The sequence below is a fragment of the Mauremys reevesii genome, linkage group 11 (genome assembly GCF_016161935.1).
Source record: "Mauremys reevesii isolate NIE-2019 linkage group 11, ASM1616193v1, whole genome shotgun sequence".
Lineage (NCBI taxonomy): Eukaryota > Metazoa > Chordata > Testudines > Geoemydidae > Mauremys > Mauremys reevesii.
In genome coordinates, this window is record NC_052633.1 from 34,278,057 (window position 1) to 34,700,703 (window position 422,647).

A 422,647-nucleotide genomic window follows, 5' to 3' on the forward strand; every position below is an offset into this window, starting at 1 on the left:
CAGGTGTGTATATATAAGCAAGCAAGAAGCAAGCTAGAGATAACGAGGTTTAGGACTAAACAAAGACTGTGAATGGCTTGCCAATTACAGAACCAGTTTCTCCTCCCTTGGCTTTCACACCTCAGCTGCTGGAACAGGGCCCCATCCTCCCTGATTGATCTAACCTCGTTATCTCTAGCTTGCTTCTTGCTTGCTTATATATACACACCTGTCCCTGGAAATTTCCACTGCTTGCATCCGAAGAAGTGGGTATTCACCCACGAAAGCTCATGCTGCAAAACTTCTGTTAGTCTATAAGGTGCCACAGGATTCTTTGCTGCTTCTACAGAACCAGACTAACACGGCTACCCCTCTGATACTATCACTGAATAGCTGACCTCTAGGAAGTGCTATGAGTGGAGAAGATCAGCGTAGTCTGTGTATTCTCTCCATGTTCCTATCATCATCTTTGTCATATTTCCAGGCTCCATTAAGGGTCCTGAGGTTGGTTAGTGTGGAACTTAGATTTCTCACATGGTTGTGTAATGTAGTGCAAGCATCCCAAGCCATCAGTCTGGCCAAAGATACTTGCTGTTTCATTAGAGGTCTTATGTAGATACAGATGTCATTGTAAATGTTTTCCGTTGCTTATAAATTTTTTGTCTTTCAGGCTGAAATTTGGCATGTTTGTTTTCAGTCCAGGAGAAAATATTTTGGAAAGTTTTTGAGGGGGGGAGGGAGCAGTTCAGCCATTTTCAAGGCTGAAGCTGGGGAATTACAAAAATGTTTTGGTTTGAAGAGCTCTAGTGATCAGTGGTAGAGGTTAGAAAACTAGCAACTCAACAGGAATTTATTCTCTAGGTCATGTGGGTGAAAACTGATTTTTGGCTTGTCAGTTTTATAAGAGTTTAGAAAAAACACTTTGTACATGTGCCTTGATTTGTTTAATGTGATCCAGTAACTGCTTGCTTGTCAAGGTTCTGTTGGCTCTGCAAGTGGTGTGTACGCAACCTTCTCTTTCACATTAAGAGAAGGTGTGTAAGGAAAAGAAAGGCACGTAGGGGAAGAGGTGGGGCTCTACCTCTCTCCATACACTTAGGCGGACCTACACTGAAAAGTTATACTGGGATAACTACATCTGTCAGAGATATGAAAAAAACATACCCCCGACTGACATAGCTATGTCAACAAAAACCCCAGTGTAGATCCATCTTCCATTGATGTAACTAATGTGATTCAAGGAGGTGGTGGTCCTACACCAACAGAAAAGCTCCTCTGTTGGGTGTAGGCTGTGTCCATGCTCCATGGCTCTGCTGGCATAGATATGCCAGTATAGTCTCCATATTGTAGACAAAACCTTAGTGAATGAATGTGTAGAGGGAAGGGAAGGGGAGCAGGAAAGAACACAGGGTTCCTGTCCTATCGACTGCATATATTTTGCAGTACAGTGAACTCTACTGCTGTTAAGCAAATAGCTGCATATTATTGATTTTTATTTTTTTAATAAACTAGAGAAACCCCATTTAAAAAGTACATTAAGAGCCTGTTAAAGATGTATGGTGAAGCATTCAAAAGTCAGGAAACAGTGAAGTTATGGTTCCATGCTCTTATGACTAAAAGGTTGGATCCTGTAACACTTCCACATGCAGGCCCTTGAAGTAATTGTTTCCCTTATGCACCTTCACTCGTAGTCAAAAGGACTATTTATTACTCACATACCAAAGTATTTGTAGTATCAGGCCCATAGTATTTTATTACACTAAAGATCACATTCTATTTCTGACATACTGTATATTTTGAGAAATAGTATGTGCATTGTAGTACCCATTTCTCCAAGGGCTAATGTGTCTCTAAGGGTTTTGTGGGAGGGGAAACTTTGATATATATGATATATTATGAGCCTATGTAGCTTAGTGGACAAGGCACTGGGACTTGGGAAATGTGGGTTCAAGTCCCAGCTTTGTCACTGGCCTGCTGGGTGATCTCGGACAAGTCACTTCCCTCCCTGTGCTTCAGTTTCCTCATCTGGAAAATGGGGATGAAGATACTGACCTTTTGTAAAGCGCTTTGTAATCTAAAGATGAAAAGCACTAGATAAGAGCTATCGATCATTATCTAAGAAATTGCACATCAACGGGTTTTGGTTTGGGTTTGTTTTTTTTTAAAGAGGCAGTGGGCAGATCTTCAGCAAGTGTAAATTCTCATAACTCTAAGGACAATGGAGCTAGGCCAATTTGTACTAGCAGAGGATCTGCCCCAACATCTTTACCCTGCAATGAGCTTCATGCAGGTGGAATCCCATGCCTGTTACAAACCACAATGTATATGCAAAAAAGGTTGGAGTTGGTGAATGCAGCTTTAAACATGTAATGATGTTTTGCACTTACAGAACATTTTCCATTTTTGCTTCATGTTTGTATACAAAACCATAGTTTTCTGTGATACTTCATGACTTGGTTTAAAGGAATGTTGTTACTTGTGGGATTTTAATCCCCCTTTCCCAGCAAAAATAGTAACATTTGACTTCCTAACCAAAATACACATATTGAAAAGGCAAAATGTCAGCTTTTTTGAGATTTTAAAAATGATTACTTTTACCCTATGATTTTCATGCTACACTCTTCATTTTACTCATGTCTCCATAACACCAGTGATTTTTACTTCTTTTAAAAAAAAAGAGAGAAATTTGAAGTCAATATGCTATCACGGACATGATTTTTCACCAGTTTTACCACTTGCACAACTTTGGAGAATATTTTACTGCCTCCTAATGTGATTGTTGTAAATTCCTTCCACTATGAAAAATTCGGCACTCATTTATACCCCTCATAATCCCATAGGTTTCTTTAGGATACCATACATGCTTTAGTGGAGGCCAAATGGGTCTCCCTTCATGTAAATCCTAGCTGCAGTCAAGGCCTGCCTCATGCTGTGACAGTAAGTCAATGTGGATAGACTAGCTTTTCCCTCAGACTAACCCCATCCAGACCATAGACTAATGAACGGGGTATGATACCGCTCTTCCAACACTATCAAGTGGACACTGCATCAATATGGGAGATTACAATAATTGCTGCTGCTCCTTTCCCCTTACCCTTGTGCAGAAAAAATGCCCTTACAGATGACCTGGTAAATTAAATTAAATTAAATTAAAGGTTAGATCAATCCCTTCTATGGAAACCACCCCAGGAATGGGTGAGAGGGTGTAAAACTCTGAGATTCCCCTCTCAGAGTTTTCCTCAGGTCAGTCTCCCCAGCTCCTTTCAAAACAGCACATTGCAGTGTGCTCCATCCATGGAGAGACTTTGTGTCTCAGAAGCTTCCTTTCCTTCAGCACCCTGGCAATGTGACCGTGCACTCCCAGTTATGGGGCTGCCATGGGAGGAGGAGGGGTTCTTGAGCATAAAGTGGGCTGGCATAGAAAAACTTCAGTTTGTATTTGCTCTCCTAAGTATTCCCTGTGAGGTTCATAGGGAACTTTGTTTACCTTCTCTTTCTGCGCCTCCCTCCCCCCCCCCAAGCCTCTCTTCCTCACATTTGAGTTTCTGTGCCTGCAGAAATTCTTCTGCATAGTCTAAGGAGGCGGGGACAGTACCACAGAAGAGGTTCCTGCCTGCCCCCTTTCCCCAGCCCTTTTGCAAAGGCATCTGTGCACAGATGACCTCTCTTCACTGTGTACCTTGGGGCATAAGCCAGCCCTGCACCCCCTGTCTAACAAAACACTTAAGCAGATGTAACTTTAAGACTGAGAAGTCTCAGGGAGCCAGTTAAGCATGTGCTTAAGTGGTTTGCTGGATAGGGGCTTAGTTAGGCACCATATTGTCAGAAAGGAAAATGAAGGTTGCATAAGGAGTTACTAACACCCTGACAGACAGGTGCACACAGGTATCTTAGAACAGTGGCTGGGGTTAGGAGGATAAACTATCCCAGCTGCAGAAGAGAGCACAAAGGCGACTTCTGGTTTTGAGGTAAACACAGCTGGCGATACAGCTAGCCCCACAGCCTGATAAAGCTGGGCCCAGCTCAGCCAAAGACCTCTCAGCAAGCAATATGGGAAAGGCATAGCTCATTGGCACAAGGGCTGCATGAGTCCTACACTGGCCCCTAATAAGGGCAGTCAGAAGGGAGGGCTAAAGACTGGGTTTTAAACCATTGCAAAAGTTGCTGCTGTGTATGCGCCGTCTTAACATTCATGTTTCTGCATTTCAGATATTGCTTTTGACAAGTCCTATTGAAAGAAATATCTAGTTAGCAGTAAAAAGATTTTTAACAGTAACAAAAAAGTCATATCTACCTGGTATCAAACACAAACTTTCAACTCATAATTAAAAATATACAGATATATATATATTACCAATATAAGGCTCATGCAAGAGATCAGCTTACTTATGTGACTTGATGATTGACAGATGCATTTGGTAGCTACTTAGTCATTGTAGGGGAAGAGACTGTAAGGTTGGATCTGACTGACAGGACCACTATTGATTTGGCTGTGTTCTGTGCTATTTAATAAAAATCCTTCCTCATAATTTTTTCTTAAGTTTGTGATGCACCTAATTAGCAATTGCAAATAAAATGATTGGACTTTAAATTAGAATAAACTCTGAATATACTGGTTCATTTCTTCAGTGAATCCCTTTTGTGCTGCCAAAATTAGCACTGTCAATCAGACCAACAGGTGGTGTATGATTGCATCTCCCATGATGCTTTTTTTTAGAAAACCAATCAGAAGTGGCACTGACATGATGATGCAGAACTGTCAGCAGATCAGGGTATATAAAGTAAAACAACTATGTGAGCACTTCTGAGCAGTCGTGCATTCCCAGCCTCGCCTCGGGTGTAGGGATTGCAAAGAAAAGCAAAACTACACTGTCAAGACTGTGTAGTTTTGTTTTTACTGATTAGAGGCTCAACGATTCTCATATTGGGATTGTCTAAAATCTTACTCTGGATAAGGACGTCGTTTACGAAACTTTCGCTGGGCTTAGCCCACTCCTTTTAGGCACTCTTGAGGAATCAGGTTAGTAGCATTTTTTTTATAGTATAACTACATTTCTTTGTCAGTCATTTAATCATTTTGATAGAACACATCAATATAAATGTATATTTATGGGCATATAGTGTATGCGTATGTAATAAGAATATAGTCTATAAACATTGAACATTAAAGTTCTTTATCAAGAATGATGTCTTATGTTTCTGAATGTGAGTTTTGATAAAATTCAATTAATAGTTCTTTAAGTGCATTTGATATTAAAGAACATTTTAAATTAGGATTTGAAATGTATATGGAAATGTCTGGTTAACTTAGGAACTTTTTTATGTATGCTGGGAGTGTTCAAGGTTATATTACTCACAGATAAACCGAGAAGCTCCAAGAATAGCTCTGATAAAATGCATATGGTATCAGCTAAGCACTGATGACTTTTTAAGGGAATCAACTGCGAAGGTATCAATTACACAGCAGCTCTGGAACACTTGTCTGCTGTCAGTCATAGCTGGGGAAGTTATTTTTGGAGCCTGATATTTCAGATGCATACCTTTTAATCATAATTATAAAAAAAGCCTTATAAGTTCAAAATCTCTATAATTGAAATTTGCCTATCCAATGAGAGATTTAAACTTTCAATGAATTCATCATCAATTATACTTAATTAAATAATTTCTTACATATTCTGGAGTTTGGAAATAATTTATATCATTTTTATACTGTTTATTTAAAATACTAAATTATTTCTCTCTCAAATGATTGTCAAATCATTAATCCACAATTGAAGTACATATGAAAAAATGAGCATATGTTAAAGTAATTTGTACAGTCTTCTCTTGAACATTTTTGGAAATTGGTGTCATCTGGAGATTAAATGTCAGTTATACCTAATTTGTTTAAACTATTTCACACATTGAAAAACTTCGGAAACAAAAAAATCACCCCATACACCAAGTTACAAAAAGTATCAGTACAACCCATGAAGACAATACACATAGTGCCTTTTATGTGAAGTTTCACACAACCCAATAGATCATCAGATGCTGCCCCTTTTATTCACCTTGAATAGTACATTACTGCATATGTAGTCACACTGTTTGCGATTTTCAAAGGAGCCTACAGGAGTTAGGTGCCCTTATCTCATTGAAAGCGAATGGAGTCCGGCTCCTAAAAAGTCTAGGCTCCTTTGAAGAGCCAGGCACTGATTTCAATGGGTCTGCTCTCAGTGTAAGGTATTTTTCAACCCAGTTAAGGATGGCAGGAGCTGTCCCATACTTAGAGAGATTTAAATAAAGGTTTATTGTTTCTTTATCTATAATTATGTCTGGTACTGTGGCAATGTCAGACACAGAATCAAAAGTAAATGCACAACTCACAGCATATAGGAATGTATCACTACAAAGTTCAGACACCTGAAAAAAGATTATCAAGATATGTCTTATCTGGTAAATCATGCTGATAACATTATATTCACATAGTGGTTTTTAATGAAAGAAATTATAACTTCAGTTTAAAACAGCGTGACCTTATTTTTAAGGAGACGGGTATGTAAGCATTAGAAATATTCAAACTTAATTCCTTTAAATTCAACATACAATTAAAATAATCCCTTTTAAAATAAAGTACAAAATATCACTAATATGTACTCTTTTCCATGGCTTTCAGTGTGTTTCTTTTATACAAAGAATTATTATGCATAGGAAGACAGGACACACTATTTTTCCTTCAGATTTCACACCTGCCTACAGTTGTTCAAGTCATCCATGTCAGTGGCTACCTTATACCCTAGCTCATGTTTCAAAGGTAGCTGTTTCTCAGTATTCCAGATTGCACTGAGCTACTTTCTGAGAAATAGTTGAATTTTGTCTGCATCTTTAAAGCCAATATGCTTCTGCATAAGATTAAATTATTCACTACTTACAGTATACCTTAAAAAAGGGAAGCCTCCCAGCCATCCTTTAATTATTAAAGGCCAAATAGATTGCAGACATCCACATTCCTTTTAAGCTGCTATTTAAGGCTTAATTCTGTTCCCAGTGAATCTAATGATGTTTTGCACTTACAGAACACTTTCAATTCATCCCAAAACACTTTGGACCTATATGAATAAGGATTATTTTCACTTTATGACAGATGGGGTGATTGAGGTGCAGAGGCTAAGTGACCTACACAAGGTCATACAATGAGTCATGGGCAGAATCAACAGTAGGACCCAGTCTCCTGGTGCCATGCTTAATCCACTAGACCACAGCTCGCTTCAGTGAAGTCAATAGGAGTTGTATTATTGTCTTCAGTGGGAGCAGGAGCAGGCCCTACAAGTGACATTAGTATATTCCAAAAATTCCAATATTAAAGCACAGTCAGGCCATTATGGTTTAAGGCTGAGAAGGATAAATCATTCCATGTCATGTACAAGTAAAAAGTGCCTGTACAGTAAGAAAGGAGAGGAAATGTGTACAGTAAGAACTTCAAAGAGCTTGGCATTTGACATCTAATTATGTTTTCCTTTTTCTTTCAGAGTGCCTATAAAGATGACGACAAAAGCACCAACGTTTACGCAGCCGTTACAAAGTGTTGTGGCACTGGAGGGTAGTGCCGCAACCTTTGAGGCTCGTATTAGTGGTAAGACTTACTCCTTTCTCATTACCTTCATTTCTTGGTCCTGAATTATTTATGTTGTGGAAATGTAAGGGAAACATACAATTGCTGGTGCTTTAAATAGTCATGTAATGTGATGGAGTAAAGATTGTTGGTACATGAATATATCCAAATCTGACTGTCCTGAAAAGGTCAAGTAATTCAATGGATTAGCCTACTTCAGAAAATGCTATCAGAGTCCAGCAGACACACTGTGCAGAATTATGATGGATCAAATGAAGGCCCAGTTCTGCTACCACTGAAGTCTGTGGCCAAATTCTCACTGACTTCAATAGGAGCAGACTTGGGTCCCGGTTAACAAAGCAAAGGAAGAAATAGGGATAAAAGTGAAAAGTGTGCTAGTGAGAGATCTAGCGATGTATGCACAGTCTATGGGGACATGACAGAATGAGGGGCCAAGCAGCAGAAGGTTCACTGCTGATCCAAAGCAAAAGGGGACCATTTTTTTTGTGCTAGGCACACTGGCTCATTTTCTGTTGACTTACGCCCCATTCAACCCCCTTGGCTCTATGATTTTGGTGGAGTCATATGGGTTATAAGCACAGAATTTGGGCATGTGTGCCCACTCAAAATGGTAGGAAAGTCTGTTTAGAGGTAGTATAAGATTGTCCAAACATAACTAAGATCATGGAACAACTTAAAGAAGCACCTTCATTTTTAAATGAAGTTCCATTTTATCAAATCTTATTCACTATTTTTATCATATGTTGAGTCAGCATGAACACAGAGAATGTACAAAACCCCACTCAAACCCTGTTAGTCAATCAAAATAAGTGCCAGAGCAGCCAATGCCTTGTTCCAGGAGTGGCTTTGACACATGCTCAGTACTAAGGAGAAGTGACACAGAATGGCATGGTTAAGGAAGTGTATTAGAGCGTTGGTATTAGCACTGTGACTACCACATACTATAAAACAAAGCATCCAAGATCTGCAGTTGTACAATTACCCCCTGGCAGTTATGTCGTCTGTCCAATACCATAGCCATCTTTGACATTTGCTGTGGCTGATAATCATTGCCCTATGGGTGTCTAAGATGTACTTACTCCAAAGTGTGGCTGCCAATCATGCTTTTGCACCCAGACCTATACCAACATTTTGGATCCCTTGATTAACATAGAATCATATGGGACATTTGAACACCACCATATGCCCGTTTACATCTGTGGATTATTTTGTACCCACTTTTCAGGGTTTGATCCACTACTCCAGTGTTAGCCATCCCAGCCTTCTATAACAGAGCAGACTTTTTGTTTGACGTAGGTTTCATATGAAGTTGTATAGATATGCTGAGGAAAATCACCCTTGTAATAAATCCGTTAATCATAAAAGTAAAATAGATAAATGTACCATTAAAACCAGTTCTTGATGAATGAATGATTTCAGCTATTTTCTTTTCATTTATAATATCCTGTAATATTTGTGAGTGAAACTTAATTTAATACTTATAAGAGACACATCAGTTTTATAACTGCATGTACCATTCTTTTATTTTAGGCCCAAACCTTATGTGAACCAATCTTTTCTTAGCTCTTATTCATGTTGTGGGATACTGGAACATCCCTTCCTCCCCAAAGCCACTCATCAGGTCTGACAGTTCTGGCAGTGATTCAGTATTTCGTTTTTCTAATGTACAAAAAATTGTGAACATTTTATTTCCTGGAATCTGACCTTCTAAATCACCGACAGTGTAACTTTATTTCTGTCACCTGGATTGTGGTCTCTTTTATCAATCATTGTGAATATTAAATTAAATCCTTATCTTTACCTTTGAATAAAGCCATTTTACATATAAGTCAAATATTATGTATAATTCTAGATTAAAAGGAAGAGCACAATTAATCTGAGAGCACTAAAAGTGTGCTTAATAAACACTACAGGATGCAGCCTATAACACTGGAGTAAATAAACTAAATTATACATGTGAACCATACTGTGAATTGCTTGTGTGTGTGTCTGTTTCCACAGTATTGTTTGGATTTTGCATTAATTAATAAAGAGTTAATTTGGACTTCTGTTAGTTTATTTGGGTTATTCCCTTCCAAATACTGAGCAACAACGAGCCTGCATTTACAAGCTTCACTCTTGGTATGCTCTATGCTTGTGAACCTCAGTCCCAAAGTGTCTCAAACTGGTCCCTTGAAAACTGAGCCACCCCCTAATCCTTGGTATTTGCTTAGCTACAGCTATGAAACTATAAGCACCTAAATGTAGTGTTTCTATTTTTGGTTTGAAAAGTCTCTCTCTTTCCCAGACTGGTCACATACTTTTATATATAATGTTTGAATTATTTGATTTTTATATATAAATATAAAACAAAATAACTCCAGTTTTGGCCATGAGAAACAGCAAAATCTGCAAAATTTCGAAACAAGTCTAGAATGATTGCAGACTCCTAACGAAAACTTTCTCCCTCACAGCCCGTATTCTCATACAGTCATATTCTTGGCCTCATACAGAGTTCAAATAACTGGATTCTTTAGAGGGGTTCTTTGCAAGTGCTAGGGGGCAGAATTCTGCAGCCTGTGAGCCTTTGGAACATACAAAGGTAGAGACTCTTGAGACTGTAATAGCAGCTGTAGGGCAACTCAACTAGTGCAGCCTCAGGGCCGCCTCCTGAGGCTATAAAGGGCCTTTTTCCAATGGAACTGGTCCACTTCTGCAGTTGGGCATTATTGGAAGAGGTCATGCATAACTGCACAACCTTGCCGTGCGCAGAACCCAACATTATGGGGATTTCTGCATGGCTGTGCATAAAAGGGATTCAGGGAAGTGGAGGAGTGGATGGAGAGACATGGGTGAGGATAGAGATCCATCACTTAACTGATATTTGGGTCCCTCCATCTTAGAAAAAGGGTTTCCTGAGACCACAAAGAGTCCTCTCAGCTGGAATAGCCCCCACAGAGCTGCTTGTCTCCTGCTGTGTGACATGGGTAGTAGGATTCTTCTCCCTTCACAAGGATTCCTCATGGCCATCTGAGTGCTGGAAGAGGATATTCCCTGTCATGTTTAAGTTACCATTTGAAGCTGGAAGCCAATTATGACTGTACATGAAGTCTATACTGAAAGTGGGAGTCTTGCCTGAGGGATTTGCCCCTAAGAATAATATATTTGAACAGTAAAATATCTGACCCAGTGTGGCTGCTCTCTGCTAGTTTATATGAATCCCTCATTCATTCACTTCCATGAGGCTTTGCCATCATCCTCTCCAGAAAGATATAAAGATAACTCTTGATTTTACTTTTTATTACAGTCACTTTCAGTGGTAGCTTATTTAATAAATTCATTATTATGGGGAATACTGTAATTCAGCCTGCATTTTCAATTTACCTCTTGTTGCCTAAGGCTTGGATTATATAATTTCATTTCAAGGAACCTGTACTTTATTTTTTTATACTAGTGAACAAATCAAAGGCATGAATTTCTCAATCTTTCATATAATTCTTAAATGAGACTAACGCCACCTCCCTTAACAGGGCTTTCAAATGGTGCAGGACACTGAGGAATTTCTTAATCTATCAGCCTGTGAATTACACTAAAACCCTATGTATTGTCAAGACATCAGGGAAATGCCTTGAATGTTGCGATTTTATGCTACTGGTGTAATTGCAAACCTGTGCACATGCAGCAATTCCCTCAGATGGTTGAAAGCTGCAGTACATATTTGTAATTATCAGAGGTATTTTGGGGCTCCTGGTCTATAGTGATGCTGAAATTGCTTTCTTTATCTACTGCTTTCTGTAGGTTCCCCAGTTCCTGAGGTGAGCTGGTTTCGGGATGGCCAGGTTATCTCCGCTGCAACTCTGCCCGGCGTGCAGATCTCCTTTAGCGATGGCCGCGCTAAACTCGTGATCCCCGCCGTGACAGCAGACAACAGTGGAAGATACAGCATACAAGCCACCAATAGATCTGGGCAAGCAACTAGTACCGTTGAGCTACTTGTCACAGGTACAGTATGGTTAAGGAGGGACAGCAAACTATTGGCACTTCCCCTTGTCACCAGAGATGAGGGAGCTAAAATAAAAATTATGTCTATATTCGAAACTTGGATAAAAATAACAAAAAATGTCAGATGGAAACACCATGCAAGATAGTAACAACAAATCAAATTCCTTACTCTAAAGCAAGCTAGATTTTTTTCCCCAGAAAAACTTCAGTATATGCTTAGATTCCTTATAGATGTAGATAGGATTCTTCATCACTTCATGGTGAATTTTCAAGTATTACTATTACAACAGTCTTCAGCAGTATAAACTATGAACCAGACTGTACAAACACTTACGAGTATAGTCATTCAAAATGCCTGTCCTAACACTACAAGCCTTTATTCAAGAGTAATCTTTACTCACACAAGTAGCACCACCAACTTTAATGGAATTAGTCATGTAAGTAAAGATTATTCCTGTGAATAAGGGTTTGAAGGATAGGACCCTTATTAATTTCTGTGGGATTTGACCCTGCCAGCAGGTAGGGGATCTTGGGGGACAACTACTGCACTAGTGGGGTGCAAAATAAGCTTTATTAAGAAAAATGCAAAAACAGGGAAAATTCAATAGTGAGGGGTATGGGGTTTGTTAAGGTAGACAATTGGGGAGGGGTTTCTTTTAGTAAATAGTATAGGGGGTTTCAATAGTGGGGTACAATACAGTGGGATACAATACAGTTGGTAACCAATTAACACTGAAGTATAAATGTAACAGGTAGCTAACAATTTCTATGTAAAGGGTGTGTCACAGCAGCATATAACCAACTAAGGGTAAAATGTGTTAAATAACCAGAGAAAAAGGGTAACCAATGGGGTTTTATGCTAGACTTCAGCAATACAATTGAGGTTTGGCAGCAGTAGGAGCGGGGTGAACACATGAGGGAAGGAATTAAAAGAGAGAGAGAGCACGAGGTGGAGCAGAGACCAAAGGCAGAGGCACTGCAGAAGGAGATTTAAACTCAGGGAGACACAGAGAGCAGACAGGCTGCAAGTTTAAACAGCAGAGAACAAACAGGCTGTAAGTGACTGGGGAAGCCCGGGGCAGTGAGGGGGGCTGGCAGCGGGAAGACAGACTTAACCACAATTATACAGAACACAGCAAAATCTTATCTATGATCTAACTTAACCAAGACTACACAAATTAGCAAGTAACAAAACACAATACAACAATTCTCTAAGCCTAACTTGCAGAGTACAATGCAAACAATTTTTAAACCTAACTTAACCACAGCTATGCAAAATTAAATTACAATTTATCTAGACTAAAGGCTAAACCTTGTTAGGCCTGAATAAAGATGTCGGGGACTCGAACCCCAACAGCGAAGTTCGTTGTCTGACCGCAGAGAGACAGGCAACACCAGCAAGGTCCGATAAAAAGTTCTTTATTGACAAGTGCACGTGTCAGTAAAAGAACAGCTCGTATCCGAAGAGAACCAGCCGCCTCTTTACAGCTTAGTATTAGCTTATATAGACAGTTTTATTACGTCATAGATCATTCACTAGAACAATCCACCCCCTTTGTCTAACAACTAGAAATTAGACACCTTTTAATATATACGCATGCCTAGTCTCTACAATATTGAATTGTTAATATCTCAACAAGCGCCAAAGGTTAGGAATGCGAGGGAGTTAAAACACACCGAACACTAAACCAAGAAGTTAGAGTCAGAACTGTGAGATGCTTGTATGTCTTATCAGTTCCTCAGACAGTTTGTTTCTCAATATAACACAGCTGGTCCCAGCCCCTTCACTGATCTCACTGTTTCCCAGGGCTTTGTGAGACAATGCTGCTTCTCAGTATTTTCCACTCTGAGATTACCCAGAAACCTCTAGATGCTTGACTCCAGTCAGGTTGGCACAACTGGTTTTGTGCTACATCTTTATTCAGGCCTAACAACCTGACCTAATGGGTGCACCTTATACTAGGGGTAGTTTCAGAGGGCAGAGTGGTGAGTGCCCAGGATACAGCCCCAAGGGCGGGGGGGTTAAGGTGGTGGCTGCAGCAGTGGCACAGGCTTATTTTTTAGCAGCAAAGGCGCTGCAGAGCAAGAAACAGATTACAGATACAGACCAAGGAGTTAGCTTGGGTCTGTCTGCTGGGGAAACAAGGCCAGCAGCTAGGACAGGGGGAGTTTACAAGAGGGAGTTCTTACCAATCCCCAGGACAGCAGCAAGCACAGAGACAGGAACAGCAGTAGCATCAGAGGACTCAGAGAGGACTCGATTCGCTTACAATAATCAGGAGATCTCCAGGCAAAATTCGTTGTTCGTGGGAGGGGAGTTTAAAAACGGGGGTACGCTCAAAAAGAAACGAGAGTGGGGAGAGGGCCCCCAAAGACCCCTAGCTGATCAGACCAGGTGGCAAAGCAAGGACCTTCTCCGGGGGTCTGATCAGAAAATGTCTGGTTTTAAAGGCAAACTCAGGCAGTTTCCCGCCAGTAACTCTGATTGGTTCCCCTTGTTACAAGGGAGGAGAGAAGGCAGGGAAAAACTGTAGGTGAGCACAGAACATGTCTGGGCAAGTTTTTGAGCTACAGGTATGACTCACACACTCAGTTATTTGGCCACTTTAGGTCTTGCATACCTGGGCAGAGCACCCTACACCGAGCCGGGTCTGAACAAAGAAGAAGCCCCCCTCCCTGAGCAGAGCAATGGCTCCAGTCAGTCTGCACAAGCCATTCCCATGAGCAGGGCCAGGCTGTGACTTTGGTAGCAAGCAGTTCAATGGCCGGGGGAGCGGCCACTTAGCACAAACAGAAAGGAGGGGGGTGGGAAGGAATCCAGCAGGGGGACAGCTGTAACAGACAGGACTGTATTCACATGAATATAGAATGGATCTGGCCCTTTCGTACCAATATAGGCCCTGATTCTGCAAACTCTTATGCACATGTTCAACTTTGCTCATGTGAGTAGTCCCATTGACAGCAATGGAAATATTCACATGAAGTTAAGTACATGTGTAAGTGTTTGCTGGATCAGGGCTTTACTCATGTTAGTAAAGTTAAGGACATGCATATGTGTTTGCAGGAAGGAGGCCTTAATTTATTTTAGTGTTAGACAAGGTGGCCCTCTTCTGTATCAATAGCAACTGGAGATAAATAAGGAGACTAGTTTATATATAAAGGGTATTTGTAAAGGATTTAAAGGCTGTGAATGCTTCTAGTATTGGAAATGTTTAGGCCTTATGAAGTTCTTTAAGAGTGAACTTTAATTTTTCTAATCAAATTATAGCTGAAACAGCACCACCAAACTTTACACAACGTCTACAGAGCATGACAATAAGGCAAGGAAAGCAAGTTCGACTTGATGTTAGAGTGACTGGAATCCCTACACCTGTGGTGAAGTTCTATCGGGATGGAGCAGAAATTCAAAGCTCCCTCGATTTTCAAATTTCACAAGAAGGAGACCTATACAGTTTAATAATTGCAGAAGCTTATCCTGAAGACTCCGGAACCTATTCAGTAAATGCCACAAATAGCGTGGGACGAGCTACTTCAACAGCCGAATTGCTGGTTCAAGGTAATGGAGTTGAGGTTGTAAGCCATGAAAATAAGAACATGTACATTCTTGTTGTGGTATAAAAGGCACTGCTGCAATTAATGTTGATCAGCAATTTCATTAATAACCCATTTCTCAAGAGTTTGTAACCTGGGTGTAAAAATTCTTTCCAAGTTGAAACATGTCATAAAAGGCTCCAGGCTGGTAACAAAAAGTACATTTTCAACATAAAACAGTTCCCTCAGTTGGATTTCTTTGAATTATATAAGTACAATATAGGCCTCACAGAAGGGTTTGGGGTTTTTTGTAAGAGCTTGTTTTGTTTTGCTCTTGCAGAATTTTTAAAAATTAGATTTTAAAACCAAGGTCTTTTATCTACTGCTGTTGGGCCACATTCTGCAGTTCTTAAGTGAGCAAAACTCTTGTTGACATTAGTAGGAACGGTACTGTTTTTAATTTGCTAAATGATTATTTGTTATTGCAAAAATAGATTAAGGCACAATTTGATTTTTGCGGTAAGATGGGTATATGCTAATACTGCAAGAGCAACATTAATGTGGCCCCATTTCTGTGCCCCATCAGAACTTCCTCTCACTAGAGGAATTTGTGAGACACACATAGCAAATGAATGGTAGAATGTTCATGCTGATATTGGCAAATCAGTGCTCACAACTTCAGGCCTCTGGTCTCACAATGCATCTGCAGAGTGTGAACTCCAAGAATATGGGAGCAGCCCAGAATGGGCACAGCAGAATTGCCGTTTTTGATCAGCTCATTCCTCACATACACATATGTAGAGGAGTCTGGACTTCATCTACTGTATATTTTTAAACTGAAAACTACCCAGACATTAAAGTTTAAAATTCACCTAATAAAGACACAAGGGCTTTTACTATTGCTGCTACAACAACATTATATACTTAGGGCCCTGACCAGGCTAAAATATATGAGCCCTTCTAGTGTGTGCAAGCCATACATGGCTGAAGTAAGGTCACAGACTTTAATCATGGGGAAAGGGTTAATAGAAGTTTGGTCATCTGTATAAGGTTGTAATTGGCATTATGCAGCCATTTCTTGGAAGCAATACCCCCCTCAGAAAAGAGAGTAGACTCCATGGTGAGAGTGCAGATGAGAATGAGCCCAGTAGCTATGAAGGCAGTTTCGGGTTGAATGGAGCCCTTTCAATCATACTCATAATGCCAACCTTTCTCGACTCACCAGTTAAAATACACTTTTAGACTAACTATGTGTGTATTTGGGAGACTGGAATGATTCTGAAGTATAATTAATATGCTTCTAATTTTTTTGGCCTAATTACATAGTTACACAAAAAGGCTAATCTTATTTCAACTGGTTCCACAATTATTTGCCTATAGATACTGCAAGAAAAACAGATGGCTGATTAATTCTTTCTCTGGTGTTTACACATGCTGATATACAATTGGCATTGCATGTTTAGTTCCTTCTAAAAAGCTATTCTTGTTTATTACCACATATAATTCTCCTGACTATTCATGTTTTACCTTCCGATAGGCGAGGAAGAAGTAGTACCCGCTAAAAAGACAAAGACAATTGTTTCGACTGCTCAGATTTCGCAAACAAGACAAGCCAGAATTGAAAAGGTACATTTTTTTCAAAGCTAATGGTGTTAAAAACTTTAGAAATTGATTCTTGGCATTTTGCAGTGTCTCACCATTGTTCTTTCTTTCATTATAGAAAATAGAAGCCCACTTTGATGCTAGATCACTTACAACTGTTGAAATGTCCGTAGAGAGTGCCACAGGACAGCAGCTCCCACACAAGGCACCTCCAAGAATGCCTCCTAAACCTACATCAAAATCACCAACTCCGCCAATAAGTGCAGCAAAAGTACAAATGGCACGACAGCAGTCACCATCTCCCATTAGACAGTCACTGTCACCTGTAAGACATGTTAGAGCACCAACACCATCACCAGTCAGGTAAATCATGTTAACTATCAAGGAAAGATTGAATTTTCAGTCATCCCCTCCAGTAAAATGAGAAAATGAAATGGTGATGATGCGAACGGAAAGCACAGCATAGAATGGAAGAATGTGGGCTTGTTCTGACTGCTGGTTTTGTACAGTTGTCAAAGCTTCAGGAGGAGGGTTTTGGCAGGTGTCTGCAAATGCTCCATCCTCTGAGATAGGTTTAGGAAATCCTTTAGAAAATGTGTAGGGTCAGATTCTGCACCGTGGTCCACCACACAAAGCTGGAGTAACACTTTTTTTGCTCCAGCTGTAGGTAAGTAAGTTCAATCATAATCTGGTCTTTGGTAATTACTTTATGGGAAAAGAAAAGAGCATAGGCATTTGGTGAGTTTCATGCAGAATGGAAGGATCAATAGACAAATAACTGTGAACATCTGTGGACACAGGTATATTATGGACATGTGGGAAATGATTCCAGAGTTAAGGTTGTGGAGGCAAGAAAAATTAGCATGGTTACGGGGAAATGAGGGTTTAGCTCTGATATGTGTAGAGGGCCTCAGGAGGGAAAAGGAGTGATCTGAAGTGCAGGGTCCACAGCTGTGGTGTGGCAGAGCCCAATTCATTTGCACTGAGGCACTGATGAAGAGTTCTTAGACTCTACTGGCTCCACTCTGTCTCAGCTCCCCATTGCACTGGGCGAGAAAAGTGTAATGTCTCTGAGCTGAATGAGGCCCCATTTAAACCTTTGTGCCAGCTCTGCTTTGTGGTGAATTTCACCACAGTGAGAACAGCTATTGCTGTATATACAAGAAGTAGCAATGAATTGGTACTAACCTAATAATTTACAAGCATAATTAATCCATGAGCACCCGTGTAAATACAAGGATAATACAATAGTGCCATCTAGAGGGCATAATGCACTAAAAATGTTATACTCTAGGTATCAAGTATCAGGGGGTAGCCGTGATAGTCTGTATCCACAAAAACAACAAGGAGTCCGGTGGCACCTTAAAGACTAACAGATTTATTTGGGCATAAGCTTTCGATGTGTTTTTTACCCATGAAATCTTATGCCCAAATAAATCTGTTAGTCTTTAAGGTGCCTTGTTTAAGGACTCCTTGTTGTTTTCATACTCTAGGTAGACCTGCGTGAAATACATTATTAACTCAAAAATAACATTTACATCTAAACTAGATGTGAAAATAAACATAAAAAATGTAAAGTATAATGCTGGAGACCACCACTAATACTGCAATGTTTCAGAATGTGCAGTGTTAAAACATTTGCATGGTGCTAGAAATTTGATATACAGGAACTCATCTTGGGGAAAAGATGTACAGTATTTAGTAGTGATGTTATAGCAAATTGGAAAGTGCTTTATAACTACATATTAATACTCACAATTAATTTTTAAAGTGTCAGTCTTTCTAAAAGCTCTGTTTATCGCTGTAACAGCAGATACCAATTAGTGCTGCTGTAATTGGTAAAAGGAAATGTTGCAATTAAGATAGGCCCCACTCCTGAAGTGCACTGATCAAAGGCAGACTTCTGTGCCCCTACATGATGCTTCACTGAATTCAGTGGGGCTCATTGCAGAATTGGGGCCTAATTTAGTACATAATGCCCCATATCCTTTCTCAAAACTCCCATTATCTGAGTAAAAAATATAGTCTCTGAACTTTCTGGTACTTTTATATTAAATGCATATTCTTGAGTGAAATACATTGTGGTATCCTCTCTTATGTCTTCACTGTAAAGCTAATTAAGTCATTGAAAATCCTTCAATAATTTAAGGATCTGACAAACGTACAAGATCAGGAAAGCTCCTCGTGTCCTTTCCTTCTTGCAGTGTCAAGCACATTGATGGCATTCCGTAAATAAATAATAAAACAATGAGATTTCCTCTCCTATTTATTATTTACATTGTGATAGCATCCAAAAGACCCAGTCAGGATCAGGGCCCCACTGTATTGGGAGCTGTACAAACGCATAGGAAGACTGTTTGAGGAGCATAATTTCAAACAAGAGAACAAGTGAGTGTAACAAACAATAGGAAGGAAGGAAGGAAGAGAATAGGGGAATGCTAAGCAGCTCACACAATCTAACAATTTACACAATTTGAAGGTAACAAATCAACTGGAAGTTTTGCTTTCCTTTTCTAAATAAATAAATCCAATGTTCCCAACTGCTATGCAGCCTATCACTATTAGTTGGTTGGTTTCTTGTAGCCCTGGAGTTTATAAGTAAAGTTTGGTCAAAAAAATTCAAATTTAAACATTTTCCATCTGAGGGGAGAGGGAGATGAGAGGGGACATTGGGTTTGTTTCGGTTTTTGTTGGTTTTTTATTTAGCTCAGTGTCCAGGTACTGATGGTATCCTAAACAGGAAATGAATATCAATTCTGTGTTACTTGTGTGGTTATTTTATTTTATTTTATTATATGATAAATTTAATACCAGTAATGTTATGTTTATTCATTAGGTCAGTATCTCCTGCTGGAAGACTCTCCACTTCACCTATTAGGCCTGTGAAATCTCCAGCACTGATCCGTAAAGCACAGGCAACAGTAGCCACTGCTGCTGAGGTTGTTCCTCCTTGGAAGCTGGAAGGTTATGCCTCTGCAGCTGAGGCACGGATGCAGGAAACTAGAGTAACTACAAGCGCTACCCAGATAAGGACAGAAGAAAGATGGGAAGGGAGATATGGTGTTCAAGACCAGATGACCATTAGTGGTGCTGCTGCTGGTGTCTCTGTTGCTGGTATAGCTGCTGGTGCTAAAGAGGTAAAGAGTCTTTAAATTTGGAAAGAACATTGCCTATGCTGAGAGAACTGCTAAATGTAATTTGAGAGACTGCATGTAAACACTTGCTTACCACAGCTATTTAGGGAGTTCCCCTGGAAATGTTTAAATAGACCTTTGACAGCAATATTCTGTGCATGTAATTGTCATATGCTTATTCTATGTATGCTACCTATAGAATAATATCTTCTGATGTGACTAATTTTGGTCCTACAGGACACTGATAAAACAGCAGCTGTTGCTACTGTAGTTGCTGCAGTTGACCTGGCTAGAGTGAGAGAACCAGTTCCAAGCCCTGTAGAGCAGATTTCTAAAAGGACAGCAATGACTGCGGTACACATTCAACCTGTTCAGGAGCAGGTAAAAGTAAAGCACAGCTTTTATATAATTTCCTCCTTACACCCGATCCTACATGCAAACAAAGCATGTACTTCATAGTGCAAAATTAACAAGATACTAAGTGCTTCATGTAAGCATGCATTATTGGTGCAGAAGCATCTGGACTGTAAGGGACTGCTAGTGGTCATCTCATCTATCACCTCACATCATGACTTAATTGACTTAATTATTCTTACACCATTCCTGATAAATGGGTATCATGTCTTGTTTTTAATAACTCCAGTGAAAGTGATCCCATAATGTCCCTTGGCAGCTTATTCCATTACCTAATGTTCTTATACTGACAAAAAAAATTCCTAATATTTAACTTGAATTTTTTCAGCTGATCTTAAAATAACTATTCCCCAGCATTTTCCCCTTAATTTATATCACTTTATTTTGATAACTGATCTATACTATGTGTTGAGATGTATTTTAAGGTTGTTTTTTTCCCCTTCTATAAAAATCAGATAAGAAAGGAAGCTATGGTAGTCGTTACTACTGATAAATCCAAAGAACAGGAAATAATATCAAGAACTAGAGAAGGAATTGCTACCAAACAAGAAGTACACATCACTCATGAAAAGGTGAATACAGATGTTACAGATGTAATATTCATAGTTAAACCCTACTTTACAGACAAACTATGTATTTTTCTTTCCTTTTCTTTTTGTAACTTATGAACTGAGAAGCTCAGCAATACAAAGTGTCACTATATAACTCATCTCCCTTAGTTTTCATTACTAACATAACTCGCTCACCAGGGTTTTCAGTACTAGCATTCTCATAATTCTCTCTTGATGACTGACTGTTTGTATAAGATACTTAGATACTACTGTGTCTAGTACTCTATGAATATTATAGATAGATGGTTCAAATAGAAATTTTTGAAAAAATGACTTCCAGGAAAAATTCCATTGTTTTTCTACCATTTGTTGTATAGCTAGATAATACGCCAAACATGTGTGTTTAAAAAATAATAATAATAAAAAAAAAAGCCCACACACTTCTTGGATTTTCCATTTTTCTGTGGCTGTTTCTGAGTTTATTCCATTCACGTGGCATTCTCCTGTTAGCAAATAGGAGACAAGATACATTAAGAAGAAAATCATTCTGTATTGAAAACAATGTGAAATAAAATACTGGTGACTGAATTTCAGATGACTTTCAGCATATGTTTTGTTTTTAATTTTCAGATACATTTATTTTAATTTAAGCCCTGATTCTGCAAACAAGTATGCATATGCTTAACTTTACTCAAAAGTAGCCCTATTACAGTCAGTGGGGTTATTCAAATGAGCAAAGTTAACCAAATGTGCAAGTGTTTGCGGGATCAGAGCCTGTTGGTATTTCTTCATTCTATTTCTCGATAGTCCCCAGGAGTTTCATACAAAGATAGAGTAACTTATGCCCCCCTCCCATAGAAATGGTATATTTCTGAAGTCCACCACCCTTTACAGCTTCTCCAGACCAGACTATGCCTCCAGAAAGTAGGTGGGATCAGTCAAGTACTGAGGTCAGTCTTCAAATTGAGAGGGTAAAAAGGAATTTAGTTGTGAGGGTGGGTGGGTCTAAATCTGAGTTAAGGTTGAGTCTAGTCCTGACGATGGAATCTAGAGTGAAATATCAAGTTTCAAGGTGATAAATACTCTGGGCAGGAGGAGAAGTAATTTACCTTTACGGTACTGAGGGATGGAAATCAGAAAACCACCATTATACAGGGAGGAGAGTATTCTGTATTTTCATCTAAACCTCCTGGATAAAGTGAAATTTACCAAAAAAAATATGCATTCAAAATCATGGTTTTCCCCCCATTGATTGTAATGCAGATAAGATTCTTCCTGTCTCAAATTCTTTTACTTACTGCCTTTTAGTAGGAAAATGGCAGCGTATAGAGTAAGTTATTTTATTTTATTTTCCTTCTCACTGTACATTTCATAAAAGAAATTCAGTTATCGTTGCCAGTCTAATCAATTTTTAAAATCTATATAAAACACTCGAGTTTTCCTAAGAGTTGGCATCATGTAACAATGATATTCACTTGTATACAGTTATTCCAGGGTGCAAATAGATTGACTCACAATCACTTCCTTCTACAAGGACCTCCAGTGAAATTTAACCTCCTTTCCCTTCACTAGTCCAGCCTCTTCTCCAATGTAATATAAAAGTCATATAATTTGCATTTGAGATTATATGTAATCGAGACTTTTTTACTGTAAAAATCAGGTAAGAAAGGAACCAGAGAAAGCTCCTGTACCCAAGGTAATAATTCTTGCTGATAAAGCCAAAGAACAAGAAAAAGTATCAAGAGCTAGAGAAGAAATTTCTACAAAACGAGAGCAAATTCACATCACTCATGAAAAGGTGAATACAGCTGTTACAGATGTAACTTGCCGATACACCCTTTTTCATTAACAATCTCTATCAAATGCTCCTTATGTATTTTGCCTTTGTTTTTTTATGAGCTGAAGGCTCCAACAGTAGAAACATTTATAAAGTAACTGTTCCATAAAGAGGCCAGTATTACAGTTCCAGGCAAAACTCCCACTGACTTAGGAGTTCTGACTAGTCAGGAACTGCAAGACAGCGCTCTTAACATCAGTTATTTAAGTATTGTGGTTGTCATTACTAACATGCTCATAATTCTCATTTGATTATTAGTGACCTGTACTTGTTGTATGAAGGTGAATTTTAAGAGAACCTTTTAAAGTTTTTATTCAGTTAGCCATCAGAACAGAATAATATTCACTTACATAAAGGGTTTGAGCCAGTGAAGTTTGCTAGAAGTTTTGCCTGACCACAAACTGTCTGATCAGTCTCACAGCTAATACCCGATGATTTTGGAGCCTTTACTCACATTGAGTAGCCCTTATTTACCTGAGTAGCCCCACTGACTAATGAGAGTAAATGTTAGGTCATAGTAATACTCATTTCTATGCAGCTGCTAAAAGGAGTTTATATCAGGAGGATACAATGATGGTCACTTAAATGTACCCAGTAGGGGGCCAAATTCTTCCCTGATTCTTTCTCACACAGTGTAACTCTACTGAATTTAACTGGGTTGCAAAGTGTGTAAGATGGGATGGAAGTTGGCTTACACACAACAGTCATTCCACTCTACAAGTGGCATTTCATCTTCTTTCCTTTCCTCATGTCTTAGAGGTGTAGCCCCGGGTGGGCCTGAGTGGGCCTTGGCCCCCACCCACTTAGCATCCAGGCCCGCCCAAATCTAAGCAGGGGTGTAGTGCTGCCACAGCAGCCCGGACCATCACTCAGACACCTGAAATCCAGCACACAGCTTTGTGACCGCCCTTCAGAAAGCTACGCTCCGGCAGCTCTAGCTTGCCATTTTCTGAGCCACCCCATGCACGTGCTCAGCTTAGCAGGGGGAAGCCCTGTGTCTGGGGGCACCAGGGCTAGGAAGAGGTCATGGTGTCAGGGGAGAAGCTGAGCAAGCACAGTCTGTCATTGCCCATCCACCCGAAAGTTGGGACCCGCCCAAATTTACGCTCCTAGCTGTGCCACTGCCTTTTCTACATAATATTCCATCAACTTGTCCCACTTTTCTGAAAAGCCATGTAATTTTATTTGAGAGTATATATAATTGAAACTTTTTTTGTCATAAAAAACAGATAAGAAAGGATGCTGTGAAACCTTCTGTGCCTAAGGTAGTAATTACCACTGATAAACCTAAAGCACCAGTCAGAGTATCGAGAACTAGAGATGAAGTTGCTATCAAACAAGAACAAGTACGAGTAACTGATGAAAAGGTAAATAAAACTGTTATAAATGTGATATTCATTCTCCTGTGATACTCCCTTTGCACACTAATACTTCCCCTACAAATACTAACTATATATTTCCAGTTTTTTTTTCTAAAACTTACTCCAGCTAAAAACTTATGTCAGCTATGAATTAGAATCTAGTTCTTCCCACTTTGTCCTTCACTCCTAATAGTTGGCATTAATAAGATATCTATAACTCTCTTTTGACTGACATTGATTTCTTTACATTAAAGAGCATTTTAACTTTTTTAAAATATGATATTTTATTTAAATAGGCATTAGGATGTAACAATACTCATCAACATCTAGCTAATACAGAGTCACTCGGGGGCTGCAGTGTACAGGGATCTAAAACCTTAACCCTTTCCCCCATTCCAATGCTTTTTTTTTTATGAGACCATATGTAATTGAAACTTTTTTGTTTCTACCATAATAATCAGATAAAAAAGGAAGCTGAAAAAATTACTGTAGTTCCGACAGTAATTGCCACTGATAAATCCAAAGAACCAGTAACAATACCAAGAGCCAGAGAAGGAATTACTACCAAACAAGAACAAATGCATCTAATTCGTGATCAGGTGAATACGGCTGTTACAGATGTGAAATACACTGTTCCAGTTTACTTTCTCTGCAAGCCTCCTTATGCTTCACCATCAGTTAAGAGCTACTTGTGTACACTAGAATCCACCCTTTAATGTGCCTGCTTGATTGGGGTACTTTGACAAGGAACAGATTCAGTGTAATGAATCTCAGTAATTCTAGAAAATTAACTAATGGCCTATCCATTTATAAAAAATCACTTTAAATAGCACCACCTATGATCGTCTCTGAAAGCCTGGTCTCAGTAGATAACTTTGAACTGGTGTTTGGTTATGTAAATTTCTGTCTCTGAAGTCCTTTAGTATATAGCCTATTCCCCTTTAATTTTATGGTTAATCGACCATTTGATTTCACTTTATCAAGATTTGTATTGTTTTTGTTCTTTGTACAGTGCATATGTTTAAAACAATTCAGTTCCACCCAATATATTCTTATAAGCCTCTGATAAAGGGACCATTGTTCATTTCTGTTTCCACTAGGGTCTATGCCAATTAAGAGGATTCTAATTAATAGGGCTGAGTCCTGTCATCAGTGAGAGAGTAGCATGATTGTGAACTATAGGATATGGCCCACTTTTTTCTTAATGTAATTAACTAATTGAAAACATCACTGGTATGTTTACAAAATGTTTTGATTAATTTTCAATGAAAAAAGCAAAATCAGATAAAATACACACCAAGGGTTCAGTGTACACACAGTTCACAGTTCTTTGGTGTGTGAATTTATGTCCAGATTCAACAATGCCATAAGCACGTCCTTTGAAGTTAGCACTAGCGTTGAATAATACAGCCCTTAGAGTACAAAGCCTTATCAATAGTCAGGGCTGGTGCAAGGATGTTTTGCGCCCTAGGTGAAACTTCTGCCTTGCGCCCATGCCACCGCCCTAAGGCACCCCCCACCCCGCCCCAGCTCACCCCTGCTCCACGCACGAGCACCCAGAGCATGCCGTGGCTGCTTCACTTCTCCCGCCTCCCAGGCTTGCGGCGCCAATCAGCTTAGGTGCCGCAAGCCTGGGAGGCGGGAGAAGTGAAGCAGCCACGGTGTGCTCGGGGAGGAGGCGGGGCAGGGGTAAGCTGGGGTGGGGAGTTCCCCCGTGCGCCGCCACCACCACCCTTCCTTGTTGCAGGCGGCCCTCCCTGCGCTTCTCTGCCCCAGCTCCCTCCGCCTAAATGCCGGCGGCAACCACGGCAGCCGAAGATCCAGCCGCCGCGGTCGCTGCCGAAGAAAATGGCGCCCCCCAAATCCCAGCACCCTAGGTGACTGCCTAGGGTGCCTAAATGGTTGCACTGGCCCTGTCAATAGTAAAATAAATTTTGCAGACAATCTGTCTGACCTAGCTTAGAGATATTACTTCACGTGGTGAACTGTTTTTAAAGCTGTATGTAGAATGGGTGAATGAAGGCAATTTATTATTTAAAAGTTAATTTTTTCACATGCTCATTTACTATATACTGTATCTGGGTTAATTATAATACTGAAAAAACAGCAGCAGTTGCTACTCAAATATCTGCTGCTGACCAAAACTTGATAATGGAGATATTACACTGACATCAAGTGTGAAACCAATTATGGATCAGGAAGTTAAAAACAAGTTATATCCTGGCACAAAAGCACCACTTCCCTTTTACCAAAATACTCAAAGTTATCCTTCCCTATTAGGAACTTGTAAAATACATTAGCACAACTTTTCCATGCATTGAAGTTACAGCTATATATTTCCTAAGGTTCATTGTGCATGAATGGACCATGCAGTGTTTGCACATCAAACATCATATACATACTTTGACCATTTTTCTTAGTAATGTCTGATATAGAATTATGTGCAGCTGTCAGAAATTATAGCTTTTTAAATATAATACATACCGTACCATAGTCATAAATGTGACAGCAAAGTATTTAATATACATTGTGTACAGTATATAGAAATATGCATGTGCACAGTGTGGATGTATTTCTATTCAGTATAAATATATATTTACAACTAGTGACTATGAAATGCACATGTAGATAAATACAGTCTTATATATTTTCAATACTATATAACATATGTACATTTTCTGTCTGTCTATAACATGTATGTACTGTGTATTTGCCAGATAGACAAATTTTTGTCATCACCATGCGTACTTGTATGAATTCTGTAAATGTTACCTTTAGATTGGAGCTTACAAAAAGGCTGAAGCTGTAGCTACAGTTGTTGCTGCAGTTGATCATGCACGTGTTAGAGAGCCCTGGGAGCTAGAGCGTGCTGAAGAAGGCTATGCTGAGCAGACAGCTTTGGAATATGGATATAAAGAGCGTACTATGACAGGTCACGTTGTTGAGGTGCCAACCGAACGTCATGTTGTCACCAAACCAGTACATGTTCCTTCTGAAACAAAAGTTTCCACCACTGAAAAAATGGGAATGCATATATCAACACAGGTTAGACTTGGTTTATATTGCACTCTTTCTCTGGCTGGCTGTTGTTTTTTTTTTAATGAAACTTTTTCTTTTGCAATTTGGTGACTAGCACAACATACTCACCAAACATTTTATTGGTAAATGTAGATTAAAAGAACAGAAGAAACCAGAACTGAAAAAGCAGTTCTTGTGGAACACACACGTCCCCGGACAGCAAGTCCTCATTTTACAGTTTCAAAAATTACTGTTCCTAAACCAGATCATACTTACGAGGTAAGAAGTGGAGGAAGGGTGTTGGGCAAACAGCAAGCTCAGTTAAAATAACTGATACCTCATTTCCCCCATATTGATGTCCCTCCTTCCCCCTCCCCATACAATACTGTGTTACTCCCAAGTGGGGGAAGAGGTTGTGCTATCTTTTATTTGTGTTGCCCTGTTCCCTAGTAAGTAAAATATAATAGTGCAAATAAATGAAATCCTGCCAAAAAGTGATTTTATTGGGTATTTTTTTAAAACCCCAACCATTTCATATATTCGGAATGCAGCTAGAACTTGTGGTATTTACAATAAAATGCTACATGCCTGGCATACACCTTCACCCTGTTTAAAGGGTAGGTAAAAAATCCTGATTCATGCTCAACTTCTCATATTAAAGAAATAATACTTAAATAGCAGTACTTTTTTTTTATTTTGCAGTTGTTTTACTGCATACTAAACCAGTTTAGGAATTAACATGTTCTACATCCCTAATCCAAACTATATTTTATGGCCCCATAAAGAACCATGTGATTTTGCATTAATTTCATGTTACTTTTTCCTTTCTACTGTTTGAGGAGTTTTGTCAACTCCTTTTTTTTAAAATTAGAGACACAGTCCAACTTAGTTATGCATAAAGGTTGCACTTCGAAATCTCTTGAGATATTTTAATCACTTCCTGGCATATAATTAGTTCTGTGATGCCTTAGTGAAAATCTGAGTTCAAGCCTAGAAAGCAATAGAGCACATTCCCTTTAAGAGCTATGTTGCTGTTTAAAGAACAAAATTCTAACACAATATAATAGAATACTTTCAAATGCTATACAACTTTAAGTCTGCATACAAGCATATATATTTTTAAAGCTATGTTATTTTACAGCATAGGAAGGTTGAAAGTGTCTTTATGTTGGTTATCTAATGTCAATAAATATGTGAATAAGAAAGTAACAGTCGTATGTAATATTTCATACTGACTTGCTTGGGAAATACATAGTGCATCTTTTGAAAATAAGAGTAACACAACTGTAACTTTCTTTCTCTTGGACTGGTTAGGTTTCAATAGCAGGATCTGCTATGGCTACTCTGGAAAAAGAGTTATCAGCAACTTCTGTTCAAAAGATCACCAGACCTGTGAAATCACCACAAGTAAAACCACCTGAAACCAAAATGATGGCAGAGAAGGTTGTCTCTCCACAATTTCCCTTTGGAGAGGCAGCTGACGCCTATAAGAGTCGTTATGATGTTGAGACCAAAAGAGACATAAGTGTGAGCATTACAGGTGGTGTGGTACGGGAAGAACACATTGAATTAATGCAAGAAGGTGAAGCAAAGGTTTGTCATTAAGTGAATTCCAAAATCATCTTGACTGACTTGCATCTTAGAAACAATAGAGTAATCCAGTGTGTTTAGAGCTTCCCTCGTTACAAGCTTATTCTTTTAAAATATCCCTACTGAGCTTTGTCTATCGTAAGTTGTGATACTTGTTTTGCGCAAGCATTTCTAAGATCCTAACATCACTTTGTCACAGCAAGCAGCAGATACTCTCTGCAAGGAAACCTTTTCCTACATCAATTCTGGTGTGTCTACCATTTATTTCTGTCTCTTTGTGGCATGTTTAGTAACTCTGCTTTAAATGTCCTAGGTAACTGAAATGGCTAGAGTTCCTGAGCCAGCAGAAGTCCCTGCTTCCCCACCAACCTTAGTCTCAGTAAGTAGTGAAAATTTAGATAAGAGTTACTTTGTTTTGCCTTTCATTCCTTTTAAGATATGCTTTGTTTCACCTCCCTTTTGTCATGTATTCATTACATTCAGTTGCTCTCTGGAGCTCTGACACCATCTCTCAGGTCTGTAGTTGGTTGCCAGTCTCTGTAGCCATGTGACCTATCAGAATGATCTTTGCTGAACAAGTGAATTCTCACAAGTATCTCACAAAGATCAAGTTCCCTTTAGATTTTCCCTGTGAAGAGTAACATATTCAGACAGCCCAACTCCAGCTTCAAAAGCTGTAGTTTGAAAATGTCTCTTCTCTCTGATTTATTTGGGGCACTGCACATCAGTGCCTCATTTTGATATAGATGCTGAATTGTAAGTTTCAGGACTGTTTTATCATACAGTTGAAATGATTTATTTACTAGTGAAGAGTCATATTCATTGTATAAATACTTTTGTGTGATACAGGGTCTGAAAAACATTACTGTTATTGAAGGCGAATCTGTCACTTTGGAGTGCTACATCTCTGGCCATCCAGCCCCGACTGTGTCATGGTACAGAGAAGACTATCAGATTGAGAGTTCCATAGACTTCCAGATTACCTTCAAAGCAGGAGTTGCTCGCCTTGTGATTCGTGAAGCCTTTGCAGAAGACAGTGGAAGATTTACTTGCACTGCTACCAATGCAGCTGGAACTGTCAGCAGTTCATGCCACTTACATGTGCAGGGCAAGTAGATTTCTCACAACAAGAATACAAACAGTTTGCTCAGTCAAAATGGCTTCATTACAACTTCTCTATACCCAAGAGCTAGTATTTCTGGCAGCTGCAGGTGTCTTGATTTGCCCATGGCAGCGTCCAGGGCTGCTAAACCTGCCAGCAACTCCCACCTAGTCTCTTCACCTAATAAAAGATTTTGTGTTGCCTAGGGCAAAAACCAAGGACTATCCATTAGTATTGTACACTACTGGCAGCATCCCCATCCCTGTTTTCACTCAGAGATACGTGGGCCTGCCACCTTCACATTAGTCCCATCACTACAGATAATGGCTGGGTTGATGCCTATTTTGAGGAAGAGATAGACATATTCCCCATCTCCCAACTATTCTGGGGTCCTCCTACTCCCAACCATCAGTGACAAATATTTCAGCCTCTAGTGTCAAGACCATCTCGCACTAGTAAGGGTCCTAAAAATGCAATCCTACATGGAAGGAATAAATGGTAAGGGCCCCTGTACGCATACTCAAGGATCATCACAAGTATATGAGAGGAGGAGAGAGAGTTTGCTTTGTTACTGAGCTATATTCAAGACAATCCAAAACCCACATACCAAAGGAACATTACAGCACACCCATGTCCCATGCCCCACTATATTGGCCATATAGGTCATATCAGATTGGAAAATACCACAGAAACAACAACGGCACAGCCCAATAATATGCAAGAGAGAAAAACATTAAGGGTGAAGGGTACTAAATAGCTCAGGAATGTTGATTATGACTGTTACAGCCAGTCTGGGTTTAAGGGGCCAGGAGTGAGGCTCCCCATGTCACCTGGGTGCCAGTTATGAGCAAGCTAAGATTCCTGATTCACTGTCCCAGTGCAAGTACCTGAGCCTTAAAGTCAGCCAGCAAAACTACCCTCCTTCCTAGCTGTTTTGTCCACTTCTAAAATATTATCAACATTAACATATTTTGGCATCAACATTATCATATTTTTCTTACAGTTTCTGACGAGATCGAGAGCCGAGAAGCAGTTTCTGTGAAGGCTGTCACAGAAGAGAAACGGTAAAGTTACTTTTCTAAGCAGACTGCTCCTATTGTGATTATTAGTTACTTCCATTTTATTTATTTATGATTTCCTTCTGCATCAGCTCATTTGCCTTCTTTGAAATCTTCTTCCAGCTATATGGAGTCAAAAGATGTGGTAATGGAAGATACCACTATTGCAGAACAAGAAGTGTTTGGAGAAGCTGCGGCTCCTTATTTTATAACCAAACCTGTAATTCGGAAATTAGTTGAAGGTGGAAGTGTCATTTTTGAGTGCCAAATTGGCGGCAACCCAAAGCCACACATCTACTGGAAAAAAGCCGGGGTACCTCTTACTACTGGTTACAGGTATATAAGCTACTTAAACATTGTTCTTTCTCTGATATGCAAAAGATACTTCTGTAGATTTGACACATATTAGAATTCAGTTATCTGCTGGGAACTAATTCTATTCCTAGTGTAACCCCACTGATTTCAGTGTGGTGTCATCAGGAATTAATATGGCCCTAAGTTTCTGAACATATAAGTATATGAAACCCATCAGGCCATTCTTCTCCGTTATGGGATGCAATGTTTCCTCTGGTGGGTTATAAAGCATATATTTAAAAAAGCTAGAAAAACAATTATAAATACAAGGTTGAGCTAAAAATCAACATACACATTAATTTATAGAAAAGAGAGAAACACTTTGGTTTGAATTTTCTCTGCAGTATTCTATAGAATTGAGGAAATATTTAGTGAAGGAGCCATCTGAGTACATTTTCTGGCACTCTTGAAATGTATCATGATATAATCACCTACAGAAAATGATGGGAATGATGTTGCCAAAAATAAAGCTCCCTGTATATAAAAATTCTGATATTGGGAAGGCTATATTGTGTGTATATATAATGGAATCCTCAAGACTTCAGTACTGCCTTTTGTCTCTGAGTTCAATTATTATTATAGGTATAGGGTATAATTGAGCTCTGGTCACAGTATTGTTATTTCTTTTATGTTGTTCTACTATTCCACTGAGTTGATATTGGCCTAAAAATTTATCAAAACATTGGCTTTTTCGAGGAGTAATAGTCATAGATCTTTCAAAAAGTAAATATGCTAAGAGTTCTGCTAATCAGAATTATGGAGAATTTGTGTTTTCTATGTTCCTAAAGACACAAAGTGAGTTACAAAAAAGAGACTGGGGAATGCAGACTTGAAATTTCGATGACCTTTGCTGATGATGCCGGAGAATACACTATTGTTATTCGCAATAAGCATGGAGAAGCTTCTGCATCAGCCTCTTTACTGGAAGAAGGTATATGTATGTGCATGGATAGTGGGGGAGGAAGGATTAACAAAAAAGTTAGTGATAAAAAGATGGAAGAATAAGACTGGAGTTTCTTAAGCTTGCTTTAAGATTAGCAAGTTGGTGCCATTCAGTTTGATATAATAAAAACAGACTGGTCACAATGGTCGATGAGGTATTGCAGTAGCTTCTTTTTCTTTCTGAGCCATTAAATAGTTTCAAAATGGAGGCATTCTTATTTTAAGTGAGTCTCCTAAAGGAGGTCCTGAATCTATGGGCACTTTCATAGCAGTTGTCAAACCACAATGATGTACAGAACCACTTGCAGGGCACAGGGTGAAATCTTGGCTTCCCTTTGATTCCAGTGGGGCCAGGATTTCACCCAAAGTGTTCACTTCTGTAGAAGCAGATGGTAAGGAATGGCACATGGGCCTAGCTCTCTTCCACACTCCTCTCCTTACCCCAGAGAAAGAGAAGGTACTGGGAGCTCTGCAGGAGGAAGAGTGCCTACAGCTACTTTTCTGTGGCACTGAGGATTTCTGCAGGAGGGAGAGAATATTTAACCTTAGGCTCATGCAGAGTTTTAGACTCTCCTATTCAGCATAGCTGCAGGAGCCTCTCCTCTTGCAGAGCTCTTAATATTCTGCACAGTATATGGGGCTTTGAAGGTTGGCATTGGGGTTCTGAGGAAAGGAAACTAACTAAGGAGCTGGGAGATGTGCTTTAGAAAAATAAACTAATTTAGACTATTTAGATATCTGCATAGATATTCATCAAGTACCGTAGTTCCCAGAGGGAAGGTGTAAGGTATGGTTAGGAGGCTGAGAGCTGATGAGCTCTCTCTTTAGAAGTGGTCTGTAATTAAGAACACCTGTCTTAGAACATATAAATTATGACGTTTTAATCAAGACTGAATAGAGCATCTATCTGTTGTAATGATTCTCACAGAGCATCAGGATGTGCACTTGTTCCACCACCCCCTGAAACTGTTTAAAATAATACATACTAATTGATAACTTCTGCAGCTTGTTTCTACATTTATGCCAGTAAAATGGACAGTGGCTTACCAGAATTAATGTGTAATTAACTCCTAGCTGATTATGAGGTCTACATAAAATCGCAACAAGAAATGATGTACCAAACTCAGGTGACTGCATATATACAAGAACCTAAAGTGGCTGAGATAGCCCCAGCTATTTTATATGCTGACTATGAAAAAGAATATGAAAAAGAACAAGCTCTAATTAGGAAGAAAATGGCAAAAGACACTGTGCAGATCCGGACTTTTGTAGATGAACAGGTAAGTATTTCAGTCATTTTAAATTGAGATTGGAGCAGTTCAAGTCTTTTTATTTAGTTTCACAAATGTAAGAAATCAGTTATTGTACAAACTGTAAAGTCTGTTCTACAAAATCTATCACAAAACTGTTTTCTTTTTGCATAGGAATTCCACATTTCTTCCTTTGAAGAAAGACTTATCAAAGAAATTGAATACAGAATTATTAAGACCACCCTAGAAGAACTCCTGGAGGAAGACAGAGAAGAGATGGTGGTTGATATTCCTGAATCTGAAACAGTTGAAGCAGGATTTGATTTAAGATTAAAGAATTATAGAATATTTGAGGGAATGGCTGTTACTTTCCATTGTAAGATGACTGGATATCCATTACCCAAGGTATACCAATGTGTATAAATGTACAATATAAATCACACAGATATTGTTTTTAATTATATCTACCTATGAAACAGGCCTGCTTTTATATGTAGAAACTTACTGAATGTGGTAGCTCACTGTCAGAGAACCCCTCCTTTATCCTACTCAGCTAGAAAACCACAAATTCCAAAAACAATGTACATTTTTTTAGTCCTTTGTTCTCCCATCAAGCTGAGTTTCCCTTTTGTAGATTTGTGCAATAGTTCTGGATAAGGAAATGTGCTAGATTCACCAGTATGCTATGGCAAAGTATTGCGCTACTCAGGCATCACAGAGTGTCACAGAGAAGTGGTCACTTAGTAGTGAATCTGGCTTGTTTCTGTTTATGTATCACAATGCTGTATTTTATATTGGATACTGATTTTCATATCATGGGTCACTGCAAAAAGCTGTTCTTTACTCTTACTTATTTCAAGTAAAATTGTTTGCCAACTACATGTTGGTTACGGTTGTGCAATAGTTGAAAAGTAGTGGGAAAGACCTAGCAGAGTCCTAAGTAACCTACATGGGTACACATTACTGTATTCTAATCTCCATGAGGATTTACTCCGATTTTTACTATTTGTGCAGATTGCGTGGTACAAGGATGGTAAACGCATTAAGCATGGAGAGCGCTACTACATGGAAGTTCTGCAAGATGGCAGCGCTAGTCTACATTTACCTGTTGTGTTGCCTGAAGATGAAGGAATTTATACAGTCTTTGCTAGCAATGTTAAAGGAAATGCCATTTGCTCTGCAAAGCTGTACATTGAACCTGTTGCACCAGTTGGAGCTCCAGGTTATATGCCAGCACCAGATGTTATGAAAAGATATCGGTAAGTACAGGGTAATATGCAAGTCTCATGTTCATTCCAGTCCACTACAAATAAACAGTGTCTAGTGATCCTATCATGTAGTCCAAGCTAAACAAGTTTAGACTGTCAGCCCTCCATGCTGTTGGAAATACTGATGTTGATTCAATAAGTGGCACTTTGTTCTGTGGGTCAATATGAACCAAATCCCCGTTGCTATAGGGCAATGTGATTCTGGAGGTACCATCTTCCAGATAATAGGTCTAAGCAAGGTATTGGTTTTATAACCTTAGTAACCACACCCTGTCTACTTAAAGCCTCTCAATTTAAATAATATATTGCTCCTCACTTGGGATTTTACCTATTGTGCACTGCACTGTTAAACAGCTCTTGCCTTCCACCACAGAGATTGCTACATTTCAGTGGTCAGAGAACTCATCCAGTTATAGATAAATACTCTGTGTGTTTCTGTATACTGCACACCGTGTGTGCGTTTGTGTATGTGAAAAATAAATATTGCTGTAAGTATAGAATTGTAATATTATTTGACATTGCACAGATTCTTCATATTGATTAGACAAAAGGAAACAAACTACAAATAATAATTTTACCTCACCTTTTGCCCTAGGTAAATTGATTTTAACATGTTTTAATATACTAGGCACAGAAGATGAATTATATATTGCTTTAGCTTGGTTCTAGGCATCATTGCTATAGCACAGCTTTTTTGTTCCTTCCTCAGGTCTCTTTCTCCCCGTTCCCCGAGCCGTTCTCCAGCCCGTAGTTCTCCATCTCGTTCTCCTGCCCGCAGACTAGATGAAACTGATGAAGGACAACTGGAGAGATTGTATAAGCCAGTTTTTGTGTTGAAACCTAGTTCCTTTAAATGTGCAGAGGGGCAGACGGCGAGATTTGACCTAAAAGTAGTTGGCAGACCCATGCCAGAAACATACTGGTTTCATAATGGTATCTCAATTTATTTTCATAGTATAATTATCTAGAAAAAATATAGTATTTTCCATGTTGGGAAACAGTACTGGGTGTAAAAAAAATTGTCTCTTTCTGCAGGTCAACAAGTTGTTAATGACTATACTCATAAAATAGTAGTTAAAGAAGATGGCACACAGTCAATGATCATTGTCCATACTAGTCCTGATGATTCTGGTGAATGGACTGTCATTGCTCAGAACAGGGCAGGCAAAGCTACGATCTCTATGACCTTGACAGTGGAAGGTATTTATTCTGCACATTTTGGAAAGAACTCTATAATTGTTATGTATAGAAACCTCTATTTCAATTTCTGTGTCGGATCACTTCTTTATTGCTCTTTCAGCTCAAGAACATCTAGTGAAACCACATTTTGTAGAAAGGCTGAAGAATGTTAGTGTCAAAGAAGGTACTAAACTGAAAATGTCAGTGAAAGCTACTGGTAACCCTAATCCTGACATTGTATGGTTGAAGAACAGCGATATCATTGTACCTCATAAATACCCAAAGATCAAGTAAGTGCTTCCTAAAAAGATGATATGTAAAGATATCAATAAGCCTGGTCCTGCAAGGTACTAAGTGCCTCCTAGCTTTGGCTGAGTGTCTCCAACTCCCAAAGAATGTAGTAGATGGGAATTGAGAGTTCCCATTGTGAGTACTAAGGGCCTGATCCGATGGCCTTTGAAGACTATGGGAGTCTTTCCACTGACTTCAATGAAGTTGAATCTGGCCCTAAATGTGTGCAATAACTTACAGGCTCAGGCCTGCCTTTTGCATGTTTCTGTACATTTATATTATGTAAGTTTCAATAAAACTTAAAACCGAATAGAAAAAGAGCCTCCACTAGCTTTCTGTATCTACAGTCCTCTAATAGATTAAACTTGTACTGATTTCAAAATCACTAAAGATTACTACTTTATGTTTATACAGTGCCTAGCATAATGAGGCCACATTCTTGGCTGGTCATTAGGCACTACCATGATTAAGTATTATTTTTGATTCCACCAGAATTTTGCCTGCTTAAGGGTTTTGGGATGGAACCTAATTGTGAAGGAAATATGTGAGAAAATCATGTATATTTTTTTAATATTTCAGAATTGAGGGAACTAAAGGAGAAGCTGCACTTAAAATTGAGTCCACTGTCAAGCATGATGCTGCATGGTATACCGCCACTGCTATCAATAAAGCGGGGCGCGACACTACACGGTGCAAGGTAAATGTCGAAGTGGAATTTGCAGAACCTGAACCAGAAAGGAAATTAATCATTCCAAGGGGAACATACAGAGCAAAGGAGATTGCAGCACCTGAGCTTGAGCCTCTCCATTTGCGTTATGGTCAAGAACAATGGGAGGAGGGAGACCTTTATGACAAAGAGAAACAACAAAAGCCATTCTTTAAGAAGAAACTCACTTCACTGAGGCTCAGATGCTTTGGACCAGCTCATTTTGACTGCAGACTGACACCAATTGGTGACCCCACTATGGTGGTCGAGTGGCTACATGATGGCAAGCCACTAGAGGCAGCCAATAGACTCCGCATGATTAATGAATTTGGATACTGCAGTCTGGATTATGGAGTAGCCTATCCTAGAGACAGTGGAGTGATCACTTGCAGGGCAAGTAACAAATATGGTACTGACCACACATCGGCTACTCTTATCGTTAAAGATGAGAAAAGCCTTGTGGAAGAAACTCAGTTGCCGGAAGGCAGGAAGGGACTGCAGCGAATTGAAGAGATGGAAAGAATGGCCCATGAAGGGGCCCTTGCTGGAGTGACAGATGACCAAAAAGAGAAGCAAACGCCAGAAATAGTTTTGGTCCCTGAGCCTGCAAGAGTTCTGGAGGGTGAAACTGCGCGATTCCGCTGCCGTGTCACAGGCTATCCACAGCCCAAAGTCAATTGGTATCTCAATGGGCAGCTAATTCGTAAAAGCAAAAGGTTTAGACTCCGCTATGATGGTATCTATTACCTGGATATCGTGGACTGTAAATCATACGATACAGGTGAAGTGAAGGTTACAGCAGAAAATCCAGAGGGGGTAACGGAACATAAAGTGAAACTTGAAATCCAACAGAGGGAAGATTTCAGATCTGTCCTTCGCCGGGCACCTGAACCCAGGCATGAGCCAGCAGTAACAGAGCCTGGCAAACTTCTCTTTGAAGTACAAAAGGTAGACAAGCCTGCTGAGGCAACTACCAAAGAGGTGGTGAAGCTAAAAAGGGCTGAGAGAATCACTCATGAGAAGCTAACAGAAGAGACTGAAGAGCTGCGCAGTAAATTCAAGCGTAGGACAGAGGAGGGCTATTATGAAGCCATTACTGCTGTGGAGCTTAAGTCTCGCAAAAAAGATGAATCATATGAAGAAATGCTTAAAAAGACAAAAGAGGAACTTCTTCACTGGACCAAAGACTTAACCGAGGAAGAGAAGAAAATACTTCTTGCTGAAGGCGAACTCACCATTCCAGCTATCAAACCAGAGAGGCTTGAGCTTAGTCCAAGTATGGAGGCTCCTAAGATACTTGAACGAATTCAAAGCCAGACAGTAGCCCAAGATAGCGATGCACATTTCCGTGTTAGAGTAGTAGGGAAACCAGACCCTGAATGCCAGTGGTTCAGAAATGGTGTACAGATTGAGCGGTCTGATCGGATATATTGGTACTGGCCTGAAGATAATGTTTGTGAATTGGTCATCAGAGATGTAACAGCTGAGGACTCTGCCAGCATCATGGTGAAAGCAATCAATATAGCTGGTGAAACTTCAAGCCATGCTTTCTTGCTAGTACAAGGTAATGTGTAAATCCCTTTAATGTACCCTGTTCATTAACAAAATGTGTTTGTCTTTGTAGTCCACAGGTTATCAACTCTCAATATTTTTTTATTTTGCAGCCAAACAGTTGATACGTTTCACGCAAAATTTACAAGATGTTGTTGCTAAAGAGAGAGATTCCATGGCAACCTTTGAATGTGAAACCTCAGAACCCTTTATCAAAGTGAAATGGTATAAAAATGGAATAGAAATTTTTTCTGGAGACAAATACAGGATGCACTCTGACAGAAAAGGTCACTTTCTTTCTGTACTAATGATTGACATGTTAGATGCTGAGGACTACAGCTGTGCATTGGTAGAAGATGAAACTGTAAAAACAACTGCTAAGCTTATTGTTGAAGGTAGGAATGAAAGTTTTATTATCACTCAATGTTTTTATAGTGAAATCTTCCAGGAAGAAATCAGCTATCTCTAATTAACATAGCAGCATGCATTTTGCTGCATAGAACATTGAAGAAATGTTTACACTATGTTTATATTTTTAATGCAACATGAAAGCCTGAATATTATTTTATGTTCAGGGTTTAAAAATAATATTTGATTTAAATGCAAGTTTGCATCTTTAAAACCAAATGTTTTTATAAGAAATGTTTCATAAAACTCTTTAAAAAAATAATTTGTGAATGTGTTTATGTTCTAATGCAGGTGCCGTTGTTGAGTTTGTTAAAGAACTTGAGGATATTGAAGTCCCAGAGTCCTTCTCAGGCGAGCTTGAATGCGAGATTTCTCCTGAAGATGTGGAGGGGAAATGGTATTGTGGCGATGTGGAGCTCACATCCAATAGTAAATACATTATTACATCCCGGCGTGGTCGTCAAATTCTCACTGTTAAAGATGTTAGTAAGGAAGACCAAGGAGAGTACAGCTTTGTTGTAGATGGCAAAAAGACCAGTTGCAAACTGAAGATGAAGCGTAAGCCTTTCTAATCACATACCCCTTCTTTCCTACAGATTTAAGAGTAATTATTTTGCTTATCTGTCATGAGGATTAATTTATTTTTCTTTCATATTTCATAGCTCGTCCTGTAACTATTCTTCAAGGACTTACTGATCAGAAAGTCTGTGAGGGTGATATTGTGCAACTTGAAGTTAAAGTCTCCCTAGAAAATGTTGAAGGTGTCTGGATGAAGGACGGTATTGAAATTCAGCCAAATGACCGTGTGCACGTTGTGCTAGACAAGCAGTCACATATGTTGTTAGTTGAAGATGTAACAAAGGAAGATAGTGGAAATTACTCCTTTAATATTCCCAGTCTTCTTCTTTCAACCACTGGACGAGTCTCTGTTTATAGTAAGTGACTATTGTTAGCCAGTCCAATGCTTTTTCAAAGGCATGGGTGGTAATTTGTTTGCTTTATTTCTTGTTAATTTAAGGGGGGGGTTACATTAATATTTTTGTGACTTGCCAGGTGTGGACATAGTGGTGCCACTAAAAGATGTTCACACTGTTGAAGGAACAAAAGCTGTCTTTGAATGCAAAGTTTCAGTCCCTGATGTGTCTTCATCCAAATGGTACCTAAACGATCAACAGATAAAGCCTGATGACCGTCTACAAGCTGTCTGCAAAGGCACTAAACAAAGGCTAGTGCTTACCAGGACCTATGCATCAGATGAAGGACAATACAAACTGATGGTTGGCAAAGTTGAAACCAGTTGCAATCTTACAGTAGAAAGTAGGTATTTATTAAGATGCACAGTAGTTCTTAAAATATTGCTTGCTAATATAATAAAGTGGTCGTGACTAATATTTCTAATGAACTTGTTTTACAGAAATTCAGATTATTAGAGGCCTTCATGACATCACATGCACTGAAACTCAGAATGTATCCTTTGAGGTTGAGCTATCTCATGCAAGTATTGATGTTTTATGGCACTTCAAAGACCAAGAGCTCAAGCCTAGTCCTAAATACAAAATCGAAGCACGTGGCAAAATATATAAATTGACAGTCGTCAACATGATGAAAGATGATGAAGGTGAATACACATTTTACGCTGGAGAAAAGAAAACGTCTGGGAAGCTTATAGTAGCAGGTTAGTAGGCTTAAATCCCAAAAAGTGTTACACTTTGATTTTTAAAAAATGTGCCCAATGTAATAAGCAATTTACATATTTTGAAACAGCACCTAGCAATTTTGCTCTTGCTATACCTTTCTCTACTCTTTTTTTCTTTTCTCCTTTTTTCTGAGGTTTGTCTCTCTTTCTCTATCTTATTTTTTCTGTTCTCTTTTTGGCTTTGATTCAGCAGCTCTTAGGTGGGTGTTTAAATGCTTTGTTAAATCGGGACCATAATGTAGAATGATGCACAAATGAAGGCAGTATGTTGTCCTCAGAATCTGTGTAGCCAGTGGAATTCAGCAAAGCTGCATTTCAGTATAGGGGGGGAAATAATCTAATGAGACAGCCGAAACACTGAACAAATAATTCATGCTTCTGCTTCCCAACAGGTGGTGCCATTGCAAAGCCTCTCACCGATCTAACAGTGGCTGAATCCCAAGAAGCTGTTTTTGAATGTGAGGTGGCAAATCCTGATTCTGATGGCCAGTGGTTGAAGGATGGTAAACCATTATCTATGACCGATCACCTCCGAAGTGAATCAGATGGCTTAAAGAGGAGACTTAATATTCCAGTCACCAAGCTAGATGATATGGGTGAATATACCTACAAAGTGGCATCTTCAAAAACATCTGCCAAATTGAAGGTTGAAGGTCAGTAATTCTATCCTGATTTGATACTTTTAAGGGCTTAATTCAAAGATCATTGAGGTCAATGTCCTTTGGCTCAGGCCCTAAGATACAAAATAAAACTAAGTATGATATACACAGGGCCGGCGCAACCCATTAGGTGACCTAGGCGGTCACCTAGGGCACTAACATTTGGGGGGCAGTGACTGTGGCAGCCGGATCTTCAGCCACCCCGGTCGTCAGCGGTATTTCGGGGGCGGGACCTTCCGCTGCCTACGGCGCCAAAAAAGCTGTTGGCGCTCCTGGATATACATCATCATCATTACAAACTGTCTTTTGTATTTAAAATGCATGATGTTTGAGGCAATAAATGGATAAAATTTTTGGATGTTCCATGTTAGAATTTAACATAATATTTTGATAAAAACATATTCGGTATATGCTGTAAGCCATTAAAATGTCAACATTTGCTAATTGTATAGTAGCATTTTAAATACAGAAAAACTATGTTAATCTTAGATGCCTATAGGTGCTGGGAAATCTGTTTTGTTTTGGGGTTTTTGGGAGGGGGGCAGGGGTTGGTGACCATGATATGCATGTGAAGTGTGTCTTTGGATCTTAAAATAAAAGTGGATCAGAACATGTTTTGTAAAATGACAATATTTAACTGTCTTTGAGTTTCAGTTTGCTTTTTCAGCTTTATTGGTAATTGTTTTTCTAGCTGTTAAAATAAAGAAGACACTAAAGAACCTAACTGTAACAGAAACACAAGATGCAGTTTTTTCTGTGGAACTCACCCATCCTGATGTTAAAGTTCAGTGGATCAAAAATGGCATTGAACTTAAATCAGATGATAAATATGAGATTACAGTGAAAGGAACTGTTTACACACTGCAAGTGAAAAATTGTGTTATCACTGATGAGTCCATTTACAATTTTAAGCTTGGAAGGTTAGGTGCCAATGCCAGACTCCACGTTGAAAGTAAGTCAATTTGTGAGCATTTCAGCAATTAGTCTAATGACTGATTTAAAATTGAAATCACAAGTATGAATAAACTGTTGTAATTCTCTTCCTTAAGCTGTTAAAATAATCAAAAAGCCAAAGGATGTGACTGCTCTGGAAAATGCCACTGTTTCCTTTGAATTGAGTGTTTCCCATGATACCATACCAATCAAATGGTTCCACAAAAATGTTGAGATTAAGTCAAGTGACAAGTACAGAATGATCTCTCAAAGGAAAGTTCACAAGCTGATGTTGCAGAATATATCTCCCTCTGATGCTGGAGAATACACAGCTGTAGTAGGACAATTGGAGTGCAAAGCAAAGCTGTTTGTGGAAAGTAAGTATTTCACACCACACTAGCTCATGTATTATAACTAGTCCTTACACAGGATGATCTGTTACTCTTTGCATTTCTAATTTTATAAACAGAATTTAAAAGACAATACTATCTGATTTTTTTTTCATTCTCTTATTTTTTCATAGCCGTACATATTACAAAGACCATGAAAAGTATTGAGGTTCCTGAGACCAAAACTGCCTCCTTTCAGTGTGAAGTATCTCATTTCAATATACCTGCTGTATGGCTAAAAAACGGTGTGGAAATTGAAATGAGTCAAAAGTTTAAAATAGTGGTTCAGGGGAAACTCCATCAGCTCAATATCATTAACACAAGCAGTGAAGATTCTGCAGAATATACATTTGTCTGTGGGAATGACAGAGTCAGTGCAACTCTGACAGTGAACCGTAAGTGAAAATAAAAATTAACCAAAGTGTTTTCTATTACCAAAATAGTTATGATATTAATATATGATTAAAGCTTCTTTGTGTTCAATATAAACTGAAACACACCCCATCTAGTGGTTGGAGCGGGAATATGGGAATCAGGAGACAGTGGGGTAAAATTCTCAAAAGAAGTACCTAAGGAGCCTAAATTCCATTTTCAAAAGAGATTTAGGCACTTATGAGCTCAAAGTCCCTTTGACTTTTATTAAGGATTTGGCTTTTAAGTGGCTAGATCACATTTTGAAATTGGGACTTAGGTTCCTAAATCATTTAGAAACTTTTGAAAATATTATTCCTAGATTCAATTCTCAAATCTTGACTCTGACACAGAATGTCTCTTTGACATTGCACAAGTCATTTAGCTGCACTGTGCCTCACTTTCACCATCTATAAAATGGGAATATTCCCTTTTCTAAATTATTTTGAGGTCCTTGAATGAAAGGCGCTATACAACTACAGAGTGATATGGTTTGTTTTTGGCATTTGTTTGGGTTTTGAGTTTAAAACTATTTTTGTTCCAGAAAATAAGATTATTCAAGTCACTATGAGCTTTCCATTGGTTTTATATTTTTCCTTACTGATTTTACAACAATATGTGATAAAAAAAACCAAATACACTTATTAAAAAGTAGTAACTTCCAAATAAAATGCTGGAAAAGGGCACTCTCTTTTTGGTAATTTTTGTGCTAAATGCAAGAAGCCCAGTTTTCAATTAATGGCTTATTTTATAATATTTTGCAAAACCAATGAGGGAAGGACCTTAGTCTTAATACAACCTGATTAAAGGATTGTAAAGCAATTCAGGTTCCTGTTAAGACACATTCTTAAACCATATGGCTATTTCTTTTCTTTTAGCTATATTGATTACATCCATGCTGAAAGACATCAATGCTGAAGAGAAAGATACAATAACATTTGAAGTAACTGTCAACTATGAAGGCATCACATACAAGTGGTTAAAGAATGGGGTGGAGATAAAATCAACTGACAGATGCCAGATAAGAACTAAAAAGCTTACACATTCTCTTGCCATAAGGAATGTCCACTTTGGTGATGCTGCAGAATACAGTTTTGTTGCTGGGAAAGCTGTTTCATCAGCCACTTTATATGTGGAAGGTATTTGTTTTCATAGTCTGTATATTTAAGGAATGTAATGGCCCTCCTGATATATGTTTACAGCGCTCATCGTTTATCCATGGTATTTCCCTAGCTCGACACATTGAATTTAGGAAGCATATTAAAGACATTAAGGTTGTAGAGAAGAAACGAGCCATTTTTGAATGTGAAATCTCAGAACCTGACATTTCAGTGCAGTGGATGAAGGATGGCCAGGAACTCCAGCTTGGTGACAGGTAATCTTTTTCTTCAGAACAAGACCCTAGTATTCCTTATATTTTTTCAGAAAAATAGCTCTGTTCATTGTCTTTCTGTTGTCTTTAGAGTGAAAGTTCAGAGGGAGAGATTTGTCCATCGCCTCCTCATTTCTTCCACAAAGATGTCTGATGCTGGACAGTACACTGTAGTAGCAGGAGGAAACATGTCCAGTGCTAACTTAGTTGTGGAAGGTCGTGATATTCGTATCAGAAGTGTCCATAAAAATGTTCAGGTACAGTATATACAAAGGGAATACATTCTTGATAGTTCTGTTGTTTTACCACTGAAGGAGCAATAACTAATGAATGGGCTATATTGAGCCAGGGGTAAGAGCGTACCTAAACTATTTGAGATAATCACTCCCTCCCCCCCCCCAAAAAAAACCAGCAATAGTTGTGCAGTCGGGGCCTCCCACCATGTTGTGATGGGCCACCCTCATCACCACGATGTAGGCCTTAGGGATTCTAAAGACACATACTTCTCACCAGACAGGTAACTTTCTTCTCATTGATCCAAATAGGACATTAATAAGTGGGTGGAGGAGAGCACATCTGCAGCTCTCAGGCCTATATAGTTACTTTGAGTTGGTGCACTAAGCAGTAGGACATCTTGTGTCCTGATGCAGAGACAGAATTCAGAGCCTCCTGAGTTTTCCCCCGTAAGGTTTAGTGAAGCAGGAGGGCAGCTGTAAAAGCAGGTGCTATTTGTAATATTTATTCTATTTGATAAAAGGTCATTGAAAGACAACGAGCTGTAGTTGAATTTGAAGTCAATGAAGATGATGTTGATGCTCGCTGGTATAAGGATGGCATTGAGATCAATTTCCAGATTGAGGAAAGATATCGATATGTTGTGGAAAGACGAATCCACCAGATGAGCATCACTGAAACAAGATACAGCGATGCTGGGGAATACACCTTTGTTGCAGGAAGAAACAGAAGCTCTATTATTCTTTATGTTAATGGTATGTATGTTTGCAATATTGTTGTAGCCATGTTTGGTCCCAAGATATTAGAGAGAGACGGTAGGACCAAATTCTGTTGGTGAGACAGACAAAAATATTACTTCACCCACATTGTGTCTCTAATAGTATGCATGGACATTCATTTTGCTCATCATTGCATTTCCTATCCGTTTTCTGTATCTCTGTGAAAACTTGTTGGTGTTATAATACTGTAAAATTGGGATAACTTCAGAGAGAGAACCCCGGAACAGTTGGGGCTGCTTGTGCTATGTCACTGCTTCCTGTCCACTCTTTCCATTGAAATGGATAACTGATTAAAATATTATAGCACTTTTTATCTCTGCATCTACCTAAGCCAGTCAATCCTCTTACTTCCAAGTAAAGTAAATAAAGCAGTAGTCCCTTAACTTTAATATCTCAAATATTTAGTATTGGAGGGATCAACCTAACAGTTTTGAGAGGGTTTTTTTTTTACAATTTCATCTTTCAAAAAATCTTATACACTAAAACAGCTATTTGTTTTAAAACATTTTTTCTTGAGTCGTCTTTATTCCAGCCCCAGTTCAGTATCCCTTGACCAAGAAAATCCCCCAATCAAGTGAAGGGAAGACTTTGTTGTGTGAGAAATACTAAACTGGATCCTCAGTCACTGGGAACTTTGCATGAATAAAGACTGTGGATTCTGACCACTTGACAATAGTATTTTTGTTTGGCAGAGTAAGAGATCTTACTAAATTTTTAATAATTTCAATAAGCAACACATGTTTAGATCCTCCTTTTTTTTAATCTGCAGCTCCAGAGCCACCCCATATTATTCAGGAGCTTCAGCCCACCACCGTGGAATCTGGTAAACCTGCCCGCTTTTGTGCTATAATATCAGGTAGACCACAGCCCAAAATTTCCTGGTATAAAGATGAGCAGCAGCTATCTGCAGGCTTTAAATGCAAGTTTCTTCATGACGCACAAGAATACACTCTATTGTTGATTGAGACTTTCCCTGAAGATGCAGCAGTTTATACATGTGAAGCAAAGAATGACTATGGAGTTGCCACTACTTCAGCTTCACTTTCAGTGGAAGGTAAGTTTCCCACATTCCTTAGAGTGTATTTGAAATGGTATTGTCAATATTTTGTGATGTCTGCTCTTCTATACGGTCTAAACTTTTGGTCTCTTCCTTTAGTCCCAGAAGTTGTTTCTCCTGATCTAGAAGTGCCAGTTTATCCACCTACTCTTATAACACCACTTCGAGATGTTGTTACTTCTGAGGGACAATCTGCTTGTTTTCAGTGCAGAGTTACAGGGACAGGTTAGTTTAATGAAATCGTATACAATTTTTGTTATATCAGAATTGTTCAGCTTATCTCAAAGTAAATCTAATAGCATACGAGCTGAAATCAGCCTTTATGAGGATTGTGTAACTATCAGATATATTTATGAAGTAGTGTTGGCTGTATAATTGACTGGCAACTAGCTGCCAACAGACATGAAATTTAAGAGTCCCCTAAAGCTAAGCAGTGTTTTAATGGGTGGTCATGGGCTCAGTAGTTCTGACATTTTTAATCAGATGTGAACATTTATAATGCTTTTCAGAGTACTGACTGCTACATGACATTTAAAACGGTCAGTGCAGTGATATGGCAGAGCTTTAAAGCCCTAACTGCAATGCTGAGGAAAGCATTGTCCTATAAATGAGCATGAACAATGAGCAAAGCTTCTGGTGCCACCTACTGACATTTTTAAAAAGAAACAGGTCAAAAATCTGCCCTGACTTTCACCCCGAAACCCTTAATATCCCCAGGATGTACCATTTTCAGTACCATTCATGGAAACATTAAACTAAGAATATTATATGAAAATTAGCATTTTTGTTTTATCCCAGCATCCGAGTTTGTTTGTTTTTAATTTACACTTATTCAAAATAGACTTTCCTTATATAAATTTACCATGTTTTAATTAAATAAATACCATCTGATAACTAACATTTTTGCCCATGATACCGTAGTAGCTAGTTTGATAAATTAAACTGCAGTACTATTATTATTATTATTATTACTCCACACAGTCTTGGAAACTATTATTATTATTATTAATAACAATAATAATAAAACATTCACATATTACTGTAGAGATACCTAGTGCCTAGCATAAAACAGTATAAGATTCAGTCCCTGTCCCAAAGAGTTTAAAGTAGATTATAGCAGGAGTTCTCAACCAGCGGTCCAAGGCCTTTTGGGGGGCCATAAGCAGGTTTCAGGGGAGCCTCCAAGCATGGAAGTGTTAGACTTGCTGGGGCCCAGGGCACAAAGCTGAAGCCCCATTGGGTAGGTGTCAAGCACGGGGCTCCCAGCCCTGCCACCTGCGGCTGAAGCCAAAGCCTGAGCAACTTAGCTTTGCAGGGACCCCTGTGGCATGGGCCCCCATACAACTGCCCTGCTTGCTACCCCCAAATGCCGGCCCTGGCTTTGATATGCAGAAAACCAGTTATTGTAGCACTAGTGGGCCGTGGAGTTTTTATAGCATGTTGGGGGCTCAGAAAGAAAAAGGTTGAGAACCCCTGGACCAAAGCCCAGATTTAAATCATTTTTTAGTTATAAAAATGTGCATGAAATGAGTAGCATCTACTCTTTTTGCATTCCTGTCACTTAAAAGTGCAATTCTTGAGTTGGAAAAAGATTAGAAAACAAATCTGCTTCCATGATAAAAATTGTGGTAAGACTCAGAAAATACACATGGGAGTTTATACTGGAACTGACATCTTAATTACAGCTATGCAAAGCACGCCACAATTGTGTGTGTATCTTTATGTGCATGTTGATGACTGAGAGGTACATTTGCAGCACAGCACATGGGGCGTTGTCCTTGCAGTTCCTGTTCTTTTTGTATTGTACATGAATGAATTTGGATATTTCTCAAATACAGCATGAAAATATTTTATATTAGCTTAACTAATATACTAGCATTGAAAATATATTTTCAAATTGTGTACGCTACAGTACTGTTTCCTGCAAACGTTTCTTTATTACAATGACAGCAGTAAAAACAATTAAAATACTTTGTATATGCCAGATCAGTGTGGTTAGTGATGTAGTTCACTGCCAGATTTGATGACTGGTGCTGGCCTCTTCTTCCCCAAGCTGGCAAGGTCTATAAGATCTGGGAAGAACAACAGGCTTCATGCATGAGACAAGAAGGTATCTCACTGGACTCAACGGTGACCTTTCTTGTCAGTTAAGGACTGGCATTAAAAAGCTTCACACAGGCCAGTACAACTAAAACAGATCCTCAGCTACAATGATTACCACCAGCTGAAGATCTGGCCCTAAGGTCTAGAGGGTTAGGGATATGAAAAACTGGAGGTTTCTCAGAACTCAGATAGAAAAATAAGCCATGCACTCCCCTCCTCAGAGAACAGATGACTATTGTCATTTGTTTGAATTGTTTGGATCAGCTCAGTCATTTTGTAGCCTACTAGATGATCAGTTTTAAATGAGAATTTGAGATTTAAGATAAATATAAAATAAAATCAGTTCTCCAGTAATAATAATAATAATTAATAGCTGCAGCACTTTAAAAAAAACCAAAATACAGGGAAATTGTCTGAGATACTGTGGATGCAGCCCTAAAGAGCCATCTATATTCATGTGTCTTAGCATGCATCGGATTCTGCAAAATGGAGCATGATTGGAAATGAAAGGGAAATCGACTCCCTACAACTTCCTCTGCTCCTTTCCTATGCCAGTATCCAACTCCTCCCCTTCTCAGTCACTTCCAGCAGCCACCAGACCTCTTTGCCTGGCTCACAGGCACAAACTCCATGCTACCCTCCTCCCACGTACAGCACCTCTGCTCTCCCTCATGCTCCTACAGCCATCAGCTGAGCTCCTGCATCTGAGCTGATTCTTCCATATTTCTTCACCTACCCTCACAGATGAATTCTCAATGGAGAGTTCTACTTAAAATATGATGCCAAGATATAGTCACTGGGATCTTTCATTTTTCATGCTCACTGGCAACATTTAAAGCCTACTCTGCCTCTGCTATTTCAAAGATATCCAGAAGGAGAAAGAGAGAGCCAGATTTCCAGTTAATCACTGAATGTAGCAGTAACAAAATAAGTTTTCCCTCCTACATACTACCAAGCTGGAAATATAAAATAACCAATAAGCTACATGTCTTTAAACAAGTCTTATTGTACATTATATAGTCAACTTCAAAAAGCTGTGATATAAGTGATTTCTACTTTGTGTATTTTTAAAGCATTTACCTACAGACACTGTATCTTAATCTTGCATTTCTTTTTTTATTTTACTTGATCAGATCTGAAAATATCTTGGTATTGCAAAGATAAGGAGATCAAGCCATCCCGTTTCTTTAGAATGACTCATTTTGAAGACACTTGCCAGCTGGAGATTTCAGAAGCCTATCCAGAAGATGAAGGAATTTATACCTTTGTTGCTAGTAATTCTATAGGCCAAGTGACAAGTACTGCTAACTTGAAGTTGGAAGGTACAATGTGCAATTGAAAAAGAAATAATGTTTTAAAATCAGTTGTGTGCCTATACTAATATTCATTAATAAATATATGTGAGTCATTGTCATGTCATGTCATGTCTTTTAATTCAATTAATCAGTATCATCTTACAATGTCCACAACATCCACTTGCATCTCCAAGACATAGGTCATGCACAGTGTAGTTTGTTTCACAGTTTTGCAACATTCCATGCACTTCACCTTTCAATTCTTTTCATTAGCAGCATCCAGCATGCCTCAAATAAGGTAGAATTCTTGTCCCTAACCTAAGTCTATTAAACAGTTTTTTATTCCGTTAACAAGCCTTTGCCTTGTAAAGATCTCTAAAGAGTTTTGGTATTGATAAAATGTTTTCATGTAAGAAACATTAGAAAATCTTAAACAAGGGCATGCACCAGATTTGTGCAAATGAGAAAATAAATTTGCACTATTATGCATTCTGAAAATATTGATCACAAATTTCAGAACAGAAAATGGTCTAGAGGGTTTGTTATTTTAAACTTGTGGTTCTTAATGTTATTTAACCAGAAATATATTTATTTTTATTTTTGTAATATAATTTATAAACTATGGAATTAGTGATTCATATTGTAAAAATGCCAGGCCAAAAAGAAAAAAAAATTACGAGAGAGAGAACTTTGATTGTAGCGTAGGGTAAGAAATTAAAAGTTGGCATGCTTCTTTTCAGGATTTAAAAAGGTTGAAGAAGTTACATCAAAGTCCCAATGGCATGTTTCTTCATCAGTTTCACTTAAGAAGGAGCCTGTTGGCCAAAAGCCCACCTTTATCCAGCCTATTTCAAGCTGCAGGGTATGCAGCGGGGAATCAGTCAGATTTCAAGCCAGGGTCTCTGGCATGCCAAAACCAGAAATCCAATGGTTTCATAACCAACAGCCAATGTTGCCATCAAAAGATATAGTTTTCCATTTTGATGAGTCTACAGGCACAGCTATGCTGATAATAGTAGATGCTTTTTTAGAGCACGCTGGCCAATACTCTTGCAAAGCAGGAAATAGTGCTGGAGAAGCAACTTGCACAGCTACACTTACGGTGACTGCCGAAGGTAAAGCCCCATTTTTGTTCAAAGGGATTCAGTTTGTTGTATACCACTGTTACTAATTACCTCCTTTCCTCTTTTCACACCTTTTAGTTAGCAGCTAGTTCACTAATGTTGGTAGTATTAGCTGTAACCAATAAACCACTGTCATTTCCTCAACTTTAAAATGTCATATAATTTAAAATCTCACAAAACTGTGTCCTATATATAGAAAATATAGACCTTTTACTAAACTACGCAAGTACACACTTTAAACCAGAGAGCTGGTGATAGTCACACCATTGTCTCATATGCTCTACACTGGGCTGTAAAAGCTAACAGAAAATACATCCTTAAAGAGTATCTTAACAGATTATTTGATATTGGAATGGACAGCTTCAGTGAAAAGAAGAGACGAACATCAGATGCATGAATACAAGTTATTTTCCATTCATCTACGTGAATGAATTTTCTTTTGTGTCAAGAGCATAATGCATCTGGCATGCTGAGTTTTCCCATGAAGATATCTTTCATTTTCATTATCCATACCATTTTATTTTGTTCTTAAGTTGGCCCATTAAAGTACATTAGTTGTTAATATTGTTATTTTTTGTTACTTGATTACACAGTGCAAGCCATAGATAGGCAAAGTTCTGGGAAAGATGTAAAAGAGTCTGTCCAGTCACAGGCAATATCAGAAGTTCATGTTGCTTCCCCTTTTGCAAAGAAGGAGACCCAGACTTATAAAAAAGAAATTAAAACAGTACAAGAACCATCGTACCAACTGGGTGTGCAGGTTTTGGAAACCCTATCAGAAAGTTTAACCATGAAAGCTACATCAGTGAAAGAAACAGAAACCTTCCACTCAACAGTCCTTTCACAAACATCGCAAAGTATAATGAAAGGATGCGCTGCTGCTGTCCAGGAAATGAGAGAGGCTTCCCTAAATATTCTCCTGAAACTCCATGACCAAACTGTGAAATGTGGCGATACCGCGCAGTTCATTTGTGCTTTAGAAAGCGAACACTTTTTAGAGGTTCTGTGGACCCATGAAGGTGAAAGGATAAAAGAGTCCGAACGAATGAAGCTATCACAAAATGGAACTGTCCTATTACTCACAATTATAAATGTCCAACTGTTAGATCAAGGACTGTACAGATGTACTGTGCATAATGATCATGGAGAGACAACAACAGCTGCTGTACTAACAGTAGAAGGTGGATATTTGATTTTTAACATTATGACTTACCTCATTTCAACCTAATCATCTCTGCATATAGCTCACTCACATTTCCTAACACTAGTATTTAATTTAGAAAGCTATATTTTATGTTCTTTTTCACATTTAGGACTCTATTCGTAAATGTCTTTTGCAGCACCAGGCAGAGAGTTTTACAACTTGCTTGAGAAGTGCATCATGGCTGTTCCCAGCAAGTTGTAGCCAAATGGAATTTCTACTCATCAATTTATCAGTTTAAGCCACTGATATGCAATGAGACATTGACTTGGTGGGAAGTGTCCACCTGGAACAAAATGAAGAACAGGACAGAAGGAACCAATTTAATTTTGCAACTTATGCAGATTTCTGAAGTTGGAATTTGAGAGAGAAATTCCTTTTTAAATAAAGGAAAGGGGGGAACGTTAGATGAGCAAATTAACCCAGACTCTAGGCCATTCCAGCTTGCACATCTTGAGTGGCACAGAAGGTGCTACATATTTGCAAGGATTAATATTTTAAGCAGCTTATTTGCATGTTTTCTTCAAACACCCTAAATACAGGTCTGTTTTTTACTCCTGAACGTGTCTATTAATTGTGTTCAGTGCTATAAAATCCTCGCTTGTCTACTGGATTTAGGAGCCTCTCTTTCCCAAGACTATATTAATGACCTACACAGTCTTCCTCCACACCTGTGGGGTTTTATTTGTAGGATTCCTTTCCCCCTTGCCTTTACTCCGGTGCATTAAAATATCAGCAGTTTCTGCACATGTAATAACATCTTTGGAGTATAGACATTGATTTCCTTGACTCCTGTAGACCCAAAATGGGCCTCTTGTTCCTTTGGCACTGTTCCCCTTAGATAATGTTGGCACTGCTCACCTTAGAGAATGTGATAGCTGCTTTTATGAACTCAGATGCTGCAGGAGCAACTGCAGCATGAACATGAGAATAAAACTGTGTCATGCTCTTCCATTAAGTCATTTGCCATGCACCATTTATCTGGCTCTTACACACCAGTTAAGTCCTTTCTTTTCTGTCAATCTACATAAAGTGTTGTCTCTACATGATCTTCTGCAGTTACCTTCAATATTCAAAGGAAATACCTTTGATTTAAATTAGGGCTGTCAATCACAAGCAATTAATGCAAAAATAAATTAACTAGATTAAAAAAGGCACGATTAATCGCAGTTTCAATTGCACTGTTAAATAATAGAATACCAATTTAAACTTATTATAAATATTTTTGTTTTTTCTACATTTTCAAATATATTGATTTCAGTTACAACACAGAATACAAAGTGTACAGTGTTCACTTTATATGATTATTTTATTACCAATATTTGCACTGTGAAAAAGAAACAAAATTAATAGTATTTTTCAATTCACCTCATACAAGTAGTGTAGTGCAATCTCTTTATCGTGAAAGTGCAACTTACAAATGTAGAATTATTTTTTTCATATAACCGAGCTCAAAAACAAAACAATGTAAAACTTTAGAGTCTACAAGTCCACTCAGTCCTACATCTTAGCCAATTGCTAAGACAGAAGGTTAACATTTATGGGAGATAATGCTGCCCACTTCTTATTTACAATGTCACCTGAAAGTGAAAATAGGTGTTTTCATGGCAACGTTTATAGATGGTGTTGCAAGGTATTTGTACCAGATATGCTAAACATTCATATGCCCTTTCATGCTTAGATTTGTAGATTATCTTTTTACAGGGCAAATATTTATAATCAAACATAATATAAAGTGAGCACTGTACTCTTTGTATTCTGTGTTGCAATTTAAATCAATATATTTGAAAATGTAGAAAAACATCCAAAATATTTACAATAAATTTAAATGGGTATTCTATTGTTTAGCAGTGCAATTAAAACTGTGATTAATCGCAACTACTTTTTAATCTTGCGATTAATTGTGATTATTTTATTAGTTTGACAGCCCTAGTTAAAATTAAAGATGTGCTTGCTTGTATTAGTCATTAGTCGTAGTCCCTCTTAAGTCAATGGTAGACATCCTACTGACTTAATTGGGACCTTCCTTTAGCCTAGCATGAATAGAGCCCTTAAATGTGTCTTAACTCATATATTTCATAGTTTATTTTTAGTTTGAGCACTAACATGCTGAACATTTCTTTTCCATACTAACCCCTTTATTTTTATTTCTCTAAGTATAAGGGTGTTTTATTCCTGCCAACCATCTAATCTAATGCTTTTCCTAACTTTATTCTTACCTAGCTAAAGAAGCACACGCCAAAGCAGTAACAAAAATTACGCTTGACTCAGATACTAAAAGCACTAAAACAGTCAAAGAGTCTCAGATTCAAACAACCTCCGAAGTTAAGGAAGAGTCTTCAAAGGAAACATCAAGCATGTTAATCACTTCAGCTCAAAGATCACAAGGAACTGAAAAACAAAGGAACGGAGACTACTACCCTGATGTTGTACCATGCGAAGAGATCATAGAAACTGGTGCCAAAGTACCAGTATTTCTTGAAACTCTGCTCCCAGAAACTATTGTAAAAGAAGGAGATGATGTGTCACTCTTTTGTGTAATAAAGGGTGTGCCTACTCCTTGTGTGATTTGGCTGTACAATCAGCTAATAGTTGAGGAGTCTGCATTATGTTCCTTAAAACACGATGGGCCACTGTGCAGTTTAAAATTACTGAAAGTTGTTCAGAATCAGAGGGGTATATACAAGTGCAGAATAGTTAACTCTGCAGGACAAGCCGAGTGCAGCACTCATCTGAGAGTGACAGGTTGGCAACTGCATGTTCTTTCCAAACATAAATTCCTCTTGCATACCATCATTGCATTCAAATACATTCAGCCCATGGGAAACAGTAAAGAAAGAAAAATATGACTTATCTGTGGATTGTTGAATGTTTGCCTCCTGGTGTTTAAGGCATGTTAAAGGCATGGTAAATTACAGGCAAAAATCATAAAAAGTTGTAGACAAGTATACAGTACAAATATGTTTTGAAGCATCTGATCACTGTTCTGTCAAATTTATCAGGTGTTTGAGTTGTTTTGGCATGTACTCATGTATGTGTGTGTGGATTTTTTGTATCATTGCAACAGATATTCATAGTTTCAACCTCACAGCTCATTAATTGGTGCGTTAATTGATCACAATAATCTCTATTTTATTCTAGCTCCAGAAAAGGTTCTTCAAGAGAAGATAGAAAAACAGATTGAAATGGAAGTGAAAGGTACAGTCACAAATGGATGTCACGCTGAAGCACTGATTTAGCGTAAAAAAATTAGTAAATCGTTAGAAACTTTTATTTGCTTACATACAGCGTATGACAGGAAAAGTAAAATACACTTTGGAGCATATTTGAATATGCTGCATGTTTTTGTTTTAATATGCTAAGGGTTACCCACATTAAAAGATTAAGTTTTAAAATCAGTTTAAAACTTTACATTTATAATTATGCAGCTGTACTTTTAACTTCTACTTCATGCTATGCAGCTGTTTACTGCTTAAGCTTTTATTTGTTAAACTCTCTTGTTAGTGCATGGGATGGTTTAAATCAAAACGAAGGTATAAAAATCTTAATGAAATGATTTTTAAACAAGTAAGCAACCTAAAATCATTCAAAGGATAGAGTATAATAGAAAATGAATGTTACTTAGGACATGTGAAAGCTACACTTTCCCATTGTATCCTCACACTTCATGCACATACATTAATTCGTCACTATACATTTCTTACACTGGCTTGCAGATAGCATATGTGGTCCATGTTGCTTGCTTTTTTTGCATAACGTTGTGAAATTAGTGGCTGTATTAGTTCGAATAAACGCCTTCTCATTTCATTTTAGCTAATTACTTACAGCTACATTTTTATATATCTTTCAAAATATTTTTTCTCAATTGTTTGAACATTTTACCATAATCAAAGGGATCAGAAAGGGCGTTTATTCTACTGTCTGCAAGTCAGGTAAGATTTTCTTCTTTGCCAACAAAAGACACAAAGCTTTTCGGGCAGCAAAACCATACACCCCTAGGAACATGTTATTTTGAAATTCATTTTTGCTTGTTCAAGAAGAAATGTCCACAGTTTGAAGAAAGAACAGACAACGAACGATTTTCGTGTCAGAATCTTTAAAACAGAGCAAGCCATTGCGTTTATTCGAACAAATATGGTGAGTGAATTTTTTTCTGGATTTGTGATGAAATCTGTAGCATGCCCCCAATTTAATTTAATATCTTGCCATTTCATTTCTTTTCATTTTTCAAATGTAAGAGAGAAGCAACAGAGTATGCTGTAATGTAATGTTGTTCTCTTACAGAACTGTTCTTCAGAGAAGAGCCTGGATGTCCTGAAAAGCGAAGCGAGATGCGAGACGCTTTCTCCAATTCTGAAGACTACTTAGACCATGGAATTGTGTCTGTGCAGAGATGTGCAAGTAGAACCTCGTCTATAAGTTCTTGGTCTGAGACTTTTAAACCTTCTTTCACTCAAAAGCTGAAGTTTAGATCTGTTTTAGAGGGGGATCCCGCAGTTTTCCAATGTAAACTCGTTGCCTGTCCAACCCCCGCAATTACATGGTTTCATAATAATAGGCCTATCCCTAAAGATCTGCGTAGAATAATAAAGATGGAGAGTGATATGCATATTCACAGCTCCAGCCTAGAGGTTAGAGATGTTCGGGAGAGGGATTCTGGGAGCTACAAAGTGTTTGCCATTAACAGTGAGGGTTCAGCTGAGTCAACCGCTTCGCTGCTAGTTGCACAGAGAGAGGAGCAAAATGCAAAATATTTAGATTTCCTGAGAAAGTCCAAACAAACCCATGAGAGTATTGAATGTCTGGTTCAGAAGAGGAAAGAGGGTAGGCTGAAGGTTTACCTGCGGTGCATTGGCTCTCCTTTTGATAAAAGGCAAGAGACTGAAAAGATGTTAAGCGACTTGCTTCCTGCAAAGGGGATGGTGCGAACCATAAGCTTTCCAAAACTCTCCGTGTTAAGGGGACAGGAGTTGGTGTACAATAAAGAACAGGTAGGTAGCAAACGCACTGCAAGGCACAGGGATCATGGAAGTGATGCTCTGCTTGATGAGGAAATAAAAAGTAAGTTGCAACGACTGCGGGAGGCCAAAAGAACCATGCTGGAAAAGAAGAAACTGCGCCTGTCAGAGAGAGAAACCGAGACAGAGTCATGCCTTGAATCAGTGCGAACCACAGACTTTAGAGATGGTAAAGACCGAGGGACCCCTCCAGTCCATTGGGCCATTGAGAGTGAGGTGATACGCTCTGACTTCCAGACAATAAAACCAATCCATACATGCACCTCTTCACCCAAAATGCCAAGCGGTGAGGAGGGTGCCGTGCACCATCCTAAACCACAGTCTGTTAAGATGCCGGAGGACTTTCACCTGAGAATGGAACGAATACTGGGGCTTTCCAAACCCTCCCAGAGTCCTCGGGACTTTCCTGAAGGAAGCATTAAGGCAGAAACATTCCAAACAAAATCACTAATAACACTGAAAGAACCAACGAGAGAGCAGTTTCGGAGAGACCCACCATTAGAGCAACCAGAGCCAATTGCCCAAGTTACCTCCATCGACTATAGTTATACACACAAGGAGCCACAGGACTCAAGAATAGATACCAAGCCAAAAGAACATCTGGAGGAGTTCCAAGCAATGACAGCCAAGAAGAAAAGCCCTGAATCTATAATCTATGTGCTTCTCTGTGATGGATTAAGCGAAACTACAAAACTGGAGAATGTGATGTCCGAGACAATCACAATAAACATCAATGAGCCAGTTGATACTTTTGAAAGCATCCAAACAGAAAAGAATGAAGAAAATGCAATGTTAGTACTGGAAGACTCAGCAGAAATCAGAGAGTCTGCATTGGTAGAAGTCTGTGAAATAAAGGAAAAGCCTGCCAGGTCAGAGAGCCCTATTCTAAAGCTTCTGGAATCTGGCCCCCCTTTGTTTGTTCATGAAATTGAATCTCAGGAAGCAAAGGAAGGAGAGAGTTGCATATTTGGCTGTCATTTCTTTGGCCGTCCGCAACCTATTGTCACTTGGTATAACAATGACAAACCCATATCACGTAACCAGGACTATGCCATTCACACAACAGGGAGCCGGTCTACCTTGACTTTCCAGTCTGTTCTCCCTCAGCATGAAGGATCCATCACCTGCGTGATATTTAATGAATACGGAACTGCCACAACATCAGGCATGCTCAAAGTGAAGATTAAAGAGAGGATTGAGGCTGAACCATTCACCACCGATGAAGTTGAACTATTAAAGGATTACACAGAAGAGGAAGAAGAACTTAGTTTTCTGTTCGACAAAATGAAAGAAAATCAACGAGCTTTCAGCAGTGAAAGTAAAGCCACCCTTTACGTTCCTCAGGGTAACCTGCCCATACCTTGTGTTTCTGACTCAGACCTGCTTTCATTTCCTGTGGAAATCAAAATAATTGCTCCTACTCCGACTCCAGAACAAGATGAAGAACTGAAGGAAATAGTTCATCCTGTTGAATTTGTACCTGAACCATCACCTCGGGACCAAGTTTCTCAGACAATAAAACATAAATTTAAATTTTCCTTTGATGTGGTAAATGAACCACCAAAAATTGTGAAAGAAACACAAAAATATATTAATTGTAGAGAAGGGGATTCAGTCGTACTGGAGTGCTCAATATCTGGTGAACCTCAACCGATTGTAACTTGGTTTCGAAATGGCAAAATATTAACTCCTACTGAGAAGTTTCAGTTTGAGGAAGAGGATGGTAGTTACAGGTTACGTATTGGTGAAGTTTCTGTGTCAGATGTTGGCACATACAAATGTGTTGCTGAGAACACAGCAGGAGTAATAGAAACTGTTTCCAATCTTACAGTAGAGTCTGGTGTGCAGAGCTTTTATAGTCATGTAGAACAAATTAGTAGTGATGAAGAAGAAACTGTTCCAGATCAGAGTGTACAAATCCAGGAAGAGGTTGCAAAGGAACTTTTGCACAATCTTTATGAATCCTCAGTTGGATATATTGCTGACAAGTTTAATGATAGAGAGTATTCCGTAAGTCAATATTTTCATAACCTCAGTACACCGAGGCAGGTAGAGCTCATGGAAAAGGAACAAAATACATCATCCAAAGAAACAGAATCCAAACTCCCGAGATTTATGTGTGACGTTAGAAAGTCTATACTTACTGAGGATCAGCCAATAACTGAAACCCCAGGCTTCCAGCAGCAGATTGAAAAAGAAGAGACGGTAAATGTTAGTGAACAAGTAGAGTCGAAGATAGAAGAAGCCAAGACATTCACTTTTGTTGGCGATTTAAGCCAGGTTTCACACCCTGAAGAACCATCAATATCTGAAAACCCAGATTTCCAGCTCTCGATTCTAAAAGAAGAGAAAATAAATGTGAGTGAACAAGTGAAGTCAACAATAGAAGAAGCTAATGTACCTGCTTCTGCTGATGATTTAAGCCAGGTTCCACTACCTGAAGAACCGTTAGTATCGGAAAGCCCAGATTTTCAGCACCAGATTGAGAAAGAAGAGATGATAAAAGTGAATGAACAAGTAGAGTCAAATATAGAAGCCAAAATATTTGCTTTTGTTGGCAGTTTAAACCAGGTTCCACCCACTGAGGATGAGCCAATAATTGAAAGCCCAGATTTCCAGCTCCCGAGTGAACTAGAAGAGAAAATAAACGTGGATGAACAAGTGAAGTCAAAGATAAAAGAAGCTGAAGTAGTCGCTTCTCTTGGATATTTCAACCGGGTTCCACTCTCTGAAGAGCTAAGAGATCAGCCTGATAAAACAGACGAAATAAAAATGGAAATTACAACCATAGAGTTTACATCTAAGAACAAACTTCAAAAGATCATTGAAAGCCATACAGAGAAAGCTACATATAGTAATATAGAAATTCCTGCAAGTCAGGATACAGATGGTGAAGTAAAGAGTGTGAAGCGTAAAGATGCTGCTTTTGAGAAGAAGCAGTGCTTGGAAAAAACAGTTCCCGAAGAATACAACTTTAGCAATGGTGTTACTGATCTGCCCCATCTTGATAACGGAAACACGCCAAGTAAATCTTTTAGTAACAGTAATGAAATGGAAGTCAAGGGCGCAGGGCATTTTTCAGAGAAATTAGAGCCCGAGCAAGAGAGTTCTCCTCATGAGCGAACTCTCAGTACACCTCCTGTGGCACGTTCTTTCAGTGACAATTTAGATGCACCATTTACAAATGATCAAATCCATGTCTTTGAGCAGGAGCTGAGTGCAAAGAGGAATGAATTTGAGGATCATAGTTTTTTCAGTCCTATATCCAAGATGGTACAAGAAGATAGAGATCTGTATGAAAAGGACACATGTGACAGCAACTTAAATAGGACATTTCAAGATTCAACTATCATAGAAGAGAAAGATGCACCCTATTCGCATGCGATAAGTGATGAATTCAAAGGTACACCCGAATTAGAACAACTTGGTTTTTATGATCCAAATAAAGTAATTCAGCACGAAGAACACATGGGGCAAGAAGAAAGAACCATGGAAGGAAAAGAACAAGATTACAGAAGCTTTGCGCATGGCATAGAGGAAAATGTCTTTCTTCATGATAAAAAATTATCTGACATTGGAGAGACAGAACAGAAGGAAACCTATCACAAGGAACAAACATTAGAAAAAATAGAACCTGAAACATACAACATTGTTTTTGATTTAAAACAAGCTCCTTCAGTTATAGAAAATGTAGATCAGAATTTTCAAGAACAAATTAGGAGGCAACAAGAAGAAACACATTTAAAAGGTCAATACCCAGTCTCTGAACCTGATACAGTCAATATTGTATTTGATTTGAAACAAGTTTACTCTGCTATAGAAAATCTTGGTCAAGAACAAAAGAGGCTGCTGCAGAATGAAATATATTTCAAAGATCAGCATTCTGCTTCTGAACGAATGGAACCCGATACACACCACATGGAAGAAAATGTACAGAAAACCACATCACCTACAGGACAAGGAATTGATTCCTGTCAAGAGTTTTCCAAAGAGAGTGAAGCTATAAGCAAAAAAGATAATTCTCAAGAAGACACCTTATCTCTAGAAAAAGTAGAACCCCAAATCCAGGGATTAGCATTTAATCTAAAACAGCATGCAGTGATTTTCTCAGAAGAATTCGTTTCCAAAGAGACTGGCAGCATATCACCGGAAGAAATGTGTTCCTTAAACCAAGTGTCATCTCCCGAGATCGTGGAAAGAGAAACCGAAAGTTTCATAAACCATCTACAAATAAATGACACACTTGTAGAAGAAATGTCTTTAACTGAACAACTTCGTCATAATTACAAGATGCAACTGGAGGGAGTTTACGTCCAAGAACGGACTCTCTCAACAGAAACTGGAGTGCCTGAAATGCAAATATTTAAAAGTGACCTAGCTGACATTCCTCTTTCTACTGAACAGGGATCACCTGCAAAAGGAGTTGATGAATCTGAGAATGTTTGTGTGGAAGAATCATTTAAGGAACAAATTAAAGACTTGATATTGGAGCAGACTGAGCCTAGGCCTTCAGCAGAATCCAAAATGTCGGTAAATCAATATTTCCAAAATTTAGTGCAAGAAACAGATGTTTCTGAGGGTGTGGAATCACTAGAGAGAATAGACCCCAAAGCAGACAACTTCATAACTGACTTGAAAAAAGCTGCAAAGGAGAAAGAACCCACTGCATGTAAAGTGGAGCAAGAACAAACACATGTTCTTCAGGTAGAGCAAGCCACAATGAAAGAAATAAGCAGGTCTACTTTTAATGGAAGTAAAACTGAAACTGGGTGTTATACCAAAGTAATTCCCGAAGACCATCATGGCATTCAGCAGGAATCAGATATACAGGACAGGGACATTTCTTTTGCACAGTTCCTTCGTTCGTTAAGAAATGAAGAATCCATAGTCCAGGAAAGGCAATCAAGAGAAGAATTAATTGCCTCAGAGAGACAAGAGTGTAATTTAGAAGATCAGCTTGAAAATGAAATTTCATTTCAGACTAAAGACATTGTAAATGCTGCTGAAGGAAATCTGGATGAAAGGAGCCTATCACAAAATGTTTTGCAATGTCAAGAGCTGTACGCTGCTCAAGTTTCAGAACCTGAGCCACGTGTGTCTCTCTCAAATTATTTACTTTCAGCTGGACAGCAGGAGAGTCCAGATTTCAAAGATACCATTTTCCAGGCCTTTGACCAGAAGGAGTGTATCACTTCTTTGGAAGTTGAAGACGTCACTTTCAGCACCGTTTACAACTATTATAATCAGCAGCAGGAGCTGACCCGTCCACTCTCTCCTGAATCAGAAATGTCAATAGAAATTGCTAACACAAGCGGGGATGAACTGACAGAATCTGAGCGATTCTATACACCACCATCATCAGTTGAGAATTTTGAATCTCCCATGTCTTTTGAATCTTATCACACTCCAGCTGGCACACCTGAACGGTACTCAACACCTTCCGAGGAACCATCCTTCAACAGAAAGTCCCCTTCAGATTTGGTAAGGAACGGCACACCACGAGAGTGCTACACAACCCCCACCAGTGAATATCCTGAACCCAGAGCATTACGTTCTCCTTTCCAAGAAGAGCAGCACTCAGAGATGTTTGGCACACCTTGTGAAGCAGTGGAACCAAAGGGAAATGAAATGCCTCCAACATTTATCAAACCCTTGCCCAAGAGGAAGGTCTATGAAAACAGTTTATTGGGTTTTATTGCTGAAGTTATAGGCTTTCCTGTTCCTGATGTGAAATGGTATCGAAATAAGTCATTGCTTGAACCAGATCAAAGGGTCAGAATAGAAAAGGAGGGTGATATGTGTATTTTGGAAATTCATAATGTTCAGAAATCGGAAGAAGGAGAATATATATGCCATGCAGTAAACATCATAGGGGAAGCTAAAAGTATCACCCAAGTAGAAGTTTTGCCTCAAGATGGAAGGTCCTTGGCCTTACCTCCTCCAGTAACACATCAGCATGTTATAGAGTTTGACTTGGAACAAAATAAATCTTCAAGGTCACCTTCTCCTCAGGAAATACTTCTGGAAGTAGAGTTGGACGAAAATGAGGTTATGGAATTCGAGAAGCAGGTCAAAATAGTCACAATTCCTGAATTTACACCTGACAACAAAAGTATGATTATTTTTCTTGATGTCCTCCCTTTTGCTCTGGTGAAGCAAACCACTGGCTTGATTGCAAAAGGAGATGAAGAGGTGAAAATTGACTTTGAAGTCACTGAAATGCCCCCGCGCTTTACCACTCCCCTTTTTGATTTGGAAATTCTAGAAAATTCAGAGGCAGTGTTTGAATGTACAGTGACAGGTTCCCCTACTCCCCAAGTACAGTGGTTTAAAGAAAATACCTGCATTACCACAGACGGCAGGAGCTACCTTGTGACTGATGAGAAAGGAAGTCATTGTCTTAAAATTCAGAATGTAGGTCATTCTGATAGTGGCACATATCGGTGCAAAGCAGTGAATAGTGTAGGAGAAGCTATATGCAAAAGCTCTCTAGTTGTGCTAGATTCACAGAGAGCCCTTGCTGGCAGGAGTGGAGATGGAATGACTGATATAGTTTTAGGCAACGCTATGGGTAGGCCACAGACTTTTGATTTGCTTGTAGACAGTACTCTTCCAAATGGCAACCAGACTGAGATAGAGCTGGAGTTTGAATTTGAGCGTGACACTGATGATTCTCAGAAAGCTGTCAAGTTGGTAGCTGTCACAGAACAAGAGTGTGAAGAGGAAGGGGAGAAATGTGTCAATATTAATTTTGATGTATTCGCTGAGCCATCCAAAGAAGAGAAGATAGAATTTAAAGCGGAGAGCTCAGGTAGTTGTTCCTTTGAATTCCAAGTCACAGAAGCCCCTCCAAAGTTTATCAAACATATTTTTGACTGCACTTCATCAGTAGGAGCCTCTGCGTGTTTCCAGTGCTTTGTAGTTGGCGCTCCAAAGCCAAGTATCAGTTGGTACAAAGATGGGATACTGCTTGAAGGGAATAGATACTGTATGGAGGAAAGGCAGATGGGCTATCATAACCTAATTATTGGAAATGTGATCCAAAATGATGAAGGGGAATACAGATGTGTAGCTGCAAACAGGGCAGGAACTGCTGATACAAGTGCTGTGTTAAACATATGCTGAATTTCCAAGTTTGATTTCAAAATAAATGTTTGGATTAAGCACACAATAGGTTTGCATTGTCCCTAAATTCTGTTTGTAAATGTGTAGCATTCACTTTAGGTGCTTCCTATATTTTAATGCTCATTGAAAAGTGAAATTCACAACTGGTCGGCACCCCTCAAGTCCCACATGCCCTATTTTAGGAACGTGAGAGAGTTAAGCGGTGCAGAAGGCTTGTGCAGGCATTCTGCACAGGAATTAATTTAATTCCTTGCACATTCTGCTAAAGGTACCCTTTTTATCGTTGTTATTCACGTATGTAGAACTCTTTTGTCTGTTTCCTATACGTGTATATATACTTGTGTTATTTAAAAGTGCAATCATCTCTGTGTTAAAAGGGCCTAGCAACCATCTTGAAATATGAAATCCGCTGTGTTCTTGTAACTTAAGTGTATGGAATACTACTTTAGACATACGTTTCAGACTAAACACAGTACACCTTTCAGTCAAATCCTGAAGTGCTTACAAATGTTTAGCCTTTCCACCTTTCCTAGACCTGAAGAAGAGATCTGTGTAGATGGAAAGCTTGTTTCTTTCACCAACAGAAGTTGGTCCAGTAAAAGATATTACCTCACCCACCTAATCTCTATTTTATACAGGCCTTATTCTGGCAAAATGGCCATTGAAGACAATGTGCCTGATTCTGATCTTGATTGTAAACTAATAACTTCACTGAAGTCGATGGGGTTACTCTGTTGCAAAAGCAATGCAAGTGAGATCAGAATCAAACCCAGTTGAAGTTTTGCTGCAGTAAAGACTGAGTAGGGACTTCAGGATTTGTAATAAGCATAGATATAAATATATTGTGTACTGTACCTTTAAGAGTTAGAGGCAAAGATGAGGCATTTACTAAATCAACAGACAGAATGTAATTATAAAATGATAAGAATAAAATCTCTCTTTCTCTGTACTCCTGCACTGTGAATAAAAAAATACACAGCAGTAAGAAAGCAGGAGACTTTCACTGAACATTTTCATTTTAAGATTAGAACTAAGTCTCCAGGGATTTGTTTTTCTTCTGTCAGTCATCGTTCTACCAGCAACATATAATGTTAAATACTGGACTGACAGAAACAAAATGGATTCAGACTCTATATGAAGCTTTTTTTTTTCAGTATAAGCACAGCTATTGTCCTTTAGATTAATTGTTTTCTTATGCAATCAAATATTTTAGGGTATGAACTAAGAAAGATTTAAAAAAATGAGATGGAAGAGTCAATTCAGGGTGAAGTGATCAGTTCAGACCTAAGCTTATCTAGCTTACACAAAAATGTATGCACTGATAAAACAATTATTTTTAAATTTTAAAATATTTAATAATTCATTTATAGAAAAAGAGGGAAAAACCTACAATGTATATGACTGCTTTCTGGTTACACAAACATATACATGTGAATTTAGATGAAACCCTAAATTCAGCAACCCTGGACTGTTGCTTTAAATATGAGTAATTATTGTTTTTCTTCCACTTTACACAATGCTAAGGCTACTTATTAATTTTTGTCAGTCGACTTTCAAAATGTTTTAAGAGGCATGATGATTTTAAACTTAAAAGAAATAATGCTTTTGTGCAGTCAATTGTTTTCAAGCATGTTCTTATTTCTGTATTTGACATGTATTCATATATGGGTTCTGTATGTCTCAAAGTGTTGTTGTAGGCACCACAGAAGTTATTCTGCATTAGTAGGGATTCATTCTGAACTCAGCATTCTCATAGAATCCTAAAGTACCCGAGAAAATTGGGTCCAGTGGTACTCGTCTTTAAAAAGCCATAGCGCACATGTGAAAACTTAAAAATCATTTTTTATTAAATCTCCGTTAAATCAATCAGCAGTATTTGCTCTGCAAATGTTATTGAAGACACAAGGATGTTTCAGTAGACACGTCCTAATAGGTGGTGATGCTTCGACTGCAATCCTTCAATATTTTGGTGTTGCCCCCAAAGATGATAAAGAAAATCTGCAGAGTGCCACACATGAGGATTTATTGAAGTGTTTATAAAATATTTCCATTTTGAAAGCTTGCCTGTTTGTGGCAGTGGTTCTGTGTGGCTCTTCTCTCACAGAGAGACAAGGAAAATCATCCTTGGAAAGTTCTCCCATGAGCACTGCCATTAATGCAGATTTTAAATGGGGATAAGACAAAGGACTTGGATTTAAAGAAAAAAAATCAGTGTTTTTTGCGGTTTGGAAAATTTTGGTTCACTTTTTTTTTAATTCCTTATTGCATCAACCACTGCTCTTCCTTATTCTGTTTAGACCAGGAATAGAAGTGCCAAAATACTTGAAGAGCGAGATTCCTTGTTCTCGTGGTATCTCCTATCCAACACGAAACAGGAAATATTGGAAATCTCACAAGTCAAACTATTTTTGTGATCTTTCCAAACTCATTTTGTAGACTCAGTTTGTTTAGATGGTGTCCATAAGGGAATCAGACCTTTTGGTGCTCGGCTGAACCTAATTTACAAGCCTTTTGAGAGTCACACATTACAAATTCGGAATATATTCAATAAAATAGCTGGCATTATTATTGAAAAATTATATTGCCTAACTGTGCTGCAATGTTTGGAAAGCCTTACTTACCATTACACAGTGCAGGTGCCAAGTAGTGATGAGTTGGCACCTTCAGAAATGAAACTGAGTCGATGAAGTCCATTGCAGTGTCACTTTTCTTAGCTAAACCCTGCTAAATACTACGGAAGACAGATTATTTTAATACCACTGATGACCACAAAATAAATATTAGTACACATTAACGTACATATGTACTTAAGTAGCTAAGGTTATTACAATTGTCATTATCACTAAACCAGTTTATGTTGAAAATGCTGGAGGATAAGAGAAATGAGTGTGTTTGTTCCAACATTGAACTGGGTAAGCATGGTTTTGTGTTGTGCCCATATTCATTCCCTGTACAGATGCATAGCATTTACTGATTTATTTAACAGCAGAGGTCCCTAGAGGAGTTTGCATGAAATGTATTGATTAAATAGGATGTTAAAAGCCTGATCCAAAGCCCATTGAAAGGAATGGGCCCCGTTGACTTTAATAAACTTTGAATAGGAACCTAAACAATTATCCTAGATGTTAAATATGTGAATCTGGCATACGTTTTTGGTAGAAATTGGCTCAAATTGAAACCTTAGATCCAAACCATCCAAAATCTGGGAAAGTTCAAATCCATATCTGAACTTAATAGCTCAGAGTCTCTCTCTACTTTTACTGCTTATACTGTATATATAAGCAGTAAAATAAATAAATAAAAGGTGTTATTTAAAATGTCAGTTTCATGCACTGTATGACTTTGGCCAGGGACACTAAAATAAAAATATAATGTGTCAGGGTCTGACTTAAGTTACACTAACATAAATCCAGAGCTATTCTTGATTTCAGTACAGTTATTCAGGAATTACTGGTGTAACTATGATCAATATTTGACCCTATATCTTTTAAAGGTAGTGCTTAAGTAGAAATTTAAGAAAAAGAGTAATTTCATTGTCAAGTGAAATGTCTTTTTTCATTCTTAAAGACAGAGTATTTTAAAAAGAGGGTAGTTGATGTTTATTTGTAATCAATATTATATTTTAAATATTAATGTAGATGATATTTGTGAAATAAATATGTAAATATTTACATTTGTTTCTAGTAATTTATTTGTGTGTTGGTAAAGTAGTCAAAACACAGTTTTTGTGAATTTACTATCCTGAAACACATAAAACCGCATGAATTCTACTGTATTCCTTTATGCAAAGCCAGAAGTGCTGGAACTAGGAGTGTGAGGGTGTGGCAGCACCCACTGGCTTGAAGTTTCCATCATATGCAGGGTTTACTGTTTTGTTCAGTGGTTTTCAGCACACAAATTATGTGAACACCACGGTGCAAAGCCTTTTCAGATATTTATAATGTAACTTTTCCTTTTTCCCAAAGGAATACACTTTGGAAGTAAGCAGACAAAATATGTTTGTAGCTTTCCTGTCATTATCCCTGTAGCTGATCCTGTGGATTGAAATTCTACTGTACAGTCTTCACAGAGTCTAAGGGCCACCTTTACTCACATTGACTAGTACCTTACTAGGGGAGCAGTCCCTTTGATTTCTATGGGATTTAAGGTAATTTTCAATGACAGTAAAGGTGGCAACGTTGGCCCCCTTCACGTTACTGGCCATAGCAGTTTATGGTACATCAGAACTATAGCACCCTTCTTACAGAAAAACTCATAAATTGTAGGTATAAGCTCCTTTTTAAAAGATGAAAATATTTAAATAACTGCATGAATATTTTTCTAATGCTTGTAATACTTTTTTAGTCTACCCATTTCTGCGATTTTCAAAATGTTATTTCATTTTTTATTTGGGAGAAGATTAGTAACTTCTAGAGAGATGAATGAATCTGAAGGAGCATTTTATTGCTGCTTTTTTGCTTTGTGGTTGGAATGCAGTATTTTCTCAGATTTTTTACTTAACTCATATAACTGTGAACATGTAATTAATTATTAGACAACCAGGAGATATTTTTCTACTAACTGCTTTTGATTTTGTTGAAACGTCCCAAGTTTTTCTAGGGCCAAATACTGCAGACCTTACTTGGAATTCAATGGAAGTTTTGCCTGGTAAGGACTGCAGGATTTGGTTTCCAAACTCTATAGGTGTTTCTGGATAGCTTTAAAATTCTGCTGGGGAAAAAAAAGGAAATATTCCAGATAAACAATGTGGCTGTAACAAAGGTTCCATTACTGCCTTTTGTGTCTACAAAGAGCAACAGGGGTGTCTCTCAAGATCTTCTTCCTCTCGTCTTTTAAACTACCACTAAAACAAAGTACAACAACATAACATAGACATTAAATTAAAATGAGGGATCTTCTTTAATCCACAAAACCCAGGAAACAGAGTTAGCCTTCTGTCTAGATATTGAAGGAATTGTGACACTTAGCATCATAGCTTTATTGTATCCCCGGAAGTATCTAGACATAACAGGAAACAATCAAAGGCAGTGTCCCATATGGCTCCCAGTTAAGCCAATGCAATTGAGACCAGAGTATAAGGTTTCTTAGTGTGGTGGATTAATTAGACCCTTTTCATAAATTTTACATAATTGTTTATTAATCTGTACATATAAAATATGCATATAAATGCACAACTTTGATTGTACTTGTTAAAATGAATAAATAACTGAAATATTAATATTTTCTAAATTAAATGAATTGTACAAAAATATTTGGGCCATATGGTTCCATCAGCTTTTTAACAGTTCTTCCCATTGATCCAAACAGAGAATTGTTTATAAAAAATGATAGAATGATATGGCTCTCAGTTTAGTGGAATCCTATAGTTTGAGTTATGACAGAAAAAGGAGTTCAGGTTCATTATTAAGCTGTTTCATGGTATTGAGAATGCTACAAGGTAAACAAAAAAAAATAACTACACTAACAGACCTGTTTTATTCATGTTCTCTAGTGATTACTAAATAGAAGTTTTCAGCAAAACGTTTTAGTAAAACTAAATAATTTTTTCCCATACAGACTTTTCTAGTTCTGTTCTTGTGTCTACTGAGGAAGAAAGAACCGAAAGTTACAGCAGCGGCCTTCAATTGTCTGATAGAGATAAAACACTTGAATTTATGCCTGAAAATTCAGTTTACTCCAGTAAATTAGAGATGAAAACGGAGGAGGGCAGCGTCCCGGTTTTCCTCAAACACGTTTCTAATGTTGAAACAAGTCTAGGAGATGTAGCTAGACTCTCAGTTACTGTTACTGGCAGTCCAAAACCTAAAATCCAATGGTTCTTTAATGGAGTGAAGTTAACCTCTTCCACGGATCACAAATTTGTATTTGATGGTAGTGATTATAGTCTTATCATTCTCTATACAAAATCTGAAGATGAGGGTGAGTACACTTGCATTGCCAGTAATAAGTATGGAGAAACTGCATGCAGTGCCTATCTAAAGGTGAAACCAAAAGAGATTGGAGAAGTCTACAAAAAATCGGTGGTAGAACTAGAGGTGAAGAAACCCTTAGAAAAGAAAACAAATCCCTCCCCCCCTTGCTTTGTGAAGAAAGTGGAACCTGTTCAGTGTGTTCAAAGTCTCCCTGTTGTATTTGAGTATACAGTGCTTGGAGAACCTGTACCCGAGGTGCAATGGTTTAAGGGAAATCACCAGATTTTCTCTAATGTATACTACACTGTGGTTCACAATCCTGACGGCTCGGGTTCATTAACGGTCCATCAGTGTCAGAGAGATGATGGTGGGTTATACACCTGTAAAGCCATAAATCCCCTTGGGGAAGCCACTTGCTCTGCAGAACTGCTTGTACTGGACACCGCTGCTGTGTTTCAGTGTAAGGAACAGAAAGTCGTTCAGAAACATCTTACGAAATCGTACAAAGAAACCGTAAGTGAGCTGACTACCGAGTCTCGTTTATATGCTGTTAAATTGCCAGGTGAGGGTGGACAGCGGGACCAGCAAGTGTTGTATACAATCGGGACAGAGGGCAGGCCCTCGGTACATAGCGAAGAGGTGGACTCGTTGCTTGAGGTTTCTCACTCCGCCGCTAGCATGCAGCAGGAGACGGTTCTTGCTCAGCAAGCTGCCGTGCTGGAGTCTCCTGAGGCTGCCGAGAGCCTCGATGTATCTCCTCAGGCGGCAGAAACGGGGGTTCCAACGGCAAAGCGGCTTCCTCCAGCAGCTTTCACTACGAATGCGGTTCTGGAGCACCCGAGCGTGCTGGAGCCATGTCTGGAGCCAATTAAAAGCCCCCCGGTAGCTGAGCTGCCTGGTTCTGAACTCCACGTGGGCCCCGCTATTTGTTTGCCAGTAGTAGAGGAAAGCGGCCAGCAGGACAAAGAAAAGGAACTGCAGAGTCACCCCCCGGAGAGGGTTGCGCTGCAGGCGGCCCGAGAGGAGAAATCGACCTTTCTCTCTGCCGTAGCTGAAGAGCAGCGTGCAGTGACCGCGAGCACCGCGGTGCCTCTCCCGAGCGCAGGGGCGCAGGCCGGGACCTCAGCCCGCGAACCCCGGCAGCTGTTACACACCGCCAGAGTTGAAGACATCCAGGAGCTGCCTAAAGAAACTTCCTTCGCGCTAGAAACGCCTACGCGCCAGAAGGGTCTCCTGGTGCTGGAAGGCGAGAAGAAGGAATTTCAACTGGCCTTAGCTGCGGAACAGCAGCGAATAGGCGACGCTCACGCCCCGGAGCTCGGCGCCCTGGATTTACCTGCGGAAGCGAAACCAGTACAGGAATCGCCAGCGGAGTTACACGTGCCTATGACTGATTCCCAAAGGATGTTTCTAAAAGAGGACGCCTTGGCTGTCCCGTCAGCAGCTCAGCAGAAGGGGGCGTTGGTGCAGGAGCGGGTTGTAAAAGCTGCTCTCGTTACAGAAGAGAAGCAGCAGCTCGCGGGTGAGCAAGCGCAGCAAGTCCCCGGACTTGACGGGACAGTAACTGTAGAAACCCGAAAGGAAGGCGCAAAGCTGTTGAATTTGCCGGTGGTACATGGGCAAACAACACTCCCTAGAGAAGGGCGTTTTAGTTTTGTGGCGCTGCCCGAGGATCAAGCAGTCGCTAGGAAAACCCCAATGTTGTTGCACGCGTTAGTCTCAGAAGAACAAACCCCCCTCCCTTATGAAAGCACTAGTCAGTTTCCTGCCCCGGATCGGGCGGTTAGCATTCAGCCTGTCAAAGAGCCCCCTTCCGCCCTCCGTCTCCAGACAACCCAGTCAGAGCACGTGTTGCCTAAGGAAGACATACTGGCTTTTCAAAAACCTGTATCCCACGTGGCTTTCCAGAGAGAAGAAAAAATGTTTAATCGGGCAGCAACAACAGAAGAGAAGAGCGGGTTATCTGCGGAACAACTGGAAGCTTTTCAGAGCAGTGCCGAAGGATTACACCCCACAGCTACAGTTGAACCTCAGCTACTGACCTGCCTTACCACAGTGGCTGAGGATATACCTTTGCCAAAAGAACAAATCATCAGCGCGGCAGAAAAGGAGCAGAAAGCTGCCCTGAGAAAAGAAGACTCTCAAACAGTTATGCAGCTATCGAGCGTGACTGAGAGCAGGGCCTTGGACCTGGGTCATGTTGAAACACTTGAGGAGATTCAGACCTTGAGCGGTGAGGTGAAATCTGAACCCGGATTCCTTTCAGAATCTGCCTGCACCGAGGAAGGAAGTGTTCCGCTAGAGAGTGCAAATATGCTAGAAGCCGCAGAACACGATTTTGCTGCAAGAATTCAAGAAGGACAGTCAGTGAGGCTACCATTAATACTAGAAGAAAAGCAGCCTCTCAAGGAAGAACATGCAGTCGACCTAACGAGGTCAGAAACTGGAACTGTAAAGGTAGAGAAGCAACCAAAGGAGACCCTGAGCGTACATGAAATACAAGAAAGAGAAGTCCTTTCCAAAGAAAACCACTTTGTTGTTCAAGTTCCCAAGGGTTGTAGCTTAGACATAAAGACTCAGATCAGAAGTGCCCTGAAAGCTGCAATGACTAGTGAACAACATCTCTTGTTTTCCGAATGGTTGGGTGATATACAAAATATTGAAGTAAAGACAGTGAAAGTCAACAAGGAACCTAAATATACAATGTGCACCTACCTTATAACCACAGGGAGTTCCAGTCCCATAGAAATAACAGTATCTCTAGAAGAAATATATCCTCAGATAGTTGGCTTGAAAACTGAACTAAAGGCTGCTTTGTATTCGATTATTTACGAAGAAAAACATATTTTGATCGCAGAACAGCCCAGAGCTATGTCAGTAACTGGGCCTCAGAAGTTGTTTATCACGCATGCACCTTTCTCAGAAATCTCATCTGCTACTGTTGCTGATAAGCCAGTGCAGCAGGAATCCGCGAGCCCTATTTCTGATGCGCTGGATCCCCAGCAGGCTGAAATAACCACGGAATCTGAAGCTCAGCTGCAACAGCTTTTGTCTGCTCGAGCAGTCAGCACCGTTGCTGTCAAAAGTCAGATCAGAGATGTCGGTTCAACCGCAGTCACTGCCGACGTTGCTTTAGCAGCTGTGCCTTTGGAGAAACCAGTGCAGATACTGACAGTGAAACAGAAAAAGGAAGAAATATCCGAGGAAGATGGTGGAGAGGTTCTCATAACTCAGGCAGGGAAGCCAGAGGACAAGCTAGTTAGAGAAGATTATCCCGTCATTCACCGAAATCTTGTAGACACTGTTGTAGAGGAAGGTGATAGCTTAAGTCTTATATCAATTATAACAAACGTCAAAAAGGTGAATTGGTATTTTGAGGGTAAACTGGTGTCTTCAGGCAAACAGTTCAAGTGTTTACAAGATCATGACACATACACACTAGTAATCAACAAAGTACACAAGGAAGTGCATCAAGGAGAGTATGCCTGTGAGGCACTGAATGAAGGTGGAAAAACAACAACATCAGCGAAACTCACAGTTGTAAAAAGAGGTTGGATTATGGGGATAAAATATTGCCTCCTAATATTCACTAATTTTCTAATTAAATAGAACATATATATCTGTATCTCCATATCGATATGGATATGAAAAGTAATTAGACTTCATTAATGTAATCACAGAACTAACCATAGTTTTCCCCTATTCTTTCTCCACTTCCCGTGTCCTTTTTGACATTCTGTCAATTATTCGTTTTTCCTTCCCACTTTTTTTCCTAAAGTAATTCGCACTTTTTCACTTTTCTGTAATACAGTTAGTTGCCTTTTTGCTTTCGTCCCATAAATGATAAAAACCCAACCCCGTGTAATAGTATCGTCTATACTTCTGCTTGCATCAGAATTTCTCAACAGCGCATGCATCAACACTTTCATCCCATTATCCACAAAGCGGCGATCGGTTTTCTTGTTTTTATCCTTCTCATCATTGCAACAGGTCTTTAAATCATTGCACCATTTTTAGCAAAGTTTCATACACTTCTTCGTTTTCCACTGTTCCAGTACAACGTGGTATATTTCTATATCACATTGTTACGCATGTGTCTAGTAGTATCACCTCTTAGTCCTTTTTCTGATTTCATTACGCATTGCAACGTAGTCCATTCACTAGGTTTAGCACTGCTTATAGTCTGCTTTCATCGTTGACAGTCATTTTGTTTTCTTTACAGTCACTTTCCTTGGATTGCTAGTAAATCACCCATCTAATTTCAGTTGGTCACTTCATTAACAGTTATTTGGGGTACAAATACCGATGAGCGGGTATTCGAATTAATTTGTACTTCCAATTCTTAGTTGCACCCATACTGAGGAGGAGACTCGAGTCGCAGGAAGTAGCCGTGAACCACCTGGCCAAGTTTAGCTGTGAGATTGAGACTGCTCCTAATGTCCGATTCCAGTGGTATAGAGCTGGCCGAGAAATATATGACGGCGACAAGTATTCCATACATACCACGAAATACGTGTCCACGCTGGAAATCCCAAGACCTCAAGTAGTTGACTGTGGAGAATACAGCTGCAAAGCTGCCAATCAGTATGGCAGTGTAAGCTCTACAGCTATTTTAACGGTGACTGGTAAGTACGGCATCTTAATGCTAATTTTATTTTTGCATTAACATCCTCCGATTGTTTCATTGCTTTATAATTTTAAAACACTTATTTTAGGATTATGAGTTATTATATTGCACACAGGCCCAGATAGCTAGTCTTTTTATCTGGCAGCTGTGAAGACAGAAAATAATTGAATTTTGTCAACACCAGTGTCGGGTATTTTTGTTTCTTTGTTTTTTCTTTTCTTGTTTTCTGCATCCAGAGAAGGAAAAACCATCTCGCAGTTGATAATCGATTCAAAGGATTTCGAGACGTCATGTGGTGGGGAAGGGGGAAAATCCACTTTAAACTGAGAATATGATTATTTTATAAAGACATAATTTAACCTCCAGATGATAATTATAGCTGGAGATACATTTTAAAAAATGCCAGTTAATTTGTTTAGTCACTGTGGTCTCTGAACTATCGAGCAAGAATTCAATGTCTTCAGCTCTGGGAGAATAATTTCAAATTATTTTTAATATCTGACATCAGTCGTCTTGAAGATTTGTATCGAATCCAGTTTCTTCGATGTAGTGCTCAGTATATACTTACCTTAAGTCTTTTTCTAGTTTTACTTTGCTTTATTTAACATTCAGGCGCCGTGCTTGGGCAGTAATTACTGAATGGTTGGGTAGAGTGATCTTGCAATGAATAACATATGTTTACAGGCATATCTCAATTTACGGGATTTTATGAACATCTCAAAAACAACACATTTATAATATCTTCTAGGTTTCCCCCTGTATTTTGCTGCGGTCTAAATGTACGGGGGTTTTGGTTTTCAGTTTCCTTTCCTTATTGGATCAGTCATTACTTGCTAAATTATGAAAGCAGCATAAATTAATAACAGAATCACAAGCATTTGGCATTTTGGCCAGTCTTGCTAAATGAAATACTGGCTTTTGGATCTACACTCGTCATTGCTATATATCGGTCCAGACGGTGAAAATGTTTTTCATTCTTTTTCCCACTTTTCAGTTTCTTTATTGTCCAACCCTTAATTTAAACAAATTTGAAACGTGTCTCCGAAGACAAACTATTCTCCTCCTTTTCTCTGCCCTTGGCATACATAAAGACAATAGTGGCTTTGGTGCCAGCCCAGTATAACCATGAAACCATTTCTTTTTGCAGAAGCGTTCCCTCCAACCTTTCTAACCAGACCCGAATCGATTACTACTTTTGTGGGTAAAAGTGCCAGGTTCCTGTGTACCGTGTCAGGTACTCCAGTGATCGACACGGTGTGGCAGAGAGACGGCGCTGCCATCTCTTCTTCAGAACATCACAAGATTTCAACCGTTGATAATAAGCATATTTTAGAGATTAAACATGTTACAGTAAACGATAGAGGAATTTACACTTGCAAAGCCTCAAACAAGTTTGGAGCTGACATCTGCCAGGGGGAAATGGTAATTATTGATAAGCCACATTTCATTAAGGAGTTACAGTCGGTGCAGTCTGCTGTCAATAAGAAGATACGTCTGGAGTGCCAAGTAGATGAAGATAGGAAAGTAACAGTAGCGTGGAATAAAGATGGGAACAAAATACCCCCAGGCAAAGATTATAAAATTTATTTTGAAGACAAAATAGCATCACTTGAAATCCCCCTGGCTAAACTTAAAGATTCAGGGAATTATGTATGCACGGCTTCGAATGAGGCTGGAAGTAGTTCCTCTTCTGCAACTGTCACAATTAGAGGTAAGAAAGTTGTTCCTCTACTTTGAACATTATATTTCTTGAAATAGCTATTAAATCTACGCGGGCTAGAAATACAGGCTATAGAATGCATAGGATGGTGTCTAATTCCACTGAGAGGTAAACTGTTCTTAGTCAGTCTTGCTCTCAGGATTCTGTGTTTAGAGAACACTGTATGTACTCCGTGTTCCTGTCTTTATTGAACCTATTTTGTCTGTTATTAATGAATGTTCCTTTTTAAGCTCTCAGTGTATTCCGTGTCGCCTAATATTTCTTTTTACCAAGAAATTCTTTAATTTATTCTTGGGTTTTTAATCTTTCTTTCTTTGTTTAAATAAACATGTATTTTCACCAAGAAGTTATTTAGTTTATTCCGGGGTGAGGAGGATGTAGTCTCTCTTTGTTTACGGTGTTGGTTTTTTTAACAGAAATCACTAGAACTGTGGCTTGGTTGAGATTCCTGTTAGCACCTCTAAATGTTAATGTGTTTAATCAGTCTTTCAGAGCTTCACATTTCAGGTTTCTTTTTTTCTGAAATCTTCCTTTAGAGCCACCATCATTTTTGAAGAAGGTGGATCCATCTTATTTATTGACACCGGGCGAGTCAGCACACCTTCAGTGCAAAATCAAAGGGTCTCCTGAAATCCAAGTTACGTGGTTCAAGAATAACAAAGAAATTAGAGAGAGTAACACGTACAGAATGTCATTTGTCAACTCTGTAGCTGTCCTAGATATTTCCGACGTGAAAGTTGAAGATAGTGGAAGTTACTCTTGTGAAGCAGTTAATGATGCTGGCAGTGATAGCTGTAGCACTGAAATAGTTGTCAAAGGTTTGTTCTTACAATCACTGGCAATTTTATTTGAGAAATGACTTTCTGTATTGGTGTCAGTAACTAATTCTTTATTGATGCTTTAATACTTTTATAGAGCCCCCTTCTTTCATCAAAACGCTTGAACCGGCAGAGATAGTGAAAGGAACAAACGCTACACTTCAGTGTGAGGTTGCTGGTACTGGACCATTCGAAATTAGCTGGTTTAAAGACAAGAAGCAGATTCGCAGTAGTAAAAAATACAGATTGATCTCTCAGAAATCTCTTGTTTTTCTGGAGATCTCTTCCTTTAATAGTGCAGATGTTGGTGAATATGAGTGCGTTGTAGCTAACGAAGTTGGTAAATGCTTCTGCGGTGCAACGTTCATACTGAAAGGTCAGTGCGCAAAGGAAAGCTCTTTTAACATACTGTAGAGGTAGAAAAAATCTTGTCTCTTAAAAACGTGTTTCTTAATTGTTTTCCCCCTATTTTCTTATTCTCTTTAATGTACCATTATATCTTGTGTGTATCTGCCATCATGCTTCTGAATTTGGAAGGGAAAGCAGAAGGCAAATTTTACTAGAATTGCTATCAGTGCAAAATCTTATGCTAGGCTGCAAGAAGTGACAGCAATGCAGTTACCATTCACCCCCACCCACGTGGTGGCTGAACACGTTATGTCAAGTGATGTGTTCAACCCTTCGCTTATCCAGCTTGGAAATGCAATTCTCCTCCCCCCCCCCCCATCCCAAAATTTCCCTCCTGATGTAGCTAATTAACCAGTGCATTGATGCTATATAATGGGCAAGTTGATTTTTTAAAATAACCATTAATATGCTGCATCTAGGGCTTCGGAAAGATGTAGTAATAAGTAAGTTTTTTTCTTTCGAAATAGAACCACCATCTTTTATTAAGAAAGTCGAAAATGTTACTGCACTTGCTGGAGACACAGTTACTTTACAGTCCGTTGTGAAGGGGTCCGCTCCTATTTCTGTAACGTGGATGAAGGGGAAAGACATTATTAAAGAAGATAAAGTCAAAGTGACCTTTGAAAATGGTCTTGCAACGCTGCAGATCACGGGTGTCCAGATTAGTTCTGGTGGCAAGTATACATGTGTGGCGGAGAATGATGCAGGAAGTCAAACGTGTTTTGGAGAATTAGCAGTGAAAGGTCCGTGTAGGAATACTTAAACTTCGCAGCATTCTACATATAATGGAAAGCGATTCCATTTTGACCCTAATAACGACTGTTTAATTCTGTTATAGAACCTGCCCAAATTACTGAGAAACCTGAGTTGATTGAGGTGACTGCAGGAGACCCAGCAATTTTGGAATATACTGTTGCAGGCACTCCAGAGTTAAAAACGAAATGGTTCAAAGATGGCAAACCGCTGGCTTCCAGCAAAAAGTATAGAATCAGTTTTAAAAATAACGTTGCCCAGCTAAAGTTTTATACCGCCGAAATGCAGGACAGTGGCGAGTACACGTTCGAGATTGCGAACGATGTTGGACGCAGCTCGTGCACCACCACGTTCACTGTGTTAGGTTGGTATCTTGCTCTTTGCAAAGGACAACACCGTTCAGATTTAAAGCCCAGATAGGGCAGAAATCAGGTTACACCTTGAAATGCTCATTGCACGTATTGTTTTTTCTTTGTTGTGTACTGAACAGACCGAGCCATTGCTCCGTTCTTTGTTAAACCATTGAGGAATGTTGACAGCGTAGTCAGCGCCTCCTGCCGCATGGACTGCAAAATCTCTGGCTCCCTTCCAATGAGTGTTTCGTGGTTTAAGCATGACGACGAGCTAACTACCAGTGCCAAATACGCAGTAGTGTTTGCGGAAGGTTCTGCGTCTTTGGAAATAAAACATCTAGACACGAACGATTCTGGCATTTACACTTGCAGGGCCACAAACTCTGCGGGCAGTAAAGACAGCAGTAGCACTTTGGTTGTAAAAGGTTTGGCAGATCGTTTTATATTTTCTTCTTGATGTGTCATTTAATGATTCATTCTTCCCCACCACACAGGTTACACTTCTTACTCTTTGCAATTATTTCTTTTAAACGCCCGTTTAGAGCCACCCAGCTTCGTTGTAGAACCAGAGACCCAAGAAGTAGCACCCGGATCGACGGTGCGTTTGAAGAGTTCCTTAAAAGGAACACCGCCACTCACAATACAGTGGTTTAAGGGTGCCCGTGAGCTGGAAACCGGCGGAGCCTGCTATATTATGACTGAAGCTTTAGCGAGTTACTTGGAACTCTACGCTGTAAAGCCGTCTGACTCTGGGGACTACACCTGCAAAGTCAGCAACGTGGCTGGTTCAGTTGCGTGCAGTGCAAACTTGTTTGTGAAAGGTTTGCATTCCCTTTCTTATTGACTTGTTGGGCTGCTCTCAGTCACACCGGCACAGCCGTCAAGGGGCCGGTGAACTGAGAAGTCCCCATTGTCGCCTTTTACACTCTTCACCTCTTTCTGTATTTAATGCCTATCTTAAATCCATAGAACCTGCTACCTTCGTCGAGAAGCCAGAGCCATCACAGCTGTTAAAGACAGGCGATTACGCGCAATTAGATTGTCAAGTAACTGGCACCCCTCAGATAAAAATCACCTGGTTCAAAGGTGACCGGGAAATTCAGGAAAGTGCCAAATACAAGATGTCCTTCGTGGGCTCCAAGGCGACTCTCAAACTTATAGGTGTGGTGATTGAAGACAGTGGGGAATATATCTGTGAGGCCAAAAATGATGCCGGCAAAGATATTTGCAGTAGTGTTGTCACAGTCCAAGGTTTGTGTCAAATTTCCCCGGCCCCAATTCCCGCTCCAAATTCGTTGCATCATTAAAATTTCCAATGCTTAATTAATACAAACCACAATCTCTCTCTTGCGCTATAGAGTCACCTTATTTTAGCAAGGAGTTTGAACCCATGGAAGTATTGAAGGATTCTGATGTTGCTTTGGAGTGCGAAGTGTTGGGTACGCCTCCATTTGAAGTATTTTGGTTGAAGGACAACAAGCCTGTCAGAAGCAGTAGGAGGCACAGAATAAGCATTGAGGATTCATTGATTAGCCTCCACGTTTTCAGGTTTGATGCCTCCGATGTTGGAGAATACCAGTGCAGAGTAACTAACGCGGTAGGAAGCTGCGTCTGCAGCGCTGGGGTGACCCTGAAAGGTTGGTATCAGTCGGGGAAATAGAGCTGAAGTATGTTCTTCTACCTTACACCGTTCTGCCATTCCAGCTGAAATTTACCAAGAGTCTGTTTTTTCTCCCGATAGAACCCCCGCAATTTGTGAAGAAGATTGAAAACATTAGCTCTCTGAGAGGAGGCTCCGCTGTGTTTCAGGCCGCCTTGAAGGGCTCTTTGCCCATCACAGTGTCGTGGTTGAAAGACAACGATGACGTCATTGAAGATAACAATATCAAAATGACGTTTGTGAACAACATGGCCACTCTCCTTGTTAGGTCTATTGAAGTGAAGCACGACGGGAAATATTTCTGCCAGGCTAAAAATGATGCGGGAATTCAAAGATGCTCGGCTTTACTAACAGTGAAAGGTTGGTTCAGCACTGAATGTTTTCAAAGAATTAAAACTATCGCACATTAATGCAGGGCCGCCCAGAGGGGGGGGCAAGAGGGGCAATTTGCCCCAGGCCCCGAGCCCCACGGGGGCCCCCACCAGAGTTTTTCGGGGCCCCTGGAGCGGGGTCCCTCACTCTCTCCGGGGTGCCCGGCAAACTCTTGTGCGGCCGGGCGCAGGAGCTTCTGCCGCTCCCGGTCTTCCCCGGCGGGGGTCCTTCCGCTCCTGGGCGGAAGGACCCCCGCTGGCGAATTACCGCCGAAGACCGAGCGGGACCCGCGGCCGAAGTTCAGCTCGGTCTTCGGCTGTAATTCGGCGGCGGGGGGCCCTTCCGTTCCGGGACCGCCGCCGAATTACCGCCGAAGACCGGGCTGCGCTCGGCGGCGGGTCCCGCTTCGGTGGTAATTCGGCAGCGGGGGGCCCCCGCCGCGGGTCTTCGGGGCACTTCGGTGGCGGGTCAGGAACGGAAGGGCCCTCCGCCGCCGAAGACCCCGGGCCCGGAATCCGCTGGGCGGCCCTGCATTAATGTGTAAGGTGAATATTAAAAAATACTATTAACATATACGTATATATCCCTTTATTTGTCATAGAACCCGCAACAATAACTGACAAGGCCGTGTCAATTGACGTCACTGAGGGAGACCCAGCAACCTTGCAGTGTAGATTTTCAGGCACTAAAGACATTGCAGCCAAATGGTTCAAAGATGGAAAAGAGTTGACCTTGGGCCCGAAATATAAAATCAGTGTTACAGATCAAGTGTCCGCCTTAAAGATAGTTCATACGGAAAAGAAAGATAGTGGAGAATACACTTTTGAGGTTCAAAATGATGTTGGAAGCAGCAGCTGTACCGGTAGCATTAATGTGCTAGGTTTGTATCACGTCTCTCTTCCGCGGGGAGGGGGGGGGTGTAAAATATTTTATTGTGCTTTACTTTTTTGATACAGAACTAGCACTATGGCCAAATGAGCTAACACTTTGCTTTTACTTTGTTGGATAGATCTTATCATACCGCCCAAGTTCACAAAAAAGCTAAAGAAAATGGACAGCATTAAGGGTTCTTTCATTCACTTAGAGTGCATAGTGTCTGGTTCACATCCTATAAGTATCCAGTGGTACAAGGATGACGAAGAGATAACGGCTAGTGAAAAATACAAATATTCTTTCCATGATAACACTGCATTCCTGGAAATCAACCAGCTGGAAGGTTCAGACAGTGGATCTTATACTTGTGAGGCAACAAATAAAGCAGGAAGTAACCAGTGCAGTGGATATTTAACAGTCAAAGGTTTGAGCTTCTTATTCTTTCTCAAGCATAAGACCTTCAATTTATTATTTTTGACTTTTTGATCATAAAATGATTCTTCTCCTACTCTTCTCTATCCTCCCTCTTTTATTTGTTGTAGAACCCCCGTATTTTGTTGAAAAACCACAGTCACAAGATGTTATACCCAATGCTAGAGTTCTGTTCAAAGCTCTTGTGAATGGTACCACTCCTATGCAGATAAAGTGGTTTAAAGATAGCAAAGAACTTCTCTCAGGAGCCACTCGCTCTGTCTGGAAGGATGACACGTCAAGTGTGTTAGAGCTCTTTTCAGCAAAGACTTCTGATTCAGGGAACTATACCTGTCAAATAAGCAATGATGTTGGGACAGCAACTTGCAAAGCAGCCCTGTTTGTGAAAGGTGTGCATTTTTATGCCCTTTTAATCTCATGGGTTCTGTTTCTTTTTTATTAGAAAAGAAATATTTCTCGAATGTAAATTGAGTAAATAAAGTCTTGCCTTTTTGTTCATATTTAGAACCACCTAGGTTTATTCAGAAGCCTAGTCCCGTAATAGTTTTGAGAAAAGGACAATCCACCAGTTTCGAATGCCAAGTAGCAGGCACGCCCGCAATCCACGTTACTTGGTTTATGGATGGGAATGAAGTAACTGACCCTGCTAAGTATGGCATTGCATTCGTAGACGGTTTTGCCACTTTCAAAGTAGCCAGTGCGAAAATAGAGGATAGTGGGATTTATGTTTGTGAAGCTCACAACGACGCAGGTAGTGAGAGCTGCAGCATTGAACTGAAAGTGAAAGGTTAGTTATTAGCCTTCCTACCCACCCACCTCTTTTTTTTTTCAGTCATGCGTGTTTTTTTTTCTTTTCGTGTTTTCCTAAGCTGCTATGTGTTTTCCTCCTGATTTTTTTATAGAACCTCCCACATTCATAAGGGAGTTGAAACCTGCTGAGGTAGTGAAGGGTTTTGATGCCATGCTGGAATGTGAAGTCTCCGGTACTCCTCCATTTGAAGTGACATGGCTGAAGAATAACAAGGAGATTCGCAGCAGCAAAAAATACGCCATGAGCGACAAGGAATCGGTATTCACCCTTGTGGTAACCAACTGCGATTTTTCAGATGCTGGGGAATACCAGTGCATTATATCCAATGATGGGGGTAGTTGTTCTTGCAGCACAAGAGTCAATTTGAAAGGTCAGTTCAGTTACCACGATAGGGGGAAAACTCCAACATTCAGTTTCTTACCTACTTTTTAGTATCTTAACAAGGATTAAACAATATCTTTTATCGTGGCTTCTTTTTGTAAAACACAGAACCACCTTCCTTCATAAAGAAGATAGAAAACGTCGCTACCGTCTTGAAGGGTTCCGCAGTTTTTCAATGCACGGTAGCGGGTGCTTATCCTTTATCAGTGTCATGGATAAAAGATGAAAAAATTATCGAGGAAGATGAGAACTTCCATATTACGTTCGAGGACAATGTGGCCACACTGAAAATAAAACATATTGATATTGGTCACAGGGGGAGGTACACCTGCCAGGCAAAGAATGAGTCAGGAGTTGAAAAATGCTTTGCCTTGCTCTTAGTACAAGGTTTGTGAGCTATGTACTTTCAGGCCTATTTTGTAGAAGTAATTTAAAAGATACGTGCTCACCAGTAGATAGAACTATAACGAATCTGCACTTTAATTCTTACTGCAGAACCCGCTCAGATCATAGAAAAGACTAAATCAGTTAAAGTGACTGAAAAAGACCCAGTGACCTTGGAATGTACTGTGGCTGGAACACCAGAGCTCAAACTGAAATGGTATAAAGATGGCAAACAGCTTCTGCCCAGTAGATATTATACCATGAGCTATGACAGTAACGTGGCCAGTTTCAGGATTGAATCGGTAATGAAGGAGGACAGTGGTACATACGCTTTTAAGGTTGAAAATGATTTTGGAAGCAGCACCTGTGAAGCTGTTTTGACAGTTTTAGGTTTGTATTTTGCTCCATTGCATTTTGCTTTCTTTGTGGAAAAAATATAATAGCTTCGCAAATACCGGAAGGTAATTTGAGGTGCAGGGCGTTAACTGTTGTTTTTGCCATTTTCTTGGGCAGATCAAACAATCCCTCCATCATTTACCAAAAAGTTAACGAAAATAGATCAAGTTCTGGGATCGTCTATTCATATGGAGTGTAAGGTTTCTGGCTCACTCCCCATTACTGCTAAATGGTATAAGGATGGAAAAGAAATACATGATAGTGCAAAATACAGGAGCCTATGCCATGAGAATACCGTATCAATGGAGGTTTCTAAACTAGAGTTGGCAGATACTGCAAATTACACGTGTAGCGTGACTAATATTGCTGGGAGTGACTCTTGCAGCGCCGTCTTAACAGTGAAAGGTTTGGAACTCTTTACGTCTTCTCTTAACTATAATAGATATTGAAATACACCTTTTAAAAAATAATTGCCATCTTACATCTTTAAATAATATTGCGAAAAGTTACCGTATAATTTTTGCTCTTTATGTGATGCTTCATTTTCTTTAAGGAGTACTTAGAATTCTTAGTGTTCTTGATTGTTCACTTTGTTTGGTTTTCAAACATTCCTTCTGCCGAGGATTTAAACAAACATTTCTTTCCCTTGAAAACTGTAGAGCCAGCAAGCTTCCTAGTAAAACCTGAAAACCAGCAAGCCGTCCCGAATTCTATGGTGGAGTTTAAAACTGTGTTGAAAGGAACACCTCCGTTTGCAATAAAGTGGTTTAAAGAAGATTTGGAACTTGTATCTGGAGCTAATTGTTTTATTGGGATAGAAGGGTCAACAGGTTTCTTAACTCTCTATTCGGTGGATATTTCAAAGAGTGGACACTATACTTGCCAAGTTTCCAATGACGTTGGTAGCGATTCTTGTACTGCAACTTTGCTGGTAACAGGTGTGCACGTTTACTTGTTTTGTGTTGTTCTCGTCTTGTCTGTCTTTTGTCGAGCCCAGTATCGTTCTTATAAATCGTTCCAAGCTAATTCTTTTTGTGCATTCTTGAATTTAGAAACTCTTAACTCATGTTTAGTATCGGATTTCTTTCATTTGTTCTTCTTCTTCTCTCTCTCTTTTTAATTTTAATTCTGAAATCACTCTTTTTTCTCCCCTATTTATTCCACTTTCTTTTTTTGGTTTCATAGAACCTCCAAAGTTTGTTAAGAAGCTAGAAGCGTCAAAAGTAGTAAAACACGGTGACTCCGCACGATTTGAATGTAAAATAAGTGGATCTCCAGAAATCCGAGTGGTATGGTACAGAAATGACAATGAGATCATTGCCAGTGAAAAATTCAGGATGTCTTTCAGTGATTCTGTGGCAGTGATTGAAATGAACCATCTCAGTACTGAAGACAGTGGGGATTACATATGTGAAGCTCACAATCCTGCTGGCAGGGCGAGCTGCAGTACTAAGGTTATAGTGAAAGGTTAGAAATCATTCTTCCTCATATTAGTTCGTACTTATTTTTCGGTGATTCTCCACTCAGACATTCACAAGTGAATGTTGCTTATTTCTTTTTCTGGGGCAGCCTTTTTCTTCCTGTCCAGTTTTCGCCACGTTCTGCTATATTTCATCGGGGCATGGGCAAGACTTTTTAAAGATATTACCCTTACTCCATCCTTCACGGATGTGGAGGCTATTCCGAAATTACTCCTTCAGTTGCACCATGACTCTCAGAATCCTAAAATTGGCTGCCTCATGGCGCTGAAATTTTCAGAATCAGAAACAGGAACCTAATTAATTTAATTGTACACAACGGTATTGGTTGTTATTGCGTTCAGCCATATGGGAGTAGCTCCTATTCTGTAACACTGTTGTTTTCTTTGTATTCATTCGCTAAAAGAGTTGCTACAAAAGCACGTATCTGTCTGCTTGTCAGCCTCCAAAATAGACAGAGCTCATTACAGTATATGCCCAGAAAATCCGGAGAATACAAATCCATTCCACGGATTTTCCCCATAAAACATAATCTTGCTGCTACTGTGGTAACTTTGTAAGAATCTTTTTAACGTTCGTTACATATAGCCAAATAACGTTATAACAATGCCAACTGCTTTTCTTTTTGTAGAACCTCCTGTTTTCAGCAGGAAGCCTTCCCCGGTAGACATGCTCAAAGGTACTGATGTGAGTCTTGAATGTGAAATTTCTGGAACGCCTCCATTCGAAGTCATGTGGTATAAAGATAAGCGACAAATCCGCAGCAGTAAAAAGTATAAGGTTACATCCAAAAATTACCACGCGAGTATTCACATTCTTAATGTCGATGCCTCAGACATTGGCGAATACCAATGCAAAGCACAGAACGAGGTCGGGAGTGACTCTTGCATTTGCGCTGTACAACTGAAAGGTGAGTTTATTTGCACAGAATCTGTGTCAGGACCCGCGTAGAAGACGCTTATTGATAGTTTCTTACGCGAATGCTGGAGATCTTCACTATAATCATATGTTTCTTGTTCAGAACCACCAAAATTCGTGTCGAAAATAAACAGTATCTCAGTTGTGGTTGGTGAACCAGTAGAATTACAAGCAACAGTGGAAGGCTCTCAGCCAATTTCTGTCCAGTGGCTTAAAGACAAGGAAGACGTCCTTAGAGAAAGTGAAAACACTAGGATTGCATTTGCGGACAACGTTGCAACTCTACAGCTGGCAAATGCAGAACCAGGCAGCGCGGGAAAGTATATCTGTCAGATCAGCAATGATGCTGGAACTCGGGAGTGTATGGCTACCTTAACAGTTCTAGGTTGGTAACAAAGGTGATGGTGGGGCACAGGGGTTGGGGGAATACCTGCATCCAAAAGACCACAAGAACGGCCATATTGGGTCAGACCAAAGGTCCATCTAGCCCAGTATCCTGTCTCCAGACAATGGCCAATGCCAAATGCTTCAGAGGGAATGACCAGGTAAAGTAAGCACCAAGCTTTGCATTCCCTACCCATCTTTATAAAGTTCAGGAGGCTGGTGACATATGGGGTCAACACACCTTTTTGAGTGTGATTTTAAAACTGAAATGAAACTGACCGCCTCTTTGTCCCCAACTATTATTGGTCAGGAAACCACTTCATAATTTGGCACCATTCATAACTTTTATCCTCTGCTCAGTCGAGGTCCGGGAGAAAGAGCCAGATGAAACCGAGTGGAGAAAATGTCACCTCTTTGTCTTACACACATGGTCAGATGTGGAGTCCATACTAGTCTTTTCCTCTGTATTTATTTATTTTATTTATATTAGGACAGTGCCTCAAGTCCCCAACTAAGATCCTCATTGTGCTGGGCGCTGCACAAATACATAGTAAGAAATAGTCCTTGCCCCCAAACTACTTACAGTGTAAGATAAACAGACAAACGATGGGCGAAAGGAAGTTTCATAAACTCCCCTAACTCGACAGGTTGCAATGCAATTTGTATTAAATACAGTCAAAACAGTTATTTGTACTAATGCGGTGGTACAAAGTATAGACAGCTAGCGAGTAAGAGGAGTTGTTTACAGTGACTGTTGCTCACATCTCCTTCCAGAGCCGGCAATCATTGTAGAGAAGGCAGAACCAATGAGAGTGACGGTGGGAGATGTTTGCACTTTAGAGTGCAAAGTGGCGGGCACACCCGAACTTTCAGTTGGCTGGTTTAAGGATGGGAAAGAACTGACAAGCAGCCACAAATTCAAAATTACCTTCCACAACAAAGTATCTACCCTTAAAATTCTCGAGTCGGAAAAGGGAGACAGCGGATTGTACACCTTTGCCGTGCAGAACGACGTTGGGAAGAGCAGCTGCACAGCCTCAGTTGATGTTTTAGGTTGGTTCGGTAGTTTTTCTTCCGCGTTTCGCCAAGCTTTTCTTTGGGAAATGTTCCTGCCTTTTAAACCGCTGTGGATTTGTTACGTTTTCTTACACAGATCGAATCATTCCGCCTTCTTTCACAAGAAAATTAAAAGAAACAAATGGTGTGCTGGGTTCTTCGGTGTTTCTGGAGTGTAAAGTATCTGGGTCGCTACCTATTTCAATCGCTTGGTTTCAAGATGGAAAAAAGATAGTTAGTGGAGAAAAACATCAAACCACGTTTTCAGATAACCTGTGTGTTTTGCAACTGAATTCACTGACCTCATCAGATACGGGAAGTTACACCTGTAAAGCTACTAATGTAGCCGGGTCTGACGAATGCAGAGCTGTATTAAACGTACAAGGTCAGTATCTGACGGCCAATTAGCTCTTTGCCGTAAATCCTCTTCTATATAACAGTCTGTCTTTCTTGGAAGAAATTATTTTCTGGGCATATTTGGGGGAAACTGTTCATTCGAACATAAAATGTTTTGCTCTTCATCTTCAAATTGTACATGTAAATATCAGGTTTATTTGATATTGACTTTTTTAAAAAAAAAATGTTTAGAACCACCCTCTTTTGTGAAGAAGCCCGAACCCTCGGATGTTTTACCAGGCACAAGTGTAACTTTCACAAGCGTTATCAGAGGAACCCCTCCATTCAAGGTGAACTGGTTTAGAGGGGTCAATGAACTGGTGCCAGGGGATAAATGTAACGTCTATTTGGAGGATTCGGTTGCAGAACTGGAGTTGTTTGATGTTGGTCCGCTTCAGAGCGGAGATTATACTTGCCTAGTGACTAACGATGCTGGAAAAGCATCCTGTACTGCACATCTTTCTGTAAAAGGTTTGTACAGATTGAAATTTCTCTTTTTTTCTCTAAAATATATACATCTCCGTACAGTTGCACTCAATATTTTCGACTTCTTATTGCTCATTAGAACCAGCGGTGTTTGTGAAGAAATTGAGTGATCACTGTGTTGAGCCAGGAAAACCCATAGTTCTGGAAAGCACATACACTGGTAGCCTCCCAATCTCGGTTGTATGGAAGAAGAATGGCAAAACTATAACTCAGTCTGAAAAATGCAGCATCATCACAACGGAAAAATCTTGCATTCTGGAAATTCTCAATAGTACAAAAGATGACGAAGGAGAATACACTTGCCATGTTGAGAACGAGGCGGGAGGGGATGTTTGTGAAGCACTAGTGTCTACATTAGGTGGGTTACCATGTTGTTTAATTTTTCTTCATCATTCTTATCAGAGCGTCGCTCCTAAGGCATAAATATTCCTTACTCATTCTGACTATTTGTTTTTTTTTTAGAACCTCCTTATTTTGTTACACACTTGAGACCTCTGGAAGTATCAGTAGGAGATTATACAACTTTACATTGCCAAGTTGCTGGAACACCAGAAATTACAGTGTCTTGGTACAAAGGAGATACAAAACTAAGATCTAGTCCTGAGTATAAAATGTTCTTTAGAGACAATGTTGCTACTCTAGTTTTTAACAAAGCGGATAACAATGACAGCGGAGAATATATCTGCAAAGCAGAAAACAGTGTAGGAACTGCAACTACAAAGGCTCTCTTAACAGTTCAAGGTGATGATTATTATGTTTGCTTGTTCAAAACTACTCTTGTTAGCTCTTTCTTGCAAAACTTTCAATATAGAAAAATTCCACACAAAACATTTATTACATACTTGGTTGTTTTTTTTTTCAGCGCGCAAACTCCCGCCTTCATTTGCAAGGAAATTAAAGGACATTGAACAAACAGTTGGCTTACCAGTTAAATTTACCTGTCGTCTAAATGGCTCAGAGCCTATTAGCGTGACTTGGTATAAAAACGGTGTACCTTTAAGAGATGACCATAATGTGCAAACCTCATTCGTAGATAATGTAGCGATTTTCCAGCTGTCTCAAACTGAGATGAGTCACACTGCACAATACTCTTGCACAGCTACCAATGCTGTTGGAACTGCTACCTCTAGCGCTAGGCTCACAGTCTCAGGTTCGTTTGCTCTTGAATCTTTTTATATTGAAAGCAAGGTCTAATGTTTTGTTCTTTGTACGTGAACTGCTCTCCACGACGTTTGATGACTCTTTCACTGAGAATACAAAGCAATCAGTATTCTACTGTTACTTTTAATTTCTAGAACCCAAGCAACCTCCCTTCTTTGATATAACACCTGCATCCATGGAAGTTCCTACTGGAGAAAGTGCTGATTTTGAATGTCATGTTACTGGAGCCCAACCAATACATGTCACCTGGGCAAAAGATGGCAGAGAAATCCGAACTGGAGGAAACTATAATATTACCTTTATAGCAAACACAGCTCACCTGAGAATTCTGAGAGCAGGCAAAGGAGACTCTGGCCAGTATACCTGCCAAGCTAGCAACGAAGTTGGAAGAAACTTTTGCTCGGCCCAACTTAATGTCAAAGGTACTGGTATTAAGTAGGCCTTATTAGTGTGGTTTTCTTGGGAGAAAAGTAGGGGGGGTATTATTATTTTTATGCCCTCTGTGTCTTCAAATGCTGGAGGTAAAGGAGAAGACCTTTTCAAACTACAAACGATAAACTGTGGCTATCATAGATTTTAAGTCTTCATCTTGTTCTTCATGCTGCAATGTTTGAGAGCGTAAATTTTGTGTACTGTATATGCAAATGCGTTAATTTCTCCCTTAATTCCTCTTGACATTATACATGTTATATGTAGTTTTACCAATTATCTTCCATGTCTTTTTCCAAGTTTGATGGACTTCTTTGAGTATTGATTTAAGTTTTAAGCTAGAATATGGTGACACTTTTATGTAGAGACGTTTGGAAGATTTTTGTAGATAAAATAGCAAACTGATAAAACTTAGAAATTGGAAAAAGGTAGTGTATTTTTATGGTATGTTTTAGGGCAGTAAACGGTCGTCAATTAAGCCTTCAACTTTAATGCATATTTCACTTACCTTTTATGGATGGGTGAACTACAGTGGAGTATGAACCATCCTTGGTCTTCACCCCAAAACCTGCCTGAATTTTTTTTAGGTTTAAAATTGTGTAGATGTGTATACAGAGGGAGAGCCTGCACACTTATATATACATACATTTTGGCACCGATGAAGCCAATGACAAAATTCCCATTGACTTCATTGGGACCTGAATTTTCACCACAGATGTCGTTCATGCTTTGGAGCAACTCCTTTGGGCTCAGTGGAATGTTTCTGCATTTCCACCTGTGTAGCTGGGAACATAATTTAGCTTTAGCTATTGTTTTCATCTTCTTCTCCCTTCTTTTCCTCATTCGAAGGCAAGCCTAATTTACTTTTGTCCCTGTGATATTCTAGCAAGTTACAAAATTCTTATCCTCTCGAGGGCGCTTATTCTGCACAATCATTTTGACAAATGAGAAAAACTGAATGTTGTTGTTTATTTATATTTATTTATTTCGTTTATAGAAGCGCCAAAGTTTGTTAAGAAACTAGAAGCTTCAAGATTCGTGAAACAGGGAGATTCAGTTCAACTTGAATGTAAAATAAGTGGCTCCCCCGAAATCAAAGTTGTGTGGTACAGGAACGACACTGAGATCCATGCTAGTGAAAAATACAGGCTCTCATTCATGGACTCTGTGGCAGTTCTCACCGTTACTGATGCTAACATTGAAGACAGTGGAGATTACATTTGTGAAGCCCACAATTCTGCTGGTACTGCAAGCTGCAGCACTGTTGTCACAGTAAAAGGTTAGAAGCCTTTATGTCACGTTTCTTTTGTTTCCTTCCGTTCTTACGCAGTGTCTTTACCTAAGCGACTGCGCACTCTCAGAATAGCCAAATCAATCTAAAGAGCTGCTTCAAAAGGTTGCTCCATCCTGCTTCCATCGACTTGGAGCAAGATCCCATCCCAACCCAAATGACGGTGTGTCTCACACACTAGTGGCATTAGTAGCTGCAGTATTTAGAGAACCCAGTTGGGGACCCATAGTGCAAGTAAGGAGGCAGTCCCTTCCATTAAGACCTTCGATCCTTGGCTAATGACAAGATGCAACAGGTGAATGGAACGAACAGATCGATGATAGGACGAGGGAGGAGAAAGAAACAGGAGTAGGACCACCACGTCGTTTTGGTGTCAAGTAGTTGGGTATTCATTGTAGCCAGCTGTCTACCTACTCTCTATCAGCGGTCAGAGCGCTGTGCGTATCGTTGCAGAAGGGGAATGTGAGAAGGCATTCACAGGTCGCGGATTTATCAGTTTTGGGGAGCTGTGTCATGCAGAAGGGCAGCGTGGGAAAGAACGTAGGCGTGGCTGGGAGAGGCGGACTGGCAGTAAAGCCTAGAAATTTGAGAAGAGAGGAAGTTCCAGTGGACAAAGTTAATAGATCCGATCGTAGGGCGGGCTAAAGTGAAGTGTCTTGAAGGTCAAGCCAAGAGAAACCCATCCTTATTAACATCCTCTGTTTGGGAAACTGAATGGGATTTCTGAATTAAAAGTATTTGCATAGGTATCAAATTTCTATGCTAGGAATTTATAGATGTAGAAATAAGTATGAACTCAATGTGAACTGTTAGCTGCTCAGCACTTTCGAAAGCCAGGTCACATTTGGAGGTCTAAATATGACTTTACGAGCATAACTTTTTAGGCTCCTATTTCTGAGTATCTTGGCCCCTGTTGTTAACGAGAAACCTATCCAAGCACATTTATAGGCTCTGATGTTATTCTTTTTTATAGAACCTCCCGTTTTTAGCAAGAAACCTACCCCGGTAGACACACTTAAAGGTTCGGATGTTGTCATTCAGTGTGAAATTTCGGGAACCCCACCATTTGAAGTAGCCTGGTTCAAAGACAGGAGGCAAGTCAGAAGCAGTAAGAAGTTCAAAGTTACATCTAAAGACTTCACAGCCAGCGTTCACATTCTTAACCTTGAAGCTTCGGACACTGGGGAGTACCAGTGCAAAGCCATGAATGAAGTGGGAAGTGACACTTGTGTTTGCGCTGTGAAATTCAAAGGTTTGTATAAAGGAGCAGACGCAGCATTCACGTTTTCTTTTCTTGGCATTATGGCTATTTCTCTAAAGCTGACTGACATTTTTACCATGACTCTTCCCATCATTAGAACCTCCGAGATTTGTTCAGAAGTTAAGTGACACTGTAGCCTTTGTGGGGGAACCGACCGCTCTGCAGGCTGTGGTGGAAGGCTCTCAACCTATTTCGGTTCTGTGGCTTAAGGATAAAGGCGAAATCATCAGAGAAAGCGAAAATGTCCAGATTTCCTTTATGGATAATATTGCTACTCTCGAACTCGCAACCACAGAGGGAGCCAATGTTGGAAAGTACATCTGCCAGATAAAAAATGACGCAGGGATGAGGGAGTGCTCGGCATTTTTACAAGTATTAGGTTGGTAAAAGCTTCTAGCTCACAATAAAAAATAAAATTGTGTGCTCCGTGTAATCATACTTCCGGGACACAAAAGCAGCTTTCTATAATTTGCTATTTCGTTATGAATGTTCGGCTTTACAATAAGATTTTACCGATTAGACGGCTTTTTCTTCTTTCAGAACCAGCAGTCATTTTAGAGAAGCCAGAACCAATGTCAGTTACGGCTGGGAATTCTTTTACATTAGAGTGCACAGTGGGTGGAACACCAGAACTTATTACAACGTGGTTTAAGGATGGAAGAGAACTACAGAGTGGCCGCAAATATCAAATCACCTTTTTCAACAAAGTAGCTACGCTGAAAGTTCTTTCTGCGGAGGCAGGAGACAGGGGACTGTATACATTTGAAGTGAAAAACGAAGTTGGTGAAAGTAGCTGTACATCCTCGGTTGATGTTTCAGGTTAGCCGGCTACTGCCGTTGTCATTTAATGCTGTCTTTTCTTTTAACAGATCTTTCCCTTTTTATTTTTTTAAACGTGGTTTTGTCACCTTTTTCTATGCAGATCGGATAGTCCCTCCTTTTTTCACAAGGAAGTTAAAGGAAACATACGGGGTACTGGGTTCCTCTGCGCTGCTGGAATGCAAAGTTTCTGGATCACAACCCATTTCAGTTGCCTGGTTCCAAGATGGAAATGAGATTGTTAGTGGAGAGAAATATGAAGTCTCATTTTCAGACGACATCTGTGGTTTGAAACTGAATGCACTGGACTCATCAGATACCGGACCTTACACCTGTGCTGCCACAAATGCCGCTGGATCTGATGAATGCAGTGCCTTTTTGATTGTGCAAGGTCAGTAAAAGAAGGCCAAGGTGCCTTAGGCAAAATGCCTCCTCCATTTGCTGCTATTTCTTCCTTGGCAATTTTCAGGGCACCTACAAATCTTCAGCCAAACTCTGATTTGGTTTTCATCTTCAAACGTAACAATCACACTAATTTGTGTATGTGTCTTAACTTCTTTATGTATGTCTAGAACCACCCTCATTTGCGAAGACACCCGATCCTGTGGAAGTTCTCCCTGGGATGAGTGTAACATTCACGAGTCTCATAAGAGGAACGGCTCCGTTCAAAGTTAACTGGTTTAGAGGCATCAGGGAACTTGTGTCAGATAGTACCTGCAACATTTCTTTGGAGGATACAGTTGCAGAATTGGAATTATATGAAGTAGAACCACTCCACAGTGGAGATTACACCTGTCGAGTCACTAATGACGCTGGCAGTGTGTCCTGTACCACTCATCTTTTTGTAAAAGGTTTGTCTCGATTGCTGCTATTGTTCTTATTCTTATTTATTATTTATTAATGTGTGTGTGCGCGCGCAAAGCTTTGTGAATATCTTGGTCTTTCCCCCCTCTTCTATTTGACTTTTTGCCTTCCATTTTGTTACTATAGAGCCAGCAACATTTGTGAAGAAATTAAGTGACTCCAGTGTAGAGCAAGGGAAATCCATCCTTCTGGAAAGCACATACAAAGGAACTCCTCCTATTTCAGTAACATGGAAGAAGAATGGCTTCCACATAACACAGTCCCCGAGATGTAGTATAACAACTACCGAAAAATCAGGCATACTGGAAATTCCTAACAGTACAAAAGATGATGAAGGGGAATACACTTGCGAGGTTGCCAATGATGCCGGAGCAGATATTTGCCAAGGCCAAATATCAATCCTAGGTGTGTTGCTATCTCAGATTCCTTAACCACTCTTGTATTAATAATGGTCAGTATAGGATTTGCTCTTTTTTCTGTGACGCTGATTGCGATCATTTGTGCTTTAGAACCGCCTTATTTTGTGACACACTTGGAACGTGTAGAGGTGACAGTCGGGGAGTCCGCATCTTTTCAGTGCCAAATTGCTGGGACGCCGGAAATCAAAGTCTCCTGGTACAAAGAAGATACAAAATTAAGATCTACCCCTGCTTATAAAATGTACTTCAAAAATAATGTGGCCGCGCTAGTTTTCAACCAGGTGGAGAGCAGTGACCTTGGAGAATACGTCTGCAAAGCAGAAAACAGTGTTGGCTTTGCTTCTTCCACTGCTCTGCTCACTGTTAAAGGTGATCGTTTCATTTCAAATATTCCAGTAATGACTCTTTATAGTAACAGGCTTATCATAAATGCAAATTGTCTGCAGGTTGGCAGGATGCCTTATTTCCTACTTATTTTCTTGCAGACCGTAAGTTTCCACCGACCTTTGCAAGAAAACTAAAAGACATTCAGGAGACTGTTGGTTCCCCCGTTACCTTTGATTGTCGAATAAATGGCTCGGAACCTATTCAGGTGTCATGGCATAAGGATGGGGTGCTATTACACGATGATGATAACATGCAAACAACATTCTTAAATAATGTAGCAACTCTTCAGATCTTGGAGACCGACATGGCTCACTGTGGCCAATACTCGTGCTCAGCTCACAATGCTCTTGGGACTGCTTCTTCCAGTGCCAAGCTCCTCCTCACAGGTTGGTAGCTGCTAAATCTTGTCCTGGCCATTGGCTTTCAACAAACAGAAGGCACTGCGTTGTAGTGGAATGCCAAATGGTGAAGCAGCAGCTGTGAAAGTTATGTTGTTTCTTTCCGTTTTTAGAGCATCTGAGACCTCCTGTCTTTGATGTGAAACCAGAACCCATTGAGGTGGCTCTTGGAGCAAGTGGTTCCTTTAAATGCCACATCACCGGATCGGCGCCACTAAAAGTCACTTGGGCAAAAGATAACAGAGATATCCGTCCTGGGGGCAACTACAAGATCACCCTGGTGGAAAACACAGCCAGCTTGACAGTTCTAAAAGTAGGCAAAGGAGACTCCGGACTATACACTTGTTCTGCGAGCAACAATGCTGGAAAGGATTCTTGCGCAGCTCAGCTAAGTGTGAAAGGTATTTAAGAACGCAATGCTTTGTCGTCTTCTTGCCAAGCGTTTTACCTTGTTAGAGACACAAAACAATGCCGAGCTTCTTCCTTTATCTTGAAACGGTGCAAAACCGAAAGCGTTCAATCAACTTAAAACGAGACCCTTTGTTTTCCCATTGTGCTGAGGTGTAGAGCAAACACATTGGCCAGGATTTTGACAGCAGTAATTTTCACCTTGATGGTTTTTTAGGATTGAATCATAATGCACCTTGATCCTTGACGCAATTGCTGAGTAAAACCCTTTAACCTCCTAGAGGCAAATTCTCCTCACACACACTAAGGGCTTGGCTACACTTGAGAGTTGCAGCACTGGGAGTTACAGTGCTGGTTGTACAGCTGTGTAGGGAAAGCACTGGTGTGTGGCCACACTCACAGCTACCAGCGCTGCAGTGTGGCCACATTTGCAGCATTTGCAGCGCTGTTGGGAGTGAAGCATTATGGGCAGCTATCCCAGTGTTCAAGTGGCAGCAACATGCTTTTCAAAAGAGTGGGGTGGGGTGTAGTGTGACAGGGAGTGGGGGAGAGAGAGGTAGAGAGAGCGAGAGAGCGTGGATTTTTGGAGCCGACACTGTGTATCAGTTCCCTGCCTTGCAAAATCAGAAAATTTTCCCGACCCCTTAGTCTTAACTGCAAACAGCCTGCAGACCAGATAAGCAGCACAGACTTCCTTTCTCCCCCTCCTGCACCTCCCCATTTCTTTCCTCAAGCAAACACTCAACCCCTGTGAATGAGGCAGGCAGGGGGATATCTCATTTGATTGTTCACAGTCAGTTACAGATTGATCACAGCAAACAGGAGCTGTGTTTGTTTTTTAGATAAGCAGCTCCTGGAGCCCCGGAGCCCCGAGTTCACAACAAAACAAAAAGAGGCTGCATAACAAAACAAAGAGAGTAATTTAGTTAAAAGCATTCTGGGATATCTCCTAATACCCTGGAGGCCAATAACAGTGCTGGTGTGTGGCCACACCTGACGAGCAGCGCTGCATCACCAGCTCTGCACTCGTTATTCCCCAAGCAGACCAGGTGTTCAGCCAGCACTGCAGCCAGGTAGTTGCAGCGCTGGATGTGCCTTGCAGGTGTGGACAGTTACTAAGTTGCAGCGCTGGTGGAGGCTTTCAACTCTCAAGTGTAGCCAAGCCCAAAGAGTCTCAATATGAACATTTGAGCAGCTGACAGTATCCTGGGGTAGAAACATTTTTTCTCCACCAGTACTCTGCTCACCTGTATAGTATATGGATTCTTAAACCTACTTATCTCTACATTTGTGATCCGACTAATCTACTCTGGTGTAAACTACACTGGTATGTTAAGAAAAAGAACAGGAGTACTTGTGGCACCTTAGAGACTAACACATTTGTTTGAGCATAAGCTTTCATGGGCTACAGCCCACTTCATCAGATGCATAGAATGGAACATACAGTAAGAATATATATATACATACAGAGAACATGAAAAAGTGGAAGTAGCCATACCAACTGTAAGTGGCTAATTAATTAAGATGAGCTATTATCATCAGGAGGAAAAAAAACTTTTGTAGTGATAATCAAGATGGCCCATTTTAGACAGTTGACAAGAAGGTGTGAGGATACTTAACATGGGGAAATAGAGTATATTAGGGATTTTCACCATTGTGATTTCCTTCATGTGGGCAGGGCCTTTGGGTTTATGTTCTGGATCTGTAATTCCCATTGATCCTTAGACAGGATGAGTGTAGGACTCTTTAAAGGATGTGTCTCTGTAAGGACGTTGTATTTTTTTCCTTAAAGATAATTTTAAATACTATTAACAAGTATTTATTTCTAATCTGCTGCCTTAAAAATGTGCATCTGAAAGGCACTTAAATGAATTTACATCTGGTTGCAGATTGAGTAACCGAAACTCCTCTGTGATCAAAACTAGCACAAAATGACATTATTTTTATTTATAATTTTCAAGGAATGAATAACAATCATACTGGAAAATGTATTATTATGTGGCAAATATAGGCCTCAGTTCAGCCATGGGCTCAAGGAAATGTCTAAATTTAAACACGCGCGTTCAATGAAACTCACATTCTTGGCCTTTGCTAGAGCATAATTACCTTGTTGACTCAGGTCCTTAATATTGATAATGTTCTTCTTTTACATCAAGTGTTAAACACTCTGCAGATAAAACACATTATTTATTTCCATTCACTGAGACAGCTACCATGAACAGAAGCATTGCCACCCTCTAAATTTTGCAATAAAAATTGGTTAAATACATGTATTGTTTAAATGTATTTATATTATTAGACACGGCTTTGATATATATACTGAATTCCCTACACAAAATAGTGATGGCATCAGAATTAATAAGATATAAATATCTTGGTCAATTGCCATTTAGTGCAAACACCTGTCTTAGTAATACATGTTAGTTTAGTTGTTTCGAACATGTTGCTTCTGTTGCATGTTTTTTTTCTTACCCTCATAGCGCTAATCATTACTTAAAAATCAGTTCTGTACAAAAGCAGCAGAAAGAGACCTATAGCAGAAAAGTAAAATAAGATAAACTAAATGTAAAAGCTTAAATAAAGGCTTTATACGTAATTAATGTACTTTTGCCCAAAAGGCAGATCAAGAAACAGACTTTAGCCATGTACATATACATACACACCAGGTATCTATACACTAAATGATATAGCAGAAACTGATATAGAATTCCCTTCCATACATATAACATGGACAGAATTCAATATAAATTTCTGTCATGGTCAAAGTTACCCATCAGCTGAAATCTAATATGGAACTTCTAACAAGCAGACATCAGCTGAAAATTTGGCATTTTAAGATGCTGTCACCCACAGTAAGAGTTGAATATTTCAGTGAATCATGTCAACATATATCTAGTTTTCATGCAGTAGCTGTTTGAATGTCTGGTTATATGATATATAACCTATTGTAAGTTACATATATGGCAATTCAGTAAACAATATTTTTGTGTATAATAAATATGTCCAAATCTTTGCAAGGAACTTGGGAAATCATTCTACATATACAAACCATTGGAAAATATGCACAAAGAAACTCCCCTGCTTTTGTTTGTTATGTATGCTGTGTGTTCGTTTCTGTCATGCTGCTACCAGATATATCACTGGCAAGTGTAAATTCACATTTTGTAGCTATTTCTACTCTTCCCCCACAACCCAAATAAGTTTGCACTTTCGGTTAGATATTTCATTGAGGGAATATTTTAATGGATCAGTGCAGTTTAGTGAATCATCTTGTTTACTCTTGTCCTTTGGTTTCATAGAACCACCAAGGTTTATTAAGAAGCTAGACTCCTCTAGAGTTGTGAAACAGCATGATTCCACTACATTTGAATGCAAAATAGGCGGTTCTCCAGAAATCAAAGTCACCTGGTACAAAGACGAAGCTGAAATCCACGACAGCGAAAAATACAGAATGTCCTTTGTTGACACCGTGGCAGTCATTGAAATGCACAGTCTCAGTGTGGAAGACAGTGGAGACTACACTTGTGAAGCTCGCAATGCAGCGGGCACTGCAAACACCAGTACTTCATTGAAAGTGAAAGGTCAGAACTCCACTCCTCCCTTTTTTGTCAGTTCCTTCCTCTAATCTGCTGTGGAAGGCTAATAAATCTTCTCTTCAGTCAGATAGGCGAGTGCTGCCTTCTGAGAATGCAGGGTATGGATTTTACCAGGGTTCTATAACATGGGAGCCATCTCTTATTGAGACTCATGTCTTTACTCTTCCATATCAGTCCAACATAGTGATACAATTTACTGTTTAAATGTTTTTTTCTCTGTTATGTCCCCAACTGAATTAACAGAAACTCAAACTTCTTCTTTCCATAGAACCCCCTGTTTTCAGCAAGAAACCTCATCCGGTTGAGACTTTGAAAGGTTCAGATGTCCATCTTGAGTGTGAGCTTCGGGGCACTCCTCCTTTCCAGATTTCATGGTATAAGGACAAAAGAGAAATTAAAAGTAGCAAGAAGTACAAAATCATGTCTGAGAACTACCTTGCTAGTATTCACATCCTTAGTCTGGGTGACGCAGACGTCGGTGAATATCACTGTAAGGCCGTAAATGATGTAGGAAGTGACACTTGCATTTCCTCTATAACGCTAAGAGGTTTGTTTAATGATTTACACATCAGTTATATTACTAGCATCATGTCATTCTCGTCACTCTCTTCCTGCACTCTCCTTGCGGTTTTAACATGAAGTATCTTCTCTTCACCAGCACCACCAATTTTTGTGAAGAAGCTCAGTGATTTCACTGCTGTAGTTGGGGACCCAGTTGAGCTGCAGGCCACAGTAGAAGGATCCCAGCCCATTTCTGTTCTGTGGCTGAAAGACAAAGGGGAAATCGTTAGAGAAAGCGAAAATCTTTGGATTTCCTATTCAGAAAACGTTGCAACTCTACAGATTGGAAATGCGGAACCAGCCAGTGCTGGAAAGTACATCTGTCAGATCAAAAATGATGCAGGAGTTCAGGAGTGCTTTGCCACTCTGTCAGTTCTAGGTTGGTAACAAGGAAACAAAACAATATAGAATGATATTTTAACCTCACTTAACAAACTGATTGCACCTCCCATCCTGTCATCAAATATGGCTGTGATTTGTATCTCATTTCAGAACCTGCAGTCATTGTAGAGAAGCCCGGCCCAATGAAAGTTACCTCTGGAGACTCTTGTACTCTAGAATGCACAGTGGACGGCACACCGGAGCTCACTACTAGGTGGTTTAAGGATGGGAATGAGCTGTCTACTGATCACAAATACAAAATAAGCTTCTTCAACAAAGTGTCTGGGCTTAAAATCCACAATGCAGTAGTAGAAGACAGTGGGGAGTATACTTTTGAGGTGAAAAACAGTGTTGGTCAAAGCAGATGCACAGCTTCAGTGCGTGTTTCAGGTTAGTTGATTAACTTGTGAATTATCTTTGAATCTTACAATTTCTTTAAAAGGTGTGTCAAGGCTGATTCCCCACTCTGGCACTTTGAGTGCAAAAGGTGGGGGCCCACAAGGATTTTAAAAATTAATACTGGCCACTCCAGGCTTGTATTAAACTCCCAAGGTTATAGCTTCTCTCTGACCTTGGATGGGTAGATGCTGCCACCACCCAAGTGCAAAAAAACCCCTTTGGGACCCAGGAAAGCGCACTTGGGAATTCCTCCCTGTGGGTACCCTCAAGCCCTTTCACTCCCCCTCCAGGAAGAGCTGAGAAAGAAAACAAAGGAAATCAGCTGTTGCCATGAGCTAATTAAACAATCTATGCACACCTCTTAGGACACAAAAAGTCAATTCTGTTTTTAAAAAGTTAAATATATTTGGAACTTAGACTCTTTGCTAGATTTAAAAAGAACCACTTTTAAGGATTAACCATCAAAATAACTTTATTGAGGTTCAGCTTAAAGTTTACAAGCAAAACAAAAGCACCTGGGGTTAGCACAGAGGAGCCCACAAGCCTAACAAAATAAAAGAAATAACCCTAATCACGTTTTCCTAAAATTTCATTATCTACTTACATATCTGGGGTTTCAAATAAGTAGTTCTAGATATGATCTGATGATTTTTCATACCTGGCTTAAAACTTTTTATAGCATTGCTACTATGTGTCTCCTCTCTCTGGAGAACAACCACAGATAGACAAAGGGATTCTTTTTATAAAAGGGTCTAGCCCTCCCATTCGCTCTTTTGGTCACGGTGTCCACTCTCTTCCTTTCACCTGTGGACTTGTTAATCCTTTACAGGTAAAGCAAGTAGAGAATAGCTACTAACAGGGATTTTATAGCTAAGTGGCTGGGTGGGTGTCCATAAAAGGGAGCTCCCCCCGCTTTCATTTATCACAAGGCGTTACACAACATGCTGCTTCCTTTGGTGTCATGTCAGGCTGCTGCCACTCTGGGAAGACTCACTACTAATGTGATCTTAGGCACCCTATGTGCGCCCACTAGTGTTGTAGAGATCACAGAGGGAGGGAGTAGGTTGAAGCATTTTTCACCCAACATGACGATGAGGCTGTTGCTTGGGGTCAGTCTCATCAACTGAGTCTGCACGTCCCAAATGGTGCAATACTGTTCTTCTCCTTATGAGAAAGTATTGAAAAAATAAAAGGAGAAAGGTGACCCTCAGAAGGGGTGAGTGACAGCATAAGAGAGTATACTGCAACCTGTTCTTATCTTCTCTCAGTACCTCAGGCCTCAATGGGTTGAATTGTAGGACTGCTTTGGATTCTCCCAAGCCAACGTAGGTGTGCCAAAGGAAAGTGTGGTGTTTCTGCTAGATGACTGGAAACCATCAACCTTTTAAGTTATACTGTTGTAATATAGCTGTGTTTTATCCTATACAGATCGCATTATACCTCCTTCTTTCACAAGAAAACTGAAAGAAACCAATGGTCTGTTGGGTTCCTCTGTTGTTCTGGAGTGCAAAGTGTATGGGTCACCACCTATTTCTGTTTCCTGGTTCCATGATGGATATGAGGTCACTAGTGGAGACAAGTATCAGACGACCCTTACAGACAATGCTTGCTCTTTGAAAGTGAACACACTAAAGGAATCTGATATGGGAACTTACTCATGCACAGCTACTAATGTAGCTGGATCTGATGAATGCAGTGCATATTTGACTGTTAGAGGTTAGTATCTAGAAAAAGGCAGAGCTTCCAGATATAAACTCCTTTCTTTGTGGGTTGCTTACTTTTTTGGGTGTGTTTATATGAGTCTATTCACCTGTGTTTCATATGGGAATATTTTACTCTTCATCAAAGTTCACTTCTCTTTTCTTTGTGTCTTTAGAACCTCCTTCTTTTGTGAAGAAACCTGATTCCCTGCAAGTTTTATCTGGGGCAAATATAACTTTTACTAGTATCCTAAAAGGCACCCCTCCACTGGATGTTAAATGGTTCAAAGGAAGTGTCGAGCTAGTACTGGGACATCGATGCAACATCTCCTTAGAAAATTCAGTTGCACAACTGGAGCTGTTTGACATACAGCCACTCCAAAGTGGAGACTACACCTGTCTGGTCACTAATGAGGCTGGCAAAGTTTCTTGCACAACACAGCTCTTTGTAAAAGGTTTGTCTGGCTTGCAATTACATACATTTCTTTAAAAAAATATCTCTTGGTGTCAATTTTTAACTTTTATCTTCATAATGTTCACTGTAGAACCAGCAAAATTTGTGAAAAAACTGAATAATCTCAGTGTAGAGAAAGGAAAACCATTAATTCTGGAATGCACATACTCTGGTACCCCTCCGATTTCAGTCTTGTGGAAGAAAAATGGATTCGAAGTAGCTCATTCTGAAAAATGCAGCATCACTACCACAGAAACCTCTGCCATACTGGAAGTTCCAAGTAGTAAAGTAGAAGATCAGGGACAATACACTTGCCACATTGAGAATGATTCTGGACGAGATCTTTGTCAAGCTGACATCTCAGTATTAGGTGTGTTCTCATTCCACAGGGGATCTTTTTTTATAGTAATAGTCATTTTGATATTTAAATTGTGGAATTAATCATGTGTCTTTGTTCTTTAGAACCACCTTACTTTGTTACACGCTTGGAACCTGCTCAGGTGACAGTTGGAGATTCTGCGTCATTACAATGCCAAGTTGCTGGCACACCAGAAATTGTTGTATCATGGTACAAAGGAGATACAAAACTAAGAGCAACACCTACCTCTAAAATGCACTTTAAGAACAACGTTGCCACTTTGGTTTTCGGCCAGGTGGATAGTGGGGATAGTGGGGAGTATATCTGCAAAGCAGAAAACAGTGTTGGAGAAGCTTCTTCATCAGCTTTGCTTTCTGTTCAAGGTGAATAATTCATGTTAACACATTTAAAAGTTTCTTAGGAACACTCTGTGACTCTACCTGACCAGCTAGAGACTACCCCTGTCTAGAACTCCCTGAGCATTGATTACCTTCTACTAGTGAAAGTCTGGCTGGAAAGTCATTCTCAATGTCAATCTTTAGTTAACCAGCTTTAACCAGCGCTCTCGCTAACGGATACTGACTTCTGATTCTTCCCCTTCAGAATACGGCATTCTTCCAGCTCTTTCCAATGTAGAAAATGTGAGACTATTAATCAAAACTTTAAAACCACATTGACCGATTGTCCAGAGCTCTCTCTTGACACCAACCCGCAAGCTAAATGATCTAACAAATAATCTCCTTGATTCTTTGTGGGCCTTTTACTGTTTTACTGTTTGATATTTGGCAAGTTGGTTGAAAACAATGACTGGATCTTCCATTATCTTCCTGTAAATCTGCCCAATCTATACTACAATTCAGAGTCTTCTTAGGCAGTGCTTACTGGAGAATTCACCAAAGCTGGATAACTTCCCAAAACTTTTATTGTGCTATGCTTCTTTGCTTGCAGAACGTAAACTTCCTCCTTCATTCACACGAACTTTGAGAGACATTCATGAAACTGTTGGCTTACCAGTTACATTTGATTGTGGCATAACCGGCTCAGAACCTATTGAAGTATCCTGGTCTAAAGATGGCGTACATATCCAAGATGGCTACAATGTGCAAACCTCCTTCTTAAATAACGTAGCAACTCTCCAGTTTTTGCAGACTGACAAGAGCCTTGCTGGGCAATACACTTGTACAGCTTCCAACGCTATTGGAACTGCTTCTTCCAGTGCCAGCCTTGTGCTTACAGGTTGGTTGGTTATTAAATAATTTCCCTTCAACATCAACAGGTCATTTTAAATTTTCCATTCTCAACTTAAAACAATAGGTGCAACATTTATTTAACAATATGCTTTAAACTAATTGAGCTTTTAAAAGCTATACGTGTTTTTCTGTTTCTTTCACCCTGTAGAAGGCAAGAATCCTCCATTGTTTGACATCCCAATTGCACCCGTGGATGCTTTTGCTGGGGATAGTGCTGACTTTGAATGTCACATATCAGGAACACAACCAATTAAGGTCACTTGGGCAAAAAATAACCAAGAGATACGGACTGGAGGAAAATACCAGATCAGTTATGTAGAAAACATAGCCCATTTGACAATTCTGAATGCTGACAATGCAGACTCTGGAATGTATACATGCCATGCTAGCAATGAAGTTGGAAAGGACTCTTGTGCAGCTCAGCTTAGTATTAAAGGTATTGCCTGATTCATGTGTATGATGTGCACACTGAATTCCTTATATCTGAAAGAAAGAAGTCATCTTGTTATGATATAAATTGGAGACCATCTTCTGAATCTGTGGATTAGGAATGTGTATTTTAAAGGATTTATCAGGAGGGACCGAAAGATTTTTGAAGGAAGGTTTAGGGGGAATTGAGCAGCAGAGATGATGTTTCCTTCAATCTTATTTTCTTTGCAATGTTGCAGACTTTGCCATCCTAAATGATTTATACAAAATTCTGGTTTGTTTCTTGTTGCTTATACCTACAGTCCAGATTTCTTTAAAAAAAAAGAATTTTTTCATAACTAATAAAACTCCACATCCATTTACACAGTGTGGTGTTTTGCTGTTCTAAGAGTGGTGTCCTCTGTGTTCTTTTTGTAAATAATAGAGCCCCTTTTAAAATGTAAGCAGTTTTTTAAACAACATAGTGTCATAAATGTATTTCTTGAAGTCTTTTTTTATTTTAACATTTATTTTTAGAATTTAAAGAGTATGTTTATTCTTGCAGAACGAAAAATTCCACCTAGTTTTACAAAGAAACTATCTGAAATGGTAGAAGAAACGGAAGGGAACACCCTTAAACTTGAGGGCCGTGTTTCCGGTTCTCAGCCTCTGACCGTTGCTTGGTATAAAAACAATCAAGAGATCTATCAGAGTCCCAATTGTGAAATATCTTTCCTGAACAACACCATACTTCTGCAAATTAAGGGTGCAGGACAGGCTGATTCTGGCTTATATACCTGCAAAGTGTCCAATGAAGCAGGAAGTGTATTGTGTACTGCTTCCGTTGTTATTAAAGGTTAGTTAATTTCATGTTTTGCTTCTCTTTTTTTTTTGTCGGCATGTTAGCTGTCAACATATGCCTTCCATAGCTAATCAAATATTTCTTACTGAGTCTTATTTTTAGGCCATATATAATTGTTTCTGAACAATATTAAATTCAGTACAGCATACACAATGAGATAACGGCAGCTACTTCTCCTTTAGATACTGAGGAAGAACTCATGAACTTCAATGTGAGCTCTGTATCTCAGGAGAGAATTGAGCACAATATGTCTATTACTTTCTACTAATTAGAATGCCATACTAATATTTCCTGCAAATTTCTACATTTTGTTTATCAAATGGTTTTATACAAAGCTTGCTGCTTTCAATACGTATTCATAGCAAATAACCCGATGTGGTGAATGTTATAAGTTATAATGTTATAAGTGGCTAGATCTCAACAATAAGCCTTTAATTTTCCTGCCAATTTCACAAGTTCAGGACCGTACCAGTAATATTTGCTCACTAAAGTGTGACAGATTTTTCCAGGACAATGTCAGCATTTTTCAAAAACAGCTCAAAACTCTTTAGCTACTAATGCAAGAGTCACATAATCTATTTTTTATTTTATTTTATGTTATTTTATTTTATTACTTTTTGCATACTATCCTTTGGGATCTATTCTTGCTTATATTGCATACATTATTCTGATTAACCATATGTCTGTGGAAGTCGATACCCTTAATAGGCATTCTTAGCCTATTACATAATATGCTTAGAACGTATTTTGTTAATTATTTATCATAATCTAGCTCTTAGTAAGCCTAGTGCAAACACCTTTGGCTACTTCATTGCATATCTTTCTCTTTCTTTAGCATGGTAATGCTAAAGGCAGGGAGGGATAGCTCAGTCGTTTGAGCATTGGCCTGCTAAATCCAGGGCTGTGAGTTCAATCCTTGAGGGGGCCACTTAGGGATCTGGGGCAAAAATTGGTCCTGCTAGTGAAGGCAGGGGGCTAGACTCAATGACCTTTCAAGGTCCCTTCCAGTTCTAGGAAATTGGTATATCTCCAATTATTATTATTATTTTTATTTGTTTTTCTCTTTTCTTTCACCTACTGTAATGTGACATGTGTCATACATTATAGTAATAGTAAAGACTACATTATTTGTAAAAATGGATTGAGCCATTATGCTCCCCGTTATTTTATCTTTTATATTATGCCTATAGTGTTCTCCTCTTGACCCAAGACTTGCATTTAACACACAGCAGAGATTTGAAGCATTTGTTTCTTTTTACCTACATTAATGTCAATACATTTGCTCTTTTGCCTTTTCCACAAATCACATTGTCTCTGTCCCTCACTCTTGCTGTCATGGGCAACCAGGATGGGATCGAGACTCGATTTGAAACCCAAAAGCAAGAAATTAATTTAATGTTATGAGTTCAAGTCAGACTAAATGTTGCTTTAAGATTTGTGATGATGTAAACAGTGGCATCTTGTGTGAACTATGAATTAAGATTGTAAAAACAGAACCGGTTGAATCTTTAGAGATATAAAAAATGTGACGTCCCATAATATCCATCAAATCTCTACTCAATTCTTTTCATGAAGTCGCAGTTTTGCTATGCAAGATGTGCAGCTTTTCCTTCACTGTTGGAAGGCTCAGAACAAAACTATCTCTGTCTAAATTTGCACAGCTGGGGCAGTGTGCTGTGGTAACATAGGGTTTAGCGGTAATTGCTTTGGTAGTATATTGCGTATTAGATCTTTTAAAAGCTGTTTAAACAATTTTTGCAGAATGGCAGTTGTGCTTTAATTTTAAGTATCTTTAAGAAGGAGTGCAAATATAACTACTGCATTGAGAGAAGATAGCGTACTTATAGATTTCTTTGTGCATGCTTGTGAAAAAGTACTTTTTTAGTACTATTTTTATTTTCCCAAACTGTGTACAATTAGTATTCCTGGGAACCAGACTTGTACGTATCAACATGTATTGCTGATCAGTTTGCTTATAGATTTAACATTATTGTTAGAGTTAAGAATTTATTAATCTATTGCCTTTCTCCCTTATAATCATGATACATGTTTCTTTACTAAATATTTTCCTGTTCTGTTCTCTCAACTTTACAATTAGATATAACCGATTAGACGGTTTTTCTTTTCTTTCAGAACCAGCAGTCATTTTAGAGAAGCCAGAACCAATGTCAGTTACGGCTGGGGATTCTTTTACATTAGAGTGCACAGTGGGTGGAACACCAGAACTTATTACAAAGTGGTTTAAGGATGGAAGAGAACTACAGAGTGGCCGCAAATATCAAATCACCTTTTCTAACAAAGTAGCTACGCTGAAAGTTCTTTCTGCGGAGGCAGGAGACAGGGGACTGTATACATTTGAAGTGAAAAACGAAGCTGGTGAAAGTAGCTGTACATCCTCAGTTGATGTTTCAGGTTAGCCGGCTACTACCGTTGTCATTTAATGCTGTCTTTTCTTTTAACAGATCTTTCCCTTTTTATTTTTTTTAAACATGGTTTTGTCACCTTTTTCTATGCAGATCGCATTGTCCCTCCTTTTTTCACAAGGAAGTTAAAGGAAACATGTGGGGTGCTGGGTTCCTCAGCACTGCTGGAATGTAAAGTTTCTGGATCACCACCCATTTCAGTTGCCTGGTTCCAAGATGGAAATGAGATTGTTAGTGGAGACAAATATGAAGTCTCATTTTCAGACGACATCTGTGGTTTGAAACTGAATGCACTGGACTCATCAGATACCGGACCTTACACCTGTGCCGCCACAAATGCCGCTGGATCTGATGAATGCAGTGCCTTTTTGATTGTGCAAGGTCAGTAAAAGAAGGCCAAGGTGCCTTAGGCAAAGTGCTTCCTCTATTTGCTGCTATTTCTTCCTTGGCAATTTTCAAGGCGCCTATAAATCTTCAGCCAAACTCTGATTTGGTTTTCATCTTCAAACATAACGATCACACTAATTTGTGTATGTGTCTTAACTTCTTTATGTATGTCTAGAACCACCCTCATTTGCGAAGACACCCGATCCCGTGGAAGTTCTCCCTGGGATGAGTGTAACATTCACGAGTCTCATAAGAGGAACGGCTCCATTCAAAGTTAACTGGTTTAGAGGCATCAGGGAACTTGTGTCAGATAGTACCTGCAACATTTCTTTGGAGGATACAGTTGCAGAACTGGAATTGTATGAAGTAGAACCACTCCACAGTGGAGATTACACCTGTAGAGTCACTAATGACGCTGGGAGTGTGTCCTGTACCACTCATCTTTTTGTAAAAGGTGTGTTTTGACTTTTGTTGTTGTTGTTGATAGTAGTGTTTATTTATTTGTGTCTGTGTTTGTGTGTACGCACACATATTCGTGAACATATTGTTACTTCCACCTTCTTCTGTTTCACTTTTGGCCTTCCTATTTGTTGCTATAGAGCCAGCAACATTTGTGAAGAAATTAAGTGATTCCAGTGTAGAGCAAGGGAAATCCATCCTTCTGGAAAGCACATACAAAGGAACTCCTCCTATTTCAGTAACATGGAAGAAGAATGGCTTCCACATAACACAGTCCCCAAGATGTAGAATAACAACTACCGAAAAATCGGGCATACTGGAAATTGCTAACAGTACAAAAGATGATGAAGGGGAATACACTTGCGAGGTTGCCAATGATGCTGGAGCAGATATTTGCCAAGGCCAAATATCAATCCTAGGTGTGTTGCTATCTCAGATTCCTTAACCACTCTTGTATTAATAATGGTCAGTATAAGATTTGCTCTCTTTTCGGTGACACTGATTGCAATCATTTGTGCTTTAGAACCGCCTTATTTTGTGACACACTTGGAACGTGTAGAAGTGACAATTGGGAAGTCCGCATCTTTTCAGTGCCAAATTGCTGGGACGCCGGAAATCAAAGTCTCCTGGTACAAAGAAGATACAAAACTAAAATCAACTCCTACTTATAAAATGTACTTCAAAAATAATGTGGCCACGCTAACTTTCAGCCGGGTGGAGAGCAGTGACCTTGGAGAATACGTCTGCAAAGCAGAAAACAGTGTTGGCTTTGCTTCTTCCACTGCTCTGCTCACTGTTAAAGGTGATGGTTTCATTTCAAATATTTCAGTAACAGGCTTCTCGTAAATGCAAATTGTCTGCAGGTTGGCAAGATGCCTTATTTCCTACTTATTTTCTTGCAGACCGTAAGTTTCCACCGACCTTTGCAAGAAAACTAAAAGACGTTCAGGAGACTGTTGGTTCCCCCGTTACCTTTGATTGTCGCATAAATGGCTCGGAACCTATTCAGGTGTCATGGCATAAGGATGGGGTGCTATTACATGATGATGATAACATGCAAACAACATTCTTAAATAATGTAGCAACTCTTCAGATCTTGCAGACTGACATGGCTCACTGTGGCCAATACTCATGCTCAGCTCACAATGCTCTTGGGACTGCTTCTTCCAGTGCCAAGCTCCTTCTTACAGGTTGGTAACTGCTAAATCTTGTCCTGGCCATTGGCTTTCAACAAAGATAAGGCACTGCATTGTTGTGGAATGCCAGATGATCCGCTTGTGTGGCGGTGAAGCAGCAGCTGTGAAAGTTATGTTGTTTCTTTCCATTTTAGAGCGTCTGAGACCTCCTGTCTTTGATGTGAAACCAGAACCCATTGAGGTGGCTCTTGGAGCAAGTGGTTCCTTTAAATGCCACATCACCGGATCAGCGCCACTAAAAGTCACTTGGGCAAAAGATAACAGAGATATCCGTCCTGGGGGCAACTACAAGATCACCCTGGTGGAAAACACAGCCTGCTTGACAGTTCTAAAAGTAGGCAAAGGAGACTCCGGACTATACACTTGTTCTGCGAGCAACAATGCTGGAAAGGATTCTTGCACAGCTCAGCTAAGTGTGAAAGGTATTTAAGAACGCAATGCTTTGTCGTCTTCTTGCCAAGCGTTTTACCTTGTTAGAGACACAAAACAATGCAGAGCTTCTTCTTTTATCTTTGAAATGGCGGAAAACTGAAAGCGTTCAATCAACTTAAAACGAGACCCTTTGTTTTCCCATTGTGCTGAGGTAGAGTAAACACATTGGCCAGGTTTTTGACAGCAGTAATTTTCACCTTGTTGGTTATTTTAGGATCGAATCATAATGCACCTTGGTCGCTGACGTGATTGCTGAGCAAAACCCTTTAACCTCCTAAATGCAAATTCTCCTCACCCATACCAAGTGTCTATTAGCATATGAACATTTGAGAAGCTGACAGTAGTCTGGGGGACAAACATTTTTTTCCCACCAGCACGCTGCTCATAGTATAGTATGTGGATTCTTCAACCTACGTATCTTTCCATTATGATCAGACTAATCTACCCTGGTGTAAACTACACCGGTATATTAGGGATTTTCACCGTTGCAATTTCCTTCATGTGGGCAGGGCCTTTAGGTTTATAATAGTTGTTCTGGCTCTGTAATTCCCATTGATCCTTAAACAGGATGAGTGTAGGCGAAGTCTCTTAAAAAAGTGTGCCATTTTTTCCTTAAAGATAATTGTAGATAGCATTAACATGTACTTATTTGTAGGGTTGTTAATTAATTGTAGTTAAGTGATTAACACATAAGAAATTAATTCGTTTTTTAAAAAATAGCCCTGATTAATCGCAGTTTTAGCCGCACTGCTAAACAATAATAGAATACCAATTTAAATTTATTATAAATATTTTGCATTTTTCTACATTTTCAAATATACTGATTTCAATTACAACACAGAATGCAAAGTGTGCAGTGCTCACTTTATATTATATTACAAATATTTGCACTGTAAAAACACAAAAGAAATAGTATTTTTCAATTCACCTATTAGAACAGGGATTCTCAAACTGGGAGTTGGGACCCCTCAGGGTGCATGAAATTATTACATGGTGGGTCATGACTTGTCAGCCTCCATTCCCAAACCCCACGATGCCTCCAGCATTTATATCTGTTAAATAAATAAAAAAGTGTTTTTAATTTATAAAGGGGGTTGCACTCATAGGTTTGCTGTGTGAAAGGGGTCACCAATACAAAAGTTTGAGAAACACTGTCTTAGAAGTAATGTAGTGCTATCTCTTTATTGTGAAAGTCCACCTCTACAAATGTAGAATTATTTTTTTCACATAACTGCACTCAAAAACAAAACAATGTAAAACTTCAGAGCCTACAAGTCCACTCAGTCCTACGTCTTGTTTGGCCAATCACTAAGACAAACAAGTTTGTTTACAGTTAAGAGAGATAATGCTGCCTGCTTCTTATTTACAATGTCACATGAAAGTGAGAACAGGTGTACACATGGCCCTGTTGTAGCCGGCATTGCAAGGTATTTACATGCTGCATGTGCTAAACTTTGGTAACTGTAAAAAGCTTAAACTTTATACATAACAAACGTACTTTTGCCCAAAAGGTCGATCAGGAAACAGACTTTAGCCATATACATATACTCTAGGACTAAGCCACACAGCATACACATACACATATATATAAAATTCTCTTCCATACATATAACATGCACAGAATTCAGTATACATTTCTTTCATGGTCAAGGTCACAAATGAGCTGAAATTTAGTATGGAACTTCCAAAGAGGAAATTTCAGCTGTAAGTTTGGCATTTTAAGATGCTGCCACCCACAGTAAGAGTTGAATATGTCAATGAATCATGTCAATTATATATATAGTTTTGTGTGCAGTAGCTATATGAAAATCTGGGCACATGATATATAAACTATTGAATTCTAGCTGAGGGTAATTCTTATATCTAAATGCTCTTGTAAGTTATATATATGCCAATTTAGTAAACAATAACCTTTCTGCAAAATAAATATGTCCGAATCTTTGCAAGGAACTTGGGAAATCATTCTACATATAATGCAGACCATTGGCAAAGATGTACAAAGAAACGCCCCTGCATTTGTTTGTAATGTATGCTATGTGTTCGCTTTTGTCATGCTGCTACCAGATATATCATCGGCTAGTGTAAATTCACGTTCTGTGGATATTTGTACTCTTCCCCCACCACCCAAAAAAGTGTACACTGTTGGTTAGATTTTCATTTTAAAGAATCTGCAGTTTAGTGAATCATCTTGTTTACTCTTGTCCTTTGGTTTCATAGAACCACCAAGGTTTATTAAGAAGCTAGACTCCTCTAGAGTTGTGAAACAGCATGATTCCACTACATTTGAATGCAAAATAGGCGGTTCTCCAGAAATCAAAGTCACCTGGTACAAAGACGAAGCTGAAATCCACGACAGCGAAAAATACAGAATGTCCTTTGTTGACACCGTGGCAGTCATTGAAATGCACAGTCTCAGTGTGGAAGACAGTGGAGACTACACTTGTGAAGCTCGCAATGCAGCGGGCACTGCAAACACCAGTACTTCATTGAAAGTGAAAGGTCAGAACCCCACTCCTCCCTTTTTTGTCGGTTCCTTCCTTTAATCTGCTGTGGAAGGTTAATAAATCTTCTCTTCAGTCAGATAGGCGAGTGCTGCCTTCTGAGAATGCAGGGTATGGATTTTACCAGGGTTCTATAACATGGAGGCCATCTCTTATTGAGACTCATGTCTTTACTCTTCCATATCAGACCAACATAGTGATACAATTTACTGTTTAAATGTTCTTTTCTCTGTTATGTCCCCAACTGAATTAACAGAAACTCAAATTTCTTCTTTCCATAGAACCCCCTGTTTTCAGCAAGAAACCTCATCCGGTTGAGACTTTGAAAGGTTCAGATGTCCATCTTGAGTGTGAGCTTCGGGGCACTCCTCCTTTCCAAATTTCATGGTATAAGGACAAAAGAGAAATTAAAAGTAGCAAGAAGTACAAAATCATGTCCGAGAACTACCTTGCTAGTATTCACATCCTTAGTCTGGGTGACGCAGACGTCGGTGAATATCACTGTAAGGCTGTAAATGATGTAGGAAGTGACACTTGCATTTCCTCTATAACACTAAGAGGTTTGTTTAATGATTTACACATCAGTTATATTCCTATCATCATGTCATTCTCGTCACTCTCTTCCTGCACTCTCCTTGCGGTTTTAACATGAAGTATCTTCTCTTCACCAGCACCACCAATTTTTGTGAAGAAGCTCAGTGATATCACTGCTGTAGTTGGGGACCCAGTTGAGCTGCAGGCCACAGTAGAAGGATCCCAGCCCATTTCTGTTCTGTGGTTGAAAGACAAAGGGGAAATCGTTAGAGAAAGCGAAAATCTTTGGATTTCCTATTCAGAAAACGTTGCAACTCTACGGATTGGAAAAGCAGAACCAGCCAGTGCTGGAAAATACATCTGTCAGATCAAAAATGACGCAGGAGTTCAGGAGTGCTTTGCCACTCTGTCAGTTCTAGGTTGGTAACAGGGAAACAAAAAAATATGGAATGATATTTTAACCTCAGTTAACAAACTGATTGCATCTCCCGTCCTGTTATCAACTATGGCTGTGATTTGTATCTCATTTCAGAACCTGCAGTCATTGTAGAGAAGCCCGGGCCAATGAAAGTCACTTCTGGAGACTCTTGTTCTCTAGAATGCACAGTGGATGGCACACCGGAGCTCACTACTAGATGGTTTAAGAATGGGAAAGAGCTGTCTACTAATCAGAAATACAAAATTAGCTTCTTCAACAAAGTGTCTGGGCTTAAGATCCTCAATGCAAAAGTAGAAGACAGTGGGGAGTATACTTTTGAGGTGAAAAACAGTGTTGGCCAAAGCAGGTGCACAGCTTCAGTGCGTGTTTCAGGTTAGTTGATTAACTTGTGAATTATCTTTGATTCTTACAATTTCTTTAAAAGGCGTTACACAACAAGCTGCTTCCTTCGGTGTCACGTCAGGCTGCTGCCACTTTGGGAAGACTCGCTGCTAATGTGACTTAAGGCACCCTATGTGGGTCCGCTAGTGTTGTGGAGATCATGGAGGGAGGGAGTAGGTTGAAGCCTTCTTCACATTTTTCACCTGTCACAAAGATGAGGCTGTTGCTTGGGGTCAGTCTCATCAAATGAGTCTGCACGTCTCAGATGGTGCAATACTGTTCTTCTCCTTATAAGAAATTATTGAAAAAATAAAAGGAGAACAGTGATCCTCAGAAGGGGTGAGTTGACAGATTTCAAGAGTATCCTACAACTCTTTCTTATCTTCTCTCACTACCTCAGGCCTCGTGGGATGGACATTATGCTTCTTAGTATTCCCTGACACCAATTCAGATGTGCCAAAGGAAAGTGTGATGTTTCTGCTAGATGACTGGAAACCATCTCCCTTTTAAGTTATACTGTTGTAATATTTATAACTGTGTTTTATCCTATACAGATCGCATTTTACCTCCTTCTTTCACAAGAAAACTGAAAGAAGCCAGTGGTCTCTTGGGTTTGCATGTTGTGCTGGATTGCAAAGTGTCAGGTTCACCACCTATTTCTGTTTCCTGGTTCCATGATGGACATGAGATCACTAGTGGAGACAAATATCAGATGACTCTCACAGACAATACTTGCTCTTTGAAAGTGAACACACTAAAGGAATCTGATATGGGAACTTACACATGCACAGCTACTAACGTAGCTGGATCTGATGAATGCAGTGCATATTTGACTGTTAGAGGTTAGTATCTAGAACAAGGCAGAGCTTTCGGATATAAACTCCTTTCTTTGTGGGTTGCTTACTTTTTTGGGTGTGTTTATATGAGTCTATCGCCTGTGTTACATATGGGAATATTTTACTCTTCATCAAAGTGCACTTGTCTTTTCTGTGTGTCTTTAGAACCTCCTTCTTTCATGAAGAAACCTGATCCCCTGCAAGTTTTATCTGGGGAAAATATAACCTTTACCAGTATCCTAAAAGGCACCCCTCCGCTGGATGTTAAATGGTTTAGAGGTAGCGTTGAACTAGTACCAGGACATAGATGCAACATCTCCTTGGAAAATTCAGTTGCAGAGCTGGAGTTGTTTGATGTACAGCCACTCCAAAGTGGAGACTACACCTGTCTGGTCACTAATGAGGCTGGCAAAGTTTCTTGCACAACACAGCTCTTTGTAAAAGGTTTGTCAGGCTTGACATTTCACACATTTCTTTAAAAAAATCTCTTGGTGTCAACTTTTAACTTTTATCTTCATATTGTTCACTATAGAACCAGCCAAATTTGTGAAAAAACTGAATAATCTCAATGTGGAGAAAGGAAAACCATTAATTCTGGAATGCACATACTCTGGTACCCCTCCGATTGCAGTCTTGTGGAAGAAAAATGGTGTTGAAGTAGCTCATTCTGCCAAATGCAGCATCACCACCACAGAAACCTCTGCCATACTGGAAGTTCCCAGTAGTAAAGTAGAAGATCAGGGACAATACACTTGCCACATTGAGAATGATTCTGGACAAGATAATTGTCACTCTACAGTCTCAGTATTAGGTGTGTCCTCATTCCACAAGGGATTTTTTTTATAGTAATAGTCATTGTGATATTTAAATTGTGGAATTAATCATGTGTCTTTGTTCTTTAGAACCACCTTATTTTGTTACACACTTGGAAGCTGTTCAGGTGACAGTTGGGGATTCTGCGTCATTACAATGCCAAGTTGCTGGCACACCAGAAATTGTTGTATCATGGTACAAAGGAGATACAAAACTAAGAGCAACTCCTACCTCTAAAATGTACTTTAAGAACAATGTTGCCACTTTGGTTTTCAGCCAGGTGGATAGTGGTGATAGTGGGGAGTATATCTGCAAAGCAGAAAACAGTGTCGGAAAGGCTTCTTCATCAGCTTTGCTCTCTGCTCAAGGTGAATAATTCATGTTAACACATTTAAAAAGTTGCGTAACTAAAGGGTTGTTTTCTTCAGTAATGAAAAGTCTTTTCTTAGTAACATTCTCTTCCTCTAACTGACCAGTTAGAGACCACCCCTGTCTAGTCTCCCCTCCGCATTGATTACCTTCCACCAGTGAAAGTCTGGCTGGAAATTCATTCCTAATGCCAATCTTTAGTTAACCAGTGCTCTCTCTAAGAATAGGGCATTCATGAATGTAGTTATTCTTCCAGCTCTTCCCAATGCAGGAAGTGTGAAATTATAAATGAAATGTTATGGCAAATTCTATCCTCATGTATAATTTTGTAACCACATTGACTGGTAGTCCACGTCCTGGCAGAGCTCTCCCTTCACACTAGCCCCCAAGCTATATGATATAACAAATAATCTCCTTGATTCTTTGTGGGCTTCTTAGTGTTTTTTATTATGTAAGTTGGTTGAAAATAATGACTGGATCTTCCAGTGTATCTTTTTGTAAATCTACCCAATCTATACCACAATACAGTGTCTTCTTAGGCATTGCTTATTGGAGAATTCCACCAATGGTAGATAACTTCCCCAAATTTTTGTTGTTCAATACTTTCTTTGCAGAGCGTAAACTTCCTCCTTCATTCACACGAACTTTGAGAGACATTCATGAAACTGTTGGCTTAACAGTTACATTTGATTGTGGCATAACTGGCTCAGAACCTATTGAAGTATCCTGGTCTAAAGACGGCGTACATATCCGAGATAGCTACAATGTGAAAACCTCCTTCTTGAATAACGTAGCAACTCTCCAGTTTTTGCAGACTGACAAGAGCCTTGCTGGGCAATACACTTGTACAGCTTCCAATGCTATTGGAACTGTTTCTGCCAGTGCCAGGCTTGTGCTTACAGGTTGGTTGGTTATTAAATAATTTCCCTTCAACATCACCAGGTCATTTTAAAATTTCCATCTTAACTTAAAACAGTTGATCTTTTAAAAGCTATAAATTTTGTTGTTTCTTTCATCCTGTAGAAGGGAAGAATCCTCCATTGTTTGACATCCCAATTGCACCCGTGGATGCTTTTGCTGGGGATAGTGCTGATTTTGAATGTCACATATCAGGAACACAACCAATTAAGGTCACTTGGGCAAAAAATAACCAAGAGATACGGACTGGAGGAAAATACCAGATCAGTTATGTAGAAAACATAGCCCATTTGACAATTCTGAATGCTGGCAATGCAGACTCTGGAATGTATACATGCCATGCTAGCAATGAAGTTGGAAAGGACTCTTGCGCAGCTCAACTTAGTATTAAAGGTATTGCCTGATTCATGTGTATGATGTGCACATTGAATTCCTTTATATCTGAAAGAAACAAGTCTTTTTGCTATATAATTTGGAGAGCATTTTTTCAATATATGGATTAGAAAATGTGTATTGAAATTGCTGTCAGAAGAGATCTACAGGTATTAGAAGGAATGTGAGCATTGAATTGAGGAGTGGAGATAATGTTTTCTTCAGTCTTCTTTTCTTTAAAACTTTACGGATTTTGTCATATTTTTTGTCATAGTTTATAGAAAATTCTAGTTTGTTCCTTGTTTATACATAAATTGTTCATTTATTAAAGGATTTTTTCTTAAAAGCAGTATAAGATAAGTGATATTTTAATTATGGTGTAACTAGTAGAACTCTACATCCATTTAAACAGTGTCCTGTTTTGCTGTTCTAATTGTGCTACTCTCTGTGTACTTTCTGTAAAAAAATAGAATCTTGTTTAAAGGTATGCAAACAGTTTTATAACAACATATAGTCATAAAAGGTATTTCTTGAAAAGTCTTCCACTGAATATTTGATCTTAAAATTTAATTTTAGAATTTAAGGAGTAAATAATCAAGTCTTTTCTTTCAGAACGAAAAATCCCACCTAGTTTTACAAAGAAACTATCTGAAACAGTAGAAGAAACAGAAGGGAACATCCTTAAACTTGAAGGCCGGGTTTCTGGTTCTCAGCCTCTGACTGTTGCTTGGTATAAAAACAATCAAGAGATCTATCAGAGTCCTAATTGTGAAATATCATTCCTAAACAACAACATACTTCTGCAAATTAAGAGCGCAGGGCAAGCTGATGCTGGTTTATATACCTGCAAAGTGTCCAATGAAGCAGGAAGTGTATTGTGTACTTCTTCCGTTGTTATTAAAGGTTAGCTAATTTCATTATTTTGCCTCTCTGTGGTGTTAGTTTTCTTTATCAACGTGTTAGCTGGCAAGATATGTCTTCCAGAGCTAATTGAATAATTCTTTCTAGGAGTCTTATATTTAGGCCATGTGTAATTGTTTTTAAACCATATTAAATTCAGTACAGCATAACAATGAGATAATGACAGCTACTTCTCCTTTAGATACTCAGGCAGAACTCTCATGAGCTTCAATGTGAGTTCTGTATCTCAGGATAGAATTGAGCACAATATATGTCTATTTCTTTTGACTTAAAATGTGGTACTAATAATATAATACAAAAGAGTGATGATTTCCTGCAAACTTCTTCATTTCCTCTATTGAACAGTATTACACAAAACTTGCTGCTATCAATACATATTAGTAGCAAATAATAACCCGAGGCTGTGCATGCTATGAATGGTGAGATCTTTACAGTAATCCAAAATTTTTTCTGGCAATTATATAAATTCAAGACCATACTCAGAATATTTGTTTACTAAAGTGTGACAGATTTTTCCAGGACAATGTCAGCATTTTTAAAAAATAGCTGAAAACATTTAGCTACTAATGCAAGAGTTAGTCTTTTTTTTCTCTATACTGTCCTTTGGGATCTAGTCTTGTATGCATAATTCCACTTAATTATATGTCTGTGGAAGTCCATATCCTTAATATGCATTCCTAGCATTTTACTTCATGTGCTTAGACTGTATTTTTTTAATAATTTATGTAGCTTTTAGCAAACCTAGTGCAAATACATTACCTACTCCATTGCACATCTTTCGCTGTGTTGAGCATTTGTTTTTCTTTTATCTTTTCCATACTTAATTTGATGTGTGTCCTATGTTAAAGTAATAATAATGACTAGATTACTCTCAAAAATGAGAATTAAAGTTTTTAACAATGAAAAAGAGTTCTGGCCAAATCTTTAGTGGTATAAATATATGATGTCCCATTATATCCATCAAATATCTACTTGTCTTTTCATGTAGTGTCAGTTTTGCTATGCAAGGAGTGCAGCTTTTCCTTTTATTGTTGGAAGGATCAGAACAAATCTATCTATATCTAAATTTGTACAGTGAGAGAAGTTTGCTGTGGTAGCTTGGGATTGAGCAGTAATTTTTGTTGCAGTATAGAATCATAGAAATTTAGGGCTGGAAGGGACCTTGAGAAGTCATCAATTCTAGCACCCTGTGCTGTGGCAGGGACAGGTAAATCTTGACCATCCCTGACAGGTATTTGTTCAATCTGTTCTTAAAAATCTCCAATGATGGAGATTCCACAACCTCCCTTAGAAGCCTATTCCAGAGCTTACCTACCCTTATAGTTAGAAAGTTTCTCCTAATATCTACCCTAAATATTGATTGCTGCAGATTAAGCCCATTACTTCTTGTTCTAGGGACCCTCAGTGGATGTGGAGAACAATTAATCACTGTCCCCTTTATAACAACTCTGAGCATATTTGAAGACTACTATCAGGGTCTTCCTCAGTCTTCTTTTTCAATACTAAACTTGCCCATTTTAAGAAAAAATTTTCCTCATAGGTCAAATTTTCTAAACCTTTTTTTGTTGTTGTTGTTGCTCTCATCCCACTCTCTCCAATTTGCCCACATCTTTCATAAAATGTGATGCCCAGAACTGGACACAGTACTCTAGCTGTGGCCTCACCAGTGCCCCATTGAATGGGACAATTAGGTCCCAGGTTTTACATAGGACACTCCTGTTAATAAACCCCAGAATATTAGTCTTTTGTGCAGCTGCATCAGATTGTTGACTCATATTTAATTTGTGATTCCCCAATAATCCTCAGATCCCTTTTAGCAGTAGTATCACCTATCCAGTTAATTCCCATTTTGTAGTTGCACTTGTCTTTATTGAATGTCACCTTGTTGAATTCAGACCATGTCTCCAGATTGTCAAGGTTGTTTTGTATTCTTATCCTGTCCTTCAAAGTGTTTGCAACTCCTCTCCAGCTTGGTGTCATCTGCAAATTTTATAAACATACTGTCCACTCCTTTATCCAAGTCATTAATGAAAACATTTAATAGTACTGGACTCAAGACTGACCCCTGCCGGCCCCACTAGATACATCTTCCCCATTTGACAGCGAACCATTCATAACTACTTCTTGAGTATGGTCTTGAGTAAGGTGTGCTCCCACCTTATAATAAGTGCATCTAGACCACATTTCCCTGGTTTGCTTAAGAGAATATCATGTGTGACTGTATCAAAAGACTTATTAAAATCAAGATGGGTATATCTCCAATTATTACCTATCTCCTAGAACTGGAAGGGACCTTGAAAGGTCATTGAGTCCAGCCCCCTGCCTCCACTAGCAGGACCAATTTTTGCCCTAGATCCCTAAGTGGCTCCATCAAGGATTGAACTCACAACCCTGGGTTTAGCAGACCAATGCTCAAACCGCTGAGCTATCCCTCCCACACAAGTATCACATCTACTGCTTCTCCCTATCCACTAGCCCAGTAACTCTGTTAAAGAAGGAAATTAGGCTGGTATTGGCATGATTTGTTCTTGAAAAAGTCCATGCTGGCTGTTCCTTATAACCCTATTATTTTCCTGGTGCTTACAAATTGATTGTTTAATAATTGTTCCATTATCTTTCCACATATCAAAGTTAGGCTGACAGGTCTATAATACCCCAGGTTCTCATTGTTCCCTTTTTAAAGATAAGTAGTATGTTTGCCTTTCTCTAGTATTCTAGGACCTCACAAGTCCTCCAGGAGTTCACAAAGACTGACACTTTCCTTCATCTTTCTCTTGATCCTAACTTATTAACGATCCTCCTCTTATTGAACTGATATCTCCTCCTAGGTGTAACTCATTTTGTGACTTAGCCTTTCTGATTTTGTTTCTACATGTTTGTGCTATTCTTTTAGCAATTTGCCTGGGTTTCTACTTTTTATATGATTCCTTTTTGATCTTTAGATCATTAACCAGCTCAGAATGGAGCCATATTGGCCTCTTACTATTCTTCCTATATTTTCTTCGCATCAGGATACTTCGCAGTTGTGCCTTTAATGTTATCTCCCTGAGAAACTGCCATTTCTCCTCAACTCTTTTTTCGCTTGGCTATTCTTCCCATCGGACAATACTGTCCAGTACTCTAAGTTTTGTTGAAGTCTGCTTTTTTTGAAGTCTTAGCTCCTGTGCTTTAGTTATTTTAATAGTCTTCAAGAATGAGTGCCAAATAATTACTGCATTGATAGAAGATGGAATACATAAAGCTCTCTTCTTGCATGCTTGTGAAAAAGTACTTTCTTCATACTATTTTATTTTCTAATACTATGTAGCATTTATTCTCAGAAACCAGACCTGTATGTATCAACACACATTGCTTATCATTCTCTTACTTGTAGATACGACTGACTTGTTAGAGTCAAGATTTCATTTATTTCCTGTGTTTCTCTCTCATGTTCATAACACACATTTCTTTCTTGATTATTTACTAAAATATTTTCCTATTCCAGAACCAAAAAAGCCACCAGTGTTTGACCACCCTCTTAGACCAGTGACAATAGCAGAAGGAGATATTTTGCAGCTCAGCTGCCACGTCCAGGGCTCACAGCCAATCAGGATTCAGTGGCTGAAGGCTGGGAGAGAAATAAAAGCTTCAGATAAATGCAACTTTAGCTTTGCTAATGGAACAGCTCTTTTGGAACTCACCGCAGTTACTAAAACCGATGCAGGCGAATATGTGTGCAAAGCTATAAATGTGGCTGGAAGTGACTCTTGCAAGTCAAAAGTGACAGTGAAAGGTATAGTAAAAGAGAAAAACCATGTCTTGTGATGGCAGTTTAAACCAAAACTACAATGCTCACATCTTTGTTTTCTGCGAATTAAGTGGTTCATAACCAAACAGAAAATAACCATTGTCTTTGTTAGATCATAAAATATTATGTAATCTGAAATACTGGCCTTATTGTAGCATTATATTTAATGATAATTAATATAACACCATAAATATACAATATATACATTAGGAGGTCTGTATCAAATGAACATTAGATCCCCACCCTGAGGGTTTAGAATTTAACCTTGCAGACAAAACAAAGGGTTTGAGGCAAGACCAAGCTGACAGAGTGGGCTTCAGTCTCCAGAGCATGCATGCTCCATGGGGAAGATGAGGGTTTAGGCATGTCTTGTAGGACATTACTAAGGGAATTTGGTATATTGTCAGGGAGAGTGCTCCATGCCTATGTGGCACCATGAGACACAGCACAGTCTGGAGCGAGCCAGCCAGACAGATAGTAGAGTAAGGAAGAAGCCTGGGGAGCACATAAGAAAGAATTCTTTGCCCAGCTCAGAGGCAGTAGTGCAATTAATTGGGCCGAGCTATCTCAGCCTCGACCCAGACAGCACCCTCACTAAATTGAAGTTAATACAGTTTGGGGATGAGACTCACTCTCTCTCAAATCTTTATCCCACCATCACTATTGCATCTGAGCTCTTCACAGTCATTAACATATTAAGGTAGCACCACCCCTAGAACAGAGGCAGCAGTGGGCCTAGAAGTCACTCAGACACTTTAATCTTCTAGCTGTAGGCTGATGATAAAACTAAGACACCTTGTAGGCCAGGTCTTTAAGAAATGAGCACCGAAGAGAAGCCCCTTGGTAACGTCCTGTGTGGAAGCTGCTGGGTAATAGCTGATGAGAACTTTTGAAAATCAGGCCATTTATTTATGTGCCAAGCTGTTGATTTAAGAGTCTAAATTAAAGTCATCCATTTTTGAAAATCTTAAAATCTGATTCTGATGACGTTTATTTCTATGTAAATTTTACACGGTGTGACAGAAATAAGAATAAGCCCTACAGTGTCTGCTTCCATCTTAGGAAATCAGATGACAACTTATTGAAAGTCATTGGAAAGTACTTGGCATTTTTTCTTTCATACATGCACTGCATATGCTTCTTTAGTAAGTGGATTCAGCTACAATAAAAGATATTCCCATTCAGGGGATTGAAAAAAGTTGTTATGCTTGAAAGTGAGCTGTTCTATAAAACCCTCCAATTTAATTCCTAAAACCTATTTTCCAGAAAAACCAGCCGCTGCACCAGCAGCTAAGAAAGCACCAGTGGATGGAAAGCTGTACTTTATCTCAGAGCCTCGGAATCTCAAAGTTATGGAAAGTAAGCTCGTTCTTCCAAAAATATGTCATCTTCTCTATTTGTTGTATTAGGTGTATGATGATATCTCCTGCTGTCTTAGACATGTGAAAGATGAGCTTCGTGATTTTGTATTTTTCTATAGAGAGTGTTGCAACGTTTATTGCTAAAGTTGGAGGTGATCCAATCCCAAATGTTAAATGGACTAAGGGAAAGTGGAGACAACTCAACCAGGGAGGTCGCATTATCATCCAGCAGAGAGAAGATGAAGCCAAATTAGAAATAAAGGATGCAACAAAAACTGATTCTGGAATGTACAGATGTGTAGCTTTTAATGAACATGGTGAAATTGAGAGCAGTGCCAACCTACAAGTTGAAGAACGAAGGCAAGAAGTAATTGAAGGAGATCTGAGAGCAAAACTGAAGAGGTAGGCATAAGAATCTTGTCTAGATTTGTCTATAATCTCTACAGTGGGGGATACTTTAATTGTATCTCTGATCCAGATGTAATTATTAGTATTCACACTGTATTGAACAGGTTGACACCAATTATAGATTGGCCTTGATCCCATCAAGACGTACTCATATCAACAGTCTTTCAGTTAGCTAAGAATCCCCTTGAAGTCATGAGTAGCGAGCACTTATGTGCCTAATAGTTTGTAGGATAAGGCCCCTCCAGCACTAACCTGTAGGCTCGCTCTATACCAAACAATTTTAAGCAGACTTGGTTTCCCAAAGGATTCTCTTAGAAAGGAGAAATATTGTGCATGTTTTCTAATTAATCCCCTTGCTTAAATAGTACTCCAACCAAAAAGAAGGAAGAAGAGGAAGAGAAGCCCATTGATATCATGGAACTTCTCAAAAATGTTGATCCTAAAGAATATGAGAAGTATGCTCGCATGTATGGAATTACTGATTTCCGTGGCCTCCTCCAAGCCTTTGAGCTGCTAAAGCAAAGCCAAGAGGAAGAAAGTCATAGATTGGTAAGACCTAGTCAGATTGTGGCATTAGGAATGTTAAGAGTAACATGGTTTCTGGCAGCAGACTTGATGTCCTAGCTGTGACATTGCTGTATGTATTAGAGATTCAGATTCCAGTCATGACCTTCTTGTCTCACTCTGAGAACTCCCAGCATGCTCAAGCACTGGGTGATGCAGTGCTGCTACCAACAGTGACCCTTCTGTCCAAGTAAGTCCTGTCCCCATGTCTTTGTCCAGAGGATCTTGGTGACACGGAACCTGTAAGATGGGCTGGTGAGGAGGCTAAAGTGAGCTATGGGTTTGCAGAAAGTTCAGTTAGAGAGATACACGACTCTCCAGATTTGTTGTGGGGAAAACACATATAAAGACATGGATCCTAGCTATTTCCCAATAGTGTTACTTGATGTTAAACCACGTCATGTCTTTCTCCAGGAAATTGAAGTAACAGAGAGAGCTCGCAAAGAAGAACAGGAATTTGACGAACTTGTATCATTTATTCAGCAAAGACTCACACAGACAGAGGTGACATGATGGCTTTGACTTGATAGTAAAATATTTAATCACATAATAGGAAGTGTGATCTTGGAATGAAGACTGAATCTTTTAAAATCATATTTTTCAGCCTATTACTCTCATCAGGGATATTGAAAACCAGACCATTTTAGCAGATGAAGACGCTATATTTGAATGTGAAATTAAGATTAATTATCCAGAAATCAAACTCTCCTGGTACAAAGGAACTCAAAAATTGGATTCTAGTAACAAGTATGAAATAAAAATTAAAGGCGATCGGCACATACTCAGAATCAGGAACTGCCAACCAGCAGATCAGGGGAATTTCAGAGTTGTCTGTGGTCCACATATTGCTAGTGCAAAGCTAACTGTGATTGGTAAGTGTACGTTTAAAGTTTCTATTTGAAAGTAATTTACACTCTTAATTTAATACTGATGCCTACTAATACATATATATATATATATATATATATATATATATTAACCTGCTAATAGCCCCTGCAGTTGAACAGAATCTTTGTGATTCTGCTTTTAAGGAAGGATGCATTTGTACCCTGATTTGTCAGTTCTCTATCCCAAATGCCAAATCTCAGTGGTGTAGAAATGGAAAAGCCATTAAGACAGGAGGGAGATATTCAATACAAGTCTCAGATTTCTTGTCTTTTTGTTTGCATTTACAACACAATTTTCTTTCTTGTTTTCTAAAATACTCTTCTTTTCAAGCTATGTGTTCATTCTTGTCATGCTGCCACCATGTATATCACTAGCTAGTGTAAATTCACATTTTGTAGATATTTCTACCACTCACCACACTCCAAAGTCTGTGCTTTTGATTAGATAGTTCATTAATTTAAGCATTTAATGGATCAGTGCAATTTAGTGTATCATCATGTTTACCCTTTTCTTTGATTTTATAGAACCACCAACGATTATAACAAAGCTAGACTCCTCTAGAGTTGTAAAACAGCATGATTTTACTAGATATGAATGCAAAATAGGCGGCTCTCCAGAAATCAAAGTCACCTGGTACAAAGATGAAACTGAAATCCATGATGGTGAAAAATACAGAATGTCCTTCATTGATTCCATGGCAGTCATTGAAATGCACAATCTCCGTGTGGAAGACAGTGGAGACTACATTTGTGAAGCTCGCAATGCAGCGGGTAGTGCAAGCACCAGTACCTCATTAAAAGTGAAAGGTCAGAACTTCTGTATGTGTGTCTTTCTGTCTATGATTTCTCCACTGTACTTGCAGTTAAAGAGTAAAAATATTATCTTTAGTCAGATAGGTGAATAGAAACTTCTCCGAATGCAGGATACATATATTACCAGTTTGCCATGGCATGAAAGCCATCTCTTATTGTGACGCGTATCTTTACTCTTCCATATCAGTCCGACATAGCGATACAATTATTGTTTAAATGTTCTTTTCTCTGTTATGTCCTGAACAGAATTAACAGAAACCCAAATTTCTGTCTGTTTTCATAGCACCCCCTGTTTTCAGCAAGAAACCCCATCCGGTTGAGACTTTGAAAGGTTCAGATGTCCATCTTGAGTGTGAGCTTCAGGGCACTCCTCCATTCCAAATTTCATGGTATAAGGACAAAAGAGAAATTAAAAGTAGCAAGAAGTACAAAATCATGTCTGAGAACTATCTTGCTAGTATTCACATCCTTAGTCTGGGTGACGCAGATGTCGGTGAATATCATTGTAAAGCCGTAAATGATGTAGGAAGTGACACTTGCGTTGGCTTTATAACTCTAAAAGGTTTGTATAATGATTTACACATCAATTATATTCATAGCATCATATCATTCTTGTCACTCTCTTCCTGCACTCTCCTTGCGGTTTTAACATGACGTATCTTCTCTTCACCAGCACCACCAATTTTTGTGAAGAAGCTCAGTGATTTCACTGCTGTAGTTGGGGACACAGTTGAGCTGCAGGCAACAGTAGAAGGATCCCAGCCCATTTCTGTTCTGTGGCTGAAAGACAAAGGGGAAATCGTTAGAGAAAGTGAAAATCTTTGGATTTCCTATTCAGAAAACGTTGCAACTCTACGGATTGGAAAAGCAGAACCAGCCAGTGCTGGAAAATACACCTGTCAGATCAAAAATGACGCAGGAGTTCAGGAGTGCTTTGCCACTCTGTCAGTTCTAGGTTGGTAACAGGGAAACAAAAAAATATGGAATGATATTTTAACCCCACTTAACAAACTGATTGCATCTCCCGTCCTGTTATCAACTATGGCTGTGATTTGCATCTCATTTCAGAACCTGCAGTCATTGTAGAGAAGCCCGGCCCAATGAAAGTCACCTCTGGAGACTCTTGTACTCTAGAATGCACAGTGGATGGCACACCGGAGCTCACTACTAGATGGTTTAAGAATGGGAAAGAGCTGTCTACTAATCAGAAATACAAAATTAGCTTCTTCAACAAAGTGTCTGGACTTAAGATCCTCAATGCAAAAGTAGAAGACAGTGGGGAGTATACTTTTGAGGTGAAAAACAGTGTTGGCCAAAGCAGGTGCACAGCTTCAGTGCGTGTTTCAGGTTAGTTGATTAACTTGTGAATTATCTTTGATTCTTACAATTTCTTTAAAAGGCGTTACACAACAAGCTGCTTCCTTCGGTGTCACGTCAGGCTGCTGCCACTTTGGGAAGACTCGCTGCTAATGTGACTTAAGGCACCCTATGTGGGTCCGCTAGTGTTGTGGAGATCATGGAGGGAGGGAGTAGGTTGAAGCCTTCTTCACATTTTTCACCTGTCACAAAGATGAGGCTGTTGCTTGGGGTCAGTCTCATCAATTGAATCTGCACGTCCCAGATGGTGCAATACTGTTCTTCTCCTTATAAGGAATTATTGAAAAAATAAAAGGAGAACGGTGATCCTCAGAAGGGGTGAGTTGACAGATTTCAAGAGTATCCTACAACTCTTTCTTATCTTCTCTCACTACCTCATGCCTCGTGGGGTGGACATTATGCTTCTTAGTATTCCCTGACACCAATTCAGATGTGCCAAAGGAAAGTGTGGTGTTTCTGCTAGATGACTGGAAACCATCTCCCTTTTAAATTATACTGTTGTAATATTTATAGCTGTGTTTTATCCTATACAGATCGCATTATACCTCCTTCTTTCACAAGAAAACTGAAAGAAGTCAATGGTCTCTCTGGTTCTTCTGTTGTGCTGGATTGCAAAGTGTCTGGGTCACCACCTATTTCTGTTTCCTGGTTCCATGATGGACATGAGATCACTAGTGGAGACAAATATCAGACGACTCTCACAGACAATACTTGCTCTTTGAAAGTGAACACACTAAAGGAATCTGATATGGGAACTTACTCATGTACAGCTACTAACGTAGCTGGATCTGATGAATGCAGTGCATATTTGACTGTTAGAGGTTAGTATCCAGGACAAGGTGGAGCTTTAAGATATAAAATACTTTATTTGCTGGCAATTCACGTTTTTGGCCCTGTCACATGATTCTAACCACCCATATTTTGTAAGGGAATATTTTACTCTTTATTAAAGTGCACTTGTCTTTTCTGTGTGTCTTTAGAACCTCCTTCTTTCGTGAAGAAACCTGATTCCCTGCAAGTTTTATCTGGTGAAAATATAACTTTTACCAGTATCCTAAAAGGCACCCCTCCACTGGATGTTAAATGGTTCAAAGGTAGCGTTGAACTAGTACCGGAACATAGATGCAACATCTCCTTGGAAAATTCAGTTGCAGAACTGGAGCTGTTTGATGTACAGCCACTCCAAAGTGGAGACTACACCTGTCTGGTCACTAATGAGGCTGGCAAAATTTCTTGCACAACACAGCTCTTTGTAAAAGGTTTGTCAGGCTTGACATTTCACACATTTCTTTAAAAAAATCTCTTGGTGTCAACTTTTAACGTTTATCTTCATAATGTTCACTATAGAACCAGCCAAATTTGTGAAAAAACTGAATAATCTCAATGTGGAGAAAGGAAAACCATTAATTCTGGAATGCACATACTCTGGTACCCCTCCGATTGCAGTCTTATGGAAGAAAAATGGATACAAAGTAGTTCATTCTGCAAAATGCAGCATCACCACCACAGAAACATCTGCCATACTGGAAGTTCCCAGTAGTAAAATAGAAGATCAGGGACAATACACTTGCCACATTGAGAATGATTCTGGACAAGATAATTGTCACTCTGCAGTCTCAGTATTAGGTGTGTCCTCATTCCAGAAAGAATCTTTTTTATACTAATGGTCATTGTGGTATTTAAATTCTGGTATTAATGATTTGTCTTTGTTCTTTAGAACAACCTTATTTTGTTACACGCTTGGAACCTGTTCAGGTGACAGTTGGGGATTCTGCATCATTACAATGCCAAGTTGCTGGCACACCAGAAATTATTGTATCATGGTACAAAGGAGATACAAAACTAAGAGCAACTCCTACCTCTAAAATGTACTTTAAGAACAACGTTGCCACTTTGGTTTTCAGCCAGGTGGATAGTGGTGATAGTGGAAAGTATACCTGCAAAGCAGAAAACAGTGTTGGAGAAGCTTCTTCATCAGCTTTGCTTTCTGTTCAAGGTGAATATTTCATGTTACCAAGAATAAAAATTTACTTTCTTCAGGTGTGGTGTTTCAGGAAAGAAAAGTATTTTTTCAGAAACACCCAGTGTCTTTACATGACCAGTTAGAAACTACCCATGCAGCATTCATTACCTTTCAGTAGCAAAGAACTGGCTGGGAAGAAATTCCCAGGAAATTGTCCTGTGCTCTCTCTAAGACATAGAGGCTTCTGTGTCTTACCCTTCAGTTTGGGGCATGTTCCCAGTTATTCTTCTTGCTCTTTCCACTGTAGAAAATATGAGACCATTGATTAAACATTAAGGCTAAGTTCTGCCTTCATTTACAACTTTGGAACATGGACTTCAATGAGACAGGAAGGGTTCAACTGGTTGTACTCTTCCTAGCATCCCTGGGCAGAGCCCTCTCTTCACACCAATCCCCAAACTAAATGGTTTAACATATAATCTCTTTGATCTTTTGTGGGCTTCTTACTGTTTTATATTAGGCATGTTGGTTAAAAACGATAACTGGATCGTCCAGTATCTTCTTGTAAATCTACCCAATCTATACCACAATAGGGTATCTTTTTAGGCAGTGCTTACTGGAGAGTTCACCAAAGCTGGATAACTTCCCAAAGTTTTCATTGTGCAATACTTCTTTCCTTGCAGAGCGTAAATTTCCTCCTTCATTCACACGAACATTGAGAGACATTCATGAAACTATTGGCTTACCAGTTACGTTTGATTGTGGCATAACTGGCTCAGAACCTATTGAAGTATCCTGGTCTAAAGACGGCGTACATATCCGAGATAGCTACAATGTGCAAACCTCCTTCTTGAATAACGTAGCAACTCTCCAGTTTTTGCAGACTGACAAGAGCCTTGCTGGGCAATACACTTGTACAGCTTCCAATGCTATTGGAACTGTTTCTTCCAGTGCCAAGCTCGTGCTTACAGGTTAGTTGGTTATTAAATAATTTCCCTTCAACATCACCAGGTCATTTTAAAATTTCCATCTTAACTTAAAACAATAAGTGCAACATTTGTTTAACAATATGGTTTAAGCAAATTGATCTTTTAAAAGCTATACATTTTGTTGTTTCTTTCATCCTGTAGAAGGGAAGAATCCTCCATTGTTTGACATCCCAATTGCACCTGTAGATGCTTTTGCTGGGGATAGTGCTGACTTTGAATGTCACATATCAGGAACACAACCAATTAAGGTCACTTGGGCAAAAAATAACCAAGAGATACGGACTGGACGAAAGTACCAGATTAGTTATGTAGACAACATAGCTTATTTGACAGTTCTGAACATTGACAATGCAGACTCTGGTACCTATACATGCCATGCTAGCAATGAAGTTGGAAAGGACTCTTGTGCAGCTCAACTTAGTATTAAAGGTATTGACTGATTCATGTGTATGAATTCCTTTATATCTAAAATAAATAAATCATCTTGTTGCTAGATAAGTTTGATATCATCTTTTCAATATATGGATTAGAAGAAAATGTGTATTGAAGTATGTATTAGGAGGAACTGAAAGGTCTTTGAAGGAAAGTGTGGGGAGAATTGTGAGGAGGAGATAATGTTTTCTTTAGTCTACTTTCTTTGAAAGTTTACAGACTTTTTCATTTTAAGTGATTTGTACAAAATCTGGTTTGTTCCTTGTAGTTTATACATAGGGTCTTGATTTTGTTTAAAGAAGGCATTTTTCTTAAAAGCAGTGTAAGTAATTTTTTATTACTTTTTAAATAGCAAAACTCCATATCCATTTATACAGTGTGGTATTTTCCTGTTCCAAGAATGGTGTTCTCTGCATACTTTTTGTTTAAAAAAATGTGTATACAAACTGTTTTTTAACAACATATAGTAATTAGAGGTATTTCTTGAAAAGTCTTCTACTGAATATATGATCTTAAAATTTATTTGTAGAATTTAAGGACTATGTTCATTTCTTGCAGAACGAAAAATTCCACCTAGTTTTACAAAGAAACTATCTGAAACAGTAGAAGAAACAGAAGGGAACATCCTTAAACTTGAAGGCCGGGTTTCTGGTTCTCAGCCTCTGACCGTTGCTTGGTATAAAAACAATCAAGAGATCTATCAGAGTCCTAATTGTGAAATATCATTCCTAAACAACAATATACTTCTGCAAATTAAGAGTGCAGCGCAGGCTGATGCTGGTTTATATACCTGCAAAGTGTCCAATGAAGCAGGAAGTGTATTGTGTACTTCTTCCGTTGTTATTAAAGGTTAGTTAATTTCATATTTTGCCTCACTGTGGTGTTAGTTTTCTTTATCAACATGTTAGCTGTCAATATACGCCTTCCATAGCTAATCAAATAATTCTCTCTAGGAGTCTTATCTTTAGGCCATATATAATTGTGTTCGAACAATATTAAATTCAATACAGTTTACACAATGAAATAATGGCCCCAATTCCTGCTTTAGATACACAGGCACAACTCTCATGAACTTCAATGCGAGCTCTGTATTTCAGGATAGACTTTGGGCACAGTATTTCTATTCCTTTCACCTTAGAATATGATACAAATAGTATACAACAAAATAGTGACTGCTTTCCTGTAGCTTTCTATATTTTATTTATAGAACGGTATTACACAAACCTTGCTGCTATCAATACATATTAGTAGCAAATAATAACCCGACACTGTGCATGCTATGAATGGCTAGAGGTTTACAATATGCCATAATTATTCCTGGTAATGAAACAAATTCCTGACCACACCTGGAATATTTGTTTGTTGTTTTTGTTTTTGTTTTTTACTTTTTGCATACTGTCCTTTGGGATCTATCATGCATACATAATCCCAATTTATCATATATCTTTGGAAGTCCATACCCTTAATATGCATTCCGAGCATAGTACATAATGTATTTAGAAAGTATTTTGTGAATTATTTATCTAGCTCTTAACAAGTGTAGTGCAAACGCACTATCTACTCCATTGCATGTCTTTTTCTTGTACATTTGTTTTTTTCCACTTTTCCCTACTGCAATATGATGTGTGTCATACTTTAAACAGTAACGTCTAGATTACTCATAAAAATGAGCCTATGCTGACACTTCATTTGAACCTCCATTGGGGTTTTGCAGGGGAACTGCATCGAATGAGCAAAGTAAAATGTGCATGAGATGGTTTTATTTTGGCCTATATTTACACCTGTGCAACTTTCACATAAACTAACTAGTTTGGTCATGCATACCTGAGGGTAGAGTTGTGACATACCTGCTCTGCAAATGCATGATTGCCAACCCCAAACAAATAAATATTTTAATGGGTCCAACACCCTGGCCTGGTTTTCAAGCACCTGCATTGCCAGGTGATTTCATATGGAACAGTAGTGCTCATCTCCTCCACACATCAAGAGTCATAAGATAAATCTTTTGTCCCTGCCAAATAGGACAACCAAACTGAGGAGTAGCCAAGTTACATGTGGCTAATCTCCACGTGGTGCCAAAAATACATCAGGCCATTTTATCTTCCTGTATTTGCAATCGTGATTTTTCCAAATTCATCTGCTAATGCATAAGTTCAGGATGGATTGAACCTCTGCTCTTCCCATTACTTTGCCTTTTATATTATGTCGAATAATATTGTGAGATATTATGTGATGTCACCCAAGACATACATTTAACACAGTAAAAATTTAAAACCTGTAATACTGGTTTCTTTTTGCCTATATTAATGTCAATAAATTTGCTCGCGTATCTTTCCCACCAATTGCATTGTCACTGTTCCTCACTCTTGCTGTTGAGGGCATCCAGGATGGGATTGAGTTAAACCACAAAAGCAAGCAATTAATTTGACTTTCTAGGTTAAAGTCAGATTAATGTTGCTTGAAAATTTATGACAATGATGATGAGGTAACCAGTTATATCTGGTGTGAACTATGAATTAAGATTGTAAAAACAGATCAGCCTGAACATTTAGTGATCTAAAAACTTGAGGTCCCATAATATCCATCAAATCTCTACTAATTTTCTTTTCAGGTAATGACAGTTTTGCTGTGCAAGATGTGCAGCTTTTCCTTCATTGTTGGAAGGTTCAGAACAAATGCATATATGTCTAAATTTTGTACAGCCAGAGCAGTTTGCTGTGGTAAAATGGAGTTCAGCAATAATTGCTTTTGTAATATATTGCATTATTTGGTCTTATAAAAAGTGCTTAAGCAATATTTGAAGAATAGCAGTGGTGCTTTAGTTTTAATATTCTTTAAGAATGAGTGCAAATTTATACTACTGCACTGAAAGAAGATGGAATACATAAAGCTCTCTTCTTGCATGCTTGTGAAAAAGTACATTTTCCATATTATTTTTTCTAATACTATGTAGCATTAGTATTCTCAGAAACCAGACTTGTATATATCAATACACATTGCTTATCAATCTCTTACTTGTAGATACAACTGACTTGTTAGAGTCAAGATTTCATTTATTTCCTGTGTTTCTCTCTCATGTTCATAACACACATTTCTTTCTTGATTATTTACTAAAATATTTTCCAATTCCAGAACCAAAAAAGCCACCAGTGTTTGACCAACCTCTTAGACCAGTGACAATAGCAGAAGGAGATATTTTGCAGCTCAGCTGCCACGTCCAGGGCTCACAGCCAATCAGGATTCAGTGGCTGAAGGCTGGGAGAGAAATAAAAGCTTCAGATAAATGCAACTTTAGCTTTGCTAATGGAACAGCTCTTTTGGAACTCACCACAGTTACTAAAACCGATGCAGGCGAATATGTGTGCAAAGCTATAAATGTGGCTGGAAGTGACTCTTGCAAGTCAAAAGTGACAGTGAAAGGTATAGTAAAAGAGAAAAACCATGTCTTGTGATGGCAGTTTAAACCAAAACTACAATGCTCACATCTTTGTTTTCTGTGAATTAAGTGGTTCATAACCAAACAGAAAATAACCATTGTCTTTGTAAGTTCATAAAATATTACGTAATCTGAAATACTGGCCTTATTGTAGCATTATATTTAATGATAATTAATATAACAACATAAGTATACAATATATACATTAGGAGGTCTGTGTCAAATGAACATTAGATCCCCACCCTGAGGGTTTAGAATTTAACCTTGCAGACAAAACAAAGGGTTTGAGGCAAGACCAAGCCGACAGAGTGGGCTTCAGTCTCCAGAGCATGCATGCTCCATGGGGAAGATGGGGGTTTAGGCATGTCTTGTAGGACATTACTAAGGGAATTTGGTATATTGTCAGGGAGAGTGCTCCATGCCTATGTGGCACCATGAGACACAGCACAGTCTGGAGCGAGCCAGCCAGACAGATAGTAGAGTAAGGAAGAAGCCTGGGAAGCACATAAGAAAGAATTCTTTGCCCTGCTCAGAGGCAGCAGTGCAATTAATTGGGCTGGGCTATCTCAGCTTCAACCCACATGGCCCCCTCACTCAATTGAAGTTAATACAGTTTGGGGATGAGACTCTCTCTCTCTCTCTCTCTCAAAGATACTTTATTTTGTTTCCCATCCTATAGCATCTGAGCTCTTCAGTCATGAACATATTAAGGTAGCACCACCCAAGCATGGAGGCAGCAGTGGCCTACAGCAGTTTAGTCACTTTAAACTTCTAGCTGTAGGTTGACAATAACTCTAAGGAACCTTGTAGGCCAGGTTTTTAAGAAAGGAGTACTAAAGAGAAGCCCTTTGTTACTGTCCTGACCTGGGAGTTGCTGGGTAACCAACTAATCAGCACTTTTGAAAATCAGGCCACTTATTTATGTGACCAGCTATGCATTTAAGAATCTAAATTAAAGTGATCCATTTTAAAAAAAATCAGAACCCGAGTCTGATGTCATTTACATTAATGTAAATTAAAATTTACATGCTGTAACAGAGATCAGAATCAGGCCACAGTGTCTGCTTCCATTTTAGGAATCAAATGACAACTTATTGAAAGTCATTGGAAAGTACTTGGCATTTTTTCTTTCACACATGGACTGCATATACTGATTTAGTAAATGGATTTAGCTACAATAAAAATATCCCAATAGTACATCCCTTCCCTTCAGCGGAGCAAAAAGAGTTGTTATGCCTGAGCTGTTCTATTAAACCCTCCATCTTAATTCCTTAAACCTATTTTCCAGAAAAACCAGCAGCTGCACCAGCAGCTAAGAAAGCACCAGTGGATGGAAAGTTGTACTTTATCTCGGAGCCTCAGAGTATCAAAATTGTGGAAAGTAAGTTCATTCCCCAAAAATGTCATCTTCTCTATTTGTTGTATTTGCAATATGATATTATCTCCTGCTGTCTTAGACATGTGAAAGATAAGCTTTTTGATTTTGTATTTTTCTATAGAGAGTGTTGCAACATTTCTTGCTAAAGTTGGAGGTGATCCAATCCCAAATGTTAAATGGACTAAGGGAAAGTGGAGACAACTCAACCAGGGAGGTCGCATTTTCATCCAACAGAGAGGAGATGAAGCCAAACTAGAAATAAAAGATGCAACAAAAACTGATTCTGGAACATACAGATGTGTAGCTTTTAATGAACATGGTGAAATTGAGACCAGCGTCGAACTTCAAGTTGAAGAACGAAGAAAAGAAGAAGTAATTGAAGGAGATCTGAGAGCAAAACTGAAGAGGTAGGCATAAGAATCTTTTCTAGATCACTCTGTAGTCTATACAATGGGGGATGCAATTGTATCTGTGGTCCAGAGGCAATTAATTAGTATTCACAACATATTGAACAGACTGACACCAATTAGATATAGGCCTTGATCCCACCAAGACTAATTCATATCAATAGTCTTTCAGTCACTAAGAATCCCCTTGAAGTCATGAGTAGTGAGCACTTATATGCCTAATAGTTTGTAGGATAAGGCCCCTCCAGCACTAACCTATAGGCTCACTCTATACCAAACAATTTTAAGCAGACTTGGTTTCCCGAAGGATTCTCTTAGAAAGGAGAAATATTGTGCATGTTTTCTAATTAATCCCCTTGCTTAAATAGTACTCCAACCAAAAAGAAGGAAGAAGAGGAAGAGAAGCCCATTGATATCATGGAACTTCTCAAAAATGTTGATCCTAAAGAATATGAGAAGTATGCTCGCATGTATGGAATTACAGATTTCCGTGGCCTCCTCCAAGCCTTTGAGCTGCTAAAGCAAAGCCAAGAGGAAGAAAGTCATGGATTGGTAAGACCTAGTCAGACTGTGGCATTGGGAATGTTAAGAGTAACATGGTTTCTGGCACCAGGCTTGATGTCCTAGCTGTGACATTGCTGTATGCATAAGAGATTCAGATTCCAATCATGACCTTCTTGTCTCACTCTGCAATCTCCCAGTATGCTCAAGCACTGGGTGATGCAGTACTGCTACCAACAGTGACCTTTCTGTCCAAGTAAGTCCTGTCCCCATGTTTTTGTCCAGAGGATCTTGGTGAAATGGAATCTGTAAGATTGGCTGGTGAGGAGGTTAAAGTGAGCTATGGGTTTGCAGAAGGTTCATTTAGAGAGATACACGACTCTCCAGACTTGTTGGGGGGAGGAAGGGACAGATATAAACACGTGGATCCTAGCTATTTCCCAGTAGTGTTACTTCATGTTAAACCATGTCATGTCTTTCTCCAGGAAATTGAAGTCACAGAGAGAGTTCGCAAAGGAGAACAGGGATTTGAGGAACTTGTATCGTTTATTCATCGTAGAGTCACACAGACAGAGGTGACATGATGGCTTTGACTTGATAGTAAAATATTTAATCACATAATAGGAAGTGTGATCTTGGAATGAAGACTGAACCTTTTAAAATCATATTTTTCAGCCTATTACTCTCATCAGGGATATTGAAAACCAGACCGTTTTAGCAGATGAAGACGCTATATTTGAATGTGAAATTAAGATTAATTATCCAGAAATCAAACTCTCCTGGTACAAAGGAACTCAAAAATTGGATTCTAGTAACAAGTATGAAATAAAAATTAAAGGTGATCAGCACATACTCAGAATCAGGAACTGCCAACCAGCAGATCAGGGGAATTTCAGAGTTGTCTGTGGTCCACATATTGCTAATGCAAAGCTAACTGTGATTGGTAAGTGTACATTTAAAGTTTCTATTTGAAAGTATTTTATACTCTTTAATTTAACACTCAGATATCTACTAAAATATGTATTTTAACATGCTAACAGCACCTGCAGTTGAACGGAATCTTCATGATACTGCTTTCAAGGAAGGACGCACTTGTACCCTGATTTGTCAGTTCTCTGTCCCAAATGCCAAATCTCAGTGGTATAGAAATGGAAAAGCCATTAAGATAGGAGGAAGATACTCAACACAAGTCTCAGAGAAAATACACAAACTAATCATCAAAGATGTTAGAACAGAAGACCAGGGACAGTATACCTGCAAGCTTCACAATCTAGAAACAACTGCAGATCTAACCATTGAAGGTTTGTAAACAGATGGAAATCTCTTTGTTATGGTTTCTTGAAAGAGTTTCTTGATGCTCAGTTAACAGAAGTTGGACCTGATAGGAAATCCTGCTGAACCATTCCTTTTAAGGAGATACCACTGCCAGGATAACCTAATAATATTTTATTTGTGTAATTAATATGACCCATTACTCTGAAACACTTTGATCTGAAAAAAGAATGAGGAGTACTTGTGGCACCTTAGAGAATAACAAATTTCAGATGCATGCAGGGGAAAATACAGTAGGAAGATATATATAAATACACAGAGAACATGAAAAAATGGGTGTTGCCATACCACTCTGAAACTTTGATCTGAGTTATGTTTATCCTGTTTAGTCTCCTTTTTCTGAGATGTTTATATTTTCCTGAGGCTTCAAACTTCTAAAGTGCCTATACACCAAGCATTCTTTATCTTTTCTTAATTGCTTTAATGACTTCTCTTGAATACTTCTCACAATACTCTTGTTGTGGCAATACTCTTGTGTCTTCTTAACTTCACTCCTAAATGAAGCACTTCACAGGAGATAGAATGATGAATACACATTTCTTTGTATTTCTTTTTTCTTCATTTCCTTTTTCAGTATCCTAGTAGGTGTCTGTTGTTTGTTTATGGAATTAGAATAAATTATGTACAGTAACTCCTCACTTAAAGTCGTCCCGGTTAATGTTGTTTCGTTGTTACGTTGCTGATCAATTAGAGAACATGCTCATTTAAAGTTGTGCAATGCTCCCTTATAAGGTTGTTTGGCAGCTGACTGCTTTGTCCACTGCTTGCAGAAAGAGCAGCCCATTGGAGCTAGTGGGTGGGAGCTTGGAACCAGGGTGGACTGGTATCCCCCTCATCAGCTCCCTGCTCCCCTAAGTTACCTGTGCAGCAGCCACCCAGCAGGCTATCAATTGCCGGGCAGTTCAGTGGCCCCTCCCCCCACTGCCATGTGCTGCTCCTGCCCTCTGCCTTGGAGCTGCTCCCGGGAGCCACCTGCTTGCTGTGCAGGGGGAGGAGAAGAGGGGACTAATATCAGAGTGTCCCCTTCCCACCTGCTCCCGTCCCTCGCTTACCCCATCTCCACAGAGCGGGGGGTAGGCGGGGGACGGACACAAAGGACTCAGGACAGAGGGAGCTTGCTAGCAGCAGCAGCTGTCTCAACTTGCTGATCTACTTAAAAAGGCAATGTACTTAGAGTGCAGTCAGTTTACTTAAAGGGGCAATGCGCATCTCTCTCCCACACACAGGGTATGTGTCTCTGTCTCTGTCTGCCATGCTGTCTCCTCTCCCTCCATTTGTGCTGCCTTGTAGAGTGTGAGGCTACATTAACAACAATGTGTTAATCCTTAAGGGCTTAGCTGAGTGCTTGTTCATCATTTAGCAGTAAGGCATTCCCTGGGAAATATCTGACCCTGTTCCACCCTCTGACTTCACCACCTCAACCAGGCTTCACAATTATCATAGCTGTGTACAGTATTAAATGGTTTGTTTAAAACTTATACTCTCTGTGTGTGTGTGTGTGTGTGTATATATATTTTTTTTCTGGTGAAAAAAAATTCCCTGGAACCTAACCCTCCTATTTACATTAATACTTATTGGGAAATTGGATTCGCTTAACATCGTTTCACTTAAAGTCACATTTTTCAGGAACATAACTACAGCGTTAAGTGAGGAGTTACCGTACAAACCAACAAAGGTCTATTGCAACAAGGATAACTAATATATTTTTATTTTGTTTCCAAACCAGCTGAGCCCATTCAGTTCACAAAGAGCATACAGAATATAGTGGTGAGTGAACACCAATCTGCAACCTTTGAGTGTGAGGTCTCTTTTGATGACGCAGTTGTGACATGGTACAAAGGCTCCACTGAACTGCGGGAGAGTCGTAAATACAGCTTTAGAAGTGAAGGTCGCTGTCATTATATGACTATCCACAATGTCACTGCGCAAGATGAAGGTAACCTTAATGGGATGTTTCCATTGTCACTGTTTTTTCTCATTGTTTGTGTTTTTTAACAATCAACATGAGGTATATACCAAAATGCTTTCATATTCCAGGTGTGTATTCTGTAATTGCTCGTCTTGAACCAAGGGGTGAAGCAAGAAGCACTGCAGAGCTCTATCTGACAACCAAAGGTTAGTGCATGTAGTAAACAGGTTTGAGAGTGTAGCTACATACAAGATCTGAAATTGTGTGCTGGAGAGCAAAAACATTTTAAATATAAATCTGTTGTTCTTTTGCAGAAATGAAACTAGAAGTGAAGCCACCAGGTAAAGAAAAAATTGAGAACATGCCTATGAATCATTTGGCACTGATTTAATTTTGTGTCCTCCTTTATTTTTTGTTTTTGGAACCCTTATTTCTGGATTTGGTTTTAGTTCACCAACGCTAATATGCTGAGAAGGAATTTCCAGATCTATAAAGGAGGATTTTTCCCATAGGTAGCAATTGTGAATGTTGTGATGACTCCACAATTATTGAGGAATTTATGGGCCTGGGGTCCTCTTGCATATTATGGGAAGCCAACTTCCCCCCTTTCCTTGGGGCTGAGAGTAGACAGTTAATTGGGCATGGACTTACAATGCAATATAGTGAAGGTTAGGGAAGGGGTAAAAAAGCAACCAAATAGATGAATAATATATCATAGACAAGGAAAGTGATCATTCTAATTATACATAATAATCTTCCTTTCTGTGTGTGGGGGGCGGTATGAGAAAGAGAGAGAACCATCTAAAATACTAGAATCTAATTTAAAAAAACAACCAGAATATAAGGATTTAGGGTGTGATGCAATTAAAATGATAATAAAATTAGGTGTGTGTAACTTGGCTAAACTATGACTGAGGAAGAGGACATGATAATGATCCATATGCATTAAATGATCCATATGCATATGTTAAATCAAAAGAGAAGGAAAAATTGCACAAGGTGGTCCAAGAGGATATAAACAGGTGTAATGGATGAAACTGAAGAGAGGAGATATAGTCTGAATGTTTCCTAATGCTGAGGAGTAACAGCCTGTAGAACAGTTTCCTATGGGAAGAGGAGGAGGTCCCATCTCTTGAGTTGTTTAAAATTAATCCTTAGAAAATACTGTGACCCAGTCCTAGGGATTGGACAAGTTCATCAGAATCTCTACTTTATACATTCCTATATATTTTGACTTTCCAGATGTTCCTGATGCCAGAGTTGCAGTTCCAATTGAAGCACCAGCTGAAGGTAAAATGAATAACCAGATTTTTATAATGGGATTTCTCTTTAGAATCTAGGCAAAGGTGCAGTGGGCAGTTTGGAGATTCAGGGAGCTCAGAGAAAATCTAGGATTGAGCAGTGTTCAAATTCACCCCTCTCTGTACAAAGCTTGAATGATCAGGGTTTGCTGGGGGAGACAGTGGCACTGTTGCTTCTGGTGCTGGGTGTGCAATAGTACCCATTGACTTAAATAATTGTCAGAGTAGACTGGTCAAGTAAGTATGAGCGGGGGAATGGTCCCACTATCATGGGGAACTTTCCTGGCTTCTGTACTACCCTGGGGGAACCAGACAGTGAAAAGATGTGTCCTTGCTCCAACTCCCTTTGCCCAGACGCCTGCCTGACCTTGAGGACTCCTCTTTCACTCTCCCATGTGGCAACCCTTGTAACCCCAATAAGGCAGGGTAACTTAGGACAGGGGTCATGGTGTCCCCTCTCCAGGGTACTCTCTCTACACTGGCCACTTCCCTTACCCACTGATCATTACATTAAGTTTAAATCAAATACAACTTATTAAACAGCAACTGTAAACAAAATAAGGGGAAAATGGAAAAGGTTAAAGGGGCTGCGGATGGGGAATAACACAGAAAATAGTTTCAGCTACTGAATAAAAGTTCACAGCCTATTCTTCACATGCCCCAGGCCTCCCTCCCAGGATCTGGCTGTGCTATGGTGATGCAGTGGGTAAAACACCTACTCAGATGGAAGCTACACGCTCTCTGACTCTAGGTGGCAGGACCCTTCTCCCCAGCATTGGCCCTCCTGTGGTTCAGGGCCCCATTTTCCTCCCCCCTTGAGTCCGGCCTTCAAGGCCCTCTTGCCTGGTGATGTCTCCCTCCACTGGGCCCTCTCCCCAGCTGCTCACCACTCTTGGCTCCAGTATTACTTGTGGCACAGAAGATATCCACTGCCCAGCTCTGGCCCTGCAGCTCCCTGAAGTAGCTCAGCCCTGGCTCACCGTCAGCATGGCTGGTCTCCACTGCTCCAGCTCCCCGGCTCTGGGCTGCTCCAGTTCCCCAAGTCTGGCTACTCTGGCTCAGTGCTGCTGCTGCTCTACCTCCCAGACCAGCTCTGGCTGCTGCTGCTCCTCTTCCAGCTTAGCTCTGCCTTCTCTGTCTCTGTACTCCTGCTCTTTCCCCAGCTCCACTCTGGCTGCTGCTTTCTTCTTAGCTCTGCCACTGCCCTACTTTCGCTCAGGCAGCTCCAGCTCACATGAAAGATGGGCCCCAGGCTCTAGACTCCCTCATTGATCTGCCTACCCTGTCAATCCACAGACTTGGAGCACTGGCCCTGGGGACTGTCAGTCTCAGGATTCTGATTTCTCTTTGGCCCTTCCCCCTTTTCCTGGTATTGGGAGAAGGCCAACAAAAAACCCTGCATTAAGTTTCAGTAGGAGGCCAACAGCCCCCTTTCATTAGGGTAGATTTTCAGTTCCCACCAGGGCCACCCAGAGGATTCAGGGGGCCTGGGGCAAAGCGGGGGAGCTGTGGCACTTGTACTCACCCGGCGGTGGTCCGGGTCTTCGGCGGCATTTCGGCAGCGGGGGGCCCTTCAGTCGCTCCGCGTCTTTGGCAGCATGGAAGGGCCCCCACCTCTGAAATGCCGCTGAAGACCCAGACCGCCGCCGGGCCAGGGTTCGTGGGGCCCCTGCAGGGCCCAGGGCCTGGGGCAAATTGCCCCACTTGCCCCCCCCCCCGGGCGGCCCTGGTTCCCACCCATGGAAAGTACTTTGACTGTTCCAACACACACACAAGTTACTTGTGATTTTTTAATTGTAATACAGTCATTCTGTATGTATGCATGGAAAGTATATTAGGGATTTTTTTCGCATATTATTAAGAATGTAGCATTGATATAAAATATATTCTTTATTTTTCTAAGATATCCCTATTCCTGTTTTGCTGCCTTTTGCTGTTCCACCACCAGAAGAGAAGAAAGGTAAAAGCTTATAGGTTTAAAACTGGAAATGTCAAACAGAATGTACTATGTTAAATCCAACTTTTTCCTGTAGCTGTTAAATGCAAATATATATATATATATTTTTTCTTTTCTTTTAGAAACCAAGAAAGTTCTTGTAAAGAAAGTCTCCAAAAAAGTGGTTTCAAAAGCTCCTGAAGAAATTGCTCCACCTAAAGGTAAAATGGATTTTTACATTATTTTTTAAAAAGGTATTTTTAAGAAAGTGATTGTATTTAATGTGGAATAATGAAAGGTTATTGTGTTTGACTTTTTTATTTTTAAGTTATAAAGATGCATATTTAAAGCCCAAATTCTCATTCATTAGGATATTTCAAATATATGTTCTGGAACAGTGATTATCAAGGTAGAAGTAATTTCTCACGTGATCCTAGTTAAAGGTTGTAACCGGGTGATGCAAGATAAAGACTGAAAAAAATGAGCATGAATTAGCATACTAGAACCTAAGCTCTGAAAATAAAAATAATAAAAGCTTAGTAAAAAGACAAGCAAAACAAAGACAAAAGATACTCTGTAAACATGTGACTGTTCTCTTATAGTGTCATTTTATGAAATTGAGGGATGCAGCTGCCTATTTAAAAAGATGTAGAGAACATTGTAGCTTCTTGCTTAGTCAACCCAAAGGCCTTGATCTTGTAGATTATATCAGTTAGACTCAATAGTCTTTTCAGTGTTTTTCTCATCATGCTAGCATAAATCTACAAAACATTGCTATCAGCAGCTTTGATTAGGCATATGTAAAAACCTCTCTTCAAATTATTTTTTTATTTATGTGAATATTATTATTATTTTATTTTATTTCATTTTATTTTATTTAGTTAAACTTTGTCAGGAATAAAAACATTTTGGGTAAAATAACGTATTCTCAAGATGCTAGTTATTTATTTTTATCTAGAAAAAGTGAGTATGTAGACAGTATGCAACCTGTAAAAAAACTCCCAATGGGATTCCATCCTTTGACTTCAGTGGGCTTACGACAATGCACTAGGGACTTGATTCAGTGCCATTAAAATCAGTGGGAGCCTTTCCATCAACTTCAGTGGAGGTTGGATTGGGCCGTAAATGCAGAATTTAGGAAAGGTGCTAATTTCTTCATGCTCCATTTCTATTTAATCTGAGAGTAATATTAGAACTGATCTTTTGACGTTTTAAATTAATGGGAGTTTTGCAGTTGACTTCAATGGGTGAGAAAATCTGGGACAGTGTGCCTGTCACCTAGAGGTTGCTAAAGGATGTATGAGACAAAGCAAGTTTGGACAATATCAGGAGTAGCAAAAGACAATAAAACAGCAATATAATACTTAGACTATTGTGTAAAAATGTTTAATATGCTACTTGAATTCCATAAATAGATATATTTCTTAAATTAAATACACACATTATGCCTTGCAAACTCCATATTTTAAAATGAGCAATCTTTTAAAGTTCCCAAAGTGCCAAGGAAGCCACAAGAGATCGAAGTGACTTCTGTAGCTAGAAGGGAAGAAGTTCATGAAAAGGAGGAAATATATGAAGAAAGAGAAGAGGTTTATGAACAAAAAGAAGAAATTTATGAAGAACAAAAAGAACCTTATGAAGAATGGGAAGAAGATTATGGAGAACAGGAATATTATGAAAGGGAAGAAGGTTATGAAGAAGGGGAAGAGGAATGGGAAACTTATGAAGAAAAACGAGTTTATCATGAAGAAGGTATATTCAAATTTCTTAATTGTATTAATCTTTTTTCCCTTCACTTTCCCCATCTTTCTATTCTCTTGGCCCTGCTCACTATAATTCATTTGTTTTGGGATGTATAAAAATGTTACTGCTGAATACAATGGAACATAAATATTGAAATTACTATTAGTATTTTGTGCCATTTTCTTGACTTGTTATCTTCTAATTAACTATTAAAGAGGCCGTGACCTACAAGACCTAACATTTCAGCAGCTACCAGGATTTTTAAAGGACAAACAGAACTTTTTTTTTTCCATTTTGGGACCCTTTCATAACAAGGATACATGGGGTTTCCAGTGTGTATACATGTGTATACAGTGTATACAGCTTCACATGCTGCGGTGGGGTGGTGCAGGTCTTTTTCACTCCCCCCTCTACTCTCTGTGGAACTGAACCTGAACGGTTGATTTAATGGAAGTTTTGCCATTAACTTCAATGAAAACAAGATCAGGCACCAAGCAGCTTGTGGCTACCTGTATAAAAGGAGAAATGAGCATATAGAGAAGGAAGACTCAAGCCCACCTACTATACATCCACATTTATCTTTGTCGGGGATCTAAAGCCAGCTGTAATGTATTTCCATTTATCCAGGTGTGTTACAGCTGCAGTCCGTGAAGCCTATCCCATCCAGTCTTGTAGAGTAAGGTTTAGAGTAGCTTTCCAGGATTTTGAGTTTGACAGTAGCAGTTATTCCTTATTTAATCCATATTGTTTCTTTATGTATTTTTCCCCTGTGTTCAGAAGTAAGCCCTGATCTCTCTGTATTTCCTCCCCAATTGGTAAATTTTGAGATTTTCTGTTGCTGTACTTTGGGGCATATTGTGCTATCAATCTGTACGTAGAACTTCCCAAATAACGTACAGGGGAGTTATGATTGCAAATCAGTGGTAAATCGTGGCCCATCATCGAGCAGGGCTAGGATGATATGAACATAGCTCAAGGTGACACATTATAGTGTGATATTAATTTGTGGACTTTGAAGTTTGGGAGCTTTTCAAATGCACTATGAACTAGCCATAGTTTTGACACTTACATGTTTTTAATTATTTGAGAAGATTTTCCCCCAGACAAAGCCAATTTGGGTGGAATCTTCCACAAATCTTTTCTGGAGCATTAAGAGCCATATATGTCAACAGCATGCCTCCCAATTATTCCAGTGGGAGAAGTATGTATGTAGCTGAGACAGAATTGGGTCCTAAAGTCAATGGGTTAGCAACAAAGCCAGAAATGAACAGAATCCCCCATGACAACTGTTGGATGTTCACGATTGTGTGTTTTATTTGTAAAATATTATATCAGCACCTAATGTTGGCCTGTCCCACCCTGAGGTAAGGTGTACTTCTTCAGGGTGTGTATTTCCTCTTCATTAACTGTGATGCTGTTTTTATTAAAGTGATTGGAGTTCCTCAGAAGCCCATGCCTGAGCATATAACACCAGCAATTACAGCTGAAAAGAAAGAAAAGAAAGAAGTGACCATACATAAAGGTACAGGATTGCGACATATCTGTGTTACTAGGGTTATAGTCACTCTGAGCAAGTTTCAGATCTTTCTTATGCTGATGTAAATCTAGGCAGTGGGATCCTCCCCCAGATTCCTGCATGCCTATCTCCCCCCTCTGGCAGAATGCATAGAGGCACAGTGCTCAGGAAGACTTGGGTCTTCCCTGTGCATTAAAATAGAGACTGGGAGGGTTGTGGGATGCTGCAGAGATTCTTGGGCAAACATCATTCAGGCAAAGGTTTTGTTATCTTCCTTTCCCACCATTCATCAGTCCTCAAGCAGCTGTGGCCAGGTGGAGTCCTTGGCAGAGCAATGGAGCTGCACTACTAGGAAGTGGTAGTCACCAGGTCCTTCCTAAGGATCCCCCTGGCCCTCACTGGGTCCCTGGAGAGCCACCAGGTTTGTGGGAAAGCTGTATGGCCCATTCCACAGGGGTCACCATCACGAGTGAACCATGTGAGTGGATGTGCAAGAGGGAATACTGGCAAAGATGAAAACATATCAACGTCGCATTAAATGCTTCAGATCCCAGCTCTGACTGATTTTTATCTGAGTGATCATTTGCCAGGTTGTCTAAATGTTGTGATATGTCTTTAAATTGCCTGCAGTTGTTAGGAAACCTGTAGCTGAAGAAGTTGAGGTAACCACTCAAAGGCTTGAGGAGGAAGAACTCAGACTGCCTAAAGGTACTGGTGCCTACTGCATGAGTTTAACGCCACTGTGACATGAAAGTAGTTGGAATATTGCCCCTTTATGTGTTTGCAGAAACAAATGTTCTTCATTTAACATAGATCTGACCGATTTTCAATCTTTGAGACAATGATGGTAACAACCCTTGCCCAGCTGTAGTGAAAGGAAGATAAATGCAGCAGTTTATGAGAAACATATGAGCCTGTAGAGCTAACACCTAATACTTGAGGGCAGGGAGTGCTGATAAACTACATCTGGAAGGGAGTATCTTCTTCACCCTTACCCACCCATGTCTGACCTCCAATTCTCCATACTGGTTCATCAACCAGGGTATCTTCACCCATTGTTTGGGCATATGGATAAATATGCATCCCAGCTCATTGCTGATTGGGCCCCCAAAACTCAACCGAATGAGGAGGCCATGAACATCTATCAGCAGTGGTCACAAATTTTATAACCCCCTAATGAGATATGGACTGTGGTAGGGGATCAAAAGAAACAACCACTATCCTTATATCATTTTGTGCTGTTCCATGCAAGCCTAGCATAGCTGCAGGGCTGGATCAGATTACATTTGTCTTGTTCGTTACATTTTCAAAGTGTGCTGCAAACATTAACTAACTGTAATATTAATTTGGTATCCTCACTACATATGGGACTAACAATTCATATTTCTAAAGTGCCAGCAGTTCCCAAGAAGGTTCCGCCACCAAAACCTACCCGGGTGCCGGTCGAGGAGGAGGAAGTTATGAGAAAGAAAGGTACAGATCTTGACCTCTCAATTACCTATTCCATTCTTTCCAGCATTACATGTATCATTATGCTGCATGTGGCTATATATGTGTCTATTAGTATTTGTGTCAATTTCACATTGCCCTGCAGTGACCACTCTCATTGTTTAATTAGTAGTATGTAACATGCATACTTTCATGTTTAATTTGTTCTGTTACATAGCAGCATAGAATTTGTTTTTGTGTTGAATGGTTTCTGTGGGTAGCTTTCAAGTGTTTAAATTCTGTACATGGTATTGCAGAGTGATGTGGCTTTTCCTTCATGTATTCCGCTTGCTGGCTTATATCTAAAGATGAATGGTCTTAGCATCCTACAATTTCTTTGGAAAAGCAACTTCTATGTGCTCCTTTTGTATAATATTTACAAAAGGCTACATGCTCTTTTAAGAAGCTTTTTGTACTATCAATCTCGTTGACCTCTAACAGATACTAAATTCATGTTTATTACTTTCATGTTTACTATTTTAGCGCATACATACTAAGTCTCTAATTCTGCGCTTTAAGACTTAAATGTACAATAGACTTACTGATTTGATAAAGACTGATACATTGTCTTCCACAAATGTGGGTTCAGAAAAACACTACTAAAATGAAATCCTATTTTTAAAGTACCGACAGTAGAAATGTGGACTATTTCAGAAGAAAAGATGTCTGTTTCTGTTCACGCAGAAGAAGAATATTCTTATGTTTCAGGTATGTACGAAATGAAAAAGTTGTAAACCCAAATGAAAACAACATTTCAATCTTACTAGTTTCTTTTTATAGACTTTTTTGTGACAAATTATGTATTTTAAACACATTGTACATTTATGTTTCATATTACATTGCTTCTTTGTCATTGTTGTGTTCCATTGCTTTGATATTCTTTGAGAGAAAAACTTTGAATACATCTCAACATTATTAAAATGATTTTATTTAAAGAGCCAAAAGTACACGAGAGAACTGTCAGAGAAGAAAAAGTACATGTTGAAATTCCTGAGGCTCCCCCTGCTAAAGGTAGATTTTTAAAATCTTATATATTTATTAACCTTTAATTCTTAATTATTAAAAATATAATACTATTAATTGTAAGTACTCTTCACCTCTTCAGATTATGCTCCAAATTTCTGAATGTGCTGACATATGTATTTTAGACAGTTTGCATACACATACAGTATTCTTAAAAGAACTTCAGAACTACTATGGACATTACCATTTAATATCCTTACATTTAATATCTTTAAAGTTCCTGAGGCACGTAAGAAAAAAGAAGAGAAAATACCTGTTGCTGTTCCCAAAAAGGTGGAGGCTCCTCCAGTTAAAGGTAAATAAAATCTGTGCATCTGCATTCAGGTGTCTATCCTCTAACCACAGGTTAGAATGCCAGACTTGCTCAGATTTCTCCCACTAATGGCTACATCTTCAGAAGTTACCTGCTCTTATACAAGTACACAAACATGAGTCTCTCTCAAGCTAAGCCATATTCTTAACTATTTAAATGATCAGCAGTTAGTATGTTCTTTGGTATGCACAAAATATATAATGTATGTTTAATAACATAGGTAAACTTTTTTGATTCCTTAGTATTTGTATATATACACGTTGAAAGTCGTCTTCAGTATTTTACTAAATAATTTAGTAACTTCCTAAATGTTCACACCTCCGTATCTTTAAAGTGCCTGAGGTGCCAAAGAAAACTGTCCCAGAAAAGAAGGAACCTGTTCCTGTCCCTAAAAAAGTAGAAGCTCCACCAGCTAAAGGTACTCCAGCTCTCATGAGAAAAGCAAGATCTTTTTGTTTTTTGTTACCTTATTTTTGTTGTTGTCTTAAATACATTTGTGGATTAACTATACAGCTTTGTTTTTGTGTTATCTTTATCTGCTATATATTATGTTGATTTATTCAAGGATCATTTGTGCTGTAACACAGCCCATAATCACTTCATTTGTTTTAAACTTTGTCCTTCCTTTTCTTAGCCTTTCCTTTGTCTGTTATCTGTGTTTAAATTGTATGCTCTTTGGCCAAGGGGCTGGCCTTTTTTTTTTTTTTTAAACTTCTGTGAAGCACCATGGAAATGTATAGTGCTATATTAATAATATATCAATGCACTGTGCCTATATTTCAGTAATTTATAAATAGCTGTCTACATATCTTAATATTATATAGCTACATGTTGTGACACGTGCTGCAATGCTCACATCCTTAGCTGGATAACTGTATGGGTTCTATAAAGGACTCTTTGAGCACTGTACTCTTAATAAGTGTTCCAAAAACTAAAACACCACCATTTTGACAATGATGTCTTTAAAGTGCCTGAAGTGCCTAAGAAACCTGTGCCAGAGAAGAAAGTACCCGATGCTGTTCCCAAGAAAGAAGTAGCTCCTCCAGCTAAAGGTACATCACCTTTTGAGTGTGAGCATTAGCAATATGTTTGTCTTAATAATTATTGATTACTTCTAAATCTAACTATATGTAATATATACTTTTATATGCAGTCTATTGCTTGTCTGTTCTTTGTCTATGTAGTTCTCAAAATCTTTTTAGAAAGATTATTTAAATCTGTTTTTAATATCTTTAAAGTGCCTAGAAAACCTATTCAAGTTCCCATTCCCAATAAAATAGTACTCCACCTGCTAAAAGTATACCAAATAGTAGATTGCATTCTATATGCACCGCTTTAATGTTGCTGTTTTAAATGTCTTTCATACAGTGTATATGTAAATAGATTTGTTTCAATCACAATGATTATTTGTGCATCATAACTGTATGTTTTATATAACACCACTTAAGGCTAACTAGCAACAATTCTAGTTTCTTGACTTAAAGAATGCAGTCTTAAAATACTTGTGTGCATAGTCCAAATATCAGAGTTTGGATCTGATTTCTTCAAAGACACGTTTTCTTTTGGTAACCCATCTCTGTACATTACAGTGTACAGTTTGTGTGTTAAATGGCTTATCTTCCTCAGACGAATGGATGAATGCACTTCTATAGTAATGTACCCCCAGTAATCCTTTTTAAAACTAGCATTCAGTATTCTAAATTTGATATTTTTGAAGTGCCTGAGGTGCCTAAGAGACCTGTCCCAGAAGAAAAAGTTGCTGTTCCTAAAAGAGAAGAGGTTCCACCAGCAAAAGGTACATTACCTTGTAGTTTACTGTGTTAAAGACTGTTCTTTAGTGTTTTGGTAGTGTTGTGGCAATGTGTGTCTGGATGTAATCTCCTCTTTAAAGTCTTCATTTGTGTTATGTGTTGCTTTTTCCATTTTGTAAGTCCTAAAACTAAATAATATCTTCAAAGTGCCTGCAGTGCCTAAGAGAGTTGATGAAGAAAAATTACCTGTTGCTGTTCCTAAAAGAGTGGAGGCTCCCGCAGCTAAAGGTATGCTTCCCGATGGAGTCTCAGAACATGTTGATTCTTAAATAGCACCTGTTCTTATCTTCTGTTTTGTTATTGACCTCTTACTGTATTTGTGATACTCTTGGAAGTTATACGTTAGCGTACTGTGTTATTGACAGAGGATCATGAGTTTATTTTGTGTATATTGTATAGTACTGTGCCATATACTATTTGTGCTCTTGTTATATAGTATCAGTGTTCTTAAATCTTCAAAAACCTAGTCATAGCAATCTGGGATATTATTTAGTCATTAGAATTAGAAATTCATAAATTTAATATTAGTACCTTACAAAGTGCCTGAGGTACATCAGAAAACAGTTTTAGAAGAAAAAGTATATATTACAGAAGAAAGAGTATCTGTCATAATCTCTAAAGGAGTGATGTCCCAACACCTGAAGGTATATTGCAAGCTGTGATCCATGTGAGAAACATCAATTCTGTAGATTGTTCTTGTTGTCTTAGAGTGCAGATTTGTTATTTAAAGGCATGATTCCTAATACAGAAACATGCCTTGGTTGTTATATGTGAGTTTTTGTTACTACGTTTTACATGTGGAGCCCATAACTTCCCAATTGCTCAGAGCTTCCTGTGGGGTGTCCAGCCCTTGTACTTTTAGTCCCTGATACAAAATCCATTGAACTGGATGGAAAGATTCTCATTGATTGCAGTGGGCTTTGGATCAGACTCTTAGTAAAGACACAATGGAAGTTAAGGATAATTGGATAGTAGGCACCTTGTGGGATCTGGCCATGAGACATGGGTACACACATGAGGGTTGTATTCATCATTTCCTTTCCCCCATACAGAAGCACTATTCATTGTGCTACATATGAGAAATACTGACTGCTTTTGCACTATAACTCATTATCATTCCGGGGCAGATTCTCAGCTTGAAGAGAGACTGACTTCAATGGAGTTATGACAATTTACGCCAGTTAAGGATCTCCCCCATAGTGTCCCAAGCCAAGATTCCCCAATTGTATAATCCATTAATGAATAGTAATTAAGACTGGTAAGTAATTAACACATTTTTATTAAGAAAACAAGAAAAGGGCCAAAATTCCTAAAGTCAACATCCAAGATACCCCTATGAAATATGAATATGCAGAAAGGTATTTGTTCATGTAAACATTTTCCTTTCTGCTTGCATCTAGGCAAATTGGCCTCTTGCCTCATCACAAGTTGAGTTTTTCCCTGATACAGTTCTAAAGAATATGCTGGTTTCTCAGTTTATTTGTCCAGCACATCACCTGCCCTCTTATTTTGTACTAGTCTTTCTTTACCACCTACAAAAAGAGTAAGAAGAATTATTTAACTACTTTACTGCTGGTCCTTCATTGTAGCTGCTGTGATGGGACATTTGGGAAGCTGTGGCACTCCACTGAAAACACAGTTGAATGCTGAGAGTTACTGGAGATGTAGTTTTGCCCCGTGTCTCTAGCATATGGGCAAGGAACAGAATTTAGTGCAAAGCAAACATACACGTGCAAAGCATTTCATGTTTCCTGTCTATGGCTGTAGTTGTCGCATTGATTTTATCAGAATTGTTATACCTCTGCCACAACCATTGATCCACAAAAAAACATTAAAACTGAACCTGTCTTTAAAGAACCAACATTGGAAGAATGGATAGAAGAAGAGGAAGAGGAAGCAATCATTTCTGTTCACAGAGAAGAGAAGATTTCAGCAGTTACAGGTACAACCACAATTCAAGGAGTATAGGCTAAAATGAAAACGATATCAGAATCTTGCTATTTTTTTAAATATTTTTTTGTTTTTTACCAAAAAAATCAAGTTTTCCCTCACTGTGTAGGTCAGGGGTAGGCAACCTATGACACAAGTTCCGAAGGCGGCACGCGAGCTGATTTTCAGTGGCACTCACACTGCCTGGGTCCTGGCCACCAGTCCGGGGGGGCTCCACATTTTCATTCAATTTTAAATGAAGCTTTTTAAACATTTTAAAAACCTTATTTACTTTACATACAACAATAGTTTAGTTATATATTATAGACTTATAGAAAGAGACCTTCTACAAACGTTAAAATGTATTACTGGCATGCAAAACCTTAAATTAGTGTGAATAAATGAAGACTCGGTACACCACTTCTGAAAGGTTGACGACCCCTGGTGTAGGTGAACATTTTTCATTACACCATGTGTTTAAATGCAGGTAAAGTTTCATATATTATGACATTTTGCCATTACTAAACATCTCTGCCACTTCTTATGATCAGTCTTCAGCCCAACCCACTACAAAACAGTATAGTTGGTTGCTTACAGAAAATAGGTGAAAAACATCAATCTAATCTTAAATATCAAGAGGATCCTCTGTCCTCAGTCTTTATGAAGATTTTGTCTCTGAGGGAATTATTCCTCCTTTCTTGTTGTTGTTTGACTGACCAACTGAGAGATATATAATGACGTTCCATGGACTTCCTTAGACAATTCCATTACGTATGAGAATGAGCAAACCCACAGAAACACCTATCTATTGTCAGTGAATTCATAGTGAGATTTGTGTGTTGCTTTTTCTTTTGGTTTCTCTGGTATTGAAATCATTCCAATTTTCTAAAATTACACAATATTTTTAAAGTACTTAAGAAAAAACCACCAGAAGAATGGATACCTCCTGTTGCTATTGAAATAGAACCTCAATTCACCAAAGGTAAACTAATGAAAATGATATTCTCTAGATGTCTTTATCTGTTCCTGTTTATCTCACACATTTTGTTTGTTTGTTGTGTTTGTTTCAAATGTTTTTCATGTAGATATTTTGTGTTTTAGTGACAGTAACCTCTGTCTGATACTTCACTGTATAGACTATCACTTGTGTCCTTTGTACTGTTTTTGTAAATTGTTCCTTCTTCTTTTACTCTCTCATTTTTGTATTCAGTGAAATTTCATGTATATTTTCTTTCAACAAAAATCAGTCAAGATTAAAAAGATTATTTCTAGCTGCTTACTATTAAAGTTCATTCCACATATTACAATTAACTATTCCTACATTTAATACTTTTAAAGTGACTGAAGTGCACAGGAAAATTATCACCCAAGAAAAAGTGGCTATCTCTGAAAAGGAGGAGGCTCCACCAAAAAGAGGTACATTGCCTTTTGAAGCCATGCAACAGATGTTTATCTCTTAATATTGTCTTATATCTCTAACTGTCTAATTATGTTCCATAAAATATAGACTCTGGTGTGTGCTTTCATTTCCTTATTTGACTTATACAAATGTCAGGCTTCTGTACTTGTATTTTTGTTGCCTATTATTTTTGCTGTTTGTGAGTAATTCAAAACTCCTAAAAATAAACAATATATTTAAAGTGCCAGAAGTGCCCCCAAAAGCTGTGCTGGAGCAGAAAGTGCCTGTTCCAGTCCACAAAAAATTGGTGATTCCACTGGCTAAAATTACTTCAGCTCTTTCTGGGATACAGGAGGCTTCTGCATATCAGAAATCAGTGGAACGCAGCAGGCCTTGAACCTGTGAATTATCTGATTTAAAAAAAAACAGTTTATACTCAATTGGTTATGAATTACAAGGAATTTTGATTTCTGTCCTGTAAAAAATGCAGAAAATCTTGTAAAACGGTCATACTCCTGCATTTCTTGTGCCTTCAAAACTGCTATGAATTGCATATTAGTTTTGGGTGCACACTAATTTTCATAAACTGAGTAACACTCATATGCAGAAGCTCACTGTCTCTTCTTAAAAATGAAAAGGATCAATGTCTTTTCAGATCATCAGCATTTTTTTCAAAGATGTCTTTGTGTCCTTAACATCTGTCATTTTCTTGTGTGTTTAATATGCTATCTTTTATGTTTTTTCTGTGTGTGAAATTTTGTAGTGAAATTACATGTAATGCAAAGTGCCAGCAGTGCTGAAGAATCTTACATTCAAATTGTATTACTGTGTCATGTATATATGCATTAGTCATTCTTTTTAATGTACATATGTCTCTTTCTATTCTTACAATTGCTATTTTTAAAGTACCGGAAGTTCCAAAGACAGTTATCACAGAAGAAAGAGTGTCCATTGCTGTTCCAAAAAGAAAAGCAGCTCCACGAGGAAAAGGTACCCACATCCATGGATTAAATTATAAAAGAAATATTCTCACTGCCTGGCTGTTGGTCATCCAATCTGACTGCCATATTGCCACAGTAAATTCTCTTGAATTCTGACATTCCACCAAAATCCCAGGAACCTTCAGGGGTACAGGGGCAGTAGTAGGGATGTATTTCCCTCAAATTTATCTGGTGTCGGAGGTGGCAGAAAAGCAATTAAAATGTCATATTTCTGTAACAACCACATTGAGTGGATAGGGAATATATATCCTCTCCCCCACATATTGTTTCAGAGAAACAATACTAAAACTAGGCTTTATCTTTAATGTAGCAACAGTGGAAGAGCATTGGGCTTTGTCAGAGGAAACATCCATCTCTCTTCACACAGAGGAGGAGGTTTCATACACAGGTATGAACTAAACTAAAAGAGTTTTAGGCCTGAATGAAATCTTTTAGTTTTGCCGCCATCTTTTTTTTAATCTATTTTGTTTTGCAAGCAAAACTCAGGATTTAAAGCTGAGTGTAGATTAAAGCTTTGTATTACACCTGGGGCAGGCCAATGTTTTTCCTGAAAGCGAAGCTCTTTGAATTTCTCTGCTCTCAAGAGGCTTAAATCTTCTATCCTGAGATTCCTGACTTTCTTTTATTTTCCTGGGGAATGGTTAGGCCACGTCTACACTACCAGGTTAAGTCGACCTAAGTTACGCTAGTCCAGCTACGTCAGTAACGTACCTGGAGTCAACATCGCTTAGGGCAGCTTACCCCGGTGTCTACACCGCACTGCATCGATGGGAGACACTTTCCCGTCAACTTACCTTACTCTTCTTGGGGAGCTGGAGTACTGGAGTTGACCAGAGAGTACTCTGCTGTCGATTTAATGGGTCTTCAGTAGATCCGCTAAATTAAACACCACTGCATTGATCGCAGCAGTATAGATTCTCGGTAAGTGTAGACATGGCCTCAGTCATTTAATTAGCTCCTATCTTGGATGCAACCAGTGTGCTGCCTGTCTCTCTCTGCCCTGTGAGGGGAAGCTGCCTGGCCAAGTCCCTACTAAATATGCAGGTGCTCTCCTCTTCTGGGTGGTCTGTCCTCCTTTCCCCCTCTCCTAAGGAAAGGCAGCGCATCCCAAAGTAGTGATAAAGGAAAGGCTCCTCTGACCCTTCCTCTGCTGCCCTGTCAGCACTTCAACTCACTCTGGGGCTGAGACAACCCAGAGTGCTCCAAGCTATTGAGAAACCCCATTGTTGAGCATTCTGGGTGTTTCAGCCCTGGGGTGATTTAAAAGGTTTGTAGAGCCACAGCAGTAAGACTTGGTCTCACTGCAGCAGTATAAGTGGTAGGATGGGCAGACACCAGCACTGGGAGTTGTGAGAAGAGGAGAATTGCAGGAGAAGGCACCTTGCTGGCCTCCCAAATAACAGGATGGGGGAGAAGACCAGCCCAACAGCCTGGAGAAGAGCCTGTGAAGGGAGAGTTAGCCAGCTGTCCCCAGAGAGAGAAGAAGTCAAGGTCTGCAAAAGGCAAAATAGAAGTGCAGCGAGTGGCACAGAGCTTTCTTGGGCAGCAGAGTCTCCTGGCCAGGACAATTTGGTCTGAATGTGTCTTCTTTTGTAACCAAGCCAATGAAAGTTGCCAGGCTCAATCAATTTCATCTTGAGTTTATGAGTTCAGACTTACATGACACTTAAGATTAAACTTTGGGGCTCTGGAAATTTATGCACCAGCTCTGCCAGAAAGTTATAAAGAAACTGGGCATATTTCACACAGCCCTAAAAAAATACCCAGTACTGTGTCAAAAAGAGAAGAAGGTCCACCAACAAAGTGTCTACTTTCTCCTGGATGAATCTGCAAAACTGAACATAACCTACATAATAAGCTTTTTGGAGTCTTTACAGTTAAAATCATGTTATTTTCCAGATGTGGACATGGGTTGCTTCTAATTTACTCAAGCACAGGATCACTGCCTACTTCCATCTGTGCAAGTGGCTTCTTTGTACCCACTCTCCCATCTTATGCTAGGACGATGGGGTTGGAATGTTTATCTGTTCTGTACAAATTCTTGTCTCAAGTGGCTGTCAGAGGGCTCTTGCTGTATTTACTGGAGAATCTCAAAGAGAGCCACAGAGCCACATTTGTGTGAAGGACTCTGCTCTCCTCATATGGAAAGGGACAGTCACTGAGGTCACAGAGGGGCTCAATTTTCTCAGAATTTGATTGGAATGTGTAGAAATGCACTGTTAGCAGAAGTGGGTACAGCAAAGAGCATCGGCTCATATGTATATGCTGAGATATGTTAAGTCTTTTTGTTGTTGTTGTTATTAAATTATGATTTAATGCTTCCATAATACCTCATCAATCTTCAGTTGCCTTGGTGATCTGTGAGCCACATATAAGTTAGATAGCCTTTTTTATATATCTTTCTTCTGTATTGTTGAATTATGCCATTGTGTATTAGTGTTCTACTTCTTGCTTCTAGTATTTAAGCTTCTGTACATTGTTTTTTAAAGTTTTTAAATGTAAATATTCTGTATCTTTAAAGTGCCTGATGTTCCCAAGAGAGTAGTCATAGAAGAAATATTACCAATTTCTATTACTAAAAAAGTGAAGAAGCCACCAGCTAAAGGTACATTGGATATAGCATTAGATACAACATATAATGTTCTTTGTATGTCTGTGCTGTAAATGTGCCATGAATTCTGCCTTGTGTTTTTACTGAACATTCTTGATTTCATGTTGCTGTTACTAAACCTACACAATAATTTAAAATGTCTGAAGTGCCTAGGGAGCTTACCCAAAAGAAAAGGAAACATGCTACTACTGTCCAAAAGTATAAATTCTGCAAAACAAATATGCACCAGCTATTGGTGCATTTAAGTTTAAGTTGCTCTGCTGTCTCTGTTAACTTAAATTCATGTTTTCTTGTTGTTTTGTGAGAATGAGCAAACTTACGGAGACACCTGTAACCTTTAAAAATATACTGGTGGATCTGTAACACAAGTAACTTAACACTGCAGAGGGCAGTGAGCACAAAGCCATTGCCTTAATTCCCTCTGAATGTGACATGTTGAATCTGCCTGTATCCACATGAATTCTCAAGATGACAAATTCCAATGAGATTTAAGTGTTCCTAGGGTCTCACTGAGGTCAATGGGAAACTTTCAATTGACTTGGGTGGGCATTAGATCTAGTCCTGCAAAGAGCTGAGCAACTCCTGGACGTGCTGAGTGTTCTGGACTGACCCAGCTCCCAAATAAGTCATTGAGATTGACATTGGGGAAGTTAAATCAGTTTCTGAGGGCCCTTCATACCTACAGTAGCTCAGCACCTTGCAAGATCATGTCCAGAGGCAGGATGCACCTTAAAAAAAAGTATCTAACATTATTGTGATGTAATTTCCTTCCCAGTCTTTTTGTTAAGAGTTCACAGAAAATAGTAGCACTAATTTTTTAATTATATGACAAATGAAAATTATATTTTGAAATCTGAGCTAAAACCTTCCTGTAAATTAGACACCTTTCCTTTGTCCAGCCACTATTTCTCTAAAACAAATTCAGCAGAGGCTGTAATAAAAGAAAGGACTTGGCTGAGCACAAATGTTTCTGCTTGAACTAAATGCATACATCCCCAACCTAACTCTACCAGATGGTCTGCCCATTTCCCTGTTCCAACTAGAAACTATCTCACCATACATCAAAAGGTTTGTGAGGTCAGGGTCAGTTACAAAAAAAAAACACACAGTAATAGACATTCTGCAGGTTCTTTTCATTTAATATCTTTATCTTTAAAAAAGAAGAAGAAGATTCTACATAGGAGGGAGAAGTCCTGTCCCCACTCCAAAAAAAGAAAAGCCCCACCCCACCAAGGTATATCATTTCCTGTTCCAACTAAAAAACTATCTCACCATACATCAAAAAAAAAAACAAACTGAAGCAGTAAGTAAGTGGTCTGTCAACTTTGACATTTGACATCATTTTTTTAAGTTTAAAGTTAGTTCTCAAGTGAAATTTGGAAACAACAAAGCAAAAAATATATGTGTTGGTGTGTTGTGGTGTTGTTGTTGTTTGTTTTTTTTTTTTTTTTCATTACTTGAGAAGATGAAGATAATAATAAAAAAAATAAACCAAAATTCCTCAGTCAGTTTATTCTCTTTACATTAATATCTTTAAAAGTAAAAGAAGAGAAGGCCTTTCGTAGTGGGAGAGGAACCTGTCCCCACTCCTAAAAAAGTGGAAGCCCCACCAGCTAAAGGTATATCATTTCCCTGTTCCAACTAGAAACTATCTCACCATACATCAAAAAAACCCAACACCCTGAAGCAGTAAGTTTCAAAGTCTGGGTCAACTGACTAAGGTTTGTGAGGGTCAGGTTACAGCACTAAAAATACCAGTGTAGACATTCTGCTCAGGTTGGAACCCAGGCTTTGAGACCCACTCCCATTGCTGGTTTCTGAGCCTGGGCTCCCTCCCAAGCAGGAACATCTACACTGCTATTTTAAAGCCCTGTAGTTAAAACCCACGTACATTGACCCTGACTCTGAGACTCCTTCCTATGGGTTTTGTTTGTTTGGGTTATTTGGGTATATACACTGGTTCTCAGATATCAGTAAATTACTACACAGTTTGGATCTTGCTACTCTTTTGGGGATCGGCAGTACTCCTAGTGCAGGTGAATACTGGGTGAATTAGATTTCCTAAATCAAGCATTCCATAGCTACACTAACCAAGGGCTCCATTTGTCTTTTTCACATCATAGTTTTTCTGAAAGTTTACAAGTGTTCTCAAGGAAACAATTTGGAAACGAAGCAGCAAATATATGTGTTGTGGGTGTCAGTACTGTTTGTTGGTTATTCTTTTTTAATCATTTCATTACTTGTGAAGATAGTATGTGAAATAATAGACCAAATATTCCAAATTGGTCAGTTCTGTATTCTTAACATTAATATCTTTAAAGTGGGTGAAGAAGAGCCTTTCTACGTAGTGGAGGAAGTACCTGTCCCCACTCCTAAAAAAGTGGAAGCCCCACCAGCTAAAGGTATATCATTTGTTTGCTTCCTATAACATGGAAAATGTCTTTCTTTCAATTTCAATCTTTAACTTCTTACCTTGATCAGTAAAATATAGCTAGATACTTTTAATTTTTTTAGCATTAAACAAGTACATGTGCCTGTTTGTATCAATTGCCAGTGTATTCATAGTGAGATTTGTGTGTTGCTTTTTCTTTTGGTTTCTTTGGTATTGAAATCATTCTAATTTTCTAAAAATACACAATATTTTTAAAGTGCTTAAGAAAAAAACACCAGAAGAATGGATACCCCCTGTTGCTATTGAAATAGAAGAACCTCAATTCACCAAAGGTAAACTAATGAAAATAATATTCTCTAGATGTCTTTATCTGTTGCTTTATCTTGTGTTTAACATTGTGTTTGTTTATTTGTTTCAAATGTTTATCCTGTAGATATTTTGTGTTTTAGTGACAGTAACTTCTGTCTGGATCTTCACTATGTATAGACTATCACTTGTGTCCTTTGTACTGTTTTTGTAAATTGTTCCTTCTTCTTTTACTCTCTCATTTTTTTATTCAGTGAAATTTCATGTATATTTTCTTTTAACAAAAATCGATTAAGATTAAAAAGATTTATTTCTAGCTGCTTATTATTAAAGTTCATTCCACATATTACAATTAACTATTCCTACATTTAATGCTTTTAAAGTAACTGAAGTGCAAAGGAAAATTATCACCCAAGAAAAAGTGGCTCTCACTGAAAAGGAGGAAGCTCCACCAAAAAGAGGTACATTGCCTTTTGAAGCCATGCAACAGATGTCTGTCTGTTACTAATGTCTTGTGTCCTGAACTGTCTAATTATGTTCCATAAAATATAGATTCTGGTGTGTGCTTTCATTTCCATATTTGACTTACGCTAATGTCAGAACTCTGTGTTTGTATTTTTGTTGCCTGATTATTTTTGCCACTTGAGAGCAATTCAAAACTCCTAAAAATAAACAATATCTTTAAAGTGCCAGAAGTTCCCAAGAAAGCTGTGCCAGAAGAGAAAGTGCCCATTCCGGTCCACAAAAAAGTGGTGGCTCCACCAGCTAAAGGTACATCAGCTCTTTCTGGTGAAACAAGAGGCTTCTACATATCAGAAATCAGTGAGAATCAGCAGGTCTTGAACGTGTGAATTGTTTGATTTTAAAAAAAAAAAAAAAGCTTAGACTTTCTTAAATTAAATAGAATTTTGGTTTCTGCCCTCCAAAAAAATGCAGAAAAAAATCATGGAAAATGGTCAGACTCCTGCATTTCTTGTGCCTTCAAAACTGCTATGAATGCGTAGTTGTTTGGATGCACACTAGTTTTCATAAAGTGAGCATCAGTCATATGCAGAAGCTCATTGTCTCTTCTTTAAAAAAAAGTATCAATGTCTTTTCAGATCATCAGCATTTTTTTGCAAAGATGACCTTGTGTCCTTAACGTCTGTCATTTTCTTGTGTGTTTAAAATGCTATATTTTATGTTATTTCTGTGTGTGAAATTTTGTAATTAAATTACATGTAATGGAAAATGCCAGCAATGCTGAAAAATCTTACGTTCAAATTCTAGAGTCCTTACTGTGTTGTGTATATATGCTTTAGACATTCTTTTTTGTGTGTATATGTCTCTTTCTGTTTTTCTTTTCATGCTTTTATAAATATCTTTGCTGTTACTAAAACTGCTCAATAATATAAAGTGAAGAGCCTAGGGAGCTTACCCAAAAGAAAAGAAAACATGCTACTATTCTCCAAAAGTATAAATTCTGCAAGCCAAATATACATCCGATTATTGGTGCATTAAAGTTTAAGTTGCTCTGTTGTCTCTGTTAACTTAAATTCTTGTTTGCTTGTTGTTTTTTGAGAATGAGCAAACTTACAGAGACACCTGTAATCTTTAAAGATATACTAGTGGATGTGTAACACAGGTAACTTAGCACTGCAAAGAGCACCGAGCACAAAGCCATTGCCTGAATTCCCTCTGCACGTGACATGTTGAATCTGCCTGTATCCAGGTGAATTCTCAAGATGACAAATTCCAGTGAGATTTATGTGTTCCTAGTGTCTCACTGAGTTCAATTGGAGACTTTCAACTAGCTTGAGTGGGCATTAGATCTAGCCCTGCAAAGCACTGAGCATCTCATAGGGGTATTGCGTGTTCAGGCCTGAGCCATCTCCCCCTGAAGTCACTCACAGTGACTCCACTGACTTCAGGGGGAGTTGGATCAGTCTTTGAGGGCACTTCATACCTACAGTAGCTCAGCACTGTGCAGGATTGTGTCCAAAAGGAGGAGGCATCATAAAAAAGAAGCTAATGTTAGCCTGTTGTGATTTTCTTCCCAATCTTTTTGTTCAGAGTTCCTAGAAAATGACAGCACTAATTTTAAAATATATGACAAATGAAAACCATGTTCTTAAATCTGAGCCAAACCTTCCAGTAAATTAGCCATTTTTCCTTCATCCACCTAATATTTCTCTAAAACAAATTCAACAGAGACTATAATATAAGAAAGGACTTGGCTCACCACAAAAGATTACTGCTTGACATAAATGTCTATATCCCAAACCCAAGTCTACCAACTGGTCTCTCCATCTAAGACTCCACTTGACACTCACACAGTGACACCCCCCCCCCCCCCGTGTTTATTGTATGCCCTGGTTCTCAGATATCAGTAAATTACTACACAGTTTGGATCTTGCTACTCTTTTGGGGATAGGCAGTACTCCTAGTGCAGGTGAGACTGGGTGAATTAGACTTCCTAAATCAAGCATTCCATAGCTACACTAACCAAGGACGTTTAAATGTGCCAAATACATCAATTCTGTATCTTTACTATTAATATCTTTAAAGTGACTGAAGAAGAGCCTGTCCCTGTTCCCAAAAAAGTGGAAGTCCCACCTGCTAAAGGTACATCAACTCTTAAATATCAAATGTCAATTGTTCTGCATCTCAGTGTTTCTGATTTTGTTGTTTTTGACGTATGTCCCCATTACATGTGTGTTACAGACGTCTCTTTTGACTAACCAAGTGTTTCCTTATTGTTTTGATACCTTTCCTATTTCTTAAACTACACACTGTAATATTTTTTAAGTGCCTGAGAAGCCTAAGAAAGTTGTCCCACCACCAGAAGTTCCTGCTGCTCCTAAAACAGAGGAAGCTCCACCAGCAAAAGGTATAAAACACTTACTAATTAAAATGATACTTCCTTACCTTGAAAGACATGACACGGGTCTTCTCTTCTCAAGTTCTTGGTTTTAGTGTCTGTTAATAAAGATAGGAGTTTCTTATAAATCATAGTCTGATTGTTTGCATTACAACTGTGTGTTCTATATACTATTATTTGTTTTTCCTTACATAAACACTTTGGTTATTATTAAACAAAGGAAGTACTGTGATGTTACATCCAACATATATTCAGAATACTAGAGACCAATATTTTTAAAACTCTTCTTTCTAAAGTGCCTGAAGTTCGTAAGAAAGCTGTTCCTGAGGAGAAAGTACCTGTCCCTGTTCCTAAAAAGGCAGAGGCCCCGCCACCCAAAGGTACATCAGTTATTTGCTTCCTATAACTTGGAAAAATGTCTTTCTTTCAATTTCAATCTTTAACTTCTTATCTTGTTGAATAAAATGTAGTTTATATGCTTTTAATTTTTTAGCATTACACATGTACATGTGCCTGTTTGTGTCCATTGCCAGTTGTATTCATAGTGAGATTTCTGTGTTGCTTTTTTCTCTTAGTCTGTTTAGTTCTGAAATCATTCCAATTTTCTAAAATTACACAATATTTTTAAAGTACTTAAGAAAAAACCACCAGAAGAATGGATACCTCCTGTTGCTATTGAAATAGAAGAACCTCAATTCACCAAAGGTAAACTAATGAAAATAATATTCTCTAGATGTCTTTATCTGTTGCTTTATCTTACACGTTATGTTTGTTTGTTTGCTCGTTTACATGTTTTTCATGTAGATATTTTGTGTTTTAGTGACAGTAACATCTGTCTGGATCTTCACTATGTATAGACTATCACTTGTGTCCTTTGTACTTTTTTTGTAAATTGTTACTTCTTCTTTTACTCTCTCATTTTTGTATTCAGTGAAATTTCATGTATATTTTCTTTCAACAAAAATCGATTAAGATTAAAAAGATTTATTTCTAGCTGCTTATTATTAAAATTCATTCCAAATATTACAATTAAAAATTCCTACATTTAATATTTTTAAAGTGACCGAAGTACACAGGAAAATTATCACCCAAGAAAAAGTAGCTATCTCTGAAAAGGAGGAGGCTCCACCAAAAAGAGGTACATTGCCTTTTGAAACTATGCAACAGATGTTTGTCTGTTACTAATGTCTTGTATCTATAACTGTTTAACTACATAGCATAAAATGTAGATTTTGGTGCATGTTTCCTTATTTAACTTACAAAAATGTCAGGTCTCCGTACTTGTATTTTTGTTGCCTGGTTGTTTTTACTGTTTGAGTGTAATTCAAATCTCCAAAAAGTAAAAAATCTCTTTAAAGTGCCAGAAGTTCCCAAGAAAGCTGTGCCAGAAGAGAAAGTACCCGTTCCAGTCCACAAAAAAGTGGTGGCTCCACCGGCTAAAGGTAAATCAGCTCTTTTCTGGTGATACAGGAGACTTCTACATATCAGAAATCAGTGGGAACCAGCAGGCCTTGAACCTGTGAATGGTCTGATTAAAATAAAATAAACAGTTTATACTGATTTGGTTATAAATTAAAAGGAATTTTGGTTTTTGCTCTGCAAAAAATGTAGAAAATTATGTAAAACAGTTTCTCCCCTGCATTTCTTGTATATTCAAAACTGTTATTAGTTGCAGTAGTTGTTTTGGAGACACACTAATTTTGATAAACTGAGCACCATTCATATGCAGAAGCTCACTGTCTCTTCTCTTAAAAAAAGTGTCAATGACTTTTCACATCACCAGCATTTTTATTTAAAAGATGCCTTTGTGTCCTTAACTTCTGTCATTTTCTGATGGTCTTAAAAAACTCTCTTTTATCTTTTTTCTGTGTGTGAAATTTTGTAGTTAAATTACATGTGCTGGAAGGTGCCAGCAACACTGAACAACCTTGCAATTAAATTCTAAAGCCTTTAATGTGTCATGTAAATATCTTTTAGTCATTCTTTTTATGTGTAAATGTCTCTTTTTCTGTTTTTTTTCATGCTTTTATTAATATTATTGCTGTTACTCAAACAGCACAATAATTTAAAATGTCTGAAATTCATAGGGAGCTTACAAGCAGAAAAAAAACTGATATTATTCTTCAGAAAGTATAAGCAGCAAAGAGTCCTGTGGCACCTTATAGACTAACAGACGTATTGGAGCATGAGCTTTCATGGGTGAATACCCACTTCGTCGGATGCATGTCAACGAAGTGGGTATTCACCCACAAAAGCTCATGCTCCAATGCGTCTGTTAGTCTATAAGGTGCCACAGGACTCTTTGCTGCTTTTACAGATCCAGACTAACACGGCTACCCCTCTGATTCAGAAAGTATAAATTCCACAAGCCAAATGCACATCCAGCTATTTGTGCACTAAAATTTAAGTTAACCTGTTGTCTTTGTTAACTTAAATTCATGTTTGCTTGTTGTTTGGTTTGAAGTCCATGTCTATTTTTAAACACAAAAGCTTACTTTGTAAATGTGCATTTCTTTTGTACTTGTTCATCCATAATTCTTTAACATGAGCATCAAATTAATAGAGAACGTCTGAATTTTGCAATTTAGTATTCTTACAATTGCTATTTTTAAAGTACCGGAAGTTCCAAAGACAGTTGTCACAGAAGAAAGAGTATCCATTGCAGTTCCAAAAAGAAAAGCAGCTCCACGAGCAAAAGGTACCCACATCCATGGATTAGATTATAAAAGAAATATTCTCACTGCCTGGCTGTTGGTCATCCAATCTGACTGCCATATTGCCACAGTAAATTCTCTTGAATTCTGACATTCCACCAAAATCCCAGGAACCTTCAGGGGTACAGGGGCAGTAGTAGGGATGTATTTCCCTCAAATTTATCTGGTGTCGGAGGTGGCAGAAAAGCAATTAAAATGTCATATTTCTGTAACAACCACATTGAGTGGATAGGGAATATATATCCTCTCCCCCAAATATTGTTTCAGAGAAACAATACTAAAACTAGGCTTTATCTTTAATATAGCAACAGTGGAAGAGCATTGGGCTTTGTCAGAGGAAACATCCATCTCTCTTCACACAGAAGAGGAGGTTTCATACACAGGTATGAACTAAACTAAAAGAGTTTTAGGCCTGAATGAAATCTTTTAGTTTTGCCGCCATCTTTTTTTTAATCTATTTTTTTTCAAGCAAAACTCAGGATTTAAAGCTGAGTATAGATTAAAGCTTTGTATTACACCTGGGGCAGGCCAATGTTTTTACTGAAAGTGAAGCTCTTTGAATTTCTCTGCTCTCAAAAGCCTTAAATCTTCCATCATGACTTCTTTTTGTTTTCCTGGGGGAAGCTTAATAATTTAATTAGCTCCTGTCTTGGATGCAACCAGTGTGCTGCCTGTCTCTCTCTGCCCTGTGAGGGGAAGCTGCCTGGCCAAGTCCCTACTAAATATGCAAGTGCTCTCCTCTTCTGGGTGGTCTGTCCTCCTTTCCCCCTCTCCTAAGGAAAGGCAGCACATCCCAAAGTAGTGATAAAGGAAAGGCTCCTCTGACCCTTCCTCTGCTGCCCTGTCAGCACTTCAACTCACTCTGGGGCTGAGACAACCCAGAGTGCTCCAAGCTATTGAGAAACCCCATTGTTGAGCATTCTGGGTGTTTCAGCCCTGGGGTGATTTAAAAGGTTTGTAGAGCCACAGCAGTAAGACTTGGTCTCACAGCAGCAGTATAAGTGGTAGGATGGGCAGGACACCAGCACTGGGAGTTGTGAGAAGAGGAGAATTGCAGGAGAAGGCACCTTGCTGGCCTCCCAAATAACAGGATGGGGGAGAAGACCAGCCCAACAGGCTGGAGAAGAGCCTGTGAAGGGAGAGTGAGCCAGCTGTCCCCAGAGAAAGAAGAAGTCAAGGTCTGCAAAAGGCAAAATAGAAGTGCAGCGAGTGGCACAGAGCTTTCTTGGGCAGCAGAGTCTCCTGGCCAGGACAATTTGGTCTGAATGTGTCTTCTTTTGTAACCAAGCCAATGAAAGTTGCCAGGCTCAATCAATTTCATCTTGAGTTTATGAGTTCAGACTTACATGATACTTAAGATTAAACTTTGGGGCTCTGGAAATTTATGCACCAGCTCTGCCAGAAAGTTATAAAGAAACTGGGCATATTTCACACAGCCCTAAAAAAATACCCAGTACTGTGTCAAAAAGAGAAGAAGGTCCACCAACAAAGTGTCTACTTTCTCCTGGATGAATCTGCAAAACTGAACATAACCTACATAATAAGCTTTTTGGAGTCTTTACAGTTAAAATCATGTCATTTTCCAGATGTGGACATGGGTTGCTTCTAATTTACTCAAGCACAGGATCACTGCCTACTTCCATCTGTGCAAGTGGCTTCTTTGTACCCACTCTCCCATCTTATGCTAGGATGATGGGGTTGGAATGTTTATCTGTTCTGTACAAATTCTTGTCTCAAGTTGCAGTCAGAGGGCTCTTGCTGTATTTACTGGAGAATCTCAAAGAGAGCCACAGAGCCACATTTGTGTGAAGGACTCTGCTCTCCTCATATGGAAAGGGACAGTCACTGAGGTCACAGAGGGGCTCAATTTTCTCAGAATTTGATTGGAATGTGTAGAAATGCACTGTTGGCAGAAATGGGTACAACATATGTATATGTTGAGATATGTTATGTCTTTTTGTTGTTGTAGTATAAAACTGTTGTTTAATGTTTCCATAGTACCTTGTCAGTCTGCACAGTTGCCTTGGCAATATGTGAGCCACGTATATGTTAGATGCCCTTTTTTATATATCTTTCTTCTTGCCTCTAGTGTTTGTGCTTCTGTATGTTGTTTTTTAAAGTTCTTAAGTGTAAATATTCTGTATCTTTAAAGTGCCTGACGTTCCTGAGAAAGTAGTCATAGAAGAAAAATTACCGATTTCTATTACTAAAAAAGTGAAGAAGCCACCAGCTAAAGGTACATTGTATATAGTATTAGATTCTATAATATAGTTCTAAAGTATTAGAACATATGTTCTTTGTATGTCAGTGCTGTAAATGTGCTGTGAATTCTGCCTTGTGTTTTTACGGAACATTCTTGATTTGATTTAGATTTTACATTACAATGCTTCATAGCTTTATAGTTCTGTTCATGAGTATTTTTATGATGACTTTTAAAATTCTTTAAATTGATATCTTTTTTAAGTGCCTGAAGAACGTAAGACAGTTGTCCAAAAAGAAAAAGTATATGTTGAAGTTCCCCAGTATGAAGAGGAAGAAGAAGAGGTCACCCACTATGAAGAAGAGGTCACCCACTATGAGGAGGAAGAGGAAGTTATCCACTATGAAGAGGAAGTCACCCACTATGAGGAGGAGGATGTTACCCAATATGAAGAGGAAGTTCCTCAATACGAGGAGGAGGAGGAGGAGGAGGAAGAAGTTCCCCAGTATGAAGAAGAGGCTCCCCCACCAGTGAAAGGTATAATGAAATTTTGGGATATAATCATACAGAACTCTTCTGTTTTGCAAATATGATTTTCTTTTAATTACTCCAGTACCTTATTTTAACTTTGTTATGATAATTAATTATTCGTGTGTGTTTCAAAGTATGTTGCATGTTTGAATGCTTACTGTTCATTACAATTTTTGTAACTATAATCAGCGTTCCATGTTGTAAATAAGCAATTGGTAGCATAAGGGAGTCTGTGTAATCAGATAAGCAATTAATGTTACAGTCAGTTTTATCTCATGCTGGTTTGGGACCTTATCTTGTTATCAGTCCATATTTTAAATTCCCGTTGACTTAGTTCAAGTTCCATAATCACAAGAAAAGGCATTTGTAGCCCAATGATGGGAGGGCTAAGTGGACAAAAGCGCCTAAGTGATTTAGGAACACAAATCCCATTCACTTTCACTGTGGTGCTTTGGAAAATCCTAAATCATCAGTGGGATTTTTTTTTAACATCACAGAAGCCAGAAATGGAAAGGGCTGATTAGATTATCCAGTCCATCTCTCAGAGTTTTTAAATATTTTCATAGGGAGAACAGTTGGTGAGTATGCTTAGAAGTCTCCATCACCCTTGCATATTAATCTCCACTGATAGGGTAATCAGGTCAACCTTCAAACGAGAGGGAACTCTTCAACAAAACGTTGTATTGTAAGAATATGTCTATTTGTTGATTCTGAAACAGTTCTCAGGAAATGTTAGGCTTCAACTAATCTCCCAATCCTAATATTAAAAAAAAAAGTTTCAAACTGTCCTGTTTTGACACTTTCAAAACAAAAAAATTTCAATGTTTGGTTTGAAACAACTTTTTAAAAGATGTTAGTTAATTTATACTAAACATTTTATTTTTAAAATGTTGAAATTGACACTAAGCATTGTAATCAACCTAATCCATCTGTTTAAAATTGTTGGTTCATCAACATTTTTGAGATTTCAACTTTTTTCCCTAATTTGGGGATGGGATATTTTTAAAAATCTCAAAATTCCTTGTAGGACAGAAAAACCTTTCCCCATCCAGCTCTATGTCCAACACCTCACATCATAACACAAAGACAAAGGGTAAAATCTAGAACTGCCTGTGTGATTTAGGAGAAGTCCAAATTTCAAAAGGAAGTTAAGGGCTTATCAAAATTTTTGTTTTATATTTTCCCACCCTAGAGGTGAATTTAGAATTTACTTTGATCAGCTAATACAGAGTTTCTCAAACAGGGGTCGCCACTTGTGTAGGGAAAGTCCCTGGCGGGCCAGGCCACTGTGTTTACCTGCCCCATCTGCAGGTCTGGCCGATCGCGGCTCCCACTGGCCGCGGATCGCTGCTCCGGGCCAATGGGACATTAAGATAAATTTGCCTTGTCAGATCAATGGCCCAGTAAGAACTGCAGGATTTGGCTCATTACAAATAAACACATCCCTTTATAGTGCTGTTTCCTGTCTTTTAATATTAAATTGATGTTGAGTGGTACCTGTTTGTGCTGGAGTAACTTTCTTGCACTACAATTGAGTTCTTGTACTTTATGTTCCTGTTGTTTTGTAAGTAAATTCCTAAAACAAAAATGGTATTTTTAAAGTGCCTGAGGTGCCCAAGAGACCTATCCCAGAGGAAAAAGTACCTGTTCCCAAGAGAAAAGAAGCTCCTCCAGTGAAAGGTACATCACCTCTTCTCTGAAGTTATCAAACTTTGTTTAGTATTTAATAAACTTTACTATTATTTGAATATTTGCTGCATAGTTTAGCCATGTTGGTTCTAGGATATTAGAGAGATGAGGTGGGTGAGGTAATATCTTTTACTCGACCAACTTCTGTTGGTGAAAGAGACAAGCTTTTTTGCTTACACGAGCTCTTCTTCAAGTCTGGGAAAGGTACTTAGTGTGTCACAGCTAAATATAAGGTAGAACATAAGGCGTTGAGCATAAGGAGTTAACACATGTTGCAAGACACCATTCAAGGTTATATGGGCAGTTAGCATCTCTGCAGTCATAGGACAAAGGAGGGTTAGCAGGTTACAAATTGTTGTAATGAGCCATAAATCAAGTGTCTTTATCGAGTCCATGATTTTTAGTGTCTAGTAAAGTTATGAATTTAATCTCCCAAGCTCATGTCTTGAAGATGTTGCACAGGTTTACTTTGAGGATGAGGACTGAGAGGTCAGATATGAAGTGATTTGAAAAGTGTTTACCCAGGGGTGATAGGGTGTTTTTGTTGTATGTTTGATATAAACATTTATTACCTTGTTCTTTGGGAGGCATATCTTCATTTGAAATCTTTGTGAACATGTCTTTTTGCTTTTCTGTTTGGAATGGTATGTGTGAGGTATTCTCAATCAAAATAATGTTTTAAAGTGCCAGAGATGCCAAAGAAACCTGTGCCAGAAGAAAAAGTACCAGTTCCTGTGCCGAAAAGAAAGGAAGCTCCACCAGCCAAAGGTACAACAGTGTATGATTCAATGTGTACATCACAATCTTTCATTCTTTACTCACCTTTTCATCATTCCATGCATCATGATGAGAAAGATATTTCTGTTCTTGAGAATTGTTATTCTGTGGTCTTATGTTTCATGTCACTGTTCTGTATCTTATGGTTCAAAAATGAAATTCTCAAAGTACAATAATATCTTTAAAGTGCCTGAAGTGCCACAGAAAGCTGTTCCAGAAGAGAAAGTGCCTGTTCCAGTGCCTAAAAAAGTGGAGGCTCCGCCAGCGAAAGGTACATCAGTTTGTGATGCATCCAAGCAATTCTTTCATTGGTTGCTCACATATGGAACATTACAAGTAAGGGGTCTGATCCTGTTCCAAAAGAACTCAATAGCAAATCTGCTCATTGATTTCAGTGGGTTCAGGATCAAGCCCACACTGTGAATGTTTCTATAATGGAGTGTTTAGAAAACTGGTTTTTGCTTTACACATTTGTACCCTGTTTTATGTTGTCTTTCTATTTTGGAGCATTGGAAACTATAACAATGATTCATAAATCAAAATAATATTTCTTAAAGTGCCTGCTGTCCCAAAAAAAGCTGTTCCTGAAGAGAAAGTTCCTGTTGCTGTGCCTAAAAAACCAGAACCCATCCCTGTACCTAAAAAACCAGAACCCGTCCCTGCACCTAAAAAACCAGAACCTCCACCACCTAAAGGTATATCACCTTCTAACGGAGACTATTTATATATATTCAACGTTTGTGTGTGTATAGACTTACTGTATATGTGTGTATATATATATGTGTGTTTGTATAATATAAAACTTTTTGTTCCATTGAATCTTTCACATCCAAATAAATTTAAGGCACATTTGTGTAATTCCCTCCTTATATGTTGTTTTAAGTGTTTGCTGTCTTCTGTTTTCTGTTTCTGATGTTGTACTAACAATTACATTTGTTAAAACAAAATATCTTTAAAGTGTCTGAGGTGCCCAAGAAAGATGTCTTAGAAGAAAAAGTACCTGTTGCTGTTCCTAAAGTAAAGAAAGCTCCACCAGCTAAAGGTACATAATTTTGGGGTATATGGAAGTGAGTGTTCTGTCATTTGGACATTGACATTTCAGTGGAATTTGGTTATCACTATTTAGATCCTTATTTCCATACCCCAGTGTTAATTGTTAAGGAATAGTAGGGCTCACACAGGGCTTGATTCTGCAGCATTGAAATCAAAGGGAGCTTTGGCACTGACTTCAATTGGCTCAGAATCAGACTTTTAATGATCAGCTGGTTTCCAATGATAATGATCTGCCAAGAACAAAACTAAGAGCCTTGTTGTATGCTAATCAAAGCAGCAGTGCCCTGCACATAGTGTCTGTGTGGCATAATGTGTCTTTTAAACAAAATATCTGGTAGAATTCTCTTAGATTTTCCCTTGGGCAAGGATGTGATATGATCTCTGTGTCCTGAAGAATCTCCCATACTCAGCCTGAGAGATCTGCAGTATATTCTAAAATCTCACAGCATGCACAGCCAAATCTGCTACAGAAAAAGGGTACAAACACATCTGACTGGGTAACAAGAACTCAAATCCTAACTGTGCAAAAGCAGAAATGAAGACAACTGAGATAGACAGCATCCAATGATGTTGAACAATTTATGCCCGTTCAGCAGAGTGGTTTAAAACTAAACTAGAAAGCAAACACACTGGTAGCTCTTGGTATGCAAAATAAGATGCCAAAGGGGTTTCTATGTCCTCCCTTTTTGTAATATGTGTTGCTAATAGTGTTTGATTGGTAATGATGTGTCGTAGATAACTATCAGCAGGAAACTTGCCCAAGCTGTTCCTTACAACCCAATTCCACTGTAACATTACTATGAAATACACATACAGAATATTCTTTGTATCAGTGATTATTATTGTGCAAGTTTGTATCCTTGTGTTTTATGTTGTTTTTCTTTCTGATGTTGTTTGAAAATGAAATTCTTAAAATGAAATAATATCTTTAAGTGCCCGAGGTGCCAAAGAAACCTGTCCCAGAAGAAAAAATATCTGTAGCCATTCCTAAAAAAATGGAGCCTCCGCCAGCAGAAGGTACATATATTAATTGCAAGGCAAATAAGCAGTGTTATTATTCCCTTACATTTTCAATAACCGCATTAACATCCAATCTGAGGCTGAGCCTGCATCCACTGAAGTTTTGAAATTGACTTCACTGGGATAAGGCTTTACAAGATACAGTTGTAATTTTGTCCCATGCATTTGTATTCTTGTGTCTGTGTTGTTCTTCTGTTTCTGATGTATACAATTTCTCAAATTGCTAACGTAAGAAAACATCTTCAAAGCGTTTGAGTTGCCTGAAAAATCTGTCCCTATAGAGAAAGGGTCTGTTGTTTGTAACCTGATTCCACCTTAAAAACACTCACAGTATGTTCTTTAGCTCAGTTCTTGCTTTCTTTGTGTCCTGGCATTTTATGTCCTCTTTCTTTTTCTGGTGTTGCTTGAAAATGAAATTTTAAAAATCAAATGTCTTTTAAAGTGCCAGAGGTGCCTAAGAAACCTGTCCCTGAAGAGAAAGTGCCTGTTCCTAAAAAGGTTGAGGCTCCAACAGTTAAAGGTACAGTAGCTTAAAAATGAAAATATAAACAGTGGCACTAATTAATGTGTATTATTCAACTTCTTATACAAAGCATTTTATAATATGTGCCTTGTGTTACTTCTGTGTTTTGGTATTTGTTTGTAGATTTATATTTCTGTTGTTTGTAAATTTATGTGCTTGGACATTGTTTTTGATATTGTGTAACAAGAATACTAAAACCAGATAATGTCTTTAAAGTGCCTAAGGTGTCTAAGAAAGTTATTCCTGAAGAGAAGATACCTGTTGCTCCTCCTAAAAAAGTGGAGCCTCCAGCTGTGAAAGGTACATGCACCCTTGACAGCTATCATATGTGTTAAAATTGTTGATCTTATTCTAACACCAGCATTTTCTGAATGTTCTGTCAAATTTCTGTGTATTCTTGTCTCAAAGATTAATTGTTGCGCTACAAAATCGTGAGACTGTTTTGTGTTGCTTTCTTATTTGTATTGCTTTGTTAAACCATTTAAAATTTCTAAAAGAAAATCATATCTTTAAAGTCCCTGAGGTACGTAAGAGATCTGTTCCTGAAGAAAAAGTGCCAGCTGCTGTTCCTAAACCAAAGGAAGTTCCTCCAGCCAAAGGTAGAGACACGCCTTACTGAATTTCTTCAAAAGATCTATTGCTCTTACTTGTTTCTAAAATATTTTGGAATGTAATCACTTTTCATAGAATCTCTCTTCCTTTTTACAAAAACTTCTTGTTGTATTTATAAGATGTGTTTTTTTGTTGACTCTTTTTGTCTTACTCTGTATAAGTCATTTCCAATACTTTAAAGGTAGTAACAGTAATAATACTATCTCCAAAGTTCCTGCGGTACCTAAGAAACCCACCCAGGAAGAGAGAGTGCCTGTTCCTGCTGCTCCCCCTGTTCCTGCAGGGAAGGAGTACAAATATGAGTATGAGGAGTATGAGAAGTATGAGACCTATGAGGCTATAGAAGAGTTTGAGGTTCCGGAGCCTGAAGAGATCTATGAGGAGGTTCCGGAGCCTGAAGAGATCTATGAGGAGGTTCTGGAGCCTGAAGAGATTGAGGAGTATGAGGAGATTCCTGAGCCTGAAGAGGTCTATGAGAAATATGAGGAGGTTCAGGTGATTGAAGAAGTCTATGAGAAGCATGAGGAAGTTAAGAAGGCTGAAGAGGCGTACGAGGCCACACCAGCTATAGGTACACCAAATCATGATTTTTCATTGTTAACTCTGTATGTCAAGTTTCCCCCTCATGCTCAGTCCTCCTTTCAGTGCTCAAGTCTGTGTTTTTTGTCTTCAGTCCTCCTTTCCGTGTCTGTAGTTAGTGGTGATAATCAACTTGAGGGCCATTTCCCCTCCCGCACCTCAGAAAACCTATTTGGGGGTAGGATGAGAAGACTCCCACTGAGCCTTCAAAAGCAAAGACAACTTCATTTCACTGTGACTAGAGCAATTTGCACATTGCATAAATGGCTGCCTTATGATGCAATTCAACTATGGTCTACATCCAGTATAATTATGGGTGGCAGCCCTATTTCCTTTTAAGAAACATTTTGCCCCACAATAATTTTCAACCATAGAGCAGCTAAAACTTAGTTAGGACCTTTCTTCCCATCATTATAATTTGAAATTCCCCATACCAACCAGATGGTGCTTTGACAATGATCATTCCCCACCCTGCTGAAAAAGGATCTTCCTCAGTTTTCAGTTGCTCACATAATGTTGAGCACAGTAATTGTTCTCATCTATATTTGTGTGTGTGATAAGGATGTGGTTCTACAAATATGTGATCTTTGCTCTTCATGTCTTACATTGATCCTACATCTTTGCAAGTAACTTAAAAAAATCCCTAATAAAATGTCTTTAAAGTGCCTGAAGTGCCTAAGAGAGCTGTGCCAGAAGAAAAAGTACCTGTTGCTGTTCCTAAAAAAGAAGCTCCGCCAGCTAAAGGTACATCAGCTACTGGATAAATTTAAAACGGAACCCTCTGTCTCCCCAGAATCCCAACTTCCAGTAATGAAGGTCCCTCCTATTATTTGACCATTAAGACTGGAGTTTTTATTTGCCAATTGAGTCAAAATTAGGATTAAGATACAAAATCAACAATATTTCTTTTAAAACACAAAGTCCTGCAGATCCTTTCTCAGAAGGCAATTTTCCTCTGGATCCTTGTATGACATATAAGGAATGGAAAGGTAGGGAATTTATTCAAAGAAGGGCCCACCCCTCTATTCCTTGCTGATGAATAACCTCAAATCTTTTAAGCCTTTTTTTCACCCTCCCCTCCTCATGTCAAATGAATGAACAGTTTCTACCCATATCTTCAAAAACAGTGAGGATCTTTCTCAATTATAGCTATAATTCTAGGGGGGAAGCCTGGCCCCACTGAAGTCAATGGGAACAGGATTTCACTCCTAGTCTGTTCCCTATATCATGCTCTACTAATACAGTAGAAGGCCATGGATAGTACTGCCATTGGCAAGGTAGCATACTTTCTGATGTAGGCCAGAGCTCTATATTGTTCTCACTATAGGGCCATATTTGCACAAAACACCCTTTGTGCCAAATATGCTAGTCCTTACTCATACAAATTATCCTACTGAAAGTCAGTGAGAGGAATTTTTGGATAAGGATTTAGGCCTTGATCCAGCTTTCACTGAAGTCACTGAGAATCTCTCAATTAACTTTAATGGGGCCAAATTGAGGCCAAAACTAGAGTGTAGGATTTACCTCCTAAAGTTGAATGGGAGTTTTGCTTGCATATCAATAGCAGGATACGGCTTCTTAGTTCATGCAATATTTCATAATCTGTCTAAAAGGACTATTTAAAAGTCCATCTGAAATTAATCCAATAAGGAGTTAGTCATGTGTATTTAAAGGAGATTGAACACACCAAGAATCAGGAAGCACAGACATGGCCAGCTAGCTCACAAGTTAATAAAAGTGATGTAGGATGCTGTGTGCTCGTGTTCTTTTAATTTCTGTGATATTTTCTGTTGAATTAAAGTTTTATGTTTGGTTTCTTGTGTCACTTTTATTCTTAAATAATATAAATATTGCAAAATTCCTAAAAGAAAGCAATGTCTTTAAAGTTCCTGCACTGCGTAAGAAACCAGTCCCAGAAGAAAAAGTACCTGTCGCTGTTCCTAAAAAAGAAGTGGCTCCCCCAGCTAAAGGTACCTTTATTCTTTGTTGCCATTACGATACAATGAACTCTTACTTAAGTCTTTGATCTTCATTGTTTGTTGCGTAAGACAGGAATATACTCTGTCTCAGTGATTATTTGTTTGTCCTAATTAAGTATGATCCTGTGTCTTACGTTGTCTTTCTGTTCGTAATGACTTATTAAGTTGTATATGTAAGATTCCTAAAAAAAATACTATATCTTTAAAGTGCCTGAAGTACATAAGAGAGCTGTACAGGAAGAGAAAGTAACTTTGGCTGTTCCTAAAAGGAAGGAGCCTCCACCAGCTAAAGGTACATGAAAACTATAGTTAGACCTATTCTTCTCTGATATCTTCATCAGCATGAATGTCCTGCAAGAAGCATTTAATTCTTGCTTGTTTGACAAGCGTGTCTTTCTGGGCTTTGCTCTTCTTTTTTCTGACTTCCTCTAAGTAACTTTAAAAGTTCTAAAAGTTAAAAAATGTCTTTAAAGTGCCTGCCGTACCCAAGAGAGCTGTCCTTGAAGAAAAACTACCCACTCCTATTCCTGAAATACAAGTTCCACCACTGAAAGGTAGAGGAACCTTTGACTGGAATTTTATGGAAAGACTTCATCTTTATCTCACTCCTAACTAACAGCCGTTAAAGTGTAATTGATGTTCTTTGCGATATAGCCAAGGTCCCTAGTATCCTGCAGCACCTTTGATTCTGTAAGAGGAGTAAGAAATTCTGAGTCAAACACTTCACTTGCGTCACACAAGTGAACTGGAAAGTAACTGCACTTTACTCTCTTGAAATTAAGGGGAAAGGAGTCCCCAACTTTTTAGTTCTAGAATTATATTAGGCCCTGAACTTTTTAGTGCTAGAAGTATATAAGTGAATTTTGTTTAAATTTGTTTAAATTGAAAATGTTAGAGAATAACTTATACACATTATTTGTAAAGAAGGCTTTTAAATATGTATTTAAAACTGGTTGTGCCACAGATATCAAGTTGAAATAATTCAAGGTAGTCCCTTGTATCTTGGGAAGAAAGGAGGGCAAATACAAATGGAAAAGAGTGAATGGAATCTATTCCATGTTGGACCACACTTCAAATCATTCAAATCTGTGGTATTAACTCTGTAATTGAATAATGACCGCTCCTACAGAACTGCAGAGTACTGGAGACTTTGGCAGTACTTTTTTATTAGTTGTTCTTTGTTGTCTTTATCTTTAATAAATAATAATAAATAAATAATATCTTTAAAGTGCCTGAGGTTCCTGAAAGAGTTGTCCCTGAAGAAAAAGTACCAACTATTATTCCTAGAAAAGAGGAAGTTCCTCCATATGAAGGTACATCAACTCTTCACTGGAGTTACAAAGCAACAAACTGCAGAGAATTAGTCAATCAGCTTCATGGTGCAGTCTGTTTTCAATATAATTAGAGGGACACCGTAAAATTTAAATTTAAAGAAAAATTATTTACAGTTAGTTTCAGATACATCCCCATCACCGTTCTTGAGTCTCTATGCCTTTTTGTTTCCAATCATATTTTTCTATTTTTAAAATATTTTTCTCTCCCATGTTACTTTCTGGGAAAGACCCACAAATAAATAGGTTCGGGTTCTGATTCAGGAAAACATTTATGCAATGCTTAACTTTGATGGGACTTGAGTAGGTGCATCTTAAATGCTGTCTTGAGTAATGCTTTGTGCTTTCCTGGGCATAACTGATTACCCAGGAGAAACTGTGAAATTGATTATAAAAAGAGTGCAGTCCAATATAAAAATTAAACTAACTGGAAAAACAAAGGAAAAATATATATCCTATAATCCTATACACACACACACAATCTTTTTTAGTCATCTTAATTGGTATTGCAGCAACAGTAGGTAAAAAAAAATCAGATAAAAGCAAGTGTGGTATTTAAATTGATGATGTCTCCTTAATTTATACATGTGTTCAGGTAGTTATGTTGCTTTATGTGTCTGCATGTTTGCATTATACATTGTCTTTCTAATCTTTGTTTTGCAAATATTTTTGAAATGTCTAAAATGAACTAATATCTTTAAAGAGCCTGAAGTTTATGAAGACATTCTCCCTGAAGAAAAAGTTCCTGTTGCTCCTACAAAACAGGACGTTCCACCAACTAAAGGTATATCACATGTTCAAGCAATTCATAAAGCAAAGAGCTCCAGTACCTTACAGTTATTCATCCTCATGATCCATATTCAGTTCCATGCAAATAATTCATGTGTTCATTCTAACTACTCCTTGATAGTCTTGTCCATCTGTGTCTTCCATTACCCTTCTGTTCTTTACATTTTGTATTTTATAAATTCTTAAAAGAAACTAATATCTTTAAAGTGCCTGCAGTGCCCAAGAAAGCTGTTCAGCAAAAGAAAATACCTGCTGCCATACCTAAAAAAGAAGCTCCACCAATTACAGGTACATGAGCTCAGACTGGAATTTTCATGAAAGAAAAGATATCTTCACCATATTCTGTTTTAGCCTCTTTTAAAGTTGATTTAATGTTCTGTGTGAGATATCCAAGGCCCTCAGTTTACTGCATTGGCTTAGAGGTAGACTCTACAGTAATACAATTCTGAGGCACAAGCTACTGCAACAAGTTCATTCTGTGGTATAATTGATTTTTGCCACAAAGCCTTAAACTTTGTATGAATAATTAACACAGGATCAGACCTAAAAAACATATTTCAAGGTGGGTGCATAACTGGTTGGAAAACTGTTCCTAGAAGTAGTTATCAGTAGGTCACAGTCAAGCTGGAAGGGCATATCAAGTGGGATCCTGGGATCTGTGCTGGGTCTGACTCTATTCAATACCTTCATCAATTACTTGAATAATGGCAGAGAGTGTAAGTACACTTTTAAAGTTTGCGGACGATACCAAGCTGGGAGGGGTTGCAAATGCTTTGGAGAATAGGATTATAATTTTCCAGGAATTGGTCCTGCTTTGAGCAGGGGGTTGGACTAGATGACCTCCTGAGGTCCCTTCCAACCCTGATATTCTATGATTCTATGATAATTCAAAATGATGTGGACAAACTAGAGAAATGGTCTGAAAAAAAAAAGAATGAAATTCAATAAGGACAAATGCAAAGTACTCCACTTAGGAAGGAACAATCAGTTGCACACATACAAAATAGGAAATGACTGCCTAGGAAGGAGTACTGCAGAAAGGGATCTGAGGGTCATAGATGAGTCAACAGTGTAACACTGCTGAAAAAAAAAATCATCATTCTGGGATGTATTAGTAGGAGTGTTCTAAGCAAAACACAAGAAGTAATTCTTCCACTCTACTCCATGCTGATTAGACCTCAGTGGGAGTACTGTGTCCAGTTCTGGGTGCCACATTTCAGGAAAGATGCGGACAAATTGGAGAAAGTCCAGAGAAGAGCAATAAAAATGATTAAAGGTCTAGAAAACATGAGGAAAAATTGAAAAAACTGGGTTTGTTTAGTCTGGAGAAGAGAAGACTGAGAGGGGATATGATAACAGTTTTCAAATACATATAAGGTTGTAACAAGGAGGAGGGAGAAAAATTGTTCTTAATGTCAGAGGATGGGACAAGAAGCAATGGGCTTAAATTGCAGCAAGAATGGTTTAGGTTGGACATTAGGGAAAACTTCCTAACTGTCATGGTGATTAAGCACTGGAATAAATTGCCTAGGGAGATTGTGGAATCTCCATCATTGGAGATTTTTAAGATCAGGTTAGACAAACATCTGTCAGGGATGGTCTAGATAATACTTAGTCCTGCCATGAGTGCAGAGGACTGGACTAGATGACCTCTCGAGGTCCCTTCCTGTCCTATGGTTCTATGATTCTGCAACAATAAAAATCCAGTATTGCAGAATGCTAGGGACCTTGGATAATATTGTGTGTTGTTAGTATCCTTTGTTTCTGTTCATAGTTTGTGTTTGGCTTTTGTCTTAGGCTTTTGTAAGAATTTTGAATTGTCTAAAGAAAAACTAATATCTTTAAGTGCCTGAGGTTCCTGAGAGAACTGTCCCCCAAGAAAAAGTACCTACAGTTGTCCCTAGGAAAGAAGAAGCTCTGCCAGCTAAGGGTACATCAACTCTTCACTGGAATTACAAAGCAGTGAATTCCAGAAAATTTGAGTCACTAGTCTTCATAGTTTAATATCATTAATTTAGGTTTTTGTTATTTTATAAAAGCTTTGTATTTTGTTTCTTAATTCTCTATATTGATATTTTTAAAATTCCTAAACAAACTAATATCTTTAAAGTGCCTGAGATGCCAAAGAAAGCTGTCCCCAAAATGAAAGTACCTATTGTTGCACCCAAAGAAGAAGCTCCACCTTTTAAAGGTACATGAACCTTTGACTGGAATTTCAAGGGCAGAAAAATCTCTTCATTTATTGTTTTCTAACCTCTTTTAATGTGTAATTAATGTTCTGTCTGATATAAACCCTGATGTGGCCATTGTGTTAGTCACTCCTTTTTAGGGGGTGGGAGAAGGAATTTTTTCCCTCACCACCATGTTGCCTGTGGTGGAAGGAGGTTTTTTTTACCTTTCGCACAGTGAGGTCAATGAGGACCTTTTCTGGTGGGGAGAAAAGGTGGTAAGCTATATGTTGCCACTTATTTTGTAAGTGTGATGTCCAGTGCAGGTACTCCATAAAGAAGGCATCCAGTAACCAAATAAATGGCCTAGTAAAGGACTTAAAAGGAGGTGCTGGATAAAGGAACAGAACAGAGAAGGGAAGTTGGGGACTGTTATGATTGGTACGGCAGGGAGCCAACCCCTCTTTCTTATAGCCCACCTTAGCCCTCCTACAGAGGAGGGTGGATGCTAAGGTGCAAGCCAGGAGTTGGTTGGGGGACCTGGATGGAAAATGAAGGGGGGGCTGGTGGAATCCCAGGTAGTTATTTGAATAAACACGGATTTGCCTGCACTGTTCACTTTATCTGCCGGGTAGTCCCAGAAATCTATATAGTAAAGTTGCAGCCTGATTAAATCCATATCAAGTGTCTCCTGTCCTTCTTTTGGTATAGCCAGACAATAGATTTTGTTTTCATGGGGTTTGTTTCATGTTTACTGGCAATTGGCCTACTTCTGAGAAGTAGTAAAGAGCAGCTTTGTGTATCCCACTGCAAGATAGGGCCCTACATTTGTTGTTTGTCATGTTGTCTTTTTGTTCTAAGATGTTGTAAGTAAATGAAATTTCTAAAAGAAAACTAATATCTTTAAAGTACCTGAGGTTTATGAGGAAATTCCCCCAGAAGAAAAAGTTTCTGCTGCTATTCCTAGAAAAGAGGAATCTCCACCAGCTAAAGGTACATCACCTTTTCAAGGAATTTACAAAGCAAAGAATTCCAGAAAAATACAATTATTCATATGCATGGTTTAATTCATGTTCAATATGTTCAGTCAGTGTGTTGGTTCTAATTGATCCTTGCCTGTTTTACCAATTTGTCTATCTTTGTTTTATGTTGTATCTCTGTTTCTTATATGTTATAAATTCTTAAAACCAACTAATATCTTTAAAGTGCCTGAGGTGTCCAAGAAAGCTGTCCCAGAAGAAAAAGTGCAAATTGCTGTGCCTAAAAAACTGGAACCTACTGCTGTACCTAAAAAACCAGAACCCCGTGCTGTGCCTAAAAAACCAGAACTTCCACCAGCCAAAGGTATATGTTAACTGATAAAATTGCAGATAAAATAAAGAGTCTTGTGCTGAGAGAAAAAAATCTTCTTTGTCTAGGACTTTATTCATAAATTGTAATCATTTGGTAATTTGTAAATTCTGTGTGTCAAACTGTCATCAGGATTTGGCATCATTCATGTTATGTATGTCCCTTTCTTATGTTTCTTTACTATTTTTAATTGTTTGCATATGCCTTTGGAATTTCCAAATTCCTAAATTAACATAAATGAATATCTTTAAAGTGCCTGAGGTGCCCAAGAAAGCTGTCCCAGAAGAGAAAGTACCTGTTGCTGTACCTAAAAAGCCAGAAGCTCCACCAGCTAAAGGTATAAAGCATCATAAATGAAATCATGATACAAAATATCTTTCTTTTTCTCTGGTAATCATTATATTTCTTGAGGTTCATCCTGTCTTCTTCTTTTCTTTCTTTTTTTTTTTTTTGGGTGAGGGGTGTCATCATCAAATAGTCGGTAAAGTCTTTTTATTTGCCAGTTTCTTCTCCCCGAGATGTGCAAGCGTAACTCCCATTCCCAAGGCATATAAAAGGATGTCAGACAACTGGCTGAAAGAGAAAGGAATGAAATTGTATTAAGTATTATAATCAATAAAAATAATATATCTAAGCCCACATACAGGCAATCCTTACTCCCACCATATGAATATCACAGCTGCTGGGCTTAAAGAGGGAAACTGAGTCACAAGTCAACCCAATTTAGGCTTAATCAATTTTTGCCTTTATTTATACAATTTTAGACAGAATTATTTTCACTTATAATGTCTGAACATATGTTTATGCCAGACAATAACAGACAAGATGGAATTAGTAGGAGCCCAAGTTACCACATTCCGGAGCACTAGGAAGTCTTTCCACCTTCCATGATGGTTGTCACCTCCTCTGATCTCCTGGTCTCATCATGCATTCCTGTTCTTCAGTTTCTGGTCCAGTGTTTCTCCTATTAGAGGCTTGTTCCCTTGAGGGTTTTTTATACCTTTCCACATTCCAGATTATTTAACCTTTATCCAATTGGCTTTTACCACATAAACCCTTTATTTTTTATGTAACTCATACATTACGCATGACCAAGCTTCAGTAACCCAACTTCTGCATTTTTCTGCTGGTTTTGCAGTTTCTAGGTCATGTTATTCTGTGTCATCCTGTTCCTAGCATTCCCAGAAAAAGGATGTTTTTATTTATCATTACATGTTTATGTACCTCTGATTTACATCTTCCAGCAAAACATATTACTTATTGTGCCATCAAAAATATCATTTAAAACAAATCAGAAATTCTATGCAAAACAGTAATTTGCAAAACCACATTTATGCCAAGCAAGGTGTTGTGCTGAGTGTTTGTCATCTTATCTATACTCATTCACTATCCTTAATTACAATTCATTCAAATATAGCAAATAAAGATCTTACTCTTACCATTTAACAATTCTTCATTTTTATATTTCAATATCATAAATCAGAATATGTATCTTACCATTCCCTACTTAATCTAATAAGTCGGGGGAGTTATGGAAAACACAATGATTCTTTAATGTTAGCATTTCTTATCCTTTTTTAAACGTGTTTTCAAAAGCCTTTTTCATTTAGAATCCAGTTTTGTTTGTGACTCATAACAAAAAAAACTTCATTAGAAATTTTCCTGTGTTGTATTTCGAGGGGTGCCTCAAACAATGGTACCCCAATAACAGTCGTTGTAAATACCGTCACAAGATTCATCAAATCCATCCACAGCCAGCAGATCATAATATTGCAAAGTTCCCATTTGATAAAGCTCACTTTGATATTAGTGGATATTTGGTTATTGATTTGCGTGGGAGCAACAGAAGACCCTTGGGCCAGTTTCTATGATTCCTTCAGTCAATTAAAAGTCTCTAGAGTTGCCAATTTGGATGGTGTGCCACCAATTGGCTAAATAAGAACAACTGAAGTTCCTGTGAATAGCTCTGGCAACCATGCTGTGGCTAGAAGAATGATGGGCCAATGGAAATTTTGTGATGAAAATATCTCTTTGTAATTTGTACAGAATGTTTGTGTTAACAACTGGTATTTATATTTAGCATCTTTAATGTTCTTTCATGTCCACTTGTTTTTTGTTACTTTTCTGTTCATAATATTTTATATGTATCTTTGGAATTCGTAAAAGTAAAAGACACTAATATCTTTAAGTGCCTGAGGTGCCCAAGAAAGCTGTCCCAGAAGAGAAAATACCAGTTGCTAAAAAGCCAGAACCTCCACCAGCTAAAGGTACATATTAACAGTGGGAATGTTATAAAGAAAAAATATCTTTTTCTCTTGGAAATTAATGGTTGTGTTTTGTTTTGTATTTTTATTCTCATTTAAAGATTTCTTAAATAGAAGTAACACACTGAGTTATGTGTATAACAAAGCACTCTTTGACATTACTAATGTTCCTGATATGCTTTTATGATTGCTCTTTTTATTCTTAATAATTTGCATACCCTGGAAATTCTGAAATGTAACAGAAAGTAATGCTGTTTCTTTAAAGTGCCTGAGGTGCCCAAGGAAGTCCCAGAAGAGAAAGTACCCATTGCTGTGCCTAAAAAACCAGAAGTCCCACCAGCCAAAGGTACAGCTCACCACAGCTAAAACAACAGGGGGTGGGGAAGAAATGATCTTTGCCATGTTCTTGCAAATGTTGTATGTTAAGTAAGCATCACCCTGCCTTATTTATTTTTTATTGTGAGAAACCTATTCATTTGATGGCTATAATCTCTTTGTTGTTTAACCATAACTCTCATCAGTGTTAATGGTTGTTAAGGATATTTGCCTAACAAAATAGGCAAGAGGGTGGTCCTTGAGGCAAACATTAGCAGGTCAGATCAAAAGGGGATTAAAGAGTCTCAAGGCACATACTGAATGACCCAGGCCCAAGTGGCTTCAGTCGGGGTAGGATGAGGCCCACAATGTGTGGATGGAAAGAAGTTGTAGAGATGAGAAATGTTAGGGGGAAAGGGAAGATATGTGGAATGGACAATGTCAGCCATAGCCAAATGGCAATCTAAAATGACAGAATAATTTAACCACGAAAGAGAAAAAAATCCAGCAAGTACTGAAGAGTGCAGGGTATAACAGTGAAATATGCTTATATTAGTGGAAGGGAGGATAAGACCAATATATGTGTGTCAAACTAATGGCTTCATTGATGATCTCCATAATTTGTGTTTTCTTCTTATTCTTAACATTTTATATGTATCTGTAAAATTTCTTATAATAACCAAAACAAATATTCTTTCTTTAAAGTGCCTGAGGTGCCCAAGAAAGCTGCCCCAGAAGAGAAAAAAGTACCGGTTGCTGTGCCTAAAAAGCCAGAAGCTCCACCAGCTAAAGGTACACATTATCATTGATAAAATCATGACAGGAATTTATCTTGTTCCTTCTGTTGTAACTTTTTTAATAGTAATTTTGAGCTATCTTTTTCCCCACTGTAATCTGCAATTTTATATATTTTGTTTTGTGGGATTCTCTTCTCCTCTTTATACTTAAATCATTCTCATTCAACAGTGGAGTAAAATAGTGTAATATGTAAGATCAGACTTTGAAGCCAGACATCATTGATGCTGTTTCATGTTCTTATTGCAGCTTTTCTGTTCTTAACTCTTTGTATGTATACTTCTTAACATAAAAATAAATTAATATTTTTAAAGTGCCTGAGGTACCAAAGAAAGTGGTCCCAGAAGAGAAAATACCAGTTGCTGTGCCTAAAAAACCAGAACCTCCGCCAGCTAAAGGTACATGTCATTATTGGGGGAAAATAAAGCAATGGCAGGAAATCATAGTCTTTTTCTTCTGAACATTATTTAAAGACAACAGCAAAGACCTTTCTCTGGTCTCTTGCTGTTGGCTGAGATTTGTAAAACCTACTTATTACATGTAAGTGAGACAAACTGATTGTGGAATATGATAGGCTCTTTAACATTGTTGATCTCTCTGTGTTTTATGTTGGTTTTTCTGTTCTTAATACTTTGAACGTATTTGTGAAATTTCTCATAGTGAAAGGTATTAATATTAATATTTTTAAAGTGCCTGAGGTGCCAAAGAAGGTTGTTATTGAAGAAAAAGTACCAGTTGAAGAGCCTGAGAAACCAGAACCTCCACCAGCTAAAGGTACATGTCATCACTGATGAAATCATAAATAATCTTTGTCTTATTTTCTGGAGTACTGTTTGAACATACACTTCTTTTTCTGCTGTGAGATTTGTAAATTGTTCTTGTGTACGCTGTGGTACATGTGTGGGGGTGGGAATAGAAAGAGACGATGAAATTCAGCCATGCACAGAGCTCCAGAAGAAGACCAATGCACAGGGGAAATTTCATGGAGAGAGAATGAAAGAGGAATTGATGTTTATATCTGACATCATCAATGTTTTTGATGTCCCTGAGTTTTATGTTTCCTTAATGTTCTTAAAATTTCAAACATATCTTTAAAATTCATACAAATAATAGACACTAATATCTTTAAAGTGCCTGAGGTGCCCAAGAAAGTGGTCCCAGAAAAGAAAGTACCAGTTGACGTACCTAAAAAAACAGAACCTCCACCAGCTAAAGGTACAAGTGCTCAGCGATATCATCATAAGGAAGAGCCTTAGTCTTGTCCTTTTAAACCTAATTTTTAGCTGAATTTGTCCAGTCCATTTTCTGATATCTGAGATTTGTTGATTCTACTCAGTGTGTGAGATGTAATCCAGGGGTGTCAAACATCTGGTCCACTGAATATATCTAGCCATTCTATATTTTTTGTCATGGTTGTTTAACATATTCAAAACACTCAAAGCCTGATATTTTTAAAAGAGCTTATGATTGTGCAGAAAACTTTCTCAGTGTGAACCCAATGTAAGCTAATGCAATGCTGTCTTTCTGAGTCTGCACACAGTCTAAAGTAATGGATCAGAGAGGTGTAAACAACTCTGTCCTCCCCATCCCCCATTTACTTGAGCATTAACACCAAAATCCAATGGTAGCTATTTAATAAAATCATTAATTATTTAATCTGGGGTCATTGTAGCAGATGAAATGAGGAATGGGGTGAGAGGGAAGCCCAATGAGTAGGGAAGGCAATGCAGAAAAGGAATTACAGGTGGAAGAAAAGAGGAGTCTCACTAAAACAATAGTAGAGGAAGATGAACAGAATAGAAACAAAGGGTAGAAATAGTGATAATCCTAACAGGGAGTTTATTTCCTCCCATGTGATGGTGAATGTAAATACAGACTACTGAAAAAAATCTGAATAATTATAATTAAGATTTTAGTTACTACATAAAGGTCAGATTCCATGACTGATCTGTGTTCATCCTCCCTTTGGGAGTTACCCATTGTGTAGAGAGAGGCATAAATTCTTACATTTGTACTCTGACATAGGGATCAGAAATAAAAATGGAATTCAGCTTTCTCACACAATGTGTTTGACACCCTCGCTATACTCTATGTGCATGTGTGTGTATGCGAGAGAGAGAGAGAGAGAGACTAAGTGTTGTTTGACTATGAACTCGTTAATGTCTTGAATATGTCCTTGTTTTGTTTCATTGTTCATCTTATTGTTTTATAAACAACTTTGACATTCATAAAAATAAAAGATACTAATATCTTTAAAGTGCCTGAGGTGCCCAAGAAAGCTGTCCCAGAAGAGAAAGTACCCGTTGCTGTACCAAAAATATCAGAACCTCCACCAGCTAGAGGTACATGTTATCATGGATATCATCTTAAAGAAGAATCTTTGTCCTATTTTCTTTAACATTATCTTAACATTTTTGTCTAGTTCACTTTTTCCTAGCTGAGATCTGTAAAGTGTACTCACTGAGCAAACAGTGCTGAGTAAAAGAATGTGAATGAGTAATCAAAGCCTGACTATGGCATCATCAATGTTTTTAATATCTCTGTCTTCTATGTTTCATTCTTCTTAACGTTTTGAACACATTTTGATAACTGTAAAATGAAACAAACTCATATCTTTAAAGTACCTGAGATGCCTGAGACAACTGTCCCAGAAGAAGAAGTCCCTCTGGCTGTGCCTAAAAAAACAGAACTTCCACCAGCAAAAGGTGCATGTCTTGAAAAATCTTTGTCTCATTTTCTTGACCATCATCACTTTTCACATACTTTGTCCTGTCCATTGTCTGCTACCTGAGATTTAAAAATTCCACTTGTTGTTTGAATTGTACTTCCTGGTGTCAAATACTTGACTCATTTATTGTATCCGGTCACAGGAAGTATTTTCCTGGTCTGCTTTACATATTCAGATTGCTCAGAATCTAAGATTTTGTGTTTTTTAAAAAGTGAAACTATTGTTATGAGAAAAACTTGCCAAATCTGAACTCAATTTAAGCATGTGTCTACACTGCCCCACAGTTCAAACCAGGGGATGAGAGTAGAAGTATATACCAAAGTTCTGAGCTGTAACTCCCCTGTATTGAAGCTGTGGGCACAAACTTAAAGGTCCTGAGTTTGCACTATGTGAACTCAAGACTCAAGTCTCTAAGGTGCTACAAGGACTTCTCGTTGTTTTTGCTGATACAGACTAACATGGCTACCACTCTGAAACCTGTCAAGACTTTTAAGTTCACGTTCGCAGTGTCCACATGGGGGAGTTACAGTGCAGCACTTTGGTCGTCACTGTTACCCACTCCCCCTAGTCCAAACTGCAGGGAAATGTAGACATGCCCTTAACGTCTGCAGCGCCCTCTTCCTGAGTCTGCTGGTAGCCTGAAGCAATGTATGTGAGAGGTATTAACTCCTTCTCCTCTCCTGCTCCCTCTACACACACACTTACACATTTAAATTCACTGAGCATTAATTCCAAAGCATAATGATGACATATTAATGTAGCATTTTTCATTTTAATGGATGTAATGAGGAAAGGGTGGTAGTGAAGCCTAGCAGATAGCAGTGAAACTGGAAGTTTATACAGGGAAGGAAATGCAGTGAGAAGAAAAAAGGAGACACAAAGACAAGAAAAGAGTGAGACAGAGGTAGATATAGAAGGAATAGAAAGAAAGGACAGAAATAAGGGAGTGTTGAATGTTCCTCTCTACTCCCCCATTCCCATATGGAATGTGTAGACAGATTACTGAGCAAACAGTGAATGCTGATAACAAATAAAAGTTTATTTACAACATAAAGGTCAGATTTCACTATTGATATTTGAGCAGTCCCTTCCATTGTGAGTACTGCTCTGCATAGACTGGGTAGATGTACCTGAATTCATACCCAGACAGAGGGATCATAATTAAAAATGCAGTTCATCTTTTTCACAAAAAGCATTTGACGCCCTTGTTGTACTGCGTGTGTGAGACAGAGAGACTCCTTGTTTGAACATGACCTCATTAATGTCTTGGATATGTCCATGTTTTATGTTTCGTTGTTTGTCTTCTCTGCAAAATACACAACTTTGACATTCATAAAAGTAAAAGATCTTAATATCGTTAAAGTGCCTGAGGTGCCCAAGAAAGCTGTCCCAGAAGAGAAAATACCTATTGCTGTGCCTAAAAAACCAGAACCTCCCCCAGCTAAAGGTATATGTCATCCTCAATGTCATCATGAAGAAAATCTTTGTCTTATTTTCTTGAGCATTATGTTAACATCATCTTTATTGTTGTTCATTTTTTCCTATCTCAGATTTGTAAATTGTACTAATTGAGTAGATTGTACTGTCAGAGTGTGAGTGACTAATCAAAATTTGAATATTGAATCTCTAATGTTTTTGCTATCTCATCTTCTATGTTTCATTGTTCTTAATGTTTTGTACATCTGTTGAGTACTATAATATAAAGCAAACTAATATCTTTAAAGTACCTGAGATACCTGAAAGAGCTGTCCCTGAAGAGAAAAAACAAATTACTGTGCCTAATATAACAGAACCTCCACCAGCTAAAAATTCAGATAGATCAGTATTACTACTTTTTTCTTCCTGAACAGTATTTTAACATACTGTTTCCTGTCTGTTATCAGCTATCTAAGATATGTAAAGTGTATTCATCATGTGAACTGGACTGTGTAAGTGTGTGTTATGTTAAGTGACTAATCAGTATTTGAATGTTGCTTCATAAATACATTTTGATATTCATGACTTTTGTTTATTTGTTCTTCTTACTGTTTTGTACATATCTTTAACAATCATAAAAGTAAACAGAAATATTGTCTTTAAAGTACCTGAGGTGCCCAGGAAAACTGTCCCAGAAGAAAAAGTGCCTGTGCCTAAAAAAACAGAACCTACTCCTGTGCCTAAGAAACCAGAACCTCCACCAGCTAAAGGTATATGTCGTCATCTACAATATCATGAGGAAGAATCTTTGTCCTCTTTTCTTGAACATTCTTTAATATATTGCATCCTGTCCTTTTTTCAGTTATGGAATTAGTACTCATTGTGTAACTGATAGTTTGTGTGTGTGTGTGTGTGTGTGTGTGTGTGTGTGTGTGTGTGTGTGTGTGTGTGTGTGTGAGAGAGAGAGAAATAGAGAGAGAAAGAGAGAGAGAGAGAGAGGCTCTATAATACCTGAATAGGGATGGCATCTTTAATGGTTTTAATATCCCAGTATCTTCTGTTTCATCATTCTCTTTAATGTTTTGTACAATTCTTGATATTCATGTAAGTAAATAGAACAAATATCTTTAAAGTGCCTGAGGTCCCCAAGAAAACTGTCCCAGAAGAAAAAGTGCCTGTGCCTAAAAAACCAGAACCTACTGCTGTGCCTAAGAAACCAGAACCTCCACCAGCTAAAGGTATATGTCGTCATCTACAACATCATGAGGAAGAATCTTTGTCCTCTTTTCTTGAACATTCTTTCGTATATTGTGTCCTGTCCTTTTTTCAGTTATTGAATTAGTACTCATTGTGTAATTGATACAGGAGGGGAGAGAGAGAGAAAGGCTCTACAAATCTTAATATTGAAGCCGTCATTAATGTCTCAATGTCCTCTGTTTCATCATTCTCTTTAATGTTTTGTACATATTCTTGACATTCATGTAAGTAAACAGAACCAATATCTTTAAAGTGCCTGAGGTGCCCAAGAAAACTGTCCCAGAAGAAAAAGTACCTGTGCCTAAAAAAACAGAACCTACTGCTGTGCCTAAGAAACCAGAACCTCTACCAGGAAAAGGTACAGATCAGTAATAGAACCTTTTCTTTTTCTTCTTCTTGAACAGTATTTTAACATACTTTTTCCAGTCTGTTATGTAAAGTGTCTTCAACATGTGAACTGTTGTGTGTACAACAGTTTGTTGTGTAAGTGGCTAATCTGTGTTTGAATGTTGCATCGTAAATGCATTTTGATATCTATGACTTTTGTGTAATGTTTCTCCTTAATATTTCACACACATCTTTAACAATCATAAAAGTAAACAGAACTAATATCTTTAAAGTGCCTGAAGTGCCCAAGAAAGCTGTCCCAGAAGAGAAAGTGCCTAAAAAACCAGAACTTGCACCTGCTAAAGGTACATGTCATCATTGACGTAATCATAAAGAAGAAACGTTGTCATGTAAATTATACTCGTGTGTGTGTTTTTGTTAGTTACAGAGAGAGACTATATAATATCTGAATGTTTGCTATCCCAGTGTCCTATGTTTCATTGTTCTTTTTAATGTTTGTTCATATCCTTAATATTCATGCAAGTAAAAGATACTAATACGTTTAAAGTGCCTGAGGTGCTAAAGGAATCTGCCTCAGAAGAGAAAATATCTGTTGCTGTACCTAAAATGCCAGAACCTCCACCATCTACAGATATCATTGACATCATCATAAAGAGGAATTTGTCTTGTTCTCTAAAGCACTGTGTTTAACAGAAAAAGGATAGGACAAAATATGTTATGAGATTTGTAAATTTTACTCTGTGCAATTTGAAGTAAACATGTCCTGTGCATTTTCTGTATCAGCTGTGATAGTTGCATTTGTCACAGTGGAATATCAGTCATACTAAAAATTACATAATATTTTTAAAGGGGCAAATATATCTAAGGAAGTTGTTATTGAAGAAAAAGCATTCTTAATGATGGCTAAAAAAGAAGATCCCCCAATAAAGATGCAATCTATCCATTCATAAAAGCTGTTATTAACAACATTGTATGCTGGCAGCATTCCAATTCTCATTTTTGTTATTGCTTTGTCTTGCAAACATTAAATTATTTCTTGCACTAGAGTCCTATCTAGTTCAGTATTCTTCATTTTTTTCAATGACTACAACAACAAATCACCTGCCAATGTAATGTTATATAAAACTGTCACTATGCAGAAGCAGCAATGTGCACCAAAATTCTCCTGAGAGCCATAACTAATCCAAGATTATTTAGAGATCAAAAAATCTGCCCTCCCACACAGATCACTCACTAAGACGTGAATGCATCAGTAATTTTTTTTAAAATGTGTAAACAGCCAAATTAACCAGGAAACAAATATTGTACATTTACTTTGCTTGAAGTGTGTTTGTCTTTGTCTCTGTGAATGTGTATGTTGATGTAGTTTTCCTGCCGTATGTATCTTCATGTGATATTTGTATAATTCTTCGTGTGACCCAGTCTTAAACGGCAGTCTTATACGAGTTGTCAATATTCTCTAAAGTCCCTGAAGTCACCATGAAGATTGAGCCTGAAGAACCAGAACCTGCTCCTACTTCAGAAATAGAAGAGATTTATCCATCAGAAGAAGAGCTCTCTCCATCAGAAGAAGAGCTCTCTCCAGCAGAAGAGGAGATCTCTCCAGCAGAAGAAGAGATCTCTGTAGTAAAAGAGGTTTTACCAGTAGAAGGTATATACAGTAACCATAGTCAAATGCACACCTTCATTTCAAAATTGTACACATCTTGCTTCGTAGTTCTCCGCAACTGTGTTGTATTTGTATTAAGTCCCAGTTTTTCTCCTAGTGTTATTGTATGTGTAAATATGTTCTAAATTCTCAGTTCATTGTAATTTAATTATAATAGTCTTCCCGATATTCAGTTTTCCTCTTGTATTTTTGTCCTTGTGTTAGTAGTGTGCTTTCATAATTCATACTGGACATTCATGTTATGTGCAAGCAACAAAACATTTATTTAGAGCTATTTATGCTTCCATTTAAATCAATGAGAGTTCTGCCATTGACTTCACTGGAAACAGAATGGAGATTTTGGTACATTATATGTTCTTCATCTGACTTTATGATAGTAGATATATTCTAAATATGCCATATTATTATTTAAAGAGCCAGAACCTGAAAAGAAGATTCTTGAAAAACCAAAGCCGCGGGTACCTATTCCACCAAAAGAGGAATTTAAGATGGAAAAAGTTCAGCTGAAAGGTATAAGAAGCTACTGAAATCAGTATTAACAGCTTTACTGAACACTTCAGTATAACACATTTTAATTATAATTTGCTCCTCTTGAAAAGTGGGCTTTTTAATATACTACTTTTAGCCTAACTCAGGGCTTGTTTCTGTTGTTTTCAGTCTAATGATGCCCTTACTAATTGTTTATCTGTTATGAGCTTTCAGAAATATCTGTCCAGTCAGTTTGTGTGGTTTTCAATTAAAATGAAGAAATTTATGAAAAAGTTGATATATTTTAAATTTTTCTAATCTTTGAAAAAGATTTTAGCATAATATGATAACATATTTGTACATACTTTCACACTGAAAAAAAGAGTCACCAAGTGAAATTAATAGGCAGCAGGTTTAAAACAAAAGGAGGTATTTCTTCACACAACGCACAGTCAACCTATGGCACTCTTTGCCAGAGGATGTTCTGAAGGCCAAGACTATAACAGGGTTCAAAAAAGAACTAGATAAATCCATGGAGGATAGGTCCATCCATGGCTGTTAGCCAGGATGGGCAGGGATGGTGTCCCTAGCCTCTGTTTGCCAGAAGTTGGGAATGGGTGACAAGGGAATGGATTACTTGATGATTACCTGTTCTGTTCTTTCTCTATGGGGCACCTGACACTGGCCACTGTCAGAAGACAGGATACTGGGCTAGATGGACCTCTGGTCTGACCCAGTATGGCCATTCTTATGTTCTGATGCCAGCATGATTCTCAAGGGTAGAATGTTGCTGGGGCTGTTATACAAATGTGGTCATTAAAGATCCCATTACACCTTTGCAACAGCTACTTAGAAAGAACTCTGTAGTTTGTGTCCATTGTTTTCTTTTGTTATGTTGCTAGTGTAATCAGTTATTTGTTGGTGGGGTGTTTGGTGGGTTTTAGCACAAGGATTTTTTCTTTTTTTCATTTTAAAATAGTTTCATTCTAAGGATGTAGGTAGTAAAAATCAAACTGTCTTCTTTAAAGCTCCCACACCAAGGAAGAAAGCTGTTCCTGAAAAACCTGTTGAGGCTCCAGAGAAAGTGGAGCTTACCCCTGCTAAAGGTATCTAGTATACGGCTCAGAGGGGGAGGGGAATCGTATTTTCTCATTCCTGTCTCTGTTGGGCACTAGATTATAGTTCTTGACATTCATCTTCTGCAGTATGCTCCTATGTACTTCTCTTTTAAAAGTTTGGAAGATGTTGTCCAGATGTCATCTGTCATTGTTGTTCTGTGTTTTACATCTTTCATTTTTCTAGATTTAATCGCACCTTCCTTTCCCACTGTGTAATTCAGGAGCTGGTGGATGTGCTAGTGAGCTGTGTTAGGGAAGGACATTAAAGTGGGATCAATTATGGGGATCTACACTACTCTATTTGGGGTATAAAGCCCTACTGCAGTTCAAATAAATAAGAAACATAGATAGCTGGGTTTGCGATGACCAGGAGAACCACATGGTGACTTGCCTGCCTGGTGCGAAGATTGCAGATCTCTTGAGATTTCTAGAAATATTTATGTATAGTGCTGGGGAGGAGCCAGTGGTCATGGTACAATGACATAGGGAAAGGTAAGAAAGAGGTCCTGGAGGCCAAATTTAGGCTGCTATGTAAGAGATTGAAGTCCAGGACCTCCATGGTAGCATTCTCTGAAATGCTTCCAGTTCCACATGCAGGACCAGTTAGACAGTCAGGACTGCAGAGTCTCAATGCATAGATGAGACAAAGGTAGGGAGGAGGGGTCTGGATTTATTAGGAACTGCAGAAACTTTTGGGAAAGGGGGAGCCTATACAGGAAGGATGGATTCCACCTAAACCAAAATGGAACCAGATTGCTGGTGTTTTGGACAGAGACATCCCTTAGGGGAGGATCTGTTAATAAAGATTCTCTATGTCCTAGTAAGGAGGAGAGGATGGAAGATGATAAAATATGGGTAGGCTCTGATGAGAAACAGTCAAATGAAAAAGTGCCCCATTCGATTACATCACATAATGGCAGACAGCTAAAAAGTGACAAGTTTTTAAAGTGCTTGCTTATATACAAATGCTAGAAGTCTAAATAATAAGATGGGTGAACTAGAGTGCCTCATATTAAATGAGGATATTGATATAATAACAAACTTGGTGAAATGAGGATAATCAATGGGACACAGTAATACCAGGGTACAAATATATCGGAAGGACCAAACACATTGTGCTGTTGGGGGAGTGGCATTATATGGGAAAGAAAGAATGAAATGAAGTACAAATCTTAAATGAACCAAATTGTACCATAGAATCTCTATGGATAGTAATTCCATGCTCTAGTAATAAGAATATAGCAGTAGTGATATATTACTGACCACCTGACCAGGATGGTGATAATGACTGTGAAATGCTCAAGGAGATTAGAGAGGCTATAAAAATAAAAAACTCAATAATAATGTGGGACTTCAACTATCCCCATATTGACTGGGTACATGTCACCTCAGGATGGGATGCAGAGATAAAGCTTCTTGACACCTTAAATGACTGCTTCTTGGAGCAGCCAGTCCTGTAACCCACAAGAGGAGAGGCAATTCTTGACTTAGTCCTAAGTGGAGCACAGGATCTGGTCCACGATGTGACTATAGCTGGACCACTTGGTAATAGTGACCATAATATAATTAAATTTAACATCCTTATGGCAGGGAAAACACTACAGCTGCCCAACACTGTAGCATTTAATTTCAGGAAGTGAGACTACACAAAATGAGGAAGTTAGTGAAACAAATTAAAAGGTACCGTGCCAAAAGTGAAATCCCTGCAAGAGAGTGAGAGAAAAAAAATTCTGGGATCTTTTTCTTCTTCCTAAGTTTATTTGGATCTTAGCAATTAAGGTGGCAGGTATCTTATAAATACCATAGACCAACAATCCAGGTAGATAGGTAAGTAGGGCCTGCAACTGTAGGTAGAGTAGAACATCAGGGATGAGATCCATTATATTGACAGAGAGAAGAATTTTACCTTTAACCCTTAACTTTGAATTTTTTAGCTTTTGTGGGTTCCTCAAACTCATATATTTATTTTGTTATCTTTGTGAAAATCTCTTACTAGTTCTAGATCCATAAAACAAGCATATACAGATACTACAGGGGGAAAAAAGATTAAGTAAAACAATCTGCATCCATTTCAGTTGTTTTAATTTTCTGTTTTGAATGTTCTATTGTAAATCAGCATTTGGTTTGTGTATTTGGATGGCTGCTATTACTGCTATGAACTTATTTTGAAATTTGAAATGATGTTTTAAGTGCTCGGAGTTGAAAAGAGAGGCCGCAGAATACTTCCTGAAGTTACCCCTCCACCAAAGGAAGAAGTTGTTCTTAAAAAAGGTACAGTGATTTGGCCATGATATAAAGGTGAAAGCACACAAATCCATTCCCTGAGTATTCCAAAGTAACACTGCGCTAGGACTGCATTATGCCCTCCCAGAGAAAGTTATGTGGGAAATTACATGAGCTAAATGCTGCCTGAGGCTCATTTCCTGTTGAAGGAGTTTGTGGCTGCTTGCAGGAGGAAAAGGTTGAAAATCCAGTAGATCCAAAGGATCTAAAAAGAAAGCAGAGCAGAACACTGAGAATATCAGGACATCCCCTAGGAAAGTCTTCCTTTTCATGCTGTTCTCTGGACCCCATTCCCTCTACCCTGGCAGTAGCACTAATTCAGGAGCCAAGTTATCAGTGGCTACCTAGCAACCAATGATTGATTCCAGTCCTAGAATCTAGGAATCTATGATTGCCTCTTCCCCTATGGGTAGGGTGACCAGATGTCCCACTTTTATAGGGACAGTCCTGATTTTTGGGTCTTTTTCTTATATAGGCTCCTATTACCCCCCACCCCCACCCTCCGTCTCGATTTTTCACACTTGCTGTCTGGTCACCCTACCTATGGGGCTTCTGCTTGGATATCCACTGTGTTAGAGGGAAGCTGGCCTGATCGATTATTCCAATCTAGCACTCTTCTCCAGTCCTGTGAAGATCTGACCATGCAGAGTTCATATTGGGGTCATTCCATGGGCTCAGTAGAGCAGATAGCACTGCCAACTCCTTTCCCAATGCACTCATGCTCATTTGCTTTTTGGCATGCTATACAGAGGGGAACCAATAGCTCCCATTCTTTGCACTGAATTATCTTTCCTGCTATTTCATATTAACTAAAATCAAAGTGGAATTTCACATGTATAATTCTTTTTAAAAAGTCTCTAGTTCTTTAGATAATGATTATAAGAGATATTTTTACTTATTGTAGACTAAAAAAAGATTTATAAGATATACAATTTACCTTGCAAAAGGTAACAACAAAATAGAGGGCTTAAACCTGCTCTTTTTGAAGTCAATTGGAGTTTAATCCAGAATCAACGATTTTGGCCCTGAAATTCGTTTGTAATTTCAGATGTTAGTGCAGAATTATCCACTCTAATTCATCATTTAAAAGTAACTCATAATACATTATTTTTGTGCTCACGAGAAATGTTGGCATTAATACAGTAATTCAAATTATCAAGTACAGTAAGCATTTACGGGTAGTTTAGGTACTTCATCAAAAAATTCTGAAAATTTACTGGTAGTGTGGCTTTCGGTTGCTGAATCTATTATTTATTCAAAATACCAGAAATGTCATGAAGGATTCCTAAAAGCTTCTCTCTTATGTCTCCAAAAATAAATTTAACAAATTTTAAGCAGTATTATTGGTTTCATCTGTTACTGATAAAACATTTGTGATCAAATATGTCATTGTTATGGGCAAGAGTAAAATTAACTTGATATGTAATTTCATTCTTAACAGATGTTTTACTTGATGTATAGATATATTCAAACTGAAGATCTTACAAGTCTTCAATATTATATTGAGTTCTAAAATATCCTGGGATTATAGTTCTATGTAAATTCAGTGGCTTTTTCATTCAGATGATCTAATAACTAACTTTATTCTAAGTCTGAATGTTAAAATATACATTTTCCAGCAGATGGACCACTCTAAATTAAAACATTTTTTTGCTCCAGGTGATTGAATGTAAAATTGCCATTATGATAATAACCATAATAATTACATAAAAGCTATATTCCTGACACTATGCTGGTTGTTTCATATTTCTTCTCTGTTCAGATAATTTTTAAATCTTTATCTTAATTACCATCTTCTTCATTCATATAGGGCCTTAAAAACTGAAATTCTTTCTCTTTCAAAGTTCCTAGAAAAACACCTGAAGAGGAAAAACCGAAACCAGAGAAAGAACCCAAAGTAGAAACTAAACCAGAACCTAAACCAGTAGAAAAGATAAAGAAACCTGAAGGTACAAGTCAAGATCACATTCATATGCTTCTGATTATGGAGAGACCCAAACCAAAATCCTATTTCTGATTAGCAATTTATTGGGCTTAGTGTCTAAACCTGTATTCAGATCAGAATTGTGCAAATGTCCTCCATGCCTGTAATATGCTGAGTTTAAGTTTTTACAAAATATATACCCAAACTTTGAGAAAATCTAGGTCCAGATTGGAATTGTGAACCTTGGTGGCTATTTCTCTTTCTGTCTTCATTTTATATAAAAGAAAACTTTAAAAATGTTTTATAATGTAAACTAAAATGTAAGACAGCATAAACCACAGTTGATCCAATTATCCTTTCAGTTATGGTCTTTTAACTGCATATCCTACTGTCTGTTTTCTGTTTCTAGTTTTATCTAAGTCTGATTGTTAATATATATGTACCTTAAACATAAGGTCAACTGAACATCTTAATCACATATATAGAACTTGACTAAATGTCTAATGTCATATTAAACCACTCTAGTTATATTAAAATTACTTCAGTTAAGGTATCTGGGTAGTCAATGAATTTAAACATATCTTTCAAAATAAAAATAATATTTTAAAGAGCCAGAAGTTCCCAAGAAGAAAATTGAGATACCACCTGTCACAAAAAAAGAGGAGAAACCTCCTGAACCAGAGAAAGGTACCAAATGTGTGGTGCTCTTTTCCTTATTCCTGCAACTAAACTGCATCCATCAGTGAACACCATTTTATATAAGCTAAACTAATCATTAATATCATTCAGCCATAAAAATTGTCCTTTTTAGCCTCTTTGCATTCTTCTGGGTCTTATTTCCTCTTTAGTTTTTCAGTGCTTAAAGAATTCAATTCTCTTCCAATGAGATCTCTGCATCTTGCTGTATATGTATTTGCCCTTCTGTCTTTCATCAGTGGATTTTGCAAGTTAAAACAATAAAATAAAAAAGTCTGTCTTCTATTAATTGTCTGTGTTTTAAAGTTTCACTAACATTTTGCACTTCTCTGTTATGATTTTTCTGTATTTTGAAATAAGGTTATAAAATATTTATACTAACCTATTGGTTGTTGTGTGTTTAAAGTGCCAGAACCTAAGCCAGCAGCTATCCCACTTCCTGAACCAAAACCCGCAGTAGGTAAGAGTCCTTTCAGTATGAATAATTGTACACACATTTCCCTGTACATCTTGCCTTTTACCATTGAGTTGGTTTCAGTTAAAAGTGTGTTAAGCAAATATCTTAGCTAACTGTTTGTGCTACCAGGAGTGAAGGATATTTCCTGAGTATTTGTTGTGAGCAAGGATCTAGTCAATCCATGCTTTATAGGGCACTTGAGAAAGTGTAACGTAATAAGTTTTAACAAACATATACATTAAAATCAATTAATTAATACATTTTAATTCTTTCTACAGCTCTAAAATCTCCCAAACCACTAGCCGAGCCAGTCCCTGTTGCTGCTCCAGTGACAACTCCAGTGGTTGGAAAGAAAGCAGGTATTAACATGGATTTTGTAGAGTGTTTGCTAATTTGCAGCCATTTATCACATGACTATACACGCTGAAGACAACATGACACCTAAGGACTGTGGGATCTGATCATTTATTATTTCCAATATACTTAAAGCCTCTCCCCCTCACCCGTGTGGGGGATCAGGCTCCCATTGTACTAGGCACTGACACACACACATAATAAGAAAGATAGTTCCTGCCCCAAAGCTATACAATTGGGGTTTAGTCTATGCTCTTCAGTGTGGATGATGAGACATACTTAATTTGTCTAATGAAATGTATATATTCTGTTAATTTCTTGATATTTGTTCTGTATGTTCAGGCATTCATCTGTATGTGTTCAATGCCTGTTATTTTATGTGTACAGTAAAAATACATTTATGTTGTACGTATTGGGCAAGGATGACTGTGTTGTCTTGTTTGCTGTTTTGGGGGGTTATTTTCTATTTCATGAGTGCTGGCAAAGGTGCCAACAGCACTGAAGCTCTCTAGCACTACTATTGTTGTTTAGTATTCATATAGCAACTTTAGCCAGGGTCAGGGACCCATTGTGTACAACCACATCTGAATAGTCCGTCCCTCTCTGACATGCTTACAGTTTAGGAGCTTCATCCATGGAACTGCTGTAGCACATGCAACAACAGCACAATCTTCCCCATCACTATATGACCCAACCATGAACCAGAGGGGACCCATTCTAAAATGAGAGTGCAGTTAATTCTCTTTATTTGGTCCTTGACAACTTGTGAAGCATGCAATTAGTGTCCATTTTGATATTGGTTTGGTGATGTGGCTAGCTATTCAAAAACTCCATGTAGGTTGCCAGCCATCATCACAGAATAACAATTTTCAGCCTCTGCTAGTGTGATCTGGATTTGAACTGGCAACCTAAAGATGAAAGGCTCCATAGCCCATCACCAACTCCTGAGATAACTAGGCTCCTGTGTTGTAAAGGTAAAATGCCACCTGTGGAAAAAGGCAAGATTAAATCCCCTGTGTTGAAAGTGTCTGCTACTGATGAGAAACACATTCACGTAAAAGGCAGCTGCAGGGATATTTGAGCAGAAGAAGCATTTGAGCTGAACATCTCAAATGAAAGAGTTGATAGAATATTAAAACCAGAGGAAGATAAACAAGAGACAGAGGTTCTTAAACAATTTGTAATGGTTGCCCAAGAAACTGAATCAAAAGTAATACAGTAATAACTGTAGTTTCAAGGAAGAATCCTACGGTTAAAGATGAGGAGAGAGAGCCTGCAATAGGTCAGGTTGCCTTTGAAAAGGCTAAAATAAGAACACTCCATGAGGAACCAAAGCCCATTTATATAGCATCTGAACACATTGAAAGAAGTGCCAGAGAAGAAAAGAGGAATTAAATTAAATTACAGGTTCATAGGAAGGATGAAAATGAGAGATTCCCTGAAGAGTCTAGCATTCCATCCAAAGAAAGGGGAAAGATTCCTACATATGAAAAAGAAAAGGGAAATGCATTAATTTCCCTCCTTGAAGATGCCCCCAGAATATCTGATATCTTGATTCAGAAGAAGAGAGATGTTCCAAAAAGAGAGAAAAAAGATAAAATAAGTTTGCAACCTGAAGAAATTGCCATAAAAGATTATGTGACGGATACTACAGAAGCCACTGAAGAAGTAGTACCTAAAATACCTCTAATAACAAGTGAGGGAGAGAAGAAAGATGTCACTCTGAAGAGGTTTAAAAAAGTCCCTTTGGGTAAGTTCATGAAGCATCATTACATAAACAAGAAAACTCAGAAAGTGGGGAAATGTATTTTCAAGAACGCTGATGTTTCTACAGCTGAAGAAATCATGGTTCCCACCAAACAAGTAAAGAAAATAGATATATTTCAAAAAGAAGAGATTGACAAAAATCTTGACTGTAAAATGGCAGAATAAGGTTCCCTGGAATCCTCTGAGGATACTGGGATAGTACTGAGAAATGATGGGGGCACTGGGAAATTCATTGAAGATGAGGTGATTCCCAGCAAAAAGGCTGACAGAATCTTTACAGATTCAGTTCTCAAGCCACAGGATGCAGAAATGAAAACAGAAGGAAAAATGTTTGCAGACCAAAGAGAGTCCACTGAAACCCACATGAGGAGAGAGATTCAGAAGCATCAATGATTGAACAGGTAGCTTTACATGGCAAGCAGGAAAAGGGTTTATGCCAGTTAAGAAAGTTAAAACTCCTTCTAGGACCTTCTTAGATAAGGACAAAGATACACAGTCTAAAACCCCGGAAAAGCTGTCTGTAGGGAAAGAAGAATTTGAAACAGTGATTCTGGGAGATTGCAGAGACATTGAGATTTCCTTAGGAGACCTTGGCTTGGTCTACACTGAGGGAGTGGGGGGATCCATCTAAGATATGCAACTTCAGCTACGAGAATAGTGTAGCTGAAATCAACGTATCTTAGTATCTTAGTTCGACTTAGAATCACTTACTTTGCATCCTCGCGGCACGGGATCGACGGCCGCCGCTCCCCCATTGACTTTGCTTCTGCCTCTCGCCGAGCTGGAGTTCAGCAGTCAACGGGAAAGCGATCGGGGATAGATTTATCGCATCTACACTACATGCGATAACTCAATCCCCGATAGATCGATCACTACCCGCCAATCCGGCGAGTAGTGTAGACATACCCCTTGATAAAATAGACCAATTTGAAAAAAGTGATGGAACTGAATCAGTAAAGGAAAGTCCTATTAGATGTCAAAGGATGAGGGCGAAAAATAATATTAAAAAGGTATCTCCCAAAAGAGAAACCCCAGCCAGGGCTGCTCGTGGGGGTGGGGGGGGCGCAAATGGGGCAATTTGCCCTGGATCCTGCAGGGGCCCCCACAAGAATGTTGGAGGCTGCCTCCGCCTCCGCCTTCCCCCATCCCCCAGCGCCTCAGCGTGCCGCATCCAGGAGCAGCCCTGGACAGAGCCAAAGCAGCATGGCCCCACTGGGGCCTAAGCTCCTCCCACTCGGAGCTGTGTGGTAAGGGGGCGGGGCTGTGAGCTGCGGCTGAGTGGCGGGAGCTCAAGTCCCGTGGAGCCACGCCGCTTTAACTCTGTCAAGGGCCACTTCTGGACGCGGCGCGCTGAGGCTGCGGGAGAGGGGGAAGGCGGGAGTAAGCAGCATGGTAAGCCCCTCTGAGACGGACACCCCCCGACCTCTCCCAGCCCTGACCCCCAGCTCCGAGCCCAGCCCTCTGAGCCAGACACCTCCCTGACCCCACCCCCCCACAGCCCTGATCCCCAGCTCTGAGCCCAGCCCCCTGTGAACTGGGCACCCCCCAACCCAGAGCTCAGCTCCTCACCTAGCCCTGGGCAACAGCAGCACCACCCCCAGGCAGTGACAGCCCATTGGCACCAACCATCACCATCACCCAGCGACAGCCCATTATGTAATAGCAAATGTATACATACCATTAAAGCATTTAATGTTTTTAAATAATGTACTTTGTGTAGTTTCAAATTATTAAAAAATAATTTTTGAAGGTATTTCACTGGTTAGTATCATGTATTTGGAAATGTAAAAAATATAGTACTGCAACTTTTTTTTATGGAAGGGGCCCCCGAAATTGCTTTGCCCCAGGCCCCCTGAATCCTCTGGGCGGCCCTGACCCCAGCTCTTAAAAATAGTGAGCAAATCTTAAACTGAAAGACACAAATCTTTAAATATAGAGGAACTCAAGCTTTCTGGAAGAGAATTCTCTGCTGCAGAAGACATGTCAGATAAAATAGCAGCATAACGTGGCAGTAAAAATAGTACTTCTGTCACCAAGAAAACAGAGAAGAAAACAAAGCCTTTGGACCAAAAGCTGTCTTGTAATAGAATGCCCAACAAAGAAGATGTCCCAGTCTCCAAAAGCCTAGATAAAGTTATCACTCCATTAAAGAAGAGAGAGAAGACTGGGGACTGGATCTCACCAAGCATGGTAGAGTTTCAGAAGACGACTGGCAATTGGATTAATCTGAGGAGCTGAAAGAAGCTGTGGAATGTTTGGTGGAAAGCTGGGTGAGAAGGCTGCTTCCAGACTCCTCCACAGAGAGCTCATCGTATAAGCTTTGGAAGAAAACACCATTTCTCATCATTATCTGCTTGTGTTTATTTGTCAGTCTGCTTGTATCCTTCAGTACCTTTTGTATCTCTATCTAATGCATCAGTTCTCAGAACAGGCATTCAAACATCTGTCACTAGTTTGTCTCCTAGTGTGTATCATCTGAACATACATCTGTATCTTTTGTGTTCATTGTATTATTTGTACATTATTTTTAAATGTTAGTTTAAATCACCTATATATTGTTACTGTAAAATTGCAGAGCGGTTCACACAATTTTTTCACACTTACACCTCTTTTTTTATCATTTCTTGCATTCTGTGTCCTGCATTTCAGATCACTCAAACGTTTAAAACAATCATTCTATACACATATACAGAATGCGGGATAATAGGAAGTGTGATGTGGAAAATATTTTCAAAAGTGAGGGATGACCTGTCATAATTTATGAATGAGACAAGGTGGGGGAGACCAACTTCTGTCTAATAAAAGATATTACCTCAGCAGCCTTGTCTCTCTCATATCCTGGGACCAGCATGTATTCAACAACACTGCAAACAATAGTTCATGAATGGCAGAGTGAAGCAGAAACACATATGAACTATGATAAATCATCCCTAAAACTCTTGAGCATAGCCCTCTGCCTTTGAACACGTATTTCATGAATAAATGAATATATTTCTTGGCTTGGTTTTTACAATATTTTACAATTTTACAATTTTAGCTTTTAAAAGCTGTCAAAACAGGTTGAAAAAGAGATCTGAGCTACCTCAATTTACTGGTGGGTGGGTCATACATGGCTTTTTATTATTGGTACTCAATAGTCAAGGTATTGGTGTTCTTTGGAGGCAGTGACATTTGTGTGGACTGCAATTTTTTGAAATGGCCTTTGTTTCAATTGGTGGTTGGGTAGTCATGCAATAGTTTATGAATGTCTCTTGTTAAGGGTATTTAGATTTGTATTTCTGTGTAATGCCTCACTAGAGCAGGAAAGACAGGTTCTAGCATGCTAAGTGGCAGTTTCTTCCACTAATGTCCTTTGAGAAATCATTTATTTTACAAAGTTTCATTGTTTTGCCCATAACTGACTATTACCATTTTATTTATCATTTGCAGCTTTTTTGTTTACATTTGATTTAAAAGCCCGTAACTGAGAGCTTAGGGTTAGTGAATAACCACTTCACAGCGAGTCTTAAAAAAATGACCGAGTTTTTCGACAGAACAAAATATAGTTAAAAGGAGGGTTCCTAAACTCCACTTTTAATATCTACCACAGGATATGCAGTTTTAGATGCTATACTTCAAAATATTCAATATCAGTCTAACTATTGACAGTATATGTTGTATAAAAATGTATATGTTTACACCCTTCTCCTCGCTGTATGAATATATGTATGTATGGAGACAGAAGAAAGAGAAAATGTCACTTTTTAAAAGATTTTTATCTTAATGTTAATGCATACATCTACTTAACCAGACTTAATACATTGCTAATACTATTGCTGTTTTACTGTAGAGCCCAAAGCATCAAAAGAGGAACCTGGCAAGGTTAAAACTCCTATTAAAGGTAAGAAAAATGATCATAAAATACAAAAGTCTGCATGTATAAAATCCTAATGATAATGAATGCTTTCAGCTTTCTGTGGTGTAAATGATTGGACAGCAGACTTCCCAAATATGACTTAGAATGACAAGGATTTGATAAAGTTTCATCTAAACTGTGTCTCTCTTTTTTTTTCCAAGACAATATTTGTTCCTATTTCTGAAGTTACATTTTTAATGAAATCATCTTTAAAAATCCATGTGATTCAGCCACTAACACAGGATATGAAACGTAACCTTGCTTATATTGTCATATTTGACTCAAACAATGGACAAATTTAGAATAGAGATTAATATTAAACTTTAAATAAAATCTCTCTAAAATGTTGCCATTCAGATTAAATAAATAGACTTATGATTCTGATTATGTTCTGCCTCATTCTGTTCAAAGCAAATTAAGCTTTACTATGACTACACTGTAATCAAAGAGGAAAACTGTAAAAGAGGGCATATCAAATCTCAGTATGGGTGTTTTAGACATAACACCCATACTGTTAACTTTAACCCAGTTGAAACTTTGAGCATGAAGAACTGCACGGCACCCCAGCTTTTAACATGGTCCAGGTAGAATTGTGGACTGCTTAATCTAGGCTTGATTGTGCAGTTTTTGTGCTCTAATTGCATCATTGTCAATTTTGTCAAACTGGCAACTAAGCATCTCGCTCATGAACCTCATTCAGCTCAGCTTCTACAGCATGCATACAAGCAAAACTCTAAATTGGGACAAGTTTATTCATCTCTACATCTGACTTTTAGCCAAGAAGACACCATCCCCTGCAGAACTGGAGAGGAGGAAACTAAGGCCAGGCAGTGGAGGTGAAAAACCTCCTGAAGAGCCACCATTCACCTACCAACTTAAAGCTGTGCCACTCAAGTTTGTCAAAGAAATGAAGGACATAGTGCTGAAAGAAGCTGAATCTATTGGCTCTTCTGCAATATTTGAGGTTCTTATCTCTCCCTCTACTGCAATTACCAGCTGGATGAAAGACGGAAATAACATCCGAGAGAGCCCAAAGCACCGGTTTATTGCAGATGGCAAAGACAGGAAGCTGCATATTATTGATGTCCAGCTTTCAGATTCCGGCGAGTACACTTGTGTGCTACGTCTGGGAAACAAAGAAAAGACCTCCACAGCTAAACTCATTGTTGAAGGTATTTCCTTGCACCCTGAATATGCTTCAGATTCTTCAACAACTTAAAGGATAGCTATAATTTACAGCTTTAAATATGTTTGTATGTTGTGAGTTTTCAGTAATTGTCGTCGTTTCCATTGATCATTTCATATTTTCATCCTATATGCAGTGTGTCTCTATGCTGTATAAAAAATAAAATGCATCAAAATATGTTTCCCTCTTCACCCAGAAATACCAGTACGTTTTGTGAAAACTCTTGAGGAACAAGTCACAGTGGTCAAAGGGCAGCCATTTTATCTGAGCTGTGAGCTGAACAAAGAGAGAGATGTGGTGTGGAGGAAGGATGGAAAGATCATAAAAGATAAACCTGGAAAGTACACTCTGAATATTATTGGTTTGCAACGTGCCCTCACCATCATGGATGCAGATGACACTGATGCTGGCACTTATACTGTGACAGTGGAAGATACTGACCTCAAATGTGACTCTGTTGTTCAAGTAATAGGTAAGCAATCAGAGTCAAACTCTAATTTCTCTCCTTTGAATTTGTGTTCATGTTTGGGGTGCTTTAAAATTAGGAAAGTTTGACTTGATTGGTACCTGAAAAGGAGCACCAAGGGGTGGTCACCGTATTTTATTCCTTAGGTAATGGGTTCATTATTCTTCACCTTTGTTTAACACATTTTGAAATATTAACTCTTGGTATTTTAGGGCCTAACTCCCACTGAAGTTATAGGAAAAGCTGCTACTCAAAGAGAGATGAATCAGAATTACCATTTTATAGGCATAGGGTCATATTGATCCTCATGTGGAACTCCCAGTCAGGATCAGTGGGGAGTAGTGCTCGAAATTCTGTGCTAGAATTAACCAGATTTCATCAATATTGTTGGAAGTGGACTCCTATTTGATGGTTTTATCTGCTGAATATTAGTAGATAATTTTGGCATATATATGGATTGCTCTCAGTTCCCCAATAAGATGCTATGATTTATTGGAGGGTCTTTGTTTTTTTTGGCAATCCTGATATAGACACTCCTAGCCATCTGCCCTCCATAAATTGCAAACAAGTTTTTGGGAAATGTTCTACTCTGGTTGCATATGACAACTTCTATTATTGGAATAACCTAAATTCCAGAAGCCCTTATTTCTCTCGTTTATGAACCCACTTATATGTATTAATAGCCTATTAACCCTAATTTTTAATTAACTTTTTCTCATGCAGAAATGATAAGAGACTGGTTGGTGAAACCTATAAGAGACCAGCATGTGAAACCAAAGGGTACAGCTACTTTTGTTTGCAATCTTGTCAAGGATACACCAAATTTTAAATGGTACAGGGGAGATGAGGAAATTCCAGCTGAACCAACTGAAAAGACAGAAATCTTGAAAGAAGGAAATCTCATTTACCTCAAAATTAAGAAGGCGACACCTGAAGATATTGGAGAATATGCAGTGGAAGTTGAAGGTCGCAGATATGCCGCTAAACTGACCCTTGGTGGTAAGGAAGTTTTTCTGAATATTATATGTAATTATTGTATATGCCAGTATTTTCAACCCTTTCAAAACAAGAATATTCAAAACTTGAACAGCTGTAAAGTTGTATCAAAACTTTCATTGACTATGTTACACACGTTTGCTTGTGCATCTCAGAGCGTGAGGTTGAGCTGCTTAAACCACTGGAGGATGTTACCGTTTATGAGAAAGAAACAGCAAACTTCGACACAGAAATTTCTGAGGAAGATATTCCTGGAGAATGGAAACTGAAAGGAGAAATCCTGAGGCCCTCACCTGTAAGCATCCTCTCATTTAAAAAAGCAGTTCATTTAAAATGAGAATACTATGAGCAAGTTCCACAAACTTTTATGTTAGTCACATTGTAAATTTTTTGCTAGTCTGTTGTGTCTCTGCAGTCATCCAGTGCTCCAGCACCGAAATTAGAGAGGTTAAGTTTTATGATGATTGAAAATGTGGTCCTCCTCAAGGAACTACATTTCACAACAAATTACATAAAATAATTTGCAAGGCTTCACATCACAACAAAAATATCCAGGCCCATGTAAATTGCTAGAGGGGTGCCTAAGTTAAACATAGGAGTTGAGCATTAAAGAAATGTATTTTATTTTACTTTTTAAGATTTCCTTTCAAGTAAAATCATTTTTATTTGATAGCAATACTGTTCCCTGTGTGTAAAACAAGATTTGGAGTGTTTCTTTTTTATGAACACAGGCTAATATTGTGTATTTAGAATACCAGCTTCCTTACTAAAAACATGTAATTTCTCCAGACTTGTGAAATCAAAGCTGAAGGAGGAAAACGCTTCCTCACCTTACACAAAGTCAAGTTGGAACAGGCTGGTGAAATCCTCTACCAAGCACTCAATGCGCTCACTACAGCTATCCTGACAGTGAAAGGTACACTGTAGTAGCAAATAAAGTATAATATCACTTAGTCCAAGTTCACACTGAGTGCTTGAAAAAAATTAATTCTGTTTTGTTTCTAGAAATTGAACTTGACTTTGCTGTGCCTCTGAAAGATGTCACTGTTCCTGAGAAGCGTCAGGCTCGATTTGAATGTGTTCTCACCCGGGAAGCCAATGTTATATGGTCTAAGGGCACTGATATCATCAAAGTTGGAGACAAATTTGATATCATTGCAGATGGAAAGAAACATATCCTTGTAATCAATGATTCACAGTTTGATGATGAAGGAGAATACACTGCTGAAGTGGAAGGGAAGAAGAGTACAGCAAGATTGTTTGTGGAAGGCAAGTATCTCATTATGAGCAGAGGCTATGTGAAGATTATTAAAGAGCACATCTTCTAGAACTTCACTAGCCTAATGTTAAGGTACTGACTAGCAATGTTTAATTATAGGTATCAGGTTGAAGTTCATCACACCTCTAAAAGACCAAACAGTGAAAGAAGGGGAAACGGCTCACTTTGAGTTTGAGCTTTCTCATGAAGATATGGTAGTGACCTGGTTCAAAAACGACAAAAAACTCCACACAAGCAGAACGGTTCTGATTCATGCAGAAGGCAAGACTCACAAATTAGAAATGAGAGAAGTGACACTTGATGATATCTCTGAGATAAAGGCTGAAGTCAAGGGCTTGCACACTCGTGCAAAGCTCCAAGTCTTAGGTAAAGTATTACCACCATTTAATATAAACAATTTCTTACAGGAATAGTGACAAAACATTTGTTTTAATAACTTTTTATGTTTCAAAATGCCTTCAATTATATATTGATTGTGAGTTTACTAACTGTTTCACAAACAACATGCCGTTTGTAGAGGCCGATCCATACTTCACCGTGAAATTACAAGACTATTCTGCTGTAGAGAAAGACGATGTCGTTCTGGAGTGCGAACTTAGCAAAGATGTACCAGTGAAATGGTACAAAGATGGCCAAGAGCTTACAGCTTCCAAGAGAATCTCCATAAAGACTGAGGGCACGCGCCGTATCCTAAAAATCAAGAAGATTGAAGATGGTGATAAGGGCAACTACGAGTGTGACTGTGGAACTGACAAGACAAAAGCTAATGTTAACATTGAGCGTAAGTGCCGATGCCTTCCCAACTGGACCCCAGCTGAAAACCTTGTAACAAATAGCTTAATACAGTAAAGTTGACCTGTGTTTTTGTGCTTCCAGCTCGTATAATAAAAGTGGAGCGCCCCCTGTATGGAGTGGAGGTATTTGTTGGTGAAACAGCTCGTTTTGAGGTTGAAATCTCTGAGCCCGATATCCACCCCATATGGAAGTTAAAGGGAGAAACTTTAACACCTTCACCTGTAAGGCTCTTTCATTATTTTTTAAATCACAATGTACATTTTAAAAATAAAAATTCCCCATAGTAATATGTGATGGATGATGGCTTAGAAAAATTATATTTATTTCCTCCTTCAAACCAGAACTGTGAAATAATCGAAGATGGGAAGAAGCATGTTCTTATCCTTTATAATTGCAAACTGGATATGACTGGAGAAGTTTCCTTCCAGGCTGCAAATGCTAAAAGTGCAGCTAATCTGAAAGTGAAAGGTATAGTGGTCACATTCTCAGTGCATACAAAACTTGCTTATTAAATCTACCAATAAAAAAGCCAGCATAAATGCATCTCTGAACTTGTAATGATCTTCTCTGATTTCAGAACTACCTCTCATCTTTATCACTCCACTCAGTGATATCAAGGTCTTTGAGAAGGATGAGGCCAAGTTTGAATGTGAGGTGTCTAGGGAACCCAAGACTTTCCGTTGGTTGAAAGGAACACAAGAGATTACGGGTGATGAGAAGTTTGAAATTATCTCAGAGGGCACAAGACATGCCCTGGTAATTAAGACAGTTGCATTTGAGGATGAAGCTAAATATATGTTTGAAGCTGAAGATAAAAGAACAAGTGCCAAGCTGATCATTGAAGGTTTGTTTGACTTTATGCTTCTATGGATAATACACTTGATAGTTGTCTTTCAATTGTTTTTTACATAAATATCATAATTAATGAGACACATTGTTTGTTTAGGCATTCGTCTGGAATTCATTACTCCTCTCAAAGATGTAACAGCAAAGGAGCGTGAGACTGCAGAGTTTACTGTAGAACTATCTCATGACAATATCCCTGTTGCCTGGTTCAAGAATGACCAGCGACTGCATACCAGTAAGGTGGTTTCAATGAAAGACGATGGCAAATTCCATACACTCACATTTAAAGATCTCTCTATTGATGACACTTCTCAGATCAGAGTGGAAGCTATGAGCAAATCTTCTGAAGCTAAACTCACGGTTATTGGTAAGTGTATCCTACTTTTATTCAATATGAATTCACATGTTGGATATTATATGTATTCCTAAAAAAAGAACACACTACTGGGAATCAAAAAGTCTTGTTTACAAATCCCTGGTGTGCCACAAACTCACTGTGTGCTCTTGACAAGTCACCTGAATCTCTTTGTGTCTCCATTTCTATGTTTACAAAGATAATACTAATTATTTCAAACCTTCTCAGAACTGTTGCGAGGATTCGTTGATTAATATGTGTACAGTGCTTTGGAGCTGTTAAGCATTTTGTATTCTTTAGAGAGCCGGCACAATATTTTCCAGAAAAGTTAGCATTTATTACTCTCAATGTACTTCTTTATGTGCTATTTTTGAATAGCTATGCTAATAGGTTTTTGCTGGTTTTTGTAATCAAACCACCATATCCAACATAAATATATATCAAAATGTTGGGACACTCAGAAAATAACAATGTTATAATTTTTATTGTTGTTATTCCTCTGTTCAGACACTTAACAGGAATAAAAAGCTTTAGCCATGCCTTATGTATCCTGCATGACCTAAGATGGTACAAACTTTATAAAAAGGACTAATTGTGCTTTTAAAACAATTAAAATTGTTATATGCTTATCTCAACTTGTACTTGCAGAGGGAGATCCTTACTTTACTGCAAAGCTTCAAGATTATACTGCTGTAGAGAGAGATGAAGTGATTTTACAATGTGAAATTAGCAAAGCAGATGCTCCTGTGAAATGGATGAAAGATGGCAAAGAAATAACTCCATCAAAAAATGTTGTTATCAAGGCTGATGGCAAAAAGAGAATCCTGATCCTCAAGAAAGCTTTGAAGAAAGACATTGGAACATACACCTGTGATTGTGGCACTGACCAAACCTCTGCCAAACTCAACATTGAAGGTAGGGTGGTTTTGTCAGTGCCTCTCTGTTGTAAAGCTCTTCTCGTGAGTTTCTGTTGAAGGCTGATGGCATCAAATGTTCCTTTGTTTTTCTCACTCCTCAGAGCGGGATATTAAGATTTTGCGCCACCTGTACAGTGTGGAGGTAATTGAGACAGAGACTGCCCGCTTTGATACTGAAATCTCTGAGGAAGATGTCCACGCCAGTTGGAAACTAAAAGGAGAAACCCTGAACCAATCACCTGTAAGCATAATGCTGATCAAGTCCAGACGTCTGTGTGGATAGAGATTCATAACAACTATGAGATAAAAAAATACATTTCAGATTATTTTAATTTACCTTCTAACTTTTGAGATTTTAGGTGCACTTGATTCAGATTTTTTCATTTTTCTCCACAACCAGGAAGGCTAGAAACTTACTTTTTAAAAACAAAACTGAGGCTGAAAGGCTTACATATTTGCATGACTCTTGGTGATTTAAAAAAAAACCTCCAAATATTGAGAGACTAACTATAAAAAGCTAGGAGATGGCAACACTGAATTCAGCAGTCCTGATGGAAATAAATAAACACTAGGAAAAGTGAGATAGTTGTAACTTTGTGTGTCTGTGAGACAGAGATTGATATGTGGATCTAAAATGAGGGCTATCTTTTGTAATGAGAGACCATTGATATCTTCATTAGCACTGCCAGAAACCTGCTACTGCTAGTGCTTACAGCGTCTTCAATATATCTAAGTTCTTCCCAACATCCCACTTTGTCACTGTGTTGTTCATGAATAAGTTTATATCTTCAGCAGAACTAATGGAATTAGCCCTTAAGTGGATTATGAGCAAGCCCATCATTTGAATTGTGGGCTGTACTAGGCAATTTAGTAGCAGTTCAGATTTAGTATCTATATGTCACTAGACATTATGGATATTTTAGAAATAAAAGAGAGAGAAAGGTGTTAGCAAGGCTACATGTATCTCTAAAAAATATTCTGCATAGGAGTGTTGTTTTACATACAGTATATACTTTGTGTGTCTGTGGAAATTCTATGAACGCAACTTCTATATTTTGTTGTTTTCCTTCTTGAAGGAGTGTGAAATTAAGGAGGAAGGCAAAAAGCACTTCCTCGTATTGTACAATGTACGTTTGGACCAAGCTGGTGGAGTGGACTTCCAAGCAGCAAATGCCAAATCCAGTGCTCATCTTCGAGTGAAACGTAAGTGTCTTATTACTATATGAATGAATAGATACAGTGAATGCTGGGTCTTTAAAACTAGAAGAAATGAATTAAAATGAAACTAACTGAATCATTACATCACACAGCTGGTTGTTTGGGATGGGTGGCTAGATCACTAAACTGCACCAAGCCCCTGGTCACTCCTTGAAGGGACAGTGATTCTAAAGTATCGGTCACTGATGACCTTGATACCTGTTAGTTTAAGAATTTTTTTAAATATAATTTGTATAGTTTCTTTTTATTAGAGCAAGATTTAAAGGACATTGATTTTAAGGCTTCTGGGTGGTCTTGCATCATCAGTTGTTATGCAACTGAAGTATTACAACCGAAAGCTTTATTGTACTGACATTTCTGGTTTCAATTGTGGGGATGCCACCACACTAACATTTGGGGAAAGAACTAAGCACTTGATGGACAGGGACAGATCACATGGTTGGAGACCACTTGTCTCTCCCTCCAATCCTAGCTCTCACTATTTTGGAAGGCACATGCCTTATCTAGCAAGAGGCATGCAGGGCTTGGCAGGGAGACAGATGCAACTTTCCTGCTGACCTTGTTCATTTTAAAGAAACAGGCTCTGCAAATAAGGAATCTCCAGTGCCCAACCCTCCCCCTAAGAACCCCAAGTGGCCCCCTTCTAGTTAGGGAATTTAAATAGCTTTGCATTACCATGTCTCTCTCTCTTGGGAGATGCCACCATAGAGATTAGTGGGTAGGACAGCAGCCCTCTCTTGAGTGAAGTGACTAATGTGAAGATGATTTCTCCCCTTCGCCAAGCACGAGTAATTGGCCTGCTCAGACCGCTCAAGGATGTAACAGTGTCAGCTGGTGAATCAGCCACCTTTGACTGTGAGCTCTCCTATGAGGGTATCGTGGTGGAGTGGTTCTTGCATGGACAGAAACTGGAACCCAGTGACAAGGTAAAGAGACTTCCTGCCACCTGCTTTCTTCCACTCCTAATTTCCCCCTTTCTTCCTTTCCTCCACACTCTCCTTTATGTCTTACCTCCCTCCTTCCAGCAGCAGAAGCACTAAGACAGAGGAATGTGCTGCTTCTATTTTCAGATGTACAGTGTTCTCACTTAAACATATATTTATATTTTTCTGTAAATAAAGTGGAGCTGAAATAGCATGTGTATTTATCACACAAAGAAAAGTTAAAAGGTCTCAAAACACTGGCCACAAGAATAAAAAGCTTTTTGTGCCTGAATTGTTGGCAATTGCAGCCACAAGGGGTATGAAGTGGTTCCTGCTAAGGTGTGTTTCAGTTTGAGTGAGTTTTATGAATAAATGCAGTTCCTGATTCTTTCCACTGAAAGTAGAGCTGCGGTCCAGTTCTGCATATATGGGGATTAAGAAGACTGAAATTCCATTTCAGGCATTTGATCAGGCTTTCCAGATAACTTTCTAGGCAGGTTTGCTTGCCAAGCATTTCTCACTAGCTATTTTTAACCCTTCTTCAAGTGCTGGTCTTAGCTCTGAGATTTGAGCTGCCTGGAATGTAGTTAATTGACTATTTTAAGTTTGCCAACAGTAGGGAGTATATTATAAAAATATAAAATATATGTTACAATTTTTAAGATGCAGTTATTCAGATGCATTCTTTATTAGGTACTCATTTTTGGTGTAATGTCTTCAGATCTCTAGTTAAATACTCGTAGGGAAACACAAGTAAATGTCTAAGGAATTACACAAGTTAATGAAATTTCAGAATTTGTAATAATGCTGGTAGATGTTTCTTTAATGCAAATTGAAGTTTAGTTTAATTTCTACTGTAGATTTTTCATATATTAATAAGAGGACTCTTGTTTTCAGTGAGATCTTTCTGAGTTTTACTCAGTTTAGCCAAACTCACAATTGTCATCCATATTGCTATACTTAAAGATCTGTAAACAGAATTGAAACTCTGCCAATTAGAGGTTTAATAAACCAAGGTAAAATTCACTTTCATATTTTGAAATAAAAATGTGCAAGAATTTGAGTCAATGAAGTGGATTAATCATTACTATGGACTTGCAAAATATAGTAAGAGATATTGAAACTTCAGTTAAACATTAAGGATATCATCTTATTCTTGTCCATTTGAGCCACTTTCTGACTCATTTCAACTAGTTAATGAGATTTTATACCTTAATTCTGATTTCCCCTACACACTTACAGCTCATAGTCGCTTCAGCAAAAGATTTGGTTGCACAGGAATACACGTTCAGGCACTCCATGTTTATTTGATGCATCACTTCCTCTAAAATAACCTCTTTAAACACTGTCACCATTGTTTCCGAGAGTCAAACTGACTCTACAAGAAAATGGGATTTGAGGTTTGACTGTTCTTTACCTTAAACTATCTTGGCCAAGCAAATTTATTACTTCATCTGGACTTCTTTCAGCAAAATGTTTCAAAGATATAAATATTTCTTTTGGGCATAATGAGTATTCTCAGAAACAAGTCCATCTCCTCTGTTTTCCTTCTCAATTTAGACTTCCCATTTGCCTTCACCTTACCAGAACTACTTCTATTGCTTGACTTTATACTTTCCTACAAATAATTAAAAATAATTCTTTAGGAGATACTTTATGAACCTCATTCTCTCGGTAGTGGGAGCCTTCTATGTGGTTGTAATGCTGGTGGGTCCACTCCTAGAGTACATGTAGAGCTAAGAGAAGTGCAGCTTCAACAGATGATTCAAGAGTAGATGCAGCATTGGACCATCATGGAGGCTCCCTTCACCAGGGGTCCTTAGCTACTAAAATATACTGGTATAATGTTATCGCAGTGAGTAAAATGCGTGTATAAGGAGAGTTTCAGTTCTTGCACTTTTCTCCTATCGCTTTTACTTCAGACATAGTCACAGGGAATACCCACTTTTCACCATAAAGCTATTGTCACCGCCCATATATACTTTGGTGTTTATAAGCACCAATTCAAAATAAACTTGGTCTCAATTAAGCACCATTTTACAAAATCAATGAGCTAAGATAGCAATTAATGCATTCTTACAAAGGGGAATAAATATATTTGTTTTATTCACAATGAGGTCATTAATCTATTTTAAACACACACACTATGTGAATATGAACATATATTTTTAAGTTATTATTATATATACCATGTAATTACTTTAGATTTTGACACATGCTTCCTCTCAGCGGAGTGCGTGAGAGTACTCTAATACCAGTGCCTGTGTAGATAAGAGGAATATATATATCAAAAATCTTGAAAGTGTCCTACATCCACCATGCATATGTAGGAGGAAATTGTCCAAAAAATGTACACAATAAAAATAATAAAGAGTAAATGACATTGAATTGAAGGGTCCTCATATAGTTAATGTGGATACTTACAAAATGCTTTTTTGTTTAATTAGGTTGTCACACGTGCTGAAGGAAGAGTACACTCGCTTATTCTCAGAGATGTCAAGTTAACAGATGCTGGAGAAGTCTCACTGACTGCAAAGGATTTCAGAACACAAGCAAATCTCTTTGTAAAAGGTAAACTGGTTCGCATCATTATATCTGTCTGGTTATTATTAATCCATCATGGATTAGGAAATCTATGGATACTCTTTATATTAAACTGGTTAGATCATACCTAAAACATTGCATACACTTCTAGTTATCTCAGTACGGGAAAGCAGTTGATAAACTGGAGCAAATTCAGAGAAGAGAGACAAAAACAATTGCAATGGTTTCAGGAAATTACTTATAAGAAATGGTAAAAACTGCAATACATGTATACAGTTTGGCTAAACAAATTAAGGTACAGGGGCTTGTGATAATGATTTACAAGTACCTAAAACTGTAAGCACCAAGGAGACAAGGAAATTGTTTATCCTCATCTATGTTTTTATAATTGTAATATGCTAAAACTGAAAAAATGAAAAAAGCTGAATATAGTGAAAAAATTTCCAACAGTATAATCTTTTAGCCTGGTGGATTATTGTCCCAGTAGAAATTATAGAAGCCCCATCACTTGAGAGTAATTTAAAACTAAATTAGACATAGCACTCAGGAATGTATTGTAGGGACTAATCCTGTATTGATTGCTGGATGGCTAAAATTATGGTATTCTCCATCTCTAATTTCTATCCTTCTTTAGAACCCCCAGTTGAATTTACTAAACCACTTGAGGACCAGACAGTAGAGGAGGAAGCCACTGCAGTACTGGAGTGTGAAGTATCCAGAGAAAATGCAGAGGTGAAATGGTTCAAGAATGGACATGAAATTCACAAAACAAAGAAGCATGATATCATTGCTGAGGGCAGGGTCAGAAAACTCATTATTCATGGCTGCACATTAGATGATGCCAGAACATATACCTGTGATGCTAAGGATTTCAAGACCTCTTGCTTCTTGAATGTGGAACGTAAGTTACATAATTTAACCTCTTTGTTGTTAGTAATATGATTATTAATAATGCTATCATCTGTAATGATTTATTCTTGCATAACTATGATTATTCTCAACTTTATTTAAATATATCATTTTTTTTTTCTTATAGCTCTTCGTGTTGACTTTACAAAGCCCCTTACTGACCTTGAAGTGAAAGAAAAAGAGATTGCTCGGTTTGAATGTGAAATTTCCCGCCCAAATGTCAAGGTCTGTAATGTCATGTTCTTATTATCTGAATAATACTTCAGTGTGAAGTTGTTGTTTTTTTTTAAATCTCAATATTATGTTATTGCAAAGTAATACAATGCTGAAATTGATGATGCAATGCATTAACATTAATAACAGTATTACAATATCAATGTGCTTTAAAAACAGGTACGGTGGTTTAAGGATGGCATTGAAATCAGAAAGGGCAAAAAGTATGACATAATTTCCAAAGGTGCCCAGCATATTCTTGTGGTCAACAAATGTCTATTTGAAGATGAAGCAGAATATGCATGTGAAGCAAAAACAGCTAGAACCTCGGGCATCCTAACAGTTATAGGTAAAATTAAATCTACTCTTTAATATACTTCATGTGAAAGAAGAACAATAGCTTGATCGTTTTGTTTTAATCAAATGCTTCTAAATTTCTTATTATAGAGGAGGAAGCTGTTTTCACCAAAAATCTTCCCAATATCGAAGTAAATGAAACTGACACTGTGAAATTCATTTGTGAAGTCTCTAAGCCTGGTGCTGAAGTAACTTGGTTTAAAGGAGATAAGGAATTACCTGAAGGTGGTAGATATGAACAAATTGCTGATGGCCGAAAGAGAATTCTTGTCATTCATAATGCTCGCCTTGACGATGCTGGTGAATACAGCTGTAGGCTTCCAAGTACTCGCACAACCGGCAAACTCAAAGTGCATGGTAAGAAAATTAGTTTGGTGTATTTTTTCATAGAAAAATCAGGTAGACAAGGGTATGCAATTTTCTTTTGCTCTGTTTATACAGAAAAAATAATATATGTTCAACATTTATTTTTACAGAACTTGCAGCAGAATTTATTACCAGACCACAAAATGTTGAAGTACTAGAAGGAGAAAAAGCTGAATTTGTCTGCTCAATATCCAAAGATGACTTTGAAGTACAGTGGCTGAGGGGTAATAAAGTACTTGAGGCTGGTGATAAGTATGACATCATTTCAGATGGCAAGAAGCGATTACTCCTCATTAAGGACTCTATTTTAGGAGATGAAGGAAAGTATTCCATCATGGTTGGTGGAATCAAAGCAACAGCACACTTAAAAGTCATTGGTAAGCTTTTGTTTATTTTGGTAAGTTGTGTGTGCACATTTTATTTTATTCTTTTATAGTATGAAAGATGCAATATTTTTTCTTGATTTCAGAAAAACTCAGGATTATAACTCCACTTAAAGATCAAGTAGTTAAAGAGGGAGAAGAACTTGTCTTTAACTGTGAGGTCAATACAGAAGGTGCCAAAGCTAAATGGTACAAAAATGAGGAGCCAATATTCGATAGTGCAAAATCCATCATGGTCCACAAGGATTTAGTTTACACTCTCAGAATCAGAGATGCCCACTTTGCAGATCAAGCCACCTATACTGTCTCACTATCAAACGCCAGAGGGGAACACGTCAAGAGCTCTGCTGCCTTAACAGTACTGGGTAAGTAACTTACATTTTAAAAGTTACAGACATTTAATTATGTCAAATGCTGATTTAAATAAGGATGTAAATGAGCCATATTTTATTTTTCATTTCAACAGAGGAGGATCTCAGAATTGTTGTCCCTCTTGAAGATATTGAGACAATGGAGAAGAAATCGGTCACATTCTGGTGCAAAGTCAATCGCCTCAATGTAACCCTTCAGTGGACAAAGAATGGCGAGGAAGTTACATTTGACAGACGCATTTTGTACAAAGTTGACAAATACAAACACTCGCTGATCATTAAAGACTGTGGGTTTATAGATGAAGGCGAATACACCGTCACTGCTGGACAAGACAAATCTGTTGCAGAGCTCCTTATCACAGAGGCACCTGCAGACTTCATTGAGCACCTACGGGACCAGACTGTCACTGAATTTGATGACGCTGTCTTTACCTGCCAGCTTTCCAAAGAGAAAGCAAGTGTAAAATGGTACAAAAATGGACGAGAAATCAGAGAAGGCAAAAAGTATGCACATTTTATCACACTTCTCTTGCTAAACATCAAAATGCATTTGTCGTGTTTTGGTGTTTGTTCTGTCTTTTAATTCACTTATTTCTCTCATCGTCCCTTATCCCCATCAAGGTATCTGTTTGAGAAGGATGGAAATTTGCACAGATTAATTATAAAAGACTGTAGACTAGAGGATGAATGTGAATATTCCTGTGGAGTAGATGACAGGAAATCAAGGGCAAGACTTTTTGTTGAAGGTAAATGTAAAATTAAAAAGGAGTTTCTGCCAGTTCTTAGTAATTAGAAGAAAGATTAAACACTTTTCAAATTAATGGGTATTTATTTCAGAAATCCCTATTGAGATCATCCGACCTCCACAAGATATTTATGAAGCTCCAGGCTCTGATGTCATCTTCATGGCTGAGTTGAATAAAGACGGAGTGGAAGTCAAGTGGTTAAGAAATAACATGATTATAGTCCAGGGTGACAAACATCAGATGATGAGTGAAGGAAAAGTCCATAGGCTGCAGGTGTGTGAGATAAGGCCTCGTGACCAAGGTGAATACAGATTTATTGCCAAAGATAAAGAAGCTAGAGCTAAACTTGAATTGGCTGGTAAGTCATCTACTTCATTGTATTTATCTTATAAAATCTGAGATTAGTTAATAAAGATATTGTCACTAGTTATGTAACATTTCATATACCTTTTCAGAAGATTGGATTAGAATGTGTAGTAAAGTGGAGACAATCTGGAATCTCATTAAACTACTTTTCCATCACCACTGGGATTATAATTCAGTCAAAAAAGAAAATTGCCAAACTGAAGTTTCTGTTTGTATATGAAAAATGTATACATTTTTTTTCCAAAAGAAAGAAAAAAAAGAAAGAATTATGCTGTAAAGACCATCTAGAACATACATAGTGTGCCACTGCAGTTCTCTTTTTTTTTAAAGTCATTTCAGTGGGGTTACTCACTTGAGTAAAGTTGCTCATGTGCCAGTTTGCAGCTTCAGACCATGAAAGTGCATTGAGTTAATGCCCAACAGCAGCCCTCTTCTCCCTACTTTTATACACACACACCAGTATGGCCAAATGGATAGAGAAATGTACTGTGACTTAGGAGCCCTGGTTCTATTTTAGGCTCTGTTACTGGCCTGCTGGGTGACTTTGAGCAAGTCATTTCACAGCTATACTTCAATTTCCCCAGCTGTAAAATGGGGATAATAATACTGACCTCCTTTGTAAAGTGTTTTGAGATCTACTAAAGAAAACGTCTATATTAGAACTAGCTATTATTATTACTTTGTGCATTTTAGGGTACCATGCAAAAATACATGGATTTTGCCTTGTGGCCTTTATGCCTTTCCTGTAATATTCCTCTGTGGTTATTATTGGGGAGGCCTCTGCAATGACCTCTTTGTGTTTTGGGTGAGCCAGATATATGCAGGACAGTTTCTCCTTTATACTCAGCCAGGTCTTGGTCCCAGGCCCAGTGAAATCAGTGGTAAATCTCCCATTGACTTTAGTGCAGGATCAGGTGCTCAATGGACACTGGCCAGCGTGAATTCACCATTTGGGGTAACCCCATGAATACATTAATAGTTTCAGATTCATATACAACTCCCATTACTTTTTCTGAGTTAGAATCTGTACTGAATATGCAAGAAGTATATTTAATAGTTTTGAAAACATTAAACACTCATTTGCCTCACTGGTCTTCTTTAGCTGCCCCAAGAATCAAGACTGCTGACCAAAACCTTGTGGTTGATGTTGGGAAGCCTTTGACCATGGTTGTTCCATATGATGCCTACCCAAAAGCAGAAGCCGAGTGGTTAAAAGAAGATGAAAGCCTGCCAACACACACAGTTGATACAACGGCCGACAGCACCACCTTCAAAATTTTAGAAGCAAAGAAATCTGATAAAGGAAGATACAAGATTATACTCCAAAACAAACATGGCAAAGCTGAAGCACACATCAATGTAGATGTTATTGGTAAGCTCTTCATTTATTAAGGTCTTGTCTGCACTGGGTTTTGCTCTGTTTACAGCTGTTGCCATAATATAGCAGTTTAGCTCTATGGGACATGTAGAAAGAAAATGCCATCATTTGCAATGGTGGGGTTTTACCCTCATTTCAAGCAGGAATAAGCTACCTCGGTGCAATTCGTAACCAATAGCAGCTTACTCTTTGCTTGTAGGTCAAAGTAAAATCAAAGATGAGCTATACTAAAAATGTTTTTCACATACATTTCAGATGTTCCAGGTCCAGTTAGAAACTTAGAAGTCACTGAAACATATGATGGTGAAGTTAGCCTTGCCTGGGAGGAACCAGAAAGTGATGGTGGGAGTAAAATCATTGGCTATGTTGTTGAAAGACGTGATATCAAACGTAAGACCTGGATTTTGGCCACTGACCGTGCTGACAGTTGTGAATATACTGTTACTGGACTTCAGAGAGGAGGAGTTGAGTACCTCTTCCGAGTGAGTGCTAAAAACAGAGTGGGCACTGGGGAACCAGTGGAAACGGACACACCTGTTGAAGCAAAGAGCAAATTTGGTAAGCCACAATTTTGAAAATAACTAAAAACATTATTTTGATATATGTTTTTGCATTTTTTCTCCCAACATGCATTATTGTTCTTTCCCTTCCCTCCCACAAAAAATAAATTGCAGATGTTCCTGGTCCTCCTCTGAATGTAGAAGTTATTGATGTGAACAGATTTGGTGCTTCACTTACCTGGGAGCCACCAGAGTATGATGGAGGCTCTCCAATTACTGGCTACATTGTTGAATTGCGTGACAAAGGTTCAATCAGGTGGGAGCCAGCCATGACCACTGCAGCACATGAATTAGCTGCTACTATGACTGATGTTGTGGAAAACAAAGAATACTACTTCAGAGTCAGAGCACAAAACCAGATTGGAGTTGGCAAACCAAGTGCTGCTACTCGAGCTGTTAAAATTATGGACCCAATTGGTGAGTATGAAAGTTTTAGCAGTGTTGATTGTTTTATAATATAAGAAAATTGTGATCATTTGTACAGCATATGTACAGAAAAGGCCAGGAGTGGAGTAGAGAGGGTGAGATGTGTGGGGAAAAAGTAGTGTAAGCCAAGTTAGCTCTTCCTACTTTTCTTCTTTGAATTCACAAGAAATATTTTGCGATCATTTGGTAAATTAGCCACTCTTAAGAATAACAATGACAGATCTTCTTCCAAGTAATTCTGCTCTCCTTTTCCAGTTGATGTCTAATTTCTTCAAATTCTTTTCAGAAAAACCAAGTCCTCCCATTAACCTCAGTCATTCAGACCAAACTAAGTCATCTGTGCAGCTTACATGGGAGCCTCCTCTGAAAGATGGAGGAAGTCCAATAATGGGTTATATTATTGAAAGACGTGAAGAGGGAACAGACAACTGGATCCGTTGTAATCCAAGACTTGTCCCTAATCTTACTTATAAGGTAAAGTGGGTCATTCTTAAATGAAATATTCAGTATGTGTTTGTGACGGGTCCAGTCACAGAGACCCCCTTGGGACTGCCACTTGATGTGCTGAAACTACCTCTGAGCCTGTTTTCTTTGCCAGCTTGGGACTCCAGAACCCTATCTTGTTGAGCCAGACATGCTAGCCTGCTGCAACACAAACCCAGGGTCTGAACCACCTTTCCTCTCCCCCACTTTCACAAAGCTGCAGACTTAAATGAAAACAGCTCATCAAGTACTCCTATCTCCAGCACCCAGACACCCAGCTCCCAATGGGATCCAAACCCCAAATAAATCTGTTTTACTCTGTATAAAGCTTATATAGGGTAAACTCATAAACTGTCTGCCCTCTGCAACACTGATAGAGAGATATGCACAGCTGTTTGCTCCCACCGGTATTAATCACTTACTCTGGGTTAATTAATAAACAAAAGTGATTTTGTTAAGTATAAAAAGTAGGATTTAAGTGGTTTCAAGTAATAACAGACAGAACAAAGTAAGTTACCAAGCAGAATAAAAAAAAACACACAAGTCTAAGCCTAATACATCAAAAAAATGAATACCAGTAAATTTCACGCTCAAAGATGTTCCAATAAGCTTCTTTCACAGACTAGACTTCTTCTTTAGTCTGGCCCCAATCCTTTCCCCTGATACAGTCCTTTTTGTTAGTTCCAGCTCAGGTGGTAACTAGGAGATTTCTCATGACAGGCAGCTTTGTTCTGTTCCACCCCCTTTTATAGCTTTGGCACAAGGTGGGAATCTTTTGTCTCTCTGGGTCCCCACTCCTCCTTCTAAATGGAAAAACACCAGGTTTAAGATGGATTCCAGGACTAGGTGACATGGTCACATGTCCTGTGAGACCTCAAGCCTCCATTCTTCCTGACCTGACTCACAGGAATGCAGTAAGGCTTGCAAGTATATGGAGCCATTTACAACCAATTGTCCTATTCAGTGGGAGTCATCAAGATTATAAACCGCCATTAATGGCCCACACTTTGCATAATTACAATAGGACTTCAGGATAATACTTCATATTTCTAGTTTTAAATACAAGAATGATACATACATACATACATACATACATACATACAGTAGATTATAACTTTTGTAATGATACCTTACAAGAGACCTTTTACATGAAGCATATTCCAGTTACATTATATTCACACTCATTAGCATATTTCCATAAAACATATGGAGTGCAATATCACAGTATTCACAATATTTAACATGATTTTTAATTTGCAAATGGTTATTTGTCCCTTTTTAGGTAACTGGATTGAAACCAGGAGCCAGTTACTACTACAGAGTCTCTGCAGAAAATGCAGCTGGTGTATCAGATCCAGCTGAGGCTATTGGGCCACTGACTGCAGATGACACGTACGGTAAGCAGTTTTCTTTTTACTTTAGTTAATCAGGTAAGACATAAAGCTGCGTCTGTTCAGGGTATCATGACAATACTAGCTATTGGTGCTAAAATCAGGATGCTACTGTGCATGGCCTTCATCAGACCTATTATACCAGCACTGAATGCCAACAGCAAGGGCCTCTGACTCAGAGAAATTCTTTACTACAACCATCTCTGCTAGCTCTACTGTTGGGAGACCCATTGAACAACAGCATAAGCAGCTATGTTGAAGAAGGAGGATGGTCTTTTCACTGATCACCTACAGAATGGGGCCCAAAACATTTAAAAATACATGTGAAGATTTACTATCAATGGAAGTCAAACTTCCCACCTGCTATCATTTAGCTATCTAGCTATCTTAAGGGTTTCTAAAGAGCACACTATTAGAGAGAGGTCAGGAGTGAGCTGCTGCAGTCTGGCCCAGGTGGCTCCCAACTGGCTGCTGCTGGTGGAAGTGGAGTTAAGTAGCAGCCTGCCAACTGCAGTATCATTAACAACAATATAAAAATCAAAAGTCTGAAAGTATTTTATGGAATGAATTTTTCCCCTTTTTCAGTTGGACCGACAATGGACTTAAGTGCATTTAAAGATGGACTGGAAGTTATTGTCCCAGAGCCACTCAAGATCCGTGTTCCTATCACGGGCTATCCTGTGCCAACTGCAACGTGGTCTGTTGGTGACAAAATCTTAGAAAAGGGTGATCGTGTGAAAATAGCGACTACTGCAGCCTTTGCAGAACTTGTTATTACTCCAAGTGAACGTCCAGACAAGGGCATTTATACCTTGAAATTAGAAAACCCTGTGTCATCTGTTTCAGGAGAAATTGATGTTAATGTCATTGGTAAGCAGGCAAAAACCTCCTTTCGGGTATTTAAATTATAGCAATAACTTCTAACCAATATCTTGCAAAAAATCTTTAGATCATTATACTATGAGAAACCAGATAACATTCAGCAAATGAGGTACATTTAACAATAATTCTAACAAAAATAACTTTACTGAAGTCCATTTGCAGTGGTCTTTCAGTTTTCAATATCCTACAGTTCATAATATAGGGGAGAGTGTCTAAGTAGTCCAAGTCTTTTAATAAATAGATGGAATAGAAAATATGGTAAACTATTGATGGAAAGACAAATTAATGCAATATGTGTCACTTCCAGCTCGCCCAAGTGCACCAAGAGAACTAAAAGTCATAGACATGAGCAGGAACACAGTGCAATTGACATGGGAAGCACCAGAAAATGATGGAGGAAGTCCAGTGACTGGCTATCTTATTGAAAAACGTGATATAAGCCGGAAAACATGGACCAAAGTAAGTTTTTTGTTTTGTTTTTGTGATTACAGTTAGTTGTCACTTCCTATATTGTTTCTGTTCGTACCACAGAAGTTTGGTCATTTGCTGCTTTTGGAAGGAATTCTAGAAATAAATTAGAACATTTCTTTTTCTCAGGTTCTGGATTATGTTGTTGACCAAGAGTTCACTGTACCTGACCTCATCCAAGGAAAAGAATATTTGTTTAGAGTTTCAGCACGCAACAAATGTGGACCAGGAGAGCCTGCATATATTGATGAACCTGTAAATATGTCAGCACCAACAAGTAAGTATTCATCTTTATGTTTCTATTATGTTACTGCTTTTGCTTTTATATAACTTTTGGAAAAAATCTGTGTCTCAGATTGGTTTCTAAGATCTTCTATATCTCTCATTTTTATAGCGGTGCCTGATCCACCAGAGAATGTTAAATGGAGAGATCCAACATCTAAAAGCATCTTCTTAACATGGGATCCACCCAAGTATGATGGTGGTTCACGCATCAAGGGTTATCTGGTAGAAAAATGCCAACGTGGTACTGATAAGTGGGAGCCCTGTGGCGAACCTGTTGCTGAAACAAAGTAAGCATTTTAAGCACTAAAATCAGAAGGAATATCATTTTAATTAAATAAAATATTTGATTCTTGCCATTTTAAATATCTGAATTGTGTTATAATTAACAGAATGGAAGTACCAAAACTTAAAGAAGGCGAATGGTACTCATACCGGGTTAAGGCTTTGAATAAACATGGAGCAAGCAAACCAAGCAGGCCAACAGATGAGATCCAGGCCGTGGATACAAAGGGTAATTATTTAAATGAATGAATTAAATCCATTATATTCTTTCTAACATTCTTCATAACACTGTTTTTGTAACAATGTTTTAATTTTCTCGTAAATCAGAGGCCCCAGAAATTTTCCTAGATGTGAAACTTCTAGCTGGACTGACTGTAAAAGCTGGAACTAAAATTGAGCTACCAGCTACAATAAAAGGAAGGCCTGAGCCTCGGATTACTTGGACCAAGGCTGATAAAATCCTGAAACCCGACGATAGAATTACGATTGAAACCAAACCTGACCATTCCAGCGTCACTATTACAGACAGCAAGAGAAGTGACAGTGGTACCTATATTATTGAAGCTGTAAATTCCAGTGGGCGTGCTACTGCAGTTGTTGAAGTCAATGTTTTAGGTATATTATATTTATTATATTTATTTTAAATCAACATAAATGTAGCCAACCATATAAGCATCAGAAATTAATATTCATCTATGTCATCTATAGATAAGCCAGGTCCCCCAGCTGCATTTGATATATCGGATATTACAAATGAATCCTGCTTCCTGACATGGAATCCTCCTCGAGATGATGGTGGATCTAAAATCACAAACTATGTTGTTGAGAGAAGAGCTACAGACAGTGAAGTATGGCACAAGATGTCATCGACTATTAAGGGAACAAACTTCAAAGCGATGAACTTAACCCCTCATAAAGAATATATCTTCCGAGTCAGTGCTGAAAACATGTATGGTGTTGGGGAGCCAGTTCAACACAGCCCCATCATTGCTAAATATTCCTTTGGTAAGCTAATTAATTTGATGCTCAGTTTACTGTGTACTTTTACAAAAAAGGTATAAATATACAAATGTGTGTGTATATTTACATTTATATTTATGAATTTGTACAGATCCACCAGGGCCTCCGACAGGTGTCACACCTTCTGAAGTCACTAAAGATTCTGTGACATTAACATGGTCTGAACCAGATGAAGATGGTGGCAGTCCAATCACTGGTTATTGGGTTGAGAGATATGATCCTGATCACGATAAATGGATAAGATGCAATAAGATACCAGTGACAGATACAGCATTCAAGTATGACCTTTTCAACATATATCATATCATTTCTTATTCTCTTTTTTGCTGTTCTAAATGTAGAACAAGCTAATGGCAGATGGCATGCTTTCTCTTTCAATATCTAATTTTAATCAACAATTTCTTTATGGAAGACTAAGAGTCTTATATTCTTTTTCCTTTCCCCCTGAATGGAATAGCAACTTTTTCTGCTGCATCCCCGGACACACTCTGTGATTGCCAAAGAGTATTCTCAAAGTTGGTGCCGTTGCCGTTCCGTGCATTAAGTCACACAGGCATTTTGTCAACACTTGTATGTAGCTAACACTCTTCCAATCCAATGTTCCAAAAAACATTTGGCAGATCTCCAACATTAGTCTTCTGTATGGCAGTATAACATTCTGCTGTTGCTAAGGAGGAGTGCAGAAGAATAGCACAAGCATGTAGGGACAAAATTAGTGGGGTTCTGCAGGGGCCAGTCCTGGGTCTGGTATTATTCAGTATTTTCATTAGTGACTTGTATAATGGAGTGGAAAGTATGCTTATAAAATTCACAGATGACACAAAGCTGGGGGGCTTGCAAGTACTTTGAAGGACAGGATTAGAATTCAAAATGACCTTGACAAATTAGAGAATTGATCTGAATTCAACAAGATGAAGTTTAATAAAGACAGTGTACAGTACCACACTTAGGAAGGAAAAATCAAATGCACAACTACAAATTGGGGAATAACTGGCTAGGTGATAGCACTGCTGAAAAGGATCTGGGGATTATAGTGGATCACAAGTTGAATATGACTCAACAGTATGATGCATCTGCGAAAAAGGCTAATATAATTCCAGGGATATTAAAAGGAATGTCGTATCTAAGATACAGGAGGGAATTGTCCCACTCCACTCAGCCCTAGTGAGGCCTCAGCCAGAGTACTGTGACCAGTTCTGGGTGCCACATTTTAGGAAAGATGTAGATGAATTGGAAAGAGTCCAGAGGAGAGCAACAAAAATGATAAAAGATTTAGAAAACCTGACCTATAAGGAAAGGTTAAAAAAACTGGGCATGTTTAGTCCTGAGAAAAGAAGACTGGGGGGGTGGGGGAAACCAGACAGTCTTCAAATATGTTAAGGGATACTATAAATATGACCAGGATCAATTTTTCTCTGTGTCCATTGAAGGTAAGACAAGTAGTAATAGATTTAATCTGCAGCAAGGGAGATTTAGGTTAGATATTAGGAAAAACTTTCTAACTATAAGGATAGTTAAACTCTGGAATAGGCTTCCAAGGGAGGTTGTGGAATCCCCATCATTGGAGGTTTATAAGAGCAGGTTGGATAAACACCTGTCAGGGATGGTCTAGGTTTACTTGGTCCTGCCTCAGCACAGGGGACTAGACTTGATGCCTCTCAAGGTCCCTTTCAGTCCTACATGTCTATGATTCTATTGTCAGTATACCATTTAGTATCTTTAATCAATACCATTTAATATAACATATTTAGTAGTAGATAGGAATTTGAGGTTTTTTAACATAGGTAGCAGTATAATGACTTAAACACAATGCTAAGCATGCATAAATGTGTGGGTTTGGCTTTATTACTAAATATACATTTTATTCCCAATTAACAGAGTTAAAGGTCTTACCAACAAGAAGAAGTACAAGTTCCGTGTCTTGGCAGAGAATCTTGCAGGACCTGGAAAACCAAGCAAGGAGACAGAGCCAATCCTAGTGAAGGATCCTATTGGTATTATGAATACATTTCTTTCACAATTTAATTTAACATAAAACCAAGGAAATAATTTGTTCTAAAGTCTAAATTATTATTTAATTTGTGTCTAGATCCCCCATGGCCCCCTGGCAAGCCAACTGTGAAAGATGTTGCCAAAACATCATTATTCCTGCAGTGGACAAAGCCAGAACATGATGGAGGTGCAAAGATTGAGTCTTATGTCATTGAGCTACTAAAAACCGGAACAGATGAGTGGGTAAGAGTGGCTGAGGGCGTTCCCCTGACTGAACATTTCCTCAAGGGGCTTATGGAGAAACAAGAATACTCATTCCGCGTAAGAGCTGTGAACAAGGCCGGGGAGAGCGAACCTAGTGAGCCCAGTGACCCTGTGCTATGCAAAGAGAGACTGCGTGAGTAGCATTTAAAATATATTATGAAAAATACATATTTTACAGTTGTAAAATATACACTAAAACAGTCTAAATCGTGCCTGATTGTTTAGCCAACAAGTAAACTTTTGTAAACTTATAAAATATTGAACTCTATTCTGCATCCACTGTAAAAATGTTACCTTTTAATAAGCCCCACATTATTCTCTGTCTTCTACGCATCTGATAGGATAAACAGATAAAACCATTTTCCTTTGTTTTACTATTTTTACAGACCCTCCTTCACCACCTCGATGGCTTGAGGTTATTAACATTACTAAGAACACTGCGGATCTTAAATGGACGGTACCAGAAAAAGATGGGGGCTCCCCAATTACCAACTACATTGTTGAAAAGAGAGATGTGAGACGGAAAGGCTGGCAAACAGTTGATACAACAGTAAAAGACACCAAATACACAGTGACCCCACTCACTGAAGGCTCTCTCTATGTGTTCCGAGTGGCTGCCGAAAATGCCGTTGGGCAGAGTGACTATTGTGAAATTGAAGATTCAGTTCTTGCTAAAGACACCTTCAGTAAGTTTTCACATTTGCATGTTTAGAAGTTAGTATATACAAAGACATCGTTTTTGGACTCCTTTTCTCCTAATATAGATATTTTGTTTTTAGCTACTCCTGGACCACCATATGCTCTTGCAGTAGTTGAAGTGACAAAGAGACATGTTGACCTAAAATGGGAACCACCTAAGAATGACGGTGGCAGACCAATTCAAAGGTAAGATGATTACAGATTTGTATAGCATTAGCTGTATGCTTGGTGATGTGTAGATATACAGATATGCTTTTTTAATTTGTTTTTGTTTTAATATCTCTTTACCTATTTTCAATTAGTATGAAATTGTGCTTGTCCTATGATTCCATACATCTAACGGTATCTTTTCTTATTTATATAGATATGTTATTGAAAAGAAAGAAAAATTAGGCACACGCTGGGTGAAAGCTGGCAAGACAGCTGGACCTGACTGTCATTTCAGAGTGACTGATGTTATTGAAGGTACAGAGGTACAGTTCCAGGTTCGTGCAGAAAATGAAGCTGGTTGTGGTCATCCAAGTGAACCAACTGACCTCCTTGCTATTGAAGACCCAACAAGTAAGTCATAATGTAATAATTAAAGTATGAAATATGGGGTCAAAATACTATATTGATGGACTGATATTGCAAAAAGTACTGTAATTCTTTTGCATTTTTGTAGGCCCTCCATCACCTCCTCTCGATTTACACGTGACAGATGCAAGCAGAAAGCACATTTCCATTGCATGGAAACCACCAGAGAAAAATGGTGGTAGTCCTATTATTGGATACAATGTTGAGCTGTGTGAAGCAGGAACAGAAAAATGGATGCGAATCAATTCTCGTCCAGTAAAAGACTTGAAATACAAAGTGGAAGAGGGCATTGTTCCTGACAAGGAGTATGTGCTGAGAGTCAGAGCTGTCAATGCTATTGGAGCTAGTGATCCATCAGACATCTCAGAAAATGTTGTTGTTAAAGATCCAGACTGTAAGAATATATTTCTTTTTTAAAGGATTGTAATTTATAAATGCAAAAGGATTTGGGCATTTTGAAGCTTTTTAATAATATACTCTTACTTTTACAGGCAATCCCACTATTGACCTAAAGACTCAAGACATTGTTGTTATTGAAGGAGAGAAGTTAAGTATCCCTGTACCCTTTCGAGCTGTTCCATCACCAACCATTACATGGCATAAAGGTGGCAAGGAGGTTAAAGCAGGGGACAGAACAACAATGAAGAGCAATTACACATCTGCATTGCTTGAAGTCACAAACAGTGTTCATGCTGATGCAGGTGTTTACACTATCACCCTGGAGAACAAACTGGGCTCAACAACTGGCTCAGTCAACGTCAAAGTCATAGGTAACTAAACTTTTTTTGACGATAAACTCTTTGGCTGAGATGCTCACCCGTTTTGGGCCATTGATGACATAAAATCACAATGAAAGTCCCATATCTGGCCAAGGAGGATTCCCCTGGTGCAGGCACTCAGGAGACAAATATAAGGTTACATCTCAAGAACCCATTGTGAGCCATGGTATAAGAGGCAACCCAGGGGAAGGATTAGATGGAGGGAAGTGTATATTGGGGCACCTAGCACAGAACACTGCAGAGACTCTAGGTGGCACTTTGGCCCCTAAGGAAGCTCACTGACATTGCCAAAACTTAATCATGCCCCCAAGGCTGCTGACTTGCACCAGTGGCCTCCCACTCCCCAGAATAGCCCTGGAGCTGGAGGATACAAAGGTGACTTAAAGCCCTCATAGCCCCCATTTCCCTGGGCTACAAGTTGCATGCTGTGTCTGTCAGAGGCATAGCACAGAAACTCACCCTTTATACCCATTCTAAAATAATATAATTATGCACTATAACTGTACAGTATTGCGAACTATTTATATTTAAAATATTAATTAGGCATAAAATCCCAAAGATAGGTCAATTTTGACACTTTAATAGATCTGTAATCCCTTAATAAGCCAATTAGTATGGAGAATAAAACAAATAAACTAAGTCAACAGGTTATATGAATCTTTCATGTCTACTGCCATAAGGAAATGTAAATTCATGTCTATGTTGTGCAACCAATATTTGTTCTTTTTGTCTGCTTTGTGCAAAACAGAAGTAAAAAATATAATGTAATTTCACATTTGTACTAAAGCAGTTTCCTAGTTTCTTCATGTTGTTGTTAGGGTAATTATATAAAAATTATTATTTGAAACAGGTCTGCCTGGACAGTGCAAAAACATTAAAGCAAGTGAAGTGACTAAAAATTCATGCAAGATAGCCTGGGAACCTCCAGAGTATGATGGTGGCACTCCCATCTTACATTATGTCCTGGAACGTAGAGAAGCTGGTCGGAGAACATATATTCCAGTGATGTCTGGTGAGAACAAACTCTCATGGAATGTCAAGGATCTTATACCAAATGGTGAATATTACTTCCGTGTTAAGGCTGTCAATAAAATTGGAGGAGGTGAATACATTGAATTAAGGAACCCAGTCATTGCTGAAGATCCAAAGCGTAAGTTTTTATATCAATGGATAATAAACTAGATTGATTTTAAAATAATTTCTCTATATCTTCTATTTGTTTAAATTATATTTTTATTACAATTCTACAGAGCGTCCAGATCCACCTGTTGATCTTGAGATTTATAATCCAACATCAAAGTCAGTAACACTTACATGGAAGCCACCTTTGTATGATGGAGGATGCAAGATTATGGGCTATATCTTAGAAAAGATTGCTAAGGGTCAAGACAAGTGGGAAAGGTGCAATGAATTTTTGGTACCTGTTTTGACCTACACAGTAAAAGATCTTGAGGAGGGCAAGGAATACCAGTTCCGTGCTCGTGCAGAGAATGCTGCAGGTGTCAGTGAACCTTCTCGTATCACTCCATTAGTGAAAGCTGTTGATCCCATTGGTATGATTTGTTTATTTTTCTTACTACCATGAATTCTTAAACCTACTGAAAAATACTACTTTTAACTTCATTTCTAAATGCAACTTAAAATACATTTCTTATTATTACAGAGGCTCCAAAAGTCTTCCTTAGTGCTAATCTGCAGGCTGGCCTTGAGGTGAGGCGAGGTGATGAAATTGCACTGGAAGCACATATTTCCGGAGCACCGTACCCATGTATTACATGGTTAAGGAATGATGAAACTATTAGGCCACAGGAAATAAAAAAGAGAGTAACAAAGTTTACTAGGAGAAGGAAGGGTGAAGTTGAAGAAGAGGAGCCATTCTATCTTTCACTGCCAGAACGTTTGAATATTGACAACCACAAACCTGGAGAGTCCTTGTTAGCTGTTCGTGACTCACTGAGAACTGACCATGGCACATTTACAATCAGAGTTGAAAATGATCATGGTGTTGCAAAAGCCTCATGTGAAGTAAACGTATTAGGTATGTGCTTAAACGCCTCATTGTTTAAAATGTCAGAGCAGATGCTCACCAGAGAATACTAATAATTTTTTGCTGGTGTTTTAAAAAATAGATACGCCTGGACCTCCTATCAACTTTACATTTGAAGATGTTAGAAAACATTCTGTTGTCTGCAAGTGGGAGCCTCCTCTTGATGATGGTGGAAGTGAAATCCTGAACTATGTCCTGGAAAAGAAAGACAACTCAAAAGCTGAAATAGGCTGGGTTACTGTCACTTCAACACTCAGGCATTGCAAATATCACGTGCTAAAACTGATTGAAGGAAAGGAATACCTCTTCCGTGTAACAGCTGAAAATAGGTTAGGACCTGGACCACCATGTGTTTCCAAACCACTGGTAGCCAAAGATCCATTCAGTAAGTTGTATGTTGATATTTAAACACAATACTTTTGAAGAAATTCTATTCTATATAGGTTATTTATACCATCTGCATCACTAGTATCTGAATGCATTCCAGAAGTGTAACTAGCATTTGTCACATGTGGTTCATTTTTTTATCTTGTCCCCCTGTTAGGGGAGAAATTGTATGTGCAGTATAGTGTTTTGTTTTGACAGGGTGTTTTTTTGGGTTCAGTTTTTTAAATGTACATGCTACTGTATGTTTATGTAAGAAAATACAATACTGAAGCAGAAGGCCGTGAGGTTTGTATTGGTCCTTAGTTCCTGCAGGGGTTCATACTACAGTCTCGAATGAGTCCCTCAGAGGACTCTGTCTCCAGCACAGACAAGCTTTATCCTTATGTTGGAAAGTCCCATTGTGCCAGAGGAGTTGTTGACCACAGCCTTTATCCCAGTGTTTAGATATCTTGGGCCCAACCCACTGAGTACCTTGAAGATAATGACAAAGGCCAAATGTATTAAAATACACTCTTTATATAGTACTTTTCACTTTAAAATATTAACAAATTAATCATGGCCCATGTGAAGGAGATCTACATTATTATCTCTGTTTTACAGATCGGTAAACTAAACCACAGTAAGTTTAACTGACTTGTCCAAAATCACACTGTAAGAAAATGATAGAGCTGCAGTTAGAACAGGTCATTTCTTTACTCTTGTCCCCATGCTTAGTCCACTAGGCCATAATGCCTCACTACATAAATAAAATTAAATTTGAGGTCTGGATAAGATATCATAGGTGCCAAAATTGCATTTTTCTCTTTCTTTTTAATTTTTTTAGGTCCACCAGATGCACCTGATAAGCCTGAAGTGGAGGATGTTACCAGTAATAGTATGTTGGTTAAATGGAATGAACCAAAAGACAACGGTAGCCCCATCTTGGGTTATTGGATTGAAAAACGTGAAATCAATAGTACTCACTGGGCTCGTGTCAACAGAAACCTCCTGAACACCCTAGAAATAAGAGCCGATGGGCTTTTGGAAGGACTTACCTATATCTTTAGAGTGTGTGCTGAAAATGCAGCTGGCCCTGGCAAATTTAGTCCACCTTCAGATCCAAAAACTGCTCAGGACCCAATATGTAAGCATTTTAATAGAAGATAATACTTGGAGGCTGACAAGAGTAGGTTAAGTATCCATGAATTTTGATTTACGCTTTTTTATTTCTTTAGTGCCACCTGGTCCACCAATTCCAAGAGTTGTTGATACAAGCTCAACTGCTATTGAACTAGAATGGGAACCTCCAGCATTCAACGGTGGTGGTGATATCATTGGTTATTTCATTTACAAACAATTGGTGGGCATAAATGAATGGTCACGCTGCACAGAGAAATCCATTAAGATTAGAAAATACACTGTTAAAGAAATTAGAGAAGGTGCTGACTATAAACTCCGGGTTACCGCTGTTAATGCAGCTGGGGAAGGACCACCTGGTGAAACTGAACCTATAACAGTTTCAGAACCTCAAGGTACTGTTGTTGTGCAAATGTCAAATGTCATTTAACATATAGTAACCAGTATGGCATGTTAGACTCTTTTATCTCCCTTAAACTAATGCACTATTCCTATTTTTCTGCAGAGCCACCTCATGTCGAATTGGATGTTTCTGTCAAAGCAGGCATTCAAATAATGGCTGGGAAAACTCTTAAAATTCCTGCTACTGTAACTGGGCGCCCTACACCTACAATTGTGTGGACTGTGGAGGAAGGTGAATTAGACAAAGAAAGGGTTGTTATTGAAAATGTTGGCACCAAATCTGAGCTAACTATTCAGAATGCATTGAGAAAAGACCATGGAAGATATGTGATTACTGCAACCAATGAGAGTGGTTCCAAATTTGCAGCAACCAGAGTAGAAGTATTTGGTAAGAAATATTACATGCTATGAAACCAATTGTTAAGTGTACCTAGATACAAGAAATCTTTGTTTTTTTCTTATGCAACATGTTTTCTTTTTCAGATGTTCCTGGGCCAGTGCTTGACCTAAAACCTGTGGTTGTGAACAGAAAGATGTGTCTGCTTAACTGGTCCGATCCTGAAGATGATGGAGGAAGTGATATCACTGGCTTTCTTATTGAACGCAAAGATGCCAAAATGCATACTTGGAGACAGTGTATAGACACTGAGAGATCTAAGTGTGATATTACAGGTCTCGTTGAAGGACAGGAATATATGTTTCGTGTTATTGCCAAGAATAAGTTTGGCTGTGGTCCACCTGTTGACATAGGACCAATTCTTGCAGTTGACCCATTAGGTAAAATAACTATTTGTGTGCTTATGTGTGCTTATATATTATTAAATATAGGGAGATCTAGATCACTGCACAGTTATTTCATAAATGCTGAGAAGATGACACACTGTATAGTCAATGTACATAGACATATTAATGTTTTTTTTAAATGTTCATACTTCTCTGCTACAGAGTTAAGGCTTCAGACCTTCAGCAGAGTAATTGTTGAAATTAGATCTCTCACTTATGTATAATTACCATGACCATTTCCAAAAAGGAGTAGGAGATAATCACTTTGACCCTCCTTCTTTCAATCAGGCAGCTTTCATTGTCAAAGACTGTGTTTAAACTATTGTTGAGACACTAATTGTTGCCCTGTTGCCTACATAGTCACTTCACTATCAGAGAAACTTCACACTACATTATAATAATTTGGATACCTTGCATATGAAAGATGCTGCTTTAAAAATGTCAACTCTATTTTATTTAATGGGATAAGAAATGAAACAAAACTTTAAGTATCTGACTTATAGTCTTCATTGTGAATTACTTCTGATAATAGGTCCTCCAACAGCACCTGAAAGGTTCATGTACACAGACAGGACAAAATCAACCATTACACTTGACTGGAAGCCTCCCCGTAATGATGGTGGCAGTCCTGTCATAGGATACATCGTTGATAAGAGAAGACATGACTCAAATGTGTTCGAAAGAGTTAACCAGCAACTCTGTCCAACTACATCTCTTCTTGTAGAAAATCTTGATGAGCTTCATATGTATGAATTCCGTGTCAAAGCAGTCAATGCTATTGGTGAAAGTGAACCATCACTACCACTTAACGTAGTTATACAAGATGATGAAGGTACACCTGTCTATTAGAAACATACAACTGCCTTCAAAACTCTATTAACTAGTTTATTTGCTTTTTGTTACTGCCTTCATTCTTTTATTTTTGTTTTGTTTTACAGTACCTCCAACTGTCACATTACGTCTGGCCGTCAGAGGAGATACTATCAAAGTGAGGGCAGGAGAGGCAGTTAATATTCCCGCTGATGTGACAGGTCTACCAATGCCAAAGATTGAATGGGCCAAAAATGAAGTTGTAATTGACAAACCATCAGATGCACTTAAGATAACCAAACAAGAAATATCTAGATCTGAAGCAAAAACTGAACTTAGTATGCCTGCTGCACTTAGGGGCGATAAAGGCACTTACACAGTCACAGCTACCAATCGTCTCGGCACAGCATATCGCAATGCTTATGTTGAAGTGTATGGTAAGTATCTGATTTATTTTAATGAAATGACAAAAGCAAATATGTTTTTGCCTTTTCCATAACATAATATGATATTGTATTGCTTTTATTTAGATCGTCCTTCTCCACCAAGAAATCTTGCAGTTTCTGACATTAAAGCAGAATCATGCTATTTGACCTGGGATGCCCCCCTTGATAATGGTGGCAGTGAAATTACTCATTACATTATTGAAAAACGTGATGCCAGTAGGAAGAAATCTGAATGGGAGGAGGTTAACAGCACGGTGGTTGACAGACGATTTGGGGTAAAGTTATCTCAAAACTTTTCTGTACTTTACGAAGTGTCTTTATTATATAATTCAACATGCTTAAATAATAAAAACAACATGTGTACAATACCAAAATAAAATGAATTATCAATACAATGAAAAATTACAAAACACAGTTATCTGAGCTGGTGGTACACTGCCCATGATCAGAATTTCTAGATAATCACTATTGCCATTGTGAATATCTGTATTTTCCTTAAATCCCAAAAAGAAAATAATATATTCAGTTATGTCATTTATTTTATAAAGAAATTAATATATGAGTTAAGAAGACATATCCCTTTTGTGTCTTTTAGGTTAATTTATATCTGAAATATAATTTTGTATTTAGAGAGTAAAGGTGATCACAATTTTATACCACCCAGTAAAGATACAGTAGCTGACAAGTTACATCATTTTGAAAAAAATCACTATACAGACATTTTAAGTCCAGTGGTTTTTTTATTAATTGTTTTTCCAATTTTGCTTTTGGATTGTTATAAGCATCTCAGTGAGGATTCATTCTCACTCTCCATTAAAACTTAATCATACGTCATATGTCACAGTAGTTCTCACTAACTTAAGACACTGACAAAAGTATGTGACCACTTGGTATTTTGGCCAATTTTGTTAGATTTTTTGCTTACCCTGCTGTTCTGACCTGCTGCTGTACCTCTTAGTAGCACTACCCTCCAGCTTCCCTCCAGCATATTGCCCTCTTGCTGAAAGGGCAAACAGCCCAAATGGTAGGAACAAATAAGTGTGTTGATGTCTGCACCTACCCCAAAGACCAAGGGCATTATGACATTCTCATTCACTCTTGGCTCTGTGTGCATGATATACGAGTCTCTATGGTGCAGCATATAGAGCTACATGTAGCCATTCATTGGGATAACTAAGGAAGAGTTTAATTAAACAGCGTCAAAAGCGGGAAAATTTAACATATGCTTATTTTGGAAACAGTCATTTATTAATTTAAATCTTGTTTTTCAGGTGTGGAAACTTGCAACAAATGGTGAATACCAGTTTAGAGTCAGGGCAGTAAACAAATATGGGACAAGTGATGAGTGCCTCTCAGAGAAAGTGGTCATTAAGGATCCGTATGGCCTTCCTGGACCTCCTGGAAAACCAAAAGTTTTAGATCGCACTAGGTCATCAATGCTGGTGACTTGGGAGCCTCCTTTGGACAATGGAGGAGCCCCAATCACTGGGTATTGGTTGGAGAAGAGAGAAGTCGGAGGCGTCTATTGGTCACGTGTTAACAGAGCTCCAGTAACCAAGCCAGTAATGAAAGGGCTGGAATTTAATGTCTTGCGGTTAATTGAAGGTGTTGAATACCAGTTTAGAGCCATGGCTGTAAATATTGCTGGAATTGGCCCTCCCAGTGAACCATCAGATCCCGCTTTAGCAGCAGATCCTATATGTAAGCATACAGTTTTTATGAGTTGCTTTAAAGGTTATAATACATAAAAACTACATTCTGCAACCCGTTTTGATGTTGAATTCAATGAGACAAGAATGATAAAATGTTTGTAATGCTATTCTGGTGTAATGATTTTCTGATTAACTATTAATTATTTTTATTTTAGTTCAGATAATTAATTTTGATCTCACTTGCCATGCTTTTACATCAGTTTAACTCCAATGACTTTAGTGGAATACTCCTGTTTAAGCTGGTGTAAGTGAGTTCAGAATCAGTGATTTATTTTTCTTTGTTGTTAAATATTATTACAGTAGAATAATGTTTATATTCTTTGCTTTGTGTATGTAGAATTGTTATATGTGTTGTAAATATACAAAACATGCATAACAATTTCACATATGGTATATGTCATATACATAACATGTTTGTAAATATACATATTTGCAGTATTCTCAATTTTTACTGCCATTCTTTTTGACAAATGTATAGAAAAATACTTTTGCTGACATTACAGCATTTTAAAATATAAATCTGAAAATACATAGACACTAACTCCCAGCCAAAACTTTTTGCATTTTCTTACAAGTTGTACCTGGTGCACCATCATGCCCAGAGGTCACAGATAGAACAAAATCCACTATATCTCTTAAATGGAAACCTCCACAAAAAGATGGTGGCAGTCCTATAAAAGGATACATTGTTGAAATGCAAGAAGAAGGTAGTACTGACTGGAAGAAGGTGAATGAACCAGACAAACTATTTCCTACTTGCAAATGTGTTGTACCCAGCTTGAAAGAACTTAGAAAGTACAGATTTAGAGTGAAAGCTGTAAATGCTGCTGGGGAATCTGAACCAAGTCTTCCAACATCAGAAATACCTGTCAAGGAAATTCTAGGTAAGAGTCTTGGAATTAATTTAGATATTTAGAGATAAATCCTACCCTTTACTGTGCATGTGCTTTCGGAGACAAAGAGGGGTAAAGACTAAGTTCAAACAGCAGGACCCACCATGGTAGACCTAGCCCAGTACACAGAATTATATAAGAATATCAACAAAGAAGCTGTAAATCTAAGAAAGTGACCTGGTGACCATGAATAGTATATGATCAAGCAGAAATCTGAGAAGTGTTACAACCAGACATAAAGGGCACGTTGTGCCCAATGAAAAAGTAACAGCAACAAGTGCCACACAGAGTATTGGGGGCCTTCTGATGTATACTGTGCATGCTTTGGAATGTATCATGAGGTTTTTGTCCATAGCTGGCTGAATTTTAATTTCAATAACTCATCTAACAATTATATTTGTAAATCTTTTTGCAGAGGAACCAGAAGTTTTTATTGATATTGGAGCACAAGATTTTCTCTCTGTTCGTTCTGGTACAACAATTAAAATACCAGCCATTATAAAGGGGCGTCCAGTTCCAAAAACATCTTGGGAATTTGAAGGAGAAGCCAAGAAGGCAATAAAGGTTATTAAAAGATCTGATTACTTTCTAAATCGGTTGCTAACTATTTAAAGAAATCTCTGTTATGTTTACTTTTTCTTCTTTATTTATAGGAAGGAGTCAATAATATACCTGAAGATGCTCAGGTAATGTAAAAAAAAATAAATTGTTTCTATACTGCTAAATTCTTCATGTTGTAATTATTTATAATCAATATATATCTCTTTTTATTTGCAGCTGGAAGTAACTGATACTACTTCAGTAATTACTATCCCAGAATGTAACAGAGGCCATTCTGGAAGATACAGTATTACAGCAAAGAATAAAGCAGGGCAGAAAACTGTAAATGTTAGAGTTAACGTGCTTGGTACGTCATATATGTGTTGGAGTATTCATATAGCATTTTTCATGTTTTCTAGGTATTTATCTAAAACTGCTTCTGTTGTGCTTTTATACTAACAGATGTGCCAGGGCCACCAAAAGACCTGAAAGTGAGTGATATAACAAGATGTAGTTGCAAACTTTCATGGAAGATGCCAGACAATGATGGTGGAGACAGAATCAAAGGCTATGTTATAGAGAAGAGGACTGTTGAAGGGAAGGCCTGGACAAAAGTTAATCCAGATTGTGGAAGCACTTCCTTCATTGTACCTGATCTCATAGCTGGGCAACAATATTTCTTCCGTGTACGTGCAGAAAACCGTTTTGGTATTGGGCCGCCTGCAGATACAATCCAACGGACCACAGCCAGGGATCCAATCCGTAAGTTAAATCAAAGTGGAACATCTCCTTTGATAACCAAATGCTACTATAATGTTGATTGATTCCAATTTTTATTTGATTTTTAAAGAACCTCCTGATCCACCTATCAAACTCAAGATCGGTCTTGTAACTAAAAACACTGTTAGTTTGACATGGAAACCTCCAAAGAATGATGGTGGTGCCCCTGTTACACATTATAATATTGAGTGTCTTCGCTGGGATCGTACTGGGGAAGGAAAAGAGTCTTGGAAACAGTGCAATAGACGTGATGTAGAGGAAACAAAGTTTACTGTTGAGGACCTGAAAGAAGGTGAAGAATATGAATTCAGGGTCAAAGCTGTAAATGAAGCCGGTCCCAGCAGACCATCTGCTACAGTTGGCCCAATTGTTGTCAAAGACCAAACATGTAAGTACTGAACAATGCTGGAAAACAGAACATTTCATTATACTATTTTAAAAGTATATCTGCTTTTGTATCCCTTTTAATGGTAATTTATGTTTTTTGTGTTTCATACTAGGTCCACCATCAATTGAACTCAAAGAATTTATGGAGGTTGAGGAGGGAACAGATATTAACATTGTAGCCAAGATAAAGGGTGTACCATTCCCCACATTAACATGGTTTAAAGCTACTCCAAAGCAACCTGATGACAAAACACCAGTACTATATGATCAACATGTCAATAAGGTTGTGAGCGAAGATACTTGCACCTTATTAATCCAACAGTCTCGCAGAAGAGATACAGGCTTATACACTTTAACTGCTGTAAATAATCTGGGAACTGCTTCAAAGGAGATGAGGCTGAATGTTCTTGGTAAATATCAAGGGCTTTTGTACAATTGCATGTGTTGATTCTGTGAATGTGATACTTTATTTTAAATGTATTTTAATAATGCATTCATAATTCTTAAAATTTAACTTTCAGGACGTCCTGGACCACCAGAGGGACCCATTAAATTTGAATCCATTTCATCTGATCAGATGACCTTGTCTTGGCTTCCTCCTAAAGATGATGGTGGTTCTAAGATTACAAACTATGTTATTGAAAAAAGAGAAGCTAATAGAAGAACATGGGTACCTGTTACCAAGGAGCCGAAGGAATGCATCTTCACCGTGCCCAAATTGCTGGAAGGCCATGAATATGTGTTCCGCATCATGGCACAAAATAAATTTGGCGTTGGGGAGCCTCTTGATAGTGAACCACAAACAGCAAGAAACCTTTTCAGTAAGTATGATATTGTGTTCAAATGTTAGTTGTTCTCATTCTTTGTAGTGACTTTGACAAAGCAGAGCCTAAAGAATCAACTCATCTATTATGCAAAGCTGTAAATTCCAATTGCTTTTATCTCTCCCACATATCTGAAATTTCTAGAATAGTTTGAAAGATTTTTACCATAGATATCCTGTTAGATAGTTAATGGTTAAAATTTTAATGTTTTGTCTCTTTTCTTTGCTATATCTTAAAATACAACTAGCTTTGGTTTTATTGAAACTGGACTGGCTAATACAGTTATATTTGGGGTAATATTGACCTTACCATTATGGAAGAGTTATTTTCCTAACTTGAGTTATGGAAAAAGACAATAAAGAATAAGGGAGTTAGCTTCTTAGTTGCTGGTCTAACAGAGAGGGAATGCTAGGTCTGAGAAAAGAAGACTATATTACAAACATTTTCCTACACACACTGGCCACAGAAAGGTACACAGAAGGCAAGTGAATGTTAACCTTGACAATTAAATGAGGCACAGACATTTCATATTTTAACATTTTGTTACAAAATTTGTGTAACTTTTTTTCCAGGTGTTCCTGGACCATGCGACAAGCCAACAGTTAGCAGCATAACACATGACTCAATGATTGTCAACTGGGAGGAACCTGAATATGATGGAGGCTCTCCTGTAACAGGTTACTGGCTGGAGCGCAAAGAGACCACTGGAAAGAGATGGACAAGGGTTAACCGTGATCCCATCAAACCTATGACACTAGGCGTTTCTTACAAAGTAACTGGTCTTATTGAAAATTCAGAATATCAGTTCCGTGTATTGGCTATTAATGCAGCTGGTGTTGGACCACCAAGCATGCCATCTGACCCAGCAATTGCTAGAGACCCTATTGGTAAATATGTTAAATTTATATTTTTCAAATTGAAAATGTTCCATTGAGAAGAATATATATATATATATATATATATATATATATATATATATATATATATATATATATATGTAATGATATGGTATTATTTTCCAGGCCCCCCTGGTCCACCTATTCCAAAAGTTACTGACTGGACAAAGTCATCTGTTGATCTGGAATGGGCTCCACCATTAAAGGATGGTGGTTCTAAGATCACTGGTTACATAGTTGAATATAAAGAGGAAGGAAAGGAAGAATGGGAAAAGGTAGGTGAAATACTATTATAGAATCTGGGTTTCCTCTATCTTTAAACAATATTTGTTGCTAATGTATATTTGTACACATTCTCATTACACCAACTATATGGTATACATTATCATGTCTTCTTTGTACAATAATTATCTTCATAGTTTTAAAATATGTGGCCAAATTTAAAAGTTAATATTTGCCACACTGTGGTGTCTAAGATACCTCAGTATTTTCCTAAACTCAGGTTCTCTAAACTACACAGGTATGTTTATAGTTATCAATAAAGGAGCAGAAGGTTCATGTGAAAGTGGATATTAGGTACAAAAGTAAAGGAGCCAATAGAAGGACAAATTATTCCTAGTTATTTTGCAAACAATGCCTCCACATTTTCCTACTGCTTTTCAATAATACATTACTGAAAATCTCACTGGTGCATACAGAACAGAAGTTAATGTTTCCAAACCAGCAATTTGGCCATAAATATATGCTACTTTTCCAGTTTGCCTACTTTTGCATCTCTTCACACATTTGATATAAGCCAAATGCTGCCCCAACCTGCACATAAAATCCATAAAAACAGGCTATGGACAAGAGATCCAGAAAGGAGCAAGAGAAAGGGATTTTTTTCCCACCTTTCCTCCTTTCACCTCCAAACTGGCATTTTAGTGTACAGCAACCCTACGCAGCCATTTGTCTGCCTCAGATCATGGACTCTATTGTAACTGCTATGGCTCCTTTATGACGCCCTACTTGGAGGAATTGTTCAAACTGATGAATCTGCATAATAGTAGATCTCCAAGTCACTCTCCTGCATTTCCATTTCCCTATATTCCTCTCACAATGTTCCCTTCAATCCGCTTATCACTCATACGCACCGGGGATGTCCTGAATGACTTCTCTGTGGAGAAGATGCCCATTCCCTGTATTTGAATAGTGCTGGTGCCGCTGCATTTAGAGCCTGCTGTACTTGTGGATGTCAGACAGTTATACCATAATAGTTGTTTCATATACATAAGTGCCACCAATAGCCAATTCCTTTGTGGTGTTTGTGATTTTCTGATATTGACTGATGTTATAATCTTTTTCCAGGTAAAAGATAGAGAAATAAGAGGAACCAAGTTTGTTGTGACAGGATTAAAAGAAGGAAGTTTCTACAGATTTAGAGTTAGAGCAATAAATGCTGCTGGTATCGGAGAGCCCGGAGAAGTTACAGAAGTTATTGAAATGAAGGATAGAATTGGTATTTATAATTTTTATTTTAAACATTTTTACCAATCAAAGTGAACGAACAGAAAATATATTGAATCATTTTGTTTATTTCTTACAGTCCCCCCTGATCTTCACTTGGATGCTAGTGTCAGGGACAGAATTGTTGTTCATGCTGGGGGAGTGATCCGGATCATAGCTTATGTCTCAGGAAAGCCACCTCCAACAGTCACCTGGAGCAGGGATGAAAGAGCTTTACCAGAAGAAGCTAAAATTGAAGAAACAGCCATCAGCTCTTCTATGGTTATTAAGAACTGCAAGAGAAGTCACCAAGGCCTCTACACTCTTTTTGCCAAAAATGCAGGTGGAGAACGGAAGAAGACTATTATTGTTGATGTTTTAGGTAAATCAGAAATTCAGAATTTGCATACAATTTTGTTCTAAAAATATGGTTTCATAAAGTCCAGTACATAAAACTAAATATATACTTTTTCTTTCCATCTTAGATGTACCAGGGCCAGTTGGTGTTCCATTCCTTACTGAGAACCTAACCAATGACTCTTGCAAACTGACATGGTTTTCTCCAGAGGATGATGGTGGTTCTCCTATCACCAACTATATTATTGAAAAGCGTGAAGCTGACCGTAAAGCTTGGACCCCAGTAACCTATACAGTCACGAGACAGAATGCTACTGTTCAAGGACTGATTGAAGGCAAGGCATACTTTTTCCGAATTGCACCTGAGAATATTATTGGCATGGGCCCATTCGTTGAGACAACAAAAGAGCTTGTCATCAGAGAACCAATATGTAAGTACATTTTTGTTTTATGAATGATAGTAATAGAAGAGAGATTGGCAAAAAAATGTATTCACCACATTGTTTATGTTTATTTACAGCTGTACCTGAGCGTCCAGAAGATCTGGAGGTAAAAGCAGTTACCAAGGATTCTGTTACATTGACTTGGAACCCACCTAAATATAATGGAGGTTCTGACATAACCATGTATGTCCTGGAAAGCCGTCTCATTGGAAAAGAGAAATTCCACAGAGTTACAAAGGAGAAAATGCTTGATCGGAAATACACTGTTGAAGGACTGAAAGAAGGTGACACTTATGAATATCGTGTGAGTGCTTGCAATATTGTGGGACAAGGAAAACCATCTTTCTGCACAAAACCAATCACATGCAAGGATGAAATTGGTATGGGTCTATTTTCCATAATTCAGTTTGAAAACAAACAAGTATGTTTTGGGGTATATAGTTTTTTTATTAATATTGCTACTTATCTTTTTTCCCAATGATATCTTTTAGCTCCTCCAACACTGGAACTTGATTGTAGAGACAAGCTAATTGTTCGGGTTGGTGAAGCTTTCAGCCTGACTGGACGTTACTCAGGGAAGCCTGTGCCAAAGGTGACTTGGTTAAAGGATGAAATTACAGTTAAAGAAGATAAGCGCACAAAGATTCAGACCACTCCAACAACCCTTTGCTTGGGGATATTAAAATCCATCCGAGAAGATTCAGGCAAATATTGTGTGATCATAGAGAACAGCTCCGGATCAAGAAAAGGCCTTTGTCAAGTCACTGTTGTTGGTAAGTGTAACTGAGCTATAATAATGTCTTGCTTTTAATAATAATTAGAACTGATCAAATAGAAGAAAGATTGAATATTAAACTGAGTGACATAGAAATATTGTGAATTCACTCCTTTATTATTTGTGATAGGTTATTCATTGATTTTGAGTATTCAGTTAATTGCTGGTGTAAGTTTATTTACCATGAATAATTTGACATGCTCTAATAATAATATTTTGCACTATTTTAGCAAATTTCAATGCAAGATGATAAAGCACTTTGTAAGCATTAATTAATTAAGCCCAATAAGTTAGGTATTAGTCTCCTTTTACAGATGAGTAAACCAAAGGAAAGTGATTTGCTCAATATCACATAGTGAGAGAACAGCAGAGCCAAGAATAGAAAATTGGTGTCCTGATTCCCAGTTCTTTATTATAACCATTAGGCCACACCTTTCATTCCAAGTTATATTTACAGTAGAGTAATGACACTGTTCAATCTGTGTATTGTTGGATTTTTCTGTTCATTGTTTCTTTTAACAGATCGCCCTCAGCCTCCAGTAGGTCCAGTTATATTTGATGAAGTTCATAAAGATCATATGATCGTCTCCTGGAAACCTCCACTAGATGATGGTGGCAGTGAAATTACAAATTATATTATTGAGAAGAAAGATGCACACAGGGATCTCTGGATGCCAGTAACATCTGCCAATGTCAAGACAACGTGCAAAATTCCTAAACTACTTGAGGGAAAAGAGTATGTTGTACGAATTTATGCTGAAAATCTTTATGGCATAAGTGATCCTCTAGTATCTGATGAAATGAAGGCCAAGGATCGTTTCAGTATGTTATTTATTTGCTACTTTATTTTAATAATTTAACCATCAGAATGCTTGTTATACTATAAATTCATTTAAAAATATTATTTCTTCAGGTGTTCCTGCTGCGCCAGAGCAACCCATCATTAAAGATGTTACCAAAAATTCTGCCTTAGTAATTTGGAACAGACCACATGATGGAGGCAAGCCAATAACTACTTATATTTTGGAAAAGAAGGAAACAATGTCTAATCGATGGGCCAGAGTCACCAAAGATCCGATTTTCCCAGAAACTCAGTTCAGGGTACCTGATCTCCTTGAAGGCTGTGAATATGAATTCCGTGTATCAGCAGCAAATGAAATTGGTGTTGGTGATCCTAGCCCACCATCAAAGCCAGTCTTCGCTAAAGATCCAATTGGTAAAGTATCAAACAAAATCCATTCATATTCTGTGTGTTCCTGAAAATCTTTTTCAGATAGGTTTTAATGGTTTCTGATTTTTTTTAATAGTCAAACCAAGTCCACCTATTAACCCTGAAGCAGTGGATAAAACTAAAAACTCAGTTGATTTGTCTTGGCAACCACCACGTCATGATGGCAAAGGCAAGATTATTGGCTATCTTGTTGAGTATCAGAAAGTTGGAGATGAAGATTGGAAGAAGGCCAATCTTACAGCAGACTCCTGCCCTGAAACAAAATACAAGGTCACTGGTCTTACTGAGGGTTTGACTTATAAGTTCAGAGTCATGGCAGTCAATGCAGCAGGTGAATCAGAACCAGCTTATGTTCCTGATCCAATAGAAGTAAAGGACAGGCTTGGTAAGTGAAATAAACTCAGATAAGTTTATGAATAAAAGATATTGTCAAAATGTGCTTATTTACTAAAACTGGAATCTTTCTCCCAGAACCTCCAGAGCTGATACTTGATGCTAATATGGCACGGGAGCAACACGTAAAAGCTGGAAATACACTAAGACTTAGTGCTGTAATTAAAGGAATTCCATTCCCAAAAGTGTCATGGAAGAAAGAAGGACAAGAGGTTTCACCCAAAGCAGATATTGAGGTTACGGGAGTTGGCAGTAAGCTGGAAATTCGTAACACTGTCCATGAAGATGGTGGAATCTACTCTTTGACTGTTGAGAATCCAGTTGGTTCAAAGACAGTTTCAGTAAAAGTCATTGTACTAGGTAATTATTTTTGGTCTTTGTTTATACTGTATGCTTTTTATTATTTTATTGGAAATCAAAGAAATTGGATATGCAGAGAATAAATGAATAATTTCAATGCAGAAATAATCAGTAATAAAGCAACATAATATAAGAGCTGTATGAGAAAAGGACTGTAAATGATAAGCAGTACTTTTAGTAAAAACTTCTTTCTATTGAAACGTGCTAAATTTTGTAAAATTAGTTTTGTTTATTAAATAAATATTCTGTACTTTTTAAAAAATAGATAAACCTGGCCCACCTAGAAATCTGCAAGTAAGTGAAGTTAGAAAAGATTCTTGCTATCTCACTTGGAAGGAACCAGAGGACAATGGTGGTTCTGTCATTACCAACTATGTGGTGGAAAAGAAAGATGTAGCTGCTCCCCAGTGGGTACCCATCTCATCATCCTCCAAGAAACACAGCCATCTGGCTAAACATCTTATGGAAGGCACTCAGTATCTCTTCCGTGTTGCTGCTGAGAACCAGTATGGGCGAGGTCCATATGTTGACTGTCTCAAACCAATCAAGGCTATGGACCCACTATGTAAGTATTTTTCATTGATGAATTTTGTTTTGTTTTGAATCTTTTTTGAACTTTGATTAACTGATCTTGTTAGTACAAATACAATATAGAGTATGTGTGTTAGTGGGGCATAGGTTGTTCACCCTATTAAACTTCTTGTTTTTTGCTTTTAAAAGATCCTCCAGGGCCACCAAAGAATCTGCACCATGTAGATGTTGACAAAACAGAAGTTTCCCTTGTTTGGAATAGGCCAGATCGTGACGGTGGTGCTGAAATCAATGGATATTTGGTGGAGTATCAAGAAGAAGGTGCAGAGGAATGGATTAAATTCAAGACTGTACCCATGCTAGAGTGTGTTGTTACTGGTCTACAGCAAGGAAAGACTTACAAATTCCGTGTGAAAGCACAGAATATCGTGGGTCTTAGTCTTCCAGATACAACTATACCAATAGAGTGCCAAGAAAAACTAGGTACCTTTTTAATTTGTATGACTTTTTTTCATTTCTTACTTTTAGTGTTCCCCATGAAAAAAATCATATTGTAATTTCTATATTTTTTCTAATTCCAGTACCTCCATATGTGGAACTAGATGTGAAGTTAATTGAAGGTCTTGTTGTTAAAGCTGGTAGCACAGTCAGACTTCCTGCAATCATGAGAGGTGTACCTGTGCCCACTGCAAAATGGGTAACTGATGGAAATGAAATTAAAACAGAAGGAAACTACAAAATTGATACTGACAGTTATTCAACAGTACTTACCATTAAAGACTGTGTAAGAAAAGATACTGGAGAATATTTTCTCACAGTGTCTAATGCAGCTGGCAGCAAAACTGTTGGTCTTCATCTTACTGTTTTGGATGTTCCTGGTCCACCCACTGGTCCTATTAATATTCTTGAAGTCACACCAGAACACATGATTATTTCCTGGCGTCCTCCTAAAGATGATGGTGGAAGCCCTGTGCTGAACTACATTGTTGAGAAGAGAGAATCCAAGAAAGAATCTTGGGGAGTGGTCTGTTCAGGAATCAATCAAACAAAACTTAAGGTTCCACGTCTACAGAAAGGTTGTGAATATATTTTCCGTGTCCGTGCAGAGAATAAGATAGGCATTGGTGCACCCCTTGATTCAACGCCAACAGTTGCTAAACATATGTTTGATCCACCATCCCCACCTGGTAAACCAGTGGTTTCAGATATTACAGAAAATGCTGCAACAGTGTCTTGGACCCTACCAAAATCTGATGGTGGAAGTCCAATAACTGGATACATTCTGGAACGTCGGGAAATATCTGGAAAATGGGTACGTGTCAACAAGACACCAGTGCTTCAACTGAAGTTCAGAGCCACTGGTCTCTTTGAGGGCAACACATATGAATTCCGAGTTTTTGCAGAAAACATGGTAGGCATAAGCCCACCATCCCCAGTTTCTGACCCAATAAAAGTTTCACGCCCTATCAGACCACCTGGACCTCCCATTAATCCAAAACTAAAAGACAAGACCAGAGAAACAGCTGACCTGGTGTGGACAAAGCCTCTCAAAGATGGTGGCAGCCCTATTTTGGGATATGTTGTGGAATGTCAGAAAACTGGAACTACACAGTGGGATAGGATTAATAAAGATGAACTCATTCCACAGTGTGCCTTCAGGGTACCTGGGCTAATTGAAGGAAATGAATATAGATTCCGTATAAAAGCTGCTAACATCGTTGGAGAAGGAGAGCCCAGAGAACTGCCAGAAACTGTTCTTGTAAAGGATATTCTTTCTCCTCCAGAAATAGATCTAGATGTGACCTGTCGTGACTTAATCACCGTCAGAGTAGGCCAAACAATCCATATTACTGGTAGAGTAAAGGGAAGACCAGACCCTGACATAACATGGTCTAAGGATGGCAAAGTATTAGTCCGAGACAAGCGTGTTGAGATGGTTCATGAATTCCCTCGTATTGAACTGCATGTGAAAGAAGCCACAAGAGACGATCATGGCAAATACATCATTTCAGCGAAGAACAGCAGTGGACATGCTCAAGCATTTGCACTTGTTAATGTACTTGACAGACCCGGACCATGCCAGAACTTGAAGATAAGCTATGTTACAAAAGATTCTTGTATGGTCACTTGGGAAAACCCAGTAGATAATGGTGGGTCAGAAATTACAAATTACATAGTAGAATATCGTCAGCCAAACCAGAAAGGATGGTCAATTGTCTCTTCTGATGTTACCAAACGATTAGTAAAGGCAAATCTCATGGAAAACCATGAATACTTCTTCAGAGTTTGTGCAGAGAACAAAGTAGGGCCAGGCCCTGTCGTTGAGACCAAGACTCCTATCCTTGCCATTAATCCTGTTGATAGGCCTGGTCCACCAGAAAACCTTCACATTGCAGAAACAGGGAAGACATTTGTGTATCTGAAATGGAGAAGACCAGATTATGATGGTGGAAGCCCCAATTTATCTTACCACGTTGAAAGAAAACTGAAGGATTCAGATGAATGGGAAAGGGTGCACAAGGGCAGTATTAAGGAAACACACTACATGGTTGATAAATGCATTGAAAATAAAATATATCAATTCAGAGTTCAGACCAAGAATGAGGGAGGTGAAAGTGACTGGGTGAAGACAAGTGAAGTTGTTGTGAAGGAAGAACTGCAGAAACCAGTCCTTGATCTGAAGTTAAGTGGTGTGCTAACTGTAAAAGCAGGTGACTCTATTAGACTTGAGGCAGGACTTAAAGGCAAGCCCCAACCAGAAGTTGTATGGACAAAGGACAGAGATGCCACAGATTTAACCAAATTTCCAAGAGTCACAATTGAAACAACTTCTAATTCATCTAAATTTGTTCTCACAAAATCTAAGCGTAGTGATGGTGGTAAATATGTGATTACTGCAACTAATGCAGCTGGTAGTTTTGTAGCTTATGCTACCGTTAATGTTTTGGATAAACCTGGTCCTGTAAGAAATTTGAAGATCTCCGACATTTCAAGTGATAGGTGTACTGTCAACTGGGACCCACCTGAAGATGATGGTGGTTGTGAAATACAAAATTACATCTTAGAAAAATGTGAGAGCAAGCGTATGGTTTGGTCTACATACTCTGCTGCTGTTCTAACAACGCATGCAAATGTGACACGCCTCATAGAAGGCAATGAGTATATCTTCAGGGTTCGTGCAGAGAATAAGATGGGCACTGGCCCTCCAACAGAAACAAAACCAATTATTGCAAAAACAAAGTATGACAGACCTGGCCGTCCTGATCCCCCCGAAGTCACTAAAGTCAGTAAAAATGAGATGACTGTAGTCTGGAACCCACCAGAATATGATGGTGGCAAATCAATTACAGGATATATATTAGAGAAGAAAGAGAAACGAGCATTAAGATGGGTTCCTGTTACTAAGAGTGCAATCCCAGAGAGACGCAAGAAGGTTATAGATCTCATTCCAGGACATGAATACCAATTTCGTGTCAAGGCTGAAAATGAAATTGGTCTTGGAGAACCAAGCTTGCCATCGAGACCGGTAGTGGCAAAAGACCCAATAGGTACTGTAGTGATATATTTTACTGTTATTAAAATAAAATATTAAATTAACAGGTTGCTTAGGGGCTCAGATGTATCCTTATTCCTGCCCTTTATCGTGTCTTTCAGAACCTCCTGGTCCTCCAACTAATCTGAAGGTGGTTGACAGCACAAAGAGTTCCATCACTCTTGGCTGGGGAAAACCAGTCTATGATGGTGGTGCACCGATTATTGGATATGTTGTGGAAATGAGACCAAAAGGTGAAAGTGTAGCTCCTGATGTAGGATGGAAACGATGTAATGTTGCTGCACAAGTTATTCATACAGAATTTACAGTTACCAGCCTGGATGAGAAACAACTATATGAGTTCCGGGTTTGTGCCCAAAACCAGGTTGGCATTGGCCGACCAGCTGAACTGAAGGAAGCTGTGTCTCCTAAAGAAATACTTGGTGATTTTTTTCTCTCTTATCTATGAATTTTTGCATTATTTATTTGCTATATTTAGATTTTATTTCACATTCTGAACTTTTTTTGTTGTTTTTCTTTAATGTTTGTTTCAGAACCTCCTGAGATTGATTTGGATGCAAGCCTAAGAAAATTAGTCACAGTCAGAGCAGGATGTCCCATTAGACTTTTTGGCATTGTTAGAGGGCGACCAGCACCTAAAGTCACCTGGAGGAGAGTGGGCATTGATAATGTGGTCAGAAAAGGACAGGTTGATCTGGTTGACACTATGGCCTTCCTTGTCATCCCCAATTCTACACGTGATGATTCAGGAAAATATTCTTTGACAGTTGTTAACCCAGCTGGAGAAAAGGCCGTATTTGTGAATGTCAGAGTCCTTGGTAAGTCACCGTAAACAATTTGTAAACACATCAATTTTATTATTTTTTCATTATTTATTACAGGGATTTTATGGCTCCTATCACAATATCATTTGAGTATCCCTGTACATGGCTAATATTAATTCCCCATGTATAGGAAGTCATTACCAAACTTTCATTGTAAATGGACTGATATATGAATTAATGTTTCTTTATAGATACTCCTGGACCTGTAGCCGAGTTCAATGTTTCAGATGTCACAAAAATGTCATGTCAGCTTTCATGGGTACCTCCTGAGAATGATGGTGGTAGTCCAGTAACTCACTACATCCTGGAGAAACGTGAGGCTGACAGAAAGACCTGGTCAACAGTCATTCCAGATGTAAAGAAAACTAGTTTCAAAGTAGTTAATCTTGTACCTGGAAATGAATACTTCTTTAGAGTAACTGCTGTCAATGAATATGGTCCAGGTGTTCCAACAGAAGCACCAAAACCAATCTTGGCATCAGATCCACTGAGTAAGTATTTCTTAATATCCATCTTTTATTCTTGCATCTTTATTTGCTTTAATCTCCAGTAAGCTTCTTATTTTTCATGAATGTGGACATGTCTAAATTCTGTATGGCTGCTAACCACTCAGTGACAGTGAATAAATATTCCTTGCAGATATGTTTGCTTAATAAAAATTTAAAAACCCTGAATACTTATCGTAACTCTATATTAATTTAATCACTCTGGTAGTTTCTAATGTGACATGTTTTTCAAATCAAATGAATTTCTCTGTTAAATAAAGTCCTTTTTGAATTAATGAAAAACCAGTCAGAATTCTTAGTAATTCTACCAAAGCATGCCCAGTTAATGTGGTTATGTTTTAATATATCTGCTTTGTTTTTTCTTAAGGTGAACCTGATCCACCAAGAAAACTTGAAGTTACTGAAATTACAAAGAACAGTGCAACTTTAGGCTGGTTGCCACCACTGCGTGATGGAGGCTCTAAAATTGATGGATATATTATTAGCTACAAAGAAGAACAACAACCTGAGGATCGCTGGACACAATATTCCGTTGTCAAAGATCTGAACATTGTTGTAGTCGGCCTGAAAGAAGGAAAGAAATACCAATTTAGAGTGGCAGCTAGAAATGCTGTAGGAGTAAGTTTGCCAAGAGAAACTGAAGGAATATTTGAAATTAAAGAACAACTCAGTAAGTATCTAATTATTACTATATATAATATTTAAAATCTATTTTAATAATGAAACGAACAAGGTTTTTGGTTGATGGAGTCCTAGGAAGTCAATTTTTAAATTATCTCTACTGCACTTCTGTAGAAGATCACACTTTAAGTCACCAGTCTCCTGCATCCCAGGAAGTCTAACCTGTTTTTAAGAACAAGTTACACAAACATCTGTTGGGATGGACTAGGTATACTTGATCCTGCCTCAGCGTGGAGGGATAGACTAGGTGTTCTCGTGAGGTCCGTTCCAGGTCTACATTTCTATGATTTGAAGATGGCATCAGGAAAGCAGTGTACTCAACCCCCTGGCAGAGAGAGGGTCATGTCACTTCACAGTGACCCTTCTTGATGATTAAGTGCCATCCAGTTATCCTTGGCTAAAAGGACGATAATGGTTTTTAAGTGCTGCTAGTGTCTTAGGCACTGTTCAAATATATGAGAAGACAATCTGAACACAGAAACATTCACTTACAATCTAAATTCAGAATATAAAGATAGAAGTTAGAGTTTACACTGACAGCTATGGAGCATCTGGTTTCAAGGGTGTTTACATAATTCAAACCTGCGGTTCAAACTATTAAAACATCCCCACTGAATTGAGACTAAGGATACTACCTATAAAATCCTCAGGGCTCCAGCAGAGATCACTTGCATGACAAAATAAAATAATTTCTCACAGGAGTTACAAATATTTGTGCTTGTTTGTTTGTCCTTTTTAGTGCCACCTAAGATCCTGATGCCAGATCATGTTAATATTAAAGCTGGGCAGAAACTCAGAATTGAAGCATATGTCTATGGGAAACCTCAGCCAATCTGTAAATGGATGAAAGGAGAACAAGATGTATTTACATCCAGTCGTCTGGCTGTGCATAAAGCAGAAAACTCTTCTGTTCTCATAATTAAGGATGTGACTAGGAAAGACAGTGATTACTACACTCTTGCAGCAGAAAACAGCTCGGGTATTGCCACTCAGAGAATCAGAGTGGTAGTCATGGGTAACTTTCATTTTCAACCTAACTTTCTACACAGCTAGATTTAAGATATTTCATTCTCTACTATTTTCTTAAATTTTTCTCCTTACATCTTTATGCAGATGCCCCAGGTCCACCACAGCCTCCATTTGACATTTCTGATATAGATGCTGATGCTTGCACACTTGCATGGCATATGCCTCTCGAAGATGGTGGCAGTAACATTACAAACTATGTGGTTGAAAAGTGTGATGTAAGCCGGGGAGACTGGATAACAGCTGTAGCTTCTGTCACAAAGACAAGCTGCAGAGTTGGAAAACTGACCCCTGGACAAGAGTATATGTTCCGTGTTCGTGCTGAAAATCGTTTTGGCATTTCTGAGCCACTCACATCTGACAAGATGGTGGCAAGGTTCCCATTTGGTATGTCAGTTTTAAATTATGGCACTTCTCTGATTTTAATTCTTCTAACAGTAGAAGAACAGATAATGTTATCCATTTTATTTTTCCACAGATGTTCCAAGTGAACCAAAAAATGCGCGTGTTACCAAGGTCAACAAGGACTGTATTTTTGTGGCTTGGGACAAACCAGACAGTGATGGAGGCAGTCCAATTACTGGTTACCTCATAGAGCGTAAAGAAAGAAATAGTCTGCTGTGGGTGAAGGCTAACGATACACTTGTGCGTTCTACAGAGTATCCTTGTGCAGGTCTAATTGAAGGTCTCGAGTATACTTTCAGAATTTATGCCCTGAACAAAGCTGGAGCAAGCAAACCTAGCAAGCCAACTGATTTTGTTACAGCAAGAGCCCCAGTTGGTAAGCAAAACATTTAAATGATTTGTAACGTCATTAATATTTTTGGTCAATTTATGTTATTTACTTTTACTTACTTCTAGTAGTAATACATTTACTTAATACTTAATATTTGCAACTTTATAATAATCACTTTTCCCATTTCTTTAGATGTTTTATATGTAATGAATACACTGTATCTATATATTGTGCGATCTAGCATTGTTGTGGGTTTTTAGAGAGATGCGCTATGAGTACCATCCACCACTGTAAAAGATTTTTCTGGAATGTACAAATGTTTTGATGAGGGTAAACTTATGATGGTCTTGTTTGTTTTTAGATCCTCCTGGTAAACCTGAAGTTATTGATGTCACTAAGAGTACTGTGTCACTTGTATGGACAAGACCAAAGCATGATGGTGGAAGCAAAATTATTGGCTACTTTGTTGAAGCTTGCAAACTGCCTGGTGATAAGTGGGTGCGATGCAATTCTACTCCGCATCAAATTCCTCAAGAAGAATACACTGCTACTGGTTTGGAAGAAAATGCTCAATATCAATTTAGAGCAATTGCCAAGACAGCAATTAACATTAGCTGGCCTTCTGAACCTTCTGACCCAGTGACCATTCAGGCAGAAAATGGTAAGATTGTATACTTGAAAAGTTTTTGCAAACTCTGATAACATTCAATCATGCTTTTGTACCTGGTATTTATATGATATGTTTAATTCTTTTAGGTTGGTTAGCTCTCTTCTTTTTGTTTCTTTTCAGTTCCTCCCAGAATAGAGCTAGATGTATCTATGAAATCACTGCTTACAGTAAAAGCTGGAACTAATGTTTGTCTTGAAGCTAATGTGTATGGCAAACCTATGCCAACAATTACTTGGAAGAAAGAAGGAGATGTTTTAAAACCAGCTGAAGGCATTAAGATCACCACTAAGAGAAACCTGTCCACTGTGGAGTTGTTCAGCGTTAACAGGAAGCAGACAGGAGACTATACTATTACTGCTGAAAATGCAAGTGGTTCCAGATCAGCAACCATTAAGCTTAAAGTACTTGGTAGGTTAAAGATAATTTATTAGTCCATATTTGTAACTTGGATAATATAGCAAAAGCTAGAGATATAACTATTAATCATTATTTTTTTCAGATAAGCCTGGTCCTCCGGCCTCAGTTAAAATCACCAATATGTGTGCAGACCGTGCAATGCTTTCTTGGGAGCCTCCTCTTGAAGATGGAGGTTCAGAAATTACTAACTATATTGTTGACAAACGTGAAACAAGCAGACCAAATTGGGCCCAAGTCACTGCCAATGTACCAATTACAAGCTGCAGTGTAGAAAAACTGATAGAAGGACATGAATATCAGTTCCGCATTTGCGCTGAAAACAAATACGGTGTGGGAGAGCCCATCTTCACTGAGCCAACAGTTGCTAAAAATCCATACGGTAGGCTTGTTGGTCAGCAGGGTTTTGTGATTGTTTTTATGCACATTTAAGAATATGAAAATAATTTTCAATAAATCTTTACAGATGTACCAGGGCCTTGCGATCCACCTGTAATTAGTAATATAACAAAAGATTTTATGACTGTTAGCTGGAAGCCACCAGCTGATGATGGTGGGTCCCCTGTGACTGGATATATACTTGAAAAACGTGAAACTAAGACTGTTAACTGGACAAAGGTAAACAGGAAGCCTGTCATAGAAAGAACCGTAAAGGCCACTGGACTCCAAGAAGGAACGGAATATGAGTACAGAGTGACAGCACTGAATAAGGCTGGACCAGGCAAACCCAGTGGACCATCTAAGGCAGCATATGCTCATGATCCTCAGTGTAAGTTAAAAGCATTTATTTTGATTTTCTTCTCAAATGTCCACATGCTTTTGCTCAGTATCATTATTTAATATATTCTATGTAACTTCCTATTGTTTTCATTCTCAGATCCTCCTGGCCCTCCGGCCTTCCCAAAAGTGGTTGACACAACCCGTAATTCTATAAGCCTGTCTTGGAGCAAACCAGCATATGATGGCGGAAGCCCCATTATTGGTTATCTAGTTGAAGTAAAAAGAGCTGACACAGACAACTGGGTCAGATGCAATCTGCCAAAAAACCTACAGGATACCCATTATGTGGTAACTGGACTGTCAGAAAATACAGAATATCAGTTCCGTATTTATGCTGTCAATAAGATTGGATACAGTGACCCAAGTGATGTACCTGACAAACACCTTGCCAAAGACATTTTAAGTAAGTATTCTGGAAAACAAATGAACTTGCTGCTTTCAGTGAAGATTTATGAGGTAGATTTAGAAGCTTAAAGGAGGGGCTTGTCACAGCTTGTAGCAGGAGAACACAGGAGGGTCTGGTAGCTGGGAGCCTGAGAGAGCTTGTTTTACAGAGTGTGGGAGAACTGGCAACTGAAGAGGAATGAGATTGGAGTCATTTTTAGGGCGGATAGTGCCTGCTTTTCCTGTCTCCCCAGCAGTAATTCTCCCACCTTCTTGGGTCTTCAAGATTTTTCCCTTTTCCCCTCAGCCCTCATTCAGACTATCCAGATCTCTCTCTCCTCTTCCTCAGGCCTTCAGTCTCTCTCCTACCTTTCAAGGAATTTGAAGCCCAGCTGCCTTGTGGTTTTCTGGGGCATCCTGCCTGATTTAATTGTATGGGGCTCTTGTCCCCAGTTGACATTCAGGCTACTTCATTATACACAACTAAATGGAGCAAAAGTGTAGCACCACCCAGTAATAGTTACACTTGTGCAGGGTAAAAAAGTACAGGAGAGGCAGATGAGTTACAAGTTCCTTTTAAGATAAGGAGGAAGAGGGACTCATTCATATGATGGGTGTGGGGGGAAAAGAGATGTAGTTGATGAGAGAAGGAAGAAGCACTGTGGAAGAAGTTCAGCCTATCAATTATCTTGAAACTAGGTGAAAACCACAGTTTAAATAACACCAGCTGAGACACAGGAACAAGCCTTCCTATCCAGTACAATGCCAGTAAACTGGGACTTTCGCTTACAGCAATTTTAATGCTACATTCAAATACTGAATTATAATGTATACATATTTTATTACCAATACAGTTCCACCTGAGGGAGATCTCGATGCAGAACTGAGGAAAGTACTTGTATTACGTGCTGGAGTCACAATGAGGATTTATGTGCCAGTAAGAGGACGTCCACCTCCAAAGATTAGTTGGTCTAAAGTGAATGCCAACATAAGAGACAGGAAAGGGCTAGATATCAAGTCAACTGATTTTGACACTTTCCTACGCTGTGAAAATGTAAACAAATATGATGCTGGAAAATATGTCTTGACTCTGGAGAACAGCAGTGGTAAAAAATCATACACCATGGTTGTGAAAGTACTTGGTAAGTTCCAGAATTATTACTAATCTTAAGTATTAGTTATTTTTAAAATTAATGTAATACCAGTTAATATTTTCTGTATTTTGATGATTAAATCAAATATTTATTTTGCATTCATATAGATACTCCTGGACCTCCTATTAATCTGATTGTAAAAGAAGCATCTAAGGATTCTGCCTTTATTTCCTGGGAGCCTCCTCTAATTGATGGTGGCAGTCCAGTCACAAACTATATTGTTGAAAAACGGGATGCAGAGAGAAAATCATGGTCCACAGTTTCAACTGAATGCCCAAAGACAAGTTTCAGGATAACTAATTTGGAGGAAGGGAAATCATACTTTTTCAGGGTGCTCGCTGAAAATGAATACGGCATTGGTGACCCCTGTGAAACTCGGGATGCTATTAAAGCTTCTGGTGAGAAAACTGAATATTGTTTTCCTACTTTACTTTTAAAATGACCTTGTTTTTAATTTGTAATTGAGACTTACCAATGTTTTTATTCCTTCTAGAAACACCCGGCCCAGTTGTCGACCTAAAAGCTTTGGCTGTAACAAAGTCATCCTGCAATCTAGCCTGGAAAAAGCCTATCAGTGATGGTGGAAGCCGTATCATTGCATATACTGTTGAGATTATGACTGCTGATGATTCATGGCAAGAAGTTATGAGGTCAAAGAACCTCCAGTTTTCAACTAAAGATTTGACAGAAGGGAAGGAGTATACTTTCAGAGTAAGAGCACAGAATGATGCTGGATATGGAACTCCAAGTGAGATTACAGTTGTGGCAAGAGATGATGTTGGTAAGTATTTCTCCAAACTCATTAATAATCTCTTTCATTTATCCAAATTATATGTTGCTTTATACATAATGTCCATCATGCATGGATACATATCAGTTTAGTTTAGAACTGAATTAACATTTTAAAACAAAGGTTTTTAAGCTCAAATGAATAATTGATACCTTTTTATTTTGCAGTGGCACCCGATCTTGATTTAAGAGCTCTACCTGATTTGTGCTATTTAGCCAAAGAAGGTAGTAGTTTCCGTCTTAAAATCCCAATTAAAGGAAAACCTGCCCCAACTGTGACATGGAAGAAAGGTGAAGACCAAGTACTCACTGAGACTGGAAGAGTTGCCTTTGAGTCTACAGCAGTTAACACCACTCTTTTGGTACGTGACTGCCAGAAAGATGATGCTGGAAAATACACAATCACTCTGAAGAACAGTGCTGGCAGTAAGGAAGGCACTATTTCCGTAAAAGTTGTTGGCAAACCTGGCATCCCAACAGGACCTGTGAAATTTGAAGAAGTCACAGCTGATGCTATAACCTTAAAATGGGGACCTCCAAAAGACGATGGTGGTTCAGAAATCACTAATTATATCATAGAAAAGAGAGATAATATAAACAATAAATGGGTGACATGTGCTTCTGCTGTCCAGAAAACTACATTTAGAGTTTCAAGACTTCATGAGGGAAATGAATATACTTTCAGGATCAGTGCTGAAAATAAATATGGAGTAGGAGAAGGCCTTAAATCTGACCCTGTGGTTGCAAGACATCCATTTGGTAATCATAAATAATAATCTTTTTCATTAAAAATGATGTAATCTTGGTATTTCCTTTTAATGCTAATTTATTTTTAACATATTCTAGATGTGCCAGATGCTCCTCCACCACCCAAAATTGTTGATGTTAGGCATGATTCTGCATCTCTAACTTGGACTGACCCAAAGAAAACTGGTGGCTCACCAATCACAGGTATTTGCCTTAAAACCTTCTCACCATTTTTCCCTCTAGCTCTTCTTTCTTCTTAATGAAAAGTAAAATAAAACTATTACTTTTTGTTTTAATGTATCCTTTATGTATCTTTAAAATTATGCTTCTTTTTCATTCATTTAATATATATGCTGTTTTTAAAATAATAATAAAAAATTTAAAAATTAAAGTTAGAAATAAAGAGGAATTGTGACATTATAGCTGTTTCATGCACATATGGCCAAATCTTGTAAGGAAGGGACAATAGGTGCACCTATATAAATTCATATTTGCATGCATAAATTAGTATTTGTATTCACAAAACATGTAACTGCATATATCTGTAATTTACATTCATATCTATTCCTTAGTCTGATACAGATACAGCAGTAGTATGCTGGGCAGTTAACTGTGCAAATGAAATTTTTTATAATATCAACTGCTATTTTACATTTTACTATTCATCTTTGTAGGTTATCACCTTGAATTTAAAGAAAGAAATAGCCTTCTGTGGAAGAGAGCTAACAAGACTCCATTAAGAATGAAAGACTTCAGAGTAACAGGGTTAACTGAAGGTCTGGAATATGAATTCAGAGTGATGGCAATCAACCTGGCAGGAGTAGGTAAACCAAGCCTGCCATCTGAACCAATCGTGGCACTTGATCCCATTGGTAAGTCATCAGAAGAAAAAAGAGAAAATTCTGTGGGTTGAAAAATATTGGCATTTGTTTTACTATTGTTTTATTTTAATTTTTTTAAAGATCCTCCTGGGAAACCTGAAGTTATCAATATAACCAGGAACTCAGTAACTCTCATTTGGACAGAACCAAAGTATGATGGTGGACATAAGTTAATTGGCTACATAGTTGAAAAACGTGACTTGCCTTCAAAATCTTGGACAAAAGCTAATCATGTGAATGTTCCAGACTGTGCATTTACTGTAACTGACCTTGTTGAAGGTGGGAAGTATGAGTTCAGAATTAGAGCAAAGAACACTGCTGGTGCTATCAGTCCACCATCAGAACCTACAGGAACCATAATATGCAAGGATGAGTATGGTACGTAGACCATATCAAAAATATAGGGGAGGTGGTTGGTTTATTAAGTTATTGTTTAAAATACACTCTCTTGCTCTCTTTTCTGACAAACATGCTTTTCTTTTACAGAGGCACCAACTATTGTTATTGATCCTACATTGAAAGAAGGCTTGACCGTTAAAGCAGGAGATACCATTACAATGTCTGCTATTAGCATCCATGGCAAACCACTTCCAACTTCAGCATGGTCCAAAGCAGGAAAAGACTTTAAGCCTTCAGATATTGTACACATTGAAACAACTCCAACTTCCTCCACACTTAATGTCAAATATGCAGCCAGGAAAGATTCTGGTGAATACACAATCACTGCAAGCAATCCTTTTGGAACTAAACAGGAGCATGTGCATGTGAAAGTTTTAGATGTACCTGGACCCCCTGGGCCTATTGAGGTCAGCAACGTCTCAGCTGAAAAAGCTACTCTTACCTGGTCACCTCCTGCAGAAGATGGTGGATCACCCATCAAGTCTTATGTACTTGAAAAGAGAGAAACTAGCCGACTCCTGTGGACTTTAATTGCTGAAAATATAGAAACTTGCAGGCATGTTGTTAGCAAGCTCATTCAAGGAAATGAATACATCTTCCGTGTCTCAGCTGTGAACCAGTATGGCAAGGGTGAACCAGTACAGTCAGAACCAGTTAAAATGGTGGATAGATTTGGTAAGTAGAAAAGGTTAACACTTTAACCAAGTGTTCATTATAGTATTTAAAGGCTCATATATGTTTCAAAAACTCTGTATTTTTTTCCTATTAGGTCCCCCAGGTCCTCCTGGAAAACCGGAAGTAACAAATGTGACTAAAAATAGTGCAACTGTTACCTGGAAAAGGCCAATTGATGATGGTGGTAGTGAGATCACAGGTTACTATGTGGAAAGGAAAGAAAAGAAAGGTTTGAGATGGGTCAGAGTAACGAAGAAACCAGTTTCAGACCTTAGATGCAAAGTGACTGGACTCCTAGAAGGAAATGAATATGAATTCCGCGTCAGTGCAGAAAATAGAGCAGGGGTTGGACCACCAAGTGATGCTTCAAACCCAGTCCTAATTAAAGACGCTGCATGTTAGTATCATATCTTTACTGCAGAGTTCACCATAGAGTATTAATATTTTGGTTGCCTATACAAACTCAGGTCTAATATAATGTTGGAATTTTGTCTTTTTTTCACTACTGCAGATCCACCAGGTCCACCTTCAAACCCACGAGTGATTGATACTACAAAGACCAGTGCTTCTTTAACATGGGGCAAACCTCATTATGATGGTGGACTTGACATCATTGGCTACATAGTAGAGCATCAAAAGGAAGGGGAAGAAGAATGGGTAAAAGACACAACAGGAACTGCTTTAAGAATCACTGAATTTGTTGTTGCTAATCTCCAGCCAGGAGCCAAATACAATTTTAGAATCATTGCCATCAATGCTGTGGGTGCTGGTGAACCAGCACAGATTCCAAGTGTTGAAATCAAAGATCGGGAAATGATTCCTGATTTTGAATTAGATGCTGAGCTGAGAAGAACACTTGTTGTTAGAGCTGGGCTGAGTATTCGGATATTTGTGCCAATTAAAGGTCGTCCAACTCCTGAAGTTACATGGACAAAAGATGATATCCCACTTAAAGCACGTGCCAACATTGAAAATACAGACTCTTTTACTCTTCTAATTATGACAGAGTGTAATAGATATGATGCTGGAAAATATATAATGACCCTTGAAAATGCTGCTGGTAAGAAAACTGGCTTCGTAAATGTAAAAGTCTTGGATACACCAGGACCACCAATAAATCTTAAGCCTAGGGAAATAACTAAAGACAGCATCGTCCTGCACTGGGATATGCCTCTATTAGATGGTGGCTCACGTATAACAAATTATATTGTTGAAAAACGTGAAGCAACACGAAAGGCATATTCAACAATCACCACCAACTGCCAGAAATGTTCCCTTAAGATTCCTAATTTGGTTGAAGGATGTGAATATTACTTCAGAGTGCTGGCTGAAAATGAGTTCGGTATTGGTGAACCAGCTGAAACTACAGAACCTGTAAGAGCCTCTGAAGCACCATCACCACCTGAGAGCCTCAATATTATGGATATAACAAAGAGCACAGTTAGCCTTGCTTGGCCAAAGCCAGAACATGATGGTGGCAGCAAGATCACTGGTTATATAATTGAAGCACAGAAAAAAGGTTCCACTCAATGGACACACATCACAACTGTGAAAACGCTAGACTGTGTAGTGAAGAATCTAACTGAAAATGAGGAATACACTTTCCAGGTTATGGCAGTTAATAGTGCTGGAAGAAGTGATCCAAGAGAGAGCAGACCAGTTGTTGTTAAAGAGCAGATGATGCTTCCTGAATTTGACCTCCGTGGAATCTACCAGAAATCGGTCATTGCCAGAGCTGGTGACAACATCAAAATTGAGATCCCTGTGCTTGGTCGTCCAAGACCAACTGTGACATGGAAAAAAGAAGACCAGCTGCTTAAACAGACACACAGGGTAAACTTTGAAAACACTGCAACCGCGACCATACTAACCATCAATGAATGCACAAGAAATGATAGTGGCCGATATCCCCTATCAGCTAAAAATATTGTTGGAGAAGTTAGTGATGTGATTACTGTCCTGGTTCATGATATTCCTGGCCCTCCTATGGGACCCATCAAATTTGATGAAGTTTCATCTGACTTTGTAATTTTCTCATGGGAACCTCCTCAGAATGATGGAGGGGTACCAATAAGTAATTATGTTGTAGAAATGCGTCAGACTGACAGTACCACATGGACTGAGTTAGCAACCACTGTTATACGTACCATGTTTAAAGCTACTCATCTTACTACTGGAGTTGAGTATCAGTTCCGTGTTAAAGCTCAAAACAGATATGGAACAGGTCCAGCCCTTTCTTCAGAACCTGTAATTGCCAACTATCCATTTAAGGTTCCTGGGCCTCCAGGTACTCCTCAGGTGATTGCAGTCACAAAAGAGTCAATGACCATTAGCTGGAATGAGCCTGTTACTGATGGTGGAAGTCCAATTTTGGGATATCATGTTGAAAGAAAAGAACGAAATAGCATTCTTTGGCAGACTGTAAGTAAAGCATTGGTGGTAGGCAATCTCTTTAAATCAAGTGGACTTACTGATGGCATTGCATATGAATTCCGTGTTATAGCAGAAAATATGGCTGGCAAAAGTAAACCAAGCAAACCATCTGATCCAGTGTTTGCTCTGGACCCTATAGATCCTCCTGGTAAACCAATACCTCTCAACATTACAAGACATGCAGTAACACTTAAGTGGACTAAACCAGAATATAATGGAGGTTTTAAGATAACTGGTTACACTGTTGAAAAGAGAGACCTTCCTAATGGTCGTTGGCTAAAAGCTAACTTTAGCAATATACTAGAGACAGATTTCACTGTAAGTGGTCTGACAGAAGATGCTGCTTATGAATTCCGTGTGATTGCCAGAAATGCTGCTGGGGCAGTTAGCCAACCATCTGAGCCATCAGATGCAATAACATGCAGAGATGACATTGAAGCACCAAGGATAATGGTGGATGCCAAATACAAGGACACTTTAGTACTGAAAGCAGGTGAAGTTTTCAGACTTGAGGCTGATGTTACAGGTCGACCTCCACCAACCCTGACATGGACAAAAGATGAAAAAGAGCTAGAAGACACAGGAAAATTAGAAATAAAAAAGGCAGATTTCTCTACTGTTGTGATCAACAAAGATTCTGCCAGAAGAGATGGTGGTGCATATACGCTTACTGCATCTAATCCTGGTGGCTTTGCAAAGCATATCTTCAATGTTAAAGTTCTTGATAGACCTGGTCCACCCGAAGGGCCTTTGGCTGTGTCTGAGGTTACAAGTGAAAAATGTGTACTGTCATGGTTACCACCTCTGGATGATGGAGGAGCAAAGATTGACCACTATGTCGTTGAAAAACGAGAAACTAGCAGACTAGCATGGACAAACGTGGCCTCAGAAGTTCCAATAACTAAACAGAAGGTCACTAACCTATTAAAAGGCAATGAATATGTGTTCCGTGTTATGGCTGTTAACAAATATGGGGTTGGCGAAGTCCTGGAATCAGAGCCTATTCTTGCAGTAAATCCATATGTGCCACCTGATCCGCCCAAAACACCGGAAGTTACAGCAATTACAAAAGATTCTATGATTGTCTGTTGGGGACGTCCTGATTCTGATGGTGGAAGCCCAATAACCAATTACATTGTAGAACGCCGTGACAGAGCTGGACTACGCTGGGTGAAATGTAACAAACGGGTTGTTACGGACTTACGTTATAAAGTATCTGGACTAACAGAAGGTCATGAGTATGAATACAGAATAATGGCTGAAAACGCTGCTGGAATTAGTGAACCAAGTCCAACCAGTCAATTCTATAAAGCCTGTGATACTGTGTTTAAGCCTGGTCCACCAGGTAATCCTCGTGTCTTGGACACTAGCAAGTCCTCAATTACAATAGCTTGGAATAAACCAATTTATGATGGTGGCTCAGAAATCACAGGTTATATGGTTGAGATAGCACTACCTGAAGAAGATGAATGGAAAATTGTAACTCCATCAGCAGGACTGAAGGCTACTTCTTTTACCATCACAGATCTTAAAGAAAACCAGGAGTATAAGATCCGAATATATGCCATGAATTCTGAAGGCATTGGAGAACCTGCCCTTGTTCCTGGATCACCAAAGGCTGAAGAAAGAATGCTACCTCCAGAGATTGAGCTGGATGCAGAACTACGTAAAGTTATCAATATCAGAGCCTGCTGTACTTTAAGACTCTTTGTCCCAATCAAAGGAAGACCAGCACCTGAAGTGAAATGGACAAGAGAACATGGAGAGTCTTTAGATAAAGCTACTATTGAATCAACAAGCTCTTATACTCTACTTACTGTTGGAAATGTAAATAGATTTGACAGTGGCAAGTATATATTGACAATAGAAAATAGTTCAGGCAGTAAATCAGCATTTGTAAATGTCAGGGTTCTTGATACACCTGGAGCACCACAAGATTTGAAAATAAAAGAAGTCACAAAATCATCTGTTACACTCACATGGGAGCCTCCTCTCATAGATGGTGGTTCAAAAATAAAAAATTATATTGTTGAAAAGCGTGAGTCAACAAGAAAAGCTTATTCAACGGTTATTGCCAATTGCCACAAGACCAGCTGGAAAGTAGACAACCTGCAGGAAGGCTGCAACTATTATTTCAGAGTCCTAGCTGAAAATGAGTATGGAATAGGCCTTCCAGTTGAAACTCCAGAATCAGTGAAAGTGTCAGAAAGACCACTGCCCCCAGGAAAGATAACTGTGTTGGATGTGACAAGAAATAGTGTATCCTTGTCATGGGAAAAACCTGAACATGATGGAGGTAGCAGAATTCTGGGTTATATTGTAGAAATGCAAAGCAAAGGCAGTGAAAAATGGGCAACGTGTGCTACAGTAAAAGTTACTGAAGCCACTATAACTGGACTAATACAAGGGGAGGAATATTCCTTCCGTGTTTCAGCTCAGAATGAAAAAGGTATCAGCGATCCTCGACAACTGGGCATACCTGTTGTTGCAAAAGATCTTGTGATTCCACCAGCTTTCAAATTATTGTTCACCACTTTCAGTGTCCTAGCAGGAGAGGACTTAAAGGTTGACATCCCATTTGTTGGTCGACCCAAACCAGCTGTATTATGGCATAAAAACAATGTTCCACTGAAACAGACTACTAGAGTAAATGCAGAAAGTTCAGAAAACAGCACATTGCTAACAATAAAAGAAGCCTGCAAAGAGGATGTTGGACCATATATAGTCAAACTTACAAATTCTGCAGGTGAAGCTACTGAAACTCTTAATATTGTTGTCCTTGATAAACCAGGGCCTCCAACTGGACCAGTAAAGATAGATGAAGTAACAGCAGATAGTATCACCATTTCCTGGGAACCACCAAAATATGATGGTGGCAGCTCTATCAACAATTATATTGTAGAAAAACGGGACACTTCTACTACTGTCTGGCACATTGTGTCAGCTACTGTTGCCAGAACAACAATAAAAGCATGTAGATTAAAGACTGGAAGTGAATATCAGTTCAGAATTGCAGCTGAGAACAGATATGGAAAGAGTACATATCTCACATCAGAGTCTGTTGTAGCCCAATATCCATTCAAAGTTCCTGGTCCACCTGGAACACCTTTTGTATCGGCTCGCTCAAAAGATAGCATGGTGGTACAGTGGCATGAACCAGTTAATGATGGAGGTAGCAAGATCATTGGGTACCATTTGGAACGCAAAGAAAGAAATAGCATCCTCTGGGTTAAACTAAACAAAACATCTATTCCTGACACTAAATTTAAGACAACTGGCCTTGAAGAGGGACTTGAATATGAGTTCAGAGTTTATGCAGAAAATATAGTGGGTATTGGAAAGGCAAGTAAAGTATCTGAATGTTATACAGCACATGACCCATGTGATCCTCCAGGTCGTCCAGAACCTATAATTGTCACAAGGAACTCAGTAACCCTTCAGTGGAAGAAACCTGAATACGATGGTGGAAGCAAAATCACAGGCTATGTTGTTGAAAAGAAGGAGTTACCAGATGGTCGCTGGATGAAAGCAAGCTTTACAAATGTCATTGAGACTCAGTTTGCAGTAACTGGCCTAGTGGAAAATCAGAGGTATGAGTTCCGTGTCATAGCAAGAAATGCTGCAGGTGTTTTCAGTGAACCATCTGAAAGCTCAGGGGCAATCACAGTCAAAGATGAAGTAGAGCCACCTCGTATAAGTATGGATCCAAAATATAAAGAAACAATTATAGTAAATGCTGGTGAGTCATTCAAGATTGATGCTGATGTTTATGGCAAACCATTACCTTCCATTCACTGGCTAAAAGGTGATCACGAATTAGCAAACACAGCTCATTTGGAAATAAAAAGCACAGATTTTGCAACAAGCCTCAGTGTAAAAGAAGCCATCCGTGTTGATAGTGGTCATTATGTACTGCTGGCAAAGAATGTTGCAGGTGAAAAAACAGCTTCTGTTCATGTCAAAGTTCTTGATAGACCTGGGCCACCTGAAGGGCCTGTTGATATAACAGGAGTTACTGCTGAAAAATGTGTATTGGCTTGGAAACCCCCACTACAGGATGGTGGTAGTAATATTTCACACTACATTGTAGAAAGAAGAGAAACTAGCCGCTTAGTTTGGACTGTAGTGGACTCCAATGTGCAAACCCTTAGTTGCAAAGTTACAAAACTTTTGGAAGGAAATGAATATGTCTTCCGTATCATGGCTGTAAACAAATATGGTGTTGGCGAACCTCTTGAATCTGAACCAGTAATTGCAAAGAACCCATTTGTTGTGCCACTTCCACCAAATGCCCCAGAAGTCTCAGCCATTACCAAAGATTCAATGATTGTTGTATGGGAAAGACCAGCCTCAGATGGCGGTAGTGAAATTCTGGGCTATGTTCTTGAAAAACGAGATAAAGAAGGCATTCGCTGGACAAGATGCAACAAGCGTTTGGTTAGTGAACTGAGATACAGGGTGACTGGACTTATAGAAAACCATGACTATGAGTACAGAGTCTCAGCTGAAAATGCTGCTGGTCTTAGTGAACCAAGCCTACCTTCCACTTACTATAAGGCTTGTGATCCTATTTACAAGCCAGGTCCACCTAATAATCCCAAAGCAATAGATGTGACAAGATCTTCAGTTTTCCTTTCATGGAGCAAACCAATCTATGATGGTGGCAGTGAAATCCAGGGATACATTGTTGAAAAATGTGATGTAAGTGTTGGTGACTGGACAATTTGTACCCCACCAACTGGAATCAAGAAAACAAATATGGAAGTAGAAAATTTATTAGAAAAACATGAATATAAATTCCGTATCTGTGCTGTTAATAAAGCTGGAGTTGGAGAGCATGCTGATGTTCCTAGTACTGTTATTGTTGAAGAAAAATTGGAAGCTCCAGACCTTGATCTTGACCTAGACTTAAGGAAAATTGTAAATGTAAGGGCAGGTGGTTCCTTAAGATTATTTGTTCCTATTAGAGGGCGTCCAACCCCTGAAGTAAAATGGGGTAAAATGGATGGTGAGATCAGAGAGGCAGCTATTATTGACATTACTAGCAGCTTCACTTCCCTTGTTCTTGACAATGTTAACAGATTTGATACTGGAAAATACACTCTTACTTTAGAAAACAGTAGTGGAATAAAGTCTGCCTTTGTCAGTGTACGGGTACTGGACACCCCAAGTCCACCTGTTAACCTAAAAATTAAGGAGATCACCAAAGACTCGGTTTCACTTTCATGGGAACCTCCTTTATTGGATGGTGGAGCTAAAATTAAAAATTATATTGTTGAAAAGCGTGAAGCAACAAGAAAGGCCTATGCAGCTGTTGCAACAAATTGCCACAAGACCTCATGGAAAGTAGACCAACTTCAGGAGGGCAGCAATTACTACTTCAGAGTCACTGCTGAGAATGAATTTGGAATTGGCCTTCCAGCAGAAACCATTGACCCAATTAAGGTTTCTGAAGTTCCTCAACCTCCAGGGAAAATAACAGTGGATGATGTCACAAGAAACAGTGTATTGCTTAACTGGTCAAAGCCGGAACATGATGGTGGTAGCAAAATCTTACAATATATTGTTGAAATGCAAGTTAAGGGCAGTGACAAATGGTCAGAATGTGCATGTGTAAAAGCACTTGAAGCACTGATTACTAACCTAACTCAAGGAGAAGAATATCTATTTAGAGTAATAGCTGTAAATGAAAAGGGCAAGAGTGATCCACGATCTCTTGCAGTTCCAGTGGTCGCCAAAGACCTTGTTATTGAACCAGATGTAAGACCTGCATTCCACAGTTACAGTATCCAGGTGGGTCAAGATCTAAAAGTAGAAATACCAATTTCTGGTCGACCTAAGCCGACTGTTACTTGGACAAAAGATGGCCAACAGTTAAAGCAGACAACAAGAGTTAATGTTAATGATTTGCCTAATCTCACTGCACTGAACATTAAAGAAACACACAAAGAGGACAGTGGCATATATGGAATCACAGTTGCTAATGTTATTGGACAAAAGTCTGCATGTGTTGAAATTATAACACTAGACAAGCCTGATCCTCCAAGAGGGCCTGTAAAGTTTGATGATATTAGTGCTGAAAGCATTACAGTATCATGGAATCCTCCACTGTATACAGGTGGCTGCCAAATTACCAACTACATTGTTCATAAGAGAGATACAACAACCACTGTATGGGAAACTGTTTCAGCTGCTGTTGCAAGAACTACCCTAAAGGTGACTAAACTGAAAACTGGCTCAGAATATCAGTTTAGAATATTTGCTGAAAACAGATATGGACAGAGCTTTGCCTTGGAATCTGAACCAGTTGTAGCTCAGTACCCCTATAAAGAACCAGGTCCTCCTGGCACACCATTTGTAACAACAGTAACAAAAGATTCTATGGTTGTACAGTGGCATGAACCAATTAATGATGGTGGAAGTAAAGTTTTGGGTTACCATCTTGAGAGAAAGGAAAGAAACAGCATTTTATGGACAAAAATAAACAAGACCATTATTCAAGACACACATTATAAAACAACTAACCTTGAAGAAAGCATTGAATATGAATTTAGGGTTTCTGCAGAAAATATTGTTGGTGTAGGAAAAGCAAGCAAAGTTTCAGAGTGCTATGTAGCCCGAGACCCCTGTGATCCTCCAGGATGCCCAGAAGCCATAATTGTGAAAAGAAGCTCTATTACTCTACAGTGGACCAAACCAGAATATGATGGAGGTAGCAAGATTACTGGTTATATTGTAGAAAAACGTGACTTACCTGATGGCCGCTGGATGAAAGCTAGCTTCACCAATGTCATTGAAACTCAGTTCACTGTAACAGGGCTTACTGAAGATGAAAGATATGAATTTAGAGTCATAGCAAAGAATGCTGCAGGTGCAATAAGCAAACCCTCTGATAGTACAGGACCAATAACAGCGAAGGATGAAGTTGAGCTTCCAAGAATCTCAATGGATCCAAAATACAAAGATACAATTGTTGTAAATGCTGGAGAAATGTTCAAACTTGAGGCTGATGTCCATGGAAAGCCACTACCTACCATTAAGTGGTTCAAAGGAGATAAGGAACTTGAAGAAACTGCTAGATGTGAGATAAAGAACACTGATTTCAAGGCATTAGTTATTGTAAAAGATGCCATTAGAATTGATGGTGGACAGTACATTTTACAAGCCTCTAACATTGCAGGAACAAAGTCAGTACCTGTAAATGTAAAAGTATTGGACAGACCAGGTCCACCAGAAGGCCCAATTCAAGTTACTGGAATTACTTCTGAAAAATGTTCATTGTCATGGAATCCACCACTACATGATGGTGGTAGTGACATTTCTCACTACATTGTTGAGAAGAGAGAAACTAGCCGCCTTGCTTGGACTGTTGTTGCTTCAGATGTTGTAGCCACAATGCTGAAAGTAACAAAACTTTTGGAAGGTAATGAGTATATTTTCCGTATAATGGCAGTTAACAAATATGGTGTTGGCGAGCCTCTGGAGTCTGTTCCAGTACTTATGAAAAATCCATTTGTGGTTCCTGGTCTACCAAAGGCACTGGAAATTACCAACATCACAAAGGATTCCATGACTGTCTGCTGGAGCAGGCCAGATAGTGATGGAGGCAGTGAAATTATTGGTTACATCGTAGAAAAGAGAGACAGAGCTGGCATCAGATGGACAAAATGTAATAAACGCAGAATTACAGATTTGCGATTAAGAGTCACTGGACTAACAGAAGACCATGAGTATGAATTCAGAGTATCTGCTGAAAATGCTGCTGGAATTGGTGAACCAAGCCAAGCTTCTCCTTATTTTAAAGCTTGTGACCCTGTGTTTAAACCTGGTCCACCCACTAATGCTCATGTTGTAGATACCACCAAAAATTCAATTACACTTGCTTGGGGTAAACCTATTTATGATGGTGGTAGTGAAATCCAAGGATATATTGTGGAGCTCTGTAAAGCAGAGGAAGAAGAATGGACAGTAGCTACTCCACAGACTGGGCTGTGTGTCACTCGATTTGAGATTAGAAAACTTATTGAACATCAGGAATATAAAGTACGAGTGTGTGCCCTCAATAAAATTGGTGTAGGAGAGGCTGCATCAGTTCCTGGAACTGTTAAACCAGAAGACAAGCTTGAAGCTCCTGAACTTGATATTGATTCAGAACTAAGGAAAGGAATATTGGTTAGAGCTGGTGGATCTGCTAGGATTCACATACCATTCAGAGGACGACCAACACCTGAAATCACATGGTCTCGGGAAGAAGGTGAATTTACAGATAAGGTTCAAATTGAAAAAGGCATAAACTACACACAACTATCCATCGATAACTGTGATAGAAATGATACTGGCAAGTACATTCTTAAGTTAGAGAACAGCAGTGGCTCTAAGTCTGCATTTGTTACAGTAAAAGTCCTTGACACACCAGGACCACCACAAAATTTAGTAGTAAAAGATGTTAAGAAAAATTATGCAGTACTATCCTGGGAACTACCCGCTAATGATGGTGGAGCAAAAGTAAAGAATTATGTGATTGACAAACGTGAGTCAACCAGAAAGGCATATGCAAATGTGAGTGCTAAATGTGGCAAAACAAGCTTTAAAGTTGAAAACCTTACAGAAGGAGCAACTTATTATTTCAGAGTTATGGCTGAAAATGAATTTGGAACTGGTATTCCAGCTGAAACTATAGATGCTGTGAAAGCCTCAGAGCCACCTTTGCCTCCTGGGAAAGTCAGTCTCACTGATGTGACTCACAAAAGTGCATCACTTACATGGGAGAAACCTGAACATGATGGAGGTAGCAGAATTTTGGGGTACATAGTTGAAATGCAGCCTAAAGGAATAGAAAAATGGAGTGTTGTCACTGAGACCAAAGTGTGCTGTGCAGTTGTATCCGGTTTGAGTTCAAATCAAGAATATCAGTTCCGTGTGATAGCCTACAATGAAAAAGGCAAAAGTGATCCCAGAGCACTTGCAATTCCTGTGATAGCTAAAGATTTGACAATTGAGCCAAGTTTCAAGCTGATGTTTAATACTTACAGTGTTCAAGCTGGAGAAGATCTTAAGATAGAAGTACCATTTATTGGCCGACCCACCCCTAAGATTACTTGGACAAAAGATGAGCAGCCACTTAAACAGACAACCAGGTTAAATGTTCATGACACACCAACATCCACTATCTTACATATTAAAGAAAGTAATAAGGATGACTTTGGCAAATATACAGTAACAGCATCAAACACAGCAGGCATAGCTACAGAGCACCTGAGCATAATTGTACTTGAAAAGCCAGGCCCTCCGCGAGGACCTGTCCGCTTTGATGAAGTTAGCGCAAACTTTGTTGTCTTATCATGGGATGCACCAGATTATACTGGAGGCTGCCAGATAACCAACTACATAGTAGAGAAACGTGACACAACCACCACCACCTGGCAGATGGTATCAGCAACAGTTGCAAGAACAGCAATCAAAGTGGCAAATCTTAAAACAAATTCTGAATACCAGTTTAGAATTTGTGCTGAAAACAGATATGGAAAGAGCTCTCCACTGGATTCTAAAGCAGTTGTTGTACAATACCCATATAAGGAACCTGGGGCACCAGGAACACCATTTGTTACATCAGCTTCCAAGGATCATATGATTGTACAGTGGAATGAACCAGTTAATGATGGAGGAAGCAAGGTTCTTGGCTACCATCTTGAGCGTAAAGATAAAAACAGCATTCTTTGGACAAAGTTGAACAAGGCCCTCATTCCAGACACCAAATATAAAACAGATGGCCTTGAAGAAGGTCTTGAATATGAGTTCAGAGTTTCTGCTGAAAACATTGTTGGCATTGGTAAAGTTAGCAAAGTATCTGAACTGTATGTTGCCCGCGATCCATGTGATCCACCTGGCCGCCCAGATCCCATTGTTATTACAAGAAATTATGTTACAATAAACTGGAAAAAACCCGAGTACGATGGTGGTAGCAAAATAACTGGATATATTGTAGAAAAGAAAGAACTACCTGAAGGTCGTTGGATGAAAGCCAGCTTTACAAATGTACTAGAAACAGAATTTACAGTAACTGGTCTTGCTGAAAACCAAATATATGAATTTAGAGTAATTGCAAGAAATGCAGCTGGTAGCTTGAGTGAACCATCTGAAAGCACAGGGCCAATTACTGCTAGAGATGAAATTGAAGCACCAAGAGCTTCATTGGATCCAAAATACAAAGATGTCATTGTTGTTCATGCTGGAGAAACCTTTGTTCTTGAGGCTGACATCCATGGTAAACCTATTCCTGACATTACATGGTCAAAAGATGGAAAAGAGCTTGAAGAAACAACTGCAAGAATGGAAATTAAATCTACACTTCAGAGAACAACTCTCACCGTCAAAGACTGCATAAGAATTGATGGAGGTCACTACTCACTTAAACTCAGCAATGTAGGGGGTACAAAATCTATACCAATCACAGTAAAAGTGCTTGACAGGCCAGGACCTCCAGAGGGTCCTTTGAAGATTACCGGTGTCACGGCAGAAAAATGTTACTTGGCATGGGCCCCGCCTTTACATGATGGTGGTTCTAGTATCTCACATTACATCATTGAGAAGAGAGAGACAAGCAGACTTTCCTGGACACTAGTGGCATCTGATGTGCAAGCTCTTAACCACAAAGTAACCAGACTCCTTCCAGGCAATGAATATATTTTCCGTGTAATGGCTGTGAACAAATTTGGAATCGGAGAACCACTGGAATCTGAGCCTGTTGTGGCTTGTAATCCATACAAACCTCCAGGTCCTCCTTCAGTGCCAGAAGTTTCAGCAATCACAAAAGATTCTATGATTGTAACGTGGGGTCGTCCAGTAGACAATGGTGGAGCTGAAATTGAAGGTTACATACTTGAAAAGCGCGACAAAGATGGTATTCGATGGACCAAGTGCCATAAGAAAAGGCTAACAGACTTGCGGTTCAGAGTAACTGGACTTACAGATGGGCATTTCTATGAATTCAGAGTTTCTGCTGAAAATGCAGCTGGTGTAGGTGAGTCTAGTGAGCCATCCATTTTCTATCGTGCATGTGATGCACTGTATCCACCAGGCCCACCAAGTAATCCAAAGGTGACAGACACTTCCAGATCATCAGTGTCCCTTGCATGGAACAAGCCTATTTATGATGGTGGAGCTCCCATTAAGGGATATGTTGTGGAAGTAAAAGAAGCTACTGCTGATGAATGGATTACTTGCACACCACCAACAGGACTACAAGGGAAACAGTTCACTGTAACAAAACTTAAAGAAAACAATGAATACAATTTCCGCATCTGTGCCATTAACTCTGAAGGAGTCGGGGAACCTGCAACTATACCTGGTACAGTCATTGCAGCTGACAAAATAGAACCTCCTGAAATTGAACTAGATGCAGATCTCAGAAAAGTAGTCACTGTACGTGCGAGTGGTACATTACGTCTGTTTGTTACCATCAAAGGAAGACCAGAACCTGAAGTCAAATGGGAAAAAGCAGAAGGCACCATTAGTGACCGAGCTCAGATTGAGGTTACCAGTTCATATACAATGCTCGTCATTGATAATGTAAACAGATTTGACAGTGGTAGATACAACCTGACTTTAGAAAATAATAGTGGCAAAAAATCAGCTTTTGTTAATGTCAGAGTGCTTGATTCCCCCAGTGCACCGGTTAACTTGACAATCAGAGAAGTTAAGAGAGATTCAGTAGCATTAGCCTGGGAACCACCACTTATTGATGGTGGAGCTAAAATTACGAACTACATCATTGAAAAGCGAGAATCTACTAGAAAGGCATATGCCACAGTTACAAATAACTGCACTAAAAATACCTTCAAAATTGATCAGCTACAGGAAGGATGCATTTACTACTTCCGTGTCTTGGCAGCAAATGAATATGGGGTTGGTTTGCCAGCAGAAACAGCTGAACCGGTTAAGGTTTCTGAACCACCGTATCCACCTGGAAAAGTAACTCTTGTTGATGTGACTCGCAACACTGCTACAATTACATGGGAGAAACCAGAGAGTGATGGTGGCAGTAAAATTACCGGTTATATAGTGGAAATGCAAACTAAAGGAAGTGAAAAATGGAGCACTTGTACCCAAGTTAAGACACTAGAAGCAACAATAACAGGCTTAAGTAAGGGAGAGGAATACACTTTCAGAGTGATTGCTATTAATGAAAAAGGGAAGAGTGATCCAAGACAACTTGGAGTTCCAGTAGTTGCAAAAGATATTGAAATCCAGCCTTCTGCTGAACTTCTTTTCAATACTTTCAGTGTTAAAGCTGGAGATGATCTTAAGATTGATGTGCCGATCAGAGGCAGGCCTCCACCAACAGCTAGCTGGAGGAAAGATGGACAGACCTTAAAAGAGACAACTAGGGTAAATGTTCAAACATCAAAGACTTCAACATTGCTGACCATCAAGGAAGCTTCAAAGGAAGATGTTGGAAACTATGAATTATGTATTTCCAACAGTGCTGGATCTACAACATTTTCTATCACTGTAATTGTTCTTGACAGACCAGGACCTCCATGTGATGTACATATTGACAGTGTTAGTGCAGATAATGTAACTTTATCTTGGAAACCTCCAGTGTATGATGGTGGCTGCCATATTAGCAATTACATTGTGGAGAAGCGAGAAACTACCACAACAATATGGGATGTAGTGTCTGCAGCAGTTGCAAGAACATCGATTAAAGTAGTGCGTCTAACCACAGGATCTGAATATCAGTTCCGTGTGTATGCAGAAAACCGCTATGGTAGGAGCACCTATATTGAGTCTCCCTCTGTTGTTGCAGAGTATCCATTTAAGCCACCTGGTCCACCTGGAACTCCTCAAGTAGTACATGCAACTAAAACTTTCATGACTGTAAGTTGGCAGGAACCAGTGAATGATGGAGGTAGCAAAGTAATTGGATATCATCTTGAAAGGAAAGAAAGAAGCAGCATTCTTTGGACAAAAGTAAACAAAAGCCTCATAAGTGATACACAAATGAAGGTCACTGGCCTTGAAGAAGGACTAATGTATGAATATCGTGTGTATGCTGAAAATATTGCAGGAATAGGCAAATGCAGTAAATCATCTGAACCAGCTGCTGCAAGAGACCCATGTGATCCTCCTGGTCAGCCAGAAGTTACTAATATTACAAGAACATGTGTCTCATTGTCATGGTCCAAACCAGAATATGATGGTGGAGCTAAGATTACAGGATATATTATTGAGTGCAGAGAGCTACCGGATGGCCGTTGGCTAAAGTGCAATTACACTAACATACAAGAAACTTTCTTTGATGTGACTGGACTTACAGAAGATCAGCGATATGAATTCCATGTTATTGCAAAGAATGCTGCTGGACTCTTTAGTGTGCCATCTGAATCAACTGGACCTGTGACTGTAAAAGATGATGTTGATGCTCCAAGAATCATGATGGATGTCAAATTTAGGGACATTGTTGTTGTTAAAGCTGGTGAGGTCCTTAAAATCAATGCTGATATTGCAGGACGACCTTCACCTGTGATTTCATGGACAAAGGATGGCAAAGAGATTGAGGAAAAAGCAAGAGTTGAAATAGTCTCAACAGATCACACTACTGCAATAACTGTTAAGGATTGCATTAGACGGGATTCGGGTCAGTATGTATTAACACTGCAGAATGTTGCAGGAACAAGATCTTTGGCTATTAACTGCAAAGTACTTGATAGACCCGGCCCACCTGCAGGCCCATTAGAAATAACTGGCCTTAATGCTGAAAAGTGTCACCTGTCATGGGGACCACCCCAAGAAAATGGAGGTGCAGATATTGATTACTATATTGTAGAAAAACGTGAGACCAGTAGAATTGCATGGACACTTTGTGAAGGAGAGCTTAGAACAACATCCTGTAAAGTGACAAAACTACTTAGAGGAAACGAATACATCTTCAGAGTGATGGGAGTTAATAAATATGGTGTTGGTGAAGCTTTGGAGAGTTATGCAGTCAAGGCCCTAGATCCATTTACAGTTCCAAATCCACCTAAATCTTTAGAGATAACCAGTGTGACAAAGGATTCCATGACCCTGTGCTGGGCAAGGCCCGACAGTGATGGAGGAAATGAGATCTCTGGATACATAATTGAAAGACGTGAGAAAAATAGCCTACGATGGATCCGTGTAAACAAAAAACCAGTTTATGATCTAAGAGTTAAGTCATTAGGTCTTCGAGAAGGATGTGAATATGAATATCGGGTTTATGCAGAAAATGCTGCTGGTCTCAGTCTTCCAAGTGACACTTCACCATTGATTCGGGCAGAAGATCCAGTTTTCATACCATCTCCTCCATCTAAACCTAAGATTCTGGACTCAACAAGATCAAATATAACAATTGGATGGACAAAGCCATTATTTGATGGAGGTGCCCCAGTTACTGGATACACAGTTGAATACAAGAAAACTGATGAAACTGACTGGTCAATAGCTATTCAAAATTTAAGAGGCACAGAGTACAGTGTAATTGGGCTAACATCAGGGTCTGAATATGTCTTCAGAGTAAGATCTATCAACAAAGTTGGTGCTAGTGATCCAAGTGATGTCTCAGAACCTCAGGTAGCAAAGGAAAGAGAAGAAGAACCTGCCTTTGATATTGATAGTGAAATGCGAAAGACTTTAATTGTAAAGGCTGGTGACTCTTTTACAATGACCGTACCTTTCAGGGGAAAACCAGTCCCAAATGTAATGTGGAATAAACCAGAGACAGATCTCCGTACACGAGCATCTATTGATTCTTCAGATTATTGTACCTCACTTACCATAGAGAAAGCAACAAGAAATGATTCTGGAAAATATGCATTAACATTACAAAATGTCCTGAGCACAGCTACCTTGACCTTAGTTGTCAAAGTTCTTGATTCCCCAGGACCTCCATCTAATATTGCTGTAAAAGATGTAACAAAAGAATCTGCAGTGTTATCCTGGGATGTTCCTGAGAATGATGGCGGTGCTCCTGTGAAGAACTATTACATTGAAAAACGAGAGGCTAGCAAGAAGGCTTGGGTCACTATAACCAACAATTGCCATCGCCTTTCCTACAAAGTTACCAGCCTTCAAGAAGGTGCTGTTTACTACTTCAGAGTCTCTGGAGAAAATGAATTTGGTGTTGGAGTACCCACTGAGACCAAAGAAGGAGTTAAAATAACAGGTTTGTTTCAACAATAAAAATACTTAGAGCATAAATTATATATATGCTTAAAATATTTAACATAAAATAATTATTAGTTGTAATAATTATTATTACTTAGAAGTTGTTAATTTTTATACAGCACCAAAGATGTGCATAAGGGTTTTACAAATATAAGAGAAAACCATTAAGAATTTATACTTTAAATATTGCAATTATCTAGGTATAAAAAATCTATTCATATAGATGCCAATTAAAATATATACTTTTCACAATTCAAATGACATTCTTGCCAAAGTAAGAAGAAAATTTATGTTGTATTGATTATCCTGTCATGTTGAATCTTTTTTATCTTAGAAAAACCAAGCCCACCAGAAAAGCTTGGAGTAACTGGCGTCACTAAAGACAGCATTTCTCTGTCATGGTTGAAACCAGAACATGATGGTGGAAGCAGAATTGTGAGCTACCTCATTGAAGCTCTTGAGAAAGGACAGCAAAATTGGGTTAAATGTGCAGTTGTAAAGACAACTCATCATGTTGTCCACGGCCTCAAAGAGAATGTTGACTATTTCTTCAGAGTGTGTGCAGAAAATCAAGCTGGTCTAAGTGATCCTAAAGAACTCCTGCTCCCTATTACAGTGAGAGAACAACTGGGTATGTCTGCTGACATTGAAACACATGATGAAATGTTTGCATACATTAAAAAAAATATCCAATTTTGAAAAAGCAAATTTTTAATGTTTTGGAAACATTTTGTTTTTCAGAGTCTCCTGAGATTGATATGAAGGGCTTCCCACATAACACTGTGTACATTAGAGCGGGATCGAACCTAAAGGTTGAAATTCCAATTTCTGGAAAACCATTGCCAAAGATGACATTATCCAGAGATGGTGTTCCATTGAAAGCAACCATGAGGTTTAATACAGAAACCACAGCAGAAAGTGTCATCATTAACCTTAAAGAAAGTATGGCTGGTGATGCCGGTAGATATGACATCACTGCTGCCAACTCCAGTGGAACCACTAAATCATTCATTAACATTGTAGTGCTAGACAGGCCAGGTCCTCCAGTTGGTCCTGTTGTTGTCAGTGATATCACTGAAGACAGCGTAACTCTCAAATGGCAGCCACCGCATAATGATGGTGGAAGTCAAGTTACCAACTATATTGTACTGAAAAGAGAAACAAGTACTGCTGCTTGGTCTGAGGTGTCTGCAACAGTTGCTAGAAGCATTATTAAAGTCATGAAGCTAACAACAGGAGAAGAATACCAATTCCGTATCAAAGCTGAAAACCGCTTTGGAATCAGTGACCACATTGATTCACAATGTGTAACTGTTAAGCTCCCATACAGTAAGTCATCAGTTTCTCACATAACATTTTGTTGTTGCTTTTAATTTTTTTTTCGAAATGATATATTAACTGCTTTTTTAATGTCTCTAGCAACACCTGGACCACCTTCCACACCATGGGTCACTAATGTCACCCGAGAGAGCATCACTGTTGGATGGCATGAACCAGTCACTAATGGAGGCAGTGCAGTCATTGGATACCATTTGGAAATGAAAGATAGGAACAGTATTTTATGGCAAAAGGCTAACAAGACCCTTATTCGGACAACTCACTTCAAAGTCACCACCATCAGCGCTGGACTTATCTATGAATTCAGGGTTTATGCAGAAAATGCAGCTGGCATTGGAAAAGCAAGCCATCCGTCTGATCCAGTTCTTGCAATTGATGCTTGTGGTGTGTACTTTGTAGGGAAAAAAATCACAGTTTTCACTGTAATGTTCTTTCTTATCAGTAAGCCAACAGATAATGCTAGTACTGCTATTAATTATAAATACTATTGTTTTTTCTTACTGTAGAACCCCCAAGAAATGTTCATGTCACAGATATTTCCAAGACGTCTGTCAGTCTTTCTTGGACAAAACCATCCTATGATGGCGGTAGCAAGATCACTGGTTATATTGTCGAGAAACGTGATCTTCCAAACGGCAGATGGACAAAGGGCAGTTTCACCAATGTCATTGAGACTCAGTTTACTGTATCTGGACTAACACAAAATTCTCAGTATGAATTCCGTGTCTGTTCTAAGAATGCTGTTGGTTCCATTAGCAATCCATCAGATGTTTTAGGTCCTATCACGTGTGTTGATACATATGGTAAGAGTTTTGCAATTACATAATATTTTGTGATTCTTCAGGGCTTAAAGTCAGAATTGTTTCATATAACCAGTGCTTGAATCCTAGTCTTTAGAAAACAATTGTAAGAAGCTGAGTTTAAAAACTGGAGGGCTAGCATAATGCTCTAAGCACTGGGTTTGCATTATCTAGCCTTTCTGAACAAAGATTCAATCTGAACAGAGCTGATTGAGCTTCCCAATGCTTCCCAATGAAGCATCCCTTCATCTTCCCAATGTAGATAACTTGAGTTCCATACAGTTGACTGTGTTGGGCCACTTGGACAAGACCTGAGAAACTGAGATTGTTTTTGCTGTGTGTGGACATTAAAGCTCTTGTGACACTTTTCATAGGAGCAGAGGTTTGCCCCAGTGTCCTTGGCTAAAAATGTCCTTTCCCCTAAATGTTGTGCAGTGTGCACTGCACCATTTGTCCTCCTAGATGCAGTCTTTCCCCAGAGATATGGATGCTTTTTAGTAGTAATGTAATTAATGTATTATTTAATTTGCAAAGAGTTTGAGAACTTTTGGATTGAAATGTGACATATAGCTAAGACTTATCTTTATTTTCCTAACTGCATATCTAAAACACCTATGACCATAGTATCTAGGCACTGCCAAGTATTGCATCATGTATATTATGCAATGCCTTATATTAATTACCACTATTATTATTGCTTAATAAAAATATTGGTATGGTTTTGAATCCTCTGAGTGGTTTGAAATCTTTATACCATTTTTTTTTGTTCCTCTTTTAAGGTGCACCTGAAATTGATGTACAACCAGAATACACAGATGTGGTGAAATACAAAGCAGGTACTGCAGTTAAGCTGAAACTTGGCATCTCAGGAAAGCCTATACCTACAATTGAATGGTTCAAAAATGGCAAAGAGATACAAACCAGTGCACAAGTGTCTATTGAAAACACAACAGACTTTGCATCTATACTCATCAAAGATGCAACTCGTTTTAACAGTGGAAACTATGAATTAAAATTAAAGAATGCCATGGGTTCAGCATCAGCTCACATTAGAGTGCAAATACTTGGTATGTATTGAATTAGAATAATAGTATTATTTTATTAAACTAAAATGTAGTTCTATAGCACACATATATATGTCTCATTTCTCCTGTCCTCAACAGACAAGCCAGGACCTCCAGGTGGGCCTATACAGTTCAAGACAGTCACTGCTGAAAAGATTACCATAATGTGGGAACCTCCAGTAGATGATGGTGGTGCAACTGTAACACACTACATTGTTGAAAAGCGTGAGACAAGTCGGGTAGTATGGTCTTTAATTTCTGAAAAACTAGAGGAATGTGTCATCACTACCACAAAACTCATCAAAGGAAATGAGTATGTGTTCCGTGTCCGAGGTGTGAACAAGTTTGGAGTCGGTGATCCACTGGAATCTGAACCAGTTATAGCTAAAAATGCATTTGGTGAGAAACGTATATTAACTAATACAACTGAATAGTCCTGAATGTTTTAGTTTTAAGTGGTATTAAACTACTGTCATTTTTTCTTTCTTTTTTATTCCAGTTACACCTGGACCACCTAGTGCACCAGAGGTCACTATGATAACCAAGCATTCAATGACAGTTGTCTGGAACAGGCCAACTGTAGATGGAGGTAGTGAAATAAGTGGATATTACCTTGAGAAACGTGACAAGAAGAGTCTAAGTTGGTTCAAGGTTGTTAAAGAAACTATCCGTGACACCAGACAGAAAGTAACAGGACTAACTGAAAACAGTGAATATAATTTCCGAGTTTGTGCTGTCAATGCAGCTGGACAAGGTCCATTCTCTGAAGCTTCTGACTTCTACAAAGCTGCAGATCCTATTGGTAAGAAATAATTTACACACACACATCTCACTGTTTAAGGGCCAAGTTATAATGAGCAGACTTTCATGGGAGTGTCTGGGAATAATTGAGAACAAATTTTATGATTGAATTTTAATATCTTTTACAGACAAACCAGGGCCACCAGTTAAGCTAAAGGTTGTGGATACTACTAAGACATCTGTCACTCTTGGCTGGACTAAGCCTGCCTATGATGGAGGAAGTGCAATTACCAGCTATGCAGTGGAAAAGAGAGAAGGAGAGCAAGAAGAATGGTCTGTAGTCAGTGCTAGAGGAGAAGTGAGAACAACTGAGTATGTTGTGTCCTATCTTCAACCTGCAGTCAATTATTATTTCCGTGTATCTGCTATAAATTGTGCTGGGCAAGGAGAGCCTATTGAAATGACAGAATATGTACAAGCTAAAGATATACTTGGTATGTACCTTTAATTGATTTAATTATCTTTTTTAGGGTTTTGGTATTTCAACTAATTTTATATTTTGTTTCCCAAATTATTCATATTTTTATTATTATTTATTTCTGCAGAGGAGCCAGAGATTGACCTGGATGTTGCTCTCAGAACCTCCATTGTAGCTAAAGCAGGTGAAGATGTACAGATAATGATTCCATTCAAAGGGAGACCTCCTCCAACTGTCACATGGAGAAAGGGTGAAAAGAATCTTGGAATTGATGAAAGATACAACATTCAGAACACAGAATCATCCACATTACTTACTATTCCTCAAGTTACTCGAAATGACACAGGAAAATATGTTCTCACAATCGAGAATGGAGTTGGTGAACCAAAATCTTCATTTGTGAATGTTAAAGTACTTGATACACCATCAGCCTGCCAGAAACTGCAGCTTAAACATGTTTCTCGTGGCACTGTTACACTTATATGGGAGCCACCGCTCATTAATGGTGGTTCTGAAATAACAAATTATGTCATTGAAAAAAGAGATGCCACCAAAAGAGCCTGGTCGACTATTACAACAAAGTGTTCTCATACAACATTTAAGGTAACTAATCTGTCAGAGAAGACTGCATTCTTCTTCCGAGTTCTTGCAGAAAATGAACATGGATTGGGAGAACCTTGTGAGACTTCAGAACCAGTGAAACCTGCGGAAGTACCTGGACCTGTAAAGGATCTGGCCATGAAAGATTCTACAAAGACTTCTGTTACCTTACAGTGGAGCAAACCTGACTTCGATGGTGGTAGCATTATATCAGACTATGTTATTGAAAAGAAAATGATTGAAGAAAAAGAATGGTCACACGCAGGCATAAGTAAGACATGTGAATTTGAAGTTGAAAAACTTAAGGAGCTTTCTGTCATGGAATTCAGAGTATCTGCTAAAAACGAAAAAGGATTGAGTGATGCTGTTACTGTTGGACCCATTACAGTAAAAGACTTTGTAATAACACCTGAAGCTGACCTTTCTGATATCTCTGGAGGACAAATTACAGTAAGAATTGGCCATAATATGCACATCGAATTGCCATATAAAGGTAAACCCAGACCAACTATGAGCTGGCTCAAGGATAGCATCCCTCTTAAAGAAAGTGAACAAGTTCGCTTCAAGAAAACTGAAAACAAAATAAGTTTAAGCATCAAGAATGTGAAAAAAGAGAATGGTGGCAAATACACCTTAATTCTTGATAATTCAGTTTGCAGAAAGTCATTTACAATCACAGTCATAACTCTTGGTCCTCCATCAAAACCAAAAGGACCCATAAGACTAGATGAAATCAAAGCAGACAGTGTTGTGATGTCATGGGATGCTCCTGAAGACAACGGAGGAGGAGAAATCACTTGCTACAGCATTGAGAAGAGAGAAACTTCACAAACCAATTGGAAAATGGTGTGTTCTAGTGTTGCTAGGACAACTTTCAAAGTTCCTAACCTAGTTAAAGACACCGAATATCAGTTTAGAGTTCGTGCAGAAAACAGATATGGTGTAAGCCCACCACTTGTCTCAGCAGATGTTGTAGCAAAACACCAGTTCAGACCACCAGGCCCACCAGGCAAACCTATTGTGTACAATGTAACAGCTGATGGAATGACAATATCTTGGGATGCTCCAGTTTATGATGGAGGTTCAGAAATTACTGGATACCATGTTGAAAAGAAAGAAAGAAACAGCATCTTGTGGCAGAAAGTTAATGTTTCACCAATATCTGGTAAAGAATACAGAATTACTGGATTGATTGAGGGCCTGGATTACCAATACCGTGCATGTGCTGAAAATTCTGCTGGTGTAAGCCCAGTTAGCGAGCCAAGCAAATTTACCTTGGCTGTGTCTCCAGTAGGTGAGTAAACAAGCATTTCACTAAGAAAATGTATATATTGTAATATAGTGTTAGCCATCATGCAGATTAATAACAATAATCCTGTATGCAATTATGTCCTTTCAGATCCACCTGGCACTCCTGATTATATTGATATCACCAGGGAAACTGTCACCCTTAAATGGACTGCACCACTGCATGATGGAGGCAGTAAGATTGTGGCCTACAGCATCGAGAAACGGCAAGGAAGTGATGACCGCTGGCTCAGATGCAATTTTACTGATATCAGTGAATGCCAATATACAGTTACAGGACTTAGCCCAGGTGAACGATGTGAGTTCAGAGTGATTGCAAGAAATGCTGTCGGAACAGTCAGCCCACCATCACAATCTTCAGGCTATATCATGACCAGAGATGAATGTGGTAAGCATTATTTATTAATATTTTAGTATGTTACACTTGCATTTTTATATGGTAAATTCTAAATCCAGCTAAGCTCCTGTCTGGCACCTTTTAGCTTATATTTGGTATATGAGCTGCTGAATGGAGAGGGAGTGTATACCACTCCTTCCAGGAGCAGCAGGCTTTCACCACCTCTCCCTCCCATTCCATGCAGAGTTAGATGCAAGACCAGCATCCAGCAGGGATCCATAGGATTTAACCAGTTGCTACATTTGGGGCCACACAGGAGTTTTTACTTCAGCATATCATGAGGAGTTTTTTGCCTTCATCTGCTACTGAGTGCATCTTGGAATTCGCAGTGGGGTCCTGCTCTGTCTTTGCTACTGTATTAACATTTAGTTATGGTTTCGCTACTTTTCTTTGTTGCAACTTTGGCAGTAGTCTATTGTAGAGACATTGTGTTGTTTTAGCCATTGCTCCAAAACATTTTGACACATTTGAGTATGGGAATAGGCTGGGGCAGGGGTAGGCAACCTATGGCACGCGTGCCAAAGGCGGCACATGAGCTGATTTTCAGTGGCACTCTCATTGCCCGAGTCCTGGCAGTCTGGGGAGGCTATGCATTTTAATTTAATTTTAAATGAAGCTTCTTAAACATTTTAAAAACCTTATTTACTTTACATACAACAATAGTTTAGTTATATATTATAGACTTGTAGAAAGAGCTTCTAAAATGTTAAAATGTATTACTGGCATGCAAAACTTTAAATTAGAGTGAATAAATGAAGACTCGGCACACCACTTCTGAAAGGTTGCTGACCCCTGGGCTGGGGCTTTAGTCTTAGGATTTAGATCGCATCACAAGGTGAGCTTGAGCAACCTGAGAGGTTTGGCTGTGTCACTGTGGATAGGGGCTTGCAGTTCCCCTTCCCTTTTGAGTAAGGCAGGAGCTTCTAACAGCTGTGGTGCCTTAAAGGTGTTCACAATAATTAAGCCTGACTACAGGAACTAAAGAGTACAGATAACTTTAAAATTAAGCCAAAGGACTTAATTTGTGGTTCTGTGGTTTACAAGTGGCAGCTGCAAAGATAGGTCTGCCTTAGGTTAGGTAATGGTTTTATTGCTATGCAGAATTTAGAAATGCAAATTGCTAGACTAGCTCAGCACATTACACCAACACATTTCAATTAATATTTTAACCTATAGTTTAATATGATGGAGAGTGGATTAACATAAAAAAATAATTCTTAATATATAAAATTTCAGATAGGACAACTTACAATATCATATTGATCCCTATATTTTAAAAATTCTGAATTTTCTAGTCAGAAGAGAGAGTCTATATATGCCTTTATTACTTGTTTGTTTATTAGGAATGAATAGCTTGATAAATATGACTGAATATATATACTTTACTTTATCTTTCTTCTTAGTTCCTCCAACAATAGAATTCGGTGCTGAGCACTTTGAAGGCCTTACTGTTAAGGCTGGAGAAAGCATTAGACTTAAAGCTCTTATCAAAGGCCGTCCAGTACCTCAAGTGACTTGGTTTAAGGATGGAAAGGAGATTGAAAAGAAGATGAATATTGAAATAACAAATGTTATTGGATCTAGCACTATCTTTGTTAGAGATGCCACTCGGGACCATCGTGGTATATACACGGTAGAAGCCAAGAATGCATCAGGCACCAAACAAGAAGACATTAAAGTCAGAGTACAAGGTACTTTGTAGATATTTTTAGTAAGCTACTCTTAAATAGTGTTTACATTGTAAGTGGCAGCACAAGTAAATTATAACTCTGACGCTTTATTATCACAGATACTCCAGGAAAAGTTGGTGGACCAATACGATTCACAAATGTTACTGGAGAGAAGATGACATTATGGTGGGAGCCTCCAGCTAATGATGGCTGTGCTGCTATTACCCACTATGTGATTGAAAAACGTGAAACCAGTAGGATTGCCTGGGCATTAGTTGAAGATAACTGTGAAGCCTGCAGTTACACTGCACTTAAATTAATAAAGGGCAATGAATACCAGTTCCGTGTCTCTGCAGTTAACAAGTTTGGTGTTGGCAGGCCACTAGAGTCTGATCCAATTATAGCACAAATATCATACAGTAAGTTTCCTTTATGTCTTGAACAAATAACTACACAGTTACCAACTTTTGTTGAATGGTTTCTAAACTGTTTTCCATTTTGCAGCTGTTCCTGATGCACCAGGTATACCAGAGCCTACCCATATAACAGGAGACAGTATCACACTCACATGGGCTAGGCCAAAATCCGATGGCGGAAATGAAATCAACCAATATATCCTGGAAAGAAGAGAAAAAAAGAGTGTCCGCTGGGTCAAAGTATCCAGTAAGAGAGCCATTGCTGAGACAAGATACAGAGTAACGGGCCTGACTGAAGGCAATGAATATGAATTCCAAGTTATGGCTGAAAATGCTGCAGGAGTAGGACCTCCAAGTGCTGTCTCCAGGCTGATTAAATGTAGAGAGCCAGTAAACCCACCAAGTGCGCCTACTGTTGTAAAAGTGACAGATACATCAAAGTCAAGTGTAAGCTTGGAATGGACCAAGCCAGTTTTTGATGGCGGCATGGAAATAATTGGCTACATCATTGAAATGTGCAAAGCTGACTTAGGAGAGTGGCATAAAGTCAATGCAGAGACTTGTATTGCTACCAAATATACTGTCACCGACTTAGAGGCAGGTGAACATTATAAATTCCGAGTGAGTGCTGTCAATGGTGCAGGCAAGGGAGAAAGCTGTGAAGTTCCTGCTACAATCCAAGCAACTGACAGACTGTCTTCACCTGAAATTGATATTGATGCAAACTTCAAGCAGACTCACATTGTCAGAGCGGGTGCAACTATTCGGCTGTTTATTGCCTTTTTAGGCAAACCAGTTCCTACTGCTACATGGTCTAAAGCAGACTCAGACCTTAGCCTGCGTGCTGACATTCACATAACTGACTCATTCAGTACATTGACTGTGGAGAACTGCAATAGAAATGACGCTGGCAAATACGTCTTTACTGTAGAAAATGTCAGTGGTAGCAAATCTATTACATTTACTGTCAAGGTACTGGACACTCCTGGCCCACCAGGTCCTATTACCTTTAAGGATGTGACCAGAGGTTCTATTACTTTAATGTGGGATGCTCCTGTTTTGGATGGAGGTGCCCGCATCCATCACTACATTGTGGAAAAGCGGGAAGCAAGCCGTCGTAGCTGGCAGGTAGTGAGTTCAAAATGTACTCGTCAAATCTTTAAGGTCACTGATCTTGCAGAAGGTGTGCCATTCTACTACCGTGTTTCAGCAGAAAATGAATATGGTGTAGGTGAACCATGTGAATTAACAGAGCCAGTTGTAGCCACCGAGGAGCCTGCTCCACCTAAGAGACTAGATATTATTGATACTACCAAATCTTCTGCAGTATTAGCTTGGCTGAAACCTGACCATGATGGTGGAAGCCGTGTCACTGGATATCTTCTTGAGATGAAACAAAAGGGATCTGACTATTGGGCTGAAGCTGGTCAAACTAAACAACTTACTTTCACAGTTGAAGGTCTTCTAGAGAACAATGAATATGAATTCCGGGTCAAGGCAAAGAATGATGCAGGCTACAGTGAGCCAAGAGAAGCTTTCTCTTCTGTTATTATTAAAGAGCCACAGATTGAACCAACAGCAGATCTTAGTGGAATAACTAGACAACTTATAACTTGCAAAGCTGGAAGCACCTTTACTATTGATATACCAATTAGTGGGCGACCAGCTCCAAAAGTAACATGGAAACTTGAAGAAATGAGACTCAAGGAAACCGATAGAGTGACCATCAAGACAACAAAGGATAGAACTACATTGATTGTGAAGGACAGCATGAGAGGTGACTCTGGCAAATATTATTTGACACTTGAGAACACAGCCGGTGTGAAAACATTTGCTGTCACAGTGGTTGTCATCGGAAGACCAGGTGCAGTTACTGGCCCTATTGAAATATCATCCATTTCTGCTGAATCCTGTGTGTTGTCATGGAAAGAACCTGAAGATGATGGTGGCACTGATATTACAAACTACATAGTTGAGAAACGAGAATCTGGTACAACAGCATGGCAGCTGATAAATTCCAGTGTCAAACGTACACAGATCAAAGTCACTCATCTCACCAAATACATGGAGTATGCTTTCCGGGTCAGCTCAGAAAACAGATTTGGTGTCAGCAAGCCCGTGGAATCAGCACCAATAGTTGCTGAGCATCCATTTGGTAAAAACAAACATATGCACACACATATATTTTAAGAAATTGTTTTTTCTGGTTTATGTAATTAGTGGCAATATCTAACTTTTTTTCTCTCTTACTTTTTACAATCAGTCCCACCAAGTCCACCTACCAGGCCAGAGGTCTATTCTGTGTCTGCCAATGCCATGGCCATTCGCTGGGAGGAACCATATCATGATGGTGGCAGCAAAATCACTGGATACTGGATTGAAAAGAAAGAGCGCAATACCATTCTTTGGGTGAAGGAAAACAACGTGCCATCCTTTGAATGCAACTACAAAGTCACAGGACTAGTGGAAGGTCTGGAATATCAATTCAGAGTTTATGCCCTAAATGCTGCTGGTGTGAGCAAAGCTAGTGAAGCTTCCAGACCTATAGTGGCTCAAAACCCAGTTGGTAAGTGTAACTTTTAGAGTATATTTGTTCTTTATTATTTAAGCAACAGAATTAGATTTTTCATTTTACATTGTCCTCTTTCAGATCCACCAGGCAGACCAGAGGTAACAGATGTCACAAGGTCTACAGTGTCATTGAGCTGGTCTCCTCCACTTTATGATGGCGGCAGCAAAATTATTGGGTATATTATAGAACGCAAACCATACAACGAAGCTGGAGATGGACGCTGGTTGAAATGCAACTATACCATTGTCTCAGAAAACTGCTTTACTGTGACAGCTCTTAGTGAAGGAGAAGAATATGAATTCCGTATATTAGCCAAGAATGCAGCTGGTGTAATCAGCAAAGGATCTGAATCTACTGGTGCTGTCACTTGCAAAGATGAATATTGTAAGAAACATTCCCCCGGGTCATTTAAAATGTTGTGTAGCTTGCAGTTTTAATACTATAATGTTAATGTTTTTATCTCTTTATGATAGCACCACCAAAGGCTGAGCTGGATGCCAGATTGCAAGGAGAAATTGTGACCATAAGGGCTGGATCTGATCTTGTTCTTGATGCAGCCATTGGTGGGAAACCAGAACCAAAGGTCTTCTGGTCCAAAGGTGACAAAGAATTGGACCTGTGTGAAAAGATCTCTCTGCAGTACACCAGCAAACGGGCCATTGCAGTTATCAAGTATTGTGACAGAAGTGATAGTGGAAAATACATACTAACAGTTAAAAATGCAAGTGGAACAAAGCAAGTTTCAGTCCTTGTCAAAGTGCTTGGTATGTATTTCATAGATAATGGTTTGCTGTGAACATTCATTGGAATTCACAATTATAGTTACAAAAAAAGAGAGAGAAGCTTTTCATTGACTACCTTTGTTCACTCCTATTCAGATTCACCTGGTCCATGTGCTGGCAAAATCACTATTAGCAGAGTAACCGAAGAGAAGTGCACTCTGGCATGGAATGTTCCACATGAAGATGGAGGTGCAGAAATCACCCACTACATTGTAGAAAGACGTGAAACCAGCAGGCTCAACTGGGTTATTGTTGAGGCTGAATGCCAAACATTATCATGCGTCGTGACAAGACTTATTAAAAATAATGAATACATCTTCCGTGTGAGAGCTGTCAATAAGTATGGGTCAGGTGTTCCACTTGAAACAGAAGCCATTGTTGCTAGAAACTCTTTCAGTAAGTGCTTTCATCTTTTAGCTCCAGCATTTATGGAGTTTTCTTCATATGTGAAATATTTGGAAAAAAATCTGATTTTTTTTTCATATTTTTGAACACCAACAGCTATTCCATCACAACCTGGTGCACCTGAAGCAGTGGGTATTGGCAAGGAACACATCATTATTCAGTGGCTGCAACCAGAATCAGATGGTGGCAGTGAGATTAGCAACTATCTTGTAGACAAACGTGAAAAGAGAAGTCTACGCTGGACACGAGTCAACAGAGATTACACTGTTTATGATACCAGACTGAAAGTTACAGGTCTAATGGAACATAGTGAATATCAGTTCCGTGTCACTGCAGTGAATGCTGCTGGGAACAGTGAGCCTAGTGATGCTTCTCAATCTATCTTGTGCAAGGAGCCATCATGTAAGTAGTCAAATTCAAAATATATTTTTAATATTCATTAAACATATTGCCTCATAATTAACTACAATGACATTCCAAATAAGAGATCCAAAAGAATATGTGAATTCATTATGATTACTAGCATTGCAATGACTTTAAAATAAAAGTGATTATAGTTAATTTCAGATAAATTTCTAGCCACTAATTCTTTAGAATATTGTTACTAAATAAGGTTTTTTAAACTGTAAAATGTTCCCTGCAATAATGTGAAATGTGTGTTCCTCTATTCCAAAGACACTCCTGCACCTCCTTCAGCTCCAAGAGTTGTGGATACTACTAGGCACAGCATAAGCTTGGCATGGACAAAGCCCATGTATGATGGTGGTGCTGACCTCTTAGGCTACGTTCTTGAAATGAAAGAAGAAGGTACTGAACAGTGGTACAGACCACACACTACTGCCACCCTAAGGAATGCTGAATTCACAGTGACTGCTCTTAAAACAAGCCAGAAATACCGTTTCAGAGTTGCTGCCACAAACATAAATGGTATGAGTGAATTCAGTGAATCATCAGCTGAAATCGAACCTGTGGAAAGAATAGGTAATTTGAAAACCCAAGTTTTTTTATGGAAAGATTATATTTTTCTTTAAAACTATTCAAAGATTAATTCATTTTGTATTTCTTCCCTCTCCCCATCAGAAATACCAGACCTTGAACTTGCTGATGACCTAAAGAAGACTGTCACTGTCAGAGCTGGTGGTTCTTTGCGCCTAATGGTGTCTGTATCTGGCAGACCATCTCCAGTAATTACATGGAGCAAAGAGGGTGTTGACCTTGCAAATCGGTCTATTATAGACACTACAGAGAGCTACACTCTGCTTATTGTGGATAAAGTTAATCGGTATGATGCTGGCAAATATGTAATTGAGGCTGAAAATCAATCAGGCAAGAAATCAGCAACAGTCGTTGTTAAAGTATATGGTGAGTATTGTTACTATTACATATTGATATTGCACTGTACTTACACATGTTGTTTTAGACAGAAGGAAAAAGGTGTTGGCTGAAAGGAGTTTGCAATTTAAGTAGAACCCAGAAAATAATGATAAAAGACCATGGGGGGTGAGGTGGAAGAGGAGGGGAGGAGGAGGGGGAAAGAAGAGATACAGTAGAAATCAAGGGAAATATGTTTCTAAAGGATCAGTTTATCTATGAAGTCCAAATCCTGATGTCTTTACTTAGCCAAAATTCAGTAAGTACCCAAATTAGGAAAAGAGCAAATAGGAAATAATCCCTTTTGATTTTGCATTTAGATGCACCTGGCCCATCTGCCACAGTGAGAGTTAAGGAAGTGTCGAAAGATTCCGTGACAATTACTTGGGAAATTCCTACTATTGATGGTGGAGCACCAGTTAACAATTATATAATTGAGAAACGTGAGGCTACCATGAGAGCATACAAGACAGTAACTACCAAATGCAGCAAAACATTTTATAGACTTACTGGACTTATAGAAGGAGCTATGTACTATTTCAGAGTGCTTCCAGAAAATATTTATGGTATTGGTGAACCTTGTGAAACATCTGATGCAGTACTGGTGTCGGATGTTCCTATGGTGCCTCAGAAACTGGAGGTAGTTGACATCACTAAATCAACTGTAACTCTTGCATGGGAGAAACCACAGCATGATGGTGGCAGCAGACTGACTGGATATGTTATTGAGGCCAGCAAAGCTGGAATAGAAAAGTGGATGAAGGTTGTGACACTGAAGCCTACAGTCTTTGAGCACACAATCATCTCACTAAATGAAGGTGAACAGTATTTGTTCAGAGTCAGAGCACAAAATCAGAAGGGTGTGTCAGAACCAAGAGAGATTGTCACAGCAATAACTGTACAAGACCAAAAAGGTAGGTATAATAGTTAAAAGAACAGGTTGAGGACTACTCAAAATGTGTGATATTTTATTTACAAAATGGATATTAAAAAGGTTTTGTTTTGTTTTTTAATAGTGTTACCCACAATTGACCTTGCTGGAATAACTCAAAAGACAGTTCATGTGCCAGCTGGCAGACCCATAGAGTTAGCTATTCCAATTGGTGGCCGACCACCTCCAGCTGTATCTTGGTTCTTCGCTGGTTCTAAGCTAAGAGAATCAGAACGCACCAAGATTGAAACTGAAGCCAAAGTAGCTAAATTAAGTGTGCGTGAGACCACAATACATGACACTGGGGAGTACACACTTGAACTGAAGAACACGACTGGAACTGCTGTTGATACTATAAAAGTTATCATTCTTGGTAAGGATTTATTATTAAGATATGATTGTCCACAATCCTTCTTCCTTCATCATGAAATTTGTCACAATGGCAACCTACCTTCTTTTTTAAACAGTAACTTATGTTCTTTTAAATTTTTCCTAGATAAACCAGGACCACCCACTGGACCTATCAGAATTGATGACATTGATTCAACTTCTGTTACCATCTCTTGGGAACAACCTGAGCTGGATGGTGGAGCTGCACTGAGTGGTTATGTGGTGGAGCAGCGTGATGCACACCGTCCTGGATGGCTACCAGTTTCCGAATCTGTAACAAGGACAACCTTTAAGTTCACTAGACTCATTGAAAGTTCTGAATATGTGTTCCGTGTGGCTGCTACAAACCGCTTTGGAATTGGATCATACCTTCAGTCTGACATCATAGAATGCAAGAGTAGAATCAGTAAGTCTACATTTTCTCCAATTCTCTACATTTAAAAATGGAGAACAATTTACATGGGCCTATGTATTAATACAAACAGGGCTAGATCCCCTAGAATAAATCCTATTATTTCCTTTGCCCAAATAACACGCTATACTCTCACATGTACTAATGATGTTATACTTGTGGAGAAAAAGTGCCACATCTAAAACTAATATGTTGCCCTGTATATGCATAATATACATGCTCTGGATAGAGTATTGGACTATGACTCTGGAAATCTAGGTTCTACTCCCAGGTCAACACACTGGCCTGCTGGGTCAGCTTAGGGAAATCACTTCACCTCTCTCAGCTTCAGCTTTCTCCTTTGTGAAATGATTTGTGATCTGGTGATGAAAAGCACCACAGGTGATAGGTAGTATGTATTATGGATTTGTCGCCAGAAAGCTACATTTGTAAATGCATTCTCATATTTTCTTTCTTAATTCTGTGTCTTTTTGTTACAGGTCTTCCTGGTCCTCCTGACACTCTACAAGTGTCTGATGTCTCTCGTGAAGGCATGACACTTATTTGGCATCCACCAGAAGATGATGGTGGCTCACAGATCTCTGGTTATATTGTGGAACGCAAAGAAGTCAGAGCAGATAGATGGGTCCGTGTAAATAAAATTCCAGTGACTATGACACGTTATCGCTCCACTGGAATGATTGAAGGATTAGAATATGAACACCGTGTCACAGCTATCAATGCCAGAGGCACGGGCAAACCAAGCCGTCCTTCCAAACCTGCTGTTGCTATGGATCCAATTGGTAAATAATTTCTTACATGGAGAAGAGAACATTTGAGGCAGAGGGGAATGTCACTGATAAGACCTGCTGTAATGTTTAAACAAAATAAAATTTTTCATCTGGATACCTTAATGTACTGCAGCAGATATTTTAATTAGATACACAAAGAATCTTTTAAAAATCTGTTTTATTCATTAGTTTCCTGTTTAAACATCACCATTACTAAATACTTATCAAATGGTGTATGATAATACTTTGTTTTGCCTTTTAAATATTCAAACTAAACATAGAACTATCTTAAAATATATTTACTTGCTATCTGATCTTCTATTGCAGCACCCCCAGGTAAACCTCAGAACCCAAGAGTTACTGATACTACAAGAACATCAGTGTCCCTGGCCTGGAGTCCACCAGAAGAAGAAGGAGGGTCTAAAGTTACTGGCTACTTGATTGAAATGCAAAAGGTTGATCAGTTTGAATGGACCAAATGTAATACCACTCCAACCAAAATACATGAGTACACCTTGACACATCTACCACAAGGCGCAGAGTATAGATTCCGTGTGATGGCCTGTAATGCTGGTGGGCCTGGAGAACCTGCTGATGTGCCAGGAACAGTCAAAGTAACAGAAATGCTTGGTAAGATGTTTTAGGTCTTAGTTTTTGCTGAAAATAGACATAAGCAATTGTTTTGCGTAAAACAGACATAACAGAATATCTGTAAAATAGATATAACATAACATGTTGGGTTTATTTTCAGAATATCCTGATTGTGAACTTGAAAAATACCAGGAAGGCCTGTTTGTGAGACAAGGTGGAGTTATCAGGCTTACAGTACCAATTAAGGGTAAGCCCATACCGATATGCAAATGGACTAAAGAAGGCCATGACATCAGCAAGAGAGCAATGATAGCAACTTCTGAGACACACACTGAACTTGTGATCAAAGATGCAGAAAGAGAAGATTCTGGTACCTATGATTTGGCACTTGAAAACAAATGTGCAAAGAAGGCTGTTTATATCCAGGTCAGAGTGATTGGCATTCCAAATCCACCTGAAGGGCCACTTGAGTATGATGACATACAGACTCGCTCAGTCAGAGTAAGCTGGAGACCTCCTACCGACGATGGTGGGGCAGATATTATTGGATACATCATTGAGAGGCGAGAAGTACCTAAGACTGCCTGGTACACTGTTGATTCCAGAGTGAGGGGAACATCATTAGTCGTGAAAGGGCTCAAAGAAAATGTGGAGTATCACTTCCGTGTTTCTGCTGAAAACCAGTTTGGTATTAGCAAGTCCCTGAAATCTGAAGAACCAGTTGTACCAAAGACACCTTTGAGTGAGTAGATTTTTGTACAATAAAATTCCTGTTTTAATTATCATGTCTTATGTTTGTAAAAGTACAATCACACACACACACAAAAGAGCTTTAAAAATACATGGTTATTACGTTATTTTTAACAGATCCTCCAGAGCCTCCAAACAATCCACCAGAAGTACTTGATGTCACAAAGAGCTCTGTTAGCTTATTCTGGTCCAGACCTAAAGATGATGGTGGTTCTCGTGTCACTGGCTACTACGTTGAGCGTAAAGAGACATCTACAGAGAAATGGGTCAGGCATAACAAGACTCAAATCACAACTACAATGTTCACAGTCACAGGACTTGTTCCAGATGCTGAATATCAATTCCGCATCATTGCCCAAAATGACATTGGTGAGAGTGAACCAAGCCCTGCTTCTGAACCAGTGGTGTGCAAAGATCCATTTGGTAAGAAACTGTTCAAATTAGTTGACATTTTGGAGCGCAATTTAGTGAAGTTCTTAGAGAAGTGAAATTTAACTTTTGTTAATTCTGTACTTTATAGACAAACCAAGTCAACCTGGAGAAATTGAGATCACTTCTATATCTAAGGATAGCATTACTTTAGAATGGGAACGGCCTGAATGTGATGGTGGAAAAGATATCCTGGGATACTGGATTGAATATCGTCAGTCTGGAGAGAGCGCATGGAAAAAGTGCAATAAAGAACGTATCAAAGACAGACAATTCACAGTGGGAGGTTTATTGGAGGCTACAGAATATGAATTCAGGGTTTTTGCAGAAAATGAGACTGGAGTCAGCAGACCTCGAAGAACAGCTATGACAGTAAAGACTAAACTAACATGTAAGTTTAAATGTACTATCCTAGTCACTATGATTTATGTGACAGATTAAATGATATTTTATGTCCTGGTAAACTATGATGTTGTGCTCATGAACATTATATATTGGCTATATGGTCTTAAAGAATAAGCCTGCAAGTTTAAATGTAAACTGGTGACAGGTATAAGTGAAGGATGTGTATAGATAAAGTAATAGTGGAGGAACATTTAATAATTTTCTTATCTTTAACCTTTCAATGTTACAGCTGGAGAAACACCAGGCATAAGACAAGCAATGAAGGATGTTACAACTAAACTGGGTGAAGCAGCTCAGTTGACATGCCAGATTGTTGGGAGACCTCTTCCTGACATTAAATGGTATCGTTTTGGCAAAGAACTGGTACAAAGCCGAAAATACAGAATGTCATCAGATGGACGCACACATACACTGACTGTAATAACAGAAGAACAAGAAGATGAAGGTGTCTACACTTGCATGGCTACCAATGATGTTGGGGAGATTGAAACTAGTGGCAAGCTACTCTTGCAGGCTCCCCCTCAGTTCCACTCTGGCTTCCCACTGAAAGAGAAATATTATGCAGGTGTGGGTGGAACCCTTCGCCTCCATATTGTGTATATTGGTCGCCCAGTACCAGCTATTACTTGGTTCCATGACAAGAAACCTTTGAGAGACTCAGAAAACGTTACTATTGAGAACACTGAGCATTATACTCATCTTGTCATTAAGAATGTCCAGCATAAGACCCATGCTGGGAAGTATAAAGTGCAACTAAGCAACATATTTGGAACAGTTGACACAGTACTTAATGTGGAAATACAAGGTATTAAATCTATTTCCAATAATTCTGTTGAATAATATTCTCTAAAATATTTACTGGCAGATAACTAAAATACTATGTTTTCCTTTTATAGATAAACCAGATAAACCAACAGGGCCAATTATTGTGGAAGCCCTACTGAAAAATTCTGTGGTAATCAGCTGGAAGCCACCTGAGGATGATGGAGGTGCTTTGATAACAAACTATGTGGTAGAGAAACGTGAAGCTAAGGAAGGCACAGAGTGGCAACTGGTATCTTCAAGCATTTCAGGCACAACATGCAGAATTGTTAATCTAACTGAAAATGCAGGCTATTATTTCCGTGTGTCTGCTCAGAATACATATGGCATTAGCAAAGCACTAGAGGTTTCATCGATTGTTGTTATCAAAAGTCCATTTGGTAAGTGTGCACCAAAATACGAGTTTACGTATACCTGCAAATTACTAAGCTAACTTCATTTAACGTTTTGAATCTTTTTATTCTTTACAGAAAAACCAGGGCAACCTAGTCAACCAGTAGTAACTGCTGTTACAAAGGACTCTTGTGTTGTGTCCTGGAAACCACCAGCCAGTGATGGAGGTGCAAAGATCAGAAATTACTACCTCGAGAAACGTGAAAAGAAACAAAACAAATGGATTGCAGTAACAACAGAAGAAATTCACGAAACAGTCTATTCTGTGAAAAGTCTTGTTGAAGGCCTTGAATATGAATTCCGCGTAAAATGTGAAAATCTAGGTGGTGAAAGTGAATGGAGTGAAGTATCACAATCAGTCATTCCAAAATCTGATGTACTAATTCAAGCACCACATTTCAAGGAAGAACTAAGAAACTTGAATGTGAAATTCAGAGCCACTGCCACATTTGTTTGCAAAGTCACTGGTCATCCTAAGCCTATCGTTAAATGGTTTAGACAGGGTAAAGAGATCTTGCCAGACGGTGAAAAGGTTAAGATACAAGAATTTAAAGGTGGATATCACCAGCTGGTCATTACAAATGCAACAGATGATGATGCCACTGTCTACCAAGTTAGAGCTACCAATCAGGGAGGATCTGTGTCTGGCACTGCCTCTTTGGATGTTGAAGGTGAATAAAGTGTTTTGATGCTTTAGTCAAATTCTTATTTAACTTTCCAAAGTTTAGAATACTCCTGCTGTGTTTTAGTTAAAATATTGTTTGTACTGATGGGATCTTTCTTTCTTTCTGCTACAGTTCCTGCTAAGATTCACTTGCCCAAAAATCTTGAAGGTATGGGAGCTGTTCATGCTCTCCGAGGTGAAGTGGTCAGCATCAAGATTCCATTCAGTGGCAAGCCGGATCCAGTGATTACATGGCAGAAAGGACAAGATCTCATTGATAACAATGGACATTACCAAGTTATTGTTACAAGATCATTCACCTCTCTAGTTTTTCCAAATGGTGTGGACAGAAAAGATGCAGGTTTCTACATTGTTTGTGCTAAAAATAGATTTGGCATTGATCAAAAAACAGTTGAATTAGATGTGGCTGATGTACCTGATCCACCAAGGGGTCTGAAAGTAAGTGACATTTCAAGGGATTCAGTCAACTTGATCTGGACTGCTCCAGCAACTGATGGTGGAAGCAGAGTCACAAACTACATCATTGAGAAACGTGCTACTACAGCAGAGAGATGGATTCGTGTTGCACAAGCTCGTGATACCCGATACACTGTGGTAAACCTATTTGGCAAGACAAGCTACCAGTTCCGTGTAATTGCAGAAAATAAATTTGGGCAAAGTCAACCTTCTGAACCTACAGAGCCAATTATAACACAGGAAGATAAGACAAGAATGCTGAACTATGATGAAGAAGTTGATGAGACCAGAGAAGTCACCACAGTTAAAGCATCTCACTCTTCCACAAAGGAACTCTATGACAAATATATGATTGCTGAAGAGCTTGGGCGTGGGCATTTTGGAATTGTCCACCGCTGTGTTGAAACAGTTTCCAAGAAGACCTTCCTAGCTAAATTTGTTAAAGTAAAGGGAGCTGATCAAGTTTTAGTAAAGAAAGAGATTTCCATCCTAAACATTGCTAGGCATAGAAATATCTTGTATCTTCATGAATCATTTGAAAGCCTAGAAGAATTAGTCATGATCTTTGAGTTCATATCTGGAGTTGACATCTTTGAACGAATTAGTACAACCTCATTTGAACTGAGTGAAAGAGAAATAGTAAACTATGTACACCAGGTCTGTGAAGCACTTGAATTCTTGCACAGTCATAACATTGGACATTTTGATATCAGGCCAGAGAATATCATTTACTTCACAAGAAGAAGCTCCATAATTAAAATTATTGAGTTTGGTCAGGCTAGACAGTTGAAGCCTGGTGACAACTTTAGACTTCAGTTTACTTCTCCTGAATATTATGGACCTGAAGTACATCAACATGATGTGGTCAGCACAGCTACTGACATGTGGTCACTTGGTGCCCTAGTATATATACTTCTAAGTGGTATTAATCCTTTCATTGCTGAAACAAACCAACAGACTATTGAAAATATCATCAGTGCTGAATACAACTTTGATGATGAAGCATTCAAAGATATAAGTATTGAGGCCATGGACTTCATTGATCGCCTACTAGTAAAAGAAAGGAAGGGTCGTATGACTGCTGCAGAAGCACTTAGTCATCCATGGCTGAAACAGAGGATGGAAAAGATCAGCACTAAGGTCATCAAGACATTAAGACATAGGCGGTACTACCAGACACTGGTGAAAAAAGAATGGAATACGGTTGTGTCGGTAGCTCGCATTTCCTGTGGTGGTGCAATTAGATCTCAGAAAGGTGTTACAGTTGCCAAAGTGAAAGTTGCATCAATTGACATTGGCCCCATTTCTGGGCAGATAATGCATGCTGTTGTAGAAGAAGGAGGGCATGCGAAATACACATGTAAGATTGAAAATTACGATCAGTCCACACAAGTGACTTGGTACTTTGGTATCAGGCAACTGGAGAACAATGGGAAGTATGAAATCAGCTACCAGGAAGGAGTGGCAACCATGTATGTTAAAGACATTACTAAATCAGATGATGGTACCTATAGGTGCAAGGTAGTAAATGACTATGGTGAAGATAGTTCCTATGCAGAGCTATTTGTTAAAGGTGTGAGAGAAGTTTCTGAGTATTATAGATACAGAACAGTTAAGAAAGTGAAACGCCGAGTGGACACTATGAGACTTCTAGAGAGGCCACCAGAATTTACTTTGCCCCTGTATAACCACACTGCCTATGTTGGTGAACATGTCAGGTTTGGAGTAACTATAACCGTCCACCCAGAACCTCGAGTAACATGGTTCAAATCAGGTCAGAAAATTAAACCAGGTGATGATGATAGGAAGTATGCTTTTGAATCTGACAAAGGTCTTTATCAACTTACCATCCATAATCTTACTGAGGATGATGATGCTGAATATAGTGTTTTGGCACGCAACAAATATGGTGAAGACAGTTGCAAAGCTAAGCTCACTGTAATTCCACACCCACCTCCAGCAGACACCACATTAAGACCAATGTTCAAAAGACTATTAGCAAATGCAGAGTGCCAAGAAGGCCAAAGTGTGTGCTTTGAGATAAGGATATCTGGTGTACCAAAACCAACATTGAAATGGGAGAAAGATGGTCAACCTCTGTCATGTGGTCCCAACATTGAAATTGTTTATGAAGGCTTGGACTATTATGCTTTGCACATCAGAGATACTTTACCAGAAGACAGTGGTTATTATAGAGTTACTGCTACAAACAGTGCTGGATCTTCAAGTTGTCAGGCTTACCTGAAAGTAGAACGCTTGACATATGTTAAGCATGAATACAAGACAGAAGAAGAGCGGGAAAAGCATGTACAAAAACAAATTGACAAGACACTAAGAATGGCAGAAATCCTTTCTGGGACTGAAACTGTTCCACTAACACAAGCTGCACAGGAAGCTCTAAGAGAAGCTGCCATCCTGTATAAGCCAGCGGTGAGTACTAAGACTGTTAAAGGTGTATATGAAATTCAGAAGGAAGAAATAAAGGAAGAAAGGAGACTTCGCATGCCGTATGAGATACCAGAGCCTCGCAGGCATGTACGCACTGCTCTTGAGGAAGATCAGACCATTAAACAGTTTGTGCCTATGTCAGATATGAAGTGGTACAAGAAGCTGAGAGACCAGTATGAAATGCCAGGAAAACTGGACAGAATTGTTCAGAAAAGGCCAAAGCGCATTCGCCTTTCTAGATGGGAACAGTTCTATGTGATGCCACTCCCACGCATTTCTGATCAGTATAAACCTAAATGGCGCATACCAAAGCTGTCACAAGATGACCTTGAAACTGTGAGACCAGCACGCCGCCGAACACCATCTCCTGATTATGAACTTTATTACAGACCAAGAAGGCGATCACTTAGTGACCTGTCGGATGAGGAATTACTCCTATCTACTGATGACTATTTAGCTATGAAGAGAATTGAAGAGGAAAGACTGCGTCTTGAAGAAGAACTTGAGTTAGGCTTTTCTGCTTCACCACCAAGCAGAAGCCCTCCACGCTTTGAGCTGTCTGCCCTTCGTTATTCTTCAGCAGGGGAGCGGGTCAGTACAGAGGAAGCCAGAAAAAGAGAGCTGAGGTACTCAACCTATCACATCCCATCTAAAGCTGAAACTGGAGCAAGTTATGCAGAACTTCGTCAACGCCATGACAGGGCTGTCTATAGACCACCAAAGCAAAGACAGAGAATAATGGATGAGAGAGAGGATGAAGAATTGCTTCGTCCAGTTATCACAACTCAGCGACTCTCTGAATACAAGAGCGAGCTTGAGCGTATGGCACAGGAGGAAGAGAGCAGAGTGAGGAGGAGACAGAGAGAAATAACTGAGATTACATCAGAAGAAGAAGAAGAAATAAAAATGGTGGAACATGTTCACAGGGAATTTTCACCCCCCTCAAGGCTTTTAAGGAGGAGGAGATCTCTTTCTCCAACTTACATTGAATTAATGCGCCCAGTATCTGAATTAATTCGGCCCCGTTCACGGCCTGCAGAAGAAACTGAAAGGAGATCCCCTACGCCAGAGAGAACTCGGCCACGTTCACCAAGCCCAGTAACTAGTGAAAGGTCACTCTCTCGATTTGAAAGGATGGCCAGATTTGATATCTTCTCCAGGTATGACTCCATGAAAGCTGCTTTGAAAACTCAGAAAACAATGGAAAGGAAATACGAAGTTCTGACTCAGCAGCCTTTCACCTTGGATCACACCCCTCGCATCACTCTGAGAATGCGCTCTCATCGTGTGCCGTGCAATCATAATACCAGGTTCATTCTGAACGTCCAGTCAAAACCAACAGCTGAAGTGAAATGGTACCATAATGGTATTGAAATCCAAGAGAGCAGTAAGATACATTTCACTAATACCAGTGGTGTGTTAACCTTGGAGATTCTTGACTGCCATATTGATGACAGTGGAACATATCGTGTTGTATGCACAAACTACAAAGGAGAATGTTCTGATTATGCGACATTAGATGTTACGGGAGGAGATTATACTACCTACTCTTCCCAGCGCAAAGATGAGGAAGTACCAAGATACATTTTTCCTGACTTGACAAAGACAGAGGCTTATGCTGTTTCCTCTTTTAAGAAAACATCTGCAATAGAGGCTAGTTCTTCAGTAAGAGAGGTCAAATCAGAAATGACAGAGACAAGAGAATCACTCTCGTCATACGAACACTATGCTTCTGCTGAAAAGAAAATTACTGCAGCCGAAGAAAAATCATTGGAGGAAAGGGCTTCACTTAAGAAGTTTAAGACCACTCTTCCAGCAACAATATTAACAAAACCACGATCAATCACTGTCTCTGAAGGGGAGACTGCAAGATTTTCTTGTGACATTGATGGTGAACCAACACCAACAGTAACGTGGTTACGTGCAGGTCAAGCCATTGTTTCTTCCAGGCGCTTCCAAGTCACACGAACACAATACAAATCTACTTTTGAGATTTCTTCTGTCCAGACATCAGATGAAGGAAGTTACATTTTGGTGGTAGAAAACTCTGAAGGAAGACAGGAAGCACACTTTACTTTGACTGTACAAAGAGCAAGGGTTTCTGAAAAAGCAGTTACATCACCCCCAAAAGTCAAATCTCCCGAGCCTCGTGTGAAGTCTCCAGAGCCAGTTAAATCACCTAAACGTGTAAAATCCCCTGAACCACCTACTGCTCATGCAAAAGCTAAATCAGCAGCAGAAGGCAGGACAACTCCAGCGGAGAAAGTGCAGTTACCAACAGCTGCTCCTCCCAAGATCACTCAGCAGCTGAAAGTGGAAGCTTGTGGAGACAAGGTAAAGTTTTCCTGTGCAGCTGAAAGCAGTATCTTAAGTGTCAGAGAAGTATCCTGGTATAAAGATGGCAACAAACTGAAAGAAGACAGCCATTTCATGTTTCATTATTCAGCAGATGGCACCTATGAACTCAAAATCCATAACCTTGCAGAGTCTGATCAAGGTGAATATACCTGTGAAATCACTGGGGAAGGTGGTGTATCTAAAACTAACTTCCAATTTGTTGGCCAAGTTTTTAAAAGTATCCATTCCCAAGTGTCAAGCATGATTGAAAAGTCTAAATCAGTTGAGAAAGAGGCTGAGGCACTTAAAATTTCTACCCAGAAGAAATCAGCAGTGACAACTCAAGAAAAAGAAGTGGTCCAAGAAGAAATTGTTAAAAAGTCAGCAGTTTCTGAAGAAGCCAAAAGATCACATGCAGAAATTAAAGCTTCTTCCACTAAAATGACTGTGTCTGATGGTCAGAAAGTTACTGTGAAAGCTAACATTGATGATGCATCTGAAGTGAAGTGGGTGCTGAATGGAATGGAGCTACCTAACTCAGAAGATTACAGATATGGTGTATCTGGAAGTGATCACACTCTAACCATCAAAAAAGCTAGCCATAAAGATGAAGGAATACTTACCTGTGAAGGTAAAACTGACCAAGGCATTGTCAGATGCCAGTTTGATATAACCTTTTCTACTGAGCGTTCGAATGCACCAGCCTTCATCACACAGCCCAAATCTCAAAACATTGATGAAGGACAAGATGTATTGTTGACTTGTGAAATCTCTGGGGATCCTTCTCCTGAAATTGAGTGGTTTAAGAATAACCAACCAGTAAGTAATCACTTACATATTAGCTTTAAAAATTGCATTCAAAATTCTTGTTAAAATTGATCATAATCAAAAATATTTTTCCCCCTCAGATTGCTATGTCATCCAAAATCAATGTAAATCGCTCCAATACTATATATTCTCTTAATATTCTAAATGCTGCAGTGAGTGACAGTGGAAAATACACAGTCAAAGCTAAAAATTACCATGGACAATGCTCTGCTACAGCATCCCTGACTGTACTCCGTAAGTTTGTAGTTTAATTCTTGTTTTGAATGACTAGAACTCTCGCCTGGTAGAATTAGATGCAACAAAATCTGTAGAGTGGTGTTGACTTAAGTGTTTTAACACATTTCTATTTTTGTTATACAAAGTACAATATAATTTATATTTTACAAATATGGGGGATCTTTTATGGTATTTTAACACCTATTTAAGAGTGTTCAGTTTCCTACCAGATGAGTGGCAATAGCAAGCATTGAACATTCTCTTAACTGTGATCTTACCATTAACCCCTGGGTGCTGGTGATCACTGTTTCATTGAACACCAAAGTAGTTCATTAAAAAAAAAAGTGTACTACTCTACCACTGAATTACATTGTTTTGCTGGCAGTTCAAGAATATCTTGATTCCTGGAATCAAGGAGTTATTGTATTTTTGCTGTTGCTGTATGTTTGTGCTTACGTTAAAGAGAAAGCAGCGGTGATATTTACTACTTGTTAGATGACTACAGAACAATTCACTTAACCAGAATATGTAGGTCAAGCAAAGAGAAATTATAAAACAGTATTTAAAAGTACCTGAAAATGTTTCAGAATTTCTACTGATATGAACTAGGCAAATGCATAATCTCTTGCTCTATGATTCTAGTGATAAATCTGACAGGAAATGCTATCTGATGATATGTCTTAAAATTGGCAAATAAGAGATGCAGCTAGAGATTGAAGGATAGCAAGTAGTTCCCATAGCGCTTTTTAGGTACGTTTTGGGTGGTATTTTCTGATTAGTCTGAAAAGGAATAAAAAACCAAATTAAAATACCCACTGCCAGAAAAAAATACTAAACTTGGTTAAAAAGCAGCAGAATTATATCTCTGGCTGCAGCTGTAATTTTCCTTTGTTCATACATGTCATAGGCTAATAAAATGTCTGCTTCCTGCTTCATTATTTCATATATAAATTATTATTAGCGATTTAGCCATGTTGGATCAAGTAATTGGAAACATTTTTATGGTCCATTGAAGTTTTCCTTTAAAAAGTAAGCATACTCTTTTCTCCCTTCTATGAAGTCAACATAGGATGACATTACTTCACCAGTTAATGATATGACATAGCTTTTTCCTTTTATGTTTGCTATGCTCCACAGCTCTAATTGAAGAACCTCCAAAAGAGGTAGTATTGAGGACAAGCGGTGATGCAAGCATGCAGGAAAGTTTCTCTTCTAAGTCATTTCAAATGTCTGCTTCTAAACAAGAGACTTCGTTCAGCAGTAGTGGCATGACTGAAATGAAATTTGCAAGCATGTCTGCCCAAAGCATGGCCTCTTCCATGAAAGAATCCTTTGTAGAGATGAGCTCCAGCAGTATTATGGAAAAATCTAGTCTGAAACAACTGGAGAGTTCTACTGGTAGAATGATTACATCCGGTTTGAGAGGTGAGCAATAAAATTACTGGTAGAATTAGAATATCAAATACCCGGGAGTAGTACTTAGAATATCTCTGCTGCAGGGAAATAGTTCTTAATGAAAATAACTAACTTGAAACTTACTTTCCCATTTTGCAAAGGAGTACCACCCAAAATTGAAGCTCTTCCATCTGATATCAGCATTGATGAAGGAAAGGTTCTCACGGTATCCTGTGCCTTTTCGGGTGAACCTGCTCCTGAAGTAACATGGTACTGCAAAGGGAAAAAAATTACTAGTCAGGAACAGCAAGGCAGATTCCATATTGAAACTAGTGAAGATCTAACCACTCTTATCATCATGGATGTCCAGAAGAATGATGGCGGACTTTATACACTGAATTTAGGAAATGAATTTGGTACTGACTCTGCCACTGTGAATATTAATATTCAATCAATTTAGAGGGCTTGATCTGTTTTATTTACACTTGACTTTTTACAAGTGTCATATAGACTGAAATATCAAATCTGTAAATAGGAAAAAAAAATATTTTTGTACCTACCTGAATGAGACAAAGTTCAAAGATATACATTATGACTTAGAGTTATTATTTGACCTATGAATTTTAAACATTTTTCAATGACATGTACATACTGTATATAGCCGAAGTTAACGGTTATAGAGTTTTGTACCATTTATTTTATGACTTTTAAAATGTAATTTTTGGAACTAACGGTTGGTAGGAGAAAGTTTCTAAGGAAACGAATACCCTGCTCAACATTTAACTAATTGTTGTGCCTCAACACAGTGTTGATGTCTAAGAATGCCTCAACAGGTAGAGAGGCTCCCTGTTGAAGACTGCATACACCTAAGAAATGATACTGTGCATCGTACCTATACATGCACGAATATATCTGTTGAATCAGAAGTGTAAGGCATTGGTGATGTTTGCATTTACCCTCCTGTAATCAGCACTTTAATGTTTTACATTGACTCTGATTGTCACACTAATTTTTATTTCCGGACTGACTTACAATATTTTGAGCAAAGTGCAAGCGGCCAGCACTTTGTTCACTCACTGTTTGAGTACTGTTTCTGGCATATTGACTACCTGAATAGCTTTTAAGAAGTAACATCACCTGGCCATTCCCTCATTCAACAAAGTTGTTTAGGTACTCAAGTGCAGCAGCAGTACTGACTCTCGGAGGTTCCCGGGGTGCAGTGATTGTGAGTTTGTGTGGTAGTATTAGATATCTATTACGTATTGTAATTTCCAAGCAACTAAGCAATGAACCACAGTTTTTAAAAAAAATCCAAAAAACTGTGCTAAAACCACAATAGTGCCCTCACCTTCAATTTGATTTAGTTCTCTTAACATAGTAGTCAATTTTATTGTTAGCTGTATTTGTTGAACCTCCTTGAGATAGTATTGTTCATTTGAAATAAAGCATGCTACCTGCACTTTACAATGTGTGATTTCTTGTCATTTGGTCTTTACATTATATTTTTCTGACACTTCCATTTAAACTCCAGAAATAGATTTAAAGGAGAGGAAACAAATAATTCAGATTCTTCTCTCTTTCTGATCAGAGCCCCTTTCCTTCATTAGTTATACCTATCCCCTCCCAACACATACATAGCTTTTAACAAAGATGGAGTAGGGAAGATTGGTTGGATCAAGGCTGCAAGAACATAGATTCCAAGGTTAGAAGGGACCATTGTGATCAACTAATCTGACCTTCTGTATTACACAGGTCATAGAGTTTCCTCAAAATAATTTGGGAGAGGGATAGCTCAGTGGTTTGAGCATTGGCCTGTAAAATCCAGAGTTGTGAGTTCAATCCTTGAGGGGGCCATTTAGGGGTCTGGGCCAAAATCAGTACTTGGTCCTGCTAGTGAAGGCAGGGGACTGGACTCAACTCAATGACCTTTAAGGTCCCTTCCAGTTCTATGAGATAGGTATATCTCCATATATTATAATTCCTAGAGCGTATCTTCATTAAAAAAAATCCACCATGACCTTTGGTATATTATTCCAGTGGTTAATTACTCTCACTGCTAGAAATTTACACCTTATTTCCAGACTGAATTTGTCTAGCTTCAGCTTCCAGCCACTGGATCATGTTATATGTTTCTCTGCTAAATTGAAGAGCCCCTTATTCAATATTTTTTCCTTCTGCGGGTGCTCAAGTCACCCTTCTCTTTATTAAGATAAATAGATATTTGGTACTGGTACAACTGCTGGACTAATGTGTCCTGTGCTGGTGTCCACAATTCAAGAGGGATGTTGATAAATGTGGTTCAGAGAAGATCTAGGGAATAATTACAGGATTAGAAAACATGCCTTATAGGCACTTAGGGCACTCAGAGGTAAAATAACCGCTCTGCTTTTAGTCCAGATTCCCCTGTTTATGCATCTCCAGGATCGCTTTAGTGCTTTTGGCTGCAGTGGGCGCTCATGTTCAGCTAATTATCCACCATGCCCCTCAAATCTTTTTCAGTCATTGCTTCCCAGGATAGAGTCCCCCATGCTGTAAGTGTGGCCGGCCTGCTTTGTTCCACCCTTTACAGTTAGCTGTATTAAAACACACCTTGTTTGGTCACTATATCTGCTAAGGTAGGAGGAGATAAACCGCCATAGGCGGGAGCTGGGAAAGGCTATCTTCAGTGAGTTTGGTCTCCAAATTTATTTAGCCAATTAGATGATTATTATACTATCGGTGAGAGTGGGAGAAGCCGCAGCTTACCATTTTATACTGTCACCCTTTTGCTGAACAGTAGCAGATTTCAGGGCCTTGCAGCTGCCTTATTTTGGGGAGGAAAAAGACTACGGATGCAGGTATGGAGGGATTCCTTAATGTACCTTGGTTCATTTACAATAGTCTTGAACAGCGGTATTCACAAGTAGCACACAGGCATTCCCATCTTTCAGGACTCTTAGCCACAACACCAATGCCTGGTTCCCAGGGAACACCTGAGCCTCAAGAATTGACTCTAGTTAGCCACATAAGAGCAAATGCTCCTTCTGTTTGCAATACTCTCCCAAAGTGTCACAATGCCACATATGGTCAAAGACTGTACCTTGCTCACAAACTAAGTAAAAACTGGGCAACAATGCCACCTGGTGGCTTGCAGCATAATCTAGCATGTTCATTTAGACTGTCATCCCTACAGCAACTAATTATAGGCAGGTCCATACTAAGGCAACCTAGCTAGGGTGTGACAAAGCCACACCACCAGTTGATACAGTTAAGGCCACCCTAACCCCCACAGTGCTCGGTTGCCAGAACTCTGTCTTGACATTTAAAGCGCTTCATGGGTGCTACCAGGCGGGTAGAAGCACTCACATGTCCCCTGCACATATACACACACCCCGTGGAGAGCCACTCATGTTATAGCTAGGGCTCCATAGGACCCCCCCCCCCCCCCCGCCACTTTCCAGGAGGGCACTGAATCACTGTGCTAGCTGGCTCTGGGGCCATTAGTTTAACAAGCAGTGGGCTAGGCTAAAGACCTGGCATCAATTGAAAATTAGGCCTTTTACAGCGCTTCCATCACATCAGGGATGTACTGACACACTATAGTCACCTCCCACGCGATTTACAGGGTGGCAAGACTGGGACGGAAGGAGTTCACAAGGAAGTGTTTTGCTGGTGAGATGAGAAACTGTCAAACTGAAAAACAATACAGTAAACATAAGGGTGGGAGAAACTTTAATGATGGGACAAGGAGCATTACAGAAGTTTTTTTTTTTTTTTTAAGCGTCTTGATTTGCCCTACTGGTTTCACTCATCCAATCGCAGGCCAGCCTCCCGGTACACAACTCTGCCACCTCACAGGGCACAGCTTCCCCCACCACCTCAGTGTCCTTCAGCTAAAGCCTTATATACACCACTAAAGCTGATTATGCTGGCTCCCTAACCACGCCACAGCTCAGGCCCACCCTCTGTAGGGCTGGTTCTTCTCCCACCACTTAAACCTAACTCAGAAAACCCAGGCCTATGCACCTAATTTGTCCTGGGTATTTGCTACTCACTGTCAGCAGGCCTAGCACTCACCCTTTAGGCCCAGTGGCGGATTTACAATGGAGCCGGGCCCACACTCCAGGGGGGGGCCCCGACCAGGCCCACTCTTCTCCACCCCCTGCTTTCTCCTGCGAGGGCAGACGCTTGGTGCTCCTGGCACTGAGGCTCCTGCTGCATGAGGGCAGCCAAGTTCCCGCTGTTTGCCAGCAGGACGGTGGGGGATGAGCACAGCGGCAGCATGCTCACTGGGGAGACGAGGCAGGCATGAGGCCGGGGGTGGAACGCGTACACCTACTCAGTGACTGCAGCACGGGACAGCCAGGCTGAAAAAAGAAGGTGCTGCTCAGCTCCCCAGACTTTGCAGCTGGACACCACCTTCTGGGTCCTAGTGCTGGTCGAGCGCCCTTCTGTGTGCTGGGAGCCATCGAGTACAACAATGAGTGCCCATGGTGGGGCAGGCAGGGCAGGGGAACAGAGGCAGTGGGGAAGGAAAGGGCATGAGATGGGGATAGGGCAGGTTTGGGCATGCGGCCTCCAGGGTAAGCCCCCTGCTGGGCTGGGCCAGTTTGTTTACTGGCCGTGTCCATAGGTTTGGCCGATCGCGGCTCCAGGCAAATGGCGGGGAACCTGCAGGACGAGGGATGTGCTGGCTGCGGCTTCTCGGCCCTCCCCCCCCACCCATCCCCCCCATTGGCCTGGAGCGGCAAACCACGGCCAGTGGGAGCCGCAATCGGCCAAACCTGCAGATGCGGAATGTAAACAAAGGGGCCCAGCCCACCAGGGGGCACACCCTGGTCAGCCAGGTGCCGAAGGTTACCGATCCGTGGGATAGAGGAAATGGGAGCCCAGCATGCGGATCCTCTTGGCAGCAGCTGGGGCTCCCGTTAAGCAAGCCTATCAAACCCTCACCCTGACAAGCCCCACCTCCCCTGCATCTGTGCCACCCCGATGAGCCCAAACACCTTCACGTAGACTCCCCCCACCCAAACGTAGCTAAATCTCTGTATTAAGCATCTTCACATAACTTTCATACAACTTTATATTATGTCTCGCTATATAACCTTGTATTAAGCCCATAACCTCTAACTTTCATATGACTTTGTATTAAGCTATTTTCATACAACTTTGGATCAAGTCCTTTGATATAGGCCCTTTATATCAGAGCCCTATGTAGAAAAACATAGTGTTAAGCCTTGGTATAATGTTATAGCCCCCTAAGGCTATTTTAACTAGTAGACGAAAAATGTCTTTTTGCTAGGAGTCGAATAAGATCCCCTCCCCACACTCCCTTAATCAATCAGCATGTTGAATGAATGAGGTGTGAATGAGCAAGGCATGGAGGCCAAGCACCTCCAGCCAGCTCGTTGGAGAGAGGATGGAAGCCAGACCCAAGGACAATCAAACCTGTCAAGCGGGCTCACTAAAGCAGAGCAGACATATTGATGGCCTTGGGAAGTGGTTTAGAATCAAGCATCTTCTTTTGGAAACACTCTCTTTGAACATTATTGGGACAATACCCAGAAGGGAGCAGCACAAAGGACCAACAGAGACAGATTTTGAATCTGGTATAGAATTGCGTGATAAGGAAGCTGCTATAAAGTGTCTTTCAGAGGACCGTGGGTCTTGTCAACATCGGCGCATTGATCCAGATCGGCAGAAGCCCGGCTCCACCCTTCCCCTGTCTAACTCACCTGGCCAGTGAAGGTAAGGGGAGCAACTAGTTGGTAACAACAATAAGATGGAGTGTGCTTGTGTGTGTATGTGCGTGCATGAGTGTAATATAGCTCATATGATACACTCATGATTGATACATGTATTACCAGTGAATGTGGCATTTGCCTCATTCCCCCCCCCCAAAAAAGCTCCTGTGCAGTTCTTTAAGTACAACAACCCTACCTCCCCTGCACCCAGACTCTCCCCTTGCCCCCCCGCTGAGCTCCAACCACTTTCACTTGATTCCCCCCCCTGCAGAGTCACATTGCCCCTTCACCTGGCACATCCCTGTGCATCCAGATCCCCCAGTGAGCTGGATGCACCCAGACTGCCCCCCACAGAATGCTCTTACCCCCCCCCAAGAACCCTCTTACCCCCGTCTGGATTCCCCCACACTAAGTCCCTCTGCACTTGGATCTTGCTGCTGGGCTGAACCTCCCTGTCCATAGCTGGTGTGCCTGGCGCAAAAGGGGCAGGGCCCCAGGGTGTTTCTGGGGCAGGCCTGGCCCTTGTCAGGGTCCAGTTCAGTCTCACTGCCACATCTCTGTCCCAGGGGAGGGGAAAGGCTGCAGAGTATTCTCCCACCTCCATGCAGCCAGTGGCCTGTGCTCCCCCTGCCATGGTAGAGCTTCCACATTTATTTAGTATAAAAAAATTAGAATTTAAAAATATTATGCACAGAATTTGATGCAGAATTCCCTCAGGAATATGGGAGGCTGTACAGCTATGATGGTGGGGCTGTGAAGGGGGTGCTGTGGGTGGAGGAGCTGGGAAGGGTGGTATGGTGTGCCGGGTGCTGTGTAGTTGTGGTGGGATTCAGCGGGAGGGGGTCTCTTGGCAGGGGGTGCTGGGCATAGGGATCTGTGGGGGAAGTCTCTGGGTGAGGGGCGCTGGCATATGGGCAGGGCACTGGGCAGGGGGGCATGGCCCTTGGGGGTGGGGAGGAGTGGCGGGGGCACGCTGGCAGTGCAGGGCTGGGCGGGCGAGTGTGCGTCTACCAGTTTGGGGTTTGTAAATAGTGCCCTTGTGCTGGGCTGAGTGGGGCCACTCCTGCTGCGCTGCGTCTCATTGCCCCCACCCGGCCCCTCGCTCTGCGGCCCCGCCCCCTCGTCCCCCCCCAATAACATGCCCTATTTCTCCAATGGGAGCCCACAGATATGTTTAGCACCGGGCCCACAAAAAAGTTAATCCGGCCCTGTTTAGGCCTAGAGCAGCAGAAGACTCAGGAGATGCAGTATAGGCATAGTTTGATGTCTACATTTGGGGGAGGGGCAAGCAGAAGTGTCTGGGGCCCTGGGCACAAAGAACATTTCCCCCCCCCCCCACTCCTCCCCACCCTCAAGGCCCATGCCCCCTCAGAAGCCAGGCAGTGGTAAGAGTTGCCCAGGGTGCTGGGGCTGCTTTGGGGCGCCCGGGACACTCCACCTGCCCCAGGTAGTTCACCGGGGGAGGGGCAAGGGGGGCCTGGAGCTGTACTTGGGCACTCTTCCCCCACACACACACCCAGAGCAGCTGAAGGGCCCCGAGAAGCTCTTATCAACCCCAGGCGAGGGCAGTGGTCCCCAAACTGTAGTGCATACCACCCTAGTGACGGCATGGGGGAATGCAGTGGAGCCAGGGTTGGCCTCCATGGGGTGGTCAGGGAGCACCACCCACCTCTGGTGTGCCCCCAGCTCCGCTCTGGCCCCACCATAGCCTTGGCTCTGCACTGGGCCGCAGCTCTGCTCCTGGCCGCAACCCCAGCTGCATCACTCGCCCTGACTGCTGCCCCCAGCTCTTACTCCCGTCTTTGGCCCCACTCCTGGCCTTGGCCCCAGGGGGGCACAGACTGGGCAGCCGGGGAGGAGGGGGATGACTTGGGACCCCTTGCCTAGGCTGACCATCCCGTTTCGGCCCCAGACATCCTGACTTTTTTTTGACAAAACTGGGCATTTGTTGTCCAGGTGGCAAGAGCAAATGGGACATATGCTCAGGTTTGCCAAATGGGGGCAGGGGGCCAGGGCTCTGGCCAGCTCTGCATGGGAGTTGGAGGGAGGAGGGCTTGGGCCAGCTCAGCGCAGTTGGAAGGGATTTGTGAGCTTTGGGACAGCTCTGTGTGTGTGGTGGGGGGGGGAGGTGCATGTAGAGGGGCAGGCAAAGAAAACTGCCTACATGTGGGGTGGGAGGGAAGGGAGAGGGGCTCGGCTACCTTTGACGGGGGGGGGCGCTACACTCTCCCTCCCGTGGTGGCTGGACAGCTCCAGGTTCCGCAGCACGAAAGCCCCACCCCACCACCTGCAGAGGCTGGTCTGCTGTGGGAGGGTCCTCCGCTGCCGCCACCAGCTGGGCTGCTATGGTGCCCCAATGTCACTGAGGTCTCTGGATGTCATGGATTCTGTGACATAATCGGAGCCTTACTTACAAAATGTTTTAAGGGTGGATATTACCACAACAATGCAGTTTAGTTTTGGAGACCAATTCCCTCAGCGCTCAGAAACCAGACAGCCCAAAATTAGAAATGTTACTTTCACGTGTTACAATGCGGGTACAGGACACCATTTTTTCCATCAAGAAAGCACTTTCTGTGATTATCCACTGGTTGGTGCTTCCGAAAACCTTTGCAGAGTTTAGGGCTGAGTGGAGCAATGTCTAAAAACTTTTAACAATCCTGGCTCAAGTACCTAAGGTTTGTCAGCTATGGAGGCCTACAGCAGGGTTTTTAATGCAATTCCGAGACATCCACATGCAATATTCCAAACCATTATGCCACCTAATACATGTTAAACCCAATCCAGCAAAGCACTTAAACCTGTACTTAAGTTTAAGTACATGGGCATTTTCAGTAATGTCAACAGACCTATTCACATGTTTAATGATAAAAGACTCTCACTTTTAATGGGAGTTGGATTGGGTCTATACTGAACTGTCCCTCCAGTTTTAATGACATGAGAAGTCCCATGGGATGGTCAGTACCAGCGTGATTAAATTTAGGTACATGTCCAGTCATTTAGGAGCTATGGAGTTCTACAATTGAAGTGCCCTCTCATCTGTGGCAGAAGTCCCAGTGGAGTCAGTTAACGTTATAGGTCTTGAAGGTCAGCCTATGTTTGCTGCACCGCTTGTACAATGCTGGAATCCAAATCATTGTTTTTATGCACTATGTGATGGTCAGAAACGAACAGATTATGTGCTTAATGTGTGCACATGTACTGGTAAAATGAAAGCTAGGCTAATAATTCAATGAGGTTTGAGAATAGGCATTTAAAAAATATATAATCCCAGAAACGTGATTACCCTGATTTGACATCCAGTTCTAGAAACAAAAACACACTAAACCAACACCAAAGTATTAATGGGAGAAGATGATAACCAAAATACTGAAACACCTATGGACTGCCACAAACTTCATTCGAAATTGCATGGTCTCAGATTCAGAGCAACATAAATTACAGCAAACTCTACTTTAATTTTTGACACTCCTTTAAAAGTTTAAGAAATAACAGAGCTATAGAAGTAGTGTAGTATTAGAAGTTTTTTTCTCTATTGCAATCTTAACTCTAAGACAATTTGGACTTCAGATTTCATTTTTAGACCTATAATGTGGACAATTGGGGGTACAATTTAAAAAAAACAAAATAGAAGAAAAATTCTCAAATATTAAGGATAAGAAAACAGTGGATTTGCATGAATGTTTAAAAAAACTCTGCATTTGAAGTTAAATATACTAGCTCTCATCAACATGATAGATTGTGGTAACAACACGCAGATTACTGAGTAACTTCATATTTTTTAATACTTATTTTTACAATTTACAAGAGTGTGGAGGTGTAACAGCATCTATTAAAGCCCAAATTTTCAGAAAAATGCATTTATGTACCTAATTTGTGTGTGCAAATGACTAGTTACATTTAATTGGTAATTTGAGCACAAAATAAGGCTCTAATCCTGCAAGCCCTTATACCCACACATAACTTTACACATGTGGGTAGTTTAATTCAATGGGTTGTGCCTAAGCATTTGCAAGATTGAGGACCTAAGTATGTAATTCTCATCATATTTGTGAAAATTTAAACAAACAAAAATCAAGGAAATTTAAAAGGAGAGCTTCCATTTGATTGTTAATTCACCTTCTTGTGCCTATACAAGTTCAAGATGTTATTAACATGTACCAGATTAGTTAGCCAATACATGTCAAATTAAAAGGAGGTTCAATTATAAGACAAAATTTGATGTATGATTGAATGCAAAAAACTGTACATTTATTAACCAATTGTGTAAATTAAAAACAGCAACTTTTTTTTAAAAGTACTCTATGGCTAAGACTTATAGACCAAGTTTGTCTCAAAGTGAACACAAAAAACAAGAGTTTACAAAGCAAACACTAACAACCTTATATGAGAGAGAGGTAATAGCAGGCATTGCTATCCTATATTATTAATTCAGTAATTAGAGGGCCAGATTCTGATCTAATTTACAGCTAATGCACTTTTACACAAGTTAAAAGAGACAAAGAATCCTGTGGCACCGTATAGACCAGGGGTAGGCAACTTATGGCATGGGTGCCGAAGGCAGCACGCGAGCTGATTTTCAGTGGCACTCTCACTGCCTGGGTCCTGGCTACCAGTCCGGGGGGCTCTGCATTTTAATTTAATTTTAAATAAAGCTTCTAAAACATTTTTAAAGCCTTATTTACTTTACATACAACAATGGTTTAGTTATATATTATAGACTTATAGAAAGAGACCTTCTGAAAATGTTCAAATGTATTACTGGCACGCGAGACCTTAAATTAGAGTGAATAAATGAAGACTCGGCACACCACTTCTGAAAGGTTGCCTACCCCTGTTATAGACTAACAGACATACTGGAGCATAAGCTTTCGTGGGTGAATACCCACTTCGTCAGATGAATGTAGTGGAAATTTCCAGAGGCAGGTATAAATATGCAGGCAAGAATCAGTCTAGAGATAAGGCGGTTGGTTGAATCAGGGAGGATGAGGCCCGCTTCTAGCAGTTGAGGTGTTGACACCAAATCAACACCAAATTTGATTAAACAAAGACTGTGAATGGCTAGCCAACTACAAAAGCAGTTTCTCCTCCCTTGGTGTTCACACCTCAGCTGCTAGAAGAGGGCCTCATCCTCCCTGATTCAACCAACCGCGTTATCTCTAGACTGATTCTTGCCTGCATATTTATACCTGCCTCTGGAAATTTCCACTACATTCATCTGACGAAGTGAGTATTCACCCATGAAAGCTTATGCTCCAATATGTCTGTTAGTCTATAAGGTGTCACAAGACTCTCTGTTGCTTTTTACAGATCCAGACTACCACGGCTATCCCTCTGATAGTTTTCACAAGTGTAACTGAGATCAGATTCTAGCTCTACATTTATGCCATAGTGAAGTGATATAGAGGAGTCATAATAAACAGAAGTCCCCTTTTGTATAAATACATCATAAATAAAGTATGTAGAGATACAAATATTCATACTTACAACAGTAGTTTAACAGTCTATTTTAGAAGCAAACACTAAAATAATACTTTGTTAAAAATGTGTCTTACTTGAAATGAGCAGAGTAAATGTAAACAGTACTGCATTAGCTATTCAGTGATGCTACACACCTCAGCAACAATTTGTGTACATCTTGAAGCCTGTAGACCTTTAGTAATGAAGTAAGTAGAAATTTTTTATGCAAAAAAAATAAATAAATAATTGTTAAATACCCAATGTTTGGTACAAATGCTTCATATGCAGATAAGTTACTTTTTATACATTTCTTTAGAAAAATACATGAGATATTTCTACTTTCAACTGGCTAAAAATAAGGATCAGATTATGTACATCCTTGTGTTTTTAAAGGAAGGCAATATTAAAATTACCATCAAGCTGCTATAGTAACCTATTAGGGACCCAATCCCTTACTTCTTACACAAGCAAAATTCCCATTCAAGGAGAACAGTGAGTGCACAAGGACTGTAAGACCAGATCCTATCTTTGTACAAATGACCAGCTGGTCCATGGCACAAGTAACATCATACCCCCAGCCATCTGAAACCTTCAAGATTTAAAATCTGCAGGTTTGTTAAACTCTCAGACCATCACACTTTTTAGAAAAGAGCTACACTTACAAATGCAGATGCCTATCTGTTAAGCCATCATTTGTTCCAAAAAAATGCACATTCAAACTGTGAAGTCATTAGGAAAATACTCTTGCAAATAAACTATATAAAGATAAAGTACACTTCAAAGTTAGTTTTTACATTATTCTATAAAGTGCAGAAAAATCCTTCTAAAAGGGAAATAACTACTCCCTATAACAATAATATAATTACAGCAGCTTTTGCATAGCATTACTTATAGAAATACTGCAGTTTCTTCAGGAAGAAGAGGATGGAAGAGTCTCTTCCAATTCAGGTCTTTTCTTTGAAACTGATCTGTTTTCTTCAGGAATGGTTGATGGTGCCAAGTGTCCATTGAGAGCACTTCTGGAACAGTGAGCAGGTCCTGTTAAGATATTGATTAGTATTTAAATTGTGCGCCAATTCAATCTGTTAATCATTCTGCTTGCAAATATTTCACATAGACAACATTTTTTTAAACTATTGGACGCAATATTTACATGCTCTCTATGGTCTGCATTGAATTATTCTAGTCTATATCAATGCCTGGGGTAATGGATGAGTAATGTTAAAAGCTACTGAGAACTACAGATAATCATACTATGCAATACACAAATACTGTAAGAGAAGAATCTCTGGGGTGCACAGGGAAATTTAGTCAAAGGGGCACAACAAAGAATGTGTGTTAAGAATTAGTGCAGCAATAATCCTTTCACTGAAAAACTCCATTGGGACACTTCAGCCATTAATAAAGGTGTTTGCTTTGTTAAAAGAACCCAGTCTACTGCACATTATACCAGAAAGGATGTTTGTCTACTTGATCAGTAGATGGCTCATTAGTGATAGATTTAAACACATGGTAAATCAGCCAGAGACTAGTTTCTGCATTTGAAAAATGACTTTTTCATCAGATATTTAAGCAGCTGATGAGCACAAAGAGTGCTGTTCTCCATGTCAGTCAGAATACAGGGTAATAATGGTACACTATTCAAATGTCACTCTACTTAACAAGATTATGCCAGGTGACTAATGTATATTAAGGTTACTGGAAGACATCATAGAGCCTCTGGTAAATTCTCCATTTCAAATGAAACATCTATTCCACTTTGGCATTTATCTAGCACCTGGAGAGGTGTCAGAGGTGGTCTATCACAGAGAAGTGGGCTGCTAACAGGTCTTTTTATTTCTGTATATAGATGCACTTCTTGGAAAGAAAGTCAGGAGCACTCTTTGCTTGGTCTTCCCCAGCCCCATGCTTAAATCTTACCCAGTAGTTAGAAGTAAGAAAGTACATTTTATCTTTGAAACTGCGCAAATCTGATACAGAATCAATCAGTGAGCCAGAATAAACATGGAACTCAACAATGCCCTTTTCCAGTCATTTTTCAAACAAGAACTGCTCTTGAAAGTGTGTAAACAGTTTTTCATTAATAAAATGGAAGGGATACAGAATCCCCTACTGAAAGTTTGTTATTTTCAGTGCCACCTACTGAGGAAAAGAAGGAACTGAATCAACTCTAGGAAGATGGAGCCCTTAAAGCGGAAGACAGAAAAGGGACTCTTCTGTCTAACATGGCAAAAGACAAAAACTACATTAGTGAAAAAGCTAGAAATTGGAGCAATTCTACAAGGGACAAGAACAGACTGGGATTACACAAAATAACATGACTGATCTCACCACAGCTGTTATGAGAGAAGACAGACTGGATCATCCATGGGAAGAGGAACCAGACCATGGTCACATAGGGTGGAATTCAACTTCGTTCAAAAGGACAACACAAGGTATAAGCACCAATTAGGGCTTAAGTGGGACTTGAGCAGTGCAAAGGAGGAGAGGCTGGCCCAAAACTGGGTCACTCTTGAAAGTGACAAACCACAGTTAATCAAGAAGAAAGCAGGCCACAGCCTTCCTGATAAAGTCAGAATGGGGTAAAAACAATTGGGAGTTTCATGGGAATACCATAAAGAGACCTTACCTTGGCATATTTATGCAACGGGATCTAGTTATCATGGGATCATTGACATAGAATATAATAGTCCTAGATTGTTGTTTTGATTTATTGACCATGCTGAGTTGTTTCAGAAGAGTGTTGCTCTGTGTATGGGGTGGGTAGGCACTGGTATAAAAACTGTTCTTTACTAATACACTGGGTTGTCACATTCTCCTCTCAGTTCTACCAGTGTAACTCCATTCAATGGAAATTAGCTCCACTCGATGGGACTGCCCTGGTGTAACTGAAACAAGAATCTGACTCACTATAATGGTTAGACTGGAAAGAACTGATCAAAATTCTGCACAGGTTTCCAAAATGTTAGTTTATATATGAAAATGTGTAGTTCAAATGTTTGTTGTTCATGTAGTCCTTATGTAGAACCCAGTTCTGCCAGATTTACTCACCTTGGGTAGTACCTTACTTTACAAATAGCACCACGAATTTCAGTGGGACTACACAAGATCTGAGATACTAGTCGAGGTGAGTAAAGGGTGGCAAAGTCAGTCCCGTACTGAATACATCAACAGTTTTAATTCATTACATAGGAATCCTAAAAGCAACTTTATTGTTTAATGCAATGGCTCTGATTACATACAAAGATTGTAATTTTAGGTATTCTCCTTGCACTGGTGTTAGCAGTACAACAATTGTGCTAAGTACGGTAACAAATTAAACAGAAGTACACACAGTAAAACTCTCTCTCTTCCAACTTACTCTCTGTATCTTCAAGAGGAATATCATTACAGGATTCTGTATCGGAGTATGTTCTTCTGCGTCGCTGGGATAACCGGTGGAGTGAAGAAATTGGTTCTTTTGTGGCGTTACTACTGCAAATTAAACAGGATTTATTAGTTTTACAAACTTATAACAAACATCTAGCCAGTCTATTAGCTTTTAATTTAAGATATATCATTTGGTATTTATAGTGCTCTTATTAGATCTATCTTAAAAATAGTAAAGAGCAATACTGAGGAGTAAGCTGAAGGGAACTCCATGTGAACAGAACACGGTTAGCCTGCACAGAATTTGAAATCTGAAAAATGTGATCAGAATATAATTCTTGCAAAAAGAAACAAATTCAAATTGTGCAAGAATGAATCATCAAAACTCTTAGTGTTTCAGGCCCCAATCCTGCAAACTCTAATGTGTATGAGTAATTTTATGCAAGCACACTTGTCCCACTGAAACTACTTATTTGCATAAAGGTACTCACACGCATAAGCATTTGCAGGATGAAGGCCTTAGATAATACTTCCATTATTTGCCATAAGATTTGATTAAACCAGTGTTTCTCAAACTGGGGTCACTGCTTGTGTAGGGAAAGCCCCTGGCGGGCCGGGCCGGTTTGTTTATCTGGCTCGTCCGCAGGTCCAGCTGATCGCGGCTCCCACTGGCTGCAGTTCACCGCTGCAGGCCAATGGGGGCTGCTGGAAGCGGTGGCCAGTAAGTCCTTCGGCCCATGCCGCTTCCAGCAGCTCCCATTGGCCTGGAGTAGCAAACCGCAGCCAGTGGGAGCCGCGATCGGCCGGACCTGCGTACGGGCCAGATAAACAAACCGGCCCGGCCCGCCAGGGGCTTTCCCTACACAAGCAGCGACCCCAGTTTGAGAAACACTGGATTAAACAACTTGGATAAGTTATAATAGCAATTCTCTCTGATAAATGGTCATTTTAAATTATACAATTCTACCAAAAACCATAGAAAGATTATGTACGAATTTCTATTATAATGATTATAACAAACAACAGTTGGATTTACTTATTTATTTTGCCAATGTTGAAGTCTCTCCTTGATGATATTTTTATATTTCTTTTTAAAACTAAACTAAAAATATATCAAATTTGGAATATTACTCAGAATAAAAATGGAAACAAAACTTTACTAGTATATTTTTGACTTGTATGCAAGTTGCAACATCTGTGTCTTAATTTTAGATTTGCAAAACTATTGATATTAGATTGTTACTGTCTAAATTTTAAACCATTTGCCAACCCTGCAAATCCTCTGCATAGTGACTTCAGCTGATATTTCCCTACTGGGGGGCTTGCTGGATTGGTCCAATGAGGTGCTTTCAGAAAGTAAATTAGCCTACTTAGCAGCAATTTTTAATCTTACCTCCCTGAACTGTATGTACCAGGATGGCTAATGGAGCGTTTCATCTAGAAAATGAAAGAAACAAGTTTAAAACTCTTAATCATGATTTTTATCAAATGCTTATACACAGACATATACTCTATACTTCTCAGAGGGAGAAGGTGATTTTTTAAAATTATTATTTAAAACAAAAATCAACCACAATTAAGGAATCTTATTTAACTATTTGAAAGAGGCTAGATTGCTAGTAATGCAGGAATTTTTAAAGCACTAATAAAAGAGAACTAGTTTACTACCCAAAAATATTACCTGGGATATATACATCTCATTCTCTCTTGCCTCAAAAATTACTCAAATTTCTACTGGATCATCGGTAGAATCCACGGAAACCTCAAAACATTTTAAACTAATGCCAGGTTCAAGTCTACATTATACAGAAGGATTAATCCAAGAGCTAAATTTTGCCATTTGGTATGCACACAGGGAGCCCTCTGATTTCAATGGGAACTCTCTAAATGTGCCCAAGAGAATAATTTGACCTAAAGATTGATCAATAATAGTTGCTTGGGTGGATGGGAGGAAAGGGAGGAGATCATCAGATACAGATAAATGAAAGGGACCCTAGAACAGAGTAGATCTGAGAATCCACATATATGAAATACGGTTTGACAGAGCCTCACTTATCCCAACCCATCAACAGGAAAAATAAATAAATAAGAATTCCATAAAATATTTAAATCTTGCACATTATTTAACAAAAACAAACTTGTCAGCTAATGCATATTTGATCAACCAGTATATTGTTTAAAAAGAGACATATTAACCCTGGGAATCTGAAAAGGCACTTGCTGAGAGTTAAGCCACAAAGAAGTTCTCTGTTTCGATGAGCAGCTAGGTTACAGTATTAAAAGAGAACAATGAATATTTAATGTTTTAAAAAAATAACCCTGCAGTATAGGTAACAGGATAATTCAATTTTCGTATGAATGCTGTAAAGTACTAAGCGTTAATCCAGTACTGGGGTCCGATTAGCATTGTCATCATCCACGGGAGAATTACTCCTACAATGAACAGTTTATGGGAAGGCTGGCAAGCAAACAGACTAAGGAACATGTCAGTAGTGATTTACATTTAAGGCTAAAACGGTTGACTTCAATGGAGTCAGGATTACACGTGACTATATAGCGTATATTCTTCTACCCTCCCAATCAATAGCATAACACTTTAAAATGTTACTCATCTAAAACATCCAGACCATTTGAATAGGTGAAGGTGACACAGGAGAAACTAAGGGATCAGGATGAGGCAGCTGAAACATCTCTGGCTTAAACTTGGCATTAGCTATCTTCACACATTCTTCAAGTGTTGTAATAAATGTGTTACATGTGGCACTGAGCAAGGAGGAGGCTTCATTCATGTTCTGAAAACAAACGATAGCACAAACATCAGCAAGAATGTAAAAAGAGACTGAAAATGTTACTTTAGAATCAACTGATTTCCCAGTTAACTGACCAAAATTCTCAAAAAATACAAGTTTGGTGACTATACTTTTTAATGGCAGCTAGAATCAACCTTATTGAAAAAATAACAAACACATATAATAGCAGAAGATTATTTTGGGAGGTTGGGGCAATACAGCAAAACACTGCAATGTTTTTCCTGCTTCCTAAATACAAGAGGCTGAACTATTAGAAGGACTGAGCAACCATCACTTCTACTGGAGTCATCAGTTTATTTTCTATTTAGTCAAATAAGCGAATTAGAGTGGGGCCCACCCATTAGATCTATTATCTTTCCTAGTGAAAGGAGTCTCTGCATCAAATTCAACCCTGCTGTAAGTGAGCACAATCCTACACTCATCAGTGAAGTGGCCCACCTATTCCTACTTCATGACCAAATTCAGTCCTGGATTAGAAAAACAAACAGATTTCCTATGAATGCCCAAATTCAGTTTGCAGCAGTTTTTCAAGACCTGGGATTCTAGTTGGCAAAGGTAAGGGAGGTTCTAGCAATGGCATAGATCACTTACATAGAAAGCAAAGCATAAAGAAACAGGATGTTTCAATTATTGTCTATTGTAGAGTTCTTAGACAAGGAGAATTCATGTGCAACCAACCCAGCCAGCTTTGCTTCTGTCTTTTAACTGAATGACTCACCTACATATTTGCTTGTTAATATGCACTCTGATGTCATCGTGCATTGTATCTATATAATATCTTTTAGTGTGGACTGTATTACCATACTCCTGAACCCAGTGTATGGGCATCTGAATATAGACAATTTTTAAACATCTATTAAACTGACCTTACGTAAATATTTTCCAACATTAAGTTGCTAATAAGGTGCATAAGGTGACAACAAGAATTTAACATGATTTAAATAATCAGGTTCTCCAGTATAATTTTAGAAATCTGATACCTCAATGCTGGGAGATGAGCGACTCTCATCATGGTGTACAAATTCTTGTATTGTATGAACTTGCTGCATTAAGAGATCACAGTAGAGGCGAAGTTCGGACATTTTGGTTTTAAGAGATTCATTGGTTTCACTAATTTCTACAAGAAAAATAAAATAATTAAAAAACCCACCAATCACAGCATAACTTATCTGCACAATTTTTACAAACAAAAATTGAAATTCCTTCAAGACTAGGAAGGGATTCTTAAATGAGTTGGGAATAGTTTCACAAAGTATATGTAAATTTGGAAGAGACCATGGAGAAAGGTATATAACCAGGAAACAAGAGGTAAAATATTTTCTCATTTACCGTGTCATCCCAGAGAGCACACAATGGACAAAGTCTGTGGCCTCAACAGGTGAAGGAGGTCTGCTCCCCTATATCCACAAGCACCTGAGAAGAGCAGTTACTCACTCAGGGAACCTTGCGAATGATAAACCTTCAGACTGGCTACAGAGGATTACCAGTCTTTACCAAGAAAAACTAGGGAAGCAGAAATGGGGATTATGGAGAGAAATCAGAACAATGGCAACCAAATGACTCCCTAACAGCTACAACAAGTGTTTTGAGAGTGGCAGCTCTAGACTGTTTAAGTTTTAGCCTTTTATGTAACTAAGAGCTCTCCAGCAGCAGGAACAAAATACTCTTTTTCCATCATGTTTGCTGCAGGTGGTGTGTTAATTTCATATTTCCTATGCTGTATAACCTAGCACTGTAAATAGAGTTAATAAATGCTGTGACAGTTCTCTGACCCTTAGTTTTTAATAGCAACATTTCTATGATTCTGGTAGGGCCAATATCTGGAACAAGACAAATCTGAACATAACATAGAAACCCAAAACAGGGAGAAATTCTGACAACCAACAGTGTAATAAAACTCAGGAGTAGTAAAGTGAAGTCAGAAGCAAGTTGCACATGAGCAATATAAGAAGTGATTTGACCTACCTGATGCCATACATTAACAATATTTTAAATATTTTTCCTTGCTCAGGTATATCTTTGCATAGCCAGTCAGACATCTTTCAGTCAGAAGTTGCCAGCGTACTGCAGAGACACTCACTGGGCTAATGAGACTGGCAAAATTCATAATTCTGAGGAGCAATGCCAGCTCGGAGATTTTTAAACTCATCCATTTCACCATGTCTAGTGATACCTTTCGATCAAAGTACTATATTTAATTAAAATGAGCTCATATTTATACACACACACACACACACACACACACACGTAAAGGGAATTGGACTACTCAGAGAAATACAGTAACAATAATTCTTCCTTTCTGCTAACTTTAGCAAAGGCTGATCAGTTCTTTTCCTGTTCCCCTTGGAAATTGCAATTTAAATATAACCTGGAAGTTATTATATGCACACAACAGGGATTACATCCATAATTAAGATGTATCCATATATTTATCAACATATAAATTAGATTTATATCTTACATAAATAATACTAAATTCAACCACTAGAATGGGACAAATTAAGAACCATCTTAATCAAAAACAATTTTATTAGATTTCATACACTTTAATGGTATAAATACCTTTTTCTTTTTTTGTTCTGGTGTCTGTCAAACAGGCTTTAGAACTACCCAATGCTACCAGCCATCTCTGCCTCTCAGCTGCATTAACTGCTTTCATATAAAAATGCTGTTCCCCTGGGATGATTAACTCCATTCTTGTGTTGTCTGTTGGATGAACTAATGATAAAAAGGGAAAAAAGACTAATTTTGCAAAAGATGACTAAACCAGTAAGGATACTAATTATCAAATACAGACCATATTATTTCAAGTTATTTACATATTACAGATTGCATTTGGTAAGAAACGGAAGCTATTCAAAACAATTTTAAACATTGTATGAATTTGATATTCACGAACACAATTGACTAAGTAATGGCTACAGCCAGACACAGTGTGGACAGATACCGTGCAAAATTCCCTCAAAACACTGCCAAAACATTCCTCGCCTGAAATACCACTGTTAGTCTAGTCCTGATTCAATCATGCCAACCTGAAGATTTCTGTGATGTGGGCAAATATCTATGAAGGACTAGACTAAAATCAATCTCACTTTCCTTTCTAATGCAACCTTCTGGGCTCTGTGTCAAAGTCATCATCCTCCCAAGCATGAGAACAGAACAGTACTCCGCTTAGAGCCATCATATTCAATACTACAACTTTAATCAGCCACAGATGTCACAGGTACCAGGCATATTTCTCAATCACAGTAATCCCAGGTCTAGGACTGGACAGCCCTGGGTACATGACAGATGGAATTAATCCCAAATTACTGGCATCTATCTATTACTGTTCCTCCATACTATAGAAAATGAACAAGCAGACAAGAAAGGGGGACTGGATATTTCAAGAGATTAGTAATGAGACATAAGCCTTTCACTCCTAGGTCACTGGTTTCAATCTAGGCACTGGCAGTAGTAACCAGAAGTTGTTGCCATCCGATAACTGCTTGCTGGCCTACGTAAGAGAAGTAGATGGACTCAGTCCATTTTCTAGTGGTCAGGTATCCACATCACAAATACCTCCACAAAGGTGCATCAGAAAAAAAGGCCAAAGGCAGAAAGTAATGGAAATAATGGCACCCACCAGATCACTGCTGTGGCTCTCCCAGCAAACAATTCCTAGCATTCAGCATTACCTCCCTCTGAGTTTGGGAGGGAGAAGAGCTGTAGCTATGGTAACAGCTTCAGATGCCTTCATTAATGATATTTCCAGTGTAAAACAAACAGAAAAGTTCTTAATACCCTAGGGTTTATATGGCTGTTTTTAAACTTCATAAAGGAGCAGTAAATGTCATAACCTTTTGCATTATTATTTTGCTTCAGAGTTCATGTTCAGTAACTAATTGGGGTTCATGTAGCAAGCACATCTGACCAAACATGTCTAGATGTGATTTTTCCCCTTACCTTTTTTAAGCATCATAGAAATTAGTGATGCAAAAGTATTAGATCACCTTGTTCATCCCCTTGCCAATTAAAATTTCTTCTAATAAAAATTTATTTAAATCTTACCTTTAATTTCACATACTGCCATCTTTATACTGCCTTTACTGCCTTTGCAAACATCATCCTGTGAATCATAGTAGGACAATATTCCATTGTCTAAAACAAACCAGCGAGGCTGCCAACCTAGGAAGACCATAAATATGAGAGAAAAGTGTTATACTAACTGTTTAATTGCAAATCCAAGATCAATCAAAAGTAAAGCTGTTTGTTAAACCATTAAGAGAAACAGGATTTACACAGATGCAAATACTACTGTGATGTATTATAAAGATATTTTACACTAACTCTTTTTGCAATATTTCATTAGCAATAATACCTCCCCACCCCCCCACCTGCCTGCCGCTCGCCTCCCCGTTTGCCTCCTCACCCCGCTCGCCCTCCCACATCCCACCTCAGCTCCCTGCCCGGGGGGGCCCCCAAAGCACAGGGCCCAGGACGGTGGCCCCAATTCGCTGTACCCAAGGGACAGCTCTGCTGATGACATTTGGTTAGAGGTGTCAGCTTGTTCTTTGTCTTTGAGAAACGAGGTTACCCCCTCTTCCTGTCCCAAGGACCCTGTTTACTACATATATGTAAACTGAGGTAAAAATAAATCTTTGTTTAGGATAGACATGTTTAACAGTTTCTCCCTAGACAGGGCTGTGTGGGTTTGAACACGTGCCAACATCACCATACAAGGGGAATTCATAACTTTACATAAAACGTTACTACATACATTTCACCATGATATTATTGACCAATTGATTTTCATATTATTAGTTTTCAGATGATACCTCACAAGGCATATTTGGTACAAAGATTATTACAATAATGCATAGGTGCAAATGCAGTGGTATATTCAGTCACACTACTCTTTCTATGTAAAATAAGATAAAGAGGGTGCATTGGAAGAGAGAATAGGAATCATGATTTCATGATTCACAAATGAAACCTGTCACCCTTGAACTTCAAATGTTTAAACAGGAGAAAAGGCAGCAGATAACACATACTCCTATGGTCTCTTCATACTATAACAGTATTTGACTGTAGTGAATGTTTGATCGGTCCTTTTAATCTGTAAGAATATCCAAAAAGAACTAAGTAATTACCTCTGTCAAACAATAAAGATAATAAATAAATAATGACAATTGTGATTATCTAGATCAGTTGCAATTCAACAGGTTTCAGTTTAGTTTACATCGAAATATGCAGCTTAAAAAAATCTCTTTCTAGTTTATCCCCATAACACATTTTCTGCAACTGCTTTTGAGACTACATTGACTATATTTATCTTTGAACTATGTGAAGAGCAGACGAATCCATGATCTGCTGCATGGACTTGTGTTGATAAGAAGGGACCTTGTAACAGAAGATTATTCTGGCCATATTTGATCCTTGATGTCACGGGCAATGCATATAAGTAAACAAGAGACATTTATGACAGTAACAACCAAAACAAGAAAATGTTTTATCTTACAGTAAACCAGGTGATATAGAGAGTACCCTGTGTGTGATAAAAAATATGTGACAGATTGCACCTTATATATTGCTGGATGCACATACAATGTTTAAACTAGAAAAACAAGCTGTATTTGTTTTTGGTTTGGTTTAAAAAGGCGGATTGGATAACAATACATAGTAGACTGAAAGATAATTTGCAATGGTTTGGCAACATTACAAACTAGACAGAAATCTCTGAATCAATCCTCCATAGGGGATCTAGATGCATTTTTTTTGTTTAAAATTGGTAACAACTTTTTCTAACATAATTTGAACCTGCTGATTTAAAAAATGGTTGTTACCAAGTTAAATTCTGATGTTTAGACCCTCAAACTTGCAAATAAATATGGCAACAAAAATTCACCAGAAATGTTTGACATACCAGTAGTGTGTGCATGAAATTGTCAGCAAAATTAAACTTAGGCATAATTTCTTTTCAGTCTATTAAGAACAGAAATGAGAAGACACAATCATTATTTTAACACCTACTACACTTGAATAATCAACCATTTATAGCATTTAGTCATCCATAGACCTTAAAATTAGAAATATGTTAATCATAACACAGAATGTATCTTCCTGTAATATGTGAAATCATTTTTGCATGCTTTGTATTTGTTTAATAGTGCATAATGCTTTATAGTTAGACTAGAATTAACATAGACGTGATGGTATTTTTTACAAATAGAGAGAGTAACAGTAGTTAGCTGAGGTGGTGATTTGATTACGGTTGTGGGCAAACCATGGAACTGGTAGTAAGTCTTCAAAAAATTCACACCAGTTTTCTACAGTTTCTATATTATTTGCCAACAATTAAGTACAGAAATGTGTGAGGCAGGTGAACAAGGATTGCATAGAATAAAGGAGGCAACAGCCATTAGAAAGAAACAGCAAGATATCATAACAGAGAGGCCACTGACAGAACTGAGTTCATCTTTCAGTCAGGATAGACAGTATCAGTCATGTGGAAAACCAAACTCCAGAGGTCACAGAAAGCAAGAACATCTACAACTGATGTATCATGAGTGGCAAGCTGTAGTGATCCCAATAAAGATATCAGCATCCATAATACAAGACAGTCCAGTTCTGTGAAACCTATGGACTGGAGATACTGCATGTTTAAGGGGGTTCTGTGAGGGAACATAGTTGTCAAGTGATCTTGTCAGAAGTTCAATCACATGGACCCTGATCAGAGCCAAGAGTGGTTCAATGGCATAGGAAAGAAAGAAGGTGGAACTGTAGGCTTCACCAAGACTTGCTCAGATCTCGGCAGATGGGCCTTGTCTTACAATGTGAAAGCCCATATCACAATGAACACTAGAGCCATGTTCCATGTTGGCTTGAATACCAATTTATTCACAATGAGCCAAGAAAGGCAAGGAAGCAATGTGACAATGAAGATGAGGATGCACTCTTACAAACAACTCAAAGGTTAAAGATTTTCTCCTGGGAGGAACACCCACTTCATTGCAAAATATTGCAACAAACGATCTGGCTACTGAAGCCACACAAGATGCACTGCTGAATGCAAAGCTCCTAGGACAAGTGCAACTGGACAGTTTTGTGGAGAAGTGGCTTATGACACAAGAGTGGGAGCCTCGATGCATATTTTTTCCATGCTATATGAGATGGGGAAAAAGTAAAAGAAAAGGCCTCCACCATGAAGGCAGACAGAAATATTCTTCAGCAACTAGTCACAGCTTATGAAGTTAGCAGGACTGTGAATTTGCAATAGATTTTTATACATAAGTTAATGTCCATCCCTTTGGCACTCGCATAGACAAATGGCAGTCTAAGAACAGGGACAAAAGCATTACTGGGTGATATGCTGACAGCTCATGTCCACTACTCACTAACAGTTACCCTTGTTGGGACAAGCTATCTTGTGCCAGATGCACAAGCTCTGGTACAAAACCACAGGAAAGCCATTTGGAGCCAAAACATTTGGAGACCTTGCAGATACATTTGTAAAAACAATACTTAGGTCTTCCACAGAATAGACATTGTGTTGATAAGTACAATAAGGCAGTGGTCTCAACCAGGGATACACAGACCCCTAGAGGTACACAGAGTCTTTCAGGGGGTACATCAACTCATCTAGCTATTTGCCTAGTTTTACAACAGGCTACATAAAAAGCACTAGCAAAGTCAGTACAAACTACAATTTCATACTGACAATGACTTGTTTATACTGCTCTATATACTCACTGAAATGTAAGTACAATATTAATATTTCAACTGATTTATTTTAAAGTTATATTGTAAAAATAAGAAAATAAGCACTATTTCAGTAATAGTGTGCTATGACACTTTTTGTATTTTATGTCTCATTTTGTAAACAAATAGTTTTTAAGTGAGGAGAAACTTGGGGCATGCAAGACAAATCAGACTCCTGAAAGGGGTACAGTAGTTTGGAAAGGTCCTGACTGGTTGTGCGTTATTGCTGGATCACAGCAAGAAGACCGCATGGAAAGTTTTTCAGCAACGCCATTAGCTTCCAACACACCCAGAACAGGGTTACCCGGACTCGGAGAAGGTGAAAAGTGCAAAAAAGTTTAGTTGTAAGATGTGTGGATTGCCAGAAGTTCACAGCACTGACAAAAAGCACAAGCGATTTTGTCATCAAAAGCTTTACCCAACAAGCAATACTCTTTTCTTTCACAGAACATACAGAGTGCTCATTACCAGGCACTAGTTTGGACACAGGCCCATTGCCCAAATCCAATACTTTCTCCTTCAAATACAATGGGTTGGAAACAGGAGCCGGATGGAAGTCTGGCGCTGGGACTCATGTCATTGCCACCAATAGCAGGAGACTGCCTGGAGGCAATATTCTGTAGCTGCACAACAGGGTGCAGAAGTCCATGATGCAGGTGCAGAATAGCATGAATTGTTTGTATAGGAGCATGCAAATGTAGAGAACGGGAACAAGCTTGTGTCAATGTACTGACACTCGGTGCTTAAGGACAGTATTATCAAATCAGCATGTGTGTTATAATAAGGGACCTAATAAGACGTTGATTCAATATGCCATGGCATACAAACGTTTCTCGAAATAGAACATTAACATATGTGCATAACTTGTGTACATTAAAATGTTCACTTAATGTTAGTAAAGAAAATATTTTCACTTATTTTAAAAACATTTGTTTTCTGATTCTGTGTTGTACTTCTGATAGTTAAATCAGCTTGTACACTTTTGTCTCAAGGTGCTAATGTTCATGTTATAAGAGCCATGTAAACACACTCTTTCATGGTTGTATAATGTAATAAAATATTTTTGGTATCTCTTGTAAATAAGAAACTGAAATTCAATAGCTTGAGAACAAGATATACAATCTGATATTTTTGGACTACAAAAATATTCAGTGGACTAACAAAAAATGGGCACAAAAAAGCTCTATGACTGATTTTTCCATAGGCTTTCACAGAGATTTGTTTCCCTTTTACATTCAGAATACTGTGAATTCCTGGAGTTCTAGGTTTTTCAAAACCTATCCGAGACTCTGCCATAGGCAGACATCATATGGAGTAAAGTGAATGTTCCATGTGTAGTTTGTCGAGCTTGCATAAATGCTTGCAGGTACTGGCTCGAAGATAGCTACAGTGTAACTGAAAGATTTAAAAATATGTTTTCAGTTTATTTAATTTGTGCATTTGACAGTACTGTGTATAATCTGGTTTACTAACTAACAACAGAGGAGAAATAGTAATTGTCATCTGTTTATGACAATCTCTCAGATAGCAATACAGGAGGAAAGAACCATAAAAAAATTGTGCGGCCCCAAATTTAACAGTGGGACTCTGTGCACAGATGTACTGTCTGTAATTAAGTAATATTTAAAAAACAGAATAGATTTCAAGTTGGCAGTATCCATTAAACAAGAACTACATCTTAAGGAAACCTGCCCAGTAATTTTTCATTTTTGTGCAGGAAAAAGGGGTTAGAACTACAATCTGACTAATACTACTTCAAAAAGAAAGTGGCCACAGGACACACATACTATATTCATTGACATTTCACTAAAAATACGAAGTATCTCTATCAAATACATTCATCATGGAGAATAAAGATTGTACATAGCTATCTAACATTTGATAATAACCTAACTAGTCTTTCACAGGAAGATGTGCACATAAGGTCCCCAGCTGTGTAGCAAAGTACACCCACCCATATATTTGAGAAGGATGTCAAGCACACAGCATAAAAAGACTAACAAAAGTCTGAAAAACCAACCAAAACATGCTTGTGGTGCCAGCTCAGTGTAGCATAGTTTGCTACTATGCACAGGATTCAAATTCAGGCTCTATCTTAGAACTCCACTCCTGGACTAATGGTACTGGGAGTGCAAAAGAGGCTTGCGTTAGCATGATAAATTCAAGTCATGCTGAACACTGAGGTCACGCTTGACATATCTTTAAAGATAAAAATAGAACAGAATGATACTTGGTTTGGGTAGGGCGCAAACTTATACGACAGTTCAATTCAGCAAACAGAGTTAATCTGGGATGTGATTGTTTTAAAAGAAAATGGTTAGACAATCCTGATAGCCTCCTACATCTGAAGAACTAGGTCTGTGTTTCTTTCCTTTGCACTCTTCCATCATGCTCTATTAGCGTGTATACAGGCAGCCAGGCAACCAGCCCACTGACATTTCACAGGTTCTGATAGCTTAACTTTGCTGTCCAAATGCGTCTGAATTCACTGAAGCAGAGCAGCACAGAAAAGGAACAGAATAACAAGAGAGCAGAAAAAAGCCAGTGGCACTACAATTAAACAAGAGGCCTGAATAAGCATTTTGTATGATCCTATACTGATTCACTCTAGGGGGCCAATTAGTTCCACTGAATTAGCAGAAAAGAAATCTTTTTCATGATGAAAGGATGCAGTACTAACGACTGTCTCCAAGGGGAATCCTAGGAAGGGAAAAGGAAGAGGGGAAACAAAATTAAAGAAACTCAGTGAGTTTGCTAATGGTGAATGCACAGGTTCATTCCATTTCTCCCTAGAAATAAACTGACAGCTGCAATATATTTTTGGGGAAATAATTCAGTGTGGACATTCTTGCTATGTTACAAGTTTTCACTAACATTAGTGAGTGCTTTGCAGCACTTCAAAGGCTTTTTAAAAAAATTTGTGCTGTTCAGCATTTTCATTTATACAGTTTTATCCCACCCATTCAATCCTTACACCCAGTTCTGGCCAAAGCTAATGCTTCTTTTTGAGCTGGGAAATACTTGTGGTCCTGGAAGTCAAAAACTATCTACACTGGAAACTAATACTTTCTTTTACCTGGGGACAGGCACACAGACTGACTGACTCTCTCTCTCTCTCTGATACGGCCTGACACCTACAACCTTTACTCTCATCAGTAAGGCCTTGTATAAATTACAGTGTCACAGCCTGTGTGAAAATTGTGAAATTAGACAAATATCTGTTGGGCTTCACACAGCTGCTTGGGCTTCAAGCAACAGATATTGGTCACAGCTCCTGCAGCATCTCCGCTAGGCCTGCTAGCTTGCTGCATGTTGTCAGCATTGCCCCCTCACCCTACCAGACAGGCAGAAAGCAGAGGCAATGGCCTACGCTGGACTAGCCGTCATCAATAGTGAGACATTGCATGACCCACATCACCTTGCCTCCACTCCCCAAGATGGGATTGGTCCATCACCTCCCTACTCCACTCCCATATGGGACTGGTCCACTAATGCCCCCTAGGAGCAGGCATGGCCTCAGTCAGCAGGGAGCTGGAAGAAGGGATACCCATGTCCCCACTGTTGGGAAAGTTGCAGCAGCTTGAGGTTGTGAGTGGGACTTGGTGGTCATGCATATCCCGTGAAATTAAAACATTTAACCAGGACACTGCCGTGATTTTATACAGGGCATTACTCACCAGTACTCCAACTGCTACTTAGTTCCAATAACTTCACTGGAACTACTCACACAAGTGAGGGCCACAGGATGAGGTCTACAAAACGCAACTGCACATATGGATGGACCCACTACTGACAAAAAGCTGTCAGCCACAGATCTTCCTGTACTGTTAATTAAAAACCAATTAACTGACTAGTGCCAGAGACAGAACTGTTTTCAGAACTATGGTATTGCCAGCCCTAAGGGTTCAAAAAGTCAGGTCCCAAAATATCATGAAACTTTTGAGCATTTAGGTTTCACACTTTCAAGCTTTTCTCCACAACCATGAGGATTAGACGCTTAAAAAAAAAAAAGCGGGGGGGGGGGCGCTGAGATTCTCATGCAAACACTTTACTCCAGGAGACGGAGATTTAAGATAAATACTAAATATCAAGAGATTTGTGATAAAACTCTGAGAGCTGGCACTGGACTATTGAAGAATGCAGTCTTGAGGCTTGGTGCAAGCAAGTGCACACAGACAGGCCTATTGCGAGTCATTCGGAATGATATGTCAGAAGCTTTCAGAACAGATCTCTGTGTTATAATAAGATATTACAGTATGTGCCCTATCTTAGGGCTGGTCTACACTACAAAGATAGGTCAGCTTTACCACATCACTCAGGGCTGTGAAAAATTTCACACCTTGTGTGATGTAAATAAACCAACCTAAGCTCCAGACATCACTTGGTTGATGAAAGAATTCTTCCGTCAACCTAGCTACTGCCTCTCGGAGAGGTGAATTTACTACAGTGACAGAAGAACCCCTTCTAATAAGTGTCTACACCACAGTGCTACAGCAGCACAGCCGCTGTGCCTGCTGTAACACTTCTACTGAACTCAGTTTCTGACTCAGCCCCTCTGACTTTGAACAAGTCACGTAATCTTCTGTGCCTTGGTTCCCCAGCTGTAAAATGGGGATAATATTTCCTTTCTCATGCCTTTTGTCCATTTTGTGTCTATTTACAGCTAGATCCTACAACTTAATCTGTGTGGATGGCCAACACAGATCTAGCTAGATCAGTGCCTTACACTGGAAGTTCTTCTAAGGAGAGACTGTCTCTTCCTATGTGTAAATCAGGGCCACTTGCCCCCACCCCCACCTCCACCCCACCCCCGGGCGGCCCTGGTGTAAATTCAGGGAAGGATTTTGAATAGAGCCTAAGAAACTTTAGGGGGAAAGTCTCATTGAAAGAGACTAGAAAGGACTTGTACTTATAAGTCCCACAAGTACTTCTGAAAATTCTACCCACTGTAAGCTGAGGTCCTAATCACTGTTGGGGCAGCTAGACATTACTGCAATACAAATAATAAATAATTACCTCCAAAACACTACATTAACACTGTAAAGTGAAGCCCACAAAAGTTAGGAAATGCCAGACTTAAGATTGCCTTCTTTAGTTAATGAGGGTATGTCTACACTTAAAATGCTACAGCTGCACCACTGTAGCACTTCAGGATAGGCGCTCTCTACAGCAATGGTGCGGGAGGAGGTTCTTCCACCACTGTAGTTAATCCACCTCGCCAAGAGACAGTAGCTAGGTTGACAGAAGAATTCTTCCATCAACCTAACACTGTCTACATCAGGGATTAGGTCGGCATAGTTATGTCTCTCAGGGGTGTGGATTTTTCACACCCCTGAGAGACGCAGCTATGAGGATGTAAGTTCCCAGGGTAGACCAGGACTAACAATGCCTTTTCTTTAATTCTGTAGAAGAATGACCATAGCCAAAGGTATCTCATCACAACTTATGGCTACAAGACTTCTTTGTTGTTGTTTTTTTTAAACTAACAAGCCTATATGATGTGAATAACATAAAAGTTATTGTTTATTAAATGGCTTTTACAGAATTGTTATGTGCCTAGAAAAGCCATCAGAAATATATTACCACTTACTCATTTTCATTGTATGCTACTGATACATCTGGCTCAAAATTTATATATCCAATATATCCAGAGGTGAAATCTAACTTCATAACAAGTTTTAAGATTTTTAACAAATTTCTTATCATTTGTCCTATTCTGGATTCCCTAATTAGACTGGCCTTAACAGAACTAAGACATGTATACAGTTAGAGTTCATCCTGTGCTCACAATCATCCAATTTATTAATTGTGACCGGACATACAAAATAGAAAGTCCTAAGTTAAGAGAACAGTCATGTTTCATTCTGGGTCAGGAACTTGTAGTCATCTATTAATTACCTTCCTCTGGTACTCTAAATTAGTGGTTCCCAGTCATCAGTACTTGTTTCAATACTGACACTGCAAGATGTTTTCTACAGTATTTCTTCACATTCTCTTTCCTACTACAGGGCCAGATCCGGCCTGAGATCAGAGAGCCTGAGCAGTCACATCTTCCATTGACATCAGCAAGAACTGTGAGTATCCAGCAACTCTGCAGTTTATTGAAATAATGTACCACATTAATATATATCCATATTCAATTCTACTCTGCTATGCCACGCCACAGAGGCCTGACTATTCCAAACTTCAGTCTTACAAAGCAAGAAGAATTAGCCAATACAGCAAAGGTCTTACCTGCTAAACATGAAAGCACCATTTCCCAAAAATACCACACAACACAGTGATGCGCACAAAAATAATGCTTGTAATAATGAGGAGGTTAGGAAATATTGTTATTTGTAGAACCCATTCCATTATAGACACCTTTTAGTTAGTGTCTTTTCAATCACTTTTTTAACAGATTGATGATCCTACTTTCTGTCAGAGCCATTCACTACAGGAAGACGGACAATTTTCAAGAGGCAATATCAAGCCCCTTCCTTCTCAACTGTCACAGAGAAAGGACTATCTTGTTAACTTGAAATTATATGATATGAGACATTATAGGATAATTGCTGATAAGCACAACTGTACGATAGGGTATGCTTTTGGATGAATACCAGAAGAACAGATGCAGCTGGGGACAGAGAGGCTAGGACTCCTGGACAGAAGCTCCACCAGACTGCATGTTTGGAACTGGGGAGGGGAGGCTGAATTTGAAGGGCAGCGCTGGCTCCTGAGGACAAAGAGGGTCGGACAAACTGCAATCAAGGGAAGCACTGCCAGGCTCTTAGAAGTATTGTTATGTTTATGTTACGTTTATTCAGGTTAAATCAATGTTGAGTGGTTTTTCAAGTCCAGAACTTGGAGGCATAGTTAGTCATAGGGTTTTCAAGAGATCTGCAGGACCCTTGAGATAGAGGTAAGAAAATTACCTAAGATGTGCCGATATTCACAGGCAAGCGCCAAGAGAAAGTTCGAGGGTTAAGAGGGCTGTACTAGCTACCCAGAGACACCTGTGTTGAACAAGATGTGTCCAGGAAAGGGCACGCAGTGACAAGTGCAATGATTATATCTTACAATATGTTTGCATGCAATTAATGGTTTATCATAGCTATTTCTTAAGGGAGGAAGGATGCTCCAGTGGTTAAGGTGATAGACTAGGACTTCAATTCCCTGCTCTGGCAGATTTCCTTTATGACCCTGGGCTCTTTGTAAACTGAGGATAACATTACCTTCCCACCTAACAGGGGTCTTGTGAGGATACATACTTTCAGAATTGTGAAGTGGTCATATGATGGGCATCATCCTCCACTGACTGAACCAGGGGCCCCCAGAGCTTTAAGCATGAGCCTCTACAGTTTAAGAGCCAGGCTTTCAAGCTAAGAGCTGTAACAGAACCATATCTGCTGTAGATTAGACACAGGGTGATAACTATAGCACACACCCTGACCAGTGAGCTATATTGAGCAAGGGGGGCCATATAAGTACATTCCAAAATACTGAGTATGAATGCAATCTTCAATTAAAATAGCATGCGTTTTAGTAATAACTATATTTTAAAAAGACCCCAACATCTCCCAGATCTTGGGTAATCTGCAGGACGGAGTTTAAAACGTGGGTGTGGCGTGAATTTAGTTCTTGTGAAAGGTGCAGATCAGCAGCTCTGGAGGGTAAAGGTCTTTCACTCACTCACAGAATCGGACATCGCCCATTGCTGCCTGCACCACAACTGGATTCCCCGAGCCTAGGAGCAACAGGCTACTGAACGGAGACTGCTCTCCGGTAGGCCACCCAACAGCCACCAGAGGCTAAAACTGCCCCCTTCTTCCCAAGCAGGCTAGATTCAAACAGCGGCCACCAGCTCCACACGCCAGCTGGTTTCGTAACCTCAGCGGACACTAGTCCGCATCCGCACCCACCCTGCACCAGCACCTCCATCCTCCCCGCTGTGCCGAAGGCGCCCTGCCCCTACCTGTCAGGTAATTGGTCCACTTGTACAGGACCCCTTCCATAGCTCAGGGCTGGGCTCCGTGCAGCATCCTCCTCCTCCTGGGAACGGGCGGCAGCTGCGGCGGAGACTTTACGGCTGAGCCGCGCAGCTCGGGGGCCGAGAGCAGCCGCAGCCGCAGCCCCAGGATCCGGCTGGCGCAGCAGATGCTGCCCGCAGCGGGCTATGCACAGGGGCAGCAGGCGCGGCAGAGCGCCTCATGTCCTATGCACATGGCAGTCCGGGGACGCGGGGGGCGCAGGTGTCCAGCTCCCCGCAGGCTCTGCCCGCCCCGCTCCTCGGCTGCCTCTGGCTCCCCGTCCCGCCCCCCGTCGTGTTTGCTGCCATTGACCCGGACGTTTCATTTACTTCCTGCAGGAAGGGGGCCGGCTAAGCCTGCCCGCGTACCCGTGCCGCGACTCCGGGCGAACCTACCCTGCCTCGGCCAGACACGCGGCCCGCGGGGCAGCCACGGTCTCAGCAGAGGCCTCCCACCTCCCCCGCAGAGAGCCTGGTGGCAGCGCTTAAGTTTCTGCCCCCTGCGGATGAGGGGAGTGGAAGTGAAGCTGGGCCGCTGCACATGAAGGAAAATGCTGCGACAGCAGAGGTGGAAACGCGCACCCCCAAATCCCCCCCCCGCCCTGCGGGAGAGACGGTGCGGGCACCGCCAACTCCTGGGGGGGCGCACACACAGAGCAACCCCCCCCTACCCCAAGGGACCGCGAGACCCTTTGTGATACAGCCCGCGAAATCCCCCCAGCACCAGCAGAGCCCCGGTAACAAGCCCGCCCCCCGGGAGGTGGTAATGCATCCCGCTCCCCCGGGGACACTTGAGACAGGTCGGGGAGGGAAGCGCTCTCAAGGGAAGGACTCAGTCCTGAACAGAATCCCCCGCCCCGAGCGCTGTCTTTGCAGACCTCAGGCAATCAAACATGGTCACTAGGGGAGGAGCAAGCGGGCGGGGCGTAGCGCCCGGGCTGAGCCCACCGACCGCAGCGACGCGGCAGCTTGGGGGATACGATGTACACGCCCCAGTTAGTGTCAGCCTGACGTCGAACGATGCCACGCAGCCAGAGTGCAGGGCGGGTGGATGCGCTAGGAACCTGAGTCAGAACAAGCCTGCGAGTTTAGCCAGCATGACTTTCGGAGTCAAATTAGTTTTTCTCTTACAGGCTTTTTGTCTTCTTACGATCCACACGCACGGACAAAAGAAAGACGATGCCACTGCAGAGGAAGTTAAAATAGAAGTTTTACATGTGCCCAAAGAATGCAAGCCAAAGAGCAAGAAGGGGGATATGCTTAATGCACATTATGATGGCTACCTGGCCGCTGATGGATCCAAGTTTTATTGCAGGTAAATAACTGTGCTATTTATACCATTCTTCTTCACCAGATTTGCCTCTCCTCTCTGCAAATAAAAAATAGGCAAACATTTAGCCTTTTGTTTCTTTTTAAATCTGTGTTAAAGCAGATTTGACAATACTGAATCTGTTCAAAAGGAAAACTTGTATGCAGTGCCCAAAATTACAGTGAGGTTTAGAATTATATAAATGTATATCTAGAGCTATACTTTCAACCCACAAATGCTGTAAATAAATGTTATTTATATAACATTTAGGCCAAATTAAGCCCCAATCCTGCAAAGACTCGGGTCTTGAAGAAAATTGTATTCATTTAACTACATTTTGTTAGAAATCAATGTAGTTAAATCAGTGGCACCCTCTTATGTAGACACTTATTTCAATTTAAGAGTGCCATAAATAGTGTAGTTTTCTTGTGTAGACTAGGCACAATGCACGTGAGCAACTTTGCTCACAGCGTGTCAAGGTACACACATGCATAAGTCTTTGCCGGATCAATGTGTTAGTTTGTATTCTTCAATAAATAAAAGGAACAACCTTTTGCTTAACCATTATTGTTGTGAAATAAGTTTTGAAGTATGTTAAAAATATTAACTTTTACAGTTTGGGATCCAACAGATATATTAATTCATCCAAAAATCAAAACTTAAAGGATATTAAAGTTTTCCTGATCTTGGCCTTTCTTTCCCTGAGACCAGTGTGGAAGCAGTATGCTCAGTTTAGGACAAAATATGATGCCCGTGGAAGCCCACTACTGGTTGAAATAGGGTAGTGTTGATAGGGGTTTTAGTGGAGATCTAGGTAATTCTATAGGTGAGAGTGGAGGCATTGCATACTAGGGGAACACTTTGCAGTGTGGCTCCAATGGAGACATATTGTCTAGGAGCTGAAGGATTGGTCAGCTCCAGTGTTGAGGAATAAAGCCACCAGATGGATGGCCTGTCATCCTGCATATCCTCTATAATCCACTGTTTTGCAGCTCATTCTGCGTACAGTATTTGTTTTCAGGGGTAGGAGAAGAGGGGAGAGAAGACATTCTGCCCCCACTTGCGTGATTTGGAGAAACTCTGCTAAGGGAAATTACTAGAGTTTTCCTCGCCCAGTGCCCCTCTTGTACGTTCTGCAGAAAGGTGCAATTTTAGCACTCAATTTTTCCTTGTTCTTTAACAAGTCAACAGGAGCTTTTCTGTGTATGCAATTTAGGATTTTTAACCAATTATACCAGAAAAACTGTTAATACTTCAATATAAATAAAAATGGGCAGTTGTTTACTTTTTAATGTACACTTTACTGTGGCTTCTTAAAAAATGTATCTAAATAACGTCACACTTTCCAAAGATAGTACTGTATTTAAATGTTAAAGTGATTTTTAAAAAAATATTTTAACACTGACTTTGTTGCTGTCTACTCGCTAAAAGCTTTTTATTGTTTTTGTAGTCGGACACAAAATGAAGGTCACCCAAAGTGGTTTGTTCTGGGTGTTGGCCAAGTCATAAAAGGATTAGATATTGCTATGATGAATATGTGTCCTGGAGAAAAACGGAAAGTGACAATTCCACCATCATTAGCATATGGAAAGCAAGGCTATGGTAAAAAAAAATAAAATTCATATCTGCTTTTTCTTCTGTCTTTGTTTTCAGATAAATGACAGAAAACAGTGTTGTAAATAATTTACTTGAGTATTGATCATCCAAGCTTTTTTGATTGAGGGTTTATTTGATGGCTGCAATTACAGGGCCTGATCCTGCAAACTCTTATTCATACGAGTTCTTACCCACAAACATAGTTCCAAGGAATGTAATTGGGTTGCTCATGTGAATAAGGCCAACTCAAGTATTGGCAGAATTGGACCTGTCATTATAGGTCCATGCTAACAAGCTCTCTCTTTTGCTAGAAAGGAACTTCTCTGATAGGAGCGTCACAACTACTAACAGCACCTACTATGTGACAGAGAGAGAGATCATCCTTTCGTTGCTATTATTTGTATTATTGTAGCACGCAAAGTACCCTCTCAGGATTGAGGCTCCATTGTGCTGCCAGTCCCTGATCAAATTTGCTTACAATCTAAATAATACATGACTTATTTTTTGAAAACAAAAACCACAACTGAAAAGCTATCAAAAGGAATCAGATCTTCAACCCAGCACTCCATACACAACATGCTTACAGCTCTTTAATTTCCAGCACCACGGGACAGTTAGTCTCACCCTCCAGCAAGTGCAGTGACGGCACTTACATTAACTCTGCAAGCAACTGCAGTGCTGCTTTCACGGGTGGCTTATTTCACATGAATGAGGAGTTCTATGCTAACAGCAAAGAGCGCTTGGAGAGCAAGGAGAGGTCATAACTTGTGCTTATAATTATATTCCTGTTTGATTTCCAGAGCCTCTAATATCTCTTTTTGTAGTCAGAAGAGCCAAATATAAGAATTTTTGCAAAAGTTCATTTAGGATTGGAGCAGACAAACAGGAGGGGTAAATTGATAGTTATTTTTAAGTGGTCTTTAGATACAACTTTACGAGAAGAACTTCCTTTTGTGGGAGAAAATAAAGATGGTTCACTGACAGCCAGAGGAAAAAAATAAGATTTTCAGAAAACTATTGTTTTATAGGAATTTGGGGGATTTAGTTATCTGTTTTTGAGGTTACGAGAAAGGCCTTTTATTATTTAATATTATTAAATATAATGAATTATTAAATATTATATTATTATTATTTCTTCCTATTTATGTACATCCTTATTCCTGTTGCATTACATTCATGTTTAATTTCCAAGATTAGGGTACTGCCAGATTGGCTTTTTAATAAAATTGTTTTTATTTTCACTCAATCAAAACAATATGAGATTCACTACACACCACTGAATTAATTTGATGAAACATTATTTGTTTGAAAACTATCTTGAGACTAATTGAATGAGAAGTTTCATAACTCAGCATAATAATTGTTGCAGTCACCACTACCCCACTAAACGGAGCACAGGAAACCTAATCTGAATGCATGACATTTAGGTATGCAATATATGAGACTAATGGGCTGATTCAAGACTTAAAATCTTATTGTGAAACATTTCAGCTTAACTGACAATATCATATTTTAGTTCTTTGTAATCCAGCTTTGTCTGGGAACATGGGGCATTGACTAAACATGCTGCTGCTGTTCTGTGATCACAGTTTGATTGTTTGTTCATGTCAAAATTCCATGAGCCAACTTCTTCCTTGATGTAATTCTATTGAATGAAGAATGAAGAACCAAGAATGAATTTGCGTCATTAACCATAACAAGAAATGAACAAATCTTGCCTTGTAGCAACAAGAAAAGTCATTGATATCAAATAAAAAGTGCATTGTTAAAATCTAATTTTAGATTTAACTGTTTGTTCTAGGCAGTGCTTGAAGAAAGACTTTTTCCTGCAACATGGTTGTTCTCTGTCTTAGCGTATTCCTGCATGCTGGGGAAGATGACTGTCTAATCTTGACTTAGTCAGGCTGCATGTGGCTCTTTAGGTCTTTACATGTCTTTGTCTCTGGTATGTATAATTCTTAAAATTACTTGCCCCAAAGTCTGCCTCGTTAGCTTGTATTAATAAATGTTAGATAAACTTGTTACAAATATATGGTATATATTTCAGACATTTACATAATTGAAACAGTTTAACAAAACACGTTTTGTAGTCAAAATTGAAACCTCTCAATACCATTTTATTCATTATCTCAAATAAGAAATACCAGTTTGTTTGCCCGCCACTGTTAAAGAAAGCTGATTTACATTTTAATCTTCAGATCTAATAGGATATGTAGGAACTCAAAAATAAATTCTGATGATAGACTAGCCTACATACTAGCTTTAGGTGAACCAGCATATCATTAGGATCCAGCTGTGTATTTAAACATTAACTGCATGTTGCATGGTTTGTCAAATGCATGTTTTGGGCTGACTTTTTAGACCTTATTGATTCACTGTTGTTATTTGGCTACCATGATACAGTAACCCATCTTTGTATTTAATATTTCCTCTACATCTTTGATACCAGAAGATGCTTTGACACAGGAATATTAGAACCTACCTTCATTCTGTCTTCTGGAACTGAGCAGATCATTCCTATAGCCCATTTTTCCTGTGTTGATCAGGTGGCTTGGATTCTGTATACTCTCTCCTAATTAGTTGCATATTTCAGATTATATTTTATTATTTGTAAATCCCTTAATAGTAGATGCAGATATATCAAAATGTTTTAGCAGAACTTGGCTGCTTTTATTGCCTGCTTGTCTCCATTTCAGACAAAGAAGAAGTGTGTGTAAACGTTGCATCATTACTACAATCCTTTCAAATTTTACTTTTAAATTACAAAGTAAGAACACATTACTTTAGCCTGGCATGTGGAATTGTCAGGACTTCAAAAGAATTTGTTGTAAGGCACATTTGTATATACTATTGTGTTTCAAAATGTCTCTTAATGCAAGGCTTCCTAAGGAGGATTTTTAATAGTTTGAGGTATATTTTAAAATTTTTATTTAAATGTCTGGACATTTGGGATGAACAATGTGAATAATATCTTTTCACATATTGTTTCAGAGAAATAGAATGGTTGTAAATAGTGCCTGAAAACATTCGCCTCTGAATATCAGGATTGCCAATGGAACCCCATCTCATTTCCCTTTTGCCAGCAACCACCTCCTCTGAAAAAGACCCCTGAATCCATTACCTTTGATGTTTTCTGTGGGCTTCCTGGTGGCTAAGACCCCCTGTTTCTCCTGCACTCTGCTGCGGGCTAGCTGGCCTTCTCTCTAATCATGCATTTCAGTGTTTATGGGGGTCTGCCTGCTGCCATCCCCTAAACCCATTAAAGTCTTGGGCTGGAGGCTGCCTCCTCCAATTGTGTAGGAAGAGGAAAAGCAGGAAACACTCCTGTCCAACACCTATAGCTTCTAATAGTGAGATGAGCTTAGAGACCTTGGGAGCTAAAAAAATCCTAAGGTGACTCTCCCTCAGCTTTCTACAGCTTGAACAGCAGGGGCCAAGAGAATTTGTTGTGGTTGCAGTATGAGGGTCTTTACTATTGGGTTTGGGCACACCTGATGAATAGGGAGCGACCCATGTAGCTGCAAAACCCAAAGAACAGGCCACTAGGCAATACCTCCCTGAAGACAAAGATAAGGAGAGTTGTCCTGGGTTCAGTGAGGGAGAGGATTGCACTGGGTCAAGAATGAGGTAGGAAGGAGTCCGAAAGAAGGACTTAATAGTGTAATATTTAAAGCCAGGGGTCAGATTATTATTTAGGTATCACATAAGTTGGAAAATTACACTATTAACCCATTCCTAATAGATAATAGAAATACTGCTGTATGAATGTATGTACCAGAAGTATGAGCTTTGACCAATGTGACTCCTACAATGTTTTTTTAATATTCTTAGCACAAGGCAAGATTCCACCTAATGCAACATTGATCTTTGAGATTGAACTGTACACAGTGAGTAAAGGACCACGTAGTGTTGAAGCATTTACTCAAATAGACATGGACAGTGACAAGAAACTCTCTCGAGATGAGGTAACGTGAGTCAACTGACTTGGAATAGATCACATATATATACCATTACCAGTAAACCAAAGCATACATTATCCCTGTATGATCTGCCTCTGATTCCATCTTTTACTTATCACTTTGCTATGTGCAGGGCTACATCCCAGATTTACAAGGATGCAACGTTTGTTTCACTCTCAGTGTCTAAAGTCTCCCCTTTTGAGGAATGAGTGTATTGAAATGTGTAGGGTCCATTAGTACATTTAAGAGGTTAATTCAGACTCTACACCCACTAAATTCTTGTCCTGTCTGCTGCAACAGCCAGAAAGAGTATCACTTATGGTTTCATGATAGAGATATTTGCCCACTACAAACTAGTCAGACATCAACTCATTTCACTCTAGCTCAGTTTTCTGTTGAAAATATCTTCAAAGGTGTCTAGTCATTGAAGATTTTTACTATGCATTGTTACTTTATAGTGAGAAGATAGTCAGGGAGATAACCATTTCAGTACATTATTTTTGTTATGGAGTTCCTAATGTTTTGTTCCTTTTAGTGTACTTTTGCTCTGGAGTTTCAAGTGTCGGAGCTTTTAGCTTATGTCATTTTATATTTGTGATATGAATGCCTATATGCTAGTGTTTATCACGATGAGCTTACAAAAATGAACTCTGAGCTATGTTTAGTATAATGTTTTAAATTTTTTCTTTCAGCTAAGCCATTATTTGAAGCAGGAATTTGAAAGAGATGGTAAAAAACGTGATGCATCGGTTCACGATTCTATTTTAGCCGATATATTTAAGAAGAATGACCATGACGGAGATGGCTTCATATCTGCAAAGGAGTACAATGTCTATCAGCATGATGAACTATAGCAAACTATTTCTAAAATCTCCTGGCTGCTTTCTGTACCCTAGATTTAAAGAATCTCTAAAAAGAACTTTCATTTTGTCACACAATGTTTTACATTTTTTTTTGTAATGGTAAATTTTTATACCTTGTAAGATCAGTGTTAAAAATCTTTCCAGTCACATTTCAGTAATAGACTGTGATATATTTTACAAAATAAATAAAATTATAAAAAGGCATAGTCTGTCTTGCACAATCCTTATTTCAAGTATAAAATTTTGTGATTTTGTTGGATGTGATTTAGCTGAAATTAGCATCTCTGCCTGACTAAAGCAGAGCACTAATCGGGTGATTCTTCTTGTGTCAGATACAATTAGAATCCTTATATTAGCGCACTCAGAATAAAGGTGTGGTTTCAATGTCACTGCTGAAACAAAAGAGCAACAGAAGGAAGTGGAAAACAGGATTCCGTGGAACACAGAACCCCTATCAAGGTCGAGAAAGATCATGAAAACATACAATAAAGAAAATTAGACAAAATTATGAGGTCTGTTGACATGGGAGTTGAGTAGTGTTTGCTGGGGAAGCTAGGCTCTGACCACACTAAGATGAGAGCGACTGTGGTATTTAAACATGGTTATTCTCTGCAGACTTCTAGCTCAATTTCCTCAAATAGTGTAGAAAGGTATTTTAGAGGCCTTTGCAACAAAAGTATCAAACTAGTACATGGTCCTATAAATGATTTTAGTATGGTTCTTAGCCCCTTCAGCCACCCCTCCGCCTCCCAAAAAAAAAGCCTGTTAGAGTCAACAGGTTGGTGATAGACTTACCAATTATGAGCTGAAATGTACTTGCTATAACTATATAAATGCTACTAAAAAATATCTGTAATGCCAGATGCACAGGTGTGAACCATGTGGTTCAGTCATACCAAACTAATCTATGCCTTCTTTACACCCACTGTCCTACTTGAAATACTTATGCTAAGATTTTTGGCAGCGACGCCTCTCGCTGACGCCGCTTGTCAGCGGCAAGCGACGTCATTGAGAGTTGTCGACGCCAAAATTCGGCAGCATTTCGGCGGATGCTTGACCGCTGGCCAGAACGCGGGCACATTTAGATGCCCCGTGGGCGCCATGGCGCCGTGGGCACTGTGTTGGGGACCCCTGACACACCCCATTCCCCCTATCATTATTATTTGTCTAGGAGATAAGTCACTCAATGTGTCAACATGTTAAACTCTTTATGTAGAGGGGAGGTAGGTAGGATGACCAGACAGCAAATGTGAAAAATCGGGACGGGGGTGGGGGGGGCTAATAGGAGCCTATGTAAGAAAAAGACCCAAAAATCAGGATTGTCCATATAAAAGCAGGACATCTGGTCACTCTAGAGGAGGGAGCGGTACTGTTATGCTGCAAAGCATTAATTGATGGCATCAACCAGTTGCTTGATCTGTACACAATTGCAGAGGTGCTAAAACTTATAACTATCCTAAATTGACAGCACTAGCTCCTTGGGTCCCTACTTTCTCCCCCTTTTGGTTTCTGATTTTCCTCAAAATCTGTAGGATTCCAACCACTGCTGCCTAGACCAATTCCTGAAATTCTGGAATTGAGTAGGTGTGGCATTCAAAAGTTACCACCTTATCTACAGCCAGACATACACAGAAATGCAAAAATGTCAGTTTGACAGCATTTAAGGTCTAAAGAGACAAGCATCATTGTGTTTTATTTGAATGTGTAATCATTAGACTACATATAAATTGTAAGTTTCCACTAAAGTGTGTGCATGCTGAAACTAGCAGCACCAGAATGAAGCACACCTTTTACTTAAGATAGAGGGAGTTAGAAGGGAGATTAAAATTCTTACTTAAAAATTGCACCATCAAAAGAGAGCCAAGCAGGTCAGGCAGTCGTGCCTAGCACTGCCAATTTCAATATTCTACACTGCAGTGCCCTCTGCTGCATGCGTTCCCCATTATGCAACCTTTTTTTTTTTTTAATTGTCTCAACTCCTGTGGATGAGAGCGAGACAAGCTTTTGAGCCACACAGAGCTCTTCTTCAAGTCTCAGAAAGGAACTCCCAGTATCACAGAAGTTGGTCCAATAAAAGATATTTCCTTACCCACCTTGTCTATCCAATATCCTGGGATTGCAATGGCTACAATTTGACTGTATACAACTTTTTAATTCGTGATCTTGGGCTCTACAGCTACTAGACCTGAGATGTAATAGGTGGGATTCAGTACACTAGTTTCGCAATGCAATATAATTTTGTTTGTTTATTTCCAAATATGACAGCCACTAAAGTCAGCAGCAAGTCTGAAGGCTTTTAAAAAAAAGTCAGATTTGAGTTAGCCAAGTGCAAACTGTAGACTTGTTTGTGGTCCCTACAAATATAATCAGAATAGACATATGGGGAATTCACAGCCTAAAATGGAATCCATAATCGCCAATTGCGATCCTTTTAACTCTTCCCTCTTGTAAATGAAACCTTAAACTGAGCTAGTTTTTAAATGTGCTTTTAATCTGACACTTCAATTAAACATTCATGATAGCACTAAATTATTAACACGTTTTTCTCATTTTACCATCATACTCTGGTGTAGTTAAGGCAATATATAACATCTTGACAGACCAAATGTGCATAAGCAGCTTTTATAATAAATTCCAAACTATATTCTGATTGCTACTCTGGAATTCAATTTCAACATGTATATATTACTTACCGTGAATGATAAAATGAGAAAGTGCCACAAAGAAAAGTAGCAATTTTTTAAGAGAATATATATGGGGCATTTCTGAACTATGTAATATAATTACCTTTATTGTAAAATAAAAGTATCACTTTACAATAAAAAAGGAAATAGCATAACCAAATATTTTGCACTTTTAATGTCTGTTGAACTTAACTCAATATTCAACAATTTTGGAAATTTTGTGGCACAGTTACACTGAAGTCTATAACAATAATCAAGCTCATAGATCATTTATCTCACTCGCTTGTGCCAGACATCAAAGCAGGGCACAGCATGCAGTCGTACATATTTTTGTCCATTAAAAGAACACTCTAGGCATCCATAGACTGTCTCTCTTTTAGAATGTCCCATTCCACAAAGGGCACAAGGACCTTTTGGGATGTTGTTATTAAGTAAATTAACCCGGATATGAGACCTTTCTCTGAGATAGCTTGTAGAAATATCAGTCATGCTTGCAGCGTTTTCATAATAGTCTGTAAAAATGTCCTCCAAGTAAGCATCTGAATTAGCAATGATATCCATTACCCTTTTATCTGAAAAAGAATGCACACAAAATAGCAATGATTTGTCATCACACTATGAACACACCAGGACACATCATACTGTTAATCCACTGACGGAAATAAGTACTGAATTATGAAGCCATTTTATGGTTGTAACTAGGTTTTCCATTGAAACCCTAATTTTGACACTTTTATTCCAAAAGCGGGAGGGGGGGCCAGAAATTTCTTACAGATATCTTCTGCCAGAGGACAATGTTGTTACTGGTGAAATAACAACCCTACATCTCATGAACATTTTGAGCATTTGAAAAGTTGGTGATAAGTCATATTTGAAATGTTGCTCTAATGTCTTTCTTTGGGGGGGCGGGGGGAGAAGGAGGGCAGGAAAAAGAAATGGACATCATAAACTCCAAATATAGTTTAATTCTGGTGTCCTTACCTCCAGGAGGGCCAGCACCTAATTAGTTTTGGAAAATTTGGTGGGTATATTTCTGAGCTGTTTATGGAATTCAGGACACTATTTACAATGATATGTGGGCTTACTGATAAGCTCTGCAGGAGCAGAGACCTCTAATCAGACCCCAGTGGCCTTTGTATTTTTATAAATATTCCAGCACGCAAAAAGTGTTTGTGTACATCTGCAGGATTTAGAATCTCTTTAGGAATAGGACTGCAATCACTCTATCCTCCCAATAGTGGTCAGTCAGCACACTCCAACAGACCAGGGATCATTTTCTTCCACTTCCAACATGAGCATACATGCCTCAGATCTTGAATACTCTAAACACCCTAACAAGACAGGTTTGAGATAACTCTTGTATCTCATACAGGCCAGAAAGGTGAATGCAGATTATATTATAGTACAACAAAAAAAGACTATTACCACATTCTCAAATCTAAATATGTCATCAGTATCTAAAAAGAAATGAAGTAATTTCCATTATGAATGGGAGCTGCAGGTACTCAGCACCTTTGGAAATCAAGCCATTTTATTTAGATGTATAAATAAGATTTTTTGAACTTAATTTTAGGCACCTAAGGTTGAAAGTATTGGCCTATACTCTTTTAATACATATACCCAACATGGGACTCTCCATTTTATAACTAATGGAGTTGTTACACCAAAAAGCAGTGTATAAGCAATGAAGAAACACGGAGTACTGAAATCTGAACTTAGTATTTCCAGACTGATGTTTATACTTTTTGAAATATGAGTTTAACATGCTAATTTCTTGACTTTCATACTGTGAGCCAGATCTTCGGCCTCTCTTAAATCCCCTTTGCCCCAATGTGGGGTAAATGGGACTGAAAGCTTTCTTAAGACAACAGGAAAGGACTCCCCTAGAGTAGGTAAATTGTATGTTGTCATAAGGAGGGCACAGCCATCCCCTACACCAGCTATTCCTGGCGCCCTATGCAGAGGCCATGTTCCAGGACAAGAGTATGAAGCACTCCAAACAACTTGACCAGCAGAGTGAGTCCTTGGAGACTGTTATCCACTGGTGCAGGTTAGAGCAGCACTGAGGCTACTTAAACTTGCACTACAGGTTGGTTTGGCCTCCAGCAGCCCCCAGGATCAGGGAGGGACAGTAGTGCAAGTAGAAATCATTTCTTGCCAGTATGCTGCACTCATGAGAGGGACACAGAGTGCGGCGGGGGGGGGGGGGCACGTGACCTCCCCACATGACTACTACTCCCCTCTCCACCCTGGGGCCCTGCGTTCTCCCCATCCCTTCCCCATGATCCACATCCATCCCACATTAGTGGGGGGGGCTCTGTCCTCCTCCTGCTGCTCTGGAGACTTCTGCTGTACAGACCCCAGGCAGGAGGACTCAAGAGACACAACTGCGTGGCTGTGTGGAAGGGCTGGGGGCGGTACAGCCGCATCAGATGAGCTGCTGACGTGGGGTCGCCCAGCAGCCCCACGTTCTGCTCCTTTCGCCGCTGCGGTTCCCGGGAGATCAGGGCTCTCCAAAACCACAGCAGTGAAAGCAGCAGAATAATGTGGGGCCACCGGCCCCACACCAGCAGCTCCTCCAGCGTGGCTGCTGTACTACCTGCAGCCTGACCCCCAGCCCTTCCATTTAGCTACTTCTCCTGAGTCCTCCTGCCTGGGGTCTGTACACCAGCCCTGCCAGAGAACAGGGTGGGGGGTACAGCAGCCCTGCCAGAGGAGCTGCTGGCGCCCCACGTTCTACTCCATTCCCCACTGCAGTTCCCAGGAACTGAGCAGAATGTGGGGCTGCTGGTCAGCCCCACACTGGCAGCTTCTCCGACGTGGCTGCTGTACCACTCCCAGCCCCGCCCCCACAGCCCTGTCTGCCAGCAGGGCTGTTGTACAGATCCCAGGCGATGCAGCTGCATGGAAGGGCGGGCTCCTCCTCTGTCTTTCTGGTATGCTGTACCAGCTATGAATAGCTTAAGTCAGTGGTCCCCAACCTTTTTCGTCTGGTGGGTGACATACAACGAGCCACTGAGGACCGTGGCCAGAAGATGAGCATCCGCCGAAATGCCGCCGAGAAGCAGCAATGTCAATAGGCGTCGCCGTCAAAATGCCACTGAGAAGCAGCAATGTCAATAGGCGTCGCCGTCGAAATGCCGCTGAGAAGCAGCGTCATCCAGAGGCGTCACCACCGAAATGCTGCCGAAAATCAGCGGCATTTCAGTGGCAACGCTTCTGGATGACGCTGCTTCTCGGTGGCATTTTGGCGGATGCTTGTCTGCCGGACAGTACGTGGGCACACATAGATGCCCCGGTGGGTGCCATGGCGGGGACCACTGTCTTCAGTGGTATAGCATATCAGACTGTACCACCATACTTGCACCACTGAGGAGGGGTAAAAGTGGAGTAAAGGCTCCTACACAAAGGGCACCATTAGAAGCAGATGTTTACTGCACCACCACATTTATCTTTATTCTTGTATTTGTGGTTTTTCCCATTCTTAGAATAAGAAATACTGAAAATGGAGCCTTCATTCACTGAAGTAAGTAGCAAAATTCCACTTGACTTCAGTGGTCCAGGATCAGGCTCATACTACAGTAAATTTAACTACCAGGGATGGGAAATATCCAGTTTTTAATTGTAGCCAACATACAACATTGTTAAAATGTTTTCATGTTATTTGAAGGTAAGAAAGAAAATCTGTAAGTAGATAGAGGCCAATTCCCTGCCAATTGAAGATTATGCTCTACTGAGAATTTTCTAGTATTCTAGTATTTTAAATGAATAAACATTTACAACCTCAACTTTATCTTATCTTTATGTATCATCCTTTGATATCGACTATGCAATACTTTCTAAATTGTAAAAATATAGAACAAATTTACATTTACTAAGATGTTGTAGTTGTACAATTAGTATTTATGATCACCAGTATCATTTATTTTAAGAAAACAATTAGAAGTTTTCCTGATAAACAAAATAATATATTCACATTAATTAAAAATATAATTATTTAAAACCAGACTCTCTCCATTAATATCTTAAAATCTTTACAATTATTTTGAATAGATCTGACCATAGCCAAAATAGCTATTATTTGGTGCAAATTTTAAAGTGAAATTCTATCTTGATTAGATGCTTTTGAACTTCTGACCTTTCCTACTAAGTCAAAGAAAAAAAACATGCACTTAATCCATTTGATTAATGTATCTGGACATAAATATCAAACATCATACTTCGGTGGAACAGATTCCTCCTTAATTTGTTCAGTGAAAATGATCTAGATTGCTCTTTTTCAAATCCTCCTTTTGAAACTGGAGTGACACAGAACTCTGTATTAAAGGAAAAAGTAGAACCTTCAGAACCATGAAATTCAAAAGCTAAACAATTTCAAAACACAGCTTAGTACAAAATGTTTTCTGTTATATAACATGTAATATAAAGCTAAGAGAATGCTTAGAATTAAATACAGCTTTCCTATTAGTCATTCTATTGGTCTTTAATTCCTAGGAAAGATGGTGTAAAACAACATGCACACAGTGTTAGCACAAAAAATGAGATGAAGCATGAGAGAGAACAAGATGAGATGAAGTAGCAACTACTTCATTTATTAATTTAGATGGTTTATAGTGACCTTCACTTTAAGCATTTCCTTACGGTTTCCTGGCCAGGTTAAATGTCTAAGGCAGTCAGCATTCCATTAACAGACTGCCTCACGTTTGGAGTAAAAGCAGAGTCACACACCCATTTGAAATCAAAAACGGAAAATCTGCAATTGTGAATGGTTTTCTGTGATTCCCAACCATGTTATTCACCACATAATCAGTTGTAAAACTTTTAAATTAAACATAAATAAAATTCTTAATTTTTTTAGCCTCTAAGATTGTAAATAAAAGGTTTTGAAGCAAACTGATGCCATACTGTCTTAGTTAATTTACAAAGAACTGTAAAGAGATATACTCTCATTCATCTGTATTGTGGATTACCTCTGCACCTTAATGATAAAAATTTAAATATCAATATTGCTATTTCATTGGTCATTTTAGTAAAAACAACTAACTAGTGCACCTATCCCCACTGTGCAATGACAAAGTAAAATGGAAAATAATTCCAAAATTAGGATTTATGTGTTTAATTTAATATCAAAATGAATATCAGAGGGATTCTGTACTGCTTGTAGTATCTTTTTTCATAGTTAATTCAATAACTACTTTGTTTTTTTTAATGCACATAAGGTTGTCACAGAAATGTAAATGTGTCACTATTCTTCAAAATTCAGATGTATCTCCTATGTGTTGCAAACATCTGGGGCCCCAGTCAGAACCTCTGACAAGTGAGTAGTGTTACATGCATATATGGAGATAAGAATTACCTCATGGCATATTATCTATCTTTTTGGTTATATTTTTTAAATACAATCTAAATTATATGGTCACTAAAGGCCTGAACCTTCACTTCTGAAGTCAATGGGAGCTTTGCCATTAACTTTAATGAGTGCAGGATCAAGCCCTAAAACTATACTATGGGTTATGATTACCCCCATACTTCAACTGACTGAAGGTTCCCATCTAATTGTAGTCCTGGGCTGGGATAAAGCACACTGGGAAACAAGGGGAATTTATAAAACCATATCCTTTCCACAGATGGGGAGAGTATTAGGCAGGTCAATCCACTTTGTTTTGTGTAACTCTTTGTTTTTTTAAAACTTTGTAAAGATTTGGAGGTGACCGTTTCTGACTAGTCTCTGACTGTGTTTCATTGGTTTGGGACAAACTGAAATAGAAGCTCCAGACAGGAGAAATATTTTTGTTCATCAATTTCACAGACATGCCTTTTTTAGAGGGGCCTGCCATGCCACATTCTTCTTTTATGGAGAAATGGATCAGATGGCCCTAAGATATTCAGTTTCTTACAAACCAGCAAAGGCATAAATTGATATGCAGATGCATTTTTTTAATGTTTCACTGCGTTTTTCATTTTTCAAAAACTTACGTTTAAATATATGTTATAGTTAATTCTGTGAAAGCATTTCCAGGATAAATCAGACCGTTCAATGCCTTTCATATTTATCCTAGCAAGAATTAATTGTGGATTAAAGCTAAGGCTCTGATGAGGTCAGACAACTGACATGTATAAAGTTAAGTATGTGCATAAATATTTATAGGATTGGGGCTGACACATGTCAAGTCTCAGTTTAAGAACAATGTTTTAAATAATCAAATTACTATATTAGCAATTATAATAACAACACAAAAAATTACTTACCAAAATTACCATCTAAGTGAATATAAAGTTCAAATACACTAAATGCAATAGTTGTGTGAGCTGGAAAAACAATAGCTTTGTCTCGTCCCTTGTGATTTTGGTCCTCAATAATATGAAACTATGATTTAAAAAAGGAAAATTTTATTGCATTGAGAAAAAATATTTACAAAAAAATGTTTTGAACAGAAATGAAAATTAAGAGTAATAGCTTTAAAATATAGTATGAAAAGACTCTTTTGAAGCTGAAGATCAAACTCCACCTCCAAAGAAATTTTCCCAGTTCTCAGCAGCATACTAATGTCATCCTTTCTTTTCTGCACTTCAGTAATGTTTGATAGAGAGAAAGTATCAACTGGCCATAGAAAATTAGGCAGTATATCCAATACATAAATTAGTGATAAGCATAACTCAAAGGACTTGTAGGATTATGCAAACCTAATTATCAAAACTTTCTGAGATCCCTTCTCTCTGTGTACCACTGACAATATCATAGCTTTATCCTTCCAGCACCCAGACTCCCAACAATCCTTAGCTTTCTGACTTCCTGCAACCACGTCCAATCATCATATCTCCTACTTTGACAGGTCAGTCACAGTTTCTATTTGAGGAGAAGCTAAGAGTCCAATCCAAAGCCCACTGAAGTTAATGGAAAGAGTCCCATAGACTTCACTGGATTTTGGATAAGGATCTAAAAGGCCTGCTTCTGTCCTCCCAATAGCAGCTCCTTTTTGGAGGAGTCAGAGTGGGCCTCTCTCATGTTTGGATGAAACAGCAATGACAGGGCCAATATCTTGTGTTTCCATTCTTTAAATATTATATGGTCTGGGACTATATGCCATAAAGCATATAAAACCTTAATTCAACACACACGTACACACCACATCCCATCCCACCTTTCATTTATCTCAAGTGTTTTCTGTATCTTCACCCTGACCTCTGTCTTTGTTCATTTGTTTTTCACTTCTCATCTCTTTTCTTCTCTGTGTATTTTTTCTAGTTTTGCTTTCTATTTTTCCACCTTGTTTTTCTTTTCACACCTCTTTTTTTCCCTGTTCTCCCTTTCTGGAATCAGGAGGAAATTTTGATCATATTTTTCACCTAGGCTATGATTTTGTATGGTTTTGTATGATTTTGTATCTTTGTATGGGGGTGAAGAAGAGTGCAGTTGATGCCAACTGAAAGTGAGTAGGTAAGACTGGCATCAAAATATCTTCAAATCAAATTTAAAGAAGTACAGACGCCCCCCCACCCCCCCAACTTCCCCAATCATTGTGTTCTGGAAAGCCTTGCGTAACTCGAATTTTGCATAAGTCGGAAATGTATACCCATACATTACGCAAAAATTTCTGCAACTCGAAAATCTGTTTTCTGGCTTATGGAACTTTTTCTGTAAGTACGAATTTGCGTAAGTCAGGTCTTGCATAACCCGGGGAGCGTCTAACTGTAAATATCACACTATCCAAACACTATCAAAATCAGCTCTCAAACTCGGTTGGGCTGATCCTAAGCACTACTCTTCCACCTTTCTGTCTGCCATATGTTTTCTTATGGAGTTTGCCTTTTAATTTAATAATTTCATTCCAGATTGCACCTTCTCATCTATAGCACAGTAGCTGGTCCATTTTTAAACGACGAATTAGCAGCTTTTAGAAGCAGTACATTCAGACTAATTAACCCAACAGAAGGGACAGGATATGTGTATTATTATTACTGTTATTATGATGGATGTGTCAGGGACACATCTGGCTCCCAGCCTGGTCGCTAGGCAACCCAGCAAGTTCAGATAGGCCCAATGAGCCCCTTCCAAACAGTTGCACTTCCTGATTGGGCAGAGGAGCCAACAGTTTGCTACTTGAACCTTGCAGCCACCACATGGTGGCTGCTCAATGCATCCCACACCCACAGCCATGCTTACTCTGCTCTCACTTATGCTTCAGTCCTTGCACCAAGCCCTGCCCTGCTTCCCAGCCCGTTCTTGCTCCAGCTCCAGCCTAAACCTGCTTCATTCCCAGTCTCCCTGTTCCATTCTGGTTTCTAACTTCTAGTTCCAACTCTTTGCGATGTCCCTGGCTACAATTCCAGCTTACCCTTTGTCTTAAGAGTCTAACTCCAGTTCTCAGCTTCAGTTTGGCCCCTTGATTCTGACTCTAGCTTCATCCTTAGACTGGTGCCTGATCCCTGGATCCTCACTTATCACCTGAATTGCCACCACAATCACCTGGCAAGGTGCTCCTCCATCCACAAGGTAGGCTGCCCATGCCCTGGTAGCTTACAGGATGGCTATAAAGCCAGTTCTAAGGAATCTGGGACAGATTTAACTAGAATTGACTGGGATTTCGCTAGAACAAGACTGTACCTAATCACTGCAAACAAAGCCATCTAACCACCCTAATCCTATATAACTATAAATAACACTGTATTCACTTCCATTCGCTATTAATAAACGGTAAATTGCATGACTGGGGGAATTAAATTAGAACTAGCTAATTCCTTCTTTCTCCATTCTTTTTAAGTGATCTGTCCCCTTCTGCCTCATGCAGAATCTGGCTTGCAACCAAGTTTTCTAATTGTAGAATCTGCATTTATATAATACAACCAATGTAAGATGCTCCCCTATATAAAATACCACAAAAGCTTCATATACATGAATAGTTTTTCATGTGTTTAAAAAAAAATAAGGCCCTGTGTGAGCAAAACAACAGTACTTGTTACCCATAAGACTGGTGATTTTAAAATATGAAAAAGTGTACCAGTCTGACAACCAAGTTCTCCTAGTAATGTTTTTAATTATAGTTTATTAAAATAAAAACATGTCAATATGGAGAGCTTCACACACATAGCGTAATTATGGTATATGGCCTATTCCAATATTAAATAAATAAATAGAGTGGGGTGAAATCCTGGCCCCAATGAAGTCAATACAAGTTTTGCTATTGACATCAGTGGAACCAAAATTTTACCCCAATATCCTATACTGGCATAGTTTTTTCTAGATCTGAAAAGCAGAGAGAGGGTCAGAGTCTAATTTAATTTACATCAGTACAATTCCATTGACTTACATTGGAATTGCTCTGGATTTACACCAGTGTAAATGCAATTAAAACCTGGTCAGAGGTCCTTACAATAAGAATACGCGTCCCTGCTATCCATTTTATTAGTTAAAGAAATCTATTAAATATATTTACCCTCATTGTTTCCCCACGCATACCAGCATGCACAGATAATGAGCATTGCCGTGTTGTTCTAATACTTTCCATGACCACACATAGAACCGCTTTCCTACTTTCTCTTGATTGTCGGACTAGGCAGTGATCAAAGTTAATTTTTCTAAAATTAAAGGAGAAAAAAATCCACAGATAATTAGCAAATTAAAACAGCAGCTAATAAACTTAGACATTTTTAAAATCAGCAGGCTTGGCTAACTTGCATCCAAGAGTTTAAAAGAGTTGGCTGAAGAGCTATCGGGACCATTAAAATTGATTTTCAATTAGTCCTGGAACATAGGGAAGTTCCAAAGGACTGGAAAAAAGCTAATGTGCCAATATTTTAAAAAGGTAAACAGGAAGGCCTGGGTTATTATAGATGGATTGACCTGGGTATTTATAGGCCTGTCAGCCTGACAACGATTCTGGGCACTAAAAGGACAGCTGATATGGCACTTGATTAATAAAGGATTAATAGAGAGTAATATAATTAGTGCCAATTAACAAGGATTTATGGAAAACACATCTTGTCAAATTAACTGGATATCTTTTTTTGAGATTACAGGTTTGGTTGATAAGGTAATAGCATTGCTGTAATATACTTTGATTTCTGTAAAGCAATTGACTTGGCACCAGAGATGACTAGTACCTGCTGAGAGTGGGGGGGAGGGCACAATTTAAAGGTTCACCCCCCCCAAACAGCTTGAGTCATGGCCCCCCAGGCATGCCCCTCCTCTTACCATCAGCAGCTCCTCCCTGCAGCTCCCAGCTGTTTACTGCTGCCTCTCCACCCATGGCAGCAGATCCCAGTTTGCATGCTCCAGCAGCTGCTGTGCAGGGAGGGGACCCAGCCACACCATGTGACCAAGCAGGGCCACCAAACCCTGGCAAAAATCTAGTGGGGGAGGCATATAACTCCACATGCCCTCCCTCCACGTCACCTCTGCTTAGTACCACGGACATTTTGTTTAGAAAACTAAAACAAATCAAATTCATAATAACATACATTAAATGGATTAAAACTGGTTCAGTGATAAGTCTCAACATGTAATTGTAAACAGGGGATCATCATCAAGCAGGTGTGTTTCTAGTGAGGTTCCTGGTCCTATGCTATTTAACATTTTTATCAATGACTTGGAAGAAAACATAAAATCATTACTGATAAATATTTGCAGAAGACAGAAGAGATTGGGGGAAATGGTAAACACTGAATAGGATAGGTCACTGACAGAAAGTGATCTGCATCACATGGTAAGCTAGATGCAAGCAAACAATAGGCCTTTAAATACAGCCAAACATAAAGTCACACATCTACACATAAAGAATGTGGGGCCATACTTATAGGACCAGGGACTTCATTCTGGGAAACAAGGACTCTGAAAAAGACTTGGGTGTCAAGGTGGATAATCAGCTGAACATTAACTCCCAGCAGTGTGACACTGTGGCCAAAAGGGCTAACGTGAACTGTGGAAGAATAAAGGGGGAATCTTGAATATGAGTAGGGAGTTTATATTACCGCTGTATTTGGCATTTGTGCAACCACTGTTGGAATACTGTGTCCCGTTCTGCGTCTACACTTCAAGAAGGATGTTGAAAAATTAGAGAGGATTAAGAGAAGAGCCACAAGAACCATTAGAGGACTGAAAAACATGATTTATAGTAATAGACCCAAGGAACTCAATTTATTTAGTTTATCAAAGAGAAAGTTATAGTCTGTGAGCAAGTCATCCCATAAGTACCTACATGGGGGGAACAGAAATTTGCAAGAGGACTCTTTAGTCTAACAGACAAAGACAGCAAATGTCTGGAAGCTGAAGAGATACAAATTCAGGCTCAAAATAAAGCAGTGGGGGTAATTAACCATTAGAACCATTTACACCAAGGGATATGGTGAATTCTGTATCACTGGAAACTTTGAAATTAAGATTGGATGTTTTTCTAAAAAGATATGCTCTAGTTCAAACAGGATATAATTCATGAAAGTCTTCTGGCCTGCATTATGCAGGAAGTCAGTGTACATGATTACCAATGGTCCTTTCTGGCCTTATAAATCTATTTAATATATTCATAAGTGATCTGGAAAAGGTGGTGAACTGTGAGGTAGTAAAATTTGCAGATGATAACAAAATTACTCAAGATAGTTAAGTGCAAAGCTGACTGCAAAACTTTACAAAGGGATCTCACTGAACTGGGTGACTGAACAACAAAATGGCAGATTAAATTCAGTGTTGATAAGTGCAAAGCAATGGATACATAAAAGTGATTGGGTCTAAATTACCTGTTACCATTCAAGAAAGTGATTTTAGAGTCATCATGGGTAGTTCTCTAAACACATCCTTTCAATGTGCAGCAGCAGTCAAAAAAGCTAACAGAATGATAGGAACCATTGGGAAAGGAATAGATAAGACAGAAAATATCATGATACTACTATATAAATCCAATGTATGCCCATGCCTTCAGTACTACATGCAGTTCTGGTCACCATCAAATAGAATTTGAGAAGGTACAGAGAAGAGCAACAAAAATGCTTAGGGGTATGGAAGAGTTTTCATATCAGGAGAGATTAAAAAAAGACGGACTGTTCAGCTTGGAAAAGAGACAACTAAGTGGAGGAATATGATAGAGGTCTATAAAATCATGAACATTATGGAAAAAAGTGAATAGGGAAATGTTATTTACCCCTTCACATAACACAAGAACAAGGGGTCACCCAATGAAATTAATAGGCAGCAGGTTTAAAACAAACAAAAGGAAGTACTTCTTCACACAACACACAGTCAACCTGTGAAACTCAATGTTGTGAAGGCCAAAAGCATAACTGGATTCAAAAAATAATTAGGTAAATTTATGGAGGACAGGCTCATCTATGGCTATTAACCAAGATATTCAGGGACACAACCCCACATTCTGGGAATCCCTAAACCTCTGGCTGCCAGTAGCTGGGACTGGATGACAGGGGAGGAATCAGTCGATAATTACTCTGATCTGTTCATTCCCTCTGAAGCATCTGGCCACTGTCGGAAGACAGAATACTAGGCTGGATGGATCACTGGTCTGACCAGTATGGCCATTCTTATGTTCTTATTAAATGATCATACAGCAAATCTTATTAGTTGATTTACAGTTCTCAAAGCCTAACAAAAAAAAAAAGCAACTAATCACACAGGATTTCAATGTAATCTCACATAATCTAACCATCGAATCACTTGGGCCAAGTATATAAAAATTATAGTACTAACCTAGTAGTAAGTTCTTTAAGTAATGTTGGTACTTCAACCTCATGTTTGGTCACTATACCAAATGAAGCTTTTACTGCAACAGAATCTGATCCAGCAATATTGACCCCAACATCACTCATTATCTGATTTCCTCGTCTACCATAGAGTGAAACATCCGATTTGTCTTCATAATTCAACAGCTGATAGGATGAAACACCTGAGGAAAAGAGGATACTTGCTGTATTTTGGGGGGGGGAAAAGTCTCATGCCCATATACAGAAAATAAAATAGAAGTCCATTAGGTTAGAAACAGAATAATACCTAAATACACAGACATTAATGGCTGAGAATTATAGTAGCGATTCAAACCAAGTCTGGCATAGTGCAAAACTGTTACTAATTTTACAGGACCAAACAAACTAAATAATGGGGGTACCACTCTGAAAATATCAAAACACAAACTTTATTCTTTTGGGGTGAAATTCAGAGCAGCAGAAGGGTCTCGGACAAAAATCAGACATTGGAATTCTTATAAAGTACCCTTTCATCCATAGATATCAGAGCTCTTTACACAGGTGAGTAAGTGTTATCCCCAATTTATTAGTGGAGAAACTGAAGCACAAATGAAGTGACTTGTCCCAGATCACATAGTACGTCAATGGCAAATCCAGGAACAGAATTTAAACTCTTAACACCCAGTGTAATGCCCTATACTAGACTACATCGCCATTCTCATGATATTAGGAGTGGCTGTGGTGGTATATAGGACCTTTGGTTGGTACAAGGGTGGTTTATGCCCTCTGATTATTTTTTTTAAACACAGTCCTCATTGCTGAAGAGTCCCATATAAAAATCATTTTAATAAGTGCTGAGTTTCTAGTTATATTAATAGTGGCAATTTAGCTAAATTTGTTTTTCATTTCTGTAATACCTGTGTGACACACATGAGTACTAGTAGCATACCTGGCTTAATTTCCTGGCCCCCATCATCTAAAGGGAGTCAGTTAGAAAAGGTTAATACACCTGTCACATGATACAGTGCAGCATCCATTGATTTCATTGTCTACTTTTATAATTTCTTCTGGAGAAGTAGCAAAACACATAGTAAGTCGTCTGACTTTCTTGAAATTTTGCATGTACGCAGATCTTGGTATGAACTAAAGAATCAATTTTTGTTTGAACTCTCTTCTAACTTAATAGGCATTTTTAGTTAATATTTTCCTTGTGATTCACAATATATTTCTGTTCTACTTGTGGAAAAAATTAGAAGATACTGGTTGACAATATAGCATGACTGAAGTCTTTTATTAACAAAGGAAGTTACAGACTTTACATAAAGTGAATTTTAAAGCTTTTGAGTGACACTTCTGTTGTGATTTTATTTTTAATAAAGTGTTTCATATATTTCTCTCACAATGCTAAGTGGCTTGTCACATTTTCCAGTATCTTCGTCATCCAAAAAGTAGAAATTCAATTACAAATTAAAGCACATTGTCCTCATGAGATGTAACCCCTATTGAAAAGACACTGTCAAGATGTTTTGTTTGTTTGACCTTTTTAAAACTAGATTTTACAAGAAATCTTTTGCAACTTTTACTTACACAAGTAATCTTATTGAATTTCTCATAGGTGCAAGGCTAGAAGAATTTGACCCTATTTGTGTGTCAAGCCTCCGTGTAGTCTTGAAATAGAAATTTTTTTCCTTAGTGGATTTTTCTGCTTTCAAGTGCACTCACTGCATTAAAGAATCATTGGGCCAGAGCGAGAAGGAATGACTTCATAGCCCGGTGGTTAGGGCACCCATCTGGGTCATGGAGACCCAAGGTCTAGTCCCCATGCTCCAATGATCCTTTAATTATTTATACACAGTTGAACAGCTTCAATTGAAGAGTGAGAGAGCGAGCCCCAGGGTTCAGCGGTTAGAGGGCTCTCCTGACACAAGGGAGAGTCTCTGTTCAAATCTTCTCTCCCCATCAGACACCAGGAGGAACTGAATCTGGATTTCCCCCATCCCAAATGAGTGCTCTAACCAGGAGGCTAAAGTTATCAGGTGGGCACCACCTCTTTCTGTGTGGAGTGAGGTAACTACCTAACTCCCCCTTACAAGAAACAGCTTAGGTGGTGTCTAAGCCACCTGATGCTAGGAGAGGGGGTTCTTGGTTGTGGAACACACATAGAGATAGACACTTCTCTGCAGCCCGGAATTAGCCATCTGTCTTAAAAACAGCTTAAGTCACACAGCTCTTGTCAGTCTTTCCTACTGGCTAGCTTAGGCAGCTCCCCATCTAGTGGATCGCATTCTTAAAGTGCCTATCTTGTGACATTCATTGTATAGGGAGTTTAGGCACCTAACTCAGGCTATGTAGATCCCAGGTAGTTCCAATTTTCTAAGCACGTATAAGCTAGGCATTGTGACATTCAGCATCAGACCACTTTTGTGGATCTGGACCTATAGTTTAAATTTTGAACCTCCCACTTAAGACAGAGTCTCCTTAAGATTTATTCGAATTATATATATCTAGAGGTAGTTACACTACTGAAATATTTCACTAAATTATAAAAACAAATTACTATGGCCCAATTCTTCAATCAGATCTGCATGGGCAGACCCTTGTGCTTGAACAGATCCCCATTTAGCTGGTACAAGAGTTCAGTCACATGAATCAGGACTGGAGCCATTATTTCTATTCAACAGTGACGCTTCATGGAGATGCGCCTTGAAACCGTATATATAGTACAATAGAACTTTAAATAACTGGTAAATAACATAGGCTAACATATTTTATGATAATACTTTTTAAATACACATGGCTGAATTATACTTGCTATTTATTAATACACAAAAATAATCAAGATTTGTCAATAAAATGGATTCCTGAAAATTATTCCAGAATTTTAGCTATTTAGTAAACATATTTGTGCAGTTTTTTAAATAGAAGTTTGACTATTTTTATAATTTATTTTTTCATTTCTCATTAATTGCATGACTAATGAAGATAATTATATATACTAATTAAATATAAACCCGGTCTATGTTTACTGCAAAACCTTAATATTTCAGGTCTCAAAGAAGAACAGAAAAACTTACCAGCTGAAATTTCTTTCTCTCCCTGAAGAATGTCTTTTAGGGTGAAAGGTGTCGAAGCAAATTTAGATTTTTTTGAAAGAAAACATTTTCTCTTCTTAATAACAAGACTCAGAGGTTGGTATTTGTCAGCTTCACTGAGGCTAGGAACAGGGACTAATCTCCCACTGTCACCAACTTGCTTAACAAAGTTTTTGGTAGCAGCAGCAAACATAGTATGGCATTAATAATAATAAAAAACCTTGTATCAACTGCAGCTTCCAACTCTCAAACCCACATGGCAAAACTTAAAGTCTAGCTGCTTTGTTTAAAGCCTAGTTAGATTTTACTTGGAGAAGAGAATCAGTAGGGTCATCACCAACCAGCTTCTACAGTGTATTGTTTTCCAGCGTCCTTCTGTTGTGCTATCTAATCCAGTGCAATGAATAATAAATTAACTGTGTAAACTGATACAGAGATGATTGCTCAATTTTTAGTAGTATAATGCCATTATTTGAAAATAAGTAAGATGATTGCTTTAGAATCAAAAGACTACTAAATTCTGCAGTCATCTTTTTTTGTTGTGATTGCAAAGACAATTATATATTTGCTGTTTAATGTGCCTGTTATCCAGCTGATCCCAGGGAATTCACCTGAGCAGACCTGTTGAGCTACACAATTGGAGGCCGGGGGAGGTTCCTTTCAGTAGTGGTTGAATAATAACTCTATTAAAGAGCTCAGCCCTGAAGAAATAAACTTCAGATTGTGCGAGCCTTTCTAATTTTTTTCTTTAGTTGATGTGTACATACGACTTTACTCAAAGTTAGAGGATTTTACTGTATGTTAATCTCTGCTTTTCTCACGCTGGGGAGAGACTTTGCTCTGTGTGTTGTGACTTTTGCTGATGTTTACTGTCTTTTCTGGCTGGTTGGTGCTTTTGGGTCAGGAGGGCTTGGTACACGTGTAATATTTTCTGTTTCAGAAAGGATATTCTTGTGTTTTATTGCCTCTCCCCACATGATTATGTGTGGATTTTGTTCTGTGAGCTTGGGAGGGCAGAGAAGAATTTAGCAGTTTGTTCCTTCATGGATGGTGGTGTGTCTGTGTGGCAGAGGAGGAAGGTTGCTGGGGTGTGTCAGCATTTGGTAGGAGGGTGTGACATAGTAGGATACAATCCAGGCTAATGAGTAGCTATGTCACCCCTTCCCTGTAACCTGGGGTGCCTTTTACAATGCCTTGCTGCTGTAGCCTTAACCTGGACTGCTCACAAACAATCACCAGCATGTAAGTCGCTCCCAGCTATGTCTGTATGTGTGCTGCAGCCAGCCACCCACACTTTGGCTCTTATCAACCTTAGTTATGCTGCAGGTTGACTCCCACATATCCCTGTCCCAGATTTTCCCCCAGAAACATATGTCCTGTACTGCACAGTCCCATCCCCCCACTTGGACAGTACAACTATCCTGAGTCCATTATTACTTTATGGGAATAATATGCATAAAACTTGTTACCATAAATGGAGTTACCCAGACATTTCAACCTGAGCACATTTGATTAGATATAAAAAGTTTAACAACAACAAAGAGAGAGCTTTTGAGTACAAGAAATGAGCCATAAAAGTAAAAAATGGTTACAAGAAAAATAAACGTAAAATGCTTACTAGTGCCTAACGTAACAAACTACATTAGATTCAAAACAAAAAGTTTTCTTACCACATGCGCTCAGGAGTCTTACACTGACTAAACTCTTTAGGTCAGGACACCTTCCCTAGAGTATTCAATAGCTGCTGCCTTTGTTTCCTCAGGTGCAGTGAATGCAAAGGGCATGGAAAGAGACAGAGGGGGTGCCTTCGGGTGTTTGACCCTCCTTTTTATAATTTCAGTTCCCCTCTTGAAACATTTCCAGCTGAGACCCAGGAGATGAAGAGTCTACCAGGAAAAATATTCCCTGATGGTTTTTTCACCTGTTTGAACTTCATCTTTCCTTCCTGCTTGATGACTCTGTTCACTGGTTAAATGCAAATTAAAGCAAGCACACAGTCCTTTGTTTAGGACAGACCAATTTGCCAATATCTGTTTGGGCACACTGTGGGGTTTGGAACCTGGGTTAATAACGACCACATGGTTAGGGGACATGTTAGAAACTTCCCATACAATGTTGCCATACATTGTTCACCAGGACATTACTAAACAGCAAGCTATGGATTTTCAAGTGATAGCTTACAGGGTATATTTTGTATAAAGATTACTACAATAGTGTATAGGGGATAAATTAGGGTTGCCAACCCTCCAGGATTAGCCTGGCGTCTCCAAGAATTAAAGATTTATGCCATGCGATGAAATCTCCAGGAATAACATCCAGCCAAAATTAGCAGCCCTAGGGTAAACACGGGGGTGTACTCCACCACAGAGGGGCACACGGGATTTTGCTAGGCTTTAAGTGTGTTCATATACATGAGTGGAGAGTGGCCTATCCTGGGGCTGACGGAGGGGGAATATAGGGCTTCCCTCTCCGCCCCATGGCTGTGTCCCGGGGGGGGGGGGTTGTGCATCACTCGCCAGGCCAGGCCAGGCCATACAGGGTGCGCTGGGCGAGGGCCGGGCCCATCTCCCCCGGCCCCACAGGGTGCGCTCGGCGGAGGGCAGGAAGCACTGTCGCCCCCCCGGTAGGTGCCGGGCCCCGCAGCGGCAGGAAGGGGGCCTGTGCCGAGCAGGAAAGGCAGCTGGCCCCGCCCCCACAACACGCCACTAGGGGGCGCGCTTCGCTGGAGGCGGAGGCGGCGGCGGCGGCGGGCCCGGCCCCGCCATGTCTCGGGAGACGTTCCCGGCCGCGACCCAGCAGAGCCCGGAGGCGCAGGACGAGCCCCGCAGGTCAGGGCGCAGTGGGGCATTGTGGGTAATCAGGGACCCCCCCCTCCGCCCCCCATTCACCGGAGGTGCGCGAGCGGCCGCGGCCAACTGCTGCCTGCGGGGCTGGGACCGGCCGGGCTCGTGCCCCCGCCCCATTTTCGCTGGGCCCAGCTGCCCCGGTTCGCAGCGGAGCGAGCGGGGAAAACGCCGGTCCCTGCCCGCGGTTTGCCCAGCGTGAGCCCGGTCGGCCCCAGAGAGCGGCCAGCTGCGTCCCGCCCTTCCCGGGCTCTGACCCGGCGCGGGGCCTTTACCCCCGCCTGCTCTCCGCGCAGCCAGCGGGGCTGCGAGTGTCGCGGCTGCACCAGCCGGCGCTCGACTCAGTCCCTTACCCCCGGAGGCGGAGTGATGCAGTTAGAGGCAGGCTCAGTAGCCCTTGCACTCAGCTCTCCGTGCAAGACGCCTCTCAGTCATGTCCGTGTAAAGTTAACGCTGTTCGCGCTTGTCAGCAGGACTCAGCATCCCTGAAAAGGAGCCACCTTCGTGGTAGAATGTGACAGCTGTTCAACATGGCCCACTTCCTTCATGCACCCTGTCCACTTCAAACCAGAAGTGGTGGACTTATATGTAGAGCGACAATAATCACCCCCCGGGCAAGAAAGATCCTGATCCTCAGAAGTATTTAGGTCCCCAAGAGCCCATCTTTAAAACAGTGCCATGGTACATTTTGACAAATGCTCAGGAACTTGTTTCATGATACTTCCAGCAGCATTAATGTTCTGTCATCCTAGTGGTGTAGCAAAATAAATAATGTAGGGAAGGGGAAAAGTAGTCCAGGTTAAGTTCCAAGCCAGACAAGGACAGTGTTTGTATACCATGATCTTACAAACTCATGTGTTTGACTTTAAGCGTGTGAATAGTCCTGGCCTAAAACACCAGTTCCTGAAATAGCTAGGCTTTTGTTGGAGGACAGCTATCCAGATACCGTTAACTTTTGAACCTGATAAGTTTTGAGATGGGTGCAAGCTCAGTCGTCTATCGACCTGTCACCTTCAGATCCTCCTCAACAATGATTGTTTCTTTGCTGTGGAGAATTATTAAGCGCTTTTGGTATCCAACCACTTGTCCATGTTGTAACTGAAGACACTCCCAGTTGTCTTGGTGATCAGAAGACAGTGTTAGTTACTTGTAATATAATGTTATTTGGCAAATATTTTCTTTCCCCTATTCCTATCTGCTAATAGAACAGTTGCCTACAAAAATCTGGCATTTGTTTTCTATCACATTATATAACTGATTCGTTATTGCTGTGTTTAAGACTGATCCTGTATTTTAAGTGTTTGTTACCTAATTTGTATTCTGGTTTCATAGCATGCAGCTTCCAGCTGAAAACCACTTTCCCTCCCCCATTAATTGTCAGTGCAGGCTTTCAGCATAAAATAATTTTTCTTTCATCATTTAGTAAGATCAGTTTGATTTTTCATAACTTGAATGGACGATGACAAGCTGTCTTGAAGCACAGGTAATGAGAACCTTTCACAAGGAGGTCAGTGATTTGAATCCAGTGGGGTTCAGTAGTAACCAAAATTCAGAGACCTATGTAAACTAACTAGAGTCCATCTGTTTTTTTGTTGATAGGTGTCCGTATTACAAAATGAAACAAAATGACATTCTTGTTGGCAATTTCAACATATTGAATCATCAAAGTCTATGTGTGCTTCTCATTTTAGGCAGCCTCTTTAGAAGAGGGCTGGGGTACACAGGATGGCACTTCATAGAGAATTTTGCACTGTTACTACTGATACTATAATAGTGCTGTGACTAGTCTCCTGATTTGTCAATCTGGTATTCTTTGTGCACTAAATTTGCTTTACACTGATAGTTCTGAATAGTCTGCAAATGCATGTAGGTCCTCCTGATGCAAAAAAAATCATACATGTGCTTGGCTTTAAATACTTGTTGCCTAGCCTATTGGGTATTAAGATAGAAAAGTCTTGTAAATCTGAGAAACTGCATGTTTTTTTTGTTTTCAACATATCCCTCTAACTCTATCCCTTCTTTTTGCCAAAAGCTTTTGCCAAATCCTGTTGCTTTTTCCTCCACAACGGTTTGTAAATTAACTTTTCTGTCTTCCCAAATGCTAAATACAGACATGCCTTAGTTTAGCTTAGCTTGATCATGTTGTGACCTACCTGTTTTTCCTCTAATCACGAAAGTTCTCAAACCCCTCAGGGGGTTGCAAGGTTGTTATGTGGAGGCCTCAAGTATATGCCTCCCAGCTAGCTAGCAAGTCGGCTGTGAAGTCTGCACTAGTAAGTCTGCTGTGAAAAGTGATATTAACAAACACACAAATATCACATTAAAATAGTGGTAAATAAAAAAATGTTTTTAATTTATAAAAGGGGTCACACTCAGAGGCTTGCTGTGTGAAAGGGGTTGTAAATACAAAAAGTTTGAGAACCACTGCAATCTTTTTCCTTTCTCTGCTGCAGCTAAAATACTCTTCCTTTCTTGCTGTTCTAGTTTTGATGTGCCCATCCCTAGTGCCTCTTATTGGGCATTTTGAAACAAGTTTAAGCTCAGACCTCTGAATAGCTTTTCCACCTACCTACATCTCTGTTCTTGTTTCCTTCTATGCTGCAAAATAAACTTCACATATATGAATGGATGCAAGGCCCTACACACTGAGAATTCATTAAACTATTTTTTCCTCATCCAGATTGGGGGGCAGGGGGGAGGAGATTGGTAATTTTATCCTTTTACTGTAGCTAGAGCTGGTTTAAAAAAAATGGAAATTTGGGAGATATTGGCCTAGTGAATTGGGACTCAGTAAACATGGGTTCTATCCTGGTCTACCATGGGACCTTGGACAAGTACTTTGCTTCCCTATAACTTGGTCTCCCCATCCCAATGTAACGATGCTTGTCCTTTTTTGTAAAGTGCTTTGAGATCTGTGGATGAAAAGCGCCACAAAAGCCAAGTAGTAAAATTATTTCTTCAGTGTTTCAGTGAAAAAAAACATAAGATTCAGATTATTTTGACCAGCTTTAAATACAGTTTTCCCTTCTAAATTATTTTCTTTTGTAAATTATTCATCAGGAAATCTTATTCTTTTCTTTGCAGCTTGGAGGAAATGATTGTTGACAAACCAGGGAAAACACCAATTCAGTTGTTACATGAATATGGCACAAAGGCTGGTATCACTCCTGAGTACAAGTTTGAGAAGGCTGAAGGACAAGTACATCTTCCAAGTTTCACCTTTAAAGTCACAGTAGGTGAAATAACGGGCACAGGTCTGTAATGTTGCTACCCTTTGGTATAGTTGTTGGCAGTGGTTTAAGAAAAAAAACAAAACTTTACATTATTTCTAATGTATTTTCCAATGAAAACAACAACAAAAAAGTAATGATTTGACCATTTATTTCATTTATTTAATAGGTTAATATGCTTTGCTTTTGGTCCTTCCAGTACTTGCCAAACTTCAATAGCTTTGCCTAAAAAGCAAGTTTTTAAACTTTGAGTTTCACATGTGACTAAACTATCCATTAAAACAGTGCAGTTTTAGGCTGTTAATTCTGATTTGATATTTTCAGAAAGTACAGTAAAAAGACAAAGATAAATATTACCTTGGCTAGGAAAGAATGTTCACTGGCTGAAGGGAAAATCTCCAAGAGCTGCCTGCTAGCTTGAAGATTCTGGAAAACCTAACCTAAATAGGGCTGTTGATTAATCGCAGTTAACTCATGCAATTAACTAAAATAAATTAATCCCAATTAAATAATAGCGATTCATCACAGTTTTAATTGCACTGTTAAACGAGAGACTACCAATTGAAATTTATTAAATATTTTGGATGTTTTTCTACATTTTCATGTATATCTTGTATTCTGTGTTGTAATTGAAATCAAAGTGTATATTTTAATTACAAATATTCACACTGTAAAATGATAAACAGAAGAAATAGTATTTTTCAGTTCACCTCATCCAAGTACTGTAGTACAATCTTTGTCCTGAAAGTGAAACTTTCAAATGTAGATTTTTCTTTTTGTTACATAACTGCACTCAAAAACAAAACAATGTAAAATTTCAGAGGCTACAAGTCCACTCAGTCCTACTTCTTGTTCAGCCAATTGCTAAGACAAACAAGTTTGTTTACATTTACAGGATATAATGTTGCCCTCTTCTTACTTACAGTGTCACCAGAAAGTGACAACAGGCATTTGCATGGCACTTTTGTAGTCAGCATTGCAAGGTATTTATGTGCCAGATATGCTAAACATTTGTATGCTCCTTCATGCTTCGGCCACCATCCCAGAGGACATGCTTCCATACTGGTGACATGCGTTTAAAAAAAAAAAAAAAAAAGTGTTAATTAAATTTCTGACTGAACTCCTTAGGGGAGAATTGTATGTCCCCTGCTCTGTTTTACCCACATTCTGCCATATATTTCATGTTATAGCAGTCTCAGAGGATGACCCAGCACATGTTGTTCATTTTAAGAATATTTTCACTGCAGATGTCACAAAATGCAAAGAAGGTACCAATGTGAGATTGCCAAAGAGAACTACAGCCCTCGACCCAAGATTTAAGAATCTGAAGTGCCTTCCAAAATCTGAGAGGGATGAGGTAGGGAGCATGCTTTCAGAAGTCTTAAAAGAGCAACACTCCTATGTGGAAACTACAGAACCTGAACCACCAAAAAAGAAAATCAACCTTCTGCTGGTGACATATATAATGAGCATGCATTGGTCCACACTGCTTTGGATGGTTTTCAAGCAGAACCCGTCATCAACATGGACGCATGTCCCATGGAATGGTGGTTGAAGCATGCGCATCTGGCATGTAAATATCTTGCAACAGCGGCTACAACAGTGCCATGAGAACACCCGTTCTGACTTTCAGGTGACATTGTAACCAAGAAGTGGGCAGCATTACCTCCTGCAAATGTAAACAAACTTGTTTGTCTGAGCAATTGGCTGAACAAGAAGTAGGACTGAGTGGACTTGCAGGCTCTAAAATTTTACATTGTTTTATTTTTGAATGCAGTATTTTTGTACATAATTCTATATTTATAAGTTCAACTTTCATGATAAAGAGATTGCATTACAATACTTGTATTAGGTGACTTGAAAAATACTATTTCTTTTGTCTTTTTACAGTGCAAACACTTGTAATAAAAAAAATATAAAGTGAGCATTGTATGCTTTGTATTCTGTGTTGTAATTGAAAGAAATATTTGAAAATGTAGAAAACATCCAAAAATATTTAAATAAATGGTATTCCATTGTTTAATTGCGCGATTAATTTTTTTAGTTGCTTGACAGCCCTAATTTTAAATTAATCTGTTTGGAATAAACTACATCTATTGTCTTCATGATAGAGCACTAAGTATAGAATTAGTACATGCAAAAATATTACATTAAAGGAACATTATGGTTGTAAAGTCAAGCACTCAAAAGCCAAGGAAATTCCAGAATTAAAGTTGCCCATATCCTTGATTTGGCCCCCTTGTACATAGCCATTATGAAAATTACATGCTCTAGTATATATTTCCATATGATCACTACTTCAGTGAAAGCATAGTTATTCATTATTTCTCTGTAGCCTTGTCAACATGTGACCCCAGGTCTTAAATACATACCATTTAAGCCGTGCACCAAATAAGAAGTTGTTAGTTTCTTCTTGGGTGTTTCTATCATCCTTTCACCAAGGTAACTGAATGCTTCTTAAACAATGAATTGATCTTCAGAACACTCATGAAATTAGGTAGTCATATTATCCTCATTTCACAGATAGCAGAACTGAGTTGCAAAAAGTTTAAGGTCAAGATTACAAGTGTCTCCACTAATTTTGGATGCTCAACTTGAGATGTCTAAGGCCTGATATTTCAGAGCACTTTGCATTTTTGACACTTTGTATATTCAAAGCACAGTCCCTATTGACTTCAGGTGTGAGTGCTCAGACTTCTGCAGATCCAGACCCAGGAGTCTCAGGTTGGGCACTCAAAAATGAGGAACATACAATTAGTGGCTCCCTTTGGAAAATTTTAGTTTGTGACTTGCCCAGCCGCCTGAAGGAATAGTGAGAGAGGCAGGAATAGAATCTAGTTCTCTGGGATGGCATTCAACATGAATAACCAGGAGAACATCCTCTCTCTTCTTGCAGTCCCTGCCTCATTCACTACACAATTTCCAGGAGGTTGGTGCCACCAGAATGAGAGAGCACCTAGACTATCATCAGAGAGACTGAGTGGACCCAGTGTGCTCAGCCAGCCAGGGATTGTCTACCCTGTGTGTCCTCAGTCGTATGCTCCAGGAGGTGAGGGCAGCCTTGCCTCCCACTTCTCTCTCTCTCTTTCCTGGAGTGGGTCCTGTAGGTAGGTGCTCTCCACCCACTGCTCACCTCTGGCCCTCCAGAATTAGACATTGGACCCCTACCCCATGAGCCTCCCAGCCACCCCCAACACCCAGCCTGAGCTGGCTGAATGACATCCAGCTGTATCACCTCCAAACCACCAAGGAAACATCTGTAGGCACTTGTGTTTCATACTATCCACTTCATTGACCTTGTGTCTCCCCCCAGCCCACCTCCCTAACACTAAGTGGTGGGACCTGCTGCCACCTGAGTTGGGGAGGTAACCTCATGGTCCATCATATATTCCATTCTGGTTCATGGCCCACGAGGGCTATCAGTTGGTGACTCCTCCATGAAGCCATAAGCATGGGCATGTAGCTGGTGCACTTCATGAACTCCCCCAACACCTGTCCTGTCTGCAGTGAGCGGGAGATCCTGGCACACATCAATGTACAGTGTGTCAGTTTGCAGCCTGTCTCCTGGCTCCTCCAAAACCTGTTACAGAGGTTCTGGCTGCACTTTTCCCTCACACCTCCTGATCCTTGCACACCCTATCCGTGGCCCCACAAAGTTGCAAAACCTCCTTATAAACCTCCTGGTGCTGGCAATACTGCCATCCATCATACCAGGAGGAAGAAGCTGGGCAGGGCTCGGCAACTGTGGAGCCTATTTCCAATCCTGTGCGAAGTCATGTCTCCAGGCAAAGTTCCTCTGGGCCAGTAGTTCTAAACCAGGGGTACACAGAGGTCTTCCAGGGGGTACATCAACTCATCTTTATTTAGCCTGTTGTAAAACTAGGCAAATATCTAAAGCACTAGCAATTTTTCAGTAATAGTGTGCTGTGACACTTTTGTATTTTGATGTCTGATTTTTGTAAGCAAGTAATGTTAAAGTGAGGTGACACTTGGGGGTACACAAGACAAATCAGACTTCTGAAAGGAGTACAGTAGTCTGGAAAGGTTGAGAGCCACTGCTCTGGGCAGTGTCCACTGACTCCTTAGATGCCTTTGAGGAGCAGTGGGCACTGTCTGGGTTCTCTGCTCAGTGTCCTCATCCAGTTCCCTGATTTTCACCCTTTGACCTTCACTCTCATCCCTGTTTTTTCATTTGTTGTCCCCAGTGTTCACTTGGGGCCCAGGTTCACTAGTTTCCCCTGCCGCCAGCTAAGGGGCAGGGCCTTTAGCTGAGGGCAGGCTTAGGTCTGCCATCTCCCAGCAATCACAATAGGTACGCGCTTTCCAGCTTCTGCTACAAACAGCCTCCATTATTACACAGCCCTGATTCATACCCCAAGCAGAGCTATGCAGCGAACTGAATGAGGCAGGGTTTCTGTTGGTGGGGAAGTGTGACCATGTGCATATGATAATGCACATGCACATGATTGCTGAATTAAGGATGCACAAGCTACCTTAAGCTTGGTGTTTCCTGACTTTTGCATACTTGACTTTGAAACCTTAAAGTTTAAGTATAGTGTCTTGGGATGTCATAGACAAGGTTTGGTTGTGTTTTTTTTTAAAAAGAGACTTAAGACATTCTATAACATAGAACATAGTTAATCAGCAGGGTTCATACTAAAGTACTTGAGGTAAAGCAGCAACTGATAGTAATAATACTGCATGCTGTCATTCTTTGTGGGGTTGATGTGGACTACCGCTAGGGGGAGATGAAAAGTGGTTTTCAGAGCTACGTATTTGCTGACAACAGAGGGATACAGAGACTCAGGACTTCCGGGTTCAATTCTAGATTCTGGAGGAATGTTCTGTTTTGGTTATATAGAATTCTGCTCTTTATGCCCCCACCCTCCCCATGTCTTTCTCGGCTACTATATAACCCACCCTAGATTCCCTCAGCAAAGGCACTATAGAGAAAGCCACCCAAGCCTGCCTTCTGAGGACCCCATCTCAAACCCCATCGTAAGGGCAAGAGGGAGCATGTCAAGGGTGGGGCTGCATCACATAATGCTATAGAGATTCCAGACAGGGCTGTTACCTGTTATAACAATTTAACAAGGCCGTCATTAGTCACATGCTGTCATGCTTTAGGGATATCAGATTGTCTATTTTAATACAGGTGAAGGTCATAGCAAGAAGATTGCAAAACACAGAGCTGCAGAAGCTGCCTTGAACGTTTTAAAAGGAAATCCAAGTATTGGGTGAGTTAGGAGTGGCTGTATTGTACTGCACAAAATGTCACTGCCGATCTAAATATGGCATTAAAAGAAGCTCTGAACACCAAAAAAACCCAAACAAACTATCAGTTCATCAGTTGGAAGACTTCCGTTTCTTTTTGAGGAAAGTTTTTTTCTAATTTAACTCTCAAAACTGACACTCTCTCAAACTTATCAGAGGGGTAGCCATGTTAGTCTGGATCTGTAAAAGCAGCAAAGAGTCCTGTGGCACCGTATAGACTAACAGACGTATTGGAACATGAGCTTTCGTGGGTGAATACCCACTGTTACTTTTTCTGTAATCTGGATTCTTATATTTCATTATTTTCCTAGTGAAACTCTCTAAGATGAAATGGGACTAATGTCTTTTTTCAGGTGCTACTTCTGTTGCAAGATGGTGTACTGTGTAACTTGAAGCTGTTATACATATACAAAAAATGTACATGATTATAGTATAATAATTGAAGGCACCTCATATATATTCAGTTTTTACTATTTTTTCTGTATAACTGGTCAATCTGCTGTTTGTGTGATTCCCCACCTCTGCCCCCCACCCCAGCCATGAAGGAGAGAAAAACATGTTTAAAATAAGTATCCACAAGTTGCCAAGGGACACATTAATATTAGGTGTATCTGGCTCTAAAATTTTAGATCTCAAATAATTACGATATAGTGTTTTCCACATCTGAGAAGATGGAGATTTAGCCTTGGACGCTAATCATGCAAAGATTTCAATGGGACTACTCACGTGTGTAAAATGAAGTGCATGCATTAGAGTTTTGAGGATTGAGGCCCTAGGTTATTAATGGATTAGTGCCTAATTTATGTCTTCAGCAGTTTTAACTTAAAATTGTCAGTTTAAAAAAAAATTAAACTATTTTAGTCTTTCAGTGCCAGACTCCATAGTTCCAGATTCTCCAAAGCAACCACAAAATCAAACCAATCCTATAGGTACATTACAGGTAAGATGTAACTTTTTTGCATTTTAAGACCATCATTGCATATAGTTCAGCTGTGTGTAAAATGTTCCTTACAAAAAAATGAATATTGAATAAGCCTGAATTTAAAATCTATTCTGGTTCTTAGACTTGTCAGGCATTATTTACACTAAACTAGCAGCTACTTTTTGAAGTCATTTGAACTTTTTATTTATTTATTTATTTTAAAGTTACAGAAGGCAGCATAGCAAGTAGTACAGGTCAGAAAAGAGCAAGCACTAATTGTGTTCACTGCGGGGAAAGCATGTAGAGAGCCAGCTGTAGTGAGAATATGAAATGTGTATGCAACTAACTTTACTATTATAATTATGTTTAAGTCCAGTTAACACTGTCAAAATAAAAACATGGTGTAAACAGGTTTAGACATGAACATTTGGCTTCCTATAAGATTTTCTTTAAAATGTTCACAAAGCTGGTTGAAACTGGAGACCCGTAGACAACATATTTAGAGGATTATTTTTCATGTGTTCTGATGAATGTAAGGTGTTCTGTATTTCTGAAATTTAGAGTGTTTATGGAAGAAGAGGAACAGAATATTATGTACAGAAATCTGCCCATTTAAATAATGTTTCATGTCTGCTTTGTTTGACATTTTCATATGAAACATTTAGTATCACAGTTAATACACACATGCATTAAGTGCTAAAGTTTTAACACTGTAGGATGAACCCTTGAGGTCTAAACACAGAGTGCTGTGCACTCTGCCTCCAATCCAGGGAAGCACTCAGCCACATACGCCTTGCTGGATTGGGGCTAGAGTGCTCAGTACCTTGTGGATTGAGCCCAGACACCCAACCTTGAAGACAGTTTTGTATGTGCTTTAAGCACAAGTAGTCCCATTGACTTTGAGGGGGCTTCATATTAAAGGAAACTGCAGTGTTTTGACCTAAGTTTACTTGCATGGCTCTGAAGAATCTCATGGTTCACAAATGACTAGTTGTAAGAATGAATCAAAAACTGAGTTTCCTGCTGGACATGAGATTTGGTTGCTTCTTGTTTAACTTTTTTCCAGAGACATATTTAAGGTAGATGGTACAGAAAGCTTAGCTTAAGACACCACTTCCCTTAACAACAGTTTTCATTAAAGAATAAGTCCTTGAAGCCACATTTCATGACCATTGCTTTTAAAAACTTAAATCTAGTCAAGGTGTTTCTCTCTCTTACATACTCACATCCCTTTCATCTCCTTTAAAATATTCCATTTAGGTACCATTCTGCTCTTCAAGAGATATAACATAGAAACTTTAGTTGAAAGGCATGTCTCACTACCAGGTCAAAAAGAAAAACTCACTACCAACAAGACTAGGATTGTGTTTTTTCTACTACTGTGTTTTTATTTTAATGCTGTGGGTACAGTATTGTGATATGTTCACTGTCACTAGTTTTGTTAATTGATTCTCTGTTTTAAGCAGGCTGACCTTGCCAAATCGGTACTATAATTTGGATAGTCATATTAAAAATATGAAAAATTAAAAGAATTGAATTTAATAGCTCAGAACAATTAAAGGAGGAACTGGCACGTATTCAAGGCTTAAAGTTTCAAGTTTGACTAAACAGCTGAGATTGAAGCTGGTTTTTAAACTTTTCTGAACAGGACCAGGTCCCTCTCTCTTACATGGCATTCCAAACCCTGCCAGCCTGAAGAGTGAGGGCTCAGGATCAACACCCTACAAAACCACCCTATGTCCTTTCATTTTTAGATAGGGTTTTAGGCTAACACAGCTCTTTAAAATGTAACTTACTAGTGTTTGGAGGGCTTTTAGGTGTGCTGCTAGTATTTGCAAATACCAGAACAGTCTTCTCTGTTTGACCCCATCTCTACTTTGACTTCTGGTAAATGTGTTATTTTAGGTAACTTATATCCTTGTGTTTTCCCACATCAATATATTGTACTCTTCAAGCTATTACTGAAATATTTTCAGTGTTATGGTGGTAAATGTGTTTTTAAAAATGGACCAATGAGTTTTGCTAAGCAAAGATGGTAGCTGTTTGAAAGGGATGTTTAGAGACAGACCAAAGCAGAATTTTTTTTATTAGTCAGGTCTAACCTCTGTTTCTTTAGGAACTGGCTGTTCAGAAGGGATGGAGACTTCCTGAATATTCACTTGCGCATGAGTCGGGGCCTCCTCACAAGCGGGAGTTTACAATGACTTGCAGAATAGAAACATTTGTAGAAACTGGTATATATATATATTTTTAAATCAACACAAAATGTAGCAAATTTAGAATGTGGTCAGTTTCCATAACAGTCCCTAATTAATTGTTAGTGTTCCCCACAATTAATATAAAACATTAATATTGTACCTTTTTTGGTTCTTTTTTAAAGCAGATTCATGACATACAAAATGCAACATTAGCACACTTAAAATATTTGCTATTAGCATTTGGACAGTGAGGATACATTTTCAGTTCCCTAACATTAAGGAAGAAACCATTTAAAAAAGTGTGCCTTTATTTAACTTGAAAATGCTGGAAGTTATGCTGTTAAATTTTAAAATGCAGACTTGCAGTGCTTTTAAATATTAGGATAAGTGATTCTGCACGACAGTTCTGTCCTATTACCTCAAAATTGGCAAGAGAATGTGCGAATACATTGCATAGATATCCTAAATAGCATTTGCACATAAGACTTTTAATCAAGCTATTTAAAACATTGCATCTAAAACATTTCCCAATGCAATAGAAGTTGTTGAATGATACCTCCACAGTGTACTGAAGTAAAATATTCCATCTGAAGTTAGCAACAGACTATGCAAATACGTAGTAGTTTTATTTAAACAAGTATTTGATGAATGACATTCATGCATTGTGTATGTTGGATAACCTGCAAAAATTTTGCATTGGCACTTAACTCCCTTGTAAACTCTAGAGTTATAAGTATAGAATTTGCACACAAGTGATTCTTGACCAGCCTTTCCAACCTAGTGACTAGCATTTGGTTAGCTGCAAATAACCCATCTTCAAATGAGATTGTTTTGGAATTTTTTGGTGGAGGGGAGTACTCCCTGGTTGTGCTTAGTGACATTCTGATATAGAATTTAGGCTTTCAGAAGTTATGGAAAGGGATTGGTGAGGAGAAGAAGCAGTTTGAAATACTTAGTGCAAGACACAGTGGACTTGTCTACACTACCGCGCAGGGTAGATCTAAGATACGCAACTTCAGCTACGTGAATAGTGTAGCTGAAGTCAACGTACTTAGATCTACTTACCACAGTGTCTTCGCTGCGGTAAGTCAACAGTTGACTCTCTCCCATCAACTCCACTTGCACTTCTCATTCTGGTGGAGTATTGGAGTCGATGGAAGAGTACTCAGCGGTCGATTTATTGCATCTATAGTAGACATGATAAATCGACCCCTGCTGGATCGATCGCTGCCTGCTGACCCAGCGGGTAGCGTAGACAAGCCCTAAATCTTCCTCCTCAGAACAGGTATTTACCTCCAGCTTTGAAGCTCAGTAGTAATGATAGAGGCAAATAACCATCTTGCCCTAAGTTTTTAAATGCTTAATGTGTTTTCTTACAGCTGAGAAATTGGAGGTTTACTTACTTTTAATGGAGTCTACGGGAGAATCCTGCTCTTTAAATTACTATAAAATACATTCTAAACCCTGTTTCCTTAGTGTAATTCATAAGACTAGATCAGACAAATTCTCTAGGAACCCTGAATACCTGTAACCATCAGTGGTTAACAACATTGCATTTACAGGGAGACTTTCAGGTTGAATTCAAGTCAGGTGGATTGCTCAATGATTTGGGTCACCCATTTAACCCCAAAACAGGTGGCTAATGATTAAAATGTTGCTATCTGATGTCTCTTTGGTGGTCTACATGAAGTGAGTTGATTTTAGTCTAGTTCTTAGTGAACAGATGTCCTCCATCACAAAACCACTACCATTGCAATTATTAACTAGCACCAATATTGGCAGTCTTAGCAGAAAGAACAGGAGTATTTGTGGCACCTTAGAGACTAACAAATTTTAAGGTGCCACAAGTACTCCTGTTCTTTTTGCGGATACAGACTAACACGGCTGCTACTCTGAAACCAGTCTTAGCAGAGTGTCCCAGGATTAACTGGACTTACAGACTGAAGTGTTTTTTCACTACAGGAGGTGATCCCTTCAGTTTAGAACTGAGTTATTCTGGAAGAACAATGTGAGAACTTGCACAATTTCATATCTTCTGCCTGTTCTGAGTATAACAGAATAGAAGGCTTCAGTTCTTTTAACTAAGTACCTTTCAGTTGTATTACAATTCTTTCAAAAGAAGGAAAATGTGAGTAAGAGTAAGCTGCAAGAGTGTTTGTGTCAAGATATTATTTAAAATGTTTTATAATAATGAATCTATTTGTGGAACCCCAAACACATCTAAAGACCAAATTCTGCTTATCTACAGATTGAATAATCAACAAGCTGTAGTAATTCAGGAACTCAGTGTTGCAGCAGTGTGCCCCCAATGCTAGTCCACTAGCAACAGGATTGAAGTCAGTTTATTTCACATAAGCCTTCAAACAGCAGTCAGATAGTAACAACTTATTTCTTACTGTTTGTGGTAAAATTGAACCAGCAACCTACAGAGAATTATCAGTCCTCTGAGCCACTAAGTCTTCCTCAGTGATTTTTCTCTTGTTAATACTCTTTGGTTTTGTTTCTTTATGCAGGGACTGGGACATCTAAGAAACTAGCAAAGCGAAATGCTGCTGAAAAATTACTTGCCAAATTCCACAGTTTCCCTCCAGATAGCATCAATATTTCCTTAGTAAGTAATGGGCAGAGCAGCATAAGTGCCATAAATCTTATCAGGCAATTCAATGACAAAACAAAATATGGTCAGACATTTTCATTATCACAAAGTTTTATACCATGTTCCTATTTCTAGATGGACCCAAAAGCTCTGGGCTATCATCCAAATTTGCATCAGATTATTAGTATGACATTGGTGGAAGAGACTATATAAGGACAGCCACCATTAAAAGTAGGATTTTTCTCTGTGCTATTCTTATTAATTGGCTTCAAATAACCCATCCTCCTATTTAATAAAACAGAGGGAAGGAATGGCACACACAGGAGGGAGGAAAAGAGCTATGTTGTATGTAGATACCCTCATTTGACATTATGAGGAAGGATATCAAACAGGGATAATTTTTATTTGACCAGTAATATAAGGGAGTTCTGGGAGCAGGGAATCTGGAAAAAGTGGGAGGGGGGAATAAAGTGCAAAAAGTAAAATAAGTGATTAGTGTTTTAGAATCTGTTTGCTTACTACAATAATTATAATACCTTGACACAGACAACACATGCTGGTGAAATATAAATATTTGCCCAATTAAGTGATTGGGAAACATAATAAAAATACAAGACAAGATGGCCTATTAAAGTGTACCTTCTGGGATATATTAGGTTTGTTCACACTAAATTTGCATGGCATATCTAGGGTATCAAGGAGGCCATCAGGCAGCCACTGCTGGCAGCTGCATATGCTTTGCTTTTCCCAAGCAGCAATACACATCACTTCATTCAACAGTATTGTCTGCACACTCTCTTGTAACAGGCACTGTGGAGGAAGCAGCCATGCAAGAGGCATAGAACACAGGGCCAGACCAGTTTACAAGGAGTGGAGAAATGAGGTTGGCTGAAAAGAGGGAGAAGGCACCAACTGTGTTTGTGAGGAGAAGAGGAGCAAATATAGAGGAAAAAATGAAAAATAAGAATGAGAGACGGGGAGAACACAGGCAGAAAGTAAGAGAGTTGTAATCAGGCCAAAGCATAGCATAAGGAATAGGGTAGTGGGCATCCAGGCACCGTTCCATCACTGGGGCAGTTGAACAGAAAAGCTGGGACTCACTGAGACACTATATAAAGGTGCTGTGTGGAAGTTTGCATTTTCTGCATTTTTGTAGATAAAAGTGAATATTGCATGATTTTTTTTGTTGCTGAACATTTTATTAATATGTAAAAACAAATCTAAACCCTCTTCAAATGTTTTCAGGGAAATGAAATGGGAAATAATTTAGGATGCACATGGGATGCCTTAAGGAACTCATCAGAAGAAAAAATTACCTTGCTGAAGAGAAGTCCACTCAGTATTCCTAATACAGACTATGTCCAACTGCTTGGAGAAGTTGCAGAAGAACAAGGTTTTGTTATAACATATTTGAATATAGGTATGACTTTTGGTGTGTTAATATTGTAATACATGAATGATACATTCTTCCTCTCTGATCCACACTTAAGCAAAACATGCAGTGATGTTAAATGGGAGCTCTGCTCATACAGCATAAGGAAAACTTTGCCTTAAGGCTCTAAGCCTGCAATTGATATATGTGGGTGGAGGCTGCACTCACTTGCAGCTCCACTGAAGTCATGGTTTGCCCACATGAGTCTGATTGGAGCCTAAATTATTATAACTACAGAGGCATCCAAGCCTAGATTTTGCCATTATTTATGGCTAAGGCTACGATGTAGTCATGGGTATTTTTAGTATATAGTCATGGACAGGTCAAAAATTCACAGGCCCATGACCTGTCTATGATTTTTACTAAAAATACCTGTGACTAAATCTTAAGGGGATCACTGCTGGGGGGCGCCAGGACTGCTGCTGGGGCGGGAGGCATCTGGAGGGGCAGCTGCTATGGAGGAAAGCTGGAAGGCAGTTACTCCAGGGGGCTGCTGCCGGCAGCAACTGCACCAGCTGCCCAGGCACCACTACCTGGGGCTGCCTGGGGAAGCAGCTATTCCGGCTGCCCAGGGACCACTGCCAGTGGCCGCTCAGGGAAGTGGCTGCAGCGACTGGCTGGGCACTGCCTCCAGCAGCAGCTGCACCGGCCACCCAGGGACCGCTGCTCAGGCGGTCTCTGGGGCCAGCCGCTCTGGCTGCTACTCGGGCAGTCCCTGGGGCTAGCTGCTCGGGGCCACCTGAGCAGTGGCCTGTGCAGCTGGCTGTGGGGCCACTCCAGCAGCAACTGGGGTGGCTGGCCCCAGGGCCACCTGACCAGCTGGCCCCAGGGCCACATGTTTGGGGGTCAGCCACACTGGCCCTCACAGAAGTCATGGAGATCGTGGAAAATCACAGAATCCGTGACCTCAGTGACAAACAGTGAGCCCTATTTATGGCTATGAACATAAGAGTCAAAGACTTCCACATCCCCACTTACTATGATTTCAGAAGTTTGGTCAATTTAGCTGGAATTGTAAATTTTCTCTTCCATTCTCTTATTCTGATTCTTATTTCTCTTTTTAAATCTCATGTTCTCCCTCGTGTTACCACCACTTGAGCTGTGACACAACCTTGCAACTAGGAAAAGCAGATACAATCTTGTATGGTAGTTAATACCACTCATTTTTTATTGCATTAAGATGAAAAAAGTACTGTATATGCAGTCTGGACTATACAGACTTTTGGCAATGTACATACTATTCTTAACCCTCCAAATAGAGATGTCCTGATTAATAAGAAATTATGATGGTACAAAAGTGTTAGCTTTGATCTCTAGTAACTAATTTACAAGTATCTAGCACATTCTAAAAGTTAGTTCGACACCTGCATAGTTGATAATATTTCCAATCATTCTTTCCAGCATTATTACCAAAATAACTATACATGCTGCACAGCAGGAATAGAAAGAGCTGGATGGATCATTCAAGAGTATAGTCAACATTCTGTCCTTATCCTTCATAAACTTTCCATAAGTGTTTTGGAAATTAATTCTGTGTAATAAGTGACTAAAAGTCACAGTGTGGTTGTATACGTGATTTTAATACATGTCACTTGGAAAAATTTGGGGGTAACAAGGGAACTTGTGCAGTAACTTATACAAGGCATAATGTTGAGCTAATCCTTTTTTGCTTATATAATTTCAGAAGAGCTGAGCGTGAATGGACAGTACCAATGTCTTGCTGAACTCTCAACCAATCCAGTCACAGTTTGCCATGGTACTGGGATTTCTTGGGGCAATGCTCACAACGATGCTGCTCACAATGCATTACAATATTTAAAGATCATGGCTGGAAGAAAATAAACTTGAAATAGAAAAAAAAATCTTCTGATAAAGATTTAACTTAAAAGATATTTCCAAAGTTGGATGTTTTCCCATATATGTAGTTCAAATTAATTTTGGGCTATTTTTAAGTCACTCCACAAACACCGTTTTAATTATGCATTGCTTTGAAATGAGTCAATCATAAGGTTTGCATTTTGGATTGGTTTACTGTATTTAGCTCTCAGTATTGTAAAGCAGTGAGGACATTAAATTACTGCTTACATACTTACTGAAGAATAAGTGCTCCCTTATGGAAAACCTGTAGGGAGAATTATAAATTTGATACCAAAGTTAGAGAACACAGACATCAGAGATGGTAGCTATAGGAAGACCAATCCTACAGTGTTCTGAGTACCCCCCAAACACCATAGTTTTCAATGTGAGTTGGGGATTGTCTGCTCTTTGCAGAGGCAGCCCTCTGAAGAGCATATTCTGTTGCTGTTTATACCTCAATGGAAAGGTTTTTGATTATATGCTTTAATATCATAGAATATCATGGTTGGAAGGGACCTCAGGAGGTCATCTAGTCCAACCCCCTGCTCAAAGCAGGACCAATCCCTAATTAAATCCCCAAATGGACCCCTCAAGGATTGAACTCACAACCCTGGGTTTAGAAGGCCAATGCTTAACCACTGAGCTATAAAAGGTGGGAATGGTCTTTTATGAATGTTCCCATTTTATTTTATTTTTACTGTGTGTGAATGGTGGCCTTTTAAACCCATTATCTGAGATTGGAACTTGAAAGCAATGTAATGGCTACAGAAACATCACTGCCCTCTTTTATTAAAGATATCTATAAATGTCATTAGCTGTTCTTTAATAAATTAAGGTTAACTCCTGTAACTGGTATTTTTCTTCTTCTTTTACTAGTTCAGTCACACATTCCAAGAAGTTGGATACACAGGGTGATCAGGTGTCCAGTTTTCGACCAGAACCTCAGGGAAGAGGTGGGGCTAGGGTGTTCAGTTTTGTGCCAATAAAAAGTTGGCAGCCCTAGGGATACATGTTAACAGTCCTGTATTTGGGGAATGTATTTGTTACACCAATAAATGCAGATGTAACCAGTTGTAACAGTAGAGTGATAGGCAATCAGAATGCTGCTATTCAGTACAAGGAGAGGGAATATATGCCTTGTATTTTAGCCATTCAGAAAAGCTATACTTAAAAGCCTAATTTTTTATTCATAAACAGGAAAATGTATTAACTAGTTTTTAATTGAAGCAAATAGTCAGCAATCTAATTTGGTTGAAAGATTCCATTTGAAAAATATATACACTTATTTCAGGTACTCTGGCTGGAAATTAATGTTGCTGATACGATACACTTTTTAGGCTTATAAAGCAAGGAAACAAGAGTTTGTTAGAGCTTTTCTAACATCTTTGCTGTTATGTATTGCATGGGTCTCAGAACAGATTGTGATCCTGCATTTGCTGAACATCCCATTAATAATATTTAGGCAGAAGAGGGTGAGTCTTGTGCCAAGATGTCTTGTGTTACAACTTGACTGTTACACAGCAATCCATATATTAAAAGCTACAGCTTTATTATAAGTATTTCAGGGGAGGGAGGTTGCATTGTATTGAGGAGTCTATGCAAGTGAATTGCTTGGTTTGCTCTTCGGCTTCTGGGTGTAGGTTATCTGGCAGAGCTCAGCCACCTCCCAACCCTCCTTCCATGTCTCTCAGCTGTGGAATAGGGGTATCTATTGGATTGGTGGGGAGGGAAAACAAGTTGCACCATTAGCTCCCCTCTACTTCTTCCATACTTGCCTCATCCAGCAAGATCATTAACATGGAAAAGAAAAAGGAAAAAAAAAAACCGGGAGACCAATGAGAGAGTATTCTGGTGGCAGTTTTATATGCACTCCCACAAAGACCAGCCTCTCTATTCAGAGGGCATCCACACACAACTGAAAATACTACTAGGTTGAGGTGTTTCCTAGTATAAGTTTTTATAATGATAATAGATTACATTAATAGATCTGGCACTGGCAAAGTTGTGTGAAATGGCCCTAGTAATTTTTCCTCAATACACCTCTACCCCGATATAACGCTGTCCTTGGGAGCCAAAGACTCTTACCGCGTTATAGGTGAAACCACATTATATCAAACTTGCTTTGATCCTCTAGAGTGCGCAGCCTCCCCTCCCCCAGAGCATTGCTTTACTGCGTTATATCCAAATTCATGTTATACCGGGTTGTGTTATATCAGGGTAGAGGTGTACTTGCCTTAATTTTGTATGCAGTATCTTGAATGGCCAGATGAGGGCACTGGCTACACAATATCAGTAACACAGACTGCAGCAGCCACATCAAGGGAGAGGATTGAAACAGATTGCTTGTTGGTATTTAAATTCACAAAACATGTAAAGACCTTTTCATTTTAAAAGCAGTTGTGTAAATCTTCATGCCTCTTGTATATGCTTAAAAAAAATTGTTTCCATCAGATTAGTGTCAGGATAGTAAAAGCCCATCTACACTAAAGAACTAAATCATTTACAGATTGTTACAACTAATCATTTAGCTACCTATCACCAGATTATTGGCTGCTGGCCTAGGGTGACTTAACCATCACAGAAATGGGGAGGGGGGAAGGGATAGGAGAGGGAAGGAAGCCAGAGAATGTAGTAGTACCTAAAACACAGGTGTGTCAGTATTTATTTTTTACCAAAGTTTAACACTCATTTTACTTTTAATCCCAGATTCCAAAAGTGCTGCATGTTCCATGTTTCTCAAGTGCAATTAAGACCCTTTTTCCCTCTTTCAGGAACCCCAACATTCAAGTCTTTAAAGAGAGGCAGACCCAGCCTGTACCCAAACTTTCCTTGGTACAATACCTTCCTTTCCAAGGGTCTGTCATTCTGCAGTACTCTGTTCCTTTCTGCTCCAAGGCTCTGCTGTAACCTTCCTGGGCTACTTATCAGGCTCCGCACATCCAGCTTTAATAAGCTATCTTTCAGGAAGCAAAAAAATACACACTCCCACTCTAGATGGGTCTACCTTGTATAAGCCACAGACCCCTCCCATTCCCAGCAGCCTCTGAGAGGATTATGGTTGATTGGATCCAGCTGGACCACCTACAGCTACCAGGTTTTGTTCCCTCCATGTGACAGTTCACTCTGTCAAACTACACTAAAATATTTTGTAGAAGCTAGAAACCTCAAAAGGTCAAATGTGACTTACATATACGTCTCAATTAAAATTGTGTGTTGTCATATTTGAAAATAAAGGTCTGAAAAGTTACAGGTTTGAAAATTAGATACAACTATTTGCAGTATGGGATTTACAGTAAATATAAATTTATATAAGGGTGCAGAGTTCTAGGTACAGTATATCCATAGCTGTGTAAGGAATAAGCCATTTATGTGTTCAAATTAGGGCTGTCAAGCGATTTAAAAAATTAATCGTGATTGTGTGATTAAAAAATTAATCGCACAATTAATCACTGTTAATAATAGAATACCATTTATTTAAATATTTTTGAATGTTTTCTACATCTTCAAATATTTATTTCAATTACAACACAATACAAAATGTACAGTACTCACTTTATTTTTTATTACAAATATTTGCACTGTAAAAAACAAGAAATAGTATTTTTCAATTCACCTAATGCAGGTACTGTAGTGCAATCTCTTTATCATGGCATAGAATTATGTACCAAAAAAACCTGCATTCAAAAACAAAACAAAGTCCACTCAGTCCTACTTCTTGTTCAGCCAATCCTTCAGACAACCAAGTTTGTTTACATTTGTAGGAAATAATGCTGCCCTCTTCTTGTTTACAATGTCACCTGAAAGTAAGAATGGGCATTCACATGGCACTGTTGTAGCCAGCATTGCAAGATATTTACGTGCCAGATGCACTAAAGATTCATATGTCCCTTCATGCTTCAACCACCAGACACACGTCCATGGTGATGACTGGTTCTGCTTGATAACAATACAAAGCAGTGCAGACTGACACATGTTCTTTTTCATCATCTGAGTCAGATGCCACCAGCAGAAGGTTGATTTTCTTTTTTGGTGGTTTGGGTTCTGTAGTTTCCGCATCAGAGTGTTGCTCTTTTAAGACTTCTGAAAGCATGCTCCCTACCTCATCCCTCTCAGATTTTGGAAGGCACTTCAGATTCTTAAATCTTGGGTCGAGTGCTGTAGCTCTCTTTAGAAATCTCACGTTGGTACCTTCTTTGCGTTTTGTGAAAGTGTTCTTAAAATGAACATCTGCTGGGTCATCATCTGAGACTGTTATAACATGAAATACATGGCAGAATGTGGGTAAAACAGCAGGGGACATACAATTCTCCCCCAGAGAGTTCAGTCACTAATTTAATTAACACATTTTTTTAACGAGCATCGTCAGCATGGAAGCATGTTCTCTGGAATGGTGGTCAAAGCATGAAGGGGCATACCAATGTTTAGCATATCTGGCAAATAAACATCTTGCAATGCCAGCTACAAAACTGCCATATGAATGCCTGTTCTCACTTTCAGGTGACATTGTAAATAAGCAGGCAGCATTATCTCCCGTAAATGTAAACAAATGAGTTTCTCTTTGAACAAGAAGTAGGACTTGTAGGTGCTAAAGTTTTACATTGTTTTGTTTTTGAGTTCAGTTATGTAACCAAAAAAAAATCTATATTTGTAAGTTACACTTTCACAATAAAGAGATTGCACTACAGTACTTGGATGAGGCGAAATGAAAAATACTATTTCTTTTGTTTGTCATTTTTACAGTGAAAATATTTGTAATAAAAAATAATATAAAGTGAGAACTATACACTGTGTATTCTGTGTTGTAATTGAAATCAATATATTTAAAAATGTAGACAAAGATCCAAAAACATTTAATAAATTTCAATTGGTATTCTACTGTTTAACAGTGCGATTAAAACTGCCATTAATCACTATTAATTTCTGAGTTAATCGTGTGAGTTAACTGCGATTAATTGACAGCCCTAGTTCAAATATCTTCTGACCCAGATCTCAAAGGTATTAAGCTCTTAACTTCCAGTAACTGCAGTGAGAGTTAGGCACCAAAATGCCTTTGAGGATCTGGGCCGATGAGCATCTTTGTTCTGAATTCCCGGTTCCTCCTACAGACTAAAACATTTTTAAATCTGGTGTCCACCTTCCTGTGGTAGAAAATCCAAGGAGCTAATTCAGTACCTAACATAACTACTCTAGAGCTCAAATCTTTGTTTTTCCATTAGATAGTTTCATGGCTTCTCCTACTTAGGCACAGGGAATGTAAGGGCACTGAAGCACGTTCCAACCACAGAATATATTAGTGATTCTATCAGCACAGTCATTAATCATGAAGAGACACGTTTTCTGGGTCATTCTGTTGTCTGTGGTTTGCAGCTTATTTCAAGACCTGGTTCCACTTAAATGCCAGAGATGAAGAAGAGTGAAGTGTGTCCTTGTTCTATATGACCTCTGTCATTGATGCCAGTCTCTCCCCATTGACTATTTCAGGAAAGACTTACAGGGATACCCATGAACCTATGATATGATCCATTAAAAAAAATAAAGTATTTTCAGGCACTTGAATCCTCCTGCCAATGCTTGTGTCTTTACTATAATAATCCTATTTTTAAAAAGGTTTTTCTCTCCTGTGTTGATGTTAAAATCCCACACAAGAAAACTGGTGAAGCCATGGAATTTAAGCATTTTACCAGTTCTCCTGAAGGAAGCTGGATGTGCAATTTATTAATACTTCTCTTTCAATAGGGCCTCTATATTTGTAGCAACCGGGGATACTACAGTACTCCTCAGGAGTGGGAGGTCACGGGTATTCCTTGTATCTCATGGTGTGCGTTCACTCTGATCACTCATTGGAATTAACTCCAGATCTGATTTTTTTTCTTTTGCTGAATGAGGTTAGTAGTCTAAGTTTGTATGTGCTAATTATCTAGTGTAGTTTTAAGTTATTTTGTGCCTTCTGATCAAAGATATCTCCATTTGTAACTTGGTTTCCAACCTGTTTTGGGTCTTTGTCCCCACTCTTGAGATTACGGATTTTTCTAATTTGGAAGAGGCTATAGGCAATAGCTTTGTAGACAAATCCATAATATTCATACTGAAGAGTTATGTCTTCTAATCACAGTTTTATTTGTACACTTGGAACAAGTGATTGATGCTATGACCATTATTAAGATCTCAGAAGCAGACGAGATACAGCTGTGAATTAGTGACTCTACCAACTGTGTAACATTCAGGCCTGAAGAAGCAGAAAAAGTGCCTGCAGTGTTGTCTACATCATAGTACCTTGGACTGCAAGTTCTTCAGATTTTGATAACATAATATGGTTTGACTTGGTCTGCAACTCGAAGAGAAACCTCTTTGGAAAGCTGTGGTGCTATACCCGTAATAACACTCCTGCCTATCAGAAAGTACTGAACCAGTGTAGGGGATGCACTGAGGGTGAAGATTTTTGGATGATATGTAAACCAGACGTCGTAATATCCAGTGGTCACTGAAGGTCCATCACAATTTTTGTAAGAATGGAGATGTTAGTGCTAGTGTCCTAACCAAATTCTAACTTGGATAACTACATTTGACCTATTTAAAATTGCCTCTGTAGTTTCAGTCAGATAGGATAGGCATAATTTTCTGTTCTAAATAGTTTTGCTGTTCTGCTAAAGAGCTGCTGCCTTCCACCCCAGAAGTGCACACCTATGAATAGCTGAGGAGTGATTACATAGCTATACGCAACATGGTCACTTTATATTAAGGAATAATTTATAATTAGTTTATAACAGGTTAATAAATTAATAGATGTTTTACTAGTCCAAATGGTTGCTTATAACACCTATGGTAGTTTTAAACTCATCTGTAGAGGTTATCTATAACACATTATTCATCTCTGTAACATGCTTATAATGTCTATTCATCCATTACAAATACTGTATAAATCTACCCTTTATATAAACGTACAACACTCAGGATATGAGACTTGTCTTCTTGTCTGTTAATTGCTACTACACTTAGTGCACTCTATAAATACCATGTCGTCAACATTTTAAAGCATTCAGAGATAGAAAAGCACAGTATAGATTAAAGATTATTTTTGAAGATAAAAAATATAGAGATTTTTAGTAGACTGAGTAAAACAGACTGTCCACATTCAGTTCAAAATATAAACCATGTGATACTTCCCCTGCTAGACTGTAGTTTTTCCAAGGAGTTTTTGGGTGACGTTTATGCTCAGTTTCCATTAATCTCAGAATACCCAACCATCTTGGCTAGAAGTTTTACAGTTTCCAGACACAGGCAATTATACTGACAACTGTCTCAATCTATAAACTCACTCATACTGTAGGAATAGGTCAAAAAGATACTTGTTACTAATGGTGGTGCAACCTCAGTTTATTATGTACTAACTAAGATCAAGGAACGGCTTGAGAAGAAGAGAGAACTTAATTTTGTATGTGTTATCACAGCAAATCTTGTTCAAGTCTGTTCTTGTAAGTTATACTAAACAACTCATGCAGCTGGCATTTCAGTTACCCAAAAGCAATTCTTAATGCTTTGTGTAGTGTCTTTGCAATACTGATATATATGAGTACTTCTTCACTTACCAAGATTTAAAAGATTAATTTAGAATAGGTGTGCACAGAATCTGGCATCCTGCACTAAGTGAAATCTTAGGAATTAAAGAAGGCACAATCTGTGGCAAAAATAAAGCTGCAACCACCTAGCTGGTGCAAACTCCAAAAGTACACTCTTTCAAGCAAATTACCTTGAAATCAAAGATTAGAGCTTGGATCCAGTTGCTTAGTCTGTCTTGTACCAGTTGCACAATGGCAGCCACTGTAGATAAATACACCTGAAGAGTTACGAGACTGAAGTTGGTTCCTTATTACCAGTTTCTTATTTGTGGTACCAGCTCCTTGTTCATGGTTCCCAGTTCCTTATTCAAAAGCCAAAAAATTATTTTAAAATACATCAATGTAAGATTAATTTTTGTTGAAATTTCATCCACTTCATTTGATTGAATGTGATAAAAATTTTAATGATTATTTACTAATTAAATAAATAAGGAGCTAAGATTTAACTGACTATGTAACCAAATAAGTTTCGGGTCACCCCATTTAATATGTCCCAGTGATCAAACTATTCTGCAAGGCACTAGAATGTGCAACTCGCCAACCCGTAGCTTCGTTTCTGTGCAATATGCCACCAAATATTGCACCCCCACTCTACTTCCTTTTTGTAAAGCTGGGTTTTCACTGACGGCACAAGACAAAGGGTATGTCCATACTACCCGCCCGGATCGACAGGTAGCAATCGACTTCTCGGAGTTCGATATATCGCGTCTCATCGCGATATATCGAACTCCGAACGCGCTCCCGTCGACTCCGGGACTCCACCACCGTGAACGGCAGTGGCGGAGTTGACGGGGGAGCCGCGGACGTCGATCCCACGCCGTCAGGACGGGTAAGTAGTTCGAACTAAGGTAGTTCGACTTCAGCTACACTATTCGCGTAGCTGAAGTTGCGTACCTTAGTTCGACTCCCCCCCGCCCAGTGTAGACCAGGCCAAAATGTGTGACAGAGTGTTCGGAAGGAGTGGGGACATATAACTGGCTGATGCAAAGCTTTATTGTTGTACAATATGCTGCCATATTCATACCCCCACTCCACTTCCACATTGTACATAGAGTTTGAATAAGGCAGTAGACTTTCACTGGCTATACATGACAAAATAAGTTCTGGGTCACCCCAACTGACCTGGCTCAACAACTGATGGATTGTTCTGAAGGAGCTGACACAAGCCATTCATCAACCTGAAGCTTTGTTCCTGAGCAACATGTTACCACCCATTACGCCACCACCATTTTCCATATTATACATAGAGTTTGAATAAAAAACTGGGTTTTGACTGACTGCGTATGACAAAAGGTGGCTCGGATTGTGACTATCAAACTGTTCTGAGGCAGCTGGGCCATGCCACAAACTGACCCAAAGCTTAGTTCCAGCACAATATACTGTGAGATATGACACCCTACCCCACTTCCATAGTGTACATAGCATCTGAATTAGGGACTGGGATTTGACTGGCTGTACAAGACAAAGTAAGTTTCGGATAACCCAAAATGGCCTGTCTCTGTGACTGTCAGACTGTTCTGAAGAAGCCTTTGTTCTTGCACACTATGCTGCCAAATGTCATGTCCCCATCTCATTTCCTTTTTTGTAAATGGTGACTGCATACGGAACTGAGTTTTGACTGACTGGACATGAGAAAAATGTGTCTCTGGTCACCCCAAGTGACACATCCCGGTGTCCATCAGACTGTTCTGAAAGTGCTGTAATAAGTCACTCCAAGACCCAAAGCTTTGTTCCCATGCAATATGCTGCCAAATATCACAACTCCCACCAGACCCCATCCTGGGTATTGTTAGCACATTGATTCATACGCATTCAAGTTCCTGTGGGTCTGAGTTATCATTAACTCTAAAACAGATAATGGTGTCTTTAATGTAGAGAGCCTCCACTTTCACAACTTTTACACACACTGTTCTTCCTAAACCGTTTGTAACCAGTCATGTGAATTGTCCCATGTTGTTTCAGCAATGGCAATTATATAAAAAATTCTTAGCAATGAGAATTTATAATTTCTCTTACTCATTACTCAGTCTCCTAGCATTGGTATAGAAGCAACTTAAAAATGTCTTCTCTTTGCGTTTTTTGCCACATCAGTTCAATTAGTTCATGACATCTTGAGCTTGATAGCAAATTTGCCTCCTTAACACCCTTCCCAATTATGATAGTTTAATGCCCTCCTAACTGCTACAGCTAGTCTCCAACTGAGAAGGTTGTTCCCATACCTGTGAGATGCAAACCATCCCATTTGTACAGCCCCTCTCCCACTGGAATGTGGCCCAGTGTTCCACAAAAACAGAATCTTTAAGAGCTGTCCAGCTAACAGTTCACCTCCAATATTTTCAGCCTTCTGCTGCTCATTGGGCCAGTAAGGCCCTGGGAAGATCGTTTGGATTTTCCTTTTCTTCCATTGTGTTCAAAGATGCCTGAGGTCTTCTATATGTAGTTTCACATGATGCTGTATCATTGGTTCCAATGTGTGTAGTTATCAGTGGAGAGTTGCCAAGCCTGCCATTACATCTCATATCTTCACTTCAGGAAGACCGCACACTATCCTATTGTCCTTGTGTCCCTTCTCTGTTCATTCTTCTTAATATGAGTCCCCAGTGATGACTGTTTTCTTGTTTAGAATGATTAAAGAACCCATCAGTTATGGCTCCTGTAGCTTTCTGTTCCATTCCTCTAGAGACAGGTTCACCTCTGGGAGTGGAATATCCTTAGCTCTTCATAACAAAATGACAAGAGACATATCACTTGGGGATCTCATATGTATTTTGTCAGCCAGTCAAACCCCAGCTCCTTAATCAAACTCCATGCACAATACGGAAGTGTGGTGGGAATGTGATATTTGGCAGCATATTGCACAGGAACAAAGCTTTGGGTCAGGAAGTGACTTATTCAAGCTCCTTCAGAACAGCCTGACAGTCACATGGATGTATCACATGGGGTGACCAGAGACATTTTGTCAAATCCCAGCTCCTAATTCAAGCAATATTTACAATACAGAAGTGGGGTAGGGATGTCATATCTCACAGTATATTGAGCAGGAACAAAGCTTTGGGTCAACGACTGGCATGTCCAGCGCCTCAGAAAAATCTGAAGGTCATGGGGACGTTCACTTAGGATGACCAAAGACACATTTTGTCACATACAGTCTGAACTGTTCGTTATTCAAGCCCAATGTACAATATGGAAATGGGGTAGGTGTATGGCATGTGGCAGCATATTGCTGTAGAGCAAAACTTCGGGTTGGTGAGTGGCATGTCCCAGCTCCTTCAGAACAGTCTAGTGGTCATGGGGATGTGTCATGAACAGTCTGTCAAATTCCAGTTCCTTATTCAAATTCTATGTACTGCATGGAAAAGTGGTGGGTGTGTAACAGGTGGCAGTATGCTGCTCAAGAATGAGGCTTTGGGTCAGTGAATGGCATGTGTCAGCTCCTTCAGAACAGTCCATCAGTTGCAGGGATGTATCATTTGGGGTGACCCAAAATGTATTGGGTCCACCTCCTTCTTCAAACTCCAAGTACAATATGAAATTGTGATGGGGTGTGGTATCTGGCAGCACACTGCACATGAACGAAGCTTCAGGTCAGCAAGTGGTATGTCCCAGCTCCTTCAGAACAGTCTGATGGTTGTGGGACCATGTCACTTAGGGTGACTCGAAATTTATTTTGTCACATACAGTCAATCAAACTCCAGCTCCTTATTTGATTATTTAATAATTAGTAATTTACGTTTATCACATTCAATCCACTAATTTGATGAAATTTCAAAAAAAAAACCTTACATTGATGTATTTTCAAATAATTTTGGCCTTTGAATAAGAAACTGTGAACCACGAATAAAGAGCTGGTACCACAAATGAAAAACTGGGGAATAAGGAACTAATTTCAGCTTTGTTGAAAAGTTAGCATCACAGCATGGCATTCCAGCGACCAAGCATTGCTAAGAGATTTAAAGGTTCTAGGATGTTTGACAATGTTTAGCTAATGGAGTGTGAAAAATACTGTGTACTCACTTGAAGAAAAAGAAAGCTATAGATGAATATTTTTGCAGGAGCACATAGTACTGACAGTGGTTAAGCGTATACTATGTGACTATGATGGCTACTTTTAAATTTAACAAAATTAAACATTACAAAAGTAACAGGGATCTAAGGTATAAATCTTTGTCTGGGTGTCTTGGGTTACTCTCCCAAACAATCCAAAAATTTCTGTGTACCATAACACATTGCAAGTATGCAATCAGCGTTATAATATCTAACAGTTTCCTGCAGGCAGCTACTGCAGATGTCTTGGGATGAAACCTGCCGTTCTTTCCCTGCCCTGTCTTGCTTCATTGCACCACAATGCCTATGTCTGTGGTTAAAGGAGGCACCATCGTTACATTTTAAAAATAAAATTAACTTCCATGCTTAGGTAATAAGTTGTCCTGATGCTGAATTAAGTATCATGTTACAAGAGTACAGAGACAGCTTAATGGCACTGCTTCAAGGTCCTTCCTTGCCCTAATCTAGTCCCAAGTCCAGTCAATTAAATCTACATGACAAGTGACTTTTTACACTTAGCTTATGCACATTTTTGCTGAGTAGTGGTCACTGAGTTGGGATACCTTTTGCTGTAAAAGCTAGCCAACTACAAAAGCAGTTTCTCCTCCCTTGGTGTTCACACCTCAACTGCTAAAGAGGGCCTCATCCTCCCTGATTGAACTAACCTCGTTATCTCCAGACTGATTCTTGCCTGCATATTTATACCTGCCTCTGGGAATTTCAACTACATGCATCCGACGAAGTGGGGATTCACCCACGAAAGCTCATGCTCCAATACGTTTGTTAGTCTATAAGGTACCACAGGACTCTTTGCTGCTTTTTACAGATCCAGACTAACATGGCTACCCCTCTGATACTTGACATTTTGCTATAAGACGTTCAGGCCCAGATTCTGGGATCTCAGCTAAACCACTGTACATCTTGAGTAATGCCACTGAATTAATTGATTTAACAGAGAACAGACTCTCTGTACACAAACAAGCATGAGGCATATATTTGGATGAGCTTAGGTATATGCTCTGCAGCATAGCAACAGCGTTGCCAAGCTTGGGAAAAGCAACTGTCATTCTCTGGTGTTTCCATCTGGGCAGCACGCCAGGCACCTGTTTGAACTCCTGTACATTGCACAATGCCAAGAAATGCTCAAATATCTTAAATCTGGAAGAAATTCTTTGTTTTCTACAAACTATGACTCAGTTTTAATTATATTAAAAATTAGATCAATTTTTAAGGAATGTGCAATTCCAAAATTAAGTGTAATGGGTCAATTCCATTCTGTACATTTGATTACTTCTGCAGAACTAAGGCAAAGCTAATGCGTTTTTATGGCAACTTTCCTACATCCTCCCGTAAAATTTGAGACACATGATCTGAGAATCCCCTTATCCATAAAAAAGACAATGTGTGTGCGGGGGAGGGAACAATACACAACAGGTACTTATCAACTGTAACAAAAAGATATAGCCAGCAATTGCCAATTGCGAAATCAGCTACTTTAGGCTGCAGTTGTTTGACTCTGCCAAATTGAAAGTGCAAGCCTCCGAAAGGCCATGTGGGGATAGAGTTCCTATATGAAGGTTATTCTGCAGTGGGAAAAGTTAGTACAGACTCGGAAGTCATCAAGAAGACTGCTCCTAGGGAAAGGGCTGTTATGCCTGTCACAACTCCGTAACTCTAAAAATGAATGATTTTTTAATCTGGTGTATAACTATCTGTACAATGTATCCTCCAAACTGCGCGCCAGCATTCAGCAATAAATTCACACAACTGTGTAAAGGTATGTATAGGATTTTTGGTTTTATGAATCATATTCAAAACCATCTTGAACTAACAAATCAAATCACAGAAGTTACAGCAGCTTAAACAGTTTACATTGAGATTTATTAGAACAAGCACTAATAGCAGCAGTGTACAGAGTGATGAAGAGACAATGAACTGTATGCACTGAACAATAATAATTATACAATTGCACTTCTTCAGAGATCTATTAGAAAATGCTTTTCAGTAAACAGTTTCCCAAATCTAGCATTGTTTGGATTTGCCTCTGAGGAAAAATAAAAACAAAAAATATGCTTTTTTTTGTGGTAAGGCATTAGCAACATTCATTGGCAGGCTAAACAAGTCATTTATACATGCATTATCCAATTACATTGCAACAGGTAAAAGAGCATCATGTTTCCTCAAAAAATTAGAACTTACATCCGTGTTTTATAACAGAATATGCAGGTAAATCAGGCTCAGCCTGAAGGAAGTAGATGGTACCTTTTGCTACGTTTTAGAGCACAATGTAAACTACAGAATAGTCAAGTACACTTTCATTTCCTAACAAAAGCTGTAAGACCTCCCGTCAGATGAGTCTGGTGATAAGGATACAGGGCACACTATATACCTCATCACTTTGAAATTCTTCATTTTAGATTTAAATGCCCTCAGTTATAATATCCCCCTACCCACCTCCAGAGCGAATTGAACAACAGAGGTTTCTTTTGCCAGTCAAGGTAACTTATTGAACCTCTAGGCCTTTAGGAGCTTCTGTTATTTATTGCAGCAGATGTGGAGAGTCTAACAGCTGGCCTGCATAAGGGATTTTTGCACCAGTGTGCTTACACCAGGTAGCTACACCAGTGCAAACTCCCAACATAGATATACTGCACCAATGTAAGGCAGGGAACTTACACCACTCCCTTACTTTAGGGTCTGTTGTCTCTGACAGCTCTTTCCCTGGCTTCAGTCTTTGAAGTCAGCCAGAAAGAGCTGTATATACCGCAAAAGTAACTATACATGCTAGAGTCTAAAAGAAGAGAGGGCAGGCACTTTCTCTAGTTTACGAGGTGTTCCTTGACTGAGGTGAGGAACATGCCTCTCAATGAGTTGTGAAATAAGCCACTCCCATGTTAGCAACTCAGCAAATGTTACTGGAGAAAGCTAAGCGGAGTCTCCTCGTTTCACCGGTGTACAGCACTAGTAACCACTCTGTGGTAGTGGGGTCCTCGGGAAAAGTTGGTGAGGGTACAGATAGGGATTGTACAGGGTCTTATAGTCAGGCTTGGAAAGGTGATGTCTGAACTGATAAAGGCAATAATTTGTTTAATTTTCCAAAAACTCCCTCCAAAAGAAAATTATTTCTTTATTGAAATTTACTGTGAGGGAAAGTTAAATGTTTCCTAAAGCATCACGAGTTCCAGAGTGATTTTCATAAATGCAACAGCATCAAAGGTGAGAGGACAGCACAAGGGTCTGATACTGCAAAGAGTAACCCCTGCTGCACTTCACACATCTGAGTAGACCCTTTGACTTCACTGAGACTACTCATGTGTATAAAATAAAGCACACGCATAACTGTTTGCACAACTGGAGCGTAAATATCCACTTAGGCCCCAAACCTGAAAGCTGATTCATGAAGGTAAACACATCTACTTCCATGGAATCTCACTGAAGTCAACAGGGCCAGAGATCCAGCTGCACAAAACAAATTGCAGGCTCAAGGTTTTAGCTATATCAAAGTTGGCACAAGAGAAGACACATGCAGGGGTTTACTTTTTTCAGTGCATGAGGATTAAAAATGAAGTATTCTGAAGCTTATGGTTACCTTATTTTGAACTGTTATCAATGTCAATGTTGTGTCCTTACATTTTGAAGAACAATTAATATTTACTGAAAAAATGTAAGGCCTGATCCTGAACAGATTTGTATACATGCTTACCTAAACACTGTGAGTAGTCCCATTGATTTCAATGCATAAAGTGGAGCATGTGCATAAGTCTGGCTCGGGTGGCCTCAGGGACAACCATACCAACCGCTGCTGGAGCAGCCCCCCTGGACAGCCACACCAGCCGCTGTTTGGGCAGCCCCTGGAGCATCCATGGTCCATGGCCCCAGTCAGCCATCCCTGGGCGGCTGGCCAGAGCAGCCGTGGTCCACTGGCCCCGGCAGCAGTCCCTGGGCAGCCAACTGGAGCAGCCGTGGTCCCCAGCAACTGGTACTGCTGGCCCCGGGCACTCCCCCTCCAAGATTTAGTCACAGGTATTTTTACTATAAATCATGGACAGGTCAAGGGCCATGAATTTTTGTTTATTGCCCATGACCTGTCCATGACTTTTACTAAAAACACCCATGACTAAATTGTAGCCTTAATGATCAGACAGAATACCACATAGTTCAGACTGCACATTAGGACTTCCTCTGGTTCCTTATCTGGGAAAATGAAACCACTCTCTTTGCCCACATTGCAAATACACAATTTGGCCAAATCCTGTTTCATGTTTTTTTTTATTGTAAAATAAAAGTACATCATTGGGGGATGATTTTACCTACTCCTCTAGTTTTTCATGCTGGAAATGATCAATGGAAAACAAAGGGACACTGTTCACTTAATCACATTCTGGATGAAACTTGTTTATCTACTGCTGTAAGTAATACCTCAATTAATTATAATAAAAGATTAAAGAAAAATATCCTCTTTTTTCCAACTTAATTTGAAATTGATAGCACTGTGTATAGTCAGTTTCACTGTCTTCTCTTTTTAGTCAGTTTCTCCTGGTTTTTGAGTGGGTCTGTCACAGATTAAAGGGAAGCCCAAAAAAATTAAAAAACAGGAGGATGTGATTATAAAACCACTAAAACTTGCAGAGAGACAGAGGCGGATGATACACCTACAACTGCCTTTAACTCCCTTTTTGAAACTCACTACATTTCATATCAAAATTGTCCTTTTAAGTATGGTTACATAAAGTAGTTCTGCAGCTTGGTGAAATACACAGGAAGATACAAATTACATTAGGGCTAACATCTATCGAAACCTGCTTTTCATTCTCTGTTTTAAAGAGTAAGAGATGTGTTAGTTTTGTAAGTCGATCACTTACAATACAGTACATAATTTAAAAAAAAGCGAACTGCATTAGATAGGTCATTTGTTTGAATTTACTGAAATGCTTATATCTTACAAACATTAAAGAGGCACAATTCCTGTTTTGAGGTGGCACAACAGACATTCTCAGGTATAATTAAAACCTTTGTTAGGACAAGTTAGCTACATGCTCTTCTGTAAAAAAGTTTCACAGAATGCACTATCCATAGTGCATATTTAAGATATGGCACATATTGACATTTGTATACTAAAACGCCCACGTATACAAACACAACTGAACACAGTTGTTCTTAAGGCATTAGACACCTTTCTGGAATTACTTCACAGTGAATCTACTAGGTTCCGAAACCTCTGACAATTTATATTATTTCTCAGTTAAGTTAGCCAGTCTGGTCTGAAGAATTTAGTGAAACTACTCACCTAGGAATAATATTAACTACAGAAGATTCACAATCTTCCATGCCACAAATTACAGTGTATTAGCAGGTCACAGATAGAGTTTCTGCACCTGTCTGGATCAACAGGAAACAAGGTGAGCCCTGGAAACACAGTGGTGGGTGAAGGAAAAGTTTTTGACAAGAGCCAATTGAAAGTGGAGAAAGTTTTTTGTCAGTTAATGAATCTCTCTTCACTCCTGCTCCTCTGTGCTGCCCCGCACATAGTTCAGAACTGTCCTTCCAAAGACACAGTGATTATTTTTGAAACATGAACATTTTTAAAGACTGAATTAACTTTTGCAGAGCCCCTGCATTTTCAGATGAATGCACATTTGTGTCTTAAAAACACATCCCTCTACTTTATCTCCTGCCCCCAGGGGACTTGGCATCATTGGAGCCAGGCTACGTTAAACTTTGCTTTAAGTCATTTTGCCTCTCAGGCACTCTGAGACTGATTGGAATCAAAGTTGTTTTCAAACAGATTCAGAAAGCATTCTCCATTTGGGTGGATACCAATGAACTCCCCAAGAGTGTTCATTGTGGCTGCCAAATAAAGGCAGTGAGTGGTTTTGAAGTGTCTTGGGAAGAGGAGGAGGAGTGGAAACCCAGAGACAAAGAGATTAATAACTTCATACCCATATTAAAGAGACTAAAGCCCCTCCTCACTCACACATGCACCCCTTATATGGAGGCTAGTGATGAGATGAGCCTTCACAGCTGACACCAGCAGAAATCCCATGCATTCTGTTTCCCATATCAGGTGGTGGTGGTGAAGCTAATCCCACCAATAAACACATCTACGGCTCCTGTCTGATCCAGAGTAGGGGAAAAGCAGCACAGTAACTAGGCACAGCAAAGCAGTAGGTGAAATTATTTTATGCTATGTAATCGTACAAAATTGGAGCAGGTGAGTGAACAAATTAGCAGAAACTATTTCCCTGATCACCACTATTTCACCAGCATTAGAATATGCACAAGGGAATTAATTCAAGTATTGCACAGCTGTGACACTATTTCATGACGGACAACAGGAAAACACCTAATATTTTTTCAGCACTACTAGTTCAAGAGTAAGACAAACTGAATTTAATCTGTTTTCTTTAGTGGCTATTCATAGATAAAGAAAATGGATTTGTACTATAGCTTTATAAGATACAACAAATTTCTAAGATATCTGGTACATTTTTTTTGCAAATAGTGGGACAACCTTTCCCTAATTACTTCTCATCTTTCCTGTCATACTAGCGTGAACGTACACACACACACTCCCTCTCACTCCCCTTGTCTATGTATCCTAGGGAGGTTTTATGTAAAGTTTCCACCCCCTTTACTACCACCAGTGCAGTTCCATTGTAGACAAAGCTACTACTGCAGCTGCTGCTCTTTTAAACAAAGTAATGTTTACATATTCTCTGAGCAGGGTTACAAAATATAGTTCTTAAAAACCAGGGGCCATGGAAACCTTGCCTACATGTGTACTTCTACCATTACTATCAGCTGGAGTTGCCCTGGCAATACCAATGGTGGGAATTTCTGCCCCACCCTCCAAAAAACAAAACAAAACAAACAAAAACCAAACCCATTAGTAGACACATCTGTCTGTCTCCCAAATGCAGGGAACTTTTGAGGGTAAAATTATGTTTAAAACTTACTTGCTTTCACTCTCCATGCTTTGATATCCCCCAAAGGGAGCTTCCAGAGGCAGCAGCCTTTAGCAGAACCCCTAACAACCTGACCTGCACTGGCCATTACAGATTCCACAACACCCTGGCTGGACTGGGGAAGAGAAAATCCTGTAGTACTTCCACGGGAATATCTGGGAAAGGAAGAGCCTTCCCATCACAGAATGTTTAGGATACAAATGGAATGCAGACTGTTGTAGTTCCCTGCCCTGAGGGGGACACTATGGCTCGATGACTTCAAATGATTTTAAAAGCATTTTTGTGAGGAAATAAATTATACAAACTTTATCTTCTTGAGATTCTCCCCAAAGTACAGACTCACAGAAGAAGGAAGAGGCTCAAGAGAGAGAAGAATTGAACTTTCCAATCTGGAAATGTAACATAGGAGAATTTACATCATAGACACTTCTGCAGAAATACATAATTGGGATCTACTGATTTTGGCAGGTTGCTGTAGCAGGTAATGTGCAACTAAGCTCTGCATGATTTGAATCCATGACACACCGCATTCAGTAGGAAGCTCATTGCAGTGTCTGCTTAACCTTTATTAATCATTAATAAATACTGCATATTTTACATATGCTTAATTTGTCACACTCAAATAAAAACCATCAAAATGACCTAAAAGTACATCCCTGTCCATTCAGAGCCTAATATTGGAAGGGTTCAAAACTGAAATAAATAGATAACATTATTTTTGAGATGAAAGGGTTAGGAAAATGGAAAGAGGCTGCTTTTAGATTAAAGCCAAATATGAATTAACTAGTTTTTTCATACGTTTTACATATGCCTAAAACCAGAATGGGTGGGTTTGTGAGTTTTTAGCACAATGATATTGTAAGAAATTAAGTCGTGTTCAAATCAAATCATGCTCAAATTGCATCTCACAGCAAAATAACGATGCAGAAAAAGCTGCTGTCTTGTTAAAAATAGATGGGACAACAGAAGGAAATGCTGCAAAAACTATGTATTTAAGAGAAATTACTGTTTGGATATAAACTGAAAGCCTATATACTCAACATCAGAGCACAGAACAAACTAAGGAACATTTGCAAAATATTAATGTAAGTACAATGTCCCACTGTGGAAATTAAAACACAAGGATTGTGGATTGTACGTGAGATGCAATTAAAAAAAAATCATGTGAACAGGATGGATACCTCTTTGTAGTGCAGGCCACGATAATTTAAAACATCTTAATGTTTTTTAAAATCAACTATTTCTATAGAGTTGATAAAATGCCTTCATATTTTTAAAATCACTTTCCAATTATTTCAAAAATAAAACCTACAAACCAAGGAAGCATTTATAATTGTCTAATTAAGTCGTCAGAGTATGTCTAAATGGCAGCTGGGAACGTGCCCAGATACGTGGGAACATAGACAGATACATGCTAGTTGTGCTTGAACTAGCGTGCTAACAATAGTGGCGTGGATGCTGCGATAATGGGCAGTGGCACAGGCTAACTGACCCAGTACAAGTGTGCCTGTCCCCTTGGGTCCAAACTCAGATGGCTAGCCTGTGCCATAATGTCCATACTACTATTTTTAGTTCATTAGCTCTAGTGGAGTAAGCACATATCTGTCTAACCGGGCTGGGAGTGATGCTGCAATGTAGAGACATACCTCATAACAAAGACACGCTTGCAGGATTTGTCTGCTATCTTTAATTCATTAATATTGGATTATGATGGATTATGATGGAAATGGTCTTGAACATATCCTGTTTTGTAAACAAACTTGTTTCTCTTTGTGCTGTTTCTACTAGCTACCTAATACCCATAATTCCTGGATAGAAAGATGCATTTTAGGGTACGTCTATACTACCTGCCAGATCGGCGGGTACTGTTCGATGTATCGGACGGTATAAATCGCGATAAATCGATCCGCTAATCGACACCTGTACTCCACCTCAGCAGGAGGAGTAAGCAGAGTCAATGGGGGAGCCGCGCCAGTCAACTCGCCACCGTGAAGACGGCCAGGTAAGTCTAACTAAGATACTTCAACTTCAGCTACGTGAATAGCGTAGCTGAAGTTGCGTATCTTACTAGTTCTAACCCCCCGCTAGTGTAGCCCAGGCCTTAGAGTCAGATTTGGCACAAATAGAGACTTGAGGGTGAAATCCTGGCCCCAGTGAAGTCAATGATAACTTTGCTGTTGACTTCAATGAAACCTGGATTTCACCTTATGGACTTTTTCTTTTCATACCAGCCTAAAGGACTATGGGTCTGAGCTTACAAACATGCATGCACACGGACAATTGTATTCATGTAGTGATAGTCTTCAAAGTCAATAGTACTGCTCACATAGGTAAGGCTATCTCTACACTGCACTGCAGTATGGACCAGGGCATGAGCTGCCACGCGCACCAGAATGTTGTGCTCTAGCTGCCCAATGTGGATGCTGCTGGGGCAAACTAAATAGTACCTAGTTCGCACTAACATAGTCCTGTTTGAAGAGAGCTACATAAATACAAACTAGGTACCTTTTAGTTCACACCAGCAGCATCCACACTGGGAAGCTAAAGCACAACATTTTGGAGCGTGCTGCAGTTCTGTGCCTGTAGACTGCCCTACGGCACAGTATAGACAAGCCCTAAAGTTACTCATGTATATTCATAGGACTGGGGCCTTGACCATGTAATGAGACAAGCCTGTTTTGTGGACTGACCTTACAGTCCTTTTTCAGAAAACACGAACTAAATCAAAGGAGAGTTGTGCCCAAGGACAGATTGCAGGAAGGAAGTTCTTTACATTTGTGGTGCATATTACTGAAAAAAGGGCTGCTATAAATTATTTTAAAAATTTTAGTAGTTTTAGTAGGACTTCACAAATCTGCCCTCTGCTGGTTTATACACTTTAGTAGTCACACAACATACAGTGTGCTATTCTCACTCCTCAGCAAAGAATTAATAGCAGATTCTGTAGAGACATCTTGTATTATTAACAATTCCTTATTTTAACACACTATTCTATAGTACATTAAGAATTCTGATCAATGACAACTGTAAAATAAAAAAAGATTTTGTGATGCATTATTCTTGGGGCCTTTTTTTATTGTGTGTTCATCTCCTTGCTCATTCCTAACATTCAGTAATTTGAAATGAGTGTCCCTATTATTAATGGGAATCAGAGAGATTTTAGTACACCATACACTGGTTTTGTGCTAATTTTTTTAAAAGATTTTTTCCTTTGGTGAATTATATAGTGGTTATAATTAAACAAAATTAGGTCAGTGATAGCACCTGTAGGGTTCATAAAATGTAACTTTGCCTCATGAAGAATGGCATTAACGAAAAATTGAGACATTTTTCCAAACTTGGTGCCTGAAATTATGCACTTAAATTAAAATCTGATTTTCAAAGGTACTGAACAAACAAAACTTCTGTTCCTGCTAATCATGCTATCAGTTATACACATTCAACTCAGACTGATGTCAGTGGAAGCTGCATACAGACTGGGGGCATTATATGCCCAAGTGATTAATATGACAGTATTTAAGTAAAGTGACAAAGAATGGTTCATTACTATTTTGGACACTATGGGCCAAATTCATCCAGGGTGTAATGCTACTGAGGTGAATGGGTTTATGTTAGCACAATGAGATTAAAGAGAGGTTATATAAATAGACGGAATATGCAATCTTGCAACAATGAATAGTTCACCATTAGTCCATGCTTCTTTCTTTTAAAGTAAAAATAATATGTGAATGACTACAAGATAAAAAAAAATTCTTCGTCAAAACCTCCTAGACAAATACCTTATATCTCAAGCACTCATAGGAAACAAAATGCTAAAAGAGGAACTATTACATTGACATATAAAATGAAAGAGCCCCATCCTGAGTGGTGTTGAGTGCCTTCAACTCCCTCTGAAGCCAATGGGCATTGCAGGTGCTCAGCACCTCCGAGGATCAGAATCCAAGCTTCCCAGTTGTTTTTACTTTCTACATGGTAAAGTTATATTTTCTCTCTTTAAGGCTCTTTTGAAATTCTCATTGACATTCTAATTAGTTATAAGCAAATCTCAAGACAGAGACAGCCTGAGCATTTTTTGAACACACCTGCAAATTTTAATTTTGCTAAGCCTCTCCAACCACAACACAATGAATTCTTATCCATCACTGTCAACCCACTTTGCACAATGCTGATTTCCAGATTATGGGTAGGGTGAGCCAAGTGGTTCTTTAAGATATGCCTCAGATATAATGGATGCATTTTACATGACATAAAAAGTGTGCGTATGTGTGTTTTGTTTGGTCCCCTTAGTCTTCTGCTGCAGAAGAAGTGGAACGTATTGTTTGATCCTTTCAACCTTAGTGATCAGTTAACCTAGTTTTATAGTTTATTTGAAACAGACTTTTAAAATGAAAGCTGAGACTCTCCTTTACATTTCTAGTGTCTACAATAAGGAGAGATCACAGCCTTCTGAGGGACCCAAAGACCTCAACAGATTCTCAGATTCAGAAAGATTTGGATGAGCATTGTAATACCTGGGTGTTTATCTCAACTTTTGAGAGAAGCTGAATTTACTGAGATTTCTGCTCATCTCCAGCTGCTGTAAAAAGTCTCAGGCCAGACCCAAACATCCTACTTATACCTTTAATTTACTCTTTACAAACTGGACCCCATCAAACTCCATTACATTCCTACAGGGCTTATTCTCATTGTCTCTATGACCTGTTCATTCTCAATTTCCCCTTAACCAGCTTCTCTTTCCTCTACCATTTTAGACTTCCCCGTTATCTTTGTCCTCGATGTAAATCTTGCTGTCAGCTGCTAATGTGATCCTAGACTCTACACAGCTTTTCTCTGGCATGGATTGTATTCTGAAGCACTTCAGGCAAACACTATGGACCCCAAGATCACAGTATCACAGTATTACAAAACACTGAAGGCACTACTAGTAGCATGAAAACTGGATGAGCATTTAAGGATGGAGAGGAGGTAGGGGGGCTAGCAGAATAGGTGTGTGGGAAGGGGAACAATTTATTCAGACAGACATATGGCCTGAAGTACAGAATAGGATAATAGTGAGGTAAGGGGAAAGATGGGTAGGTGAGAAAAAAAAATCATGACATCTAATACAGAAGAGAGAGAGGAAGGCAGTATTTCTGGATGGTTCAATATTTTCTTTGGAACTAGTCCTCCAAGCCCTAATGTAAACTCTTTTATCAAGGCTTCATCAGTAGTTTTTCTTACTGGAAATTCTTCATAATTTGAACTTCATATTCTTTATGCATCAATATTTTACTGCTGCTAGCATGGCAGTAAGTGGAGTTCATTACTAGCTAGTTACTATGGCATACATTTCTTCAGTAAAGCAGAAGCATGAATTGAGGCAAAAACAAGGTAATATACCTTCTTCTTCGAGTGCTGGTCCCTATATGGATTCCAAATGTGGGTGTGCATGTGAGCCATGCACTGGAGCCAAAAGACTCTGTAGCAGTGTCCATTGACCTACACATGCATTGTTCGTCCACCTCATGTTTGCAGCTGAGGCTACAACAGGCCGTGCAGTTCAACACCGTTCAACTTCCCTCTTACAGCCGCATGGCTAGAGTCAGAACTGCTGTCCATTCACACTCCCAGCTTTGTGAGTAATTTCTTCTCTGTTTGCTACGTGTAGATATTTGTATATAGTTGTTCATAGTGTTACCTAGTTGTACTCAGTTGTGGATCAACACAAAGGCCCACGAGACTCAAGCCCAGGGGCCCAGCCAATTTGGGAGCCCCCAGAAAAATCTTTATAATAGATCCATCAATACTGCTATAATCCAGAATCTAATTAGTGATTTTTTTCTTGTTGCTTTCCTGGTTTTTTTTCCCCTTTTTTAAAAGTCATTTTTTGTGTAGTTTGTTGTTGTAAATCAAGTATCGTATTACAACTCAGGCACTGTAAGTAGATATATTTGAATATACTGTGGGGTATCTATACCGTATGCAAAGGACTTCTATTTTTTGGCACTTAAAAATTTGTTTCTTTTTAGCTGTTTTTGAATTTTAAGCACATAAGCTAAAATATTTTTCCAGGGTTTTTGCTTTTAAATGTACTGTAATATGTATGATTCTTTTTCAGTTACTTGTCAACAAACATTGAGACACTCCTGTTGCAATATGCAAATAACTTGCTGCACGATTGGTCAGATGCCAACAGTTTCCGTTAGAATTCACAGAGAATAAAAAAGAATCTTACCACCACTGTATTTGTTTATGAAATCCACAGTATGGATCGGTGTCACTTAAGGAGGAGTGCTAAGAGAAAGCTGAAACAAGCAAAGGAGGTTAAAGAAGTTGCTTTGCTACAAAAGATACCAACAATAAATCAATACTTCAAGGAGAGAGAGAAAGGAGAAACAGTGGATAAAGAGGAAAAGATTGGTTTGGCGGACACTATTGCTGGCAGTAGTAGCCTTGGCCTTCAAGAGGAGGAAACTATAGGTCAGGACCTGCCGGAGGCAGGCAAGCCAGGACTGAGTTATACTGGTAAGACAAATGCAATACAAGCAGATGAATTTAGCAACAATCCTGCGTTGTGGAATAACATTGATGAAAGTTTCAGGAGTTCTTTTGGATTGCTATGGGTTCAGCTGCTTCTTGTCAAAACAAAAACATTAAAAAATTCTCTGCTTCTGCTCAGGTGATTGGACAGAAGATGTGTTGGCTGTCTGAAGATCTATTCTCTTGTCGGCCGCACAACAGTGAACTTGTTATGTGAGACTGGCTTATTTACTCACTGGAAATGTTTACTGCTTTGCCCGCAAACTTCTTTCAATCAAAACACATGCCTTTATCGAATGATTGAGTGATTGGAAACACGCTGAACGTTTTTCTGAACATGAGAAAAGCTTGGACCACTGAACTTGTATGCTGGCATGGATATGGCATGCAAAGGCAACAGGTACAGTTGATGTGGGCCTCGCTCAGCAGTTTCAGGCAGAATGTCAGTACTGGAGAGATGTCCTTAACCATGTTGTAGCAGTTATTAAGTTCTTAAGTGAGCATGGACTAATGTTCCATGGTCACAATGGCATAACTTTGGGACCCTGTTCTTAAAAGGGTTTAAAATGACCAGCTTGCAGTTACAGAAAAGCGACTGAATGCAGTAGTTCAGTTACTGCAATCACTAGAATCATTTATGGCTTCTCTACGAGAAGAATTTGAGAATTTTGAAAATGCTGCTAAAAACACATGCAAGACTCTTTCACAGAAATATCCAAGTGATCTGACTCATTCTCAAAAACAAAAACAGTTAGCAGATAACTTGGGAGAACCTGAGGTTTTATTTGAGGGAAGTCAAAAGTTTCACACTGAGACTTTTTCTGTTGTAATCGATCAGTTATTAAGCTTGTCTTCATCGCCAACTGGATGCCTGCCTATAGGTTGTTGAACAACCGCTTTGGAGTACTATTTGAAAAGAAATTGCTGGACATTTCTGACATTCACAAGCGTGCAGCTGAACTTGCTGCAGTTTACCCCAGTGACTTGGAACAAAATTTTCCCAGTGAACTCAGACAGTTCAAATTCTTTGTACAAATGAAAGTTTTAAGGCAAAGCAACCTTCAATCAACATTCCTTAATGTGAATGTTGCTCTCAGAATTTTCCTGACCCTACCAGTTACAAATTGTGAAGGAGAATGTACATTTTCAAAGATGGCAAAGATAAAAAATGAACTGAGATCAACAATGCACTAAAAACATCTGAATGTATTATCTCTAATGGCAGTTGAGTCAGAACCGGTTTGATAAATGGACTGTGACGACATTATACATGATTTTTCCTACCTCAAAACTCGGAAAAAAATGATCATTTAAAAGGTAAGACATATCTTATATCATGTTTTATTTATTTGTATTTTTGGTTACATAATGTGATAGTATTATTAAAATGTAAATTTAATGGGCTTATAAAAGAGAGACATTTGCAGTATATTAAGTGTAGCACATTTTTCCACTGCTATATAAAGATGTTCCTGGGAATGACATGCAAAGTCTGCCTGTAATTAGTTTGCTAAGCTTCTCTCAGTTTAATAGATGGTGATAAAAGGGATCTTTGATGGGATAAAAGTCACAGAATCAAAACAACAACAAAATGCAATCTCTTTAAAAGGAATGTGAAACTTTAAGGGCATGCATACTAAATCAGAAAATAATCAATCTGAAAATATGAAATAATAAATGGATTACAGAGGGTTTGTTTAAATAATTACTCAAATAAATACAGTATTTTGTTGTTTAATGTTTCAGGCCTGATAAACAATTGACACGTACAGTGTGTTGTTTAATTTAATTAAGATAAGGTATTGGTGAACTTGTATTAGAGACTATTGGTTTGGCCTGTATGTTTTTCTTGTAGTTTAGCACCATGAGCAATGTAAAAAAATGTTTTAATGTTCCATTGCTACTATAATAATGGGGAGGACACTCACAGGTGTTAATAGTTCTTAAATAAGAGTCTATAAGATCACTAAAATGTTAACATTATTTCATTTTGAGTTATTTTACATATATTTTACCATATTAATTTTCTATGTAGAAAAATTGAGCAGTTAATTTAGGCATACTGAATTAGGATATGACTTGCTTTATTATTAATGCGGTGTGTAAACACTGAATGGGGTCTTTGTATTAATGCATTTTGATACATTTGTGTTTTTAATGGGGTATGGAGGACCCAAATGTTCTTTGTGCCCAGGGCCCCAATAAATCTTAATCCACCTCCGGTTGTAGCTTCCAGTTCATAGATACTTGGTGTAGTTTTCTTTCTTTGCCCCAGAGGCGGAGGAAACCCCAAATGGGACAATGCCCCAGAATCCAGGCTTCAAGAAAGGTGCCTACTGCCCGCACTCATTTTCACCAGGGCTGCGCTGCTTAGGGCAGCCCACATTGCCAACCATTGTGCATTCTGTAATCTTTCCTGCCACGGAAGCAGGAGGCCCAATAACTTTGACTTTGGGAGTTCCTCATGGAGGAGGCCATGCGCCCGTGGGCGTGTTCCCATATGAAACCGCTGATGCACCGCCTGTCACAGACTGTTAGTGCTCCACTGAGCCTCTCTCAGGCACAGATCCCAATGGTACTGAGAACATCAGACAAGCCAGCCATGAGCAGAAGAAACAGGGCCATGGGCATAAGGGCAGATCCCTGTCCAGGACTGCCCAAAAATGCAGCATTGCCTCCCCAAGCAGTGCCAGGTTGGGCAAGAAGTCACATGTTGACCCGGCTGCTCCAGCTCCCAAGCTCCCCCGGCTCAAGGGTAAGGACAAGCACCTGTGGAAGCCGATGGTACAAGTGCCGGCTCTGATTACTGCACTGGCACCTGCATGCCTACTGCCCGTACCGCCGATGCCACCTGGACCCTCGGGGTCATCCCATGCAACTCCTTGTACTCCTAGCCACCTTAACCTGCTGATGTCTACTGAAGAACTGCTACTCCTGTACCCTGGTTCTCCCCTGCTTCCCACTGACCATGTCCGTCCTGGCAGATGAACCATTACTGCTGCTGCCTGAGTGGTGCATCCCTTTTCCCCACCTCGACCCTCTGGTACCAATGGCACCACCATTGCCAGAACTATCCTCCAAGTTCAAGGGCTTCATTCTCGCCAGCCCCCCAACAGAATTCAGAACCATGGCACAGACCTCCTCACTCGCCCCGGCTTATGACCCTGGTGCGAACCACTCATGCTCGGAGACCTTTACTACTGGGCACCTTAAGATCCTTACCAAGCGTGCCCTGCCTTGTCTGTGGCTTCGTACCAACTGTCCCCAGTGTGCCCACGGCGCCCTCTGTGCATGGGAAGGAGAGATGGAACTGGTACTGCCAGTTCTCACAGAGGCCTGTTCCTTCCTACATGAGGCACTCATTCCAACCGTTCTGTCCCCACCAGACGACCACCGCCAATATCAGGAGCTATTTACACTTGCACTCCTGTTGGAGGAGGTCCAGGACACCCAGCTTCAACAGCCGGACATCCTCCAATGCCGAGGACCCTCATGGATGGCTCTCCCCACTAACAAGGCTATCCTGCAACCGGCTCAGATGGTATGACATACTTCTGCCTCCTGCACCCATGCCCCGAAGAGGGCAGAGAGATGGTACTTTGTTCCCACTAAGGGCGTGGAGTTTCTCTTTACTCACCCACACCCAACTCATTGGTGGTCTGGTTGGTGGTTCTCAACATGAAGGACGCCTATTTCCACATCGATATTCAGCCAGCCCATCGAAAGTTCCTCCGCTTCACACTGGGGAACAGCCCCTACCAATTTCAGGTCCTGCCTTTCGGCACAGCAATGGCTCTAAAGTCTTCGCTGTCATAGCAACACAGATGTGCAGTCTCAGCCACTCTAGTTTTCTTTACCTGGACGAATGTCTCCTTGTTGCACTCTCCCACCCCCGGCTACTCTCTGCCATCTTCCCTCTCCATCCATCTCTTGGGGTTTGCTTCAACAAGGAGAAGTCAGTCCTTATCCCTACCCAGACGATCTAATTTATTGGGGCATGGCTCGACTCCATCGCAGCATGGGTCTTCCTTCCAGCGGATCGCTTCATCACCATCATGAATCAAACTGATAGCCTGCGCTGCAACCCCCACATCACTATCCACTGCTGCCTCCCTCTTCTTGGACATCTGACAGTGTGCACCTCGGTCATGCCACATGCCCGTCTTCACATGTTGCCTTCAGCTTGGCTCCTCTCTGTCTAAAGACAACAATGTGACCACCTGGACAGCAAGATCCTGATTCCCCAGCTGGCACTACTGTCCATCTGGTGGACCGACTCTACCCACCTGCTGGTCAGTACTCCCTTCAAGCCAGGCTCACAAAAGACGCCTCCCTCACGGGTGGGGGTGCTCTCCAGGCAGCCACACCGCACAGGGCATCTGGATGCCTCGAGAAGCCAGGATGCACGTAAACCTCATAGAACTGTGGGCAGTCTCTCTCACCCACCAGACATCTCTTCCCCACATACAGGCCAAACACATCCAAATGTTCTCTAACAACATTGCAGTGGTGGTCTACATCAACAAACAGGCAGTGCCAGAACTCTCTCCCTCTATTCAGAGTCCATCCATCTCTTGAAATAGGGCATCAAACATCATCACGCTCCAGGCTATGTATCTTCCTGGCATCCACCAATACACTCAGTAGGATTCTCTGCCTGAACCACGAGTGGGAACTGCACGACAACATCCTGTGGTACCTTTTCCACAAGTGGGGCACACCGCAATGGGATCTCTCTGCCACTCGCGAGAATCACAAACTTCCGCTTTACTGTTCCAGGGGAGCTGCCTTTCCTCCCATATCCTCCTCCCGCAAATCCTATGCAAGATTTGCTGGACTCGAGCCCTGTTTTGGCCCCGCCAGTTTTGGTTCAAGCTTGTTTTTTGGATGGAGTTTGGAGATAGACAGTGCATGCTCCATCTGTGTGCGATGTATCCTCAACCAAAGAAACTGGGCATCCACCGGGACCTGCTTGTGATGTTACTGACATGAACTGTGACCGTATAGATCATTGTTGCAACCAAAGTCCTATAGTTGCACCAAACCTTGTACAAAGGAGGTCAAGTAAGGTGTCTATGGAAAAGTTGTAATTTTCTGGTTATGATTATGCTGATATTACCTCTTACACCTCCTCCAGCTGCTTCTCTCAAGCCTCCATCACCTCTTTCTTCTCTGGGTTTGACCCTCATCCATACCCCAAACTCAGCTGAGGTGAGCTGAACAGGCTGGATTTGAATCTTGTTACATAAAGCCTGACATTCCTCAAGCTAAACACTGTTGCCTGTACTGTTCGGATTCAGAGTCAGACAGCTTGCCTTCCTCACTGGAGGAGGGGCTGAGGGAGGAGGAAGAGGAGTCAAAGGACTCATATCTACTGGATTTTTTGTCCTTTTTCTTTCCCTTTATTGACTTTTTAACCTTTTTAGTGCGCTGTGGGAGCGTCGAAGCTTTGGTGAGGCCTTTTGTGGCTTACCTTTCTCAGGGTCTGGAGCCATCTCAAGAGGTCTTCCTCGTAATCCTCCCCTATTGGGTACCATTTCCCGGGGAGGAGGGAATTCTTGTCCAACCCTTCCTGGTTAGCTTGGGAGGGAGGGCCCTGCTTCTTTCCCCAAGGTGCTCACGATCCACTTTAAGAATTGGATGGAGGAACTGGTGGCCCTGCAAGCCTCTCCTCTTTGTTCTGCAAGAGTTTTCTGTTACTTACCCCTGAGTCAAGTGGTCAGGGTCCTCCTTGCTTTTAGAGCTTCCCCCTGCTCTACAGTGAGGGTTCTGGTACATTTTTCCTCGGCTGAAGCCACAGTTGCCTTGGTGGGAAGAAGACCCCACCTAGCTTTTTGACTAGTAGCCCTCGGCCCTAATTAAATTAGGGTTGGTTGGCTGGGTGCAGGCTGGACACAACTCACTGTCTGCCGAGCCTGGGAAGGCTGCCTTACAAACAGAGCACTGCTTGGCTTTAACCCTGTGTTTTCTTGGCTGCCCTGCCATGCTTACAGAGTGGCAGGAGAGCCAACAGGGAAATGCTGCAGTGGATGCTCAGAGAGGGTTAACCTACTGAAGATGTAACTTACCCAGGAAGGAGGAGGAAAGGGGGCAGGAGAACACTGCTCCCCACTGCCCCAAAACTGGGCAGAAACA

At 39.2% G+C, this 422,647-nt stretch overlaps 5 protein-coding genes across 21 annotated transcripts; 3 read left to right on the plus strand and 2 right to left on the minus strand.

The window, feature by feature from the left end:
- Positions 1-4,784: 4,784 nt before the first annotated feature.
- On the plus strand, positions 4,785-313,183 carry TTN (titin). The gene is made up of 354 exons (XM_039494704.1): positions 4,785-4,999; positions 7,488-7,591; positions 11,369-11,572; positions 14,841-15,128; positions 16,641-16,729; positions 16,824-17,068; positions 19,542-19,842; positions 20,077-20,220; positions 20,709-20,825; positions 22,465-22,602; positions 23,871-24,008; positions 24,464-24,601; positions 26,781-27,047; positions 27,174-27,299; positions 28,335-28,613; positions 28,924-28,989; positions 29,460-29,718; positions 30,716-30,776; positions 30,894-31,106; positions 31,913-32,055; positions 33,141-33,346; positions 33,491-33,721; positions 34,331-34,575; positions 35,294-35,517; positions 35,620-35,784; positions 35,885-36,053; positions 36,634-38,324; positions 38,425-38,706; positions 39,011-39,277; positions 39,382-39,654; positions 39,773-40,036; positions 40,134-40,394; positions 40,808-41,068; positions 41,766-42,026; positions 42,124-42,384; positions 42,531-42,791; positions 43,686-43,946; positions 44,041-44,182; positions 44,271-44,436; positions 44,937-45,168; positions 45,962-46,246; positions 46,349-46,474; positions 49,486-49,674; positions 55,114-55,170; positions 74,374-74,652; positions 75,802-76,365; positions 76,911-77,192; positions 77,290-77,568; positions 78,068-78,343; positions 78,439-78,717; positions 78,844-79,131; positions 79,249-79,527; positions 79,676-79,957; positions 80,065-80,343; positions 80,448-80,726; positions 81,340-81,618; positions 81,748-82,035; positions 82,154-82,432; positions 82,549-82,830; positions 82,946-83,224; positions 83,344-83,622; positions 83,731-84,009; positions 84,133-84,420; positions 84,675-84,953; positions 85,201-85,482; positions 86,125-86,403; positions 86,515-86,796; positions 87,570-87,848; positions 87,949-88,236; positions 88,440-88,718; positions 88,813-89,091; positions 89,196-89,474; positions 89,596-89,883; positions 90,029-90,316; positions 91,321-91,602; positions 92,588-92,866; positions 92,973-93,254; positions 93,416-93,694; positions 93,798-94,085; positions 94,267-94,545; positions 94,685-94,963; positions 95,068-95,346; positions 95,463-95,750; positions 95,876-96,163; positions 99,470-99,751; positions 100,035-100,313; positions 100,425-100,706; positions 100,820-101,098; positions 102,536-102,823; positions 102,984-103,262; positions 103,353-103,631; positions 103,724-104,002; positions 104,568-104,855; positions 105,018-105,305; positions 105,843-106,133; positions 108,273-108,551; positions 108,656-108,943; positions 109,125-109,403; positions 109,549-109,827; positions 109,932-110,210; positions 110,311-110,598; positions 110,739-111,026; positions 113,254-113,535; positions 113,819-114,097; positions 114,209-114,490; positions 114,604-114,882; positions 115,446-115,733; positions 115,893-116,171; positions 116,260-116,538; positions 116,630-116,908; positions 117,524-117,811; positions 117,933-118,220; positions 118,812-119,102; positions 122,605-122,892; positions 124,174-124,266; positions 124,388-124,670; positions 125,042-125,225; positions 125,655-125,744; positions 125,845-126,112; positions 126,653-126,934; positions 127,224-127,502; positions 127,614-127,895; positions 128,009-128,287; positions 128,851-129,138; positions 129,298-129,576; positions 129,665-129,943; positions 130,035-130,313; positions 130,964-131,251; positions 131,411-131,698; positions 132,260-132,550; positions 134,834-135,121; positions 136,426-136,518; positions 136,637-136,922; positions 137,291-137,474; positions 137,909-137,998; positions 138,099-138,366; positions 138,464-138,724; positions 140,482-140,691; positions 140,793-140,870; positions 140,979-141,005; positions 141,907-141,954; positions 143,869-143,925; positions 144,045-144,122; positions 145,390-145,653; positions 147,074-147,166; positions 147,791-147,868; positions 148,553-148,633; positions 149,273-149,356; positions 149,585-149,659; positions 149,889-149,966; positions 150,319-150,402; positions 150,953-151,036; positions 151,702-151,779; positions 151,943-152,023; positions 153,651-153,737; positions 154,635-154,706; positions 155,063-155,140; positions 156,030-156,113; positions 156,435-156,512; positions 158,646-158,729; positions 161,057-161,137; positions 161,385-161,459; positions 161,817-161,894; positions 162,121-162,204; positions 163,981-164,037; positions 164,222-164,302; positions 164,590-164,673; positions 164,924-164,998; positions 165,354-165,431; positions 165,652-165,735; positions 166,908-166,991; positions 167,313-167,390; positions 169,160-169,243; positions 169,472-169,744; positions 171,341-171,418; positions 172,112-172,195; positions 172,392-172,475; positions 172,762-172,899; positions 173,163-173,246; positions 174,191-174,274; positions 174,720-174,797; positions 175,017-175,100; positions 175,316-175,399; positions 175,624-175,983; positions 176,655-176,735; positions 177,878-177,961; positions 178,179-178,262; positions 178,444-178,524; positions 179,200-179,283; positions 180,005-180,085; positions 180,298-180,378; positions 182,201-182,281; positions 183,168-183,251; positions 183,465-183,602; positions 183,862-183,945; positions 185,798-185,875; positions 186,138-186,218; positions 186,893-186,979; positions 187,297-187,380; positions 187,673-187,756; positions 188,114-188,197; positions 189,241-189,324; positions 189,604-189,687; positions 191,074-191,157; positions 191,792-191,896; positions 192,260-192,364; positions 192,637-192,741; positions 193,004-193,075; positions 194,197-194,382; positions 194,815-194,910; positions 195,897-195,974; positions 198,177-198,257; positions 200,114-200,218; positions 200,803-200,880; positions 201,296-201,349; positions 201,625-201,705; positions 207,297-207,347; positions 208,139-208,534; positions 208,745-209,020; positions 209,738-210,013; positions 210,166-210,305; positions 210,800-210,926; positions 211,016-211,279; positions 211,389-211,655; positions 211,807-212,070; positions 212,166-212,305; positions 212,426-212,552; positions 212,662-212,928; positions 213,031-213,297; positions 213,934-214,200; positions 214,304-214,443; positions 215,279-215,405; positions 216,204-216,346; positions 218,791-218,914; positions 219,522-219,788; positions 219,924-220,021; positions 220,190-220,358; positions 220,457-220,723; positions 220,843-221,109; positions 221,202-221,480; positions 221,582-221,990; positions 222,108-222,232; positions 222,324-222,590; positions 223,701-223,970; positions 224,232-224,534; positions 224,651-224,953; positions 225,249-225,436; positions 226,728-226,842; positions 227,422-227,706; positions 228,026-228,177; positions 228,316-228,463; positions 228,581-228,758; positions 228,861-228,982; positions 229,081-229,368; positions 229,462-229,758; positions 229,865-230,051; positions 231,652-231,767; positions 231,863-232,162; positions 232,416-232,715; positions 232,809-232,914; positions 233,093-233,289; positions 233,393-233,698; positions 233,796-234,074; positions 234,934-235,233; positions 235,334-235,636; positions 235,747-236,121; positions 236,213-236,515; positions 237,341-237,640; positions 237,732-238,028; positions 238,139-238,423; positions 238,519-238,812; positions 239,351-239,650; positions 239,757-240,065; positions 240,159-240,349; positions 241,346-241,775; positions 242,362-242,670; positions 243,095-243,243; positions 243,333-243,365; positions 243,457-243,586; positions 243,682-243,981; positions 244,070-244,387; positions 244,500-244,796; positions 244,908-245,207; positions 245,783-246,097; positions 246,233-246,381; positions 247,454-247,604; positions 247,692-247,973; positions 248,077-248,379; positions 248,469-248,771; positions 248,883-249,164; positions 249,689-249,988; positions 250,080-250,382; positions 250,474-250,782; positions 250,869-251,150; positions 251,416-251,715; positions 251,871-252,164; positions 252,263-255,229; positions 255,336-255,656; positions 255,768-256,052; positions 256,250-256,549; positions 256,932-257,234; positions 257,985-258,260; positions 258,359-258,658; positions 258,750-259,052; positions 259,369-259,668; positions 259,798-260,085; positions 260,177-260,473; positions 260,558-260,860; positions 260,969-261,274; positions 262,110-262,397; positions 262,517-262,807; positions 262,903-263,190; positions 263,367-263,957; positions 264,045-264,149; positions 264,620-264,817; positions 264,908-265,204; positions 265,313-265,900; positions 265,995-266,297; positions 266,412-283,517; positions 283,854-284,150; positions 284,261-284,848; positions 284,939-285,241; positions 285,364-285,660; positions 286,437-286,724; positions 286,821-287,120; positions 287,221-287,523; positions 287,651-287,956; positions 288,068-289,834; positions 289,940-290,236; positions 291,649-291,936; positions 292,035-292,334; positions 292,420-294,486; positions 294,595-294,897; positions 294,982-295,287; positions 295,377-295,667; positions 295,782-296,081; positions 296,187-296,492; positions 296,766-297,071; positions 297,171-297,452; positions 297,782-298,375; positions 298,478-298,765; positions 298,889-299,188; positions 299,674-299,976; positions 300,292-300,594; positions 300,716-301,297; positions 301,423-301,728; positions 301,826-302,125; positions 302,369-302,944; positions 303,036-303,341; positions 303,432-304,025; positions 304,152-310,099; positions 310,189-310,342; positions 311,462-311,749; positions 311,881-313,183. The coding sequence occupies exons 2-354, from the start codon at positions 7,501-7,503 to the stop codon at positions 312,177-312,179; spliced, it is 109,590 nt and encodes a 36,529-aa protein (XP_039350638.1). The 5' UTR covers positions 4,785-4,999; positions 7,488-7,500; the 3' UTR covers positions 312,180-313,183.
- A 9,501-nt stretch (positions 313,184-322,684) lies between these two features.
- Positions 322,685-345,301, minus strand: PLEKHA3 (pleckstrin homology domain containing A3). Of its 2 annotated transcripts, none has more exons than XM_039495301.1 (8): positions 345,226-345,301; positions 333,132-333,248; positions 331,644-331,799; positions 330,062-330,198; positions 328,899-329,063; positions 327,665-327,708; positions 326,264-326,376; positions 322,685-323,940 (listed from the first exon to the last, which is right to left on the minus strand). In XM_039495301.1, exons 2-8 carry the CDS (start codon positions 333,151-333,153, stop codon positions 323,813-323,815), a joined length of 765 nt encoding a protein of 254 aa, XP_039351235.1. In that variant the 5' UTR covers positions 333,154-333,248; positions 345,226-345,301; the 3' UTR covers positions 322,685-323,812. The 2 variants fall into 2 exon arrangements, with proteins under 2 accessions (XP_039351235.1, XP_039351234.1); XM_039495300.1 differs by having other exon boundaries at positions 344,776-345,241.
- On the plus strand, positions 345,267-352,731 carry FKBP7 (FKBP prolyl isomerase 7). 5 transcript variants are annotated; one of them, XM_039495304.1, is made up of 5 exons: positions 345,267-345,397; positions 345,963-346,144; positions 347,589-347,740; positions 351,566-351,699; positions 352,386-352,729. In XM_039495304.1, the coding sequence occupies exons 1-5, from the start codon at positions 345,371-345,373 to the stop codon at positions 352,545-352,547; spliced, it is 657 nt and encodes a 218-aa protein (XP_039351238.1). In that variant the 5' UTR covers positions 345,267-345,370; the 3' UTR covers positions 352,548-352,729. The 5 variants fall into 5 exon arrangements, 3 of the variants coding, with proteins under 3 accessions (XP_039351238.1, XP_039351237.1, XP_039351236.1); XM_039495303.1 differs by having other exon boundaries at positions 345,278-345,445; positions 352,386-352,731; XR_005586317.1 differs by lacking the exons at positions 345,267-345,397; positions 352,386-352,729 and adding exons at positions 349,536-349,679; positions 350,187-350,280 and having other exon boundaries at positions 345,620-346,144; positions 351,566-351,586.
- A 2,181-nt stretch (positions 352,732-354,912) lies between these two features.
- Positions 354,913-394,314, minus strand: PJVK (pejvakin). Of its 6 annotated transcripts, none has more exons than XM_039494781.1 (6): positions 370,999-372,643; positions 367,932-368,127; positions 364,675-364,816; positions 361,490-361,607; positions 359,461-359,556; positions 354,913-355,812 (listed from the first exon to the last, which is right to left on the minus strand). In XM_039494781.1, the coding sequence occupies exons 1-6, from the start codon at positions 371,207-371,209 to the stop codon at positions 355,511-355,513; spliced, it is 1,065 nt and encodes a 354-aa protein (XP_039350715.1). In that variant the 5' UTR covers positions 371,210-372,643; the 3' UTR covers positions 354,913-355,510. The 6 variants fall into 6 exon arrangements, with proteins under 6 accessions (XP_039350715.1, XP_039350719.1, XP_039350717.1 ...); XM_039494785.1 differs by lacking the exon at positions 370,999-372,643 and adding an exon at positions 394,210-394,314 and having other exon boundaries at positions 355,299-355,812; XM_039494783.1 differs by lacking the exon at positions 370,999-372,643 and adding an exon at positions 377,447-377,499 and having other exon boundaries at positions 355,299-355,812.
- Positions 373,740-392,214, plus strand: PRKRA (protein activator of interferon induced protein kinase EIF2AK2). Of its 7 annotated transcripts, none has more exons than XM_039494794.1 (9): positions 373,741-373,865; positions 376,944-377,113; positions 382,245-382,326; positions 383,225-383,303; positions 385,402-385,519; positions 387,997-388,094; positions 389,325-389,499; positions 390,611-390,657; positions 391,196-391,323. In XM_039494794.1, the coding sequence occupies exons 1-8, from the start codon at positions 373,780-373,782 to the stop codon at positions 390,631-390,633; spliced, it is 831 nt and encodes a 276-aa protein (XP_039350728.1). In that variant the 5' UTR covers positions 373,741-373,779; the 3' UTR covers positions 390,634-390,657; positions 391,196-391,323. The 7 variants fall into 7 exon arrangements, with proteins under 7 accessions (XP_039350723.1, XP_039350728.1, XP_039350722.1 ...); XM_039494791.1 differs by lacking the exons at positions 373,741-373,865; positions 390,611-390,657 and adding exons at positions 373,938-374,540; positions 375,283-375,342 and having other exon boundaries at positions 391,196-392,214; XM_039494789.1 differs by lacking the exon at positions 390,611-390,657 and having other exon boundaries at positions 373,740-373,844; positions 391,196-392,214.
- Positions 394,315-422,647: the final 28,333 nt, after the last annotated feature.

Coding starts and splice junctions, on each gene's coding strand:
- PJVK (XM_039494781.1), bottom strand. CDS start 371,209: ATGTTTGCTGCTGCTACCAAAAACTTTGTTAAGCAAGTTGGTGACAGT. Junction 368,128..370,998: donor AGAGAAAGAAATTTCAGCTG/GTAAGTTTTTCT, acceptor TCTTTTCCTCAG/GTGTTTCATCCTATCAGCTG. Junction 359,557..361,489: donor TCACTTAGATGGTAATTTTG/GTAAGTAATTTT, acceptor CCTTTAATACAG/AGTTCTGTGTCACTCCAGTT.
- PLEKHA3 (XM_039495300.1), bottom strand. CDS start 344,815: ATGGAAGGGGTCCTGTACAAGTGGACCAATTACCTGACAG. Junction 329,064..330,061: donor GCTCATCTCCCAGCATTGAG/GTATCAGATTTC, acceptor GTTTGTTTTCAG/AACATGAATGAAGCCTCCTC. Junction 327,709..328,898: donor CACCTTCACCTATTCAAATG/GTCTGGATGTTT, acceptor TTCATTTTCTAG/ATGAAACGCTCCATTAGCCA.
- TTN (XM_039494704.1), top strand. CDS start 7,501: ATGACGACAAAAGCACCAACGTTTACGCAGCCGTTACAAAGTGTTGTG. Junction 232,716..232,808: donor TCTTGCTAAAGACACCTTCA/GTAAGTTTTCAC, acceptor TTTTGTTTTTAG/CTACTCCTGGACCACCATAT. Junction 259,669..259,797: donor GACCATTCAGGCAGAAAATG/GTAAGATTGTAT, acceptor GTTTCTTTTCAG/TTCCTCCCAGAATAGAGCTA.
- FKBP7 (XM_039495302.1), top strand. CDS start 345,723: ATGGTCACTAGGGGAGGAGCAAGCGGGCGGGGCGTAGCGCCCGGGCTG. Junction 346,145..347,588: donor GGATCCAAGTTTTATTGCAG/GTAAATAACTGT, acceptor TTGTTTTTGTAG/TCGGACACAAAATGAAGGTC. Junction 351,700..352,385: donor AGAAACTCTCTCGAGATGAG/GTAACGTGAGTC, acceptor TTTTTCTTTCAG/CTAAGCCATTATTTGAAGCA.
- PRKRA (XM_039494788.1), top strand. CDS start 373,780: ATGTCTCGGGAGACGTTCCCGGCCGCGACCCAGCAGAGCCCGGAGGCG. Junction 373,866..376,943: donor TCAGGGCGCAGTGGGGCATT/GTGGGTAATCAG, acceptor TTTTCTTTGCAG/CTTGGAGGAAATGATTGTTG. Junction 385,520..387,996: donor AGAAACATTTGTAGAAACTG/GTATATATATAT, acceptor TTCTTTATGCAG/GGACTGGGACATCTAAGAAA.